Raw genomic sequence first — 576716 nt, forward strand, 5'->3', positions numbered from 1 at the left:
GTTTGTTTGTTTACAGATATTAGTGCGAAGACCTGCAGTATGCTAAACACATTTTTCGGGTCAGGGCAATATAATAAAAGGAGGCGTGAATGGTTGACTTCCCCAGACTCTGAAGGAAAACGTATCATTACTATTACGGAAGGAATGATTCCTGGAATTGGTGATGTTTGAGCTGGGTTCTAGAAGGAGAACAAACAAGGAGCCCAAACGAGGAAGGAGCAGGACAGGAAGATCCCAGAACAAGGGGCAGGCTGCTGTGTGCTGCCTTATAGAAGGAGGCAGATTGGGAAAGGTCTTGGATTGGGGTGTAACATGCGGCCCCACCCAAGCCTTCTTCTCTCCCTACTCAGGCCCAACCACACCTTGGCTTCAGTGCCCATGACTGCTAAATCTCTCCTGACCTTTGGATCCATTTATCCACTTGGCTACTGGGCAGCTCCTCAGCATGTTTCTCAACACCTCAAACCCACACATTCACAACTGACTGGGCATTCCCATCCAGACTTCATTCTGTGCCTGTATTCTGTTTCTCAAGCAAAGCTTTCCATCTCCCCCCAACGGCTCAGGCCAGAACCTGAGGGTCACACTTGACTTGTTGCTTCCTTCGTTTTCTATCCTATCAGTTACTAAATTCTAGCGATTCCACTCCCCAAACAGCTCCCAAATCCACCCAGGACTCTCTTCTACCCCGGTCTGTGTTTACACTGCTTCAGTTGCTTCTTTACTGTTCTCCCTGTTTCCAGGCTTCTCTGCCCTTCAATCCATCTCACACAACAACCAAAGGGCTCTTTCAAAAGGATAAACAGGTGTTGGATTCCCCTGCTGAATACACTTCAGTGGCTCCCCATTGCTTTTAGAATAAAATGCAACCCCCTTAATGTGAGGTATAAGCCTCGTGTGAGCTGATCCCTTCTTCTACCCCCTTTCCATCTTGCGTGGCCGTACAGAACTTCCTTTACATCCTCCGATGCCCTATTCCCTTCACCTCCCTACTCTCTTCCTCCTTCTTCTCCCATTTATTCCTTCAACTGTTTAATATTAATGCCTATTCATTCTTGATATTTCAACTTGGACTTTCCTCTCCCCCCGCCAACACCACGAGTAACTCTGAATTAAATGTCTCTTCCGTGTGCCCATATTTTCACCTATACTGCTTCCCCTGTATACGGAGGCAGTTGTCACAAGGGTTGTAACAGCCTGGTTACCTGTCTGTCTCACCCATCTGTCTGCAAGACTTGTAAACGCAGAGTCTGTCCTACTTGTTTTTATTAATGTGTCTTCACACATTGCACAGAGCCTATCTTATAGGAGGTATTCAATCACTATTTGTTGGATGAATCAGCAAATCAATGAGTGGCTTGCTAAAGAGTCTAAACTTTAAGCAGGGGAGTGATACGTTCAGAAATTTTTAGTCCCCAGTTTTGTAATAAACTACCTTTCCAGCCTTGTCGAGACTACCAACAAATCCCACTGGCTCTACCTTCAAAAGATGTACACATTCCAGCAAGTTCCACCAACATGTCTTCATTCCTCCACCGTGGCTGCCTTCCCTCAGGACCCTATCGTCTCTCCCCTGGATTATGGCAGGAACCCCCGACTGGTGTTTCTGTTTATACCTATGCCTCCTGAAGTCTCCTCTCCAAGCAGCAGACTAATCGTGTCCTCTGCTCAAAGCCCTCCTCTCCACTGCCCCCTGTCACTATGCCCACCGCCCCCCACACTCTGCTGCTCCTTGAACACCCCAAGCAGCTCCCATCTCTGGCCTTTGCACTCGCATCGTTCCCTCTGGCTGAAATGCGCCTCACGTGGCTCTGTTTCTCACTTCATTCAGGTCTCTGTTCAACAGCCACGTTTTCCAAAAGATTGACCTTGGCCACCCTACGGAAAACAGTCCCCATCCCTCTGCACTCTCTGCCATCTCCTTTTCTTTCCTTCTTGGCACTTATCACCACCTAACAGCATACACGTTTCTATTCTTTTGCATTTCTTGCTAATCTCCTTGCATGGGAATATAAATTCCCTGGAGCAAGAACTTTGAGCCAACAAACATTCGCAGGCCCTATACTTTGCTTGTTCTTGCCTCTGTCTAGACCTGGCAAGACTTCTCCACCTGGCAGATTCCTATGCCACCTTAAACAGGCATTTCTTCTGTAAAGCCTTCCCCAGCCCTCCAGGGTGAATGAACCCTTTCCTCTTCTTTACTCTCCTGGTTCTATGACCATAACTTGAGCATCAGTCACATCTACTTAGAACACGTCTGCACCCACGTGGTGGGCTGGAGCTGTGGACCCCCTCTGGGAGTCCGCATGTAGGAGCTGCCATTTAGTACTCCCTGCATCACTGCATTGCCTCCCAACCCAGTCTCACAATCGGACAGTCCTGTGGAAGTGGGAAGAAGAGGGCAGGGTGCTTTAAGTAAAAACTGAAAGGAGTATTTTACTAAAAATGATGTGGAAAAATTGGTACACAAACCAACCTCCTTCCCTGCCTTCACACCCATGACAAAGCAAAACACAAAAGAGAAGAGAGGCTTCCCCACCCCCATCCCACCTCCACCCTCGCTGGGGCAGCTTTGGCACCACCCAGGCTCCAGTGAATCAGCAGCAGCTGTGCCCAGCAGAGGCGCGCAATGTCCACGGGGACAAGGTGGTTCCTGGCAGAGCAGAACCAAAACCAGGGAAAAGGCAAAAAACTGCCAGGTCTGTGATGACTGACCAGAGCTGCTCATGGAGTGGTGGCCAGTTCTATGTTCACAAGCCGGTCAACAACCACCGAAAAACATGTGCACTAAGACATCTATCTTAGAGGACTTCCCCTGCAGATATTTGGGTGTCTGTCTTTCCCCCTCAGTTATGAGCTGCTTTTGTGGCAAGACCCAGTCAATGGTTTTTGGTATCTGGTTCATGTTTACTGAGTGGTTGTAGAAATGTTTGTCCAAAGAGAAAAGGGAGGAAGGGAAAGGTGAGCAGAGGGAGAAAGGAGTTGCCACCGTCAAACCCTGAAGTCTCCACAGTCAACCTCCAGTCTCCGAAAAAACACCTCACCTCACCTCTTTCCTCCCCACAGGCCAGTTTCAGGAGCAGCTTCTCTAGGATTCCTGGTGAAAACTTAAAAGAGGAGCGTTAGTGGGATGAATTACAGCCCCAGCTGCGGCAGCTCTCTGGGGGCCACACCTGGTACTCACCATCTCCTTCCTCGTCAGCCATGCGAAGTTCCTCTACCCTCAGCTGGCACCTCCTCTGGGCTCAGTGGTCTGCCTGCTGATCTAAGCCCCTGACCACTGGCCCTTCTTAGCCCAGGGTAGTTGCATTTGTCCACTTATTGTCACGACTGGGCAAGAGAGTACTGAGAAGCACCCACGTGGGTCACTCTTGGCCAGGATGATGACTCTGCTTCTAGCCTGCTGGTCCTTGCATACAAGTGCCCAGAATGCCCAAGTGGCATCTGTAGCTAAATACTTCAATGGAAGTAAATACTCCGGGAAGTAAATAAATACTCTGGGCTGTGAGGCCTGGAAGCTGAAGCTCCTCAAGAGCTCACAAGAGTGATGGTAAAGTAGGTCCCTCCTGCTTCCACCCCTTGTTTCCTGGACTTACATGTTCTTCTTACAGGGGGCACAGTACCATATAAAGTTCTGTGATTCAAGATGCAGATGCAACGTTAATACCAGCTATGGAAGCATAAAGGGCCAAATAGCAGTACTGCTGGGACTACAGCCTGGATCTGATATAAAGTCTTTTTCTTCCCTGAGCTAACCACCTTTCGTCCATCTGACTGAGTTAGTGAGATGTCATTGATGTAACGGAGCAGTGTGACGTTTTGCAGGGTGTCTAAATGGTCTTGATCTCTTAGGCTGTCTTACTATAGAAGCTGAAAATTAACATAGCTCTGGAGTAAAGTTATAAATGTATAACATTGATGTTCCATGTGAATGCATACCGTTTCTGATCTACTTTCCTCAGATGCATAGAAAAGAACTTATTCACCAAAGCAATGTCCACATAAAGTGCACCTGAGGCTCTGTTCTTTCGCTCCAGCTAAGACACCCAGACTGGTGTGGTGGCTGCAGGAGGACGACTCCTCGGGTGGGTTTGGGGTCCACGGTCACCCGCTGGGTTTAGTCTGGTGTCTTCAGGGATAATACTGATGAATTGATTGGAAAAATGATGAGAATCCTTTAGAGTCTTAAAGGTTGCTTCATTGTATGCTGCCAAGGAAGCCCTCCAACTTTTACACAGATTTTTAAATTGCCTGTTAATCACTCCTAGTTTTTTATATTTTTTCCTAGGGCATCAGTAGAGCTTAGCAATTGCCACCCAATGCCATTGTCTCATAGTACCTATTTCCCCGGTTTCTCTCAAGTGCCTAGCATATTCCCTTCCACAAGCAAAGCATCCCAATTCACCGCCAGTGAAAGCTGTAACAATTGCACCACTACTTTATGCAAAGGGTTATCTGCATTCCAGCTACTGGCAGTGAGAGGGCCCTCAGAACTGGTCTAGCAAAGAGTAATACAGCTCCAAAACTGCATCTCATCTCCTGCTTTCTCAGACCACTCCACTTGCAATAGGAACACATTCCTGTTTCTTTTGGAAGCAGGCTCTGAGACAAGTTTTAAGTACCTGACGACTGTTGGGAGGGGGTGCCCTTAAGATTCACATGTGTGTAAAGGATGAACCAGAAAGAATGGGACAGAGGGAAAAACTGGGCAGACATGCAACCTGAACAACAATCCAGTGGAATGTGAATTATTCTGTTATTGAATTAGATGGTAAAGCATTGTTTATTGTGCAATAACACTATTGCCATGCTAAAAGAATACAGTATATGTCAACATTAACAGACTAAGCACATTCCTGTCAACCCACAGGAGAACAATCATCAGAAAAAATAGAAAATTAAAAATGGAATGTATCATCTGCAGTATTTAAAACTGAATAGCTCATTACATCAGAATTTCTTCATGAGTGCAAAGAATGAAAACAAATCTGCAACCAAAGTAAATTTCTGAGTGGCTCATTTGTTAACCAACCACAGAAAACTGTTTTACTGATATTGAGTTAATTAAATTTGGCTTGATTGTACCAGCTGACAAAATGTGTCCTAAGAAAATTAGCTTGCTTACTACAGTTAGATTTGGGGGTAGAAGAAATGAGGGCATGAAAAACAACTTCAATAATCAATTAAAAACCAAGGTAAATTATTTCAAGTAGTCTTCCTTAGCTTTGGAAGCTTTGGTATTATTAATGACAATGTTCAGTTTGTCTTATTTTTTCAAGGAGTCAGAGCCAAGTTTGAAATGACTGCAGAAGGCCTCTGTGAATCATTTGAATGAACAGACTAGTTCCTAAGAAGCTGAGTAAACAAATCAGTACAAGCTGAAGTGGAATCTGCTATGATGCGTTACAGCTTATGGTGGCAAAAACACGTGTGAAGCAGAAAAAGGCTTAGACAAATTTAAAAATTTATGAAAATATAAGGTGTTCCTGTAGTTATTCACTGTATTATTTGTCAGCAGATATTTCACTGAAAATATTTTGAATCTATCATTTCTCATTGTCTCCATGTCAATGGTGAAATTCATTCACTCTCATGGACTCTTATCAATTCTGTGATTGTTTATTCTTTTTTTTATTTTTTAAATTATGTAAGTGTGATAACACAATTACAGGAGACTTGGAAAATACAGAACAAAGTTGCATCTAGTTCCACTCTATATTACAATTTTTAAGTAGATAAATTAAGGTTTTTAGTTGGAGTTTCAATATCAACTGTCAAAAATTAATAGAATGGATAGATAGAAAAGTAAGAGAACATAGTAGACCTGGAAAGCACTATGAACCAATTCAACATAATTAAGATTTATACAATTTTCACACAAGAGTAGGATACAAATTCTATTCAAGTTCCCATAGACTATAAACTTGGAGACACTGGAACATCAGTTCTGTGAATTTTTTTTTTTTTTGGTCTGAAATAGAAGCTGAATATTCCAATTTGTTGTACTACATAGCACTTTGACAGTTTAGAAGTGGTAAGGATTTATTGCGATTTTTAACTCAGGAACTAGATTGAAATTGTACTCAAATGTTTAAAACAGCTTATTATCACATCCCCAAATGGGAAATAACCCATTAAATGCCTATTAACTGGTGAATGAATTAACAAATCATGGTCTATTGTATTCCATTCTGCTATGGACTGAATTGTGTTCCCCCCAAATTTATATATTGAAGCCCGGACCTTTGAAAGATAATATGGATCACAGGAGGTCATGGAGGTGGGAAACTGGTTGTGAGATTACTGCATCCCTCCTTTCTCCCCCATTTGAGGACAGAGAGAGAAGGCAGCTGTCTGCCAGCCAGGCTTTGCAGAACCCTACCACAATGGCACCTTGATCTTGGACTTCCAAATCTGTGAGAAAATATATTTCTGTTGTTTAAGCCCCTAGTCTGTAGTGTTTTATGGTAACCCAAGCTGCTGCTGCTGCTGCTGCTAAGTCGCTTCAGTCGTGTCCGACTCTGTGCGACCCCTCCCCCATCCCTGAGATTCTCCAGGCAAGAACACTGGAGCGGGTTGCCATTTCCTTCTCCAATGCACAAAAGTGAAAAGTGAAAGTGAAGTCTCTCAGTCGTGTCCAACTCAGAGACCCCACGGACTGCAGCCTACCAGGCTCCTCTGTCCATGGGATTTTCCAGGCAAGAGTACTGGAGTGGGGCGCCATTGCCTTCTCCAAACCCAAGCTAAGTATGATCTATTAGATTCTGTTGTAACACAATAAAAAAGACATACTATTGATACACACAGCAACATAAGAGAATATCAAAAACATTATGCTAAGTGACAGAAGTCAGACACAAAAGGCATATGATTCCATTTATATGGCAGTCTGTAAAAGGCAAAACTAAAGGCACAAAAAAGCAGATAAGTGGTTTCCAAGAGCTGGAATAGAGGGTGGAGACTAAAGGCAAATGGGCATGAGGGAACTTATCAGTGAGATGAAAGTGTTCTGTATTTTGACTGTGGTGTGTATGTGTGTATGTATATATATATATATATATATATATATATATATACACATAATGTGGTATATATATAGTATCTGTCTATATATAATGTCTGTCTACATGTATCAAAACTCAAAAAACAGAACATTTCAAATTGGTGAATTTCATTGTAGGTGAATTTGACCTCAATAAAGCTGATTAAAACTTATCCACACACACAGCAGGTCACCAGATTGAATCCTCTGCTCATACAATTTACAACCACGGTGGTATGGTCACTCATTTAGAGTCAGACATCCTGGAGTGTGAAGTCAAGTGGACCTTAGGAAGCATTATTGCTAACAAAGCTGATGGAGGAGATGGAATTCCAGCTGAGCTATTTAAAATACTAAAAGATGATTCTGTTACAGTGTTGCACTCAATATGTCAGCAAATCTGGAAAACTCAGCAGCAGCCACAGGACTCAAAAAGGTCAGTTTTCATTCCAATCCCAAAGAAGGGCAGTGCAAGAGAATGCTCAAACTACTGGACATTTGTGCTCATTTCCCATGCTAGCAAGATTATGCTCAAAATCCTCCAAGCTAGGCTTCAGCAGTACATGAACTAAGAACTTCCAGATGTACAAGCTGGATTTAGAAAAGGCAGAGGAACCAGCAATCAAATTGCCAACATTTGTTGGATCATAGAGAAAACAAAGGAATTCTAGAAAAACATCTACTTCTGCTTCACTGACTACAAGAAATCCTTTGACTGTGACTGTAGATCACAACAAACTGAAAATTCTTCAAAAGGTGGGAATATTAGACTACCTTCCAGTCTCCTGAGAAACCTGTATTCAGGTCAAGAAGCAACTGTTGGAACTGAACATGGAACAACGGACTGGTTCCAAAGAGAAAGGAGTAGGACAAGGCAGTATGTATTGTCACCCTGTTTATTTAACTTATATGCAGAATATATTATGTGAAATGCCAGGCTGGATGACTCACAAGCTGGAATCAAGTTTTCCAGGAGAAATATCAGCAACCTCAGATACGCAGATGATACCACTCTAATGGCAGGACTGAAGCTGACGCTGAAACTCCAGTATTCTGGTCATCTGATGTGAATAGCTGACACAATGGAAAATTCCCTGATGCTGGGAAAGACTGAAGGCAGAAGGAGAAGAGGGTGGCAGAGGATGAGATGCCTGGATGGCATCACTGATGCAATGGACGTGAACTTGGGCAAACTTCAGAAGTTGCTGAGGGACAGAGAGGCCGTGTGTGCTGCAGTCCATGAGGTTGCAAAGAGTTGGAAACGACTGGGCTACTGAACAACAACAACAACGGCAGAAAGGAAAGAGGAGCTAAAGAGTCGCATGATGAAAGTGAAAGAGGACAGTGAAAAAATTTGACTTAAAACTCAACATTCAAAAAACCAAGACCATAGTAACTGGTCCCATCAGTTTAGCTCAATTCAGTTGCACAGTCGTCTCCGACTCTTTGCGACCCCACGAATCGCAGCAGCCAGGCCTCCCTGTCCATCACCAACTCCCAGAGTTCACTCAAATTCATGTCCATTGAGTCTGTGATGAGATCCAGCCATCTCATCCTCTGTTATCCCCTTCACCTCCTGCCCCCAATTCCTCCCAGCATCAGAGACTTTTCCAATGAGTCAACTCTTTGCATGAGGTGGCCAAAGTATTTTGAGTTTCACTTCAGCATCATTCCTTCCAAAGAACACCCAGGACTGATCTCCTTTAGGATAGACTGGTTGGATCTCCTTGCAGTCTAAGGGACTCTCAAGAGTCTTCTCCAACACAACAGTTCAAAAGCATCAATTCTTCGGTGCTCAGCTTTCTTCACGGTCCAACTCTCACATCCATACATGACCACAGGAAAAACCATAGCCTTAACTAGACGGATCTTTGTTGGCAAAGTAATGTCTCTCCTTTTGAATATGTTATCTAGGTTGGTCATAACTTTCTTTCCAAGGAGTAAGCGTTTTTTAATTTCATGCCTGCAGTCACCATCTGCAGTGATTTTGGAGCCCCCCAAAATAAATTCTGACACTGTTTCCACTGTTTCCCCATTTAATTCCCATGAAGTGATGGGACCAGATGCCATGATCTTAGTTTTCTGAATGGTGAACTTTAAGCCAACTTTTTCACTCTCCTCTTTCACTTTCATTGAGGCTTTTTAGTTCCTCTTCACTTTCTGCCATAAGGGTGGTGTCATCTGCATATCTGAGGTTATTGATATTTCTCCTGGCAATCTTGATTCCAGCTTGTGCTTCTTCCAGCCCAGCATTTGTCATGATGTACTCTGCATGTAAGTTAAATAAGCAGGGTGACAATATACAGCCTTGACTAACTCCTTTTCCCATTTGGAACCAGTCTGTTGTTCCATGTCCAGTTCTAACTATTGCTTCCTGACCTGCATACAGGTTTCTCAAGAGGCAGATCAGGTGGTCTGGTATGCCCATCTCTTTCAGAATTTTCCACAGCTTATTGTGATCCACACAGTCAAAGGCTTTGGCATAGTCAACAAAGCAGAAATAGATGTTTTTCTGGAACTCTCTTGCTTTTTCCATGATCCAGCGGATGTTGGCAATTTGATCTCTGGTTCTCTGCCTTTTCTAAATCCAGCTTGAACATCTGGAAGTTCATGGTTCACGTATTGCTGAAGCCTGGCTTGGAGAATTTTGAGCATTACTTTACTAGTGTGTGAGATGAGTGCAATTGTGCGGTAATTTGAGCATTCTTTGACATTGCCTTTCTTTGGGATTGGAATGAAAACTGACCTTTTCCAGTCCTGTGGCCACTGCTGAGTTTTCCACATTTGCTGGCATATTGAGTGCAGCACTTTCACAGCATCATCTTTCAAAATTTCAAATAGCTCAACTGAAATTCCACCACTTCCACTAGCTTTGTTCGTAGTGATGCTTTCTAAGGCCCACTTGACTTCTCATTCCAGGATGTCTGGCTCTAGGTGAGTGATCACACCATCGTGATTATCTGGATTGTGAAGCTCTTTTTTGTACAGTTCTTCTGTGTATTCTTGCCACCTCTTCTTTATAGCTTCTGCTTCTGTTAGTTCCATACCATTTCTGTCCTTTACCGAGCCCATCTTTGCATGAAATGCTCCCTTGGTATTTCTAATTTTCTTGAAGAGATCGCTAGTCCTTCCCATTTTGTTCTTTTCCTCTATTTCTTTTCATTGATCGCTGAGGAAGGCTTTCTTATCTCTCCTTGCTATTCTTTGGAACTCTGCATTCAAATGGGAATATCTTTCCTTTTCTCCTTTGCTTTTCACTTCTCTTCTTTTCACAGCTATTTGTAAGGCCTCCTCAGACAGCAATTTTGCTTTTTTGCATTTCTTTTCCATGGGGATGGTCTTGATCCCTGTCTCCTGTACAATGTCATGAACCTCCGTCCATAGTTCATCAGGCACTCTGTCTATCAGATCTAGTCCCCTAAGTCTATTTCTCACTTCCACTGTATAATCATAAGGGATTTGATTTAGGTCATACCTGAATAGTCTAGTGGTTTTCCCTACTTTCTTCAAAGTGAAAGAGGACAGTGAAAAAATTTGACTTAAAACTCAACATTCAAAACCATGATCATAGCAACCAGTCCCATCACTTCATGGCAAATAGAAGAAAAAGTGGAAGCGGTGACAGATTTTATTTTCTTGGGCTCTGAAATCACTGTGGATGGTGACAGCAGCCATGAAATTTGAAAATGCTTGTTTCTTGGAAGGTGAATTATGACAAACCTAGACAGCATACTAAAAAGCAGAGACATAGCTTTGCCAACGAAGGTCCATATAATGAAACCTATGGTTCTTCCAGTAGTCACGTATGGATGTGAGAGTTGGACCATGCTGCTGCTGCTGCTAAGTCGCTTCAGTCGTGTCTGACTCTGTGCGACCCCATAGACAGCAGCCCACCAGGCTCCCCCGTCCCTGGGATTCTCCAGGCAAGCACACTGCAGTGGGTTGCCATTTCCTTCTCCAACGCATGAAAGTGAAAAGTGAAAGTGAAAAGTGAAAGTGAAGTCACTCAGTCGTGTCCCACTCTTCGTGACCCCATGGACTACAGGCTCCTCCGCCTATGGAATTTTCCAGGCAAAAGTACTGCAGTGGGTTACCATTGCCTTCTCCAAGTTGGACCATAAAGAAGGTTGAATGCTAAAGAATTGATGCTTTCAAGTTGCGGTGCTGGAGAAGACTCTTGAGAGTCTCTTGTACTGCAAGAGATCAAACCAGTCAATCCTAAAGGAGATCAACCTTGAATATTCATTGAAAGGACTGATGCTTAAGCTGAAGTTCCATTACTTTGGCCACCTGCTGTGAAGAACCAACTCATTAGAAAAGACCCTGATGCTGGGAAAGACTGAAGGCAGGAGGAGAAGAGGGTGGCAGAGGATAAGATGGTTGGATGGCATCACTGACTCAGCGGACATGAACCTGAGCAAACTCCAGGAGGTAGTGGAAAGAGCTGGACATGACTCAGAGGCTGAACAACAACAAAGCTGATTAAAATTCATCTATCACACATACGGCAGGTCACCAGATTGAACCCTCTGCTTATACAGTTTACAATCAGGATGTTGATACCAATGTAAATTGCAACATTTCTTTTTGTAATCTGACTTACAACCTACATTCAATCCATCAGTAAATTCTTAGGCTTTAGCCTTCTGCTTCCACTCTAGTCTAAGCCACTGTCTTCTCATCCTGGGGTTATTGAAGCCACCTCCTAACTAGTCTCTGGGTCTGCCCTTGCCTTCAAAGGCAATTCTCAAAACAGTGATCCTCTTAAAACATAAAGCACATTTCATCACCCCTGTTCAGTTGCTTCCATCATGCTGGGGAAACACTTCAAAGCTCTGCAGAGCCCTCCTTGATCTGGACTCTGCTTGGCTCTCCAATTTATTGGATTGGCCAAAAAGTTCCTTTGTTTTTTTTTAGTACAAGTAAAAGACACACTTTTCATTGTCATCAAGAACTTTATTGAACAACATATTCACCATTTTGTTCTACTCCGCATGTGTGTGCTCAGTCATTCAGTTGTGTCTGGCTCTCTGTGACCCCATGGACATAGGAGACGCCCAGGCGCCTCTGCCCATGGTATTCCAGGCAAGAATACTGGAGTGGGGTTGCCATTTCCTCCTCCAGGGGATCTTTCCAACCCAGGGATCAAACCTCCATCTGTTATGTCTCCTGCAGATGCTTCACCACTGTGCCATCTGGGAAGCCCTTTTTTCCACTACCCTCTGTCATTTTTCAGGCAACTTCATAATTCCATCTTCCCAAAGCTTTTTATCTTTTTGAGCAAAGAACTGTTCTGTGCCTTTAACAGTCTTTCAGGAAATTGGAATATTTTCCATTAAGAGAATTTTTTAAAGACTGAAATAAATGGACATCTGAAGGGGCAATGTCTGGTGAATACTGTTGATGAGTCAGAACTCCCCAGCCAAGTTGTAATGGTTTTTCCCTGGTCATCAAACATGTGGTCTTGCTTATCCTAACGGAAGACTGTTTTGTGCTGACTAATTTTGGGCACTTTTTGTCAAGTGATGCCTTCAGCTGATTTAATAGGGTGTAGTACTTATTGGAAGTAACCTTTTGGTTTTCCAGAAGGAGCTCATAACAGAGGACTCCCTTTCAGTCCCACCATATATACAACATCACATTCTTTGGCTGAAGACTGGCCTTTGGTATAGTTGATGGTGGTTCATTTCACTTGCCCCATGACCCTTCTGCTCCACATTACTGTGCAGTATCTACTTTTCATCACCCATTACAATCTGTTTTTAAAAACAGAATGTTTTGTTATGTTTAAATAGAGAACTGCATGCAGAAACATCATCAAGAAGGTTTTTTTTGCTTAACTTATGTGGAAGCCAAACATCAAAGTGATTAACATAACCAAGCTGGTGCACATGATTGTCAATGCTTGATTTGGATATTTTAAAAGATAATTTTAATTATTTATTTTAGCTATGCTGAGTCTTTGTTGCTGCTCTTTTGGTTTGTTTAGATTTTAACAACAGCTTTCTTGAGATATAATTATATACCATTTCATGTATATAAAATTTTTAGCATATTCACAGAGTTGTACAAGCCACAGTTAAATTTAGAATATTTTCGTCACTTCCAAAAGAAACCTCATACTCTTAGGCTATCAAATCCTAATTACCCCATACCACCAGCACTGAGAAATGACTGATCCACTTTTTGTCTATGAATTTGCCTATTAGTTCAATGTCTTGCATTGAAAAAGCAAGAGAGTTCCAGAAAAATGTCTATTTCTGTTTTATTGACTATGCCAAAGCCTTTGACTATGTGGATCACAATAAACTGTGGAAAATTCTGAGAGAGTTGGGCATACCAGACCACCTGACCTGCCTCTTGAGAAACCTATATGCAGGTCAGGAAGCAACAGTTAGAACTGGACATGGAACAACAGACTGGTTCCAAATCAGAAAAGGAGTATGTCAAGGCTGTATATTGTCACCCTGCTTATTTCACTTATATGCAGAGTACATCATGAGAAATGCTGGGCTGGAGGAAGCACAAGCTGGAATCAGGATTGCCAGGAGAAATATCAATAACCTCAGATATGCAGATGACACCACCCTTATGGCAGAAAGTGAAGAAGAACTAAAGAGCCTCTTGATGAAAGTGAAAGAGGAGAGTGAAAAAGTTGGCTTAATGCTCAACATTCAGAAAACTAAGATCATGGCATCTGGTCCCATCATTTCATGGCAAATAGATGGGGAAACAGTGGGTGACTTTACTTTTCTGGGCTCCAAAATCATGGCAGATGGTGATTGCAGCCATGAAATTAAAAGACGCTTACTCTTTGGAAGGAAAGTTATGACCAACCTAGATAGCATATTCAAAATCAGAGACATTACTTTGCCAACAAAGGTCTGTCTAGTCAAGGCTATGGTTTTTCCAGTAGTCATGTATGGATGTGAGAGTTGGACTGTGAAGAAAGCTGAGCGCCGAAGAACTGATGCTTTTGAACTGTGGTGTTGGAGAAGACTCTTGAGAGTCCCCTGGAGTGCAAGGAAATCCAGCCAGTCCATCCTAAAGGAGATCAGTCCTGGGTATTCATTGGAAGGACCGATGTTGAAGCTGAAACTCCAAAACTTTGGCCACTTGATGAGAAGAGCTGACTCATTTGAAAAGACCCTGATGCTGGGAAAGATTGAGGGCAGGAGGAGAAGGGGACGACAGAGGATGAGATGGTTGGATGGCATCACTGACTCGATGGACATGGGTTTGGGTGGACTTGGGAGTTGGTGATGGACAGGGAGGCCTGGCGTGCTGCAATTCATGGGGTCGCAAAGAGTCTGACAGGACTGAGTGACTGAACTGAACAGAAGTTGCCTATTATGGACACTTTGTATAAATGTAATCATAAAATCTGCTGCCTTTTGTGACTTGGTATATACTTAGGATTAGAATTTGTAACTTTGTGTATCCATTTAAGAAACTGCCAGGCTATTTTCCAAAGTACTACCTCATTTTATGTTCCCACCAGCCATGTGTTATTTCACTCTGATTTCCACCTCTGTTACATTCCATTATTTGTGGCCTTTGCTGTGTTGCCACAATACAAAAATTGCACCATGCTCCTGGGTCCAGTTTGAGCCATAGGTTGTTATTGACCTTACGTTATTGTTTAGTACGTAATACATGAAACACTCACCACCCCAAATGAACTGTATACTCCTTTAAGGTAGATTCCATGTCTTGTCATATTCATATCTCCTCCATCATATGGTGAAATGCTAGGCATGCAACAGGTGCTCATTAAATATGCATTGATTGTCTGAAGAAATAACAAGAAGTTGGCAGCAATCATGAAAGGAGAAAAAAAATGAAATAGAAAGAAGAAGGAAAGGAAAAAAGGCAAGGAGATAAAAGGAAGGAAGGAGTTTGGGGTGACAGGGAAAGTTAGAACCAAATCATTTGAATTTTAAATGTTATACTGAAAGGTCAGGCATCAAAAAGTTCATTCTTTTGCTTCTCCTTGAAAAAGCAACTTTCTTGTTGTAAGGTTTCCACATGCAAAAGAATGAAGTTAGAGCCCTTCCTCACACCATATGCAAATATTAACTCAAAATGGGCCATGGAGAGATGGTGTGAATAAGGTCCTAGGGCTTCTGGAAGACCCTGACTAGGCCCTGTAACTGAAGAGTCAAACGGTGGCCAGTCCACCTAGAGTAGTTTGTAGGGAGCTGTGACTGGGGTGAGGTGGTGTTTAGCTAGATGATATAGCTGTCAACTGGACAGAATTTTTTTGTTCAGTTCAGTCACTCAGTCGTGTCCGACTCTTTGTGACCCCATGAACTGCAGCACGCCAGGCCTCCCTGTCCATCACCAACTCCTGGAGTCCACCCAAACCTAGGTCCATCGAGTCAGTGATGCCATCCAACCATCTCATCCTCTGTCGTCCCCTTCTCCTCCTGCCCTCAACCTTTCCCAGCATCAGGGTCTTTTCAAATGAGTAAGCTCTTTGCATCAGGTGGCCAAAGTATTGGAGTTTCAGCTTCAACATCAGTCCTTCCAATGAACACCCAGGACTGATCTCCTTTAGGATGGACTGGTTGGATTTCCTTGCAGTCCAAGAGATGCTCAAGAGTCTTCTCCAACACCACAGTTCAAAAGCATCAATTCTTTGGCGCTCAGGTTTCTTTATAGTCCAACTCTCATATCCACACATGACCGCTGGAAAAACAATAGCCTTGACTAGACAGACCTTTGTTGGCCAAGTAATGTCTCTGATTTTGAACATGCTATCTAGGTTGGTCATAACTTTCCTTCCAAGGAGTAAGCATTTTTTAATTTCATGGCTGCAATCACCATCTGCAGTGATTTTGGAGCCCAGAAAAATAAAGTCTGACACTATTTCCACTGTTTCCCCATCTATTTGCCATGGAGTGATGGGACTGGATGCCATCATCTTAGTTTTCTGAATGTTGAGCTTTAAGCCAACTTTTTCACTCTCCTCTTTCACTTTCATCAAGAGGCTTTTTAGTTCTTCTTCACTTTCTGCCATCAGGGTGGTGTCATCTGCATATCTGAGGTTATTGATATTTCTCCTGGCAATCCTGATTCCAGCTTGTGCTTCCTCCAGCCCAGCATTTCTCATGATGTACTCTGCATATAAGTGAAATAAGCAGGGTGACAATATACAGCCTTGACATACTCCTTTTCTGATTTGGAACCAGTCTGTTGTTTCATGTCCAGTTCTAACTGTTGCTTCCTGACCTGCATACAAGCTTCTCAAGAGGCAGGTCAGGTGGTCTGGTATGCTCATCTCTTTCAGAATTTTCCACAGTTTATTGTGATCCACACAGTCAAAGGCTTTGGCATAGTCAACAAAGCAGAAATAGACATTTTTCTGGAACTCTCTTGCTTTTTCCATGATCCAGCGGATGTTGGCAATTTGATCTCTGGTTCCTCTGCCTTTTCTAAAACCAGCTTGAACATCTGGAAGTTCATGGTTCACGTATTGCTGAAGCCTGGCTTGGAGAATTTTGAGCATTACTTTACTAGTGTGTGAGATGAGTGCAACTGTGTGGTAGTTTGAGCATTCTTTGGCATTGCCTTTCTTTGGGATTGGAATGAAAACTGACCTTTTCCAGTCCTGTGGCCACTGCTGAGTTTTCCAAATTTGCTGGCATATTGAGTGCAGCATCATCTTTTTTTTGGTTAGCCCTTATAAATTAAAGGCTTTAAAATCTCTCAAGAGTCCCTTGGATGGCAAGGAAATCAAACCGTCAATCCTAAAGGAAATCAACCCTGAATATTCTTTGGAAGGACTGATGCTGAAGCTGAAACGCTAATAGTTTTGGCCATCTGATGCGAAGAGCTGACTTATTGAAAAAGAAGCTGACGCTGGGAGAGATTGAGGACAGGAGGAAAAGTGGGCGGCAGGGGATGAGATGGTTGGACAACATCAGCGACTCAATGGACATGAGTTTGAGCAGGCTTCGGGAGGTGGTGATGGACAGGGAATCCTGGTGTGCTGCAGTCCATGGGGTCGCGAAGACTCAGACAAGACTTAGCGACTGAACAACAACAATGACAAATAAATCAAAGGAACACCAACTTACGAACAGCATGGCAAGATATTCACCTCTAAGTATATGAGTAAGGAGTACAAAAGCCAACTCGTAAGCCATTTTGGAAAGATTTAGTTGAATCTCAGATCTTATTTTTACTCTGGACTAGAGGCAAGATGCAAGCATTTCTTCTCTTCTCCATACATGGAATACTTAAATGGTACCTGACTTATCAGTTCCTCAAACATTTTGGAGGATTGGTCTCTGACATCATATTAATGTAAGGCATTTTAAGGGGCTTTCACTATTATTTTCAATTCTTATTGTTAATTGTCAGCTCTTATAAAGCCTATTTTGTTAAATTATATTATCCTTGAAAGATAAACATTTCATCCATTTTTCTACTTTTTATTTTTGGATTTCAGCAAACTCTCTTTTATGTCTTTAATTCCACTCACAAAAAGTATGAATTCTTTGAATATTAAAATAGCTCTAACATTTTTGCATTTCCTAAGAATTAATATTTCATTTTTCCACATTAATCCTTCTCTTCTTTTCTTGGAGTTGCTTTGGTATTTTTCTAATTTTGTGAACAACAGGCTTAATTTGAACACATTTAAAATCAATACTTTATTTTTTAATAAATTGCGTTAGAATTAATATCCTAATGTAAACTTTGACTGTGCTTTGGCCGTCTGCCAGTGGTTCCTATGTGTTTTTAATATTGGTATTTTTCTAGATAATGTACAGTTTTATTTTGGGTCAGCTGCTTATCCCAATATGATAAGAGGTTTTTAAAACAGCAAATGATGGCATATTATATTAAATTAAAACCTGTTATATTCATACGGCAGAAACTAACACAACATTATAGAATAACTATACTCCAATAAAAAATTTTTTTAATCTCATCATTTCATTTTGCTCAAAATTTTAAAGAAATGGACCATCGACCTAAATGTAATAGCTGAAACAATGATACTCTTGGAAAAAAATAAAAAATAAATCTTCATGATCTTGGGTTAGGTAAAGCCTTCTTAGATATGACATCGAAAGCATAAGCAACCAAAGAAAACATTGATAAATTGGACTTCGTCAATACTTAAAAGTTTTGTGCTTCAAAGGACACCACCAAGGAACTGAAAAGACATCCCAGAAAATGGGAGAAATATTTGCAAGTCATATATCTGATAAAGTATTTGTACCCGGAATATATAAAGAACTCTTCCAACTCAAAAAGGCAACCCAGTGTTTAAAACAGGCAAAGGATCTGAATAAACTTTTTCTCAAAGAATGTACACAAATGTCTTCAAGTGCCAATAAGCACATGAAAAAACGCTCGATATTGGTCATCAAGGAAATGGAAATCCAAACAACGATGAGATTCCACTTCAACCACACTAGACTGACTATAATAAAAAGGACAGATAAGAACAAGTGCTGATGAGGTTGTGGGGAAATTGGAAACCTCACACATTGACGGAAAGAACCCTCACAAATGATGTAGCTGGTTTGGTTAACAATTTGGCAATTCTTTGAAATGTTTATCATATTGCCATATGACCTAGATATCTCATATATAGGTATGGGTATATGCCCAAGAGAAATAAAAACATATTCCCACAAATCTTGTACATAAATGCTCATAGCAACATAATTCCTAAGAGCCCCAAACTGAAAGCAAGCCAAATGCCCACCAATTGATGAAAGGACAAATAAAATGTGATCTATCCATACAATAGACTATTATTCAGCAGTAAAAAGGGATAGAATACCGACACAGGACAGCATATATGAACCCTGAAAATATTATGCTAGGTGAAAGAAGCCAGTCACGAAAGACCATGTATTACATGGTTCGATGTATATAAAATGTCCTGAATAGGGAAATCTATAGAGATAGAAAGTGGATTAGTGGTTGCCTATGGCTGAGGGCAACTGAGGGAGGCGATTGCTAATGGGTATGGAGTTTAGGGAGAGGGGAATGAAAATGTCTACACGTGAGGGCAGTGATGATGATGCAGCTCTATGAATGTACTAAAAACATCACACTGTACACTTTAAATATGCAAATTGTACAGTATATAGATTCACACACACATCATTAGGGTATAAGGGTGAGGGACATTATGATAAGTCCGCTCATTTATTTTCTGTTTTAAAAAAAAAACATTCAGGAACTTTTCTGGTGGTCCAGAGATTAAGACTTCACCTTCCAATGCAGGGGGTGCAGGTTCCATCCCTGGTTGGAGAGTTAAAATCCCTCTTGTCTTGGGGCCAAAAAAAAAAAAAAACCCACCATAAAATAGAAGCAATATTATAACAAATTCAAAAGACTTTTAAAATGGTCCATATAAGGAAAATTAAAATTAAAAAACAAACATCTGACAAAAGCCAGTAATTCAACCACTAATGATTACAAGGTCTGGTAGCACCTTCACACACCAACTTGGACCCACCAGTGTTTCAAGACTCCACGAACGAGAACTGCTGCTTTACACCTTGATTTATTTATGCTTAACACCCTTCAGTTCTCTCTGCTCTTCATCTAGATGGCTTTAATTCACTGCTTTCCAGGGCTGCTCCAGAATTTCTCTCCAGGAGTGTTTTAGGGGCAGCAGTTTGGTTTAGAAGGAACAACCCCAGGGATTTGTCTTGAAGCTGTATATGCACAGCAGACCCACTTTTTCACTTAAAATTTAGAGGCTGATAAGATTGGTACACCCAGAGTACTGCTTTTGGGTGGTCCCCTCCTCTGCTTCAATAGGGACCACATAGAAATGGGCCTGTAGTCTTAAAACCTGCTGCATAGTTTCAAGGCTCACTTGTGCTTCCAACAAGCAATTATTCTGCAATGATATTCTGCCTTTCTAAATATAGCACATGGAAATGGACCTCCCCTTTTTAACAGTGTCTGCCAGCAAGACTTCTTTCCTGGTGCTAAAAATACATGCAGATGATTTTAACTGTGCCACTCTCAGATTCTCCTTTCCATGTATCTGTTTCTTTCCATGTATCTGTTTCTTCCCATGAGTGGTCATTTTTCTATTTGAAAATCATGACCATGAAACCTCGAACATTTACGGGTTATGCAAACAGCTTCCGTCGGTATATTTTTAATAATCACCACTCTTATTATTACCAGATGTTGAAATCCCAAGTGATAGCAGAGTGACAGAGTGTAACGGTAAGATTATTTGGTCAAGAGACGCGATGTTTTTGTTTTCTGAGAGAGAGCAGGTGTCTTGCTTGAATTTGTATCCACTTTCCCCCTCATTTGGCTGAGATGTCTTAGACAAATTCTTTAGTATCACTGATCCTTTGTGTCTTCATTAGAGTGTGTGTATCTGTGTGTGTGTGTTCGTGTGTGATCAATCGTGTCTGACTTTTTGCAACTCCATGGACTGTAGCCTACTAGGTTCCTCTGTGCATGGGATTTCCCAGGTAAGAATACTGGAGTGGGTTGCCATTTCCTGCTCCAGGGGAGCTTCCTGATTCAGGGATCAAACCCGCACCTCTTTCATCTCCTGCATTGGCAGGCAGATTCTTTACCACTGTGCCACTTGGGAAGCCTGTCCTCATTAGTAGAATGCTGCTAATGCCTTAAAGGATTTTTGTAAGAAACATGCGGGATTTTATGTTATCTATTATTAGATTTTGAATTAGCTATTAGTTATCTATTGCTGTGTAACAAATCCTCACCCCTCGCCCTGCCAAATTTAGCAGCTTGAAACAATTTATTATCTTACACAGTTTCAGAGGATTAGAAATCCTGGAGCAGTTTAGCTGGGTGGTTCTGGTATAGAATCTCTCATAAGATTGCACTCAAATTATTGGCCAGGGATGCATTCTTTGTAGATGGCATGAGTTTGGAGGATTTGCCTCCAAGTTCACTCATATGGTTATTGGCAGGAGGCTGCCATTTATCACCATGGGAACCTATCCACATGGGTTCTCCCAAAGTCAGTGATCAGAGGATAAGATAGAGACAGATAGAGTGTATGCCAAGACATACTCTGCACTCTTACAACCTAAATTCTATGGTGACATACCACCATGACTGCCATATTCTGATCACACTAACCAACCCTGATACATTGTGGGGGAGGACAGCACCAGGGTGAAAAGAACAGGAGGCAGGCATCACTGCAGACCATCATGGAGGCTGGGTACCACCTATGGATGGAGCACCCAGCAGGCACACCTGGACACTAGTAATTCAACACCCGTTTATTGAGCCCTTCTAGGCCCAAGAGGTATAAAATAGATGTTGTCCTTGCCCCAAGGACTCTCATTGTAGAGGCTCATAGTAAGTGCTCGAGAAATATATTTTCCCCTCAAGAGAAAGAAAGAAACAAAAACGTCGTGAAAGGAGATCTTGAGGTACAGCCACTATCCCTCTAGAGAAACCCCCCCCCCCAAATGTAACTATTATGAGTTGGAGGACTAAGCAATTTTTGGTTTAGAGCCTGAGAATTTACATTAAGGATCTGAGCAGAAGTAAAGACAATCATTATAACTGTCTGTGAGAAAAAAGTGTACTAGGCAAATTGATGATGTCCAGAGCCCAGCAAACGTGGTTATTTTCCAAAACAATTATTTGGCAAACTAATAAGTAAGGTTCTAAAACTCTGGGCTCCTTATCTCTATGTGAAAGCAACTAAGGTGTGAGCTTGCTTTGGCAATGATTCATCCACTGTCAATTTTGTTGGTGTTTAATCTAATGCATATATACATACTGTATGTACTATATGACCTTGAGCGTAACATCTTCTATTAATAGAAGGCACTCTGACCTCCCAGTTTATCATAATTAGTGAGCTGTGACTCTCCTGATATTTTACCTGTGCTAAAATATTCATATTTCAGGCTCTTAGAGGAGACATGTATGATTCATAGGATTAATGGCAAAGGAATTTACCTCCATTATCAAATTAGCCTTGCATCTCACCAGCCTTCACAAGGCTAAAGTGAAGCTTGAGATTTATACATAAATATTGAAGTCTGATTCCAAGTTTAATAAAACATTCATACCTTTCCAATATAGCCATGGAACTTTTGGACACTGGAACTTTTGCTAATGCAAAAGAGCCCACAGGTGTCTGAGAAACACCAACTAAAGTCCCATTGGATGGCTGTCATTCCCTCTAATGCCCTTGACCAGGCTTTTCAGGTCACCAGCACTTCTGAGGTTCAGTAGCTCTTGGCTGAGCCTGCTGTTCTCTGCCAGGCCTGTGGAGGATGCAGGAGAGGAGACTGATACCATCTCTGAGCTCATAGATTTAATGAGAAACACTTGTCCCAGAGTCTCCTCCTCCACAAGAAATGGCAGGGATTATAGCTGCCATACTCACAGCTGTATTTTCAGTGCTTATAAAGGGGGCTTCAGGCAATCCCCATTAGGGAATCCCTAGCATGCCCGTAAGAACTAAAGCATCATGTGGCCCCCAGAAGTCTCTGCACTTAACCACACACACCATGAAACTGCAATGAGAACTTTGGGGCCGAGCAGGGGCCAGACCTTCCAAAGTCCCCACATTTTGGATTCATTCCTGTCTCCCTACGTTGCTGCCACCTGCCTGATGGTGCACCCTCCTCAACGCCAAGACTCTACTCCAGTGGTTCCCAATCTTCAGCCAAAGAAAAAGTATTTGGCCTTTTGCAGAGAAAAATAAGAATAGTATAATTAGTTTTTCACAAAGCTCAGTGGGAAGGACTATTTATTCTGAGAATAGGCTTTTCTTTATTGGTGTTAGTATGTTACATCTTTTATAAAAGTACGGTAGGAGACAGTGGAACTTTTTTTTTAAATAAAAAGACAATACTATTTTATTTGGGGCACTTACTCAGTATTTCACAGATCCTCAACAAGTTTTGAGGTAGGTTAATATTATAATTTATTTTACAAACTAAAACTCAGGCAGAGATTACATCACTTGTTGCAAACCATAACAGGAGTCCTACCATAACCAAGAATTAATGGTTTTCCAGATTAATCTGATGTGTGTGAGTTTAACAGTGATAGCTTGCAAATAGTCATTAAAAACAAAACAAAACCCAAACCCCACTAGATATTACAGAAATTCTACTTTGGGTATTTTGTAATTCTTAAATCAATCCTACATTGATTATACCTGCTTTTGAATAACCTACTTACTCTCATTATAAATCTATTTCCTCTGGATCATCAAAAAAGCAAGAGAGTTCCTGAAAAGCATTTATTTCTGCTTTATTGACTATGTCAAAGCCTTTGACTGTGTGGATCACAATAAACTGTGGAAAATTCTGAAAGAGATGGGCATACCAGACCACCTGACCTGCCTCTTAAGAAGCTCGTATGCAGGTCAGGAAGCAATAGTTAGAACTGGACATGAAACAACAGACTGGGTCCAAATAGGAAAAGGAGTACATCAAAGCTGTATATTGTTACCCTGCTTATTTAACTTATACACAGAGTACATCCATCATGAGAAACGCTGGGCTGGAAGAAGCACAAGCTGAAATCAAGATTGCAGGGAGAAATATCAATAACCTCAGATATGCAGATGACACCACCCTTATGGCAGAAAGTGAAGAGGAACTAAAAAGCCTCTTGATGAAAGTGAAAGAGGAGAGTGAAAAAGTTGGCTTAAAGCTCAACATTCAGAAAACGAAGATCATGGCATCCAGTCCCATCACTCCATGGCAAATAGATGGGGAAACAGTGGAAACAGTGGCTGACTTTACTTTTTTGGGCTCCAAAATCACTGCAGATGGTGATTGCAGACATGAAATTAAAAGATGCTTACTCCTTGGAAGGAAAGTTATGACCAACCTAGATAGCATATTGAAAAGCAGAGACATTACTTTGTCAACAAAGGTCCGTCTAGTCAAGGCTATGGTTTTTCCAGTGGTCATGTATGGATGTGAGAGTTGGACTATAAAGAAAGCTGAGTGCTGGAAAATTGATGCTTTTGAACTGTGGTGCTGGAGAAGACTCTGGAGAGTCCCTTGGACTGCAAGGAGATCCAACCAGTCTATCCTGAGTGTTCATTGGAAGGACTGATGTTGAAGCTGAAACTCCAATATTTTGGCCACCTGATGTGAAGAGCTGACTCATTTGAAGAGACCCTGATGTTGGGAAAGACTGAGGGCAGGAAGAGAAGGGGACGAAAGAGGATGAGATGGTTGGATGGCATCACTGACTCAATGGACATGAGTTTAGGTAAACTCCGGGAGTTGGTGATGGACAGGAAGGCCTGGCGTGCTGCGGTTCATGGGGTCGCAAAGAGTCAGACACAGCTGAGCAACTGAACTGAACTGAATCCTTATCATTGAAGAAGGAAATGGCAGCCCACTCCAGTACTCTTGCCTAGAAAATCCTATGGACAGAGGAGCCTGGTGGGCTACAGTCCATGGGGTCGCAAGAGTCAGACACGACTTAGTGATTAAACCAGCACCAATCCTTATAGTAACAAATTAGCACATTATTGATTTTGTTGTTTTCTGCTTTTGGAGTGGGTGAAGCAGGAAGATAAGCAGCAAGCTTTCCTCAGAGTGCTAGGCAGCTTTTACGTGCAGGTGCTATGCTCAACACACCATCTGTGGTGCTTTGGGGTTAAAGAAAAGTAGGCATCTAATGAACCCAAGGTCCAGAAAAGATGCCTGGATCCAAAAGAGGTGAAGGCCTTGCACAAGTCCAAGGTGAAGAGAAAAGCACTATCATCTTGGGCTAGTGATACTCAGCCTCAGGCTACAGCATCACAGTATATGGGAAGAGCTCTTAAAAGACCAGTAAATTTGTCCCAGCAATCTGTTAATTAAAGTTCTTACTAACTAGACAAACCACGTATATACTCAAATTTACATTTTATTAAAATGACATCTATAGAAGCAAAATATCTAAATATGTATTATCTGTTCCACCTATCATGTAAATTGCTCTAATTGTCACAAATCTAATTCACTTAGCTCATTATAATCACTTAAAATTCAGCTCATCCTGACTAGATTCCTGGGCCAGTCTTCTCAAATAACTTGTTTTATTATAAGTTTCCTTTTATTTAAACAATTGTCAGTTAGTAATAACACAGGATTAAGAGTGGTTAATTAACAACTGAGAAATTATAAGGAAAATCTCATTATTGGGTTAGAAAATCCAGCATTCAGCAGAGCAAATTTCAAGAGTAAAGATATAGACACTTATGTTTCTAAACAGGCTGAAGGGCACAGCTCAACACAATGTGAGTCAAAGAAGCAAGAAAAAAAGAAGAGAAGGGGCCACAAGAGGCAAAATATTTTATCCTAGTGTCCCCCAGATTGACTGTGGAAGTAAAAATTTTCTATATTAAAAATGTTTATATAAATTATATGAATAGTAATTTTCATAAAAGTCAAAATGAACTGTTCTTCATAGGACAAAAGATATGCCTAAGCAACATATCATATTTGCACAAGGCCACTGAATGGCATGGGTACTAGTAACAAATGAAAAAGTGTAAGTCTATGGCAGACTGAGCAAAGATTTCAGTGTGGTATTCTATAACCCCAAGACTATAAACTACTCTTGCTATACAAAAGCTCTAATGACATACAGAGTCTTTTGTAGGAACACTTGTGCTTCTGGTTGGCACATTATCTACTCTTTAATATGTGAAAGTAATACACAGAGTTGTGAGAGTTTGTGCAAAACTACTGTATTTACAAAAATGGCACAGAAGTGAATTCAACAGTCGATGCGCTTGCACACTTCATTCACATCTTCAGCGACAAAAGGTATTCTGAACACTATCGAACTGAACAAGAATACTAGGTTCAACAACAGCTGTTAGTAAGCAACAGAGTCACATAAGTTACCCCAGAATGGGCAAATATTGCCCAAGTAAAATGCTATTGTTAAAGCTGAAACAGATTTAAGGCCATTCAAGTTCAAGCACAGGATACAAATCTTTTGGAGCCATCTATTTGTGTTTGAAACATGTGACCTTTCTTCTAACTTGTGGTCTTAAACTTCTGTTTTACAAAACCCAAAAGGAAATTCCAGAAGAAATTAACAGTAGAGGTTATATGAAATAAGAGTAATATGTGTGTGTGTGTGATAGTCTCTCAGTCATGTCTGACTCTTTGTGACCCCATGGACTGTAGCCAGCCAGGCCCCTCTGTCCATGGGATTTCCCAGGCAAGAATACTGGATTGGGCTGCCATTTCCTTCTCCAAGGGATCTTAAGAGTAATATACGAAGCTATAATTAAAATATATTAAAGAAAGTCAACATTAAAACTGCAAAACTTGTTACTTGTTGGATCCAGCCCTACACTAGGAGTTAGGTAATATATATATATAATATATATAGAAAATGTATATATGTTTTCAAGTAGATTGCTTTATGTTGCTCTAACATGTTCTTTTCAACAGTGCACTGTTACACTAGTCAAAAACCCTACACATGTGTGTTCCCTTACAATAGCAACACACACTACTGCTACCTGCAAAGCCATCACTCTCAAATGACTTAATGAGTAACAGGAAATGAAAAGCAGAGGAGTAACATATTAAGGAGAAATAATGGGAATTAGAAGATTCATGTGGTTCAGCTCTTTTTAATCAGCCAGCCAGCTTGCTAACAACAAGAGATGGTTTCCATTGAGGAAGGTCCTGTGGAGTGGGATGTAGTCACCAGTGACCTCTGTCTTATCTGGGGTTACAGTAGGAAGTTGCTTGTTCTTCATTTTGCTTTCAGTTCAGTTCAGTCACTCAGTTGTGTCCGACTCTTTGCGACCCAAAGAATTGCAGCACGCCAGGCCTCCCTGTCTATCACCAACTCCCGGGTTCACCCAAACTCACGTCCATCAAGTCGGTGATGCCATTCAGCCATCTCATTCTCTGTCGTCCCCTTTTCCTCCTGCCTCCAATCCCTCCCAGCATCAGAGTCTTTTCCAATGAGTCAACTCTTTGCATGAGGTGGCCAAAGTACTGGAGTTTCAGCTTCAGCATCAGTCCTTCCAAAGAAATCCCAGGACTGATCTCCTTTAGAATGGACTGGTTGGATCTCCTTGCAGTCCATGGGACTCTCAAGAGTCTTCTCCAACACCACAGTTCAAAATTATCAATTCTTCGACGTTCAGCTTTCTTCACAGTCCGACTCTCACATTCATAGATGATTACTGGAAAATCCATAGCCTTGACTAGATGGACCTTTGTTGGCAAAGTAATGTCTCTGCTTTTGAATATGCTATCTAGGTTGGTCATAACTTTCCTTCCGAGGAGTAAGCGTCTTTTAATTTCATGGCTGCAATCACCATCTGCAGTGATTTTGGAGCCCCAAAAATAAAGTCTGACACTGTTTCCACTGTTTCCCCATCTATTTCCCAGAATCAAAATATTTTTACCCTTTATGCAATTGTTTACTTAAAAAATCTGAACCTCCAGGATTTTGTCCCAGATGAGGATACCTTGCTTCTAACTTTAGCTTCTTCAGCTTTCTCTGGACTAATCACTTTGTCTTCCATGTCCTTCTGCTCCTCTGCAGAGGCTTCCTGGGGGACTTCTGCGGACATACTGCTCCCTCTGTGGACAAGAGGCTGAGAAAAGTGCACGAGACAGTGGAATTTTTTTAGTGTGTCACCTGGCATCATGAAATAGTGGCAGTCCTGTGGGATGTCCCTACTGGTTTTTCCTTGGTTCTTGAATTCCAAATGTTTGAGAACCACTGTCATACAAGAACAGTTCAATCCCCACCTCACCCTTGGGGCCTTCCCTGTCTTTTGGGGCTCCCACTTTTCCTTTCTTTTAAAAAATATCAGTTAGGATATTTTCCCTGTAAAGTCGTAAGTATATAGGTGCAGGACAATTGGTAAATGTAGAAACTCACAAAGAAGAAAATAGTAATCCTCTATAGTCTCACTTCTCAAGTGAAAATAAATATTGCCTAAGAGATGCCCTTCTATTCTGCTTTCTGAGTTTATCATTTAACTTTTTAACATTTTGTATAAGTTGTATGGTAATTTCATAATATCCTATCCTCCTCTTCCTATACAGTTAAGTGCTGACTTTGTCTAGCTCCTGGGGTAAGCATTTACATGTATGAGACACTTAATCCACAAACAACCTTGTAAAGTGGATACTATTATTACTTCCTCTTTGTAACTGAGGCTCAGAGAGTTTAAGATATATACCCATTTTACAGAGCTGCTAAGTAGTGGAGTCCTTCTGACCAGGGGAGCCTGGCTCTGGAGCCCAGACTCCAAAATAGTCTGATCCAGTGCACTTCCAGCATATGGATCTACCACAGTTTATTTAACCATTCTTTTACTTTTGCTCATTTCCCTTTTTTCCTCCAAGTTTCCGGTATTATAAATAAAGCTGCCATGTACAACCTCATAATTAAATCTTTGTGTACATTATCCAGAAGTATTACTGCAGAATAATTTCTGGTAGAGGATTTGCTTGATCAAGGAGATTACAGTTTTAAGCCTTTGACAAAATTCACCAACCTGCATCTCAGATTATTGTGTCTTTTCAGAATGTTGTATCCTTGATACTCCATCCAACAAGCCAAAAATAAATAAATTTTTAAAAATACTTTTGCTATATGATGCTTTAGTTACTAATATGGTAGTAATCCACAGTGATCCAAACCCTTGTATAATTCAGTCCCCATGAATACCTGTGACTTGTTTCTAATGAACAGAATATGGCAAAAGTAAAAGGATCTTGCTGCTGCTGCTAAGTTGCTCAGTCGTGTCTAACTCTGTGCGACCCATAGACAGCAGCCCACTAGGCTCCTCTGTCCCTGGGATTCTCCAGGCAAGAATACTGGAGTGGGTTGTCATTTCCTTCTCCAATGCATGAAAGTGAAAAGTGAAAGTGAAGTCGCTCAGTCATGCCCGACTCTTAGCGAGCCCATGGACTGCAGCCTACCAGGCTCCTCCATCCATGGGATTTTCCAGGCAAGAGTACTGGAGTGGGTTGCCATTGCAGATGTAATTAAAGTCCCCAATCAATTGATTTTCAGTTAATCAAAATGGAGATTATCCTCGGTGGGCCTTACCTAATTAGGTGAGCCCTTTAAAAGGGCTTGCTGAAGTTAGAGAGACTCAGAGCAGTAGAAACTGTTACTGACTTTTAAGAAGTAAATCATCATGAAAGGAAGCTGCAAGTACATGAATTCCATCACCAGTATGGGAGTTCAGAAGTTTATCCTTCCCTGCCACACCTCTATATGAGAATGCAGTCTGGCCATCATCTAGATTTCAGCCCTGTAAAGCCCTGAGCAGAGAACCCAGGTAAGCCATGCCCAGACTTCTGAGTTACAGAAACTCTTACATAATGAATGGGTGTTGTCTTAAGCCACTGAGCTGTGTGCTAATACAACTAACAAGACTACAAATTTTCCATATGTTATTAACCATGGTTTTTCCTTCTTTCCAGCTCATGTTTCTGCATTCATCATTTTCTTATTTGGGTTCTTAATAGTTTTTGTTTTAAAGATATCAACAACCCCTTTGTCTGTCATAAATAATACACAGCCATTGCATTTTCATGTGGTCAAATCCATTGGTCTTTCCCTTTGTGGTGCCACTTGGAAAGTCCATCCTCATCCCAAAGTGACAGCATGAGTCACATACATTTTGTCTAGTACTTTTGTGGTTTCATCATTACATCTAAATCTTTAATCCATCTGAAGAGGTTTTTGGTAAATGGTGGTGCACGAAAGCCCAACTTTCACTGCTTTCAAATGTACAAACGATATCTACTGAATAATCATTTGCTTTTCAACTGAATTTATATCAGATCAAAAGTCTAAATTTGGCCTTTTCCATGTGTTACATCAGGTCTATCCTGTTCTGCTTTAGTATCCAACTGTTTTCATTGTTAGAACTCTATGATGCATTTGAGTATAGTAGGAAAAAAATCACCCTTCATTTCTCTTTTTTCATAAACTTTCCTCATGATTCTCAAACATTTCTTCTTTCATTTTATCTTTGGAATTGTTTTGTCAAATTCCATTGGCAATTTAATTGTATCTGTGGCACACTGAGATACATTTATAGATTTATACACATACAGATTATAGAATTGACTTCCCGTATTTCCATACCAGAACATGTTTAGAACTGTGTGTCTTTTTCATGACCTTGTCAAGATAGGTTTAGTTGTGTACATCTTCCACGTGTCTTATTGGATTAATGACAGGGTTTTAAATATTTTCATTTAAGACATCCTGTTGCTGCTGCTGCTGCTGCTAAGTCGTATCACTCGTGTCCAACTCTGTGCGACCCCATAGATGGCAGCCCACCAGGCTCCGCCCTCCCTGGGGTTCTCCAGGCAAGAACACTGGAGTGGGTTGCCATTTCCTTCTCCAATGCACGAAAGTGGAAAGTGAAAGTGAAGTCGCTCAGTCATGTCCGACTCTTCGCGACCCCATGGACTGCAGCCCACCAGGCTCCTCCGTCCATGGCATTTTCCAGGCAAGAGTACTGGAGTGGGGTGCCATTGCCTTCTCCGAGATTATAAGATTTTTTTAAACTTATTTGTGCAACCATAAATCAGTAAAAGTCTGGCAAAAATCAATGAAAGCATTCTGTGAGAATCAGTTCTTAAACAATTATCAGTACCCCCTCGTGGGATGTATGTACCTATGCTGATTAGTCTAAACCAACAAGAGAATCCCAAATTCCTTGCAGTAATTGCTTCAGGAATGGACAAATCTAAGATAAGTTGGGCCAGTGAAACAAAAAAGAGGTTTTCCAGGGGATTGTGATAAGAAGCTTTCTTGCTCTTTGATGAGAACTCCAGGAAGCCAGCTTCTTCCATTGGTCACAGTCAAGGAGACGTGTGTATTTTGGCAGCTGTTGTGTGACCGTAAGAAGCACCCTCAGAATGAAGCTGAGTCTGTGGATAGCAGAGCAGAGACGCCGAAAGACTGTGCTGATGACACCTTTGAATGCCTGGATCATCTAACTCGAGATCCGTTCTGCCTCTGTGCTTGTTCTTTGAGCCAGTTCATTTTCTGTTTGTGCCCCTTTCACCTGGGCCTTTTTTAGCCCAAAGCACCCTGCTGATACATGAGGACCCAGTGAGACAGATGAAGGACAGTTCCCAGCACAGAGTGGCTGCTCAGTATATGATAGCGCCACCCGCCACCATCCCTGACCCCTAGCCCCACCAGGCCTTACTTCCGTGTCCAGTGCAGACCTGTGTCCAGCCTTTGCTCCCACACTTTCTCCCTCCTCACTCACATATGGAGCTTTCTCGTCCTTAAAGACCCTGCTCAAATTCTACCTCCTTCACAAATGCTGTTTGGCTCATGGGGAATTCTCCTCCGTGCTCGGCTTGTCTGAGCCTCACTGTCTCCTTGGCTGCCTTTGTCTTCCTGAGTCTGGGTCCGTCTCCCCATTCCCCATCTAGAGTGAATCCCTCCAGGGCCTGGACCACCCAGTGTACCTCAGCCTCCTGCACTGGTCTGCCTCCTGCAACCTCTTGCCCCTTGCAATGCTCAGTGAGCACTTGATGCTGAAGTTACTAGCCTTTAAATTTCTTCTCTCCCTTGCTTTTTACAATTTGTGGGCACCAGGATTCAGCTGAATGAGATTCCTACAACAGCAAGAGGGGTGTTATTATTTTGTTCTGAAGGTCTCTACAAGTGTAAGGCATGTCTAAAGTGGCTATAAATAATTTATATTGTCCATAACTCAAGTCGATCAAAATAGACCTCATCACAGTGATGCGGCAAAATCTGGTACAAGCTGCTTTTCTGCTGCCTCCAAAGCCATCACAAACTAGGTGCAGATGAAAATCTGCCTGGATTCCCTCCTGAATCGGATTAATGCCCCATCCGAAATCACATTAATCACAATCTGTCCGAGATTAGACCCTGGATAATCCCATTGGACAAGAGGTGACAACCCAGATTCTATCATCTCATTCATTATCTATTTTTGGAATTTGCTAGTAACTCTAGCTTCCAGAAGATGTTTTCTGGTGAAAGAGGATCCTCTGTAGATTCTTTTGAAAAACTGTCAGTTCATGGGCTTTGAATAGAGCCAAGCGCTTGGTGTCATTGATGTCTCCTATTTTGTTTCCAGGTGATGAACAGACAACAGAATCCCCAAGTCCGTAGTCTTTGTTATAAGAAACACACACACATTTAGCTTTTTACAAACCTATGTTGAAAAAAATTAAAGACATCCTTCAAAACCTTTAAAAAGATTAGGACAACAACTTTCTGAAGAGACATCCTCATGTTTGAGGATATATGATATTTTCTTTTCTGCTTGTTTTAGTATCATAAAGGTAAGCATCTATGGTTGGTAAAGGGGCTGTAACTGGCCTCCAAAGTCTGAAAACTGCCTCCCTCACACACACATCCACACATCTGTGCAGGATGGAGGACTTTTTACAATATTCCATTTCCTGCTGGCAAGTCAAACTGAACTCTGATAGCTGATGTTCCTCTTATTTGCATCTAGGAATACTGCTCAAGGGAAACGCTAGGACTAAACGAGTCAGGGCAAACCAATTCCGGTGCCCACATTCTCAGACCTCTGGTGCGGGAGCACAGCAGAGAAAGCCAACCCCAGGAAGGATACAACCCACATAATAGGACTGTTGCCCACAGTATTGGTGTCTGTATCTCAAACCAGATGTTATTTTTCAATATCTTTAACAAGTAAGTTACAAATGAGTGGTATTCTTTTGCTCATTCTTCGGGCGGGACTACGAATAGAAATGCTTCCCTTTATCCCATGGAAATGGTGGCCAGGAACTGAGCACCAGCCAACTCTCCCCAAACTAGCCTGCTGCCAACCTGCTCTTTCTAGGTTTCTGGGTGGAGAGAGGAGCTGTCCATCCATAGGATCTCTTCCTTCATCTCCTGGCCCCTTACCCCCGCCCCCCGCCCCCCCCCCCCCCCGCCCCTGACTCACATCCTTGTTTTCTCTTGCCTTGCTTGATGCACCCACTCTTTCTGTAGCACACTATGCTCATGCTATTTTCCATCTGAATCACTCCAGCCAGGCAACAGGATCACGGAGTTTCCCTTTAAGCCAAGAGGATCCCTGAGACTCCGCAGTGGAAGTTCGAGGCTCCACGCAGTCTGACATGAGCTTCCCTTTCAGTCTTTCACTCTTGCTGACTCCTCCACGGAAGTCCAGCCATGTGGACCTGCCTTAGGTGGCTACAGGGTCTTTCCTGTCTCCTGTCTCTAGGGCTTTGCTCGTGTCACTGTCCTGGGTCATTCTCCCTCTCCCAGCTGCTCACCTTTCCCCCAAATGCATTTGCGTCATTCATCTCCTCTCTCTATCTTTGAGACCATTTCCTCTTCCGAGCAGACTTCCCTGATCCTTTTCTTCTTGGCACTCATCCTACAGGGCTCAGATAAGATGCCACAGGCTCCAAGAAGTCTCTCCAGCCATCCCATTCTGTGCCCTTCCCTGGTGTTACTGTTCCAGGTTTGGTAGCTCTCTTCCCAGTGCTGATCATAAGTCAGAGGTGAACAAAGTCAGACATGAGGTAAAGTGGTGAGGACAGATTTTAACTAATGATATCTTTTGCATCAGGGAGAAGAGTCTCATGAACTGAACTCAACTGCAATTTGTACAGAGGTGACCAGACATCTTAAAGGGAGAGTGAGGGAGTAAGGAGGGCTCATAAGAGTCAGCGAGGTGAAAAATTGCAAAAGGCTGGAAGATAGGAGGCTGGCCCTATCTTTAGGTGTTGGTTGGAACGAGAAGTAAATTCTTTCAGCACTCTCGAGTATTTTCAGGTAGACACTTTAAGCGGGGCTGGGGTGATCCTAGGGATGTGGACTTGAGACGTGAGAGACTATGTTAGTGTTTTGCTCAAATCTACAGGCTAAGATTGAGGTCTAGTTGAGAAAGGGCTCAGAGAAGCCTGGCTAAACTTTGGTCAAGGAGAGACTGTGTTGCCTCCCTTCATCCTCCTCTCCTCCTTAGCCTTGTTTCAGTGAAGGCACCGTGTCCAACCAGGGGCCCTAGCCTTAGCCTGGACCATTTGGTACGAGGCCAGCCTTTCTGCAAAACCACCCAATCTTGGTTTGGTGATTCTATTCCTTTTGGAGCTCGGTCTTTCCCTCTTTCCTTCTCTCCCTTTCTTTCTCACTTTGCTCAGTATCCTGATCTTGGCAAAGGGAGGGATAGTGATAGGATGAAACCACACTCTAGAAGGTAGATCCTTCTAGAGGCTGCTGGCTGACAGAAGTCAGCCAGGAATGCCAGTGTCTGGGGCCAGACTGCTCAGAACCACATCCAGGCCACCTGAGCCAGCTGGGGATTCCCCTTCTGGAGAGATAGGAAAAACACAACTGTCCCTAAAGCCATCAGCATGGGTCTTTTTTTATGATTTCCTCCCCTCCTGGTGGCTTAGAGGATAAAGCGTCTGCCCACAATGCAGGAGACCTGGGTTCAATCCCTGGGTAGGGAAGATCCCCTGGAGAAGGAAATGGTAACCCACTCCAGTACTCTTGCCTGGAAAACCCCATGGATGGAGGAGCCTGATAGGCTATAGCCCATGGGGTCGCAAAGAGTCGGACACAACTGAAAGACTTCACTTCACTTCACTTCCCCTCCTGGGATGCTTGGCAGGTTATCCCCTGCAGCTATGAGGGTGTGATTTGGAAAGAAACAAAGGCTTCCAGGTGGTTTCGTTTTTAAAGGGCTACTTCTTCTCATCCTTCTATAATGGTTGTATTGATCCCCCAAGGACAAGAGTGCTACAGACGGGGCTTCTTAACACAGAATGACCTTTGTCACATGTCCACTATAAACAAAGTAACCAACAAGTAAGTTCATCCCATCTGGACAGACTCACATAGCGAAAGTTGATAACTAGTTTCATGGACTAATGGGTTTAAGTCTCAGTCTCACCTCTTATTAGATGTATTAACTCATTTAGGTTATTAATTTATTTGTTTCTGAGCTGCTGAAAGATGGTAAAAAGACCTGTCTCAATACCTTAGATGTAGAGTCAGCTTCATGAGATGCCCCATGTGGGGTCCCATCCTTGGTTTCATGTTTTGATACTGCCATCTTGAAATTCTTACTAATTTTTGAGCAAGGGACACCACATTTCATTTTGCACTGGCATCCACATATTATGTAATCCAGTCTGTCCTGGGGGTTGTTGGGAACTTTAAATGAGACCTCTTAAGATGGCTTAGCCCAAGGCCTGGCCAGAAGCAAGTGTTAAGTGAATGTTATGGAGGGATGGGTCCGCCCCATGTCACTGGGTGCCTTTGCTCAGAGGAAGCTGGTGGGGGTCAGGCAAGAGAGCCTGGGGAGAGAGGATGGGTCTGGATATCAGGAGACCTGGAATCTGACTCTGATTTGCCAAGTTTCTTGCTCTTCCCAGGCCTGAGCTGCTGTCTGAAACATGGTGCCCAACTCCCCCCAAAGTCAAGCTCTCAGAAGCCTATGGTGGTGATGATATGGTGGTGAGACCCCTTCTGGCCTCCTCTGTACAATGTCTCCAGCTGCCTTTGGAGACAAGGGTGTGGGCTGGGAAGGGGATGGAGGCAGGAGCCAGAGGAGAGCCCAGGTCCTCAGGTGGGCAAAGAGAAATCCCATCCCAAAGAACTCCAGCAGGAAGACCCCTGGCCTGGGTCAAGGAGCCTGGCTTCCAGCTCCATCTCTTTCACTTACATGCTGGAAGACAGGTCATTGGCCTTCAGTTTCCTCTCTGCTACTCACAGGGGGATTAACGCTCCCATTGCTAGCAACAGCTTCCTTTGTGTTGGGTGGACAGTGTGTCTGTGACATGCCCTTTGTGAGTGATTCAGAGGCCATATAGTGTAGTGATACTACCAGCAAGTCAGGGGGCAGAGAGTCTGGTTCAAACCCTGGCTCCACTGGCTATGAAACCTGGAACAAATTACCTAATATCTCCAAGCCTCAAGGTCTTCATCTGTGAAACAGGGATAACTTTTATCTACTTGGCTGCATTGGATCTTAGTTGCAGCATGCAAGATTTTTGCTGCGTCTGTGGGATCTTCCGTTGCAGTGCGTGGACTCTCTAGCTGTGGCACGGGGGCTCAGTAGTTGCAGTGTGTAGATTTAGTCGCTATGTGGCATGCGGAATCTTAGGTTCCTAACCAGGGATCAAATCCACATCCCCTGCATTGCAAGGGGGATTCTTCATCATTCGATGACCAGGGAAGTCCCAGACACAGGGATAATTTTAACAATAGTAACTCCTTCCTAGAATTGTTGTGACACACTAGCAGTCCTGTGTGTGAAGGTGGGTCCGAGTTAGAGTCCTGTATGTTAGCTATGATAAGGATGATTCTGAACATGAAGGTTAAGCCCCACATTATTCCCCATATATGTGGTTCCATGATGATGAATAGGAGACAAAACATCTCGCGGCAGGTAAATGCCTCCTGAGTGGGTAAGAACAGGAAGGCAGGTAGTGGGGAAGGAAGCTGAGTGTGTGTGCATGTCCAGGCCTGTGGGAGCTGTCTGTGAGCTCTGTGCTTGAGGACGAGGAGGCCAGGCAAGGATGACCACCTCTCCGGCCTGCAGCTTTTTGTCTGTCAGACAAACGCCTGAAAGAGAAAGTCTCCAAAGGGTCTTGCCGCTTTTTCGTTCGGGCGTTCTAGAAGGAAAGAAGGGAGGCTCAACTAAGCAAAACTGGAAGATAATAAAGCCTGCTTTGTGATCTACTCCCAGGCCCCAGATTTCTTCCTGCTCTTTCTTTCAGGTTTTGTTTTCAGGGTAGGAGCGGCTGTCCCTGTATTGTGAGTGAGCACCTGTTCTGTGCTTTCTCAAGGATTTCTGAAAAGTAAGCCCATCTTTTAGGGGAATTGTGAGTAGAGTTTAAGGCAGCAATGGTGGTGTGGGGGAGGTCTGGGGAAAAGGAATCCAGAGAGACTTCTCTGTGCTTCCAGAATCTTCCCAGAAGGAGAGTCATAGCCGGGGCTAGTTTTATGTAATATATAGAGCTCTGGAGCTCAAGTTGCTATTCCCTGTAAGGGTAGAGGGTGCTCTAAAGCCCAGAAATGGAGGGCCCCCAGATCACCTGTGGTCTGTAGTTTGGGACATGGAGAAGGGGACTGTGGGAGTATCTGGAAAGCAGATACCCAAGGCAGGGTCAGATCGACGGCACCTTGTGGCTGTGCCAGGGGAAAAGGATTTTTGCTTCTCTCACTCTTGTGCTGTCTCTCAAGGATGGCTGTGACCCAGGAGACCCAGGTGGAGGGGTCTTGAAAACAGTCCTTGATTTTCTAGCTGCAGAGAACCGAAGCTGGTGACAGAGGGACCCACACTCGTGGGCCTTCGACCACAGCAGAAGCAGCGAAGCCTGTGGAGCCGGGCAGACCTGCTGTGAACGCCAGTTCTGATTCATCCTGTGACCAGAAGCAATCATGTCACCTCCCTAAGTTTCAGTTTCCTTGGGGATTGAAGGAATCTAGCACTACCCACCTCATCGTGTGTGTGTGTGCTAAGTCACTTCGGTCATGTCTGATTCTTTGTGACCCCGTGGACTGTAGCCCACCAAGCTCCTCTGTCCATGGGATTCTCCAGGCAAGAATACTGGAGTGGGTTGCCGTGCCCTCCTCCAGGAGATTTTCCTGACCCAGGGATGGAACCCACTTCTCCTGTGTCATCCTGCATTGGCAGGTGGGTTCTTTACCACTAGAGCCCCCTGAGAGGCCCACCCACCTCATCACATTGCTGTAAAGACCTAATAGGCTAATAACAGGGCCTTAGCACATAACCCACTCCAGTACTCTTGCCTGGAAAATCCCAAGGACGGAGGAGCCTGGTAGGCTGCAGCCCATGGGGTCGCACAGAGTCAGACACGACTGAAGCGACTTAACAGCAGCAGCAGCAGCAGCACATGATGGAGACTGAAAGAAATACTGGTTTATGACCCGGCTACCTGACATCCCAGGAGAGATCCACTACTCATCCTACTGCCCCCTCAACACCTGCCCTCCTTCCCACCCCTGCCCACGGTCCCCCAAACACCCCCTTCCCTAATAAGGTCTCAAACAATCGGCATTTCTGGGTTGTAGGAGGAATTTCTCTTGGCCCAAGAGATTAACAGTCTAGACCTAGGATTCCAGCCCAGAGCCGCCCCCTCCTGGCTGCCTGAGCCATTGAGTTAATTGATTTGGTTGCTCCTAGCTGGGTGCTGAAAGTCTGGCCAGGCCCAGAGCCGTTGGGGAAGGAGGAGAAGCAGCCAAGAGCACCTTTTTCAGTTCACTACAGAAGGGTACTTAGAACATACTGCCTCCCAGTTCTGAGACTGTGCCCAACTACACAGACATCATCTGTACACAGACTCTTCACTCAGACCACACTTTCTGAGCCTCCATCCCCACAGAAGCGACACACAGAACAAGCATACATGCACAAAGAAACCATCAGATAACACATACACACAGATAGACTTCCCCTCCACACCCAGAGGCAGGCAGGCACCGGGAACAGGTAAGGCACAGTGTACACACACACTCCCAATATAAAGCCATAATGATAAGTGTCATATTTACCACTATTGCACTTCCCTTTCACTTTTCACTTTCATGCATTGGAGAAGGAGGTGGCAACCCACTCCAGTGTTCTTGCCTGGAGAATCCCAGGGACAGGGGAGCCTGGTGGGCTTCCGTCTATGGGGTCGCACAGAGTCGGACACGACTGAAGCGACTCAGCAGCAGCAGCAGCAGCACTATGTGCCAGATATTGTTCTGACCTATTCCAGAGAATAATTCTTACAACTGTAGAGGTAGACACCATTCTAACCCCCCTACCCCATTTTACCAGGGGAACTTTCATGCAAAGATGGGCTCGATAAAGGACAGAAATGGTCTGGACCCAACAGAAGCAGAAGATATTAAGAAGAGGTGGCAAGAATATACAGAAGAACAGTACAAAAGAGAGCTTCACGACCCAGATAATCACGATGGTGTGATCACTCACCTAGAGCCAGACATCCTGGAATGAGAAGTCAAGTGGGCCTTAGAAAGCATCACTATGAACAAAGCTAGTGGAGGTGATGGAATTCCAGTTGAGCTATTTCAAATCCTGAAAGATGATGCTGTGAAAGTGCTGCACTCAGTATGCCAGCAAATTTGGAAAACTCAGCAGTGGCCACAGGACTGGAAAAGGTCAGTTTTCATTCCAATCCCAAAGAATGCTCAAACTACCACACAATTGCACTCTTCTCACACGCTCAACATTCTCGAAGCCAGGCTTCAGCAATACGTGAACTGTGAACTTCCAGACATTCAAGCTGGTTTTAGAAAAGGCAGAGGAACCAGAGATCAAATTGCCAACATCTGCTGGATCATGGAAAAAGCAAGAGAGTTCCAGAAAAACATCTATTTCTGCTTTGTTGACTATGCCAAAGCCTTTGACTGTGTGGATCACAATAAACTGTGGAAAATTCTGAAAGAGATGGGCATACCAGACCACCTGACCTGCCTCTTGAGAAACCTATATGCAGGTCAGGAAGCAACAGTTAGAACTGGACATGGAACAACAGACTGGTTCCAAATAGGAAAAGGAATACGTCAAGGCTATATATTGTCACCCTGCTTATTTCACTTCTATGCAGAGTACATCATGAGAAACGCTGGGCTGGAAGAAACACAAGCTGGAATCAAGATTGCCAGAAGAAATATCAATAACCTCAGATATGCAGATGACACCACCCTTATGGCAGAAAGTGAAGAACTAAAGAGCCTCTTGATGAAAGTGAAAGAGGAGAGTGAAAAAGTTGGCTTAAAGCTCAACATTCAGACAATGAAGATCATGGCATCTGGTCCCATCACTTCATGGGAATTAGATGGGGAAACAGTGGAAACAGTGTCAGAATTTATTTTTTGGGGCTCCAAAATCACTGCAGATGGTGATTACAGCCATGAAATTAAAAGACGCTTACTCCTTGGAAGGAAAGTTATGACCAACCTAGATAGCATATTCAAAAGCAGAAACATTACTTTGCCGACTAAGGTCCGTCTAGTCAAGGCTATGGTTTTTCCAGTGGTTATGTATGGATATGAGAGTTGGACTGTGAAGAAAGCTGAGCGCCGAAGAATTGATGCTTTTGAACTGTGGTGTTGCAGAAGACTCTTGAGAGTCCCTTGGACTGCAAGGAAATCCAACCAGTCCATTCTAAAGGAGATCAGTCCTGGGTGTTCTTTGCAACGAATGATGCTGAAGCTGAAACTCCAATATTTTGGCCACTTCATGCGAAGAGTTGACTCATTGGAAAAGACTCTGATGCTGGGAGGGATTGGAGGCAGGAAGAGAAGGGGACGACAGAGGATGAGATGGCTGGATGGCATCACCGACTCGATGGACATGAGTTTGGGTGAACTCCGGGTGTTGGTGATAGACAGGGAGGCCTGGCGTGCTGTGATTCATGGGGTCGCAAAGAGTCGGACACGACTGAGCGACTTAACTGACTGACCCCATTTTACAGATGAGGAAGCTGAAGGTCAGAGAAGTAAATAACATGCCTGCGGTCACAGAGTGGCCGCGTGCAGCCATATACACCCATAACGGCTCCCTCCTTCCTCAACCCCGTTTATTTTCATAGACACGTTATTCAAACGCAGCATTCTTCCCACCCCGACGTGCTCCACATACACTGAGGGTGAGTGCTGTTCGGGGCGCTAAGTGGCCCAAGACTCAAGAAATGGCATGTGGGCACAGCAGCTGGTAAGTTGTGCTGAAAAACCGGGCAGTGAGAAGACCAGAAGTTACAAAGGTAGAGGCGGTGGTTAAAAGTCTTTCAAGCCGGACGGGGCTACCACGTGAAGCGCCCAGCACAGCGCTGGCCGGCGGAGGGGCGCTCGCAGGCCGTGCGGGGACCGTCCTCGGGTAGTGAGTTCAGTGTGCGCTGAGGGTCTAGCTCCAGCTCTCAGCAAAGCCTCTCCCTGCGTACTTGACTGCACCCATTTCCCGGCAAGCAGTCCAGAGCGTGAGGCCGACAAGCCTTACGTTTTTAGCAGAAGGGCCGCGGAGCTCCACGGTGCCCTCAGGCCGACATGAGTCGGATCTGAGATTCCCGTGGAGGCATTTTATAAAGCCTAGGAGCCCACCTGCGCCCCACTCAAGCGTACACCAAGTTCTTGGTACACCTTTTAATGGGAAAAACAACAACAGCCACCCTGGTTGGGTAAATGTGATTTATAATTCATGGGCCAGTCTTTGAACCCTTTCAGACAAAACCCACAGCAATTTCTTTGAAAGAAAGAAATGCCTAGACTTTGCTCAGAAGTCGCAGGTTTTCTAAGGAACGACAAGCCACTGCACGGATACTAAATCACCCTGCGCACCACATTTGTTTCTAATCATTTGCATTGCAGTTCGTTTGTGAAATAAAACAGAAGAGTTTATAAAGATCGTTTATTCTAGAAGTGAGACACACATTCGACCCCAGTCTTGTTCCTAGAAGGAGCTGTGCTATTCGAGTGGGGAAAAGAATGAGGGAGTCCGTGTCAAATTACACCCTCGCCCCAAATGCAAGTCAAGGCTGGGGTCTGGATCTGGCGAGGGTCCTCGGATTCTGCGTTCTGGTGCTATCCACCTAACGCTCCAACTCGAAGAAGTTTTCCGCAGGCGGACGGGTGGGGAACGTCTAAATAGAGTTTACCCAAACCCTTAACCTCTCTCTCTAGCTTGGACCCTGAGAACAAAGGCGTCTGAGAGAAGAACGCTCACCGCCTGGACGGTGAAGGTCTTGTCCAGACCACCTTCTCCCCCGCTCTCCTCACAAGAGGGAGAATTTTTTGCTGTTGTTAATGAAAGAAAGGAGCATTTCAAAGAGACACCTCCGCCCTTTGCTCCCCCAGGTATTCATCACCCTGCTCGAGCACGCCTGGGGAGACCGCCCCGCAAGTCTTAAGAGGAAGCTAAGAGCTGCGGCGGTCGCGGAGACAGCTCAGCAGTGACGCAAGATCCAGCCGGGATAGCCCGACCCGGGGCCAGAATGAGGATCCTTGCAGGTTTCCGGGGAGGGGGCCGCGCTCCATTGTTCACTCTGGGCCAATCAGGGTTGGCTCATTTCCTTCCAGCCAATCCCCTGTCACTCCCGCCTTCCACCCCACCCCGCCCATCAGCCCCCAAGTCCCTAACACCTCCCCCGCATACCCCGCGGTTCTGGGGAAGCTTCGTGACGCCACAGGTTCCGCCCCCAGCTCCGGCCACGGGCGAGTGCGTGCTGACGTCATGCTGCGTGCGGGCCGGTGCGGAATCGCTCCTTCAACTCCGCGGGGCAGGAGGAGTTAGTTAGCAAAGAGCCGAGGCTGGGCGCACGACCCTCGTCCTTCTGCCCCTGGCCGCACGCTTTGCGCACATCTCTTTTCTGCATGGTGGATATTATTTTTCACTATCCTTTTCTAGGTACTATGGGGGATCATTCCAAGAGTAAGTCTTTCTCTGTATATGTGTGTGGTGTGTGTGTGTGCGCTTAATATGCAATATTTCTAATGCAGAAGAATGTTTAGCGGATTCTACAAGTGGCTTCTATTTGACAGAACACTGAGAGAAAAAATCAAAACGAATAGATTTTCCCGCAGGACCGCTTATCCTTTGGAATCCTGTTGTTTTAGTTTATAATTAAACATTCTTTCTCAAGCCTGCTAGGCTGACCTCGGGCTGTGAAATCTGCTTCTGTTTTGCGCTAGGGCAATAGTTTGATTTAGGGATGTGGGTTTTTTTTTTTTTTTTTTTGCTTGCTTGTCTTTCGGCCTTTCAAATAAGGAAGATTTCTTTAGCTTAATCTGGGATGTTTAAGCTAAAAAATGTCAAGGAGGATGAGCAGAGACTCTGCTAAAAGCTGATGTGTCTGTGTTGGGATAGGAGGGAGTCGCGGAGAGAGGGAGTGTGCGGACGGAAATGCCGGAACATCACCGTTCAGTATGATGGGGTGGCGTCCGCAGGGCTTAAATGTCTATTTACCCTTTCTTCTCACTTACATTTTAGCTTTTAGTTACAGGAGATATCAATAAAACGCCTGTGTCCAAGTGAATGTAATACCGTAAAAAAAAAACAACCCCAAAACTGAGGAAGGGGTGGGGAGAGACTAAAAGCCTTCACAGATTCAGAAGATTGTGTTTCTTCGTTTTTTTTTTTTTTTTTCGTTTACAATTATCTGGACCTTTGCAAAGCCCATTTCCTTTTTATCTTGTGGTCCCAATTCTTGAAAGAGAGAGCGAGCGGGTTGGGTTGGGGCTGGAGCGGCCTCGGCCGGGGTCCGGGCAGCCAGGCCTGACGCGGGCTCCGCGCCCTTCCCCGGCAGAGAAGCCCGGGACGGCCATGTGCGTGGGCTGCGGGAGTCAGATCCACGATCAGTTTATCCTGCGGGTGTCTCCAGACCTCGAGTGGCACGCCGCCTGCCTCAAGTGCGCCGAGTGCAGCCAATACCTGGACGAGACGTGCACGTGCTTCGTGAGAGACGGGAAGACCTACTGCAAGCGGGACTACGTCAGGTGAGGCCCGCAAGTGTCCGGGCTGCTCCACTGCCCGCTGGGGCCGGGGCTCGAGAATGGCAGGCCGCCTGCATGCCCCCGCCCCGAACGCGCGCCGCCACTCGTCTCCCGGCCTGGGAACCCCCGAGGGCTGGTCCCCGCAGCCACCCTCGCGACCACAAAGCCTCCTGGGCGCGTGTGCCCTGGGCGGGTAGCAGCGCGGCAGGCGAGGCCGGCCACAGGGCCTATGCTGACAACGCCCGTGCCTTGGGCCCGCAGGCTCTTCGGCATCAAGTGCGCCAAGTGCCAGGTGGGCTTCAGCAGCAGCGATCTGGTGATGCGGGCGCGGGACAGCGTGTACCACATCGAATGTTTCCGCTGCTCAGTGTGCAGCCGCCAGCTGCTGCCCGGAGACGAATTCTCGCTGCGGGAACACGAGCTGCTCTGCCGCGCCGACCACGGCCTCCTGCTCGAGCGCGCGGCTGCCGGCAGCCCGCGCAGCCCCGGCCCAATTCCCGGCGCCCGCGGCCTGCATCTGCCAGGTAAGCCGGCACTGCGCCGCCAGCTCCGGGGTGCAGTGCACATGTGGGTGTGTGTGTTCTTAGACGGGTGCTTGTGCTCGGACGAAAACTTGTCACTGGGGTGTGTTTCCGTTTGCCAGCATTGTGGGGGTTTCTGGGTGAGTGCAGAACTCTGCTTGGAACGTGACGGAGTGTATGTTCGTGTGTGACCGGGAAAATTGCGTGTGGATAAACGTGAGCCGGGGTTCTGTGTATGAGTGTTCGGAATTGTGGAGATTTGTGTTCTCAGGAATGTGTAGGACACGGTAGTAGGAGGAGGAGGAAGGTAAATGACACCGGGGCATCTCAAGTGGTGACTCTAAGGACTTTGTACTGGGAATTTCAAGCAGTCTGTGTGTTGCCGGAGAGAAAAGACAGGTTTGCCTGGGGGTATGTGTGTAAGGAATACAGTTCCTAGCCTAGAGCTGGGCTCAGCCAGGCAGAAGTCCACTGGCACAGCTCTGAAGGCTCACCAGCCAACAGGGAGTGAAATGTCTGCGTTTTTCTTTTGAGGCCCAGTCTGATGAACAATGTAGCCAAACGTTTCTTGGTGGGAAAGAAGTGGAAGCACAGTGGATTTAGGGATAATGGCAAACACCCCAGGGGATGCTCTAGGTCATAATCAGAAGATGGCCAGAGGCTGGTTCTAAGTGTGTGGTGAGCCGGTGGGAATGGTGACTCCAGCTGAGCAGTTACCAGCGAGTAGCCGCAGACCTGAAGCCTCAGTCTGCAGATCAGGCTGAGCCTCTGGGCGTTGTGTGCTCCAAGGGATCGAGCTTTTGCTGGCCCTCTCTTTAGTATAGAATGAGGACATTGAGTTAGAAGGGCTGTTTGTGAATATTTATCCAGACCTAGAAATGCCTGGAAGGGGATATAATTTGAAACAGTGTGACTTGTATCCAAGGGTAGGTAGACCTGGTTCAGATGGGGGTGTGATGCCAGTGTTGAGTGAACCCTGGTCTCTCCTTTGTTTGTTGGTTTCCGGCCACCGGAATAGGGCCCTAAATAAGTACCTGACTCTACCCAACCTGGGGTTGAGAGAACCCAAGGCCAAGTGAGGAGAGTGCCAGCGGTTGTGGGCCGGCTGGGAAAACGGCCGCTGGACAGGGAAACTAGAGCCTCAAGAAAGGAGATCCTGGGGCCGAAGTCCAAGGGCTGTTAGAAAGGAACTGTTCCAGGTCCGGGAGACCCATTCCTGACCCCAGGCAAGGTCTTAATGACACACGGTCTGGCCCTGTCTGAGCGGCCCCAGAATCAGGGAGACGGTCTCTTCGGGGAGACGCAGACAGGCCCCCTTGTCCCGATGCAGCGCAGCGCTCGGGCCCCTTCCCCTTCCAGCGTCCCAGGCGCGCCTCCTTCCTCTCCTTCTGAAATTTCGTCTCTTCCGGAGGGCTTCCCTAGTCCCGCGGAACCCTTGCGGGTATTCCGACGGTCGGGTTTAGCGGAGGAGGCACAGCAGGGTGCAGCCACTTCTGTCCTGCACAGGCCTCGCTCGGAGCTCCCAGGCCCTGCTTGCTCTGCGGGGATCGCGGCGGGGAGCCCGGTGGAGGAACTAGGGAAGGGACGAAAGTGCACATCTTTCTCCGGGTAAGGGCGAACAGACGGAAAAGGAGAACAGACAACCAGAAAACGAAATGAACTGTAGAAAAGACAACGAGATCGGGCCCCGCGGGGCTCGGCCGCCGCGGGGCGGGGCGCAGGGGGATTGGGTGGCGGCCGCTGGCTCACCTCTCGCTCCCTCGCAGACCCAGGATCCGGCCGGCAGCCCTCGCTGCGCCCGCACGTGCACAAACAGACCGAGAAGACAACCCGCGTGCGAACCGTGCTGAACGAGAAGCAGCTGCACACCCTGCGGACGTGCTACGCCGCCAACCCGCGGCCCGACGCGCTCATGAAGGAGCAGCTGGTGGAGATGACGGGCCTGAGCCCGCGGGTCATCCGCGTCTGGTTCCAGAACAAGCGGTGCAAGGACAAGAAGAAATCCATCCTCATGAAGCAACTGCAGCAGCAGCAGCACAACGACAAGACGGTGAGCGTCGGGGAGCTGGAGGTCGGGTCGGGGAGCTGGAGGTCGGGTCGGGTGGAGCTTTGAGTTCGCGCGCCGCATCGCTCCCTTTTCTGGGCCGGCTCTCGGGAGATCCAGGGCGGAACTGTTTACTCCAAATAGCGTGTCTTTGTGCTTTCAGAGCGAGGCTTACCTTGGGGTTGGAAGGCACCTTAATTATTGTATCTGAGGTCAGGTCTTCCCCAGCTCCAGCGGTAGATCGGAGTTGGGGTCGGGGGCTCAGTTCGGAGCCCAAGGCAGCCTGGTTTTGAGCTCCAGCATGTAGGAACGGGTTGTGTCCATCTCAGCGGGACTCAGTTTGAACACTTTCCCTCTGCAAACCCGGAGAGGGGGTGGGAATGCAGCCCTCGCGTTTTGTTCCCTTGCGGTGTTGACTTCCAGCACTGACTGGCCCGTGGTGGCTGTTTTGGGGCCCGGGGTGTCTTCCAGTGGAGAAGGCGGGCTCACTCAGCTGCTGCGGACAAGTGCATGCCTCCCCAAACAGTTTCAGGCTCCAAATCATGTGCCAGGGCCTGGGGTCCCGGTCTCAAAGGTGGCGGGAAACGCAAGACCCAACTCTTCTGCCTCCCCTCTTCTGCTTGTTCCGCAGAGTCTCCAGGGACTGACCGGGACGCCCCTGGTGGCAGGCAGCCCCATCCGCCACGAGAGCGCCGTGCAGGGCAGTGCAGTCGAGGTGCAGACGTACCAGCCGCCGTGGAAAGCGCTCAGTGAGTTCGCGCTCCAGAGTGACCTGGATCAACCCGCCTTCCAGCAGCTGGTGAGGACCTGCTCTACCCGCCCGGACGGCTGGACTCCGGGGGAGGTGGGGTAGATTTAGTCACTTAACCAAGGTGGGAAGGGGTGGGGGGCTTTCAGGGGAACAGAGGCTGGGAGAAGGGGGAGGTTGGTAGCTGTAACCGCACCCGGCCCATAATTGGTTCTAAACCAGGTCTCCCTGGATTAAAGCAGCGGGAGGAGAGGTCGAGGGATTAACCCACCCGTGCCCCCGCCCGCCCTAATACTCCTAAGTGCGCCTGGGGGCCGGGCCGACTTCTCCAAGGGCACGCTCCCACCCGAAGACTTGTCCCAAGGATACCTTAGGGAGCTGGCGGCCCGGGAAAACCAGCTCGGGCACGTCTTCACCGGCTCCTTCCCGGTGTCTCCCATGCCCCAGGTCTCCTTTTCTGAGTCCGGCTCCCTAGGCAACTCCTCCGGCAGCGACGTGACCTCTCTGTCCTCGCAGCTCCCGGACACCCCCAACAGCATGGTGCCGAGTCCCGTGGAGACGTGAGGGGGGGACCCTTCCCCGCCAGCCCGCGGACCTCGCATGCTCCCTGCATGAGACTCACCCATGCTCAGGCCATACCAGCTCCGAAAACTCTCTCGCCTTTGTAACTATGATTGTTGTTATTTAAAGAGAGAAAGGACTGAGAGAGGAGGTCGGGACAGCCAAAATCGCCTGGACGCAACCTGCTTTCACCAGACTGGAGAGCCCCGCTCCGAGGACTTTTATTTTTACAAAACCAGAATTTGGGTTGACTAGCGTTAGCTCTGCCCTCTCCTCTCCCTCGGTCCGCGGCGCCCCCCGTCCACGTACCCACCTGTGTGTGGAGCTCGCGCGGGGTAGGTCTCGCGCTCGCCCGCGCGGACCATGGCTCCTGCCCCGGCCCGGCCCCGCGCTTCCTGGTGGCTTCGCCCGCTCTCTAGCGGGGAAGAGGACGGGGGCAATCCAAAGGAACAGACACTCAATCCCCCAAAGCGCATGACTGCCGGAAAAAAGTAGAAACGAGACTTTCCTTGAAAATGTTTTAAATTATCAGTCGACGGAGGACAGAGTGTGTGAGCCTTTGCCGAACAAAACGTAAGTTATTGTTATTTATTGTGAGGACAGCCAGTTCATAGTGGGACAAATATTTTGATCTTAATAAAAAAGAAATAATAACCCTATGTGATGCTGCTCCTGTGTGCTGTTGGTGCAGCGGGAGGGCTGGACGAAGGCAGGTTGCGGCTTGGAGCTTCTTTCAACGAAAATGACACTCGGCCCAGGGCCCACGGCTCGTGCCTGCGCCTCGCGCACCGCTGGCCCGCGTGCTCCCGCGCCGCCCGGGGGCGGGCCCGGCGGGGATTGGGCGTCGCGAGGGGGGCGGGGCTGGGTGTCTGCGCTCCGTGCGCCCCTTGCGGCCCCGCGAGGCCTCGGAAGCGCTCGAGCGCCCAGGCCCTCCGGAAGCCGGCGCGCCCCCTGCTCGTTCCTCGTCCCTGGCGTTTCGCCGCAGAAGCCCGCGGGGCAACGGGGTGACTGTTCGGCCGGGAAACCTGCGATGATCCAATTGTCGGCTGTTCCAATTGTTGGGGCGAGCGGTTCCGTCTCAACCTTGCCTTAGCTCCCGGAGCCGAACCCAACCTGGAGTTCTTCAAAGTCCTCCGACTCTTTTTGGCCCGGTGCAGTCGGGCCCTACATGCGTGCGGTTCTCTTCCCGCGGGTCTGGATGCCCGAACCCCCACATCCAGAACCCTCGCTCGCCTGCCACGCGGGCCCTGCCACCGAGCCACGAGGCTAGCCAGCGGGCCCTGGGGTCGAAAAGGGGGGCCTTAACGGCTCATCCTCGGCGCTGTCCCCAGAGTGGATGCGCGACGTGATCAATCTCGCTGCATTTATTAATTCCCCCGTCTAGACAGAAGAGAAGGCCGGGCGGCGGCTCCTTATCTGAATTTGGCATCACCTGCAAGCGATACACTGAAGGAGCCACAACAAGCCCCCGCTAGGATCGCGGCTGCCAGGGAAAATAAGTCCACCCAGAACCAGTCTGGCGTGTCGTTGGTTTATTTTCTTTCCAGACCCGAAATGCAGGGGGCGGGAGCTGGCTCGGGTGGGAGGGGGCTGGGAATGGCCCCTGGATATGCCGTGCCCAGGTCACTTGGTGTGACATTTCAAACCCCTGCGACTTGTTTTCTTGAAAACTGGCTTTAGTGATCGCAGGAAATAACCGGGAGATACTGAATCTCTAGCAGGCCCCCGGGCAAGCACAAAAAAACCGGGAGGCTCAGGTTTTACCCTTCACAAATATTTAACCCTTTGGCAGCCTGGGATAATTCTTTTCCTAGACCAGCCCTCACTTGGACTCAGAAAGCTGCCAGCCTACCAGTGATTGCACTACTCTTGAAGAATCTCTGGCATTGGGTTTCTGTTTCCTTGTCCTACCAAGTTAAAAGATCCCAAAGGTATATCCTTTGTCCAGGAATTGTTTTGAAAGAGGGCAACGCCCTTACTATTGTTGCCATCTTAGCTCAGGTAGGGCCTGGTAAGGAAAAATGTGTCGGAGGGGGCATCTTTGGTCGTTGGACACAGAAGTCGATGCCTTCTGTTAAGCCATGGGCTGCTTGGATGGCCAGAGGCCACTGTAGGTGTTTCAGCTGAGCTGATGGCGGAATTCTGAAAGCGAAGTTCTCCCCTTCCCCCGCCCCCCCCCCAATTAGTAACGGGAGGCTAGCAGCAAAGCTGGCAATTACTGAAAGAAAATGGGAGGAGGTGGGAAAACTGGGCCACATTTATATTTTACTTCCTGAAAGTCAAGGTGATGCTAGCACAGACGTTAAAGAGACTCTTCTCCTTCTTCAGGATTTAGGAAATGGTGCTGCAAACTTAGAGATAAAGGAAGAGATATTTAGGGTTAATGAGGACCAGCTTTACCTCTCAAGTGCCCAGAAACGGTTTTAATAATCAGAGTTAGAGACTTTGAGGGTTTGTTCCCTTAACTTAAATTCTTCCCTCCCAAACAGAAATACAGATATTTCCTTTTACCTTCTGGTTGGCCACTGGATAGGGGCTAAACTTTCAAAAGTCTTACTTTTGAAAATTTTGATTGATCCAGAATATTGGGTTTTGTCTTTTTTAAAAAGGAAATAACAGGTTCTTGAATTCGAAAAATTTCATTATGGTTGTTAATTAGCTTTGAATTTTTGCTTTTGACAGATTGCAGTATTTTAATGCTATAGATGGAAACATCTGCCTATCTAATTACAGTCACTTCTTCCTTGGCCATCCATAGATCAAAAATCTAATTCCTTTTTGGATATTTTTATGAGTGTGTCTGTTTTTGAATATTGGGAAATTATTCTGATCGAAGTGGTTACTGTGTATTTAGGATACCTGTAGCTATGTGTTGATGTTGTTTAGTTGCTAAGTTGCATATGACTGACCCCGAGGACTATATAGCATACCAGGCTCCTCTGTCCATGGGATACTCCAGGCAAGAATACTGTGTGGGTAGCCATTTCCTTCTCCAGGGGATCTTTCAGACCCAGGGATTGAATCTGAGTCTCCTGCATTGGCAGGCAGATTCTTTGCCACTGAGACACCTGGAAAGCCCCGTATCTGTGTGTACTGCGGCATAAAACATTAGAAGCTCTTCTGCTGTAGATTGTTGCTAGCCACCCAAAGGGGCACATCGTTTTCTGTGTGGGTTTCCAAGAGGAGAGTTTGACTCTAAAGCCTTATTATGATGGTCCCTGGTGAGGTGTCAGATCTATGGTTGGTTAGTTACATTAATAAATATCAATTTTACTGGCTCCCAGGTCATCTTTAAACATCTTCTGTAATACAGTAGGGATTTCCTTGTAAATTAAATTACCTGTAACAATTACAAGTGTATTTTATGCTTACTGAACTTTTAAAGTGAGATACCCAGTTGTGTAGTAAAAAAGTCAGTTCAATAAAAGAGGCCATAAGGTGGGAAATGGGAGTTAGTTATTTAAGTAGATTCACCTTAGAATAAGATTTTCTCAGCAGATTTATCTAATAATTTGGGTAGCTCTATGTAATTGAAGCAGGAAAGAGATTCCCAGAGATGGAGAAGTTTATGGGTACCCTACCACAAAATTTAATACATATTGAAAGGCTACACAGTTCTGGGAAATTCAGAGTCCCTGTGGCAGTATTCCCAACGAACTTTAATTTTTAATGAGTTTTGTAACAGAAATCAGCCTTTCAGTTTTGAATATGAAATAGCTTTAAAGCTTAGTTTTGTCAGAGCTGCAAAGACTAGGTTTAAGTAAGAGATTGTCTAAGATTGTTCTCTTAAAAAACGTGAGATTCTGCCACTGCTGTCTGGGGGAGGGCATAAGCTGCCACACATTTAGTTAGCTGTGTTTTCCCATACAAGTATTCACCAAAGAGAGCAAGGGAGTTTGCTTGAATAGCAGCATGCTAGAGATGGGAAACAATGAATGAATAATAAACTATATGCAGCAGAGTCCCAATGGACTTGTGATAAAAGCAGGAAATTCAGAGAGTTTATTAAGCTGATGTAGGGAAGATTAGAGGCTTTTAAATATGGGTCTGATTGATGTAAAGGTAAACTTTCCTCAAGATACTGGCATTCAGTGCAATAAGGAGGATTGTGTGACCAATTACAGGCTAGCACCTTGTTGATGGAGACTGTGCATGGAAGATGCTGATAAATGGAGTCAGGCTGAGAGCAGTAATAGGAGCGAAAAAGGGCACAGAGAAACTCCATTGGGAACTGGATGTGGAGTGCTGTGGGGGAGTGGTTCAATTTGTAAAGCAAGTTTGGCGCCTCGCAGAAATCACGCCAGGAAGGCTAGAGTGCTAGGTGAGTCCATCTTTTGGAGCAGGGCACCGCCCGATCGATAAGGTCAAGGGCTGGTGAGAGAGTGGGTCAGGGAGTGAGCGGAGGGGCAGGAGTTGAGAAAGGCAGAGAGCTTCCTCAGTGGGAAACAGGATCTTTAAGGCCGGGGGTATCATATGGAAGGCGGGAGACCTCTGGGTTCCGGGTGTGGGAGCAGGGAGATGGAAGTGGAAGAAGAGGGGTAGTGAGGAGTAATCCCTTCCCAGAGTATCGAGACCCAAGAATTCAGAAAGCTTGGCAAGGAGCTCTGGAAGAACTGGCCCAGGTGGCTTCTTTCCTGGGGAAGGAAGGAAGGAAAAATGGTAGAGGAGGCGAGTTCCAGACCTAGGTTCAGGGTTCGAGGCTCACAGCGCCCCCGACTGCCTAGAGCGAGAGTCCCTGGAACTCGGCAGGAAGCCGCGGGCCCGAGATCGTGCTGGGCTTCGGAAGGACTAGTCTCGTACAGCTCCGGGCCAGCGAGCTGCAGCCGAGAGCGGGAAGTTCGGTTGGGCAACGGCGTTGCGCATTCAAATGCCGCTGCTCTCGGGCCTCGGGCGGCCAAATCTGAGCTTTAAGGCCCGGGGGCAATGGTTACCTACGCTCCGGCTGGGCCCAGTCGCATCGTCAGCTTTACAGGCTGGACCCAGCCGAGGCCTTTCGCTTCGGCCCAGCGGGCCCACCTGTGACCCCTGAGCCTTGGGGTACCGGGGACCGGGCCCCCGCCCCCAGGAGAACGCCAGTGGGTGGCACTCGTCCCCGTAGATTGGAGCAAGATGTGCCTGCGCTCACCTGCGCGCTGTTCTTTCCCCATCCCGGGAGAGTTTAGAAGTCGTAAAACCCAGGGGAGTTAGAGCTTCAATCATTCTGGCCCGGCGGAGCGCGCAATAATAAAGTAGGGAACTTGAGACCTCCAGAAACCGCGCGGGTCGGGAGTCACCCCCCGAGGAGGCCCCGGGCCCGATCCTTGCAGGCTCCCCAGCCGGGTGGGGCCGGGGTTTGTCTCAATCAAACCTCCTCCCCTCCCGGACCAGGGGGTGGGGGGCGGGGGGAGAGCGGGTCGGACCAAATGAGACCATTCAATTAAATGTTTAATTGCGAATTCTGGTATGGTTTCTGGAAGGTTAATCACAGCTGTCTCAATTACTTATGGCTTTTTGGCAAATTTCCGACCAGATAAGCATATTTCTATTGTGAAGCGTCTTGTAGGAAATCTTATAAATATTTGATTATTCATTTCAGCTACAAGGATTCTGTATCCACGCCCCAAGATGCGGGGAAAAGCGGAATTTGGGAACGCCTCCCCTGGATGGGGCGCCCCAGGCGTCGGCGGGTCGCTCAAGAAGCCGGCCACCGGTACCTGGCTCCCAGGTCCTCTGGCCACAGAGGAGCCCCGGGCCGCCGGCCGGAGGTGGGGTGCGGGCGCCAGGGCCGAGCCCACTCGGCTTCCCGGAGTGCGGCGCTCCGCCCGGCCGCGGCTCGAGGTGCTTCTACGCGCGCCGCGGCGAGGGCCCCGGGCCCTGGGTCTGGCGCCCCGGTCCGAGTCACCGCCAAGCCCTGGGAGCGGGCTCCGCTGGAGCGCGAGGGGTTTTCCCCGCCCCGAGCCCCGAGCCCCGAGCCCAGCCGGGCCCCGCAGTCCGAGCGCGCGGAAGACCCCGGGGGCTGGGCGGTAGGAGCACAGAACGCACAGGGATTGCGTTTGCTTTCTTTCTCTTTCGTTTGAAATTGGACCTCTTTATTTTCTATTTGCAAAGAAGTAAAAACAGCATACACATAACTCGACAGCCTTGGGAGGATCCAAAAATAAGTGTCCTGAACAAGAGGTAAGTTTGCTTTTAACAAGCCGGTGTAACTTCTGTATCTTCCGTCCCCTCTGCCCCCAGTCTTGAATCTTATAGTATTAATACCAATCCCCCCCCCATCAGATCTTTTTTCTTGCTAATGTTTGATCCTTATCTAACAGAAATAATTCCCAGTGTCACTCAGTGAACGGCTTAGCACTGACCGTCGGCTTAAGGTGGAGAAACGATGAGAACAAGATATGGAAAGGTCAACAGCTCCTGGCAGACACTCCTCCCGTTCAGCTGTGAGCCATGCACTGGAGTGAAAACGTCTATTCAGGACCTTTGTGACCATCTGTTTTATTTTTACTTCGGCTTCATTGCAGTTATTTGAGAAAATACTTTAGAGTGGTTCACTATGTTTGATCTTTTTAGGACCCCTAATTTTTATTTTGGAGAATTTCAATTCAGCAATCCTATTTCTATAGGAGACTCTCGGTATTGGCTGCTGGGAAAGTTTAGGCAGACGAATACAATGCTCTGAGTTAATTTCAGATAGCTGCTAGAACATATTATGTAATTAGAATGTAAAACTGTTAACAAACATCTTCTACTCAAACCTAATAAGGGAAATTTAAAGCAGGTTAACTTTTAGTAAGTCTTTAAGATACTTCCGGAGTTGGAATTAGTTTTTCTTTCAAATCTGCATTGCCTTCACAAGAAAAGTCACCACTGCAAACAGAATAAGTTATTTTATTACAAGAACAGAACAGACTTGCTAACTTTTTGTCTAATTTCACCCATATTACAAATGCAAAGTATATATTATCATAGAATGTAAGTTACCAAACTCCAAACTATTGTGCATAAATGAAATAAACTCGCAGAATTAGAAAGAACATTAAAGTATCTACAGTCTTTATAAATAGTGTAAAGTATATACCATATCTACAGAGTATAAACATGTGAAAATGAACTTCTTAAGGAGTAGTTACAATGTTTTGAACAATTTAAAATATTAATGAGTGTACTCAAATACACAACCAACCAAAACCTTTATTTTTTCTCTTTTTTTAAGAAAAACTGTCGAGCTTCTTCCCAGGCCTGCTGAGGAAATCTGTTAGCCAGTTCAAGATAGTCTTGGGAACCAAGGCATTTTCCTGAGAGGGGAAAAAAGAGAATAGTAAACAAGTTAAAGTCTTCAACATTTAAGAAATGAAAATTACTTTGATATCTGAGTCCAAAATGGAGACATACATTTCAAATAAACCACGATGCAAATTTCAGTAAAGGTAACTCTTCTATATCTGCAGTATGAAATATATAATATATATTTTAATTATAATCTATTTCATGCTTCTAAGCTACTCAGACATTAACCTCTAGGTAAAATATTATGAAAAACACCGTTTTTGGACTCTGGAGTAAGAAAATAGGGAAAATAAGAATGGTGAACAAAATGAGTTGCATATTCCATCTTTATGTTAGCCTCGAAAGGCTGTATCTGTACATAAACTTGATGGTTGTTTTCTGACAGTTATGTATTCCATCCTTAAGTTAGCGTGGAAAGGCTATATCTGTACATAAACTTGATGGTTGTTTTCTAAAATAGTCCATTTAATCTAAAACATGATTTTAGTTTAAACATAACTTTAAAAAATGCTCAAATCTGGCATTCAGTTGCCTAACAAAGCAGAGGGAACTATCAGGCACTTTACTGGCTACTGAAACAAACAGTTTCCTGGCCAGCAGTGAGGATTTGGAAACCCAGATTCTTCCTTAGCAATAAGAATGTGGTGTGTCAGGAGCCGCTTCATATTAGAATTTAGAGGTTCACCTGGGCAACGAACTCAAAACATCTTGAAACATTTTATGGGGACATTCTAAGCAATAGGGGAACAGATGTCCAGGTGCAGACTAGCAACAGTGTGGCATCATCATTTTTTAAAATCAGGTAAGCATATTATGAGCTGTCACCAGTATAGAGATGACTTTTCCAAGCAAAGTAGAGAACAGTTCCCCATTTACTGTTTTGAAGATTAATCCCATAGTAATTGGGGAAAGCATGAAAGTCAGAGAAGATGATCCTTTGGAAAAGAGAGGTTGAAACTAAGCAGACAGAGGCAGCCCTGGGACATGCCTGACAGATAGGCAGCAAATGGTGACTCATCCTTATGTCAGGAGGAAAAGGAAGAAAAAGAATGTCTATACTTCTTACTGGCCAAGAGAAAAAAAAAAAAAACCCAAAAAACTGCTGTACAATTAAAAATAAATACAGTAGAAGAAGATTTCTCTAGGCATTTTCAAAATTTAAACCATTGTTTTTAAGATATAGAAACAAATTATGATTATAAATTATGATTTTTTTCCTAGCCTCCAACAACTTAAAAAAAAGGCTGTGACTGAGTCAGGGCAGAAGTGAACTTGCACACTAATTCTGACTTAGGCAAATGATGCCAACTATGATGGTGACTTGAATTTCTAAAAAGGGGCATAGCTTTCTGTTTACTTGTGAGTGTCTGAGCCAATAAAACATGACATTTTCTCATGATACTGTTACAGTTTTAGTTATATTCTCATTTACATACTTTTCAGCACCTGTCCATTGTAAAGAACTGTGAGACACACATACACCCCCTGCCTAGGGTGACCTCCTCCTCCCCCACAGTGAGGGCTACTGAGTGGGTGCCCCAGAGGATCTTGCTGGGACTAGACCTCTGGCCACTTTAAAGACTATCAAACTAATGGAAGAATTGGGGAAAATCTGGATGAAGGTCTCATTAATCAGAGATGCTGACATGACAGCCAGACAAAGAGCAACTTGCACTTCTCAATTACATTGTGGGTAGCAGAATATTTAAAAAAGTAAAAATGCACTTGAAAATTCTACATCTCAGCTCTGATCACAGGACTCACCTCAGCAGAAATGCTACAGGGAAAAACACCTTTTTTGTAAATCTTTTGGCCCCTGAACTGTGCTCTTTCTTCATGTAAAACAATTTTACAATTTTTATTTTAAATAAAAAACTCAAGTGCTTGAATTTTATGGGAACATATGGGCTACTATCAATGACAATTTTATTCTGAACACTGGTAGGGAACTAAATGTATGTAATTTCAGCATTTATATGAGTAATGTAGGCCAATATTAATGATCTGATTGTCTCTTCTATTACAAGGTAGCTCTTTAGTAATTATTCACCATTTATTAAAACTTGCATGAGGTGAGTATAAATTATATAAAGATGTTTTGTGCTTTTCTTTTTTCCATGGATTTCTCTGTATATTCTGATACACTCATGTTTGATGACAAAATCAATTTCTTTATTCTCTGAAATATACTTTGTATCTGAACTTCAAATATTTTAGGTGATGAAATAAATTGATTTCTTGACAGTTGCAAAGGGTGGAGTGAGAAATGTCCAGCTAACAAACACATGACATTTAATTTCATTAGAGACATACCTTTGGGCTGATAAGACTGGTTATCTGCCTGACCTGAAGTCTGTGCAAAATCCTGTGTGAAATGAGAAAAGTGTTTTTATATCCATGCTACGAACAGAGAACTTTGCTGAGAGTGGCTTTAAAAATGCCTCTGAATTCTGAGATAAAACTATTTTTACCGTGAATACTTTGGAGACCAAAAATAAAAGCTTAAGAAACTGATGTTATGTAATTCAGGTTCTCATATTTATATCAAATAATGATGACTAAAATCTAAGTGTCGCCAACAGCCAGGTTGTTGCCTGCTGTGGAAAGTATAACTTTGTTTTATATCTAACAAACTGAGTTCTTTAGTCAAATACTGTCTTAAAATACTGACAGACTTTTAACATTAAACAAAACCCACAAGTATAAAAGCCCTTATGTGTTCCGTAGCTAAAGTTTTAAACTGAAGTATAACTGACGCACGCTATCACATTAGTCTCAGGTGTGCGGCTCAGTGATTCCACACTCATCTACATTGTAGAACGGTCACCATGATATGTCTAGTTATCAGCTGTCACCGTACAGTGTTATTATTTGCTGACTGTACTCCCTGCGCTGTACGTTAAGTTCCTATGACACTGATTTTATAGCTGCAAGTCTGTACCTCTTAATTCCCTTCACGTGTTTTGCCCACCTCCCCATCCCACTTTCCAAACCACCAGTGCTCGGTATTTGTGAGTTTGTTTCTGTTTTGCTATGTTTTGTCTCATTTTTTGGATTTCATATATAAGTGAAATCACATGGTAATTGTCTTTCTCTGACTTCTTTCATGTAGTATAATATTCTTTAGGTCCATCCATTCTGTAGCTAAATCTTAAAGTCCAGCAAATTTTACTCTTCAGTGGAACATGAAAAAGGTCATCTATAATATGTGAAATTTCAGGAACCTAGGACAAACTGCTAGCTCTTATTTTTAATATTTTCTAGTGACTACTAATAATCTAACACAGGGGACCTTGAAGAATCATTATGTAAACGAAAGTCCAATGTACTTTCATTCTCTTGAGCACAATAATTTATAGAAAAAAACCAAACTTGTTTTTAACATCCTATCCCAAATAAGCATTATAAGAAATTTCCACAGTTATTTATAAAATCTGTGCTAAAATATATGGTTAATGTGTTAAATTTATATTAAATTATATTTAATTGTGTATTAACTATAATGGAGAGGAGTCAAATTAGAAGTACTCTGAGATCAACACCAGATGAAAATACTATATATGATCCTTACTTTAGATTCTGATACCATTTATATTTTTATAAATTGTTTTCCAAGCAGTTGAAAAAATGTAAGGGACTAAGATGGTACAGCTACAAAATTGTCTTTGCTCGATACTCACTGTCTTGGTTGAGGCCTCTTTGCACAGGCCACAAAAAGCTGCATGTCATCTCTCTGGAGGTCCCTGTCCCCCTTTCCCTTCTTGCCTTACTTTTCTCCACAGCATTTAACACAATCTGACATGCTATTTATTTTGCTCATTTATTTGTTTTTTGTTTGACTCCCCTGACTCTAAATTTCAAGGCAGGAATTTGTATCTGTGTTGCTCGCTGCTGTATTTCCAGTGCCTGGAGCAGTGCTCAGCACACCAGAGGCACTAAAAATTTACCTGTGGAATGAAAGAATGAATTTTAAGATCATGGTCTTAAAATTAGTGTATTTCCTGTTTAATCCTAAGGCTGTAAGAATATATGAAGAATCCTATACGTTGATATGATGGTTATATAAAACTTCGTTAAGATTTTAATTATTAACTATAATATTTTTTTGAATATATATACCCTACCTATAAATCTGAATATTTTTGAAAATTTTTTTTGGAAACTGGAATCTAGACTCAAAAAGAAACAAGCTGAAAACAAAACATTTCTAAGCATAATTGATCTAGTGTGTTTATTAGGTGATCATCTAATAGAGGATAGTTTAAGAAATGTAAAACCACTTCTAAGGTGAAGAAAGCTTGGGGGATCCTTTAGCCATCCTAACCAGGTGGGCACTGTTACGCCCTTTCAAAAGTGATACATGTATATTAGTCAGAATAAGGAACAATAACAATACAAAGTTCTGCTTTCTGTTTCATTATTATTATGAACAGAAAACATTGTCTATTAAGCATATGTACGTCATGGAACAAGAACATATTGGCTTTAGGGTGCAACATTTGAAAAAAGAATGGAAGATTTTCAGCAAATAATGTCATTGTGTAATGACAGAAAAGAAATAACAGAATTAGCTATTAGCTAATGTTAAAGAATAACCAAATTGATTCTCTATTGTCAGTTGACTGGGTTAATTTAGATGTGGAAATATTGCTTTGCTACAGTACTGATTCTGATTCGAGTCCTACAGAATTTCACCAGATCAGAAAAATATAAGGCCATAGTTAAAAGTTTTAGATTTGAGAAAAAGCAACAAAATGTTTTTTTCCTTATATACACACTGACTGTGTGTATATACATATGAATATTTATTTTAAAATTTACAAATAAATTGCAGTTTTAATCTTGCTTCAGCAGTCATTATCTATTCCCTATAAATAGACAAAAAGCAAGATGAAGTAACAGTTAAAGCCTTAAAGAAGTCTTTTGAAAACATTTCCTTAGTATAGGCTTAACTGGAAAAATACCTTTTTCTTGAAATCCTTCAAACAGAAATTATCTACAATACTCAAATCCCAGTTTTACTATCACGACAGTCAAGCACATAAATAGGTGAAATTTTGGGGTGGTGTGGATGGCAGGGGTAAACAGCTGGTTCACTTTTATTTTTCAGTCACATTAGCTTTCACACAGAGTCAGAGAATTTGGCATATATAGAAGGTACCTGAATAAATGTGGCCAGTAGAACACAGCTCATCTCTTGCTCCAGAATGATCTTGTTCTGAAGGTTGTTGTAACAAGCAGCGATAAGTGACGGGAACAGCACTTTGATCAGCCGTGGGTCACTGAAATACTGGAAGGGCAGCTGGCAAAGCTTCTGCAGTACTGTGGGGTGGCGGCCGGACTGCACGATGACCTGCAACAGAGGCAGAGCCCCAGGTCAGCTGCCATAGAGCCCTGGCCTGGCCCATGTCCCGCTTCCTCAGCCAGCAGTACCAGTAAGAATCACAGAAAACGTGCTGAAGAAGTGTAAGAAGGGAAAAAAAAATACTCCTAACTCCTTATCAGAGCTTAATTTAAGTGATATTTGAAAGGAGCAGAAAAGAAAGAAATCTCATTTCCTAACTGAAGGAAAAGCTGCCAAAAGTTCTACATCCATTTAAAAATTCTTATAATCCACGAGGAACCATGGATTCATCATGGAGAGAGGATGCCCACGAAATGGATTCAGGATACGCACTACTTTAACAGTGCCTCACTCTTCACTCTTCCCCTTAAAGCAAAATAGCCATATTCCTTAAAACCTGCCAAGAGCTCACTCAGAAGAACGATACCCTCTCCTATACCCTCCCACTGCAGTCTTCCCCTACCCTAGCTCATGTAATATATTGAACACAGATCAATTTATTCCATACGCAGAGAAGCCCCTGGAAAGAAAAAGGGGGTTTGTTAGGGGAATGGGAACAGTTTCAGCCAAAAAAAAAAAAAAGCTCCAAAAGTTCCTTCCTCCAATCCATACTGCTTATCTGTGTTTCCATCAGTGCCATTGAGTCTAAAAGGAGAATTGTTTAGATAAACGAGACTGTTGTCCTGAAGCAGTCTAGGTTTACAACTGTGTACATTTTAAGAAATGGGGCAAGGCAATTAATGGGCTTGCAGGGAAGCCCTCCGAACTTACTCCCTAGGCCTATATGATAAACTAAGAAATGTCAAAATCAGATCTGTTTCAAGTAACCTTGATTAGACTGTTCTAATATAAAAGAGCTGGGTGACCCGAAGCCCCATTTCTTGGTATAGGAGGAAGCTCACGGAAGGTTAGGAACACTGTAAAATCTAAGGTCAAGACTGTAAATTGTACTTGGAAAAACACAATTTTACAGGTACACACCCAGACAGGACTGCATTCAAATTAAAACCAGAAGGACAGAATGAAACAGCAGAGGCAGGAGAAACATAAATTATAGGGATTTACAAGTTTTCAAAGTACTTTTAACAATACTTTAAGAACATACTCTCAGATGATAATGCAGTTTGGTTTAAGAACAAAATCAACAAAGTAATAGTTCACATATTTTAGTTCAATAGCTGAAATGACATCAAAAACCTTTAGAGAATGTTGATAGGGACTTGTTAATACCTTCAAATCCAGCAGGAATTTTAAAGACTTGCAGTGTGACAATTCAGCACATGGCTATGGGCTGCCATCCCTGACACTGGCTGAGAAAAATGTGCCCCTATCATCCACTTTATTGATAAAGCATTTACTTAAATCTTTATTTTAATTATTAGCTACAAATTTTGTCGCACAGCCAAATGATCATCACTTTAGAATTTATAATGATACCATTATTAGAAGCCTCTTTTCCCCCCTTTGGACAAAAATTAAGAACAAGTTTTTTCTTTGGAACTTCACTGTTAAAATGCTATTACTGGAAGCCTCACTAATTGAAAAGATATTAAACTGGACAGTCTGGCTGGCACAGGCACAATGCTAAACTCAAAGATGGAGACTCCTGGTTCCTGGTAAATCAGCACAGAACATGCGCGCTTAACCGTAGCTTATTCCACCTGGACTCCTGACCCTCGCTGGGGACCGGGGGCGTCAGTCCCCTCTGGGAACAGAGCTGGCTATGAGTTGCCTGTTGAAAAAGTGAGTTTACAGAGGTCACCAGCAGCGTAGTGAGATGACCTGTCAGAGGCCACTATCTTTAAGTTCCTGACTGCAGAAGACACGAATGGAGGTCGGCAGTTTGGGTGCCTGGGGGTAAGGAGCTCTACCTACAGGACCACCCATGACCGGACTTAGCCAGATTACAGGCAAGGGGTCCGCGAGGGGTGCTGCGAGCATCCCCCTGGCTTGGCAGTGAGCCAGAGGAGGACATCTAGTTAGCACTGTCCCTCAAACCACATTCCAGACGTTGCGGGGAGACAGCACTAGGAGAGCCTGGAAGGGGCCAACCCGTAGCACTGAGGCCCAGGAAGTGAGACCACTCCTGGATAACGCAGGCAGGCTCGGGGCGCAGAGGAGTGGCATGATGTCAGGAGCACAGATGAACAGTCAGCTGAATCAGGTTAGGTACTTCCTGTAGGGGCAGGGAAGCAAGGCTTGGGGATGCAAACAGCCTGAGCTCACTGCTCAGGGCCTTGGGGACGAGGAGAGAGTTGCCTGAGAGGCTTTTGACAGGTTAGGGGATGAAGGCAGGACTTAGTTTTATTTCATCTAGTCACTCAGTCCCAGGCCTTAGGGGGGAATCAAATGTCACTTGGGACTGCTTAAGTTGTCCAAAATCAGTAGAAAGTCAATAGGGAGCCATCACAGGACATGAATGTCTTGCTGAATGAAAGAAACATATGTAAGAGAAATCTCCTACCATATGATGTAAGTATGTCTCTCTATATGCCTTCCTCGTGGAGTTGCAACTAAATCAGTAACTCATCTGTCACCTGTGTCCGGACAAAGGCCTAAGGTGGCACCACCCTAAGCCTGGCCAGGCCACCTGCCCCTTCTTTCAAGGCACACAGGTCAACACAAACATTAAAGGGTATTTTCACAGAGCCTCGTTTCTGAGCACTGAACCAAGGAATGATGTGACCTGCCTGTAGATTCCTTTAGTGGCCATAGTCATCAGACAACAGCTGGGGAGCTGGTGTGGCCCCAGTAGTAATGAGAAACCTCCTCTCAACCGTTTTGTCCATTTTCATGATACAAACTAGGACTCCAAGGAAACCAAGAGAATTTCCAGCAACTTCAGATCGGAAAGGACTTCCCTGGTGGCTTAGACGGTAAAGTGTCTGCCTACAATGTGGGAGACCCGGGTTCAATCCCTGGGTTGGGAAGATCTCCTGGTGAAGGAAATGGCACCCCACTCCAGTATTCTTGCCTGGAAAATCCCATGGACGGGGGAGCCTGGTAGACTACAGTCTATGGGGTTGCAAAGAGTCGGACACGATCGAGCGACTTCACTTTCACTTTCAGGTCAAAAGCGACTGAAACTGAACTTGCCGCTTGCTCTTGGGTGTGATTCTAAAATACATACTAACTACAGAGCTAGGAGATCTGAGTTCTGGCCTTTACTCTAGTCACCAACTAGTTGTGCGACCTAGGCAAACTGTTCAGTTGTTTGGGCTTTTAATTTTTTTTTAAGTATACTTTTCAATGAAGCAGAACACATATCCCCTTTAAATTAAAAGCCTGATTTTTCACAAAGTTAACATAACATGTTAGTGTTAGTTGCTCAGTCGTGTCTGACTCTTTGTGACCCCATGGACTATAGTTTGCCAGACTCCTCTGCCCATGAAATTTTCTAGGCAAGAATACTAGAGGCTGTTCTCCAGGGGATCTTCCCGACCTAGGGATTGAACCCATGTCTCCTGAATTGCAGGCAGATCCTTTACTGTCTGAGCCACTAACACTCAAATAAAGAAAATGAACATGACCAAGAGTTCTGGGTCTTTAATATACTCTTTCTCAGTGAGAATTAGATTCCCGCATTTTGAATTTAAGTCAAGTCACACTGAAACTACTTGACTGTATCAGAACATGAGAGAGCACTGCAAGGCTTTCTTGGGCCTGTTCTTGGTCATCCTCTGGAGAGAATTCTCCTTTGGGCTTCTAAGTGAAGGCCAGCAGTAGTAGTTCCATGGTCACTGAAGAAAGGCGCCTTTTACCTGTGTGCCCTGGCACTCACCACCTTTTTTCTTCACTGGCAAGGGTTTGGGAGAAGGAATAGGGAGAGGGTAAGAGAGGAAGTTGGCGAGAGACCCTCACTTCCTTTTCTTTTTGGAACTATCAACAATTCTGGGAAGGGGCTTTAGAAAAAGGAAAGTTGCATGCTGCCAACGTGCGCTATAGCCTTGGAAAGAGGGCCAGGAGGATCTGAATACCGGCACTAAAAAGGCATCTGGGAAAAAAATAAAAATAAAAGAATCTGGAGTAGACAAGTGGGACATGTTGATTCTTTCATGTGCTGATCCCTGGACACCCACTAAGCTTTCTGGTTCCAATCTTTATACTTCCCTTTATACTTTCACTATATACCAAGTGAAGTATAACTGGGTGCCCCAATTGAGGAAGCCAGAAAAGAGCTCTAAATTCAGTAGCCATTTACTGAATGCCTCCTGTGCCAAATGCTGAAGGGGACATGCAGAGGAGTCAAGCCTCACCTCTCAGGGAGATAAGGTATGTCCACAAAGGACAATAATACAAAGGAGCCTGGGTCATCAGAGAGGGAAGGGTCAGGTCCTGGGGGATCCCATGGGAGGGAGAGATTACTCCTCACTAAGGTGAGGAAGGCTGCACTGAGCAGCTGGGTTGGACCTTCGAGGTTAGATCAGATCTGAGCACCTAGAATTGTAGGTGGAGGAACTTCACGTGGAGAGAAGAAACAACCTCGATTCAGGGCCAGCCTGTCTTTGTCTTCTCAGGCTGCCATCAGACTGCCCTAGACTAGGTGGCTTAAATGACAGAAATTTATCTCCGCACGGTTCAGAAGGCTGGCAGTCTGAGGTCAGAGTGCTGCATGGCTAGGCTCTGGTGGGGCGCTCTTCCTGGTTTGCGTGCTGACACCTCACTGTGTCCTCCTGTGGCCTGTCCTTAGTGAGTGTGCATGAGGCCACCAATCCTATCACGTTAGGACCCACCCTCATGACCTCATTTGACCTCCATTAACTCTTAAAAGTCCCATCTCCAAGGACAGTTACACTGGGGGTTAGGGCTCAACACATGAATTTTGGGGGAATACAATTCAATCTGCAGCTCAGGTCTGATTCCTCGTCACCCCTGGCCAGCATGAAGTTTCATTAGCAGGCTTTCCTCACTAACCAGGTGTATTTTACAAGTGCCTGGGCCAGTTGTCTCTCAGGCCACAAGCATGAATCTGCAGGCTCAAGGGAGCTTGGTGTTAAGTAGCCCTGGCTCTGGTCAATTAACTGGTTTGAGCCACAGTGTTCTTTCAATGAAACGGAGGCAGATGGCAGCTTTCAGCGTTTACATGAATGAGGATCAAACAAAACAAAAACAGTGTCTGTGATCACAATGTAAAAGGCAATGTCAGTAGGAGCCTTCGGTTAGCTCACCAGTTCTGCTGCTCTGAGTCTCCTCCTGCCGGATCTGGCTTCCCTACACTCGCAGAATCAGAAGTTCCCTCCCAGAGTGCTTTCTGTCATCCCGCCCCCGCCTCTCCTAAGGGGTGCTCATCAGAACAGGGCGCCTGGCAGCAGCGGGCCCTGCTCTGGCTAGGGCTCATCAGAAAGCTTCATGCCACCTGGGAAGCCATGCCGCGGCCTCTCCCTGGCCCTGCCTCCACAGGAGAGAGCTGTGCAAACAGGCGGGGGCTGCCAGCCAGGATCTTGCGGTGGCGGGGTAGGAAGTGCATTCTGACAGCTCTGAAAAGAAAATCCTAGCATAAGCGTGATCCAAGAAACACAGGTAAGTGGTACAGAGAAACAGTCCTAAGCTTAGTCTGTGTGTGTGTGTTGGGGCTGTTGTGCCAGATCTGTCAATCTGAAAACAGAGCAAGAAGGGCCAGAGCTAGTAAGGCTGGTGTTGTGGGCTCCTGATTCAGACCCAGGAGGAGCTTCCCTCCAAGCACTTAAGGAAATCCTTCAGCCCAGGAAGCCTTCCCAGGCAGCACGGCCAGAGACTGCTTCTGCTTTTCAACCCAAAGACAAGGCAGCAGCTCCTATACTGGAAATTGTGTGAGCAGCTGAATTCCTAGTTCCAGAAGGGCAGGAACTGTCTCCTTCGCCTTTCTGCCCTCCCCTGCTCCGCTACAGGGCTGGGCACCTCAGAGTTACTGGGGTGAGTGAGCCGGTGACGCAGGGTCCCTAGTTCACACATCCCTCTGTACCTTGCCGTGGGGAGGACCACACCGAGATCTCCTCTCATGGGTACAGATGCCATTTTCTGAAGCAGGTCTCCGTTTCACATCGGCCTAGGTCTGCTCAGCTAGCCCCTTGTCATGGATTAAAGGTTTGTGTGCCCCCCTCAATTCTTATGTTGGAATACTAATCCTCATGTGATGGCATCAGGAGGTGGGGCCTTCAGGAGGTGATTAGATCATGAGGGTGGAGCCCTCATGAATGAGATTAATACCTTCATAAAAGAGACCCCAGAGAGCCCTCTCGTCCTCTTTCTGCCTTGTGAGGATATGATGAGAAGCTGGTAGTCTGTAACTTGGAAGAGGGCCCTCACCAGAACCCTGACCTTGGACTTCCAGCCTCCAGAACAATGAGAAACAAATTCCTATTGTTTCACAAGCTGCCCAGTCTATGGAACTTTGTTACTGCAGCCTGAACTAAGACATCCCTAAAGAATGAATTCTGTGATCATTCGTCTACTCCCCTAGAAGGAAACTGGGCTTGAGACTCTCGGCATCCCAGGCAGGGGTCCCTGGCCTGGTTATAAGCAGAGGTCTGGGAAAAAACCCTCTTCCTTTGTGGGTAGTGGGGTGACACTGGTCTCTCACTTGATGTGAAGGAATCCAAAATCTTCTAGGGCATCACATTGCCAGTTGTTGCTTGTTGTTCAGTCACTAAGTCATGCCCGATTCTTTGCGACCCCACGGACTGCAGCACAACAGAACCTCAGCAACATCCAATGCAGCAGAAAGCCTGTCACTGGCAGAGACGGTACTCAGTAGTCTATGAAGCCCCTCTATCTACATCATCTGAGTCTCTCAACACCTTTGAGGAGGGCAGACACGGATGGCTATACTCTTTTATAAGAAGAGCTCTGAAACTCAGAAAGTTTGGGAGACTTGTTATAGGTCCATTTGCCAGTCATTTATGGAGCTGGGCCTGGAAAACTCTTCTGACTCTGAGAGCTGGCTTCTCTCTTGCCTCTCAGGCGCATCTAGGGCTATCACACCCAGGGGGCTGCCCCTTCCTAGGCAGAGGGGCTCTCTGTCGCCAAGCCCTGAGCTCGTTCCAATGACTGGCTGCCAGCCAGCTTCTCGCACAACTTTGCCAGCCCAGATGAAGAGGAGGATGACATACTGCCATTCTAAACAGACTAAACCAACTGACATACACAGATTAAACCAACACAAAAGGCCTTTCTTCAAAAACCTATATTCTGCTGGGCTAGATATCAAACAACCAGTTCTTGGCTAAGTGCTAGGCTGTGCCAAGGGTTTGTCTCAAACTATCAGACATAAGAACTTGAAAGAGAGGAATGGTTGGTGATGGGGCTAGATTCTCAGGAGTGAACTGTTGGAACAAGCGACTTCTAAATGAGGACCCTCTTGTGATGGTGAGGTAATTAGCTGCCTTCTGGATTTTGCGTGCCTGCAGACCCAGCCTTGGTTTTGAAACAACCACTATTACCTATGATATATTTATAATGCTAATCCTTGGTATGACCTGCAGAGTTTTTCCCAACAGTTAAATTTCAGGAACAAAAAAAAGGAAAGTGGAGGTAAGCTGCCGAGTAGGTATGCATCTGGTCTAGAAATGTAGTTGGCCTGGGCAGTCTGCGTTTTTCACATCTGCGAAATGACAAGTGCCGTAGTCACCTCACATCTGCGAAATGACAAGTGCCGTAGTCACCTCACATCTGCGAAATGACAAGTGCCGTAGTCACTTCAAAGATCCCAAGGAGAGTGGCTAGGAAGGCCTCTGGGGACTCTATCATGATATGTAAATGGAAAACAGCCTGATTCTCCTCACCCAGAAGGCCCTCTTCCTCCAACTGTGACCACCTGGAATGCAGCCAAGAACCAGGAAGTGAGCAAGCAGGCTGCTGAGCAGACAAACCAGTTCATTCATCAAAACTACTGAGCATCTACCCTGGCAGAGTGCTATGTAAGGCTTGGGGAGCGAGGCAGGGAATGAGTCAGAGACATCCCTGCCCTCACAGAGTGCCCAGTCTGTCCACAAAACCCACGTCAATTCTTTATAGCTAAGTTCTGCAAGCTCCAGCTCAGCCTACCAATTCACATTTCAGAAGCAAGTCTAACAAAAGTGGACTGGAATCAGCAAATTAGGAGACTGCTGGAGACAGAAAGAAGCACCAGCTGACACTAATAAGCGAGGGGGTGGGAATTAAAATTATTTCAAAAAGAAATAAGAATTGAGAAAGTTGCATGGAATCATTTAGCATAAATGGTTGGTCTTGAGTGCCATTACTGTGCTGTAGTAGTAACACATATTATAACCCGTGACCTTCTCTCAGTACTCTATACTTAAAAATAAGTTGCTTCACATACATGATAATGCTCACGTACTTGATACTATAGTAGGTGTTCATTTCTTAAGGCATCAAAAATATATATGAAGTATGATTTAAGCTTAAGAAATAGACTAAAATTTTAAAAATGAACACACGTAGTTAATGTTAAATAAATATTGTGTTTTAAAGGTAAGTTTGCTGCTAAGTCTGCTGCCGAGTCGCTTCAGTCGTGTCTAACTCTGTGTGACCCCACAGACAACAGCCCACTAGGCTCCCCCGTCCCTGGGATTCTCTAGGCAAGAACACTGGAGTGGGTTGCCATTTCCTTCTCCAATGCACGAAAGTGAAAAGTGAAAGTGAGGTCGCTCAGTCGTGTCTGACTCTTCGCAACCCCATGGACTGTAGCCTACCAGGCTTTTCCATCCATGAGATTTTCCAGGCAAGAGTACTGGAGTGGGATGCCATCACCTTCTCCAAAGGTAAGTTTAGTCCTCTGCAAAATTCACTTATATGGGAACAGCTCTCTTCCTGACCATACCAAAACACTAAATAATAGAAATAAACTAGAAGAAAGGTTCTGTGGGACAGTTTCTTGGCCCCTTTCGAAACCCATCCATCCAACCATCCTTTCAAGCATCTTAGACACAACCATGGTGTCATATAGCAAAATCTCCATCTCTCTAGAATTCACCTACATTCAAGGAAACAAAATAGAAAGTGGTCACTTTCTGGCTTATCTACTTATACTCTGTGAATCCTGCTAATTTTGCTATGATCTAAGAGTGATCTTAAATTTCTCCCTTATTTAGGAGAAGGCTTTGCATTTTATTTTTATGTCCTTTTTTTCCCCCTCAGAATGCCCTCTCTGGCAAGCTGCTAACTGCTCAGGTCACTGGACGCTCAGTCCCACGTCTGCCATGGACCAGAAGACAGAAATACACATGTGGCCTGTCTGGCTCCAGAAGCATGAGCAGTTGTTGAGGCAAAGACAGGCTGATGTGAGTCTCCAGTTTTCAGCACTGTGCGAACAGGAGTCATGTCCTTTCTATTCGCTGCTGTGTCCCCAGTATGTGGCATAGTGCCTAGCACCCTGCCTGACAAATCACAGGTGCTCTATAACCAGCTGGGGAATGAACGAACAAGGACTGAGCTTTGGTGTCGAAACCTGACTCCAGGGGCCGGGCCTGTCTATACCCACCACCACACCAGAGCCCTGGGCCTACGCTTCCCAGGGCTTTCAAGGTCCTCGGGGTCGCTGTCTTTGGACTTACAAGAACAGCTGACTGAGTACCTCAGGCAGCACCTCATCGACTCCAACAGCCTCTTGGCACAACAGTCTGGAGAGCAGGCGCAGGTGGGGCATGGGTAGGGACAGCAAGAGCTGGTCTGTCAAGCCCAAGGCCAAACCACCTCCATCAGGCAGGCTGGTAGGGTGAATGGAGTATGAGATCAGACAGAAATGGACACAAGTAGTTAAATCTCACGAAGGAGAATTCTTTACGCCTAGGAATTTTTGTTTTGCTTTTTCCCTTTTCTTGTCAGAGACAAGATGTCCTCAACAAAGGGGCAGAAAATAGGTGTCTAGACATCTAAATTCATTATAAGAGACAGCCGAGAGGGCCTGTAAATCATTGGAACAAAGAATATTTTTCTAGCAGAGCAGAAACAAAGTAGCTGTTGCATTCCTCCCTGTGAACCTGGTCCTGCTACAATGCTGGAGCGCAGGGGGCAGCAGTCCCCGTGGCCCGGCCGGGGCAGAGGCCAAGCCTCTTTGTCCACAGTGCTCTTTGACAAGTCCCATCACACCTGACGCCCAACCCCAGGAGAGGAAAGATATGATAGGAGGGGCCTTGAGGCCAGTGACCTCTATGAATCATACAAAGGAAAAGGTATGTCCCAAACACCCCCACCCACACACCTTGTTACTCTGATCTGATGCCTTATGGGTAGAGTAGGCTGGGCACTGAAATGGCTTTATTTAAATATCACATGAGAAAAATTTGAAGAGTCTGTCCACATACATAATCAAACCGAATTCGGGTCAGAGAAACACAAAGATTCCCTTGGCTAGCACTGCAAACACATTCCTCTCTTTCCAAACTTGCTTCTGCTGTAAGATAGATTTCAAGGCTGAGATTAAGTGCAGAGATCTTGGCAGACTGTGTGGGAGGCAGGCCCTTGGAGCACTAGCCTTCTTCCTGGTGGTCCCAGGGATTCACTGGTGTCTAGCGCCAGCCGAAGGTCGAGGAGGAAGGAGAGAGAGGGAAGAAGGGAAGGAGGCAGGGAAGCAGTCAGGGGCAGGAGGAGAGGTTAAAGCCAGTATCTAGGGGCTGGGCCTCACAGAGGCTTTGGAAACCAGGTTACCCTACAGAAACGAGGGCTTTCCTCGCGCAGCGAGGGGCAGTGGCTGTCCTGCGGTGTCCCTCCAGGGGACCTGGGTGACAAGGCCCCTGGCGTGTGTCCACTGCTTCGTATGGGTGGCAGGCGGCTTGCTGAGTGCTGCTGGCAGAGGGGTGCAAAGCAGGCTTCTGGGCAGGTGCCCCCCTCAGACACCACCCTGCTCCTGTGGGGATGAACAACGCTACAGAACCAGGGACACCAGCTCCCATCCTGGGGCTCCACGGCAGAAGTCCTGAGGCCTGTCTCCCCACTCTCTACATCCTGAGTGGACTTTCAGACACAGCCTGAACATCTCCCCCTGCTAGTAACATTAGGGGCGCCTCATCATCTCTGAGAGAATAGATCCCTAAGACCTACCAACTGCACACAGGTCTCTTCATGACCTTGGCCCGGCCAGCTTCTTCACTCTTAACTCATATACTCTCCACTACCACCTAAGCTACAGACAGAAGGAACAGCTTGTCGTTCCCTAAACCTGCCAGGCCATTTTACATCTCAGTAAGATCCCCTGGAGAAGGGAATGGCTACCCACTCCAGTATTCTTGCCTGGAGAATCCCATGGAGAGAAGAGTCTGGCGGGCTATAGTCCGTGGGCTCACAAAGGGTTGGGCATGACTGAGTGACTAAGCGCACACACACACCTTTGCTCATGGTCTTTCCTAGGCCCAGAAGGTCTTTCCTACCTTGCTACCTGCTAAGAATCTATTCCACCTCCAGATAGCAGCTCCGACACCACCTCCACTGTGAAATCTCTCTAAACGAAGCTCAAGCACCCATCCAGGTTTGCTTATTGATAGTCTCTCCTTTTCCTCCCAGAGTGTCAGCAGCCTGAGGGCAGGGGCTTAGGCTATTTTGTTTCTCTCGGGCTCCTGGGTGGCTAGAACAGCGGCTGGACCATCGCAGGTGTTTGTGAAATGTCTGCGGAAGGAAGGGATGAGTCTCAGCATTGACAGCACGGCTCCTAGGCTCCGGGCTCCACAAGGGCAAGATTGGGGCTCTGTTCATTTCTGCATCCTCCAGCACTTGGTTTGAGATGGAGCGGACATTCAGTAAAAGCTGATCACTGAGAGAAGGAATGATGAACGCTCATGTGGACACAAAGCTCACGATACTGGCATTTCCCCAAGAGTAAGTCACCTCCAGCCTCTGTTCCACGTTAGAGCTTCTTTCTCCTTCTTTCATGTTGTCTGTTTTGTGAGAAGAGTTACCTTTTAAATGAAGCATGTTCTAAATCCCCTTCGAACACATCTTGCAGCACAAGAAGGTTGGCCTAGATTCTCTTAAACACTTGGCTAACCCTAAAAGTCATGGATTCTATAATTTGTCAGGGACTATACTCGTAAGTGCTCTTTTCATTTTAATTTATGTTTGAGAAAGAACTTTGTCTAAAGAGCACAGACCTTGGAAATGATACAGACCCACTATATTGTCATACATTTGCGGGGCCTCTTTATTTTGGATTTTTTTTTTTTTTAACTTGAAGTATCTATGTCCCACCTACCACAAGGTAAAGGGTAGGGAGAGGAGGGAGAAGACTGGTCACAAAAAGTCCGAGATCTTAGGTCAGGAGGCCTGGCTCCAGGGACTTGAGCAAGTCCTTCTCTTGTCTGGCAATGAGGGGAGCTGGACTAGGTGATCTCTGAAGGCCTGTGAACTTGGAGAAATAATATAATCCTGCGCTACAAGGTTTCACACCCATGAGCACCTTTTGGTGGTTATACCTGAACAGACACTACATCTAAATATGGTGAAAACAGCTTAGAATATACTTTTTTTCTTAAGAATGAATGAAAAGTCTTCACACAAAATATGCTATCCTCATATTCTCCACTATTTTGATTTTGAACTTGGGTCAAGCCTTCCTCACCACAGAGCCTTTGGGTGGTGTGAGAACCGCAGAGTTAATAAACGCAGAGCACAGCCTGATAGATTTTCTGATCACATCCCAGCAGCCGCCACGGCGCACTTATGGGCTCGCCAGCACCAGTCTATGACAATTTTATTTAATCATAAAAAATATAATAGCAGTCAAATCTTTTTGTAGTTTTAGTTTACTGCTTTCTCAAGTGAAATAAATGGTCTCTCAGATTCCTTTTGCTTTCATCTCTCTGCTCTAAGTACAGTAGGATAAGGTTCCAATTAAGGTCCATTAAATGCTCACATTGATTCATGTGAGGCATTTCCCAGTTTCTTTTCCTAACACCATCTCAGTGCACCTCTGAGTTATTTCTGTGGTGTGTTTTCAGTTTAGCAGTTGCCCATATAGAAGACAGTTATTTGGGTGTGAGGTCTCCCTTCCTCTTCTTTCTGCAGCCCCAAATGGTGAGCAGAGATTCTCCTCCACTGCCTTCCAGACAAGCGTATGTTTATTACCCGTCAGGTATGTCCGGCTGAACTACGCATGCCCCTTGGGGAGGGGAGCTGGCAGCTGGACAAGGCCAGACTGGCCCGCCCAGACCTCCCTTGGCAGCTGTGCTGGGGCAGCGCATCGCGTGGCAGCCCAGAGACCCCTACAGGAGGACCTCCTCATGCTTCTACATCCTTTGGGTCCACGAAGACACAGAGTTCTCTTCAGTTTTTTCAACAGACGGGGGGACACAGGCTGTGACAGCAGAGATGGCCTATCTAAGGTGGAATCACGTATCAGAGCTGACCGAGTGACACTCCAACGATCTCCCCATTAATAGCAGCGAATGTGGAAGGCAGACATTTCAATCATATCACAATTAACCTTTGTTCAGGCCCAGGGAATGAACTAATTTTACACTATGCTCATGACCTAATTTAATCTGCACAACAACCCTATGAGGTGTTATCAGTGTTATCCCTGATTTAAGGAAACTGGCACCAGGAAGGTAAGGGTTTTGACCAGGATCACAGAGCTAGTAAGGGGTATAGTTGTGACCAGAACGTAGGTCACCTGGCTCCAGAGCCCACAATCCTCTCCTCATGCTACAAAACATACTGCCAGGGCCTTGACGCAGAGACCAGCTCATGGCTACCGTGACAGAACTCCTACACACCAGGTTCTTTGACGAGGTATGCAGACCCAAGGTGCGTGATCCCAAGGGAACGACACACACATGAAGAAACTTGAGAAAAATATTTTAACCAGCGCACCACCCCCCCACCCCGCCAAAGCTTGCTATTAAAATGAATGACACGGTGATTTGGGGGTCTTTAAGTGTAGATTTTCCAACAGTGTATGCTTTCAGAGTGGGACACACATATCAGAAAGACTTGCTGTGACAATGCCACCAACTTGACAAGCAAATATCCGAAAGACATCCCCTTTCACAGCTGAGAGTCAAGTAAACCTGGGGTCTGCGTAATAAAGATGACATTTAAGAAATAGTTTATTTGGCTGCGCTGGGTCTTAGGTGCAGCATGAGGCATGTGGGATCTTCACGGCACCTTTAGTTGTGGCATGCCAACTCTTAGTTGCGGCATGTGGGATCTGGTCCCCAGAGCAGGGATTGAACTTGGGGCCCCTGCATTGGGAGCGTGGAGTCTTAGCCCCTGGATCATCAGGGAAGTTCTGAGGATGACATTTAATCATTACAATTTCTTGGCTCTATGTTATAGCTTGGGGGAGGCAACACTCAGGATAACCTACCCAAGTTTATCATTCAAGTGAGGGGGGCGGCGCTAGGACATGGACTTAAGTCTGCCTCCAAAGTTTTCTCTCACACACTGCTGTTTTCTCAAACATAGGATTTGCCAAACCTTAAACACACTAGTTTCCCTTGGATTTCAGAACTACTGGCTCCAGCAAAAACAAAACTAAGAAGTTTCTCTTAGAATAAACTCAAATGTAACTAACTTACCATGCCAAAGAAATGGCTCTTAAATTTTTAGCTAAAAGTCAGTTTAGAACTCACTAAAATAGAAGTGCTGTATTCTTTAAAATCTGGGGCTGTTTTAACCTTTTCTGCAGTATCATGTCTAGAAGAGATATATTATCTCAACATCCAATAATTGATTTAACAAATATTAAGTAATTACTATATGCCAGACACTCCTGTAGGCACTGCAAAGACTCTGTTCTTGACATACTAACACTAGCAGCATGGGGTGGGAGAGGGGAGACAGACAAAATAAAGTCGGGGTGGGCAAAAGTATATGAATAAAAATACAGCTAGGTAAAGGTGCAAACAGGAACCATGGGGCTGATTTTAGATCGTATGGTCAGGAAAGGCCACCTGGACCATGCTGATTTCTGGGGGAAAAGATTCCCAGGTAGAGAGTGATAAGAACAAAGTTTTGAGAGGTGTGTTTGCAGAACAGCAAGGAGACTAGCGTGGCTGCTAGAACATTTGTGATGACTACATTTAGAAATGAAAGTTCTTAAATTCAAGCACCTATACTGGCCTGGACATAACTTCTCACTTCATCTTAGACTTACACATTTGTCTTCCGTCGGAGCTGGAAGGGCCCTTGGGAGCACCCAGCCTAACTCTTCTGACAGACGGGAAAGTGGAGCCCAGAGAAGGGCAGGGACTTGCTCAGGGCCGCACAGCTGCAGTTATGAGAAGCCCTTCCCTCCTGACTGCCGTCCCAGTGTTTGTTCTATGATGTCGGGCTTTTACGTAAGATCTCCTACGTCAGAAGAGGTGTTTTCTCTGTGATTACAGACGTGTTTACAGTCTATCTCAGTGATTTTAAAAGGTACCCCTTAAGTCTGAACACCAAGGCAGGCCCAGAAAAAGTTAGTTTTATGATTGATCATTAGTTAAACTTTGACCAAATATTCCTTCTGGCCTCATTTTCCACACCAGTAGAAGACTTCCAAGTGAGCCAAGGATGACTGACGACTGGAAACACCCCCCACGCCTGGCGGCGGTGATCAGCCTTGGCCCTTGCTCACAGGACCTGGTTTGGGTCCCTGGGACTCGGGTGCTGACGGTTGTGTGGCTTCTTCCCCTTGTGCGTTTTCTGCTGCTCTGCTCAGTCTTGGGATGGATCTCAGAGGATTAACTTCATGTCACTGTGAGGCTAAACCAAGCCCTCAGAATGTCCCTCCATTACACTCTTCGCCTCAGACACTGTGGAAGCAGTTTAGTGGGCTGCCAGCCTTTATAGTGGAGTGGAGAGGAAACTATGGTGAGCTTTCAGTTTCAAAGCTTCAATGTTAGATTTCATGACAGTTATTTCACTGGAGTGTTCTGAACCTGAGTTCCCCCAAACTGAGAAACTGAGAAGACAGGTGAAAGAAGGGTAGTTCGTTTCTGCTGTTGAGTTGCTAAGTCATATCAACTCTTTGAGATCTCATGGACTGCACCATGCCATTCCCTGTCCTTCACCATCTGGAGTTTGCTCAAACTCATGTCCACTGAGATGATGCCATCCAACCATCTCACCCTCTGTCACCCCTTTCTCCTCCTGCCTTCAATCTTTCCCAGCATCAGGGTCTTTCCCAATGAGTTGGCTCTTTGCATTAGGTGGCCAAAGTATTGGAGCTTCGGCTTCAGCATCAGTCATTCCAATGAATATTCAGGGTTGATTTCCTTTAGGATTGACTGGTTTGATCTCCTTGTTGTCCAAGGGACTCTCAAGAGTCTTCTCCAGCACAATCCAAAAGCATCAATTCTTCAGTGCTCAGCCTTCTTTATGGTCCGACTCTCACATCTGTACATGACTACTGGAAAAACCACAGCTTTGAATAGACGGACCTTTGTCACCAAAGTGATGTCTCTGCTTTTTAATACACTGTCTAGGTTTGTCAGAGCTTTTATTCCAAGGAGTAACTGTCTTTTAATTTCATGGCTTCAGTCACCATTATCTGTACAACCATGCTTTTTTCAGTTTACCATGCCAGAATTATGAATTCAGCCTACTGCTGACTCAGAGGTAGTATTTAGTGCCATAAAGCTGATGGTAAGAGGGCCGCTGGGACAGCAAGGTCTGCCTTTCTTGAGCGTTCACTATGAGCCTGGGCCTGTCTTGTCTCATTTAATTCACTCAGCAACATGCATGGTAGTGATATTATGCCCTCCATTTCACAGATGAGGAAACTGAGGCTCACAACTTAGTAATTTGACCAAACCAAGGCCACAGTGCTAGGAAAGAGCAGACTAGATGACTTCAAAGCTGGATGTCTTCAGAGCCTGTGCTCTCATCCTCTGTGACAGCTGACATTTAGTGCCATCAGAGATCAAGTTCAGAACCTGAAGTGCAGAGTGACTCACGATGGGAATCTAATCAGGTGCCACCTTAACTACTGCTGCTTCAATCCCAGGCAGGGGGGTTGGTGGGAGTACAGTGAGCCACGAGTCAGGGCAAGATTCTGCACAGAGGGGGTGAGGAAACATCCCTTTCACTGAGTGCTGACCAGTGCTGTACCTGGTCAGTGTCAGCCTTGAGTGGTGATGGTGTCCACCTGAGGACTTAGAGGAGGTTCCCTTGGGGAGCCTGTCCATTACTCCAGTTAATTCCCTAGCAGTGCAGCCATTCAGCCGAGGGGTTTCCTTGCAAACCTTTCAGGTGGTTTTGGAGTAAAAAGGTACTTGCTATGAGCAGGAGGTACTTCAAACTACCCTTGTGTGGGAAAAGTGAGATCAGACGCCAAAGAGATGAGGGCTGCAAAGGTGTCTTTTGTTTGGATTCTGTCATTGGTGACTTTTCCAACAAGTGGCCAAAATCGCTAACTGGCAAATTTCTCCATTCTAACACCAGCCAGGTCACTCACCAGAGGCCTCCAAATAAATCTTTCAGTTCAGTTCAGTTTAGTCGCTCAGTCGTGTCTGACTCTATGTGACCCCATGAATCGCAGCACGCCAGGCCTTCCTGTCCATCACCAACTCCTGGAGTTCACTCAAACTCATGTCCATTGAGTCAGTGATGCCATCCAGCTATCTTATCCTCTGTTGTCCCCTTCTCCTCCTGCCCCCAATCCCTCCCAGCATCAGAGTCTTTTCCAATGAGTCAACTCTTCGCATGAGGTGGCCAAAGTATTGGAGTTTCAGCTTTAGCATCATTCCTTCCAAAGAAATCCAGGGTTGATCTCCTTGCAGTCCAAGGGACTCTCAAGAGTCTTCTCCAGCACCACAGTTCAAAAGCATCAATTCCTCGGCACTCAGCTTTCTTCACAGTCCAACTCTCACATCCATACATGACCACTGGAAAAACCATAGCCTTGACTAGATGGACCTTTGTTGGCAAAGTAATATCTCTGCTTTTTAATATGCTAACTTATATGCATAGAAATAAATCTTTAGGCAGAAGTTATTTTTAATTAGGAAGTTTATTTGTTCTACTTTTGGGAACAAACCCCATAGCTTCCTTTGTTGCTGTAAATACTGAGAGTAATTCCAAGATAGTTACATTGTTGAAGTTCTTAGGCTCTTCCTTAGACATGATACATTATTGTTTTGTGAAAGGGAACTGTATCTGTCACACAAAGAAAATGCAGAAAGCTGAATGTGTGTGTGGCAGCTCAAGAATAAGCTGCCAACACTGGAAGAACAGAAAGGCCTTGAAGGCTGGAGTTTCCCCTCTGAGCCCACCATAGCACACTCTAGTCTTAGATCTGGATGAGGCTGGTGGAGTTTACCAAATGGGTGTGACCTAGGACCATCTATCTGCCTTTGAGAAAAACAAGGAGCAAAGCAAGAATGTTTGCGCAGGAATTAGGGTACCTCTGAAAGTTCTAAAAGCTAAAATGGAGCTCTGGGAAACTGCCACTCTTAAAACACTACTCTGCGTCCCTCACGGGCAGGCGGTATGCAACTGGGAGACTGCCCCTGTCTTTGTTTGCAGGGAAATGTCTGAGGTGAGTACAACATTTTAGGAACGTCTAGTTAATTACCTTTTGATTTTCTTACTAAGTCATCAAGCAACAAAAGACTTGGAAACTGTGTGTCACACAGCTTGGGCGGAATCTAGTTTCACAAGCCTCGCTGTCCAGCTGACTGGCCAGTTCTGACCACCCCCCTGCCCCCCACAATCAATGGCCGAGCAGATGATGACACAATCTGCATGACTCCCTTCAGAGAAGCTGATGGGGGAGGGTGGGCCAATGGGATCCTTCCTCCTTTCAACTATTACAGGAGATTCCAGCTCTGATAGCGGGAATCTATGGGGCCTTACCAGATGAAAAAGTCAGTCACTAACTAAAATGAATATGCAAAGGTGCTTATTCCCAATACAGTAATATGCAGGCAGTCAAATCATCTGTCATTTGAGTTAATTTAATTATCAGACCACATTTAATTATCCAATATAAAATGTAAATAAAGTGAAGGCCTGACAGCACATACTAATTACGTTCATTATAATAATTAAATGGGAAGGAACTTAGAGTCATGAAAGTACTATAAAATACAAGGAAGCTTTTGATTAAAATTTTTTTAATTAGAAACTGCAACCGTACAGGAAACAGATGATTGGTTCTATCAAGGATGAGGCACTGCTTTTATTATCCAGGTTTCTCTTCTAAAGTCATCCTTGGTATCATGGGGCTCAGTCCTTCCAGTTAATAGACTAAATGGTGCCAAATAAAAAGTGCCAATCCTTCATGCAAAGCAGTTTACCTAATAAAACAGCCTTTGGTTGCAGCAGGAGTTCAGGGTCTCGGGTCTTATAAAGACACAAGCTGTTTCCCTGGAAGGAATAAAAGATCCTCTGTGGACAAACAGCCCTGCAAATTAGCATGATTTCTGCCTGATGATACGGAAACATTAAATCAGTTGAGCATCGTAATTTCTCCTCTGAAATTTCTCAGATTTAAAGAAAGTGGCATGAGGTTAAATAAATTCACTTTCATAATAACAGAAGTGAGGCAGAAAGGGCATCTGGACTGCCCACCAGGAGACTGGGTTCTGTGAATTCTTGCTGGGCAATTCCTTTTCCTTCTCTGAGCCTCAGTTTCTCCAATTCTTTATGTCATTTCAGGGGGCTTATTTCACCTTGCTGAATCCCAATACCTCACCTGTCTGTGAGGTAGGAATAATTCTTCTGCTTACAGCCTTAGTGAAGTGCTAATGAGGAAGGTCCAAGAGACAACAGATATGAGGGGTAGTATAAAGAATTCTTGGATGGCATCACCAACTCAATAGACATGAGTCTGAGTACGCTCCGGGAGATGATGAAGGACAGGGAAGCCTGATGTGCTGCAGTCCATGGGGTTGCAAAGAGTCAGATACGACTGAGCGACTGAACAACAAATAAAGAATTCTATGAATATAAGAGGTTATGCTTAGAAACAGCATCTCCTTAAGGTTCAGTGTCTCAGAGGTTGACAATTACTATCACTTCTAGCCATTTCTGATTTCTTCTCTAGTGTTAGTCTCTCGGTCGTGTCTGACTCTTTGCAACCTCATAGACTGTAGACTGCCATGCTCTTCTGTCCACGGGATTCTCCAGGCAAAAGTACTGGAGTGGGTTGCCATTCCCTTCTCCAGGGGATCTTCCCAACTCAGGGATCGAACCCAGGTCTCCTGCATCGTAGGCAGATACTTTCCTGTTTCAGCAACTGCATTAGGACTGAACTGACTTCTCTGACCTTCCATCAAATCAGAAGTGGATGTTCAGGTAAGATTCAATCTTTCTAGGAGGCAAGGTGTTGACAAAGGAGGTCTGGCCTTTTTTTCTTTTTTTAACTTTTCTAACTTCTTACTCATAGTGAACTTACGTCTCCACAATTATCTCTAAACCCCACAGCATCTTCTTCCCTGACTGAGAAGCCACAGGGTCTCTGTTTCCTCCTTGCATTGCTTGCTGCTCTCTGCCCACTGAATCTGCTTTTCTCTTGTTCCAACATGCCCAGGCATTACTTTGCCATCAGGTCCATGTCAGTTTTAACATGCCATTTCCAAACACCAGTTCCCCTGACCCCATTTCTCATTGACTCTGGTGAGCCCAGAGATACTTAGAGCGTGTGTTTTACCTGCAGTGGAGGAGTAGCAGAAAGATTCTCTGAAACCCCACACAGTTCAGTATATTCATCACAACACAGTTGATTTAAGCAAAGAGTTTCAAATCATCCCTAAACATGAGTGCGCTGAAGGAACTAAACCTTTTGCTGTAGAACTGTACAGTAAAATATCATCACACACACACATTACTCACATCTTTACAAGGGCAGGAGATAGTGTCATGATAAATAGTAAATGACTTAGGTATAAAGCAGGAAACTGTTAGGTAAACCACGGGCTGGCTACATAAGATAAAGTCATATAGCCATTAAAAGTGATACTTATAAAGAAGGGTTCTGATATAATGTTAAGTGTATAAAGCAGGATAGGACTGTATATACAATATGATCTGAGCTAGGTAAAAATGTTCATAGGGGGACAGAATGTGGGTGAAATGAGTGAAGGCGTCAAAAGGTACAAACTTCCAGTTATAAGATAAATAAGTTCTGGGGATGTAATATACAGCATGCTGACTAAAGTTAGCAATACTGTATTGCATATTTGAAAGTTGCAGAGAGTACATCTAAATGTTCTCATCACAATAAAAAAATTAACTATGTGAAGTGATAACTGTTAACTAAATTTATTGTGCTAATCATTCTGCAACATAACCATGATCCAGTCTTCACACTGTACACACTTAAAACCCATACAATGTTATATGTTAATTATATCTCAACAATATGAACTGGCCAAATGTTCACAGAAAAGAGACTGCAAGGAACCTGCCAAAATGGTAACAATGGCTATCTCAACAGTGAGATCAGGAATGAATGGGACTCTGCTTCCTTCTTTACCCTTGCTTATCTTTTTCATGATGAATAAATGACCAACCTAGATAGCATATTGAAAAGCAGAGATATTACTTTGCCAACAAAGGTCCGTCTAGTCAAGGCTATGGTTTTTCCTGTGGTCATGTATGGATGTGAGAGTGGGACTGTGAAGAAAGCTGAGTGCCGAAGAATTGATGCTTTTGAACTGTGGTGTTGGAGAAGACTCTTGAGAGTCCCTTGGACTGCAAGAAGATCCAACCAGTCCATCCTGGAGATCAATCCTGGGTGCTCACTGGAAGGACTGATGCTGAAGCTGAGACTCCAATACTTTAGCTACCTCATGTGAAGAGGTGACTCATTGGAAAAGACTCTGATGCTGGGAGGGACTGGGGGCAGGAGGAGAAGGAGACGACAGAGGATGAGATGGCTGGATGGCATCACTGACTCAACGGACATGAGTCTGAGTGAATTCCGGGAGTTGGTGATGGACAGGGAGGCCTGGCGTGCTGCGATTCATGGGGTCGCAAAGGGTCAGACACGACTAAGCGACTGAACTGAACTGAAAGGACACTTTTGTAACCAAAAGACAAACTTTTGAAGGGAAATGAGATGCAGCTTAGTAGGTCAAATGGATACACATGAAGAAAAGATAACATAACAGGAGATGTTCCTCCTTGAGTAGCTTGTGAGAGCCTCGTGAACCTGTGGGGCCTCGTCCGTGGGAAGGACACATCATCTATCCGGAGGTGCTGGCTAGGGAGCGTGCTGTGTGAGTGCTCCCGTGGTGGGAGAGGGGAAAGGTCTGCCCTCTGGGCAACGAGATCTGTAAAAGAGGAATTTTTCTATGTAGGACACTTATTCTGGCAAGGGTCCGCATTTCCTGTATTTTAATCATGGAAATCTTTCAGGGATGGACTGCATATTCTTTAACCTTCTTGGAGGGAAGGTATACAACACAGATTTTGCCTCCATGCTCACTCAGGGTCAGCACTGGGGGCATCAACAATCATCTGGGGAAATAAAATACTGGATTAGTGTCCCTGTGAACCCCGATGGCTACACCTGCTAAGCTCTGGGGCTTGTCTTGTTTCTTCGCTTCTTTCTCCTTATCAGATAGGCAGTTTCATCAGTGCTTAGGGTGTAGGTTCTCACCTTGTATTTGGCTCTGGCATTACAACTATCTCCTGTCCTTCTGCCCTGGTCTAGATTACTGCTGCTGCTGCTAAGTCGCTTCAGTCGTGTCTGACTCTGTGTGACCCCATAGATGGTAGCCCGCCAGGCTCCCCCATCCCTGGGATTCTCCAGGCGAGAACACTGGAGTGGGTTGCCATTTCCTTCTCCAATGCATGAAAATGAAAAGTGAAAGTGAAGTTGCTCAGTCATGTCTGACTCCTAGCGACCCCATGGACTGCAGCCTACACAGGTTCCTTTGTCCATGGGATTTTCCAGGCAAGAGTACTGGAGTAGGGTGCCATTGCCTTCTCTTGGTCTAGATTACTGTAGGCTAATAAACCTAGTAAGCACATATATAACAGAGTTGCCTAAAATAAAAAATTAGGAAACTTGGAGTGAGGGTTGTTTACTGGCCTTTTTCTCAGATATAATCCACACAATTAGAGTTGCTGAGTAGGAGGCTTTAGATAAATTAGGTTGTCAGGAATTACAATCTGACATGTTATGCCATAACTCTGTTTTTTAAAATAAGGAGAAATAAAAGTATGTTATTATTGTTATTTTTAAAATAAAATCTGTAAAACAGATTTCCCAGCATTTTAAGGCAACAGAACCCTATTTACAAATGAAATCTTGCTCAGAAACCAAGTAAAACAGTTAAAAGCAAAAGTATTCTGGGTGATTCAAGGGGGTAAGGCCCAAACCCTGCCTTCTCAGGCTCCCCTCCAACACCACCTGGCACCCTCTTAAGTACCTGGGCAGAAGCCAAAGACCAAGAGGAGTTTCATAAAGCAACGGATTCTGATGCTATTTGCAAAGTGATGCAAGTTGAAAGATGTTATCTATTTCATCCAAACAAAGAAACAAAATGAATAAAGCATCAGAATCTACGTGGTAAGGGAGGAGACACTTCTCTGTGGCTTAACAAGAATATTTGATGAAAAATATTTTATTTTTATAGCTCTAAGAGGAGGTCCTCGTGCTGATCTAGGGCTGATCACGTCTTTCTAGAGAGGAGAAGCCAGAGACATATCCCTGGAGCCTACCTCAAAGGCCTCACACAGAACAGATGGGTTCCAGCAGGCTTGCCTGCCTTTTCTCACTCCAATACCTCACACTCTCAGGGCTGGGGAAGTCTGAGGAACGTTCCTGGGCCCCTTACCTGGTTATCTGGGTGGTTGACAGTGAAGTAGCCCACACAGACGATGACCTCATGAAGGAGGCTTTCACAGGAGACGTGGCTGCAGTGGCCCAGCAGGGAGCTGGCGATGTGCCGGAACGCAAGGGACAAGCCCTCTGCCCCTACGATAGACTGACAAAGACAAGGAGCAGTTAGAACTCTGCAGCCAGGGAGAGCCAGGGCTGCAAATCACAAAGCAAGCCTGGGTCCTGTGCACTTTGTGCCACGCTGCCAGGAAAGCATATGAAATTTTGAAAGCACAGTGCTTAACAGCTCAGTTCAAGAATTCTTGCTCTAATAAGTGACCATAATAAATGTAACACTTAACCTGAAAAAAAAAAAAAAAGAAAATAGAGCATAATAGACCAGATGCCTGTAACTATGTGGATCAAGGTGTTATTCACCTAAAGCATGAGTATTTATCCCATTTTTAATGAGGTATTTTTTTCTCATTGTACAAATAGTCTCATTGTAGAAAACTTGGAAAAATTTAAAGATTAAAATTCACCTGCAAATCTACCATTTAGCTAACTTCCAATACTTTTTTTTTTTGAAGGAGAAAAATATTTCCCCATATGCAGGGATTAAAATACAATTCTAATTATTGACTTAAATTCAAAACCAAAATAGATATAAATAACTATTTGTTATTCAAATAGCTAGTTGTTATTCAAATAGCTCCACAGCTCCCAAAAGAATGTAAAAAATCCCCAACAAACACCTCCCCCCAAAAACACAAACAATGAAGCCCCCTCGGTTATGAGGCTTCTGGGATCCTTTCTCAAGACAGGCAAGGGGCTGCCCGTGGTGGGCAACGCGGGAGGAGAGCCTGAGTCTGTCTGTGCAGCCTGAAGCTTCTATTTAATAAACATGTCAAACAGACAGAGCGACAGGAGGGCAAAGGGGAGAGGCGAAGCCCACAGAATACACTCGCAGCCCACACTGGAATGAAGCACCACTGCTGGCCTGCGGGATATGGCAGCGTTTTAAACTCATCTCTTGATTGGAGGTCTTGGCTGGTTTGAACCAGGTCAGATATGTTGCAGCTTGGAAGTTTCAATGAATTCACTCTGCCTAACAGTGTTGTGAAACACAGTCTTTTTAATTAATACTGTTGAAACAAAATTACTGCTAAATTTTAAGAGTGCCTTCTGCCTCAGTTTCATTGCACTGAGACAAAATGTTTTTCAAGCCCCAAAGAGACTTCAGGAGGGCCCTGATCCTTTAAATCAAGGAGTGACACCTTCTCAGCTCAGCCCTTATTTAATTAGTTGTGTCCAGCTTGCTGTGACCCAGTGCCCTCTGTTTAACCTTTACTGATAAGAGCAGGTCAAGGGGCATGCAAGTTTGAATATAAAAATTAAACCAATTTTTCAAGGAAACCATATTTCCTTTTTAGCCAGAATTAATTGCCAAGTCAGTACATTGATTTGTTTCTTGAGACCACCTTCAATTGTAAAAACTGTCAAAGAGTATGCAATATACAATATCTGGGATCTCAAGGCCATCTGTGCCAATATGAATTCAGAGTGAAATAGAAGTCTTTGCTGAAGGGAGAAAAATATTTTGACAGCCTTATTAGTATACAATGAAATGGAACCAGTTAAGAAAATATTCTAATGGATAACCTTTTGTTACCGCTATGCAACACATTGTCACACAAAACAATTACGTAGGTTTATGGCTCTGAAGAAAGGTACAGGAACAGTGGGAATGCGGCACTCAATACTTAATCTTGTGATTCAACACCTGCAAGATGGTTTGGGTAAATTCTTCACCCCTTTGGAATTTGAGTCAGTCTACAGGGCCTACTATGTGCTAGCTTTGTTGTTGTTGTCCGGTCATTAGGTCGTGTCTGACTCTTTGCAACCCCAAGGGCTGCAGCACACGAGGCTCCTCTGTCCTTTACTATCTCCTGGAGTTTGCTCAAATTCTTGTCCATTAAGTCGGTGATGCTATCTAACCATCTCATCCTCTGCCATCCCCTTCTTCTCTTGCCTTCAATCTTTCCCAGTATCAGGGTCTCTTCCAATGAACTGACTCTTTGCATCAGGTGTCCAAAGTATTGGAGCTTCAGCATCAGTCCTTCCAATGAATATTCAGGGTTGATTTCCTTTAGGATTGACTGGTTTGATATCCTTGCAGTCCAAGGGACTCTCAAGAGTCTTCTCCAACACCACAGTTCAAAAGCATCAATTCTTTGGTGCTCAGCCTTTGTCATGGTCCAGCTCTCATATTACTATGCTGACAAAGGTCTGTGTTGACAAAGCTACGGTTTTGCCAGTAGTCCTTTATGGATGTAAGAGCTTTATGTAAGTCCTTTATGGATGGATGAGGATGCTTCTCTGTAACAGCTCTACAAGAGACGCATTGCTGTGATGCACTGGGACTCAACCTGTTGACATGTCTCACGTTGTCTTGTCTAACTTTTCAGAGGGTCAGACCACAGATCTCATTTCAGGTTTCTTCAGTTCCGTTGATCCTTCTGGGCAGTTCATAAATTGTCTCCCAGATTTTTTCTGAGGTCAGACCCATATTGTATTGAAAATCTCTTTTTCTGTGTTTGTTATACTTGATCTTAGCCAAAAGGCTGAGAAGTGATCCTGTGCTTATTATAAACATAGTTCCTGAAATCTCACTTTTGACAATAAGTTGTTTTAATGAACTAGAATATGAGCTTCTCTGACCATATCTATCATAAAAATATTTTTCTCCCAAACTCACCCATCGCTTTACAATGCAAATACTGTATATTTGTATCACATTTACTTGAGCACTGCACGCTTGATCAGATGTCTATCTACATCAATAATGTCTGTGTGGAAAGATGTTTTTGCTTTAGCATGCTAAACAGACTACAGTGGTTGGTTAAGAAAACAACTACAAATCTTTGCCAGTCCTCCCTTTGAGAGAAGGGACCTATGTCTTCTCTTGAATCTGGAAAGCTGTAACCAATAGAGTATGGCTGATATATAACTATACCACTTCAGAGGCTAGGTCATAAAAAGCCATACAGCTTCTGTCTGGTCCTTGGGGAGCACATGTTTTCCAGAAGTTTCCTCTCAGGACACTCCTACTGAGAACACAGACACAATGATGTTCTGAGAAGCCCAAGCCACGTAGAGAAGCCATATGCAGAGTCTACGGCCAGTAGTCCTGGTGAACCTGGTCTTTGAGGATTCCTGGGCATAAAATATGAGAGTGAAGGAGCCTCCAGCTAATTTCAGTTCCCAGCTATCTGAGTCAACCTGCTCCTCCTCTCCACACTCTCCACCCCAGGATTCGAGCCCCTCAGCAGAAGCCCTACATCGTGAGTAGTGACAAGCCACTCCCACTGTTAAAAGCCCTGCTGGAATTGCGGACCCACAGGACCTATGGTCACGATAAAATGGTTGCTGTTTACCCTACTAAGTTTGTTTTTAAATGGATAAAAGTAACTGGTGCAATAAGGTGATCACTGGTAGATGTATTAAAGGCCCTGAGGCTAGCAATTCCAGGCATCTGGGTCCCTGCACATCCTGATGTCTGAGAGTAACAGAAAAACACGTGCTGGGCTCTGAGCACCAAAAGGACTGCAGCCAAGAGGAAAGGCCCTGTAGGCTTTCCAGGCCCATGGTTAAGGGGAAAAGGGAACCTGGAAACAGTGTCTGAGGAGAGAATGAGAAGTAGTGATGGCAAAATTGACTAAAATAAAAGAAGACAGGGGAGTCAGGAAAGAGATCAAGAAAAGAAGATACAGCAGGGAAGGATTAAGAGAAGTACAGAGTAACAGGAAGGACAGAGGAGAAAAAAGCACAAGAACTGTTGGGGGTACCAGCCAAGAAAAGACATTCCACTCAGGAGGCGGGCATTTCACTCCAAGAATGGCTGGAACACTCCTGAGTCACCTTGGTATCTTTCCTGAGGTTGAAGCAAACGTGGTTCAAGTAGGGGGTATATTTTGGGCTCGATGAGGCAAGGAGCTGGAGAGGAGAAATCTTGGTTTTTATCTTAGTTTGGCATGAAGAGCTCCAGAAATAGATTTTTTATTTTTCTCACATTATTGGCCATTGTGCCTAAAGGCCCCGAGGGAGCAGAGCTGGGAGTTGTGTGGTTCTCCTTCTGAGTGAGGCTGCACAGACTGTGAGCTCACGGAGGTGTGCGGGTGGGGCAGGGACCTGGGGCTCCCTGACATGCACAGAGACTGATGGAATGGCCCACTTAATGGAAACGCTCGTGTATGAAGTGGAGCCCCCTGCAGCAATACAAATCCTCGTCAGAAGACCCATAAAACCAGAAACTGAGGAATACTTTTTATTTGTTATTTGCTTTTCACAATCCCTGGTAACAAAAGAAATCACTCTAGTTGGATCTAGCTGATGGGTAGCCTGTTGGTCTCCATAGTCTGAGGACATAAAATGAGCATATCTTGATTTCCAAGCTGTTTCCAGATACAACAGAGTGGGGTTGAGTCTTCATAAAAACAAATGCTATGTCCAACCCGGAGGCCAGAGCCACTGGCATTTTCTCCTGTTAAAGGTGCAGCTGTAACCTCTCGGAACTTTACATATTGTGTAGTTACCACCTCAGGCTAGTTTAAGTGCTTTGAAAACCGAAAAGCATTAACCCCAAGGAAGAGACTTCTGATCTTGGGAGGGATAAACTAACTCTACAAAGTTGAAAGATACTGAATCCAGTGGTACAATTGACTCATAATTTCCAGCTGTCAAGAGAATAAGAATCACACATTTGTCACTAGCTACAAAATAGAAGTGTTTCTTCCATTTTGCCAGGGCCAAAGCCCACACTTTTTATACGTTTGTATCTCTGTAACCTTTTTCCCTTTAAGCAAAGCAATTCATCTAAATTATGGGTTCATCATCTGCCAAGTTTGTTCCTTTTTTAATGAAATCACTTGACAGTTAATAAACTGAAAGAGAAAGTCTACTCCTTGGGGCTTGCTCTGTTCCAAAGGTTCAGTGTTTTTGAAAATTAAATTTCTTACATGAACAAAAATCTGTTTCTAAGCTGACAGTCTGGTGTTATAGCACAAAGCAATTTTTCTTTCTTTAGCTATAAAAACTTAATTTATAGGGGTTTGCACGTTTAACTACACATGCACTTTACATTGGACACCAGTCAGTTAAATCATCCATAGAAAGTCATCAATCAGAACAATTTATCTAATTTTGGTTCTGTTTATATAAGAAACCATTACTTTCCTTAATATTTTAATGTTTATAGGATGATAATGGTTTTTCTAAAGAAATCAAGACAGAAGATTTGTATGTAGCAGAGTGGCATAGGCTTGGGTTCATATAACCATGGGTACCAGTCCTGGCTCAGCTATGTGTAACCCTGGGAAATTACTTAACTGCCAGTTTTCCCATCTGTAAAATGGGTATAATAATATTTTGGAGGGTAGTCATGAGAATAAATAAGAAAGCATATGCAGAGCACTTAATACAGTTCCCAGAATATAGCAGCTTAATAAATAGCAGGTACTGTAATTCCCGTTATTGTGGCTTATTCCTGACACACCACTCCAGGAGAAGAACCTCTCATCATATCCACATGAAATCATTAACTCTCGGTTGGTTAACCAACTCCTGGTACCTGGAAAGCAGGCAGATCAAGAGCTGCGAAGCTGTTGAAGAAACGCAGACTCTGGATGGCCACTTGGACTGTGCTCTGAGCGTAGCTCTCCTTGGGACTGGCAGTGCTGGGGTCCGAGATCGTGCCGTGGAAGAGGACGCAGTACAGCATGTGCAGAACTCCAGCCAGGTCTGTGGCCTGAAGAGCAGCTGCCAGCCCTGTGGGATCCTGGCGATTATCGTCAAATATGCTGTACGACCTGACAAAGAAACATTCAGCTCTTTAAGAGAAATCTCCTTAAAGGATGTTAGCATTTTTACAGGTCAAATGGAACAAGACAAGCAGACCGTTAAAAGCAAACCATGTGAGTTGTGTAGGGAGGTAACAAGAAACCTCAAGGAATAAAGGCAGCCCTTCCCCGCCCTGGTGCACTGTGCCTGCCCTTTTCTCCAGCTGGGAGGCCAGGCTGCTGCGCCAGTGGCAAGGGAGCACACTGTGGCCAGTGCTGAGGCTGCTATCGCCCCTGGGCCCTTTGCAGTCTGGGCAGCCCCACTGTGTTTAGACTCCAGGTCTGCAGGAACTGGACAGAGTCCATGAGAGCTGCTGAGACTCGGAAGTCAGGAACACCACGGCTTGCTTTTTGGATACACAAGGGAGTCTTCTCAGGGGAAGCAGTTATCAGGAAAGCATGAAGCCTCAAAAACCCAGCAGTGTGCTGGTATACTGTGACACGGAGACACTTCAACTGCTTTTGAAGGCACAGTTCTGTCATTAAGGAGCACTGGAAGGACAGGTTGCAGGGGCCCAATTCCAAGAACAAGCTGATGGTGGACTAGCTTTATACAAACCACCTTGGAGTTAGCTTAGCAACAATGGCAGGCAATGCTCTGGATAAGCAAGAAGCAGTGGTAGTGGCGAACGATTTCTCAAGTCAATGGGAAGTGGTGTTGTTCAGTCACCAAGTCGTGCCCGACTCTTCGTGATCTCACGGACTGCAGCACACCAGGCCTCCCTGTCCCTCACTGTCTCCTGGAGTTTGCCCAAGTTCACGTCCATTTCATCGGTGAGGGTTTGTTAAATTTGTCTCACTCTTGAACTCAGGTATACATGAACTATCTAGTGACCACGAGCCTACAGTTTAATAAGTAAGTGCGTCTGGCAAGCATCCATTCACCCCCTTTGCCCCCTAGAAACCACATCCAGGTTTCTCTCCCCTTCTCACAGCCAGCATGCTTCAGGTGGGGCCCCCTTCCTATTCGCTCTGGCTCGAGGGTGAAGAGGTCTAAGATAAGGGGGACATTCTATTTCTCTGATGGTTCAGCAAGGTTTGGGGATGGCACGCGTCACTGTCAGAGCTGACGGAATGGAGAGAGATTTTTGCGCTGAAATGCCTGGAAAGAAGGCCTCACTTTTTCTCCCAGGGTCTGAATCAGAGAGGGAAGGTCGGTAGCTGTGACAGCCATGTGTTCTACCCGCTGCACAAATGCTCAGGTCTCTCAGTGTTGTTCCAAGTGGGTTAGTCACCTTCCTTCATGGAACAACACAGGTTGATGCCCTTCCCTACTTTCAACACTAACTCAGGTTCCTGCTGACCTTCCCTTTTCTACTGTTATTGTTCCTTTCAACAGGAATCTAGAAGGGGAGCGAGGCACTGAGTTCAGTTCAGTTCAGTTGCTCAGTCGTGTCCGACTCTTTGCGACCCCATGAATCGCAGCACGACAGGCCTCCCTGTCCATCACCAACTCCCGGAGTTCACTCAGACTCACGTCCATTGAGTCAGTGATGTCATCCAGCCATCTCATTCTCTGTCGTCCCCTTCTCCTCCTGCCCTCAATCCCTCCCAACATCAGAGTCTTTTCCAATGAGTCAACTCTCCGCATGAGGTGGCCCAAGTACTGGAGTTTCAGCTTTAGCATCATTCCCTCCAAAGAAATCCAGGGTTGATCTCCTTCAGAATGGACTGGTTGGATCTCCTTGCAGTCCAAGGGACTCTCAAGAGTCTTCTCCAACACCACAGTTCAAAAGCATCAATTCTTTGGCACTCAGCCTTCTTCACAGTCCAACTCTCACATCCATACATAACCACTGGAAAAACCATAGCCTTGACTAGACGGACCTTAGTCGGCAAAGTAACGTCTCTGCTTTTGAATATACTATCTAGGTTGGTCATAACTTTTCTTCCAAGGAGTAAGCGTCTTTTGATTTCATGGCTGCAATCACCATCTGCAGTGATTTTGGAGCCCAGAAAAATAAAGTCTGACACTGTTTCCACTGTTTCCCCATCTATTTCCCATGAAGTGATGGGACCAGATGCCATGATCTTCGTTTTCTGAATGTTATAAGCCAACTTGTTCACTCTCCTCTTTCAGTTTCATCAAGAGGCTTTTTAGTTCCTCTTCACTTTCTGCCATAAGGGTGGTGTCATCTGCATATCTGAGGTTATTGACATTTCTCCCGCCAATCTTGATTCCAGCTTGTGTTTCCAGCCCAGTGTTTCTCATGATGTACTCTGCATAGAAGTTAAATAAGCAGGGTGACAATATACAGCCTTGACATACTCCTTTTCCTATTTGGAACCAGTCTGTTGTTCCATGTCCAGTTCTAACTGTTGCTTCCTGACCTGCATATAGGTTTCTCAAGAGGCAGGTCAGGTGGTCTGGTATTCCCATCTCTTTCAGAATTTTCCACAGTTTATTGTGATCCACAGAGTCAAAGGCTTTGGCATAGTCAATAAAGCAGAAATAGATGTTTTTCTGGAACACTCTTGCTTTTTCCATGATCCAGCGGATGTTGGCAATTTGATCTCTGGTTCCTCTGCCTTTTCTAAAACCAGCTTGAACATCAGGAAGTTCACGGTTCATGTATTGCTGAAGCCTGGCTTGGGGAATTTTGAGCATTACTTTACTAGCGTGTGAAGATCTACGCTTATCTCGTACACTTGCCCAGAAGCACAGAAGAGATGCCACCAAGTAACTACAAATTTGAAAGTGCTGGCTGGCAAGTTTCTAGTATCTTGTCTGGTTTTCTAATCCATAACTTATCCCTAAAGGGATTATTTTATTCATTCTGATTTGCTAGTTTCATCAGAGTTTTATTCATAACCATAGTAAGCACTTCCTGAATGTGCACTATTTCTGGTATTGCTAAGAACATGGCATGACTCTGACACTTGTCTCTTCTCAAGAAAGCAGCTCTTATGAAATACTACCATCTCATCTGCATGGCAGGACCGGCTAACTACACTCACACCTTCCACCTCGCCTCATTCCTAGTTCTTCATAGTTGGTGGAGAATGTATGGTTCTCCTGATTGCACGCATGACACAATTGAGACCCTCAGAGATTCAGTGAGATGTCTGAAGTCATAAATATTTGTCAGTGGCAAAGGCAGGGGTACCACCAAAAATTCTGACCCTTTAAAGGTGGTGCTTTGTCCAAACACCAAAACATCTAGGCCAAATAGGTGACCTCTTCTTTTACCTCCATGTCTTCTCTTCAATAAAATACTGGGATAAACTGAACACTGTTAAACAAATTACACAGATTGTAATGTAATTCTGTATCATCATAGAAGGACACTTTCTGTCTTATGGGACTCAATAAAAACAGAAAGTTAAGAAATGTTATTTATTTGCTTAGAGATATATTTGAACCTTTACACAAACTGTTAGCTAATGTCAGTTCAGTTTGCCCTTCCTTCCATTCTAGCCCTAAGAGTTAGGGGTCAGACCCTGACTAAAGACTGAGTAGAGATTAATCTCTCCAAGTGGAGATTAATGTGCCTGAGTTTATTATATAGATTCCAAAAAGGGGTCTGTGTTTGTTTAACCAATGCCTTTTAGAACCAATGACAAGTCAGAAGACATTTCTCCCTAAAGTTAATTTCTAATAGGCTTTCAGAAGCTTGGAGCTGAGTGACATCATGGCTGGTGACAAGAGATTTTCTGCGATTTGCTCTGTGATTCAGCATGGTGACCTCCCTCTTACTGCCTCTGCTGTTTTTAACCTGATTAGCATCATATTTAAATGCAGATATTCAGGGATATAGCATTATCATTTAGAACACTTTGTAACAGTTAATCTCTGCAAGGATTTATGAAATGACATGACTTCACTGCTACTATTTCTTCAAAAGAACAAATTTTTAAAAAAGGCAGCAAGTGAAGATCATAGTAGTTTCTCTTCTCTCCACTCCTTCCCCACCCCACCCCAACCCCCCAGCCATTAGGAAAACATGAAACTATGAAACAACATAGCTTAGGATCTTTTCCAATATTCTTCTGATGAAATAAAAATGCTGATTCAGAAAAATCAATTAAATTAGCATTCAAGAACTCAGATGTGGAAATGGTTCAAAATGTATATAATATTGCTTTGTGGAAAGGATGATTCATTTCAAAGTGAGACTATAGAATATACAGAGTGGAGGGGAGAGACAGGGTTTGTTGACTTCATTTGACTTCCACAGGACAAATGTGGACCTGAAAGGACTTTAGAGAATGTTTACTTTTGATTTAGTCTGAAATACAGATAATTTGTCCATGAACAGGCCACTGGCTCCTGTTGGTCTTAAATGTCAGTTTTAATCACTTTAAGCCTAAATGTTTATAATAAAAAAGTAAAAGGCCTTATTCATATCAGGCACAGGTTATAAAGTTTTCTTTTCAAAATACATGGAAGATATGAAAAATCAGATCTGAAATTTTATATGTTACACCCTAAGATCTTCTCGATTTTACTGGATTTTAAAGTATTTTTGTTTGGTCTCTAAAATTAGGTATATTCATTTCTGTTCATTAAAAGTTACATTCAATTAGGAAAAACTATAACTGGGCCATCAGTACTCCTGCACAGTTCTTGAAAACCCTGCTTTGCTTTAAAGGAGAGTATAGCTAGGCAAAAAAAAAAGCAGTAATTTGTGTGGGTATGAATCAAGTGCCATCCATTCCATCTTTGAGATTTTAAACCACTATGTATTAGGTCCTATTTGGCTCAAACAGGCAGCTGAGAGAGTTGCAGGCACTATAACCCCCTCTTCCCCACTTGTTCTTGGCTTGCTAGTATCTTGGTTCTTATATCCCTGGTCTCAGATTTCTGGTTTGGTAACAACCACCCTGACGCCCTTCAGTGTTTGTGATCTTCTAGGCAGCTCTCTGAGCTTCTGAGATTTGGCCTTTGCTCCCTTCTTTAGATCTAGAATCCCTGAGGTGTCTTGTTAGAACCTCCCATTTTAGTCTCTGAACCCAGAACACTCTGCCCAAAGGTTTGCATAGGGCTTGGGGTGGACGGAGTTAAGTCACTGTCCCGCCCAATGATGAATGTGAACTTCACTGTTCAAAGAGAAGTGAATTATTTCTTAGAGAGGTATTCCAGCTGTGGGCTCTTACGTACTGGAATAGTCTGAGAAAGTGGACCTGTATCCAGGAATATCATCATTCATCAGACTCTGTGGTGAGCAAAAGGGACATGATTATCTGTCATATACTCTTTGCTTAGAAAGCCAAAGTACCTGTGCTCCAGGAACAATGACCACCTGTGATGCAAAGTCAAGGAAGACCAGGCCCTTGCCTTACAGAAAGTTATAGACTAATAGGGGCCTTTTCATACTATCCCCTATGTCACTCAATATGTCAGCAAATTTGGAAAATTCAGCAGTGGCCACAGAACTGGAAAAGGTCAGTTTTCATTCCAATCCCAAAGAAAGGCAACGCCAAAGAATGCTCAAACTACCATACAACTGTGCTCATTTTATATGCTAACAAGGTTATGTTCAAAATACTTCACACTAGGCTTAAGCAGCATGTGAACTAAGAACTTCTAGATGTACAAGCTGGGTTTAGGAAAGGCAGAAGAAAGACAGCAAATTGCTAACATCCTTTGGATCATAGAGAAAGCAAAGGAATTCCAGAAAACATCTACTTCTGCTTCACTGACTACACAAAAGCCTTTGTATAGATCACAACAAACTGTGGAAAATTCTTAAAGAGATGGGAATACAAGATCATCTTATCTGACTCCTGTGAAGCATGTATGCAGGTCAAGAAGCGACAGTTAGAACCTTATATGGAAGAACTGACTGGTTCAAAATTGGGAAAGGAGTACGTCAAGGCTGTATATTGTCACTCTGCTTATTTTTAGCTTATATGCAGAGTACATCATGTGAAACACCAGGCTGGATGACTCACAAGCTGGAATCAAGATTGCCGGGAGAAATATCAACAAACTCAAATATACAGATGATGCCACTCAAATGGCAGAAAGTGAAGAGGAATGAAAAAGCCTCTTGATGAAGGGGAAAGAGAAGAGTGAAAAAGCTGGCTTAAAACACAACATTCAGAAAAATAAGACCATAGCACCCAGTCCGATCACTTCATAGAAAATAGAAGGGGAAACAGTGGAAACAGTGACAGATTTTATTTTCTTGAACTCCAAAATCACTGTGGATGGTGACTGAAGATATGAAATTAAAAGATGCTTGCTCCTTGGATGGAAAGTGAAGTGAAGAAAGTGAAGTTGCTAAGTCATGTCCTACTCTTTGCGACCCCATGGACTGTAGCCCACCAGGCTCCTCTGTCCATGGGATTCTCCAGTCAAGAATACTGGAGTGGGTTGCCATTTCCTTCTCCAGGGGACCTTCTCGACCCAGGGATTGAACCCAGGTCTCCCACATTGCAGGCAGACTTTTTAACCTCTGAGCCACCCTTGGAAGGAAAGCTATGACAAACCTAGACAGCCTATTAAAAAACAAAGACATGCCTTTGTTGACAAAGGTCTAAATAGTCAAAGCTATGGTTTTTCCAGTAGTCACATACAGATATGAGAGTTGGACCATAAAGAAGGCCCAGCACCAAAGAAGTGATGCTTTCGAACTATGGTGCTTAAGAAGACTCTTGAGAGTCCCTTGGACAGCATGGAGATCACACCAGTCAATCCTAAAGGAAATCAACCCTGACTACTCACTGGAAGGACTAATGCTGAAGCTAAAGCTCCAATACTTTGGCCACCTGATGCCACAAGCTGACTCACTGGTAGAGACCCTGATGCTGGGAAAGATTGAAGGCAAAAGGAGAAGAGGGTGACAGTGGATAAGATGGTAAGATAGCATCACTGACTCAATGGACATGAATTTAAGCAAACTCTGGGAAAGAGTAGAGGACAAGGAAGCCTGGCATGCAGCAGTCCATAGGGTCGCAAAGAGTCGGACACGACTTGGTGACTGAAGAACAAGTAGGCAGGTATATGCATCAGTTTCCGATCGCTGCTGGAATAAATTATCACAAACCAGCTGTTCAAAGGGTTTCCCAGGTGGCGCAGTGATAAAGAATCTGCTGGCCAATACAGGAGATGTGAGTTTGATTCCTGGGTCAGGAAGATCCCATGGAGTAGGAAATGGCAACCCACTCCAGCATTTTTGCCTGGAATATTCCGTGGACAGAGGAGCCTGGGGGGGCTACAATCCATGGAGTCCAGCTGGACGAGACTGAGCGACTGAGCAGGTATGCATGCAAGCAGTTGTTGAAAAACAACGCAAATTTATTCTCTTAAAATTCTGGGAATCAAAAATCCAAAATAAGCCTCACTAGGCTAAAATCAAGACCTGCCTCTTGAGAAACCTATATGCAGGTCAGGAAGCAACAGTTAGAACTGGACATGGAACAACAGACTGGTTCCAAATAGGAAAAGGAGTACATCAAGGCTGTGTATTGTCACCCTGCTTATTTCACTTCTATGCAGAGTACATCATGAGAAATGCTGGGCTGGAAGAAGCACAAGCTGGAATCAAGATTGCAGGGAGAAATATCAATAACCTCAGATGAGCAGATGACACCACCCTTATGGCAGAAAGTGAAGAGGAACTAAAAAGCCTCTTGATGAAACTGAAAGAGGAGAGTGAACAAGTTGGCTTAAAGCTCAACATTCAGAAAACGAAGATCATGGCATCTGGTCCCATCACTTCATGGGAAATAGATGGGGAAACAGTGGAAACAGTGTCAGACTTTATTTTTCTGGGCTCCAAAATCACTGCAGATGGTGATTGCAGCCATGAAATTAAAAGACGCTTACTCCTTGGAAGGAAAGTTATGACCAACTTAGATAGTATATTCAAAAGCAGAGACGTTACTTTGCCGACTAAGGTCTGTCTAGTCAAGGCTATGGTTTTTCCTGTGGTCATGTATGGATGTGAGAGTTGGACTGTGAAGAAGGCTGAGCGCCGAAGAATTGATGCTTTTGAACTGTGGTGTTGGAGAAGACTCTTGAGGAGAAGACTCTTGAGAGTCCCTTGGACTGCAAGGAGATCCAACCAGTCCATTCTGAAGGAGATCAGCCCTGGGATTTCTTTAGAAGGAATGATGCTAAAAGCTGAAACTCCAGTACTTGGGCCACCTCACGCGTAGAGTTGACTCACTGGAAAAGACTCTGATGTTGGGAGGGACTGGGGGCAGGAAGAGAAGGGAACGACCGAGGATGAGATGGCTGGATGGCATCACTGACTCAATGGACATGAGTCTGAGTGAACTCCAGGAGTTGGTGATGGACAGAGAGGCCTGGCGTGCTGTGATTCATGGAGTCGCAAAGAGTCGGACACAACTGAGCAACTGAACTGAACTGAACTGAACTGAGGCTAAAATCAAAGTGTTACCAGGGCTTTGTTCCTTTTGGAGGCTGTAGGAGAGAATTTTTTTCCTTGCTTTTTACAACTTCTATAGTACAGTGCATTCCTTGGTTCCTGGCCCTTTCTTCCATTTTCAAAGTCAGCAGCACAGCATATTCAAATCCCTCTCTGAACACTGACTTTCCTGCTTCCTTCTCACTTATAAGGATCTGTATGATTACACTGGGCCCACCTGGGTAATCAAGACTACACTCTCTATCTCAAAATATTTAACTTAATCATTTTTGAAAAATTCCTTCTGCCATGTGAGATAACACATTTATAGGTTCTGAGGATTAGGATACAGATACCTTTGGCAGAGCTACTATCTACCCCCATCCCCAATTTTTTTCCATTGTGGCAAAATACACATTAAGTCTACCATCTTAACTGTTTGTAAGTGTACAATTTAATGGTATTACATACATTCATAATGTTATACAACCATCACTACCAACCATCTCCATAACTCATTCATTATGTAAAACTGAAACTCTAAACTCACTGAATAATACCTCTCCATTCCTTCTCCCCCTGGCAACCACCATTCTACTTTGTGTCCATAATTCTGATCTTTATGTATGTAAGATAAGTGGAATCATTATATACTATTTGTCTTTTTGTGACTGGCTTATTTTACTTATCATAATGTCCTCAAGGTTCATCCACACTGTGCATATGGTAGAATTTCCTTCTTTTTCAAGGCTGTGCATTATTTCATTATATGTATACATCATATTTAGTTTATCAATCATCCACTGATGGACACTTGGGTTGCTTCCATTTTAGTTATTGTGAATAATGCTGCTATGAACCTGGGTGTATAAACTTATCTTCAAAACCCTGTTTTCAATTCTTTTGGATATATAAACAGAAGCGGAATTTCCTTAATCATATGGTAATTCTACTTTTAATTTTTAAGGAACTGCCATAATATCTTCCACAGCAGCTATGCCATTTTACATTCCCACCAATGATGCACAAGGGTTTCAGTTTCTCCACATCCTCACCAAAACTTGGTACTTTTTCTATAGTAGCCATTTCAATGGGTGTGAAGTGATACCTAATTGTAGTTTTGATTTGCATTTCCCTATAAAGATGTTGAGCATCTTGTCACGTTTATTGACCAATTTGTACTACTTCTTTCGAGAAATCTCTATTCAAGTCCTTTGCCCATTTAAAAAATGTGGTTATTTTGCTGTTGTTGAGTTTTAGGAGTTTTCCATAGTTCCTGGATATCAGTTATCATATAACTGACATATGACTTGCAAATATTTCCTTCCATTCTTTGGGTTGCTTCCTTACTCTATTGATATTCTTTTGATGCACAAATCAAAAAATTTTCATGCAATCCAATTTGTCTACTTTTTCTTTTATTGCCTGTGCCTCTGGTGTCATACCCAAAGAAATCCTTGCTAAACCCAATGTCAGGAAGTTTTTGCCCTGTCTTTTCTTCAAGGTGTTTATCATTCCATGTCTTACATTTAGGTCTCTGATCTATCTTAAATTAAGATATTAGGTAAGTGCCCAGCTTCATTGTTTTGCTTATGGATATCCAGTTAAAAGATTGTCCTTTTCTATTCAATGGTCTTGGAACCTTTGTCAAAAATCATTTGACTGTACGTGCAAGGGTTTAAGTTTGGGCTCTCTATCCTATTCCCACTGTTACATATGTCGGTATTCATGCCATTACCACACTATTTTGTTACTGTAGCATTGTAGTAAATTTTGAAATCAGGAAGTGTGAGTCCTCCCACTTTGTTCTTTTTCAAAACTGCTTTGGTTATGTGAGATTCCATATGAGATTTTTTGAAATTCCATATGAATTTAAGGATGGGCTTTTCTATTTCTGCAAAAGAGAGTCTTTGGGATTTTGAGAGAGACTACAAGTAATCTAGAGACTGCTTTGTGTAGTAATGACAAGTTTTGTAATCCTAGGATGTGTTTCCAATTTATGCCTTCTTTAATTTCTTCTGGTAATGTTTTGTACTTTTCATTGCACAAGTCTTTCATCTTCTCAGTTAATTCCTAAGTATTTTATTCTTTTTGATGCTATTATAAATGGAATTTTCATAATTTCCTTTTCAGATTATTCACTGTTATAGAAATGCAACTAATTCTTGTGAGCTTTGTATTGTTGTTTATTGAATTCAATTACTCTTAACAGGTTTTTTTGTGTGTGGAATCTTTAGGGTTTTCTACATATAAGATCTTATCATCTGCAAACAGAAAATTTGTACTCCTTCCCTTCCAATTTCCATGCCTTTTTTTTTTGTTTTTTTCTTTAATTTTTATTTTTACTTTATTTTACTTTACAATACTGTATTGGTTTTGCCATACATTGACATGAATCCACCACGGGTGTACATGTGTTCCCAAACATGAACCCCCCTCCCACCTCCCTCCCCATAACATCTCTCTGGGTCATCACCTTTTATATCTTTTTCTCACCTAACTGCTTTGGCTCAAACTTCCAGTACTGGGCTTCCCTTGTGGCTCAGCTGGTAAAGAATCTGCCTACAGTGCGGGAGACCTGAGTTCGATCCTGGGGTTGGGAAGATCCCCTGGAGAAGGAAAGGGCTACCCACTCCAGTATTCTGGCCTGGAGAATTCCATGGACTGTATAGTCCATGGGATCGCAAAGAGTGGGACACGACTGAGTGACTTTCACTTTTCATTTTCCAGTACTATGTTGAATAGAAGTGGCAGAAGTGGGCATCCTTGCCTTATCCTGATGTTAGAGGAAAAGCTTGTATTATGTGGAGATAGTTTCTTTCTATTCCTAGTTTGTTGAGTATTATTTTCTTTTCATGAAAGAGTGTTGAAATTTATCAAATGTTTTTCTGTATAGATTGAGATGACCATGTTTCCCCCACCTGCATTCTGTTAATGTGATCTATTAAACTGATTGATGTACATATGTGGAACCATTACTGCACTCTAGGAACAAATCCCACTTGGTCATGGTGTATAATCCTTTAAACATGCTGCTGAATTTGGTGTGGTAGCATTCTGTTGAGGATTTTTATATCAGTGTTCAAAAGGAATATCAATCTGGAATTTTCTCTCTTGTGTCTTTGTCTGGTTTTGGAATCAGGGTAATGCTGGCTTCATAGAGTAAGTTACAAAGATCCCTACTCTTCAATTTTTGGGGAAAATTTTGAGCAGGACTGGTGCTAGTTCTTTACATGTTTGGTAAAATTCATCACTGAAGCCATTAGGTCCAGGATTTTCCTTTAGAGACTTTTGATTACTGATTCAATCTCCTTACTAGTTACACGTCTATTCAGATCTTCTATTTCTTTGTGATTTCATCTTGGTAGGTATTGTGCTTCTAGGCGCGTGTGTATACACCACACCTTCTTTATCCATTCATCTGTTGATGGACATTTAGGATGTTTCCATGTCTTGTCTATTGTAAATAGTGCTGCTATGAATATAGGGGTGCATGTATCTTTTCAAATGATAGTTTTGTCTGGGTACTGTATATGCCCAGGAATGGGACTGCTAGATCATATGGCAACTCAATTTTTAGTTTTTTGAGTAACCTTCATACTGTTTTTGTAGTGGCTGTACCAATTTACATACCCACCAACAGTGTAAGGGGATTCCCATTTCTCCATATCTTCTCCAGCACTTATTATTTATAGAGTTGTAAATAATGGCCATTCTGACTGGTGTGAGGTGGTACCTCATTGCAGTTTTGATTTGCATTTCTCTATTAATTAGTGATGATGAGCATCTTTTCATGTGCCTATTGGCCATCTGTATGTCTTTAGAGAAATGTCTATTTAGGTCTTCTGCCCAGTTTTTGATTGGGTTGGGTTGTCTGTCTTTCTGTTATTGAACTGAAGGAGCTGTTTGAGCCCTTGTGGGTTGCATCATTTGCAAATATTTTCTGCCAGTCTGCAGGATGTCTTTCTGTTTTGTCTTATTGTTTCCTTTGCTGTGCAAAAGCTTATAAGTTTGATTAGGTCCCACCTGTCTACTTTTGCTTTTATTTCTAATGCTTTGGGAGACTGACCTAAGAAAACACTGGTTAAGATTTATGTCAGAAACTGTTTTGCTTACATTCCCACCTAAGAGTTTTAAGGTTTTGTGTCTTCTATTTAAGTTCTTATGACATTTTGAGTTTATTTTTGTGTATGCTGTGAAGATGTGCTCTAGCTTCATTTTATTGTGGTTTTGATTTGCATTTCTCTGATGATTAGCAATGCTGACAATATTTTCATGTACTTGTTGGCCATCTGTATGTCTTCTTTGAGACAAATGTCCTTTTACGTCTTCTGTCCATTTTTTAATATGGTTGTTTTCTTGACATTTAGTTGTATGAGCTAGTTATGTATTTTGAATATTAACCCCTTATCAGTCGTATGAATTGCAAAACTTTTCTCCCATTCAAAAGGTTGTCTTTTCATTTTGTCAATGGTTTCCATTGTGTGCAAAAGCTTTTAAGTTTAATTAGATTGTATTTGCTTATTTTTGTTTTTATTTTCTTTGCCTCATGAGTCAGATCCCCAATATATTGGAATTCTGTCAGAATATTCTGCTTGTTTTCTTCTAGGAGTGTGATGGTTTTGGGTTTCACATTTAGAACAGGTCTTTAATTCATTTTGAGTTTTTTGCATATCATGTGAAAAAATGCTCTAATTTCATTCTTTAACATGGAGCTGTCCAGTTTTTACCACACCATTTATTTAAGAGGCTGTTTTTTCACCCTTGAATATTCTTGCTTCTTTTATAATTGACCAGAAGTGTGTGGGTTGATTTTTGTTTCATTGAGTTGTGTCCGTTTTTGTAGCAGTGACATAATGTTTTGCTTACTGAAACTGGCAGTTTTGTAGCACTGTTTGGCCTTACCTATTTGTAATTTTTACAGTTTTTTTCTTGTAATTGATTTCTAGTTTCATGGAGCTGTGGTCGGAAAAGATGCTTGATATGATTTCAATTTTCTTAAATTTACTGAGACTTATTTTATGGCCTAGCAGGCAATCTATCCTGGAGAATGTTCCATGTGCACTTTAAAAGAATGTGTACTCTGCTGCTTTTGGATTGGCTCTTAAATATATCTGTTAGGTCCATATGGTCTATGTATCATTTAAGGCTAGTGTTTCCTTATTGATTTTTGGTCTGGATGAACTGTCCATCAATGTAAGTGGGATATTAAAGTTTCCGACTATTGTGGTGTTGTCAATTTCTCCCTATATGTCTTTAATTTTTATTTATTTTAAAATTTTTGGCTGCTCTGGGTCCTAGTTGTGATGAGTGGGCTTCCCATTGCAGTGCCTTTTTTTCCTGTTGTGAAGCGTGGGCTCTTGGGTACATGGGCTTCAGTAGTTGTGGCATACAAGCTCAGTGTTGTGCTTCATGGGCTTAGCTGCTCATGGCATGTGGGATCTTCTCAGACCAGGGATTGAACCTCTGTCCTCTGTCCTGGCAGGTGAATTCTTAATCAACGGACCATCATGGAAGCCCCCCCCCTTTTATGTCTTTTAATATTTGCTTTATGTATTTAGGAGCTACCATGTTTGGTGCATGTACACTTACAATTATTATATCTTCTTGGATTGATCCTTGATCAGTGTAATATTCCTCTGTCTCTTATTATAGTCTTTTTTTTTTAATTTTTATTTTTACTTTATTTTACAATACTGTATTGGTTTTGCCATACGTTGACATGAATCCACCACGGGTGTACATGCGATCCAAAACATGAACCCCCCTCCACCTCCCTCCCCACAACATCCCTCTGGGTCATCCCCGTGCACCAGCCCCAAGCATGCTGTATCCTGCATCGGATAAAGTCTATTTTGTTTAATATGAGTATTTCTACCTCATTTATCTTTTGATTTCCATTTGCATGGAAGACCTTTATCTAACTTCTCACTTACTCTCTGTGTGTATTTTTAGATCTGAAGTGAGTTTCTTGTAAACAGTATATATGTGGATTTTATTTCTGTATCCATTCAGCTACTCTATTGCCATTTGTCAGTCGATTTAGGTTTTAAGTTTTGATATGTTATGTTTTTGTTTTCTTTTTTTTTCACATTATAATGACTGTTATTTTTATTATTTTTGATATTGTAATGCTTTCTTTTTAATTTTTATTTTTACTTTATTTTACTTTACAATACTGTATTGGTTTTGTCATACATTGACATGAATCCACCACGGGTGTACATGCGTTCCCAAACATGAACCCCCCTCCCACCTCCCTCCCCATAACATCTCTCTGGGTCATCCCCATCCACCAGCCCCAAGCATGCTGTATCCTGCATCGGACATAGACTGGCGATTCAATTCTTACATGATAGTATACATGTTTCAATGCCATTCTCCCAAATCATCCCAGCCTCTCCCTCTCCCTCAGAGTCCAAAAGTCCGCTATACACATCTGTGTCTTTTTTGCTGTCTTGCATACAGGGTCATCATTGCCATCTTTCTAAATTCCATATATATGTGTTAGTATACTGTATTGGTGTTTTTCTTTCTGGCTTACTTCACTCTGTATAATTGGCTCCAGTTTCATCCATCTCAACAGAACTGATTCAAATGTATTCTTTTTAATGGCTGAGTAATACTCCATTGTGTATATGTACCACAGCTTTCTTATCCATTCATCTGCTGATGGACATCTAGGTTGTTTCCATGTCCTGGCTATTATAAACAGTGCTGTGATGAACATTGGGGTACATGTGTCTCTTTCAATTCTGGTTTCCTCGGTGTGTATGCCCAGCAGTGGGATTGCTGGGTCATAAGGCAGTTCTATTTGCAATTTTTTAAGGAATCTCCACACTGTTCTCCATAGTGGCTGTACTAGTTTGCATTCCCGCCAACAGTGTAGAAGGGTTCCCTTTTCTCCACAACCTCTTCAGCATTTATTGGTTGCAGACTTTTGGATCACATTCTGATTAGTGTGAAGTGGTACCTCACTGTGGTTTTGATTTGCATTTCTCTAATAATGAGTGATGTTGAGCATCTTTTCATGTGTTTGTTAGCCATCTGTATGTCTTCTTTGGAGAAATGTCTATTTAGTTCTTTGGCCCATTTTTTTGATTGGGTCGTTTATTCTTCTGGAATTGAGTTGCATAATTTGCTTATATATTTTTGAGATTAGTTGTTTGTCAGTTGCTTCATTTGCTATTATTTTCTCCCATTCAGAAGGCTGTCTTTTCACCTTGCTTATATTTTCCTTTGTTGTGCAGAAGCTTTTAATTTTAATTAGATCCCATTTGTTTATTTTTGCTTTTATTTCCAGAATTCTGGGAGGTGGATCATAGAGGATCCTGCTGTGATTTATGTTGGACAGTGTTTTGTCTATGTTCTCCTCTAGGAGTTTTATAGTTTCTGGTCTAACATTTAGATCTTTAATCCATTTTGAGTTTATTTTTGTGTGTGGTGTTAGAAAGTGATCTAGTTTCATTCTTTTACAAGTGGTTGACCAGTTTTCCCAGCATCACTTGTTAAAGAGATTGTCTTTACTCCATTGTATATTCTTGCCTCCTTTGCCAAAGATAAGGTGTCCCTATGTGTGTGGATTTATCTCTGGGCTTTCTATTTTGTTCCACTGATCTATATTTCTGTCTTTGTGCCAGTACCATACTGCCTTGATGACTGTGGCTTTGTAGTAGAGCCTGAAGACAGGCAAGTTGATTCCTTCAGTTCCATTCTTCTTTCTCAAGATTGCTTTGGCTATTCGAGGTTTTTTGTATTTCCATACAAATCTTGAAATTATTTGTTCTAGTTCTGTGAAAAATATGGCTGGTAGCTTGATAGGGATTGCATTGAATTTGTAAATTGCTTTGGGTAGTATACTCATTTTCACTATATTGATTCTTCTGATCCATGAACATGGTATATTTCTCCATCTATTAGTGTCCTCTTTGATTTCTTTCATCAGTGTTTTATAGTTTTCTATATATAAGTCTTTAGTTTCTTTAGGTAGATATATTTCTAAGTATTTTATTCTTTTCATTGCAATGGTGAATGGAATTGTTTCCTTAATTTTTTTCTACTTTCTCATTATTAGTGTATAGGAATGCAAGGGATTTCTGTGTGTTGATTTTATATCCTGCAACTTTACTATATTCATTGATTAGCTCTAGTAATTTTCTGGTGGAGTCTTTAGGGTTTTCTATTTAGAGGATCATGCCATCTGCAAACAGTGAGAGTTTTACTTCTTCTTTTCCAATTTGGATTCCTTTTATTTCTTTTTCTGCTCTGATTGCTGTGGCCAAAACTTCCAGAACTATGTTGAATAGTAGTGGTGAAAGTGGGCACCCTTGTCTTGTTCCTGACTTTAGGAGAAATGCTTTCAATTTTTCACCATTGAGGATAATGTTTGCTGTGGGTTTGTCATATATAGCTTTTATTATGTTGAGGTATGTTCCTTCTATTCCTGCTTTCTGGAGAGTTTTTATCATAAATGGATGTTGAATTTTGTCAAAGGCCTTCTCTGCCTCTATTGAGATAATCATATGGCTTTTATTTTTCAATTTGTTAATGTGGTAAAATTACATTGATTGATTTGCAGATATTGAAGAATCCTTGCATCCCTGGGATAAAGCCCACTTGGTCATGGTGTATGATCTTTTTAATGTGTTGTTTGATTCTGAATGCTAGAATTTTGTTGAGGATTTTTGCATTTATGTTCATCAGTGATACTGGCCTGTAGTTTTCTTTTTTTGTAGTATCTTTGTCAGGTTTTGGTATTAGGGTGATGGTGGCCTCATAGAATGAGTTTGGAAGTTTACCTTCCTCTGCAATTTTCTGGAAGAGTTTGAGTAGAATAGGTGTTAGCTCTCCTCGACATTTTTGGTAGAATTCAGCTGTGAAGCCATCTGGACCTGGGCTTTTGTTATTTTCAAAGCTCCCTTGTGATTTATTCCTTAAACCATTTGTTGTTTATGAGTGTTTTATTTAATTTCCATAAATCTGTGAGTCTTCTAGCTTTATTTCTATTACTGATTTCTTACTTCATGCTGTTATGGTCAGAGAAGAGATTTTGTATGATGTCTAGTCTACTGAGACTTAATTAGTGACCTAACATGTATTCTACCTGTTAAAATGTCACATGCACACTCAAGAAGAACGTGTATTTTGCTTTGGGGTAGAATATTCTGGAGGGGCATTATTCTGCCTACCACAATAGACCTATTCATTCATAATTCATTTATTCAACAAATATTTTGAGGACCTATTTTGTGGCAAGCACTTTTATAGACACTAGGATTCAGTAGTAAAATCTATGTTCTTTTTCTCATAAAGCTTACCTTTTAGTACAGGAGATACAATGAACAAATAAATATAGTATGTCAGGTGTGCTAAGTGCTATAAAGGAGCAGCAGATATGTAGGGAATGAAGATGTAGGGTGTGTGCTGCTGCTAAGTCACTTTAGTCATGTCTGACTCTGTGCGACCCCATAGACGGCAGCCCACCAGGCTCCCCCGTCCCTGGGATTCTCCAGGCAAGAACACTGAAGTGGGTTACCATTTCCTTCTCCAATGCATGAAAGTGAAAAGTGAAAGTGAAGTCGCTCAGTCGTGCCCGACTCTTTGCGACCCCATGGACTGCAGCCTACCAGGCTCCTCCACCCATGGGATTTTCCAGGCAAGAGTATTGGAGTGGGTTGCCAGTGTGTGATGCTATTTTATACACAGTGGTTGGGGAAGTCCTTTCTAAAGTGTTACATAAACAGAATTCTACAGAAAATGAGGAAGGAAACCATGTGGATACCTCGAATAAGGGTGTTTTAGGGAGAGGAGTATCAAGTCCCAAGGCCTGGAGCCAGGAGCATGCATGACATATTCAAGAAACGGCAATAAGGCCAGTGTGGCTATACCTGGTTGAGCAAGCAGAAGAATAATGGTGGAAGAGGTCAGAGAAGAAACAGGAAAAAGATCAGTTAGGGGCTTGCAGACCATTGTAAGGACATTATAAGGGTTTACCTGCTTGAGACAGAAAGTTATTGTAAAGTTTTGAGCAGAGGGGTGATGCAATATGACTTTGGCTTAAAAATAATCACTAGAGATAACTGGTTAAAGTTTTTAGAAGAGTCAAGGCAGAAGCAGAGAGGCCAATTAGGAGACTGTTTTAATCATCTAAGTAAGAAATCATGGTGGATGAACCAGGATGGCAGCCATGGATGTGGTAAGAAGTGAGTAGATTCTGAAAATCTTCAGAAAGGAAAGGCAAAATGATTTCCTGATAGATTGGACATAAGTATGAGAAAAAGAGGAGTGCAAAATGGCTCAGGGATTTTCAGTGAATGTTTTGCAGCTATTTACAGAGACAGGGAAGACAGTGGATAGAGAATGTCTGGGGAGGACAATGAGGAGCTTAGCTGTAAACATGTTAAATTCAAGGTGCCTATTAAACATAAGTGAAGATACTGGATTGGAAGTTGGATAAAATGAGCTTCCCAAGGGTAGGGAATTCTGTATATCTTATCCCCAAGGCTTAGAACAGTATCTGACATAGAGTAGCCACTCAGTAGACATTTGTTGAATAAGTGAATAAATATATAAGTCTGAATTCAGAGGAATGATCTGGTCTTGAGATATTTGGGAGTCATCAACACACAGATGGTATTTAAAGCCAGCTTATCTAGTGAGTGAACATAAATTAGCCTGAGAACTGAGCTGTAGGGTATTCCAGCATGTGGAAGTTGGGAAGATGAGGCTAAATCAGCAAAGACAACTGAAAAACAGACACCAGTGGGGTAGGGGGAAAAGCAAGGAAGTGTGATGCTCTGGAAGCAAAGTGAGGATAGTGCCAGGGAGAAGGGAGGAATAAATAAAAAGTTTAATTAAAAATGAGGACTAAGAAAGGTAAAATCTACAGAAATGACTATTAAATACTATTTTTAGATTATAAAAACTAACTGCCTATGTTTAGGATGGCAGGGGACTGGAATATAGTTTTCAACAGTAAGTGGGGAAAAAAGACTTAGCATATTAGTTGTATAGAGATGAAGAAACAGTCTTGCCTGATCACCAACGAACATAGTTCAGTTCTGCCTGAGCTAACAGGAGGACAGCGCATGCAGCAAGGAAGGCTTCGCCGGCCGCACCGCACTGAGCGGCCGCTCTGGGAGCACTGGCTCTGCACCGGGTGCAGCGGCACGCTCAGGACACTGGCGCATCACAAATCTCCCAAGGAGACTGATTTCTGTGGTGAAAGTAGATGAGACAACGTCATCTGAGGAGAACCTGAAGGAAGCGGGAGATTTATTTCAGAACCGGGGGCTGTAACGGTTATCTTCAAAGTGAAGAGGTATTACACTGTTATTTGTGATCCCAGATGAGACAGTTACCCAAAAGTAGATATTAAACTTACAGAAAACTTTCTAACAATTAGAACACTCGAGTGTTAAACGGGCTGTTGATGAGGTAGTACTTTCTTAACTATTCTGCAGTCAGTAGAGGAACACATTCACTGAAGTGGCAGAGGGCTGTGGCATCAGAACTCGGCTGGGCATTGGACAGGATGATGTCTAAGATTCTGTTCAGTTCTGGGCTGTTATAACAGACGTGAATCTACTTTGAAAATTATAGTCTCCCCCCTCTTCCACACACTATGCTATGTATACGCTACAGGGAGAAAATAACTTGTTTAATGTACATCTAATTTGGAGCCCTGTAGAAGGGAATGAGGATGACTTAGTGGATTTATGAGAGCAAGAGAAAGCTCAAAGTGGAAAAGATACATGTGTAAATGCTATAAGACTGTCTGGACATTTGGTTAGAGAAGAGGAAAAATATATGGGCAATTAAAGAGTGAGAATATTAGATAGGGGAGACTGGTTTATACTTGGGAAGAGTTTCATCTGGTTATGAATTTCAATTTCATTCAAAGAGGAACTTTTGAGAAGGAAACCCTTTTGGGAAGAGAAGTGCTGGACGATGAAAACAGATAGGTAGCCATTCTTGTGGTTTGGGATCAACAAACTAAAACCCGCTGGAGTAAGGGTGAGACCAGGAGGACACCAGCGAGAATGGAAGGTAAAGGGGGAGGCCCTTCAGAAGAAACTCTGGTCTCTGGCAGAGGTCTGAATGGAGGCCCGAGAAAGTTCAAAATAAAATGATGATGAGCTCAGGACAGTCTGGGGACAACCAAAGACAGATGGAGAAAGGGCAGGGAGGAGCCCATGAGGTGAGAAGGTGGTAGGCTCTGGATGACAGACAACAGCATATGGTCCTAGATCTTGGAACTAGATGCTAGGGTTGTTGTGCAAGAGTGCTTCTCAGATGGGACAGTTCTGACCTCTATATCTTCAGTTCTCATAGTGACTGTAAACACAAAAGGGTTTAAAGAATCAGCCAAAAGTGCTGATTTTGGCTAGTTTAGTTGGCATTTTGGGTTTCTCTAATCTTTAGTATTTGGCAGTTAGGCTGAAGCAGTTCTGAAGAAAGCAATTATTTCTTCTGGGTGAGTAACAGGGAGGGGACAATGTCATATCTGGGTTGCATGATGTGGTATAATCCTAACCGATCTTTCCTGCTTCCACTCTCTCCCCTATAATTCATTCTACACAGAGTAAAAATCCATTACTTTTAAAACAATCAGATCATGCTGCTCTCCTGCTTAAAATCCTCCAATGGTTTCCTACCACACTTGGAATAAAAGCCAAACTTTCACTCTCTGTTCTTATCTCTTGGCCCTTACTCTCTGACTTCATCTTCTAGCACATTCTTGCTCATCACATTCCAGCACACTGCCTTCTCTGCTTCTGGTACACACCCACTTCAGATGGTGAGAGTCATCAACTTCTGTTCTGCTCAGCTGGAATACTCTTCCCTTCAGCCTTTCCAGAGTTGGCTCCTTCTGAGCTTCGGTATCACCTTCCCAGAGAAGCCTCCCCTGACCACTCCATGTAGCCAAGTCACTCTGCTGTACTACTCGGCTCTATTTTCTTGCATCACTATCACTAGCTGAAATTATCTTACTCATTTACTGGTTTGTCATCTTTTTCTCCTGTTAGACTGCAAGCGCCATAGAGTGAGTATTTTGTTCCCCACTGGATCCCTAATACCTTGATAAATGTCTGGCACATTTGGTCAGTAGATAGCAATGAATAAAGATTTGCTAAAGCAATGGAAGAGAGAGAGACAGAGACAGAGAGAGGGAGAGAACTGGTTTCAGCAAGGTATACCGAAGGCATGAAGGACTTGGATGTCTCCTTTTTACCTTATGGGGAGAAGAGCGTGTGACCTGGGCAACTCTTCTTTATATGTTAAGAATGGGTGCAGGAAATGGAGCCCTGGCGTAGGTCCTTAGTACACACTGGTATTTGCTAACGCTGCCAGTCATGGCTATTTCCCAGCTTCTTATTTTGTTTCTAGCCCATGTGGTAGGTGCCCAAAGGGGAGCTGCTAGGATATTTAGTCTCTCTCTTTAAGGGAATCTTTACATTTGAAGACATACTCAGGACAAAGATATAGTGAATTAGAAGTAGACAGATATCAAGTCATAGGTATAAATAGTAGGGGCCTTCTCACATTTCTGAAGCAAGTATTTTTTAATTTTTATTTTATTCAGTTAGATAGGATAGGATTGGATTGTGAAAAGACAGAAGTTAAAAATAATAAAGGTTGGGGTCCTAAAATCTGTTCATATGACTAGAATCATGAGAAGCATAAGGTAATCAGGAGGAAAAAAAAGCCAACTTTGGATGAAAGCCAATGAGCTTAGAATCTGACATATTAAATATCAGTTCCTGGAAGAAACTGCAAGTAGGAATTCCAAGAGGAAATGTCTATCAGGGCCTTGTTTATGAATACAGTTTATGCCTTAATTTTACTAGCTTCTGGCTTAACTTACTTTTCCCTATTATCTTTTATTATAATTCTTTTGTTTTTTAAAATTAATTTTTAAAATTTTTCATTGGAGGCTAATTACTTTACAATATTGTGGTGATTTTTGCCATACATTCACATGAATCAGCCATGGGTGTACATGTGTTCCCCATCCTGACCCTCCCTCCCACCTCCCTCCCCATCCCATCCCTCAGGGTCATCCCAGTGCACCAGCCCTGAGCACCCTGCCTTATGCATCAAACCTGGACTGGCAATCTATTGCACATATGAATAAAAAGACACACATACTTTGTAACCCAACTCAATTCTTTTTGGAACAGGGTGGGGTATAATAAATACATATATAAAAGCTACCTTGGGCAGGAGGTCAGGCGGACAGACATGTTAGTCCCTGTCTGCCCCCTTCCTTGTCCCACTCTTTAAAGAAGAATTAGCAAATTCATGTTTATAATGTGAGGAAACAGACATTGAGAAGCTAAAGAATCTGTCACGTGTCACAGAGCTAGGAGAGCAGGACCAGCATTCATATTTCTCTGACTCCCAAAGCCATGCTCTTCAACACAACTCTATAAAAGGATCTTCCTCTTGAGATCCTGATCCCCAGAGTCCTAGAATCAGTGCGGGTTTAGCTGCAAGTGTATCCCAGACAGATTCTGCTGAGTCTGGTGAGCCTGCATACATACTGACAGAATTCCTTCATCATATCCTATCTCCTCTGCGAGTCGTAGCCAGTGAAGGCTGCCCCTAAATGCTGGCCCTGTGGGTCAGGCCCAGACAGCCCCCTTTTTCTGGGATAGTGCCTAGCACACAGTAGACACACATTCTGTCCTTACAAGTCAACTATGGCTTTATTACCAGCTGGGATAGATCTCTTAGAAATCTCTCTAATAACATTTGCTTACTTGTGAATATAGAGACAGTCCAGAGATTCCTGTATTGTTCTCACTTTCCAAACCTGAAGGATGAGGATGGTCACTCTTCCTTGTAAGTCTAGAGGCTGTAATGACCCCACGGACAGTGTGAGGATTGCTGGGAGATAACTCATGAGGTGCCCTTCACCTGGGGCACGTAAATGGTATTCTAACAAATGTTATTTCCTTTAGTTTCACTTGCTTAATTCTATTGTATTTACTTCAATTCCCATCTCCCAGTACTAACAAGCCTTTTTTCTGAGGGCAGTGGCTAAAGATACCAAGAGAAGGGTGATAACAGTGAGCATGAGAGTGCAAAGAGGAAGGAGTACAGATGAGAACAGGACGCTGGGGAACACTGGTCTTCAGGGCAGGCCGGAACGTGGCAGCCTGCATGTTTCAAAAACGGCCACAGCAGTATTTCTGGTATCATATGCTCTTCTAGAACCTTCGTATTCCCCACAAAGAGATGAAGTCTATTTCTCTCCCCTTGGAAGCTGGGTGGGACTCTGTCGCCGCTTTGCTGAAGAGAACTCAGTGGTGGGATACTGCATGACCCCTGACCTAGGTCATAAAACATGACATGGTTTCTACTTGGCTCTCTGCTTTGTCAGGATGCTCCTCCTTTGAGCCTGTCACCATGCTGTGAGGAAGCCCAAGTTGGCCTGTGCAGACAGACCACAGGGAAAGGCCCCTAGCAAACAGTGAGCAGGAGCGTGCAGAGAGGAGAGGATGCAGGTGGGAACAGACCTGTGTGAACAAGCACAAAGAAGATCCCAACCTCCAGTCTCCAGCTCCCACCTGAGGCCCAGACCCCGTGAAACAAAGAAAGTCATTCTCCCTGTGTCTGATGGAATTCCCGACACACAGAATCTGTGAGATGAACAGACTGTTGTCCCATGTCAGTAAGTTCTGGGGTAATCTATTACATAGCCACAGTAACTGGAACAAGAAGAAAAGGAAAGGAGAGTGTGTGGTAGGGTGAGGCCGGAGAAGGGTGGGGTTAGAAGAGTCTGAACGTTGCCAAGCAGTAAGCGAGACTAGTACTAGCAGGCAGCGTTAGGGGGACACATTACAGCTTGGCATAAGGAGAGGCTTTTAAAGCGTTAAAACTGCCCAGTGACTGAATAGGCTCCCCCAGTTCCCTGTCAATGAAGATACTCGAATATACACTGAGAAAGGTTACTGAAGAGATACAAATCTGAACCAAAGACTGGGATCAGGTGACTGTAAGGTTCCTTCCAGTCCGTGGAACACGACAGCAGGTTAGAGCTGGGTCACAAGGAAGACAGATGAGACAGAGGTGACATCTGGCGTCTGATGCCTGGGACACCGGCGACACCATACATGAAAAGAGAAACCATGAGGGACTGAAAAAGACTCTTTTCCATTCCTCTCATCTCTTGCCCAGATGAGTGTTAATGGGCTTTCCCACTGTCTGTGACCGCTCCCCTACGTTTTCACATGAAACTTCCAAATATGGTCCTCAGTAGGTCACTGCCCCAATTAAAGGCTTTTAAAAAAGATCTGTTTATTCACTTGGCGGCATGTGGGATTTTTAGCTGCAGCATGTGAACTCTTGTGTTCTGTTGTGTTAGTCGCTCCGTCGTGTCCGATTCTTTGCGACTGTGGGACTCTCCAAGGCAAGAATACTGGAGTGGGGTTGCCATTTTCTTCTCCACAGGATCTTCCCAACCCAGGGATTGAACCTGGGTCTCCCATATTGTGGGCAGATTCTTTACTGACCGAGGCACCAGGGAAGTCCTAGTTGTGAACTCTGAGCCGTGGCACATGGGATCTCTTAACAGTTTCCCGACGGGGATCAAACTGTGGCCTCCTGCACTGGGAATGTGCAGTCTTAACCACTGGACCACCAGGGAAATCCCCTGATCAAAGGACTTTAGTGACGCCACTGTCACCACCACAATTCAGCAGGTCATTTTACATATCACACAGTATTTTCATATTTATTATCTCACTTGAACATCATAACAGCCTGGGAGGTACTAAGATCACTACACACATCTCAAAATCCAGCGAAAGCACGTACTCAGTTCATTCTTCATATTTTTTTGCTTTGATGTTTTTGCTTATGCTATTTTCTTTGTCTAGGTTTTTCTCAACTCTAAATGTTCCAATCCTTTTTAACTTTCAAGGCCCAGATTAAATTTTAGTTGCTCTAGAAAACAGTTGATTCCTGCAACTAAGAGTGGTCTCTCCCTCCTCTGAACTCTGTCAATGATGACATGATAATCCAATACGTATCAAGCAATTACTATGTGCCAAGCAGCATGTTGAGTGCCTTCTCTATGTTATCGCCTATCTTCTGTATTGCTCTCTACCTTATACCACGGATATTTGTATACACCTCCTCTTTACTAGCTTACCAGCTCCTTGAGGATATGATCAATGTCTGAGTCATTTTTGTTTTCTCCCAAGTCTAGCACGGGGCCTGGCACAGAGCAAGCACTATATAAATATTTGTCTAATGAATGAATGAATAATTCAGGCAGGCAGAGTTAAAGTTTACCTTTGCTCGAACAAATGGTTTTCAAGCACCCTTAAACACTTGAGAAGCACTCATTTATATCCACATAATTAATGGGCTAAATTACAAATCATTCTTATCTTTTTAAGACCCAGGTTTCTAGGGACCTTGGCTAGAATCTGTTTTGTCAGTGTCGTTTACAGATGTAAAAGTGGAAAACCACAAATACACATATTAACAGACTTCTTTTTATGCAAAAATACTGTAGAATTCAGAAGTCTTTTCCAACCAGTCAGAATTAGCTAGTTTTCACAAGTTTCTCTCTTTCATCTGTGCAGTCATAAAGACTGTAAACTGTTTCACTTTGAATCCCACTACTTCTTGGCCCACCTGCTATATGACTTTGCATAGTTATGAATTTAGAAATGATTGCTGACTAAGTGAAAAACCTGTGTTGGTTGCAACGTGTAATTACTCATTATGGTTCTGATCCCATTAGTTCAGCCAAGGAGCCAGCACCTTAAGGGCACCGCAGGGAGCCTCAGCCAAGTATGGCAGTTGAGTCACTGCCCCAAGATTTGAAAACTATCCTCTTTTCTTTACTTCTTGTAGGCCCAAGAATGGAAAACTGACAACAGTAAAGGCTAAACAGGCATTTCAGAAAGTTGTATTACAGATTGTTGAAGTTTGTTGAAGTGATCAAGAAATTATAGCTGGTGAAAAATTCCCATATTAAAATTCTGACGTATTCCTAATATAAAATCAATCCTTTTCACCCGAAGATTGCCATTTCAATTTTAGCTAAAGAAATGGAAGTTATTGTCTAAAACCAAGCCCTGGTACAAAAATAATCAGTTAGTATTTCCCCCACCCACACTGAAGCAGAGATTAAGAGAGTACATTCTGACACCTAAATTGTCTTTCACAAAACCTAGGAAAAAATTAGAAGATTAAGGGCTCAATAGGAAGGGAGAGCAAAGGCAGACCTGCTATAATCACCACCACAAAGGCCAGCCACTGGCAGACTGCAGAGTGTTTACTCAAAGCCCTGTGCTATCCATCAGTGTCCGTAATTATCTCAGGTCTGCCAGTTCACAAGAGGCAATTTTTGAAGGCTTCTCTGGCTCCCCTTTGTCTCTTATTCCTGTTGGTCACAAAAGGGCTTTGAGGACAAGCCTTGCTTGACACTCTGGCTCTGGCTGGCTTCTCCACACAGCCCAAACAGGAATTATGTGAATTACTCCAATAGAACCACCACCACGCTAACTTTCTCCCCAGGCACGGCTATGACCGTGTGCCAAAACCCTGCTGAAGTGCTTTCAACAGGCCACTGTAGTTCACAATTTAGAAATACAATTTCTGTGAAGATATAGGAAGTAGTACAAAATGGTCTGTAACTATTAGAGGTAAACAAATCAGAAGAGACAGGAAAACTCCCTGTATTCCTGTAGCTCGGCAGTGCTCAGGAAATGCTAGAAGATGGAAAGACAAGAGGAAGAAAAGCGGTGAGATCATTCTTCTCTCTGTCTCAGAAGCAGATTATACTGATACTGCTACGAATTTCTTAGGTAAATTGAGCCAGGGAACTACCTGGACCTGCTTTCGTAAGAAGGCCTACTAATAGAAATCTGCTGAGTAACTGAGGTTGGGGAGGGAAATTATACTGGGAAAAAATAGATTAAGAATTCTTAAAAACTACTAGAAACATCACTTTGCTGACAAAGGTCCATATAGTCAAAGCTATGGTTTTTCCAGTAGTCACGTATGGATGTGGCAATTGGACCCTAAAGAAGGTTGACTGCCAAAGAATTGATGCTTTCAAACTGCAGTGCTGGAGAACTCTTGAGAGTCCCCTGGACTGCAAGAAGATCAAACTAGTCAATCCTACAGGAAATAAACCTGGAATTTCAGTGTAAGAAGTGGTGCTGAAGCTCCAATACTTTGGCCATCTGATGCAAAGAGCTGATTCATTGGAAAAGTCCCTGATGCTGGGAAAGATTTAAGGCAAAAAGAGAAGGGGGTGACAGAGGATGAGATAGTTGGATGGTATCACTGACTCAATGGACACGAGTTTGAGCAAACTCAGAGAGATAGTGAAGGACAGGGAAGCCTGGTGTGCTGCAGTTCATGGGGTTGCAGAGTCAGACATGACTTAGTGATTGAACAACAACAACAAAAAACTACTAAGGGTTAATCACTGACTTATTTAAAATCCAGGTGTATATGTACATATAAATAATTATACCTCATTTTATGAGCATACACACAACACATGTGTGTGTGTATGCATCCTAAGTTGCTTCAGTTGTGTTGGACACTTTGCGACCCCATGGACTGTAGCCTGCCAAGCTCCTCTGTCCATGGGATTTTCCAGGCAAGAATACTGGAATGGGTTGCCATGCCCTCCCCTTCAGGGGATCTTCCTGACCCAGGGATTGAACCCTCATCTCCTGTGTCTCCTGCACTGGTAGGTAGGTTCTTCACCAGTAGTGTCACCTGGGAAGCCCATACACACACACACACACACACACACACACACACACACGGACTATCGTTTTATATATAAACTTCATGCACACACACCTACATGCACACATGCACACACACTCACACTCTGGTCTGCTTGGATAATCTTAGGCATGTCTAGAATCACGGAAAATGGTGGTGTATATCCTATAATTTGGAGACCATCTCATCTACCGCTCAAAAATTTCATCAGAAACCTGGGAGTCATTCTGGATTCCTCATTTCCTTTTATCCTCCCATGTTATTAAGTTTTATGTCATCTCACTTACATTTATTCTGTGTCCTCACTGTATCTGTTCCTCTCTGTTTTCACTGTCTCCACGGGTCCTCAACATTTATAAAAAGCCTACTCCTAAGGCAAGGGTCGGAGAAGGCAATGGCACCCTACTCCAGTACTCTTGCCTGGAAAATCCCATGGATGGAGGAGCCTGGTAGGCTGCAGTCCATGGGGTTGCAAAGAGTCGGACATGACTGAGTGACTTCCCTTTCACTTTTCACTTTCATGCATTGGAGAAGGAAATGGCAACACACTCCAGTGTTCTTGCCTGGAGAATCCCCAGGACGGGGGAGCCTGGTGGGCTGCCGTCTATGGGGTCAACAAAGAGTCAGACACGACTGAAGTGACTTACCAGCAGCAGCAAGGCAAGGGTGGGATGATTTGAGAGAACAGCATTGAAACATGTATATTATCATATGTGAAACAGATCGCCAGTCCAGGTTTGTTGCATGAGACAGGCTACTCGACGCTGGTGCACTGGGATGACCCTGAGGGATGGGATGGGGAGTGGGGGGGAGGGGGGTTCAGGATGGGGAACACATGTACACCCATGGCTGATTCATGTCAATGTATGGCAAAACCACTACAATACTGTAAAGTAATTAGCATCCAATTGAAATGAATAAATTAAAAAAATAAAATAAAAAGCCTACTCCTTCTAGTGGGCTCAAGCCTACTAGACTCAAGCCATTCCAGCCATTTCTATACTTTTCAGGAGTGATCATCCTATACTGGAAATGTAAACATTTATGGAGCTCACTGAATATCTAATCTCCTGCCACCCTTCACAGTCACCCTATTATAAACCACATCAAACTGAACATGAGACAATGTCTTCTATATCCATAACTCTTAGCTTGGGTTGTCCCCCAAACAGACCCTGAAACAAAGATATGGTTGTATGATGTTTACCTGTGAGGAAGTAGAGAAGGAAAAGAGGGCAGGGAGAAAAGTCAATCAAATATGTGTTAATAAACAGGTTACCACTCTCCAAGGGGCCCCTTGGAGAGATTGTAAGGAACACACTTCAGGATTGTCCCATTGAGGGTTGGTGGAGCTGGGATGTTATCTACCAATTTATTGTTGGAGAGTGATTCCTGGGTGTTAATTCTCCTGTACTTCTAGCAAACAGCTACTTGTCCAGAGAACATCCCCAGGTAGTGAAACACGGGAAGTCACTGGCAGATGACTGCCTAGTAGGCTGCAGGTACCAATAACACCTGCTATATCACACAGTACCCTGATGCCCTTTCTCCCAAATGGATTCTTCACTCCACTTGTCTTCTGGATCCTTTACGATTTAGGTCACTGAAGCCCTTCTTGACCTCTTCTGGAAGGGCTTTATTTCCTTTGCTGTGCACCCTCTCTTCTGCTGCAGCTATTACACTGTAGCTGTTAATTCACAAGTCTGACCCTCTGACAGACTCTGGGCTCCCTGAGGAGCTTCAGTACATAGCTTGGAGTCTGGCCCAGGGCAGATGTTCAGTCAATGTCTACTAAACAAGGACATGTTTGTGTGTGTTAAAGAGAAGAGGATGCTGTCCTCCACATACGTAATTGAGAAAGTCTTCAAAGAAACAAACTGCATGCTCCCATATTCTGAATAATATAAAGCCATGTGTGTAAGAGGGAACACCAGCGGAGGAACCTTGGGTCCTAATTCAAATTATTTTGGCTCAGCTGCTTTCCCTATGAGTGGCTATGAATGACCTTTAAGCTTCTTTCAAGTCCCACAGATTTCAAGTGACTGAATCCATGTGTAAGGGAATGCTGATGCCCACAAACTACACAACAACCCATATATGGAAATGTTTATGTGTGCGATATTCACTTGGATTCAAGGGAAGAGTACAGATGACAAAGACTTGAGATGCTGGCAGGTTTATAATGGCATGTACATGAAAGAGCCAGTGTTGGAAGGGTCTTCTGGGTGAGAGGATCCCTCCCAGGGAGTGGCCAGGCTACTGCACAGAGCGAGTTGGGCAGCATGGCGGCCTCTAAGCTGGCAGGTGCCAATGCCTTGGATGGATCCCCGTTACTGTTGCCCCCGGAACTTACCTGGGTCACAGACCTACAAACAGCCCCTTCCCGAGTGCTCATCAAGTCCCTGGAAGGTAGGCTCTGGCTACATTTCTAGAGGGAACAGACTAAGTGTAATAGTGACTAAAGGCCATGCTTGACTTCCTTGACACTCAGTCTTAATCTTCCTAGAAATGTGATGGGGGCTGGAGGGACTGGGTAAGAATAAGAAAGAATAGGTGGTTATCAAGGTCCTATGTAGAAGAGACCAACACATGTTGAGGAAGTTAATTTCTGAAAACAAATTCTCTTTTTAAATATTCTGAATAGAGACATTAGCACTGTGGTACACTGAATATGGCTGTATAAGATTTCTTTAAGTAATTAGACTTCATTAGCTTCAAATAGTTTCTTTCTTGATAAATCCCCACATATACACATATGCATACACATATATATACACATATATATACATGTCTATGTATACACAGATATATGTATGGGGTTCTCTGGTAGCTCAGCTGGAGACCCAGGTTTGATTCCTGGGTAGGGAAGATCCCCTGGAGAAGGGTTAGGCTACTCATTCCAGTATTCTTGGGCTTCCCTGGTGGCTCAGAGGGTAAAGACTCTGCCTGCAATGCGGGAGACCTGGGTTCAATCCCTGGGTTGGGAAGATCCCCCTGGAGGAAGGCATGGCAACCTACTCCAGTATTCTTGCCTGGAGAATCCCTATGGACAAAGAGGAGCATGGTGGGCTACAGTCCATGGGGTCGCAAAGAGTCGGACATGACTGAGCAACTAAGCACAGCAGAGCATATGTGTGTGTGTGTGTGTGTGTGTGTGTGTGTGCGCGCGCACGACTGAGCAACTAAGCACAGCAGAGCATATATGCATGTGTGTGTGTGTGTGTGTATATAATCTATTTAGATTTTAATTGTAAGAAAATTATTTTACTGAGCATCCTCAATATGTCTGAGGGATATGTCATATTAACACCGAGTCACTACTGTAAACGATTCGTAACTTGGTAGGTGGGTAGGGAAAAGAACACGAGGTGGTTACCATCTCTGTTAGAAAGTTACTGCTTCTGAGGACAGTGCGCAGGACGGGGTGGGGGGTTTAGAGAGCCAACCAGGCTGCTAGTAGTTCCTGATACACCGGCTATAATCATGCCCGTGGGGCATGAGTGACTTCACGGAGTTATTGCTTTTGGATGGCTCCTCTCTTATTCATAGAGACACCTTGGAAGAAGGAACAAAGGGGAAAATAAAGAACCTAGCAGGCTGTAACTGAAAGCATGTGATAGTCAGGGCACTGTGAGGCTGTGCTGTGTTATGCTGAGGATCTGACTTGATTGGTCTAGGTTTTGTTACTGACCTCCTGACTCAAGGAAATCACTTGATTCCTCTGGATCTCAGTGGAAGAGGAGCTGGATGGTCTCTTATAGAAATTATAGATAAGCTAATGACACCAACAAGAAAGATAGGCTCTGACAGGAGCTTGTAGCCAGGGAAAATGAGAAACATTAGACAAGTCTCGGTATGGGAAGCCAGTAAGGACAGAGGTAGCACAAACAGGAAAAGAGGCCAAGATGACCATGTACATCCCTATGAAGCCACTCCAGAGTGAGCAAAGTCCAAGAGATGTTTCAAAAGTTGAGTCCAGACTGACATCGAGTAGAGGCCTTACCTTCCAGTGACAGCAAAGCAGAGCGTGCACATTCCCTGTAGGAGTCCTGCGGCATGCTGCAGAAACGCAGCCATCTTGGGATTCTCATCCACGGGGCCTTGCACCGAGAGGAAGCAGCCACAAAGCTTGTCGATCAGACCGATGTTCACCACGTAGCTAGATGTGGGGACAAATATGTGTTACCAATGTGCATAGCCTGGTAACATCTTTCCCTTCAAAAAGTGAAAGTGAAAGTTGCTCAGTCATGTCCGACTCTGCCACCCCATGGACGGTAGCCTCCCAGGCTCCTCTGTCCATGGAATTCTCCAGGCTAGAACACTGGAGTGAGTAGCCATTCTCCTCTCCAGGCATCTTCCCAACCCAGGGATTGAACCCAGGTCTCTTGCATTGCAGGCAGATTCTTTACTGGCTGAGCCACCAGGGAAGCCCTCACCTTCAAAGAGAAACCTTAATAAACACAGGCTTAGGCCTTTCTAACAAGCAAATGACAACACAGGTTTGAGTACAATATCTTAAGCAACTATTTCCTTAGATTTATCCCTGAATAATCAGTTATTTCAATGAATGGTTCTGTTTACTTCTGTTGGCTACTCTAATATTATTTTCTTCACGAAAGAGATTATCTGATCATTCTCACCAGTCTAGAGTCTGACAATAACTGAAATGATTTATAAGGATCTCTATACTCTTGAAAAGGAATACTTCTTAAACTCCTAGTAAGGAGCTAAATTCACTAGAATGCAAGGATTCAGGATGATGCTACTCAGGCACTCTTGTTATAACCTAAACTTCCAATGCCACTGTAGATTCTCTACTTTTTAAAACCTTATCACCATTAAGAGTATAACAAGCAGCAAGAATCCAACTGCCCTCTGTTATGAAAAGTACCAGTTCTGAGAGTTGACAATATCATTTAAGAAGTTACTCTCCATCTTTTCAGTCTATTAAACAGTTTTCTAGAACTGTTTATTAACCCAGATCAACAATAGTAGCTCTTAGTCCACAAAGCAGAAATAATTGCAAATATCTGAAGACTATGAAGTACCTTGTAGATATACCAGCCTTAGTGTGGAGATTTTATACCAACTCAGTGCTACTGCATTCACATATATGAAAAGTGAAGGACTCTGAATATAGCAGTTCTGAAAATCAGCACATACAATCTTTCAGTGATATGTGCAAAGGAACTGATGCTTCTGCTTGTAAGTGCCCTAAAATCCCTACCACTATTCATTTACTAACACACTTCTTTTGCAAAAGGAAGGAGAATCTGATGAATAATTTATGTTGGTATCCTCTTTTAAGTTTACTGTTTACAAGGCATAAAATAATGTTCCCTTTCTCTTTTTATGTTAGGAAATATGTTTATCTGGTTACTGATCATCTCCCATAGTTTTAAAATTGGAAAATATGAAATGATGACCACCAGCCCTATTATCTTATTATAAAGGAAAATGACATATTGACATATTGAACCCTAGTCTCACAAGTTACTGGATGACCATGGGCAAATTACCTTGCCCTTCTTAGTCTGTTTTCTTTTTGATATAACAGTGTTAGTAGAAGGTTCTTGTGATAAGTGACTGATAAGCTAATACATGCAAAGAACTTGATATATTTTATTATTAGTTTTATTGTCACTAGTAGTAATGATGGCAGTATTGTAAAAACAGATGCATGCATACTTACTAGTCATAAATACAATGAGAAATTAACACAACACAAAATACCATTTCACAAATATTAGACTGATAAAGGGGCTTAAAAATCACTAAGTATGTTAACATAAAACACTGATAAGAATATGAGGAAATGGGACTCCTATCCTTTACTAATGGGAAGTGTACTCTTTGGAGAACAATTTGATGCTGCTTGGTAAAGTTGAACATGGATTTATCATAGGATTCAAAATTCTTACTGTAGGCATATGCACTTGAGAAACTCACATACAGGTGCAAAAGAAGCTTATACAAGGATATTCACTGTATCACTGCTTCAAATAGTGAAAAAATAGAAACTACTGACCTCAAATAGGTGTACAAACTGGGAATTTATTCATTTAAAAAAATGTCTAGAGCAGTTAAGATGAATTAATCAGAATTATATGCATCAACATAAATAAATCTCAACATGTTATGTGAAAATAGAAATTGAGAGAATTGTATGATAGCATTTATGTAAATTTTGTATGGTTACATACAAAACCAGAAATGTTTGTTTATTTATTATATGAATATATTAAAAAATATATATATATACTATACACATATATATTACATACACTTATATACAAATAATATAAAAAATGCATGGGAACTATATACACATACTCTAACTCTCTCTCAAGAGATAAATCACTGTGCAAGAGAAAGGAATGTAGATGGGGAGTTAGCTGTACCTGCCACATTTGGTTTCTTACCAGTATGAAAAAAGATCTAAGACAATATGGAAAAATTTTATCAGTTACTGAAAAATGATGTCAAGTTGGTACATAGGTATTGATAATTTTGTAAGGTGTAGGTTGATACACTACATAAACTCATAGAAAATTTAAATATTTTTGAAGAGAATAATGACAAACTGAAAGAGCATTTGAAACCTGTAAGATAAGGGTTGTTTTATTTCCCAGGTTTATTGAGATACAGTTAATATACACATCCTTTAAGTTTAAGGTATACAATGTGATGATTTGTGTATTGATTACAAAATATTACTGTTTTCTAGTTTCACACCACTGATCAGAGAAGATACTTGACATAATTTCTATGTTTTTGGATTGTTGAGACTTCTTTTGTGGCATAACATAGGATTCATCCTTGAAAATGTTCCATGTGTGTTTGAGAGCAATATATATTTTGCTGCTGTTGGATGGAGTGCTCTATATATGTTAGGTCCTTTTGGCCTAAGTGCTGTTTAAATCTGCTGTTTCCTTATTGATTTCCTGTCTGGAAGATCTATCTATTATTGTTGGGTGTTTCTTCTTGCTGTGTAGTTGCCAAGTCATGTCTGACTCTTTTGTAGCCTCATGGATTGTAGCCTGCCTGGCTCCTTGTCCCTGGGGTTTCCCAGGCAAGAATACTGGAGTGGACTGTCATTTCCTTCTCCAGGAATTTATTGTTGAGAGTGGGGTATTAATGTCCCCACATATTACTGTATTGTTGTTCTCCATTTAGTTCTGTTAGTATCAGTAAATATTTAGGGGCTCCAACATTGGATGCATAAATAATTACTTACTGTCATATCTTTGGTGGATTGACCCCTCTATCATTATATAATGATCTTCTTTGTCTCTTTTAACCATTTTTAGCTTAAAATCTACCCTTCCTTTCTTCTGGTTACCATTTCTCTGAAATACTTACACCCCTTTGCTTTCAGTCTTTGTGTCTTTAAAGCTAAAATGAGTCTCTTACAGTCAGCATGTTGTTGGATATTGTTTTTATCCTTCAGCCACTCTGTGTCTTTTGATTGGAGAATTTAATCCATTTACCCTTAAAGTAATTACTGGCTACTAATGGCACCCCACTCCAGTCCTCTTGCCTGGAAAATCCCATGGATGGAGGAGCCTGGTAGGCTGCAGTCCATGGGGTCGCCAAGAGTAGGACACGACTGAGCGACTTCACTTTCACTTTTCACTTTCATATATTGGAGAAGGAAATGGCAGCCCACTCCGGTGTTCTTGCCTGGAGAATCCCAGGGACAGGGGAGCCTGGTGGGCTGCCGTCTATGGCATCGCACAGAGTCAGACACGACTGAAGTGACTTAGCAGTAAGGACTTACTATTGATATTTCACTAATTATTTTCTGTTTTTTAGCCCCCTCGACCTGTGTTCCCTCTCTTGCTGTCTTCTTTTGTGATCTGATGACTTTTTGTGACAGTATGCTTTGACTTCTTTATACTAAGTGTATCTACTATAGGTTTTTCTTTGGGAATGTACTTCTTGCATTCTGTTTTTTAAATTAGTTAATTTTAATTGGAGAATAATTTACAATATTGTGGTGGTTTTTGCCATACACTGACATGAATCAGCCACGGGTGCACATGTGTCCCCCATCCTGAACCCCCCTCCCACCTCCCTCCCCTCCCCACCCCTCTGGGTTGTCCCAGAGCACTGACTTTGAGTGCCCTGCTTCATGCATCAAACTTGCACTGGCCATCTGTTTCACATATAGTAACATACATGTTTCAAGGCTATTGTCTCATATCATCCCACCCTCACCTTCTCCCATGTAGTCCAAAAGTCTGTTCTCTACATCTGTGTTTCTTTCGCTGCCTTGAAAGAGGCACATGAACCCCAATGTTCACTGCAGCACTGTTTACAATAGCCAGGACATGGAAGCAACCTAGATGTCCACTGGCAGATGAATGATGGATAAAGAAGCTGTGGTGCATATTACATTCTGTTTTAAGTTGGTAAGTTTGACAGCATACAGAAAATTTATGCAGTTGTCTCTTAGTATCTGTGGGGGATTGGTCCCAGGACCTGCTGTGGATACCAAAATTCACAGATGCTCAAGTCCCATCATTGGGACTCCATATCCTTGGTTCTGCACCTGCAGACTCAACCAACTACAGATTGCGTAGTACTATAGTATTTATTAAAATAAAAACTTGCATGCAAGTGGACATGCACATTTCAGACCTGTGTTGTTTAAAAGTCAGCTGTACTTTTGCTTCTCCTTCCTCATATTTCAGGTTATTCATGTTACAGTTTACATGTTTTTATAGTGTTTATTCAATAACAAATTTCTGTGGTTATGGTTACATCTATTACATTTGATTTTTAACTTTCAAACTAGCTTGTAAGTGAATTTTATGTATCACCATTATAACACCAGAGATCTGATTTTGATTATATAGTTAGCATTACCCGTGAGTATTACACATCCATATGTTTTTATCTGATTAATTATCACCGTTTTCTTTTAACCTGAAGAATGCCCTATAGTATTTCTTGTAAGAGAGGTCTAGTGGTGATGACCTTCCTCTGCTTCTTTTGTTTGAGAAAATCTTTATTTCTCCTTCATTCCTGAAGGACAGCATTGCTGACTATAGCATTCTTGGTTGGCAGTTTTTTCTTCAATATTCTGAAAGCCTGTGCCATAGGCTGGGCTTCTTGATCAGGCTGCTGGCTGTGCTCTGATATTAAGCAAGATTGCTGGCTGGCCTCTCTGGTTGGGAGCGGTCTCCAGTTGTACATCATAGATGGGTGGGTCTAGAAACTGTCTCTGTGACTGAGAAGAATTTTGTCTGGGCTCCATTATAGGGTGGGGCTGCAGGCTATGCTCTGTAGTTGAGTATGGGACCATAGCTGGGTTATGAGGTTTCCCAAGGTTACTGTTCAGTCTTCCTGGTTATGTGGGGTCAGAGGCTGAGCTCAACAGTTGGACATGGCTGCTGGCTTGACGCCCTGCCTGAACAGGGCTGTAGTTTGGACTTTGCAGCTGCTTAGGTTCCATAGCTGACCTTCCTGGATGCTCAGAAATGAAGGCAATGGTGAGCAAGAAGGCACAGATGATGACCTGCTTTCCTGCCCAGGTTGCATGGTAAAACAAGCTCTGTAGCTGGTACAGCCTGGGGACCCTAAGCAGCAGAACTGCCAACTGAATTCCCTGACCAGATAGGGCTACAGCTCAACTTCATATATGGGCAGAGCTGCTGCCTGGGATCTCTGCTTGGGCACCACAGTAGCCAGGAGCACAGTCCACCAAGATCTGAGTGCTGAAGCACCACACTCCCCTGTTCTATTTGCTCCCCACTGGTCAGGCCCTGCAGATTCCCCCAGTAATCTTTGTTAGGTGAGACCAAAGTGGAAGTGTCCCACAATGCTGGGGGAGCTAGATGTCCATTTGGGCTCCTTCTTAGTACTGGAGAAACCACAGGCTTGTGGGGGGGCCTGCATACAGCACTGTGCTGGCCTGTGGGAGCACAGTGAGCAGCTGCTCCTCTTACCCTTCTAATGAGGTACTTCTTGGTCTCTGAGGTCCAGTAAGAGATGCTTCAGGCTTACCCACTTTCTTTATTCTGAGTTTTCACAGTGGTTCTTGTCTATGCATAGTTACTATCTGGGCTTCTAGTGAGGCCATCTGTTTGATGGCACAATAAGTTCACAAACAATGAATGAAGACCTTGTAAATGGAGCATTTACCACAGGGAATCAACACTGATCCTGACAAATAGGAGTATCATCTACAGCACTGGAATCCATTTCATAGTACAAGATGGCTGGCTGTTCTTTAGTATATTCCACCCATATCTCAGAAAAGTTCTGGAGGCCAAAAAAGCCAAGATTAAGGTGCCAGCACGGTTGGATTCCTCTGAGGCTGCTCTTTTTGGTTTCCAGATGGCTGTCTTCTTGCTACCTCTTCATATGGTTGTTCCTCATGCAGGTGCCTAATGATCTTATCATGTACCAAGAGCTTTTACAACTAAAAAAGTCAAGACCTCCAATAGGAAAATGGGCAAGTACATGAATAGGCAACTCACAAAAGACTGTCTGAGCCGCCAAGAAAGTCCTATTAAAATGGCCAGTGAACATTTAAAAATGTGCAGTATCATCACTAATATATAGAAATGAAACATTTTCACCTCCCAGTCTGGCTAACACTCAAAAGAATGATGCTATTCAACACTGTCTAGGCTGAAGGTACAAGGACATACTCATATGTAATATCTCAGTTCAGTTCAGTTCAGTTGCTCAGTCGTGTCCGACTCTTTGCGACCCCATGAATCGCAGCATGCCAGGCCTCCCTGTCCATCACAAACTCCTGGAGTTCACCCAAACTCATGTTCATTGAGTTGGTGATGCCATCTAGCCATCTCATCCTCTGTTGTCCCCTTCTCCTCCTGCCCCCAATCCCTCCCAGCATCAGGGTCTTTTCCAATGAGTCAACTCTTCGCATGAGGTGGCCAAAGTATTGGAGTTTCAGCTTTAGCATCAGTCCTTCCAAAGAACACCCAGGACTGATCTCCTTTAGAATGGACTGGCTGGATCTCCTTGCAATCCAAGGGACTCTCAAGAGCCTTCTCCAACACCACAGTTCAAAAGCATCGATTCTTTGGTGCTCAGCCTTCTTCACAGTCCAACTCTTACATCCATACATGACCACTAGAAAAACCATAGCCTTAACTAGATGGAACTTTGCTGGCAAAGTAATATCTCTGGTTTTGAATATGCTACCTAGGTTGGTCATAACTTTCCTTCCAAGGAGTAAGCGTCTTTTGATTTCATGGCTGCAATCACCATCTGCAGTGATTTTAGAGCCCAGAAAAATGAAGTCTGACACTGTTTCCCCATCTATTTCCCATGTAGTGATGGGACTGGATGCCATGATCTTCGTTTTCTTAATGTTGAGCTTTAAGCCAACTTGTTCACTCTCCTCTTTCACTTTCATCAAGAGGCTTTTTAGTTCCTCTTCACTTTCTGCCATAAGGGTGGTGTCATCTGCATATCTGAGGTTACTGATATTTCTCCCGGCAATCTTGATTCCAGCTTGTGCTTCTTCCAGCCCAGTGTTTCTCATGATGTACTCTGCATAGAAGTTAAATAAGCAGGGTAACAATATACATCCTTAACGTACTGTTGTTCCATGTCCAGTTCTAACTGTTGCTTCCTGACCTGCATATAGGTTTCTCAAGAGGCAGGTCAGGTGGTCTGGTATTCCCCATCTCTTGAAGAATTTTCCACATTTTATTGTGATCCACACAGTCAAAGGCTTTGGCATAGTCAATAAAGCAGAAATAGATGTTTTTCTGGAACTCTCTTGCTTTTTCCATGATCCAGTGGATGCTGGGAATTTGATCTCTCTATGTAGGACAATTTGGCAGTTTGTATCAAAATCCTTAATACACATTTTTGACCCCAAATTATACTTCCCAAAGTTTAATAGAAAACAATAATCAATTATAGGGAAAGATATTCTTTACAGTGTTATCTATAATAGTAAAATACTAGATAAGTATAATAGTAAAATACTATTTAAGTAATAGGTCACCTGAAGCAAATCACCTTGGGCTTCCCAGGTAGCATTAATGGTAAAGAAGTGCCAATGCAGGAGATATAAGAGGTGTGGGTTTGTTCCCTGGGTCGGGAAGATCCCCTGGAGGAGGGCATGGCAACCTACTCCAGTATTCTTGCCTAGAGAATTCTTGTGGACAGAGGGGTGAGGCTACAGTCCATAGGGTCAGAAAGAGTTGGACATGACTGAAATGACTTAGCACACATGCACAAGCAAATCATTGCCACATAATTAAATACTTGGAAAGCCAGTAGAAAGTCATTTGCAAGTTTCTGTTGATTTGGAATAAAAGAAATGAAAAAAGTATGACATAAAAAAGTATGTGTAAGTATTACAATTTGTTTTCATAAAATAACCACATATATGTACACCAAAACCAAAATTAAAACCAGTGATTATCTTTGGGTGGTGGGATTAAAGACAATGCTTGTGTATTAAAAAATGCATTGTGATCTTCTATGTCTTCCAAATTGTTGCAGGAACTCCTATAGCACAATGGTAAAAATACAAATGATTCAATTAAAAATAGACATACACCTAAATAGACATTTTACCAAAGAACAGATACAAATGGCCAGCAGATATAGGAAAAGATGTTCACCATCATTAATCATCAGGGATATACAAATCAAAACCCCAATGACATACTCCCTAATACCTGTTAAGATGGTTATTATAAAAAACAAACAAAAAAGAAATTCAAAAAACCAGGAAATAATATTGGCAGGATGTAGAGAGAAAAGTGAAACTTTGTACACTGCTGGTGGGAAAGTGTATTTGTATAGTCACTATGAAAAACAGTGCGGCATTACTCAAGAGATTACAAACAGAAACACCATATGATCTATCAATTCCACTTCCGGATATTATTGTGAAGGAAATCAATCACTATCTTAAAGAGATACTTGCACTCTCATGTTCAGTGCAGCATTATCCAGAGCAGCTAAGTGTCCATCCTCAGATGAATGGATAAAGAAAAGTGGTAAAGCTGTGGCTCAGCTGGTAAAGAATGCACCTGCAACGCAGGAAGATACCCTGGAGGCTACCCACTCCAGGACTCATGGGCCTCCCTGTTGGCTTAGATGGTTAAGAATCTGCCTGCAATGTGGGTGACCTGGGTTCGCTCCCTGGGTTGGGAAGATCCCCTGGAGTAGGGCATGGCAACCCACTCCAGTATTCTTGCCTGGAGAATCTGCATGGACAAAGGAGCCTGGCAGGCTAGAGTCCACAAGGTCGCAAACAGCTGGACACAACTGAGCGACTAAGTACACACACTCAGATGGCTCAGTGGTAAGGAATCCGCCTACCAATGCAGGAGATGCAAGAGGCATTGGTTTGATCCCTGGGTGGAGGAGCAAATGGCAACTGATTCCAGTAATTTTGCCTGGAAAATTCCACAGAGTTGCACACAGCTGAGCACACCTGCAAAGTGGTGTGTGTGTGTGTGTGTGTGTGTGTGTGTGTGTGTGTATAAAATGAAATATTATTCAGCCATAAAAAATAAGGAAATCCTGCAATTTGTAACAATATGGGTTTCCCTTGAAGGCATTATGCTAAGTGAAATAAGTTAGACAGTTAAAGGGCAAATACTGTGTGGAATCTGAAAGAGTTGAATTCTCAGAAATAGTAGAATGCTTGCTGCCCAATGCTGGGGGTGGGTAGGGGAAATGGGGAGATGTTGGTTAAAGGGTACAAACTGACATTTATAAGATGAGTAGGTTCTAGGACTGTAACATACAGCATAGGGACTGCAAGCTACAGCACTGTACTACATACTTGAAAGCTGCTAAACAGTAGCTCTTAAATGTTTCAATATACACACATACATGCAAAAGGTAATTATGTAAGATGATGGAGGTGTTAACTAACAGTTACTGTGGTTATCATTTTGCCCTACATATACGTGTAACAAATCATCAAGTTGTACATCTTAAACTTACACAATGCTATATATGTCCACCTATATCTCAATAAAGCCAGGAAAAAAACCAAATTGCAGAGCTTCAGGACTGATGCATTTCCTGGGCAAATTTCAAACCAGTGTTCTTTTCACATCACAATCTGCTTCTATCCTATACATAATACTGCTTTCCTAGAACTATGCTAAACACATGAAATTACCAACATTTGCATCTTACAAAAAAATTCGAATGTTTTACAGCCAAAAGATATTATCTGGATATTCTGTTTAAGTTTTTTTTTTTTAATTTGTTTCTGTATCCCAGGACCCTGTAAAGTGTCTGGCATAAAGTGAGTACAAGTGGCAATATTTTGAGACGATAGATATTTCTGAGGATCCCTTAGGGCTAGGAACTGGACTCAATTATCTAAAATAAGGAGAATAAATACTATTATTACCTCATCTCGGATAGAGAGCCCCTTGCCTCTTCCATGCCAGATAAGGAGAGAAAAGAGACATACGTCAGAATGATGTGCCCTTTTCCAGCTCTACCTTAGTGGTACAGGCAAGAGAACAGTGCCAAAAACTGTGTTGGAACCCTTCCCTCACAACTTTACAATGCTAGAGATTTATAAACTGACAAAAAAGGCCCAGGTTGTAGCAGGGAGTGGAGTGAGATTTCCTGTCAGTTCATATTCGAGAAGGTGAGAAAGAAAGCATGAAACTATTTACACATATTCTGTTTGCTTCACTACGAAGATCTGAGATAAAGTTTGTGGTCCTACACATAGGGATCATCAAGCCAGCTAACAATGCATTATCCACAAGAAAACACTATTTACCAAAAGTGGTTCAAGCCAGATAGAGTGACATTGTTTTCCTCTGAAGCACTGTAATTGCCTATCATCCTTTTTAAGTTACATGAATTATTTGGTTTGGCAGATCATCACTGTTATCTTTTTCCCCCCAATAACCTGTTTTCTTAATGAAGGATCTGGTAACTATAATAATAAGTGTAAAAATGTAGGTACTTTTTCCTGGAAGGCCCACTGGAATTGCACTAAAGCACAGGTGGGCCTTCTGCCTCACTGTAGCCAAGGCATGTAGCTGAGTTGTCTGGATGACAAGAATGCAGGGCCGCTGCATCACACAGTAGCCCAAGGGAGGATGCTGGGCATTTATCAGCAGGGAGGGCCAGGTTCTACAGACCAAAAGGACATGGGGAAATTGAATGAGATCAAGCAACAGAGAGAAAGGCCAGGGAGGGTCAAAGTCAAGTGCTGCATGATAAATGGTTTGTGCACCCAAAGGGCCTGCCTAGTACTCTCGAGCAATAAATATGCTTGGGGAGAGAGGGCAGGCGGCTGCAAGGGACAAGTTAACAAAGTAATCAAGGGTAAGAAAGATCCTGAATGAAACAACTGTTTCCAAGAAAGCACAAGAGACCAGATGAAATTTATGAACTGAGAAAGAAGCGAATGCAGAAGAGGGCATTCTCTTTCTCCTATTAACCTACTATAAGCTTCAAAAAGTAACAAATTGCATGGGTTTTGGGAGTCAGAGATCAGTGCAGATCACAGAGGAGTTTCTGCTAGGTGGGACAGGTAATTGATTAACACCAGATGGAATCTTGGGAAATTAAATGTCCTATCTGATTCCAGATTCACCAGGGAAAAAGAATTTAAATGTCAGGGTAGGAATAAATTTCCCCGGAGAAAAGGTGACCGTGGAAGGAAGCAGGGTTGACCGTGAACAGGTGTTAGAAATTGCCACATTTGTGTAGTGGAAAATATACAGCTGTTGGAAGTCCAGATAGACCTGAGTTCCAGTCTCAATTCTCCTACTTAAATTTTAAACTTATTCATTACATAACCTTTAACCCCACTGAGCAATTTCCTTACCTACAAAGTTTGAACAACAGAGTGGTTCCAAACAGAAAAAGGAGTACGTCAAGGCTGTATATTGTCATCCTGCTTATTTAACGTATATGCAGAGCACATCATGAGAAACACTGGGTTGGATGAAGCACAAACTGGAATCAAGATTGCCAGGAGAAATATCAATAACCTCAGATATGCAGATGACACCACCCTTATGGTAGAAAGAGAAGAGAAACTAAAGAGCCTCTCGATGAACGTGAAAGAGGAGAGTGAAAAAGTTGGCTTAAAGTTCAACATTCATAAAACAAAGATCATGGCATCTGGTCCCATCGCTTCATGGCAAATAGATGGGAAAACAATGGAAACAGTGACAAACTTTATTTTGGGGGGACTCCAAAATCACTGCAGATGGTGACTGCAGCCATGAAATTAAAAGATACTCCTTGGAAGAAAAGTTATGACCAACCTAGATAGCATATTCAAAAGCAGAGACATTACTTTGCCAACAAAAGTCCATCTAGTCAAGGCTATGGTTTTTCCAGAATTGATGCTTTTGAACTGTGGCGTTGGAGAAGACTCTTGAGAGTCCCTTGGACTGCAATGAGGTCCAACCAGTCCATCCTAAAGGAAATCAGTCTTGAGTATTCATTGGAAGGACTGATGCTGAAGCTGAAACTCCAGTACTTTGGCCACCTGATGCAAAGAAATGACTCATCTGCTAAGACCCTGATGCTGGGAAAGATTGAAGGTAGGAGGAGAATGGGATGACAGAGGATAAGATGGTTGGATGGCATCACTGACTCAATGGACATGAGTTTGAGGAAACTCCGGGAGTTGGTGATGGACAGGGAGGCCTGGCATGCTGCAGTCCATGGGGATGCAAGGAGCTGGACACAACTGAGCGACTGAACTGAACTGAACAAAGTCTGGATTAGAAATCCTACACTTACAGGGCTGCAAAGCCTCTACTACAATACCTTACTCTCCTTCATGGATCACAGCCTTGCATAACTCAACAAAGCTATAAGCCATGCCTCGCAGGGGCACCAAAGACGGACAGGTCATAGTGGAGTGTGTGCAAGCTAAATCACTTCAGTTGTGTCCAATTCTTCGTGATCCTTTGGACTGTAGCCCACCAGGCTCCTCTGTCCATGGGATTCTCCAGGCAAGAATAATGGAGTGTGTTGCCAAGTCCTTCTCCAGGGGATCTTCCAGACCCAGGGATGAAACCCACATCTCATTATGTCTCCTGCACTGCAGGCAAGTTCTTTACCAATAGCATCACCTGGGGCACAACTACAGAGGATCCAGAGGATATCATTGTCCTCTAGAGTTTCTACACTTTCTGTGTGAGTGCTAAGTCACTTCAGTTGTGTCAGACTTTTTGCGACTCTATGGACTGTAGTCCGCCAGGCTCCTTTGTCTGTGGGATTCTCCAGGCAAGAATACTGGAGTGGGTTGCCATGCCCTCCTCCAGGAAATCTTCCCAACCCAGTGACTGAACCCTTGTCTCTGGCATCCCCAGGAGTGGCAGGCTGGTTCTTTACTACTAGTGCCACCTGGGAAGCCCCTAAAAGATTCTTCCTTTCCACACCGGGAGTCAAGAGTTCTTTGTCATAGTGGAGAGTTCTGATAAAATGAGGTTACCAACTCAATGCACGAGTTTGAGCAAACTCCAGGATACAGTGAAGGACAATGAAGCCTGCCATACTGCAGTCCATGGGGTTGCAAAGAGTCAGACACAACTTAGCAACTAAACAACAGCATAATACGTTACTAATAATGGGTGCGACAATTAATGATAGCTATTCTGAGTACTTAAAATCTGAAAAAATTTATAAGGAGAGATGACCTGAGATAGGGGAATTCTTAGAAATTCTTTGAGTTGGAAAGAGTTGACAGCAAAAACAGTTAAATTCTAATTCTAATACTGAATATTAAATACCAAGAATGACAGATGAGCTTTAACTATACTGCTTTTCCTTAATAGGACTTTTCTTCTCTCTACAAAATGTGGTATATTTTCTATCAGGAATTTTTGGATGGTGTGAAAACAACTACCATCACACGGGCCCTGAGACTTAAAATTATTTTAAAATAATTTTTTTTAAACAAACAAGTTTTAAGAAATCTAGAAACTTACCTGATGAGGTCCTGAACTCGACTGTTAAAAGCATCACCTTGTGAGGGTTTGCTTTTCATTTCCTGTGTTGATATTTTTGGTGTAGTTGGTTGGCTGTTTCCATCTGGTCGATTGGCAATCAGGCAGCCAAAAACCGCAGCACTGACTTTGAGAAGTCCAGTTGTCAAGCCTTCGAAAACTTGCTTATTTGTATTTCTTCCCAAAATAGCAGTATTTTCATCTGGAACATAAACCTAGATGGAAAAAATACAGTATTGTATTTCAATAAAACCACCAAAAATGAACAGAGATGATAACGGAAAATTTCTGGAATCATAAATAATTTTGAAATTCTAGAAGTGCTATTTGAATGCTTGAGTACTGGTTCTAAAGTCAGACTGTCAGTTCAAATCTCAGTTTTGCCCCTAGTAGCTAGGTGTCCTTGGGCAGGTCGCTACTTCCAATTTTCAATTTTCTCATAAAACAGGGATAATGACATTACCGATAACAGAGGGTTCTTGTGAGGACTAAATTAGCTAATAACATAAAATGCTTATCTCATCCTAAGCATATAATAAGCACTCAATAAATATTACTTATTCAACTGAATAAAGTATTAAAAATTTGTATAAACTCAGAAAACAAGCCAACTGGTTAACTGATAGCACTGTTATGGGAAGCACACCCTGACTGAAACCATCCATCCTGGTCAGGCACCACAGTAACCATGTGTGTGAGTTATTTTACAACAGGAGGTCCCGGTAAGAAGCACAGAACTAATAAGCCAGCACTAACCAGAAGCGTTCAGGAAAGGTCAAAAAGAGACACCACGTGTCCAGCCGCCTCCTAGAATCCTTCTTGCTGGCATCCATCTTGGCCGAGCAATGCGTGTGTCATTAGGAAGGACTCTGAGTCAGAATGACCGGCCAAAGACAACCCAGAGACTAATCCCACCACCACAAAACCCGAGACTGCAAGCCACGTGGCAGAGCAGTCCCCCTGGGTTCCCTTACCCTCCTGCTCTCCTTGGGTCTCCCTTCCCAATAAAGTCTCTTATTTTGTCAGCACATGTCTCCTCAGACAGTTCATTTCTGAGTGTTAGACAAGAGCCCACCCTTGGGCCCTGGCAGGTGTCCCCCTTCCCACAATAGCTCTGTTTCTTGTCAAAGTAGATTTTTAAAACATCTAATCTAAATTCCTCTATGAGGAAAAATTTTGCATTTATTACAAAATGGTAAAATATAATAGTATTTCTCCAGAATTTCCCCTAATACACAGAGTCATATTGAGCTGTTTACTTATAGTTTACAGGAAGTAATATGGCTGTTAAAAGTTGGACAAGGAGTCAGAACTTGGGCTTGGGTTCCAGCCCTAGATATATGATCTTAGACATGTTCCTTAACCTTTCTGTGTCTCAGTTTCCTCAACTGTTACATGAAGATAATTACAGTATCCAATGAATCAACATATGTAAAGCCTTAGCACAGTGTCTGGCTCATAGGTAAGTCCCACAGAAGTGTCATCTGCTACATCCAAAAAGAAGTAGCAACTGCTACTCTTACTATGATTCCTACTACTACCAGGAGTAAATACAACTGGGTATGAACAGCAGCTCTCACAGAGAAGGATGACTGGAAGCACAGTGGCTAGATATGTAATCACCAGGCTGGGAACTCTGTGCTTTGGCATGTGATATTGGCTACTTAAGGGTTCACTCTTCCCAGGACAGAGGCTCCTGAAGACCTTGCTACCAAGAAAGGGGCAGAGACAATAGGCCAGAGATAGGGAGGAAGAAAGTTTAAACGTGGAATCAGATGGCTTTGTGTTCAAGTTCCAGTTCCTCCTCTAGCAGGTCACATGACTTTAGGTAAACACTTCACATTTACAACTCGGCAAATCATCATAAAGGCACAACTTTTCTTTTCTTTTACAAACTTCAGAAAGAATATGAGAAACACATTTCTGGGTAATGTCAGGGTTCTTCATACATCACAAATTTTCATATTCCTTTCATTTCAAAAACCTTGTACTGATACTAAATATTTCAAATAAAACACTATACACGTGCTCTTAGCAACCTTTCCCTTTTCTAGAAGCATTTTAACCCAGTAATCAGATCTTTTAAAAATATAGTTGAGAATCATGAAGATATTAAAGACTTCTGAGATACCAAAATTAATGTCATTTATTTAATCACCTGCTCATCTAACATTTGAATATCCAGTATGTCCATGGTCAAAGACACAGAGATTCTCTGTTTACTGTAAGGTCCTTTAGACCCTGTAGACTCTGATTTTACAAGTAAGTGTAGCAAGCTGTGGCTTACTGGTTTACAGTAGAACAGAAAGAACAATAGGAAGAAGTGGTGGCCATTTTAGAGGTAGCAAAGTAAAAGTGAAAGTCACTCAGTCGTGTCTGACTCTTTGTAATTCCTTGGACTATACAGTCCATGAAATTCTCCACGCCAAAAGACTAGAGTGGGTGGCCTTTCCCTTCTCCAGGAGATCTGCCCAACCCAGGGATAGAACCCAGCTCTCCTGCATTGCAGGTGGATTCTTCACCAGCTGAGCCACAAGGGAAGCCCAAGAATACTGGATATGGGTATCCTATCCCTTCTCCAGCGGATCTTCCTGACCCAGGAATCAAACCAGGGACTCCTGCATTGCAGGTGGATTCTTTACCAACTAAGCTATCAGGGAAGCAAAACAAGATGCTATTCTTGAAGCTCAAGGAAAAAAACAGATATAAGAATAAAGATATAAAGGCTCTGCAATCTGAGACTCATTGCTTTTATTGGACTCATTTTTTTTTGCACTGAAATTATTATTTACTAAAAACAGTATACCTGTTTATGCTCAAAATGACAACCTTGAGGTATTAAAAAAAAAGGCTAAATTATGAGCCACAACTTATTTGGTGGGGGGGGGGGTGCAGAGAAAAAATGATGAAAACTAACATTTCTTAGGGTTTTCTTCTATGCCAAGCACTTAAGCATTTTCCTTATACCATACCATTTGGAGAAGGAAATGGCAACCCACTCCAGTATTCTTGCCTGTAAAATCCCATGGATGGAGGAGCCTGGTAGGCTACAGTCCATGGGGTCGCAGCAAAGAGTCGGACACGACTGAGTGACTTCATTTCACTTTCACTTCACTTATACCATCACATTTAATTTTTGCAGATTAACATCTCAAAGGTCAGAGACAGCAGTCAACACATCCAAGTTTCACAGCTATAGTTAAAGAGCTGGGATTGAAACCTGAGTTTGTTAGACTCTAAAGCCATGTGCTTTCTCTCACCCCACACCAACTTCCCACTGGCCATCTCTTTTTCTGGGAATTCTGGAGAAACTGTCTCTAGTGGAAGGAGGTGAAAACTGATCATAGGTCAAACACAGCCTTTCTGATGTCTCTTCCATTAAAAGTTCTTAATTAATAAGAACTTTACTCGTGACCAAAGAGCATGAAAATACTTTATTTAAAGATTGTTGGAATAATTATGAATGAAATATACTAAGTCTCTTATTCAGAAACCATAAATGTGGTGCAGGGACCAAATGTCACTTCTTCATCCGTCCCCTAAAATAAGCTCAATCAAGGTCAAGTAAATCAGATATATGTTTACACTATTTTTATATTCTCTGTCCACAGCTGACAACTTTTGATTTTTGTCTTTCATTGAGGATTTCTGCTTAATTTTAGAAACACCATTTTACCAGTTTCTTATAAAGTAAACAGAAATGAAAAAACGTCTCTAACAATTTGCCAGTTATACGAAGAACCCTTGTGGTCTGCAGGAGCCAAGGAGCTCTCCTCCTCCTTGGGAGCCAAGCCTCCCTTGTTAGGCTTGTCATGGTGAACCCTGGGACCAGGGACCTGAGTCCAAAGGCCCTCACTGTACTGAACAGTTTTATTTTTTCTCATCCTGATTTCTTATTTTCCAACAGTCTAAGCCCCTCACCTCATCAGATTTCCCCCCACATCTGTTTTTCTCTAATTTCTTCATTTAACATTGATCCTTTCACTGTTGAGAATAGTTTTCTTTCGCTTGTAACCTTTGGTGAAGACTTTGTCTCATCAGGACATCACCTTACTCAAAATCACAGAAGCTTTCTCCATCCTTCTATATAGATTCTTCTTCTGCTGGTTTAAAATCATTTTACTGCAATGCTTTCATAGGAAACTGATGTTTCATCTAAGAAAGAATTTCAAAACTGCCTGAATTAAGGTATGAAAGCGCTTATCTTTAGTTAGACAAAAGGTTCTTTCTAGTCTTCAAGAATGAGACTTGATAAAGAGAAACTTTAAGGAGAAGGTATCTACACTGTAAAGGATATTCTATTCAGAGCAGTACTCTGTACTGCTGTCTTGTCTAGCTGGGTATCACTGTTACTTGCTGGAGGTAAAGTAACTCATTAGTGGCCTGCTCTTCTGGGACACTTAGTAGATGAAATGCATATCCAGAGTTCTGATATATGCTTATACACTAACACTTGAGTTTGAACTTCCTTCTAATACCGCTGCTGGGCCAAGGGCACACTGCAAGTTCAGGGGCCTGTCCTTTACAAAAGGTGTTTTAGCAACATTCTCCCCTCCCCCTGTACACTATTGCACACCTGGCTTACCTGAGTCTGGAAAACATTCCATCCTGGGGTGGGTGGTCTGTGGAGGGCAGGGAAAGGTTGCCTTCCCAGCATGCAGCCCTGCGTGTGACTTTACCACCTGCCGGAATGTGCCAGGCTTGGCCTGGGAAAAATCAGAGCTATGTAACTTTTGGTTCCTCTCAATTTGTCACTTCTGAGGCAGAAATCTAAAAAGCCACAGTTTCTTTTCCTCTAGTATACTTCTTTAGGATACACTGGTGTGGTCATTATCTTACTCTCACAGTAGCAGCAAACTACTGCTAAGTTAATTTCATGTACATATGCTTACTAAATTTCTCCTTCCTCTCAAAAAACATTTGGCCCTCTCAAAATCTGCAGATATTTCATATAGTTTTAGATTTAGAAAGAAACTTAGAATCAGATTGTTTCATTTTATAGTTGAGGAAATCATGGTCCAGGGGAGAAAGAGACTTTCCTGAAAAGAAAGAAACGATCAGGGCTGGAATAAGTACTGTTCTCTAAACCTATTCCAAGGAGAAACCCAATATCTATAAGGCCAAGCCCTGAAGCAAAGTGTTTTAGCAAAATTAAATTAAAAGTCACTATCACTTTTAAAAGACGAGCTCATATTCTTTTTTCACCCCAATACCTCCTACCATGTTTCAAAAACTTCCTACACTCTTTTTTGCAACCCAGAAAGATGCTTTTATTAGTAGTATAAATCTATCCCTCTGTAATATGATTCCATGAGAGACAAAATTAACTTGGTAATCAGTGGTAACACTATCCAACTAATTTTCAGTATTGTGAAGTTGGGTTTAAGTATTTTTAAGTTGTACAGTGTGTTCACAATGGTTGGAATATGAATTAAACTCACTAAGAACCAACAGGAGATTGTTTAGAAAGCTCCTACCAAGTCAGTGTCAGAGTATAAGCAAAAAACAAAAAAAAACAAAAAAGGCAAAAAAGTGTGGAAGGACTCCAGCATCAGACACAGGTTTCCACATTGTTGGCACCATTTTACTTCCTTAGCTAAACTGTCTTCAGACACACAACAGTCTTTGCACCACTGATATTTTGTAAAACATCTATGCTCATGTTACATTATGACATGCTATGTTATAAAAATAGAAGTCATGAAAGATATTTACCCTGATGATTTACTTGGCTTGAACGCATGAAAAGAAATTACATAGGAATGGCTAATAGTTTTTCAATGTTATCTTTTCAAAATTCCATAAACAATATTAAGACAGTATTAGAGGATTTTGTATTTTATCCCAAATACATTTGTATTTTTAATACATTTATGCCTTTCAGACTGTTTATATATTTTATGCAGTCAAAATCCTACATAAAATAATTTTAGCAAACTCTATACTACATGCCTTAGTGGTCTTGATGGTTGGAAATTTCTTTGTTATTAATGTTGAATCATATCATTCTTCTGCTCAAAAGAATCCCTGGCTTCTTATCTTCTGCAAAGTTAAAGTCCAAAAATGCATCATGGCCAAAGAGCCCCTCCCTGACATACTTCTTCAGTAGCCTTTCTAAATTCATGTGCTTCACTCTGCTGGCTCTTGCTCTATTGTCTCTTCTGCCTGAATACTCTCCTCCCAGGTGTCCTCCCAGGTGTCCTCCCAGGTGTCCCAGACTCACTCCCCCTCTTCTGCTAGTTCTCTATTCAAACGCCACCTTATCCATAAGCCTTCCCAGACCACCTCTTTAAAAGTCACAGCCTTCTCCCACAAACCCAATTCCCTTTCCTGTTTCCTCAAGCTTTATTTTTCTCCCACTGCAGTGGTCACCTTCTAAACTATTATGTGTTGGTATTTCCTCTCCCTCAAAGCTAGAATATAAGCTCCACGAGGGCGAGGTTTTGTTTTGTTCGCTGCTCTGTTCCTGGCACCTAAAACAACTTCCTGGGCTTCCCTGGTGGCTCAGATGGTAAAGCGTCTGCCTGCAATGCGGGAGACCCAGGTTCGATCCCTGGGTCAGGAAGATCCCCTGGAGGAGGGCATGGTAACCCACTCCAGTACTCTTGCCTGAAAAATTCCACTGATGGAAGAGCCTGGCAGGCTACAGTCCATGGGGTCGCAATGAGTCAGATGCGACTGAGCGACTTCACTTTCTTTCTGTTCCTGGCACCTGAAACAACACTGGTTATGTGTATGGGTGCTTGGTCGCTAAGCTATGTCTGACTGTGACCCCATGGACTATAGCCCCCCAGGCTCCTCTGTCTATGGGATTTCCCAGGCAAGAATACTGGAATGGGTTGCCATTTCCTTCTCCAGGGGGTCTTCTCTATCCAGGGATTGAACCTGCATCTCCTGCATTGGCAGGCGGATTCTTTACCCACTGAGTCACTTGGGAAGCCTGCTGGCTATGTAGAAGGTGTTAGAAAAATATCTTGTTGAATGCACTTAGACACTGATTTTCAATTAGAAAGATATTACTGTAACTCATTCACAAGTTAAAAATAAAGCCAGCACTTAAAAATAAAAAATGTACAGTATGCAGTCACCCTGGATGAATCTGTAAAGCGAGTAGGAGGCAGAAAGGAATCTGCCCATTACCCCCTTCTCCATGCAGTCTTCTGCTTCTTCACCTGGTACTCCTGCTTCAGTTGCTGCACTCTATGGGGTATGTCTTCTATTTCCCCCACCTGCCAACCTAAGTCATGTGCTTCACTGCAGTCTCCAAATACCCCGTGCACATTCGGCTTTACTGTAGCACTAACAGCAGCGCGTTTTAAATGTCTCTTATCTATCTTTTCTGGGCTTTCCTAGTGACTGAGCGCTGAAGAATTCACCTGCTAACGCAGGAGACCTGGGTTCGATCCCCTAGAGAAGAAAATGGCCACCCACTCCAGTATTTTTGCCCGGGAAATCCCATGGACAAAGAAGCCTGGCGGGCTACAGTCCATGGGTTGCAAAGAGTCAGACACGACTTAGTAACTAACAACAGTAACAATGTCTTTTCTACTGGACTGTAAGCTATTTGTCTCTGCAATTAAGGTGCCTGCTATCTACCTGGTGCTTTTAGATGTTTGTGGAATGAAAGAATGAGTAGGTTCTAGAAGCATTTACAAAGCAGTACTGATGTGTTGAGATTACTGTGTCGAGAGCTAGGAGGCTAGGGTCTCATTCTACCTTAGCCATTGTTACCAACATGACCTGTGTGTCTCCAATCTTTCTGCATAAATTAAGGGCATTCGGCTTTAAAATTTGCTGAGTCTGTTGGAAGTAAGATGATGAGAGGTACTTTAATTCATTAAATGTTTACAGCAACCCTCAAATATATCTGTTATTATCCTTATTGTGCAAGTGAGAAAACAGAGGCTCAGAAAGGTAAAACAACTTGAACAAGCTTGTGAAGTCAGTAAATGATAACACAGCTTCTCAAATTCAGAACGCCTGATTTCATATATGGTGATTTATCCCAACATCACTGTATCTTTCCTAGTAGGAGGATGGAGTGGTTAATCTCTAAGGCCTCTTTTTATTCTCAGAGTCTATGGTTCTGTAGGTCTAATTTATGATCACGAAATTATTCAAATAAAGCCATCTATCTGGAGTACGAATAGTGGGTTTCCATGCCTTCCTCCAGGGGATCTTCCCAACCCAGGGATCGAACCTGCAACTCTTATGTCTCCTAAATTGGTAGGAAGGTTCTTTATCACTAGCGCCACCTGGAAGCCCCCCCTTAATCTACATATCCATTACCAAAACCTACGAATTTTAAGGGCTTCCCCAGTGGCTCAGCGGTAAAGAATCTGCCTGTGATGCAGAAGATGCAAGAGATGCAGGTTTGATCCCTGGGTCGGGAAGATCCTCTGGAGGAGGGCATGGCAACCCATTCCAGTGTTCTTGCCTGGAGAATCCCATGCACAGAGGTGTCTGGCGGGCTACGCAGTCCAGTGTGTCGCAAAGAGTCAGACATGACTGAAGTAACTGAGCGGATAGACACACCCCAATTCTACATCCTGAATGTTTCTTGACTCCATTTTGACGGCCATACTTATACTAATCCAAGTCACCATAATCTTTCTTACAGACTACTCTAATAATCTAATTGGTTTCTCTGCATTCATATTTGTTCCCCCCAAATCCATTTCTGATTGTACCTGACATCCTTCCAGAGTGTACATTTATGACTAAAGTCAGAAACTTAACTGAACCTACAAAGTCCAGCTTTGGCCCCAGTCTACCTCATTTGCCCAAATTGATTCCCTTCACGTCTTGCTCACGAGGATCTAGCCTCAATGGCCTTTCTTTGGTTCCCTGAATTCCACAAGCTCTTTTCCACCTTAGGACTCTCTCAGGAGCTATTTTTTCTGCCTAGATTATCCTCTCACCTCCCTTTCTGCCTAGCTAACAGGCAAAAACTAAAGCCTCAGGATTTTACTATAAATGTCACTTCTTCTGGGAGAAGTGACCCTCCTAACTTGGTCAGTTCCCATTTATGCTTTCCCAGTGTACCCTGTACACATTCTTTCAGCCTGTGTCACAACACTAGTCACGTAATTAATCACATGATGCCTGCTTCCCATACCTGGTAAAACAGAAGCTCTGTGAAGACTGGGACAGATGTGCTTCACACACTGTTCTACCCCTTGTAACTAATGTTCAATTCCTCATATATGTACTTAACAAGTATTTTTAAAAGACTACAAAATTCTTTGAAAATGGTACTATTGTTTATCCCCATATTATAGGTGAGAAAATTGAGTTTTAGAGAAGCAAAGAAATTGGTTCAAAATTAGAAGTTAGCTAATTATGGAGTTAGAATTTGTATCCAGGTAGTCTGATTCCAGAGGCTGGGCTATATCATCGTCTAAGGTATATGAGACAATTACCAGGAGACATCTACTCTTTTTAACCCACTTTTATGTCTTTTAAAAAAGTTGTGGCAAAATACATGCAATACAATATTTACCCTCTTCACCATGTTTAAGTGCACAGTTCAGTGGTAATAAATACATTCACATTTCTGTGCAACTATCGCCACCATCCATCCCCTTAATTCTTTTCATCTTGTAAAATTCTATACCCATGAAACAATTACTCTCCATTCTCTCCTTCCCAGGGCCTCTGGGAACCAACATTCAAGATTCTGTCTTTATAATTTTGACTACGCTAAGCATCTCATATAAGTGGAATCACACAGTATTTTGTCTTTGAGTGACTGGCTTCTTTCACTAAGCGTAATATCCTCAGAGTTCATGCATGCTGAAGTGCACGGCAGAATTTCCTTCTAAACTTTTGAAGGCTGAATAACATTCCCCTGTATGGATATACCATAACTTTATTTATCCACGCATTCACTGATGAGCATTTGGGTTTGTTTCCACATTTTATCTACTGTGAATAATGCAGCTATGAATATATGCATATCTTTTTAAGATTCTGATTGCAAGTCTTTTTGGTACATACTCAGAAGCAAAATTACTGGACCATATGGTAATTTTATTTTTAGTTTTTTCAAGAATTAGTTCCTTTAGACACTTTAAAGAAAACATCATTTTCTACAATGGTTGTGACCATTTTACATTCCCATCAGCAGTGCCCAAGGGTTCCAATTTCTCCATATCTTCACCAAACCATTTGTTTTTTAAATCTTTTTGCCAATGGCCATCTTTATGAATGAATATGAGGTAGTATTTCATTTCTCTAATGATTAATGATGTTGAGTATCTTTTCATGCACTTATTGGTCATTCACATATCTTCTTTGGAGAAATGTCCAAGTTTTTTGACAATATTTTAATTGGGTTTTATTTTGCTGCTGTTGTTACTGAGTTGCAGGAGTCTCTATATATTCTAGATATTAATCCCCTATCTGATAAATGATTTGCAAATAATTTTTTCCTAGTCTGAAGGCTGCCTTTTTAATATATTCATAGTGTCTTTTGATGCACAAATTAAAAAAAAAATCATTCAGTCCAATATGTCTATTTTCTTTTGTTACCTGTGCCTTTTGTGTCATATATAAGAAATCACTGCCAAATCCAACCTCATGAAACCCTTGCCCTGTGTTTTTCCACAGGTTTTATTATTTTAGCTTTTATATTTAGTTCCTTGATTCATTTTTGTCTTAGAATCCGCCTGCCAATCCAGGAGACACAGGAGATGTGGGTTTGATTCCTGAGTCAGGAAGATCCCCTGGAGAAGAAAATGGCCACCCACTCCAGTATTCTTGCCTAGAAAATCCCGTGGACAGAGGTGCCTGGTGAAATACAGTTCATGGGGTCCAAGAGCTGGACATGACTGAGAACGCACACACATGCACACTACTGGATTACTGTAGTTTTGTAGTTAAATTTGCTTGTTGACTCTGTATCCTGCCACTTTGCTGAGTTCATTTACTAGTTCTAACAGTTTTTCCTTTTGTGTGGAATCTTGAAGGTTTTCTACATATAAGATCATATCAGGAAAAAAAACAATGATCATTTCTTCCTTCTCAATTTGCATGACTTTTATCTCTGTTTCTTGCCTAACTCCTCTGGCTAGAGCTTCAGTACTCTGTGGAGTCCAAGCAGTTGAGTATGCACACTGCCTGTTTTTGATCTTAGGGGAAAAGCTTTTAGTCTTTCACCACTGAGTATATTGTTCACTATAGATTTTCATATATGAATTTTATTATGTGAAGATACTTTCCTTCTCTTTCTAGTTTATACAATGGTTTTTCTTTTGACACAAAATGGTGCTGTATTTGGTCAAATGCTTTTCTGTAGCAATTGAGATTATCATGTGTATTTCGTTCCTTCCTTCTGTCAAGGGGGTGTCATACACTGATTTGTGTCTGTATGTTGAACCAAGCTTGAATTCCATGAATAAACGGCACTTGGTAGTGGTGTATAATCCTCTTAATATGCTGCTGAATTTGGTTTGCTAGTATTTTCTTGAGGATTTTTACATTGATGTTCACAAGGGATACTGGTCTGTAGTTTTCTTCTTTTGTAGTGTCCTGACTGGCTTTCATATTAAGGTATGCTGGCCTCATAGAGTAAGTTAGGAAATGTTCCCTTCTTTTTTTTAAGTTTGAGAAGTACAGATAGTAGTTGTTTAAATGTTTTCTAGAATTTGCCAGTGAAATCATCAGGTACATGGCTTTTCTTTAAGAGTTTAAATTGCAGATTCCATCTCCTTAGTTATAGGTTATTCAGATTTTCTATTTCTCCATGATTTAGTCTTGGTAGATTTTGTGCTTCTAGGAATTTATCCATTTCATCTAGTTTTTGGTGTACAGCTCTTCACTGTACTTTCTTACAATCCTTTTCATTTCCACAGAATTGGTGGTAATGGCCTCACTTTCACTTCTGATTTTAGTAATTTCAGTCTTCTACTTCTTTTCCTGAAAAAAATAGTCCACATAACTAAAGGTTTATTAACTCTGTCAATCTTTTTGAAAAAAATCAACTTTTCACTTCATTATTGTCTATGCTGTCTTCCCATTCTTTATTTAGCTTTTTCCTTCTGTAAGCTATATTATTTTCTTTGAGTTTAGTTTGTTGTTCTTTTTCTATTTCTTCAGGTTGTAAAGTATGTTGTTGATTTGAGATATTTCTTTTTTTTTAATAAAGCCTTTTTAGCTGTAAAACTCCTCCTCCGTACCACTTCTGCCGGTCCCCTTAAGTTTGGTACTTTTTTCAATTTAGCTATTACGAATGATGCTGCAGTGAACACAAGAGTGCAGATATCTCTTCGAGATACTTATTTTAGTATCTGGATACATACCCAGAAGTGGGATTTCTAAATCATAAGAATTAAGTATTTTGAAGTCATTTAATTTCTAGTGGACATTTAAAGGACTTTCTGGAATACAGCCTAGTAAATGGCAAGAGACCAACACAGCCTAAATAAAAGTCAAACAGAACAGAAAAGAGTATTTCATTTGCTGTGATGGAAGTGTCAGGAGTGAAGAGTAAGAGGTACAATGAGGAGAATAAATGTGCATCATAAACGGAATGTTGGGCTTATACATATCTGCATATCTAACTAGGTCCTATGATGATTTGTAAGGCAGCACAGAGCAGCAAGGCAAGATGTTGAAAGAATATTGGACTATGAAGCTCAAAGAAATACGACTGGGTGAACTGGCATTTGTTATTTTTTTAACTCTTTAATATAAAATAATTACAGATTAATTGGAAACTGAAAATAAAAGTATAGAGTAGTTCTATATACATGTCCCAGTTTCCTCCAATGATAACATTTTATAACTATTGTTGTTGCTCAGCCACTAAATCATGTCTCATTCAGGCTCTTGGTTGGATGACTGATTTTTAAAATTATATCTTTGATGTCTTGGGTATTACATTCTAAGACTCTGGATCTTACTGAAATCGTGGATTTTAAAAGGCCTTTTCTGAGACTGTGTTGGTGTGGGGTTGGGGGTACCACCTTGTCAGTCAGGTGGGGACGGAAGTGCAGGTGCCCTGTGGGCCTTCACTGACACCCTGGTGGAGAACAAGGGCCCGTGATTGTTGGGTGAGAACAGGAGTTCAGGCTTCTCACTTAGCTCTCCACTGATACCACACTGGCTTGGTGGTTTGGGGAGGGAGAGGCAGATGTTACTGCTCCCTATATGGCCTCCACAGGAGGGTTACCACTGGAAGGTGTAAGGGTGGTGGGATCTGTTACTAGAGGAAGGTGGTAAGTCCTGGCATCCTATTTGGCCCTTTCTGATCCCACTCTGGTGAGAAAGAGAAAGAGGGAGTCTCACTATTTCTGGGTGAGGTAGAAATTCAAGCTCTCAGTATGGTCTGTACTGACCCTGGTGGGAGGCTGTGTGGTCTCTAAGTCATGTCCAACTCTTTGTGACCCCATGGACGGTAGCCTACCACACTTCTCTGTCCACAGGATTTCCCAGGCAAGAGTCCTGGAGCGTGTTGCCATTTCCTTCTCCATGAGATCTTTTTGACTCAGGGACTGAACCTACATCTCCTGCTTGGGAGGTGGATTCTTTACCTGAGGCACCTGGGAAGCTCCCTGGTGGGAAGAGAGGGGCTAATTACTGCTAGGTGATTATTAAAATTCCAGTTTTCCACTCAGCCGTCTCTGAAACCACCATGGTAGAAGCGCACAGCCTGAGTGCTTAACCCCTTCTTAAGGCCTCTGATTCTTCCAGAGAGTAATATCCACTGTCACTGTGTCGGGATTTTTCTCACGGTGGTAACAGAAGGAGTGAAAGAGGCAGTAGGGAGCATAATAGCAGTTAATGCGAGCACTTGACAATGTGAGATACCAGTGCTAATGGCTTCACTCAGTTCATCTCACTTTTCCAAGCCAGGCTTCAGCAATCCGCGAACTTCCTGATGTTCAAGCTGGTTTTAGAAAAGGCAGAGGAACCAGAGATCAAATTGCCAACATCTGCTGGATCATGGAAAAAGCAAGAGAGTTCCAGAAAAACATCTATTTCTGCTTTATTGACTATGCCAAAGCCTTTGACTGTGTGGATCACAATAAACTGTGGACAATTCTGAAAGAGATGGAAATACCAGACCACTTGACCTGCCTCTTGAGAAATGTGTATGCAGGTCAGGAAGCAACAGTTAGAACTGGACATGGAACAACAGACTGGTTCCAAATAGGAAAAGGAGTACAAGGCTGTATATTGTCACCCTGCTTATTTAACTTCTATGCAGAGTACATCTGGAGAAGGCAATGGCACCCCACGCCAGTACTCTTGCCTGGAAAATCCCATGGACGGAGGAGCCTGGTAGGCTGCAGTCCATGGGGTCACTAGGAGTTGGACATGACTGAGCGACTTCACTTTCACTTTTCACTTTCATGCATTGGAGAAGGAAATGGCAACCCACTTGTGTTCTTGCCTGGAGAATCCCAGGGACGGGGGAGCCTGGTGGGCTGCTGTCTCTGGGGTTGCACAGGGTCGGACACAACTGAAGCAACTTAGCAGCAGCAGAGTAAATCATGAGAAACACTGGGCTGGAGGAAGCACAAGCTGGAATCAAGATTGCTGGGAGAAATATCAATAACCTCAGATATGCAGATGACACCACCCTTATGGCAGAAGGGCATAACATTCTATGCAGATGTACTCTGCACAGAAATTAAATAAGCAGGGTGACAATATACAGCCTTGACACCACCCTTATGGCAGAAGACTTCCCTGGTGGCTCAGACGGTAAAGTGTCTGCCTACAATGCAGGATACCCGGGTTCAATCCCTGGGTCAGGAAGATCTCTTGGAGAAGGAAATGGTAACCCACTTCAGTATTCTTGCCTGGAAAACCCCATGGACAGAGGAGCCTGGTAGGCTATAGTTGATGGGATCAAAGAGTTGGACATGACTGAGCGACTTCACTTTTACTTATGGCAGAAAGTGAAGAAGAACTAAAGAGCCTCTTGATGAAAGTGAAAGAGGAGAGTGAAAAAGTTGGCTTAAAGCTCAACATTCAGAAAACTAAGATCATGGCATCCGGTCCCATCACTCCATGGCAAACAGATGGGCAAACAATGGAAACAGAGATACACTTTGTTTTCTTGGGCTCCAAAATCACTGCAGATGGTAACTGCAGCCATGAAATTAAGAGACGCTTACTCCTTGGAAGGAAAGTTATGACCAACCTAGACAGCATATTCAAAAGCAGAGACATTACTTTACCAACAAAGGTCCATCTAGTCAAGGCTATGGTTTTTCCAGTAGTCATGTATGGATGTGACAGTTGGGCTATAAAGAAAGCCGCGCGCCAGAGAATTGATGCTTTTGAACTGTGGTGTTGGAGAAAACTCTTGAGAGTCCCTTGGAGTGCAAGGAGATCCAACCAGTCCATCCTAAAGGAAATCAGTCCTGAATATTCATTGGAAGGATTGATGCTGAAGCTGAAACTCCAATACTTTGGCCACCTGATGCGAAGAGCTGACTTATTTGAAAAGACCCTGATGCTGGGAAAGATTGAGGGCAGGAGGAGAAGGGGATGACAGAGGATGAGATGGCTGGATGGCAGCACACACTCAATGGACATGAGTTTGGGTAGGCGCCGAGATTTGGTGATGGACAGGGAGGCCTGGCGTGCTGCAGTTCATGGAGTCGCAAAGAGTCAGACACAACTGAGTGACTGAACTGAACTGAACCCAGATGGTATCCCCACACAGCAGCATTGCTACTCCTGTTTTCAGACAAGAAAGCTAGGGTTTAGAGAGATTGTATTATGGTAGAGTCCAAGATTTCAATCCAAGCAGTCTCATTGCTAAGCCTGGGCCTTAAACTACTTTATAATACTGTAGTGAGGATTAATTAAGATGACATGTGAAAGTGTTTGAAAATTAGAAAGCACTAAACAAGTGTGAGGAAATTTTTATTACCACTTTTCAGAGTACTCTGACAAGTGATCACAATTAGATAAATGAAAATTCAGGTTTCATCCAATGTTAATGAATCATTTAAACACTGTCTCCCATTGTAGTAGCTACACAAAAGACAATGTTTCATATTCTGCAAAAGCTGCAAAGCTGCTCTTAATGAAAGTTTTAAAGGTAAAACTTTAGGGAAATACAGAGTATTTTCCCATAGGTCTTTTTACATTTTGTACATACAGAAATGGTAGCTGAGTTTTGGGTTAATCTCTTTCAGCTCAGTTCAGTCGTGTCCGACTCTCTCTTTAGATACGTTTAAATAAAAGATGTGAGGAGAGAGATGTTACAGATAATCACTGAGCCATGTTACCCACTTTATAGGAAAGAGATTAAGTTCTGGAGGAATCCCTTAGATTACAGAAATAGTTGTATGTAGATCATGAAGCAGACAAATTCATGTGAAAAAGGAAATGTCTGTCATTTACATTTCAACTATATTTGAAATGACATTATAATTCTCTAAAGCACATGAGCTTATGATACTTTCTTTCGTTCATTTATCAAACATTTTCACAATACTACATCCTAGAGCTCTGTGATAAGCTCAATAGATGAAAATAAAAGCAGTCTTGCTTTCAAAAGTTCATAGGTAAGTAAAGAATAATTAGAATTCCATGCAGTAGTACAACCCCAGAAGTAATCTCCATGAGGACTGGCACAAGGAACACCATGAGAAGGAGGTAACTCCTGAGCTGAGTCTCACTGAAGAGAAGAGCTAAGTGAAAAGAGCTTGGTGGGTTGGTGGGGGGCAGTAGAATACACAAAAGAATACAGCGTGAAAGAAGGCCTGGAGGAGTGCAGACCCCTGGAGAGCTGCAGGTTGCTGGGTGTAGCCAGAGCAGCAGGAAATGAGACTATAGGATCATATGCCTGGTATGCTTCATTAAGGATTTTGGCTCTTAATCTTGAAGGTGATGGGTGAGCCAAAGAAGGATTCATTTTAGACACAGGCCTCTTGTCATAACGTGGTGTTATGGTAGAGATTAAAACTGAAGGCAGGGAAGGCGGCTACCATATTGCTACAAATGAGAGATGATGGGGGCTACAGAATAATCTGATTAATTGCATATTTGGTGAATGAGGAGGAAGAGGAGTGAAGGGGAAGTATGGTTTTAAAACACTCCCTAGGTTTTTGGCACAGATGGTAGTGTTATTTAGCAGGATGGTAAAGGGGGGAGGACAGGCCCAGTTTTTGGAATGCTAAATTTCAGGAGGGCTTCCCTGGTGGCTCAGAGGTAAAGAATCCATCTGCCAATGTAGGAGACACAGGTTCTATCCCTGGATTGGGAAGATCCTCTGGAGGAGGGCATGGCAACCCATTCCAGTATTCTTGCCTGGAGAATCCTGTGGACAGAGAAGCCTGGAGGGCTACAGTCCATGGGGTCCCAAAGACTCAAGACATGACTTAGCAACTAAACAATAACAGTAACACAATAAAGCTGATGATGCTGGCATTTTACAAATGATAGCTTAACATTTGGCAACTTGGTCAAAAACACATGCAGGGATGAAACAGAGAAAAATACAAAAGTGCCAATCTCAGGATGGGTATTCTGATCCAACATATAAGCCACATATTCCCAAGTTAATTATAGGTGACAACAGGTAGTTTTCAGAAATATGTCATTTGTTTTTCTAAAAATACCTATCAAACATCTATTAAACCATATGTGAAGTGCACAATTAAAAAACAGGTTTGGGTCTTCCTCTTTCACAGCATTCATTTGGGAGACAAATCCCCAGTGACATTTCTCACTGCACGCAGGAAACCTCAAAGGAAGGGACAGTAAGTGTGATTTGACAAGTCTTCTAGACCGTCTGATGTGTATGCCCACACCTTAGATGAGACTTCTTCCAGGAAGGCAAGTCATTTCCATTCAGTCAGCGCTTATCAAAGTGCCTCAGGGCGCCCAACACAAGGTGTGGAGGCAAAAGCAATGGGCATTAGGCTAGCTCCCTCCACTAACTTTGTATGTGACCTTGCATGAGTCATTTAACCTTTTTAAGTCTGTTCTCTCACCTGAAACTTGAAAGGGCTGGCCGTATGAGAGAATCCTTAAAGACCTCTATAGTTCTTGATATTCTATGATTTGTTGACAAGCAGGTCTAAGGATGCTGAATTGGACATTCTTTTCTCTATACCTGGTGATTTTCAAGAGCCCATTCAAGTGTTCCTTCCAAGCCTCCTGCTCCATTCCCACTTGCCTAATTTCTACTTAGGTTTAGCTTCCAACAATTCCTCAGTGAGGCCTTCTCCAACTTTCCTCTTAGGAAGGAATCTCTCCTTCCTCTGAACCTTTAGAATACCCACTTCTTTGCTCTGCTTATGGCACTCTTTGCTTTGGCATTGGTGTCTCATTTTACAAGACTAGAGGATGGCAAACTTTTTCTATAAAGGGATAGACAGCAAATATTTTATGCTTTGCAGTCATACAGTATCCATCAAAACTACTCTAACCATTGTAGGGAGAAAACAGTCATATGCAACAAATGAGTGTGGCATTATTTCAATAAAACTTTACTTACAAACAGGTGATGGCTTGTCCTATAGGTCCTAGCTTGGTGATGGTTTGGCCTATAGATCCTAGCTTGTTGACCTTTGCATTAAGACTATGATTTCTTGAAAGCAAGCTCCACACCATACTGTCTCTGATTTCTTGTGATGCCTAGTATAACATATTTTTGCCTAAAGAAGGCACGCAAGTAAATGGAATAAATTGCACATGCTTAAAACAGAAGGAGAGAAAATCAACAGCCATTCCCTCTGTGTTATTCATATCAACAACAAAAAAAGAGAAAATGGATATAAAAGCATATAAAGATGGTGTACTAGCTTTTTCACCCTTCAGTAATGTAATCAGTGTCTTTACACTGCTCCCTCTTAAACAGCACTTCTCCCCTTCTAAGTCTAGGGCAAAAAGTTAAATTTCCCTCAGCTTACAGTGCCAAAAGCTGAAGACCTTTCAGTATGGAAACAAAGGCACGTTTCTCACAATTCTTGTTTTGAAACATGTCAGGCTGTTAGAAAAGCCAAAGAATATTAAAATGAACTATACTCTTTACCTAGATTCATCAGCTGAGAGCATTTTGCTACATCTTCAAAGGCACATTTTAAAGATAAATTTTACTGTAAACTTCACTATTTTAAGTGTATCTTTCAGTAAGTTTTCACAGATGTATGTACCTGTGTAAGACCATCATGATAAAGAACATTTTCAACAGCCCCCAAAGTTCCCTTTGCTCCTCTGAAGTCAATGTCCTTCAGCACCTTCAGGATTCTAGGCAACTGCTGATCTGTTCTGTGTGTCATGGATTATTCTGTATTTTCTACAACTTCAAATAAGTGGAATCATACAGTAGGTAGACTTCTGAATCTGGCTTTTTTTCTTCTGAATAAATCATTCATGCTGTTCAGTGTATCATCAGTCCATTCCTTTTTATTGCTAGATATTACTCCATTGTGTGGATATACCATAATTTGTTTATTATTATAACCTGTTGGTAGATATGTATGCTGTTCAAGGATTTTAGTTATTTATGAATAAAGTTGCTAATGTCATTCTTGTACAAGCTGTTTTTGTGAAGAAATGTTTTCATTTTTCTTGGGTAAATAGCAAGGAAAGACACTGGTGGTATGTGGGGCTTCCCACCTGGTGTTAGTGGTAAAGAATGTGTCTGCCAATGAGGAGACATAAGAGACATGGGTTCGATCTCTGGGTTGGGAAGATCCCCTGATGGAGGTCATGGCAACTGACTCCAGGATTCTGGGCCTGGAGAATCCTGTGGACAGAGAAGCCTGGTGGGCTACAGTCTGTAGGGTCATAAAGATTCAGAATTGACTGAAGTGACTTAGCATGCATGCATAGGGCTAGCATGTTTCTGAGAAACTGCTAAACTTCAACCACACTTTTAAAAGCATCAGGATTTGTTCAATTATATTGTCAAGATTCAAGAGAAAGCAAGTTATCATTCAAGAAATGAAACTACATACTGAAGTGTGGTCAGCTTTAAGACTCTCATTTGCTGCAGTCAGAGGTGTTAATGAGACCTAATATTACTGCTTTTTTCTCTCTGAACAGACTGCTTTCACAGGTGAGAATGAACTAAGCAAAAGCAGAGGCCAAACATAAAGAATGCTTTTAGTCTATTTCCAACATCTCATAAAACCCCAAGAGGACTGGGAAAGGGCAGAGAAACAGGAACTTAGCTGTGTGTATGGCCATTTTAATGTCTAGTATTCCTTTCTCTTTCACTTACTAGAAGAGTCAGAAAGCCTTCTGTTTGATGCCCTACTGTGTCTAAGAACAAACATGAAGATGTAGGGATGTAAGCTTCAAGAAGACAGGAAGAGAACTGTTATAGGGTGCTGAGAAAGGCCCAAACAGTTTCTCTGTATTTACGCTTCTATTTATAATTTCTGCTCACCCCCTACACCTGACCCACTAGCTGTCTCTTTTTTCCTCCATTCTATATCCCCTTCCCTCGATCTCCTGTTTCCGTTTCCTTCTCTTCTTGGGTCCCACTCGGCTTCCTTTTAGGTTCTTCCATTTACACTCTTCTTTCTGCTGAGTATGTGTACAAATGTGCATGTGTGTGGTTCTCACCTTCGCTAGGTGTATTTCAGGCTTCTCCTCCTCCTCACAAACAAAACCCACCAAGACTGTATCTAGACTCGATGTTCTTGCGTAGTCGCTCAGTCCTACCCAACTCTTTTGTGACCCTGTGGACTGTACCCTGCCAGGCTCCTCTGTCCATGGGATTTCCCAGGCAAAAATACTGGAGTAGGTTGCCATTTCCTTCTCCAGGGGATCTTCCCAACCCAGGGATCCACTCCCTGTCTCCCGCGTTGGCAGGCAGATTCTTTACCACTGAGCCCCCGGGAAGCCCATCTAGACCTGGTGGATGCAAAGGAACAGGACTATTCCCTTGCAGTTGTTGGTGATGGTCTCTGTGCTTTTCATCTGCGCTAGTTTTCTCCCTGCAGCTAGAACCTTCTATTATAGGACACCCACAGTATTACAGGTTCCCATCTGAGCACTGAGATCACCCATTTTCCTGAGTCTTTATGTTAGATGACAACACAGTGTGTTCAAGTTGGCACAAAGTATACACTGAACAGCTGTCACCCTGTTTAAGGAATTTTCAAAACAAGAGTTAAATAGATGTTTTAAAAATTTCTCTCCAGGCATTTAAAAACATGTTTCAACTATATTGTTGCTGTTCAGTCTCTCAGTCATGTCCAACTCTTTGAGACGCCCTGCAGCACGCCGGGTTTCCCTGTCCTTCACTGTCTCCCAGAGATTGCTCAAATGTCCATTGAGCCAGTGATGCCATCCCACCATCTCACCCTCTGCCGTCCTCTTCTCCTCCTGCCTTCAGTCTTTCCCAGCATCAGGGTTTTTCCAACGAGTTGGCTCTTCCCATCAGGTGGCCAAAGTATAGGAGCTTCAGTTTCAGCATCAGTCCTTCCATTGACTATTCAGGACTGACTTCCTTTAGGACTGACTGGTTGAATCTCCTGGCCGTCCAGGGGACTCTCAAGAGTATTTTCCAACACCACAGTTCAAAAGCATCAATTCACTGGCACTCAGCCTTCTTTATTGTCCAATTCTCAGATCCATACATGACAAATGGAAAAACCAGAGCTTTGACTAGATGGACCTTTGTCAGCAGAGTAATGTCTCTGCTTTTTAATATGCTGTCTAGGTAGGTCATAGCTTTTCTTCCAAGCAGGAAGCATCTTTTAATTTCATGGCTGCAGTCACCATCTGCAGTGATTTTGGAGCCCAAGAAAATAAAGTCTGTCCCTGTTTCCATTGTTTCCTCACCTATTTGCCATGGAGTGATGGGACCGGATGCCATGATCTTCGTTTATTGAAAGTGGAGTTTTAAGCTAGCTTTTTCACTCTTCTCTTTCACCTTTAACAAAGAGGCTCTTTACTTACTCTTCACTTTTTGCCATAAGGTTGGTGTCACCTGCATATCAGAGGTTATTGACGTTTCTCCCGGCAATCTGATTCCAGCTTGTGCTTCATCCAGGCTGACATTTCTCATGATGTACTCTGCATATAAGTTAAATAAGCAGGGTGACAATATGCATCCTTGATGTACTCCTTCCCCAATTTGGAACCAGTCCATTGTTCCATGTTTGGCTGTTACTTCTTGACCTGCATATAGACTTCTCAGGAGGCAGGTAAGGTGGTTTGGTATTCTCGTCTTTTTAATAATTTTCCACAGTTTGTTGTGATCCATATAGTCAGAGGTTTTGGCATAGTCAATAAAGCAAAAGTAGATGTTTTTCTGGAACTCTCCTGCTTTTTTGATGATCCAGTGGATGCTGGCAATTTGATCTCTTTGTTCCTCTGCCTTTTCTAAATCCTGCTTGAACATCTGGAAGTTGATGGTTCATGTACTATTGAAGCCTCGCTTGCAGAATTTTGAGCATTACTTCGCTAGCATGTGAAATGAATGCTATTGTATGGTAGTTTGAACATTCTTTGACATTGCCTTTCTTTGCGATTGGAATGAGAACTGACCTTTTCCAGTCCTGTGGCCACTGCTGAGTTTTCCAAATTTGCTGGCATACTGAGTGCAGCACTCTCACAGCATCATCTTTTAGGATTTGAAATAGTTCAGCTGGAATTCCATCACCTCCATTAGATTTGTTCGTAGTGATGCTTCCTAAGGTCCACTTGACTTCACACTCCAAGATGTCTGGCTCTAGGTGAGTGATCACACCATCGCGGTTATCTGGGTCATTAACTATACAAAAATTTGTATAGTTCTTCTGTGTATTCTTGCCACCTCCTCTTAATATCTTCTGCTTCTATTAGGTCCATACATTTCTGTCCTTTATTGCGCCCATCTTTGCATGAAATGTTCCCTTGGTATCTCTAATTTTCTTGAAGAGAACTCTAGTCTTTTCCATTCTGTTGTTTTCCTCTTTTCTCTGCACTGATCGCTGAGCAAGGATTTCTTATCTCTGCTTGCTGTTCTTTGGAACTCTGCATCATTTCAGATGGGTATATCTTTCCTTTCCTCCTTTGCCTTTGCTTCTCTTTTTTTCTCAGCTATTTGTAAGGCCTCCTCAGACAACCATTTTGCCTTTCTTTTTCTTAGGGATGGTCTTGGTCACCTCCTCCTGTACAATGTCACGAACCTCTGTCCATAGTTCTTCAGGCATCTGTCTATCAGATCTAATCCCTTAATCTATTGGTCATACCTGAATGGTCTAGTGGTTTTCCCTACCTCTTCAGTTTAAGTCTGAATTTTTTATTCAGTTTAAATCTGAATTTATCCATCCTTTATATTATAGTTATACTATGCATCATATGCAGTACACCTAAACGTATTATAATCTGCCTGCTAAGCAGGAGACACGCGTCTGATCCCTGGGTTGGGAAGATCCCCTGGAGAAGGAAATGGCAACCCATTCCAGTATTCCTGCCTTGGAAATCCCATAGACAGAGGAGCCTGGTGGGCTACAGTCCATGGGGTGGTAAAGAGTCAGACAAAACTGAGCAACTAAACAAAAACAATGCTAAAAATTTTGTTCAAACCATCGTGTATATTTAAAAGTTTTGTTAGAAAAACAACACATCTTCACTTCCAGAGTTCTTCGTTCCTTCCTAAAGATGGTCATTTTCATTGGGTGTCATTTTTCTTCACTTTGAAGAACTTTATCATTTCTATAGTACAACCTTTTGTCATTTAATTGTCTAAGGCATATATTTCAAAATGTCAACTGTATTTATTTCACCTTTATTCTTGAAGCATTTTTCTGGTGTGCTGGACATAGAGATTATGGATTGAATTTTTCTAATTTTTAGCATTTTAAAAATGTTCACTGTCTTCTGGCCTCTGGTGAGACGGATGTCAGGTGTTACCTGAATCATTATTTATCTGTATGCAATGTGGCACCTTTCAACATTTTCTTTTTTTATTATACTTGTTTTTTGTAGTTTGACATGATTATCTTTGTATTTATCCTTTTGGGGGTTGGTGAACTTATTATTGAATCTGTATATTTGTGACTTTCATCAAATTTGGAAAAAACTTAGACATTATTCTTTCAAAATATTTTAATGCTTCATTCTTTGTTCTTCTGGATATCCAATGCACGTATTACACTGTTTAATACTGGCCCGCAATCCCCTTCGGTTCAGTTCCTTTCTGTTTGCTTTTGTTCTCTCAATCTCTCCACCACACACACTGATCAGACTGGCTAATTCCTATTCATATAACTTTAAGTTCAATTATCTTTCCTCTGTTACTTCCACTCTGTTAGGTCCACCAGTGAACTGTTTGTTTTTTTTTTAATTTATACTTATTTTGTAAATAATTTTACACCTTTCCCAGTCTTCCCTGATGTTAACACCCTACATAATTACAGCACAATTACTAAAAGCAGAAAATTAACATTGATATCAAAGAATGAGCTAATCCACAGATCTCATTAGAATTTTCCCAGTTTTTCTCAGTAAAGTCCTTTAAAAAAACTTTTTTTTGGCTTCATGATCCAATCCAGAATCCCACATTGAATTCAGTTGTCACACCTCTCTAGTCTCTGTGAATTCTTCAATCTTTGGATTTAATCAGCTATCTTGTAGACCATCTTCAATTTGGAACTGTTTGATATTTTCTCATATTTAGATGAGATATTTTGCAAAAGTATCAAATGTCACAGAATGACAGTGTGAGCTTCTAAGAATATAATATTAGAGGGTAAATGATGTTGATATATTGTTTTTAGTGATGTTAGTTTTGATCACACAGTTAAGGTAGTATCTGCCAAGTTTCTTCATCGCAAATTTTCTATTTTCCTTCTCTGTAATTCAGTTATTCTGAAACTTAAAAAATATCCTTTTCCTAATTAAACTTTTACTCACTAATTTTTGCATCCATTGATGATTCTCTCCTGCAATAAGTATTACTGTGGTGTTTGTCTCACGTTATTTTTCTATTTTTCATCATTATCATTTCTTAATTCATTCAGTGAATTTTTGACTTCAGTTATATTTTTCAGTTTGATTTTTAAAAAAGAAGCAGGCATATGGTTTTGCTGGACTCAACTACAAAACGTTATTCATGGATAGCAGTTGAAATCTCAGTTCAGTTTGTCTTTAGCTGAAGTACTTGGCTGCTGCTGCTGCTGCTAAATCGCTTCAGTCGTGTCCGACTTTGTGCAACTCCATAGATGGCAGCCCACCAGGCTCCCCCGTCCCTGGGATCCTCCAGGCAAGAATACTGGAGGGGGGTGCCATTGCCTTCTCTGGAAGTACTTGGAGTCTCCCACAAACATATGGTACCAGGGTCATTCAGATACTTATAAATAATTTAGGGAATCCTCCTTTCTGGTTTTCTCCCTTTTGAATGTCATCCCTACATTCTCGCAGTTACCTTTGCCCCAGATTCTGTCTTCTGGTTCTTCAGGCCTGAAAGACTGGATTTTCTATGGTAGTTTTATCCATCCCATGTGGTATTACCCTCAGGCTAAAAGCCATAAAACCAGGAAACTTACTCAATGCTGTTCCCTTCTTCTGATCAGAATCTGCCTGCTTTTGTTAGGTCTGTGCCACCTTCAGGTAGGTTTTCTCATGCTTTACCCCTCCTGTCATCTGCAGAAGGGGCACTCTGGTAGGAGCTTATTCAATAATATTGGAAGCAAAACCAGATCCTCTGTATGATTCTGACTCTTTCAAGCATGTTAAGACTTGCTTTACGGCCTAGTGCATAGTCAATTCTTGTAAATTTCCCATGGGTATTTATAAAAAATTTATATTCTCTAAAGTTTCACATATGGTTCTATCTATGTGTATCAAGTTTGCTAATTGCTTTATTCAGTTCTGTGCATATTTAACCATTATGTTTGCTTTACCCACCATCTGAAAGGAGTGTGATAAAATCTCCACTATGATGCTGGATGTGTCAATTCCTCTGTGATTATAGGTGACACTAATAATAATGATGACGATATGAATTCATATGACTGCAGCAGAATGGCACATAAGAGTTATAATTTGACCCATATTCTTTCACTAGATCAATTTTGAATGTAGCTTTAAGGGTAAAGCTCTATTCAGTTCAGTTCAGTTCAGTTGATCAGTCGTGTCCGACTCTTTGCAACCCCATGAATTGCAGCACGCCAGGCTTCCCTGTCCATCACTAACTCCCAGAGTTCACTCAGAGTCGCGTTCATCAAGTCAGTGATGCCATCCAGCCATCTCATCCTCGGTCATCCCCTTCTCCTCCTGGCCCCAATCCCTCCCAGCATCAAAGTCTTCTCCAATGAGTCAACTCTTCGCATGAGGTGGCCAAAGTACTGTAGTTTCAGCCTCAGCATCATTCCTTCCAAAGAACACTCAGGACTGATCTCCTTTAGAATGCACTGGTTGGATCTCCTTGCAGTCCAAGGGACTCTCAAGAGTCTTCCCCAACTACCAGTCGCAATATCCTTTTAACTGTTCTCACCAGACTTAAATGAGCCGTGTGCCATGTAATATAGTGAAAAAAGTTAGGTTGGGATTTAGGAGACCTGAATTTGTATCCCAATTCCACTGGAAACAGGCTGTGAAATTTGGGGCAAATACCCAGGCCACACATCTCCCATCCTTCCCGTTTTTTGAGTTCCACTGTCCTCATTTGTAAGACAAGGAGGACTAGACCAGACTAGATACTATGAAAGCCTCCTCTCTGGTTCTGATACACTCTATATCAATAAATGTATATAATATATATAGTGTATGAGAAACAGAATTCACATTATTGATGAAGAAATGGTTAGGGTGCCCTTGACACGTTGAGCAAGTACCACACAGTGAGGAAAGGAGAAGCAAGATGCAAGTGGCATCAGGAAGACCAATGTTACTTGTGGAGAGTTGAAGGATTTCTATTCTCATGTAATTAACTATGAAGTCCATGTTCTGCCTCCTTGGTACAAAGAAGAGAATGTGGTGAATGGCCAATTCCAGGCCTTTGCTGCTATAATGAAAATAAAATAGGCATCCATATGGCTCTGCACCAGACTCAGTGAAAAACAATCCCCTTGCTGTAAGGTTGCACTTATGTTTTCTTCGTTAGTATACAGGGCTTTCTTGTCATCTTCTGCAGTGCTCACCAACAGTCTCTGATCCAACAGTATCATATCAATTATTTAAGGTTTGTACATCACTTTTCAATTAACAGTTTCTTTGGCTCCAGAAAATATATACACACAATTTATAAGAGTATTCTTTAAATATTCCATGAGGAGCAGGTCACTATGAATTAAAAATAAGAATGCTAATAAAATATTGAATGCCTTTTTAAAGTACAATGAAACATCAAGAAATTATAAATCTTTTAATTAAATGCTTTTTCAGTATATATTACCCAGGTGAAAATATGAAACATGGATAAAATTAAAGTCACAAAAATATTATTTTATCTCATTTGTCAACTCAATAAAGTGAGGACACATCAATTTAGGTTATAGGAAGGGAAGCTTGGTCTTTTAATTTCTATGTCAGGATTAACACTGATTTAACCCCCCCATTACAGTATTACTTCCCTGGTGGCTCAGATGGTAAAGCGTCTGCCTACAGTGCAGGAGATCCAGGCTCAATCCCTGGGTCGGGAAGATCTCCTGGAGAAGGAAATGGCAACCCACTCCAGTACTCCAGTATTCTTGCCTGGAAAATCCCATGGACAGAAGAGCCTGGTAGGCTACAGTCCATGGGGTCACAAAGAGTCGGACATGACTGAGCAACTTCACTTTCCTTTCACTTTACAGTATTACAGCATCCAGTATTTGTCTTTATATTTACATTTATCAGTGAGCTTTATACTATCATATGCTTCCATGTTGCTATTTAGTGTCTTTTTTTTTCTCCTACTTTAAGGGCTCCTTTCAGAATTTCTTGTCAAGTAGGTCTCGTAGTGGTGATGAATTTCCTTAGCTTTTGTTTATCTGGGAAAGTTTTTATTTCTCTTTCATTTTTTGAAGGATAGTTTTGCTGGATGTAGTGTTCTTGGTTGGCATTTTTTTCTTTTATCATTTTGATTATAACACCCACTCCCTTCCGGCCTGTAGGTTTTCCGGTGTGAAATACACTGATTGTTTTATGCGAGTTCTTCTGCATGTGACAAGTTGATTTCCTTTTGCTGCATTCAAAATTCTATCTTTGACTTCTGATAATTGAGTATAACGTGTCTATGTGAGATTTCTTCGGTGCACCAAAGTTAGGACCTGTTGGACTTGTTGGATTCCCTTTCCTTCACTAGATTGGGAAATTTTAGGTCATTATTCATTTAAATAAGTTTTCTGCCCCATTTTCTCTTTGTCTCTCTTTCCTTTTGTGACCACCATAACATACATATTGGTTTACTTTACAGTACAGCATAAGTCCTTTAGGCTTTTTTTCATTCCTTTTTATTTTTATTCCTGATTGGATAATTTCAAATTACCTATCTTTTAGTTCAATGATTCTTTCTTCTGTTTGATCAAGGCTGATCTTGAATTCCTCTATTTTTTCGGTTCAATAACTTATTCTTTAGCTCCAAAACTTCTATTTGGTTCTTTTTGTATTTTCTATCTCTTTTTAATTTTCCTTTTGTTCATATATCATTTTTCTGAGTTCACAGAACATCTCTAGAATAATTATTTTGAATATCTGTCATGTGATTCATATACCTGCTTCATTAGGGTTGGTTGAAGATTTATCTTGTTCTTTGTAGGGGCCATGCTTCCCTTTTTCTTTGTGTGTCTTGTAACTTTGTGTTGGAATCTGCACATTTGAAAAAAGAGGTATCACTTTTAGACTGTACATTCCGGCTTTGTAAAGGGGAAGACACCAATTTCCTTGACTAGAGAGTCAGAGGTTCTATGAAGCATTTTTATAGGGGATAGGACTTCTCTGGGCCTGCATGTGCAATTTCTCAATTAGAAAGGCCTGGCTGGTTTCTTTCTCAGGAGATCGTAATCTCTTGCTCCCTCTAGTGTCTGTCTGTAGCACTGCAGGTTCTCTGATTCTCAGCAGCAAGCTGCCCTGCTTTCTGCTGTTCTCAAGGGCTGCCAGGCATCCAAAGTATGCCAGCTTCCTGGCAGTGCCATGAGTCAGGTGAGGCAGATAAAAGTCCCTTGGGCAGCCCTCCAAAAAGCCAGAATGCTGGACTCACACTCAACTCCTCTCCCTTTAAAGCGGAGAACCATGACCTGGGGTATCATCTTCCAATGCCAAGCTGTGCCAACTCAAGAGAGGAGAGATTGTGAGTAAAGCAGAATAGTTTTTCTTACTCACATCAGCGTGGTTGTTCCTGCCCTTGAGATCACCTTGGGTACTGTAATATCTAAACTGTTTTCTGGAGTTCTCATAACAGTATTTTTTAAAATTAATTTATTTTTTATTGAAGGATAATTGCTTTACAGAATTTTGTTGTTTTCTGTCAAACCTCAACATGAATCAGTCATAGGTATACATATATCCACTCCCTTTTGAACCTCCCTCCCATCTCCCTCCCCATCCCATCCCTCTAGGTTGATACAGAGCCCCTATTTCAGTTTCCTGAGCCATACAGCAAATTCCTGTTGGCTATCTATTTCACATATGGTAATGTAAGTTTCCATACTATTTCCATACATCTCACCCTCTCCTCCCCTCTTCCCATGTCCATAAGTCTATTCTCTATGTCTGTTTCTCCACTGCTGCCCTGTCAGTACCATTTTTCTAGATTCCGTATATATATATATATATATATGAATTAGAATGTGATATTTATATATATATATGCATTAGAATGTGATATTTATCTTTCTCTTTCTGACTTACTTCACTCTGTATAATAGGTTCTAGGTTTATTTACCTCATTAGAACTGACTCAAATGCATTCCTTTTTAAGGTTGAGTAATATTCCACTGTGTGTATGTACCACAACTTTTTTATCCATTCATCTGTTGATGGACATCTAGGTTGCTTCCATGTTCTAGCTATTGTAAATAGTGCTGCAATGAACAATGGGACACGTGTCTTTTTCAATTTTGGTTTCCTCAGGGTATATGCCTAGGAGTGGGATTGCTGGGTCATATGGTGGTTTTATTCCTAGTTTCTTAAGGAATCTCTATACTGTCTTCCATAGTGGCTGTATCAGTTTACATTTCCAGCAACAGTGCAAGAGTTTCCCTTTTCTCCACACACTCTCCAGCATATATTGCCTGTGGACTTTTTGATGATGGCCATTCTGACTGGTGTGAGGTGATATCTCATTGTAGCTTTGATTTGCATTTCTCTAATAATGAGAGATGTTGAACATCTTTTTATGTGTTTTTTAGCCATCTGTATGTCTTCTCTGGAGAAACGTCTGTTTAGGTCTTTTCCCCACTTTTTGATTGGGTTGTTTGCTTTTCTGGTTTTGAATTGCATGAGCTACTTGTATATTTTGGAAATTAATCCTTTGTCAGTTGTTTCATTTGCTATTATTTTCTCCCATTCTGAGGGTTGTCTTTTCATCTTGCTTTTGGTTTCCTTTGCTGTGCAAAAGCTTTTAAGTTTAATCAGGTCCCAGTTGTTTATTTTGTTTCTATTTTCTTTACTCTGGGAGGTGGGTCATAGAGGATCTTGCTTTGATTTGTCATCGAGTTCATAACGGTATTTTGCTGAGTGTTTCTTTGGGAATGAGAACTGGGACTATCTATTTTGCCAGTTTGCTCTTTTTCACTGGTCTTTTTATTGCCTTCTAATGTTCATGTCTAGTCTCCTCAAGGAGACATTTTGAAGGTAGAGGCCTACTTTCCTCTGCAGTGTAATGATTCAGGCACAGAGAAGATCCTTAACACTCAGTTATTGAAATCTGCTTTAACATAGTTTTAGAGTCGGACACGACTGAAGCGACTTAGCAGCAGCAGCAACAGCAAAGTTTTCATACTTTTTAAAGATAATGCCTATCTAAATGTACTGTTTTTATAGGGCTCCAAATAAACTCAAGACCTTATCCTAAAAATCCTACTTTGAATCTATACTGCAAGAAAAAACACATACCTTTTCAGTGCCACCCATGCTAATTTGGCTTTTGTAAAACTCATAATCCAGAATTGTAGAATTTCTACCCTTCAAGGCATAGGCAAATCCAAATTCTCCCCAAAAGTCTCTCCAATGCTCCAAGTTAGAACTCATTCATTCATTCATCAAATATTTAACAGGCATTTCCTTACGTACCAGGTACTTTTCTAGGCTGTATGCACTACTCTGTAGCTCTGATTATGTTACAGAACTTCTCACAGCTTTTCTTTAATATTAATGTATGAAAGTTGCTCATTCTTCAACCGTGGGCTTCTAGAATGAAGGAACTGTGTCCAACTCACCTCTATAATCCTGGCATCTGTACAACGCTTTGCACATAATTGAGATTCAATACAAGAATGCTAAAACAAACTCCAAACAACTAGATTAGGGGAGAAAAGCCTTCTAAACCATCTCAGTTTGCTGAAGAAAGGCCGAACTGCCCTATAATCAGTTGTCATACAAATTCTGCCAGATCTTAATTAACTTCTTTTGTGATTCTTTATAATCCTTCTGGAAAATGTGTGACGACAGTTTCCTACCCTTTGCTGAAAGGGTACTAGAAGTTAGTGATCCATATTTCAGTTACATGTACATCAAAACAAGTTAGCAATAAAAATGTAAATGCACGAGTGATTTCCAGAAATGGAAAAATCACCACCACCACCTCTACCTCTCCCACTTAGAAAACATACCCACCTCTTTCAATTATCACAAACTCCATCACAGCAGTGTTAGAACTGACAGAGAATAAAAACCCAAAAAGAACAGCAAAGACCAGGAAGTGCCACGTTTAAGGGAAGGAGGGATAAAATGTGTTTGACAAACTAATGTCCCAGGATTCAAGTTCTAAACTGAACAAAATAAACATAGAATGTGGTGAAATTCATTGGTTGGGAGATTAAAAGCTTTCCGAGTGTTAAGAAATCTTGAGGTCACAAGTAAGGGAATATTATTCAAAGGAAACTGGGGCTTTCAAAGTAGAGGGAAAGGATCAAGCTACTTACAAGCTCCTGGCACATGGTAGGCACTTAATAAATGAAAGCTATTATGAGGAGCTAAGGTCTAGCTTTGTGATGTCCCAGGCAGAGGCTACCGACCTCCTTTCTCTGTGTTTCACCATACTCTATACAGGCTGACATCACACCATTTTTATGTGCAACTTACATATCTGTTCCTACTCCAAAGCAGGAATTTCCTGGATGGTTAGGATCATACCCTACACTTCTCTGCAACTGGAAGTAGTGGGCACTTATAATTATTAAGTGAGAGAATGAACAAACTACCTTATATGATCAGAACAGGTTTTGATCAGAAAAGAATGAAGAGCTAGGATGGAAGATCTTGTCTGTAAGTCTTCTTGCTCATTCCTTCACAGTTCAAACACCATTCCCTTTTGTTACTTGTTCTGTTCAAAGTACATTTATGTATCTTCTTCCATTACCAATACAGAATAGGTTTCACACAGTATATTCTTTCAGATAATGTGGCATGGAATAGTTGGAGAGCATGGGGTTTGTTTTTTTTTTTTCCACTTCTCATTTTGAAATAATTTAAAATTGGTAATGGAACCACAGAAATTATATACTTTGAACAGGGTAAAGTAACAGAAGAGAACGGCTCTGAAATGTGAAGGAGTAAGCAAGAAGACTTAAAGACAGGGTATGTTGCAAAAGTAGTAGAGTTCCCTTCACCCACATCCCTACGGCTAACATTCTGAAAAGCCACGTTATAATTACCAGAAGCAAGAAATCAACATCGAGCCAATAAAATTAACTATTCTACAGATCTTATTTGAAGTTTCAAGTTTTCTCACAAACATCCTTTTTCTGGTCTAGGGTCCCACATTACATTTCATTGTCAGATCTCCTTAGATTCCTCCAATCTGTGACAGTTCTTCAACTTTTCTGTCTTTCATGACACTGACACTTTTGAAAAATATGAGTCAATTTTTGTGCAGAATGTGCCTCAATTGGGGTTTGACAGACCTAGCTTGGGCTCTTGACTCCATGACCATCCATGTAGCCTTGGGCAAGTCAACCTTTCTCAGACTCAAGTTTCTTCACCTGTAAAGCAGTATATCAACACAGACTTTCTGTTTTAAAAATGAAATGAGGCAATAAATATTAAAATACCTGGAATATAAGGTCATATAACAAATGCTAAGTCTTTCTCCTTGTCCCTGGCTTCGACATATTTCTGATAGAAATTTTTGCTAAAATTCATTACCTGTATTTCAATGCCTTATTTTAGAGATAAACCATATATAACTTAGCCCTCAAGTGCTGACTCAGTGTCATCTATAAACAACCCTTATTGCACTGTATTGTTCTAGGTCTGTGTTTTTGTCCTTTTTCACTGCTGTCCCTTCTCTTTGTCATGAGAAGAACAGGTATGAGCCTCATCATTTCCTTTCTGATTTTCAGCTTGAAACATATGGGAATCCATGTGTTTACTTATATATTCATCAACAATGTGCTGAAGCTACTGTGTCAGGCCCTGTTTTAGGATCTTGGGGAAAGTGATGAATCATTTCCTGTCCTCATTGATTTTATGGCTAGTTGGGGAAATGGACAAGTAAGCAGTTAATTACAATTCAATGTGATTAATCCTATGAATGACCTAATGAACAGGAGCATATAAGAAGAACACCTAACCTGGACTTGGGGAGAGGGTCAGGTTGGGGAAGGTTTCATGAAGAAAGTGCCATTATAGCTTAGTAAAGGTCTCAGGATGTAGAAATTAACCAGATGGAGAAGGAAAGGGAGCAAAAGGCTCACAGTTTAGGGAAAAGCTATTAGAACTACGTGCTGAGTAAAATAAATCGGTTCTGAAAAATAAATCTCCTGTGTTATAAACTTGCAGCTTGAGAGTGATTTTGTGCCAATACCTCAGGGGCTCAGAAACTTGACCAGGAAACTTCTGGTCCCAGGGCTGTGTTCTGGAGGCTGCAGTTGACAGACTTAAACCTTTGGATATTATACTGAGCTTACCTCTTTCAACATCTGTGAACTGAAGTAAAATTTAAGGCTACAATTGGCTGCTTGTTCCTATTTCAAAAATATAATAGGTTTGCCCCTTTGTGACAGAGGAGTTTCTTGCTTCAAAAAATACATCAAGAGCCCTCAAAAAGTCTGTCTTAAATTGACCTTTTTTAAAAAAATCCAATTTCTTTAGTATCTTCTCCCACCATTCACCCTGCCTCATCACTGAGGCATTACTTCCCTTTCTTTATGTTTCTTACCAAGTTAAACATAAACTGACCCTTTAAACTGAGCTGGCACGAGAGGTTATGAGACTAATTTCTATGACCTCAGAGATACGGCTTTGAGCCTAACTCATTCCAAAGTCCCAGTCTAACCGTGGAAATCTGTGGTCTCGGCAAGTGCTACAAGTACATTATCCATCAAATACTGGGACTTAGGAGAATGCACTATAAGATTTTCAAACGAAGAGGTTTTTCTGTCAGTTCCTATTTTACTCTACCAATCATCTTCACTTTTTTTTTCAATCTGGAGAATAAATAAGATGGCTTCTTTTAGTTTTCTCCATAGGGTATATTTTTCAAATCTTAACTGCTTCTAATTCAAAGCAATAATATTACATACCGTCAACTGGTGTATGAGGAGGTCCATTAAGAAGGTAATCTTGTTACTAAACAGAACATCAGTGCAGTTTTCTGAACAGTTATTGCAGGTGAGGTTGTAAACATTGATTGCATTGCAAAGAGACCTAACACAAGGAGAAAAACACCATTTATAAAACTTGTGCAGTTCTTCTCTAAACAATGTGAAATGTGCAAAATGAATGGTATAAAAGCAGCAAGCATGGGATAGAAATCAATCTTAAAAAACCAAGCCAAATATTACTAGGTGCAAGGTTCATCGGCTAGATATAAAAGCTTTTAATTTTTATCCACAGCCTAGTGCTCATTAGAAACTAATTCTTGCCTCTTATTAATGCAGCAACAAGCAATGGAAATGTACTTACCAGTATACTGACAATGTCTTAATAATCTAACATTAGATGTTACCCAGGAATTTTGGGATCTAGAATTTTTGAATAGTATCCAGAAAATAAGAGTGTGCCAAAGCTCCTGTTGCCAGGTCTCCTGGTTGACAAGGGCAGATGATGGAGGAAAGGAGCACACACGAAGAAAAACTACAGGCTTTCCCTTGTGAGACAAGAACTGCAGAGGTCTGGGGAGTGAGCACCGCACCTGCTCAGAGATTGTATGGACAGACCCAGAGTGCCTCAGCAGGGCAGGACCTACAGAGTCAAACAGTCTCAGGTCAAACCCATCAAAGAAATGTGCTTTTTTTTTTTTTTCTTTTTCCTTGGGATTAAAAAATCATATCCCATTTTTTTCAAAGAAACTTTTGGGGCAACAAACTCAACGGGCATTCTTGTGAGTGCTTTGAAAACTGTAATTAACCTGCACTGCCTGAGTGATCAATGTTGATTCTGGCCTTACTAAATCCCCTGCTTAAGTCCTATGTACAAATGTTTTGATTTAGTCCCTTACAACCAATCCTCTAAAACAATAATTCTTAAAGTGTGAACCATGGACCAGTAGCATCAATATCACCTGGGAACTTTCAGAAATGCAAATTCTCAGACTTCACCCCAGATGTACTAAACACTAGAAACTTTGGGGGTGGAGTCCAGCAATGTGTGTTTTAACGAATTTCACTTTTTTTAAACAAAATTCCAGACCACTGCTCTGGAATAGGGGCTCTAGAGTTTGACAAAGCACCAGTATCATCTGTATATTTTTAAAGATACAGACTTGCCTGAATTCCTCCCCTGGAGATGCTAGTGGGAGTGGGAGGGCTCTAGACATTCTGCATGTTTCAAAAGCTCTATGAGCAATTCTGATGTACAGGCAGAGTTGAGAAGCATGGGTCTAAGAATCAACATGTAAGTATTCATTTGTTCATTAATTCCCTATGATTTTCCAGGCATTGTGCTAGGTAGACAAGACAGACAAGCTCTCTGTTCTCATGGAGCTGATGCTCTAGTGGGAGAAAGATGGTAAAGACAGCCCCTGTTGTAATCATCTGTTTGTCTGATATAGTGGTACTTGCTTCAACATAATGATAGGTTCCTGAAACTTAAGCATTAGAGTATGTTGGTTAAGAGGAGAGATACTGGAATAAGATACTAGGTTAGAAACCTAGTTCTGTCATTTGAGGTTTTAGCAAGTTACTCTTTTATATCTTAGCATCCAATTTCTTATCTGTAAAACTGAGATAATAATACCTAAGCTTCACATGGTCATCATCAGAATTAAATGAAATAATAGATGCAAAGTACTTAGGATGGTGCCTGGCACATGGTTAAATAATTCATAATGATAGGCTTCCTTAGAGTTATTAATCTTATTATTCTTATTGTGAATAAGTCACAATTAAAGCAGTTAAAAATCAAATCAAATTAAAGCATGCTATGAAAGGTGTAATTTCCAGAACAATAAAGCACCATGCTTCGTAAATTTTTACATGGTATACTGGCATGAACAATGAAAGGACTCTAAGTTGAAGGGAGCAGGAGGAGGCTTAGCTCCAGCCTGACTTAACCCCTGAGGACTGTACAGGAAATCTTGGCCTATGTGTAACTCATTTACGACACATCAGTTGGAGGTTCTACCTAACAAATCCCCCACAAATGCAATTCAGCACTATTCCATTTATTAGCTAACGTATTTAGATTTAGCAAAAGTGCTTTTCTTTTCAGTTAAAAAAATAAGATGTAATTGTGATTATAATTTTCAAGATAATTGTAATAACTGTGAGAAAGAGAGTATAAATAAACAGTAAAAAACTATGAAGAGGTGATTTGGTACTTGTACTTCCAGTCTTCTCATCTCAGAAATATTCACTTAGTTAATATATGTAAAATGAATATTTCTCCATGACATTTAATATTCTTCCATAACACCAGTCTTCAATTTTTTACAAAAGCAGCTTTCTTATTTTCTTACTCAGAAGCTTAAAAGCTAATGAAATCTTTTTCAAAAGCTTAAACTAAAGAACAGATAAAATCAGAGTTGCTCTGACTGAAGCAGAAGTAGACCCAGAGACCTACTCTGTTCTCCTCTCAAAGAGCCTTGGAATACTCCTCAGAGACCTGGGGGTGTGTTCCCTTGGAGTACAGTAAAAACTCCTGAGCTTTAACACTAATACAATTTAACTCGGGAACTTTCTGACTAGGAGTGATGACCTTAATACAACACACACCAAGAAGTATGGTGAAAAGTGCCTCCCCCTGACTTATGTCCTCCAGCCCCTCAGTTCCCTACCTTAGAAATCACCATGGTTACTAGTGCACATATCCTTCCAGGAGTCTGTGCATATGCAAGAGTGTTCCCCCTACACAAATGGTATCATACAAGATTTGAAGGGTGAAGTGAGCCAAGGCCATCTTTTGCTGTTGGCTGTCATCAAGCAAGGTTGGCTGTTGCTGTCATCAAGCAAGGTTTGGAAATGTGAGGCTTCCCTGCAGTAGACTCAGGTTCCCTTTTCCAGATTCTCTGTGTCAAGAACCAGTGGGGTAACTTGTACTATTTGATTTGATTTCCTAATCTCTTATCTGCAGCTTCCCTTATCCGTTGTGGTTTCCTGAGTGTGAGAGAAAGTTGTGTGTGGCATTAGCTTCTTCCTTCCTTCCTAACTTTTTTGGCCTCAGAGGGAGCAGTGCCCCCAGTGGATACGTTTGGTATTGTTCTGGAGTCAATAAAGAGGTCTGCAACCTTTTCCAACAGATTTGTAAGCATCCAATTTCTTATTTTAAATTCCTTTTCTGATTAAACTGCTTAAACTAAGAAATACTGTAGCTTTTAAAAGAAGGAACAGGATCATCCAATGTATGTAAAATTTTACATCAATCAATTCCTTACTATTGTATCTAATTTTCAACATAATGAAGCAACACTGTTTTAATATTCAGAGTTCTTAGTTATAAGCCAGGGGAAGAAAGCTCTGGTTGATTTAAACAGGAAGGAAATTAACTGACAAGCTTTGGGTATATCATAGAATTTAGAAAACACAGGCATCAAAGTTATACTGCATGGACCAATATCCAAATCACACACCATGAACCTGATCTGCTAAAACAAAACAAAACAAAACAAAAACTCCGGGCACCATATGTCACAGCTTGAACTCACACTATGACCTTGGACAACAGACGCAGCTGCCTGCAATTGTCAAAGGAATAGAGTTTGGGATGTCCTTGCTTCTTAGTTTATTAGCCTCAGAGTAAAAGTCTGGAGTGGGTATGCTGGGCTGTGAAGCCTAGGTCACAAGTTTATATCCTAGACACAGAGTGCTGGGAAGCAGACACCTGGTGTGCTCATGCACTACAGAGGGAGGGCCACACTATGTGCCTGGGAACTCCATAAATACAGGAGGTGCTCAACTGCACAACCAACGTTCACAACAGCTGTACTGAACAAATCCTTCTGCTTCCTGAGAGTAAATTTTCAGTAATAATAATTTGGTTCAAAGGATGTGAAGATTTACTTTAAGATTTTTGATAGACACTGCAGAATTCAAATTGCCCTCCAGAAATAAATCAATTTATACTCCCAGAAAAAGTTCATCCATGTTTTCACTAACATCAGATACTTTCATTTTTAAAATCTGTTACTGATCTGACAGCTAAAAATGTTAAAGGCTGCATTTCTTTAATTGCTAGTGTGATTAAGGACTTTTCACGTCATGATTAGCAATGTATATTTATATTTTTTTAAATTATCACTGTGAACTGTTTACCCATTTTTTCTATGGGGGGGGGATTTGTCTTTTTCTTATTGATTTATAAGGCACTTTACCAATAACAAAGGTATTAACCTTTTAATTTGTTTATTGGCTGCAATAGGTCTTAGTTACAGTATGTGGGCTCTTTGTGGTGGTGCACAGACTCTCAAGTTGTGGTGTGTGGACCCTGAAGAGTGTGGGGTCAGTAAAGGCTACACTCGGGCTTAGTATTTGCAGTGTGCTGGCATGGTATGTGAGGTCTTAGTTCCCAGTGAGAGACTTGAACCCATGTCCCCTGCATTGCAAGGCAGATTCTTAACCGCTGGACCACCATCATATACAGCAAATAAATTTTCCTGTATGCTGCTTATCTAAATTTTTTGCTTTTTGTCATAAAGAATGGTTTCATTTTTATTTGATAAAATCTGTCAAACTTTCCCTTTAGTATATCTGGATACTGTGTCAGACTTAGAAGAACCTTCTACTTCAGCATTACAAAAATATTCTTTTAAATTTACTTCTGGTAAATTTAAATTTAAATACTTCTGGTATTTTCATAGATTTTACATTTAAATACAAGATATGAAATTGATTGTGGGGTAAGGTATGACATAAGTAGCCATTTACACTTATCTTTTTGTTAATTATTCTTATCCTCTATTTAAAAATTTTTGTTGAAGATTTTTCTCTTTTTCTTAATGATTTATAAGGATTTTCTCATTATATATCTATAACAAAGGGTTAATACATGTTGTTAATATTTTTTTCAGTTTATCTACTGCCAATAATTTTGCTCATTATTTTTAAGGCATTTTTTATATACTGAAGCTAAACAATTTTATGTAGTCAAACAATTCTTTGTGATTTATTTTCTCTTCCTGTCCCTTTTTCCTTTAAAAAGTTATCCTTTACCATGAGATGAGGTACCTACATGTTTGTATCTAGCCATTTGCGCTTATTTAATCATCACTGTGTGTGGTAATGTTATGGTTTTATAATTTACTATCAAATCATTGAAAATTTATTTTGATGTGTGGCATGAAGCAGAAGCCTAAATTCCCTCTCCTACCCAAGAAAGTCTTGAATAATTCACCTTCTCTCTACTGGTTTGAAACGCCACCTTTACTATAACTATATACACAGGATGTGTTCCCGGCTTTCCAGTCTAGTTGATAATTTATGTAAGTTCTGTAATATATAGAGCCAATAACACACTGCTTTATGCATTGCAGCTGTACAGTGGGACTAATATATACAACTGTAGATCTCTCGAAGTTTCAAAAATGAGGGTGCTATATTTAGAATGACATGTGGAATTTATAGTTCTATAATTGTATCCTCTTTTCCCTTTGATTCTGATCTATCATTTTTATAGCCTTGATTTCTAATCTCTCTTTTTTCTTAGTCAATGAAAACCCTACAGCCTATCTAAACTCTTTTGTGGAATACCCCAGGGCATAAGTAAATCTACACATGAAAAAGCAAACGGCACAGGGTGTGGGATTATTGTCCTAACGCCCTCTGCGCTTTACATTAAAGACACTGCATTTACTAGTGAAGTGCGGAATGTTACATCTATAGTCTTATGCTTACAAAACTTTCCCGAGAAAACTTCCACAAAGAAACTGGTTTCTGATGAGAAAAAATGGGCGGGGGGAGTATAAAAAATCCCAGGGGTCAGGAAAAACTTGTCCACTCAGTAGAACTTGTTTGAAAGACAACCTCTATTTGAAGAGCACCTGTCTTAGAACGATCACGTCTTTGAACCCAGCTTGGGTGGTCTGCCCAAGTAGCTTTCCTTGTAATTTAAAACCCAAATGACTGGAAGCACTTTTTAACATCAAACAGAAAGCCCCGGATTTTAAAAGTATCTTCTGAGAAGACAGTAAAATCTTACTGTCCATTCCGTCAAAAGTACACTGTGGTTGGGGCTAGAGATAAAGGCTTTCTGCCCCAGATAATCATGAATACATGAGTGAATCTTGTATCAGTAGGTTTTCTCACTGAAAATGTTTTCTCTGAAAAACAGAGGACAGAAAAGGCATCACGAAGGTGGGTTTGTTTTTTTTTAATCCAAGAAGAACATTATTTGAATGCAAGTATAGTATACCTCAGACATTAAGATTAGTATCTAAGATGTTATGAACTAGTTAAACAGAAAAGCCCTGGAGAGCTACAGCCGAAGAGGACTTGATAATATCACTTAGGAAGTACGTAAGTTTATAACCTTACGCGGTTCATAGCGACTACGGCTTTTCAGAAAACACTGTTCACAAATCCATTTCCGATACCAGTGTCAAGAAAGCAGACATTTAAAAACAACTGCCATTGGCAGTTTAAAACCAGAACCCTTATAAATTATAATTTACAAATGCCTTTGGTTTGCCTTAAGCATTTACTCATAATAGATGGCATATCACTTATATACATGGAGGTGAGTGAAGGCTTTATGTTCCTGTGGAGCAAAATCCTGTGCCAAGTAACAGAGTCACAACAATACAGCTGCAAAGAGAAACTGGGAATTTTTGTAAATTATTGCTTCAGCCCTCATGGAAGAAAGAACTGGCTTGATGTGAATAAGTGTAGGAAAGGACAGAATACTACAAATCACAGAGGATGGTTAGCTAATGATATGGTTTAAGGAAAGATTATCTGGACTGAACCAGAACACACAGACCTGGAGTAATACCAGTTTCCTAGGGAGGGGTGAAATGAATATTAAAACTAGAGCTCCCAAACATATTATAATCTCCAAGTACATTTTGTTTGCATTAAGCATCTAATAAATGGTATATAGTTTATATTCACCATTTTCAAATTATGCTTTGTCATTATAAAGCTGCAAACTAAAACAATTTGTTTAGATACTATCAAAAAGAATTATCTGAACTAGGGAGAGGCAACTGCAGCTAGAATTCTAACATGCTTGCAAAGAGTTGACTCATTGGAAAAGACTCTGGGAGGGACTGGGGACAGGAGGAGAAGGGGACGACAGAGGATGAGATGGCTAGATGGCATCACCGACTTGATGGAGATGAGTTTGGGTAAACTCCGGGAGTTGGTGATGGACAAGGAGGCCTGGCGTGCTGTGATTCATGGGGTCGCAAAGAGTCGGACACGACTGAGCGACTGAAGTGAACTGAACTGCACCCACCGAGCAAGTGGCTGCTCACGCAATGGACTGGCCCACGTCAAAGCTGCATGTGCCAGTTTTAAAGGCTAAAAACAGACTAGTGTCCAAGCACTGAAAACTCCACTATACAACTGCTCGAGTGACTTCCAGTTCAGGTCCTTGCCCGATTCATCCTTTGTGGAGTCCTCATAGCATGTAGCACAGAGCTGGCTGGGCACAGGGACGTCTACATGAAGGGACAACTGTCTTCCTTGTTTCAAGCAGAACATACAAGAAATAACTGTGGAACATACAAATACATTCATTAGCCACATTTTCTACTTTTAAACAATCATTAGAATGAAGAGGGGTGGGAGCCCCATCCCCCTAGCTAAAAGTATCTCGTTAATTTCGTACTGATATTTCAGGACTCAAAAGGATTTTTCCTTCAAACTCTTCTACATAACAGTCCTCTTTCCTCTCTTTGACACGGAGAATAACAAAATTCAAATACTGAACTAGTACAATTAGATAAGCAAGTCTTGGTTAATAACAGAATGCCTTCTCCAGGCTTCCCTGGTGGCTCAGTGGTAAAGAGTCGGCCTGCCAAGGCAGAAGACACGGGTTTGATTCCTGGTCCAGGAAGATGTCAACTGCTGTGGAACAACTAAGCCCGTGGGTCACAACTGCTAAGCCTGTGCTCTAGAGCCCGGGAACCTCGACTACTGAAGCCTGCCCCCCGAGAGCCTGTGCTTCGCAACAAGAGAAGCCCCCGATCTCTGCAACAAGAGAAAGCCCGCCAGCATCAGAGACCCAGAATCAAAAACTAAAATAAATAAAACTTTCAAAAAAGAAGAAGAAAATGTTTTTTGGCGAGAAATCTGGGGACAGATAAATGATGCAGAAAATTTAACAATAAACAGATGATTCCATTTTAATATTTTTGCTGACTACAGAGAAGGTGGATTTGTGACAGAATTTCGGGGTATCTTTTTGCAGTGGACATTTGAATCAGTGTGAGCTGCAGGTAAAAAGGAAAACTTCTCCCCACTGGCACTGTGATGGTTAGCATAAATTCACACAGCCTTCTCCACCTCTGACTCCCTCCTTTCTGACGCTAGAACACTTAGGCTGGGTGAGGATGGCTGAGGAGCCAACATCCAGGAAATGGAAATAAAAGCTCAAGACTGGGGCAGAGAAGGATGCTAATAGTGCTGTCGACCAACCAGTCTTTGCTACGCAAATGTAAATTATGCGCCTTCTACACATCAGTTTGCATCAAAACTCAACGTAACAATTACAAATGATTGCTACACTGCATATCATATTCTACAATGTAACATTTTAAAAACACTAAAATCAATTTTTTAATTCAGGGATTTTCTTAAGTATAATGATGCCTCAGAGCAGGAGAAAGAAATCTTCAACTAGATGAGTTATTTCAAAGGTTCTTGTTAAGCTGGTGAATCTGTTATAATTAGAATAAGCAGTTTAATTATTCCACAGAGACATACTCTAATTTTAAATGAGAAATCACATATATTTTAAGTACAACCTAATTAGACTTCCTGTGTTTCCTAAAATTAACCTCCCACTGAGATGGTGTTTTGTTGCAAAGATTACAAAAATACATTTAAAAATTAGGATGAGCATAAAATTAAAACATTAATTTGAAGTCTAGTGTTAAACTCTGTCTTGTCTAATAAAAAGACAGTTATGATTAGCTAGTCTTTAGATATGTTCTTAAGTAGGATCTGGTTATATAATTTTAAAGTCACAATTAAACACGTAGGCTCTGGAGAAGAGACCCAGGTGGCTTGCAGTGTTAAACAGCAGATTAAAGTCGACACAACTAATTTCTTTACTTTAATCTTATTAGTGGTATAACAGCTGTCAACTGTAACCATTTCTGTGCTGCCTTTTGAGACAAACAAAATGCCTCAATATGTCAAATGGAGAAGAGTATTTATCAATCACTATGGCAACCCACTCCAGTATTCTTGCTGGGAAAATCCCACGGACAGAGGTGCCTCATGGGCTACAGTCGATAGGGTCACAAAGAGTTGGACACGACTGAGCACACAACTCACACACATATACACACATACACGGCTAATGAGCTTTCAAAAAAACTTTTTAAACTTTCGTTATCTCAAGGAAAGTTATTTACTTTTAGTAAATCTTGATCTAAAAATAGCTATTTAGAATTATATTACAATAATCCTGCCTAGAAATAAGGAATTGTTTATTAACAATGGATTGTATCCTAAACTTCACCCACACCAGCAAATAACATTTGATTAACACTTAATGAGAGGCTGTAATGCAGCAGACACATAAGGTGGTATGTGGTTTCCACCTCTATATCTATATCTGGTATTGATGGGAAATAAGCCTTATGATGAATTTACTCTATATTTACCACCTGATTTAAATCATGAAAAGGGTATTGAAGGTAACACAGAAATGTTGTACTGCTTTTGTAGACTTCATTGCTAGATCTTCTCTGAATATTTTGTCTCATACATACAAATAGTTACAAGCGGTTTTGGTTCATCTTTCTGAACTTCTGTTAGATCATTCTTCTTGTCCCCCTTTGGCTCTTTACCAGACTGAAAACCTCCCTCTTGGGTGATACCATCCATGTAGGCAATAAGATAGAGAAGGAAGAATACCAGAATAGAATGCTCAGTCCTAGCTGCCAATGTGATAAGAGACGATAAATCATTCAGTGTTTTTAAGCCTTAGTTTCTTCATTTATATAATGTGACAAACTGATAAACATGTGTCAAAGACTCTGTTAAATAAATGTAATATATTGATTAATATAAAATAGCTTTATTACTCTTATATTTCTGACAATGCCAAGTGTTTTGCAGGGACTCATTACAACTTCTTTGTAAAGGTTTTCTCTCTCTCTCACTCATCCTTCACTCACAATACTAAACAAAGTGCTAACCACATGGCAATAAAAGTATATATTAAATGAGTGAATTCCTCTTTAGGTAAAACAGCATAAGCAGTGAGGGCTTAAATTAAGGTAATAGAAAGATGAGACAATAACAGAAAGATGAGGAATGAAAAAGATACTAACTTTCTACAAAATGTAGGAAAAAAAAGGAATGAATATCTCTGACCTTTCCCTGAATTAGTCATTTTGTCCAAATCACTCGAACTTAATTATTTTTCATACTGTACTGACAGTGTCCTAATAATATTAAAATGTTTACACCTTCCGAAAAGTGTACCCTGTTATTTCAGGACTCCATGTTCTTGCACATGCTGTGCTCTCTGCTGAGGAAGACTTGTTAATTGGACAAACTCTGAATCTATCTTTTAAAACCTATAGGAAAGACTCTGTCTTTCTCTGGCTGTTAATGACGCCATCCTTTTCACTGTCTCTGCACTTGGCGCAAACTTGTATAGTTATACTTAGCACCAAATTACCTCTTCCCCTGTTTAGTTCACTTTTTAATGAATGAGCCTGCTGACAGTTATGGACACAGTTTTATTTTCACAACTACTGCTCAGCACACAACCAATGGAACCAATTCCCCAGGTGTGTGTGGAAATGTGTAATAACAAATTTGGTTGTCACAAAGACTGGGGGCAGAGGTATTTAATGGGTCAAGGAATGTTACACATCATGCACTGTGCAGGGCATTGTGACCAGGGCCATTAGGATCCCACGCTAGAGTGTGACAATTCACAAAGCCCTTTCATATATGTTAGCATTTCACCTTCATAACAACCCTGCAAGATAGAAATCTTTTCCCCATTCCCCAGATGAAAAATCCTACAGCACAATAAGGTCTTCAAGACAGGTCTCACATTAAACATTGGCAAAGCTGGTATTTGAACTCTAATGCTCTGATTCTGAATCCCAGCTGGGTTTAATTCATTAGTGCATTATAGTCCCTTGTCTCTAATTCTAAATACAGATCCTGGCTTGAGTCCTAGAACTAATCAAATGAGAAAGCGAATATGTTTATTGTTGTTCAGTCACTAAGTCGTGTCTGCCTCTTTGCAACTCCATGGACTGCAGCACACCAGGCTTCCTTGTCCTTCACCATCTTCTGGAACTTGCTCAAACTCATGGCCATTGAGTTGATGATGCCATCTAACCATCTCATTCTTGGCCTCTCCCTTCTCCTCTTGCCCTCAATCTTTCCCAGCATCAGGGTCTTTTCCAATGATTTGCTCTTCGAATCAGGTGGCCAAAGTATTGGAGCTTAAGCTTCAGCATTAGTCCTTCCAATTAATATTCAAGGTTGATTTCCTTTAGGATTGATTGGTTTGATCTCCTCGATGTCCAAGGAATTCTCAAGAGTCTTCTCCAACATCACAGTCCAAAAGCATCAATTCTTCAGCGCTCTGCCTTTTTTACAGTCCAACTCTCACATCTATACACGACTACTGGAAAAACCACAGCTTTGACTATATGGATCTTTGTCAGCAAAGTGATGTCTCTACTTTTTACAACACTGTCTAGGTTTGTCATAGCTTTCCTTCCAAGCAGCAAGCATCTTTTAATTTCCTGACTGCAGTTACCATCCATAGTGATTTCGGAGTCCAAAAAAATAAAATATATTACTGTTTTCACTTTTCCCCCATCTATTTGCCATGAAGTGATGGAACCAGATGCCATGATATTTGCTTTCTGAATGAAGCCAGCTTTTTCACTCACCTCTTTCACTTTCATCAAGAGGCTCTTTAGTTCCTCTTCGCTTTATGCCATTAGAGTAGTATCCTCTGCATATCTGAGGTTGTTGATATTTCTCCCAGCAATCTTGATTCCAGCTTGCAAGTCATTCAGCCCAGCACTTCAAATGATGTACTTTGCATAGAAGTTAAATAAGTAGGGTGACAATACACAGCCTTGTCATACTCCTTTCCCTGTTTGGAACCAGTCTGTTGTTACATGTCCGGTTCTAACTGTTGCTTCTTGATCTGCATATGGGTTTCTCAGGAGACAGGTAAGGTAGTCTGGTATTCCCATCTCTTTAAGAATTTTCCACAGTTTGTAGTGATCTACATAGTCAAAGGCGTTAGCACAGTCAATGAAGCAGAGGAAGATGGTTTTTTGGAATTCCCTTGCTTTTTCTATGAACCAATGGATGTTGGCAATTTGATCTCTGGTTTCTCTGCCTTTTCTAAATCCAGCTTGTACATCTGGAAGTTTTCAGTTAACATACTGTTGAAGCCTAGCTTGAATGAGTTTGAGCATTATCTTGCTAGCACATGAAATAAGCAAAAGTGTATGGTTGAACACAGAGGTAAATTTTAGCCTAAAATACATTATGTGTTAGACTGTGTATATATTTGCAAAATATGACATTGTAATCTTCATCCTACTTAGGTGTTTCTCAAGAATCCAAGTCTCAGAAGGTGACAAGACAAAAGAGGTTACAGAGTTAGCAAAGACCTATATAGTTCACAATTCTGAAAGTGCTACAGAGTGTTTTCACAGCAAGACTGCTGTGTTACACTGTCTAGAACCCCAGAGGACTTGGTCACAAATTCTACATCAATTGTTTAGGTCAGTGACATTTTCCTTACGGAAATACACTGCTGATTTTATGAAGGAAATTAATAAGAAAATAGGATTCACTTAACAGAAATTAGCTTTACAATAATTTTTGCTGGAATGCATAAATTTGAAAAATGGAGAGAGATTTGTATTTATATTAACTCAAATGTCATGCTGAGAAATATTTATATGAATTTTGATTTTCAGTAAGGCAACAACCCAATCTCTGAATCAATAGCTAGGCTTCATGAAAATGATTCCCTGGAGAAGGCATTAGTGTAAAGGAAAGAGCAAGAAAGTTAGAGCCTCAAATAAGTTGTTAGTAACATCCCAGGAAGTGATCTAACAGTGATAGTCCAAGTGAAAGATTTTCTTAAGTAAACAGGTAACCAAAAATGTTCAACCAATGAACTATTACTTGAGAACATTCTACATGGAAAGAAAATGCCTTAACATAGAGTGACTAAGAAAAAAAGTTTAGAATTGCAAACTTTATCAGAAAACATGAATCCGGAATGCACCAGTGTAATTCTGGTAATACAACCAGCCCACCTAGAACGAAGTTTTGCATTTCTTATTGGGAAAGACAGAGGTAGGCACAGGACGAGGCAGGGCTCTGAAACTTGCATCAGGTGTATGACTATGTCATGTGTTGGGATAGATGTATAGTAATATGGAGATACTGTGTGCTTTCCTTGAGAAGAACAAAACTGCAATTTCATAAAAGCTCAGACTGAAATAAGTCAATGCTTTTCTTTCTTCTTTTGAGTACTATAAAAATGGCAACAAAAAAATCTTTTGTTTTTTTACAAATGTTTTATCTTTCGCCTAGCAGTTGAAACTGCACTACTGAGTCTTAAAACAAAGGCAAATTACTCAGTTCTTAAAAATATCATAAAGCTTTATTTTGTAGTATAGGATTAACATTCTGAGCTGCATCAGGCTGTCAGGATTTGAGTGGGGAGCTGGTAGGAGTAACTGCTCTTGCAATCTTCTCACCTTCTAAACATCTTAATCTCAACTTCAAAACAGGCTGCTGCTGTTGCTGCTGCTAAGTCGCTTCAGTCGTGTCCGACTCTATGCGACCCTATAGACAGCAGCCCACCAGGCTCCCCCGTCCCTGAGATTTTCCAGGCAAGAACACTGGAATAGGTTACCATTTCCTTTTCCAATGCATGAAAGCAACTGGTTCTAATTTCAGAAGACAACCAGTGAAATGATCAAGTTCATCATGAACAAACGTATTCTATATTAAAAAGTTGGACTATGGTCCATTATGCTCAAGTCAGAGAAAACAGAGGCTAAGAAATATATTTTTTAGTTTTTATGAAAATAAGACAATGTTACTGGGATTCAAACTAAACCCTAATTATAAGGTTAATAATGAGGAAACCACTCTGTGTGACCCAAGGGCCACCAAGAAGTTAACATTTGAGGACTATAAAGCACATGAGTGGTGTTGTTACTTGCTCTTATAGAATTCATGTATTTTACTAAAGAACAATATGTTCTCTAATCTTTGATCCTGAAAGTGAGATCTGCACTCTAGAGTACCTTACGTTAGCATCCAGGTACAGAACGTTTAAAGTATTTAATTCTCTATACAAGTTTTCCAAATGAAGGTTAAGAGGAAAAAGGAAACTTCAGTCAGTCTGAGCTTGTAGAAACATTTAATGTTCATAAAGAATGATACCCTAGAGAACATGTAGAATGTGCTTTCTCTCTTTATTTCTGCTTTAAACTTTGAGCATTCATTCATTCTTTCTTGATATGGAAGATTGTAGAAAAACTGCTATGAGGTTGCAAGGAAGGCTCTATTACATAGTCCAATATTTTCAACTCAATCTGGAGTTTAAAAAAATCTTTTAATATTTGTATTTAAAAGTATCAGAATCTAGGTTAGAAGGGACAGAAATTCACTCAAAATATTTCAAGTAAAAAGAGGCATTTACTGTAAAGCTGTTGGGAACGTTCACGTGAATCCAGGAGAAAATAAGCTACCAGACTTCAGGAGGGCAGGAACAATGCCAGCTCTGTGGACTGGGCCTCCTCTCATTTCCAGCCCCCTCATCTCTCATGAAGCTCCAGTCTCCTCCTTCCCCCCACAACTGGCCTCCATTAGTCCTGCTAAACTTGGAGTGAACACAACCCTGTAATGACCATCCCAGAAGTTACTCTGCATGATTTTTCAAATTTAAACACACACACACACACACACACACACACACACACACACAATGGGTTGGAGTTTTACGGTTTTCCAACTGCAAATTCCTGAGAGACAATCTTGACTGGCCCAGTTTAACTTTTTGGGCTGAGTTTTAAAACTGTAAGATTGGCTGCTTTTGAGTCAAATGTTCAGTCTTGGTTTAACCAGCTGTGGTTATTGAGGGAAACATCTCATGGCATAAAATACAGCAGCTTAGAAGAGGCATAGGTGTAAAGCCTAGAACATGTAACATCATAACACCCAGAAAAAGGGAGGACACAACAAACAGCAATGGAGTTGAGGTGCATATGACAAGCCAAGAAAAGAGAAAATGGTAACATGGAAGGAAACTCATGGTAAAGAGAGGATTAACAGTTTAGACTGTGTTGTAAACCGAAGAGAAAAGCAAAGATCCAACAGTAGGTGAGCTCCAAAGAGGACAGACAAGGCACTCAAGCAAGAGAGGGGAGCAAGCAGCAAGCTCAGGCCAGGCACATGAAGCCACGCGTCGGAGGAAACAAAGGGAAACTAAGTTTGCAGACATCAGATATGTAGCAAAGCATTCCTTTTATGAAGAGCTTATGTATATCACCAGGCTGGCTGTTCCACAAAGGTAACACAGGCAGGCTAATATTAGTGATACTTAGAGATTTACCCATTTCATTTTCCATTACTGTAAGTTCCCTAAGGACAAGGTCTATTTCTAACGGCTCTGAGATGTGGGAATCCCATTCCTATGTCCATACAAGTGATCCCAAAAAGGGAATCCCTAGAGAACAGTTTCCCTGGGTATCAGAATCGGAAGCCCAACGTCATTTACCTGCTTCTGGCATCCATCAGGGTACACCTTTTCCACTATAAATGAACTGCATCAGTTGCCACCCTGTGAGTATCACAAGACCAAGAGAAAGGAACAGAAAGCCTCTAGGGATGAAACCTCAATAATCGTGGGAGAGTAATTCTGAACATTCTGTCATCTGGAAAGAATACACACTCTCTGAGAAAGGGTATCATGGCTCTCTCTCAGGTTGTAGTCATGTCCCAAACACGACTGCTCGCAATCCTGATGCTACGGTGAGGGGTAAACAAGGGAAACCATGCTAAGCCTCGGGCCCTGCGACTGTCACTGAGGGTGCGCTCAATAAATGTTAAGTTCTGTCCCCTCACCAACTTCAAAGTATCAAGTAAATGCAGTATGGCCAAGTAGATAAACTGCACAAGTTTATTTTTATCTTCCTTCGGATAATAAATCTGTGATTTTCCTAGTCAGCCAAGCTCTAACTCACGTCATTCTAAATTTATTTACTTTTACTGTATTTAGTAACTACTGTTTTACCTGAGACTGATTTATGGATAGATAAATGTATATACTCTAAATAAGAAAAAAGGGAACTTAATTAATTTGTTTGACACGAATAAATGGGTATAGTTTATAAAGGCCACAGCAGTGGGAAGAATTTATTTTTCACCATAGATTAAAATGGGGGTGCTGTGATTTTAAAACTGTGATAAGGACAAAAACCAAGAATACAGTTCCAGCATTCCCTTTGACCTTCTAAGTAAAGCAGTTACAGATATAAGATTCACAGAAACTGAAAGATGGAATACAAAAATACTGCCTTAAGTCGAGCTAACAGACTGGTCTAAATCAGGCCCTTATTCATCTAGGACTGAGATGTAATCATATTTTAAGTCCACAGAGTCAAGTATTTGATATAGTGTGTTCTTTTACTGTTTTACTTCAGTGTCTCAGAAAATTCATTCATTCATATATGGAAATGATACTTATTAAGACATCGTATGATTAACAAATAATGCATTTACTATGGTCTCTGATCCCAAGGAATTAGAGTCCCTTTGAGAAAAAGATAACATAAGTAGAATACCTGGGAACATTAATACAGGGCTAAACTGGACTATTCTCTAACCTGTTTGATATTTCTTCAATGATTTAGATAAAGATACGTATCTTTTACACATCAACCTCAGATGTGACACGGTGTTAAAGGAAAAAGACTAAGTAAGCAGCCAAATCCGGGTCCAAAGAGAATCTTGACAGGCTGGGCGAAAATTAACCAGGATGAAGTCTGGACTTAGGGTGGAAAAAAAAAATGACCAAGTAAAATGAATAGATCATAGATTCTTAGAACCCAAAGTGACACAGACACAGGGATTTAAAGCTCAGTATGCGAAGAGTTGACTCATTGGAAAAGACTCTGATGCTGGGAGGGATTGGGGGCAGGAGGAGAAGGGGAGGACAGAGGATGAGATGGCTGGATGGTATCACGGACTCGATGGACATGAGTCTGAGTGAACTTCGGGAGTTGGTGATGGACAGGGAGGCCTGGCGTGCTGCGATTCATGGGGTCACAAAGAGTTGGACACCACTGAGCGACTGAACTGAACTGAATTAAGGAGGGTAACGTGTAGTCAAAACAATAATAACCACAAAAATAAAAGAAAAAGAAAAGAAATCCAACCCATTGATATTAACTAAGTGCTTTCTTTGTGCAGGGCACTTAATGAACAGATGTACTTTTAGCAGCCAACAAATCCTACCCTGCATAGTAGTATTAACATTTAATTAAGGCTGTTATAACTATTTGGCCCATGATACCATAGTTACAAAGTAAAAAGCAGAGACTTAAGCTCAGATCTGACTCCAGAGTCTGTCTATTCTTCATTATACCATGTAATGCTTCATGCTGATAAGACTATTTCCACATAAAAATTCTGTGCAGAGGGACAGTGGAGGAAGAGAAGTAAAGCTGATGGAGAAGAGAAAGGGGCTAATTAGTTCTACAGTAGGACAACCTAGAGTAGCTTGGAGACTAGAATAGTTAAGTAGAATAACTTAACTATTTGGCCCCTTTATTGTTTATAACTATCTGTCAAGGACTAAGAATTCCAAGCAAGTAAAAGGCAACCTAGGAAAGACAGCCCTGTGATGATTTTTGGTGGCCCAAAAGATATGCTGGCTTCTTTATGAAATATGAACATTTACTGCTGTCTGAAAAGAGTCTGATGCTGAAGCTGAAGCTCCAATACTTTGGCCACCTGATGTGAAGAGCCGACTCATTGAAAAAGACCCTGATGCTGGGAAAGACTGAAGGCAGAAGAAGAGGGCAGCAGAGAATGAGACAATAGGATGGCATCACTGACTCAATGGACAGTTTGAGCAAGCTCAAGGAGATAGTGAAGGACAGGGAAGACTGGTGTGCTGCAGTCCATGGGGTCACAAAGGGTTGGAGATGACTTAGTGACCGAACAACAATATTTGGGCCTGGAGATGTGGAATGCTGTGTCAACTCTATAACTTCTATTCACGGCCACTATGTAAATATACTACAAAAACACAACACAAAGTTTAGGCCACAACCTTAGTCACAGCAGATCCATCTTCTTATTTACATAATATGGGGCATTCTTTATGCCCAAAGAAAATGACAAACCGCCATTTATTTTCAAATATTAAGGGCTATGTTAAGAGATAAACTAGTATATAAAGAATGGATAAACGACAGAGTCCTAATAGCACAGGGAACTATAGCCAATATCTTGTGATAAAACCAAAATGAAAAATAATATACAAAATAATGTTTATATACATATATATATAACAGAGTCACTTTGCTGTACAGCAGAAACTAACACAACACTGTAAATAAAGTATACTTCTATTTTAAAAAAAGCAATGTTAAACAATTGTTATTAGCCTAAACCAAAGAAAAGCTTAGAATATGTCATTCATTATTTTGTTATTTGTTTTCTCCAATTAAAATTAGGAAGAAGAATAACATGAGTCATTCCAAAAGTAGATACAACATGAAATAAAAATTGCCTTGTTTCAGGGTAATATTTCTTGGCACTGAAAACAGTTTTATTGGAGCACGTTTGTTAAAAAGGTTGACTTAAGAATACCACATCCTGGCCAATTCCTTTTAATAATGTGTGTGTGTGTGTGTGTGTGTGTGTGTGTGTGTGTATAATTTAAATATAACAATGTCATGTTAGTTTCAGGTGTACAGTACAGTGATGTAGTTTTATTTATATATCTGTATCTCTATAAATCCCTCTATATATCTTCTTTTCCAGATTCTTCTCCCTTATAGGTTTAATGAAATACTGAGGATAGTTCCCTGTGCTATACAGTAGGTCCCTGATGGTACATATTTCATACAAACTAGTGTGTACATGCTAATCCCAATCTCCTAATTAATTTATCCCTCCCCTACTCTTTCCCTCTTTGGGAACCGTCTGTTTCCGGTGTCTGTGGGCCTATTTCTGTTTTGTAAATAAGTGCATTTGTATCTTTTTTTTCCCTTGGCTTTCACATATAAGTGATATAATATGATAACTGTCTTTGTCTGGCTTACTTCACTTAATAGGATAATCTTTAAGTTCATCCATATTGCTGCAAATGGCATTACTGGATTCTTTTTTATGGAATATTCAGTTCAGATCAGTCGCTCAGTCGTGTCTGACTCTGTGACCCCACGAACTGCAGCACGCCAGGCTTCCCAGTCCATCACCAATTCCTGGAGCCTAATCAAACTCATGTCTGTCGTGTTGGTGATGCCATCCAACCATCTCATCCTCATCCCCTTCTCCTCCTGCCTTCAATCTTTCCCAGCATCAGGGTCTTTTCCAATGAGTCAGTTCTTCACATCAGGTGGCCAAAGTATTGGAGTTTCAGCTTTAGCATCAGCCCTTCCAATGAATATTCAGGACTGATTTCCTTTAGGATGGACTGGTTGGGTCTCCATACAGTTCAAGGGACTCTCAAGAGTCTTCTCCAACATTATAGTTCAAAAGTGTCAATTCTTGGGTGCTCAGCTTTCTTTATAGTCAAACTCTCACATCCATACATGACTACTGGAAAAACCATAGTCATTGCTTTTCTTCCAAGGAGCAAGCCATGAAACTCTGCTGAAGCTGAAACTCCAATACTTTAGCCATCTGATGCGAAGAACCGACTCACTGGAAAAGACCCTGATGCTGGGAAAGATTGAGGGCGGGAGGAGAAGGGGACGACAGAGGATGAGATGGTTGGATGGCATCACCAATGTGAAGGACATGAGTTTAAGTAGGCTCCAGGAGTTGGTGATGGACAGGTAAGCCTGGTCTGTTGCAGTTCATGGAGTTGCAAAGATTCGGATATGACTGAGCAACTGAACTGAACTGACTATTCCATTGTACATGACAAACACACAGCTAACATCACATTCGACGGTGAAAAGCTGAAAGCATTTCCTCTAAGATCAAACAAGACAAGGAGGCTCACTCTCACTACTTTTATTCAACATAGTTTTGGAAGCCCTAGCCACAGCAATCAGAGAGGAAAAAGAAATATAAAAATCCACACTGGAACAGAAAAATAAAACTGTCAGTGTCTGCATATGACATGATATGATACATAGTAAATCCTAAAGATGCTACCAGAAAACTACTAGAACTCATCAATGAATTCGGTAAAGTTACAGAACAAAAAATTAATTTTTAAAAATGTTTTATTTCTATATACTAACAATGAAAGATCAAAAAGAAGAATTTAAAAAATAATTTCATTTACCAGTGCATCAAAAAGGATAAAATATCTAGGAATAAATCTAGCAAAGGAAGCAAAGGCCCAGACAACTGTAAGATGCAGATGAAAGAATCTGAAGATGACAGAAACAAATGGAAAGGTATTTCATGTTCTTAGACTGGAAGAATAAATACTGTTAAAATGACTGTAGTACTCAAGGCAAAATACAGATTCAATGCAATCCCTATCAAATTACCAATGGCATTTTTCACAGAACTAGAAGAAAAATTTTAAAATTTGTATGGAAACACAAAAGGCTCTGAATAGTCAAAGCAATCTTGAGAAAGAAAAACAGACCTGGAGGAATCAGGCTCCTTGACTTCAGACGATACTACGAAACTTTATAGTTTCACACTAATCAAAACAGAATGGTACTGGCACAGAGACAGAAATATAGATCAACAGAACAGGACAGAAAGCCCAGAAACAAACCCATGCACCTGAGATCAATTAATCTATGAGAAAAGAGACAAGAATATCCAATGAAGAAAAGACAGTCTCTTCAATAACTGGTACTGGGAAAACTGGACAGCTACATGTAAAATAATGAAATTAGAACATTCTCTTAACACCATACACAAAAATAAACTCAAAATGGATTAAAGGCTTAAATGTAAGACTGGATAATATAAAACTCCTAGAGGAAAACACAGGCAGAACACTCTTTGATATATATTGCAGAAGTATCTTTTCGGATCTATCTCCTAGTGTAATGCAAATAAAAACAAAAATAAACAAATGGGACCTAATCAATAATAATTTGAAAAGGATTCAAGCAAGTTTATGAGTTTTCTCTGGTTCTAAAAAAGAAAAGCAACACAGTGAAGATTCAGAAAGATTTCAAAAATTAAAATTTCCAGAAGTGGGTAGAATCCTCAGTTTCACATTAAAAAAATCTGCTGAAAGCAAAATATTCACCCAGAGGGAGTTACCTAGCAATAATTACAGGACAGCTGCTGAGGTACTATGTGGAATAAAAAGGGAGATGGGCAAAACGGTGAGGAAAGAGGATCAGGGAGTTCCTTTATCCATTTACAGAGCTCTGGGTTGCAGGGGGAGTGAAACATTGGGTTTGCAGACATAGGGGGTCCACATGGTAACTGTTGAGATGATCCACATGATAAACGTTACCAGACAGTGACTGAACTTTTTCAAAGCCCCTTTTGTTTATCACTAAGGAAAATGAACTAATGAAGGATAGTTAAAACAAAACCAACAACAGTTGCTCTAGGCAAGAGCCATGGAATGCCACAGGAGGCAGAAAACAAGATGTGCTAATAAGGCGGCAGAAAGCTCATGATGTTGAGGGCTGGGAGCTCAAGCCCAGCAACTATGCAAGTCCCAAGGCCAGAAAGCTGCTAGAAGGAATATGAAAAAGAATACTTTTGCAATTAAATCACTGACTGATGCCCACCAGTGTGCTTTGAGTCTACATTTAAATCTAACATAATTGTGATATTTCTTTTTCCTGTCTCCAAGTAAGCAGCATAATACTCTCAGCCTTAATCTGTTCGCCCTAAGAAGGGAGGCTAGGTTAGAAAGTAGAGTCATGATCTTGAGCTGTGCTAAGGACAGGGGAATCTTAGAGTCAGTGCTAGATGCCCACAGCCTTTTAAGCTGGCCTCACTCAGTAAGCAGTACCTGGATGAAAACACGAATCTATTAGCCTAAGATGAGATGAACAAACAAACTCTCGGTCCTGGCACTTCGGCAGCTGGTGTCCATCAGAGAAGCACTGATCTGGACTCTCAGGGTTCCACGGCTCCTTTCCAAAGCATGTGCGCTAATGCTTGGTTAGGTCTTTTTAGGAACTGTGGGAAAAACCTCTTCTGTTCTCTACACGAGAGGCATAGATAAGCACCAGAACATGCCCTTTGCCACAGTGACAAAGGCAGCTTTTGGGAACAGGCATTTAATCTAGGTTACCATCAAGGGACCTCAGTGTCACGCATGTTGAAGCCTACCGAAAAACACAGCAAACAGCAGCAATAAAACAAAGAAGAAAGAAAACAAATGCTACCAAGTGCATTTAAGGCGAACAATACGAATTAACAGTTAGGAAAAGCACTGTCCCAAACAATCAAATGCCATTTCCTTTCTTATCTCTAACAGTGTGTTTGATTCCTTCCTTCCTCTCTCCCTGCCAATCAACATACACTGAGTGATGACAACATGCCAAGTAACACGCTGTCAATGAAGTCCACTTTGATAGGGCACAGCAACTCTTTTGGGACAGAACATCTGTACGTACACTGTAACTACCCTATGCGAGAGTTTTCTGCTCCAAAGAAAGATGTTCTGACTTTACAGGGTACTTACACCTTCTTTCATTCATCTCTACTTTGTCAGTAAAGCAAAAGAACCCAAACTAACTCAGTGTCAAAATGTGTACACAGAAATATCTCACATCAAATTGATAACACTGTCTTAAACCAGGCAAGACTATTTTAAAAACTGTCACCTAACATTTATAAAACACTTTAAGGCTTATAAGCTTCCCTGGTGGCTCAGCTGGTAAAGAATCTGCCTGCAATGTGGGAGACCTGGGTTCTATCCCTGGGCTGGGAAGATCCCCTGGAGAAGGAATGGCTGCTCACTCTAGTATTCTGGCCTGGAGAATTCCATGGACAAAGGAGCCTGGCAGCTACGGGGTCGCAAAGAGTCGGATAGACTGAGTGACTTTCACTTTCATTTTTAAGGTTAACAAAGAACTCTCACATACATTATCACTTCAGTTGATCCCCATGCTATGAGGTGAAAATGATTACCCCTGTCTAGCCAAATGAGGAAACAGATATAACAAGATCAAGGCACTTGTCCCAAATCTCCTAGCTAGTACCTGGCAGAGGTAAAACTGGAACCCAGATTGGTTTGACTCCAAAGCTGCTGCTATTTCTCATTTACCAAATGTCTCTTAGAAAAAAAAGATAACATACTCAAGGAATTTTTTTCCCCTGTTGTATCCAGCGGACAAATGAAGCACTCACTTTAGCTGAGCTAATTAAATATTTAAAAGCTTCTCAGTGACATAAGTGAACTTTTATCAAAACTTTTTATTTAAACTCTACAAGTGTCTCCACAAAATATCCAAAAAGTTTGCACGTTACAACTCAGGAATACAATATTTCTGAAATAATGCTGTCTGCTACTACACCCTTGGTGGCCAGGGACGAGAGGGTAACTTAAAATAATAAGGAAGGAGATCTTGTGTCTAAAGGGGATACACGATCCTTAGGACAGAGCAGTTTATAGTTAAAGACCAAATGACAGTTCAGTTCCCAACTATTTGGCTGGCACTCTAGACTATGGCAGTCTTGGCCTCAGACTGCTCTTCCTGTATGTTAGGGCCTTTTTCAAATTTCACAGCTCAGTCCTTTGTTAATGTCCTTAGTCACCTTTTTTTGTATGCAATACAAAAGTTAGTTTTCTCTTATTAGTATTCATTTCTGTTCAAATTTTGTTAAGTGGTTAGAACGTCTCACAAGTTCATCGGGTCTTCTTGATTTGGGGTTAGTAAAAGTCACAGACCAAAGGAATTTCCTTCATAAGGCTTTTTAGGCTCAATTTGAGTTTTGTAAGTGAAGTCAAGCACCTCTGTTTTCCTCCCTAATGGGGAGTGTAAGCTTTTGCTATTCAAACCTGCACACACATACAATTTTCTTGTGGTTCCCCCATATGGAAACCATAGGCAGAAATGACTCACAAATGAAACGTGAAAGACAGATTAAAAACCTATACTTACTTAGGAGGAATTCGTGAAACAGTGTTCACATTTGTGACGGGGACCACTGCTTGAAGAATGTGTTCAAGGGCTGTTAATCCACCAGCGGCTTGAAATGCAATCTGATCTGCTACATTCTAAATAGAAACACAAAGAGAAGTTAGCCCAATTTCCCAGACATAAAATTATAACCAAATGAAATACTTAGTTGTAGCGTGAAATATTGTGTTGGTTCAATTATTCTATAAACACTTATTGAATGCTTACTCAGTGCTAGGAATTACAGGTCAAAAGTGGTGAACAAAAAAGATCATGGTTGCTGTCCCCTGTGAAGCTTAAAATGTAGTGGATGAGACCAACATTAATCAAATATGTATAACAATTTCCACTATAACAAGTACTCTGAAGAAGGAAAGATGCTCTATGAGAACAGTGGGGAAACTAAGTCTATATTGGGGAAAAGGTCAGCACAGGCTTTTCTGGGAAAGTTGAGGTTTTGAGACAGGCAAAAGGGAAAGGGATGAAGTACTTCAAGCACAGGAAAAAATCATTTTATAGATAACTTTTTAACAATACTTTTAAAACTTGGATCTTTTTGTAATGTTAATTACCACCTAACAAGACAAATTGACTTCCATAAAGATTTCCTTTGCTAGAACTTTTCTCTTTAGTAATACAAGGTAATTTAATATCTAAGCAGTTAGCTGCATCTTTTTTTTTTTTTTAAGCCACTTCAGCTATTTTAGGGAGAATATTAAGTAACCATTTTAGAACTCAACCTATGATTTTTTTCTAGACAATTTCTGAATTATATACAGTTCTTGTGTAAAGGATATCTAAGTTCTTTGCCTTCCTCTGGCATGAGGAAGGCAAGAGTTTTTAAACATACACAGAATCATTGTGTCAAATATGTGACAAATAGGATGGCAACCTGCTGTGGGCTGAATCGTGTCCTCACCCTCTTCTGAGTTCTTATGTTGAAGTCCCAATCCCAGGACCTCACTCAGGATGTAACTGTGTTGGAGGATAGGAATTTAAAGAGGTGATTTAAACTCAAATGAGGCTGGTAGGGTGGGGCAGTAGTGCAGTATGACTGGTGAACTTATCAAAAAGACACCAGGGATGCACAAAGGAAAAGCCTGCGAGAGCACACAGCAAGCAGGTATGTTTTACAAACCAAGGAGAGAGGCCTCAGGAAAAACGAAACCTACCCACACCTCGACCTTGGACTTCAGCCTCCAGAGCTGTGAGGAAAGAAGTTCTATTATATTTAAGCCACCCAGTCTGTGGTACTTAGTTATGGCAGTCCTAGCAAACTAATAGTCCATGTCTCTATTACAACACCACCTTGTATTTGTTTTAATAGTATTCTCACAGTTATCAAGCCTTGAAATGTCTCTGAAATATTGAGGGACTTTTGGTGGGGGCGGTAGGCGGGGGGAGTACTTGGCAGAGAGACATGGGCTGTTCACAAGCTCTGCCCAACATGTCTGCCTGACTCTTCTGATGCTCAAAGCACAGTGCTCTGCCTGCTTTATGTGGACTAACAGTTACAGGTTCTAGGACATGTCTGGAGTTGGACAGTATAATATCTTAATCATTCATTTATTCCTTCTTGGTACACAATACAATACAGTAAGAGACTATACGAAGTCCATCATGAATCCCAGATAAGACTTCACTTATAAGTCCCAGATAAGATTTTAACCTTAATTTTAAGATTAACAATTAACAATTTATGTTATTAATGAAAAAAATGTTTCCTGCAATAGAACAATCAGAAAACTGAAAAACTAGGTGCTCAGTAATTTATTTAAAGCCATAATGCTGTGACCATTCTTTATTCTTATGCTGGGATGTCAATATAAATAGAAAATAGTAATAATTTTCACATACACAGATAAAACTGCACTAATCACAACCATATAGCTATATCATAACCATATGGCAAACTGAACACACCATGTAACAATTACAAAATTGAAAAGTAAAGCTCTGAAACATGGCATAGTCCCCCTGACACCCATACTAGTCATTCTCTCTCCCTCTCTGCCACATGTAAAGGCTATCCTGATTTCTGAAATCATAGATTCCTTTTGTCTTCTATTCAATTCTATAAAAACAGGCTCACACTCCACATATTCTATAATATTTAACTTTTCTTGCTCGACTTTTTTTTTTAATTGCAGCGTAGCTGCTTTACAATGCTGTGTTAGTTTCTGCAGCCCTCCATCGAGGGTCAGCTACACATCCTTCCTCTTGGTCCCCCCTCCCACACAGCCCCTGTTCCGTCCCTCTAGGTCATCACAGAGCACGGCGCCGAGCTCCCTGTGCTGGGTAGCAGGCCCCCACTAGCTCGCTATTTCAGACAAGACAGTGCATGCACGTCCATGCTCTTCTCGCAGTCTGTCCCAATCTCCTTCCCCAACGACTTGTGTGAACGGAGCACAAGTTTGTTCTCTATGTCTGCATCTCTATTCCTGCCCTGCGGCAACGAATACTGGGGTACATGTGACTTTTTGAATTCTGGCTTTCTCAGGGTATATGCCCAGTAGTGGGATTTCTGGGTTATATGGTAGTTTTAGTCCTAGCTTGTTAAGGAATCTCCATACTATTCTCCACATTGGCTGTACCAATTTACATTTCTTCCAACAGTGCAGTAGGGTTCCCTTTTTCCCATTTCCTTTCCAGTATGTGTGTGTAGCTTTTTTTGATGATGACCATTCTAACTGGTGTGAGGTGATACCGCATTGAAGTTTTGTTGTGCATTTCTTTAATAATGTTGCTCTATTATTTTCCCCCCTAAATTCATCAATTTTATTGCCTATAGCAGTATTTAGTTCATCTTCCTTGCTGTATAGTATTCAGTTCAGTTACTCAGTCGTGTCCGACTCTTTGCGACCCCATGAATTGCAGCACACCAGACCTCCCTGTCCATCACCAACTCCTGGAGTTCACTCAGACTCGCGTCCATTGAGTCAGTGATGCCATCCAGCCATCTCATCCTCTGTCTTCCCCTTCTCCTCCTGCCCCCAATCCCTCCCAGCATCAGAGTCTTTTCCAATGAGTCAACTCTTTGCATGAGGTGGCCAAAGTACTGGAGCTTCAGCTTTAGCATCATTCCTTCCAAAGAAATCCCAGGGCTGACCTCCTTCAGAATGGACTGGTTGGATCTCTTTACAGTCCAAGGGACTCGCAAGAGTCTTCTCCAACACCACAGTTCAAAAGTATCAATTCTTCGGCGCTGAGCCTTCTTCACAGTCCAACTCTCACATCCATACATGACCACAGGAAAAACCATAGCCTTGACTAGACGGACCTTAGTCGGCAAAAGTAATGTCCCTGCTTTTGAATATGCTATCTAGGTTGGTCATAACTTTTCTTACAAGGAGTAAGTGTCTTTTAATTTCATGGCTGCAGTCACCATCTGCAGTGATTCTGGAGCCCCCCCAAAATAAAGTCTGACATTGTTTCCACTGTTTCCCCATCTATTTCCCATGAAGTGATGGGACCGGATGCCATGATCTGAGTTTTCTGAATATTGAACTTTAAGCCAACTTTTTCACTTTCCTCTTTCACTTTCATAAAGAGGCTTTGTAGTTCCTCTTCACTTTCTGCCATAAGGGTGGTATCATCTGCATATCTGAGGTTATTGATATTTCTCCTAGCAATCTTGATTTCAGTTTGTGTTTCTTCTAGTCCAGCGTTTCTCATGATGTACTCTGCATATAAGTTAAATAAGCAGGGTGACAATATATAGCCTTGACGTACTCCTTTTCCTATTTGGAACCAGTCTGTTGTTCCATGTCCAGTTCTAACTGTTGCTTCCTGACCTGCATACAGATTTCTCAAGAGGCAGGTCAGGTGGTCTGGTATTCCCATCTCTTGAAGAATTTTCCACAGTTTATTGTGATCCACACAGTCAAAGGCTTTGGCATAGTCAATAAAGCAGAAATAGATGTTTTTCTGGAACTCTCTTGCTTTTTCCGTGATCCAGCGGATGTTGGCAATTTGGTGTCTGGTTCCTCTGCCTTTTCTAAAACCAGCTTGAACATCAGGAAGTTCACGGTTCACATACTGTTGAAACCTGGCTTCCTTATCTAATTATATACCTCACCTTATTTAAATGTTTCAGTGTTTCACTGTTGATTGACATTGGGGTTGTTCCTACTTTGAAACTCTGGACAATGCTGCTTTCAATATTTCTGTACACATATTTGGGCACATGTGACATGTAGTTGTGTTGAGTATATGCTTAAGGGTGGAACTACTGGGTCATGTTGCACGCACAGGTGCAGTGTTATTAGTTATGGCTCAACAACTTTCTAAAATATTCAGAACAATTCCTGTACACACTGCAGTGCAGAGATGATTTCAGTTATCCTAAATTCACATCAAAACTTGGCTTTACCAGTTTTTGTTTTTTTTTTAACCTTCAGTCATTTTAATGGGTGTATACTGGCATTTGAGTGAGGTTTTGGTTGTCTTCCCCTGATAATAATGAGGTTGAACACCTTTTGTTTAATGGCTTTTTTTTTTAATTTTGAGGATCACTTTACGATAGAGTGAGGGCTCACATCGTAAGGATATCATCCAATTAAACCTGATGAGTGCTCACAAGTTCTGAACGTTTCCATTTCCCTAGAAAGTGCCCTCACGTGCTTTCCACAGCCAACCCTTCATCCCTGAAACACCCACTGATTTGATTAATGCTACCACAGGTTGGCTTTCTCTGCTGTAGAGTGTCATATAGAGGAGATCATCTAGTACCTACGAATATTTAAGCAGGTAGTGATGAGTTATCCTACAAGCAGCTCATCAGAGCCAGGCCCAGGGTAGCCTGGGCAGCCTAGGGAAAACGGCAGAGGGGCTCTGAGTGACGAGAGGAAAGTAAACACCTATGTTCGTCTCCTTTCTTCTATACTCAAGTAGGAATTATAGATAAAATATTTAATAATATTTTAAAAAATAACCACATTAAAAGTAAAGGGAACATCGCTGTAAAACAGGGATGGAAGAGCTGATAATAATGCTTCCTTGGTGGTCCAGTGGTTAAGAATTTGCCTTGCAATGCAAGGGACACATGTTCTATTCCTGTTCTGGGAAGACCCCACATGCTGAGGAACAACTAAGCCTGTTGCCACAACTACTGAACCAGCACTCTGGAGCCCACAACCTGCAACTGCTGAAGCCCTTGTGCCCTAGAACCCGTGTTCCACAAGAGAGCCCACCACAATGAGAAGCCCGTGCACTGCAACTGGAAAGTAGCCCATGCTCTCCACAACCAAAGAAAGCCCATGTGCAGCAACAAAGGCCCACCACAGCCAATACATACATAAATAAGTAATTCTGGGGGTTCAGGATGGGGAACATGTGTACACCGTGGCGGATTCATGCTGATGTATGGCAAAACCAATACAATATTGTAAAGTAATTGGCCTCCAATTAAAATAAATAAATTTAAATTAAAAAAAAAAACAATGCAGAGCAAGAGGCTGACTTTCAGCAGACTCTTAACAGAACATCTACCTTTCTAGACTCTGCGCCAGCTTTCCCAGTGATTCGGGCTCCAGTTCCGACTGCTCCTCTCCTGCTACAGCTCTTCACTCTTGCCGCTCTGTCCATGCCTACCTTACCATGTCCGTGCAGGCTCTCCTGGTCTCCCTGCAGCAACCTCCTAATTAGTATCTCTGGATCCAGGCTCACAGCAGCCCCATTCTCTAGGGCTGGGCTTCCCAGACCCTCCAACACAAGTCAGGGGTTTTGTTTGTTTCTTTGTTTTGAAGATCTTCACTCCATTGTGACCAATACTTTGGTGAAATAGTATACAAATGAGGGAAAAAAGATATACTAAGTTTGAGCCCACATTTTAAAATATTAGATGAAAGTCATGAAATTCCTCTTAATTGTGCGCTTATCTCACCATGTTCTAGTGACAGCAGCCTGGTGCTGGCCTGTGGACTCCTTTTTTAGTAGTCCTGCTATGGATGCCTTTATATGCAATGAAGACAATATGATCAAGAGTGAACGTGATCACGCTACTCTGGGGGTAGAACATGTGAACGATTTCCTCCTCACTGTGTACTGAATGAAGCCCAAATTCTTTCACACACTTCTTCAGAATCTGAACTCTCTCTAATAGCCTCCTTCCCTGCCACGCTCCTACCTCTCTCAATCGAATTTCCCATATGGCCCATGCTCTTTCAGGACTCTGTGCTTTTGGGGTATCCTTTCTCAGAAGGGATGACCCTCTAGCTTTTCTTCTTTGTATCCCACTAAACTTAGAGCTTCTTGCAGTTGAGGACTATGTCTGTTTTATCATCACATCCCCAACACTTAGCAGATGGGTGAGTACTCAGCAAATGCATCATCAGTGGTTGTTGAATGACAGTTGTGAAAAAGAAGACTCACAAAGGTATTTTAACACAATTTTAACTGTGAAAACACAGGCAGTCAATTGCTCTAGTATGAGCCCAGGATAAAATTCCCATTCCTGTTATTGCATGTACCCAAATGGAGTAGTTTTCCACCAGGATGGAAAAGACCAAACAATGAAGTTTAGGATTTCAAGACTGAAAGACATGTTTACCTTGAAACTCTTTAAGCGCCATTAAGAAAATACATTCTCCATTGTTTCATACTCTGTTTCAATACAAAGCCTCTATATTTTGATACTTATCAACTCAAAAACAAAGTACGTCATACTTTAAGCCAAGCAGATGCACCAATCAATGCAATCTGTCCACAGAGAAACAAAACAGCACCGCTGCCGTTCTTGTAGACCTTTCCACAAGGGGAGGAACTGGGTCAGCACTGCAAAAGTGAGGGGAAAGGACTGAGGGAAAGCAGACCATCTTAATGTACACATCTGTGCCTTAAAAACAAAACAAAATAAACTCAAAGTCTTTCATGCAATGCCAACAACATGGATGTGACCTCTCAAAAAACTTAAGACATGGGCTCTAATAGACATTAAGCAGCAAAAAATAAGCTGATTTCCGGAACATAAAGGACACTGAAAGCCAAATTTTTTACTGAAGTATTATTGAAAATTGAAGTTCTAATTTGTCATTTGCAACTTTTCAAAGAAATAAAGCAAAAAAGCAAAACCAACTGTGGGAAAAAAAAAAAAAAAAACCTCACAAGTTTCTCCCCAGAGTCAAGGGCAGTTCTGGTTATATGCACTTTTGGATTACAGATCTAACAAGCCACTTTTGGATTCTCTTCCACAGAGCATGACTAAATGGACATACTGGTCAGTGTCCTAAGTTCTCCCTCGTGCCCCACATTAACTCCTATTCATGCCATCATCTCTGCTCTTCTCAGAGCTCCATTTCTCTTTTTGCAAGCTCAAGAGTGGCAGCTGAATTATCTCTGCAGCCCCAGTGTTGGCACAGAAAACGAATGGTAAATTCATGATGGGTGAGTAGCTGAACAAAAGGATGAATAAACAGAAAGCCTTCTCTCAAACAGCAAAAATGTCCTGTGAGATATGACAGTTTATCACAACACAGAGGCCTGTGAGCACAACAAGCAGGAACATCTCCCTAACATCCCGTTAGGCAGGATCTCACTGCCTAACGCAGTGCAAATGAACAGCTCTCCCTCTCTGTGTACATAAGGTAGACACGGCAATTCTCTGATAGCCTATGACAGAAAGGGAAAAATCACACTGGCTCAATGACGAGTTCCTCAAATGTTAAAACCAAGGGCGAAAAACACCTTCTTAAGCATATGGTGTTAAACACTCTATGCAAATGAAAAATGAAGATCACTTTCACGCAACAATTCAAGTAGACTAAGGGATGCAGAGAGCCTTCCTCTTCCTCTCCATTTCCACCACACCAGCTCCTTGTGCCAGTCACGTGGTACTTCCTATACACTGCTCTCTCTATATACCTGGACGCCACAATGAGGCTGGATACTCCTCAAATACAGTTATATACTTGTTTCTATGCCTCTCAGTGTCTAGAATAAAGCAGATATACTAAAAATGAGGATGAGATGGTTGGATGGCATCACCGACTCAATGGACATGAGTTTGAGCAAACTCCAAGAGACAGTGAAGGATAGGGAAGCCTGGCATGCTGTGGTCCACGGGGTCACACAGAGTCAGACACGACTGAGTGACTGAACAACAAATTCTCTCTATCCATCCTGTCCCCTTCTCATCTTGTAATGTTCAAACAGCAATCTCTCGATCCTTTAAGACCCAGATCAAATCATTCATAACATTTTTCCAAATCCCCTCAACTAAAGTCAAAGGTCTTGGTCTTTGTGTTTCTCTCACGGCCCTTCTCACATCTGACGTTATCCCAGAGTTTTCTGTGTTCGTGCACTACATGAAGCCTAAGCTCTCCTCCCTCTGCATTCAGTCGGGGTTGAACTCAGGATGCACATACTACAGACACCAAGCAAAGTCCATTAACTGATTGAAAACATCTCGTCTAGAAAGGTGAACTAGGTATTTTTCTTTTTTTCTGCCACCCCTTTTTCAAATACTCTGCATTCAGATAGAAATTACGAAATCAGAACTTTCATAAAGAGCTTCATCATTCTGATTTGAGCAAGAAAAAAAAAATGCCTCTAAAGTGGAAACCTGTGGCTTTACTTGTATATTCAATACCTGACATAACACCTTAATAGCTCTGCCTTCCTTTGCTCCCTCCTACTGTGAGACTGACAACTGACTAATAGGCTTACAGGCTCCATTCTAATAACCCAGCTTAGCTAAAGGCCAGCAAAAAAATGACAGCTTCAATCTGAATTACATGGCCTAGGAATCCATTCAATTATTGACTAGAGTAACTGTTATTACCTCTCCCAATTAAAGGAGAGGCAGCTGTTAATCTTTGGTGGCCTGCAAAGGCTGGTGGCCTTTGTACTTGACTTCTCTATAGACAGTAATTACGTTCTTTGTGATCAGAGAGGAAGGCCTTCCTAGCCTTTTAGACAGAGGCAGCAGATGGGGAAAACTCTTTTCATGTTCATTAGCAGGATAGGCTAGATTTGTTTGCAGCATCTGGTGGTACCTTAAGACCTGTTTAGAGACAATACAAGTAGGTTTTGGCAAGTCCACAAATTCAGAACTTAGCAGCCCAATTTATAGAAACAAAAAGATTCTGGGGTGAATTTTTTTATGGTTGTTTTCCCATATGGAAAAGTTTCCTAACACTTAAAGGACATCATCTCTACTCAACTACGATCTTCACTGGTTATTGTCAGCTTCAAAGAAGCAAGCATAATGAACTGAGACTCCTTCTACTGTGTATGATTTTTCTCTCCTAAGCCTTCTAATGTTGGCTTCTTCATATTCCTATATCTACATAAAGGTTTGGCTCAGCTTTTCAGCTATAGACACTCACATCTGAAAGATTATCACAAGGAAATTGTAAATCTGTGGGACTGTGGTGCCAAAAAGTGGTGTAAAATCATAAGCCACAGTTTGAAGGCCTGGGTAATAAGGTAAGTGGTGCTGAAAGAGGCTGGAAAAGCTTTCTCAAGATGAGACGAACCATTCCTTTGTGATGCTAATTGGAACATGGACCCTTTGGAAGGCTCTCCCTGAGGGAGCTGAACTGTGCCATATTTGATCTGTTTGAGGCGAGAGCAGGGTGAGTGAGAGGGGGTGGTTCAGGAATTGAAGGATGAAAGCAGGACACAAGGCCTGAGGGCTCTCATTCCTTCTCTTTAAACCGCTATGAGACGGATGACCAAAGATTAGTGTATAGAGTTTATGATTGCAATCCAACAAAACTCACAATAAAGTTATTTTGATCTTCTCTCATCTTCACATTCCACAAAGCTGCCAAGTGGCAGGCACTGGGTCAGGCCCAGCACTCATAGCCACAGTGAGGGACAGACCTAACATAGACCAATGCAGTGCTGGGAAGTAAGCACTATGACGAGGGGATGTACAAAAAGCCGTATGCACACAGAGGACAAGGTCTTCAGGACACAACAGGGGTCATCATGTTATCATGCCATGAAACTAAAAGACAATGGATTCAGTCAAGGGCCTACATAAGAGGTGCCTTGTGCAGCTCCTTTATTCTCCCACCATCCCCAACTTCCAGGCTACCCTGTGCTTTATGGGAGATTTTGAAGAGTCCAACTACAGCAGTTCCTTGTTTTCCTTGTTCCTGCATCTAATCCATTCTAGATGCTTTAAAGTTGGAAAGCAAAAGAAATTCAGGACTATGAGACCAAGGAGAATCTGTTTGGGACAAGTGAGTGATACAGACAAGAGCTAGTAACAAGGACGAACTCCTTCAGTCCAGCAGCTCCCAAGGAGCAGGACCTTGAGAGCTCAGAGGCTCTTGTTCACTGAGATGGCAGGGAAATGGAGATGAGTGTTCCCAGAGGGCTCTGTTCTCACTCCATGGTAACACCTGCACTTCCTGACTGATTTTTCTATTAAAATTTAATTATAAAGTAGATCATAGTGATTATTTAATCACAAGGTAGACTGTGAGCTCTTTGACAGTTGGGATGTTTATACAGGGTCTAGCAAAAAGCAGGTTTTCCATAAATACCTGCTGAGTATAAAAGTACAGTCTAGTTTCTGGGCTTCAACATCAGAAATCCTCTCAAGAGGAAAGAAAACCCATGAATCCACAATGACAAAGAAAAAGGCTTAGAAACATTCATGTGCCTGGGAAAGGCAAGGCAAGGATACAGGTAAGCTAGAAACTATGGTACATAAAGCAAGGCCAGCTCTGGGGTTAGGCCTGCCTGAAGAGGACAAGTCCAGAGAGGAAAAGCCAGGAATGTGAAGGGCAATGGCAAGGCCTTTGTTGGTATCTTTGCTGATGTCCTGCCCTACCTGGCATTCATCCCCTCCCCTCAGTTCTCAAGGGAAGTAATGACCCAGGCCCTCTATGTCCTAAAGAAGGGAGGGGGAGAGCAATTTTCTCAAAGTGCCAACGTGGAGGGCTGAAAGTGAGAAATTCAAGGGCTTACCATGTGGTAGGCGGTAGGCTGTTATCTTATCTAAGCCCTCAAAACATCCCTGTATAATGTGATGATGATGAGGTCTGAATCATCATCCCATTAATGAAACAGAGGAATCAGTTACTTTACTGCTTAAATTTTTACAGCTAGCAAGTGGCGGAGCCAGGGATCGAGCCGAGGTTTATCTGACTTCCAAGGGCACAATGTATCTACATCAAGAAAGCTGTGGGAAAATCTAGTGTGTGACTATAGGAATGTGCTGGACTTTCAGCACACTTAGCACTAAACATCCCAGTTCTGTAACATCTTCGACTTGATGCTATTTTAAAATTTCAAGGAATATTTTATTTTGAAATAGTTTTAGATTAAAGAGTTACAAGGACAGTAGAAAGTCCCTATATACTTTAGTTGAGCCTTCCCTCATATTAATCTCATGGCACACTTTTCAAAACTTATAGTTTAAGAAATTACACTACACTATTAACTAAACTACAACCTCATCTGGAGTTCCACTAGTTTTTCTATTGATGCCCTTTTCCTGTTCCTGGAAACCCACGTTGCATTGAGCTCCATGTTATTGTGAAGACATGGTAAGGTTACTTTTAGCATTAGAGAGGGAATCCTGAGCTCTTATATTAACATTCACTAGCAACTAAACAAATTTTTTTTAATTCTTGAAATAATCCAGACTCAGAAAATGTAAAGGAATGCCAAGTTTGACTATCACAAGTAAATAAAAAAGGAAATGAGTGCTAACTAGATTCTGAGGGACTGAAATACGAGTAGTGCTTTATCTGGTGGCGAAGTTCTTGAGACTGTCAGGAAATGGGAAGAAATGTGCACACAGCAGGAGGGCAGCAGGCCCTGGGTGAGGAGGAAGGGAATGTGGGACCAGGGTTAGAAGAAACCCCAGGTGGTCCAGGATGGGCTCCCCCTGCAGCTCCAGTCCCAACTGGCCTTCAGTATTTTTTATGGCAGAGGGCTGGCTTTCAAAACCCTTTCCTTTCTCATTATCAGTGAAATCCAGCAAAGACATGATACTGCTTCAGAGTCTTCAAAGCATGCCTTCTCTACCTGTGCCCAGGATAGGATATTTATTGCAAGATTTCTTCCCCAAGAAGTAGCAAGGTTAAAAAACTTGCAGACAGAAAACAACAAAATTCTGTGAAGCAATTATTCTTCAATTAAAAAAAAAAACCCACACAACCTTGAGATAGGGTACTAGGAAAGTCAGGCACAGTTGATTTTAGAAATGATCCTGCTAGGAAGCACTGTGCCTGCTTAATTTAGTCCAAAGGAAATGAAAGGGGGGAAATAGCTAGTGATCACAGGCAATCCATTTCCCAGATGGATTATCTGGAGTCTGCACTCTGGTTCAGCCCCTCCTGGTTCTCTAGCATCTAAAGTATAGAGGGAAAATAGATGAGATAAAATCACTGCTAAATCTGTTACTAAAGAGACTATCCAATACAAAACATGGCAAGGAAGAAGGCAAAAATGAGCAGCTTTTCAGATTTTGAACTTCAAGATGACTGTATTAATTTATACTTAAGTTAGCTTCCCGAGTAGCTCAACTGGTAAAGAATCTGCCTGCAATGCAGGAGACCTCAGTTCGATTCCTGGGTCAGGAAGATCTGCTGGAGAAGGGATAGGCTACCCACTCCAGTATTTGTGGGCTTCCCTGGTGGCTCAGCTGGAAAAGAATCCGCCTGCAACGTGGGAGACCTGAGTTTGATCCCTGGGTTGGGAAGATCCCCTGGAGAAGGGAATGGCTACCCACTCCAGTATTCTGGCCTGGAATTCCATGGACCAGTTCATGGGGTTGCAAAGAGTTGGACATGACTGAGCGACTTTCACTTTTTCTTTTCATACTTTAGTTAAATGAAATGAAAACTGCTTTACTACACAGAGCTTCTATTCCCCATTAAGATGTTGCAAACAAGATGTTCTTATGTAGAGAACAGTGTGAAAGACTTTTTCAGAGTATCTGGTCTTCTTGACTTTGCTAAAGCAAGTATGATCATGTTTACTGAAGGGTTAATGCTGCCCCACTGAATTGTTACACTAGAGATGCTCTGAGCTACCACTTTTAGCTAGCATGAATAAGATAAGACCTTTTCTAAAGAACTAAGATGTTTAAAAGTCTGCTTATTCAAGGCAAACAAAACTTAGAGGATTCATTAAGTCTGGAGAACACCAGACCATTACAGAATGCTATTTCTTTATAAAAAGGCATATATTTATCTCTTTTTACAAGGAATACTCTCAATTTCATCTAAAGAGAAATTTGGTGATCAACTTATATTTACACAGCCTTTAGTATGAGGTGTGTTTTAGTTTTAGGTCAGCATCCAAGTCCATGTCCTCCCATTATGGAAAACTAAAGTCATCAGTTAAAAAAGAAATGTAAAGATCCTAAAATGAGTCTATACTTCCGGAGACAGTCATGTGTAAACACTAAAAGGCATACAACCTAGGAGGCTTTTTCAGCAGGGATAGGGAGAGGGCTTTGAGAAAGATGGGCAGAAATGATATTTCAGATTGTGAGTTCCTTGCGGCACAAACAGTGTGTGTTTGCTTGTTTTTTAAGGAACTGGGGCTTCTCTAGTGGCGCAGTTGGTAAAGAATCTGCTTATAATGCAGGAGACTGGGGTTCAATCCCTGGGTCGGGAAGATCCCCTGGAGAAGGAAATGGCCACCCATTCTAGCACTCATGCCTGGGGAATTCCATGAACAGAGGAGTTGGGCAGGCTACAGTCCATGGGGTCACAAAGAGTTGGGACATGACTATGTGACTAACTTTTAAAGAACAGAGGGTATTCATTCAGAGTTTGCTATAACAGATAGTCAACCACTTGTACTTGGCAAAGACTCAAAGTCAGACAGAGGGATGGGAAAGCTTTATAAAGAAGAAAAGAGATGGCTTCAAGTATGTAGTGTTTGGAGGCTGTTGGCATGGGAAGCCAGAGGCAGGTTAACTACAAGGGGGCATCTTATTGGTGGCTTGAGGAGCACACTCATCTTTGTCTGGCTGGTCTTGAGCAAGAAGCAGGATCAAAAACCAGTGAAGCTGGCAGTCACTGATCAACTTCTGATCATTCTGGGTTGACAGCTTCAGGGGTTGTAGGTCACTGCTACAGATGGGCTGGCTATTGTCTATTTGTATATTCCGTTTCTCAGACAACTTGAACATTTATGTAGAAAATCCAGATGAGTGTACAAAAAAGCTCTAAAAAAATAATAAGTGAGTTTAACAAGGCCTCGATATAAAGTCACTGCAAAAAATTAATTCTATAGGCAAATCCATAGAGATAAAAGTAGGTTAGTTGTTGCCAGGGGCTGGGGGAGGGGAAAACGGGGTATGGGAATGATGATGTTATGGAATTAGACAATGGTGATGACTGTACAACCTTGTTAATATGCTAAAACTCACTGAACTGTATACTTTAAAAGGGTGAATTTTATGGTATATGAATTAGATGCAAACCATGTCATAATTACCATTTAGAAACTATTAGCATGGCCTATAGATTAATGCTGCCGTGGTTTGAATCCCAGTTCTTTCACTTATGAAGCATAACATCAGACAAGTTCCTTATCCTCTCCATACCTCCATGTTCTTACAAATGAAGCCACATAATTTCTACCTTGAAAGATTATTAAGAGAATTAAATAAGTTGATGTGCATAAATGTTACTAATTGTCATTATCTTCTTTATATTATCCCTGCTTCTTAAGCTAATTACCTAATATAACATCATCAAACAAATATTAGTTCCTACCTGCTGAGGGCTCATGCTTTTTCCAGCCTTCACATTTCACTTCCAGTTCATTCAGTGCTAAACACCCATAACATGCACGTGTGTGTGTGCTCAGTTGTGTCTGGCTCTTTGCAACCCCTCTGCCCATGGGATTTCCCAGGCAAGAATACTGCAGTGAGTTGCCATATCCTTACTCCAAGGGATCTTCCCGATCCAGTGATTGAACCAGCGTCTCTTGAGTCTCCTGCATTGGCAGGCAAATTATTTACCACCGAGTCACTTGGGAAACCCCAGTACCCGTAAGAGCAGACCCTTAAAGTTCTTAAAAGGATATACCCTAGAGTCTTTCTGGTATCTCAAAATTTCACTAACGTATGATTTCTCTCATAAATATCTTTATTTTATCTGAGTCTACCTTCTTACCTCCAAAGAGCCTCAAGGATATAGTCTTCTGACTATTTCCACAAACAACTCGGTATTTCCTTAATACATCCTAAAAAAACTCATCACACTCTTTTTTAATAATTAACTGTTCAACTGCCTATACGGGCAGGGCCTGTATCTGTCTTTAATTACTGCTATTTTCCTCGTGCTTGGCACATGAAAAATTCACTAACATTTTAAAGTGTGTACACACATGCACCAGGCACTCTCCTAAGTGCTGCCTTGCAAGCAGTGCCTCAGATAATGAGGTTAATATAATCACCATCCCTATTTACATGGAGAAACGAAAGCTCAGAGAAGATAAGTAACTTCTTTAAGATTATATAACTAGTAAGGGCTGATCTAGGACTCATATTCAGGTAGGTCTAATTTTAGAATCTTGAGCTTTAACCATCACACCATATTACTTCTCTGCATACTGTGCACTGAAAAACAAAACTGTTTCACTGAACTAAAACGTCTGTAAGGTGAGTGCAATGATACAGACTAGTGCTAGGAGGTTTCCCTAGACAAGAAGATAGCATTATAGACATAATAAACTATACACTTCCAGACAAGGAATGGCTCTATACTGTTCTTCAGAATAAGGTTACTGAAGCTTTGAACAAAAGCCATTACTCAAGAAGCTAAGAGTAAATGGTAAGAGGCAGAAAAGAACTATAGAAACTAAGAATTTTGGATTAAGAGGGAACTTGAAAATGTTCCCTTATTTAAAGTACCATTTTGGGTAGTCTGGCAAATGTTACGTGCTTTATAACTTTACTAGCTTTTTATGGTATATCTTACAATTTATTTTCTTGGGTACATATACGAACAAGCTTGTTATATCAATTCGACAAACAATCTATCTGATACCCAGAATATACAAGGAACTGTAGTTGGTGCTTTAGAAGACCAAATTGAAGGATAGCAAAGAATCAAACTTAACTAACAACTAATGTCTGTACTTTGGACTTGTATTTGAGAAGTAAATGATGTAAATTATATATAGGCTTTTTTAAGATAAAAAATATTCTCCAGCTTCCTTTCATCCTTAGTTGAAATAAAATGGGGATATATAAATGAACGCAAACACAAGTCATTGTTGCAACTCTTCAAGATAACACCAATTTTCCCCTCTGAATAGACCGACTTTGTGAGGTAATTCCCAGAACTTTTTCCTGGTATTACCAAATCTGCCAAATTGGCCACTTCTGTAAAGTAAGCTATTTGGCCCTGACAAGCATTTCTTGAATGTCCAGGCATCTGCTTGCCTTAAGGCAAGGAATGGATGAGAAGACAAGCCAACAAACCATTCAGTTTATTTGAACAAACATTTATTGCCTGTCAGCTATCGGCATGTTTGCTAAATGGCAGAAATACAAAAGCCCAGAGGATCAGGACCTATCGTCAAGGACCTCACATTCTACTGAGAAAGACTCAGAAACAGATGAATGTGACGTAGGGTGGTGAGTCTTGTGTATGATGGAGGTATGGGGCTTCCCTGGGGTCAGTGTCAAAGGATACGCCTGCCAAGGCAAAAGACGCGGGTTCCATCCCTGGGTTGGGAAGATTCCCTGGAGAAGGAAATGGGAATCCATTCCAGTATTCTTGCCTGGGAAATTCCACAGACAGTGGAGCCTGGCGGGCTACAGTCAATGAGGTCGCAAAGAGCCAGACACAAACTAGCGACTAAACAGTAGGATGGAGGTACAGGGTACACCTTGGGCTTACACAGTTAAGTATATAGCCTGCTTGGGTGAAGACCAGAATGACAGGGAGGCGATACCAGAGGTGAACCTCAAAAGAAGTCATCCAGGCAGAAGTATCTGATTACAGGGTGGGGGTGGATGTGTGTGTGTGTGTGGTTGAGGGAGGCAAATGCACTGAATGGGAGACAGTGAGCTGTTCTAGGGGATGAGGTGCATGGAAATTAGAGGGTAGAAGGCCTACTCAAGGGATAATAAGCTGCTAAAAATGGTTAAGAGTGTGATGTGATGGGGAAATGTTGAGAGATGATGTCTGAGGTGTACGGAGAGAACAAACTTTTCAGAGGACCTTGTGTTCAAAGACAGAGAATCTAAATATTATTCTAAAGCAACAGAGAGTTGCCAAACGGTTTTAAAGCAGAGTGACAGACACACTTTCCACCCCTGCCCCCTCCACTTTTGAAAGCACATGCTAGAATCTACATCGTGGCTAGACTGGAGTGGGTTAAGAAAAAAAAAAACAAAAAAAAATAGTAAAAGAAATGATTCAGGAGTCAACACCATCAGTGACAATTCAAACAGAGAGGTAAGATGGCTGGCTAAAACCTATATTTACAAGTAAAAGCAACAACAGCCTTGGCTACTGATTGGAAGTGGGAGAAAGAAGAATCAATTCACTGATCATCTTCTACATATGAAGCAGAAAGGACACAAACTGGTCTAGCACACCCTACGGAAAAGCTTAGAGTCTATCAACTGAGTAAAGGAGGCATAAAAAGAATGCAATGATTTTCAAGGTAATGAATATGTGGCGGTCACAGGACGCAGGGTTCATGCATGGAGAGGGAGAGGTCTTGTGCCTCCTTTTCATAATGCCAAACGAAAAACACTTTCAAACACCATTTTAACTTTTAATACATAGCCCTGCTAAATGGAACAGTGGCGTCAATCGGGTATTTGTACAGAGGACTGAAAGCTGGACAGATTTTTTTTTAAACTGCATTTATCATTAATCAGCCATCTTTGTGCAATAACATTAATTTCATGCAAAAGAAAAAGCAGTAAAATATGAAGGAGGAGGGGAAGGAAGAAATGAAGATATACTGCTTTTTCTAGGAAAGGTAATTTTTCTTCCAATGGATATCATATATTGGTTGCCATGCCTCTGAACAAAAAAGCCTATTTTTCTTTTTCCTTAATTTGAACTTACAAGGATTCCTGTGCCATCATCATATAGGTGCCAATTTAGAACAGTTTGAACATAGAACAGTTCAAAGAAGAGATGAGAATGTAAGATTTTTGTATGATCTTATGTTCATGTTTTCTAAGCCCTAGTAAGTAAGTATATCTATAATCTCAGAAAGCAGTATATATTTAACCTTTGTAAGCTACCGCATACTCACAGACATGATTATGTCTTCTCAGAATGTGCATTATATTAAGTAAATCTGTTTCTGTCAAGTCATCTTTTCTCCAGTCTGCTGAGAAATACACTTATCATATTGCAGATGGCCTCTGAGTGGCACTGCCTAACAGTCAGTAGACTGCATCAGATACGCAGTTATGTCATCCTGCCTTTTTCTTCAAGAATAGTACAACTTGAGATGAAAAACTAGCGCTATTTAAAGTAAACTGGCAGGTCTAAACCGTTGAGTACACACATGGTCTGAATATATTTACATGAAAATACGAGTGTTATGTCAGGTATACTTATATATTACAAGTCATACTTTAAAAATTAATTTTTATACTCCTAATACTTAACACAGTGCCTAGCACTGAGTAGGTACTTAAATAAATGTACATTCCTGTGTTGATACTAATAAAACACCTCCCAATTTACAAAGGAATAAATCAAAAGACTGTAGTCTCTAAACAAATGAAATACCAAAATGCCCAGGCAGCACAAGAATCACATTCTATACAGATCGCTATGTCGAATAAACCTTACACCAGAACTTGAATCTGCACTATTCAGTATATACATACAATGTGTTACATTATTATTTATCAGAAATGTCACTTTTGAAAAGGCAGAGGCAGAGATCCAGCAATGCCAGGGGCTGCTATGGATTGACAGGTTCTAGGCAACTCTACCTTCCCATCTCTTACTCCTCCAGCTCTGGCCGGCATTGAGGTAGACAGGAATAGCTTCCTCAAGTTACAACTCTCTGGGTACCATCACCCTCTTCTTTTGCTCCTCCAATCCGTCCAATAACTTTTATGATGAAATCTTTGTTTTAAACACATCTCTTTTAGAAATACCTAGAGTAGTTACTACTTTCTTAACTGCAGAGTACTTTCTTGCTGCCCACTGTTGCTTGACATTTTCATTCATTTATTCAACAAACATTTAACAAGCAACCATTATGTTCTTACATTAGGTGCCGCGGACAGATAAAACAGACATGCCCATCCTTTAATGAAGTTTACAGTCTAGCATTCTAGTGGTATAAGCAGCTTCTATTAAAAAATATGTAAGGATTATAAACTCAGTGAAAGTAAGATCATAAAGTACTACTTAATTCTTACTGGTGAATGCTTTACTGAAACTTAAATTTATTGCTTTAAGTAAACCAAAATATAAAAGTAACTTTACCAATTGGAGTGATAAGATAAGTCAACCCTTCATAGATGTACTTTAGTAATCCATTCCTGTTCCTAATGTTACAGTGAGGAATAGGAATATATATGTGATACAACTTATACAAAGCGTATACAAAGGATACAAAAAAGGTACACAAAGCATAAACAAAGACATGAAAGAAGTGGCATAGACTCATCATGAATTTACCCAAATCCTCATTTAAATTAGATAAGGAATTTATTAAATTTGTTTCTATGGCACTTCAGACACAGACAGTAGACAAGTCCAAAAAGTCCTCTATCAAATGGAGTCAGCAACCTAATGTGTCCCGGACAGTAGGCTACCAATTTGTTTATCAGTGATCTTGACTATACGGCTGTTAATGTACTATTCATTAGTACATTATGCATTTTACTGCTTTCTGCAGAGATGTTCATTCAGAAATGCTCTGTGCTAGCAAGAACTTAGTGTAAATGATACAAATAAAAAGATCATTTCATATGTTTCTGATGAGTGATTTATATAACACTTCTATTAATCAAAACAGACTATTAATATACAACATAGCTTATCATCCACATCAGTTCAGTCCAGACGCTCAGTCATGTCTGACTCGTGTCTGACTCTTTGCCCCATGGACTGCAGCATGCCAGGCTTCCCTGTCCTTCACCAACTCCCGGAGCTTACTCATACTCATGTCCATTGAGTTGGTAATGCCATCCGACCATCTCATCCTCTGTCATCCCCTTCTCCTCTTGCCTTCAGTCTTGCCCAGCATCAGGGTCTTTTCCAATGAGTCAGGTCTTTCATCAGGTGGCCAAAGTAGTAGAGTTTCAGCTTCAGCATCAGTCCTTCCAATGAATATTCAGGACTGATTTCCTTTAGGATAGACTGGTTGAACCTCCTTGTAGTCCAAGGGACTCACAAGAGTATTCTCCAACACCATAGTTCAAAAGCATTGAGTCTAAAAAATGCTCAGCCTTTATTATTGTCCAGCTCCTGGTCTTGTTTTTACTAACCATATAGAGCTTCTTCATCTTTGGCTGCAAAGAATATAATCAATCTGGTTTCGGTACTGACCATCTGGTGATGTCCCTGTGTATTCTCTTGTGTCATTGAAAGAAGGTGTTTGCTATGACCAGTGCATGCTCTTGGCAAAACTCTGTTAGCCTTTGACCTGCTTCGTTTTGTATTCCAAGGCCAAATTTGTCTATTACTCCAGGTATCTCTTGACTTCTTACTTGTGCATTCTAGTCCCCTATAATGAAAAGGACATCTATTTTGGGTGTTAGTTATAGAAAGTCTTGTAGGTCTTCATAGAACCGTTCAGCTTTAGCTTCTTCAGCATTACTAGTCGGGCACAGACTTGGATTACTGTGATATTGAATGGTTTGCCTTGGAAAAGAACAGAAATCATTCTGCAGTGACCCCACAAGAGACTGACCCAGACTTTCCCGTGAGTGTCCAGGAGTCTCCAGTGGAGGCGTGGGTCAGTGGTGGCCTGCTGCAGGGTTGGGGGCACTGAATGCAGCAGTGTGTGCATGGGATTTTTGGAGGAGGTCCCCATTATCTTCATTACCTCCACCATAGTCTGGCTTCAGGTCAAACAACAGGGAGGGAACACAGCCCTGCCCATCAACAGATAATTGGATTAAAGATTTACTAAGCATGGCCCCACCCATCAGAACAATACCCAGTTTCCCCCTCAGTCAGTCTCTCCCATCAGGAAGCTTCCATAAGCCTGTTATCCTTTTCCATCAGAGGGCAGACAGAATGAAAACCACAATCACAGAAAACTAACCAATCTACTCACATGGGCCACAGCCTTGTCTAACTCAATGAAACCATGAGCCATGCCGTGCAGGGCCACCTAAGATGGACAGGTCACGGTGGAGAGTTCTGACAAAACATGGTCCACTGGAGAAGGGACTGGCAAACTACTTCAGTACTCTTGCCATGAGACCCACATGAACAGTATGAAAAGGCAAAAAGATAGGACACTGAAAGATGAACTCCCTAGGACGGTAGGTGCCCAACATGCTACTGGAGATCAGTGGAGAAAAACAACACCCATCTGTGGATGTGACTGGTGATGGAAGTAAAGTCCAATGTCGTGAAGAACAATATTGCACAGGAACCTGGAATGTTAGGTCCATGAATCAGGGCAAATTGGAAGTGGTCAAACAGGAGATGGCAAGAGTGAACATTGACATTTTAGGCATCAGCGAACTAAAATGGATTGGAATGGGTGAATTTAGCTCAGATGACCATTATATCTACTACTGTGGGCAGGAATCCCTTAGAATAAATGGAGCAGCCATCATGGCCAACAGAGTCCAAAATGCAGTACCTGGATCATCCACATGGGGTTTCCTATTCTGAAAAATTCAAGATGCTTTATGACTGACTTTAATTTTCTAGCTCAACATTCAGAAAACGAAGATCATGGCATCCGGTCCCATCACTTCATGGGAAATAGATGAGGAAACAGTGGAAACAATGTCAGACTTTATTTTTTTGGGCTCCAAAATCACCGCAGATGGTGACTGCAGCCATGAAATTAAAAGACGCTTACTCCTTGGAAGAAAAGTTATGACCAACCTAGACAGCATATTCAAAAGCAGGGACATTACTTTGCCGACTAAGGTCCGTCTAGTCAAGGCTATGGTTTTTCCTGTGGTCACGTATGGATGTGAGAGTTGGACTGTGAAGAAGGCTGAGCGCCAAAGAATTGATGCTTTTGAACTGTGGTGTTGGAGAAGACTCTTGAGAGTCCCTTAGACTGCAAGGAGATCCAACCAGTCCATTCTGAAGGAGATCAACCCTGGGATTTCTTTGGAGGGAATGATGCTGAAGCTGACACTCCAGTACTTTGGCCACCACATGCGAAGAGTTGACTCATTGGAAAAGACTCTGATGCTGGGAGGGATTGGGGGCAGTAGAAGCAGGGGATGACTGAGGATGGGATGGCTGGACGGCATCACTGACTCGATGGACATGAGTCTGAGTGAACTCCGGGAGATGGTGATGGACAGGGAGGCCTGGCATGCTGCGATTCATGGGGTCGCAAAGAGTCGGACACGAATGAGCGACTGAACTGAACTGAATTGAACTGACCTGTCTAAATCTATGATAAAGAACAACTTAGGCCAAGAAGTATGAATTGAATACACATAATCCAAACTGTAAGAGATACATTCACCCAGTATGACTTATTCCAACTTCAATTTGGTGGAGAAATATCTATTTAATCACTATGCACTGATTCACTGGTATTGAGTCAGTTAAATGTGATTTTAACTCTGTCAATAAAGCAACAGTTACTCCTCAAGCAGTATGCTAATTTTTAAGTTTTATTACTTGAAAGGAAAGAATAAAATGATAATATTCAATTATTAAATCTGGAATTCATTAAACTAATAGCTTGCAGTAAGATGTGAAAACCTGGAATAGAGAAATAGATGGTTGAAATACACACATAGGCAGTGTGAACCATTGATCATTATATTAAGACAGGAAACTTCCAGTGAAAATGTTAACAAAATGCTAAGGGGGATGGGGGAGATTAGAGAGTAATGATTAAAGTTTCTTTTCAGGGTGATTAAAATGTTCTAAAGATTATACTCAACTCTGCGAATATATAAAAACAGCCAATTATATTGTTGAAAGGGTGAATTCCATCCAATGGGAACTGTATCTTAATAAAGCTGTTTAAAATGATAACAAAATGGTCTAATTAAAAACCACACTATTTACTGAAATACTGGGTTTGAAATATTTACAGCAATTGCAGAATAGCCAGTTAGCTTAATTCTTATGCAGCACTGTCTTTACTAAGAGTAGCACATTGCTTTAAGTAAACATGCTATATAAAATTCAAATTAGAACATTTATAGAAGTATTTTCTGCTTTACAAATGACTCAGACTGAGTTGACAGGACTGGAGAAAGTCTTAATTAATAGGTCAGAAATATATATTTGTACAATAAATGAGGAAAACTTAGACAAAAATTTGATCCTAAAGTTCTGGTATGGACAGACATGTTTTTCTCTCTCAATCTCTTTCTTTCTCTCTCTCTCACAGAAGCCAGAAATTCTGAGTTACTGGTTTTCAGGATGTTCACTGATTACCCTTTATGAGAATCTGATAGAACCAACTAATAGTCAACAAAGAGATTAAGAATCTCCGTGCTTCAGAAAACATAAGGAACCATACACAACTGTATTTCATGGGAATTAAACTACAGTTCTGATCAAGGGCAGAAAGAGAGGAGGGCGTCAGAGGACGGCATCACTGATGAAATGAACATGAACTTGGGCAAACCCTGGGAGATGGTGAGGGACAGGGAGGCCTGGCGTGCTGCAGTCCGTGTGGTCAGAAAGAGTCGGAAACTACTGGGCGATTGAACAGCACCACAACAAACTAGTCAGTCATCTTATTCATCCATTCAGTAAACAGTTTCATGTCACTTAAGGCTGTGTTTCCTTATTAATCTAGGAGTATGCACCCAATGACAGTACTGAGGTGGGAAGTATACTATGTTAGGAAAACAAACAAATCACTATAATTCCACAGTTAATGCTGTAACAGAAGTATAATCAGAGGGTTTTGAGAACACAGAAGAGAAATTGCTACTTATTTTTTAAAAAGGAAGTATATGCTTTATACATGAAAAATAACATTTACAGCACATTCTCATATATTATGGACAGGATGATATACTTGCCACTTTAGTGTCTTAGTAAAAAAAAAAAGCATGGATAAATCAACTATCAAAAATCCCAACTGTTGTGTGTGATCAGGGTAAAATAAATAACCTTTTCTACCTTAGCTACCTCCTGCTGCTGCTGCTGCTAGGTCGCTTCAGTCGTGTTTGACTCTGTGCAACCCCATAGACGGCAGCCCACCAGGCTCCCCCGTCCCTGGGATTCTCCAGGCAACAACACTGGAGTGGGTTGCCATTTCCTTCTCCAATGCATGAAAGTGAAAAGTGAAAGTGAAGTCGCTCAGTTGTGTCCGACTCTTAGCGACCCCATGGACTGCAGCCTACCAGGCTTCTCCGTCCATGGGATTTTCCAGGCAAAAGTACTGGAGTGGGGTGCCATCGCTACTTCCTACATACCATCAATTCCTGACTCTCATAAGACTGAAATGACTGTCACAATTTAAATAAGACTCTTATACATCTATGGTTTGAAGTTCCTTCAAAACATCAACATAATTAGCTTTACACAAACTTTTCTTATATTAATGGCCCAAATATTCAAATAGAAACTTTACTTATTTTACCAGCAAATTTGTAAAATTTTCATAGCTTTTAAGAAACCATGCAGTAACACACTCCTATAAAATGCTTTGTTGTTACAGTAAAAAAAAAAAAAATCCACAAAATTCAGATATACAAAGTGACTGCTCATGTAACATGTGTGTGCTGTGTGTATAGACTTCTCATCTACCTTGTGGAAGAGAGAGAGCCATGGTAGAGACCTTGAAAAGACTAGCGTGACAGGAGATAAAAGAACAAGCAACTGTCAATGCAAGCCAAGGCAAAAATTGATACTTGTCCTAAGAGAGCTGCAGACAAAGTGTTTCAGAGTTCAAAGAAGAGGGAGATCATTTCTTCTTGGGAAGATATTTTCACTTGGATTACTAGGCTTTTATGAATGGTTCCATTAGAAAGAAGACCACCACATATCTAAGTGAATATTTTAAAATATTTTTACTTATTATTATTTACATCCTACAGCATAGTTATTTTTGCTGCCATATTATTTTTATGATACTCAGAAATAGGAAACTAGGACAGTCCCACATTCTGCTGAGAAATGTTCATTCTGTACTTTCGGGGATATTTAATAACCTCAGATATGCAGATGACACCACCCTTATGGCAGAAACTGAAGAGGAACTAAAAAGCCTCTTGATGAAAGTGAAAGAGGAAAGTGAAAAAGTTGGCTTAAAGCTCAACATTCAGAAAATGAAGATCATGGCATCCAGTCCCATCACTTCATGGGAAATAGATGAGGAAACAGTGGAAACAGTGTCAGACTTTATTTTTGGGGGCTCCAAAATCAATGCAGATGGTGACTACAGCCATGAAATTAAAAGACATTTACTCCTTGGAAGGAAAGTTATGACCAACCTAGATAGTATGTTCAAAAGCAGAGACATTACTTTGCCAACAAAGGTCCATCTAGTCAAGGCTATGGTTTTTCCTGTGGTCATGTATGGATGTGAGAGTTGGACTGTGAAGAAAGCTGAGTGCTGAAGAATTGATGCTTTTGAACTGTGGTGTTGGAGAAGACTCTTGAGAGTCCCCTGGACTGCAAGGAGATCCAACTAGTCCATTCTGAAGGAGGTCAGCCCTGGGATTTCTTTGGAAGGAATGATGCTAAAGCTGAAACTCCAGTACTTTGGATACCTCATGTGGAGAGTTGACTCATTGGAAAAGACTCTGATGCTGGGAGGGATTGGGGGCAGGAGGAGAAGGGGACGAGAGAGCATGAGATGGCTGGATGGCATCACTGACTCGATGGACGTGAGTCTGAGTGAACTCTGGGAGTTGGTGATGGACAGGGAGGCCTGGCGTGCTGCGATTCATGGGGTCGCAAAGAGTCGGACATGACTGAGAGACTGAACTGAAGACAGCTTTTAACAGTTTCTGGAGATTTTTTATCATTCATTCAGAGACTTACCAATACACGAGAGTATGATCTCTGGATGAAACCAAATATTGAAAGTTCTCAAGAATAACCATGAAAGCTTCTGCAAACTTTAGGTTTACATGAAGGGAAAATCTTCTGAGACCTGGACTATTCAAATAATCCATCAAAGGACCCTTAATTTATGAAAAATTAAATATAATTACTGGTACATATTAATATTAAGCTAATACATGACTGCAAGATAGAATTTATTTTTTTCGTAAAGTTACATTTTCTATGCATACCTAAAATATAGGCATCCCTTAACAGATGCCTATTTTAATTAAATGTAATTAAAATAGTTAAATAGTTAAAAAAGCAAGCTGATGCATTTTTACAATTTCAAGGCTCACCATTTTTACGTACCACATGCCTTCTCTCTGAACTCGCCTTCTTCTGCTGAACTATCTTTTAACTGTTCTTTTAGTGAAAGCCTGCACTACTTCTATTTATTTGCCTTTGAATGTTTGAAAATGTCTTCAATTTGCCTATATTCCTGAATCATGTTTCACTGGGCATAAAATTCTTGGCTGATATTACACATCTGAAGACACCATTCTGTTGACTTTTGGCATGCCTCATAGCTGACAAGAGGTTTCAGTCTAACTGTACTTTTCAGATAATCTGTCTCTATTCTGGTAGTTTTACATATTTTGTTCTTCTCTTTGATCATCGAGCGTCTCCCTATAATGTGAATTCATGCCTTTCTTCCATTCCTAAAAATTCTCAGGTGTTGAATGTCAAAGATTAACTCTATTTTTCTATTTTTTTCCTTTCAGAACTCCAACTAGATGCTATGGAAACCCTCAGTCTACAATCATGATTCTTAATCATTCCTTCATCCCTTTTGTTTTTCTTCTGTGTTTGGGGTATGTTACTTATTACCACCTCCCAAGTTACTGGTTAACTCTTTACATGTCTAATTTCAGTTTATATTTTATTCTATTAAGTTATACTCATTTCAAGAGTTATATTCTTATTTCCTATATTTGTTTTAGTTCTTTCTCATATTACCTACTATTTCACTTCTGCTTATTTTTTCCATGCTTTCCTATTGATTTTAAAAGGGTACTTTCATTTACCTCCTTGAGCATACTAAATATATTTCTTTCAAAATTTCTTTCAGAGAGGTCTGTAAAATTAGTTTCATCTGATATAAACTCTTGCTCCATTAAAAAATCTGTTTCACAGCCATCTTTCCTAACATTTTATTTACTCATGTCTGTAATTTTGTTTTTTAAGCATAGGAGCTTTGTTTTATTATGTCTAACCCTTTATGCTCCCTTATCTAGTTTCATAGTTGTTTCCCTTGGGCATCCATGGTTCCAAGGTCACTTAAATGGCAATTCAGAGGTTGTAACTCCAGTAACGGTCCTGGAGATACTGCAGACCCGTTACTGAGCAGGCAGGTGGCTTGGTTTTGAGGCTGTGTGTTCTCTTCCTCCCAGTAGTCAGCAGCATTTTTTCTTCAACCATCTTTTAGGAGTGGAAAAGTGTCCAGCTCAAGCTTTGTCCTCAGGCTATGAACCTGACTTTGAATGGCGTGTTACCCCCTTTTAGCCCACAGGAGCTCACCTTCTGGTCACGAGGGTCTCTGGACTGAGAGCGCTATGGAATAGTGACTTCTGCCTTTTTTAATATGCTGGTTTCTATGCATTCCATTTCTGGTCAACAAAAATCCCAATTTTGCTTTCAACCTGTTTCATCCTCTTAGTTTTAAAATATCTTTTATTACTGTTATGTAGAGGTGCCAGTATATAATCTTATTATGCCAACATTTCCAACTTTTCCCTATCTGAAAAACCTGCCTTTCCTCTTAGCTTATATGATTCTTTAGTCTTCTGATTTTCTCCATCATCTTCTCTAACATTTATCTTCATCGTAGAAGGTTTGTCTTCCTTTGCTTCAATCAGGGATTAGTAAAGTTTTCTCAACAGACCAGATAGTAATATTTTCAGTTTTGCAGGTCAACAGGCAAAAATAAGACTATAATATAAAATGCTGTTGCTTAGTTGTCAAGTTGTGTCTGATTCTTTCGCAACTCCTTGTACTGTAGCCCACCAGGGTCCTCTGTCCATGGGATTTCCCAGGCAAGAATATTGGAATAGGTTGCCATTTCCTTCTCCAGGGGATCTTCCCCACGCAGGGATTGAACCCGCATCTCCTGTTTAGACAGGCAGGTTCTTTACCACTAAGCCACCAGGAAAGCCCACGTATAATGCAATCATAGTGAAGTTAAGTCACTCAGTCATGTCCAACTCTTTGCGACCCCATGGACTTCAGCCTACCATGCTCCTCTGTCTACACAATTTTCCAGGCAAGGGTACTGGACTGGGTTGCCACTTCCTTCTCCAGAGGATCTTCCTGACCCAGGGATTGAACCTGGGTTTCCCGCATTGTAGACAGATGCTTTACCATCTGAGCCACCAGGGAAATCCATAAAATGCAATCATAAATAAATGCAAAAAGCCTTCGCAGTTTGTGGGCCATTAAAAAACTGGCAGTGGGCCAGCTTCGGTCCATAGGCATTAGTCTGCCAAACTCTGCAGTAAATTTTATTTTTTCCGTTTTTTCTCCTCTACTCTATCCTTTCATTACTTCACAGATTATCATCCATTTCTACTATTTCTTTCACTGTATCCAGGGCTGATGATATTCAACCTCTATCTTTACCTAGATGCCTCTTCTAAGCCCTTTGTGTTTACAGTTAACTGCACACTAGATTTCACCACACGGATGTACCACAAGCACATGTACATGTCCAAGGTGGAATCCGTTCCTGTTTGTCTTATGAACTTGAAGTAAAAGGCAGAATCATCCACTTCACCTTAAGCTTTTCCTTTCCATGCTCCTCATAGCCAGTGTTGATCCTATCTTTTGAATACTTTCCAAATGCATTTACTTCTCATTCCTACATATGTCAACCTACTTTAATCTGTCACCACCTCACTTAAAGATATATCAGCTTTACTCAGTACATGGTAGTGATTAATAGCATGGACCCAGGCAGTAATTTGTTTTCAACTCCTGGTTCACCACTTATTTACTGTGGGACCTTGGAAAAGTGCCTCAGTTTCCTCATTTGTAAAATGGGGATAATAAATAAGACTGCTGTGAGGATTACATGTGTTACTATGCTGGTTTTGTTGTTGTTCAGCTGGCTAAGTTGTGTCTCACTCTTTCATAACCCATGGACTGTAGCCCTCCAGGCTCCTCTGTCCATTGGATTTCCAAGGCAAGAATACTGGAGTGGGTTGCCATTTCCTTCTCCAGGGGATCTTCCCGACCCAGGGATGGAACCTGTGTCTCCTATAACGGCAGGTGGATTCTTTACCACTGAGCCACCAGGGAGGAATAGTATATGTGTACCTGGCACAAATAAGTATTATTAGTCTGCATTTATTTAATCATGTTGTCCAGAGATGTCTTCTACGTTTCCAGTTTCTTTTGCTCTGAGTAAAGAAAGCCTTCAGCACCCCACAGAGAGCTCGTGGCCCATCTACCAATCTTTAGTTAAGTCAATAAACTGGATGTCTGGATGGTGTCCATGTGCTTTTCCTCAGCAGATTCCCTGTCTCTTTGGCATCAGGCATGGTAGAGAAACACAGATAATCAAAAGCATCCCCTAGCAAGAAAAAACGTCTTCTCGAAGATGGAGTAGACAGAACATAAGTTTTCTTCCACTTGCCAGCCCCATGGTACCCTTGGTTTCCTTATCCTCATTCCAACTCTTACTGACCCATTAGCTTTGCTCTAACTACTGTAAGAGGATGAGGAATGAAATGAGAAAGATTCTTTGGAAACCAGGATGCAGTCTACACATATAAGCACTATTACTATTAATATGGGATTGGAGAGATGGTACATTCTGAGATTTCACTACCTTCTGACTATGCCCCTGGTGGCTCAGAGGTTAAAGCATCTGCCTGCAATGTGGGGGATCCGGGTTCGATCCCTGGATCAGGAAGATCCCCTGGAGAAGGAAATGGCAACCTGCTCCAGTATTCTTGCCAGGAGAATCTCATGGACGGAGGAGCCTGGTTGGCTACAGTCCACGGGGTCGCAAGGAGTCAGACACGACTGAGCAACTTCACTTCACTTCACATCTGACTATGCTTGCTGAAAACTTTCTAGTTCATATTCTACATTTCTATAATTGTGCTATGAGGCAATCAGAGGAAAAATTACATTTAAATTCTCTTTGAATGATGTAACAATTTTCTTGAAATCCTAGAACGCTTGTCTTAAGCCACATAATAACTTAAAACTCCCCTTGCCATGACTGTACAACCCTTTCAGCAGGGAAGCAGCCTCCACAGTATGGTTCCTGAGAGATATGCTAACTGAGTTTTAATCAGTCTAAAGAGTTCCACCCAAAACCAGTTTCGCTACTTTCAGATATCTGTGGAGTCCAAGACTGGAAAGCTGGATGAACCCTAAGACTACTGTTTCACAGGTAAGGAAACAGGCCGAGAGGTTCTGTCACTCCCCAGCACGAGCATCCGGGATTGATGCATCTGGAGCAGGAAGCAGAGGCTTGTCATCTCTGTGGCACTGCTTTCCCTCACTGCGGAGATGACCACACTGGCAGTAAAATGACTATATGACTAACCCTCAAGCTCCACTGAGGTGATTTTCCCCATCACTTCTTTTCCTTTTTTGTTTACCATATTTTTCTCTTTTAAATCTGCAGTCTAATGGTGACTTTCTATTCCTCGATTTATCTATTACTCATTTGCTTTTTCATTAAGTATCTGAGGGCCTATACTCCTCACTGTATTCTTGAAAGCATCGAGGATAGCATCAATTAATCACAGGTTTTCGAAAGGAAATGCATCTTGAATGTGATCCTGAAGAAAACAAGACCCAGATAAGCAGAGGAAATGAGGGCCTACTGCAGAAGCAAGGAAATGCAGGAAGGAAAAGATGGTACAGGCTCAATACAGAAGACTCTGTTCTGTTTAACAAGGGATGAAGGCCTTCAAGAAGGAGGAAGGAAAGAACCAGTCAGGGGGGCCATGAATGCTAGACTTCTAAAGCAGAAATATGATATCCAAATTAAATAATTCAACATTTATTGAGCACCTACTGTATGCCAAACACTCTACTTTTCTCTAGTGGCACATTGGTTAAATAAAATAGCCCTTACTTTTTAGAAGCTTTAGATTTTAGTAGGGGAGACAAACAAGAAAATAGGTAATCATATTATGAGGCAGCAATGACAAACTTTATTATTCAGCTATGAAAAAACTTGGTAAGGATTTTAAAGCTAAACAATGGACTGAGATAAGGTTCCTGAAAGTGGAGATTACTGAAATTAGTTTTGAAGAATGAGTAGGAGATGGCTTCAGGAAGTAGGTATTTCAGAGGAAGAAGCAGCATGCAGCCAGTCGGGAATGAAATGTTAAAAATTCAGTATGTCAGTATTTACACACATGTATATGATCTCTGGACATATCTTAAGACAATATCAAATTTATTTATACATCCCCATTCTTGTTCAATAAAAGACTGAGTGAATGCCTAAAATTGAGAAACAGGCTTTAATTGACTGTGATAGTTGACATGGCCACAGTGCAAGCAAAGGGCCACTTCTCCGTTCTAAAACCTCCTCCTCTGTCTACTTGTCAGCACATTTTTCTGATGGAACTTGGAGATGATAGGAAAAAAAATATCACCAAAGGAAACACATACTACACGTGACTTTCCACATTTCACTTTTGGAAGAGGGTCATTAACCAAAATAGTAATCTTAAAATTTCTAATACTGGAATGGCTTCTTCTCATCCTTTAGCCATCATCTGTAAAACACAGTTTTTTTTTTTTCTTTTTTGGAAAAAGACTATTTCAGACCAATATATGGCAAGTAGTATAAGAAATGCTATGCTATTCATCTTCTTATGCTGCAGTTGGTCACTCCAGTGAGCAGGCCTGACAGTTTGCAGATGAAAATGTAAACACTGAGCTCAACTCAGTTATGTTGAGGCCAACCATTTCTGACAGTCTCTACAATGTGATAAACACCGTCTGTCTACAGTTCCTCTGTATTTGAAAGTTACGACAAACATTTTGTTGAAATGTAAACAACTGACTTCATGACTGGTGAAGCAGTGGCCTGCAAATTTATCTAAAATCAAGAAAACAAAGATCTTGTTTGACACTGGATAAACCATTAGTGGTCACCAAGGGAGCAGCTTTGGGAGGTCATAAGTGTTGTCATCAGTCTTGAAAAAATATGCACCGAAGGTATTGTCACAACTTACTTGAGGCAAGAATAAGTAATATGAGAGACAGAAGAACTACAAACCAGTAGAAAAAGAGTAAATTTTTCTTTTACTCTAAAGGACAGTTTTAACCAGTAGAAAAAGGGTGAAACTGTCTCTTTAAAGGATAGTTTTTAATTGGAGCTGAATTTTAAAATCGATCTAATTTCTGTTTTTTCAATAACTTTAAGTGGAAGAGTATGGAATAAAATTTATGTCTAATTTTCTATAAAATTGAATGAAACTCATTCTTCCATTTCTTCAGTCCTATGGGAGATAATTGTTATGACTTCTCTGTACAACCTTTCTGAAAAGTTATGCAGGTCCAGCCCAGTTCTCCAGAAGACTTCACGTTATCTTCTAATTAAGATAGCACTGCAAACCAAATTCTATTATTTTATAATTATATACTATAAGGTTATAATAAATAATATTTACAGTTATAAGATTAAAATATTGCTGACTGAGTTTTTATGACAGCCTGTCGCTCTTCAGTCACTCAGTCATGTCTGGCTCTTTGTGACCCCATGGACTGCAGCATGCCAGGCTTCCCTGTCCTTCACCATCTCCTGGAACTTACTCAAACTCAGGTCCATTGAGTCAGTGATGCCATCTAACCATCTCATCCTCTGTCCCCTTGCCTTCAATCTTTCCCAGCATCAGGGTCTTTTCCAATGAGTCAGTTCTTTGTATCAGGTGGCAAAGTACTGGAGCTTCAGCTTCAGCACCAGTCCCTCCAATTAATATTCAGAACTGATTTCCTTTGGGATTGACTAGTTTGATTTCCTTGCCGTCCAAGGGACTCTCAAGAGTCTTCTCCAATACTACAATTCAAAGGCATCAATTCTTTGGTGCTCATATTTCTTTATGGTTCAACTTTCACATCCATACATGACTACTGGAAAAACCACAGCTCTGACTAGACAGACCTTTGTCGGCAAAGTAATGAATCTGCTTTTTAATATACTATGTAGGCTTGTCACAGCTTTTTTTAAAAGGAGCAAGCATCTTTTAATTTCATGGCTGCAGTCACCATCTGCAGTGATTCTGGAGCCCAAGAAAATAAAGTCTGTCACCATTTCCATTGTTTCCCCATCTACTTGCCATGAGGTGATGAGACCAGATGCCATGATCTTAGTTTTTTTAATGTTAAGTTTTAAGCCAGCTTTTCACTCTCCTCTTTCACGTTCATCAAGAGGCTCTTTAGTTCCGCCTTACCTTCTGCCATAAGGGTGGTGTTATCTGCATATCTGAGGTTACTGATATTTCTCGTGGCAAAGAAGGTTATATAAGGGTGTTGCAAAAGTAATTGAGGTTTTACACTGTTGAAATTTGCCATTTGATATTGGAATACATTCTTAAATAAATGTGGTTATACACCATTTTAACATGCATTTCTCACTTTGCTTTTTGCTAATGATTTATTACTTGCTGTTTATTTTATATTTACTTTAGACTAGGGAAATAATGTTAGACAAAAAGAAAATTCAAGTAATTTTCTTATTTGAGTTAAAAATGGGTTGTAAATCAGTGACTACAACTTGCAATATCAACAATGCATTTGGCCCAGGCACTGCTAACGAATGTATAGTGCAGTGGTGGTTCAGGAAGTTTTGCAAACGTGATGAGAGCCTTGAAGATGAGGAGCAATAATGGCCGGCCACTGGAAGTTGAGAATGACCAACTGAGAGTAATCATCAAAGCTGATCCTCTTATAACTACATGAGAATTTATGAAGAACTCAATGTTGACCATTCTACAGTCATTTAGCACTTGAAGCAAACTAGAAAGGTAAAAAACCTCAGTAAGTGGGTGCCTCATGAGCTGACTGAAAAAAAAAATTCATCATTTCAGTGTCATCTTCCCTTACTCTATGCAACAACAGCAAACCATTTTTTAATCGGATTGTCACGTGCAACAAAAAGTGGATTGTATATGACAACTGGCGATGACCAGCTTGGTGGCTGGACCAAAAAGAAGTTCCAAAGCACTTCTCAAGGCCAGACCTGCACCACAAAAAGAGCCATGGTCATGGTTTGTTGGTCTGCTGCTGATCTAGAGTTTTCTGAATCCCATCAAAAACCATTACATCTGAGAAGTATGCTCAGCAAATAGATGAGATGCACCGAAAACTGCAATGCCTGCAGTTGGCACTGGTCAACAGAAAGGGCCTAATCCTTCTCCATGACAGTGCCCCATCGACCACACATTGCACAATCCACGCTTCAAAAGTTGAATGAATTGGGCTATGAAGTTTTGCTTCATCCACCAGATTCACCTGACCTCTCACTAATCAAGAGCATCTTGAGCATACAACTTCTTCAAGCATTTTGACAACAACTTTTTGCAGGGAAAATGCTTCTACAACAAGCAGGAGGCAGAAAATGCTTTCCAAGAGTTCATCGAATCTGGAAGCGTAGATTTTTTACACTTCAGGAATAAACAAACTTATTCCCCTTGGCAAACATGTAATAGTTCCTACTTTCATTAATAAAGATGTGTTTCAGCCTCGCTATAAAGATTTATATGAAATTCATGGTCTAAAGGGCTTCCCTTGTGGCTCAGCTGGTAAAGAATCTACCTACAATGCAGGAGACCTGGGTTCAATCCCTGGGTTGGGAAGAAACCCTGGAGAAGGGAAAGGGTGCCCACTCCAGTATTATGGCCTGGAGAATTCCATGGACAAAGGAGCCTGGATGGCTACAGTCCATAGGCTCTCAAAGAGTTGGACATGATTAAAGTGACTTAGCATACAGGCATGCATCCTGGAATATAAGCCCAGGTCCACAATGGCATATGAACAGGGATGTACACTGAAGCACTATTTGAAAAGGCAAAATCCCTGCCCCTCCAAATCCAAACAAAAGTCTATCAGTAGGGAAATGGTTAAATAAGATAATGGTACAACTATTCCATGGAATACTATTCAGTCTTTTAAAAAGAATTTCCAGGGTAAAGTAAAAGAGAAATTTCCTTTACACAGAATTCCCTTTTGGATGGTTTAATTTTTCTAAAGCCATGTGTTGCCATTTTTTTCAATTGAAAAACAAGCCCAGCTAATTAAAATGGTGAGAATCAGGTAGATGATGTGCTCATGTGGAATAATATTGATAATACGCTACTATCTGAAAAGAAAGGACTAACAATACATATAGCTTGATTTTTCAACTAGAAACAATGTGTATGCATGTATATGCATAAGAATATGAAGTAACCAAAAATACAGAAGGATATTTTCCTAACTGTTAACAGCTGTTAAATCTGAGAAGAGGGCCAAGGAGGGAAAGAGGAAGGAGCTTTCACTTATTCTGTTTCTATATTAGTTAATTTTGTTTTTAACAATGAACATGTTATAGAAATAAAAATTTTTTCTACCATACACATTACTTTAATAAAATAAAACTAAAATGTTTTACTTCAAAATTATAATAAAATACATGTATCTTTATTTGAAACATTGGTAGTTTGCTCCTTAAAGTCTTAAGTGGAAAAGAGCTGTTGTAATCAACCTCTTACTTTCTGAGGACAATTCTGTATCCATCCCATACCATTAGCAGAGGAAAATCAATGCAACCAACTCATACATATCAGAGACTTGTATGGATTTTCTACTTCTCCTTTTCCCCTGACATGATGGTATGTTTTTGTTCTCTTTAGGGAAATTCAATTAACAATATTGGCCTCCTTCTCAGTCAGTGATGGACACCACTGAGATTCTCTTCACCACCAAAAGACATGTAAGATGGGCTTACTGATTCCCTGACTTACAAGTTAACAGGAGAATTACTGCCCACTCCTATAAATGACTCTATATGCTTCTTGTCATAAACACAGTGACAGCTCCTGACATCAATCTTTCATGACCTTATTGATTAGGACACTTAGAAATAATGAGACTTCACTAGTGGCAGAGTAATGCCTGGAAAAAGAAAAAACTACTCCAGAGAGGACTTGCCTATTAACACTGTGAAATTTATCTTCTCATTGCCCTTTTCTTATTATAGACCTTCACCTAGAAACATATATGATGAAAAGTTAATAATCAATTTTGTGGTTCACGTGCCTTTTCTTAATACTTGTTGGTAACATATTTTAAATTAACAAAATAAATAGATAAAAAACAATTTTTGATCACTGTCTTCCTATCCTATGAGATCAGGACATTCCTAAACAAGAGGAACACTGGGGTTTTTCTGAAAGCAATTACAGGATACAAGCTATTGACGGAAATTCTGAATATTCTAGAAGGGAGAAGCTCTAAAAGTGTTCCACTCATTTGAGTATTTTCTGCTTATATGACTTACATATATGTGTTTGAAGCAAAATGTCAGATAATTTTAGAGCTGGACAGAACCCCAGAGATCCAATTCAGTCTACTTCTCATACTGCAAAGAAATTGTCACCTAGGGAAGTGACTTGCCTAGGGTTATGCCCAAACAGAGCTAGGATTAGAATCTAGAACTCATCTGACGAGATGTTTTATAATTTTTCATTAAGTGAGAGGAGTAGGAAAGCCCATCTGGTTAAAGAAAAAAGAATTTCTGCTTATTTCCCCCTCAATACTAACTTTTTGGGTATTTAGGACAGGGTTAGAAAACACAACCATGTTTTATTTAAAATGGGGAAGGAGGTGGGAGGGGGGTTCAGGATTGGGAACACGTGTACACCCATGGTGGATTCATATTGATGTATGGCAAAACCAATACAGTATTGTAAAGTAAAATAAAGTTAAAAAAAAGAAAAGAGGTATGAGAACCAGAAAAAAAAAAAAAGGGTCTGTAGACAAAAATCATATCCCTTGCAGGGTACCTGGCATGTTACAAGTGCTCAATAAAAACAGGCATGCCTCTGAACAACGTTTCTATGGATAACATTCTCCTAGTACAATGTCTCTTGGTTTTTAAAATCCAAACTTTATAGAACAAACTTATCTTTAATTACAAGATTTTCAGTTGATATATACACAGAAAAATTTATATCTAATCCAAACTTCGTACGTTTTAAATACAATGATATGCAAGTTGAATTACACTCCAGACAGAACTCATAAAATGTCAGAGCACATATACATATTGCAAAAAGTTCACTGACTGGAAACAAAGGGAATATGTAACATGCTATTGGATGCAAAGCAAAATATTAACAATCGTATTAATTGTTATGATGTTTTGGATATTTTACATTGTGTCTATCATTTATATATGCATTTTACTGTGCTTTATAGTTTAAGTATAGTTTAAGGAATTGGGAGTTTAAAATATGATTTTTTCCCCCTCATCTAAAGTAATGGGAAACAGACTTGCAGTTACTATTCTCACAAAATGGATTCATTTCAGGATGGCAAGAGGGAACTTTCAGTGTAGACACTGTGCTTGCAATTGCTGGGCATAGCACTGTACTTTGCACTGTGGACAGAAGGAACTGAACTACTGCTAATTCCTGCCACTGTTGAAATCTGAGAACTGGAGGTATCTCCTGATACTCTTACTGAAATGAATTCTTGATAGTGCCTTTCTTTCTTACCACCTTAGACTCTGATGCGAAATCTGGCATGTGTGCTTCTAACTGGAAGAACTTAGATCATATGCCTGTGCCAAGCTGTCAGAGAGGCTGGAAAGATAATTTTCTAATTTCTCTTTTGGGAAGGCTTGTATTCATAAGATAGCCATGAAAACTAAGACCTCAGCCATGATTTTGAATTAAGACACGAAATCCACAAACAACCAGAGAAAAAACAGAGAATCTGAACTTCATAAAAAAATGAAATAAATTTTATGCTTCAAAGGACACCAATAACAAAGTGAAAAGACAACGTAAAGAATGGGAAAAATTATAATACTTTTAAGTCCTACTACTGATGAGGGATTTAGATCCAGAGGATTTAGATCCAGAATATATAACGGACATTTACCATTCAACAATAATAAATAACCCAGCTTAAAAATGGACAAAGGATTTGAATAGACATTTCTTCAAAGAATATATATATGAACAGTCAATACATACACACACGTCTGATACTATTACTTATCAGAGAAATGCAAATTAAAATCACAAAATTCCACTCCACACGATCTAGGATATCTACATTTGTTTGTGTACCTATCTACCGACAGAAATTAACAAGGATGTGGAGAAACTGGAATCTTCGTATGTTGCTAGTGAGAATGTAAAGTGGTACAGACAATTTGGAAAAGTTTGCCAGTTTCTCAAAGAGTTAAATCTAGAATATAGCATACAACTAAGCAATTCTATTCCTACATACAAACACCCTTAAAAATGAAATCACATGGCCACACAAAAACTTACTCATGAATATTTATACCAACATTATTTATAATAGCCCCAAAGTAAAAACAACTCAAATGTTTATCAACAAAATTAAATGTGGTATATCTATAGAATGCAGTATTATCTGGCAACAAAAAAGGACAGAATATTAATACATGCTACAATGTGGATGGGCCTTGACAATATTAAGTGCAAGAAGCCAGTCACAAAGGTCAACAAACTGTATGACTGCATTATGTGAAATTTCCAAAACTGGCAAATTTATATAGACGGAAAGTAGATAAGTGGTTGCCGGGGATGGAAGGGGTAGGGGAAAACGGGGAGTGACTGCTAATGGGTACAAGGTTTCTTTTAAGGGTAATGGAAAAGATATGAAACCATTTGTGGTGATGGTTATGCAACTCTGCAAATACGTCAAAAAGCACTGAGTTGGGGACTTCCTTGATGGTCCAATGGTTAAAAATCAGACTGCCATGGCAGGGGACATGGGTTCGATCCTTGGTCCAGGAACTAAAATCCTATATTACACAGGGCAACTAAGCTCATGGACCATAACTACTGAGCCTATGCTCTAGAGCCCTTGAGTACAACAACTGAAGCCTGAGAGCCCTAGAGCCCAAGCGCCATGAAAAGAGAAGCCACTGCAGTGAGACGCCTACACACCCCAAGGAACACTAGCCTCACTCTTTGAAACCCACACACAGCAATGAAGACGCAGCGCAGCCCAAAATAAATGAATAAATATTTTTAAAATTAAAATGTAAATGCTTCATTTAATGATACATATAGAAAAGTGCATAAATTATAAGCATAAAGTGTGACGACTCCACAAAGTGAATGTACTCCTTGCCTCCATTCATTGTAATGGCCCGAAATTAAGTGACGATTTAAAAGACTTCATGCTGGTTACCATCATGTCCTCAGTATCCAAAGTGTTTAGTACATAGCTGAAAGTTCATTAATGTTTGTTAAATAAATAAGCAATGAACTGCTCCATAGTATTCTATTATACAACAAAGCTGCAACTTGTTCATTCTACTCTTGCTATCCCCCTATTGATGTCAATAACCTATTGACATGTGGGTTATTTTCAGGCTTATGCTGTTAAAATGAGGATGCAACACACATCCCTGTATAGATCTCACTGCACCCTGGTACAGGAGTTTTTCCAAAGTATGAAACTACAAATAGAATCCTGGCAGGGGTGGCGGGGGTGGGGGTCAAATGGGCCTTGCAAAGTTTCTCCTTTACCAGATCTCACCAAACTGCTCTACAAAGTAGTGTATCAATTAATACTCCACCAGTATGTATGAGGGATTCCTTTCACCATATGCTTTCAAACACATAGTATTTTCCATTTTCAGTTTTTACCAGTCTGGGAGTAAAATGGTAACTTGTTTAAATTTACAGAAATCTGATTATTAATGACATTGAGCATCTTTCCAAATATTTAACGGCCATCTGGATTTCTTTTATTTTTAATGACTTGCTCAGTTTCCTAATGGGTTGACCTTTTCCTACTGATTTGTAGGAAAACTAACAGGTTCTTCTAGTCCAATTTCTGGTTATATGTGTTGCAAATATCTTTTCAGTCATACCGTATAACTTCGTTTATCAAAGCTATTATTCGAAGAATTTTGTTTTTCACATCAATGTGGTCAATCTTATTACTTAATTATACACACTTTTGAGATAATAAATTATTTTCAAACTAATCCCATGGAGATATACTATATTTTTTCTAAATTAAAAAAAGTTCTGCTTTTGTACATACAGGACTTTAACTTATCCTAGAATTAATTTTCACACAATTTTCAAATTTGTGAGATAGTGGTCTTATCCCATCACTTAATTCACTTACACATACATCCACTCATTGATTAATATGAAAAAATAATTGTTCCAGTCCCATTTACTGAAGGGTCCATTCTGTCTCTACTACTGAATATGCAATTTATGTCACAATACCAAGATTCCCTCTATATACGTATGTATATGTGTACATCTATGTGTTATACACACATACACACTCCTATATATGTAAAATAGTTTCTGGGCTAATATTTTCTACTATGTAGTTGTACCAACATCACACATTTACTATACCTTATAAAAAGACTCATTAGAAAAGACCCTGATGCTGGGAAAGATAGAAGGCAAGAGGAGAAGGGGATGAAACAGGATGAGATGACTGGATGGCATGACTGACTCAATGGACATGAGTTTGTGCAAGCTCTGGGAGATGGTGACGGACAGGGAAGCCTGGCGTGCTGCAGTCCATGGGGTCTCAAAGAGTTGGACACGACTGAGCAACTGAGCAACAACAACAATAAAAACCCTCATTTAATTCTTGGCTTTTTTCCCCTCAGTAGTCACTGAGGGGACTTTTCAAAAGTTGTCAGGTTTATTGAGATATAATTGACACACAACATTGTACACATTTATGGTACCTGGTTTAATCAAACAAATGTTGATTTAATACACATATATTTTATGAAATGATTATCACAATAAGGGTAATTAACACCTTCATTATCTCACAATGCGGGAGACCTGGGTTCGATCCCTGGGTTGGGAAGATTCTCTGGAGAAGGAAATGGCAACCCACTGCAGTACTCTTGCCTAGAAAATCCCATGGATGGAGCAGCCTGGTGTCCATGAGGTCGCAAAGAGTCGGACACGACTGAGCAACTTCACTTTCACTTTATCTCACAAACTTACCATTATGTGTGTGTATGTGTGGGGAAATTGGGGACCTTTAAGACCTAATCTCTTAGTAACTTTTAAATATATAATACAGTATAGTTAACTTCAGCCACCACACTGTACATTAGATCCCAGAACTTATTCCTCTTATAACTTGAAGTTTATACTCTTCGACCAACAGCTTCCCATTTACCTTAAACCCCAGGCCCTGGCAAACACCATTCTACTCTCTGGTTCTACAAATTTGATTTTTAGATTCCACATGAGACCACACAGTATTTGTTGTTCCCTCTCTGACTTATTTCACACAGAATGTCCTCTATACATGCTGTTACAAATGCAAGGATTTCCTTTTATCCTTTTATAGGTTGAGTAACATTCATTGCACATTTCCACACGTTTTCTTTATCCGCTAATCTGCTGATGGACGTTTAGGTTGTTTCCACGACTGTGGATCACAACAAACTGTGGGAAATTCTTCAAGAAATTGGAATACCACACCACCTTATTTGTCTCCTAAGAAACCTGTGTGCAGGTCAAGCAGCAACAGTTAGAAGTGGACATGCTGGGCTGGATGAATCACAAGCTGGAATCAAGATTTCCGGGGGAAAAATCAACAACCTCAGATATACAGATGATACCAGAAAGTGAAGAAATGGCAGAAAGTGAAGAGGAACTAAAGAGCCTCTTGATGAGGGTGAAAGAGGAGGATGAAAAAACTGGTTTAAAACTCAACATTCAAAACCATCATGGCATCTGGTTCTATCACTTCATGGCAAACAGATGGTGAAAAAAGTGAAAACAGTGACAAATTTTATTTTCTTGAGCTTCAAAATTACTGCAGAAGGTGATTGCAGTCATTAAATTAAAAGGCGCTTTCTCCTTGGAAGGAAAGTTATCACAAACCTAGACAGCATATTAAAAAATAAAGACATCACTTTGCTGACAAAAGTCTGTATAGTCAAAGCTATGGTTTTTCCAGCAATCATGTATGGATGTTTGAGAACTGTACCACAAAGAAAACTGAGCACCAAGAATTGATGCCTTCAAACTGTGGTGATGGTGAAGACTCTTGAGAGTCCCTTGGACTGCAAGGAGGTCAATCCAGACAATCCTAAAGGAAATCAATCCTGAATATTCATTGGAAGGACTGACTCTTGATGCTAAAGCTGAAGCTCCAAAACTCTCTCCACCTGATGTGAAGAGGCAACACATTGGAAAAGACCGTCATGTTGGGAAAGACTAAAGGCAAAAGGAGAAGAGGGTGGCAGAGGATGAGATGGTTTTGATAGCATCACCAACTCAATGACATAATTCTGAGCAAACTCTAGCAGATTGTGACAGGGAAGACTGGCATGTTGCAGTTCCTGTGGTCGCAAAGAGTCAGACATGACTTAGCAACTGAACAACAGCAAGTGTCTTAGCTATTGTGGATAAAACTGCAATATACTCAGGAGTGCAGGTATCTCTTTGACTATATACTCACAAGTGGGACTGCTAGATCATATAGTAGGTTTATTTTTAATTTTTTGAGGAATCTCCATACTGCTTTCCATAATACCTATACCAATCTATACCAATTTCTATTATTATCAATAGTGTATGAGGTTCTATTTTCCACATCCTTGCTAACCTTTGGTAATTGCTATCCTTTTGATAACAGCCATTTTAACAGACTGAGGTGGTATTTGATTGTGAGTCTGATTATACTTTCCTGATGATGATGATGATGATGATGATGTATCTTTTCAAGAACCTGTTGGCCTATTTCATGTGCTCTTAAAAATATCAATTTTAGGTACATTTGCCCATTTTTAAATCAGATTATTATTATTGTTTGCTACTGAGTGGCAGGAGTTTCTTATATTTTCTGGATATTAACCCCTAATTAGATACATGGTTTGCAAATATTTCCTACCATTCCATAAGATGCCTTTTCATTTTGTTGCTTCTTCCTTTTGCTACATAGAAGCCTTTAAGTTGGATATAGTCTGACTTGTTTAGTTTTGCTTTTGTTGCTTGAAATTTTGGTCATATCCAAAAAAATCATGACCAAGACCAACGTCAAGCAACTTTCCCTTGTTGTTTTCTGAGGCTTGATCACGCCTTTGCGTATGCCAAGCCTCCTTCCTCATGATATGCCGGGGGCCAGCATGAGGAACTCCGCCCATGGCAGTTTTCTTCTGGAAGTTTTACATCTTCAGGCCTTACATGTAAGTTGTCATTCCACTTTGAGTTAATTCTTTTGAATGTGATTATCCAATTTCTCCAATACTGCTTTTTGAAGAGACTATCTTTATCCCTGTTGACTATTCTTGGCCCCCCTGTCAAATATTAGTTGACTCTTATGTATTATTTTTAGGGTCTCAATTTTACTCCACTTGTTTGTGTGTTTGCTTTTATGCCCCCACTAAACTATTTTTGATTACTATAGCTTTACATAGGGAATGCATTCAATCTACAGATGGTTTTGGTTAGTATGGAATTTTATTTTATTTTTTGGCTGCACAGGTCTTCATTGTGGCACACAAACTCTTTGTTGTGTCATGTGGAATTTTCTCTATTTGTGGTGACCGGGCTTCTTGTTATGGTGGCTTCTCCTATTGTGGAGCATGGGCTCTAGGGTGCCTGGGCTTCAGTAGTTGTGGCGCACAAGTTCAGCTGCCCTGTGGCATGTGAGATCTTAGTCCCTGGACCAGGGATCAAATCTGTGTCCCCTCCATTGGCAGGTGGAATCTTAACCACTGGAACAGCAAGGAAGTACCACGCAGACATTTTTCACAATATTAATTTTTCTAATCCATGAACATGAGATTCCCCCCTCCCTGCATTTATTTGTGCCTTCTTCAATTTCTTTCATCAGTTTCTTACAGTTTTGGTATACAGATCTTTTCATTTTCTTGGTTAAACTTATTCCTAAGTCTTTTATTGTCTTTCACGCCATTGTAAATAGGATTCCTTTATTTCTTTTTCAAATACTTCCTTGTTAGTATATAGAAAAACTACAGATCTTTGCATATTCATCTTGTATTCTCCAACTTCAGTGATTTTATTAGTTCTAACAGCTTTTCTTAGAGTCTTGGGACTTTCTATATATGAGATTGTATCTTCTGCCAACAGAGACAATGTTACTTCCTCCTTTATGATCTGAATTCATTTTTATTTCTTTTTCTTGCCTAATTTATTTGGTTATGTCTTCCAGTACTATGTTGGAAAAAAGTGGTGACAGTAAGCAGTCTTATCTTATTCCTTATCTTAGAGGGAAAGCTTTCAATCTTGCAGCCAGCATATACTGAAGTCTTTTTTTTTTTAATCCATTCAGCCACTCTATACTTTCTGATTGATAATGCTTACATTTAAAGTAATTCTTGATGGGTAAGGACTTGCTAAAGTGATTTTAGTGTATTCCGGCTACTTTGTAGTTCCCTTACCTTTTCTTCCTCTTTTGGTATGTACCATTTTGGGGGTTTTGCATCTTGGGTACCATGAAATTTATGTAAAACAACTTATAATAGTCTCTTGTCACAGACTAATGTAGTTACTTCTGATACTTTGGTCCTTTAAGTTTTATACAAGACTTAAGTGATTAACATTCACTACATTATTAGACAGTTTTCTATTTTCTTGTCACTAATTAGCATTCCTTCATTTAAAGGAGCTTTAAAAAACTCCTTGCAGCACTTCTTATAAGGCAGGGATAATGTGATGAACTCCCTCAGGTTTTATTTGGGAAAGTCTTTATCTCACCTTCATTTCTGAAGGACAGCTTTGCTGGGTACAGTATTCTTGTTTGACAGTAATGCACTGATGGCCTTATTGTTGGGGGTGGGGGGAACAGTCTTTTGTATGTGAAGATCTTTTTTTTCCTTCAGCTGCTTTAAAATTTTTCTTTGTCTTTGACTTTAAAACAGTTGTATTATATTTTGTGTCTTTAAGATTATTTGGGATTGCAATTTGAGTTACATGAATTTGGATACACAAAAGTCTTTCCAAATTCCCATAACTGTGAAGTTCTCAGGCATTATTTCCTTAAATAAACCTTCTCAAGAGACCCTTTCTTCTCCTACTTGTACTTCAATAGAAAGAAAGAAAGTGAAGTCGCTCAGTCGTGTCCGACTCTTTGCGACCCCATGGACCGTAGCCTACCAGGCTCCTCCGTCCATGGGATTTTCCAGGCAATAGTATTGGAGTGGATTGCCATTTCCTTCTCCAGGGGATCTTCCCGACCCAGGGATGGAACCCAGGTCTCCCGCATTGTAGACAGACGCTTTACTGTCTGAGCCACCAGGGAAGGCCTCAATAAAGCAGACTATTTTTCTTACTGGTAGACCATGGTTCTTGTTAGGTTTTCTTCACTCCTTTTCATTCTTTCTCGGGTTAAATTTTAGGTCTCCATCTCTTTGGAGTCAGTTGCTGGAAAATTGTGTTCATTCAGTTGTTTTCATGTCTTGCATTGCTGTATTATCATTTAAAGAAGCCATCACAGTAAAGAAGTCTGGTTTTGGGGGAAAAATTAACTTGGTCAGTTTTATTAGTGATTCTAAGGTTTCTCAGAACTTTTCTATGAATACACTTGCTCCACACTTTTGGTTCCTTTTGTGAGGGAACTTGTAAAGATTATATGCCTTCTCTTGATCCTGCAAAGCCAGTCCATGTGCTGACAGCCTCCCTTTTGCTTTCCCTTGCTGTTCAATCACTCAATTGTGTCCGACCCTTTGTGACCCCATGGACTGCAGCATGCCAGGCTCCCTGTCCTTCACCAACTCCCGGAGCTTGCTCAAACTCATGTCCATTGAGTCAGTGATGCCATCCAAACATCTTGTCCTCTGTCATCCTCTTCTCCTCCTGCCTTCAATCTTTCCCAGCATCAGGGTCTTTTCTAATGAGTTGGCTCTTCGTATCAGGTGGCCAAAGTTTTGGAGCTTCAGCTTCATCATCAGTCCTTCCAATGCTTTCCTTAGGGTGGTGCTGAATGTTCACATTTGGGTGATTTCTCAGTTCCTCAGAGTTGAGTCAGCTTTCTGTGATGCTCATTAGTCATCTGCAGAAGTTTCCTCTCATTGCTGTCAGGGGCATGCGGTGGGAGCTGGTCAGGGGATATGGGTGTGTGTGGATAAGATAATGGAGTACTCAGGCATATTCAGATATGTTAGCAACATATTTCACCAGATATCAACCAATCAAAAGGAAGAAATGACTTCAAACAATCCACTTGGCTATACTGGTGCACATCAGGTAGTTATCAGCACTGCTTTTTCTTGTTATATTGAGCTGGCCATGACCTCCAGGACAGTGAATCAATGTTTCATTATTAGATATGATGTTCTTTGGCAGTTTTTTGGTAACCATCCTAAACTAGGCTCTTCTTAAATTAAATCTTTAAAATTGTTAACCGCTAGGAATAATTGTTGAATTTTAATTTATGTCTTTTCTGTTTCTATTAATAGTTTTTCTCCTTTAATATTTAAAATGATGGTTTATATTAATTTAGATGCTATATTTTAATTCTTGTAATAAATAAGTTGATTATGTTGCTACTAAATTATTCTCACAAAAGAGATATGTAATCCTACTCATATTTTTGAAAGGAAGAAAATGAAGTTTCCTACAAAGGTTATAATCTACCTAAGCTCACAGAGCTACTATTTACATGGCTGATTTGTGATTTGAATTCAGGCTTATAACTACAAAGCCTGTGGTCTTAATAGCTGCATTATATTGTATCAACATCTACTGAATGCCTAATTGTTGCCATGAGTTTAACATACATTATTTCATTTAACAGCCACACAATCCTTTGGGACATGTCAACATTATACTTTTTTCTTATAAGGAAGACTGAAGCCCAGATTGCTTAATTAATTTTTCCAGGTAAACAGGCAGCAGGTTCTAGGTCCATGCTTTCAACACTGCTCTCATCTGCTTCCTTAGTATCTGCCCACAGATGGTGCAATTTTCACCAACATCACATGTAACTTTCAACAATCCTTTATTTCTCCACAGTTCCTAAGGATGGGATAGAGGACAACCTAGATGATTTAATTTATTACAAGGTAGAGTTTCTCCAAAATGTTCATTTAAGAATTTCTAATGTCAGAAGAATAGTGAGTTTTCAGGGACATGAAGGGGAACAGGGTATTCTTAGTACCAGCAAGAAACATCTTCATGAGAATTTTATTTCAAAAATTTAAAAATTTTGCATTCTTTTCCATGATCTCATCTATGCTTATTTTAACTAGAAAGCAATGTTTTATATTACATACTATTGAGGAGGAAAATAGTTTTCTTCTTGTCTTACTTACATACAAGGTATTTGCCATGGAGTCTATTAAAGTAAAAAAAAAAAAAAAAGAGCTGAACTGAAGACAGCTAGTATCAAGGTCCTTATACGGGCAATTTCTCGTTTTTTAGTGTCACTATTTCCGAGAACCCAGACTTATACAAATGTAGTTAAAAACAGTAAGTGTTTACTCACTGCATCCAGCAATCAATCACTAAGGTGAGCCCAAGAGCAGAACACTGCCAGAGAGGTAGCATGATGGAATACTGTTGGGATGCTACAGGCAGAAACTTCAAAAAGCACATCTTATTGAGAGGTAAAATCACTCTTATCATATGCTGGGCTGAAAGGGTTTCTTATACAGTGTTGTCTATCTCCTTAAATCATAACAACAATGTACTCAATAAGAACTTTGTTAGTGAAGAAAGAACTCTAATAATTTGTTCTTAATATTAGCAGCAGCATTTAGCAACATAAATATAGATTAAATAACTCATGGTCCTACTTCTGGCTCTCAAATATCATTTTCATGACATTTCTTGCCTAATGTAATAAATGACATGCTTGGTTAAATATTATCAATTATTTGCCACATGATCTTTTGCACAAAAACCTGCAGGTAAAAGAATTTTTAATGATTTTTTGGTCTCTAATATTTGTATAAAATTGACATTCCAGGGAAGGGTACTTTTGTATCTAATAGCTTTGAGAAGCCTCCCTTAGCTAAGGAAAGGTGGGCAATGACAGTATATTGGCATTTACCTAGCTAGATAAGTAGTGAACTTGGTTTTGATTTCTCATGCTTCAGTTCAGTTCAGTTCAGTCGCTCAGTCGTGTCTGACTCTTTGCGACCCCATGAATTGCAGCATGCCAGACTTCCCTGTCCATCACCAACTCCCGGAGTTCACCCAAACTCACATCCATCGAGTCGGTGATGTCATCCAGCTATCTTATCCTCTGTCCTCCCCTTCTCCTCCTGCCCCCAATCCCTCCCAGCATCACAGTCTTCTCCAATGAGTCAACTCTTCACATGAGGTGGCCAAAGTACTGGAGTTTCAGCTTTAGCATCAGTCCTTCCAAAGAACACCCAGGACTGATCTCCTTTAGAATGGACTGGTTGGATCTCTTTGCAGTCCAAGGGACTCTCAAGAGTCTTCTCCAACACCATGCTTAGCTCTCCTTAAAAACAACAACAATAACAACAACAACAACAAAACACATTCTATCTAATTCTAAGCTGTTTTTGTTGTTTAGTCAGTAAGTCGCATCCTACTATTTGTGACCTCATGGACGGTAGCCCGTCTGGCTCCTCTGTCTGTGGGATTTCCCAGGCAAGAACACTGGCATGGGTTGCCATTTCCTTCTCCAGGGGAACCTTCCCTACCTAGGGATTGAACTTGAGTCTCCTGCATTGGTAGGGATATTTTCTACCACTGAGCCATCAGGGAAGCCCCTAGTTCTAAGAAGAAATAACAAATAACCATCAAAAATGTGTAGCTGGGATTTAGTTATAAACAACTCTAATGTTCTATAGTTCTGGTCAATGAACTAAATACTTTTCTGAATAAGGACCTTCACTGATGCATCAGCAAAGGCATTCTCTTTTTAAACTAAATCCTCTGTGTGATACTTTTCTAAGTGGAAGGGACACACAGCTGTTTTCATATATTTGCAACATAGCTTAATATGAAACAAGCTGATCCTCAGTTACACAACTAGCTAACCTAAGTATTTAACAGCCATTCCCCAAAATGCTGATGTTATAGACATTACTTCAATATCCTTCCAGTTTATAATTTATTTTTAAAGTATAATTTAAATTGGCACTAGAAGGACTATCTCATTCTAAAATGAGAAACCAGCAATTAAGATAAACTCTCCTGTTGAAAAATGACAAAAAAGCTGAATAAAACGCTTTTAAAAATTATTCTACACAAATTAAAGCTACCAGAAAGAGAACTGCAAGTTGAATATCCGGGAAAAGGTAAAAATCAAGACACAGAAGCACAGCCCTCAAAGTTGCTTTTGCTGATCCATGAGAAACATTTATAAAATGACACAAGTTAACCATTCCACCCAAGACTGAAAAGATTCACCCTCATAATAAGTCTGAAATGGAAGATAGCCAGCCAATCCACATACTTGCAGCTTGTTAGGACACCCCAAGAGGTCTAGGGAACCTTTGGCCTTGAATCTGAATTAAGATATTCCAGAAACATTAATATACTTAGCACCTACCAAAAATAAATAAAAATATTTCCAGAGGAAGGCACCATTATATTACGTTTTCAATTATTTTTAAAATTGTTCCAACAATGACCATAAACAAATGTAAATAAATTTTAAAAGACTGAAATTATACAAAGTATATTCTCTAACCACGAAAGAATGAAATCAGAAATCAGTAACAGAAGAAAGTCTGAAGGACTCACAGATATGTGGAAATTAAACAATACATTGTGTACAATGAATGGGTCAAAGAAGAAATCACAAGGGAAATCAGAAAATTTTGAAATAAATGAAAATGAATACAATATAAATTATGAAATTCACTGAAAGTGATGTTTAAGAGAAAAATTTATAGATGTAAATATTTGCTTTAAAAATAACAAAGATCTCAAATTTATAACTTAACTCTAAATTTTAAGGAACTAGAAGAAGAAAAGCAAACTAACCTCAAAGCTAATAACCTTAAACTAAAGGAAATAAAGATTAGAGTGGAGATAAAATAGAGAATAGAAAAACAAACAGAAAAATTAACATTGGTTCTTTGAAAAGATCAACAAAATTGACAAACTTTTAACTAATGATAAAAGAGAAGACTCAAAAAACTAAAATCAGAAATGAAAGTGGGGATATTACTACTGATCTTACAGATATAAAAGGATTATGAGAGCATACTATGATCAATTATATGCCAACAAGTTAGATAACCCAGATGAAATGAACAAATTCCTAGATATATGATAACTACTAAAACAGACTTAAGAAGAAATAGAAAATTGAAATATATTTGTAACAAGTAAAGAGATAGAATCAGTAATCAAAAATCTCTCAACAAAGAAAAACTCAGAACCAGATGGTTTCACTGGTCAATTCTACCAAACATTTAAAGAAGAATTAACACCAGTCCTTCTCAAAGTACGCCAAAAAACAGAAGTAGGGAACACTTCCTATCTCATTCTATGAAGTTGGTATCACCCTGATATCACAGTTAGTCAAAGACATCAGAAGAAATTCCAGACTAGTACACTATGAATATAGAGGCAGAAGTTCTCCACAATTACATTTATCAGTATGTAATGAAAAATTAATAGGTGAAAAAAGAACTAAGGCATAAAAAGAATGTATAAAATCAAATAAAGATGTGAGATATTGAGATTATCAAATAGACTGTAAAATGATATCTTCTGTGTATAAATAAAAAGCAAGCTCAAAAATATCTGCACAGAACATGGAATTATAAAAAAGCTATAGCAGATGTGAAAAAGAGTAAACAGGCTTTCTAGACATGGAAAATACTGTGGTTAAAATTAAGAATTTAATGGACAGTTTTAACAGTGTATCAGAGACAACTGGGGAGAGAATAAATTAAAACAAAAAATAGAAGAAATGCATATCTATAAAACTTTGATTTATGATAGATGAGGCACCAAAGAATAACAGGGAAAAACTAGTTTTTTTAAGAAATGGTGCTCAAAAAATTAAGCACCCAGATGGAAAAAATGGAATTAAGCTTCACAATAAGCCAAAAAATTAATTCCAGATGGATAATAAACTAAAAGTAAAAGCAAAACTAGAAAACTTCTGCAAGAAAATATAAAAGACTTCTTGATTCAGGAATGGGGCAACTGTTTATAAAGATAAGCAAAAACTATTAGCCATAAAATACTAATAACTTTTCTCATATTAAAACCTAGAAATACTATCTGATATCACTTATACTTAGAATCTAAAATACAACAAACTAGTGAACATAATAAAAAAGAAACAGACACAGATAGAGAGAACAAATCAGTGGTTACAGGAGAGAGGCGGGGCGGGGATATTTTAGTAGGGTAGTAGGAGGTATGAACCATTATGCATGAAATAAGTTACAAGGATACGTTGTACAATACAGGAAATAAGCCAATATTATAAACTGAGTAAAATCTTTAAAAACTGTGCATCACTATATTGTACAGTTGTAACTTATATAATATTATAAATATATAAACTATATTTTAATTTTAAAAAAGAAAAAACCAAAAGAGAGTAAAATGACAGTTGAGTAACAGAAATGTATGTATTTAATACACTTGACAACCGAGGATTGGTAACCAGAACATAAAAAATAAATTAGTAGAAAAATGGGCAAAAGATTTGAACAGGCATGCCACAAAAAAATTCAAATGGCCAAGCAGTACAAACAGGTGCTCGAACCTATCTGCAAACAAGAGATGCACACTAAACTCCAGCAAGGAGTACTACATACCTACAAGATCAGCAAAAATTAAAGTCTGATAACATCAAGTGTTAGAAAGAGAGAAAGGACTTTCATACTTTGCTGGCAGTAGAGTCGTTTGTAATAATTTTGGAAACAATACAGCATTATCAAGAAAAATTAAAGATATACATACCATATGACCCAGGAATTCCACTCCCTAGGGAAATTCTTGCACATGAGTTCCACGATACATGTTTAGAGGCACTTATTTCATCAAAACAACCCAGTGTCCATTAGTGGTGAAATGGATAAATGTTATTGTGGTAAATTTATATAATGACACAATATATAACAATGGGAAAACCCCTTACAACAACATAAATTGTTAAATACATAATCTTGATAGAAGCAAAACATCAAATTACAGAGAAGAGCATTCCATTTATATAATGTTCAAAACTAGACATGTTTAAATTAACATATATTATTTAAGAATGGGCCTTTAGGGGACAAAATCATAAAATAAAAAAAAGTGGTTTCCAAAAAGCCAAAGTAATAATTTACCCAAATATTAAGAGAAATGTATGATTGGCAAAATAAATGTAGGTGGGTTGGAGGGTTCTGAGATGCTGACAATGATGTTTCTCAAGGAGTAGTCAGCAGGTTTTTTGCTGTTATAATTATTAATTTTCAGTGCAAGTGTTTTATATAAATTTCTATGTTATATTATGTAAGAGGTTCTTAAGAATTTAAGAGTAGTCCACAAAGAGATAATTTGCATAATCATAATAGAAAATATCACAAGTCGTATAAAAATGTTGCTGTAAACTAGCAGTGCAAATATTCATAACTGAATTTTTATAACAAATTTATTTGCTTTTAAAAGAGGACTTTTCATAAAGAAACCACAGTAAGTGATTTCAGACGAGATGACTAAATAGTGTGCTTTTATAAAGGCAAGCCTCATCATCTGAAATATACACTATTTTGTGGTCATGATCACCTAATTTTTTTTTTTTCTTACTGAGAGATAATTAACATAAAATGCAGAGATTTAAGTATTTGGTTTGATGAATTTTGGCAATTGGACATACGTATATAACCACACCTAAAACAAAATATATAAACTTCTTCCCTTTCCTTCACTGTTTCTTTTAAAAAAAAACACAAACCATGTACATATTAAAGATCCGCATGATTCTTAAAATAACAATTCCATTTAGTTGACTAAAACAAGCGAGTTGAAGAAGGTATGAGAAACATTTTCATTTTACTTTGGGCCATAAGATATACTTGACACCTTCTGACAAAATGTGGGTGTCATACAAGCTACATACAGTTATTAGGCAGCTGCTATGAGGAAACTCCATAAAGTGAGAACACTGTAAGTGAGGCGATCGAAATGAAAGGATCCTACAACTGAATGTTTTCCAGTTTCTCACAACTGAGGAGTTCCAGCTGAAAGTAAGAGAAGTAAAACCTAATGCAACCATGAGGTCTGGACAAGAGGCAGTGTCCAGCAGGGCCTGAACACAATTGGGGTGAAAAAGCTCCTAGGGATTAGTGGTTTATCTTCTTTGAGTCTAGGCATGTATGGAATAGCCACAAACCTCAGTTGGTGAAAAGCAGGAAAGAAGAGGATGGGGTGAGGCTGAGTTTCTACTTTTCTATCTTCTATAGTTTTTTGTTGGTGGAATTTTGCAGGATGAACTTCAAAAGCACCAAAGCATGGCAGAGTGTGCTATAGGTTATCACAAAGTCAATTGTGATTTGACATCTCTCAATTCAGTTAAATTATGAATGCTGTCAGCTATGTGGTTTACTTATTGAGGTTGAAGAGACTTACAGCTGAATCCCTATTTAAATTTGGCAGGATTCTAAAAAAGTCAGGAAAGGCAACTGGACAAAATCCATGTCCAATCCATCTGCTTAAACTGTTTACTTATAGTAACAGCATACAAATGTCTCATGTTACTGATAAACCACAGAAAGCTTGTGGGATGCTGTTACTATCCAAACTTAAATGTAATGTTCAGTGTGGCAGAGTACTGAGAAAGTCAATGCAAATACAAATCACATTTACTTAGAACAAATTTAATACAATGGCAAGAATGAGGAGAGTGCCTTTGCATATATAAGAATGTTTTAAAAACTCTTATTTGAAATAATTAAACATTTGTGCAACAAAAGTGTCTTTGAAGCAATTTAACTTGAACTTTCAGTGTAATTTTTATTGTGAAACATAACATATAGAAAGCCAGAAAAGAAAAAAAAGAAAATACATAACACAATCTGAAGAGTAATTTGAGTATAACATCATCATCTGGTCAAGAAAAAAGAAGAATCTGGAAACCCCTTAGGTAAATCTCCCTGATCATACCAAGCACTCTCCTCTCTGGACAATCATTACCCTGATTTTTATGAGAAATACTTCCCAAATCTTCTTTATAGTTTTACCACCTAGGTATACATTCCAAAACAGTACGGTTAGCTTTGTCTGTTCTTGAAGTTCATATAACTGGAACTGCTGCTGCTGCTGCTAAGTCCCTTCAGTTGTGTCTGACTCTGTGCGACCCGAGACGGCAGCCCACCAGGCTCCCCGCTGGATTCTCCAGGCAAGTATACTGGGGGGGTTGCCATTTCCTTCAATGCATGAAAGTGAAAAGTGAAAGTGAAGTCGCTCAGTAGTGTCCAACTCTTCACAACCCCATGGACTGCAGCCTACCAGGCTCCTTCAAGCCATGGGATTTTCCAGGCAAGAGTACTGGAGTGGGTTGCCATTGCCTTCTCCGAAAGAGACTGACTATCTTTGCATTTATTTATTGGCTATTTAAATTTCTCCTTTTGGAATGCCATTCTCTTGACCATTTTCCTATTGGGTTGTTGTTGGGGTTTTTCTTTCCTCATTAATTTGTAGGAATTCCTTATATGCTCTGGATACTCTTCTTTGTGAGTTGTACATATAAATGTCTTCTCCCATTCTGTTTCTTTTTTATTCTTTTCTTTCCCTGGAGTCTCTTGATGAATAAAAGTTCCTACTTTAATGCAAATTTATTAACACCTTCCTTTATGATTAATGTCTTTTTTGTACTTTTCTTATCTAGGCAAAACCCCAAAGTCAAAAAGACATTCTTCTGTTATTTCCTAATTTTATTTTTTCATTTACATTTAGGTCAACCTAGAATTTTTTGTTTATGATGTGAGTTAAGGTCAAGTTTCAGTTTTTAAAAATAAGGATATTTAATCACCATAGCATCATTCACAGAATAGACCATACTTTCTCCTAATGCTTCACCCCACCTCCTTTTTCCATATATACATAAACAAATCCCCCACATGTCATGCATCAAGCATACACATTAGAATAGGACTGTTTATATTTTTCTTTTTCTCCACCTTTGCTCCAACAGCACACCATATTAATTTCTGCAGCTTTAAATCAGAGATACAAAAAAATCTAATCTATGAACATGATAGATTTACTCTTACATACTTAATTCTTTTGATGACATCATAATACAATTTTATATACTCTCCTTGTATCTAGTGGTTTTGTTAAACTTGTTTAATAGTTTATGATATCAGCTATGCTTTTTTGGGGGGCAGATACAATTTGTTAGATTAGGAAATTCCATTCTGTTCCTGGTTTACCATCATGAATTGCTTTGGTGATGACTTTATCAAATGCTTTTTAACTGCATCTTTTGAGATGATCTTTTTCTTCCACTAACATAAGCTATGACTGATTTTCCAACAATAATCTAAACTTGCATATCTTGAATAAACATAACTTTGTTGTTACATATTATTCATTTAACACACTGCATGATTTGGTTTGCCAAAATTTGCTTAGGAAATTTGAATCCAAGTTCATGAATGAGATTGGCTTACACTATGATTTTCTTCAATTTTACTATGATGTCTGTGGACTGTGGATTTCTTTTTAATTTATCCTGCTTGAATTTTATTTGGTTTCATGAATCTGTGGATTGATCTGTAAGTTTTAGAAAGTTCTAAATGATAATTACTTCAAATAATGTTTCTACTTCTCTCCTTCTGAATAACTATACATATATTAGGTATTTTCACCATATATTATTTGCCTCTTACATTCTTCTCTGTATTTTCCATATCTTCTCTCCGTGCTTCAGTCAGGATTCTTTCCTATGACCTATCTTACAGTACACAAATTCTCTCTCCAGTTGGTTTATTCTGTTATTTCATCTACAGTTTTTGTAATTTTAATTACAAAAACATTCAGTTCTCAAATTTCTATTTTCTTTCAAATGTGCTATACTTTTTTTTAAAAAATGAATACTTATATCCTTGAACACAGTAAGCATAGTTCTAGAGTCCCTATTTGTTTCTTTCTATTGATTTTTATCCATGTTGTCTTGCCTTTTATATGCTTAACTATCTTTCTCTGCCAGAAAATATATTTTAAAATCACTTTATTGAAATAAGTTGAGGCTTAGGTTGATTATTACAATATCTTCCTTCAGAGTAGATTTTCTATTTGCTTTGGTTAGGTACCTGCAGGTATTAGCAATTCCAGATCACTTCCCTGTTTTTTTTTTTCAATAATCAGGATTTCCCCAGCCACCCAGATGGTTTGACCTTTAGCTGCAGTCTGTGCAGTGACTGGCATACTTTCTGTTTACCCTGTCTCTTCATTCAGTCCTTTAAAGTCTCAACCCAAAACACAGACTTTTTGCCACTGTGTTAGCACTGACAGCCCTAGACGCTCCTGTTTCTCCTCCATCAGTTCTGCAATATTATTAAAAGTACTACTCAAGCTTTTCATCCACCTTTTTTTGATCACCAACTATACCCAGCCCCAAAATGTCATGTTCCTAGATCTTGGACCAGTAATTCTTTACTACTCTATTAGCAGTTCGGAACCAGCTTATAGTTTGTTTAGCTTTATTAACTGTCATCAGTGAGAGGACTATTCTGAATTACCTCCTGTGTCACTATTGTTAGGTCCATACCTGTAGATATTTTCAATCCTTTTATTTCCTAACATACACAACACACAGTTTTATGATCTGTGACTGGTATTTATAAAGTCTTGCAGTTCTGCTTTCTGCTTGAGCTTACTCATAATGACTTATCTACTTTTGTGATTGTGTTTTGACTGACTGTGGCCACTTGTTCTCATAAAATTACTTCACAGAAATGCCTTGAGGCCTAGGATAAAGGTGTCCTCTTCCAATTAGGATTTGCATTTCTTTCTGCCAGGTTCCTAGGGGATGCTACTAATCAGTCTGGGGCTACTCTACACTCAATTCAACATTTAGAAGAGTATGGGTGTGAGAATTTGGACTGCAAGTCTACTCCAGGGCTGAATTATGGTCACCCCTTCTGTACCATGCTGAGGCACTCTCCCTGCAGTCTCTGAGGGCAGGTGAGACCGTTCAGGATTATGTCAGGGTGTGCTCCCTGGTGGCTATAGTCCTTGTGAAGAGAAAATCTCCTATTAGATTCTATACTTGAAGCAGCGTCTTGTGGCGCAGTTTGTTAAAAAGCATTATCACACAACAAAGCTTACAAATGTTTTATTTCTGAATGGAATCAGAGAACCTAAGAAGCCAGAAGGAACGTGAGTCACACAGTAAGCACAAAAATACCCAGATCTCCTCAGTCTCCAAATCTCTTTTGTGACAGGAGCACTTTTGTGCTTCACACTTTTAATCTGTTAGCCCTAAAACAGTTCTCAGAACTCCAGAAAAATTTTCTAAGGGAAACTGTGCCGAAGCAGTAACAGAAAGCATCAGCGTGCTGAGGTCTAAACTAAGAGGACAAAGACCTCAAGATTAATCTCACCATTCCTCAGTGAGCGCTTGCCCAAGTTCCACCAGTCCCACCCCTGTCACTTCTAGGCTGTCTTCAAATTCTTCACTGGGTACTTGGCTTTGACGCTAATGATTTTGTTACTCCAGGCAGTTTTCCAAACAAAAAGGAATGGTTATTTATAATTCCTAGACTGAAATCATAAATACCATCAGCTGAATTACACTGAAATGTCAGTATAACTCTGTGAACAGGATTTCACATAAAGTGTGTCTGTCTTGGCAAAGTAAAAAGGATTTTAGTTCTAAAAGTTGCAAAAGGATCTTATTGTAGGTAAGTTTAGACTCTTAGGTGGTCCTGCAGTGTATACTCTGAGGACAGTTTTACAGCAAGGTTCCTGACACAGACCATTTAGACTGGGAGCCAGACAACATTTTTCTCCCTCAAATTATAAGGAATCAGTGGTATTCTGGTAAATTGCCCCTTTGTGAATGAAATAACTTTACCTAGATTTTCAGACTGAATACCTTTCTTACACAGATCATTTTACTTTTTCCTAAAAAATTCTGTGACTACTTCAATCTAAAACAATATTCGTAAGATAAAGTTTACATGGTAGTATCTTCAAGCAATGCCTTTTATTTCAAAGTATAAGTACCCTTTTTTAAAAACAAAAAGAAAATAATCAGTATCTGCTAATTTTAAAATAATTAGAGATTTCCCCAAGGCATATAAAACCTCTAAACATTCCATCCAGTACATGCTGGACAACTACCAGTTTCTGAACGCTCTCATACTTTGAAAAGGACATGTTACACAAAAGAACTGACTCCACATGGCTCTGCGGCCATGTCACAGTGAGTACGCTGCTTTCAGTTCCTAAAGGGGTTGTTGTTTGACGCCAAAATGCAGCTGAGCACTGTCTTGTAAAGTTGGTTATTCATATGACTGAAAACCTAGCAATTCTGCCGCTGAGGCATACTGCCTAGAATAGAGCAAGCTCTCAAAGTACAGTCCTTGGACCAGCAGCATCAATGTCACTTGGGAACTTACTGGAAACACAAATTCTTGGGACCCACTCCAGATCTACTGAATCAGAAATCCAAGGTGTTTTAACAAGTCCTCTAGGTGATTCTGATGCAGACTAAAGTCTGAGGCTCCTTCCCTGCTTTAGAGAAATTCTTCTTGAATTGTTCTAATACAGAAATTGTTTGAGCAGCACGGCCCCTTACCTCTCTCCCTCTCTCCAATCACCCCCGTCTACACACACACACACACACACACACACACGGCCCCTTACCTCTCTCCCTCTCTCCAATCACCCCCGTCTACACACACACACACACACACACACACACACACACACACACACATCAAATCCTGAAATGAACATCTATTGTCAGGAGAATGATATAAAAAACTGTAGTACTAACACAATGTAGTACTCACTGTACAACAGAGAAAATAAATGAAAAATAGCTACATTTATAAGGTTAAATAAAACTTAAGAGCCATAATTTTGATTGAAAAAAATCAAGAAGTCTGCAGTGTAATATTTTATAAAGGCCAAATACAAGCAAAACAAAATAATCTATTAATTAAATATACATTTATGTGATAAATCAATAACACTATTTTTATAAAACAAAGAAAGGATACCCCTTTAATTCTATACAGTATTTCCTGAAAGGGAGCAGGGGGATGGGGTAAGGAAGGAATCCAATGGGAACTATAAATAATAAATATACTGGGATCAACTTAGTTCTTGGGTTGGTCATGAAATCATAACCCATTGCATTTATGTAATTTTTATTACATTTTTTCATATATATAAAATATAACATAATACAGTTTAAACCAAGAAAACAAAAATTGCAGCTAATAAACAAAGATGAACATCATCTTAAACAAAAAAAATTAGAAACCACCTAAGTGATATAAATTGTATAAATTGTGATATGTTCATTCAGTTAAAACGAATTTATAAGGCATGATAAAATATTTATGATAAAATTAGCAAGACAAAATACTATAAAAATGTACAGTAAAATATTAGAAAAAACACAAATGTCAATATTGGATATTACAGGGAGTTTTACTTCTTCTTTGTTCCTTTAAAATTTTCTATAGTGAATAATAAATACTTTTAAAACCATTAAGGATTTTTTAAACGGTCACTGAAACATTTAATGACGATAAGTCATTAAATAAAACTATCAAATCTTCTATTGGAAACAGGAAGGAAACTGGTGTTTTGTGAAAATCTGTGATTTATGAGCTTTATAATTCAAAGTCTTATATTTTCTGCCCTTAAACTGTATATCTTTATTACTCTGATTTTATTTAAAATAGAATGTCATGTTAGAAAAAATATGACTGAGAAAACTACAATGTAAAGAATGCATTTTTGCCATAGAGGACTTCAGTTAACACAACTAAAAACAATTTCAATATTATAAGAACAAAAAGAAAAAAATATCCACCAATGGTTGACCAGCTTTTGGAAACACCAAAGAAACACATATACGTAGAGTCTGCCTTGTAGTACCATGGCCCGTCATAATGAGAAAGAAACATAAAGATTATGGCCAGAGGCGAGAGATGAGTTACATACCTCTTTTTCCAATATTCTAGCGACCTCACCAAGGGTCCGATCTAAAGCAGAAACCTTGTTGTTTGCCCATGAGCCACTGTCTTGTGCTTGTAGTTGTTTTAGAAGATCTTTGGCTAACCGCTGAAGCCTTGGATACAAAATAAAAGAGAAGAATGACATGAATGAATTAGGCTACAATATTTCACTTTCCAGAACACTTTTAAGCAAAAGTTACTTTCATTATTATATTAGAAGCTGCTTCACAGAGTACCTAAGGAAAAGAAAAACAAACCACTCCTAAGGCCGGTATTACTCTATATTCACAAACACCAATCTAGTCTTTGTGACACAAAACAGACCTAGAGGACAGTACTGTCCGTCCACAGGATCAGCTGGAGCAGTTGCTGCCATCAGTTTCTGCATTACTCTTACACTAGAACAGACTTGATGATGGGGAAAGGTCAGAGTATGATGGCAGAGAAAATGAGGAGAGGAGCCTGAGCAGGTTTTCATATTTTGATGTAAATCTTTAGGGTAATTATAAGCACTGTAAATTCTCAGAATGTCAAATTCCCCATGTTCCAGTTTATAAGCAATTTGAGGATTTCCTGTCACTGCTGATGTCATTTAGACAACAGAGCATTTGTTTTTACTTGCTTTTCACCAAGAATAACACGTAACACACCTGGGGCTTCCCAGGTGGCTCTAGTGGTAAAGAGCCCGCCTGCCAATGCAGGAGACATAAGAGATGTGGGTTCAGTCCTGGGTTGGGAAGATCCCCTGGAGGAGGGCATGGCAATCCATTCCAGTATTTTTGCCTGGAAAATCCCATGGACAGAGGAGCCTGGCGGGCTACAGTCCATGGGGTAGCAAAGACTTAGACTGAAGTGACTTAGCACGCACAAAAATAACACATATTTCATAGGATTCTTTACTTCTTCTGTTTCACAGACCTCATTCTTTGAGCAATCTTCTCCTCCTGTCCTGTTACTCTCCTGAGCATCCTACCAACAGACACTCACCAGAGACCATCCTAGATCTCTCCACTTTCCCCCTATATGCCATTTCCCTCTTACCCTACTTCCATTTTTACCTATGACTGGTTCCATTGGCCTTCTTTATAATCACTGCCTTGTAAAACGTGTGGTACATTCCCTCTCTGTTGTTCTGTTACTTCTACAGCTAACCCCCAGTTAGGGTAACAATCACCAACAATTATTTAGTGGGCCAGGCATCCCTCTCGGTGTCTTGCAAACGTTAATTTAGCTGGATTAGTGAACATCTGCCAGCTGTTTCCATTTCTGATACTGAGAAAAACTCATACCATACAAAAGACTGGTATGACTATGGCTTCAGAATCTTACTAATAAGTTTGTCCAAGTCTGCTCCCTCTTGCACTCTTCCACAAAGACTTCATATATTGCTCCATCTCCTCATAATTCCACTCTTTTCCTTCTCCCCCTTGCTTTCATACAAGAAGGTTTTACATTTCATAGAGAAAATGGAAGCTACTGGAATAAAGAAATCCTCACTTTCTGCCGAAAATCTATACGCATGTGAGCATTTCACCCATACTCTCCTTTATTTTTCCTATTACAATCGAGGAAGACGGATTCCTCCCATGTAGGGCTAATCTTACCACACTGGCTCTATATGCATGAGGTCTTTCTGGATCTAAATCCTGCTTTCCCTGTTTCAGTGTCTTTGCAAATGCTCTTTTATTAATTCCTTCTGAAACACTTGCCCCACCTCCAGAAAAATCCTATTCTTCCCTAAGTTCCTAGCTCAAACACTGCTTTCTCTGATCTATTCCTTCAAGTCACTATCACAAGTCTCTCTCACGCAGAGATTGACAACAGGATTTTTGGTAATGACGGGAATGTTCCATACCTATTATGTACAACCTGGTGGCTATTGACCAAATGTACCTATTGTGCACTTGAAAGACAGTTAGTATGAATGAAGGACTTAAGAAAAAAAGTAACCATTTTATTTCATTTATTTTTGGTTGTACAGGGTCTTCATTGCTGCGCGTAGGCTTCCTCTAGTGGCAGCAAGTGGGGGCTACTCTCTAGTTGCGGTAGCTTCTCCTTGTGGTGGGTTCTCGTTTCTAAGCAGGGTCTCTCAGTTCAGTTCAGTCACTCAGTCGTGTCCAACTCTTTGCGACCCCATGAATCACAGCACAACAGGCCTCCTTGTCCATCACCAACTCCCGGAGTTCACCCAGACTCACGTCCATTGAGTCAGTGATGCAATCCAGCCATCTCATCCTGGGTCGTCCCCTTCTCCTCCTGCCCCCAATCCCTCCCAGCATCAGAGTCTTTTCCAACAAGTCAACTCTTCGCATGAGGTGGCCAAAGTACAGGAGCTTCAGCTTTAGCATCATTCCCTCCAAAGAAATCCCAGGACTGATCTCCTTCAGAATGGACTGGTTGGATCTCCTTGCAGTCCAAGGGACTCTCAAGAGTCTTCTCCAACACCACAGTTCAAAAGCATCAATTCTCTGGTGCTCAGCTTTCTTCACAGTCCAACTCTCACATGACCACTGGAAAAACCGTAGCCTTGACTAGTCGGACCTTTGTTGGCGAAGTAATGTCTCTGCTTTTCAATATGCTATCTAGGTTGGTCATAACTTTTCTTCCAAGAAGTAAGCATCTTTTAATTTCATGGCTGCCGTCACCATCTGCAGTGATTTTGGAGCCCCCCAAAATAAAGTCTGACACTGTTTCCACTGTTTCCCCTTCTATTTTCCATGAAGTGGCAGGACCGGATGCCATGATCTTCGTTTTCTGAATGTTGAGCTTTAAGCCAACTTTTTCACTCTCCTCTTTCACTTTCATCAAGAGGCTTTTTAGTTCCTCTTCACTTTCTGCCATAAGGGTAGTGTCATCTGCATATCTGAGGCTATTGATATTTCTCCCAGCAATCTTGATTCCAGCTTGTGCTTCTTCCAGCCCAGCGTTTCTCATGATGTACTCTGCATGTAAGTTAAATAAGCAGGGTGATAGTATACAGCCTTGACGTACTCCTTTTCCTAAGCAGGGTCTCTAGGACTTTAGTACATGCAGCACACACGCTCAGCAGTTGTGGCTCACAGGCCCTAGAGTGAAGGAGCTTTGGTATGAAGAACTAATTTAACTTAATCTTAATAAGTTAAACAGCCATGTGTGGCTAGAAGCTATCATACTGAACCGTGCAGAAGCACAACATCACCCTTATGAGAGAGGGCTGTTGTGGAACCATTCACCATCTTATCCATAGCACCGCTACATAAGTACACTCTAGAAGTACTGATACATGGTCTAAGTTCTTTATACTAATCTTAATAATATCCATAATCTCTATGTTACGAAATACTTTCATGTATATGATCTTATTTGTCCTCTGAAAAACATTATCCATCCCTGTTTGAATGCTAGGGCTTAGGAAGATGAAGTGACTTTCCCAAGGCTTCATGGCTAGTAAATGCACTATTGGAACTAGGAACCTATGCCTTTCATCTTCAGATTTCATGCTTTATCTACACACCATCTAATCAATTCAATAAGAATATTTTATTCACAAATGAATAATATCCTAGAACACAATTTCATCTATTTATATAAAAATCTTTAATTCCTCAAAGAATACAATACCAACGGCAGTTCAAAAGGCACTTGTGAACCCCAATTTAAATCTAAACTATCCATATGGAGTTTACTTTGATAAGTCACAGAACAAATACAAACTCTAAAATCAGAAATACCTGTGCTTAAATTCTGGCTTTATGTAAACTGTGGGGAGGTTATTTAAATACTCAATCTCAATTTCTTCAACTTAAAAGTGGAGATTATATATACATGTATTTTTTTCTTCAGAGCTTGTGAAGACTAGAGATAATTAATGTAATGTACCTAACATCATTCACTAAAGTAGACATTGAATAAATAATCAATAAATAATCAACTCTTATTACTACTTGCTGACAGAAAGTCTCAATCTAACATTTCGAGAATATCAAAAAATACAAAAATAGACTAAGAGCAACATAGTCCTTTTCCTCCTAATCGAAAGTGGGCTAGAGTCCCATCCGATTAAAGTAACTGACCTTATCATGTGGACGAATATTGGCAGCAAACTCCATTGTGTGACAGATAAGTAGCCACTTCAGCTCTTGGCTGAATAAAGCCTGCACACCATGTAACTAAATATCCAGCCACAGCAACAGATGCATATGAATCTAGCAGTACTCTTACCAAGAATGCTCACATTCCACTGAAAACCAGGGGTATTTAGAGAGGCACAAGGACCATTTTAATTCACAGAATACAAGAGGCTCATATTTCACCCTGAGGTAAATCAAATCTGGGACTCATATGAACCTACCCTTCAAGGAAGAATGCCAAATGAAGGGGATGCTGTGGTAACATGAGCTAAACCTCTGCTTCATTCCTGGCCTCCACCAAGTACCACAAATAACATAGCTCCTCTCAAGAAAAAAAGCACTCGATTTTGATTCATACTATAAATAATGATTGAATGTCACAGGACTCAATTCCTGAAAGTTATAGTTTCCTTACAGGGCAAGAACAGGAGCTGTTTAGAGGGTGCAGTTTTTTAATACAGAAACTGCTATTTGTGTAAATTCTGGCAGATAATTTTTCTAGCATGAAAAGAAAAACTAAAGGCTTCGTAATTCCTACCCCAGAACATGAGAAGTATCTGACAGGTAAATGGCTTTGTGGAGAATTTTTTAAGGTCAGATATTTTCTTCTAAAAATTTGAACACATTTTAACAATTCTCAGTTCAAATCTGTTACTGGTGAATGTGAAATGTAACAGCTCCTCTGTAAGGAACCCTATCTTTTATCACAATAGAGTTTGGGGAGGTTCATTAGGGTTATTGGGAAGATTTACAAGTGTAAGAAGGGAAACTAGGTCCATGTTAGGAAATAACATTGTTCTTTAGTGTGATGGGCAGGAAGACATAAATATATTAACCTCCGTTTTTTCTTTTAAACCTTCTCTATTTGAGAGGTACACAGTTTAAATTTAAGGCTACAGGTTCCCCTTCCATTTTTAAATTATATGCCTAAGCCTGTATTTCTAAATGTAAGAGTTTAAGAAATCCTCATATAAAATGAAAAAAGCCAGTGTGCATATATTGCCTCCCATATGGAACATCTTTCATTGTTGCCTCCAGCATCCTTTCTTGTGAATAAAGAACCCATCTACCCTTTCAGGGAACTATGTCATCCTCACACTTCATATTGACGTGCTCAATGCTATCAAGGTGCTGCTGTTCCCAGGCCCTCACCCATAGTGGAAAGATCTAGAAAATGTGTGTACATTATTTTATATAAATAAATATAAAATATATATAATTAGATATACAAAATGATGATGCCCGAGCAACAGGGCTTTGAACTGTATAGGTCCATTTATACAGATGTTTTACACTATGTGTGTACCACAGGATTCATGGTTGGTTGAATTCATGAATGTAAAACCTCAGAGGAGAAGGGTTGACTGTAAAAGTTATAGGCAGATTTTTGACTGCTCAGAGGGTCAGTACCTCTAAACCCCACTCTGCATTGTTCCAAGGTCATGTGTGTGTGTGTGTGTGTATCCCTACAATTTACATCTATATTTATTTCTACATATATGTTGGAAAATACAAGTTAAAACTTATATCCACAATTCCAATTCATCACTGCAGGATTTTCTGTTCTCCTTGAGTCTAATTTTTAACTCTCTTCTCTAACAGTGAGCAATATGTCTTCCAACATCCTTAATATATTTACTTATATGAACAACATATCACCCATACATATCCTGACATACCCATCTGACATATCACCCATCTTTGTTTATGCACACTATCATCTGCCTGCTTGGCTCTGACTGCCCACACCGGTCTCCTCTGCTCTTCTCACCCATGCATGGGTTTCACAGCCTTTACAAGGCTCCCCTGACAGACTGGGCAAGGATGACAGTCCATGGCTCTGCCCTCCTCACTGGGCTCTGATTCCCCACGCCAGGCCATGGTGTCCTGCCCCACACGGAAGCTCCCGTACTCTGCTCGGCTCTGAACCTTCACTCCGGGCCGCCCCTCCTTGGTCCACTCAGGCTCTGACAGCCACCCCTCTGCCCCCGCCGCATCCAGTCATCCAGCCCATGCAGATGGCTGCTTGGTGGTGCTCTCATCTAACAATAATAGGACTGAATTTTTCTGGAAGGGGGAAGGGAAACTGGAGAAAGTCCTTTTCATTTATTAAATAGAATAATTTTATAAAGAGACATGTCTTTCCATCTCCTTTTTGGTTACCTATTTCAATCAGTTACAATAATTAAGTTTTTTGAGAAAAAGGATGACTCTAAAGTTTTAGATGACTTAATGTAAGGACGGACCTGCCATTTCTTAAGATAAACAGAAATAGGAGGGGTAAATTTTGGAAACAAATTTTAGGAGTTGACCTTGACACATGTTCACCTGAGGCATTCAAGTGAACAGAGAGACATCCAAGTGGAAATGCTAACATGAAAGCTGGATATTGTACAATGGAGCTCTGGGGACAGGTCTGGATTAGAGACATGAATTTAAAGTCCATCTGGATACTCGTTGTTTAAAGTCATGAAAATAAATGAGATTACCAACAGAGTAATTCTCTACCTGAACTCTCAGGACAAAGGCATGCTAATGTCAGAGCTCAAAGAGGCAAGAAACAATGAGGCAACAGGTAATGAAGAAGAGCAGTTAGTCAAGTAAGAGGAGAATCCAGAGAGCTGTATAACAGACTATTACATTAAAGGTCCCCCTTGAAGTATATCTTGCTGCTGCTAAGTCACTTCAGTTGTGTCTGACTCTGTGTGACTCCAGAGACAGCAGCCCACCAGGCTCCCCCATCCCTGGGATTCTCCAGGCAAGAACACTGGAGTGGGTTGCCATTTCCTTCTCCAATGCATAGCCATGACTTAATAGTCTCCTCATACAGTGACTAAGGACTTGACAAAATGACTTCCCTTGGCCAATGAGACATCACAAGCAGAGGCCTGATCTGGCCTGATATCCCCTATCACTGATGAACACTATGCAAAAACACTGATGCAAAAACCCTCAACAGAACAAGCCGAACAAATTCAACAGCATATTAAAAGGATTATTCACCATGACCAAATGATCCGTTATCAGGGAGGCTGACCCAAGCTTCCTTGCATGGCAGTCAGAGGGGAACAAGAAAGCAAAGTTGTGAGCAAAAGCTTCAAGACTTCTGAAGGCTCAGAAGTCACATACTGCTTCTGCAGTAGACTAGGGATGAGAACAAGTCAAAAGGCCAAAATCAAGAGTAAGGTTAGTAAGAGTCCACTCGTTGATGGAGAGGTGGCAAAGTTATATTGCAAAGGGCCATGCCTTCAGGAATGGCTCAGCAACTTCTGGCCATCTCTGCCAACACTATATTGTGTCATATATTAAATTTCCTCAAATTTTGGATCCATTTCTAGATTGTTTTTTAAAACCGAGTCCATTAATTTGTATTATTATTTACATGCCAATGCAAAACTATTTTAACCACCTGTTAGCTGAATCCTACTTCATTTCCCCTCTTTAAAAATATTTTTCCTGGAAATTTTATTTTTCTGTATGTTCTTTAAAATGCTTCTATCTCTAGCTTTAAGAAGGTTGTTCTTTTATTGAAATCACATATTTGTAGGAGAATTTAAAGAGAATTTACTATACTTTGTCTTCTATCCAAGAGTACAATTTGTCTTTTATTAGTCATTTTTTTATATCCCTTGTTAACATTTTATGCTTTTATTTTTGTAGAGCCTTCATATTTCTTGTTTATTCTTAAAAGTTTATTTTTATTGCTATTATAAATGATATTTATATTATCTGATTATCATAAAGAAAAGCTACTACTTTCGTATCCTAGATATGCTGCTGCATAACCTTAGGCAAGTTACTTACTCTATTTAGGGCTTAGTTTCCTCATGAAATTCACTGTGTTGATGTGAGTAATAAATGAGTCAACACATGTAAAGAGCCTGGCATAAGGTAAAGGTTCAGTAAACATCACCTATTATTAACAGTGTCACATAAATTTGGAAATCAGCCATCTTACTGAATTGATTCTCTTGTTTTGACTAGCTCTTCATTTGATTCTCTTGGGTTTTACAGATATACAGTATGATCGTAATCTTGACAATTTTGTTAATGTCTTTAATATTTTATACTTCTGTTTTTCTTTTAAAATAACAATGGCTCATAGCTCCAAAACTGTAATAAAGTATTACCTGATGGGTGTCTTAGTTCTGACAGGGAAGAATATTTCTATTACAAATGTAAATAACAGCTACATTAAAATGCTATTGCATAATCTATACCAACCACTGCTTATAGATATTCCTCCATCTGTGGCATATAAGTTGTTTCTTGAGTTTTTCACTATTGAAAGTAACAAAAATAGTTATCTTTGTATATAAATATTTGCACACATTTTTCATTATTTCACTGGGCAGTATGAAGTCTAAAGTGGATGTCCAAAGTAGCGGGGGGATAAATCAGATGAGTTTGGGACGAGCAAACTATACAAAAGAAACAACAATGTCCTACTGTACAGCACAGGGAACTACATTCAGTACCTTCTAATAAATTATAATGGAAAATAATCTGAAAACAATGTATGTATAACTGGATTACTTTTCTGTACATCAGAAACTAACATAACATTATAAACAACTATAATTAAAAAATAAAACTTTAAGTACTGGAACTTAATCTTATATATAATGAATAAAAGATCTTAAAAGTAAAAGAAAACCAAAGTGGCCATCCTGCGCTCCAGATTCACACGGCCTTCCAGTAAGACTATACCGATCTGCACTCCCAACAGCAGTATTATATGAGTACCCTTCTCTCGCTGCACTGCTATTGGCAGTCTATTTGAGACAAACAAAATGATGATGTTTTTGTTTCCTTAGCTAGTACACCTAGAAATTACACTTACACCCAATGGTGGAGTCTAAATCCTTATCTGTCAAGTGGCCCCTGCAACAATCCTGAATGAGATCTCCTCAGAGTAAGGAATCAGTACAGCCCTGGCGAAACTTGCTTTGTTCAATAGGGTTTCTCTACCTCAGCACTACTGATGTTTTGAATGAGATACTCCTTTGCTGCGGAGGACTATCTCACGCACTGAAAAAAGTGTAATGGCATCCCTGGCCTCTACTCACTTGATGGCAGCTGCACCAGTGTTTCCGATCTGTGATAACAAAAATATTATCACATATCCCCAGATGCAGACAAATGACCTCTGGCAAAATCATCCCCAGTTGGATATATGGTGTTAGAAGAATAAAATCCTAGGCATCAGATACAAAAGTCTACGACCACAAGCGAACGATAATGGTTCAGGTAAACTTCTGTTATAGGCAGAGACTAAAGAGACAAATAAAAAAATATAGGCTAAAATACTCACTTTGCTTTATAGGGTGAGTCCGAACCAAAAGTTTTTGCTTCCAATAAACTCTCATATTCCTTGGCCCTGGAGAGAGAAGAGTTTTATCACTGTTAGCTATTTTGTTGCTAATTTTTATACCAAAATAAAACTTTGGCTATGTTTTTCCCCTCCCAGTATTAAGAATATTACAATGCTGATTTTTAACAATTCCATTTCTGACACTGCTTCTTTACAATACTATAAATGTGATCCAAAAAATTGAAAAATACATATTTCCTCATAGGATAGAAAATCATAAAAACATTTCTGAGTTAGGGATTTGGTACAGAATGGTGCTTATTTTTCAAAAAATGAAAATCATAATTAAACTTGAAACCATATTAAGTTTCTACAAGGTGGTTGAGATGGCTGAATATCAATGTACCTCAAGAGGTATTCAATGCAAAATTACTGTTGTTGTTGTTCAGTTGCTAAGTCACGTCCAACTCTTTGTGACCCCAAGGACTGCAGCACGCACGCAAGACTTCCCTGTCCTTCACCATCTCTCAGAGTTTGCAAAAACACATGTCCATTGAGTTGGTGATGCCATCCAACCGTCTCATCCTCTGATGCCCCCTTCTCCTTCTGCCCTCAATCTTTCCCAGCATGAAGGTCTTTTCCAAAGAGTTGGCTCTTTGCATCCGGTGGCCAAAGTATTGGAGCTTCAGCATCAGTCCTTCCAGTGAATACTTAGGGTTGATTTCCTTCAAGATTGACTGGTTTGATCTCCTTGAAGTCCAGGGGACTCTCAAAAGTCTTCTCTAACAGCACAATTAAAAAGCATCAGTTCTTCTGTGCTCAGCCTTCTTTATGGTCCAACTTTCACATCTGTACATGACTACCGGAAAAACCATAGCTTTGACTATATGGACCTTTGTTGGCACAGTGATGTCTCTGATTTTTAATATGCCATCTAGGTTTGATATAGTTTTTCCAAGGAGACACTTACCAAGGAGCAAGAGTCTTTTCATTCTGAGGCTGCAGTCACTATCCACAGTGATTTTGGAGCCCAAGAAAACAAAATCTGCCAATTTTCCCATTGTTTCTCTATCTATTTGCCATGAAGTGATGGGACTGGATGCCATGATCTTCATTTTTTGAATGCTGAGTTTTAAGACAGCTTGTTCACTCTCCTCTTTCATCTTCATCAAGAGGCTCTTTAGCTCCTCTTTGCTTTCTGCTCTTAGGGTGGTATCACCTGCATATGTGAGGCTGTAGATATTTCTCCTGGCAATCTTGATTCTAGCTTGTGATTCAACCAGTCCAGCATTTTGCATGATGTGTCTGCATAAAGTTAAATAAGCCGGGTGACAATATGCAGCCTTGATGTACTCCTTTCCCAATTGTGAATCTGTTTGTTGTTCCAGGTCCTGTTCTAACTATTGCTTCTTGACCTGTATACAGGTTTCTCAGGAGACAAGTAAGACAGGTATTCCCACCTCTTTCAGAATTTTCCAGTTTGTTGTGATCCACACAGTCAAAGGCTTTAGAGGGTCAGTGAAGCAGAAGTAGATGTTTTTTGAGTTTCCTTGCTTTTTCTATGACCCAATAGATGTTGGCAATTTGATGTCTGGTTCCTCTGCCCTTTCTAAACCCAGCTTGTAGATCTGGAATTTTTTGATTCATGTACTGCTGAAGCCTAGCCAGAAGGATTCTGAGCATTACCTTACTAGCAGGTGAAATGAGTGCAACTGTGCAGTAGTTTGAACATTCTTTGGCATTGCTCTTCTTTGGGTTTGGAATGAAAACTGACTTTTTCCAGTCCTGTGGCCACTGCTGCGTTTTCCAAGTTTGCTGACATATTGAGTGCAGCACTTTCACAGCACCATCTTTTAGGATTTTAAATAACTCAGCTGGAATTCTAGCACCTCCACTATCTTTGTTCACAGTATTGCTTCCTGAGACCCACTTGACTTCACACTCCAGGATGTCTGGCTCTAGGTGAGTGATCCACACCATCATGGTTATCTGGGTCATTAAGTTCTTTTTGGTACAGTTCTTCTGTGTAAAGAATAGTCATTGAAGTCTGGAAGTAATTTTAAAAGGCAGTGGAAATGATGATCAGATACTCAAAGATTCGTTTTGTTCTGCTTTTGTTGTTTATACTGACTAAATGCCAAAAGCCCGCAAAAATCTAATAACACTTCTCTGTCATTGTTCAACTATGCTCCAGCTTGCATGTTCCAGCACTTAAGAGCCATCAATAGGTCAACAATCAGCAAATGTCACTTCTACAATATATTAACAATGATTTAATTTTTCAATTTCTCTTTTCAGAGGTCAACATCTAAAATTTGACCATTCATCCAAAGGGTTTAGTCTCTAATTAGTGATCTGTGAAAGAACTAATTACAATGTACACCAATCCAGACAGCGATGACTGGTGAAAAAAAATAACAACTGCTTCATAAAAACCTGAAAGATGCAAATTACAACAGGCCTAATGAGAGAAAAAAATCAATCTAGCATAGGTTATGCTTGGGAATGAAGAAATAACTAAATTAGAATTAAACATTAAATTATGTATGTTTCAACCTACATGTACACATTGAAAGTGAAATTGTTAATCACTCAGTCATGTCCAACTCTTTGAAACCCCATGTACTATAGCCTGCCGGGCTCCTCTGCACACAGGATTTCCCAGGCAAGAATACTGGAGTGGGTTGCCATTCCCTTCTCCAGGGGATCTTCCTGATCCAGGGATTGAACCTGGGTCTTCTGCATTGCAGGCAGATTCTATGATGCACTCATTGAAAGTGAGTGTTAGTCACTTTGCCATGTCCAACTCTGTGACCCCATGGACTGTAGCCCATCAGGCTCCTCTGTCCATCTACAGGTAAGAATGCTAGAGTGGGTTGCCATTCTCTTCTCCAGGGGATCTTCCCAATCCAGCAATTGAAGTTAAGTCTCTTGCATTGCCAGCAGATTCTTTACCGCCTGAGCCAGGGACACTCTCAATGTGCTCACTGCTCTTAGCCAAAATATTAAGGCATATCAAAATGGGGAAATATCCACACTGTACTTGCAACTGTGACCTCATATGAAGGCAGGAAAAACTGCAATTATGTAGGGTTCAATGCATTTCAAGCACACATGCCAGGAGCTATACACTCACTGTCTTGTGAAATCTTAAAAAATATGTCTTTTCCTCATTTTACAGAAAAGAAATTGAGGCTTAAGAAGTTGTCTATTGTATCAACACATTTCTTCATCTGAGGCTTCAAGTGGAAAAGACTGAATACATTCTCCCATTTGTGCACACTTAACTAGTAAATTATAATACTATCCAAAGATATCCTAACTCTACATGAAATGGTAGTTAAGCACTTTTTCCTAACTTGAATTTTGTCCTGATTCACTTTTAACAATCAATTAAATACTTATTTCCAAAGTTCATACTCTGTATAAACTAAACTAGATAGAATATGGGGGATAATAAGAGTTATATATAGCAGGGATGAGGTATATACATAGTGGAGCTACTCGAGATATTTATACTCCACAAGGAAGAGGAAGATACAGCATTAAAAGGCACATAATTCTCAAAGCTGAGTAGGTAACAGATGTTAACTGTCACAAGTGCTCATTACCACCTAAGATGCGAGGGGGAGTTTCCTCAAGCAAATGGGAAGTGTACCTGCTTGAAAGATAGGTAGCATCTGAATACTCGAAAAGAAAATGCCATTAACAGGAGAGAGAAGTGAGCAATAATGAAGACACAGAGGGAAACACAAGTTACATTGAGGGAACTGTGTGCAGATTCCTTTGCTTGGAGCAAAAGGTTAAAAGATGGGAATAATGAGAGATAAGACTGAGTATTAACAATTCTGATCATTTACTTTTTAAGGTAATGACTCACTTTATTAATATTTTAAATTAGTGTCATGTTGTCTACTACATTTCCTCACTTTTAGTCTCCTTGTTATCATGATTCCATTTTTTCTCAGCCATAATGTGGGTTATTTATCTACTCCATTTTTTTGGCTAGCCTTTTCATAGGCTCTTTTGTTACCAATATGCTCAAAGAATTAGATCTTATCAACTTCTATTTAACTTGTTTTTATCTTTATAAAGATAAAGTACATTTTAAGTGCCATATGTGTATTTGTTAAATAAAAATAAATAAATCCATACCATTTTCCAGGAAGGAGATATGAACACTGTTCTAATCCTTGAGTTGTTTAGATCATTTCTACTTCAACTGATAAAGTAACTTAAGGCTATAATTTCATTCTGAGTAATTTTTTTTTTACTATATGCCCATAAGTTTCATTTTCTCACTCTCACAAATTTCAAATAGTTTATTTCCATTTTTTCTTACTCAAAAAAACCCCCCACAAAACTTGTTACTTCAAATATTTTCTGCCCCATCCCCATGCTTTGGTTCCAAAATGTTCATTTTTTGTCTGTATAATTTTTTTCATTCTTGGGTCAGCTTTATTGAAGTATAATTTGCATACAATAAATACTTGAAGTTTTAAACCTGTAATTTTGATGAGTTTTCACAATTGGGCCTACAATGTAAATGAAACCGTAATCATGATCTAAAGCATGTCTGCCACCCATAAAGTTTTTTCATTTGTTTTTGCAGTAACTCTCTTTCCCCTTCCCCTACCCTTTCGTTCCTAGCAACCAGCTGTCTACTTTCTACGCCTAAAGCTTTATGAATATCCAATCAGTACAATCATACATACTCTCTTGTGTCTGAATTAATTCATTTAGAATAAATCTCTTGAGAGTCTCTCATAATGTTGACTATATTATTAGTTTATTCCTTTCCACTGCTTTACAGTGTTCCAGTCTTTGGATACCATAATTTGTTTATCCACTACCAGCTGGATATTTTACTTTCCAATCTGGGGCTACTACCTACTATGAACATTTGTAGACAAACCACTGCATGGATAAATGCCTTAATTTCTCTTAAGACAAATACAGAAGTAGGATTGCTGAGCTATATGACAAGCACCTGCTTAACCCTAATTTACAAAATATTTATCAAATGGGTCATTCCAATTTGTACTTCTACCAGTAAAGTGTAGAGTTTCAGTTGCTTTAATCTCCAACTATTACTGATGAACGGCCTATTTCTCCCCTCAATTCCGTCAGTTTTCCCTTCATGTATTTTGCGGCTTTCTCACATGCATATATGTTTGTAATTGTTACATATTTTGATGGATTCATTCTTTCATCACTACAAAATGTCCTTCTTCTTTTATTGTACAATTTTGGTCTTAATGTATATGTTGTATTATATTAATATAGTTTAGCTATGTTACCTTGCAGAGGTTATTCTTCTCATGAAGTATCTGTTTCTTTCATTTCACATTAAGCCAGCTGGGTTCTTATATATTAAGTGAGTCCCTTGTAGAGAGCATATAGTCGAATCATTTAAAAAAAAAAAAATTCATTCTGCCAACCTGTATCTTTCACTGGAGTCTTTGAAGTGAAAGTGTGAGTCACTCAGTCATGTCTGACTCTTTGTGACCCCATGGACTCTAGCCTGCCTGGCTCCTCTGTCCATGGGATTTCCCAGGAAAGAACACTGGAGTATGTTGCCATTCCCTTATCCAGGGACTCTTCCTGATCCAGGGATCAAACTCGTTTCCTGCATTGCAAACAGATTCTTTACTGTCTGAGCCACCAGGGAAGCACTGGAGTCTTTAATGTACCTATATTTAACATAATTACTAAGAAGGACAGATTTACTTCTGCCATTTCGCTATTTTATGTAATCTCTCTTTTGTCCCCCATTTCCTTCATTACTGCTTTATCTCGTGTTAAATGTACCATCTTCATTCCATTCTCATTTCCTCACGCATATATACATACATATACATTTGTTTAGTTATTTATTTTCTTTGTAGATGACCTAAATTATAATCAACATCTTATTTCATAACAATCTAGCTAGAATTAATATCAGCTTAGTTTCAGTAGTATACAAAAGTGTTCCTGTATAGTGTTTGACTTCCCAGGTGGCTCAGTGGTAAAGAAGATGCCAGCCAAGCAGAAGATTCAGGTTCAATTCCTGGGTCATGAAGATCCCTTGGAGAAGGAAATCGTAATCCACTTCGAATGGGAAGTGGATTGGCTGGGAAATCCAATGGACAGAGGGGCCTGATGGAGTATAGTCCATGGGATCGCAAAAGGGTCAGTCACGACTTAGCGACTAAACAACAACAATATAGCACTTATCCTTTATGCTAAAATTATAAATTACAGATTTATACAGTGTGTGCCCATAAACATAGGTTTATAATTATTATTTTGTGCAGCTGACTCTTAATTCAAATAGGAAAAATGAGAAGTTACAAAAATACTACATTTACACTAGTTATTTCTATAGTGTTTTTTATTTCTTTGCGTGTATTCAGGTTACTGTCTACATTTTTTTTTCAATCTCAGACTGAAGATTTCCTTTAGTGCGTCTTGAAGTGCAGGTCTACTAGAGACAAACACTTGGCTTTTGTTTATCATAAAATGTATGAATTTCTCCTTCATTTTTGAAATTTTGCCAAGTATAGAATTCTTGGTTGACAATTTGTTTTCTTCTACCAGGAAACTGAATATGTTTATCCTACTAGCTTCTGACCTCCATATTTTCCTACAGAAATAAACTGTTACTATACTACAGATATTTTATATATGAAGAATTGTTTCTCTTTTAAGATTTTCTTTGTCATTAGCTTCCAGTGCTTGATTATGTGTCATAAGGTGGATCTCTACATTTCTTCTACTTTGAGTTTGTTGAACTTCCTGGATCTGCAGATTCATATGCTTCATTAAATTTGGAAAATTTTCAGATATATTTCTTCAAATGTCCTCTGCCCTTTGCTCTCTCTGCTCTCCTTCTGGGATGCCCCTTATGTTTATGTTGGTATGCTAGGTAGTGTCCCACAGGTCTCTGACTTTTACCCATTCATTTTTCTTTCTCTTCTATAGAAAATCTCAATTGATAGTTTTCAAGGTCACCAATTCTTTCTTCTACCTGCTCAAATAACCTGATGAACTCTTCAAGTAATTTTTCATTTCAATTTTTGTACTTTACAGATACAAAATTTATTAGTTCCTTTAAAATTTTTTTAATCTCACTATTAACCTTTTCCAGTTGGTTAGATATCATCTACATGGTTTCCTTTACCTCTCTGAGTACATTAAAAATTTTTAAAGTCTTTGTCTAGGAAGGCCAATGTCTGGGCTTCCCCAAGGACACTTTCTATAATTCCTCCTCCCTCAAAGTATAGGCCAATTTTCTTTTTCTTTGCATGCCTTGCATCTTTTCCTTAAGAACACACTTCTATATTTAAAATGGATAATCAACAAAGACCTACTGTATAGCACATGGAACTCTCCTCAATGTTACATGCCAGTCTGGATGGAAAGGGGATTTGGGGGAGAATGGATACATGTATATGTATGGCTGATCCCTTTCACTGTTCACCTGAAACTACCACCACATTGTTAACTGGCTAAACCCCAATACAAAATAAAGTGTTTAAAGTTATCAAAAAAAAAAAAAAAAAAAGATCAATGCCATATTAAAAAAGCAGATATTCTAAGCATTATAATGTGGGAACTCTGGAAATCAGATTCTCTTTCCTCTCAGGGTTTGTTTTTGCTTGTGGTACACTTGTTTAGTGACTTTTCTGAACTAATATTCTAAAGTTTATATTCTTTGTCATTATGACCCCTAAAGTCTTGGTTCCATTATTTTAGGAATCAGCTAGTGATCCAAGAGATTTCTTTGAACACCATAAATAATAACAACAAAAAGTCCCAATCTAGTATTTGCAGATGAGCTGTGTGACTGTGTTGCAACAAGCCAACAAGACACAGTCAAGCAGATTACAACAGTGTCTTAGCCCTCACTTCCTGCTTGCATAAAAGCCTGATGGTCAGGTAGGGAAAAGACTCCAGGGTTGTCTTGGGTCTTTTCTAAACATGTACCCATCCCTGGGGATACATGTGGCCTTCTAGATTTCTCAAAGTATGTGGGAGATTTTCAAAGCCTTTGTTACCCAAAGCACCTTACTCCTCAACCATTCCCTGCAAGTTTTTATTAGTCAATTATTTATCCTAGTTGTATATCCTTGTACTTGTGTGCTGTGCTTAGTCGCTCAGTCAAGTCCAACTCTTCGCAACCCCATGGACTGTAGCCCGCCAGGCTCCTCTGTCCATGGGGATTCTCCAGGCAAGAATACTGGAGTGGCTTGCCATGCCCTCCTTGCACCAGGTATCATCAATTAATACATTTGCCTTCAAATTGTTTTTGACAATTATCCCCGGGTAACCTCCTCAGCTCTGGGACAATTCCGAGTTAGGCAAAAGTAGGACAAACTCTTAAAACTAACCTTTCAGAGAACCATCAGAGAGGTCAAAACAGCTATGGTTCTTTGAGAACAAGATCTGTTCTTCTCTAGTATTAGGTTCCTGTAACAGGGATGCAGTTGATTGTCTTCAAAGCTTCTGCTGAGTTGGGAAGTTGAGATATGATCAGGGTAAGCTAAAAGGCCACTACCCTCTTTGATGGGCTTCCCTGGCGGCTCAGACAGTAAAGAATCTGACTGCAAAGCAGAAGACCTAGGTTTGATCCCTGGGTTGGGAAGATGCCCTGGAGAAGGGAATGGCAACCCATCCCATTATTCTTGCTTAGAGAATTCCATGGACAGAGGAACCTGGCAGGCTACAGCCCATGGGGTTGCAAAGAGCTGGACATGACTGAGCGACTTTCACTTTCACCCTCTTTTTAAAAATTGAATTATAGTTACTCTATAATTTTGTACAACAAAATGACTCAGTGATACATATAATGTATTTTCTCTTTTTCAGATTATTTTACATTGGTTATTACAAGATATTGAGTACAGTTTCCTGTGCTATACTGTAGATCCTTGTAGTTTATTTTATATATAATAGTTATGTAAATGTTAATCTCAAACTGCTAATCTATCCCCCCACTACTATCGCATTTGAAAACCATAAGTTTCTTTTCTATGTCTGTGAGTTCCTTTCTGTTTCATAAATACGTTCACTTGTATCATTTTTTAGATTCTACACATAAGTGATATATGAGATCTGTCTTTCTCTGACTATCACCACTCACTTAGTATGATAATCTCTAGGTCCATCTGTGTTGCTGCAAGTAGCATTATTTCATTCTTTCTTTTTTTAACTGCAGTATAATTGCTTTCCAATGTTGTGTTAATCTCTGCTGTACAATGAAGTGAATCAGCTATCTGTATACATATATACCCTCCCTCTTGATCTTCCTTCCCTCATATTCCACCATCCAAGTCATCACAGAACACCAAGCTGTGGTGTTCCATACATCATGTTCCCACTACCTAAGCATTTTACACATGATGGTGTATTTATGTCAAACTTAATCTCTCAGTTCATCCCACTCTCCCCCCTCCCCGACTGTGTTCACATGTTCTCTACATCTGCGTTTCTATTCTGCCCTGCAAATAGGTTCATCAGTACCATTTCTCTAGACTCCACATACATGTGTTACTATCTGATATTTGTTTTCCTCTAACTTATTTCACTTTGTGTGATATATTCTAGGTCCGTCCACATCTCTACAAATGACCCAATTTCATTCTTTTTACGGTTGATTAAAATTCCATTACATATATGTACCTCATCTTCTTTATCCATTCATCTGTCAATGGAAATTTAGGTTTTTTCCGTACCCTGGTTATGGTAAACAGTGCTTCAGTGAACCCTGGGGTACATGTGTCTTTTTCAATTATGGCTTTCTCAGTTATATGTCCAGTAGTGGGATTGGTAGTGGGTCATATGGTAGTTCTATTTTTAGCTTTTTTAAGGAAACTACATTACTGTTCAGGAGAAGGAAATGGCAACCCACTCCAGTATTCTTCAGAATCCTGAATCCTGTGGACAGAGGAGCCTGGTGCTGTCCATAGAGTCAGACATGGCTGAAGCGACTTAGCATGCATGCATACATTGGAGGAGGAAATGGCAACCCACTCCAGTATTCTTGCCCGGAGAATCCCAGGGACAGAGGAGCCGCACAGAGTCAGACACGACTGAAGCGACTTAGCAGCAGCAGCACATTACTTCTCCATAGTGGCATATCCCCACCAACATTCCCACCAACAGTGCAAGAGGGTTTCCTTTTCTCTGCACCCTCACCAGCATTTATCGTTTGTAGATCTTTTGTTGATGGCCATTCTGATTGGTGTGAGGTGATACCTCATTGTAGCTTTGATTTCATTTCTCTAATAAAATTAGTAATGTTGAGCATCTTTTTCATGTGTGTCTTGGCCACCAGTATGTCTTCTTCGATAAAATGTCTAGTTAGGTCTTGATACTAAGCTGCATGAGCTGTTTGTATACTTTGGAGATTAATCTTTTGTCCATTGCTTTGTTTGCAAATATTTTCTCCCATTCTGTAGACTGTCTTTTCCTCTTGTTTATGCTTTCCTTTGCTGTGCAAAAGCTTTTATGTTTAAGTAGGTCCCATTTACATCAAAAAGTGTTTTTCCTATGTTTTTCTCTAGGAGTTTTATAGTGTCACGTCCTACATTTAGATCTTTTATCCATTTTGAATTTAAATTTTGTGTATAGTGTTAGGGAGTGTTTTAATTTCATTCTTTTACATATAGTGGTTAGCTTTCCAAGAAACATTTATTGAAGAGACTGTCTTTTCTCCATTGTATATTCTTGCCTCATTTGTCATAGATTAGGTGACCACAGGTGCATGAGACTGTCTCTGGACTTTTCCTTCCTGCATCATTGACCTTATTTTTGTTTTTGTGCCAGTACCATATTGTCTTGATTACTGTAGCTATATAGTATAGTCTGAAGGTGCCTGATTTCTACAGCTCCATTTTTCTTTTTCAAGATTGCTTTGTCTATTCAGGGTCTTTTGTATCAAAATGCAAATTAAAAAATTTTGATTCTAGTTCTGTGAAAAATGTTACTGGTAATTTGATAAGAACTGCACTGAATCTGTAGATTGCCTTGGGAAGCACAGTCATTTTGACAATATTGACTCTTCCAATCCAAGAACATGGTATATCTTTCCATCTGCTTGTGTCATCTTTGATTTCTTTCATCAGTGCCTTATGCTGTTCAGAGTATAGGTCTTTTGCCTCCTTAGGCAGATTTATTCCAAGGTATTATTTTTGATGCAATGATAAATGGGATTGTTTCTTTAATTTCTCTTTCTGATTTTTCATTGTCAGTGGATGGAAAAGCAATAGATTTCTGTGTATTAACTGTGTATGCTGCAACTTTATCAAATTCACTGATGGACTCTAGTAGTTTTCTGGTAGCATCTTTCTCTGTGTATACTATGATGTCATCTGCAAACATTGACGGTTTTACTTCTTTTCCAGTTTGGATTCCTTTTTCTTCTCTGACTGCTATAGCTAGGACTTCCAAAACTATGCTGAATAAAAATGGCAAGAATGGACACCCTTGTCTTGTTCCTGATATTAGAGGAAATGCTTTCAGATTTTCACCATTGAGTATGATGTTAGTTATGGGTTTGTCTTATGTTGCCTTTATTATGTTGAGGTAGGTTTCCTCTATGCCCACTTTGTGAAGAACATTTTTTTTTATCATAAATGGATGCTGGATTTTAGCAAAAGCTTTTTCTGCATCTACTGAGATGATCATAATGATTTCTACTCTTCAATTTGTTAATATGTTGTACCACACTGATTGATTTAGGGATGCTAAAAAATCCTTAAATCCGTGAGATTAAACCCACTCAATCTCCTTTTAATGTATTGTTGGATTCAGCTTGATAGAATTTTGTTGAGGATTTTTGCATCTATGTTCATCAGTGGTATTGGCCTATTATTTTATTTCAGTCTCATATTGGTAACAGGGTGATGGTGGGAAGGCAGACATTTTTAAGAAGAACAAAATGCTCTGGCATATTTCAAAACAGTTCCTTATTCCCTGCTGGAAGCAAAAGCATTTTGCTGTGATACTCACTTTGAGAACCTGATCAAGCTCTTAGAAGTGAAGTACACAGAAGTGTAGGGATCTCGTGTAGTTCTGACTCCCATATTCGTCCACCTTGAACATTTGGAGAGTCATCAATTATAGTTCAGGTTTCCCTACCCCAGTACTGATTTCCACAGAGGTTTCTGTTCTTGTTAAGTTGTGATTTTCTCTATTTGCTTATCTGTCTATCCAATTTGGAAGGCTGCATCCTACACTGTTACTTCATGTATCTTATGCATCTAAGAAGAGCTGCTGATTATTCACTTTTTTCACATTTTTACCTGTTAGGATGGAGTGAGTGGTAATTTCCAAGCTTCCTATGTGCAGGACTAGAAATCAGAAGTATAATGGAATAATGTATGCAACTTTGTGTTAATAAATTCAACAACTGAGATGAAGTGGACAAACTACTTGAAAGATACAAAATACCAAAACTGAAGAAGAAATACAAAGTATGATTTCACTGATGAATTATATACATAATTTACATCAAAAACTAATTCTAATCCTATAGAAACTCTTGCAGACACAGACAAATAGTTTTCAACCCACTTAAGCAAGCCAACATTCTCTTGATTACAAAACCCAAAGATATGGTAACTGCAGATCGACATACATCACGAGCATAAATGTACCAATCTTTTATAAACGGTTAGCAAACTTAATCCAACAATATACAAAAAATTATATATAATAAGAAAATGGGGTTTATTAAAAGAATATAAGGTTGACTTAACACTCAAAAGTCAGTACAGAGTTATATACCTACATGGGAATAGGATGCAAATTATATCTCACTAAAGCTGCCATAACAAGTCAACATAATGCACCAAACTGATAAAATGAAAGAGTGCATTTCAACAGATGTAGTAAAGGCATTTGAGAATATGGTATATCTAATAAAAAAACACTCAGGAAGTTAAGAATAGAATAAAGCTCCCTCAATCTGAGAAATGACATCTACACAAATTGTAAGGTATGATGTTATAGCTAATATAACATAGTGAAAACCCTACTGCTTTCTTCCTAAGATCAGCTCCAAAGCTTCTGTTTCATATTTTGTAGAAGGTGCAACACAGTGCAACAGACAATAGAAAAAAATAAACAGTATACTAAGTAGAAAAAAAACAAATAAAATTGATTTTATTCTGATATGTTTATGTACATAAAGAAATCTTATAAATTTATAAAACTATTAGAGCTCATAAGTCTATTTGGAAAGGTCCCAATATCTAGTGAATATACAAATAGTAATTCTGTCTATATGCTCACAACAAAAAATATTACAAATATAATTTTCAATAGCAACAAAAACTTAAAATACTAGGGATAAATTTAATGAAGTATTTGTAAAGCATTTAAACTGAAAATTACAAAAAACTACTGGAGAAATTAAATAAGCTCTAAACAAATGCAGATACATATCTCATCATGAATTGGAAGATCCAAAATTATCAGGATATCCTTTCTTCCTAAGCTTATCTACAGATCAGTCTAATGCCAATCAAAATCCCGAGACTTTTTAATTTTAGATACTAAAAATTGATCTTAATATTTTTGTGAAAATCCAAGACCTTAAAAGATGCTTACTCATTGGAAGAAACGTTATGACCAACCTAGATAGCATATTCAAAAGCAGAGACATTACTTGGCCAACAAAGGTCTGTATAGTCAAGGCTATGGTTTTTCCAGTGGTCATGTATAGATGCGAGAGTTGGACTGTGAAGAAAGCTAAGCGCCAAAGAATTGATGCTTTTGAACTGTGGTGTTGGGGAAGACTCTTGAGAGTCCCTTGGACTGCAAGGAGATCCAATCAGTCCATCCTAAAGGAGATCAGCTCTGGGTGTTCCTTGGAAGGAATGATGCTAAAGCTAAAACTCCAGTACTCTGGCCACCTCATGTGAAGAGTTGACTCATTGGAAAAGACTCTGATGCTGGGAGGGATTAGGGGCAGGAGGAGAAGGGGACAACAGAAGATGAGATGGCTGGATGGCATCACCGACTCAATGGACGTGAGTTTGCGTGAACTCTGGAGTTGGTGATGGACAGGGAGGCCTGGCATGCTGTGATTCATGGGGTCGCAAAGAGTCAGACATGACTGAGCGACTGAACTGAACTGAACTGAAGACATTGGAAAAACAAAACTTCAAAAAGAAAACAAAGTTGAAGACTTCTATTGCTTTATTTTAAGACCTACTACAAAGCTACCGTAATCAAGACAGTGTGAAAAGGAACAAAATAATGGAAGAGAACAGACCAGAAGTAGATTCAGACTTCATGGGGTGATTTCTATTTTTTATTAGGTGTCAAAATAGAAAAACAGGGTAGAATAGGAGAGTCCAGAAATAGACTTACTCACGAGGGGAGATTTTTTTTTTAACCAAAGTATTAAAACATTGTAGTGGGAATGGAAATCTTTTTCTGTGGATAGTGTTGGAACAACTGGCTAGCTATAGAGAAAAAGAAATTTGGACCTATTCTTCATATCATACCCACTAATTTGTTTGAGCTGGATCAAAAATCTAAGTGCCAAAACTAAAATTACAAGGCTTCTAGAAAAAAAAAATACAAAGGTTTTTTAACTTTTCATCAGACAAAAATCTCTTAGAACCCAGAAAGCACAAGACCTAAAAAGAACATATTGATAAAATAGACATCATCACGATGAAAAATACGTTTGCTTATCAACAGCTATTGCTAACAAAATGTATAGCCAAGCTCCAGATTCAGAAAAAAATTCACATAACACATAACTGGCAAAGAACATGTATCTAGAATATATAAACAACTCAAAGATAAAATGGCAAACAACTCAACTTTTAAAATGGGCAAAAACCTTCAAAGACACGTCATAAGGGAAGATATGAATGGTGAAAAATTACATGGAAAGATACTCAATACATATTATTAATCACTAAGGAAGTGCAAATTAGAATCACGAGATACAACTATGCTCACACTGGAATTAAGATTAAAATTTTAAAAATTAAAAATACGAAGTATTGACAAATGTTGAGCTACTGGGAGTCCACCAGATTGCTGATGGAAGTGTAAAATAGTACCACCACTGTGACAAAAATGTGGAGTTTCAGTTTTAAGTATTTATCCAAGAGAAAGGAGAATGCAAATACACCTAACGACTTGATAGAAGGTTAATTTATCAATGCCAAATAAGTGAAAACTCAAATGTCTAGTAACAGATGAACAGATAAAAATTTATGGAATATGCACACAATCGTATGTTCAGCAATGAAAGAAAACAAACTACACACAAGTCAGATATATCTCAAAAATGGTATACAGTTGGCCCTTGAACAACATGGCACTGAACTACATGGGTCTACTTATACTTGGATTGCTTTCAAGAGTAAATACCACAGAACTACACAATGCCCAGTTGGTCAAACTGCAAATCATGCAGCCTAACTGCAGATCGTGTTAGCTTTGCTGTAAAGTACATTCAGAGACTGTCTTTCTCCAGCACCACTACCTCCCCCCCTCAGTCAGGCGTCCATCATATGTGTGGAGGTTTAACCAACAGAGGAACTGCAGATACGGAGCACCGACTGCAAGCTATGTGTGGAGTTTTTGACTGAATGGAGAGTCAGTGCTCCTAACACTCTCATTGTTCAAGGATCAACTGTACTTAGTAAGAGAAGTCAGCCACAAAGGCTTCATTTGCATGTATTTCTAGAATAGGAAAAACTAACCTATGATGAGAGAAAGCAGGTCAGTGGTGACCAAGAGCCAAGGGTGGTGAAAACTGACTGGAAAGAGACACAAAGACACTGTGAAACAACGCAAAGGCTCTTACAGATTATACTTGAGTATGCAGGTTTGACAAAATTCAACAAACTGTATATTAGAGATCTCTACATTCACTTATGTAAATCATACTGCAATAAAAAAGTTACTGATATAGGTATGTAAGCATAAAAAGGATACACATATGCCAAAAAATTAGCAGCATCAGAATTATAGGATTTTTCCTATAATTTAAAGATTTCCTTTAATAACCTAGCATTACTATATATATATATATATCAGGGCCTGAAGGACAGCCTCACTGAAAAGGTTAACATTTGAGCAAAGACCTGAAGGAGGTAACAGTGCGAAGCTCTATGGATATATGTGGGAGAGCTGTCCAGAAAGAGGAAAACTGCAGTGTAAAAGCCCTGAGGCTTTGAGAAGAGAAGTGACATGATCTGACATATGAACAGGTGCCCTTTGGCCAGCATGTTTAGAATAGACTGTGAAAGCCAAGGACAGAAACAGAGACTAGTCAGGAAAGTGCTGCAATAACCCAGATGAGATATGATGGAGGTTTGACTGAGGGGGGAGGTAGTGATGCTAGAGAAAGAGCCTCTGAATGTACTTTACCACAAAGCTAACGTGATTTGCAGTTAGGCTGGATGAGACGTGGGAGAGAGAAAAAGGTCAAGGACAATTTCAAGGGTTCTGGCATACACAACTAGAATAGAGTTACCTGGTTATTAATATAGAGAAAACTAGAAAGGAGAGGTTTTGGAGGGGCAGATGCGGAGAAGAAAGCAGGAACTTGTTTTGGACACACTAAATTTGAGTACAATTGAAGAGATATAAAACTAGTAGTCATCAACAGGTGGAGAATATTTAAAGACAAACACCTGGTGAACTAACCAAAGGAATGTGTACCTAGAGGAAAAAGAGAAAGGTCCAAAGAACAGACTCAATACCATTTCTGGAGGTCAGCAAGTTCTCAGCATAAACTAGAAACAAAGGTCAGTAACACCCTAAAGTATATACTGTAAAACTATTCTTAGAAACTTCAAGGAACTACAAAAAAAAAAAGCCTTTTCTATTCTTTGCTTGAATGAGTACTCTCAAGTTTCCACTGATTATGTAAGATGAAATGGACATCTTCTTTTAATTACAATCTGAAATTGGAAACAATAGAGAGAGAGTACCTGTTCACCATTATTCTAGACCTGTGTTTCTATAATTCCATAGGTCAAGCTTCTCTTTTTCTAACCATTTAGGAATAAAGGTATAACAAAATATTCAGACAACCTTTCTTCAAATAGCAAATAATTATTTTCTAAGGAGGAACTACACTTGAGTCCTGGAACAAGACTCATCAGTCATCAAATAATGCTCAGAGCTTGTGAGGTAATGATGTACTACACAGCTGTCTGATCCTCAGATGTCACTTTGGAGGCTGATGATAAACTACAGGTCTGACAACTCACTTTCCATTTCAAGATATTTCTTGAACTTTCTCTTGTTGTGACAGGCAACCAAATTGATTAAACCTAGTCATGGGATTTGACACTACAGCCAGCAGACTTCTATTTGTTGATTGCTATTGATTTTCTTTGATACTTCATTTAAAAATCAATAGTTGGAAAGAAAAATAGGCTTGGTTTACACATACTTAAACATACTATTGTATGCTGAAGGAGGCACAAGTTTGGCAGGGCTTTGGCATCCAATTATAAGAAGAGCTCTTAACAGGTGAAAGCAAGGGCTTTAGATCAATATTCAGTTTTCTTTCTCAATCAAAGAAAGTGGCTATAAATTAGGCTCATCAGTATTATTTTCAAGGCTTTCTTGAAGCAAACAAGTTTAAACTTTTGGGGAGGGGCAGAGAGTCTTCCTTGGATTTACATTAAAAATGTTACACCACTAAAACTTTTTCCTTGTTTTTAAGCATATTTATAGCACCTGGGGGCTTCCCTGGTGGCTTGGCCAGTAAAGAATCCACCTGCCATGCAGGACACCCAGGTTTGATCCCTAGATTAGGAAGATCCTCTAGAGATGAAGTGGCTACCAACTCCAGTATTCTTGCCTGGAGAATTCCATGGACAGAGGAGTCCGGTGAGCTACAGTCCACGGGGTCACAAGGAGTCAGACATGACCGACAGACCAACAATTTCACTTTTTTCTTTTCATGGTACCTGAAGTTCATCCGTGCTTTTATCTTTTTGGCTTTCTTCTTATTTTTCTGCCTCTCTTCTCCATCTTTCAAAGGCTCTGGTGGAGCTGTACTTTCAACCACAATGTCAATAACATATTTCTTTAAGGAAAGGTGCTCCTGCAAGATAAATAAATGAAATAATAATTAAAAACAACAATAGCACTGCTACAGACTACAGTGACTATAAAAGAATACACAGATGAAAGTAAAAGTAATCTCTAGGAAATACTGGCTTCAAAAACTGCTTTGGTAAACACTGAAGAAACCATTTCACTTGAGACTTTCATTGACCTGTCAAACTTTGCTGCACATCAACTGAGCTAAATGCTAAGGATACAGGGACACACTCAAGTGCCCTGCAACTCCACACTGCAATAGGAGAGGTAAAATACCATACTCAAATCTATTAAACCCAGCTTGGTCCTACAGGAGCGCAAAAGGGGAAACAAGATCACTTGGGGCGAGGAGGAAAGATTTTAAGAAGGAAGCACCATGTCTGCTATCCCTTGAAGGATGGATTGAATTTGAACATATGGATATCGGGTATGTGTGTGTTTGTCTGGGCTGGCAGTTGCGAAAGGTGGCAGGAAGGAGAAAGGAGTAGGCATTCCAGAAAACAGGCAGAGGTGAGAAAGCAGCATGTGGTTAGTGGCAGCAGAAATTTGGTCTGGCTCAAGTACACAGTTTGGCCCCACTTCCCTCCTTAGCCATCTTGGATTTTATGGCACCTCATTATTATTACTCTCCTGCATGTACACAACTCCCTTGTCCCTCTGTTCCTCTTTCATACCTGCATGGAAAAACCTCAACCCTCAAGCTAACTCGTTCTCTACTTTGTACTCATAACTGAGCAGATTAATATGGCTATAATTACAAACCATGGTGACAAGATCGCAGTTTAAATTTATGACATTACACCTCAAATGGGCTCTAGAACTGCCAGGCAATCGAGCAACCTCAGTCTACTTTGTCTACATTCTCCCTCCCAGAAATTATTTTAGACCCTCTCCTTAACCTTCCAGCATCATTAGAACTATAGATCACTTCTTCCTCCCTGACACATTTTCTTCACTAGGTTTCTAGATATCACACTCTCCTCCTAACTGCATGTACCTTTTAAGTCTTCTTTGGTGGATCGTTTTCCTCTTCTTGACTGATAAATATTAAACATCTCAGACTTATAACTTCCTTCTTCTCTATTCAAACTTATTTATCAAGTGCAGTGACTTGAAATATCATTCACAGAGGCAATTCCCAAATTTTTATCTCTAATCCAGACTTCTCCCCTGAACTCTATTCCTGTATCAAACTATCTACTGAAAATCTCCACTTAAGTGGAGTATTTCCAACATAAGCATTTCCAAAATAATACTCTACAACATAGCTCTTATGCTGCTAATATACATTAAAAATTGACCTTAGAGTGTTTAGTAAGTGGTGCCACTATTTGCATAACTGCTCACATCTAGTACATCAGTAAATCCTATCAGCTCTACTTTCAAATATACCCATATTAATCTCAATCCAATCACTTCTCCTCACCACCATCACTTAATCTAAGGCCTCGTAGCTTTCATTTGGATTATGAAATAGCTTCTTAAATATTCTTCCAGCTTCTATGGCCTCAAAATCTTTTCTTTACAAAATTAGCCATTTTAAAAAATATAAATTACATCATATCATTCCTCTTATCAAAATCTTGCATTCTCATCACGTTCAGGATAAAATCCACAGTCCTTATCATGGTCTACTAAGCCCCACATCATCAGCCTCTCTGACCTCATCTGACATTGCTTTCTCCTTTGTTCACTCCACTGTGGATGGAGTGGGCATATTAAACAGTAGAACTGATAGGGTTTACCGATATATTAGATTGAGCAGTTGTGCAAAGTTACTGAACACTCTAACAGCAAATTTTATGTATACAAGGAGCATAAGGGTGTTGTTGTATAATGTTATTTTGTAAATGCTTATGGTGGAAACACAAGTGGAGAGTTCCAGGAGACAGTCTGATATAGGAGTGGAGTTCAGGATGTTGTTGTTCTTCACATTCATCAGGAATGGTACTGCCTCAAGACTCTTGTTTCCTTAGCCAAGAATATTCTTCTCCAGGTACTTGCATGGTCTCAGCTAAAATGAACATCCAACCTTACATAACACCTTCTATTATTTGCCATCTTTTCATTTTTCTGCATAGGACTTGTCTATCATCAGTGCCTGATATCAATATTTATTTGTAATTTCCTGCACTAGAATATCAGTTTCATGAGGGCACTGACTTTGTTTTGTTCGGTGATGATTTGGTGTCTGGTACTGTGCCTGGCATACAGTAGGCACTCAATAAGTATAGGTTAAATGAATGATGAAACGAAGGTAACAAGATCTAATACAATATCGGTGGTCAAATGAATGAAGGTGGTCAAAACATACAAACTTTCAGTTATGAGATTAAGTAAATCTTCAGATTGTAATGTACAACATAGTGAGTATAGTTAACAATACTGTACTGTACATTTGAAAGTTGCTAAGAGAGTAGATCTTAAAAGTTCTCATTACAAGAAAAAAATTGTAACTCTGAGTGGTCATAGACTGTAACTAAACTGTGGAAATCATTTCACTATATACAGATATATAAATATATATATATAATCAAACATTATGTTGCATACCTAAGACTAACACAAATGTTCTCTGTCAATCATATCTTGATAAAAAAGGGAAAAAATAGTATTCTGAGGGCTTATTATACAATGTACACTGAGGTAAGTCCTTTACATATGATCACTGATTTAGTCCTTTGAACTATACTAAAAGGTATATATTGTTATTACTTTCATTTTAACTATTAGGAAACAGACACAGAATCAAATAACTTTCCTGAAGTTAGAAAGTCAAGATCATGACGATTAGCAGTTTTGTAGATAGTAGTGATACAGCCTAATTTAAATCCAGACAATATGATTATGGAGTCTGTATTTTTGGCTAGTACTTTAGAGATATGGTTAGAAAATGAGTTGAGCCATAGAGTTGTGCTTATTATTAAACTTCTGTGCTTAGTGAGGTCAGAGGGAAAAAGCCAAATCCTGTATATTTTCTCTTGTATATGGAATCCCCCAAATAAAGCAAACAAATGGATATAATAAAACAGAAACAGACTTATAGTCACAGAGAACAAACCAGTGGTTATCATTGGGAAGAGGGATAAGAGAGGAGCAAGATAATGGAAGAGGATTAACAGGTACAAACTGTTGCTGCTGCTGCTGCTGCTGCTAAATCGCTTTAGTCGTGTCCGACCCTGTGCGACCCCATAGACGGCAGCCCACCAGGCTCCCCTGTCCCTGGGATTCTCCAGGCAAGAATACTGGAGTGGGTTGCCATTTCCTTCTCCAGTTCATGAAAGTGAAAAGTCAAAGTGAAGTCGCTCAGTCGTGTCCGACTCTTAGCAACCTCATGGACTACAGCCTACCAGGCTCCTCAGTCCATGGGATTTTCCAGGCAAGAGTACTGGAGTGGGGTGCCATTGCCTTCTCCAGGTACAAACTACTAATTATTAAATAAATAAGATCAAGGATGCAATGTACAAGACAGGGTATATAATCAGTGTTTTATAATAACTTTAAATGAATATAATCTATAAAAATACTGAATCACAGTGTTGAACAACTGAAACTAATATAATACTGTAAACCAACCATACTTCAACAAAAAGCAGAAACTTTTCAAATCATAAACTTACCAAAACAGTAAAACAAAATCACCCCAAACAAAGGCAGAAAATATTCTCAAAAGTGGAAGTAATTATTTTCATTGATAAATTAGGCCGGTTGTATATAACATCTTTATACTTTGGCACTAAACAAAGGCAATTACTTAAGTGATAAGTATATATAATATACATATACATGCAACTTGAAAAAATAACCTAGGTCTCAAGTCAAATGAAAGCAATCACATAAGTAAATAAAGAAAACTCCCTTAACATATATTCTAAAGACACATAACACAAAGCAAGTCATATAAAACCACCATCCAAGTTATCATTTATTAAATACTTGCTGTGATCAGCAAAGGGCTAAAGTCTACACAACCCCATAGAAAGGTGGGAAAATGTTTATATTTTACAGATGTTTAACAAAGGCTCAAAAAGGTTCAATATTATGTTCATGATCATAAAACTCAAGTTCAAAAGGGCTTCCCAGGTGGCGCTGGCAACTTGCCTGCCAACGCGGGAGACATAAGAGGCGTGGGTTTCATCCCTGGGTTGGGAGGATCCCCTGGAGGAGGGCATGGCAACGCACTCCAGTATTCTTGCCTGAAGAATAGACAGGGGAGCCTGGCGGGTTACAGCTCACAGCGTCGCAGAGAGTCAGACATGACTGAAGCAACTTAGCGTGCACACACACAAGACCAAGCTTTTTTCCCACTCCACATTCCCTCCCTCTAACACTGCTCAAGTGAGCTAAGTCTCTGACATCTAATTTCTATCACCACACTAAGGAAAAGGAGTATTTTAAATGGCATTTTTAATTTTGTGAAATGCTTAATTATACTATTTTCAGTTGCATACAAATGCTATTTACATATCTAATAGAATCCATTAATGGTCTAAAATGCAGACATTACACAGAAAAATTTGGATTCCATACAGAATTAACAAAAACTGCATCTTTTTAAAAGACATTAAAATCATACACACAGCATGCATCATGAACTCTCATTAACATTAACTTTTTAAAACAATCTCAAAACTAAAACCAAGTAAGAATATATCTCTATTTCTGTTTGACTTAATTTTTTCTTAATACAATTCAACACATGTTAATCATAAAAAATAAACAGTGAAGTCAGTCTGAAAGAGAAATGGCAATACAGTATATTAACGCATATATATGAAATTTAGAAAGACAGTAACAAGGACCCTATATGAGAGACAGCAAAAGAGACACAGATGTAAAGAACAGACTTTTGGATTCTATGGGAGAAGGTGAAGGTGGGATGATTTGAGACAATAACATTGAAACTTGCATATTATCACATGGAAAACAGATGACCAGTGCAAGTTCGATGCATGAAGCAGGGCGCTCAAAGCCGGTACTCGGGGACAACCCAGAAGGATGGGGTGGGGAGGGAGATGGGGGGTTCAAGAGGTAGGAGGGGGGCATATGTACACCCGTGGCTGATTCATATGGATGCATGGCAAAAACCACCACAATACTGTAAAGTAATCAGCCTCCAATTAAAATTAATTAATTTTAAAAAATACAACTCAACACATGTTAATTATAAATAATATAAATAAAATTAAGAAATAAAAATCTCCTTTAATTTTAACACCTAAAAATAATTGAGTAATCATCCAGACATTTTTATTCACGTACATTTTTATTAAAATGTATATACTTTTTATAATATTTTACAATCTGTTTTTAAATTTAATATTGCAAATATATTCATTCCATGAAATAATGTTCTACAACATAATCTACTGATTATTTACAGTATATCTAATTTTACTAAATGCTTTTTTCTTAAACATGTGAATTTTTATTTTCAATATGATAAATACTAGGGAAACAAATATAGCTAAACTTTTAGGGACTTCCTTGGTGGTCCACTGCTTAGGAATCCACCTTGCAATGGAGGGGACATGGGTGTGATCCCTGGCTGGGAAAAGATCCCACACGCCGCGGGGCAACTAAGCCCACACACAGCAGCTGGTGAGCCCACATGCCACAACTACTGAGCACCCATATGCCGCAACTAAGATCTGATGCGGCCAAATAAACAAGCATTAACAAATTTAAATTATTCCTTTATGATCAAAGCATAGAACTGCAATTTCTGGGCTACAGATTACACACATTTTTGAGGCTTTTCATATGTATTCCAAAACAACCAAAATGAGAGTAAGTCCCCACAAGTGGTTTGCCAGTACCTAGTATTTCTGTTTTGTTTTGTAAATCGGTCAATTTGTTAGCTGAAAAACTTATATTAATATGCTTAACCATTTGTTTGTATTTTGTCTTATGTGACTTAAAATATGTCTCTTTTCTAATTTTCTAATTTTCAAGGTTTCATAGATTTGCTTCTAGTGGGTTGCATTACGTTTTCACTTTCTGTGAGAAAGAGACTGCCTTTTGGTGATGCACTGTTGGATGTGACACAGGATAATTAATTGTTATATTTCCATTTAAACCATGAAGACTACACAGGAAGGTTTTGAGATGGTTTCTGAAGAGGGAGAACATGCACAAAGAAGGTTTTCAACACTAAGAAGTGGTTTAGAAAATTATAATGCATTTCTACTTGTGAAGTATTAGCCATTAAAGCACTTATAATGAGGATTCTGGGAAGATGATGGCAGTGGTAATAAAGCTATAGATTCTCTTTGAATCACCATATAAAACAGAAAGAGCAACTGGACAGCAAAATCAAAACCCACAACAAATATTTACAACAAGTAAGTGGCAAGGGATCCCCACAGCCTCCAAGCAGGAGTGGGTTAGGACAAACCACCAACAGATCAGCAGGGTTTCAGTGTTTCTGAAGGAGAAATCAGAGGGAAACAGTCAGAGTGAATCATGAACCTGAGAACAGAACTCTAAAAAGGAAATCATTTTTCACTGTAGAGTTCAACAGGCCAATCTGAGTACAGCATCTAAAACGGAGAGAGGTTTGATCACTGAAATGGCAAGTGAGTGAAAGGTGCCTGCATTAAGGTCAGAACAGTCTGTGAAGGCTAAGCCCTGCTTAGTTGCTCAGTCGTGTCTAGCTCTTTATGACCCCAAGGACTGTAGGCCAGCAGGCTCCTCTGTCCATGGGGATTCTCCAGGCAAGAATACTGGAGTGGGTTTCCATGCCCTCCTCCTGGGGATCTTCCCAAGCCAGGGAGGGAACCAGCACTCTTCTGTCTCCTGCATTGGCAGGTGGGTTCTTTACCACTAGTGCCACCTGGGAAGCCCAGGCTAAGCCCTATGACCTCTCAAAGCTAAGCCACAAAGAAAACTGCTAAAGAAGGAATTTAATTAAGCAAACTAGGAATAACAGAAACAAAGGGAGGAAATGCCTGGATACAAACAGAACTAGAAAATTTTAGGAAGCAAGTCACTATATTTTTTACAAAAACAATAGAAGGAGCTCTAAGAAGTTAGAATAGGTACCCTGAATCATAACTCATTATAAAGGTCTTATAAAACAAATTCCCCATAAAAATAAGCAATACAAAGGTATCAAGTTCATATGACAAAATTATTAAAAACAAACAAATAAGTAGAATAGCAACACTACAAACAATGAAAACACCCCCCAAAAAAAAAATACACAGAAAAGATAAGTATGTAACCTTCTATTTCAAAATAAGCTAAAACGAATATACAAAATGTTCTAACACAGACCACCATTTCAAAGACTCAGAATTTAAGTCACAAAACTCAGTGAAGATGGCAAGAGAAAATATATCATTTAAGAAATGAAGATAAAATAGAAGACAAAAGAGGGAACAAACACAGCAAATAATTCCTCAGACAACTAAAAATACAAAAGGGAGAAAAATACTTAAAAGAAATAAAAATGATTTGAGAGTAAGTGGAAATACAGAAGATAGGCAAAGATATACAGCAAACAGGAGCACCTGAAAAAGAAAACCAAAACAAGGCAACAAATCAAATGTTAAGAACTATAATATAATTCAAGAAAACTTTCCTAAAAAAGAATACAACTGAATGTTGAAAGAGTACACCACATATCTGAAAATACTGACCCAGAGTGGCTAATAACAAAACATATAATATTATGAAATCTAAAAATAAAATCTATAAAAAGTTAGATTATCACCAGGCCTTTTGACACCAATATTTTATGCCAGAACAAAATGAAGTATAGTAGTTTCCTCTTATCCTTGGTTTCACTTTCTGTGGTTTTAATTACCTGTGGTCAACCATGGTCTAAAAATATTAAATGGAAAATTCCAGAAATAAACTCATAAGTTTTAAATTGGGTACTGTTCTGGGAAGTACACTACCCCACTACATGGCCTGGATGTAAATCTTACCCTTCCAGTGTTTCCACACTGTATATGCTACTCACCCATTAGTCACATAGTACCCATCTAGGTTATCACATGGATTGTAGTATGGCAGTGCTTGTGTTCAAGTGATCCTATTTTATTTAAAAATGACTTCTAAGCATGAGAATAGTGACACTGGCAATTTCAATATTCTCTAACTTGCCTAATTTATGAATTAAACTTTATCATGGGTATTTATGCATAGGAAAAAGACAATACAGCTGACCTTTGAAAAATATGAGTTAGGGATGCTGATCCCCACACAGTCAAAAATCTACACATAATCTTACAGTTGGCCTTTCATGTTCATAGATGCAACCAGCCACAATCACGTAGTACTGTGTTTATTGAAAATAATTCATGTATAAATGGGCTCACATAATTAAAATCTGTGTTGTTCAAGGATTAACTGTATATATAGCATTCAGTACTATCCATGGTTTCAGACATCCACTGGGACTGGGGTCTTGGAATATATCCTCCAAGGTTGGGAGGGGACTACTATAAATTTATTTAGAATTGTCAAAGGAAGAAATGTGAACTAAGGATTTTATACCCAGTAAAACCAGCTTTCAGGTATAGAAAGCACAGATAAATTGTTATTAACATTAAAAAAATCTAAAGAGAATATTATTTTCATAAGACCTTCCTTGAAGAATCTACTATAGAACAAGCCTCGAAAATCAACATAGAGACAGAGACATGAGGACTAGTGGTAAATATTTCATATATATTTACAGAACTAAGACTAAACTAGTGATTAAAAGCTAAGGAAATAGAGTTTTAAAATGGTTGTATGTCAGACTTTTCACAGAATTACTATTAAAAAAGATGAGAATGAGGAAAACATGAACAAAATTCTAACCTGTTCTCAGTAATTAACATCGGCAGTAGGATTATTAGTAATGTTATTCTAAGACTGCTGTGTACATAATGTCGGATGAAGTAAAGGAGATAGCATTTCTCCTGAGAAACCTGTATGCAGGTCATGAAGCAACAGTTAGAACCGGACATGGAACAACGGACTGCTTCAAAATTTGGAAAGGAATACGTTAGGCTGTAATTTGTCACCCTGTTTATTGAACTTATATGCAGAGTACATCATGCGAAATGTCGGACTGGATGAAGCACAAACTGGAATTAAGATTGCCAGGAGAAATATCAACAACCTCAGCTATACAAATGATACCACCCTCATGGCAGAAAGTGAAGAGGAACTAAAGAGCCTCTTGATAAAGGTGAAGGAGGAAAGTGAAAAGGCCAGCTTAAAACTCAACATTCAAAAAACTATGATCATGGCATCCAGTCCCATCACTTCATGGCAAACAAAAAGGGGCAAAGTGGAACACAGTGACACATTTTCTCTTCTTGGGTTCCAAAACGTATGTTATGTAAACGTATATATGTATGTATATCTGGAGGAGGGCATGGCAGCCCACTCGAGTATGCTTGCCTGGAGAATCCCATAGACAGAGGAGCCTCACAGGCTATAGTCCATGGGGTCACAAAGAGTCAGACATGACTGAAGTGACTTAGTACACATTCACGCATGCATACATGTGTGTGTATGTTTGTGTATAAAATACTCACACACACATCACATATATTTTATGCTCTTGAAATATCATTTCACAATAAAAGTAATCAAGACATCTTAATGAAACAGCTAACTATTAAACTAAACGTCTTGCCATATCAAGTAGCAAAGTACCTAACAAATTCTACCAGGCTTATGTCAAAAGAACTTGAGAGCAAACTCTTAAGAGACTGCCCCTGACCAACAGATAGCATAATTTGAGCTTTAAAAAAAAGAAAAATTTTCAATGAAGGAAAGCCATCAAAAATTCCAGAGTTTATAATGATACATATTTTAAAATAACTGTTTCCTAGGATAATAGGGAATTCATTATACTGGAAACAGGTAAAAATGAAAAAAATTTAACCTACTAATCAGTAACCAAATAGTAGATGAGGGAAGGAATATCTTTATAAATGTATTCCAAATAATGAGTGAAAGTGAAATGTAGAATTTGAATAGCCCCATATTTATGAATTAACGGATTTAGGTATCCATTAAAATCAAAAGCTAAAAGCATCAAAAGCTAATATGTCAGTACCACAAAAAGAAAGTCTATAAGACATTATGCTCATCTTGATGAAAGAACTCACACCAAATACAGTTTTTCCAAATGGGCTGAATGCCTAGTTTGAGCAAGTCTCTAGATTTGCCTACCTGTGAGCAGGCAATAGACAGTATAGAGGAATTACTACACACTGCACAGTAACAGAGCTTTAGCAAGTCACATAATTCTTCTGCTAGGGACAAGATTTCCCAATTCTTCTTTGTTTTTAAGATTTTTTTTTTAAACATGGACCATTTTTAAAGTCTTTTATTGAATTTATCACAACACTGTTTCTATGTTTTGGTTTTCTGGCCATGAGGCATGTGGGATCTTAGCTCCCTAACCAGGGATCAAACCTGCACCCCCTGCACTGGAAGGCGAAGTCTTAACGACTGACCACCAGGGAAGTCCACCCTTTCTTCTTGTAGCTAGTGGTAGCCATGTGACTGAATTCTCACCAGTGGACTATGAATACATGTTTAATGTTTGAAGACCCATTCACTTTCTTCCCCTTCTGCAAACTGGAACACAAAAGGGCCTGTAACATAGCTCTGAATATTAGAACTATATTAGAGAATGATAGCAACAGAAGATAACTCTCTGAAAAAACTACATGGCATAAAGCCACGCTGACCACTTAGAACTGCTTATCTCAGGACTCTATTGTGAGGAATAAAGATCTATGTTTAAAAAAAAACATTGTATTTTTGTCACTATTACAGAAGGTTAGTCTTTTGTCTTTCCCACTTAATGCAATTATGTACAAAAATTTATATTAATTATGTTTATATCTTTGCATTTTTATATGTGTATGCCTGTGTACATAAAATGACTATAAGAAAATATGGCAAAATACTAAAACCTGTCACTAGATGACTGATGCATTTTTAATTTTCTCATTTATAGTAAATGTGTAAGTAGAAAGTAAATCATTTTAAAATAGCTCTTATGAAATGATATTTAGAGCTGATGTCAAAATAGTATTTGGGCAAAGTGATTGGAAAAGTTCAATAAGGCAGGATGCATCATGAGTTTATCAGTATTAGGGGTGAGTGATGCATACATGGAGGTTTGTCATCTTATTCTGTCTACAATTATAAGTGTTTTAAATTCTCCATCAGTTTAGAAAATTCTCCATCAGTTTAGAAAATCTTGTAAAGAAAAATAATTTACACACACGAATTTAAAAATTATATGTTTGGCTTGCCAATAGTAGTAAATGAAATTACAATATTCTTATCTCTCAAGCGTCCAAGAACTATTCTCATAATGAAATTTACATGTTTGTGCACTACTCAATTGCTGAAGAGAGTGGACTCCCAGTTTGACATCTATTTTAATGACAGAAGGAGACAATATCCTGCAAAAAAATAATCCTTGATGACATCCTTTCTTAAAATCCCAAGGAACTGGCTATGATAAGACAAATACAGCAATTTCATCTCCTTTTACCTGAAATATTGCTTGCTTAAAGTTATCTATAGTTCTGGTCATCTGAAAATTGAGCTTTTAAGAGATTGATATTCCTGCCTCCATTCTAATATGAACAACCAAACAGTTTCACAGTCCAGTCTACTTAATATTTAATAAAATGCTCAGTAAAAAAATAAACTTTGAATAACTTACTTCCACAAAATTACCATAAGGAAATATAAAGGTACAACAATATTTCTCTACAAATATATTCATTGCAGTGAGATTTAAAACAAAGTATCAGCAGTAGGGAACTGATTACCTAAATTATGGCACATGTATTAATATGGTACTAGAAAGGTTAGATTAGTTTTAAGCACTAGTAATGGTAAATAAAAATTCAAATTTTAATCCTTATAATGCAGTTTATATACAAGCAAGTGTTTAAGATATTCACAGGTAAAGAGCAGAAAATTAGATCAACATATTAACAGTAGGCAAACCTCAGTTTTTCTTAAATTTTCCACAATTGATGTATATTAATATTGTAATCACTGTAAAATTAATGCTAATAAGGAAATGTAAGGAAAAAGCAAGTTATTTAAAGAGGATTGATTTGTATAAGGTTACAGTTTCTACAGGCTCATCTGTACCACAGAAAGAATAGACAGAACTATGTAAAAATACACTCATTTTTTGGTATCTACTCACAATCCTAATTATTACACCACAGGCACAAGGAAAAGCAAAGTATACACTTTGGGATGCAGTGTGTCTCAAATGTGCCTATGACTCATTTCCAAAATATGAATTATCAGGACCAAAAATCATCTGAAGGCCTCTGCATAGCCTTCTTTCTTATAAGAATTTTTAAAAACACAACTTTTAGCCTTATGGAATCCTGCTCAGTGCAAGCACTACTCTACTACTAACAAGTCAGAAATGAGTCTTCATTGGCCATTCTATTTGACTGCTAATTCTACATATGCATTAGTAAGAGACACTGTTTTTTCCTTAGGAACAGAAAAGCAAATTGGTGCTGTGGAAACAGCACTGAACTGTGAGTCAAGAGAGCTATCCCAGGATAAATTCTACAACTCATGGCTAAGTCACTTCTCTGAGCCTCAGTTTCCTCACTAGTAAAATAAAAGCATTAGACAAAAAATTCTAAAGCTCCCCATTTTCTAACATTTTAAAAATCAATGTATATGTATAGTTGATCACTGTTGTACAGCAGAAACACAACACTGTAAGGCAATTGCACTCCAATTAAAAAAATAATAAAATAAAATAAATCAATGTCTCAAGTCCAAAATCTAATTAAGTATGGTTAACTACACACACACACACACACACACATTTAAATCTAGTTTTAAAGTCATAATTGTGACTTCTTATTTAAACAACATTACTGTAATATGAAATATTAGCAATGCATATAAGGAAACTAATACCTATACAGATGATCTCATCAAAGTTTATACCCTTCTTATTCTTTTAATTACCTTTTATGGCATACTAGACCAAAGCACTGGCCTTTCTAACATAATTTACTATATTCAACGAAATAATTCATAATGAAGTTTATGACCTTGATATTCTATCAGACTCCTCCTGAAGGTTCTTTATTTTTTAAAAGAGACAGGAAAAAATTAAGCTATAGATAGGTTCATGATCTTTGGGAAACAATGTCAAAGTTCTAAAAATAGTTGATGAGCTAGAAAATATAAATGACACACATAGGATTTTATTAAACTATAATTTTTAGAGCTCTCTCAAGTGTTACACCTCACAATAAATACATTTCATAAAATATGCTACATTGAAGAAAACAAGTTGCTTCCCAGTATTTAAAAATATTGTAATATAGAAATGGGAATTTTTAAGGATATTACTCTTCCTAGATCAAAAGATTTAACTCTGAATAAAAAGAACCACAGTTTCATTACAGTAACACAAAATGTGTTTTTACTTGAAAATAAAAACTGTTTCTTTATAGAAATCCAATGTCATGCTCAAAAGGCATATTTCTCTGGAGCCAAAAGTTTACTTTCAAGAGCAGGATGGGAATAAAAAAAAAGAGCAGGGTGGATGCCAAGTTACAAATCTAAATAGATGAGAAATTAATGCAAGGGTTTTCAACATTTTGTTTGGAAAAACATTTTTCTCTCAACCTCATCCTGTACTTTCTCAACTTTGTAATCTAAAATCCAATGATATTAATCAATTTCAGAAACAAATAATGTTTTCTCTTAAATTCTTAAAATATTATGAGGCACTCCAATCTTTTAAGCCTGCCTGGGACAACAACAAGTAAGATAAATACAAGGCATTTTACAATATTTCCTCATTGTCTTCTACAAAAACTGGGCAAGTGTAGGGGCCCGGAGGGTAGGAACTTGGTTTCTTGCTTCTTTAGAGAATGATGGTAAGAAAAATGAGAGGTGAAGAAGAGATGGCAGACTGGGGAAATGAAGGTGTTTGGGAAGGGAAGAAGAAGAAGGAAAATCAGGAGAAAAAGGAGAAGCAGCTGAAAGAAGGGAAGAAATAAAAACATACTCAACTACAAACAACATGGCATTTTTAGACAGCACTTTATCATATATCTTGAATACCACCCTCACAGATATAGTATATTGAAAGTAATAAATGACAGGTTAGCTCAGTAACATTTAGTTTGAGAGTGAAAAAGTGAAAGCATCAGTCACTCAGTTGTGAACAACTCCTTGCAACCCTGTGGACCGTAGCCAGCCAGGCTTCTCTGTCCATGGGATTCTCCAGGCAAGAATACTGGGGAGGGTTGCCATTCCCTTCTCCAGGGGATCTTCTCGACCTAAGGACTGAACAAGGGTCTTCTGCATTGTATGCAGATTCTTGACCGTCTGAGCCATCAGGGAAGCCTGTCATTTAGTTCATTAACATTTAATTCAATATGAAGTGTGCCAAGGGCTTATGCTAACAGCTTACGTTAAAGAGCCAGAGTTTTACTATGAATAAGACTGAAAGAATCTATAGCAAACTATTATTTTGGCTTATAACACTCTTCCATTAAACCATTCCAGCAGGTTATCCCCCAGAAAGATTTCAGAGGAAAGCTGATTTATAATTACTGACCTATTGGATGGCACTAGCCATACCAAAATGTCTATAATTATCATCCAAACATGATTCAAAAGTGAAAGTACCATATATAAGAATTAGTTCACTCATATTTAAATAAGTATGTTTAGAGATTCATGAAACTATGAAATTTACCAGAGATAACACAAAATGAAGAGATAGGCTCAAGTGACATTTATCTCTGCTTCCCTGGCACCTGGACTAGTGCAGAGTGCACAAGCAGGTGCTGAAGAAGTGCTTTAAAAAAAAAGTTTTAGAGTTCCATTATATTTAAATACAATTTTAAATTTAGTCAAACAGTAAATTTAAGAAAATCTAAAATGTAATGCCTTTTAAAAAAATCAAAATAATACCCTTTGTGGCAGCACCGTTTTGAAAAATTAAACACATTCAACAATGACAACCTATAAAACTTGATAGGCTATTTTAATAATACAAAAGAGTCAACTCTTCCCAGGTCCCTTTCTACAGGTGTAGGATACACTTATGTTTTTATCTATTACAATCTATGTATTATATTGTTCGAAGTGATGGATGAGAAAAATAAAGCTAATGAAATACTGTGAAACAGACACCATGGAAAAGAGAAAAGGCCATCTTGTGATAGAATGATAGTCCACCATCTGTCCCCCTGCCACTCAGGGACAATTACAAATACTCCATCAGTTTCTGGTAGGTGGAGATGATAAATGAGGTAAAGACTACTTTTTCAGACTCTGATGTTCTTTTCTGATCTAATCTGAGGTTTAACAGATGACTCAAAGAAAAGCCCAGAGTTCAACAAGCTTATTAATTTATTATGCTGTGAAGATGGGAAGAGGTCTGAGCTCAATACTACAGCAGAGAATGGTTTAGCTGTATTGAACCAAGGCTTATAATAAAAGATGTCTTTGCAGAATTCTAAGGTTTCACATACATAGTATCAAGCCTCATCCTTAGAAATCATTTCAATAATATTCTAGTAACAATATTATCATCGAACACAAATAATATCACCCTTTCAATACAAAATCAGAGACAATGTTCATAGCATCAGACCTCCCAGTTGAGTGATTTTCACAGCCTGGGGTGACAAGGGCTTAAGAGAGTAGACATCCTCATATCATAGTCAACAGCACCAGAATAAACATTTCCTTTGTCTATTAATGTTTAAATGTTTAACCAAAGGATGCATGCAAAAATATAAATATTTGGTTACAGTAACAAGATAGAAAAGAATATACTACTCTAACACTGCATAAGAAAGAAAGCTGGAATGGCTATGCTAATATTACACAAGGTAGCAAAGAGTATTATTAGAAATAAAGGTCACTTGATAATAAAAAGGGGTCAATTAATCAAGTGGACATAACAATGATTAACATTTATGAACCTAATAACAAAGCTTTGAACTACATGAAGCAAAAACCGATTGAACTGTCAAAAGAAATGGAAAAAGTAACAATTAAAATAAAAGAGTCCATATCCCTCTCTCAAAAACTGACAGAACAGAAGTAGGCAGAAAATCAGGGAAGATATAGCACATGATGCAACTTTTTGAGGTGACTATTATGTTTACTATTTTGATCATGGGTTATGAATACGCCAAAACTTATTGAACTGTAAACTTAAAGTAAGTACATTTTAAGGTATAACAGTAATATCTCAAAGTGCCTTAAAACAGCAGGAAATTCCCAATTTGTATTAATCTATAATATCAAATAGAAAAGAATTAAGTCCAAAGAAATAACATACAGCATGGTACTTTTTTATAGAGCCAAAAACCACTAAAATAAAAGCATATTTTTATAGTAATAGATCTAGATGCAAAAATAAAACTATAAAGGGGAGGGAAGAGGAAGAATACACAAGGACATATCAAAAACCCAAACTAGGTTTGCCATAATAAGATGATACCAAAAAGAAAAAGAAAAATCTTGGAAGCATTAAATAAGAAATAGGGATGTTTGATATTCTTTAAAGGTATAATTGATCAGTAAGATAAAAAATGTATAAATAATTATGACCATGATAGTAAACTCCAGGATACATATATTGCAAAAATTGACTTTAAGAATACAAGGAAGCATGAATGAATAATAATAGCATACTGGCAGTCTTCATTTTTGAGAAAAGGGTATTAATGAGAACAAAAGCAGGTTTAAAAAAGTAGGACTATTTTCATAACAATGAACAAATTTGATATATATATGTCCAAAGAGAAAAAAAATATTATTAAAATTTGACAATGTATGAAGATATAAAGAATATCAATAAATTTCCCAAAGTAGAACCTATATAAGCCATAATCTATGACCACAATGAAATAAAAGGTGAAATTAAAAACAAAAAGTAGTGCTCATCTTTGGCATCATAGTCCCTATGCAAAATATCTAACAGTCAAATTCATGAATCACTTCACACTTTTAAATACACACAAGCATTCGTACAAACGGCATTACCACCACTCTAATTTGTAAACCTTGGAAATATCTTTGTTTAAAAGAAGAACTGAAATTCAAAATACTTGTAAAATTCAGTAATTATTTAGAAACAAAATAGGCCCAGCAGGAAAGCTTAAGGCTTAAATAAAGAAAACTATGTACTTTCCTACTGATCAGTTCAGTTCAGTTTCTCAGTCGTGTCCGACTCTTTGTGACCCCATGGACTGCAGCACGCTAGGCTTCCTTGTCCCCATCACCAACTCCCAGAGCTTGCTCAAACTCATGTCCATCAAGTCAGTGATGCCATCCAACCATCTCATCCTCTGGCATCCCTTTCTCCTGCCTTCAATCTTTCCCAGCATCAGGGTCTTCTCCAATCAGTCAGTTCTTTGCATCAGGTGGCCAAAGTATTAAATGATACATACATACAGATATAATAGATGAGTAGACAAACAATGTAGCTGGATGGAAAGAAAGAATTTTTTAAAGTATTGAGTTTGTTACAATATTGTTTCTGTTTTTAGTTTTTTGGCCGTGAGGCATGTGGGATTCTAGTTCCATGACCAGAGATCCAACCTATGCCCCTTGCATTGGAAGGTGAAATTTTAACCACTGCACCATAAGGGAATTTTCTAGAAAGAATATTTAAAAGATGTCTACTCTTACCTTGATGCAATCTTAATCAAAACACAAACAGGATGTTCTTAACAAGTTAACAGTAAAGGTTATGTAGAAATTGAAAAGTAGAGGGAAAACGAAAACAATTTTGAAAAAAGAATAATGAACAAACTGACCACAGTAAGAGGAGAAGCAAAAGACAGCAAATGATATCTACTCAATTCTTTGGAGAAAATAATTATAAAACTGCAAATCTCTATCCAGTCAAAAGTAAACAAAGACTTCAAATAAAGATTATTTCTATTTTATGCAACCTATCCTGGAGTACAAAAAAAAAAAAAGAAATAGGAAAAACTAGCCAGTTTACATTATGAAGCTAATATAATCTTGAGAAAGGAAAATCTAAATTAAATATCTGCAAAACAAATTCAACTATATATCTTTAAATCAAGACCAAGTAAGCTTAATGTCAGAAAAGTCATTATGTAATATATCACATCAAAAAAATTAAAGGAAAATGTGACCTTTCCAAAAGATCAAGAAAAAGTTTCAATAAAAATTAATGCCTACTTATTTTTTTAATATCTTACAAAACCAGGGAACTTCTTTACCTTGATAAGAGCCATTTATGAAACTTATAAATTGTTTAAAAAAAAAACACCTCCAAATCAGAAAATAAACAGAATTTTTTTTTTAAGTCTTAATTTTATTCAACATAAAATGCCAAGTCACTGAACTAGTTACTGGCATAAATCTAAGGTTACTTTGTACCCCAAATCTTATAGTATGGTTAGAATAGATGAAACCCTAGCAAAAGTCAATAATACATGCTTAATTCATTTGTTCTACAATACCAAAAAAGCTAAAAAGCCAATCTGAAATTAAGAATACATCACCTACCTGACCAAATCTCTAAGTGGCATTAAATGGAATCCAGTATTTTCCTTTTTATAATGGCATCAAAGGTTATTGCAACAATTTAAAAGAATAAAGAACTAAGGATGTAACTTGCCAAAATATTCAACTTCACTATCGTGGTCTCTTATGCTTGCAGACGCATTCATTTATCTAATTTTAATCTTGAACCCAAAGAACAAAAATGTGTCCCAAGCAACATGGACACATATCTGTTGTTCTATTTCTTCTTTAATTTTTTAAAATCCTTTTCCTTTTATCAAAGTTATCCAATACACATAACTAACACAGTCAATAGTTCAAAGAAAGTAATTTCCTACTGGTCTCCCCATTTCTTTCTCAAATCCAGAGGCAAATATTTTAGCTCATTAGTTTATCTTTTTTCTTTTATACTAATGTATTTTGTGTTGCTATTTCTACATTTTTCAATTTTAGGATTAGCTCCTGACTGTTGTGGAAAATGAGGATTTAAGCTCTATTCCAGAACCTGAAACTACCACCACACTTTGACTCTCATGTTTTCCCCTTTACTTCCAAATATAAAGGAAAAAAGAGCTGCTATTACCTAATTATCTAGGAAGCAGGAACATGAGGTTTACTACATTACTTTCTGATGCTAAAATACTTCATAACTTAAAAAAAAATTTTTTTTTGAGAGAGAACTAAATTACAGGACTGTGAAAATTCTGTTTTATAGCTTTGTGATTTTTCCTGATACTGCAGATGTGCCTACTCTGCCAAATGCAAGAGAAGCCAAGTTGACAGAATAATTATTACTAAAATGCAGTAACTTTGATCAGAGATAGATAGGCATTCCCTGCTCCTCTATGAATAACTACTTTGGAATCAAAACATTGGCCACAGAATTTCAGATAAAGAACCTAATTAGGTGTTGATTAAAATAAAAGCTTTCCCCAAATGCCCTTAGTTCTCAGGTGGTAGAAGCCAGCAGGCATGCCATGGGCCAGAATGGAGGCTATGGTAAAATCTCAGAGAAATGAAGGCAGACCGACCTCAGGGGTGGCCTGATCAGCAAGAGACAAATAAATGGCTGATGCTCCACCCATGTCCAAGTGGAAAGAAAGGACCAGGAATTCACTAGCTACCCTTTAGGATCAGTGGCTGTGAGTACACTAAGTAACCAGGTTAACTAGGAACTCATCCTGGAAATCAGGAAAGAGAAGATACTTCGTAGTAAGACCCCAACTTTTCCTCCTAACGTGGGGTTACATAAGCCGTACTCTTACTCTGATATGCACAGATGCCATTTTAAGGGGACAAGCTAGAGGATGGGGACTGAGGATTGTTAGAAAAGAGGCTGGGTACTAACCAGGGAAACTATTTAAATTACTGGATCAAACTAAGATTTAAACAAATTGACTGTCTACTTAAAATTTCTTCCTTGAATCAACAAAGAAGACTGAATCAGCTATAGCTAGCTACGTATTCCCTGCACATATCAGGTATAATGGAAGTGAATTTACTACCATAAGAATTCTAAAAGTTAGAAGAAATACACACATTAACAATCAGCCATTTGTATGTGTGAATTATATACATAAACAACTATAAAAAATGTCCCATCCTATTAAAGAGAAAAGGAAAGCAATGGAAACTATGTCCTATAAGAAACAGTAGACGCTTTTTACATCGTTTCTCAAACATAATTGTACTTATTGAGGTACAGGGGGAAAATGAAGGTCCTTTCTAAATGAGTTGTAGGTTTTAAAATTTGACTTGATTTGCTGTTGAAGGGCAGATGTTTTCCTAAACATGATTATAAAAAGAGGTAATAGCAAATACTTGTGCTTTGTAGAAACACAAGTATTTACTATTATTTCTCAGACTGCCATCAATTCTGGGAGACATCTACTACATCTTCCACATCAATCATGGGCACATTGGAGCCAAAGAGACTGGCTTACATTCCATTAAATACAATGATATCTTTCTATTTTCACTACCTAAAATGTTCATTCAATCACCTATCTAGTTATAGTTTACCAAGCAGAAATACCAATTTAGGAATAGTAAAATCACACTTGATTGCAAACATCCAATAAATGATAATTAAGATCCTTCATAAAAGTTCTTATCATATTTTCCATTAATTAAATGAAAATAAACTATTATTGTCTCTATATGTGAATACACGAGTTGACAAACAAGTGTAATTTATATGCTTTTAAAGCCAAGGAGTCTCACAAACACAGAAATACATAAATTTTAAAAAGTTTTAAAATCTTTTAAATTTCACTCTCTTTACAGAATTAAATGTACTTTATATAAGTCCTGTGAAAACCACTATCAGTTTCTTCAGAGAATGAGAAAACAGGACTACAAAAGAAATCAGAGTTTTATTAAAACTAATAATTTACTATTTCTCTAGTATTGCATTAAAAAATTAAATTTTGGAATATATTTAAACTAGTACCAGTTTCTTTGTCCTTTAGAAATCATGTTCTTTAAACATTTGGATTCTAAGATGATGAAAGAGAAAAAAAATTGAACATATAGTAGCTTTTTTTGTGAAGTCTCAAGAAACACAAGAAAAATTTCCTGGTCAAATTACAATAAAAACCCAAAACATTAAGCCTTTCTTGCTGGGCAGCTACCTATTATGTTTAACAGGCTTAAAACAAAATGTGTCAGAGATCAAGAGTAAGTTATCTGATATGTCAAGTGCATAAGGTCAAAGGTCCAATTTTATTAGGTCAGAGGTGGTATAAATAAAATCTTATATGTCAAAGAAGAAGGGTCACAGATAAGGTGTATATAATATAAAGACATCACAGATGACAAGTAATAACTTTAAGTAGGACAAGTATGTTTACTATAGTTACCCTCACTGATTAAAAATGAAATGTGTGTATGAGTAAGTATAAAATGCCCTTTATATATCATGTAACTCATATGCACACTTGGTTTGAGGAAACAGGGGCTATTACCAAAAATAACTACATGAATGAAGTGAAAACTTAAAGAGAATGTAATACTTCTAAACTGAAACAGTACACAAAATGAATATTTCAATCAAACCTCAAATCACAACAGCTAAACATCAAACTATGCTTTAGTAGCTACAAAAGTTATATAATACTATATATTTTTCTTCCAAAGTAAATGCGTGAATTAAATATCCCTTCCTTCTCTATTTTTCTCAATGAGATAAAAACACATAAAATTTAGATTTCAGGTTACATAGTTGCAGTGCTGCACAAAATTTTAGAATTTTTTGGTAAATTAAATAGAATATTTAGCTTTTTTATTAAGAGAACTTAGTTACAAATAATTTTGATAAGTGGAAGATTTTCTTTAAAGAGACTAATTAAATTCTAATTAATGGGGCTTCCCTGGTGGCTCAGTGTTGAAGAATCCACCTGCCAATGCAGGGGATATGGATTCGATCCATCGCCCGGGAAGATCTCACGTGGCGTGGAGCAGCTTAGCCCGTGCACCACTGCTAATGAGCCTGTGCTCTCCAGTCCAGAAGCTGCAACAGGAGAAGCCACTGCAATGAAAAGGCCGCACACTGCAATGAAGGGGAGCCCCCGCAGCAAAGAAGACCCAGCAGAGCCAAGAACAAATTTAATTAACGATACAATTTAGGGTTTTTAAAAAGTGGAACACACATTCACATGACTCTAGTTATAAACAGCAAAGTTAAGTAAAGAATGGGGACAAGCACATGAATGATTCAAGTAAAAAAAAAAAAATCCCATAATACTTAAAATACCCACTTTGAGTAAAAGGTAAAAAATTATTTTTGGTAAACTAAATACATGATTAGTTCCATTTTTTATTTCACCTTTATTATTTGGTACTTAAAGCCATTCTGTATAACCTTACAGTTCAACTTATTTCAGTAAGTTTTTCTTAAATGCCTTACTATGCAACAAGCATTATGTCAAACAAAGGATATACAAAAATTGAACATTTAAAGACTTTCAATTTCAGCCACAGTGAACTGGCACAGTGAACTCCAAAAGCTGCAAATAATATACAAAAGATCTACTTGAAGGCATTAAAAACAGCCGACACAGCCAGAACTTGAGACCATGATCCCTAAACAGGAGGGAAGCACAGGAGGTGAGCTCCACATTCACTCTGGATTTTGCCCTAAGTGTTTATGCCAATTTTTGGCACGAGAGAACAGTGAAAGCTGAAAGTGGCAGTCGTACTGAGCTGAGGAGACAGAATTCGGTTTAGAGCTGTCAAAATAGTTGGAACTCAAGGGGCAAATATCCTTAGAAGGAGTGAGTCAAATTAACCAGGTGTAATTTCTCCTCAAACATTGGTCATATCAGAAACTTAGAAAACAGCAGCTCTGTTCCTCCTACCTGCTGCTGCTAAGTCGCTTCAGTCGTGTCCAACTCTGTGTGACCCCATAGACGGCAGCCCACCAGGTTCCACCATCCCTGGGATTCTCCAGGCAAGAACACTGGAGTGGGTTGCCATTTCCTTCTCCAATGCATGAAAGTGAAAAGTGAAAGTGAAGTTACTCAGTCATGTCCGACTCTTTGCAACCCATGGACCGCAGCCTATCAGGCTCCTCCGTCCGTGGGATTTTCCAGGCAAGAGTACTGGAGTGGGGTGCCATTGCCTTCTCTGGTTCCTTCTACCTAGGTAAGATCTATTAAGAACCAACCAAAAGGGACTCCTGGCGGTCCAAACGTTGAAGAGTCCAACTTCCAATGCTGGGGACATGGCTTCAGTCCCTGGTCCGTTGGGAACTGCTGGGGACCACCTAGGCCCGTGCCACAGCTACTCAGCCCATGTACCACATCTAGAGAGCCTGCACGCTGCAACTACTGAGTCTGCGGGCTCTAGAGCCCACGTGCCGCCACTAGAGAGAAGCCCGTGCACAACAGCAAAGGATTCCATGAGCTGATAGGAAGATCCAGCCTGCCACAACTGAGACCCAGACACAGCCAAATAAATAAATATATTTTTTTTAAAAAACCCACAAAATTACCTCTACTTCCTGACAGTATCCAATCCAGAGCAAAGTCTCATGTCTTTGAATACTCTCCCCTATCCAAATCACCTAAGCAAAAACCCAATTCCTATAGTAAGTCCGTTCCAACACCTTATTGAGAAACTCTACAACGTCCCATAGTGTGCACTTTTTCTTTTTGTAACAAATCAATAACCCCAGTTCTGCTCAACTGCAGACGTGCTCCTGAAGGTCTTTGTCTGGAAGGCACTGACAAAAAGCTAAGGAAGAGAATGATCTATAGCTTCACATAAACATTAGAGGTCAATCTTACTGACTTAAGGATAAGTTAAAGAAGCCCAAGCACAAAAGGTATATACTGTATGACATCATTTATAGGAAATTCAAGAACAGTGTAAGACTATCTGAGGGTAGTCAGAGACTAGTTAACCTTTGGGGGGTGGGGCACAACTGGGACAGGGGATGAAGGAGCCTTCCAGGATTCAAGATTATGTGCTGACATGAATGGAACAAATGTAAAAATTCATTGAGTCATATACTTTAAATCTGTGTGTTCTATTAATATATACCATAATTAAAACAAAAAAGTTAAACACATATTTTCACTTTTTAAGTTAAGCACCTACACACAAGTACTGCCCTCACAGAACCATAATAACCTTTCCTGGATATCTTAAGGGATGCCTGAAAAACATGAATTTCTCATCTTTGGGTACCTTTAGAAATTTGCTTAGTACATACAGAACCAACAAGTTAAGAGGTTAGCAGTATCATCCATATCTCAATAACAGTTAAATTAAAACATTTATAAAAATACTTCTACAAATCTAAATTCCATGTTAACAGTAATTATAGGTAGATAAATAATGCATTTCCAAAAATCCCTACGTACTGTATTGATACAAAATGATCAATTTCTATGATTTTTATATTGTTAGCTATTTTCTAACAAACACAGAGTATCACTGAACAACTCTTAAATTATTAAAATATCAAAATATCATAAACCTTTTATTAACCTTTTTATTTTTTTATTGGAGTATAATTTTTTTACAATGTTGTGTTAGTTTCTGCTGTACAACGAAGTGAATCAACTATATGTATACATATATCCCCTCCCTCATGAACCTCTGTCCCACCTGACCCCCACCCCACCCCTCTCGGTCATCACAGAGCACCAAGTTGAGCTTCCAGTGCTATATAGCAGGTTCCCACTAAGCTATCTATTTCACACATGGTAGTGTATATATCCATAAACCCGTTTTATGCACTGAAATTATATAAACAGCATTAAATCCTTATTTCTATGTTTCTTATTAACATACATACTAAAATAAAGATATTTGTATACTATATTGTTGTTTAGTCGCTAAGTCATGTACAACTCCTTTGTGACCCCATGGACTAAAGCCCACCAGGTTCCTTCTGTCCATGGGATTTTCCAGGCAAGAATACTGGAAAGGGTTGCCATTTCTGCCTCTAGGGAATCTTCCCAACTCAGGTATCAAACCCACATCTCCTGCATTGGCAGGCAGATTCTTTACCACTGAGCTACCAGGGAAGCCCATATTATATTGTGGTAGTTACTAAATATAGCTTTAGATAATCACAGAGATACATATGAACATGGATTTCTTCATAGTAGAAGAGAATATAGAAGGTACTCAATAAATACATGTAAATGAACCAAAGTAAAGCTTACCACTTCTTCATCTGAAAGTTCACGCCCTTGGATGCTGCTATTTTCTCTCACAGCTTGCTGGTGTTTTTTTCCTTTAATGTGACTAAAAAGATACACCTCTGAAGAGATCTAAAAGCATAATATAAAAGCAATGTAGTGAACATTTAATTATATTTTATTTAAAATATTATACATTCTATCCAGTATATTATACGCAACTTGCAATCACTCTACAATTTATACATTAGTCTTAAAAATGTTTTCTTTAGAATACAATTCTAAGACTCCTCTAGAAGACAGATGATAAAAAAGGCTTGTCTTCAAAGCCAACCTTAACAGGGTATCATTTCTTCTAAGTATAAAGGTTCAAGTCTCAGCACTGAAAAATGTTGCTTTACTTTTGTGGTCCTAATATCCCAAAATATTGACCTAGGTATCATTAGGCTAAAATATCATTAGTATCATTAGGTAAACATCCATTTGAGCAGCAACTGCATGCTTTGGTCCTTTGCATTGCTACTCCTAAAAGCTGATACTGTTTCTGTACTATCTATACTTACTTTGCATAAAAATCATTAAAGAAATTCATGGTACTCAGCACATGCCTTGTATGACTTTTAAGACTGGAGAATATATATCCATAGTTTAACAAACTTTAGTAATAAATTGTAACGTCTCATCACAACACTGATACTGACAACCTACCAGGACATTGCAGAGAGAACATTGCTTCTTTCTTTCATAAGGGGTTAATTTGGGGGCATAATCGGTATTTGCATGTCGTCCACTGCTTAATTCAGCAGCTTTTTCTTTTCTTTGTTCAATCTGTTCCATGTGTCTTCTAATGCTTTCATCATGCTATAAATAAAATTAAAGTGTAAAAATACAGAAGTTTATTCATTACACTGAGAACTTGAAAAAGCAGTATTTCCATTAAACTTTCTAAAATAACAGAATGTCTTAATTCAATATTGGACGCTGATGATAAGAATTTATATAAAGCCCGTTATCATCCCCTATGCATAGTAACATTTTCTAAAGGGTACTCCATGGAATTATACTCTGGGTTATTAATAAGCATTTTGCAGAAGAGTTTCTGTGGTCAAATAACTTTGTAAAATAGTAAGTTAAAGCTACTTACTGGCTCTAGGCTTGTCACTCTGCACTGATGTAATAAACCTAGCTTATACTGAGCAACATTTTACAGATCTTTTTGACCATAACATACATGAGAAGCACTTCGTGGAACATACTATGGGAAATGTTTCCCCACGATAAAGATCAAGCTTATCCTCAGCAGAAAAGGCCCATCGTGACACAGACCTCTACCCACATCATCTCCAACAACTTCCCAGAAAACAAACAAACAAACAAAAACCAAAAATACTATTTCAGACTTTTGACTTCATGCTTATATCATTTTATATGGCTGGGTGCCATCCCACCCATCTTATCTATTCAACTCATCTTTCTTTCAAGATTCAGCTTAGAAATTATCCTCTAAAATTATTTTCCTGACTTCTGAAACCCTTCATGTTAACTTATGTGTTTCCTCCTCTGTATTTTCATGACACTCCATGATTATCTTTTTCCATATAGAAATTATCTGCTTAGCATCTGAATCTCACACTAGATTATGAGTTTCTTAAAACTTAGAACCCTGTCTTACTCATCTCTGTATCCCTATGCCTACCACCAGATTCAGTAAGTATTTGCTGCATTAGATTTAACAAACAGTAATATAGGATCCTCTACTCTATGGAATTTACTACCCTTGTGAAACCCCAACATGTAAATAATTATGACATAATGTAAAATATTCACAATGCTGGAAACTACCAATGGCAAAGACTTTCTAGAAAATATCAGCTTATCATCATCTCCCAAGCTATAATTATGCAATTCATAAGCACTGAAACAATATTTTATTTCTAAATTATTAGAGGTCTATAAATATTAAAAGTTTAATAGTAATGTCCTCGATTCATTAACAAATTACTTAATAAAACAAAGAAATGCTAAAATTCTTTAAATTTTTTCCCTCAATGGCTTTATGTTGTTAAAATAATTTTTTTTCAGATAGCTGAGTTGGAAATGATCATAGACAAACCACATAACTCCAAAAATTAGTAACACAAATTAATCCAATTTTTATACAATTAAAAAGAAAAAATATTAATCCCATGCTACATTAAGACAGCTCTAAAATGTCAAAGTAAAATATACAATATTCCTACCTTGAGCTGGATTTTTTTCTGTAGCTCTTCCATAGCTTCTTGTTGAGCAGCTGTGAGTGCTGCCAATCGTTCTTCCCTGTCTCTGTAAGAAGACAGTAAAAATTATAAACTCAGTGTTTACAGTAACAAATCTCATGAGGTTAAAAAAATACAATAATACAAAAAAATACAAAAATAAAATCATTTTTTCACAGTGCCTACTAAGTCTTGGATATATTATTGCACATTTAACATTTGGGAAGCAACAGACATTGTTAGTTATACAAATATTAGGTTGATGAAAAAGTAATTGTGGCTTTGGACCGTCAATTTTAAATAATTATAACTAGGCTCAAACCCATCTTTATTAATTAAAATATGAACCATTAAAATCAACACATTTTTGCCAATGAGAAACAAGTTTGTTTATTCCTGTTGTACAAAAAACTGTGCTTTGGGATTCGATGAACTCCTGGAGAGCATTTTCTGCATTCTCTGTTTGTGGAAATGTTTACCCTGCAAAAAGTTGTTGAGATGTTTGAAGAAGTGGTAGTCAGTTGACGAGAGGTCAGGGGAATATGGTAGATGAGGCTAAACTTCGTTGCCCAATCTGTTCACCTTTTGAAGCTTTGGTTGTGTGACATGCAGTCAGGTGTTGCCATGGAGGGAGAAGAACTGGGCCCTTTCTGTTGACCAGTGCCAGCTGCAGGCATGCAGTTTTCAGTCGTCTCATCGATGTGCTGAGCATACTGCTCAGATGTAATGGTTTCACTGGGATTCAGAAAGCTGGAGTGGATCAGACCACCAACAAACCACCAAATAGTGACCGTGACCTTTTTTGGTGCACGTCTGGCTTTGGGAAGTGCTCTGGAACTTCTTCTCGGTCCAACCACTGAGGGTCGTTGCCTATCATCGAATAAAATCCCTTTTCATTGCATGTCACAATTTGATCAAGAAATGGTTTGCTGCTGTTGTGCAGAATAAGACAAGAAGACACTTTAAAACAACATTTTTTTTTTTTTTTACTTTTGGTCACCTCACAAGGCACCCACTTATTGAGCTTTTTCACCTTTCCAATTTGCTTCAAATGCCAAATGACCATAGAATGGTTAATGCTGCATTCTTCAGCAACTTCTCACGTAGTTGTAAGAGGATCAGCTTCAACAATGTCTCTCAATTGGGCATTGTCAACTTCCGATAGCTTGCCACTACACTCCTCATCTTCCAGGCTCTCAATCTCCATTGCAAAACTTCTTGAACCACTGCTGCACTGTACATTTGTTAAGCAATTTCTGGGATAAATGTGTTGATGTTGCAAGTGTCTCCACTGCTTTACAATCTATTTTGCACTTGAATAAAAAAATTGCTTGAATTTATTTTTTGTCTAACGTCATTTCTATGGTCTAAAATAAATATAAAATAAACAGCAAGTAATGTCATTAGCAAAAAACATAAAGTGAGGAATGTGCATTAAAATGATGTATAACATAACCATATTCCAATATCAAAGGGCAAAGTTCAACAATGCAAAACTGCAATTACTTTTGCACCAACCTAATAGGCTCTGGACCCAGGAATGGGTTTAAATACTAGCTCTGGGATTGTGAAAGTGAAAGTCGCTCAGTCGTGTCCAAATCTTTGTGACCCCAGGGACTGTACAGTCCATGATAGCTCAGTTGGTAAAGAATCCGCCTGCAATTCAGGAGACCCCAGTTCGATTCCTGGGTCGGGAAGATCCACTGGAGGAGGGATCGGCCACCCACTCCAGTGTTCTGGCCTAGAGAATTCCATGGACTGTGTAGTCCACAGTGTCACAAAGAGTCAGGCACGACTGAGCGACTTTCACTTCATTGGAATTGTAATTTAATTATGGCATATTGAAAATATACATTTATCTCTTTTCCTGTATAAAAGTCTATAAATTATGAAAGGGATAGAAAAGGCTAATATTCCCAAAGACAAAGAGAACAGGAGAGGAAACGATCACAAACTGTGAGATGTACAAAGAAGTAGGACCATGCTTAGGAAAAAAGCAGTCAAATGAAGCTTTTCTGAATGAAGCCTCATGTTGGATTTAGTAGACAAGAACTATAACAGCTATTATAAATACGTTATTGAGAATTAAAAGATAGTATGCCAACCTAAGGAAAAAATATCATGACAATGATTCAACAGAAAATCTCAATAGAGAAAGATTTTTTTAAAAACTTTACAACAAAAGAAACTAGGAATCCTTAAACAAATGGCTGATTCAAGGGGTGCAGCAGGGAAAATATAAGATGAATCTGAAGCATCTTTCAGTGCCAGGAAGTAAGAATATACTCAAAAACCAAAATGATGAAGTGTATCTAAGGCAAATGGGGGTCAAATGAAAAAGCTCTCAATGTCCAAGGATGAACCAATTTGAGTAAGAGAATACATGCCATAATATTGATGTATAAATGACATATTGATATAAAACAGGAATTTAATAAATAGAACAAATATCCTGTACAGAAGAAGTGCACACAATTTACGTAGGAATTCTTCTCTCAAGGAGGTAGAGAATAACTCCCCATCTCTTCAGCTTAGCCAGTGCCTAGTGACTTGCTTCCAAGGATGATAGTATATCAGAAATTTAAAGTATACAGTGTAGAAATCTAACAAAACTACCTTAGCTAGGTGATCAAGACTAACAAAATCAGTGAAAACACAAGGTGATATCATGAACTTTTGACATTTGAAAAATGGTAACTCACATTCACCTCCCCCAAATCATAATCTCAATATAACCATGAGAAAAACATCAGACAAATCCTAATTGAGGAAAAGGCTACAAAATACCTGACCACTATTCAGAACTGTCAAGGTCATCAAAACCATGGAAAGTCTGAGAAACTGCTACAATTCAGAAGAACCTGAAGAGAAATGACAATTAAATATCTGAAGAAATAGTGGCCAAATACTTTCAAAATTTGATGAAAACACTAATGTAACAGAGTAGGATAATCATGAAGAAAAACAATCTAGACAAATCATAATTAAACTGGTGAAAAAACAAAGTAAAAAAGAAATAAAAAACAAACCCGAAAAACCCTCACCATATACAGTGGCAAAACAGTATGATTAATGGCTGAATTTTCATCAAAAACAATAAAAGTAAGAATATTCACAGTATTGAAGGATTTAGCCAGTGCAATATGGCAAGAAAAAAGAAATTAAAGGCATCTGTATTACAAAGCAAGAAGTAAAGCAAGGGCTATTTGCAGATGACACGAGCCTTTATGAAACTGTCCTAAAGAACAAAAACAGCAAAAAAGAAAACGCTAATAGTTTTCATAGGAAAACTGGGCAAGATCATTAAAAAACTATAAAATAAGATGAATAAAAAATTTATTGTATTTCTATTCAATAGCAAAAATGCTACCAAAAATGAAATAAAATAATTCCATTTTCAATGACCTCAAAAAGAGTACTTAATAGATTTAAGAAATGAACTAAATTTAAGAAATGAAATGAATTACAAGATCTATTTTCTAAAATTTATAAAATATTGTTGAGAGAAATTAAAGCAGATACAGAGACACACACCATATTTGTACATAATACACAATATTATAAAGGTGGCAATTCTCCCCACAACAATCTATAGATTCGAGGCAGTTGCTATAAAAAAGCTTGGAAGCATTTTATTTTTAAGAAAATGGTGAACATACCCTAAAAAACTATTTGGAAAGCAATTTTGAAAGAGGATAACAACACTGGAGTACTTATATTACTTGTTTTCAAAACTTGATAAAAGTTACAGTAGTTAAAACAGTGTGGTGCTAAAGTAAGAAGAGACATCAAAAGAAAAGGACAGAGTCCAGAAATAAACTGTCCCATCTATGATTAATTGATTGTGAACAGGTAGCAAGGCAGTTCAATGGTTAAAAGCTAGACTCAACAAATGGTGCATTCAACAAATGAGTACCATAGGCAAATGAATAAATTTAGATTTTTCTTTTTATACTATATCTAAAAGTTACCTTAAAAGGATATAAAACCTAAATGTGTATCAAACTGAAAACCGTAACATTTTGAAGAATATCTTATGACACGGGATATTAAAAAATTTCATAAACAAGATCAAAAAGCACAAATCAATTTGGCCAATTAAATGCTTTGTCTTTGGTCTTTGAATCTTTTTTTAAATTAATTAATTTATTTTAATTGGAGGATAATTTCTTTACAATATTGTGGTGGTTTTTGTCATACATTGACATGAATCACCCACGGGTGCACGTGTCTCCCCATTCTGAACTCCCCTCCCACCCCCTACCCACCCCATCCCTCTGGGTTGCCCCAGAGTACCAGCTTTGAGTGTCCTGGTCTTTGAATCTTAAACAAGAGATTTTAAAAAGTAGGAATGGATAAGTGTCATTTATTATAATGAGAAAGACAACATACTAACTGGATTACTTCTATCAAAGGACAACTGCTGTAGCTCCTGTGACCTAGCCTTTGATGTCTGACCAAGTCCAAACCTGTTCCTCTAACTTCCTGTCACTTTTCCTCCCAATACTTAAGTTAGCTAGTATCAAATTCTATTTCTTACAACTGAAAATATCTTGAAACCTCAAGTTTCCCATCCAACAGAATGTTCAAAAGGTTTCCATTTTAAGTAGGGTGTCTTAATTCCTGGGAATCAAAATTCAGTAAAACATCTCTGTATATGTGACTATTTCTAAAAAATCTACATGATAGTAAATAGCTTCAAAATTTGATCTGAATATACACTCACTACAAAATGTTCATCAGGACCAAACATCGAGATAGCAAATGAAGTACCTAGCTCTTTCCCGGGCTGCATCTTCGCGGGCTTTTTCCTTTTCTTGCCTCTGTTGTTCAATTCGGGCTTCTTGTTCTTTCCTCTTCATTAACAATTCTTCTACACGGGCCTGCCGTTCTGCTTCTAGAGCTCTCTTACGTTCCTAGTATCAGAAGTGTTTTAAAAGATGTTAGAATTATGTGTAAGATGAAGATGATTAAAGGTGACATAGCTTGGACATAGACTTATATATTCAAGACAGACAAATACCTGACTTGTCATTATGTTTCTCAGAATTTAAACAAAAATCAAGTATCAGTAACATTTGGCTTTCACACGTCATTTATCAGTGCTACAAATAATTATAAGCATAAACGCTATTTTAAGCACTGAAACATGTTTATTACCATATGTAAAATAGATGTCCAGTGCAAGTTCAATGCATGAAGCAGAGCACTCAAAGTCAGTGCTCTGAGACAACACAGAGGGATGGGGTGGGGATGGAGGTGGGGGAGGGGGTTTCAGGATGGGGGGACATATGTGCACCCATGGCTGATTCATGTCAGTGTATGGAAAAAACCATCACAATATTGTAATTATCCTTCAATTAAAATAAATTAATAAAGAATAATGTTATTTTAGTAGATATTATATTATTTATATTCTGTGAGAATCTGATAAATATTTTATGTTTAATCACTTCTAAACCCTTGTGTTTAGATGGTTGTAGAAGCAACAGAATATGATGAAGAAAGCATAATTAACAGAATTTATTTCTGAACTAAGCTTTCTTCTTAACTGAAGAAAAGTTTGTAGCCGGGCTTCCCAGGTGGCTCAGTGGTAAAGAATCTGCCTGCCAAGGTAGCAGCCACAGGAGATATGGGTTTAATCTCTGGGTGGGGAAGATCTCCTGGAGGAGGAAATGACAACTCACTCTAGTATTCTTGAGGGGATAATCCTACAGACAGAGAAGCCTGATGGGTTACAGTCCATGGGGTAGTTGCAAAGAGTCAGACATGACAGTCCATGGGGTAGTTGCAAAGAGTCAGACATGACTGAGCAACTGTACACACACACACACACACACACACACACACACACACACACACACACAGTTCGTGGCCAGGAGAAAGTGGCATTATAACGTAGCATAGTGGATAAGAGAGTGGATACTGCATTAGACTCTCTAATTTTGTTCCCTGATTCCATTATTTACTGTTGGGTGACTCTGGCCTAGTTGAATTAGTTTTCTAGAAGACAAAAAATAACAATAGTACTTTTAAGGATACTGTAAAGAACGTATGAGATAATACATGAAAAGCACTTACCACAGGCCTTGGCATATACTAAATTCTCAGTAATTATTTATTATAATCATTATTAAGGTAGAAGATACTTCATTAAAATACTGTGATATACTTTCTGTATATATTTCACCATATTACTAGATATACCGATGTATTTCTTTCAATTCATCCCCATTCTCTAGGTAGCTTACACAACATCTCCCTGGCCACAACTCTTTATGATAAATAGAACACACTGATCTAGGCTCTAGTAACAACTACTTAGATAACTTTGAGCAAGTCATTTTACCTTAAAGAGACACACCATTTGTTGTGAGATTTAAATTATTAATATAGGTAAGTACCTAACAAAGTGTTTAGTACGACGTAAAGTGTTCAGTAAATGACTGAAGATAAAGCAGTTTCTGTCTCAAGAACACTGAGGAGAGAAGTAAATATTTCTAATAATTAACTTAACTCACAATGGTAACTTTATTTCTACAAGAAACTGTATGTACGCAGGGGAAAAAAACCTTTTTAAAGTAGTACCACCAAAAGGTACCTAATTCTTTTCTTTCTTTCTTTTTTCTTTTTGGAGAGGGGACTGGGAGCTAGAGGAAATGTACTGATTCCAGAAGAGTATATCTGACAGACTGCAGACTTGTAAAGGTATCCAAATAGATTTTAAACAGTCATTACTTTCTGAAATATTATTCATGGATTAATCTACCTCTCACTACTAAGTATAATATATAGCAACTTGTTTAGCTATTAATTATCTGAAAAACCAAAGAATAAAACATAAAGTTTTCTCTTAACCTCAAATTTACTTGAAGTATTTTTTTAAAAATCTGCAGTATATCTGAAAACACAACTGGCACACTAAAATGCAAAAAGATAAAGCTTAAGTATAATTAAACCAGAACTTTTCATTTCATATTTTATAAAAACAAAATCTTCTGGAATATAGTTTTTAAAATTATAAGTTGGTCTTATAAATTAAATATACTAATATTATATAAAACAGTTACTTTATGTGTATATGCAATGTAAGTTATATGTGTAAATAAAACTTGTTGAATGTTTTTAGGGATATAAGAAATACTCCAACATTGTACTAACAAATAATTGAATTTTAAAAAAATCCAATCCTCTAATTTCTGTTTTTAATAACTAGAAAAGAAAATTGGTACTTGTGAGTAAAACTAGTAAATTCAGCTAGTATTTTCCTTTTTAAAATATAAGTTTCCTAAAGACAGGAAACTCTGCACTCCATAAAAGCATCTTGTACAGAGCGGGAGTTTGATAAATACCTATTAAACAAATGAAGCATAAGTTTTAAAATAGTATTCATCATAAATCTGTAAGCTTATAAATATAAAGTATAAACCTACAGCAGCTGAACTGGAAAGACATCTACCTCTCAAGCCTTCTGAAACCTCTCAGACTCCCATGTACTTTGTTTCAAAGTCAAGGATATATTTATGGTGGCCAAAGAACAGATTTTGTAACCCTGCCCTCTATGCCTGCAAATCAAAAGATTATGGCAAGAGGACAAGGCAGACTATCTAAGGAAACTGGGCTTAAAACTAACCTATCAATAATTTATATAACAAAAATGGCAAATTAAGGATATACAATGGTAGCATTAACTTAGTATTTCACTTGCAAAAAGAACAAGAATCACAACTTCTTTTAACAATTAATTTTGGAAGTTTTTCGAGAGTACAATTAAAGCAGATGGGGGCCTCTCTAAATTCTTCACTGAGTCAGTATCTTACTATTACTGTATTTATACGTTTGGCTTTAGTGCCTAGCACATCTAGTAATGACTATACATTTAAAAAATTTTTTAAATTATATATATATGTATATAAAACCAATAAATTTTCTACTATCAATATACAGATTAAACTTATGTATATAGGTTTTAAATTTTCCATTGAACATTAAATCCACCAGAAATTTCAACATTTTAAAAAAGAAAATTCTGAGTAATCAAAAAATGTGTTAATGACTACCAAAAATCCCTTACTACTTTCAGAAAAGATCTACTTTCCTTTAAGCCTTAATAAGTGTTCCAAATTATGAAATGAGTAATTTTTAAACACAAAATAACTGCTGTATTTTCAAATCTGCAAAATAAATATAGAAAAAGTAACCACAGAAGTCTATTAAAAAATATACAATATTACTCATATATTTTCCCCCAAAATCCAGCTAAGGAGTCACCTCATTCAGAGAACTTTCCCTGACATTCCCCTCTCAGCAACAGAGCTAATTATTCCTTATTCTGTGATACTGCTATAGCCTATACAGGTTTCTATTACATTTTTATACTGCGTTCTATTATTTACCATTAAGGCAAAGATCATTATCTATTTATTTCTGAATTACTAATGCATAATATTTATTCAAAAGTAACACAATTTTCAAAATGATTATTTGTATAAAATGGTCCCACTGCAGAAATAAAAACAGCAATAAAGCTGAAGAGATGGCACAGATTAAAAATTCAAATATCCTATTTCATTTATTCATCTAAGAATATTAATTGATGGACAACTTTAACTTTTAAATGGTAATAATGAAACTCTGTACTGTCCCTTTGATAGGAAAAGCTAAATTTTCTCTAATAGTAACATTCTGTATTTTAAAACATAAGTTAGCTTGGCACTCAAGATTAAAATAAGACCCTGAACACAAATTGAACAGAGACTGGGTGAATATGGGACTGTTTGCTAGCATGAAGTAACCAATAAACTTGAAAGCTGTATTGATATTTTAATCTTCTAAAATTACCATGAGATAAAGGAGCATAAAATATTAATAACATCCCTAATTTTTAACATAACAACAAAGCTCTTCATGATCAAGTCTATAACTCTACATGCTGTACTCGCTCGTATCTCCTTCTCTGCATGGAAAGCCTGTTTCCACCATTTGCAACTATCTCATTACTCAAATCTTGGTTAAGGCATCATCTCCTCCAGAAAGCTTTTTCTTGACTTTCTCATGTCTCAATTTGAGTAATGTGTTCTCCTTTGTGCTTCCAAAACGCTTTTACTGATACACTTATCCTAATGGGTTAAGATTTATTTACATATACGTCTCTGCATTGTGATCAAAGACGTATCTTTTTCATGTCCTTAAGCAAAGCTAATGGCAACCCACTCCAGTATTCTTGCCTGGAAAAGCCCATACACGGAGGAGCCTGGCGGGCTACAGTCCACCGGGTCGCAAAGAGTTAACACAACTAAGTGACTAACACACACACAAGCAAAGCTTAGCATGTGAGTAACAGCAATAATTCAATATATGATCACTGAATGAATAAATAAATAAATATTAGTTATAATAAAGTATGTGTCTGCATTCATACTTGATCTTGAGGAAGATCTAAAATAGTTAAAAAACATCACTCATGTTTATGCGTTAACCTTTCTTCCCATTCTGAAAATGGTAGTTGACTTACGGTATGCTACAGAGGTTTAAGTACCTGATGATACTGCCCAATATACGACAGGTGCTCCCTGTTATAAGCATTAAAATTGCCCAGTTCCTTAAGGCTATACACACAGGTTCAAACACAATCCATTTTTAATAGATGAAAGGAACATATTCTTTCCCAACCTAATTAGAAAAGAATAGATAGTAATCTGTCCAGAGCAATTTAGCTCTTCATCTGGTTGAGACTAGAGATTCAAATTGACAAAGACACTGATAACGTTATCTGAAGAAGTACACACTGCCTTTGCTATCAGACTTCCTGATTCCAAGCCATGCTGGACTAAACCATACACCCTTGGGAACAGAGTCTAGGACTGACTTCTTTTTCTATGTCGAAGGGCCTAGGAAATGGACAGTGCTCACAAATGCCTGCTGAATAAAATTCTACCTGAACAGCTTCATCACGTGCTTGCTTTTCTTCCTGTCTTCTCTGACGCTCTTCCTGTAACTCATTAAGCCTCTGCTCATATTCCTTCAATTTTGATAAAACATCATGGCGTTTGTTCTGGGCTTCAAGGGTATTTATAAAGGCAATTTCGTTTACCTTCAACAACAACAACAAAAACCACAGAAAGTAAGTTTCAAATTAGGCTCATTCTAAGGCACATCAGATACATCAGATTCTTTACACATCATGTTAAGAAATTTAACAGTCTTTATTTAATAATATAAACCAGTTGTATAAGGCACAGAACAAAAATGAATGACTTCCAGTCTTTTATTTCAATATTTATTCCCCAAACGGATAATAATCCAGTGTATATAACAAATCCATAGGCCATAACAAGAAGTGAAATAGAGTAAACAAAGGCCTGCCATTGAAATTTTTTATTGAAATACAATTGATTTACAATGTTGTTAGCTTCTGGTATACAGCAAAGTGATTCAGTTATACACATATATTTGTATTAATTCCCTGTGTGATACAATATGACCTTGTTATTCATCCATTCTATATACAATAGTTTGCATCTACTATAGGGCTAATAGTTATTATGGGGCTAATAGTTAGCCCCAAATTCCCAATCCAGGCCTCCCCTGTGCCCTCTCCTCTTGGCAACCACAAGTGTATTCTCCATGTCCGTGAGGCTATTTCTGTTCTGTAGACAGGTTCCTTTGTGTCACATTTTAGATTCCACATACAAGTGACATCATATAGCATTTGTCTTTTTCTGACTTACTTCACTGTACATGACAGTCTCTAGGTCCAACCACATTTCCACAAATGACCCGGTGTTGTTCCTTTTTGTAGCTGAGTAATATTCCATTGACTCTATGTACCACATCTTCTCTATCCATTCATCAGCAGATGGAAATTAAGGTTACTTCCATGTCCTGGGTATTGGAAATAGTGCTGCAAAGAACATCGGGGTGCATGTATCTTTTTGAATTATGGTTTTCTCAGGGTGTATGTCCAGTAGTGGTATTGCTGAGTCATATGATAGTTCTACCTTTAGATTTTTCAGGAACCTCCATACTGTTCTCCATCATGGCTGTATCAATTTACACTCCCACCAATAGTTGAAAATGGTTCCTTTTTCTTCACCCCCTCTCCATCATTATTTAAAGCATTTTTGATTATGGCCAAGCTGATCCATGTGAAGTAATACATCACTGTAGCTTTGATCTTCATTTCTCTAATAATTAGTGATGCTGGACATCATTTCATGTCCTTTTTGGCCATTTGTATGTCTTCTTTGGTGAAATGTCTATTTAGGTCTTATGCCCATTTTTTGAGTGGGTTGTTTGTTTTTATATTTTTTGGTATTGAGCGGCATGAGCTGTTTGTATATTCTAGAGATTAATTCCTTGTCAACTGCTTTGTTTGGAAATATTTTTTCCGATTCTGAGAGTTGACTTTACATCTTGTTTATGGTTTCCTCTGCGGTGCAAAAGCTTTTAAATTTAATTAGGTTCTTTTCTTTATTTTTGTTTTTATTTTCACTACTCAAGGAGGTGGGTCAAAAAGATGAGTATTCTTATTTTCCTCTAAGAGTTTTATAGTGTCCAGTCTTACACTTAGGTCTTTAATCCACTTTGACTTTGCTTTTGTGCATGGTGTTAGGGAGTATTCTAATTTCATTCTTTTGCATGCAGCTGTCCAGTTTTCCCAGCACTATGTATTAAAAAGATTGTCTTTTCTCTATTGTATATCTTGCCTCTGCCATAGATTAGGTGACCATAAGTGCACGGCTTTATCTTTGGTCTTTCTACCCTGTTCCATTGATCTACATTTCTGGTTTTGTGCCAGCACCATACTGTCTTAGTTACTATACAAGTCAATTTTCTTCAACATACACCAAATAAGTTATAATTAGGTACAAAGTACTGACTACATATACTTCATCCTCAACTTTACATATATTGATTCTTAACAGTCAAGTTTAGCTAGAGAGTACAGTTTTTATGAATAAAGTATAGCTAATGATAGTAAAGTAATGCTCAAAATTCTCCAAGCCAGGCTTCAGGAATACATGAACCATGAACTTCCAGATGTTCAAGCTGGTTTTAGAAAAGGCAGAGGAACCAGAGATCAAATTGCCAACATCTGCTGGATCATGGAAAACGCAAGAGAGTTCCAGAAAAACATCTATTTCTGCATTATTGACTATGCCAAAGCTTTGACTGTGTGGATCACAATAAACTGTGGAAAATTCTTCAAGAGATGGGCATACCAGACCACCTGACCTGCCTCTTAAGAAACCTATATGCAGGTCAGGAAGCAACAGTTATAAGTGGGCATGGAACAACAGACTGGTTCCAAATAGGAAAAGGAGTACATCAAGGCTGTATATTGTCACCCTGCTTATTTAACTTCTATGCAGTGTACATCATGAGAAATGCTGGGCTGGAAGAAGCACAAGCTGGAATCAAGATTGCCAGGAGAAATATCATTATATGCAGATGACACTACCCTTATGGCAGAAAGTGAAGAGGAACTAAAGAGCCTCTTGATGAAAGTGAGAGAGGAGAGTGAAAAGGCTGGCTTAAAGTTCAACATTCAGAAAACTAAGATCATGACATCCGGTCCCATCACTTTATGGGAAATAGATGGGGAAACAGTGGAAACAGTGTCAGACTTTATTTTGGGGGGCTCCAAAATCACTGCAGATGGTGATTGCAGCCATGAAATTAAAAGACACTTACTCCTTGGAAGGAAAGTTATGACCAACCTAGACAGCATATCCAAAAGCAGAGACATTACTTTGCCGACTAAGGTCCATGTAGTCAAGGCTATGGTTTTTCCAGTGGTCATGTATGGATGTGAGAGTTGGACTGTGAAGAAAGCTGAGCGCCGAAAAATTGATGCTTTTGAACTATGGTGTTGGAGAAGACTCTTGAGAGTCCCTTGGACTGCAAGGAGATCCAACCAGTCCATTCTAAAGGAGATCAGTCCTGGGTATTCTTTGGAAGGAAGCTGAAACTCCAATACTTCGGCCAGCTCATGCGAAGAGCTGACTCACTGGCAAAGACTCTGATGCTGGGAGGGATTGGGGGCAGGAGGAGAAGGGGACGACAGAGGATGAGATGGCTGGATGGCAAAACCGACTCGATGGATGTGAGTTTGAGTGAACTCTGGGAGTTGGTGATGAACAGGGAGGCCTGGCGTGCTGCAATTCATGTGGTCGCAAAGAGTCGGACATGACTGAGCGACTGAGCTGAATGATAAAAAACTGGAAAATGTCAGTTGGGATCAAATTCCTCCTTCTTGAAAGCCATAAGGATGGCATGCTATTGTGAAAAAGGCAGAGTGAAAGAGGGAATTAAACACTGGAGCTGCTCTCTCTGACAGAAGTACAGACTCCAGGAATCCATGCTAAATGTAATAAAACCTATCACTAGATATGTTTCAAACTAAAGCAAGTGTCAAACTCACATGTGAATGAAGTTCTAAAAAAGATTTCCCAATCTCCATGCCATATAGCCACTTTCATAAGTAAATTAACAACATAATCATTTCTCAAACTAGACTGAAAGTATAAGACAAACAGGCATGCTCAAGGAAAATTAATCATACTATATCAAGGGTCACATGTTAAGCATAATCAGGATGAAAGAAAAATAAATGGGATCTTAATGCTCCAAACAAAATACATAAAATAAAATTCAGAGGGAAGAATGTGCAAAAATAGAGTAAAAAAATCCAATCTGTAATGCTGGTCAAATGGTTGAAAGTTTTAGTTACACAAGTTGAATATGTTTGGCCATGTAACATACAGCATAGTGATTACAGTTAACAATATTATAACATATACTTGGAATTTGATTAGAAGATAGATCTGAAATCGTAACACACAAACATACAGTAACTAACAAGTAACAGATGTTTTAATTAGCTGGATTGTAGTGACTATATCAAAATATATATGTCTATCATGGGGAGGGAGGTGGGAGGGGGGTTCATGTTTGGGAACACATGTAAGAATTAAAGATTTTAAAATTAAAAAAAAAAGATTTAAAAAAAATTTAACTATGAAAAAAATATATCAAGTTGTATACCTTAATATATAGAATTTTGATAGTCAATGATATCTCAATAAAACCATAAGTAAGTAAATAAATAAGACATTTCCTGAAAATTACTGGAATAAAACAACCAAAGAAAAAGCAGAAAATTTCTTAGGCAAATTCTGCAATGTAAGAGAAGTCAACATGCACTTGGATTTAAAGGTGCAAAACAAATGATAAAATGATATAACAATAAAATAAAGGAAGACAAGAAAGTTAAGGAAACTTAGGAAAAGGTAACATGATCATAGAATTAACTCAGTTAATTAAGCATGAAAACAGAACAAAGATGGTAAAAAATCAAATCACTAATGGAGGAAAGGCTTGTTACAATCACAGTTACTATGAACTTTAAAAATATAAAATTTAAGTATAAGTAATAACTTTTGAACATGGAGAACAAGTAAAGATGACCTAATATAAAAATAATTTCTATATTAAGAAAGTCCAAAGAAAATATTCCAATATATTGGGTTGGGCAAAGGGTTCATTCAGTTTTTTCATAAGATGGCTCTAGTAGTGTTTAGTTGTCTTTAACTTCATTTGAAACAATTTTGTTAGATTATATAGTGACAGGTGTCATATCAACGTGTATTTGAAAAAAAACAAAATTGATGAATTTTTACAGAGACATTTTAATGTTGAAGATGGAAGAAAAAAGCAACATATTCAGCATATTATTATTATTATTTCAAGAAAGGTAAAAAGGCAACTGAACCACAAAAAATGATTTGTGCAGTGTATGGAAAAAGTGATGTGACTAAACAAATAGGAAGAAGGAGCCACTCTTTGATATATGTGGAACCAAATTTCCTGATCATAAGAAATCATGTGGAAGATTACTACAAACAAAAAAGCTCCTCAGAGGTCACTCTAGCATTACTGAAAAAAACCTGCAAAGCCTGGAAATCTCTCTTCTTAACAACTCAGATGACTGTTATAATCAGACAAGACTGGGAAATACTGGCATGTGGAAAAAACCAAAGGTTGGAGGAGGTTTTGTTTCATAGATTAAAATGTCTGGGGATGAAAATAACTGATAATGTTCCACACAAACTGTTAAGATATTTATGTAATTACACTAAGAACAATTCATTCATAAAACATTTAAATGAATGAGAGAACAAAAAAAAACCCCTGGTTTTGTATATGTAATACATTTCAAAATAGGATTTCAGAGATTATCGAAGAAAAACCAACAGGGCATATTGGTAGTAGGGTTTTAAAGAAGTACTTCATATTAGCAAAAATTTTAGTATACACTCATCTTAGTTAACTGGGATTATTAAGAATTTTTTAAACTGCAAATGGCAGCTGATATCTTTATGTAAACACAACCAGCAGTTGATCATTTATCCTGATGGAAACTACTTAAAACTATAGCTTGGGTTATTATGTTTACAGGAGTCACTTTGGTTTGCTGCATGCTAAGTCGTTTCAGTCATGTCTGACTCTTTGAGACTCTGGACTGTAGCCCACCAGGCTCCTCTGTCCATAGGATTCTCCAGGCAAGAATACTAGAGTGAGTTGCCATGCCCTCCTTCAGAGGATCTTCCTGACCTCTGGCTTAATGAGATTATGATGAAAAGAAATATATTAAGCAATTAGACAAATCAAAATTCATACAAGTCATATGAAAAAAGACCACAAAATGAGAATACTAAACCAATAATAAGAACAGTGGTAAAAGCATGAGCTTTTGAACCACAAACACCAGGATTTTAATTCTGGCTGTGACCATCAACAATCTGCTTTCAGATTGCTCCTCTAAAATATAAAAACAATACATCGTTCGGAACGTCCACTTCCAGCTATAATGGAGTAAAAGGGTCCAGATGTACCTTTCTACCTTAAACAACTAAAAAATTAGATGAAATATATAAATTACATGAATAATGTAATACACCAAATAGCAAAAGAACAAAGGAGAAATCCACATTATTCTTGCAACAGATGCAGAAAAAGTGCTTGACAAAATACAGAATCCTTCATGATGAAAGCACTCAACAAACTAGGAAAATCAAAACCCCTCATAAATACTGATCCAACAATTCTTAAAATTTGAGCAAACCAAGCTCTCCAAAATATAAAAATGTTTTTATATCATGACCATGTGAGGTTTATCCTAGAACTATACATTTTGGCATTTGAAAATCAAATACTGAAACTCACCATTTAAAAATCTTACAGAAACATAACATTATCTCAATAAATGCAGAAATAGCAAGTAGCCAAATTCAAACTTCATGGTAAAAAAACTTAGTAACTAGACATAGAAAGGAAGTTTCTCAATCTAATAAAGAACATCTCTGAAAGATCCACAGCTAATATTATACTTAATGGTGAAAGACTGAATGCTTTCTTCCTAAAACTGGGAACATGGCAATGATGTCAGCTGTCATCACTAGTCAATATTGTCCTAAAATAGCAAAAATATTTTAGAAGAAAATACAACTTAAGGATTTATACTTCCTGACTGCATGACTTATAAAGGTAGAGTAATAAAGTGTTATTGGTCTAAAAATAGGCATAAAGATAAATGTAACAGAACAGAAAATCATAAACAAACCCACACATATATGGCCAACTGCTTTTCAACAAGTATCCAAGGCAATTCATTATATAAAAGATGGCCTCTTTGACAATGATAATGGAACATTTGATACCCATCTAAAAAAAATGAACCCCAACTTTACTTCACGCCATATACAAAATTTAACTCAAAATGGAACAGATGTCATCATAAAATTTAAAACGTCTAGAGAAAACTTAAGGGAAAATCTTAGTGATCTTAAATTTACATAATGATTTTTTTTAAAGGGCATAAAAAACACAAAGTATAGAAAAAAAGTCAATATATTGGACCTTTCCAATTTTTAAAGCTTCAAAAGACACTTCTAAGAAAATAAAAAGGTCATCCATAGACTGAGAAAAAAACATTTGCAAAACATAGATGTTAATACCTAAAATATACAAAATCTTTTAAGAAATCCTGCTATTTGCTACAACATGGATGAACATGGAGGGTACTATACTAAAGTGAAATAAGCCAGATAGAGAAAGAAAAATACTGTATTGTACCAGTTATATTTGGAATATAAAAGAAAAAGTCAAACTCATCAAAACAGATTTTTCTTTCTGTAGCTGATTTCCAGTTTGCTAACCACTGTGGGGAGCAAAAATGCTTGATAGAATTTCCATCTTCTTATATTTGTGATGACTTGTTTTATGGTCTAGTATGTGATCTATCCTGGAGAACATTCCATGTGCACTTGAAGAGAATGTGTATTCTGCTGTTTTTGAATATGATGTCCTGTATATATCTATTAAGTCCAACTAGTCTACAGGATCAAAAAGTATCCTTGTTTTACTGAATTTCTATTTAGATATGGAACAACCTGAAAGGCTCATCAACCGATGAATGAATAAAGAAGATGTGTGGGGTGTGCATGTGTACAATGGAGTATTACTCAACCATAAAAAGAATGAAATTCTGCCATTTACAGTACCATGGATGAACCTAAAGAATATTATGTTCAGTGGAATAAGTCAAAGAAAGACAAATACTATATGATATCACTCCTATGAGGTATCTAAAAATAATACAAATGAATATATATGCAAAACAGAAACAGATATAGAAAACAAACAAGTGGTAACCAAAAAGAAGGGGGGAAGGGGCAAATTGGGGGTACAGAATAATACAAATTACTATGCATAAAATAGATGAGCAAAAATTATATATTGCTATTGTAGGGAATCACAGTCATTATCATGCAATGACTAACAATGGAGTAATATCTGTAAAAACACTTAATCACTATATTGCATACATGAAACTAATATAATATTCTAAATCAACTATACTTCAATTTGAATGTGGAGATCCAGAGAATAGCAAAGAGAGATAAGAAAACCTTCTTCAGCGATCAATGCAAAGACATAGAGAAAAACAACAGAATGGGAAAGACTAGAGATCTCTTCAAGAAAATTAAACATACCAAGGGAACATTTCATGCAAAGATGGGCTCAATAAAAGAAATGGTATGAACCTAACAGAAGCAGAAGATATTAAGGAGAGGTGGCAAGAATACAAGAAAGAAGAACTGTACAAAAAAGATCTTCATGACCAAGATAATCACGAGGGTGTGAACACTCACCTAAAGCCAGATATCCTGGAATGTGAAGTCAAGTGGGCCTTAGGAAGCATCACTATGAACAAAGCTAGTGGAGGTGATGGAATTCCAGTCGAGCTATTTTAAATCCTAAAAGATGATGCTGTGAAAGTGCTATACTCAATATGCCAGCAAATTTGGAAAACTCAGCAGTGGCCACAGGACTGGAAAAGGTCAGTTTTCATTTCAATCCCAAAGAAAGGCAATGCCAAAGGATGCTCAAACTACCGCACAACTGCACTCATCTCACACACTAGTAGAGTAATGCTCAAAATTCTCCAAGCCAGGCTTCAACAGTATGTGAACTGTGAACTTCCAGATCTTCAAGCTGGTTTTAGAAAAAGCAGAGGAACCAGAGATCAAACTGCCAACATCTGCTGGATCATGGAGAACGCAAGAGAGTTCCAGAAAAACATCTATTTCTGCTTCATTGACTATGCCAAAGCCTTTGACTGTGTGGATCACAATAAACTGTGGAAAATTCTTCAAGAGATGGGAATACCAGACCACCTGACCTACCTCTTGAGAAACCTATATGCAGGTCAGGAAGCAACAGTTATAAGTGGACATGGAACAACAGACTGGTTGTTAGCAATAGGAGTACGTCAATGCCTGGAGAATCCCAGGGACGGGGGAGCCTGGTGGGCTGCTGTCTATGGGGTCACACAGAGTCGGACATGACTGACGTGACTTAGCAGCAGCAGCAAGGCTGTATATTGTCACCCTGCTTATTTAACTTATATGCAGAGTGCATCATGAGAAACACTGGGCTGGAAGAAGTACAAGCTGGAATCAAGATTGCCGGGAGAAATATCAATAACCTCAGATATGCAGATGATACCACCCTTATGGCACAAAGTGAAGAACTAAAGAGCCTCTTGATAAAAGTTAAAGAGGAGAGTGAAACAGTTGGCTTAAAGCTCAACATTCAGAAAACTAAATCATGGCATCCGGTCCCATCACTTCATGGGAAATAGATGGGGAAACAGTGTCAGACTTTATTTTTTGGGGCTCCAAAATCACTGCAGATGGTGATTTCAGCCATGAAGTTAAGACACTTACTCCTTGGAAGGAAAGTTATGCCCAACCTAGTGAAAGTGAAATGAAGTCGCTCAGTCGTGTCTGACTCTTTGCAACCTCATGGATACCAGGTTCCTCCACCCATGGGATTTTCTAGGCAAGAGTACTGGAGTGGGTTGCCATTTACTTCTCCAGGGAATCTTCCCAACCCAGGGATCAAACCCAGGTCTCCTGCATTGTAGACAGATGCTTTACTGTCTGAGCACCAGCCTAGAGAGCATATTAAAAAGCAGAGACATTACTTTGTCAACAAAGGTCCGCCTAGTCAAAGCTGTGGTTTTTCCTTTAGTCATGTATGGCTGTGAGAGTTGGACTACAAAGAAAGCTAAGCGCCAAAGAATTGATGTTTTGAACTGTGGTATTGGAGAAGACTCTTGAGAGTCCCTTGGACTGCAAGGAGATCCAACCAGTCCATCCTAAAGGAGATCAGTCCTGGGTGTTCACTGGAAGGAATGATGTTGAAGCTGAAACTCCAATACTTTGGCCACCTGATGTGAAGAGCTGACTCATTTGAAAAGACCCTGATGCTGCAAAAGATTGAGGGCAGGAGAAGGGGACAACAGAGGATGAGATGGTTGGATGGCATCACCAACTCAATGGACATGAGTTTGGGTACACTCCAGGAGCGGGTGATAAACAGAGAGGCCTGGCGTCCTGTGGTTTACGGGGTCACAAAGAGTCCGACACGACAGAGCAACTGAACTGAATTGAACTGATACTTCAATTAAAAACAAAAAAAACTCAAAGAAAGAGAGAGAGAAAAGTATTTGCCAGGGACCGGAAGGAGACAGACAGCAATAGGAAGAGACTGGTAAAAGGATACAAACTTTCAGTTATACAGTGAATAAGACATGAGCATCTAACATATAATACGGTAACTATAGTTGATACCACTGTATTGTATAATTAAAATATGATACGGGAAAACTTAAATGTTCACACACACACAAGATAAATATGTGAGGTGATAAATATGTTAATTAACTCAATCAGGGGAATCCTCTCACAATGTATATGTATATCAAATCATCATGTATCTATTTCATTTGTTAATTATACCTCAAAAAAGCTAAAAAAGACACCTGTTTGACTAACAATAAGACAATCTAACTTTCAAAAATCAACAGATATCTGAATAAACACTGTACCAAATAAGAGCTTCAGACAGAAAAAAAAAACACATAAAAAATGTTCAAAAAGCAAATTAAAACCACATGAGAACTATATATACAGACTAATATGAAATGGTTATAATTACAATGTGTAACCATGTCAAGTATTGGTGAGAATGTGGCTAACTAGAACACTCTTGTATGTACTACTGGTAAAAGTATATAAACTGTTTCTTTAAAAGTTAAACGTCTCATAGGGTTCCACCAATCCACTCTTGGGTATTCACCAGAAAAAATAAAAGCACACATCTGCACAACGGCTTGTACATGAATTTATACAGCAGCTATATCTATAATAGCCAAAAACTGTAATGAAAACAAATGGCTATCAACAAGTGACTGGAGTAACAAACTATCGTATTTCTACACAATGATATACTTCTCAGCAACACAACAGAAATTATATACACAACAACATGGATAAAATTCACACTAACTATGCTGAGTGAAAGATGCCAGAGGAAAGAGTACCTACTCTATGATTCCATTCATATAAAATTCTGGAAAATGCTAACATGCATAGTGACAAAAAGCAGATCAGCAATTGCACGGTAAAAAAGTTGGATGAAGGAATGAATTACAAAGGTATGAAGAAACTTTTGAGGGTGATGGAACTGTTTATTATTTTCATTGTACTGATCATTTCAGGAATACATATGTCAAAACTCATCAAACTGATGCTTCACTTATGTGTTATTTATTATCTGTAAATTATACTTCAATAAAGCTACAAAAATCTCATAGAATTATTTTAAGAATAAAATATTGTACAGAATAAATTTCAAATGAGCCTATAAAAATGCTGTTATTCCGGTACCAAATAAACACTTGATAAATATTAACTTCTCATGTAACAATTAAAAGTACCTGAGTAACTAATTCAATGTTCAAAACACCTAAGACATACCTTAGCTTCTTCTTCTTGTGCTTTCTTAACAATTGCTTGTAATTGCACCTCTCGTTTGAATTCAGCATGAAGTAATTTCTCTTCCATCATCCTACGTCGTTGGTCTAATAACCCTTCTTTCCACTTCCGGACTTCTTTCTCCTATACGCAATGAATTATCACATCATTAATTTCAGCATACACAGTCATTTGACAAGAAGTGCAAACAGGTAAACAGCTTAGGAATTACAAAGTGAAGAACCAGGAAAGATCTAAAGATCATGACTAATTATTAAGAACACAGACTGTAAAGCCTGACAGTTCATAATCTACCAGTCACTTGCTAGATATGTAAACTGGGCAACTTTTTTAGCCTACATCTCACTTTCTTCATCTATAAACAGAATAGTAGTAGTATCTAACTCATAGGTTTTAAAGACTGAGTCAGTCAATATATGTAAAACTTTTAGAATAGTACATTAGACATTGCTCAAGAGAAATATTTGCTGTTATTATTATATTGCACTATGAGCACACTTAAAAATAGTATTTCTTATCCTTATAAACGTTGTCTCTATAACTCAAATTCAAGACAAATGAGTAACCTAGAAATTGAAAAATGGTAAGAAGTTCGAAAAGTCACAATTATCTGCATAAGAACATTCCCTGAAGGAACACACAGAGTTTTCCTTATAGAAGAATAAAGATAATTATGATAGCTGCATTTAATTCCTTTAAAACAATATCAAAGAGGAGAAGTAAAAGACTTGTCCTGTGCTTCAACATTTTAGAGCCAGCACCAAAAAGAAAAAAGAAAATCAATGCTGACTTAACACGAATGGGAGGAAAACTAACATTTAAGTTGAATTTTAGCTACATAATGGGTTTAACCACCTTAAAAAGTATGATGCAGAAAGAGCACTGAAATAGGAGCTAAAAACAGGTCCTTAAGGCCCCATCTCTGCAAATAATTGGTCCTGTGACACTGGAGACAGCCCTTAGTCTCTCCTAGATTCAGTTTCCACATCTATAAAACGGGGTTCAGGATCTGTTCAACTCTGTGTGCCTCACAGAAGTACTGTTGTGATCCTATGAGACCATATATGTCAGAACAGTAATGAAACAATAACCACTGTACAAATGGAAGGTGAGATTTATCATTTGAATTAATTGAAGTAATACTGACATTGATGGGAAAATTAAGAACTTCTAATGTCTTGTACAATTTCAAGGATTTATTATTGTGTTTGCATGAATTATCTGGAGATTATATTGTATAGTGAGAAAATAAACTATATAATTTTGTTTGTATTAAAAACACAATAAGAAGGGAAAGTATAATTGTGTTAGAACACTTTTCTGAAGCTTAAAATGAAAAAATATATTAACTCTTGTAGAACCCCATTACAAGGAGACTGTTTTTCATACTTGATTTATCCAAACTAAATGATTAAAATAAAAATAATTAAATTCTTGAAATTCAGGTAAAGAGAAAAATTACAGATTTTCTTCCTTTCCCATCAACTCTTCTACTGTATTAAGAAGAATCTTATGTCACCTCATTTTTACAATCAAACTATTTGATCTAATTATCTCTCCCAATTTTAAAACACACAAAAGGAATGAAAATACTTTTAACCTATGCATATTAGTCCTCCTTTCTAGGACCAAAAGGTAAACAAAAGAGTTTACAGGGGAGGGCTTCCCTCATAGCTCAGTCAGATAAAGAATCTGCCTGCAGTGCAGGAGATCCAGGTTCCATTCCTGGGTTGGGAAGATCCCCTGGAGAAAGAAATGGCAACCCACTCCAGTATTCTTGCCTGGAGAATATCATGGACAGAGGAGCCTGGCAGGCTACAGTCCATGGGGTCGCAAGAGTCGGGCATGACTGAGTGACTAACATACTATAGGGGGCACACGGCTTCTGTTGTGTTCCGTCAAGTATTTGTAGTACACAGACCCCAAGATGGCTCCAAATGATCCCAGTCACCTGGTATTCAGATCTTTGCATATTTCCCTCCCACATTCTATCAGGACTGCGACCAATCTGTTGCTATTCAGTCACTAAATCGTGTTAGACTCTTTGTAACCCCATGCACTGTAGCATGCCAGGCTCCTCTGTCCTCCACTATCTCCCAGAGTTTGCTCAAATTCATGCCTACTAAGTTGGTGACACTATCTAACCATCTCATCCTCTGCTGCCCTCTTCTTTTGCTTTCAATCTTTCCCAACATCAGGGTCTTTTCCAGTAAGTTGGCTCTTTGCATCAGGTGGCCAAAGTACTGGAGCTTCAGCTTCAGCATCAGTCCTTCCAATGAATATTCAGGACTGACTTCCTTTAGGATGGACTGGTTGGATCTCCTTGCTGTCCAAGGGACTCTCAACAGTCTTTTCCAGCACCACAATTCCAAAGCATCAACTCTTGGTGCTCAGCCTTCTTTATGGTCCAAAATCTCACATCCGTATACAACCGCTGGAAAAAATCATAGCTTTGACTAGATGGACCTCTGTCAGCAAAGTGATATCTCTGCTTTTTAATACACTCTCAAGGTTTGTCATAACTTTCCTTCCAAGGAGCAATATAATTCAGCAAAAGTGATAGTACATCACCTCTAAGATCAGGTTATTATAAAAAGACAATGCAGCTTCCATTTTGGCAGCTCACTTACTCATTCTCTCTTTTTCTGTGTCAGATTATTCTGTGGCAATGGTAGCAGCCATGTCATGAGAACATTGGCCTATGGAAAGACCCACACGGCAAGAAATGGAGGTCCACAACTAACCACTAAAGAGGACTCCAGGCCTGCCAACAGCCAAATGAGGGATCTGAAAGTGGGATCAAAAGAGGGATCTTTCAGCTCCAAATGACTGCTGCCCGAGCCAACACACTGACTGCAACCTCACGAGAGACTCTGAACAAACAAAAAATCACAACATAAGCCACTTCCAGTTTCCATGCCCAAGAAATTATGAGAAAATAAATGTGTGTTGTTTTAAACTGCTGAGTCTTGAGGTCCTTTGTTATAGAGCACACAAAACTAACACAGTACTCACATCTAACATGTATAATGAACAATAAGAATGACCATATATATATGGAACAACAGTCACCCAAGTACCATGCTACAGTTTTACATACTTGCTACATTCATCAACACAGCTGGTTAACAGTTATAAATGCCATTTTATGGATAAAGAAATTAAAAGGCAATATTGTTAAGTTATTTGCCAAGGGCACCCACCACGTGCTATCATGTAGTTAAAATCAAGATTTCACCAGACTGGCTATCTCTAGATTCCATGTTCTTTCCACTACATCACACTGACCAAAAGTTACACTGCTCTAAATTGTCCAACACTGCAGGCAGATTCTTTGCTGTCTGAGACACAAGGGAAGCCCCATGAATTTACTTAGCGCCCTGCTTATTCAAATTTCACCATCTCAGGTTCGAAACTGTTGTACCGATTCATCGAACACTTTGCACAAAACTGACTAAGGAAACCCCCAATGAAAATGGCAAAAGAAAAAGTGCAGCTTTAATAATTCATGCAAACTGCAAAACATCAATTTACTAGCTTTTTTAGGAATGACAAATTCTTATTTCTTTTTTAAGAAAGGTACAGGTAATTTTCAGTAGCTAGAAATGCTTTTAATTTCTAGTGAATTTATTTTTACTGTTCTTTTAGCTTCTCTGAAACCAGAAAAAAGTCAATATGAAAATAAGCCCAGCAATTTAAGGCAATCATGGTTCTCTAAAAATTAAAAACTCACCCTTTCTAACAGTTTCTGAAGCTTTAATGTTTTCTGTTCACGTAACTTTTCCCTTAGCTGCTGTGCTTTCATTTGTTTTTCTTCATGTTTCTTCTTAGATTCTGCAATTGTTCTATTAATACAAACAAATGGACAAGAGACACAAATGTTTACATGATAAAGCCAAAAATATCTTCTTTGGTCTTCAAAGTTCTTAAAATAAATATAAACAATACACAAAACTAATTTGGCCTAACATTTCAGGAAAACATTGTCACTTTTCAAAAGATCTGCAACTGTTCTGAATAATGTACCTTAAAATAGTATCAGTATGTAACGACTCCATTTAATAATTAAGAATGGCTAGCTCCCTTCCTGGAGAAGGAAGTGGCAACCCACTCCAGCATTCTTGCCTGGAGAATCCCAGGGACGGGGAGCCTGGTGGGCTGCCGTCTATGGGGTCACACAGAGTCGGACACGACTGAAGCGACTTAGCAGCAGCAGCAGCAGCAGCTCCCTTCCTGTGAAACATTTCAAATTAATTTTCAAAGGCCAGACCTTTTACGAGATGGTGAGGAAAGTTTTTCATGCATGTGAATTCCATGTCCTGGAGGCCTAGCAGGTTCTTCCTCTACAATATCCCCCCAGGATGTGTTTTGGCGCCAAGATTCACGAGCTATTTTGAGAAAAAAGAAAACCACTGTTACTGTTTAACCACGTAATTCTATAAAAGCAACTTTTGAGAACCGACTTTTAAAAGGCATCCTACTCTAATAAATTATTCATTTTACACAAAAACCACATGTATTAACATAATCTATTTTGTACTGTTCTACCTATACATACAACACACACACACACACACACACACACACACACACAAACATGCACACATAAATTACCTTCATAATCTGCAAGGACATCATTCCAGTTCATACCACAGAAAGATACACTGCTACTGCCCATGCTGGCCTAAAAGGTAATAAGAAAAATTGAAAAATAGTTGAACCAATTATAAACTAATAAAATGAACTATATATGAAAATTTTCTATCTATTGCTCATACATTTCATTTAGCAAACAGTCCAACACCAACATTAACAGCAGAAATGAATGAAGTAATTTTAAAAGAAAAGTATTGGCCTTAAACTATTACTACATAAAACTCTGAAATATTCAGAGTATACATCAGAAAAGCTCAAAAGTACTTGTTGGGCATTAAAATTTAATAGAAAAATATTTGAAAGATTTAGTTACTTTCATTCTTTAAGAAATCCCTCTCTTCAACATATATATCATGAGTGCTTAGTGACAGCAAAGCAATGTATCATTTGCTTTTTATCAGTAGAAAACATATCTTAGATTCTTCTTCAATCTTTACACTTATAATCTGAGAAATGTTATGTTTTACTTACTCTGAGATTCAATTTCTTCATTTGTAAAATGAGAAACCAACTTCCAGCTTGTCAATTGCATCATATATAAAAAACACTTGGTAAAGTGCTTTAAAAAAGACTTCCTATTGTTTATTGTATGTCTCAATCACCCAGAGAATAAAAATGCTAAAAGCTCACAGAAAAATCACTGTCGTTGTCAGTTTCAAGGTTGATATCGTTGTTTTCTTCAGCTTCAATTTCTCTAGTTAACTGTTCCTCTTCGGCAATAGCACTGGCAATGGCTTCTTCATTGGCCTTTTCTAGACGATCTGCTAGCTCTTCTTTTTTAGCAAGAACTTCTGCCATAGACTATAAAATGAAAAACAAACAAGAAGAAGAATCATCAGTGGACTGGAAAGTCAAGTAATTATTTCTCTCTTCATGTTATAATCATATACTCAACACATACATAAAAATAGCATTGATAAAGAACTATAAAACTTGGGGTCCAGCTCTGTGACTCAGAAATTTCTTAAAAGCAAGAGACTATTCTGTATTCCATAAAATGATACAATAATCCATGACTTACTTTCTTACCAGACCACTGGGTATAACAAACTGTGAAGTTATATAAATAAGAGGAATTGTTATTAAAGATAAAGTGTGAATTTCATTTGAGCACCAAAATTCAAAACAGTTACAGACCAAGTATCTTACAAACAAAAGAAAAACACTATTCTTAAAAAGGAACATAAAAAAATTATGTCGTAATGGTGAACATATATACCTAATTTAAAATTATGCATTAGAAGTATATAATACAAATAATATGTACCAGAATTAATTGATAAATCCCTATAATAAACTAAATATGTATACTAGAAATGCTAAGGCAAACACTGAAATCACAAAGATTTATGACTACTAAGCAACAAAGGAGACAAATTTTAAAATATAATTAATTAAAAAGCGGGGAGAAAAATAGGAAAAGCGGGATAAAGAATAGGTGAGTTAAAGAGAAAAATAATAAGATGGTAGATTTAAAAGAACCATATTCATAGTCACATTAAACAGAAATAGTCTAAACACCTCAACTAGCAGACTCAAATCTGGATAAAAGCAAGACCCCAAACCACATGCTGCACATAAGAAACCTCATTTAAATATGAGAGTATAAACAGATTACAAATAAAAGAGCTACTATTCTAACACTAATCAAAAGAAAGCTGAATTATTAATATCAGACACAGTAGGTTTCAGAACAAAAAATATGACAAGGGATAAAGCAGGTCATTTCATAATGATACATACATAAAAAGAGCATTGATAAAGAACTATAAAACTTGGGGTCCAGCTCTGTGACTCAGAAATTTCTTAAAAGCAAGAGACTTAAACAATCCTAAAGGTTTGTGAATTTAAAAACATACCTTCAAAACAAAGGAAGCAAAAACTGACAGAATTGCAAGACAAAATAAACCTAATGGGAATGTAAAATGATACAGCCACTTTAGAAAACTGTCTGATAGTTTCACACAAAGGTTAAAAATTAAGTTACCATGTGTTAGTCGCTCAGCTGTGTCCAACTCTTTGCAACCCCATGGACTGTAGCCCACCAGGCTCCTCTGTCCATGGAATTGTCCAGGCAAGAACACTGGAGTGGTTAGCCACTCCCTTCTCCAGGGGAATCTTCCCATGTATCGAACCCAGTTCTCCTGCGTTGCGGGCAGATTCTTTACCATCTGAGCCACCAGGGAAGCCCATATGAAAGTTATCATATGACCCAAAAATTCCAATCCTAGATGTACACCCAGAAGAAATGAAACCATACATTCACACAAACACTTGTACACAAATACCTAAAGTAGCATTATTCACAAATGCCAAGAAGTGGAGAAAACCTAATGTTCATAAACTAATGAATGGATTAAATATGGTACGGTTCACAGTTTTCAAACAATGGAATATTATTTGGCCATAAAAAGTAGTGAAATACTGGTACAGGCTAAAACACAGGTGAACCTTGAAAATAACATGCTTAGTGAAAGGAACCATTCACAAAGACCACGTACTGTATATGAGAGAAAAGACAGATGAGTGGTTGTATGCAGCTGGGAGGGTGGGGAGAAAGGGAGGCCTGCTCACGGACACTGGGTTTTTTCTGAAGTGACGAAGTGTTTTACAACTAATCATGGTCACGCTTGCACAACTCTGTGAATATATTAAAATACACTGAACTGTACACTTTAAATGGATAAACTGTATATTATGCAAGTTATATGTCAATAAAGTTGGTTTTAAAAAGGTAGTCCCACAGATACATGCAGAGAGTTCAATACCTCTCTCTCAACTGATAGAATAGGTACAAAAAATTGGCAAAGGAGACCTGAACATTATCAACAAAACTGACCTAGATATTTTCTCAAGAGAAATGAAAACATATGTTCAAAACAAAGACAAGTGTTCATGGTGCCTTTATTCATAACAGAGAAACTGGAAACAAACATCTGTCAACAACTGGATGGATGAACATATTGAGCTACACGCATATGACAGAGTACTCCGAACGACAATAGGAAAAGAAGGAACTATTAACATACACAGTGATGTCAATGAATCTCAAAATAATTATGCTACACGAAAGAGGCTGAACATTACATACTTTACATTAATTGTATTATTCCATACACAGAGAATTCTGAAAATGCTGATTAGGATGTAGTGGCAGCAGAATAGTGACAACCTGGGAAGGGAAGAGCGGAAAGAAGGATGACAGAAGAGAATGGAAAGCTTTTGGAGGCAATCGATACTTTCATTATCTTGATTGTAGTGATGATTTCATAGGTATAAACACATGTCAAAATATATCAATATATATACTTTAGATAGGTGAAGTTTACTGAAAATCAATAATACCTCAATAAAGGTATTAAAAATGCAAGTGCTTGAGCTTCAGCTTATTACCGAATTGGTCTGAAGCCTAAACATTGGTAGCTTCTTTAAAGCCACCCCTCCCAACTTCATCTACCCTGTTGATACTCTACCCCCTCAAAACACACAAGATTGTCCCTGGGGAAGAGAATGGGATGAGGGAGTTTAGATGAGAAATCATTTCTTTGCATCATAAGCTTTTTCTCTATAAACTCTTGAATATTACAGAAAATAACTTCTTAAAGTGCAACACCAACATCGCAAATAACAAAGATTAGAAAGCTATTAAAGTTGAATAGATTTAACTTTGTAGAAAGTATGTTCTCACGTGAGCTTATTTCCTTCCTAATCTTATCTTCTCCAGAGAACATTTCTACTTTGTCTCTTAAGACCTGAAAATATTTTAACATAGGACAGGGAGGCCTGGCGTGCTGCAATTCATGGGGTCGCAAAGAGTCGGACACGACTGAGCAACTGAACTGAACACAGCTTATGGATGAAATGATTTAATTTTCCACATACAACTTCTACTATTTTCCACACTGTGGAATTCAAACAAATATCTGTATACATCATCATTCCGAAATTTCTAAATTTTCATTAAAAATTGGAATTTCAGTAAATCTAAAAAAACTAATCCAGGGTAGCTAGGATTTATATCAGCACATTTTTACAATGCTGGCAAAAGCAGACCTTAAACAGAAAGATTCTCACAGTCATTTTTTGCTTAGCTTTCTGTTAAATATGAGAACTGCAGGGTTTTTTTACTCTATCCATCTATGAGACAATATTATATGAAGGGGAAAAAGGAAACAGTTTTCTCAATACAACCACATTTCTATATAATCCTTCACTTAGAATCTCAACAATAAGGTGCTTATTTAGAGCAACCCACAGAAGTATCACTGCCAAGACAAATTAAAAATACAAAATTTTTTCAAAACCTCGGTTTAGTTAAAACGCCTCTAAAACTTCTAAGAATACACTAATATTCATATGTAAAGCAGAACTTATTTTCTTTCAAGTATGTAATGTCACACTCAAAATAACCAAGGGTTTTCAACATTTCACCACAAGCTAATTTTACCTATGTGATCAAAATAAAAATGATGAGAAAATTTTTTAAAATTATTTTATGCTTAAAGTATAGGATGCTTTTTCTCTTTTGAAATTTGATTCTCACAGAATCAATTCACAAAATAAATAATTGAATATGATATCTATGAAATTTAATATGATATCTATGAAAAGAAAGTATAAATATAACCAATTTCTACCCCATACATTAAACTCACTTATATGACAGTAATTACATTTAACTTTCAAAAAATTCACACTAAAAGATGTAAGTTAAACTATCATGTAAGAATTGAATCGCCAGTCTATGTCTGACGCAGGATACAGCATGATTGGGGCTGGTGCATGGGGATCACCCACAGAGATGTTATGGGGAGGGAGGTGGGAGGGGGTAAAAAAAAAAAAAAATAAAAATAAATAAATAAATAAATAGCTTTATTGAAGAATAAAAAAAAAAAAAACAAATATTAATTTGTTTTTCTTATTGCTATAACTCTTATTTTTCCTTAAACAACTCATATCAAGTTTCATCAATATCTAATCTTACTCTAAGATATGACTTGGCCTAATCCTGGTGGCTCAGTGGTAAAGAATCTACCTCAATGCAGGAGACACAGATTTGATCCCTGGGTCAGGAAGATCCCTTGGAGGAGAGCATGGCAACCAACTCCAGTAGTCTTGCCAAGAAAATCTCACGGGCAGAGGAGCCTGGCTGGTGACCGTGGGGCCACAAGAGTCAGGCACAACTGAAGCTACTGAGCACGCACACACACACCATCAGCTCACATCATCTTTTAGCATCATAAAGCACTCAGTTTAAAAGGAAATTATAGTATACGGTGGCCATTTTAAAATGAAAATTGGAATGACTTTTCTCAACAGCTTTTTATATGGAGCTACTCCTTTTGAAAATTACTTTTAAAAAATGCCAGCATGACCTATTCTGAACTATCCTCAGGCCAAGTTATCTTACTACTTAAGTGGAAAAGAGAAAGACATGAGCAGAATTAACTATTCATCCAAAAACATAATCCTATAAATAATTTCAAGTCAATGCATTTTTAAAGATTCAGCAATAGGGATGACAAATTTCATCTTAAAGACCAATTCCAAATGATAACTATCTAAAGTACTCTGTTAAGAGAATTTTAAAACTAAGTTCATTAAGCACTATCTTCCAACAGAGTGGTAGATGTTGCATAGAAGACATTAATGTTATAGTTTCTTAATGCTAAAGAACATTTGACCAAATCATACAAAAACTAAATGATTTTGAGCAAGTTACTTGACTCTCACAGTCTCATTTCCACCCTCTACAAAATAAGAAGAATCTTAACTACATCCAAAGTTTGCTATAACATGTTAACATAAAATAACATATAAAATGCTAAGTTTAAAAGTGCTCTGTAAAGTATAGAGAAATGCACAATACAATTTTTCATTATTGGAATTTTTGCCTCTTTAATATATCTACTCAGAATTCTGAGAAGTTGTTCTTACCAAGTTAGCAGCACTCACATTTGAAATATCTGAAGGATCCATTTCACTTTCTATTCTTGCTTTTTCTCCTGAAAATTTGTCTTCACTTGCTTGCAAAGAAGGTGTGTCAGCTTGCTGAATAACTGAAACACACTCTGTATCAATGTGAACAGCAGGTATTTCAGAAGTTTGAACAGAATTGTCTGGTAAGAAACTACTCCCAGAGTTCTTGACATCATCCAGTGTACTCACTGTGAACTAACAAAACATATTGTAGAATGAATCAGAGGTAACAAAAAATACTCACCAACTATTTCACTCTAGAAAAGCTGATTCTGCTTAATCCACCAACTGTGAAGCAGCAGTTGGCTGGCTAACAGACCAATCACTCATTATTTTGGTACATTTCAAGTGTTAGAAAAGAAACGTTAAGCAGCCACAAATTTTATTTACATATCTACTATGTTTAAGGATACTCAAGTGTTTTAAGAAATTAAGCAATATATGTTGCAATTGCATTTTATTTTATTAGACTGATTCCTGATGGCTATACTATATGCTTCACAAAAGAAATCTAGTCACAAGTATAATAAATATTATGCTTTATGTTCAAATAACTAAAGGTATTTACATAGTTTTTATGAAAACTAATATTAAATGGAAGGCACTTCTCACCAAATATGTACTTTAAAGGCATTTTACTCAAAACAAGGAACTCACTCTCTTTAGATAACATTAACACACACAACCTCAAAGCATCTTTCATGAAGACTCACATGGTACATAATACCAAATCTTAGATCTAAAAGAAAAATACACCATAAAAAGTAGAGCATATGTCAGCAAGCAATCTCCTTAAGCAATTCATATTCTTTAGACTTCAATAGCCTCTCCATTCCCCTTTAAGAATATTTAACACAAAAGCAACAGAAATATAAAAAACATCTAGAACAAATACAACTTTTGCTTAGGAAAAATATGTTACATCTTTTAAAAATTTTAGAGTTTAGTGAAAGAAACAGGACTTTATTTTCACTTTCTAACAGAGTACAGAAATAATGGCACTATGCTTTTCAGTACTCAGAGTAATGAACTCCAAGGAGAACGAAAATCTGAAGTTGTGAATTTAAAACTCACTCATACCACTACTTAAATAAACATCAGATAAACACTGCAGTGGCCATAAAAACCCCAGTTTGATATAGTATTTATGTAAATATTAAACTTGGCCAAGTCTTATAAACTACTTTAAAAATTCTACTATTGGTTAAAACTTTAAAGTGTCCCAAAGTGTTCATTTTAGCATACGCATTATTCAAATAGCATTGCAATGTTTATATTGCTATCAACATTATCTATACATCAGTCATCATGGTTTATAATCTTTTTGGTAATATTTATATTAGCATTACTGATCTTTACAATATAGTCAATCCTGTTTATTAAAAAACCAGTATCAACTTAAATAACAGAATCAAAGCTAACTTACAAAGTAATGGTCAAAATATATGAATATGCTAATTCCATTTTCAGAATGAGAGTGGAGAAAACACAGCTATTAATATTAGCTTGGACACCATAAGCAGTGAACTTTTATACTGAAATAATTCAGCAATAATTACTCATAAGCTCTATGTATAGACTATGTCTAAAATCTCAAAATCATGTAAGCTTATTCTTTACACAAAATTAGCACAGTTTTTATAATGTTAAATCTTATAGTTAAAATATATGTTAGCAAAAATGCTAAATGTTGGTTAAGTGATGTAAAAAGTGATTTCTTCATCAAACTTACCTACATTTAAAAGTTTCTTAAAGTTTTACCCAACAACTATGTACTGATAAACTTACTATGTGCCTATGACTCTGCTCCATATTATGGGAAATTAAAAGGCAATATGGGCTTCCCTGGTGGCTCAGATGGTAAAGAATCCACCTGCAATCCATGAGACCTGGGTTTGATCCCATGGTTGGGAAGATAACTTGGAGAAGGGAATGATTACCCACTCCAGTATTCTTGCCTGGAGAATCCCATAGGCAGAGGAGCCTGGCAGGCTACAGTCCATTGCGTTGCAAAGAGTCGGACACGACTAAGTGACTTTCACTTTCACACTTTCACAAGATTCTACCCACAAGGAGTTTTCAATCTCATGTGGGCATAAAACATATACACATTAAATAGTTATAAAACATTAAGAATAATGCAGGATTAAGAGCTATTATTATCATTAAGAAAAAAAACACGGGAGTCTAAAAATAAATATTCTACAGGTAAAAAGAAGAAAATTTTAAAAAGCTACTATTCTGGACTGAGAAATATTACAGTTACTTTACAACTTTTTTTCTTAGTCTCTGTACCCATATCAAACAATCTCTTATATTTCACTAATGATTTTGCAGAAAACTATACTAAATGAACATAAATCTTTCTGTAAACAAATATCTTTCAAAAATGCATTGCTTAACAAAACAAGTAAAATAAACTTCAAAAAAAGTTTGACTAAAAGAAAAAGGACTGGGGATATTAATCTTAAGGAATTATTTTAAATATTAGCAAATCACTCTATACTTGGGCTGTAGAAAACAAAAGTAGAGCAAGTGAAAAATGATTTTTACTTTCATCACTTTAAATAACACCTCAAATGAAGCAGGAGGACATCACTTTAACCAAGTAATCAAAGTCAACAAACATGGGCAAATTGGTATGACATGTCTTTAGATGTGAGGTTGACAATCGCTTTATTTTTGCCTAAAATGCATAAGCTAAAGTGAATAATGAATTAAGAAACTGAAGAACATTGTACCAAAAAAATCTGCAATGTATTCTTCAAAAAAATGAATGTCATGGAAAATAAAGACAGGGTGAGTAACTGATGCTAGTCAAAGATATTAAAGAAACAAAGTCAAATACAATGTATGATTCTAAACTGCACCGTGAATCAGGGAAAAAATTTCTGTGAAGAAATTACTGGGACAACTGGAATTTTTGAAAATCAGACTATAAGTTTAGATAACAATATTATATAAACGTCAAATTCCCTGAATTTTTTTATTATAGTGTGGTTATGGAAAAGAGCTTTCTGTTCTTTGGAGATACATGCTGTAGAATTTAAAGGTGAATGGCTGTGATGTTTGTACATTACTTTCAAATGTAACACGTAAATAAAGAGAGAAAAGAAACTGTGGCAAAATGTTAAATCTGTGAATCGAGGAAAAGGGTACCAGAGGGTCCATTATTCTATTCTTGCAACTTTTCTATAGGTCTGAAATTTTTCACAATAAAAGTAAAACAATGAAATAGAAATATTAAGAGATTCCTACATATATATATATATATCCCATATAAAAAGCAGTAAAAGGACTTTCAGAATGTACTACCTGGGTTCTTTCTGCAAGAGGATGATCATATGAGTGTACTGGGTCCTTGGGCCGAGATTCTATAGTATTAGAAGGTTCATCTTCAACAAATTCACTTTTCTGTATGCTTTCGTCAGGCAAAAGATGTACATTTTCTTTATCACTGTCATCCTTTGATCTTAATGCTTCTGTTGGTAATGAAGCTTTTGGTATCACTGCTGTTGATCGTGAACGAACAGGCCTTCCTCTCTGAACAGTTTCCCATCCTTCAGCATCTTTCCGTTCTATGCAGTTGAGGGAAGAAAATAAATCAAGAATTATTTAGAAGATATAAATTTTCAAAAACCTATAAAATAAAAATATTCTACAATCTAATTCCCATTGACTATAACTAAGCTATAAACATGACACTGATTACTATTCAAAGTGTATTCACATGTGTGTGTGTCTGTGTGTGTGTGTCTGTGTGTATGTGTGTGTTATCTAATTCCTATGACCTCACAGGGTAGGTATAATTATCCTTATCTTACAAATGATAAAACTGAGATTAAGACTGACCTAAGGCCCCACAGTCAGAAAGCAACATTTATATAATGCATACCATTACTGGTTAGGACATAGACTTGGATTACTGTGATACTGAATGGTTTGCCTTAGAAACAAAGAGAGATCATTCTGCTGATTTTGAGACTGCATCCAAGTACTGCATTTCAGACTCTTTTGTTGACTATGATGGCTACTCCATTTTTTCTAAGGGATTCTTGCCCACAGTAGTAGATATAATTGTCATCTGAGTTAAATTCACCCATTCCAGTCCATTTTAGTTCACTGATTCCTAAAATGTCGATGTTCACTCTTGCCATCTCCTGTTTGACCACTTCCAATTCGCCTTGATTCATGGACCTAACAGTCCAGGTTCCTATGCAATATTGCTCTGTATGGCATTGGACTTAACTTACATCACCAGTCACATCCACAACTGGGTACTGTTTTTGCTTTGGCTCCGTCTCTTCACTCTTTCTGGAGTTATTTCTCCACTGATCTCCCATAGCATATTGGGTACCTACCGACCTGGGGAGTTCATCTTTCATTGTCCTATCTTTTTGCCTTTTCATGCTGTTCATGGGGTTCTCAAGGCAAGAATACTAAAGTGGTTTGCCATTCACTTCTCCAGTAGACTACATTTTATCAGAACTCTTTACCGTGACCTGTCTATCTTGGGTAGCCCTACACGGCATGATTCATAGTTTCACTGAGTTAAACAAGGCTGTTGTCCATGTGATCAGTTTGGTTAGTTTTCCATGGCAGAAAGTGAATAACTAAAGAGCCTCTTGATGAAAGTGAAAGAGGAGAGTGAAAAAGTTCATTTAAAACTCAACATTCAGAAAACTAAGATTATGGCATCTGGTCCCATCACTTCATGGCAAATAGACAGGGAAACAATGGAAACAGTGAGAGACTTTATTTTCTTGGGCTAAAAAAAAATCACTGCAGATGGTGACTGCAGCCATGAAATTAAAAAGCACTTGCTCCTTGGAAGAAAAGCTATGACCAACCTAGATAGCATATTAAAAAGAAGAGACATTACTTTGCCAATAAAGAACCATCCAGTCAAAGCTATGGTTTTTCCAGTAGTCATGTATGGATATGAGAGTTGGACTATAAAGAAAGCTGAGCACTGAAGAATTGATGCATTTGAACTGTGGTGTTGGAGAAGACTCTTGAGAATCCCTTGGACTGCAAGGAGATCCAACCAGTTCATCATAAAGGAAATCAGTCCTGACTATTCATTGGAAGGACTGATAGTGAAGCTCAAACTCCAAAACTCTGGCCATCTGATGCAAAGAACTGACTCATTGGAAAAGACCTTGATGCTGGGAAAGATTGCAGGTGGGAGGAGAAGGGGACAACAGAGGATGAGATGGTTGGATGGCGTCACTGACCCAATGGATATGAGTTTGAGTAAGCTCCAGGAGTTGGTGATGGACAGGGAAGCCTGGCGTGCTGCAGTCCATGAGGTCACAAAGAGTTGGACATGATTGAGCGACTGAACTGAACTGAATGTATACTATGTGCTACCACTGTTATAAGTGCCTTAGATATAACTCTTTTAATCTTTCTCTAAGATCAGTACTACCATTCCCATATTACCAATGAGGAAACTGAGACAAAAGGTAAAGCCAAGATGTAAGTCCAGGCAAACTGTTTCTGATGTCAATGGTCTAATGGATATGTAAAAACTGCCTCTCCATCTTTCAGAATCCAAACATAAGCCTAGCTCCAAAGTCCAAGTACTTTTCCCTTTAGTACCAAAAGTACACTAACTTAGCAAAAAAAGGAAAAATAAATCTATTTTAATGATCATAAGATTATAGAATGTTAATTGAATGAACACTCGACGATCTAGTTCAGTATTTTACCATACACATAAAAAAATGAGGGCCTATGTCCAAAGACACAGAGCAAAATAGCCCAAAATAAATATGAATCTTCTACTACAATGGTTCAGTGTCACAACCTGAGGTATACACATATACAGTTAATAGCCATAATTTTTAAAAGTTTATAGGCTAAAATGTAGCATATCAAAATTAATATGAAGCTATCTAGTTCTGGCCAAGATGGAGTAGACTGACTTGTATTTCCAGGTCCTCCTTCTTACAACTAAGAACTCTGCAAAAACACACAAAATAAGCACAGGAAGATTTTAAAAGACAGAATGATAGGTGGACTGCCTTGTGACCCTGGGAGTTAAAAGCAGCATAGTAATGAGTTCTCTGTGTTTCCTAATTGTTTCCTATATATGACAGGATGGTACAAAGGCCTCCAACCCAGAAAGAACAAGTGATACACACAAAACAGGCATCAGCGAAACTTGTTTTGCCAAGCCGAAGGCCAGAGGAAACGATGACCTAAGAAAATAACCATTTTGGCAAACCTCCTTCTATTCAGCCAACCATCAGTGGAAAACTTGCACCTCATGGTTTCAATAGGGGTAAGTAGAGAGTTGAACTTCCATTGCCCATGTGGCAGAAATAGATGGTCTGACTCCCTCACCAAAACAGTGTCAGCAAAGTTGAACAGTGAGCTGAGTTTCTACCTCCAAATGACATTAAACAAGGCAGTAGGAACTGGATTAGTCAGCACTCTACTTTTCCCCACCCCTAGTGTCAGTGGGAAACGGAACAGCAGTGAGACTTAACGAGGTAGTGAGAGTCAGAACTGGTAGACACTGATCCGCCCTACCCACACTGTCGTAAGGGTCCAATGTTGGGCACAACTTCTACCTTCATCCAACATCAAAGACACATAGAATGAGTCAATATTCTGATCTTCCCCACCCCCAGGTTTGGCAGGTCCCATATAGAAAGCTGAGCTTCCACCCTCACCAACATCACTGCTACAGAATAAAGTAGTAGAACACACATTTACTCAGCACATGGATCCCATTTCACCTTGTGATAATGCCAGCAGGACCCACCGGAAAGCTAAGATTCCACTCCACCTTACACAGGTAAGTCGGGAGTCAGTCCTCCCTTCACTCTGGCACTCCATTGTGTCAGTAGGGGTACAGAAGAGAACTGAGCTACCTCCAGTAGCAGCCAAGGAAGTGGTGAAAGTTAGTCTCCAATTTTGCTGAAAAGGTATCAGGGAATGTCTTAAATGGAGCACAAAGGACCTGTATGCCAACAACAAAAGAGGTAACATTTGTGTGAGTGGAGTCCCAGAAAGAGAGGAGAGAGTGTAGGACTTAAAAAGTATTTAAAGAAAGAACGAATAAAAACTTTCTAAATTTAGTGAAAGATATAAAACTAAAGGAACTAAAAAGATATCAAAACTAAAAGAACTAAGAAATCCAAAGAAACTGATGCTAAAACACATCATAATGAAAGCTCTGAAAAGAAAAAACATAGAAAAATTCTTAAAAGAAGCCATGGTGGGGGGACAAGAAGCAATAGGGAAAAGATACATCATCTATAGCAGAACATCAGTTTTAATGGCAGCAAATTTCTCTTCTGAAACACTAAAGGCCCAGAGGAAGTGGCACAACTTTCAAGGACTGAAAGAACTGTCAATCGCAAATTCTATAATCAGTGAAACTATGCTTCAGGAATGAAGAATAAATAAGGCATTCTCAGATGAAAATAAAACTAAGCAAATGTGTCACTAGCAAACCAGCCCTTAAAGGATGACCAGGAAATTCCCTAAAGAGAAACTAAATAAGTTTTAAAAAAAAGAACATGGACCAAATTCTTCAACCCAAAGATTCAGAGTGGCATACTAGATAATAAAACAAAAGCATACAGTTATAACTGGAAATGGAACAACAGACTGGTTCCAAATAGGAAAAGGAGTACGTCAAGGTTCTGTATTGTCACCCTGCTTATTTAACTTATATGCAGAGTACATCATGAGAAATGCTGGGCTGGAAGAAGCACAAGCTGGAATCCAGATTTCAGGGAGAAATGTCAACCTCAGATATGCAGATGACACCACCCTGATGGCAGAAAGTGAAGAACTAAAGAGCCTCTTGATGAATGTGAAAGAGGAGAGTGAAAAAGTTGGCTTAAAGCTCAACTTCAGAAAACTAAGATTATGGCATCCAGTCCCATCACTTCATGGCAAATGGATGGGGAAACAGTGGAAACAGTGGCTGACTATTTTGGTGGGCTCCAGAATCACTTCAGATGGTGATTGTAGCCATGAAATTAAAAGAGGCTTACTCCTTGGAAGGAAAGTTATGACCAACCTAGACAGCATATTAAAAAGCAGAGACATTATTTTGCCAACAAAGGTCCATCTAGTCAAAGCTATGGTTTTTCCTTTAGTCATGTATGGATGTGAGAGTTGGATTATAAACAAAGCTGAATGCTGAGGAATCGATGCTTTTTGAACTGTGGTATTGGAGAAGACTCTTGAGAGTCCCTTGGACTGAAAGGAGATCGAACTAGTCAATCCTAGAGGAAATCAATCCTGAATATTCACTGGAAGGACCGATGCTGAAGCTGAAGCTCCAATACTTTGGCCACCTGATGCAAAGAGCTGACTCATTAGAAAAGACCCCAATGTAGGGAAAGACTGAAGGCAGGAGGAGAAGGGGATGACAGAGGATGAGATGGTTGGATAGCATCACCAACTCAATGGACATGAGTCTAAGCAAGCTCCAGGAGACGGTGAAGGACAGGGAAGCCTGCAATGCTACAATCCATGGGGTCACAAAGCATCAGACATGATTGAGGAACTGAACAACAATAGGCCATGCCATTATATGATTCACTATGTGGAAGATATTTTATTTCAAAGGAAAAAAATACTTACAAAATGCTCAATCTTGTGACTAGTATATTAACTCATCTTATTTTTTAAATATTGCAGCTATGTTACTACATTTATATTATACTTTAAAATAAGGACTAGATGGAACCTGTCATCTTTTTTTGAAAAATCTGCATTTTGAAATCTGCAAGGGAAAAGCATGCTTAAATTTTTTGTTGTTTTCTTAAACTTTTTACTACTTTTTCATTATTCTATTATTTGTTATATTTATATATTTTATTATGAAGATTTTCAAATATAGTACACAGAAAATAGTATTATGAAGTCCCCACTCTAATCATTAAGCTTCAATAATTATCAACATCCTGCTGCTCTTATTTCATTTCTTCTTCCCTATTGTTTTTTCTGAAATATTTTTTTAAATTTTATTTATTTTTGGCAGTTCTAGGTCTTCGTTGCTGTGAAGGCTTTTCTCCAGTTGCAGAGAGCAGGGGTGCTCTCTAGTTGAGGTACCTGGGTTTCTCACTGGTGTGGCTTTCCTTGTTGTGGAGCATGAGCAGTAGGGTGTCAGTCTCAGCAGCTGTTGCCCACGGGTTCAGCAGCTGTGGCTTCCAGGCTCTAGGGCACAGGCTCCGTAGTTGTGGCTCACAGGCTTAGTTGCTCCACAGCATATGGGCCCATCCCAAATCAGGGATCAAACCTGTGTCTCTTCCTTTGAAAGGCAGATTTTTTTTACCACAGAGCCACCAGGGAAGCCCTGTAATATTTTAAAACAAATCCTAGAAACATCACTTCTCCTGGAAATATTCAGTATGTGTCCTTTTTTTTCTTAAATACACTTTTTTAAAACATCAGATTTTTTTCTTTCTGGCTTTGCTGGCTCTGTGCTGTGCGGGCTTTTCTCTAGTTGTGGTGAGCAGCTACTCTTCAGTTGTGGTGCACGGGCTTCTCATTGCAGTGGCTTCCCTTGTGGAGCACAAGAGAAGGGCGTATGTGGCTTCAATAGTTGAGGCGCATGGGCTCTGGATCACAGGCTCAACAGTCATGACACAGAGGCTTAGCTGCTCTGCAGCATGTGGAACTTCCCCATCAAGGATCAAAACCTGTGTCTCCTACTTTGGCAGGCACAACTTTTACCACTGAGCCACCAGGGAAACCCAGTATATGTCTTTAAAAGATAGAATTTTTTAAATATAACAACATCATTAATATAACCAGCAAAATCAACACACAGAAATCCCTTGCATTCTTATACACTAATAATGAAAAAAATAGAGAAATTAAGAAAACAATTTCATTCACCATTGCAGCAAAAAGAATAAAATACTTAGGAATATATCTACCTAAAGAAACTAAAGACCTATATATAGTGAACTATAAAACACTGATGAAAGAAATCAAAGAGGACACTAATAGATGGAGAAATATACCATGTTCATGGATCGGAAGAATCAATATAGTGAAAATGAGTATACTACCCAAAGCAATCTACAGATTCAATGCAATCCCTATCAAGCTACCAGCCATATTTTTCACAGAACTAGAACAAATAATTTCAAGATTTGTATGGAAATACAAAAAACCTCGAATAGCCAAAGCAATCTTGAGAAAGAAGAATGGAACTGGAGGAATCAACTTGCCTGACTTCAGGCTCTACTACAAAGCCACAGTCATCAAGGCAGTATGGTACTGGCACAAAGACAGAAATATAGATCAATGGAACAAAACAGAAAGCCCAGACATAAATCCACACACATATGGACACCTTATCTTTGACAAAGGAGGCAAGAATATACAATGGAGTAAAGACAATCTCTTTAACAAGTGGTGCTGGGAAAACTGGTCAACCACTTGTAAAAGAATGAAACTAGATCACTTTCTAACACCACACACGAAAATAAACTCAAAATGGATTAAAGATCTAAACTTAAGACCAGAAACTATAAAACTCCTAGAGGAGAACATAGGCAAAACACTCTCCGACATATATCACAGCAGGATCCTCTATGATCCACCTCCCAGAATTCTGGAAATAAAAGCAAAAATAAACAAATGGGATCTAATTAAAATTAAAAGCTTCTGCACAACAAAGGAAACTATAAGCAAGGTGAAAAGACAGCCTTCGGAATGGGAGAAAATAATAGCAAATGAAGCAACTGACAAACAACTAATCTCAAAAATATACAAGCAACTCCTGCAGCTCAACTCCAGAAAAATAAACGACCCAATCAAAAAATGGGCCAAAGAACTAAATAGACATTTCTCCAAAGAAGACATACGGATGGCTAACAAACACATGAAAAGATGCTCAACATCACTCATTATTAGAGAAATGCAAATCAAAACCACAATGAGGTACCACTTCACACCAGTCAGAATGGCTGCGATCCAAAAATCTGCAAGCAATAAATGCTGGAGAGGGTGTGGAGAAAAGGGAACCCTCCTACACTGTTGGTGGGAATGCAAACTAGTACAGCCACTTTGGAGAACAGTGTGGAGATTCCTTAAAAAGTTGCAAATAGAACTACCTTATGACCCAGCAATCCCACTGCTGGGCATACACACCGAGGAAACCAGAATTGAAAGAGACACATGTACCCCAATGTTCATCACAGCACTGTTTATAATAGCCAGGACATGGAAACAACCTAGATGTCCATCAGCAGATGAATGGATAAGAAAGCTGTGGTACATATACACAATGGAGTATTACTCAGCCATTAAAAAGAATACATTTGAATCAGTTCTGATGAGATGGATGAAACTGGAGCCGATTATACAGAGTGAAGTAAGCCAGAAAGAAAAACACCAATACACTAACAAATATATATGGAATTTAGAAAGATGGCAATGACGACTCTGTATGCGAGACAGCAAAAAAGACACAGATGTGTATAACGGACTTTTGGACTCAGAGGGAGAGGGAGAGGGTGGGATGATTTGGGAGAATCGCATTGTAACATGTATACTATCATGTAAGAATCGAATCGCCAGTCTATGTCCGACACAGGATACAGCATGCTTGGGGCTGGTGCACGGTGATGACCCAGAGAGATGTTATGGGGAGGGAGGTGGGAGGGGGGTTCATGTTTGGGAACGCATGTACACCGTGGTGGAGTCATGTCAATGTATGGCAAAACAAAACAGTATTATAAAGTAAAATAAAGTAAAAAATAAATAAATAAATAAATAAAATAAAAAAGAAGAGTATATCAAAATAGAAACTATAACATAGGTCTATTAAACACTATGAAATTAGTTGTGGACAAATTACATTTTTAATGAAAACTTCAGTAAAAACTGTATTGAAAAATCATTCCCATAAATAAGGATACTTCTTAAAAACAGTAAATCATTATTTATACTATCAGAGAACTTCTAAATACTTAAAATAATTTCAGAGATGTGCCCAAAGCTCAAAACTATATTTCACACCACTGTTTTTACACTCCAGAATTTTCACAAATGTCATTAATAAAGTAGTATTAAATTCAAGTCAATAAAACCAATAATTTAAAAAGCATTGAGATAATCCTAACCTAACTGCTGTTATCATTTTTATTTAGCACTACATTTAATTCACTAATATTTTGTTTGTGTTCAAGATAAAATGTTGCTTTATTGTAATATCCTTTTAGGTTTTGATATTAAGGTTATAAAATGATCTCTCTCTTATTCTGAGGAAGAGTTTCTTTAAGATTGAAGCTATCTTTACCTAAAATCTTTGGAAGACTTCACAAGTGAAGCCATCGTGACCTGGAATTTTCTTTATGAAAAAATGTTTCACTATTAACCCACATTCTCTTTTATACTTAAAAGTTCCTTCAAGTTTTTCTAATTCTTGCTATGCAATTTTTGTTACATTTTTCAAGTTATCAATTTCTTCTAAGTTTCTAAATTTAGTGTATAATATTGGTCATAATTTTAATATTTGTGGGATCTCTATCAATGCCCTTGTTTAATTCCTGGTACTAGGCCTTGTCTCCTTTCTTTCTTGCTATTACTAGAAATCTGTTAATTTTATTAGTCTATCTGAATAATTACATTTTGGCTTTGTTAATTTCTCTGTGTTCTCACCTATAAACCTTTTATTTCCATGTTCCTTGGGTCTAACTTGTTCTTTTCTAATTTCTTGAGATGGACAAAATGTGGATTATAGGTTTTCCTTCTTTGTAGTTGGTATAATTGAGGCTAGAAATTTTCCTCAAAGCATAGCTTTAACCAGACCCAAAGATTTTTAAATGTTCATTTTCTTTCAACTGACATTTTCTAATTTTTATCATGACTTCTTCCCTGACTTGTGGACTTTTCAGAAATATATTCCAAAGCTATAAAAATTTGAGAATTGCACAGCTATCTTTTTATAATTAATTTCTAACTTCATTCCACTGTGTTCAGACAGAATGAGTTCAATCATCTAACAGCTGTTGAAACGTTTAATGGCTCAGCATGTCAATTTTGGTAAATGTTCCATGTGTGCTTGAATATGTATTTCAATTTACAGTTACAGCTGTAAGAAAGTAAGTAGCCTGTATTAAAATTAATCTTCCTGTCAAACACAACTACAAGAGCTAGACAAAATATATAAATGAATTGTTTAAAGGCACTGGAAAGCAACCAATATAGGCAAGATTTGAGGAATTACAATTCCTGAGAATAGAGGCAACAATATGAGATCCACATTCACCCTAGAATTTTCCCTGAAGACTGCTGGAATTCACAGTGCAGGCAAAGTGACTCCTTGTAGAAACCACCAGTCCTATCTAGCTCAGACAGATACTGAGTTCATTGAATCTAAAGCAACTGGGACTTCAAGGAAAAATAATCATGGAGAGCAGGGAACTGAAGAAGAGAAAGCCAAAAGAAATCTGCATTCAATCTTCCCTTAAGAAGTCTGACAATTGCTAAGCTTTGCATATACAAGGCAAGACTCCAAGAAATCCAGAAGAAAACAGCAGCTGGGGTGCTAATGAGCTAAGCAGATATTGTAGCAACTGTACAGTGCTGAGGAAACAAAAGCTGGAATTCAGGAATGAAGTGGTGTTGGCAAACACCCCAGGTTTTCAGTTAAGACCCCAAAAGGAACAAGAAAAAACTAAAACATATCAACTTTAATAAAACCTCAAGGCAAACCCTGACAGGATTAAGGTGCTCTGTTTGTTCTCTTATCACCATAAAAAAAAATACATTTTTAGAAAAAGCCCTTGTAACCTTTAATACACAATGTTAAACATTCAATTAAATATGTGGCATACTAATAAAATAACTGAATAATAAATGAACAACAAAAAACTGAAAATTCCCCAAAAATGTTTTTCAAAGTAATAAATCTATGGATAGTTCAGACATTTTACTTCTCAGACACAAAATTTCTAAATAGCTGTTATTAATATATTCAAGAAAATATGGATTAGACATACACAACAGAGGATTAGTGCAATAACTAAAATACATATCAATAAAAAGTTTCCAGACTGAAGCATCGGAATGGAAAAGAGAAAGCATTATTTGTCAGACGTATCAATTACATAAAGCTAACTAATCAAGTTGTTTGGATTTTTAAATTTACTGATCTTTAACTATATGTACTATCAGTTGAGATACTTATGTTAAAATCTCCCGGTATAAATGTAGACTTTTTTCAATTTTTCCTTTCAGTCCTGCCTGGTTTTGCTTTATGTTTTAAAAATATGTATATATATGTGTATGTCTAAAGCAACTTAGAATTACTTTATCTTTCTGATGAGATGACCCTTTAGTACTGAAAAAAAAAAATCTCTCTTTAAAATGCTTCCTGTCTACTCCATTTTGTCTGGTTATTCTAAAAATACTAGTTTTGATTTGAATAGGATATGTATAGAGTATCTTTCATCTTTCTCTTTTTCTTTTGACTTTTCCATGTCTTCATATTGAAGGTATATCTCTTGTAAGTAGAATACAGGTTTATTTTTAATACAGCTTTATAATTTTTGTTTTTAAAATTTAGTATTTAGACCATTTACATTTAACGTAGGGACGGATACAATTGCATTTACTTCTAATACACTACAATTTGTTTTTTACTTGTCTTATCTGTTTCGTGTTTCTTTTTTCCTCTTCTCTGGTTTTCTTTTGGATTAATCAAAAGGATTATTAGTTGAACATTCTTTTATTCTTCTTTTTTTTTCTTGAGTTCGTAACACATCCTTGACTTATATCTAATACAAATTATTTTGTAACTTCCTAGATAATGCTAGATAATGCTAGATAATACTAGATAATGTAAACTCCATTTTTCTGCTCCTATCTTTTGAATTATTGTTATAAATTTTCATTCTACATACATGTCAAGCTCCACAAGACATTGTTCCATACAGTCAATACACATTTAATGTTATCTACATGTTTACTCCTTCCAGTGTTCTTCATTCCTTCATGTATTTCTGGGTTTCTATCTGGGATTATTTATGTTCCACCTGAAGAACTCTGCAGCATTTCTTTTAGTATGTCTGCTAATTACAAATTCTTTCATTTTTTATTTATCGAGAATCACCTTTATTTCACCTTCATTTTGAAGGTTATTTTGCTGGATGTAGAATTCTATCTTGCCAGTTATTTTCTTTCAGCACCTTAAAGATCTCATTCCACTTTCATCTGGCTTTTATCTGCTATGAGTTTACTGTTGCTCCTTTGTAAAGTCTTTTTCTAAAACTCTGATTATTTGCAAAGATTTTCTAGTATTTTTTTTTTAGTATTTTTAGTATATTTCATCTAGATGAGATTTATTTTGTATTTTTCCTACTTGGAGGTTTACAGTGTTTCTTGAATATAAGACTTTATGTCTTTTGCAGTTTGGGAAAATCTTCAGTGATTATTACCTCCTCAAATGTTGCTTTTGCCCCATTCACTCCATCCCTTCACAGACTCCACTTACATGTGTGCCTCTTTTGCTCTTCTCTGCATTCTATTTCTTTTCTCTCCATGATTTAACCTCAGTATTTTCTACTGACTCAGAATTAATTCAATACTAACTCTCTTAAAATTTTAAATCTCTTCTAACATGTGCAACCACATTAGCTGCTTTAAGAATTTCACTTATCTTTCTGGATTCCTCTCTTACAGAGCACTGTGACCATGAAAAAGTCTGGATTGGTTGCTCCCTAGACATGCACACAGCAAACATCCTGGGATCACCACCACAGAATCATTACCTTTGCCTCTTCTCTGTGCTGGCTTCCCTCTAGTAGCAACAGTGTCAATGAAGTTAAAAAAAAATGTTAGGACCTTGCATGTTTGAAAATGTCTTTAATCTACTCTCACATATAATGGATAATTTGGCTGGACATGGGATTTTAGCTTTGAAATTATCTTCCTCCAGAATTTTGAAGACATTGTTCAATTTTCTTGTAGCTTCTAATAATTCTGCAAAAGCTGATTTTTTTTTATTGATTCAGAATCAATTCTGATTCTTGGTCAATTGTATATAAACTGATTTTTTTCTATTTTAGAGCCTCTCATCATCTGTATTACTCATAAATTTCCCAACAAATTTTTATGTCACTCTACTTTCATCCATTACATTGGACATTTAATGGATGGCCTTCATGGTTAAAAGCTTATTATCTTCATGTTAAACAAAAGTTTCTTTAATTATTTCATGACTTCTTCCTTTATCTTTCTATAACACATTATTCAAATAGGGGATAGTCTCATTAACTATTTTTATAAAAGAAGACTAACACTTAACATCTTAAAATACTAATCACCTTATTTCCATGAAAGTCTTTGAGTCAGGAATCTGAAGAGTGTTCAGTTTTTGTGGGGGAGGTATAGGAGGGTACTCTACTCATCTCCACATGGTGTCAGCTAGGGTGATTCAACTGAAATCAGAGAGTTCATGATAGCCTCACCACATTCCTAAAGTTTTGATACTAGTTACTGACTGAGATAGTTCTTCTCCTGGCCACTTTCTCTTCATATGGTCTTTCATTATTCACCAGCCTATCGTGGGCTTCTTTACAGGGCAGCTGGCTTCTAACAAGGAGAAAACTGACACTGCAAGGACTCTTTACCAGCTAGGCTGGGAATTTACTAAACGTCACTCTAGATACATTCTATTGATCATATCAAGTCACAGGACCAACCAAAGACTTATGGGGAGACAAAGAGACTCTACTGCTTGACGGTGGGAGTGGCATGCATGCACGTGGGTGAGAGAAACTGCCCAGACCCACTGTCACAACAGTCTGCCACGATTCACAGCCAGCTTCCAACTGCCAAAGTCTTCCAGGACTACCAGACATTCATCCAATTACAGAATTGCCCTCAAAGACCGGTATCTCGTGATCTATACCAGATCTGGATGAGTTACTCAGGTGTGGGTTCTCTTGATCTGGAAACCTCACAGTTCAGTAGGAGGAGAGGGTTTGAAGAGGAAGAAAGATTGAGGCATCTTAACATTATGAATAGTCTTTCACTTAATGTCTTTATTTTCAATATAATACTCCCATCTTTCAATGTAGCTGGTATCCCTCAGGTCAAATACTATCTTTTGTACCTTCTCAAGAGAATGAACCTCCAATATTTTGCAGGGTGAGTGAGATACATCTACTCTCATCCTACTATTCAGAGTAATGAAGAATTGAGGAAGATTCAAGATTTTCTTCTTAACTTATAACCTCTATCTATACTCTCACTTCCAAAGATACCTGCTCACACCAATTTTTGATCTTTGGGAAGTTATGTGGAGCAAATTGGATTGCTTGACACTGACAGTTGTGCCTACTCTCAGAGCTGAGGATTCAGCTAGCTTACTCAAATGTCACTACTGGTCTTTCTACTTTCCAACTTTTCAAATTTTGCTCATATCATCTCTTCTCCTGTCTCTGTTTCTTTAAGTCCTTCCATATCATTTCAGTTGAGTTTGGGGAAAGAGTAAGGTAACTGTTTGTGCTCACTTTGTCATCTTTAACAGAAATCAATTTTATAGCATATTATTAAAAACTCAAGTATTATAGCTACTGCAGTTATAAATTAAACTTAAGTTATACACCATAATTCAGTGCACAGTTCAGTTGCTCAGGTCTAACTCTGCAACCCCAGGAACTGCAGCACAATCAGGCTTCCCTGTCCATCACCAACTCCTGGAGCTTGCTCACAGCGCACAACAGTGCATCAAAACCCCGAAATGGAAAACTAAAGTGGTCAAAAACAAAATTCCCTGGTACATTAACAATATTATTTTTCAGTTTAGTCATAATTAAGATCAACCATTTCACTTCAACCAAATGGGTCACACTCATAAATACTGCTTTAAACAAAACTATAATACATCTGTAACATCTTACAGAAAAACCCAAATGAACATTTTGGCCAACCCAATATAATTCCTTGTGGTTTTGATTTTTTAATACATTTCTCTCAGACTCTTTCAAGATACAGACACTAAGCTTTATGATTATACATTTTCCAACCTTTTCCTAAGAAATAACTCATGCCTACTTTCAATCTTCTACTTTCTCAATAGAGAAAGCACAGGCAATATAGTCTATAAAAGTAAGGCATATATTTGAAACAAGCCAATACATCTTACTGAGACCAAAATGGAAAAAAACAACACAATATCAGTAATGAAGACATTGCATTACCTTTGTTATATCCAATAAAACATTTATGAACCAAAAAGCTCCAAACAGATCTTTCATCACAGAGCAAAGAAAGCAGTATTCTCAAGTTGTCTCTAAGTCACAATACAAATTCATTATTTCTTACTAAACTCTAAAATCCAAGTCTCTAAAAATGTATTAAAAAAAAAAATCTACCCTGGGGTTTCCCTGCTGGTCCAGTGGTTAAGAATCCACCTTGCAATGCAGGGGCCACCAGTTCAATCCCTGGTCCAGAAAGATTCCACATGCTGTGAAGCAACTAAGCCCACGGGCCACAAGTACTGAGCACATGGGTCACAACTACTGAAGCCCGTGCACCCCAGTGCCTGTGCTCTGCAACGAGAGAAGTCACCTCAATGAGAAGCCTGCACATCACAATGAAGAGTAGCCCCCCAACTGGCCACGACTAGAGAAAGCCCATACACAGCAATGAAGACCTAATACAGCTGAACATTTTTAAAAATCCACCCTGAATTCATGTAGAAAATCCCTATGGAATACATAAAGATGGGTCTTTAGAATAATGGCCCTTCTATTTATTTTTGATCTTTATTTATTCTGATGGTATGGAAAACAGATACATGAGTAAAGATAAACAGGATATTATTTCAGTATTTAAATTATTAATGAAATGCATTTAAATAGTACTTAAATATTAATGAAGTACTGGCATGATATTTTAAAGTAGAGGATGAACTATGTATTTCTTTTCTACTTTAAGTCAAAAGAGTTATAAAGGATCTTAATAAATGAATTGACAAAAGACATCATTCTCAAACTTGAGACTAGAACGATCTTCCTAAGTTTTCATATAGTTTTTAAGATTATTTTATGATTTTAACTAAGGCAAATTAACATCACAGAAATGATGCACCCAGATAAATATATAATGCTACTATGACCAATTTCAAATAAAATAAATAGATCCACGTAAATCCACTTGTCTACTGCATAAAAACGTTGATTCAAAACCACTTGCCATTTCTGCGGGAAGGCTTCTGCACTGCCACTGGTGGGCAAGACGGGGTAGGTGCTACCTCTGAAGAAGCAGTAGAGCCTGTATGATGAGCCTTTACCTTGTCAGCCCAACTGACCCCTGTGGGAGCCAGACGCGGGGCAGCCACTGTGCCAGATGAACCCCTATGGAGAAAAGTACTGAATTTAATAAATCAAATATATGTTAAAATTTTTAATATATACTTAATATATTTAAATTTTAAATGAATTATATGTGTGAATGTATATCCACACATACAGGATAACATACTATCATAGCAACTTAAGGCAAATATAGTCATAAATATCCTGGACTAATACTTCATTAGTTCAGCACAACATACAGTATGGGAACAAACATAAAAGCTGTCACTAGTTCAGTTTAAAAGAAAATCTCAGTGAAATGGAGAATCATAAAAAATATGCACATATACCTGCACATATACCCTTAACTTTTTATTTTCATTTAAAACTCTTATCTATTAATAATATAAATGTCCATTAATTTGACCATATATCAACACAGGCACTATTAAAACGGTTTTTCACGTGTATTATTTCTTACATGAACCTCAAGTATGATGCCTCATTGACAATGCCCAATTTTGGGTTTTTTTAAATGGAGTGATAATTTAGTGACACCTATTAAATACAAACACAATTCTTCTCAACTTTAATAACCTCTCCAAGCTTTTATAGTTGTCCTATCCACTCCTCATTTGACAGCAAAACTTTAACAGTTCACTTTATCAAAGCTTCCCAAAAACTCATCCTAGTTTTCACAGAAACAATGACTCATTTTACACTCATATTTTAGTGGTTTACTTAATATTTAAGTTATGAGTTAAAATACAGACAACTTAAATAAAAAAGTTTGGTAACTAACTGCAGAGTCTAAAGCATTTAACTCAACCAGTAAGAAGAGAAGTGAGTATATATACTAAAGTCAGCCTATAAGCCACAGTTTTTCAGCATGCTTTATTATCATTTTATGATGATAATAAAGGGTGTCAATTAATTCACTGATACAACACATGAAGATCAATATGAGAACTTTATTATGCATGCATTAAAGACTTTCAGTGTTAAAATAAGCCATGCACCATATAAGACTCTCTGCACTACAGACCAATGGAATGCATTATAGGGGAATTTCTCTTAAAATGGTGTTTGAATATACAAACATTTGCTTTTATTTGCTTATATATCTTTCCCCAACTCCATTAAAGTTCAATTATTATAAGGCTCCAAAGTCTATCAACCTTCACCTAGGGCAATACTATCTAATAATCTCATTTAAGGCAAAAAGTTGATTCTACTGAATAACACTTAATGAGCTCTTACTAAGGGCTGAGTACAATGCTAGGTGCTTGGGATACAGAAAATATGACAAACATCTTGCCTTAAAGAAGGTCATAGTGTAAGAGCAAAAAATAAACATTAAAAACTTTAACGCACTGAAAATCTAATAATAATATACACATATGCAAGGCCCAGCAGTAACAGGAGATGAAACTGACCATGGACATGGAGACAGGAGCAATGAGAAGCCACGAAGAAAGGGTAAGTTTTAACCAAACAAAGATAACTGACCAAGCAAACTACTTACTGACCCTGACACTACAAACGTTAAGACTCACTCTAAAGAACTAGAGTCCAAACAGATATTTATTTTTAAAAGAGAATTTTGCTATGGAAATTTAAGGAAAACAACAGTGATAACTTCCACGAACAACATCATAGCTGCCAGAGGTATCAACAGCATTTTGGGCAAACAATGGCTAACTTCAAAGGCAAAGATGGAGAATGAGAAGTCCATGGGGGGCTTTGAAAAGTTCTAATACATTCTTGGAAATCATGAAGACCACACACATGTGCTGGGTTGTGTGCAAACTCAGGAAAGGTCTGAAACAGCCCTAATCTCTCACCTCTGACTGCCCTTGAGGCTCTGAGGAAGCAGGAATTGAGAGCAAAGTTAGAATTGTAAACTCCAGAGCACTGAAGACATGGTGATCACACATAAAACTAGAAAAGAGCTAGGAGATTTAATGGTTCAAGGCATTTAAGGAAATCTGTCAAATCATTAGCTGACAACTAAGATAACTAAGAAAAGACTTCAGTGACTACAATAACAATGAACATAGACTTCAGAAGACTAGTTCAAGAAAGTCACTATAACAAACAAATAGTAGCAAAACCACCACCACTAAACAGTGACAACAAATCCTGGAAAGTGTAGCAATCTGATCTCCAGAGCTATCACACTATACTATTTAAAATATCCGATTTTTAACAAAAGCCATAAGACATGCAAAGAAACAGGAAAGTATAGCCTCCTCATGGACACACAAAAGAAAAGCAACCAAAACAAGCCCTGAAGGAAGCTTGAACGTTGGACTTACTAGACAAAGACTTTAAATGAGCTATTATAAATATGTTCAAAGAATATTTAAGAACAAAACACAACCACATCTAAAAATAAAGTATGAGAAAAATGTTTCACCAAATACAGGGTATCAATAAAAATTAAATCAAATATGAAAAATAATCACAGAGCCTTTCCTAGTGGTCTAGTGGCTAAGATTTTGTGCTCCCAATTCACAGGGCTCAAGTTTGATCCCTGGTCAAGGAAGCAGACTCCAAATGCCACAACTAAAGATCCCACATGCCACAATGAAGACTGAAGATCCCACGTGCTGCAACTAAGACCTGTCGCAGTCAAATACATAAACAAATAAATACTTTAAAAGAATTACATAGGTGTTCTGGAGTTGAAAAGTACAATAATGAAAATGAAAAATTCACCAGAGGGGCTCAACAGCAGAATTAAGCTTGCAAAATAAAGAATTAGCAAATTTAAAAAGAGGTAAATTGAGACTATCTAACCCAATAAACAGAAAGAAAAATGAATGCAGAAATTTCAACAGAATCTCGAAGACTGTAGAACACCATCATGAGTAACAAAATCCCAGTATGAGTGGGATTTCCAGAGGAGAGGAGAGAGAAAAATGGACAGAAAGGGTATCGGTAGAAATAATGGACAAAAACTTACCAAATTTGATGAAAAACATTTATCTACAAATCTAAAAAAGTTCTAGAAACTCCACACCTAAATACATCATAATCAAACTATTGAAAACAAAAGACAAAGAGAGAATCTTGAGAGCACCAAGAGAGAACTGAGGTATCTTATGAAAGAGTAACACCTTATATCTCATCAGAAGCCATGGAAGCCAGAAGGCAGTGAGAGGACATAGTCAAAGTGCTAAAACAGAAACACTCTCAATCAAGAATTCTATGTACAGCAAAACTATCCTTCAGAAACTTGAAAGATAAACTAAGATATTCTCAGATAAACAAAACTTGAGAAAAACTTCTACCAGCAGACCTGCCTAGTAAGATATATTAAAGACAACTCCAGCTGAATGATAGGCCACTACACAGTAACCTGAATCCACATGAAGAGATAAAGAGAACCACCAAAAGTAAATAACTACGTAGGTAAATACAAAAGACAACACAAACTTATTTCTTCTTATAACTCTTTTCTTCTCTTATGTTATATAAAAGACAACTTCATAAAATAGTAATTATAAAACTGTTGATAAGATTATAATGTATAAAGATATATTACTGTCCATATGGCATATAATACAGTTTATGATATATTTAGGTCATCTGTTGTGAAACTGACAATTCATGCTACTAATCATTTAGCATGAAATATATTTCTGAGTTTTAACTTTGGGATCCTGTTTGAACATAAAATACTTCCTAAAAGTTAAAACTTTACTCTCCTGGATTTTAACTTTTTATCCAAACATAAACAAAAACATATACAAGGATATATTTACAGTGAAATGCAAGTTTTATAATACAAGTATATTGTCCACAAAAAATTTATTTACTATAATGTAAGCCTTAGTAGCCTTTTTTGAGTTCATCTCACCCAAAATTTAAGCTTCTTCGAGCATTTGATGTTACATTTATTCTATCTGTTGACGGACTTGGAATCACATGACGTCCTGGGGACATCTTCTTTACTTCCCATGCCAACGAAGTTGGTCTGCCAATTCAAGACACACAGAAGATTAAAAGAGAAAAGAGGCAGTGGCAGTGGTGGTGGTGGTAGGGTAATCTCATCTTTTCTCTTTGTTGTTGAGTGCATGAAAACATAAGCAGATCGCAACTTTTCCTTGGTACACTGTCAATCAGAAAGTTATTTACCATATTACCAGTAAATAATTCCAGATGATGCATGGTCCAGGATTTTCCATCCACTATAGCAGGTTATGGGGTTACGACATAAACTACTTATATTTTAAAAGCTTCCATACACCCAGCTAAAAACACATTAAAAAGGCAATGGTACTAATTTTGGCTACTTGTATCCAGTATTGTTGGAGAGTTAAGAGTGTAGGGCAGAGATCAAGACAGACAGACAGTGCTGAGGGTTAAACTGAAGAATACACATTCATCCTCTACCTCACCCACAAGAGCAACATCATACACATTTCACTGTTCTTTGCTAGAAAAGCTAACTATTCCTCCTTCTTCACTGGTCCCACACCAATCAGTTGATAGGATGCATAATCTCTACTTGAAAAAAATTTCCCCAAGCAGTATCTTCTCTACCCTATGCCCTCAATCAGACCTCCATAACTCTCCAAATCTCCTAGCCTCTTACTCTTTATTCAATCTAGTGACTGTGATTTTTTTTCTCTCATTAAAAAATGATACTAATTACTAGAAAACAAGAAAATTCATATAGATGTTTATCCAAATAAAATCTAAAGCTTTTGATAATTTATTGCCAAATCATATGGCAAATAAAATTTGATGCATGAGATGATGAATGAAAGATGGATAATGCCACCTACAGGAAATTAAAGGTTGCTTTTTATATCTGTGAGCTGCCTCAAGAGGCAGAGAGAAGAAATGCTGGGAAGTTCTTAAGGTAAAAAAAGTTGCCTCAGGGATTTCTCTGATGGTCCAGTTGTTAAGAATCTGACTTACAATGCAGAGGACATGGGTTCTATCCCTTATCAGGGAATTGAGATCTCACATGCCTAGAGCTCCTGTGTCACAACCACTGAAGTCCACACGCTCTGGAGCCCACACCTTGCAACTGGAGAGTCTACGTGCCACCATGAAAAATCCTGCATGCTGCAACTGAGACCCACTGCGGCCAAAGAAATAAAATGTATTTTTTTAAAGTGTTGCCTCAGGTATATTTTTGAACCATGATGCCTGGATAGGCATAGCTGTTAAGCTTGGAGTTCGCCTCAGAATCTTTCTCAATACAATCTTCAACATAGCCACTGCTAGCCTGGAGTTTGCAAGCAAGAAAAAAAAAACTAGTTAACTTCTATAATGCATTGACAGTTATATTACAGACCTTTTTTGGATACAAGGAACAGAAACTTCATTAGGCTAAATAAAAAAGAAAATAAAGATTTATAGCAAGGATATAAACTTAGCAAGGATAAGGATATCCTCAAGGTGGCTCATGAGGATTAGGTATGGAAGAGGCGGGCTTTAAAGCAACACTCTCAAACTCTGAAAGACCAGATGATTTCCCTAATTTCTGCCCTCTCTGTACATCTTTTCTGTTTTCTCTGAATCTGATTTCCTCTGCTTATCTTTTCAAGGGCAATACAGTCACCAACTCCAAATCAGCATGATGATCTGGTTCAACCCCACTAAAGAATGTATCCCTCACTCCCACCAGATCTAGTCACCTATTATCCAGGGGTAAAGGTGAAACTGCTTATTGCAAAGACAACCAGTTTCCTTGAATTTGGCTTCCTGGGAACCAAGACTTCCTGGATTTGTCCCTTGGGATTCCTTCATTCTCTTGGTTTCCCCCTCGGGTTGACAAACTAGGATGGGATACAAGATGCCTTCTCAACAGGACAGTTCCACTCACTGAGACTGAACCAAGGTTAAATCCAAGGAAAAGAGCCTAGGCCTGTTTTCTCCAGGTAAAAGTGCATCACTGTAGCTTCACGTGAACTGACCCACTTTACAAAAGTTCAGGCTTCACTTATAAGTCTAAACTAAATAGCAAATTGTTCTTTTGCCTGTGCACATAACCAAAATACTAAATATAGTTGGATTATCTGTCTCTGGAATATGTCTCGGCTCTCCCTACTGCCTTTCCTCGAGCCTGAGTAGCCAGCATCTAATCTATAAACTATACTGCTGAATCGCAACCTTCCCACACTACAGTCAGAAAGATCTTTAAAAAAAAAAAAAAAAGTCTGATATGTAATTTCCTTACTTAAAAACCTTTATGGCCCAAAATAAGCACTAAAGTTTTTATCACGTCTACAAAGTCCTACATAATCTGGTCTCAGCCTACCTCTCTAGGTTCATCTCATGCTATTCTTTCCCTGTTCTATTCACTCCAGCCCTGCTAAACTCTGAACTCGTGGACTATTCTGTGCTCTCCTGCACCTCCAGGATATCCTACACTGTCACCTCTACCTGGGATTACATTTTTCTTTTCTCCTTGTCAAGCTAACTGCTTCTTGGTATTTCTGCCTCACTGAAATATAAGCTCCTTGGGGGAAATCCTCCTGGGCTTAACAAACTGGTCGATGGTACCTTTTATTATACTCGCAAAGTATAGTATGTTTCTTTGGGATGACTCTTTGTACACGGGTAAGTATTTAACCTCAGTGTTTCCTGTCAATGCACTGTGCACTTCATGAGAGCAGGACTGCGTCTGTTTTTCTTCATCACAATAGTCCCAGAGCCTGGCACTGGGACCGATTCCAGATGAAGGTGTGCTGTGTGCAGCTCCCCAGCGCGCTGATTCCAAATGAAGGTTTCTAAAACAGCTCTGATCTTTCATTATTCCCCTAATCTCATCAATTTTCCTCACTGCCTCCTACCTTAAGAAGAAATACTATACTTTTCCCTACTTTACTGTCACTTCGTATGCACTCTGAACTTCTATAGCTGTCCTTAATCCCTTCATTTGAAAGGCCAACTTTATTAAAATCCATCACATTTTTTAAACACTTCTACAACCTCCTCAAAATCTTTCCTGATCTATTCCCCAAAAGAGATATGACTCTGTCCTCTGAACACCTTTAATATTGACAATTTTTTCACAGTAATCAGTTCTATTTTATCCCACCCTTAGACTACAAATTCATGAAAGTAGTAAGTGTATCTTACTCAGCAGTTACATTTCTGTACAAGATAACAAGTGCCTTGCACTAGTAGGTACCCAATAAAACACTTGTTACTGAACTTGAGAAATGCAGCCTCCCAACTTTTAGATTTAGACAAGTTTCCAGTTAAGCTGAGGTCAAGTTCATTGTCAATTTTAATAAATGCTTTAGAATCTGACAGCTGCTATAAATATAAAGACCAGAATTCATTACCTGCTTTGAGCATCTGTCTTCTCTAGCTTTTCCTGAAGTTGAATCCAGTCAATTAATGCTTTGAAATCTCTTACATAGTTATCCAGCATCATCAGCACCTCCTAATTCAATACAAACAACAAATATTAGATTCCATTCTGAAACTAAAGAGCTTCAAGAAAAAAAATTTTAAAGGATTTAGGAATTAATAATTTTTACACTAATACTCCTCATTGATGCAGCAGCAAAACCTACCGATATCTGGGGAGTGGGGGATTATTTTCATTCTGTTTGGTAAGAAATTAGTGAAGCTCACAGTCTAAAGACCAAGAGATGGTATTGATATTCCTTCTAAAGACTTTCTCAACTGAATATTCTTTTAATCTTGTTATTGCTATATTAATAAACAGAAAAGTACATGAAACATAAATGTACTGATAAATTATTTCAAAGTAAGGACTCATGCAACCATCATCCAGGACAAAAAATTTAACACTATCAGTCTCTAATAAAAGTTTCCTGATGTCCCCCTCCAAATCACTGTTCCAAAGTAACCACTGCTTTGACTTCTAATAATTTTGCCTGATTTTGAAATTCATAACATGAACTCATTGACTATGTATTATTTTGTGGTTTCTGTTATACATTTATTTATTGGATTCATCCATATTGCGGAATGTACCTGCCATTCACTTACTGTCATATTCCAAGGTCACTACTGAACAGTATTCTATTAACATTTACTTACCCAATTTACAGTTTATAAAAATTTATTGGTTGGTATTTATTTTAATATTTATTTACCTAATATTTACACAATCTAATGTTGATGCACACTGAACTAATTTCCAAATTTGGGATATTACAAGTTATATGCTATTACTCATCTACATGTTCACTGCACATATGTATTATTTCTGTTGAGTGTATGATCAAGAGTATAATTGCTGAGTCACAGAGTAAGCCTATGTTCCACTTGCATACACAGTAACAAACTGTTTTCCAAAGTGGTTGCCACACCCAGCAGCAGTGTATGTGAACACTACTTGCTGCACACCCTCATCTATACCTGGAATTTCCATTTTGGGTCTTCTTTTTGTGTTTTTAACCTGAGCCATTCTGGCTGATGGGGCTGTAATGGTTTCGTTTTGGTTTTAGTATGTGTTTCTCTGATTATTAATGATTCTCAGCACTTTTTCATATGCTTATCAGCCAACCTCTTTTTGTAAAGTGTTTTTTCAAAACTCATTCGGTTTTTCTAGTGTCTTTCTCTTTTTGATGTGCAGGAGAACTTCTTTTGGATATGTGCCTATTGTCAATTATATGTGCAGCACATATAAGCTCACCTTTTCACTCTCCTAATGGAATGGAATCTTTTGACGAACAGAAATTCCAAATTTTAAGGTGGTCTAATTTATGACTGTTTTGTCTAAAGACTGATATTATTTGTGTCATTTTTAAGTGTTCTTTTCCTATCACAAGGTCAGGAAGATTTCTCCAAAATTATCTTTTAAAGCATGAGTCTGTTTCTATGGGATCTCTTCTATTACACTGGTCTATTCTTATACCAGTAGTAAATTATAATGCATTGCTACAGCTCTAAAATAAATCTCAAAACTCAGTAAATTCTCCAACTTTATCTTTGACCTCAAAGTTGTCTAGGCTAATTCCAGCCCTTTTTGCATTTCCATACAAATTTTAGAATCAGCTTGTCAAGTTCCCAAGGGTAAAAAAAAATAGAATTTTAATTGCATTTGCATTGATTCTATAGATGAACTGAAGGAAAACTGATATTCTTATAACATTGTTTTTCTAGTCTTTACAGACCTATTGTTCTATATATTTATCTTACTCAGTGTGTCTCAATAATGTATTATATTTTTCTGTGTAGAGATCTTACATATCTTTTGTTAGACTCAACCCTAAGAATAAATGGTAGTTGCTTTAAATTTTTTTTCAGTTAATGTTGATTTTCCTGGATCTCCTAAGTGTGTTTATGTGCGTGTGTATACATATACATGTGATCTGTAAATAATGACACACTTATTTTTCTCCATAAGTCTCATATCTTTTATGTCTTATTCTCTTATTCCTGTGCTGGCCCAAGGCTGAAAAGAAATAAAGACAATGGCCTATCTTGTCTCATTCACAATTTCAGAAGGAAAGCTCTCAACATCTCACCATTAAGCTTGATGTTTACTCTAAAATTTTTGGAAGATTCCTTATATCACTAAGGATATTCCCTGTTATTCTCAGTTTACTAGTTTCACCATGAATGGGTGCTGAATTTCACAAAGTATTTTTCCAAAATCACTGACATGATCATATGATTTTTCATCTTCACTCATCTAATCTGGTAAATAACATTAATTTCACATTCAAATGTTAAAGAAACATTGCAGGACTGCAAAGAACCTAACTTGATTGTGATGTACTGTCCAATTTTCAAATCACTAGATTCAATACATCGTTATCTGGTTTAGGGCTTATGCATCTGTACTTCAGTGTGGCCTATATTTTCCTTTCTCATAAGACTTTTGGTTATCAAGGTTATGCTGAAAGGAAACTCTCTATTTTCCTATGTTCTAGAAGAATTTGCATAATATAGGCTTTTTTTTCCCTCAATTTTTACTGAGATATAATTCACAGACTATAAAATTCACCATCTTAAATTATGCAATTCAGAGCTGTGTACCATATATACACAGAATTATGCAACTGATTCCAGAACATTTTCATCATCCCCCAAAAGAAACCTTAGCAGTCACTCCCCATTTTCCCTTTTCCCCAGCCTTTGGAAACCACAGATAACCTTCTATTATCTATGGACTGGCCTCTTCTGGACATTTCATATAAACAGAATCATATAATATGTGGTCTTTTGAGGTAGCTTCTTTTAGTTAGCATAATGTTTTCATGAGAAATGCTGGGCTGCTTGAAGCACAAGCTGGAAGATTGCCAGGAGAAATAACAATAACCCCAGATACGCAGGTGACACCATGCTTATGGGAGAAAGTGAAGAGGAACTAAAAAGCCTCTTGATGAAAGTGAAAGAGGAGAGTGAAAAAGTTGGCTTAAAGCACAACATTCAAAAAACTAAGATCATGGCATCCAGTCCTACCACTTCATGGCAAATAGATAGGGAAACAGTGGCTAACTTTAATTTTTTGGGCTCCAAAATCACTGCAGATGGTGACTGCAGCCATGAAATTAAAAGATGCTTACTCCTTGGAAGGAAAGTTATGACCAACCTAGACAGCATATTAAAAAGGAGAGACATTACTTTACCCACAAAGTCCATCTCGTTAAGGTTAAGGTTTTTCCAGTAGTCATGTATGGATGTGAGAGTTGGACTAAAAAAGAAGGTTGAACGCTGAAGAATTGATTCTTTTGAACTGTTGTGTTGGAGAAGACTCTTGAGGGTCCCTTGGACTGCAAGGAGATCCAACCAGTCCATCCTAAAGGAGATCAGTCCTGACTGTTCATTGGAAGGACTGATGCTGAAACTAAAACTCCAATATTTTGGCCACCTGATGCAAAGAGCCGACTCATTTGAAATGACCCTGATGCTGGGAAAGGTTGAAGGCAGGAGGAGAAGGCGACGACAGAGGATGAGATGGTTGGATAGCATCACCAACTCAATGAAGATGAGTTTGAGGCTCTGGGAGTTGGTGATGGACAGGGAGGCCTGTCCATCACAGGGAGGTGCTGTGGTTCATGGGGTTGCAAAGAGTCGACACGACTGAGCAACTGAACTGAATGTTTTCAAGGCTCATCTACCTGGTAGCATGCATCTGTACTCCACTCCTTTCTATAATTAATAACTGTGTAAACATAACTTCTTTTATTCACTTTCAGTTGATGGATATTTAGGCTGTTCTCACTTTTTGCCTATTATGAATGCTGCTGCTGTGAACATTCATGTACAAGGTTTTATGGGAACACACGTTTCTAATTCTCTTGGGTGTATAAATGGATTTGGGTTTCCTGGGCCATATGGTAACTCTAACATTTAACATTAACTACCAAAATTTTTTCCACAGTAGCTGTACCATTTTACATTGCCACACTAGCAATATGAGAGGGTTGCATCTCCTTCAATCCTTATCAACATTTGCTATTTTCTGACTTCTTGACTCTAGTCAACCTAATGACAGTAAAGTGATATTATTGTTTTTATTTGATTTTCCCTGATGACTAAAAATGTTTAGCACATATTCATGTGCTTATGGACATTTGTATATCATCTATGCAAAAGTGTCTATTCAAATTCTTCATCCATTTTTTAACTGGGCTATTTGTCTTTTTTATTTTTGGACTGCATTTTTCATATATTCTGTATATTAGATTTATCAGACATATGGTTTAAAAATATCTTCTCTCATTCTGTGAGCTGTGTTTTCACTTGTGAGTGTCCTAGTAACACATAAAAGTTTTAAATTCAGATGAAGTTCAATTTACATATTTTTTATTTGGTTACTTGTGCTCTGGGTATAATATTTGAGAAAGTATTGCCTACTCCAAGGTTACAAAGATTTACATCTATGTTTTCTTCAAAGTTCTATAGTTTTAGCTCTTACGTTTAGGTCTTTGATCCATTTTCAGTTAAATTTTGCATATGGTGTGAGGTAGGGACCCAAATTCATTCTTTGTGTGTGGATATCTAGTTGTCCCAGCAACGTTTGCTGAAAGGCGATTCTTTCCCCATGAAATAGTCTTGGCACCCTTGTCAAAAAAGACAGTGACCAGGGCCTCCCTGTTGGCATACTTGCCAATGCAGGAGACATGGGTTTGATCCTTGGTCCTGGAGGATCCTACATGCAGTGGAGGAACTAAGCCCCTGTGTCACAACTATTGAGCCTGTGCTCTAGAGCCCGGGAATGGCAACTACTGAAGCCACATGACGCAGCTACTGAAACCTGTGCACCACAGAGCTCTTCCTTTCTCTGCAGCGAGAAGCCACCACAATGAGAAGGCTTCACATTGTGACGAGAAAGCAGCCTCCACTTACTGCAACTACAGAAAAGTCTGCTCAGCAACAAAGAACCAGAATAGCCCAAAATAAATAAATAAATAAAGATATTCTAACAAAAAAAGTGACCACAGATCTTATGGATTTGTTGCCAAGATCTCTATGTCTATCCTTAGACATAGATCTATATGCCTATCCTTATCCTGGCAACTCATCATTTTGATTATTATAGCTTTGAAGTAAGCTTGAATTCAGGAAGTGTGGGTCCTCCAGCTCACTCAGATTTTACCAACTGTTCCACTACTGTACTTTTGTTGTTGTTGTTCAGTCACTAAGTCATGTCTGACTCTTTGTGACGCCATGGACTGCAGCACAGGCTTTCCTGTCCTCCACTATCTCCGGGAGTTTGCTCAAACTCATGTCCATTGCAAAGTAGGCAATGGCAACCCACGCCAGTACTCTTGCCTAGAAAATCCCATGGACGGGGGAGTCTGGTAGGCTGCAGTCCATGGGGTCACAAAAGTTGGACACAACTGAGCAACTTCAATTTCACTTTTCACTTTATGCCAAGAAAGGTCCATCTAGTCAAAGCTATGGTTTTTCCAGTAGTCATGTACAGATGTGAGAGTTGGACCCTCAAGAAGGCTGAGCACTGAAGAACTGATGGTTTGGAGGAAATGAAGCACTGAAGGAAATGGCAACCCACTCCAGTGTTCTTGCCTGGAGAATCCCAGGGATGGGGGAGCCTGGTGGGCTGCTGTCTATGGGGTCGCACAGCATCGGACAAGACTGAAGCGACTTAGCAGCAGCAGCAGCAGCACGTCCATTGAGTCAGTGATGCCATCCAACCATCTCATCCTCTGTCGCCCCCTTCTTCTCCTGCCCTAAATCTTTCCCAATATCAGGGTCTTTTCCAATGATGCTCTTTGCATCAGGTGGCCAAAGTATTGGAACTTCAATTTAAGCATCAGTCCTTCCAATGAATATCCTTTAGGATTGACTAGTTCAATCTCCTTGCTGAACAAGGGACTCTCAAGAGTCTTCTCCAGCACTACAGCTTTGAAAGCATCAGTTCTTCAGATGCCATGATCTTCATTTTTTGAATGTTGAGTTTTAACCCAGCTTTTCACTCTACTCTTTCACCTTCATCAAAAAAAAAAAAAAAAACCACTCTCTAGTTCTTTTTCATTTTCTGCCAATAGGGGAGTGTCATCTGCATAATATCTGAGGTTATTGATACTTCTCCCTTCAATATTGATTCCAGCTTGTGAGCCATCTAGCCTGGCATTTCATATGATGTATTCTGCATATAAGTTAAATAATCAGGGTGGCTTTAGAGAAGAAAAATAATCTAATCCAAGGTCCTACTGAGAATCATGCTTGTATTTAACTGTCCTGTCTTCCTCATTCTATTACTGCTCTTCCTCAGTCGTTCATGACCTCATATTTTTAAAGAATACAGGCAGTTATTCTGTAATATGTCAATCAATTTTAGGTCAAATTAAATAAATTATCAGAAATACTACATTAGTGATGCTGTGGTCTTCTCAGTGCCTAATATAAAGAGGCACCCACTATGTATATGTCCTATTACTAATGATAATAAACTTGATAATTTGATAAGTGGTATCTAACAACTCCCCACTTAAACTTCCTATTTTTCTCTGTACTTAAAAACTATCTTTTAGGGAGATATTCTGTAACTATAAATATCGTGTTCTTCAACAAATTTCACTAATTTAAGATCCATTGGTGATTCCTGCCTGGATAAATTATTATAATAATTTCTAAATGATGGTTTTCTAATTCCATCATTCCTTATACATTTATTACTTAGCATTCTGTTATAGAAAAGGTGCTTTCTCCTCTCCCTTATTTGACTATTTATTAATTTACTTATTCATAATAGTATGGATTCATCAATTTCTATATTCTTGAATGATCCATTACTATCATTATTTATTTTAATACTTGAATTGTTCCAGATTTGGCAAATGGGAAGTTGTTGATGCTGGCTCTTACGTATTTCTGACTTGCTACCATTGTGTTGAAATAATTTTTGCTGTATTGGGTTAAATTTAAAATATTATGTAAGTTATTTTCATATGTTTCTTTTTGCCTTTTTAATGTAACAAGTAGGAAATTTAGAAGTACATATGTGGCTCATGTTATATTTCTATTGGGCAGCATGGACAGGTTATAGTAATGTGGCAAATCTAAAAAGATGAGATATTTTTAAATGATAAGTTTTTGATTCTACCATTTGATCCAGTAACTAACTGTGCAAGTAAAATATTAGGCAGAGGTTGGTCTTAACAAAACATGACACATATAGAAAAGACTGTAATTTTACTTGACACTAAACTCGAGTTGAGTAAATAGTTTGCTGAGCCAGCAGAAAGAGTGAGTATGGCCTCACACTTCAATAATACAATTATAACAGCAACTATGAAAAGGCTGGGGGTCTGATCACATAAGGTAAAATGAGACCACTTCCTCTGTGAGTTTTCTGTCTACATGAAATATTTTGTTTTTTAATGCTAACCAGAATTTCCACTCTCTTTCTAGTTTGGGGAATTGGGTTTTTGCACAAACGAAAAAGGAGAAGATCTTTCTGCTCTCTACTACTTGACAGTTAAGCACAGTAATATGATCAGAACTTAACCAATCAGACTCACTTGCCTGGGACTCTGATCTCAAGCAAGCAAGGCAAAGATAAAGAGGAAACGGTGGTATTAAAAAAAAAAATAGCAATACATCCTAGCCAGATGTTTCTCTGCAAAACCTCCCTGGTTTCTGCCTATTTTCTAACCCTGATTCATGGGTTTTAGTATCAAATCTGTGACCTATCCTCTCAAAGAATTAATTTTTCTATTTAATCAGCTAGAGTCTAATTCTGTTGCTAGCTACTTGCTAGCCACTAAGCCATGGCAAGCACAATTTAAGGAGGACAGATAGGTAAAGTAGAATACAATTAACCAAGTGTGATAATAAGGAAGATTTTAACATCACATCATAGTAGGAACTACAGTAAGGACTGGATGACTAGGCTTAAAGACTAATGGGATGGCATGATAAACATCTTCACATAAAAGAGGTTATCATAAAAGGGATTATATTATTTCCACATAAATACAAGTTACAGAACAAAGAATGCTCAGTGAAAATGACAGATTTTCACCTGCCAGAGCTGCCTCAAAAAGAGAATTAGTTACCAGAGAGAATATGGTCAAGGGTAACTGTATAATGGGTAGGTGGATTAGACAACTTTACTAACAGTTCTAAGATTCTATGATTTACTCACCAAAATAAAATTTGTTAGAAATCCACTATGTGTCAAAACACTGAATCAATAAATTCAAACCACAAGAGAGACGTATTCAGTGATTTGAAACATCAGTAGCATGCTAGCAAATGCTGCTCTTTAGCCTGAGTGAATTAAACAGAAGATTATTCCCTCAGATGTCCAATGTAACATTTATCAGTGGTACTTTATGACAGAAATTAATTATAATTTACAATCCCTCTTAAAGCAAATTTCTACTCTCTCTAGTCTTGTTTAGAAATTTTTATTCTAAAGAATGGGCTGAATAAGTAAAACTATTAGTGACAAAAGATGTTACATAATGAGTAAATGTCAGAGGATTATCTAATGAATGAAGAAGTTACATAGTCTATAGTCAGTCACTTAATTTTCAAGATAACACTGAGTTTAGTCATCTGGTTGTGACAGCACAGAACCCAAACCCCACTGCATTGACTCCCGGCCCACTGCTTTTTCTGCTAAGTCATACCTCCAAGATGTTCTATACCAGCAGCAAGAAAAATAAAAAGAAGAAAAGACAGGAATGAAAAAAGTTACTAGCAAATCCATTATCAAGGGCATGCTTCCCTCCAGTGTTCCTCATCAACATTTTTTACATTTACTACTAAACTGAAGCTTTCTGAAATCAAATTAAAAAAAAATAATAATGGTTAGACTTTTAAATAATCTTTAATTCTGCTAACATATATGTGAAATCATCAGTTTAAAAAGAAATATATTTGGAAAAGTAAATGTCTAAAATTTTACCAGCATTTCTAAGGCAAATGATACAAAGCTGAATATATCAAAGGACATTATAATTATGCATGATGTAAAACCAGTTTTCATAATATGGGTTACCTGCATTCTATTTATCAAATACAGCATTTGCACAGACACTATGCCTCCAATAACAAAATACATTTAAAACTGACTAGATTTCACAGGAATCACTTCTAATTCAGTTAATCTGCACTCTAATTTTCCTCTTTAGAAAATCCAAAATCACATTACTGTGACACTACATTCGACTCATCTCACAAAGACCTTTTTCTTAGCACTGACTAGTTTTACATGAGAGTGGCAATGAAAATTTTACACAAGAAAGATTTAAACGCATAAGCCACTAAGATCCACTCCATGTCTGACAAAAGGGAATCGATGTCAAGTTTTGCTATGTGCAGACATTGCTTAATTGGCCATAGTTGCCATTTAAATGCATAAGACAAAGAACTTTAAAGTGTATTCACTTTACCAATATCATCCTATTCTCATCTTACTATAAAGACATGCCAGTCTCACTTTACTATAAAAGGCAACTTTCCAATTCTCCCAGAAGATGACTATCAGAAAATGACAGCCAGCTATAAAAACGGTTATTTGTTTTAAAAATATATTACTTTTCCATAACAAAGTATTGGACTCATGGTTTAGTATCAGTGGGCCTCAAAGACCTCAAAAACACTTTTCACTTACAATGTTTTTTTTTTTAAACATACAGGTACACTTTGGAAACCAGACCCAAGACTAATAATAAATATATGCCAAGTTATTCATAATTGAAATATAGTACCACCCTCACTTCAGTCATAAAAGTTATATTCTACTTTAAAAGACTCTCCTGACATAGAAGTACTGTTTATTTTCTTTCTAAGGTAATCTTATTGTCAAATCACTGGTAATGAAAGTTTTCTATGATCAGGAAAAGGAAAATTTTAAAAATTTAGTTGACTTCCTTTTCTCAATTCTACTAATACAATTCAAATTCTTTAATTAAATTCATTAACTTAAGCGACCTACTTTAGGGCACAGAAAGATTTAATTCACAATAATTTCCTTTAAAAGTTGTCTACTGATTTCCCTTTTCACTGAAAGAAAAAAAGAAGAAGAAACCTTCAAAAAGGCAAGAATATAAGCAGCTATACTTCTGATACAAGTTGGCACAGAGAAAGTACATTTGGTGGCTTAAACAACCTATTTTAAGGAATGTTTAGCTCACCGTTATCAGAAATGATCAGAGTGGTACCATGCAGCTGTAACCTGAGTCATGTTTTACGAACAAGGGAATACAAACAAGACAAGCAGCTGGAGCAGCCTCACAGTCACTGATGCACATCTTTCTCCTTACAGCTATGAAGGCTATTTTGTTAAGCAGGACGAAACGGAACAAAAGTGGCTCTGAAAGTAATGTTATAGGCATTCAGATAACTACATATAGATGTACAGCTAAAATTACCAATTAGTTTACCAATTGGCTGCAACGGATTCGATCGGTTTGTAACTAATTCTAGTTACTGGCGCACAGCAGGATGGTTGGCGCCATCCCTCTGTCCTCCTGACACACAATACTAGGTGCACAGACCCTTGGGCCCAGACATCAATACAGCCCTCCAACTCAGCTGCAGGAATGAGTACAGTTGTGCCCTCTGTGATGATGAAAGAAGTGGAAATAACCATCACATGAGAAGGGACTCTCACAAAAAGAAAATGCATTTTTTAAACTGCTAATATAATGTTTAAAAAAGATATCATCTGAAAGCAAAATGGCAAGTATATCACTTTCAAAAACTGTCTAATAATAGTATTCACCCAGTCATCTTCATTCCATTATCATTTACCTCTTTCAAATATCTCCCCTTAATTCTCAATATAAGCAAGCTGGAAAAAGAATACATACAGAATATATTCAACAAATAAAAGCCTACCAAATGAAAATCTGCTAATGAAAAGCATTCTCCTATAATTTAATCCTTACCAGGATCTTTTTGGATAAATAAAATTTGCAGTTGCCTGGGTATTGATACAAATATGTTGCTTCAGTGGCTAACTAATTTTTAATTGCAGCTCATTTGGAAGTTGCTGGACCAGATGTTCTTTTATTTTTTTTAATTTTATTTTTACGTTATTTTACTTTACAATACTGTATTGGTTTTGCCATACATTGACATGAATCTGCCACGGGTGTATATGAGCTCCCAATCCTGAATCACCCTCCCACCTCCCACCCCATATCATCTCTCTGGATCATCCCCGTGCACCAGCCCCAAGCATCCTGTATCTTGTATCGAACATAGACTGGCGCTTCGTTTCTTACATGATAGTATACACGTTCACTATGGAAAACAGTGTGGAGATTCCTTAAAAAATTGCAAATAGAACTGCCTTATGACCCAGCAATCCCATTGCTGGGCATACACACCGAGGAAACCAGAATTGAAAGAGACACATGTACCCCAATGTTCATGGCAGCACTGTTTATAATAGCCAGGACATGGAAACAACCTAGATGTCCACCAGCAGATGAATGGATAAGAAAGCTGTGGTACATATACACAATGGAGTATTACTCAGCCATTAAAAAGAATACATTTGAATCAGTTCTAATGAGATGGATGAAACTGCAGCCGATTATACAGAGAGAAGTAAGCCAGAAAGAAAAACACCAATACAGTATACTGACACATATATATGGAATTTAGAAAGATGGTAATGATGACCCTGTATGCGAGACAGCAAGAGACACAGATGTATAGAATGGACTTTTGGACTGTGAGGGAGAGGGTGGGATGATTTGGGAGAATGGCATTGAAACATGGACCAGATGTTCTTATGCTATTTCCCATTATTAGAGACCTATTGTGACTAAGTGTAAGTAGACAAAAATGCTCAAAATGATTATTATAATGCTTAAAATCAACATTGCTGTTGCTGTTCAGTCATGTCTGACTCTTTGCTACCCCATGGACTGCAACACACCAGGCTTCCGTGTCCTTCACTATCTCTCTGAGATTGCTCAAACTCATGTCCATTGAGTTGATGACATCATCCAACCATCTCGTCCTCTGTTGTCCCCTTCTCCTCCTGCCTTCAACTTTTCCCAGCACCAGGGTCTTTTCCAGTGAGCCGGCTCTTCACATCGGGTGGCCAAAGTACTGGAGCTTCAGCATCAGCCTCAGTCCTTGCAATGAATATTCACGGTTGATTTCCTTTAGGATTGACTGATTTGTTCGTGCAGTCCAAGGGAGTCTCAAGAGTATTCTCAAACACCACAATTCAAAAGCATCAATTCTTTGGCATCCAGCTTTTCTCATGGTCCAACTCTCACATCCATACATGACTAATGGAAAAACCATAGCTTTGACTATACAAACCTTTGTCGACAAAGTCATGTTTCTGCTTTTTAATATGCTGTCTAGGATTGTCATAGCTTTTCTTCCAAGGAGCAAGCATCGTTTAATTTCATAGCTGCAGTCAGCATTTGCAGTGATTTTGGAGGCCAAAAAAATAAAGTCTGCCACCGTTTCCAATTTTTCCCCATCTATTTGCCATGAAGTGATGGGACTGGATGTCATGACCTTTGTTTTCTGAATATTGAGTTTTAAACCAGATTTTCACTCTCCTCTTTCACCTTCATTAGGTGGCTTTTTAGTTGCTCTTCGATTTCTGCCAGTAGGGTGGTGTCATCTGCTTATCTGAGTTTATGCTGGTTTCTCCCAGCAATCTTGAGTCCAGCTTGAGCTTCATGCAGCCTGGCATTTCACATGATGTACTCTGCACAGAAGTTAAGTAAGCAGGGTGACAATATACAGCCTTGATGTACTCCTTTCCCAACTTTGAACCAGTCTGTTGTTCCATGTCTGGTTCTAACTGTTGCTTCTTGACCTCCATACAGGTTTCTCAGAAGGCAGGTAAGGTGGTCTGGTATTCCTATCTCTTTAAGAATTTTCCACAGTTTGTTGTGATCTACACAGTCAAAGGCTTTAGCATAGTCAATGAAGCAGAAGTAGATGTTTTTCTGGAATTCCCTTGCTTTTTCTATAATCCAGCATATGTTGGCAATTTGATCTCTGGTTCCTCTGCCTTTTCTAAATCTAGCTTGTACATCTGGAAGTTCTCAGTTCATGTACTGTTAAAACCTGGCTTGAAGGATTTTGAGCATTCCCTTGCTAATTGACTATGCTCCAATATAAAATAAAAAGTTTAAAATTAAATTAAATTGAAAAAATACAACACACTATAATTAATAATAAGACAGTAAAATGTGTAAAGTAAAAATTCCCCAAAATTCAAAGAGATATTGAAGAAACTGCAATAGTAGTGGGAGACTAAAATATTTCAGTGCCTGAGAGATCAAGGACATTAAAAAACAAGCTAATTAGAGTATGTAAACAGTGACTTTAAAAATATAAACATTAATTTTTATCTATAGAGAGTCCACTTTACCTACTCCTATCTGTCCAAAGGATATTTGCAAATACTTAACTTCTTTACTTTATCCACATCTATCAGGCTTCTGTGATAGCCATTTCCTTCCGCATGAAACTTCAGTTCCATGGTCCACTATTCCAACTATTCTCTTAACCTCTTCAATCTTTTACTTAATGAAATTCCACTGAATCTGCCTTAAAAATACCAACCCATGACTAATTCATCTACCCGCCATCTTTGGGCATTTTTAGCAAGTGACTGAATGGCTAGTAAGCATTCCATCAGGGTAGAAGGGAACCATATAACTGTGTAGACATATCTTTACCACAACAATGTATGTGGTCTCATTGCTTCACACAGACATTTAACATCTATTTACTATTTATCTACACAGTATTTATCTATTACTGTGTTCCAGTTCCAGTTCCAAGAACTGATGACAGAGTGGTAAGTGAGACAGTGTGGTTTCTGTCTTCTGGGAGCTTCATGTCTAGTAAGGGAGACAAATGTAAAAGCAACAAAATAAACAATTATGTAGTCTCAACTGTGATAAAATGTTTCTAGGGAAAGTATGCTATGAGAGTACAGTCAGGCCATACGTGCCCAAGCAGAACCCATGGATATCCAGGGCTGAATGTATTACATCATTTTATAAAAGGGGCTCGAGCATCCGTGGATATTGGTATCCACATGGCAAGGGTAGGAGAGGTGTCTTGGAATCAATCCCATGCAGATATGAGGGTGAACTCTGTATCAGCAGGGAACCTGATTTAGTCTGAAACATGATAAGCTCTCCTGAGAAAGTGACACTTAAATTGAAACCTAAACTAGGAATGGGAGTTAGATAAAAGGGATGGGGGAGGTGAAGAGGTGCTGGGCAAGAAAAGTGAGGATGAGTGTCTCGGCAAGAAAAATCAGAATGTGGAAAGGTCTGAAGACTTGCGGGTACCTGGGATGTTTGAGTAATCGAAAGAAGGCTGGTTTAAATGAGGCAGAAGGGAGGAGAGAAAAGTGGTGTGAAATGAGGTTTACACAAATCAACTCACTCAAGATTTGAAGGTCATGCTGGAGATTTTAATGCACAGAGCTAAGGGAAACTTATGAGGAGCTATAATCAAAGAAATCAGAGCTCATGTTTGTTTTAAGTATCAGTTTGCCTATCGTATAGAGAATGGATTGGAAGGATGCAGGGAGTCCTGCTAGAAGATTTCAATTGTGATCCAGGGATTTTACTAATATAATGGCAGCTTGGACTAGAATGGTAGCAGTAGAGAATAAGAGAAGTGGACAGGTTGGAAAGATTTAGGAGGTAATACTCAAAGAGTATTAAAAAGCAGAGACATTACTTTGCTAACAAAGGTCTATCTAGTCAAAGCTATAGCTTTTCCAGTACAGATGTGAGAGTTGGACTATAAAGAAAACTGAGCACCAAAGAATTGATACTTTTGAACTGTGGTGATAGAGAAGACTCTTGAGAGTCCTTTAGACAGCAAGAAGATAAAACTAGTCCATCCTAAAGGAAATAAGTCCTGAATATTCATTGGAAGGACTGATGCTGAAGCTGAAACTCCAATACTTTGGCCACTTGATGCAAAGAACTAACTCATTGGAAAAGACCCTGATGCTGGGAAAGGTTGAAGGCAGGAGAAGGGGACAACAGAGGATGAAATGGTTGGATGGCATCACCAACTCAATGGACATGACTTTGAGTAAGCTCCAGGAGTTGGTGATGGACAGGGAAGCCTGGTGTGCTGCAGTCCATTGGGTCATCAAGAGTCGGACATGACTAAGCAACGGAACTGAATTGAACTCAAAGAGGTCCATTCATTGGACAGTGGCTGGTGTGGGGTAAAGGGAGGAAGATGGAGGGACTACCTGCCAATTCAGGGAAGAAAAATATATCTCCAGGTTTTGGGTAGAAGGAGTCATCATGAACTTGTTTCTATATACATCAGTTTGACATGCTTATGAAATATCCAAGTGGAGATGCCAACGAGGCTATTTGGATATACAAGTCTGAAAATCAGAAGAAAAGTATAGGCTAGAGATATAAATTTAAGAATCATCAGAAAAGCAACAATAAATTAAGCCATGGCATGGAGAAAACGCAGAGGGAGAAACTAATAGTGAGGAAAGAAGATGGTCTAAGATGAGCCTTAATGAATTCCCAAAAGCTAAAGGTCAGGTGGAAAAGGAAAAGCCAATTAAGAGGAAGCAGAGGCAGCAACCAACAAAGAAAGAAGAAAACTAGCGGTGGTGGTTCTATAAAAGCCAAAGGAGAGAGTGCTGCAAGAGGGGAGTGGTCAGCAGTGTGAAATGCTACTCAGAGATCAAGGGAGGGACAGAAAAACACCCACTGGACTGAGCAACGCTGACTGACTTTAATAAGAGTTTAATAGGAGCTCTGATAGGGATGTGACGCCAGGCTGGAGTAGACAAATGAGTTCCTGAGAGAAAAGGAAATGGAGGCCGCAAAAAGGCAGGCGTCTTCTAAGAAACCTGGCTAAGGAGAGAAGGAAAATGGGATCTGGGACAGTAGATGAAAGAATAAGTAAAACAGAGATAGGGTTTGGGGGTTTCTTTTTATTGTTTTTATTGTTGTAGTTTAAAATGGAAGAGAAATAAGCAAGTAGTGTGCTGATGGGAGAAGACTCTAATAAGGAAAACTGAACATACAGGAAAGAGAAGAATTTCCAGTCTCAACTGTGACCTTCAAGGTTGCTGGGCAACCCTGCGGCTTCCAAAAGTCTGCCCTTTCATTCTCCATCACAGTTATTTCAGATCTTTCCACCCTCTTCCAACTTCCAACCTCATACCTCCTACTTCTTGAAAATATAAAAGGGCAAAGAACCCCTCAAATGGAATTCCAAATTCTTATCACAAGTTTCCACCTTGATCCCATCTGTTCTTATCCCTCTTGAATGCCAAGCTTCCTCTCAACTGCAGTCATTCTTAACCTATGTACCACTCCTTCTTCCATGGCCTTTGGGACATTCCTATTCTCCTATATTCTTCCTGCTTCTATAATGATTCTTCTCTGTTCTGGATCTATATTCCCCTATCTCCATCGGTGACTTCTCCTTTCATCTAATTATAAAATTTATTTTCTTTTTATTGTATGTTATACTTTGCTAAGCATTTTCTCACATATCATTTTGATCCTTACTTAACTTGTTGAAATGAGAAGTCTCAACTTTTGAGATATAAACATAGAATACTTTTATCTTTTTCCACATATAACTAGCTACTCAGCTGAATCCTAAACCTCCAGAGTATGCTCAGTGAAATCCACAATTTTTCAGTCACATTCAATTATCAAAGTTTGATTGTTAAATCCTATCTTCAGACAATCTGCCTATTGTTGTCTGACAACCTAGCACAGGTGAGAATTAGACAGCCTTTAGCAGATGCCTGTTGTTGGGGAGGAATACGGGTTATTTTCACGGAGTCGTTCCTCTCTTCCTCCCCTGTACCCCTTAACACTATCCTACATTCACAAACTTATGTCCCTGCCATAAGTGGCAGTTGTGGGAACAGAGCAATATTCCACTTACAGAGCTTACCAGATATTAGTGATGGATCTTCAGTAGTCATCAGCCAGTCCTTCTCCAGGGACTAAGATGATGCTGACCAACAACAGAGTCAAGTGCTGCCAGGCAGAGATGTGGCCCTGACCCTTCTCTGGATCAATGTGAGTGAGCAGTCCCCACTGATCTCTGCAGTACATGGTAGTTTCTGCACAGGGAGCACTCATGGGTCTCTAGGCAGTGGTCAGGTCCACCCTGGCTCCCTCTGCCCAAAGCAAGATCTGCCTCAACTCCATCAGACTTTGGTGTATTCTACTGACACCTAACCAAGTGTCCTCATAGGAAGTCCCTATTACTCCAGCATCTTCACCCATGTCTACAATCCTTCCCTCACAGAAATCATGAGATGCACTGGCGGTCCTCTTTACTCAATCAGTGACAAGTCCCATCCTAACTCCTTCCAAAGAAAGCTTACTACCCTGAAGTCCCTCTAAGCCCAGCTGGCATGAGCTACTCCAGCAAGCTTGTAATGCTATGAAATCTCTAAAGGAGATACAGGTCCCAGTTTTCATATTCCACGGGGTCCCCAGTATCCCAGAGCCACACATCCAGTTCCCCGCAGGTTGAAATGGAAAACAAGGAGTGGAGACTACATCCTAACAATATGATTTTCCTTAAAAATATTTTCTTAAAACATAAAAAAAGTTTTACAAGCTGATAGTAACAATATTAATTGTGACAACCAAAGCATAAACTTGGATGATTTCAATCACTGTTCATTCTGAAACCTGTTTCTGTTGAGTCATATTTTTAAGTTAGTTTAAAACATATTTTGGCTGTTTCCAATTTTAGAGGAAACACAGCTATTGTTTCAACATATAACTTTGCTTTGACTCTTCACATATTTCAAAGGTTAAATAATGAATTTCAGGATTTTTAACCATGTTCACTGTAGAAACAGAAGCTGCCTCTGTAATCTCTCTATGAAGATATATCATCCTGATTTTTCTCAAAATAATTTTATTTAGTATAGATACAGCATATAGTTTGTATCTACTAAAAGTCCAGGCTTTCCAGTGCATTTTCAGAGACAGATTATGCTATGTGTCTGTTTGACATCCTATTACAAACACAAGGTTATCTAAAATTAGAAAACACACCTTACAACTACTTTTAAATCCCACTCAGAGTTGTTTACGGTTAGCCATCAATCTCACTTTCCCCTCACCAAAGTTGATGAGAGTGATCTCAATAGAAAAGGGGCTGCTGCTGCTGCTAAGTCACTTCAGTCGTGTCTGACTCTGTGCAACCCCACAGACAGCAGCCCACCAGGCTCCCACGTCCCTGGGATTCTCCAGGCAAGAACACTGGAGTGGGTTGCCATTGCCTTCTCCAAGAAAAGGGGCAATGTCCAGTTAAAGACGTTAAACATGAAACCAAAGAATGTGAAAAACTCACTAATGCCACCTACAGTACCAATGGAGAATCCAGCCAAGAGAGACCTTTTAATAAATTGTGTGTGTGTGTGTGTGTGTGTATGTGTGTACCTATCTTTTAATTTCTCGCCTAAGACTATATATATCAAGACAATTTTCTACCAAGTCTTGCACAGAATATAAAAGTATACAATTAGGTAACGCAAACAACAACAAGGATAATCTTAAAAAATCAAAACGAAGAAAAACCTGATGCATTCACAGAAGCCGACAGTAGAATAGTGGCTGCAAATGATAGGGGAAATAGGGAGATGCTGGTAAAGGGTACATACAGACTTCCAGTTTTAAGACAAGTAAGTTCTGAGGATGTAGTGTATAGCATGGAGATTATAGTTAATACTGAAGGTAAATAATCAACTTAGATAGAGCAAAAACTGGCGAATCTGACAAATGGATTACAAAAACTTAAAGAAAACCTTACCTTACATTCCACCACACTCTGATCTGATTCACAAGTCACATAGATTTCATCTACTGCCCGGCGAAGATTGTCAAAAAGAAATGCCCAGTATCGAGCTCTTAGATCAACTTTTCGAGGGTGTCTTGTTTTAGTGGGACTTTTATCAAAGTGTTTATCTCCAGCTGTAGATGATGTCATTTTACAGTCTACTGTAGTGTTCTGATGAAATAAAACATGAAAAAAAAATTTTTGATGCTTCCAGGAACTAGATTTTTTTATAAATCACACTTTTCAACATAAATACTGAAAAACATGATGTCTTTCTTTTCACCTTACATCATACTGAATTCACCAAAACAAAGCTTCTCATTTTAAATAAAAGCAGCAGGTTTGTAATATCAATTACATGTCTCATTGAAAATTAGGATGATTTTAATGATGAATAGACGCTTGGTCAAAAAGGAGCACTAAAAAGGGCTCCTAGTTTACTAAAATACATGTGTGGCACATTTACATACACTAACAAATAACAGATACCCATTTCATCATTGTAAAATTGCTGCATATATTCTTTTCATTTAGAAATGACATATTCTCTACTTATATTGTTACTTAACTTTATCTTAAACCATTTTTTCACTACAAGTAAAAATCAATATATAAACACAAAACAATTTACTAGAAAAGAATACTGATGAAGAAAACCAAGCATCAGCTGTAGAGCAGATTCACCAAATAAAGTAACTACAGCATTCATATGACCCAGTCTTTCCTCGTTTGCACAGGCAGATTTTGGAAATACAAGATTATATTCTACACTTTTATAGACTACCAAAGAATCATTCCACCACAAACATGAGTGTGTAGTTTATAGGAAGACGTGAATCTTCTCACTAGAAGTACAAACGAGTTGCTTTTCTCTCTGTGGCTACTTAAACTGATAAGTAAATAAATATTTGTACTACAGCTAGAACAGCAAACAATTCCAAGTTTCTCTGGGCTGTCCTGGATGTGTGTAAGCCATTCCTATTAGCTGATTTGTTTTCCCTTCTTCATGTTAAGAGTCCCAGAGTGAAGAACACCCAAAATAGAAGCTAATAGGCTTCAGTTTTGTTTTACGCTTTGGCCTTCAAAGTAACAGTGATTTCTATACTTGAAAACTCTTTTATAGCCAGGCTTTGGCTTATACAGAATCTTCGTTACCAAAAGGCAAGCAAACAAAACATTTACACACACACTTAAAAGGCTGAGATGGAGCTGCTCATCCTCCTTCCACAGTCCTTCATCCAGATGAAGGCTGTCAGACCCAGCAAATAAAAATTAGTAAGTATTTTATCTGACAGTCCTAATCCAGGCCCAAATTCTCAACACTCAAGCAATAAAATTTAAAGTAATCATCAACAACCCACAAAACCTTTGCCTTAACGACTCTCCAAGTACTTTCCAACTCTAGTAGTAATAATTTAATTATGATGGCAAATATCCCCTTATACAAATTTTAAAGTATGTATTATTAGCTGTACTTTACAGCTTAGAAAACTGAGATTTAGAGGCTTGTTTGTCCAAGATCACAGAGCCACAGGAGACCATCTTCTAGTCAGAGCTCTACAATTACACCACTGACTTCCCATTACACTGCACCCCAAGGCCCTGTGCTAACAGCCCTTTACCAGATATTCCAGACCACCTCATTTCTCTCCCTATATTCCACACAAACTTAAAGTTCACTTGAATTTTCCTGAATTATACCTCCATCACAAACTTTTTCTAGAATACTCAGTGAAGCACTAGTAGCTTCCTGTGAATTCAGACACTAATCTTAGTATGAAATTCTCAAAAATACTGTAACTCATCTTCACCCATTTATGTATTTACCCTATCATGTATCCATATGTATATTATTCAAATACTTTAGCCAACTTTCTTAAAATGCATAATAGGCAAAACTGCTTTCAAGTTAAGATGTTTCTATTCTCTGTGATTGCTCTATGTGAGACTTCTATTAAGAAAGACTCTAGAAAGGAATAAGGCACGAGAGCTTCAGCAGCTGCAGGATGCGAGCTCAGTAGTTGTAGCTCCCAGGTTCTGGGTACAGGCTCAATAGTTGTGGCACACAAGCTTAGTTGCCCCAAGACATGTGGGACCTTTCCGGACCAGAGACTGAACCCATGTCTCCTGCTTTGGCAGGCAGATTCTTTACCACTGAGCCACCAGGGAAGCCCATCACAGTTACTACTATTAGCTCCATTTTTTACAGGAGAAAATTTAGGTGTAGCAAAATTAAATGATAAACCCAAAGTCTCACACTAAGAGACAAAGCCAAGATTCAAAATTAGGTAACTATTTCATTGCCAACATTTGCTGGATCAGCAAAAAGGAAGAGAGTTCCAGAAAAACATCTGCTTCTGCTTTATTGACTATACCAAACCCTTTGTCTGTGTGGATCACAACAAACTGGAAAATTCTGAAAGAGATGGGAATACCAGACCACCTGATCTGTCTCCTGAGAAATCTGTATGCAGGTCAAGAAGCAAGAGTTAGAACTGGACACAGAACAACAGACTGGTTCCAAATCAGGAAAGGAGTATGTCAAAGCTGTGTGTTGTCACCCTACTTATTTAACTTATATGCAGAGGACGTCATGCAAAATGCTGAGCTGGATGAAGCACAAGCTGGAATCAAGATTGCTGGGAGAAATATCAATAATCTCAGATAAGCAGATGATACCGCCCTCATGGCAGAAAGCTAAGAAGAACTAAAGAGCCTCTCGATGAAAGGGAAAGAGGACAGTGAAAAAGTTGCCTTAAAACTCAACATTCAGAAAACTAACATCATGGCATCTGATCCCATCACTTCATGGCAAACAGATGGGGAAACAATGGAAACAGTGTGAGACTTTATTTTGGGGGGCTCGAAAATCACTGCAGATGGTGACTGCAGCCATGAAATTAAAAGATGCTTACTCCTTGGAAGAAAAGCTATGAAAATCCTAGGCAACATATTAAAAAGCAGAGACATTACTTTGCCAACAAAGATCCATCTAGTCAGAGCTATTGTTTTTCCAATAGTCATGTATGGATGTGAGAGCTGGACTATATAAAGAAGCTGAGTGCTGAAGAATTGATGCTTCTGAACTGTGGTGTTGGAGAAGACTCTTGAGAAGTCCCTTGGACTGCAAGGAGATCCAACCAGTCAACCCCAAAGGAAAACAGTCCTGAATATTCTTTGGAAGGACTGATGCTGAAGCTGAAACTCCAATACTTTGGCCACCTGATGCAAAGAACTGACTCATTTGAAAAGACTCTGATGCTGGGAAAGACTGAAGGTTGGATGATAAGGGGATGACAGAGGATGAGATGGTTGGATGGCATCACTAGTGTGATGGACTTGAGCTTGAGTAGGCTCCGGGAGTTGGTGATGGACAGGACAGAACAGGGAGGACTGGCATGCTGTAGTCTATGAGGCCACAAAGATTTGGACATGACTGAGTGACTGAACTGATCTCGTTGCTATGGCTTACTGTGCCTATTTCCAAGATATGCAGCAGAAGACAAAGCGATCTAAATTTCTGGAAAAAGTTAAACACAACTGAACTTCATGTTTTAAATAAAATTCAAATAACAAATGCTATATACCAATTTAATCAATCACTTCTGAGACAAAACAAGGGAGAAAGAAAGAAAAAGAGAGGGAAAGGGGAAGGAGAAAACTGAGATTTCTCACTTCCCTCTCTTAGAACTCTGTCAACTCCCCCTGATAATCTGACAAAGCCTACTTTACCAGCATGTGAGATAAGTGCAATTATACAGTAGTTTGAGCATTCTTTGGCATTGCCTTTCTTTGGGACTGGAATGAAAACTGACCTTTTCTAGTCCTTGTCCACTGCTGAGTTTTCCAAATTTGCTGGCACATTGAGTGCAGCACTTTCACAGCATTATCTTTTAGTATTTGAAATAGCGCAGCTGGAATTCCATCACCTCCACTAGGTTTGTTTGTAGTGAGGCTTCCTTAGGCCCACTTGATTTCTCTTTCCAGGATACTTGGCTCTAGGTGAGTGATCACACCATTGTGGTTATCTGGGTCATGAAAATGCTTTTTGTACAGTTCTTCTGTGTATTCTTGCCACCTCTTCTTAGTATCTTCTGCTTCTGTTTAGGTCCATACCATTTCTGTCCTTTCCTGTGCCCATGTTTGCATGAAATGTTCCTTTGGTATGTCTAATTTTCTTGAAGAGAGCTCTAGTCTTTCCGATTCTATTGTTTTCCTTAAATGGAGTATAAGGGATCATGAAAGGGTGGTAGGATCAGTAAATTATACATTGCATGGAATCTATAAACTGCAAAGAATTATTGGAGTCACATGATCAGAGAGAAAAAGGAAGAAAGAAAGATGACAGGTAGAAGAGGGATAGCTGAGACTGAGATCCTAGAAGGAGAGTCACTGCTAGTGAGAACAAGGCAAGACCATAGGAATGAGCAGAAGACAAAACCAACCACTGGAGGAAAGAAATGTAAGAAATTTAGAGGATAGCAAACGGTACAGCACGCACACTGAGCCTGAAAATTATACCTTCAAGGAATAAGGAGAAGTGACCTGGAATTCTATTTAAGTGCTGCAACGGGAAGGGGAAGCAGGTGGTATAGTTTGATGGCACGTGCTTCAAATTTGAGGAGTTTTAGGAGATGGGAGAAAGACTGCCTAAAATACCAGTGAGGAATAAGCAGGAAACATAACCCACCTCTAGGATCAGAGGCTGTGGGGGTGAGGTGGGAGGGAGACAACTACTACTTAAAACAACTGGAGGAAGCAGAATCCCCACAGGTGAGTCAGCGTTTAGCTAGAGCAAGAAAGGAAAGGGGATGTTCAGAGAAAAGAGGAACAAAGAAAATGTTGCTGATGATACTCACTTCTAGAGGGCAAAGTGCTAGAATTTCATGAGTAATGCACACATACTTCCCTGATAACTACTGAAACTGAGCATCTTTTCATAAGTTTACAGACTATTCAAATTTCCCCCATTTTTTATTGGGTTATTTGTCCTTTTACTGATGAATTTTAGCTTTTATAAAGTCTTAATATATGGTATCTTCTCCCAGTCAAGCTCATCTTAAGTTTTTTAGTATATAAATTTTAATATATCCATCAATTATGCTTGTCTTATCTAAGAAAGCTTCTTGTAGTTCAATGTCATAAATATATCCTTCCAGATAATTTAAATTTTTTATTTTCTCATTTGTTCTTTAACCCATCAATAACTTATTTTTTATATTATGTGAAAATAATCATATTTTATTTGTAATTTAATTGCATTACCGTCAGAGAACAGGTTGTGTCTGGATTCTATACTCTTGTCTGACTTCTATTTACTGAGACTTCTTTATAACCTAGGAAGTGATCAATTTTTGCACATGCTTTGTGTACACTGAGTGCCAGTGAATATACACACATACACATACATATATGTATTTATATGAGCTCAAGTATAATTGTATCTTAATTCTATATTCTTGCCATTTTTTCTGATCTATCAGTTTCTGAGTAAAGGACATTAATATTTACCACTATGATCATGAATATATCTTTCCCCCTTGTAATTCTATTAAACTGAGCTTTAAATATTTCAAGTCTATGCTGTTAGGTACCTAAAAGATTTGTACTTTTATACTCCTTGCATGATTATTCATTTTACCATTATATAATTTCCTTCTTTCTGTTATCAATGCTTTTCATGTTGAATTTCACCTGGTTTGATATGAATACTACTATTCTAGTTTTAGAGTACATCTAAAATATAAAGTATTTTGCCTGGATTTTTTTCTCTTTGTTTCAAACCTTTCCTTGACATTTTAAATGTGTCTCTTATAAGCAGTATATTTGCTGTTGCTCATTCAGTTATGTCTGACTCTTTGCGATCCCATGGACTGCAGCATGCCAGGCTTCCCTGTCCTTCACCATCTCCTGAAGCTTGCTCAAACTCATGTCCATTGAGTTGGTAATGACATACAATCATCTCGTCCTATGCCATCTCCTTCTCCTCCTGCCTTCAATCTTTCCCAGCATCAGGGTCTTTTCTAATGACTCTCCTCTTCACATCAGATGGCCAAAGTATTGGGCTTCAGTTTCAGCATCAGTCCTTCCAATGAATACTCAGGGTTGACTTCCTTTAGGATTGACTGCTTTGATCTGCTTGCTGTCCAAGGGACTCTCAAGAGTCTTCTCCAACATCACAATTCAAATGCATCAATTCTTCAGTGCTCAGCCTTCCTTAGGGTCCAACTCACATCCATACATAACTACTGGAAAAACCAAAGCTTTAACTATACAGACCTTTGTCAGCAAAGTATGTCTCTGCTTTTTAACATGCTGTCTAGGTTTGTCATAGCTTTTCTTCCAAGGAGCAAGCGTCTTTTAGTTTCCTGGCTGCAGTCACCATCTGCAGTGATCTGTGGAGCCCAAGAAAATAAAGTCTGTCACTGTTTCTCCACTGTTTCCCCATCTAGTTGCCATGAAGTGATGGGACCAAATGCCATGATCTTATTAGTATTTTGAATGTTGAGTTTGAAGCCACCTTTTTCACTCTCCTCTTTCACCCTCATCAAGAGACTCTTCAGTTCCTCTTTGCTTTCGGCCATAAGGGTAGTGTCATCTGCATATCTGAGGTTATTGATATTTCTCTCAGCAATCTTAAATTAAGCAGTATATAGTTCAATTTAAAATGAGAGGTTTAATTCAACCACCTTGACTTTTAGGAACTGAATTTAATCAGTTTATATGTATTATGCTTGCTAAAATATTTATATTTAATACCTACCACTATCTTTCATGTTTTTCACTTACTATGATTTTCCCTTTTTCCCTTTTCTCTTGTCTTCTATTTAGTTGAAAGGGAAAGTCACTCAGTCATGTCTGACTCTTTGCAACCCCATGACTATACAGTCCATGGAATTCTCCAGGCAAGAATACTGGAGTCGGCAGCCATTCCCTTCTCCAGGGGATCTTCCCAGCCCAGGGATCGAACCCAGGTCTCCTGCATTGCAAAAAGATTCTTTACCATCTGAGCCACCAGGGAAGCCCAAGAATACTGGAGTGAGTAAGCTTTGGTTTATTCACTTTCTCTTTTTCTCTATTTGGAAATCGCGCCCACTTGTTTTCTTCCTTTAGTAGCCAGCCTTAAACAAAGACTCCTTAAAGAAGACAAGGATTTTATCACACTAACTTCCCTCCAAACTCCTACAATCTATCTTCTATGTCTTAGTATTGTTTAAGATTGTAGCTCCACCTTTCTAAATTTAACTGTGTCAGTGTTTTTTTAAAACATCAATAGTTAATGAGATTTACTGACATATTTTACAGCTATCTTTTTATCTAGCTCCCTCCTCCAGGTTACCTTTTCTTCTTTGCTGAAGTATATCTTTAATAGTCCTTTCATTAACAATCAGTAGGTGGCAAACCCTTAGCATTTGTACATCTAAAAATGGTTTTATTTCACTCCTGCATGTGTCTTTTTATCTAGCTCCCTCCTCCAGGTTACCTTTTCTTCTTTGCTGAAGTATATCTTTAATAGTCCTTTCATTAACAATCAGTAGGTGGCAAACCCTTAGCATCTGTACATCTAAAAATGGTTTTATTTCACTCTTGCATGTGAATTATCCTTTGAATGGGCACAGAATTCTCCATTAAAAGTTATTTCACCTTATAACTGCAGGTATTGCTCCACTCTTCTTTTGTTAATAACAAGGGTTATTGTTATTCCTCTGTGGTTTTGTTTACAGTTTTATCCTTAACTCTAACATTTTGCGGGTTCTCTAGAATGTGCATGCATGCTAAGTTGCTCAGTCATGTTTGACTCTGTGCAACTCTTTCTGTCCATGAGATTCTCCAGGCAAGTATACTGGAGTGGGTTGCCATTTCCTCCTCCAGGGGATCCTGGGCTGCCAGGCAGGTTCTTTACCACAGCCCTTCTCTACAATGTATCTAAGTATAAATCTATTTTTATTTAGCCTGCTCAGCTCTACAGTTACCCTCTTGAGAACTCAAAGTAAGGAAAATGTCAACAGTATTTTCTCCAAATATTGCATGTCCACTATTCATCCTCTATTTCAAAAGTCCTAGAAGGCATATATTAGAATTTCTCAATCAATTTCTGTTTCCTATTTTCCATCTCTTCAGTTCTCTGAGATATGTTCTAAATCCTCTTAAGTAATATCTTTCAATTCGTAAATTCTCTCTTTCATCTCTTTTTCCAATGTATCATTTATTCCTACTAATTGCAGGTTTTAGAAATTTCACTGACATTTTCATTTCTAAGATGTTCACTTTTATCTATAAATGTTCAAAATTAACATCCATCTTTTATTTCAGAATTTTCCTTTTTTTATTTCATCTTTCCTTTGAGGAATTTAAACTCATTTAGTTGAAAATCCTCTTTCAAAAAATGACCTTTTGGGCCTTCCCTGATGGCTCAGTAGTAAAGAATCCACCTGGCAATGCAGGAGACATGGGTTCAATCCCTGTTTGGGGAAGATCCATGTGCCTCTGAGGAATAAAGCCCATGTGCCACACGGGCTTATATACTTAGCCTATGCTCCAGAGCCCAAAACTGCTGAAGCCGATGTGCTCTAGAGCCTGTGCTCTGAAACAAGAGAAGCCACTGCAGTAAGAAGCCCACACACCACAACTAGAGTGGCCCCCAATGGCCACAGCTAGAGAAAAGCCCGCACAGCGATGAAGACCTGGCTCAGCTAAAAATAAATAAATAAACAGGTGGTTAAAAAGTGACCTTTTTTCATTACCTCATCTCTCATTTGTTGTTTACATCTTATATTTTTTCCTCCTGTGCTTTGATATTTTACTTTGCAACCTTATTTTGCATTTGTTTCTTTTACTTTAGTTTTTCACTTTGCTCACACTCACTACATGTGTACTAGTTTTATGGTTACCATCATCTGGCCCACCATGGTCCCACTTTCAGAGGTCTTTTATTGGGGACTTAAAGGTCTCACCCTTCAAGAATATAGCAGACTTAGTCATGAGCCAGAGGGCCACTCTCTTTTATTGCTTCAGATGTCAATTATCACAGGCTACAACCCCAGGCAGATTGTAGCATTCTTTGTCTCCTAGTGCAGAACACTGCACAAACCTAAAGTTTTATACCATGAGTCTGGATCTGTTTTCCCACTACAGTCAGGGTGTTTCAGCCTTCCTTATCCCATAGGACTTGTCTATTAAGTGTGTGTCCCCAACTCCATTTACCTGTGAATATTTTTGTTTGTTTTACTCCTGATCCACTGGGATTATTTCATTTTTGAAAATCCTTTGTCTCTTTAATTAAAAAAAAAATACTGTATGGCAGAAACCAACTCAATATGGTAGAGCAAATTGAAAAATAAATTGAAAAAAACCTTGTGGATATTAGCTGTGGAATATTACACACTAAATAAATATATTTTATCATTTATACCTCTTGTGTGTAAGAAGTGGAGAATATTTTATGCACTCACAATGCCACCTTGATTAGAAGTCCATGTTTTCCTTATGAATAGTTTTTGGTTTACATAATACATATTGGTATATTTGATAACATCAAACTAAAACTGTATGAAAAGGTCAGAGAAAATACCTATAGATTACAAAGCTAATATAAATATGCAAAAACATTTTTAAAAATAAGGTAGGCTTGTGTTCTAAAATTCTAGTAGAATAATTTGAAAAATTTTAGATGCAATACATCTTGATTATCCTACAATTGAAAGGCATCATTATACTGAGAAAATAGATCATAGAAGAACTCACAAATATGGAATGTGCCACAGAGGAGTTAAGAGTGTAAAATGTAGAAACTGATAGAATAGGTTCAAATCTTGGCTGCGTTACATACTAGTAAGTTACATAAACTCTCTCTACCTCAGTTTCCTCATTTGTAAATGAAGATAATAATACTGCCTATAACATCAAAGGGTTGTTATAAGAAGCAAATTTATGTAAAGTATTTAGTACAAGTTAGACACATAACATGGTATACATATTTGTTAAATAAAATTGTTACATTAAATTTTATATGAAGATAAAACATAATATCCAAATCCTGAAAAAGTAGATTTATAACTGAAATTAAAAACAAAAAAATAAAGTTATATATGCTGTACCTGTTTTGCTGTTTTATGAGTGCCTTGAATTGTCCTCTTTGATTTTCCACCAGTTTGACATTTAGATTTTCCTTAAGGCAAAAATAGATAAATATATAGATCAACAAATAGATAATATAAAACTGAGCTATGCAAATCTTCCAGGCATGCTAACACCTAATCCCCTTCCACAGAGCATAGACTAATCTATACATGGTGGAAACAGTGGCAGACTTTATTTTGGGGGGCTCAAAAATCACTGCAGATGGTAACTGCAGCCATGAAATTAAAAGACGCTTACTCCTTGGAAGGAAAGTTATGACCAACCTAGACAGCATATGAAGAAGCAGAGATTACTTTGCCAACAAAGGTCCATCTAGTCAAAGCTATGGTTTTTCCAGTAGTCATGTATGGATGTGAGAGTTGGACTATAAAGAAAGCTAAGCACCAACGAATTGATGCTTTTGAACTGTGGTGTTGGAAAAGATTCTTGAGAGTCCCCTTGGACTGCAAGGAGATCCAACCAGTCTATCCTAAAGGAGATCAGTCCTGAGTATTCATTGGAAGGACTGATGCTGAAGTTGAAACTCCAATACTCTGGCCACCTGATGCGAAGAACCGACTCACTGGAAAAGATCCTGATGCTGGGAAAGATTGAAGGTGGGAGGAGAAGGGGAAGATGGAGGATGAGATGGTTGGATGGCATCACTGACTTAACAGACATAAGTTTCAGTAAACTCCAGGAGCTGGCGATGGACAGGGAGGCCTGGTGTGCTGCAGTCCATGGAGTCACAGAGTCAGACATGACTGAGTGACTAAACTGAACTAGCCAACATGAACTACAGATATAATAAAAAACAAATTTCCAAGGTACCAGAGACTGTTTTAATTGACTGGTTTTCTTAGAACAGGAAAAAATCAGATAGTCTGACAATTTAAAAAAAAGTCAAATGAGTGATACCCTTCAACTTACATACAACTCTTTTGAAAATACTTTTTGAATTCAAATTTTATTTTGACAATAAAATTAAGAATAAATTTTTTACCATTTAAAAACTCAGTATTTCCTGGTCACTATGCTTGACCTCCCAAATTGTATGTAATTATTTTATATTGTTAGGTTAATCATGTTCCCATTATGGCTTACAATTGTAATTATCTTTTTTTTTTGTCTGGCTATTGATTTTGAAAACTGATAAATATCTTTCATTATTGTGATTATGTAATTATTACTCACTTAATACCATTGTATAATGATTGGTAAATGGAAAAATAATAGAATTCTTTACCACCAAAGCTACCATTTAATAGAAAAATCTGTAATCACTTTTTAAAATCCAGATGCACATCAGATTATCTTGGAATTTTTTGAAAAATACAAATGCTCAGGCATTGTTTTTCCTTCACCAGAGCTCCAGATGTGTTTCTAAAAAACTAGACTATATGAGGATCTTTTAATTTTATCTAGTTTGTTTCAATTTCTATTTCATATTCAGTGCTCCCATTTCATTTAGTTTATGTTTTCCAACTTCTCCATCTCTTTTTTTTATGTTCTTTCTGAAGCCTTTATCAAATGTAGTAGAAAAGCTCTTGTATAAATAATATGCATAATATATATTTTATAAAACTTAGGAATTTTTGCCTAACAAAAAATTTGTGACATTTTGATTCCACTTGTTTTTGCTGTTCAGTTGCTCAGTCATGTCCGACTCTTTGTGACCCCATGGACTGCAGCACACCAGGCTTCCCTGTCCTTCAGCATCTCCCGGAGTTTGCGCTAAATTCAGTACTCTTGCCTGGAAAATCCCATGGATGAAGGAGCCTGGTAGGCTGCAGTCCATGGGGTCGCTAGGAGTCGTACGCGACTGAGCAACTTCACTTTCACTTTTCACTTTCATGCACTGGAGAAGGAAATGGCAACCCACTCCAGTATTTTTGCCTGGAGAATCCCAGGGACTGGAGAGCCTGGTGGGCTGTCACCTATGGGGTCACACAGAGTCGGACACGACTGAAGCGACTTAGCAGCAGCAGCAGCATGTCCATTGAGTCAGTGATGTCATCCAACCATCTGATCCTTGTTGTCCTCTTCTCCTGCTGCCTTCAATCTTTCCCAGCATCAGGGTCTTTTCTAACAAATCAGCTCTTCACATCAGGTGGCCAAGTATTAGAGCTTCAGCATCAGGCCTTCCAATGAATATTCAGGACTGACTTCCTTTAAGATTGACTAGTTTGATCTCCTTGCAATTCAAGGTATTCTCAAGAGTCTTCTCCAACATCACAGTTGGAAAACATCAATTCTTCAGCCCTCAGCCTTCTTTATGGTCCAACTCTCACATCTGTACATGACTACTAGGAAAACCACAGCCTTGACTAGACGGACCTTTGCTGGCAAAATGATGTCTCTGCTTTTTAATATGCTGTCTAGGTTTGTCATAGACTTTCTTTCAAAGAGGAAGTGTCTTTTAATTTCATGGCTGCAGTCACCATCCACAGTGATCTATAGAGCCCAAGAAAATAAAATCTGTCATTGTTTCCAATGTTTCTCAATCTATTTGCCATGAAGTGAGGGGACCAGATGCCATTAACTTAGTTTTTTGAATGTTGAGTTTTAAGCCAGCTTTTTCACTCTCCTTTTTTCACCTTCATCACTTGTTTGACTTAGTATAAATAGAATGCTAGAGTTCTAATTTAAAAATTAGATATGCAACAAGCAACAAAGGTTTACTACATAGCACAGGACTTCCCTGGTGGCTCAGACAGTAAAGAATCTGGAGACCCGGGTTTGATCCCTGGGTCGGGAAGTTACCCTGGAGAAGGAAATGGCAACCCACGTCAGTATTCTTGCCTGGAGAATTCCATGGACAGAGGAGCCTGGTGGGCTACAGTCCATGGGGTTACAAAAAGTTGGACATGACACAGTGACTTTCACTTTCACAGGGAACTATATTCTGTATCTTGTAACTTATAATGGAAAATAATTTCAGAAATAACATATGTGTATATGTATAACTGAATCACACACAGAAAAAGAATTCTACTTTTTGAAATTTAGTAATATTTACCTTTTGGTCAGTTTTTCTAAATGTTCTATGGACATGTAACTACAATGAATGAGATACTAAATTTTAAAAATATTTGTAGAGGATAATATAAATCTATTATAAAGTATTAATGACATCATTTAAGATGCTCCTATTCTTATTTTTTGTATTTGATAAAATATTCTCAGAGAAATGTTAATATGTCTCACTATGATTATATATATCTTTTCCCTTATATTTCTTCTGATTTTTGCTCTATGTATCTAGTTTCTGCTGGTTTATGACATCTATCTTCTTTGTGGATTGTACCTTTTATCATTAAAAATATTCATCTTTGTTTCATTTAAAAATAAGTTAAATAAAAAATAAAAACTCAGTATTTTGTTTTAATTTATCTGATTTATGAAATATAGTTTCATTTTGAAAAGGGAGATTCTCGGTTCTTTTGTATTTCTGCAGTTAGAGCTTTCTCACTTGCTCTTTTTAAGAAAGACACTACTGTTTTATAATCATTCTATTCTTGAGAGTTATTCCAAAACAGGAGTAAAATTCTGTAATGTACAACAGAATAACTTTCCTTTCTGCAAAGTAATTTTGAACCAGAACAGTTGAAACAGTAAGAATGAAGTGAGCCACAACACCTACAAACAATTTATCTGCACATCAATGGGCCTGTCTCACTATTCTACCAGGGTTACAGGCAGAGAACTCTTTACTCCCCTACACAGCTGTTTATTCATCCTTTCATCACAGAGAAGAACGTACCAGAAGGCTTTTTAGAATATCCATTAGAATAATCAGCTTAAAACAAGTACCAAAGGAAACAGGAATAAAACAAAGAACAGAAGAAAACTTTTAAAAATTGAATTATTAGCCTCAGAAATATCTGCATATAGCCATAAAAGAATGAGCTATTTTTAAAAAAGCAAAAATAAAGATTATGCTGTAAGTGGCAACATTTTAACAATATAAAATAACCCTTATTAAAAATTGTGATATTAACATTTTCCCCTTGTCATTATTATAGATATTCAGAAAGTTCTAGTTCTCTATGCTCTTATTTTCATTATTTTGCAGTAAGCATATATGAAGCTTTAAAATTGTACTGGCCAAGTTTTTATATACTTACATGCAGTATCAGGATATACATAGATATACTGATACAGGATTCGATTCATTATTATATTCTCTTTCCTTTCATTTTTTTGAATAGAAGCAATTTTAATAAATAATACCTTCGGATTACTTTGAGAAAATAAAACTTCATGAAATTATAACACAGAGCAACCATAACATATGTTCAGGGTTCACGCTACTTTTGTACTAAATAACGTTGCCATATTTTTCAATCAAAGAAATGAAGTAATAGTAAGCTCCACAGGAAGACTTTAGCTAGTATGGAGCTAAATTTAAAAAGAAAAATTTAACTTCCCTTCTATTTAATAGTTTTTGTGATTCAAAATAACCACTCTCTAAAATATCTAGGAAGACTGACAATGAGAAGCTACTAAGGAAGGACTGGTCCAAGCAGATATTTTAAAATACCATAATGCCTATATAACTAAAATAGTGTGGCACTCACACATGAATTAGATAAACTAGTAGAAAAGAATCTATGTACACATGAAAATTCAGTTTACAATAAAGGTGGCATCTCAAGTAACTAGAGCAAAGACAGACTTTATAGTAAGTGATCCTGGGACAACCTGTTACCCATATTGAAAAAGATAAAATTAAATCCATATATATAAGAATAAACTGCAAATGGATCAAAGTTATAAATGTAAAAAAGATAAAATAAATTTAAAAATAAGATTTTAAAGAAAATTTAAGTAAAACTAAAGTGTAAAAAAATTCAAACAGAAATAAAGAATATAAACTTAGGTGAATTCCTGTATAGCTTGAAACATCCCACTGTGTAAGGATATTTTCAGAGAGAAGAATACGCCAAGTAGAAATGAGCCAGCTTAACAGATCTTCAACTAGACAAATCTAGAAAAAATTTAACCCTCAAAATAAGAGTGATGGATTATAATTCATTAACTAAGAAACCACGAGTCTATAAAAGCTTTCTAAAATACATTAAAATGCTTTTTAAATACAAAGGGGGATAAGGAAAGCTTTTCCTTACACTAGAATGTCGGCTAACAAACAGTAAAGGAACAATGGGACCAGCACATCACCACTTTGTAACCACCAGAGCAGCAACTTATCAAATTTAGAATTATCAAAGGAAGCTAAAAGCAGTGGGTAGACTATCTCAAGAGAAACAGGGTATTTACATATTCTAAAACTATCTTACCACAAATTACTAACTACAAAAGAAATAATTTGTTACTTAACAGCAGAGAAATTTGGGCAAAACAACCTTAACCAAGTTACTAAAGCTGACATCACTAGCAACAAGAAAAACCACCATCATGTGCTCCTATGAGGCAATAGAAAGAACACAATGCAATTTTTGTAGTTGTTGTTGTTCAGTTGCTCAGTTGTATCTGACTCTTTGCAGCCCCACGGACTGCAGCACTCCAGATTTCTCTGTCCTTCACCATCTCCCCGAGTTTCCCTCCTAAAATACATAACTAATCTACCCAGGAAAAAAAAAATCATACAATTCCAAGGCTGCAGTACTGCCTACCCTACAAGGCTTCAGAAAATTTCACAGTGAGGTCTACTTTGGCACACTCCAACACCCTGTTTCCTGAGTCCCCTATTCAATCTTCTAGATCTCCAGGACCTAGGCGAAGCTTACACTGCTAGACATTGAACTCAACTGACTGAAGAGAGAAGACACTTTTTCTAGTTCAAATAATAATGAGAACTAAAAGAAATGTGTTTTATTTTCTAAACCATTACATCAAATTCTATCTAATCACAGTAAATACAATGAATTTTTTAAACCTATATTATAAGAAGGATTTAATTTAAAAAAATCTAAATCTCCTATAACTTTTAAAAAAACTAATCTGCGGGACTTCGCTGGTGGTGCAGTGGTAAAGAATCCACCTTGCCATGCAGAGGATGCAGGTTCCATCCCTGGTCTGAGAAGTCTTACAAGAGCCCATATGCTGCAGGGCAACCAAGCCTTTGTATGTGCCACAATTAGTGAGCCCACATGCTCTGGAGCTCGCGCGCTGCAACATCTCTCGTGATGCAATTAAGATCCTGTGTGCCATAACTAAGACCCAGCGCAGCCAAAGAAATAAATGAATATTTTTAAAGAAAACCCATCTGCCAGTCATAACCACACACCCAATTTCATCCTTGTATGAAACTGAAACTATGTCACTTACATTTGCATATTAGGTAAGATTTAAAAAGCAGTTAAAAATTATTTCTGATTTCATACATACACAGTTTTCAGTCCGCCTACTGTTCGAGACTAAATATATCTTCTAATTTACAACAAAAATGAAACTTTTAAAAATACATACCATCATCATCTTTGCTTTCTAGTGGAACACTCCAAGCTATTAGGTTTCTTGCTGTACGACCCTCCTCTGCAACTATTCTCCTTACTTTGTCATGACTATTAGAGCGCTGGAATGAAGCCTATGCACAGATAAGAGAACATGGCATTAGTCTGTTAGTCAACATACAAAATATAGTTGGCAAACAAATTCATCATTACTCTTCTTTTCTCAGAAAGAAAACAGTTAAAACTAATTCGGGATTGGAAAGGTGCTTAAACAGAAATAAGAGTAAGGCACAGATCTTTCTCAGTTCTAAAATTTTACAAGACTGAATTTTACAACATTAAAAATAAATCATTTTAAGAATAAATTCAACCTAAGATTTTAAAAAGCGTCCTAAGGAGCACAAACACTGCTGTGTATCCATTTCAGCACCTGAATCCAGGTCTCCTGCACTGCAGGCAGATTTTTTTTACCAATTGAGATACCAGGGAATACCCTTCACTGTCAAAAGCCTGGGTTTAATCCCTGGTCAGGGAACTAAGATCCCACAAGTTTTGCTATGCAGTCAAAAAATAATAGTAAAAAAAGTTTCATAACTGCTAACCCATATCTGTGAGAAACTCATTTATTAGCAAGATTATATTTCTATACAGGTTTATCTTTAGCCTTACAGGATCCAAAGTACTAGATTTTGTATTTTCCTTAATTACTTAAATTAGTTGTTTCCTTCATTAAATTGTTATTTTCCTTAATTACTTAAATTGGTTCTTCTCATCTTCACCCTTTCAGTGTGGTTACATTACACACTTACATTACTCTTTATGTTTTGGGTTCTCCTCAGCTACTGGTTGATTTTAATTGCTTACTTATTTGGGAAATACATGAAAGAAATACAACAAACTATTCTCAAACAAAGGAACTTATTAATGAGAAGTATGACTTTGAAAACTGGGAAAGGAGTACATTAAGGTTTATATTGTCACCCTGCTTATTTAACTTACATGCAGAGTACAACATGCAAAATGCCAGACTGGATGAAGCACAAGCCAGAATTAAGGCTGCCAGGAGAAATATCAACAATCTCAGATATGCAGATAACAGCACCATTATGGCAGAAACCAAGAGGAATAAAGGGCCTCTTGATGAAGGTGAAAGAGGACAGTGAAAAAGCTGGCTTAAAACTCAACATTCAAAAAACTAAGGTCATGGTATCTGGTCCCATCACTTCATGGCAACTAGATGGGGAAACAGTGACAGACTTTATTTTCTTGGGCTCCAAAATCACTGCGGACGGTGACTGCAGCCAGGAAATTAAAAGATGCTTGCTCCTTGGAAGACAAGGTATAACAACCTAGGCAGCATCTTAAAAAGCAGAGACATCACTTTGCCGACAAAAGCCTGTATAGTCAAAGCTACTATTTTTCCAGTAGTTATGTATGGATGTAAGATTTGGACCTGAAAGAAGGCTGAGCATCAAAGAATTGATGCTTCTGAATTGTGATGTTGGAGAAGACTCTTGAGAGTCCCTTGAACTGCAAGGAGATCAAACCAGTCAATCCTAAAAGAAATCAACCCTGAATACTCATTGGAAAGTCTGATGCTGAAGCTGAAATCTAATACTTTGGTCACCTGATGCTAAGAGCCAACTTGTTGGAAAAGAGCCTGAGACTGGGAAAGATCAAAGGCAAGAGGAGAAGGGGACAACAGAGGATGAGATGGCTGGATGGCATCACCACCTCAATGGACATGAGTTTGAGCAATCTCTAGGAGATGTTGAAGGACAGGGAAGCCTGGTGTAATTCAGACCATTGGGTTGCAAAGAATCGGACACAGTTGAGCAACTGAATGACAGAAATGCCTTTGAGAGAAGAAAAGTCACTATATGCTAGGGCAGGGGCTCACAAGCAACTTCTATAATAAACAATTTACACTTGAGAATAAGCTGTAATCATGATACCTTTTGCCCTTAAGTACTTCAATGTGTATTTCATATATCTAAAAGATACTCCTTCATATAACTATACTATGACTATCAAATCAGAAAATTATCATTGATCCAAATTATCTAAATTACAGTAATTGTTTAAATTTCACCAACTGTTCCACTAATGCTTTTGAGAGTATAAAGCTGACAAGAGATATAAACTCAATTATTTCAGGAGCTCTACAAACTCTAAGCAAGACAAATACAAATACAAAGAAAACCATGCTGAGACTAGCACAGAAAAACTGATGATAACCAGAAGCACAGGGAAAATTTTAAAAGCGTACAGAAGAGCGGGGGAAAGTTCACCTTTAAAGAAGCAACAGCACAACAAGATGGGCAGCTCTGCATTGTCCAGACAGTGATAAAATAAATAATCTATAATAAATAAATCAGTCACTTATTACTATCTATTCGGTAGAATAGTCGGGTCAAAAACTCGACTTGAGAGTTCAAGAGAATGTTGAGTAAGAAAATGGAGACAGTAAGTATTAAAAAAAAAACAAACTTTGAGTATTATAATAAAGGTGAACTGAGAAAGAAGAAAGCAGAAATGAACTGAGAAGGTTTTTTAAATGAGTGCCAGCGTATTTTTATGCCGACAGGGACGATCCACAGAAAGTGAAACTGCATATATAGGGAAAAAGGGAATAATCAAAGAAGACAAATATGTGAGTAACAGGAACTGAATTTCAGAATACATAAATGAAACAACTAGCTCAAACTATTAGGAAAACAAAGACTGTTCTCTTCCACTCTAATACTGTGTTATAAAGTTAACCCAAATTTTCCTCTCCAGAACTTAACTTTTGATATTTTTAAAATAAACACCGTATCCACATTTCTTCATTACTCTGACCTTACCCTGGATATACACATGACATCTACTTATATGACTCATAAGCTTTCACTGAAACTCATTAGTTCGTGAACAATGTTCCAGCTCCATTCTGTGCAAAACACTTGAATCATCGCTTTTCTATTCCCATATTTTCCAATCAATGTAATATCATAAAATCACTTCCTTTTGCTTAAAGACATCTCCCAATGATTATTAGCTTTATATAACTTAGGTTGGCATTTATCATTTAGATTATCTAAGCATTGTTTTAACCAAGAAGTATCACTATTCTTTTCAGGCCAGATGACTATATGTCAGTAGGTCACCTACTTTTTATCTCTTTTTCAGATAATTCTCTTATGCAGTCAAAGAAAACTGTATAGGTAAATATGCATAGCTATATATCAGATCATAAAATTTACTATCATATTCTTTATAACTCAAAAGTCTTCATAAAATAGTGAGTTTCTCAGAACTAAAATGACCACAAGATAGCAACGTTTAGTACCAGAAAACTTGAAATTTAGTATTTTCTTATTCTATAAACATTTCAGTTCTACTACAAATTATGAGGTTAGTTCTTTTATACTTAGTACACATACACACTTTCAAAGAAAAACTCACCAGCTCAGGACTGTCATCATTCTTAATTCCAATACTTTATAAAGAAAAACATTATAACACTCATCTTACTACAACACATGATTGAAAACCATTTTTCAGCTTAAAGGACAGCTGCCTTCTGCAACATAAGCTGAATGAACTCTTTTCAGTACAAACTCATATATTTTGATCAATTTTAGTAATCCTATTCTTATTTTAAAAATCTCAGTAGTAACTTAATATAATTTTAAACTTTTTAATTTAAGCATCAGGGTTTGAAATGGAATAAATGAATCCAAGATACTCCATAATATTCCAGATGTCTCTTTCAAACAGTATTTTCATATAGGTTCTTTTCTTCCAAGAGATTTAAACAAAATATATGTATTTTCATCCAAAGTCACAGTGTGCCACCTAGTGCCATAAGGAGATTTTACAGAGGAATGTTCAAATACTAAATGTTTCAATAAAAAGTATACACATCAGTCTTGAGGTAAAGATTTAAGTTTGACTCTTACAGTATATTACCTAAGAAAGCAAGTGTTTAGAATGTTTACCAAGAAATGCATATACCTCTTAGCAAGACTGATAAAGCAAAGAGAAGAAAGAAGGCAACAATTATCAATACCAAAAACAAAAAGGAACATCACTAAGATTCTAGAGCCTCTAGACATCAGAAAGATAAAAGAATGTTATAAATAAAATATGAATTTGAAAATTTTTATAAAATGCACAAATTCCTTGAAAAACACAATTTAACCAAATTTTGGCATAAAATCTTGGGGCTTCCTGTGTAGCTCAGTCGGTAAAGCATCTGCCTGCAATGAGGGAGCTCTGGGTTCAATTCCTGGGTTGGGAAGATCCCCTGGAGAAGGAAATGGCCACCCACTCCTGTATTCTTGCCTGGAGAATCCCATGGACAAAGGAGCCTGGCGGGCTGCAGTTTGTGGGATCTCAAGAGTTGGACAGGACTTAGTGCTATCTTTCTTTCTTTCTTTGGCATAAAAGGAAATGGAAAAATCTGAGTATTTACTAAAGAAATTTAAAATTTTTAAATACTGACGAAATATTTACTGAAGAAATTCCATAAAAGAAAATCCAGGCTTAAATGAGTTTCACTGGTGAATTCCCTTAATCACTGAAGGAGAAATTATACTAAATTCTTCCAAAGAAAAACATGAAGGCTCAAATCTCAAGTCACAGAGTGACGCATGACCCTGAATACTAGAACCTAAGAGGACAAGGAAAGTAAACAAGCAGTTCAAACTCCTCAAAAGTAACAATGTACATTACGTATACCTACACACACACACACACACACACACACACACACACACACACACACACCTGCAAACTGAACCCAGTGAAAACATCACAACCAAGTTGATTTTATTTCAGGAAGCAAGGCTGATTTAACATTTTTTAATCAATGAATGCAATTCATCATATTAACTAAATAAAGGAGAAGAGTTTAATATTCTTTTCAACAGATGAAAAAAGCATGTGATAAACCTGGATACCATCTATGATAAAAACTCTTCACAAACTTCAGCAAATATCATATTAAATGATACAATCTTGAAAGAGACAGGATGCCTACAATCACCACTTCCATCATCATGATACTGAAGTTCCTAGTCCATGTAATAAGGTGAGAAAAAGGAGAGGGAAATTATAAGGTGAATCTAGAATAGCTTGTTAGACTAGAAAGTATAGAAGGACCCAAACAATAATAGAAGCATATGAAAAGATACAAGAGCCGGTGTGAAGGAACTTCTACCAGCTAAGTCAAGGACAATGTGAGCATCAAAATAAATGGTAGTAGTAGAATGTAATATTAAATAAAATAAAAAATCCAAGAAGCCTAAAAGACAGGCAGACAGATAGATAGGCATGTAGATAATTAATAATTATTATCATCAGTGAATGCTAAAACTAGTGGGTAGATGGTTTGATGAGTTGCAGGATATTTACAAGGCCTCAAAGTCTCTCTCAACAAATAACATACTACTTGGCTCAGATGGTAAAGCATCTGCCTGCAATGCGGGAGACCTGGGTTCAATTCCTCAGTCTGGAAGATCCCCTGGAGAAGGAAATGGCAATCCACTCTAGCACTCTTGCCTGGAAAATCCCATGGACGGAGCAACCTGACAGGCTACAGTCCATGGGGTCGCAGAGAGTCAGACACGACTGAGCGACTTCACTTTCACTTCAAAAGACAAAGCAAACTTCAAAGAGAAAAACCTGACAACACCCTATATTAACCAAGTGATCAGAGTCCACATGATCAATAGTAGGACAAACTGACATCATATGCTTCCTGATGTGATATACTGAGAAGGATACACCATTCGTATGATATTCTACCAAAAACACAAAATCTGAGTCTATAAGAAGAAAATCTGACCCAAATCAAGTGACATTCTTCAAAACAGACCTGAAAGAACTGCCCTGGGTAAGTGATTTGACTCACCCCTCAGTGAGCTCCTCCTCGCAGGCAGGACACCCACATCCTTTCTCTCTGGGTGTGTGCCTCTGCCTTGCTTCTATCTGAAATAAACTGTTTCTCTGTGTGCCCTCCCATTTGCTGTGCTACGTCTCTAATAATAAACTCTGTACCTATTTTTATAGCTTTTACCTTCTTGAGAAATTCATTTTTCAACGGGCGCAAGAGCCAAAGTAACTTTGCTTCTGGCCGCTAGCCCGACAGACGGTCTAGTAGATACGATTCCTGGTTTTCACCCAGGCTGTTGTTATTGTTCAGTTGCTAAGTCATATCCGACTCTCTATGACCCCATGTATCGCAGCATGCTAGGCTTCCCTGTCCTTCATTATGTCCCAGAGTTTGCTCAAACTCATGTCCATTGAGTTCACCCAGGCTGCTGCTGCTGCTGCTGCTAAGTCGCATCAGTCATGTCCGACTCTGTGCGACCCCACAGACAGCAGCCCACCAGGCTCCACCATCCCTGGGATTCTCCAGGCAAGAACACTGGAGTGGGTTGCCATTTCCTTCTCCAATGCATGAAAGTGAAAAGTGAAAGTAAAATCGGTCACCCAGGGTACCCAGGTTCAATTCCTGGGCAGGGAACTAAGATCTCTTCACACCACTGCTCACTGCTGTCTCCTCAAGATAAAAATATTCTTAAGTGGTTCATGGAAGAGTAATATGCATGTATTTATGAAAAAGTGAAAGAGTTAGTCGCTCAGTTATGTATGACTCTTTGCAACCCCAAAGGCTTTAACCCGTCAAGCTCCTCTATCAATGGAATTCTCCAGACAAGAGTACTACAGTGGGAAGCCATTCCCCTCTCCAGGAGATCTGCCTGATGCAGGGATGTGTCTACAAATAAATGTACATGTGTGTAGCTATATATGTATATGTCTTTGTCTGTATAGGTGTTTTTCTTTTTGGCCATACCATGCAGCATGTGGGATCCTAGTTGCCCAAGCAGGGATGGAACCTAGGCCCCTTACAGTGGAAGCACAGAGTCCTAAGCACAGGACCACCAGGGAATTCCCTATATGTGATTTTATATGTGTGTGTTATGTATGTATGTTTTATATACACACACACACATATAAAATAAAAGAGAGAATATGAGAAAGGAAAACAGACAAAATTAGCAATTGGTAAAGTTAGTGAAAGAATATCAAAGAATTATCTGTACTTCTCTTGCAACCTTTCTTAAATCTGAAATGACAGGAAAATAAAAGGTCCTAAAAATAATGATAATAAAGGATGATATTTTCATGATCTTCAGGTATAGAAAAAAGTCTTAATCAGGATACAAAAAAGCACTAATCATACAGGAAAAAATGATGAATTGAACTTCACTGGAATTAAGAACACATTCTTATATTAAAAAGACATCATTAAAAGAATGAAAAAGCAAGCCACAAAGAAGATATATGTGTAAAAGTAATAAAGGTCTTATACCCAGAATAAAGAAATCCTTAAATCAGTTAGAAAAAGAAAGATAACCCAACAAGAAAATGAAAATTGAATAGGCACTCACAAAAGACATATAAATAACCAACTATCACATAAAAAGGTACTCAAAAGTAAGCACTGAAAACATTAAAACATTTTCAAATAAATGACAATACCATGTGATGGCAAGGAGTTGGGCAACTGCTTGCATTGCTGACAGAAAGTTAAACTAATACACAACCACTTAAGAAATCTGGCATTATCTAAAAGCACAAACCAGCCTCTATTTACCTCTCTAGCCTCATCTTCCATTACTCTTCCCGTTTGCCATGCTCCAACTCCACTGACATTTAATCAGTTCCCTATAGCCACCAAGCTCCTTCCTAATTCAGGGCATTTATATAACATTTTCTCTTCTATTCTGCCACCCTACAATGTACATTTATTGGCTTCCTCCCCAGCATTTACTGCCTGCATCTTTTCTAATAGCTCAGTTTTTATTGGGGTACCATGTGGTTCTATGAAGACCTACAAGACCTTTTAGAACTAACACCAAAAAAAAGATGTCCTTTTCATCAGAGGGGATTAGAATGCTAAAGTAGGAAGTTGAGAGACACCTGGAGTAACAGGCAAGTTTGGCCTTGGAGTACAAAAGAAAGAAGGGCAAAGGCTAACAGAGTTATGCCAAGAGAACACATTGGTCAGAGCAAACACCCTCTTCCAACAATACAAGAAATGATTCCCCACATGGACCCCAAATGGTCAATACCAAAAACTCAGATTGATTATATTCTATGCAGCCAAAAATGGAGAAGCTCTATACAGTCAGGAAAATCAAGACCTGGGGCTAGCTATGGCTCAGATCATGAGCTCCTTATCGCAAAATTCAGACTTAAAGTGAAGAAACTAGGGAAAATCAGTAGGCCATTCAGGTCTGACCTACATCAAATCCCTTATGATTACATAGTGGAAGTGACAAAGAGATTAAAGGGATTAGATTTGAGAGACAGTGCACTTCATAAAATAGTAGGTTTCTCAGAACTAAAATGACCACAAGATAACAATGTTGTAGTACCAGGAAACTTGAAATCTAAACATTTCTCTATCAACCTTTCACCTAATGATTTCAGCAGCCACTGAAAACATTTATTTTCATTTCTTCACATTACCTACATGTTTTAAAATGTCACCTATAGGCTGGTGACTGACTTCATACTTATAGCCCTAGTATTTTCTTACTCTATCAACATTTCAGTTCTACTACAAATTATGAGGTTAGTTCTTTTATACTTAGTACACATACACACTTTCAAAGAAAAACTCACCAGCTCAGGACTGTCATCATTCTTAATTCCAATACTTTATAAAGAAAAACATTATAACACTCATCTTACTACAACACATGATTGAAAACCATTTTTCAGCTTAAAGGACAGCTGCCTTCTGCAACATAAGCTGAATGAACTCTTTTCAGTACAAACTCATATATTTTTATCAATTTTAATAACCTATTCTTATTAAAAAATCTCAGTAGTAACTTAATATAAATTTTAAACTATTTAATTTAAGCATCAGGGTTTGAAATGCAATAAATGAGTCCAAGATACTCCATAATATTCCAGATGTCTATTTCAAACAGTATTTTCATATAGGTTCTTTTCTTCCAAGAGATTTAAATGAAATATATGTATTTTCATCCAAAGTCACAGTGTGCCACCTAGTGCCATAAAGAGATCAAAAGAGATGGCAAGAACACCCAGAAGAACTGTACAAAACAGGTCTTAATGACCAGATAATCACAATGGTGGGGTCACTCACCCAGAACCAGGCATCCTGGAGTGTGAAGTCAAATGGGCCTTAGGAAGCAATGCTGCCAATAAAGCTAGTGGAGGTGACAGAATTTCAGCAGAGCTGTTTAAAATCCTATAAGATGATACTATTAAAGGGCTGCACTCAATATGTCAGCAAGTTTGGAAAATCCAGCAGTGGCCACAAGACAGGAAAAGGTCAATCTTCACTGCAATTTCCAAGAAGGGCAGTACTAAAGAATGTTCAAACTACCAGACAATTACACTCATCTCCCATGCCAGTAAGGTTATGCTCAAAATCCTTCAAGTGAGGCTTCAGCATTATGTGAAACTGAAAACTTCCAGATTTTCAAGCTGGATTAGAAAAGGCAGAGGAACCAGAGATCAAATTGTCAACAATCGCTGGATCATAGAGAAAGCAAGAAAATTCCAGAAAAAATATCTACCTCTGTTTCACTGACTATTCTAAAGGCTTTGACTGTATGGATCATAACAAACTGTGGAAAACTCTTAGAGAGGTGGGAATACCAGACCATCCTACCTGTCTTCTGAGAAACCTGTATGCTGGTCAAGAAGCAACAGTTAGAACCTTACATAGAACAACTGACAGGTTGAAAATTGAGAAAGGAATACAGCAAGGCTGTTTATTGTCACCCTGTTTATCTAACTTATATGCAGAGCTCATCATACAAAATGCCAGGCTACATAAGTTACAAGCTGGAATCAAGATTTCCAGGAGAAATATCAACAATCTCAGATATGCAAATGATACCACTTTAATGGCAGAAAGCAGAGAGGAACTAAAGAGCCTCTTGATGAAAGTGGAAAAAGGGTGAAAAAGCTAGCTTAAAACTCAATATTAAAAAAACTAAGATCATAGCATCCGGTCCCCTCACTTCATGGCAAATAGAAGAGGGAAAGGTGGAAGCAGTGGCAGATTTCTTCTTCTTGGGCTCAAAAATCACTGTGGATGGTGACTGCAGCCATGAAATTAGAAGACAACTGCTCCTTGCAAGAAAAGCTATGACAAACGCAGACAGTATATTAAAAAGCAAAGACATCACTTTGCCGACAAAGGTCTGGCTAGTCAAGGACATGGTCTTTCCGGTAATCATATACAGATGTGAGAGCTGGACCATAAAGAAGGCAGAGTGCAGAAGAATTGATGCTTTTGAACTGTGGTGCTGGAGAAGACTCTTGAGAGTCCCCTGGATTGCAAGGCAATCAAACCAGTCAATATTAAAGGAAATCAACCCTAAATACTCATTACCACTGATGCTGAGGCTGAAGCTCCAGCTCCAATACTTTGGCCAACTGATGTAAAGAGCCGACTCATTGGAAAAGACCTTGCTGCTGGGAAAGACTGAGGGCAGGAGAAGAAGGGCGTGACAAGAGAATGAGATAGTTGGATGGTATCACCAATTCAATGGACATGAACTTGGACAAACTCTGGGAGAAGGTGAGGGACAGGGAAGCCTAGTGTGCTTCAGTCCATGGGGCTAAAAAGAGTCAGATGCAACTTGGCAGCTGAACAACAGAAACAACCTTCCCATCAGGAAGCTTACACAAGTTCTTAGCCTCGTCCACCAGAGGGCAGAGAGAAGACGCAAGAAGAACCACAATCCCACAGAAGCTAGAACAAAAACTACATTACAGGAAGTTAATCATTAGGATAAAAAAGCAGAGAGTTATGTCCCAGATGAAGGGACAAGATAAACCCCCAAAAAAACAACCAAATGAAGCGGAGATAGGCAACCTTCCAGAAAAAGAATTCAGAATAATCGCAGTGAAGATGATCAAGGATATCAGAAATAGAACAGAGATTTAAGAAACATTTACCAAAGACCTAGAAGAACTAAATAACAAGCAACCAGATAGGAACCACACACTAGACTAAGGAATTAATAGCAGAACAACTGAGCTGCAAGAATGGACAAGTGACCTGAGGACAGATGGTGGAAATCAGTGCCACAGAACAGAATATAGAAAACAGAATGAAAAAAAAAAAACGAAGACAGCCTAAGCGACCTCTGAGACAACATTAAACGCACCAATGTTCACATTATAGGGGTCCCAGAAGGAGAAGAGAGGGAGAAAGGACCTGAGAAAATATTTGAAAATATAATAGCTGAAAAAATCCGTAACATGGGAAAGGAAATACTCAACTAAGTCCAGGAAGCACAGAGTGCCAGGCAGGATAAACCCAAGGAGGAACACACCAAGACACACAGTAATCAAACTGACAAAAATTAAAGACAAAGATAAAATATTAAAAGCAAAAAGGGAAAAATGACAAATAACATACAAGGGACTCCCATCAGGTTATCAGCTGACTTCTCAAGAGAAACTCTACAAGCCAGAAGGGATTGGCACAATATATTTAAAGTGATGAAAGGGAAGAACTACAACCAAGAATACTTCACCCAGCAAGACTCCGTTCAGACTGATGAAGAAATCGAAAGCTTTCCAGACAAACAGAAGTCATGAATAGCTAACTTTTAAGTTATGAATAGCACCACCAATCTGCTTTACAACAAATGCTAAAGGAAACTCTCTAGGCATAAAGTTCCTTCTTCAGGCAGGAAACACAAGAGAAGGAAAAGACCTACACAAAATAAACCTAAAACAATTAAGAGTGGAAATAAGATCATACATATGGATAATTACCTTAAATGCAAACAGATTAAATGCCAGAAGAATGGACAAGTGACCTAGACTGGCTGGGTGGATAAAAACATGTGCATGTATGTACTTCCATTTAACCACATCACTCTACTTAACCCCTCAAATTGTATGTAATTATTTTATATTGTTAGTCAATCATGTTTTCATTGTAACTTACAAATATAATTATCCTTTATTTGGATGATTTGGGGGAATGGCACTGAAACATGTATAATATCATATAAGAAACGAATTGCCAGTCCAGGTTCGATGCAGGATACAGGATGCTCGGGTCTGGTGCACTGGGATGACCCAGAGGGATGGTACGGGCAGGGAGGTGGGAGGGCAGTTCAGGATGGAGAACACGTGTACACCCGTGGCAGATTCATGTTGATGTATGGCAAAACCAATACAATATTGTAAAGTAATTAGCCTTCAATTAAATAAATTTAAATTTTAAAAATAAAAAAAGTTTTACTATTGTGATTATATAACTATTACTCACTTAATAGCATTGTATCATGATCAGTCAGCAGAAAATAATAGAATTCTATATCACTAAAGCTACCATTTAATAGAAAAACTTGCAGATGAATGGATAAGAAAGCTTTGGTACATGTACACAATGGAGTATTACTCAGCCGTTAAAAAGAATTCATTTGAATCAGTTCTGATGAGATGGATGAAACTGGAGCCGATTATACAGAGTGAAGTAAGCCAGAAAGAAAAACACCAATACAGTATACTAACACATATATATGGAATTTAGAAAGATGGCAATGACGACCCTGTATGCAAGACAGGAAAAAAGACACAGCGGTGTATAACGGACTTTTGGACTCAGAGAGAGAGGGAGAGGGTGGGATGATTTGGGAGAATGGCATTCTATCATGTATACTATCATGTAAGAATTGAATCGCCAGTCCATGTCTGACGCAGGATACAGCATGCTTGGGGCTGGTGCATGGGGATAACCCACAGAGATGTTATGGGGAGGGAGGTGGGAGGGGGTTTCATGTTTGGGAACACATGTAAGAATTAAAGATTTTAAAATTAAAAAAAAAAATAAAATAAAATAAAATAAAAAAAAAAAATAAATAAAATCAAGATACATACCAGAATAACCTTGGAATTTTTTGAAAAATACAAATGCCCAGGGATTGCTTTTTGTCTACAAAGTTCCAGATGTGTTTCTAATGAGCAACCATATTTAAAAACTGGACTATATGATGATCTTTTACTTTTATCTAGTTTGTTTCATTTTTTTCTTTCATATTCAGTGCTCCCATTTCATTTAGTTTGTTTTCCAATTTCTCTGTCTCTTTTTTTTATTCTTTCTCAAGACTTTATCAAGCAGAGCAGAAAAAGCCTTTACACATAAATACATAAATAGTATGTATAATTATATATTTTAGAAAACATATGACTTTTTGCCTAGCTAAAAAATTTATGACATTTTGATTCTACCTGTTTGAGTTAATATGAACAGAATGCTAGATATCTAATTTAAAAAACAGATACACAAGAAAGGGTTACTATATAAAAGGGAACTACAGCCAATATCTTGCAATAACCTATAACCGAAAATAATTTGAAATCTAGTATGTGTATAACAGAATCACCTTGCTGTGTACCTGAAACACTGTAAGTCAACTATACTTCAACAAAATGTATATATTAGGAAAAAAAAAAGAGTTTGCATTCTGAACCACATAAACATTGTATAGTGGTAAAGAACCCACCTGCCAACCCAGGAAACAATGAGATGTGGGTTCGATCCCTGGGTCAGGGAGAGCCCCCGAAGGAGGGCATGGCAATCCATTCTAGTATTGCCTGGAAAATTTTCATGGACAGAGAAGCCTGGCAGCGTGCAGTCCATAGGGTCACAAAGAGTAGGACACGACTAAATTGACTTAGCAAGCATGAAACATTGTATATAATATTAAAACAAAACAAATCAAAAAGAGAGGCTTCCCTGGTGGCACAGTGGTAAAGAACCCGCCTGCCAATGCAGGAGACATGGGTTTGATCCCTGATCCAGGAAAATCCCACATGCTGTAGAGCAACTGAGCCCCTGTTCCACAGCTACGTAAGTCCACGCGTCCTGGAGCCTGAGCTCCACCGCAGAGAAGCGACGAGAGGCCTGCACGCCGCAGCTAGAGAGCAGCGCCCACTGTCCACAGCCAGAGGAAAGCCCGTGCAGCAACGAAGACGCAGCACAGCCATTAACAAATAAATCACATAACTGCACGCTGCAGCTAGAGAGCAGCGCCCACTGTCCACAGCCAGAGGAAAGCCCGTGCAGCGAGGAAGACGCAGCACAGCCATAAACAAATAAAGCACACAACTTTCTGAAAGACTAAAAAGAGGCTGAAACAGTGGAATAAACGCTTTCAGAATACTGAGAGAAAATTTTCTTCATCTAGACTTCTACATTCAGCAACACCGTCTTTGAAAATCAGGGCAGGAAAAAAGATTCAGACAAACAAAAACAGAGCTTAGGACTGAACGGCCCTCACTGTAAGAAATTTTCAGAATATAAAAGGCAGAAGAAAAATTATTTCAAATGACAGATTTTAAAAATTTAAAACTCAGAACTTATTATTTATGTCTTTAAGATATAAATGAAACTGGAGTGTGGAATGGGTCAGGATGAGATAGGAAAGGAAAATATAAGTAAATATAATCCTACATTTACACCCAAAAGAGGAGGCTCCTGCCCTAAGTCCTACACTTTAGAAGATTACACCTATCAAAATATCAAAACATCAAAAATGTCAAAACAAAAAGATAGCAAGTAACTAATTGAGTATATAGGAATTAATCCAGAGGGATTCACACACTGAACGGAGGCCTCCCCACCCTAAGAGCAAACAATGAGGAAGAGAAGGAAGAAGGCAAACCACAGCCTCTGTGCTGGGAAACCAAGATAAAAATATCTAATTTTACTTAAAAATGGCCACCCCCCATTTCCTAAAGAAGTCTCTAGGCACCTGGATTATCCCATAAACTGCATTTCCTCCTCCTCTTGGGTTTAAGTGAGATAGTTTGAGTAGATACTTAGAACTGCCTATAAATCTTGAGTTTAAAAAGTAGAACTCATCTGCCCAGGGTTTCTGGGGAGTTTCACCACATTAGTGCCCATCTGAGATTCAGAGACCATCCTGGCCCAACTTCCACCCTGCCAACCCCAGGGAGAGCATTTCTCCTTTAAGACCTGGCTGAGCCCTGGGTAGGAAAGTAGGTCAAGCTGCTGACATAAACTAATTTATAACTTCTTAAGATTAAGACATTAAGAAAAAAGCTAACTTCCATCTATATTCTTGCCCTAGGTCATACAAATGTTAAGAGTGAGAGTCTATGCCTCTAGGGTTGAACAGTACACTCACTGTTAGTTACCTTAACTGCTGTGCTTTATAACACATGTTCCATAGAGTATCTTATAGGTAACAAATATTACATCAAAAAGGATGATGAATGAAAAGCAGGAAGGAAGGAAAGGAGGTAGAAGGAGGCTAAAAAAACTAAGGTTAATGTTTAAGGTAAACTGATCACTTACCATCATTTTTTAATTCCGTTCTATGACAAGAAGCTCATTTACCACACAAATCCATGCAGTATGATTCCTATAATAAAAAATATATACAGTACATACTATTAGCCATAACACTGTCATAAAATCATATTTGTTTATAAAAAGATAAAAATTTCATTCCCATTAAGTTTCTTTTTTTTTTTAGTTTAAAATTTGGTAAAAACTATTGTGTGTGTGTGTGTGTGTGTGTTTTTATTTTTTATTTTTTTTAATTTTAAAATCTTTAATTCTTACATGTGTTCCCAAACATGAACCCCCCTCCCACCTCCCTCCCCATAACATCTCTCTGGGTCATCCCCATGCACCAGCCCCAAGCATGCTGTATCCTGCGTCAGACATAGACTGGCGATTCAATTCTTACATGATAGTATACATGATAGAATGCCATTCTCACAAATCATCCCACTCTCTCCCTCTCCCTCTGAGTCCAAAAGTCCGTTATACACAGCTGTGTCTTTTTTCCTGTCTTGCATACAGGGTCGTCATTGCCATCTTTCTAAATTCCATATATATGTGTTAGTATACTGTATTGGTGTTTTTCTTTCTGGCTTACTTCACTCTGTATAATCGGCTCCAGTTTCATCCATCTCAACAGAACTGATTCAAATGAATTCTTTTTAACGGCTGAGTAATACTCCATTGTGTATATGTACCACAGCTTTCTTATCCATTCGTCTGTTGATGGACATCTAGGTTGTTTCCATGTCCTGGCTATTATAAACAGTGCTGCGATGAACATTGGGGTACATGTGTCTCTTTCAATTCTGGTTTCCTTGGTGTGTATGCCCAGCAGTGGGATTGCTGGGTCATAAGGCAGTTCTATTTGCAATTTTTTAAGGAATCTCCACACTGTTCTCCATAGTGGCTGTACTAGTTTGCATTCCCACCAACAGTGTAGGAGGGTTCCCTTTTCTCCACACCCTCTCCAGCATTTATTGCTTGCAGATTTTTGGATCGCAGCCATTCTGACTGGTGTGAAGTGGTACCTCATTATGGTTTTGATTTGCATTTCTCTAATAATGAGTGATGTTGAGCATCTTTTCATGTGTTTGTTAGCCATCCGTATGTCTTCTTTGGAGAAATGTCTAGTTCTTTGGCCCATTTTTTGATTGGGTCGTTTATTTTTCTGGAATTGAGCTGCATAAGTTGCTTATATATTTTTGAGATTAGTTGTTTGTCAGTTGCTTCATTTGCTATTATTTTCTCCCATTCAGAAGGCTGTCTTTTCACCTTGCTTATAGTTTCCTTTGTTGTGCAGAAGCTTTTAATTTTAATTAGATCCCATTTGTTTATTTTTGCTTTTATTTCCAGAATTCTGGGAGGTGGATCATAGAGGATCCTGCTGTGATTTATGTCGGAGAGTGTTTTGCCTATGTTTTCCTCTAGGAGTTTTATAGTTTCTGGTCTTACATTTAGATCTTTAATCCATTTTGAGTTTATTTTTGTGTGCGGTGTTAGAAAGTGTTCTAGTTTCATTCTTTTACAAGTGGTTGACCAGTTTTCCCAGCACCACTTGTTAAAGAGATTGTCTTTACTCCATTGTATATTCTTGCCTCCTTTGTCAAAGATAAGGTGTCCATATGTGTGTGGATTTATCTCTGGGCTTTCTATTTTGTTCCATTGATCTATATGTCTGTCTTGGTGCCAGTACCATACTGTTTTGATGACTGTGGCTTTGCAGTAGAGCCTGAAGTCAGGCAAGTTGATTCCTCCAGTTCCATTCTTCTTTCTCAAGATTGCTTTGGTAATTCGAGGTTTTTTGTATTTCCATACAAATCTTGAAATTATTTGTTCCAGTTCTGTGAAAAATATGGCTGGTAGCTTGATAGGGATTGCATTGAATTAAGTTTCTCATTATATTCAACAACAACAAAAACATTACTCCTTTATATTTCATTTGGTTATACTACAGCATGTTTTATGCTGAACAATACCTCAATGCTCTCCAAAAATAATTAAATGGAAGAGAAAAAGTATTAATTACATAAACAGTCTCTGATATCCTAATCTGGAGGCTTCAAACTTCTTCTACTATAATCTATAAATACATACTTCTTATCGAAACAAAGTTTCATGAATTTACATTTAACTCTATTGTGAGAGATGCGCTCTAATATTTCCTGCTCTATTTCATTATTTAAATACTGTTTTCACTGAATTATGACCCACTAATGAATTCTGAAGGAGATCAGCCCTGGGATTTCTTTGGAAGGAATGATGCTAAAGCCGAAACTCCAGTACTTTGGCCACCTCATGCGAAGAATTGACTCATTGGAAAAGACTCTGATGCTGGGAGGGATTGGGGGCAGGAGGAGAAGGGGAAGACAGAGGATGAGATGGCTGGATGGCATCACTGACTCGATGGACGTGAGTCTGAGCGAACTCCAGGAGTTGGTGATGGACAGGGAGGCCTGGCGTGCTGCGATTCATGGGGTTGCAAAGAGTCAGACACGACTGAGCAACTGAACTGAACTGAATGGTCTACACAGAACAGATCCTACTTTTCAGGGAACCTATTTAATGGTGGTCAAATCTTCATTCAAAGAAATCCAAACCTAGGAAACTAGATTAAAAAAAAAAAAAAGAGGACAGAGAAATTGCAAGAAACAGTGGCTTAATCCTGTAAGAAACGCTGCTGAACAAAGAAAAATAAGCAGCAACTGGAACCCAACTTTCTGGGACAACGGTCTTGGTCACTTATCTTCACCAAGTGAATCCACTCCCTTTTAAATGCAGCACTTCAAATAAAAACATATGTTCAAATAAAAACTTACATACAAGTATTCATAGCAACGTTATTCCTAACAGCCAAAAAGTGGACACAATCCAAATGTCCAAAAACTGATGGATAAATAAAATGTGCTATATCCATTCAAGGAAATCTTATTCAGCCATTACAAAAAGAATGAAGTGCTTGTACATGCTACAACATAAATGAATCTTGAAAACAAGATGCCAAATGAAAGAAGCCGGTCATAAAAGACCACACAATTACATAATCCCACTCATATGTAATGTCCAAAATAGGCAAATCCGTAGAATCAGAAAAACAGATTATTGCTTGCCTAGGGCTACAGAGTTCGGAGGACGCAATGGCAACCCACTCCAGTACTCCTGCCTGGAAAATCCCATGGACAGAGGATCCCGGTAGGCTGCAGTCCATGGGGTCACTATGAGTTGGACAACACTGAGCGACTTCACTTTCACTTTTCACTTTTATGCATTGGAGAAGGAAATGGCAACCCACTCCAGTGTTGTTGCCTGGAGAATCCCAGGGACGGGGGAGCCTGGTGGGCTACCGTCTATGGGGTCACACAGAGTTGGACACGACTGGAGAGACTTAGCAGCAGCAGGGCTATAGAGTCAGAGTAAAATGGGAGTTACTGCTAATGAGTTCAGCGTTTCTTTTGGGGATGATGAAAATGTTCTAAAATTCAACATGGTGGTGATTGTACAACTCTGTGAATATACTAAAAAAACACTTTTTAACTGGGTGATTTGTTGGTATATGGGTTATATCTCAATAAAAATGTTACATTTTAAAAAATGCACCACCTCTGTTCACAACTCTCCAATGCCTCTACGTCTCATGAAAAGTCAAGTCAAAGCCTCCACAGTGGTCAAAGTCCCCACACTCTAAACTTCCTAACTCCTCATACATCTCCGACCACGTCTCCTCCTCCTCTCTTCTCTGGTGTTCTTTCCAGCTCAGCGACACGGCCTCTGTAAGTTCCCCAACATGCCAGACACACTTCTGCCTCAGGGGTTTACACTTCAAAGTCCTCATCGGGAATGCTCAGGACTGACTCCATCTTGGCCCACATGTAACTTTCTCAGTGAGGCCTACGAAAGCACTCTTCTTTCAAACTGCAATCTGTTTCTCTGACTCCCACTACTGGCACTCCCTATCCCACTGCTTCTCTAGAGCGTTCATGACTTAAACTTACTTGGTGTACTGTCCATCTCTCCCCGCAAGAAAGTTAGCTGCTTGATGATCTTTGGTTTGGGGCTACTGCTATAGCCTCAGAATACAGAACAGTGTCTGCTTTCTGAGAGGCATTCATTAAACACTTGTTTACTAACACATGAAACCCATGTTAAAGAATCTTTGCTCAAAATGTTCCTCTCTTCTCACCCTATACATACTCAAAGCCTACCAATTCATCAAGACCAACTCAAAAAAGTCCTCTTTATGAAGCCCATTATGATATCCCCAGCTGAAAGAGATCTTCATCTGAATTCCAAGACTACTTGACCTGTAATCATCACTTCTGAAAAGTAGGGAGAAGTGTGAATACAGTAGAAAAAGTGTATACAAGCACTGGAGTCAACCAAATGGTCATGTGACTATGAGAAGTTATTCAGCCTCTTCAAATATCGGTATGCTGCTGCTGCTGCTAAGTCGCTTCAGTCGTGTCCTACTCTGTGCGACCCCAGAGACAGCAGCCCACCAGGGTCCCCCGTCCCTGGGATTCTCCAGACAAGAATACTGGAGTGGCTTGCCACTTCCTTCTCCAATGCATGAAAGTGAAAAGTGAAAGTGAAGTCGCTCAGTGATGTCTGACTCTTCCCGACCCCATGGACTGCAGCCTACCAGGCTCCTTCGTCCATGGGATTTTCCAGGCAAGAATACTGGAGTGGGGTGCCATTGTTCTAACCCATAAAAATGAAGGCTAGATTGCTTACCCAAGATAATTTTTTCCACACAAAGACCTATTTACAAATATTCAATGGGGCTTTACTCATAATTTCTCCAAACTGGAAACAACTCAAATATCAAAAAGAAAAGATAATCCAATCTTGGTACATCTATATAGTAAAACAGAGAGCAATACAAAGGAATGAATATACAATAAAATAGATATCTCAGACAGTCTGCTCAGAAAAAGAAGCTGGATGCAAAAGAATACATTCTGAATGATTCCATTTATATCAAGTTTTAGAACATGCAAAACTAACCCCAGGTGGAAATATCAAAAGAGAGTTACCTTAGTTGGAGGGGAAGGACTGGAAAGAAGTACAAGGGAACTTCCTGGGAAGACGGATTGCAGCAGCGGTTCATAACTATGTATACCTGTGTTCTTACTCACTGAACTGCCCACTTTAAAAAAGTGGGCATACTTTTTGTAAACTATACCTCAGTAAAACTGACCAAAGGACACACAGTTTGGCGGTGGGGGGGGGGGGGGGCGCGGGGTGGAATGAAGGCTATCCTTAGTTTATAAGGTTGTTAGGAGGATTAGATGAGAAACACGTGTACTGAAATCAGCACAACACAGTGAGAAAGACAGCACAATAATATGGGACTGAATCTCAATTTAGCAAATTATTACAGCCACTAATTACATAACCTTGTGCACAAGTCATGAATCCCTCAGAACTTCAGTTTTCTCTTGAGTAAAGAGAATAATATCTACTTTACAGTTAAATGGTAGCACACTAGAGTTTCTGCTAGTTAGCACAATATCGGTTACATAACAAGTCCCCAAATGGTTTTTAAAATAAGACATAAAGACCAGCACATAAAGATGCTCAACTGGTGTTATATTTTTCCCCCATTTCCTTTAGATGACAATTTTCTCCTCTATTACATTTTAGAATCTTGAAAGACAAGATCAGCATTTCAGTGATCTTCCTTTTCCTCTATTTAAGATAGTATGTTTAAAATGGTAGGCATTGAACAAAGATTTTTAAGGAAAGGAAGGAAGTAGGCTGGCTTGTTGATTAAGCAGAATTACCTCTTTTGACCTTTTTCTTTTGGTTATTCCAGAATCAATTAGTGAACTTTCCAATAAAGACAACTGTAGGCTAGATACCAACAATTTTTTAAGGGAGACACAAATTTATGTATTAATATTATATGATCCATATGCACTGGACAACAGATTGGAAATAGACAAGAAGCAATGTGGAGCCTGGTGGAAAGACTCTTACATAACAAACGCTATAAACAAAGATCCACACAGTCAAGAAGGAAAGCAAAGAGAAGTGATCAGGTGAGAACCCACACCTGAAGGAGGGGACACAGAAGTAGGGGAATTACTTGGGTTTGGAGATCCTCTTTGGAAAGAGAAGGGTTTGAACCACATATTGGGTACCCCAGGCCTAGAGTCTGAGACCGGAAATACAAATCTCCTTCACTGGTGTGCAGACCAGTGGGATTGGCAGGGGAACTGTGAGAAACTTGAATTCCACTCATTAAGGGCAGGCATACACTTGCTTCCTTGCTCCCAAAACAAGACAGAGGAAGCAGACTGAGACTGCCTGTGACCCTAGCTGCTTTTCCCGACCACCCCAGTGCACATCCTGGCCCATCTTGCTCCACCACACAGCTCCCCACTAAGGTGAAGGTCGACACTGTCAAGGGGAAGGGCAGAGGTGAAGGGTTAGTGCCGACTCAGACCCAGCTCTGCATCTGAATAAGGCAAGGGCAGCTATTACTGGCACTCCCAGAGGCAGCAGATGCAAAATAGTGTGGACTCTGATATGCCAAGACAGTCCCAGCGCATGCCCCAACCCACACTGAGTGGCTGCTCCCACCCTTCTTGCTCCAGTGTAGCTCCCTTCTGGGGAATGATGCCAGTGCTGTGAGAGGAAAGAGCATACACGAAGAGGGAATAGAAGCAGTTTGGCCCCACCCTTAAGGCTTCTGCTCCAGCACCTTGGTGTGTCCTCTACTAAGCATCAAAGTCCTGGCTCACACCTGGTTCTGACTCTTGCTCTTCCTTCTACAGCCCCACCTCCCATCACAGTGACAGGTGCCAGCAAATCTGGGGTAAGATGTGACTCGTGCTCACTTCAAATCCAGCTCTCCCACCAAAGCCAATAGGCTCACACAGACTGCATAAGGACACACCCACAAAAGGATACCCCTTTAAGATCACCACACTTAACAGTTTCACCTAATTTTACAGAGATAGAAAGTTGATCAAAATGAGAAGACAGAAGAATTTATTTAAAGTGAAAGAAAAAAATATATATATAAACAATTTATCAGGAAAAGAGATCAAAACAGGAATAAGAATGCTAACTAAATTAGGGGGAAGAATAGATGAACACAGAGAGGGTTTTAAAAAGGAACTAGAAAACAAAAAAAGAACCAGTTAGATCTGAAGAATGCAATAAATGAAATTTAAAAAAAAACTAGAAGGACGTTAAGAGCAAACTAGGTGATACAGAAGATTTCCCAAGTTATCTGGAAGATAGAGAAATGGAAATCACCCAACCACAACAGTAAGATAAGAATTTTTAATCAGAACAGTTTAAGCAACATCTAAGAAAACACCAAGCATACTGAGATTTGCATTACAGGGCTCCCAGAGGGAGAAGAGACAAGGAAAACATTCAAAAGTGTATTTGATAAAATTATGGCTGAAAACTTTCCAAACCCGAAGAAGGAAACAGATAATCAGATACAGGAAGCACAGAGGGTCCCAAACAAGATGAACCCAAACAGACCTAAACCAAAACATATCATAATTAAAGTGCAAAACTTAAAGAGAGAATTCTAAAAGCACCAAGAGAAAAAACAGAGTCATATACAAGGGAACAACCCATAAGGCTTCTGCAGAAAGCCTGCAGGCCAGACAGGAGTGGCAGGAAACTTCTAAATGCTGAAAGGGAAAAACTAGGATACTCTCTACCCAGCAAAATTGAGTCAGAACTGAAAGAGAGATAAAGAACTTCTCAGACAAGCAAAAAGTAAAAGAGTTCATCAACTCTAAACTGATCCTAAAAGACATGTTATAAGGTCTTCCCTAAGTGGAAAAGACAAGACTACAACAAGAAGTAAGAATTTCTATTAGAGGAAAATTCCACTATTACAGTAAGTAACCATTTAGCCCTTACTATTAAGGGCTGTGGTATGGTAAATATACAGCCAAGACTGAGGATCAACCATTTAAATAACTCAGCATAAAAATGAAAAGATAAAAACTGTAAGATCAACTATAACTACAATGAACAGTTAAGGGATACATATGAAAATGTAAAATATAATGTAAAGAATACAAAATATAGTGGGAGTGAGAAAAATGCAGATCTTTTAGAATATGCTTTGATTTAAATGACTACCAGTTTAAAACAAGTAGATATACATCAACACATTCTTTTCAAGCGCACAAGGAATGTTCCCCAGAATAGATCATATGATAGGCCACAAAACAAGTCTAAACAAATTGAAGAAAGTTTATATCGAGCAATTTTCTAACCACAATGGTATGAAAAAAGAATCAATCACAAGAAGAAAAACGAGAAAAACACAGACACATGGGGACCAAGCAGCACACTAATAGAAACAACAAGGGATTAATGAACAAATCAAAAAGAAGATCAAAAATTACCTTCAGACAAATGAAAATAAAAACACAACTCTCCAAAACCTATGTGATGCAGCAAAAGCAAATCTAAGAGGGAAGTTTATAGCAATATAAGCCTATGTCAGGAAACAAAAAAAAAAAATTCACAAATAATCCAATCTAGCATCTAATGTAATTAGAAAAAAAAAAAAAGAACAAAAAGCTCAAAGTGAGCAGAAGGAAGAAAATAATAAAGACCAGAGAGGAAAGAAATAAAATAGAGACCAAAAAATAGAAAAGACCAATTTAATCAGCACCCGGTTTTCTGAAATGACAAAATTTAAAGCCGTCAGCCAGGCTCATCAAGAAAAAAAGAAAGTGGATCCAAATAAACAAAATGAGAAATTAAGAGAAGAAACTACATCTAATATCATGGAGATACAAAAAAAAATCATAAGAGAATACTACAGTCATATGAGAATATGGCAACAAACAGAAGAAATGGAAAAATTTCTAGAAACATACAAACTTCTAAGACAGAATCAAGAAGAAATAGACAACCTGAATAGACCAATCACTAGCAGTGAGATTGAATTAGTAATCAAAAAAAACTTAACAGCAAACAAAAGTTCAGGAACTGATGGGTTTCATAGTGGAATTCTACCAAACACATGAAGAACTAATACTTATCCTTCTCAAACTATTTCCAAAAGTTAAAGAGGAATAAATACTCCCAAATTCATCCTACAATGCCACCATCATGCTGATACCAAAAAGAAACACAGATACTCCAAAAAAAGAAAATTACAGGGCAACATCTCTGATGAATACAGATGTAAAACTCCTCAACATAATACTAGCAAACTGATTTCAACAATATATAAAAAGATCACACACATGACCAAGCAGGGGTTTTTCCAGGGATACAAGGATGACCCAATATCTGTAAATCAATCAATGTAATACACAACATTAACAAAAGGAAGAATAAAAATCACATAATCATAGATGCAGAAAAAATACCTGATAAAATTCAACATCCATTAATGACAAAAACTTTCATCAAAGTTGGTACAGAAGGAACATATTTGAATATAATAATGGCTATTTATGACAAATCCACAACTAACATCATACTCAATGGTGAAAAGCTGAAAGTTTTTCCTCTGGGATCAGGAACAAGACAGGGATTTCCACCTTTACAACTTCTCTTTAACATAGTAGAATTGCAAATCCTACACATAGCAATTGGAGAATAAAAAGAAACAGGACACCTAAATTGGAAGGAAATAAGTAAAACTGTCCCTATTTGCAAATGACATGATGCTATATACAAAAAACCCTAAGGTCCTAACCAAAAAAACATTACAACTGATAAGCAGGTTTAGTAAAGTTACAGGATACAAGGCTAACACAGAGAAATATGCTGCTTTTCTACACACTAATAATGAATTATCAGAAAGCAAAAAAAAAAATCCCATTTAAAATCACATCAAAAAATATATATATATATAGGAATACACTTAACCCAGGAGGTAAAAGACCTACACTCTGAAAACTATAAGACACTGATGAAGGAAACTGAAAATGATACAAAGAAATGGAAAGATGACCCATGTTTATGGACTGGAAGAATTCACATTGTTAATATTACCCAAAGCAATCTACATATTTATGCAATCCCTGTCAAAATACTTGTGACATGTTCACACAGAACTAGACCAATAATCCTAAAAATCATTTAGAATCACAAAAGAAACTGAATAGCAAAAGTAATCTTTAGAAAAAAGAACAAATCTGGATTCACACTCCCTGACTTCAGACTACACTACAAAACTACAATAACCAAAACAATACACTAATGGCACAGAAACAGACACGTGTATCAGTGGAATGGAATAGGGAGCCCAGAAAAAAACCCATGCACTTATGATCAGTTAATTTACAACAGAAGAGGAAGGACTATACAACAGGAATGAAGACAGTCTCTTTAATAACTGGTGATGGGAAAACTGGACAGCTACATGTAAAAGAAAAAATTGGGACATTTTCTCACTCCAAATATAAAAATAAACCCAAATGGATTAAAGACCTAAATGTAAGACCAGAAACCATAAAACTCCTAGAAGAAAATGCAGGCAGGACACTCTGTGATATAAATTGAGGCAACATATTTTTGGATCTGTCTCCTAAGACAAAGGAAACAAATGTAAAAAAAAATAAGCAAATGTGACCTAATTAAACTTACTTGGGTGAACTATAATTTGTAGGTTAATAAATACATTAAGGGACATGTGTAGCACAAATTTAAATACCACAAAGAATTTCTGAGGAGCCATCCCTTTGAATAAGAAATCAATAGAGCGAGCAAGCACAGAAGTGACACCAGGAGCCCATGTCAGGTTAAACGTCACCACTGCATCAGGTTAAAAATGTTACATTAGGCTTCCCTGGTGGCTCAGTCATGGAGAACCCACCTGCCAACGCGGGAGACATGGGTCTGCTCCCTGCATCGGCAGGCAGATTCTTTACTACTGAGCCACCTGAGAAGTCCTCACATGCCATTATACATTTGTCCTAACCCATAAAATGTACACCAAGAGTGGAGAGTAATGTAAACTATGGACTCTAGGTCACAACAATTTGCCAGTGTGGGTTCATCAATGGTAACGAATGTACCACTCTTGCAACGGATGTTGATAATGGGGAGGCTATACATGAGTAGAGACAGTGAGTACATGGGAAGTCTCTGTATTTTCCTCCTAATTTTGCTGCAATTCTAAAACTGCTCTAAGATAAGATTTCTATTGGAAAAAAAAAAAGGATGGGGAGGGTTCTTATAGTGCTGCAGGAAGATCCTGAACTCAACTCCTTCCATGTATACAACAAATCGAAAACTATACATGAATAATTCCCTTGGAAAGGGACATAAAAACTTGGTAAAAAGAACTTCCACAACAAAGGGCAGAACATCAACACAGATATGAGAGGCAGAGGATGAGAGAGGCAGAGATAGTTTCGCCAAGGAAAACCCCAACACCAGCTGCGTCAATTCACAATCAGCAGGTACCAGAAGGTATGGATCTTTTCTCTGAAAAGTGAGGGATCTGAGCTCCACATCAAGCACTCCAACCCCTAGATCCTGCACAGGAGAGATGAGCCCCCCAAACAACTGTCTTTAAATAACAATAGAAAATATGTCCAGGAAATCTACAGAACTTCTGGGAATGGACAGTTCAGTTCAGTTCAGTTCAGTTGTGTCCAACTCTTTGCGACCCCATGAATCGCAGCACGCCAGGCCTCCCTGTCCATCACCAACTCCCGGAGTTCACTCAGACTCATGTCCATCGAGTCAGTGATGCCATCCAGCCATCTCATCCTGTTGTCCCCTTCTCCTCCTACCCCCAATCCCTCCCAGCATCAGAGTCTTTTCCAATGAGTCATCTCTTCTCATGAGGTGGCCAAAGTACTGGAGTTTCAGCTTTAGCATCATTCCTTCCAAAGAAATCCCAGGGCTGATCTCCTTCAGAATGGACCGGTTGGATCTCCTTGCAGTCCAAGGGACTCTCAAGAGTCTTCTCCAACACCACAGTTCAAAAGCATCAATTCTTCAGTGCTCAGCTTTCTTCGCAGTCCAACTCTCACATCCATACATGACCACTGGAAAAACCATAGCCTTGACGAGACAGACCTTAGTTGGCAAAGTAATGTCTCTGCTTTTGAATATGCTATCTAGGTTGGTCATAACTTTTCTTCCAAGGAGTAAGCATCTTTTAATTTCATAGCTGCAGTCACCATCTGCAGTGATTTTGGAGCCCCCCAAAATAAAGTCTGACACTGTTTCCACTGTTTCCTCATCTATTTCCCATGAAGTGATGGGACCAGATGCCATGATCTTCACTTTCTGACTCACAGGTAGATTTACTCAACCCAGGAATCAGCACAAAAAACACCTGATTAAAAAGTGCATAGACCATAAGTGATGAGGACCCACTTTCTAATCTTGAAGTATCTGCCAGAGACCATAAGCCAATTAGAACACTCCCCAGGGACTGAACCATTGGCAGGAGCCTTTTCTAAGATTTATTTTTTATTGAGGTGACCTTGGCTTATACTGTTACATAATTTCACATACACAACATGATATTTCTATTTGTGTATACCCAACAGTGTGCTCACCAAAAATTTAGATTCCATCTGTCAACACAGTTAACCACCTTTATCCATTGTACCCTACTCCCCTCCTGTCCCTTCTCCTCTGGTAACCATTATTCTGTTCTCTGTATCCACGTTTCTTCTGGTTTGGGTTGTTCACTTATTTTTTGTTTTTATATTTCACATAAGTGAAATCTTACAGTATTTGTCTTTCTCCCATGCGACTTACTTCACTGAGCATAGTACACTCAAGCTCTATCCATGTTGTTGCAAATGGCAAGATTTCATCTTTTGATGGCTGAGTAGTATTTAATTATGTGTATATACAAATATATATATATAACATCTTTATCCATTCATCTATTGATGAGCACTTAGATTGTTTCCACATCTTGGTGATTATAAATAATGTGGCAATGAACATAGGGGGCACAGTTATCTTTCCAGATTAGTGTTTTCATATTCCTTAAATAAATACCAGAAAGTGGGATAGCTGGATTATATAGTAGATCTATTCCTAATTTTTGAAGAATGTCCATAATATCTTCTAAAGTGCCTGCACCAATTTATAGTCCCACCAACAGTGCATAAGGTTTCCCTTTTCTCCATATCCTCACCAACATTTGTTATTTCTTGGCTTTGCAATAATAGCCATTCTACCTGGCATGAAGAGATATCTCATTATAGTTTAGATTTTCATTTCCCTATTAATTAATAATGTTAAACACCTTTTCATGTGTCTGTTATCATTTGCATGTCTTCATTGGAAAAATATTCAGATCATCTGCCCACTTTTCAATGAATTGTTCCTTTTTGTTGCTGTTGAGCTGTATTAGTTCTTTATACATTTTGGATATTGACCCCTTATCAGATACATCATTTGCAAATACCTTCTTCCACTCAGTAGGTTGTCTTTGTTTTGTTGACGGTTTCCTTTACTGCACATAAGTTCTTTAATTTAATGTAGTACCATTTGTTTACTTTTGCTTTTGTTTCCCCTTGCCTTAAGAAACTAATCTAGAAAGATACTGCTAAGACTGATGTCAAGGAACATACTACCCACAGTTTCTTCTAGGAGTTTTATGGTTTCAGGTCTTACATTTAAATCATTAATTCATTTTGAGTTGATTTTTGTGTACAGTGTGAGATAGCAGTCTAGTTTCTTTTTTTTGCATCTTGCTGTCAAGTTTTCCTAGGAGCATCTGTTGCAGAAGCTGTCCTTCCTCCATTGTATGAGCTTTGTTCCTTTGTCATAAATCAGTAGTCCATATATGAGTGGGTTTATTTCTCAAATCTCTTCTACTGGTAAGTGTATCTATTTTTCTGCCAATGCCATGCTGTACTGCTTACTATGGCTTTTCAAAATAGTTTGCCATCAGGGAGTGTGATACCTCCAGTTTTGTTCTTTCCTCAGGATGCTTTGGCTATTCAGTACCTTGTGCCTCCATATAAATTTTAATATTATATAAAGTTCATAATTTTTGGCTTTATTTCTCTGAAAAATATCCCTGGAATGTTGACAGGATTGCACTGAATCTGTAGATTGCATTGGGTAATATGGCCTTTTTAACAATATTAATTCTTCCAATCCATAAGCATGGAATATCTATTTATTTGTGTCTTCTTAAATTTCTTTCAACAATGTCTTATATTTTTGAGTTTAAAGGTCTTTCAAATCCTTACTTTTATTCCTATTTTATTATTTATTGCAAATATAAATAGGATTCTTTTCCTAATTTCTCTTTCTGCTAGCACATTGTTAGCATATAGTAATACAACAGATTCCTGTATTTTTATTTTGTATCCTGCAACTATACTGTAGTTATTATTTCTCTTCTTTCTTTTCTTGGCTTATCAGCATGTGGAATCTTAGTTCCTCAACCAGGGATCAACCTGTGCCCCCTGCAGTGGAAGTATGGAGTCCTAACAAGTGGTCTGCCAGGGAATTCCCCTATATTTATTTCTAATAGTTTTTTGGTGGCATCTTTAGGGTTTTCTATTTATAAAATCATGTTATCCACAAATAGTGATGAATTTACATCTTCTTTCCAATTTGGATGCCTTCTATTTCCTTTTCCTGCCTGAGTGCTCTGGCTAGGATTTCCAATACTATGTTGAATAAAAGTGGCAAGAGTTGGCATCTTTGTCTTGCCCCAATTTTAGAGAGATAGCTTTAAGCTTTTCACCATTAAATATGATATTAACTGAAGGTCTGTTTCATATATGGCCTTTATTATGTTGACATATATTCCTCTTAAAAGCACTGTCTTGAGAGTGTTTATCATAAATGAGTGTTAAATGGTGTCACATGCTTTTTTCTGCATTTATTGAGATAATCATATGATTTTCAGCCTTCTTTTTGTTAAAGTGGCATGTCACATTTACTGATTTGTAATGCAAATTTTTTTTAAAAAAACCACTGACATGTACACTTTAACGGATGAATTTTCTATGCGGAATATCTCAATAAAGCTTTTTTAAAAAAGGACTTAGAATTTCCAAAATTTCAGTTACTACTTTCATACTTGTCCTAACTACCATCTGTACTATTATCTACATAACATTTCTCTGTGAAAAAAACTACATTTTTACTTAAATTTTAAAAGGAACCATAACACCACCATAAATGAAAAATCAGCTAATATAAAAAAAATGAATATGGCAAAATACTGAGAGAGCTACTCAAATTAAATTTGAGAACTACAGGCTACAGGAAAACAATGGCCAAGCAGAAACTAGAGTACACACACACAAAAAAAGTTAGTAAGCAGGGAATGAACACTAGGACTAACTGGGCCCAAGGTTTCTGAACAGGTTGCTGCCTGTGAGGAACTGAAGTTTCACTTGTCCTACCCTGCCCTGCAGTCCCAGAATGTACAGACACCTGAGAGCCCTAGAGATAAAAATGTGAAGACTGGCTCAAGTGCCAGGAAAGGCATCTGTCCTCTCTGAGTTCAGGCACACAGGTTCTGAAAAGGCAAGAATCAAATGGCATGCCCAAAATAGGAAGAAGTCTGCTATCAGCATGACTCTAAAAAATATAGGCCCAACTAACCAAAGTAACGACAGTACTTCTATCCACGAACTGTCTCGTATTTGTCAGTAAATTCTAGAAAAATTAGGGTTTCAATCAGTTACTCTTCAACGTTCATAAAATTTATCACTCCTGTTTTGGCCTCTTCTAAAATAAAAGAAAATCTTGAGTATTTACTTTTTGAGACTGGAACTTAAACAATCCTGATGTCAGCACACTCAAAGCTATTGTTAATTTTTCACATTTGCCAACTAGAAAATAAGTGTATAACAGTAAAGTAAGTATTCTGAAAAGCAATAGAGACATTTTATAATTCCAAGTTATTTAATGAAGTTTTCAATTCTGATCACTCCTATATTTATTACCATGAATTTATCAACTAAGAGGTATTTCATGCTGGTTTTAGAAAAGGCAGAGGAACCAGAGATCAAATTGCCAACGTCCGCTGGATCATCGAAAAACCAAGAGAGTTCCAGAAAAACATCTATTTCTGCTTTATTGACTATGCCAAAGCCTTTGACTGTGTGGATCACAATAAACTGTGGAAAATTCTGAGAGAGATGGGAATACCAGACCACCTGACCTGCCTCTTGAGAAATCTGTATGCAGGTCAGGAAGCAACAGTTAGAACTGGACATGGAACAACAGACTGGTTCCAAATAGGAAAAGGACTACATCAAGGCTGTATATTGTTACCTTGCTTATTTAACTTATATGCAGAGTACATCATGAGAAACATTGGGCTGAAAGAAGCATAAGCTGGAATCAAGATTGCAAGGAGAAATATCAATAACCTCAGATATGCAAATGACACCACCCTTATGGCAGAAAGTGAAGAAGAACTATAGAGCCTCTTGATGAAAGTGAAAGAGGAGAGTGAAAAAGTTGGCTTAAAGCTCAACATTCAGAAAACTAAGATCATGGCATCCAGTCCCATCACTCCATGGCAAATAGATGGGGAAACAGTGGCTGACTTCATTTTCGGGGGGCTCCAAAATCACTGCTTTCCTGGTGGCTCAGAGATTAAAGCGTCTGCCTCCAATCCGGGAGACCCAGGTTTGATCCCTGGGTCGGGAAAGGAAATGGTAACCCACTCCAGTATTCTTGCCTGGAGAATCCCATGGATGGAGAAGCCTGGTAGGCTACAGTTCATGGGGTCGCAAAGAGTTGGACACGACTGAGCGACTTCACTATCCTTTCCTTTTCCTTTCCAAAATCACTGCAGATGGTGACTGCAGCCATGAAATTAAAAGACGCTTACTCCTTGGAAGGAAAGTTATGACCAACCTAGACAGCATATTAAAAAGCAGACACATTACTTTGCCAACAAAGGTCCATCTAGTCAAGGCTATGGTTTTTCCAGTAGTCATGTATGGATGTGAGAGTTGGACTATAAAGAAAGCTGAGCGCCAGAGAATTGATGCTTTCGAACTGTGGTGTTGGAGAAGATTCTTGAGAGTCCCTTGGACTGCAAGGAGATCCAACCAGTCCATTCTAAAGATCAGTTCTGGGTGTTCATAGGAAGGACTGACGTTGAAGCTGAAACTCCAATACTTTGGCCACCTGATACAAAGAGCTGACTCATTTGAAAAGACCCTGATGCTGGGAAAGATTGAGGGCACAAGGAGAAGGGGACAACAGAGGATGAGATGGTTGGATGGCATCACCAACTCAATGGATATGAGTTTGGGTAGGCTCCGGGAGTTGGTGATGGACAGGGAGGCCTGGCATGCTGCAATTCATGGGGTTGCAAACACTTGGACACGACTGAGAGACTGAACTGAACTGAACTGAAGAGGTATTTATTTTCTTCCATAAACCCATGCCTCTTTGAAAATATCAAAATTACCTCTCCTTTCCAACAATATATTAAAAGCAAGCTTGACACATAGAGAAATCTTTACAAATGAAATATGATGTCTGAGATTTTCTTCCAAAAGAATGGGAAGTGACAGCTTTTGTGGGGCAAGACTGTCCATGCATAGGTAATTGCTGAAATAGATTGGTACATAGAAATTAATTTTTCTATTCTCTCCACTTTGCATATGTTTTCAAAATATATAATAAACTTCCTTTAGGAAGTTATCACTAAAATGTAGAAATTATTTTAGTAAAGTTTCATGAAATCTTTAGTGTTTCATGTCACAGAGCAAAAAAATATTCCCTAATATTTTTTAAGCATGTCTCCACCAATGGACTGTAGATCTTTCTCTTTATATTCCGTAAGACCTACCGCCAAAGCCAGACACACGTTTGTGAAAAGGTTACCATCCCAGCATAAAACTGGAAACAGATTTTTATTAGTGACTTGTTTTGTTATACAAGCCATTAGCCGTTTTCATTTCTACAATTTAAGAAATGCTGATTTCACAAAGGATATTAGACTGTACCATTACAGAGAATCCTATTTATCTTCCCATTAAATACCACTACCACTTTCTAGGTGTTTAAAGAATGTTCCTATATGATTTCCCAAAGAATTTTTGCTTCTTCTTTAAACTAGGTTGGGTTGTGATTGGGTGTGAAGGTGAAAGACGACAATGTCAATCCCCTTCATATAGTGGTTAAATGAAAGAATCAGTGCAGTCAGTATCAAATCAACATGTAGAGATTCTTAAATATCTATGAAGCTGGAAGAACAATTTTGAAGTCTATGCTTAAAACACTAGATCCTTTGGAGCTCAATTTACCAATTTTTTCATAACTGTTATCTATATAGCCACACTGATTATGCTTCCATACATATCCATCAGGTAAACTGACCTAAACCATCAGGGTTCAGAGAATGAAAAAAAAAAAAAATTGCAGCTCAATGGAGTGGGGAGAAAAAAAGAAAAGGAAAAAGCATATGCTGAGTGCTTAATATGGGCCAGAAGCAGTTCTAAAGCTTAAGACACCTCATTTACTTGCTATCAACAAACTTGTGAGATAGACAATAATACCCATATTTTATAGGTGAGGAAACCAAGGCTCAGAAAAATTTGTCTGTCAAAAGACAAGTAGGAGAGCTGGGATTCAAACTCAGATCAGTTTGCCTTCAAAGCCATTAAGCCACACTTCCACTGACACCTTTTCAAATCATAATAAAAATTGACTCTGTAATTAATTCCTTAATGGATATTATTCAAATCACTTCAATATGCAGCATAAGTCAATCTGCGACGAACACATTTTGAAGAAAAGTCGTATTTAACAACAACGACAAAAAAAAAAAACAAGGACCAGAGCATCAATATAAACCAGAGTGGGACATTGGTCAGAATACCAACCTTAGGTTTAAAAAGCTTAATTCCAGATGAACCATTTACCAGCGGCTGACCTGGGGCAAGGAATGGCCTGTTTCCCCATTGGTAAAATGTACAATGCTTATCCCATTCTTCCACCTCGGATCGTTGACATTGATGGGAACGAAATTGCTAACGCTGGTAAAATCAACATGTGCTTATATATAAGGAATGACTCAATAAGATATTATACTGAAGAGCTATTTTCATGTTAGAATAACTTGGCACAAATAGAATGAGGAATACAGATCACCAACAACAGGAAGAAGCTGCTCTCAAGCGGGCGGGCCCCATCTCAGCGGGAGCCACTTGACAGCAGCAGGTGCTGCTTGGAGGACCAGTTTTCTGTCTGCTTTCAAACAATCCCGTCCCTCACTGGCACGGGAGGGAAGGCGCGAATGAAGGGCTGGGCAAGGAGCACCGAAAGAGGCAGAAGGTTAGGTTCTACTACACCCAGGTGCCAGGCCCTGGTTAAACTCCTTACCCCTCCAGGCCTCAATTCACGCATCTGTAAGACGCCAGAGACCTTTCCCGCCCTGCTTCCCGGGCAGAGTTAATACCCGAGTCAACCTGCAGGAAAAGCGTGGTAAACCCTGCTGAGAATGACATGGTGACGATCACCTGTCAAATGAAAGGCTGGGAGGACGGCTCCTCCGTTAGCCCCTAGCAGTTCGGACATTCCGAAAGCGTCGACCCGCGGCCGCCCTGGGCCGCCCCTCTGATGGAGTAAAGCAGCCCCCCGCCCACCTCTCGGCCCGCGGGGTGCGCGGAGTCCCCTGTCGCTCACACCCCTAGATGAGTACGCAGCGCAGGCCCAGAGCCTGCCCACCCCCGTCCCTCGGCCTCCTCGGAGGACCCCACGGCCCTCCCGAGCTGCCGCGGCTCCCCTCCCCCAGCAGTGTTCCCTGTCCCTCTCCGCTCGCACTCCCAGGTGAGGGGAGGGGGTGAAAGGGCGTACCCCGCCGCCATTTTGTCCCCTCGGCCCCCTCTACGCCTTCCGCCGACCCGCACCCCAGTCCAGGATCTCCCGGCTCTGCGTAACGCGCGCCCCGCGCGGACACTCACCCCTGGCCGTCCTGCGCAGTTCGGGGCGGCTCCGAGCGTCCCGCTGGGAAAGGGGCGGGGCGGGGCGATTGCGGAGGGGCGGGGCGGCTGGACGGCGCACCACGTGACTCCCAGCTGCGGCCGCGCCCCTCAGTGCTCCACTCACCGGCAGCCGGCGCGCAAGCGCAGCCAGGTTCCCGCCGACGGGCTGCCGAGGCGGGAGGTAGGGCGTGGGTTTCTTTCGTGACCGGGGCGCGGCTGCTTCTCGGGTCTGTTCCGTTCCCCAGGGCGTGCTTGCATCCCACTTTTGGCCACACAGTTGTTTCTCTCACGAAATCAGTCCCTCCCTTCCCTCTGCTTCCTTTATCACCATAGTCTGTCCCATAGATAAAGAACCGAGAAGTCCGCCTCAGAAATCTGTAACAAATTGCTTCAGAAAAGTGCAGTCCTAAGCGAAACACAGCTTACCCTCTGCCGCAAAGCTTTATTCGGCACCGCCCGGGTGCCAGACTTGAAAGGATCAAAGTACAAAGACCTAACAATTGTGTTTTCTGTACTTCAAAGACATAGGAATTAAGTAATTCAACGATGTCAGAACCATTCAGACCTTAATTATCACATAAATATTACCCCATTCACTTCTCAGCCGGCTGAGAAACTCAAGCTCAGTATACCTTTCCCTCCCCTTTTTTACCCACAGTATGCAGGAAGTTATGGAATACAATGGAGTCTACCTCGCAGCTAGACTCTTAAGTGCTGTGAGGGTAGGAACCATACTATTGGTGGTTCAGGCCCTTCCCACCTCCTGCCTTGTTAGAAAACTTGCTCTTTCATTTAACAAGTGATTTTTGAGCACTTAATGTATGTCAGATGCTATTCTAGATGCTTGGAGTTAATAAGTAAACAATAGATAAAAATCCTTGCCTTCCTAGAGCAGGGTAGAGATGATAATTAAATAAAATGAGTAGGGTAAAGAGAGCACATATTGCCCTTTCATAAAAGGTGGTTAGGGCCTTATTCCTCTTATCATTGTCCCCTTTCTCCTCTCACTCTCATTTCCGTAAGCATCTAAACAACCATTTCCATCTTGAAATCTCTCACCAAACCCACTGAACTGAACTGAATAGCAAAAGTAAAGACTGACTTTCGGGTCAGGTCATGTAAGTGTGTGATCTTAGGAAAATAACTAAACTCTCTGAACTTCATTTTTTCTTATCTGTAAAATGTAGTTTTAAGATACACTTAAAGAAATTTTGTGAGTCTTAAATGAATCAATTTTTAGAAAGCACTTAAAATATTTTAGTGTACAGTTAGAGCTCAGATTGTACCAGTGACTGTTTATTTTTTTCATTTACCCTTAAAACAAATATGAGGTAGGTACTATCATATAGAGGGTTCCCTGGTAGCTCAGATGGTAAAGAATCTGCTTGCAGTGCAGGAGACATGGGTTCAATCGCTGGGTCAAGAAAATCCGCTGGAGAAGGGAATGGCTACCCACTGCAGGATTCTTATCTGGAGAATTTCATGGACAGAGGAGCCTGGTGGGCTACAGTCCATGGGGTTGCAAAGAGTCAGACACAACTGAGTGACTAACACTTTAACTTTCACTTTTTTCTATCATATAGGGCTTTCCAGGTGACACTGGTAGTAAACCAGCCTGCCAATGCAGGAGACATGGGTTTGATCCTTGGTTCAGGAAGATCTCCTGGAGAAGAAAATGGCAACCCACTCCAGCGTTCTTGCCTGGAGAATCCCACGGACAGAGAAGCTTGGCAGGCTATAGTTCAGGGGGTTGCAAAGAGTCAAACATGACTGAAGTGACTTAGTACACTGAAGTGACAGGCACGTACTATCATACAACTGTCCCTTTTTCTTTAGCTGCCTGTCTTGCCCCACCTCTTGACTTCTGACACGCTGGTCCCTCCAGTATACACCTGCTCTTCTTTTCCACCTGGCAAACTCCCTCTCACCTCTGGGACCTCAGCTGCTCTCTCCACTGGGCTTCCAAAGCACTTTGTACAAACTCTGATAGTTAGATCCCCTTGAAAACAAGGAACAAGGACTCACTCAGTAAAAAGTACAGTTTTCCATAAGACTGGAATTGAATTACAGAGGACTACAAAACCAGCCACTCTTGCTTCTCTCAGGTGAATCCCCTGGCTTCACTGCTTCTTTTGGCTTTCAGCAGTAGGCGAGGAGAAGCCAAGAGATTTCTTCTCTCTTGCTCTCCCTCGAGCATCATCTCCAGTGGTTAATACAACATCTCTGTGGCTCCGACTCCACCTGGGAACCTCCTGCCATGGCTCTAGATTCTGCCTGACAGTCTTAGCTTTGAGGTTCTGATAACATCACATCTTTCCATTGTTCACCAGGAGTTTAATTTGCTCACTTGTTTAAGGTGAATGCCCTTATCACTTCCAACAAGTGGAAAATAAAATTCTAGTAATCCAGGGCAAGCAATGGTACTATAATTGCTTAAATTAGTATATGCAATTGCTTGTAAGAAAATGCCAGATGAAAGTAAGGAAATAAAATTTGGAGCTACTATACTTCACTATGTGTTAGTCATGATAATTATAAGGACTACAGAGTAGGCTGACAACTTCACAAGCATTAGGCAGCTTAGAGAGGGAAAATATTAAATTCAGAGCTTTAAACTCAGCTAAATGTGTGATCAGAGAACCAGAAAGCTTCTACAGTGGCATGGAGAATCTCTTGTTTCTTACCACTTAAGGACAAACCATGGTTGAGGATCAGAACCAAATATATTTGTTCAAGTTGCTAAAATGTGATGACATTGAATTCACAGCCTAAGTCACTGCCTTAAAGTTAGGACATCAACTGGAAACTAGCATGGTCCTGTGACTTAAGATGGCGACATTTGAGGTGACCTCCAACTAGCCCCATAAATATCCCCCAAGTCCCATCTCCTTACTGACCTTCCCCTGTTGAAAGAATATATATGCAGCAGTTGCCTTGAAAAGAGAAATCTATTCTCCCCCAAATCCTATCCCCCTACCACCTCCAAACCCACTTGTAAAGTTAAATCCAGGGAACCAGGAGAGAATTATAAGGTATATTCCAGATAATAAATAGATAAATGAGCTTATACACCTAAGCAATTACAGTATCTTTTCTATTTGCATTAGCAATAGCCTGGAAAACTGTATCCGAGTAGATTCTAAGGATATTACAAAAGAAAGGCTAGAATATAATATGTCAGATTAAACACAGGTGTCCTTCTGCTCTTAATGTTCTAAAGGGAGCATCTCTAGCAACCTGCCTGATCTGGTTGATTGAAACAAGGATTCAGTAGTGGTCTACGTTTAATGAAACTAAGCAGTCAGAATTTCACTCAAATAATGGGGAAAAGGAGGGCTTCCCTGGTAGCTCAGCGTAAAGAATCTTCCTGCAATATGGGAAGTGCAAGTTTGATCCCTGGGTCAGGAAGATCCCCTGAAGTAGGACATGGCAGCCCACTCCAGTATTCTTGCTGGGAAAACCCATGAACAGAGAAGCCTGATGGAGCCACAGGGTCACAAAGAGTTGAACTCAACTGAATTGACAGCATGCATAACGGGGAGAAAGAAATGTAAAGATTCACACAAAAAAGTCAAGCTACAGGGTCACACATGAAAGAGTCAAGCTGATGGGAATGTTGGAGTAAATTTATTATGTGCCACCCGCTCACTCTTCTGACTATATTTTGTAGAAGGGGTCAGAGGGCACTAAGACACTGAGAAAACATTAGAGAAACACAGGCAGGCCTCCTTGAAAGCTCTGCAGTGCCTCTCCGCTTTGGACCAAGGATGATTGAAATGGGTTTCCTGGTTTCAGTGGGAATGCTGCCAGAGTGGCCAGGGGCCATGTGCCAATAATAAACCATAGAGACAGGGAGCCGCAATTACCATGATGGACCACAATGGACAACAGGAGCAGAGTGGTAGTCAGAATGTTTTGATCCTCAGGGACCTGTTGGGGTACCAACTTGATGACAGGGTCCCTAGGACTGAAATATTAATGGATGGGTAGCCTACTAAAGTTTTCCTTGATATACACAACCCAGAGAACTAACGTTCTGGTACACAGAAACCTCACTTGAATTGTCACAAGAGGAAGTCTTGGCCCCTAATTCAGTTCCTGGTTATAGTGCATACCCAGGATCCAGTGATTAAAGGAGAAACTGGGTCCTCTTGAGGAAGGACACTGCAACATTGTCACAACTGTATACCATAAATCTTTCTCTAAGACTTTCCCCAAAGGACCTGTGGCATTTAAAAGAATGAGCATGCACTGAGGGCAGGGACATATCCAGACTTTGAAGGATTATTAGACACTGATCTGAATTTATGCTAATCCTTTGGGACCCCTGGATAGATTGACGGCTTCGGGTAACCAGATAATAAGCTTATATCCAAGTCAATCACACAGAGGGCTCAGAGAGTTCTGTAAACCCATGCTGAGTTAATTTTCCAGGTCCTAAATGTATGTTTAGACTAGATAGGCTTGGCAACTGGTAGATTTCCTGCACTAGCTTCCTGACCCTTGCGAAAGGACTGTTACGATAGGCAGAGCCAAGTGGCCCCTGGAACTGCCCTTCCCTAATTAAATGGTAAAGTGAAACTGAAAGTGTAAGTCACTCAGTCGTTTCCAACTCTTTGCGACCCCATGGACTATACTGTCCATTGAATTCTCCATGCAATATCACAGCCCTCTGGGAATTGCAGGGATTGGTGCCACCATCAAAGATTTGATAGATGCAAAAGTGATGAGTCTCATCTCACTTCTGTATAATTCCTGCTTTTGACAGTGGCAAAACTAGACAGAAATTCAGATTATCCAAGCTTCTACTCAGGAGATTTTGAAACGTTGTTTATATGTACCACATCTTTATCTGTTCCTTTGTCAGTGGACATTTGGGTTGCTTCCATGTCCTGGAGAAGGAAATGGCAACCCACTCCAGTATTCTTGCCTAGAGAATCCCGTGGACGGGGGAGCCTGGTCGGCTGCTCTCCATGGGGTCACACAGAGTCAGACATGACTGAACCAACTTAGCATGCATGCATGCATTGGAGAGGGAAATGACAACCCACTCCAGTATTCTTGCCTAGAGAATCCCAGGGACAGAGGAGGCTGGTAGGCTGCCATCTTTGGGGTGGCACAGAGTCAGATACGACTGAACCGACTTAGCAGCAACAGCAGCATGTTTTGGCTATTGTAAATAGTGTTGCATTGGACACTGGGGTGCATGTATCCTTTGGATCATGTTTTTCTCCAGATGTATGACCAGGAGTGAGATTGCAGGGTTATATAGTAGCTCTATTTTTAGTTTTTTAAGGAACTTCCATACTGTTCTCTCATGGTTGTACCAGGTTACATTCCTGCCAACCGTGTAAGAGGGTTCCCTTCTCCTCCACACCCTCTCCAGCATTTGTTGTTTGTGGGTTTTTTGATGATACTCATTCTGGTTGGTGTGAGGTGATATCTCACTGTAGTTTTGATTTACATCAAACTATTGTTAATAGATAAACAAAAATCATGATTCCTTTGTTCACAGTTACATTCTTAATACCTAAAACAGTGTTGAATGTGTGGTAGGTGCTTAATAAATATGTGTCAAGTCAAAAAAAAACAAAACTAGGCAGTGACTCCACTTGCACCTTTTGATCCAGATATGGCATCTTTGCTGAGACACATCAACCTAGTCCTGCCCATGTAGTATGCAGCTGTTGATCTGGCAAGTCATTTTCCCCTCAAATCAATTAGCACAGAAAATCAAAGCAACACATTTTCGTATGTCAGGAACAGTAACTGACTTTTATAGTTTTACTTCAGGTCCATGTCAATTCCCAAATACTGTCACAGTGTAGCCCACATGGACCTTGACCATCTGGACATCCCCTGGAACATTCATCTGATCCAGACACTAATAGCATCTATTGACTGACTCAGTGATCAAGAAGTAGCAAATATTCTCAGTAAGATACATGAATGCCAGAGACACACAACTTCTGTGAAAGGAGTATTGCACTATTCCTGTACAGCAGTGGTTCTCAACCAGAGACAGTTTTGTCCCCTAGTGAACATTGAGCAGACACTATCTGGAGACCTTTTTGGTTGTCACAGCTGTAGGGAAGGGAGTTAGTGGCTATTGGCATCTTGTGGGCATAGACCCAAGGATGCTGCTAAACATCCTGAAATGTACAGGGCACCTCCTCACAATCAAGAACCATCAAGTTCAAAACATCAAGATGAAAAAGTCAAGAAACCCTGTGTTAAAGCTAAAGACAGGTTTCTCTACCTTGTGCATCCAAACACTAAGAAAGACGCACAATCATGGTGGGCCCATTTGGATTTTGAAGGCAACATACACCACATCTGGATGTATTTCTCTGAGCCATTTACTGAGAAACCTGTGTTCCCAGAAAATAAAAAAGCTCTGCAGCACATCCAGGCTCTGCCAGTCAAGTCTAATAATCCAGAAGATCTAAGTTTCTGTGATGAGTGAGGATGCTGTATGGATCCTTGCACAAATCCCAATAAGAGATTCAAAGCACAGGACTTCAAGTTTTTTACATTATACCATGCTCTCTTATACTAAAAGAGCACTAGAATCTGATAGACGATCATGATGACATAAAGATTGATGTTCTCTGATCTGCCAATTTGACGTGCCATGACATAAGATATGTGCATGTGTGCTAAGTCACTTCAGTCATATCCAGCTCTTTGTGACACATGGACCATAGCCCACCAGGTTCCTCTGTCCATTAGATTCTCCAAGCAAGAACACTGGAGTGGGTTGCTGTGCCTCCAACAGGAGATCTTCCCAACCCAGGGATCGAACCCAAGTCTCCTAAATCTCCTGCAATGGCAGGTGAGTTCTTTAACACTAGTACCACCTGGGAAGCCCAATATTAGACATACATACCAACAAACCATCATCAATTAAAAATAGCATAGAAAGATTACCTTTGATTGGGTCAGGAGGACACAAGTAAGTGGCACAGGCAGATGGCAGGGACTCTAGGGCCTCATGAGGAGTTCCCTATGACCATCACTTAGAGGAAAACAAAGCAGAATAAAATAAAACTTGGGCCTAGTTTAAAGATGGGCCTGCACCATATGTTGGCATCAGCTGGAAGTGGATTGTTATTATATTACCCAGGAGCAGCTTTGAAAGAAAATGTGAAAATCAACTCTCCCAGTGGGGAGAGCTTTGGGTAGTACATGTGGATGTCCACTTAGCCTATAAGGATCATAGTCTGAGGTACAGATCTACTCTGGCTCATAGGTAGTAAGTAACATTTGCCTATTGCTCAGAGACTCGTAAAGAATAACATTAAAATATTGGTAACAAGGAAATCTATGGAAGAGGAATATGAATACCATGAGTAACGATGTGTGCACGCTCAGTTGTGTCTGACTCTTAGCAGTCCCATGGACTGTAGCCCACCAGGCTCCTCTATCCAAGGCATTTTTTAGGCAAGAATACTGGAGCAGGTCGCCATTTCCTTCTCCAGGGGTTCTTCCTGGCCCAAGGACCAAACCCTTGTCTCTTGTGTCTCCTGTGTCTCCTACATTGGCAGGCAGGTTCCTCACCAGCTGAGCTACTAATGGATCTCTCAAAATTGGCCTTTTTGGGCTTTCCTAGTGGCTCAGCAGGCTTCCCTGGTGGCTCAGTCAGTAAGGAATCTGCCTGCAATGCAGGAGACCCAAGTTCAATCCCGGGGTTGAGAAGATCCCCTGGAGAAGGAAATGGCAACCCACTCCAGTATTCCTGCCCATAGAATCCCATGGACAGAGGAGTCTGGTGGACTACAGTCCATGGGATTGCAAAGAGTCAGACTGAAGTGACTTAGCATGCATGCCTGAAGATTTTTGCTTCTTATTTGAAAGCTTACCCAAAGGCATCCACTGAAGAGAAAGTTCTTCTATCATATGATTCAGCAAGCCCACTCCTGGTCAAATATCCAGAGAAGATGAACACTGTAATTGGAAAAGATGAACATGCACCCCAATGTTCATAGCAGCACTATTTATGGAAGCCAAGACATGGAGGCAAACTAAATGTCCATCAGCAGATGAACAGATAAAGAAGATGTGTGTGTGCATACAATGAAATTTTACTCTGTCATAAAAAGAATGAAATATTGCCATTTGCAGGAGCATTAATGAACCTAGAGATTATCATACTCAGTGAAGTAAGTCAGGCAGAGAAAGTCAAATATCATATGATATCACTTAAATGTGGAATCTAAAAAATAATGCAAATGAATTTATTTACAAAACAGAAATAGACCCACAGACATAGAAAACAAAGTTATGGTTACCAAAGAGGAAAGGGAAGTTGTTGTTCAGTCACTCAGTCATGTCTGACTCTTTGTGACCCCATGAATGGCAGTATGCCAGGCTTCCCTGTCTTTCCCCATCTCCCGGCGCTTGCTCAGACTCACGTACATTGAGTTGGTGATGCCATCCAACCATCTCATCCTCTGTCGTCTCCTCCTCCTGCCCTCAATCTTTCCCAGTATCAGAGTCTTTTCCAAGGAGTCAGCTCTTTGCATCAGGTGGCCAAAGTATTGAAGCTTCAGCTTCAGCATTGGTCCTTCCAATGAATATTCAGGGTTGGTTTCCTATAGGATTGACTGGTTGGATCTCCTTGCAGTCCAAGGGACTCTAAAGAGTCTTCTTCAATACCACAGTTTGAAAGCATCGATTTTTCGGTGCTCACCCTCACCCATCGGCAGAAAATGGAAACAGAATAGGGAAGGATAAATTAGGAGCTTGGGATTAGCAGATACTAACTACCATTTATAAAACTGATGAAAGAAAGAAGGAAAACAAGGATTTACTATTGTGTAATAATCTATAATGGAAAAGAGCCTGAAAAATAAGGAAAATATGCATAACTGAATCACTTTGCTGTACATCTGAAACTAACACATTATTGTAAATCAACTATACCTCTGTCGGTTAATTAATTAAAAACAGAGAAAGCTGTTAATAATCAGGGAGAAGACCCATTCTGTGAGTGTTTATTGGCTCCATTATTCAGCCTTCCAGTCTTTGTTCACCAGGCTTGTGTACTAGTAGCCATGGCAATAGGGATAAGGGCTCCACAGTGTGGACTTTCCTCCCCAAGGCAGAGAGCTCAGACTGCAAGAGCAGAAGCCAATATTGAACCCTTGTTACGACACTCTTCCTCAGGGCACTGAGGGCATGCTGATTATATTTGACCGTTTCCGTCAAAATGGGCCAGAGATTTATTCTCACTTGAATAGATACTTCTTTCTTTTTTCCTTATCCAAAATAGTTCTACCAGCAACAAGATCTGTGGAGTTATGGAATGTAATGATTCCATGACTCATTATCATTATATCCATATAAGATTGCTTCTCACCAAAGACCTCATTTGAAAGCAAGAGGAATTGGCTCAGACTCTTGTTTTTCACTAATATTACCACGTACCCCATCATCTGAGAACATCTAATCCAACAGATTGATGGAATGACCTACTGAAGTCATAATTACAACACTGCGTTTGTGCTAAGTAGCTTCAATCATGTCCAATCTTGTGACCCTATGGACTGTAGTCCACCAGGCTCCTCTGTCCATGGGATTTTCCAAGCAAGAATACTGGAGTGGGTTGCCATGCCCTCCTCCAGGGGATCTTCCCGACCCAGGAATTGAACCTGTGTCTCTTACATCTACCTGCATTGGCAGGCGGGTTCTTTAACACTAGCACCACTTGGGAAGCGCCAATTATAGCACTACTTGTGGGACAAATCTGTGAGATCCAGTGCTACCAGGAGGCAGTTTATGCTCTGAGCCAGTGACCAACAGATGGTGCTGTTTCTCTTACAGTCACAATACCTAGGTTCTGGAAACTGTTATACCTAATAAGCCGCTGACAAAATTTAGTTTCCCTTCTTCTCAATAATAAATTCCTCTTTTTTTTTTAATAGGTCTTGATTCCTATCTTAGTTTGTGTTCGTGTCCTAAGACAGAACCTTGTGTCCAGGCAATTTATCTGGTAGATCACTCCAATGAGCACAAGTGATGAAGGGAGGAAAGTAAGTCAGAGAAAGAAGAAAAGACAATAAGGTGTGTAAGGATGAGAAATTAATCACTCATGGGAAACTGAAGCTCATTATCACCAAGAAACCTCTGAAAAAACTAATGGAATAAACTTCAGAATTGTCCTTTTGGAGGACAGGAAGGCAGGACATATACCTGCCAACTCCAACTAAAGGACATTAACTCTGTCACATTTCTGGGCTTTCCTTTGGCAGAGTGTGAGAGAACCTAGAGGGAGAGACTAGAGAAGTGGGGAAAAGTTTTCATTGTGCAGGTAGCCTCTACTGCAGGTGCAGGTGACTCAGATGGGCCAAAGGGATATGAAGAGAAGCATCTACCTCATCTGCTATACCCCCAAGGGAGGCATGCTTTCATGACAGGACACAATGATGGTCCAACTGAGTGAGAAATTGAAACTGCCACCTGACTGTTTTGGGGTCCTCGTGCCACTAATCTAATAGCCAGAGGAGAGGTTACAATACTGGATGGAGTGGACTGTCCCAATTAACAATGAGGACAGAGAGGATTCTATCTGGTACCTAGGAGGAATCACTGGGGCATCCCTTGTTTTTCCATCTCTAGTAGAAAAGATTAAAGAAAGAACCCAAAAAAGGCAAGACCACTAAAGATTTGAATCATTCAGAAATGAAAGTTGGGGTGACTACCTAGGTAAAGGGCCACAACCAGCTAAAGCATAGACAAAGAACAATAGATGCACAGAATGAATAGTGAAAGAAGGAAGTAATAAATATCACCTCTAACCTTATGACCAGTTATAGCGATGATTAACGGTTATGCATATTTTGTTAAGTAAAGTCTGATACTGTAAAGAACAATATTGCATAGGAATCTGGAATGTTAGGTCCATGGATCAGGGAAACTGGATGTGGTCAAGCAGGAGGTGGCAAGTGAACATCAACTTCTTAGGAATCAGTGAACTAAAATGGACTGGGATGGGTGAATTTAATTCAGATGACCGTTATATCTACTACTGTGGGCAAGAATTTCTTAGAAGAAATGGAGTAGCCCTCGAAGTCAATGAAAGAGCTCGAAATGCGGTCCTACAGCATGATCTCAGTTCATTTCCGAGGCAAACCATTCAACATCACAGTAATCCAACTCTATGCCACAGCCACTGATGTCAAACAAGGTGAACTTGAAGGCTTCTATGAAGACCTACAACATCTTCTAGAACTCATGCCAAAAAAAGATGTCTTTTTCATCATAGGGAATTGGAATGCAAAAGTGGGAAGTCAAGAGATGCCTGGAGTAACAAGCAGGTTTGGCCTTGGAGTACAAAATGAAGCAGGGCAAACAGTTTTGTCAAGAGAACATGCTGGTCATAGCAAACACCCTCTTCCAATCACACAAGAGCTGACTCTATACATGGACATCACTAGATGGTCAACACCAAAATCAGATTGATTATATTCTTTGCAGCCAAAGATGGAGAAGCTCTATACAGACAGCAAAAACGAGAGTTGGAGCTGACTGTGGCTCAGATCATGAATTCCATATTGCAAAATTCAGACTTAAATTGAAGAAAGTAGGGAAAACCACTAGGCCATTCAGATATGACCTAAGTCAAATCCCTTATGAGTACACAGTGGAGGTGACAGATTCAAAGGATTAGACCCGGTAGACAGAGTGCCTGAAGAACTATGGATGGAGGTTCATAACATTGTATAGGAGGCAGTGACCAAAGCCATTCCAAAGAAAAAGAAATGCAAGAAGGCAAAGTGGCTGTCCGAGGAAGCTTTACAAATAGCCAAGGAAAGAGGAGAAGCAAAAGGTAAGGGAGAAAGGGAAAGATATACCCAACTGAATGCAGAGTTTCAGAGAAGCAAGGAGAGATAAGAAGGCGTTCTTCAATGAACAATGCAAAGAATTAGAGGAAAACAATAGAATGAGAAAGTCTAGAGATCTCTTTGAGAAAACTGGAGATATCAAGGGAACATTTCATGCATGGATGGGCATGATGAAGGACAGAAAAGGTAAGGACCTAACAGAAGCAGAAGATATTAAGAAGAGGTGGCAAGAAGACACAGAACTGTGTCTTACAAAAAAGATCTTAATGATCTGGATAACCACCATGATGTGGTCACTCACCTAAAGCTGGACATCCTGGAGTGTGAAGTTAAGTGGGCCTTAGGAAGCATCACTACAAACAAAGCTAGTGGAGGTGACAGAATTCTAGCTAAGCTATTTAAAATTCTAAAAGATGATGCTATGAAAGTGCTGCACTCACATGCCCGCAAATTTGGAAAACTCAGCAGTGGCCACAGGACTGGAAAAGGTCAGTTTTCATTCCAGTTCTAAAGAAGGACAATGCCAAAGAATGTTCAAACTACTGTACAATTGCACTAATTTCACCTGCTAGCAAGATTATACAGAGAAGGCAATGGCAACCCACTCCAGTACTCTTGCCTGGAAAATCCCATGGATGGAGGAGCCTGGTGGGCTGCAGGCCATGGGGTAGCTAAGAGTTGGACACAACTCAGCGACTTCACTTTCACTTTTCACTTTCATGCATTGGAGAAGGAAACGGCAACCCACTCCAGTGTTCTTGCCTGGAGAATCCCAGGGACAGGGGAGCCTGGTGGGCTGCCTTCTATGGGGTCACACAGAGTAGGACATGACTGAAGCTACTTAGCAGCAGCAGCAAGATTATGTTGAAAATCCTTCAAGTTAGGCTTCAGCAGTACATGAGCTGAGAAATTTCAAATGTACAAGATGGGTTTAGAAAAGGCAGAGGAACCAGAGATCAAATTGCCAACATCTGTTGAATCATGGAGAAAGCAAGGAAGTTCTAGAAAAACATCTGCTTCATTGACTACACTAAACCTTTGACTATGTGGGTCACAACAAACTGTGGAAAATTCTTTAAGAGACAGGAGTACTAGACCACCTTACCTGTCTCCTGAGAAACCATTATGTGGGTCAAGAAGCAACAATTAGAACTGGACATAGAATGACTAACTGGTTCAAAATTGGGACAGGAGTACAAGGCTGAATATTGTCTCCCTGCTTATTTAACGTTTATGCAGAGTACATCATGTGAAATACCAGGCTGAATGAATCGCAAGCTAGAATCAAGATTGCTGGGGGAAATATCAACAATCTCTAGGAAACATCAGATGATACCATGGATATGTAAATGACACCACTCTAATGGCAGAAAGAGAAGAGGAACTAAAGAGTCTCTTGATGAGGGTAAAAGAAGAGAGTGAAAAAGCTGGCTTAAAACTCAACATTCAGAAAACTAAGTTCATAGCATCTGGTCCTATCACTTCATGGCAAGTATACGGGACAAAAGTGGAAGCAGTGACAGATTTTCCTTTCTGGGGCTTCAAAATCATTGCAGACTGTGACTGCAGCCATGACATTAAAAGATGCTTGCTCCTTGGAAGCAAAGTTATGACAAACCTATATAACATATTAAAAAGCAGAAACATCACTTTGCTGACAAAGGTCCATTAGTCAAAGCTATGGGTTTTCCAGTAGTCATTCATGTACGGGTGTGGGAGTTGGACCATAAAGAAGGCCGAATACAGAAGAAGTGATGCTTTTGAATTGTGGTGCTAGAGAAGAATCTTGAGAGTCCCATCGACAGCAAAGAGATGAAATCAGTCAATCCTATAGGAAATTAAACCTGAATATTCATTGGAAGGACTGATGCTGAAGCTGAAGCTCCTATACTTTGGCCACCTGATGTGAAGAGCTGACTCACTGGAAAAGACCCTGGTGCTGGGAAAGACTGAAGGCAAAAGAAGAGGACAGCAGAGAATGAGATGGTTACATAGCGTCACCTACTCAAGAGACATGAATATGAGCAAATACCAGAATACAGTAGAGGACAGGGAAGCCTGGAGTGCTGCAGTTCATGGGGTTGCAAAGAGTCAGGCACAGCTCAGGAACTGAACAACAACCAAATGTGATTTGTCCAGTGAGTTGCCTAAATCCTCATCCCTGTGTATCCTGAGCTCCTGAATATCATGCCATTATCAGGTCATGGTTGCTGAATTTTTCCTCTTACATTTAAAACTGACCATGGAATATCAAGAGCTTCCTTACTGGATCACCCAAGTGCCAAATGTTCCTGCTTGCTCCATACATAGCAACAGGTCCACCTCCTCATGATTATCAAAGTCATTTTCCCCCACAAGGTAGTAGCTCCTTTTCACTGGCACAAAAGACCCCAAAGTGGCAAGGTGGCAGTCATAGTATTAAGTTAAATAGGATTCTTTGTTCCCTGGTGGAAGTGTATTCTTTCTGGAATCTGAGATCTACAGAAGCAAAGGACCAAGACATTGTGGGACCAGGAAGAACAAATTCTTCAAATGAGTTTTTGGGAGTGATGGTGAGTTGGCCCTCCTACTTCCACTCTTTGATCCTCAGACTCATGTATTGAACATTGTATGAATACAGTACCATACAGTGACTGTTGGTTTAAGGTAAAAAAGGATAGAGACCTGTCCTCACAAATGTCTTCATAGGCAAATGTTCACTCTTTAGCAAGGCACAATAGCATAACTGTAGATGATTTTCAAGGTTAAAACAGAGTATAACTCTCTGCTCAATAAAATTCTCTGCTACAGATATGGCTCTATTCTAGAACCCAAGCGGTCTTCACTATGACTCTGTTACCAGAATTGCTAGGATAAATATGGGGTTAATTCTAAATAAATATGGATTTATGAAATCAATAAACAGAAATTTATGATTTCTAAAGGTCCTATGGGATTCTTCTTACCTTTTTATGAGATTAAGATATAATACTTAAATGAGAACATCTGTATCATTTTATCAAAAATGAAAAATTAAAGGAAATCAATCACCTTCAGATATTCTACAAATTTAAAGAGCACTGTGTGCCTAAGAAAGATGAAATATTGAGCTTTTAACATTATGAAATGTTATCTTTACCTTTTTTAAAGCCTTTCATCATCAAGACTACCTTGTCTGATATTAGTATAACAACATCAGGATTCTTTTGATTACTGGTTGCAGATATATATTTTTCTATTCATTTATTTTCAGCATCATTGTGTTTTCATACTTAAGGTATATTTATTGAAAGCAGCAAATATTTGAAGTTTTACATTCAGTCTTAAATTTTTGCTTTTCTAATTGGAGTATTTATTCCATTCATATTTGATACAGTGATTGAGAGAATTGGGCTTAAACTAACTATCTTGCGGTTTCTTTTCAACCTGTCCAGTACATTCTATGTTCCCTTTTCTCTCTTTCCTTGCCTTTTTAAAATTAAAATATTTCTCTTTATTATTTTATTTTTTCCTCTATTAGCTTGCTTGTTAGTTATGCATTCTCTTACTGATTTTTAGTGTTATAAAACAGGTTATAATATGCATCCTTGACTTATGGAAACTTCTTTAGGACTTTCACCACCTCTTGAACAATGCAAAGATTTTAGAAACCTTTAGTTACAGTTACTACCCACCACATACCTTACTGCTGCTGTTGTCATATATTACAATTCTTTCTGTATGTTAAGCTCTATATTGGACATAAGTTATGATATTGCTCTTATTATTATTTCATAAATCAATATTTCTGAAATGGAATGTGGATACTTGCTGAGGATTTTTAAGGGTCTCTAGACCTTGTAGATCTTTCTGGGCTATGCTCCTTGGCTTTCTTGAGCTACTTTATTGATAGTAGCAGCTTCCTTTTTAATACTATTCTTACATAAGATGTATCTGCCTTTAAAAGTGTATATAATACATACAGAAAACCTCTGTAAAGTTCAACACCAACGTTTATAGTAGTCATTTATAAGAATGGGATTTCTGGGCTTTCCTGGTGATCTAGTGGTTAAGAACCTGCCTTGTAATGCAGGGGACACAGTTCGATCTCTGGTGTGGGAAGATCCCACATGCTGCAACCCAGCTAAGCCTATGTGCCACAGCTGCTGAGCCCAAGCTCTAGAGTCCAAGAGATGCAACTAGTGAACCCATGTGCCACAACTACTGAAGCCCGTGTACCCTAGAGCCTGTGCTCCACGACAAGAAAAGCCACCACAATGAGAAGCCCGAACAGCTCAACTAGAGAGTGGCCCCTGCTCAGTGCAACTAGAGAAAGCCCACGTGTAACAACAAAGACCCAGCACAACCAAAAACAAAAAATATATTTTTTAAAAGAATGGGATTTCCGATCACTTTTTCTCTGTTTATTTGTATATAGTGATTTCCCTAAAATAAATAAGTACTCATGCCATACTTGTGTAACTCCTTTGTTTCTGTACTACACTGTAGGACAAATCTTTTTTTTTTTTTTTAACAGCAATCAACTTCAAAATTGTCCAGATAATGAACCAAGAAAAAAAAAAAAAAAGAGGCGCAAATTTCTCACAAGCACCCCCAGACAGCATCTTGTACGGAGTTGCAATCGTAGGAACGTTTTTCTCTTTGTCAGCAGATCTGACAACACGTAAGTCTCGAATGCCTGATGTGCTTACAAAGCAATCCTGTGTTTTGTTCCCATAAACACTCCAAAACTTACAGGTTCGGGAAGTGGCGTCTTTCAAAGAAGTCACTCTGCTTTCAAAGAAGGCACTCTGTTTGGGGTTTCCTCTCACAAAACCATCTTCAAAACTAGTTTCGTAATGCCAAAAGAAAATAAATTTCATGATAATTTGTAAGAAAACTTTAGTATACAATCTTCCTCCTCTTTTTACTCCTTCTTTCACTGCCTTCTTTAACCAACTTTCATCCCTTCCTGCTTTGCATTCTTGATGTTTACTGCTGATGTGTTTGAGTAACACTTCAAGGACTAATTGATGAGAACTTGAGGGAAAGAGTGTGGGAAAGGGTTCTGAGGCTTAATAAAACATGGGATGTGGGGAGAGGGGGCTGAGAGAGGACTGGACAGTTTGTGTGTGAGGCCCAAAGGTAAGGTGACAAAATTTGTCAATTCATTTCGGAATATTTTTGAGTGTGACAGTGGACAGGATTAATAATTATGCCAGGTCAACCAGGAGGTATGGTCACCCTATGTGTGCAGGGAGTAAGTCAGGGAAGGCACTCTAATATCTGTCCACTTAGGCTGCCTTTAGGGCCAGAGATGGGTGTAACTGCTGTAGGGCCATAAATGTGAATTGCCGGATGTAGAGGATGGCTTCAACTTCAGGATGGAGCTATCATTACATTTGATCATTGGGACAGATCCTTGTTTAATTGAGGGAAATCGCATTCAATAAGAAACAGTTAAATTGAATTTGTTGCAATTATGTCTAACAGGTTATTACAATTTTATGACTACTTAAGCCCTGATCCTGGGAAATATTGAAGGCAAAAGGAGGAGATGGCAGAGAATGAGACGGTTAGATGGCATTGCTGACTCAATGGACATGAGTTTGAGCAAACTCCAGGAGATGGTGGAGGACAGAGGGGCCTGGTGTGCTACAGTCCAAGAGGCCACAAAGATTCAGATGTAACTTAGCAACTGAACAGCAACACACACTTTAGATACTCCTTAGAAATGAAAGTATATTCTAAGTATATTTAACATGACACCCACCCACATACATATTTTGTGTCATCTTCTAAGATTCCATTGTAACCCTGGAATTTCCACATCTTCTCTTCTCAAAAGGCTAATGAAAGATTAGACAGCCAACAAAATGCCTCTAATTGTGTGACCATTCAGTGTAGGTTGCGCCTTCATTCATTGCCCTGTAGTCTATTCCTTTGTCTTGTGTTTTCCAACTTTGGAAAAGCTACAAATTCATTCCATTTGTTAGCCTTTCCATGTAATTTGTTTATTGTGCCAAATTTCACTTATTTTCATGGAAATGCACCTGTAACACAGTGTCTGTACCATGTATACTAAGTATTGCTTTGTTTTTTAAGCCACTAATCATTGAAACACACATTTTAATAAAATCAAAATCTACACATTCTTTCTCTTAATAGTTTCAAAGTTAATTCTGCTATCTACAGTACATACTTCTAAAAGAATGCCAGTAGAGCAGAATTAATTTATTCCACAAAAATTTATTGAACTTCTCTTATTAGTAAGGGCACTGGTGAAATACAGGTGAAATTACATAGTTCCTGACCTCAAGACTCTCAAATTCTTGTAGTAATACCAGCAAATAGGTACAGTTGTTGTTTTTGTTTAGTCATGTCTGACAGTAGACTGTGCTGAATGCTATAGCAGAGGAACATACAAAGCACAATAATGAAATAAAGAGACCCAAGAAAATAGCAATTTTGCGTGGTAGGAAGTTAGAAAAGGCCTCCTTTAGGAAGCACTCCTAGACCCAGGATCTAGAAGGTAGAACAGAAATTTTCTAGGGAGAAAGAAAGGAAAATTAAACCAACTTGAGCCCCTTCAGTGAGCCAGACACCTTACATAAAGTATTTAATGAGCTACTCTCATAAGACTTATCAGAAAAGGCAGTGGCACCCCACTCCAGTACTCTTGCCTGGAAAATCCCATGGACGGAGGGGCCTGGTGGGCTGCAGTCTGTCGGGTAGCTGAGAGTTGGACATGACTGAGCGACTTCACTTTCACTTTTCACTTTCATCCATTGGAGAAGGAAATGACAACCCACTCCAGTGTTCTTGCCTGGAGAATCCCAGGGATGGGGGAGCCTGGTGGGCTGCTGTCTATTGGGTTGCGCAGAGTCGGACATGACTAAAGCGACTTAGCAGCAGCAGCATAAGACTTACCAGACAGGTTTTTATTACTACAGTTTTTTTTTACAGAATTTTAAAAAGATTAAGTCATTTGTTCAAGATAACAAAGTGGGTGAGCTATAGAGACTGATTCAAGCACTGTGCTTCTGATTCCAAAATTGTCTGTCCTCTTTCCCTGGCACCATACTGCTTCCCAACAGAGCAGAAGGGTATATGACTAGTAGTTTTACATCCTGTATGATGCCATTGGCATAAAGTCTAGAACAGGCAAAACTTACCTATGATGACAGAGGTCAGAATAGTAACTATGTTTGGCAGAGGTGATATTTGGGGAATAGGAGGGAGACTTATGGGGCGCTGGGCAGGTTTTGCAGGTTTGTATATGTATAGATTCATTGAGCTGTACATGTAAGATTTGTGCACTTTGTTGTATGTAAATTATACTTCAAAAATACAAATAAAAACATATTTGCGGGACTGCCCTCGTAGTCCAGTGATTAAGGATCTACCTTGTAAAGCAGAGGACTCGGGTTTGTTCCCTGATCGGGGAACTAAAATCCCACATGCAGCAGGGCAACTAAGCCCATGAGCCAATACTACTGAGCCCACACACTGCAATGAAAATATTTTGCCTGACACAACAAAGCTCCTGTGTGCCACAACTAAGACCCAACGCAGCCAAATAAGTAAATTAAAAAAACAAACATATTTGCTATGTACTATGGCTTTTATAGGGCAAGAAAGTTGACCTCTGGATTCTCATAATGCCTTTTTTATTGACAGCCTGCTTATTTTAAATATTTATTTTTCACTAAATAAAATGGATTAATTACAATGAATGAAAATGGATCAGTCTTGCCTCTCTTAAACGTAGGTCTTTAATCTGCTTCCTAACAATCCTAACTGCCAAGATCATAAAATTATTTATTTTAAGAGATGAAGAGCTGCTTTGAGACTTCTACAAGGGCTGCCACCTGGATTTTTTTGAGACTCTAATGAAAGCAAAACTATAGCCCTCCTCTCCAGAAATCTACTGTGCAAAAAATTTTGCACGGGATTTTGTGATTATCATACCAATTAGGATCCACCTAACAGGCAAAGATCTTAAAGTAAGATTCTTTGAGCTAACCGAATCATTTTCCTACAAATGAAAAATAAGGGCCAATAAAGGAAAGAGATCTGCTTAGGGGCTGAAGGAAGATAAAACCCACACCTTCTGGTGCTGTTCACGTTTATGCTGTTCAGTCTATCTCCTCTTAAGATATCATTAGATTTCTTTTGCCTCAAAGCCTCCATCTGGGGAGACCTTGGGTTCAGAAGAACTTCCGTAATATCTTGTATCCTACATTTTGTAATTGGAATCACATCAGGAGCTGGCCAAATTTTACACTGTACTTATTGGAGAACAATATGTGCAAAGCTGAGTTGAGGACATTAGTCTTTTTTTTTTTTTTCATGTACTGCCTCAAAGCCCAGAACTAAAGCTAAAATTAAAATGTAATAAAAGTTTTTTCTTTTCTTTTTTTCAAAATTGTTTTAGAGAAATCAATCCTGAGGTGTTCCCTCTATTCACATTCTGAAACTTAAAACTTTATTCTATGTTGAACTTCATAACACTGGAAAGATCCCATTGAACTCTTCATTCTGTATACTTCCCAGAAGTTTCTGATTAAAAACAATTAAATTCCAACCTGACTCAAGAAATGTGTCTGATTTGTGCTCATTCAGTTTGAAACAGAATTCTTGGCACCCAATCCACATAGAGACTGTGAGAAGTGAAAGAGGACCCAGAAAGCCTTTTCTTCTGTGTGAAAAGGCCTGATCCTAAGTGGAGCAATTGATGAAAGAAAGCTCAAGCTGCAGCCTACGAATTTCTTTTTAGTTTAGTGTACTTAGGATAATGGGCAAAAACCACAGAGCCTTGTATGTAGACCTAGAATAAAAACCACCTCCATGTGCATTCTGTCTTCTAAGAATTTCCTAGGTACTCACTATGTTCCTTCTGCACAACCATCTTTTGCTTTTCTCCCCACATAATGTAAGCTTACATTTATTGAACACTTTACCATACATGCCAGCTACTGTTCTAAATGCATATTATTTAATTTAATCTTCATAATAAACTTCTATAGTAGTCTTATTATTTTGCCCATATTATAAATGAGTCAAGAGGTTTTTAGAGGCCAAGTAACAAAAAATTTATTACTGTGTCATTATTTGAGGGCTTCCCAGGTGGCGCTAGTGGTAAATAACCCAGCTGCCAATGCAGGAGACGGAAGAGATGTGGTTTACATCCCTGGGTCAGAAGATCCCCTGAAGGAGGGCATGGCAACCCCCTCCAGTATTCTTGCCTGGAGAATCCCATAGACAGAGGAGCCTGGTGGGCTCACTATAGGGTTGCAAAGAGTTGGACACCACTGAAGTGACTTAGCAGGCAAGCAGGTCATTATTTACGATTGTTCAGCTTTTCTTGTGACACGTGATTATAAATCCTCAGTTTAGGCAGATTTTGACTGTCTTAAGAATTCTAGAATTCTATTGTAAGTTTAGAATATGTTAAATTTGAAATTTCTAATTTACTAAAAGTTTAATTTTTAGTTGAGTATTATAATGCAAATCAAGACAAGAGTTAGCTAAAATATCTTTTTACTCTAATTGCCTCATGAATTTGTTTAAACTGGATATTCTGAGCACTCCTCAAAATAATTCTCTTCTTTTTTATATGAGCTTCTCCACTGGTCAAGTACAGAAAAATTATTCTTTCCTTTATTATGCATTTCTATAAATAAATCATAATATTAACCTTCCAACAAATATTTGAATAATAAACCACTTTCACACAGAAATGATGTTAAGTAGGCTTTCTTTCCCTGTTGAAAGTCTCAAAAATAAATTATAGCTAATATTTTAAGAAAAAGTTATAACTTTGTTTCCTAAGATAGTGAACGTGAACCATAAGCCTTAAAACAGACACCCATGTTCATATACCTTGACTATATAAAGTTCAATTCAGTTCAGTCGCTCAGTCGTGTCTGACTCTTTGCAGCCCCATGGACTGCAGCATGCCAGGCCTCCCTGTCCATCATCAACTCCCAGAGTTCACTCAGACTCACGTCAATCGAGTCAGTGATGCCATCCAACCATCTCATCCTCTGTCATCCCCTTCTCCTCCCACTTCAATCTTTCCTAGCATCAGGGTCTTTTTAAATAAGTCAGTTCTTTGCATCAGGAGGCCAAAGTATTGGAGTTTCAGCTTCAGCATCAGTCCTTCCAATGAATATTCAGGACTGATTTCCTTTAGGATGGACTGGTTAAATCTCCTTGCAGTCCAAGGGACTCTCAAGAGTCTTCTGCAACCACAGTTCAAAAGCATCAATTCTTAGGTGCTCAGCTTTCTTAATAGTCCAACTCTCACATCCATACATGACTGCTGGAAAAACCATAGCTTTGACTAGATGGACCTTTGTTGGCAAAATAATATCTCTGTTTTTTAATATGCTATCTAGGTTGGTCATAACTTTTCTTCCAAGAAGCAAGTGTCTTTTAATTTCATGGCTGCAGTCACCATCTGCAGTGACTTTGGAGCCCAAAAAAATAAGTCTGTCACTGTTTCCACTGTTTCCCCATCTATTTGCCATGAAGTGATGGGACCAGATGCCATGATCTTAGTGTTCTGAATGTTGAGTTTTAAGCCAACTTTTTCACTCTCCTCTTTCACTTTCATCAAGAGGTTCTTTAGTTCTTCACTTTCTGCCATAAGGGTGGTGTCCTCTGCATATCTGAGGTTATTGATATTTCTCCCTGCAATCTTCATTCTGGCTTTTGCTTCGTCCAGCCCAGTGTTTCACATGATGTACCCTGCATAGAAGTGAAATAAGCAGGGTGACAATATACAGCCTTGACGAACTCCTTTCTCTATTTGGAACCAGTCTGTTGTTCCATGTCCAGTTATAGCTATACAAAAGGTGTCAATATTTCTTAAATGCCTGGGTGGTAAGTATCCTGAGTGCCAGCTCTCCAGGCAGGTGGCAGGGAATGTTTGGGACTGGTTGTAAGAAGGAGCCTCAGGTCTCCTGCAGAGCAATATTGAGTAGGCCAAGTATATGCTAGTCTTAAAGAATAATTTATGTCTTAAACATAATTTACTGAATTATACATTTTACTTAGGGACAGTGGTAAAGAATCCGCATACCAAAGCAGGAGGCGCGGGTTCCAACCCTGGTGCGGATGACGCATTGGAGAAGGGCACGGCAACCCACTCCAGCATTCTTGCCTGGAAAAATCCCATGGACAGAAGAGCCTGGCAGGCTACAGTCCATGGGGTCGCAAAGAGTAGGAAGCGACTTAGCGACTAAACAACCTCAAACTTGGCGAAGGTCACAGAACTTGTAAATCGCGAAACTGAGCATCAGATACAAAACATCAGGCTTCAGTACCCGGGTTCATTCGTTCTGCTCTGGTCAAATAAGTAAGTAGAGATACATTAAAGATTTGGAAATACAAAGATTTTCCTAGGTACTCTATTGTTTTCATCCAAATCTGCAGCCTTTCTCATTGATGGAAGCAGGGTCGGTTACATGGACTAGACAGGGATCTTCGGGCAGGAATGAGGCTGACTGACAGAGACACGGCGAGGGTGGAGTGAGGGCGTGTCTTCTGGAGGGTGTCGTGGCGCAAGGAAAGGCTCCCCAGGGGGTCTCCCCTCCCGGCCACGATCGCCAGCCTCCGGGAACCTCTGGGCCCGCGGCAGATCGCCACATCGCCGCGGCCCGCCCCCAGCGCCGTGCAACCCAATCAGCGGCGCGGCCTGGCGCCCCGCCTCGCCCCGCCCCGCCCCCTCACCCCCACCGGGGCTATATAGGCCTCGGCCGGACCAATTTCACCATCGCAGTTGTGGCTCGGGCCTCAGCCTTACAGGGCACTAGAAACTGAGGCCACGGACCTCTCCGCATTCCGTTCCCACCTCCGTACGTCGCCGCACCGCCTCTCTGCAGCTCCCATCCGAGCGCCGCCGCTGGCGTGGGCCCCGCCTGCTTCCCTCCTCGCCTCACTGTGTGTCCGCGGCTGGCTGGCGCGATGCAGCTGGGCCCGAGGCCCGCCACGCTGGGGCTGCTGCTGCTATGCGCCGCGGCAGCCAGCGCCGGGGAAGCCGAGGAGCTGCACTACCGACAGGGCGAGCACCGCGCCGACTACGACCGCGAGGCGCTGCTGGGCGGCCAGGTGAGGCGGCCAGACCGGGGGCTGGGAGGGCCGGGCCTCGCAGCGCGGCTCCCGCGGGCTTTGTCCCCGCGGGACAAAGGGGGCGGCCGGGCGAGGCCTGGTCGGGGCAGCCTGACAATGGGGGCCGGGCGGGGCGCTGCTCACTCTCCGATGAACCCCGGGGTCTGTAAGCTCGTGAAAATAGTGCGGCCCAAGAGCCAGATCCCTTCTACTCTCCTACAAGGGGCAGGATCACTGAGGGGATCACTGGGGGCAGGGCCCTTGGAGAGCAGATATGGGTCACCCCAAAAGCCCTCCGCAAGGGAGGTCTCTAATAGCTCTGTTTTTCTCCACCATTTTGCCCTCCTGATAGTAATGCTTGATCCCCCCTGTATATCGCTTACCTCCCAAAGGAAGAAGTCGATGAATATGTTAAACTCTCCCCCGAAGAGCAACACAAAAGACTGAAGTCAATCATAAAGAAAATTGACTTGGACTCAGATGGCTTTCTCACCGAAAGTAAGGACGTCCTACACAACTAACAATGGAGACATCCCTTTGTAGGAGACAAATATAAACGTTTAAGCAGGGTGTCTGTTGAGTGTAGATGACTAGTGTTGCAATCAATTAGAGATGCTATGTGAGAGGGGTAAAAAGGACATGGTGAGTAGGTTTTATACCTCCAAATCTTTAGACATAGGATACCAAGTAAAGCTCAGTGCTTTCTCCAGTAATACATAAGCATCATTGACCCTGGTGTTCAGGTCATACCTAGAGCAATTGCTGGACTCCTCACATGACTTTTTATCAACGTCAACAATGTGATTCATTTTGGAGAAACAAACTAAAACCTTAAGGCATTAAGTTTATTGCTCTTTTGATAAATGCTTCATTAGAATCTTAAGAACTTGCTTCTTTTTATAAGCAACTGGAAAAGGACCTGTTGCGTGTGAATTGTGTTTATGACAGATTATTATAACTCGGTAGGAACCATATAATCATTATATCCACCTCTTTTTGTAGGGGTGAAGAAACTGAAACCCAGAGGCATAAGTACCTTCCTCAAATGAGTGGTAAAACCAGGATTAGAATCCATATCTCCTTCCCTTAATTCAGTCTTTAATATCCTTCACTTTAAAAAAAAAAAAAAAAGAGTGCTCTTAGATAGGTCCTAGAATCAGGAACGAAATGCACAGATTATTAAAAGAATATTCTAAATAAATAGCTGTGCACCTGCCTCTCCCCATTGCTTAATTCATTTGAAAAACCCTATCAACTTTTCCAAATTAATCCTCAACAAAAATTCAGGAGCTGTTTTGCTATAACTGTCATTTAAATGCTGCTTAACATCTGAAGAATGAAGTTGCTAGAGAGAATTACAAGCTGATTGGTAAATTCAAGATGTGTTGTCAATGAAGTGCCCTCAGGTGTGGTCACCAATATTAAGGTTTTGCTCCTTCTATGTGAACAACAGAGCCTCTAGACTAATTATCCAATAAGAATAGGTCCAACTTTGGATTCATTAGAGAGTGCACAAGATGATTTGGAAAACTTGGTGGCATTTATCTGTAAGGGCCTATATATGTTCAAATATTTAATAGTAAGCTTTAAAAAAATTAAAATTAAAAGAAACAGTCCAAATCTTCATTTAATAGATGAGAAAACAAAACCTTGAGAGGGTAAACTTAGCTCTAACAGCAGAGCTGAAGTGTGAAGCCCTGTTTCTGTCCTCTGTTCCATTCTGTATCCTGTTATGCCTGGATGATCATTCCTCTTGAGGACTCTTCAGGAAGTTTTGCTTATTTGCATGTTAAGGGCCAGGACTGGACTCGGGTTCTTGAGAGACAGCAAAGTTCAGTGGAAGGAGTGTGGGCTTTGAAGCCAAACATGGGGTTTGAATCTGGACTCTGCTACTTATCAGTTATGAGTCCTCAATTTCTAATGTCAATTTCCTCAACTGTAAAGCAATTATTATAATTGCCTTGTTTTGAGAATTAAAGACAGCATCTGTAGAGGACTTGGTATAAAGTAATTGTTCCATGGTTACCATAATTATTCTACCCCAATTTAAAGTTTCAGGAGAGACAAAGTATCTTTACTTTTCTCTATTCACCTGACTTGGAGAAGGCAATGGCACCCCACTCCAGTACTCTCGCCTGGAAAATCCCATGGATGGAGGAGCCTGATGGGCTGCAGTCCATGGGGTTGCTAAGAGTCGGACACGACTGAGCGACTTCACTTTCACTTTCCACTTTCATGCATTGGAGAAGTAAATGATAACCCACTCCAGTGTTCTTGCCTGGAGAATCCCAGGGACAGGGGAGCCTGGTGGGCTGCCGTCTATGGGGTCACACAGAGTCGGACACGACTGAAGCGACTTAGCAGCAGCAGCAGCATTCACCTGACTTCCCCCAAACTAACAGAGGAATACCATTCTTTAAATGGTGTATTATCTTTAAACCAAATGGGTACTCTTGCTATTCTTACAGATATGCACATTTTTCTCCCCTCATCCCCTTTTCTCTATGATGCATATACTAAATATCTCTGCTGCTGCTGCTGCTCAGCCGCTTCAGTCGTGTCCAACTCTGTGCGACCCCATAGATGACAGCCCACCAGGCTCCTCCGTCCCTGGGATTCTAAAGGCAAGAGCACTGGAGTGGGTTGCCATTTTCTTCTCCAAAATATCTCTATAGATATTTTAAAGTATTTTAAGATAGATTTTTAAAAGTTGACTTGAAAGTGGACATTTCAGATTTAGAAACTTTTCCTCCATGTTTTCAGATACCCAGTTAAGACAAAGCTATTACAAGACACACATAAATCATAATTGCTACCCATAACTTTGTTAAAATTTCCTCCAGATGATTTGACATAGTTAATGGTAACATACTGTAACAATGTTTCTCAAACTTCGTCACTTGAGTGCATTTTTCAGAATTTAGATCATACTTATCTATTATTTCCTTAATATAGTCTTACTTCAACTCAATGTAAAATGTATTTTAAACTTTATATTTTGTAAATGAAGAACATTTTTTCTAATACATATTAAAATAAGTGGTTAGCTATTCAAATATTTGTGCTTCCTGAGAGATCTGTGGTAATTAGCAAAGGAAAAGTTGCTCAGTCGTGTCCAACTCTTTGTGATCCCATGGACTATACAGTCCATGGAACTCTCCCGGCCAGAATACTTGAGTGGGTAGCCTTTTCCCTCTCCAGGGGATCTTCCCAACCCAGGGATCAAACCCAGGTCTCCTGCATTGTAGGTGGATTCTTTACCAGCTGAGCCACAAGGGAAGTCTAAGAATACTGGAGTGGGTAGCCTATCCCTTCCCTAGTAGATCTTCCCAACCCAGGAATCAAACCAGGGTCTCCTGCACTGCAGACAGATTCTTTACCAACTGAGCTATCAGGAAAGCCCAATTAGCAAAAGTTATCTGCAATTTTTTGAATAATATGTTTTAAAAGTCAAGTGCTTTCTTGGCCAATTGGTAGTTTATTTAATGAATACTTGTTGAGCCCGGTGCTTTCTAGTCATTTGGAGTACCTCAGTGAAAAAAATATACCAAAACTCTCCATACTCAAAGGGCTTACATTCTGGGTAGATCACACATAACATTCTTAGATTCCAAACAGCTCTCCTCGTCTCCTACTCTTGTTTCTATGAACGCAGCTAAACCAGTTCTCACTCAAATATTTATAAACACTAAAGTTTTTTTTTTTATTGTTTTAAAGAATGTTTAGAAATCCTCACTTCTCTTAAGTATCAGAATTACTGTCACATTCATTATGTTCTGGGAAATTCTCATAGGTGAACTCAGTTCATGGATTCAAATGTCTTTTAAACATTATGCTATGCAAGAAGCGAAACAACAGTTTCTTGAGTATGATAAAAACAGTGATGGTAGTGTGTCATGGGATGAATACAACATTCAGATGTATGATCGGGTGATCGACTTTGATGAGAACACTGCTCTCGATGATGCAGAAGAGGAGTCTTTTAGGCAGGTGAGTATGTGTGCACAAGCTTTTTCTTTTGATCATATTAGTTCAGTTTCCTGCATGAGTGAGCACAAGAAGCCTGAGGTCATCGACTGGATTGCCTTGTTCTCTAGGCAATCACCTGTTCCACCTCAGTGGTCATTTTGATGTTTCCTTTCTAGCCAGATTTAGCGCTCTTATTCTGGACTACTTCAATTATCCCTGCATCTTTTTCTTAGCTGCATCATTTGTTCTCATTTCCTGGTTTGCTTTTTTAGTGTATTTTGAATATGTTTCACAGTATTTGATTTTATTGTGTTATTGAATGGTTGGTTTTGTATCATATTGGAAGATTATAGAGGCCTATTCCCATTTTTAAGTACCTAGGTTTATATAGAATAACTAAACATTTTTAGAATTGTGGTAAGATACACATAAAATTTACCATTTTACTATTTTTAAGTGTGCAGTTCCATATTTTTTTATTATATTCACACTGTTGGCCACCAATCTCCAGAATTTATTTCATCTTGCAAAACTGAAACTCTAAACCCATTAAAGTGTTAGTCACTTAGTCATGTCTGACTCTTTGCAACCCCATGGACTGTAGGCTGCCAGCCTTCTCTGTCCATGGAATTCTCCAGGCAAGAATACTGGAGTGGGTTGCCATTCACTTCTCCAGGGGAATCTTTTCCACCCAGGGATCAAACCCAGGTCCCCTGCATTGCAGGCAGATTCTCTACCATCTGAGCCACCAGGGAAGCCTCAAATAACTCCCCGTTTCCACTTCCCCCAGCCCCTGGCAATCACCGCTTTACTTTGTGTCTCTGAATTCAACTACAGTAATTCCCCAACATATGAACGAGTTCCATTCCAAAAATGCATTCATAAGTCCAACAAAGTTAGCCTGTACCCAACAAAGAATCAGCTATACAGTATTATAATAGGTTATAATATTTTTTGCACAAATAATATACACAAAAATACAAAAAAATAAAACAACTTTAATCTTACAGTATAGTATCTTGAAAAGTAAAGTAGTACCAGCTACATCACTGCTGCTTCTATGCTTGCCTCTGGACATCTTGGGCTTGAAATAAGGAGACTGTACTACTGTATTTTATACAGTGCCTGCATGCATGCTGAGTTGCTTCAGTCATGTCTGACTTTGCAATGCCAGGCTCCTCTGTCCATGGGATTCTCCAGGCAAGAATACCGGAGTAGGTTGCCATTTCCTTCTCTAGGGCCTCTTCCGACCCAGGGATCGAACCTCCGTCTCTTACGTCTTCTGCCTTGGCAGGCTGATTCTTTACCTTTAATGCCACCTTCAAAGCCCGTACCCTGTACAGTAAGGTACACAGAAGCATAAGCACTTGGAGAGGATGCCTGCATGTGACTGGATGCCAGACATGTGAATTAGCTTAAGTGATTGGACAGGAAGACATGTTCACATCTTTGAAAGCTTGCAACTTGAAGGTTCATATGAATGAGACTTACTGTATTCTAGGTACCTCATATAAGTGGAATCATACAGTATGTTTTTTGTGATTAGCTTATTTCACTTAGCAGTCTCAAGATTTGTCCAGGTCATAGTATGTGTCAAAATTTCCTTTTAAAGACAATAATATTCCATTATATGTATATATCACATTTTGTTAACCGTCCATCAATCAATGGTGAGTTGAGCTGCTTCATCTTTTTGGCTATTGTGAGTAATGTTGCTATGAACATGGATGTACAAATATCTGTTTGAAATCCTGCCTTTAATTCTTTTGGGGGTACATCCAGAAGTGGAATTGCCAGTTCATATATAGTAATTCTTGTTTTTAAATTTCTGAGGAACTGCAACACTGTCTTCCATAGTGGCTGCACCATTTTAAATAACTTATTTTTAAAAATTTAGTATCACTGTGAGTTGTGGTGTGTCTCATGGTTTAATTTGTTGAAATATACTTCTTAAGCATAGTTGAAGAAGACATATTTAGGAATTAACAGGAACTTTTAAAGACTTAGTAATTAGTAGGAACTCTTTAAGACAAATTATTATAAGCCTTAAAAATTGATATTGTGAATACTTTGTATTTCAGAGGTAGTTTTAAAGACTTTTTTTAAAAAGAGATTTTTGTATGTGGAAAAAATAAACTCAAACAACTGTTTGCAAAGGCTGTGTCCCAAAATATTAGTCAAGGGTGCTTTGAAAACTTTTGAGCTTCCTCTGTTGGTATCTACAATTTAGTTTTTACTGTGGCCATACTGTAGCATTGGATATGCTATTTATTTTAGAACCATATTGGCCACTTGGACTCTGTAGGTCATCACTGACTCACAATTGGTTGTTTCTCTTCTAAGGATTGTCGACTAAAAAAATGCACAACTTGAGAGTTGTGTGTTAAGTTTTATTTGAGGCAGTATGAGGACTGCAGCCTAGGAGACAACACCTCAGATAGCTCTGAGAAACTGCTCCCGAGATGTAGGGGGGAAGGAAAGGACAGTATATATGTGATTTTGGTAAAGGGGGAGTACATACAGTCAAGCACATTTATTTTTTTAGAAAATTTCTGCTGGTCTTATGAAGCTTCTGCTAGTCATGAGAAACAGTTGTCAACCATGAAGGATTTTAGTGCTTTTCTAGCGATGAGGAGATATAAGAATTGGGCTCATAAAATTATCTCCTGAGAATATCTAACTATCTGAAGACCTGTCCTGCCAGTTTTCCCAAAACTCAGAGTGCCTGGCTTCTGCTGTCCGTCCTGAGCTCCTTCAGAGGGTGCTGGAGGCGAGCAGCTGCAGCAGCACAGGATTTAATCCTGTAGAGGTAGATGGCAAGCACCCGTGGCAAGTGCTATGCCTGTACCGCCAGTGAGGAGGGTAAGGACTCCAGCTTTGGGGCCAGTCAGCTTGGCTTTACATTCAGCAAGGGCTTCCCCAGTGGCTCATCAGCTAAAGAATCCACTTGCAGTTCAGGAGCTGGAGGAGATGCGAGTTCAATCCCTGGGTTGGGAAGATCCCCTGGAGGAGAAATGGAAACCCACTCCGGTATTCTTGCCAGGAAAGTCCTATGGACTGGTGGGCTACAGTCCAGAGGGTCGCAAAGCATCAAACGGGACTGAGCATGCATGCAACACCACATGACTGGTGCACCTTAGTTTAAATTAAGCCTCCTATGCCTCAGTTTCCTCGCATCTAAAAATGGGGATGATAACAGTATGGAGAAATAGTAACAAATAGCAGCAGTTGAACTGGTAAATCCTTCTATGTTCATCTGAAAGAAAATTGTTGAAGTAAACACGTGAGTCACATGTTTATCTCTAATACTTACATACAATCAGCTTTTGGAAGTTGTTTAAGCATTTGATAACTGTATCAGCTTTAGAACAGACAAGATTTAATATATAGGGGGAAAATATCCTCTTTTTCTCCTTATTTGGGTCTTCATCTTACAGTAGACTGAAAAGAGTGTAAATCAGTGTTTTCACTACTTAGTGCTAAAAAGAAAACAAATGATGATAATAAGACCTAGAATTTGTCTATCTGCTATTCTCCTTTACTGTAGGAATTAACTCATCTTAAAAGCATCGTTCACATTCCAAGATTTTTTCTAAAACCAAACCATGGTATGACATTATGACTTCTTTGCCAGGGAATTAATACAAATGTTAAATACAGTATTTTAAAATCTTACCAGAAGTAGATTCTGTGTTTGTTTGTTTGTTTTTCATTCGAAAGATTTAATTATTATCCCACCAAAAAGTAGGAAAATTGCGTAGTTTTTTAAAATCTATATTCTTTGTAGAGTGGAGGGTGAAATGTAATAATACATGATGGTATTGAGAAGAAAATCTTCACTTCGAAGAAATACGTGACTGGTTACATAAACTGTTTATGAGCAGTTGTTTTTTTTTTTTTTTTTTTCAGAATGTCTGATTTTATTTTATTTATCTATTTTTTAAACAGGCTCTGGCCAGTTTTATTAAAGAAAATTTGTACCTGATTTACTTTTCGCCAGTCTGGTCTGGCATGCTTCGAATAATATCAGAGTCACCTGGATCAATGAGAGCCAGTGTGCATACTCTGCAGTATTTTCCACGTGCTGTGCCCAGTTCGATATTATTGCCACTGTAGTGATGGACACCAGTTTTGGCCAACATGGCGTAATACTCTATTTCAGATTTCCTCAAGGCTGGGCAGGTGTTGGCAAGGATGACCAGTTTCGCTTTGCCTTGTCTGATCATTTTCAGAGTCTGTTTGTACCCCAGCACGTACTTTCCACTTTTCATAACCAGCTGGAGCCTAGAGTTGATCGACTCCAGTGACTTTTTCGTCTTCTTTGCGGCCACCATCTTCCTGCCTTAGATGCGGGACGCCCCCAACCTAGAACACAGAGTTCAGGACAGGAAGTTTACGATCTGAAGTTCCAGACCGGCAACTCCCTGGGCACCGCGCGCTGCCAAAACCTCGGCCGGCAGGAGCCCACTCACCCAGAATGTCTGATTTTAATGCTGTGTTTCCCAGCCAGGTACTCAGGACATGTTGATTATAAGACTGTGCTTTTTAAAGAATGAATTAGATGGACCTTATAGCCTAAAGGAATTAATGGGTCCCTGAAATGAACACTTCTCAATGGGAGTCCTATTGGTCCTATTGCTTATTCTTCAACAACATAGGAATATGTCTCTGCATGAAATTCTATTTATAATACTTGGTTAGAATTATATATATATTTACATATATAACCCACTAAAAGTGGATGTGGGATGTAAAAATGAACCCAGACACAACTGCATGATTCCGCAAAGTAAAAAATAAAAAGATGAAGAATGCATCGATCTTGATCAAAGTTACAGCCTAAACATTGTACCATAAAATAATCATTAAAAGTAATTGGATATCCAAATAAAATGTTTCTGTATGGAAGCCTATTTAAAAACAAAAATCAATTTGATAGCTGAATTATATGTTACTTTTAATGTTTTCATATAGAGAATAGAGATAATCTGGAATAATGACTCGCAGGCTGTGAGATGCCGGAAAAAAGTATTTCTTTATGACCTGATGAACAAGTATAGTCAGCACTTTTAAGCAGGATAATTAAAGTTTGAGCACCTACCTGGCAAAAGCTCAATTCCTATAACTTCTAAAGCCAGCTGCTGAATGTGCATGTGTAAGCAGGATTTATTTGTGTAAGATATAATCATGCATGTGGCTAATCAGAATTTTAAGACCTAGACTTTTGTTCTGTTTTCACAGGTTATATATTTCCTCATGTAAAATCTTTAGTCTACCAAAAGATGGCAGTTTTGTTCTTCACAAGTTTCTGTTAAATGTAAAAATAAATGACTATGGTAGTTTCCATCTTATTACTACTGTGTATAGCACTTTCTATGCGCTAGAACACAAGGGTTTTATACAGAAAAAAAAAGTGTTGAGGTTTTATGAAGCTGACCGTCCTTTGTGGTCATCTTTTAGAAATTTGCCGCTTTGGAAAAAGTTTTTTGGTGTATTAGCTTCTTTAATATGAGTCTCTAATAAATTGTGTTCTTTAAATGGCCAAAAATAAAACTTTTAAAAATCACATTATTTTTTAAAAACCTGAGAAATGTAAATGGAAAAAGTACTTTTTTTTTTTAAAGAAATCTCAGCTATTGAAAGAGATCCTTTCTTTCTATAGGCAGATTTGGCCAAATTTAGCTCCCTCTGCTGAAACATGAACCTTTTTGCTCCAGATTGAAGGGTTCTTTCATAAGGAAATCTAAGCACTTTAGTATTTTGAATAGTGATTTATTCAAAAAACTTGATTGACTCAGCCAAGTACCTCAAGTTCTTGTTTTTCTACTTTTCCCCATGTTAAACCTCAACATAACATGTACATTATTTAGTTATTTAAAATTATGAAACATTAAGTTAAAAGCAGCTATTTGGAAACATTTTTTTTCTCTGTCGTGATTGGGTGAATATAACTGGCTAGTGGAATCTGGGTGTTTAAAAGACAAATTCCTTGGGGAAAGAAGTGAGCCTCTCCACTGTAAATCAGTCATCGTAAAAGAACTACTGTTTCAGTAAACGAGTGCTACCTAACCACTAGTATTCTAAAAAATTGAAAAGAACATTTCTTTTCAACAGTGAAACACATAAAAGTTTCTAAAATATTTGAAATTGTGCTTTTTAAAAAATGTGTGGTTTAATACACATCAGTTTATAAAAGGGAAAATTATTCCTAGAAATTTCTCAAAATAAAATGTATGCAGGATTAGCAATATGCCACTATTGGCTTCCAATACTCTTAATTACAGAATTACCTTTGAGAAAATTGATCAAAAGCAGCTTTTTCCCGAATAGTCGCTGCTGCTTGGTTTCCTACTAGAGTGTACTTGAGGGGAAAGGAAAGGAAGATGGGCATGACAGAGTAGAAAACGGTATGATTATTCAACTCAACCCCGAGAGAGGGGCTTTTCAGCTGTTGACGTATTCATCTGGACATACAGAATTAACACTATAAAGAGCCTACGAAGAGTGGACTTCCAAATACTTACCAAAAGTATTCTCATAAGAGGACTATTTTTTGAAACCTGTTACAGTGTTTTTGAAAAGTCATTTTGAAGACCAAAAACAGAAATAGGCACACCAAGAACTAATACATAGTCTGAATTCATTGCTTTGGGGCCATTCAAAAAACTACTGCAATTGTTAAAGAAGATCGTGTGTAGTATTGTAGAAAGAACAGGAAGGATCCAAGTTCAATATATTTTAGATGTTTTCCTGACATCCCTTTCAATAAGTCATTTTAATCTCAGTTTTTCTATCAATAATAGTAACATGTAACATTTATTGAATACCTAATATGTTTTCTAATTGCTTAATAGGAATTCTCATCCCAGTTGCTTAATAGAGATTTTTTTCTTACTATGAATTGTTCAGTTTATTTAAACTAAAAAAAAAAACAAAAAACAGTTCACTGATTTCTCTCATTTCCCTACCAGCCACTTCTGGCAGCCACCTGTCTGTTCTCTCTATCTGTGAACTTTGATTTAGAGGGATTTTTTTGTTTGTTTTTAGATTCTACATATGAGAGGTCATGCAGTATTTGTCTTTCTCTGACTTATTTCACAAAGTGTAATGCCCTTGAAGTATATATACATGTTGTCTTAAATGGCAAGATTTAATTCTTTATGACTGAGTAATATTCTACTATATATATATATAATGGAATATATTATATAATTTCTTTATCCATTTATTCATCAGTGGACATAGGTTGTTCCCATGTGTTGGCTATTGTAAATAATGCTGCAGTGAACATAGAGGCTTGTATATCTTTTTGAGTTAGTATTTTCATTTTCTTTAGACGAATACTCAGAAGTGGAATTGCTGGATTATCTGGTTGTATAGCATCCAGGTGTCAGGTGTGCCTCACTGTGGTTTTGATTTGCATTTCTCTGATGATTTATGATGCTGAGCATCTTTTCATGTGCCTGTTGGCCATCTGTATGTATTCAGAAAAGGTCTATTCAGACCTGCCCATTTTTTTAGTTGGACTGTTTATTTTTCTATTGAGTTGTACAAGTTCTCTATATATTTTGGATATTTGCCCCTTATCAGATAGATGATTTGCAGATATTTTCTCCCATTCAGTAGCTTTCATTTTCTTGATAATTTCTTTGGCTGTGCAGAAGCCTTTTAGTTTGATGTAGTCCCACTTGTTTATTTTTGCTTCTGTTGTTTTTGGTGTCAAATTATCCCAATTGTATATTTGAGGAGCCCGAAGAGGTTAAGCAGTTTGCCCTAAGTAACAAATTAATAAGTGGCATTGCTGGGATTCAGATCTGAGTCTGTGTCCCTGTACTGCTTCTAGTAAATGCTTGTTATTTGCCCAACTTACCATCAAAGGGATGATGTGAAGATAAAATGTGATAATGGATATAAATGTACTTTAAAGTTCACATAGCTTGTATTTTTCAAAGTATTTTTAATGACGTTATGGGATGAATGAGAAAACCTTTAAATGTTCAATATTTAATTTTCAAAGCTTCATTTAAAGGACAAGAAGCGATTTGAAAAAGCTAACCAGGATTCAAGCCCTGGTTTGAACCTTGAAGAGTTTATTGCTTTTGAGCATCCTGAAGAAGTTGATTATATGACGGTAAGGAAGAAAAAATTTCAAGATAACTATTGAATAGCCCAAACTTTAAAACTTACTTTTACACAGTAATGAAAATGAATTATATACAAAACAGAATTTTAGGAGATGATCTAAACTTCTCCTTGCTTCAGAAAAGGCAGGGGAAGAAGGAGGTTTTCTGGTGGAGTGGGGGTGTGTACAGGGAGGGAGAAGGTAAGGAATGAGGTTTGCTTAATCTCTGAAGTATGTATGTGTATCGGTCTTTCCCTGGCTACTTTCTCTTTCATAACTGGGTTATCTTCAGCCTTCCTTGTTGTTTTGTAGCTTTCAGACTTTCGCAGGTGTTTCAATATCAGTAACACTAGAACTTCCTGTTTAGTTTACAAGGTTACTTGTGAAAACTTTTGGTCTGGAAACACTATCACATTTAGATCCCTTTGCATAGGGTATGGAGGTGGGATGAGGTGGGGGGATGCAACTGCTAATGACTAATAATGTTTTTGCAACTTTAGGCATAATGAGTCCCCTCATCCCTTTAGTACTTAAAAGAAGTACCAGCTCTTCAAAATTTTGTTGAACTCTAGGTATAATTCAACACTGATTAAGTCCCTGCTATGACTTGGTAAACTTCTTGAGAGCAGAAACTATCATATTGGAGAGTAAACATTAATATAAGAAATGGCTTTTAAAAAACAGACTAAACATTTACATTGAGGTCTGTTGCCCGGCATCAGCCCCCAGCTGTGTGGCTTGGTTCCCTGGACATTTCAGGGAGGGAAGATGCAGCTTTTTGCTTAATGGGTCATGGTTGGATGCCACTGCCTTGATAGCAGGACTGCAGATACATTTTTCTCTCTAGCTCAGTGGCAAGACACCACCATCAGTGCCATTTCTCTTGCCATTGTGAGGCTTTGGTTTTCTTACCTTCCACAAAGTACATGACCTAGTTTGAGAACATTGCTGGGCACAGTTTGTTTAAGTGCCAGAATTAAGTAAAGATAAGCTAATTGAGCCCTAGCATGGTAGGCAGAGGATGTTGGATCTTGATTATCTGGGGAATAAGGAACAGTTGAAGACTGAGGAGGGAAATGACCAGTGACAGCAATGAAATAATTTAGGCATTATGTGTATGGCCCTGGAATATAAAGCGGCAATGGAATGAATTGATGAATGACCAACATTTTGAAGAAAGCACAGACAGGAATGTTGACTGATGTATCATGGGAGGGGAAGAGGGCAAGAATCAGAAATGACTCTGAGGTTGGAAGCTTGAGTAACAATGATACAAAAGCAGTACCACTGCAGAATGGGATATGTCAGGATGGGAAAGGATGGTCTTTGTGCTGAGTTGGAGTTGACGGCAGCACACGAGATGGGTGATCCTAAGACGGTGTCTCATTCAGAGCAGCTTCATTAATTTCTGTCTACCTCAATTGTCTGTGGATCCTTTTTTCCTTTTTTTCCCCTTTAAGGGTATATAGGATGGGAAAGGGCAGAATATAAGATCAACTAAGTGATTCTACTTTGAATTAAAAGTTGGAATTTAAAAATATTTTGATTCACATTATGTTAAAAAGTATTTTAACCAAGGCAGCATTCTTGAAATAAGTCTGTTTCCCAAGAGGATTACTTGAATGGAGGAATAATCATTTTGATCAGTGATTCTTTTATTGGGTCACAGACTCCTTTAAAAAAAATATGATGCAAGCTGTGTACCCTGCCCCAGAAAAGTCCTGAACATGTCCATGTTCATACACATAAAATACTGGGTTATAATTTCAAGAGATTCTCAGATCCTCTCTCCAAAACTAATCTTTGGGTCTCCAGGTTAACATCCCCTGGTTTCTGTATCAAAAATCTGTTATATTTGATTTTTTTTAAAAAACCAACAACTTCTACTTAAGTGTTGCTTCATGCAGATGTAGGTAAAGCCCCTGGATTTGATTACAGTAAGAGACATTTGAGAATATATTTCACTGTAGTTGTGGTGCTGGAATCCAGGCTGAAAAAGTATTCAGGCAGCAGCAGGTAATGAGGAAATGAGAACAGTAGATGTAACCTCTGAGAGGAAAAGAAAGACCAGGATGGTGGTTAAAGAGTGCAACAGAGTCATGGGAACTTGACTGTTTTTAAAGGCATAGAAGAAGGAGCTAGTGGAAAGGGTTGGAGAGGCTGGAGTTAAGAGTAAAAGAAAGCTCTCAGGAAGTGGGGAAGTATGGGATCTAGAAAGAGAGTTGAGGGCTTCATCCTAGAGAAGAGGGGCAGAGCTTTAACTGCTGAGATCAAAGAGAAGGGTGAGAGGAAGCAGGCACCAAAAAGGTGGTTAAAGGTGAGAATGCAGTGCTGGAAAGCAAGGAAGGATTTCTCCCAGGCTTAGAAAAACAGGAAGTCTTCGCCAAGTGCATGTTGGAGAGAGCTGGGGTAAGGCTTAGAGAAAACAGAGATGTCAAAAACCAGCCATAGAGTGTTAGGGAAGCTGAGGCAGAGATAGACTTCCAAGCTGCAGTGAGAGCCCACAGAAGTGGCAAAAAATAAAATTTATAAGGATTAGGTTTATATTTGTGTGTCTTCCTCTGATTCTGGAATAAAGGAGAAAGTGATGTGGGTCTGCATGAGGGCTGCCATAATCAGAAAAGTCTCCAAGGGGGCACAGGAGTGTAGGTAGGCAGGCACTGGAGCAGGTCTTCTTGGGAAAGTATAGCTGGAAAGGGTGTGATCTTTGGGTCAGAAGGAATTAGTTGGGAAGGAGCCTTAGAAAGAGTTGGGAACCAATTTGAGGGCAGTCTAGGGTGGATGAGGGTAGATAGGTGGAAGAGGAGGCAAGGAAGTTGAAGTTCTATAGGGTACTGACCCATTTCAGGCAACAGTTCTATGCAGAGACATCTGAGATGAGGGTTCTTTTGGCTTGTTAATGGATTGGCAGGAAAGTGAAATTAAAGACAAAGGTAGTATAAGGTATCATTCTTCAGAAGGAGGTAATGTGCAGAAAATAGAAATGTGAGTTTATTGCCAAGGTTATTCAGGAGGGTGAGGTAGAGTGCTCAATAATAGAAACTTAAGGATGTTAAATTCTAAGCTATTAATATTTGGGGTTTTATTCCTGCTTCTAAATTCCAGTGTTTAGAAAGATTTCGTGGCAAGTAGAGACAAAATAATTATTCCTAAAGAATAATTAGGACAATTATTTCCATAGTAGGATTAATTAATTACAGTAGAAATAATTCAATAATTAATTCTATAGTAGGATTGATTCAGATGGTGATGGGATTGAAACTTTTGTGACAGATTTTTTTTTTTTTTTTTTTTGTGAACATACATGGAATAGGAATTTGTCATTCAAGAGGCTTTAGAAGAACATGACAAAAATGGTGATGGATTTGTTAGTTTGGAAGAATTTCTCGGTGACTACAGGCGGGACCCAAGTAAGTAGGCTGGGGATGTGTGGAAGGAAGGGGGAAAAAAGGAAGAAATTGAAAGATAGTCTTGCTCATTGAGAGCTCTGTTTGACAGAGGAAAATGGAAGAATGGGCCTGATACCTCCTTGTTCAGTTCAGTAAAATACTAGTGAAACAAAGAGACTTACAGCTTATCTGAGAATGCTGTTTTGCTCAATTTTAGTTCCACATGTAGAGCCAAGCATTTTTCTTCCTTTTCAAACAAATACAATGTAATTATCAATTCAGATGCCTGAGGAAGTAAAGGTTGCTATTTTTAAACAGACTTCTGTACATTTGCATGTAGATCTTAGAAGAAAAAAATAAATCCTATAAATACTAGAGTAAGACTGTGGAAAGTGGCTTACTGTTTAAAATTTAAGAAAGTTTTATATGCAGCTTTTTGTATAAGCAGCTGTCTTTTCAGAATTTTTGCTTAGCGTCACTTACTGTGAATGTCACTTTAAAATTACCTATGGCATTACTTTGTAAGAACACACAGGAAGATTTAGTCACATGACGTTCATAAAACCATTACCCAGTTCAGACTTCGGCCAACAATATCAGAACAAGTAGCAGCAGTTAGCAAAATTACTAGTTTGTGATAATATGTAACAGTTAAAAAATTTTTTTTCTCCATGAGATTTTTACGTAGACTTTTTTTAAATCTCCATCTGTTTATTTATTTATTTATTTATTAATATAAATTTATATATTTTAATTGGAGGCTAATTACTTTACAATACTGTATTGGTTTTGCCGTACATCAGCATGAATCCACCACGGGTGTGCACAGGTTCCCCATCCTGAACTCCCCCTCCCACCTCCAGGTTCGATGCATGATACATAGACTTTCATCTTTGGTTTTTTTTTTTTTTTTTTTCACTTTTTCAGTTGAGTTTTATCCCAGAACAGTTTTATAACAAAGCTGATTAGTTTTTCTTTTTGGCCACGCCACACAGCATGTGGGATCCTAGTTCCCCGACCAGGGCATTGAATCCACGGTGCCTGCATTGGAAGCACAGAGGCCCGACCCCTGGTCTGCCAGGGAGGTCCCTATGCAACAGTTCTACATACGCCCCCTACCTTTTGAACCTCCCTCTCATCTCCCTCCCTACCCCACCCCTCTGTGCAACCGTTTTAAAACTCTTGAGTATCATTTTTGAAAATTACTACAGAGTTTGCACTTATTTCAGCCCTTTACATTTAAGTGCTTTGTTTCTTGGGGCCTCCTTTCTGTGGTAAGCTGTAAATTCATTTCCTCTATCTGGGGCTATATCAGACTTCTTTTGGGATGCCTGTGATATTCTTGTGTATCCATGTTTATGTTCTTTTTTAATGTTAATAGCCGCAAATGAAGATCCAGAGTGGATACTTGTTGAGAAAGATAGGTTCATGAATGATTATGACAAAGATGCTGATGGCAGACTTGACCCACAAGAACTGTTGTCCTGGGTTGTGCCCAATAACCAGGGCATTGCGCAGGAAGAGGTAAGTATTACAGAATGACTCTCTCATCCCCAGATTTGTGCTATTATAGTAAAGGAGATTCAGAATCTTAAGCCAAAGAAGGAAGTAGTGGAGTTATTTAGGATCGATGCATTGCTATTTCTTGATTTAAATCTATGATCTGTTTTAGATTGTCAAAGAGACAAGGAAGTTAAGATGGTATTATGTATGAATTCAATAGTACAATTGAATAATGAAAGTTGGTATTTACCTCTGGGGCTCAAAATGGGTTATACTAATTTTTCTTGACTTTGAGATATCCTGAATTGGATTTGAGTTGGGAAGAGACAGAATCCAGCAGAAATTAAGAAAGGAGGTAACAAGAAATGCTGTAGACAGACCCAGTCAAGATAGTTAATACTTTTAGGTACTTAGACAATAATGAGTACTTGGTATACCTGAATGATTTTGACAAATCAGATCCCATTAAAATGTGAACATCTTGCTGAAAAATACTCATTATGCTTGGCACCTTTTTGTTTTATTTTAAAGGCTCTTCATCTAATTGATGAAATGGATTTGAATAGTGACCGAAAGCTCTCCGAAGAAGAGATTCTGGAGAACCAGGACTTGTTTCTTACAAGTGAAGCCACAGATTACGGCAGACAGCTTCATGATGAATATTTTTATCATGATGAGCTTTGATCCCCGGGTGTATCTGAGTAGAGCACGGGCTCCTTTTATAGTTTGTTACCAGCTTTACTTTTGTGATAAAATGTTGATGTTATATTTTACATTCTTAAGTCTTACCAGAGTCAAAATTATCTTAATGTACATTATAGTTTTGGCCTTTTAGGAGAAAAGTAAAACAAAAGCCTGATATTTATTTCCAAATGCATTGAAGAAATGAAACAATGTTGTGCCATATGACAAAAAAGTCTTTCCTAAATAGCCCATCTGTTTAGTACTGTATTGTGAAATATTTGAGTTCTGTTTCCATACTTGAAAAAAAAAACCAGAGGATTTCAGAGATGCCTGAACAATATTATTTAAGTAGTATGTGACTAAGCTATCAATTTTTTGTTTTAAGTAGGTTTAACTTGGGAACTGACAGGACATTGTTTTTAGATTTAGCATTTTGTTTTAAAACCTTTAAAGGAACCTTAGAAGGACTTATACCTCACATATTAATGTTGAGAAGTTCTGCTTAATTTTAAAATGGTTTCTATAAAGGGTTTTATTGTATGAAATAGAACTTTATATTTTTGCATATGTATAGATAGTAATTATATTTAATGTGTAACTATAGCATTACGGTGTGTGGAATTTGACTTTGTCCAGAACTCTTTTCTTTTTTTTTTTGACTGATTAAAATGAAATGTCCTATCTTTTTATATGTTTGTTTGATTTTTCTTTGTTCTTTCAGGTAAACCTAGAATTCAGCAAAGTTTTGTTGTATTATACATGACCTCACCTCATTTATTCCTGTATTTGAGAAGTAAATGCTCTCAAAACTTTGTTAAATTATATTCTTGCTTCATATTCTTATTTTGGTTTTTTTGGATAAAAGAATCATATTGTGATTGAATGTACACCTGACACATTTCAGTTGCTAGTATAGCAAATGTGTTCTTGCTCTCTCAGCCTGGAAACAATCATAAGGATTGCACAGGTTGAAATTACCAGCAGAGCCTGAGATCAGTCATACTGAAATTAAAATCACACTTGATAAGCATTTGTTCATACTATGCAGTCAGTTTTAACCTTATTCAGGAAGTTAGCTTGTTACCTTTGTGGGGAGTAAGAAAAGTGAGAAGGTGAGAAATTTATTTTTTTCCTAGCTTTAACTCACAGTTTCTGTTTTCTTAAATTACCTGTATTTGTGGGTGAAGAGGCCAGCTATGCATTCTGTTAATCTTTTTCCAATCTGAAGTTGTCTCTTTTATAGCATGCACAACATTGGGAGACTCAGCTAGTTTTTATGAGTAATAGAGAAAACCTGAAACTCTTTTCTGATAGAATTAACTGTCTGCTTACCTCTCTATTGCTCCCATTTTTGCTGATATGAGTTGTGAATGCAGATTATAAACTCTCACACTTTAATGATAGCTTGCTTACCCTGGTGGCTAAAGTACATGGTTTTCATTTTATCTTACGATACTTGTCTGGTTCTTGAAGAATTAAAAGATACACAATTATCACTCATCTGCCATTTGTCAACCTTACTGAAATTAGGATATTTGGAATTACTAGTTTGATTAGCATGATAATCATTTGTTTTTCTTACTAGATTCTCCAAAATCTATACCAGAATTGTTAGAGGATCAGATACAGCTTTTATTTTAATCTGATGAGTTAAGAATTAGCATTCTACATTCAGCCTTGATTTCACGTGGATATAAGAATTTTGGTGACATTATTAGTGGTCATCCATATCTGTACTTCTTTAATCCCTGGCATAAAGAAATTATACTTTCCAGCCCCCATGTGGGTGAACAAGGGCTGGTTCTAACCAATTAAATGTGAGTGGAAGTAGTATATGTCATTCCCAAAGCAGACCAGTGACAAACGTTTGCCGTGCCTTTGCCCTGGTGTTGTAAAGGATGCCTTACTTGAAATGGTGAAGCCACAAGATCAAAGTAGTGTTTTTAAAGGTTTCTTGCTTTTCGGCTGCGCTGGGTCTTCATTGCTGTGCAGAGGCTCTCTCTAGCTGCGGCAAGCTGGGGGCTACTCATCCTTGCTGTGTGTGGGCTTCCCTTGCAGCGGCTTCTCTTGTTGCAGAGCAGGGGCTCTAGAGTGCAGGCTCAGTAGTTACGTTGCACGGCTTAGTTGTACGTGAAATCTTCCCAGACCAGGGATTGAACCCATGTCCCCTGCACTGGCAGGTGGATTCTTTATGGAAAGTCCCGAAGTAGTCTTGATTACTGACTGACCCCAGGAAGCTCAGGTGGACCCTCAGTGGACTTTGCATGATCAAAAAATAAGACTTTTATTATGTTAAGCCGCTAAGATTTTGGTAAGAGCACAGCCTATCCTTACTAAGAGAAGATTTAGTATTAAATAATTGGCTTTTATAAGCATACAGAGAAAAAGAATCGGCTTTGAACAGAGTTTCTATAATTCAGAATAGAAAAGTTTATTTCTTTTGCTAATTCAAAATAGAAAAGTTTATTTTTAATGCTTTCATTGGGATTTAAGTTTTAAACAAGCCTCTTTAAAAATAAAGCTTTTATTTTAATTTTAATAGAAATAGGATAATTTGAATTTATTCTTATAGAATGAGATTTTTTTAATTATTTGCTGATTCTGGCTGAAGGAGTTAATAACTTCCTTTGTTTGACTCCAGGTACTACTTCAAAATGGAAAAGCTGACAGTATATACACAAATCAGTTCATACATGTTTCTGATTGGGCAAATATACAGGACAGAAAATGACTTTATAGTTTGTGATGTGAACTTAAACAAAGCTAGGACATTCAGTTAGCCTTACTTAGTTCTTTCCTTTGTTTTTTTTTTTTTTTAATCGACTTATTTTAAAGTCTTAGCAGTCTTAAATTCACAACAAAATTGAGCAAAAGGTAGTGATTCCCATAAACTCTGCTCTTCACACATACACAGCCACCTCTACTATCAAAATCCCTTACCAGAGTGGTGTATTTGTTCCAACTGATGAACCTACATTGACACATTGGGGAAGGAAGTGGTAACCCGCTCCAGTATTCTTGCCTGGAGAACCCCAGGGACAGAGAAGTCTCGTAGGACTTTATTATCACTCAAAGACCACAGTTTAGGGTTTGTTCTTGACGTTGCACACTCTGTGGGTTTGGACAAATGTATAATGACATATCTACCTTTCTGCAGGGTCGTTTCACTGCCCTAAAATCCTCTCTGCTCTGCCTTTATTCATTCATCCTCCACCCCAACCCCTGGCAAACACTAAACCTACTGTCTCCTTAGTTTTGCCTTTTCCAGAACATCACATAGTTGGAATTATTACAGTATATGTCCTTTTTGGGTTCCTTTGCAGTTTTAAATTTATGCATTAAATTATGCATTTATCTCTCAGGTTTTTGTGTTACTGTATTTCCTTTTAAGTGAGAAATTTCTTCTTTAAAAAACTTCTATAAGATCTTTTCAAGTTTAAAAAATTATTTGGGAAAGCAAATTAAAGTCAAGTTCTTGAAACGTGTGATAACCAATGTGCTTCATTTCAACATTGAGTTTTTGTCAAATAAATATTTGGCCAGACTTTCTGACTGCTATGAAATTTTTTACAACTGATATCAGTGAGTAGATCCCCTTAAGGGCATCCAGAACAGCTACTAAAATGTCTCAGTTTTATTTGGGGGAAAAAAAGGTACTCGATTCAAGTACAAAGGAAAATGCACTTTCATAATGCATGTTCACCATCAGTTCAGTTCAGTTCAGTAGCTCAGTCACGTCCGACTCTTTGTGACCCCATGAATCGCAGCACACCAGGCCTCCCTGTCCATCACCAACTCCCGGAGTTCACTCAGACTTATGTCCATCAAGTCAGTGATGCCATCCAGCCATCCCAAACTCTGTTATCCCCTTCTCCTCCTGCCCCCAATCCCTCCCAGCATCAGAGTCTTTTCCAATGAGTCATCTCTTCTCATGAGGTGGCCAAAGTACTGGACTTTCAGCTTTAGCATCATTCCTTCCAAAGAAATCCCAGGGCTGATCTCCTTCAGAATGGACTGGTTGGATCTCCTTGCAGTCCAAGGGACCCTCAAGAGTCTTCTCCAACACCACAGTTCAAAAGCATCAATTCTTCAGCGCTCAGCTTTCTTCACAGTCCAACTCTCACGTCCATACATGACCACTGGAAAAACCATAGCCTTGACTAGACGGACCTTTGTTGGCCAAGTAATGTCTCTGCTTTTGAATATGCTATCTAGGTTGGTCATAACTTTTCTTCCAAGGAGTAAGCGTCTTTTAATTTCATGGCTGCAATCACCGTCTGCAGTGATTTTGGAGCCCCCCAAAATAAAGTCTGACACTGTTTCCCCATCTATTTCCCATGAAGTGATGGGACCAGATGCCATGATCTTCGTTTTCTGAATGTTGAGCTTTAAGCCAACTTTTTCCTTCTCCTCTTTCACTTTCATCAAGAGGCTTTTTAGTTCCTCTTCACTTTCTGCCATAAGGGTGGTGTCACATGCATATCTGAGATTATTGATATTTCTCCCAGCAATCTTGATTCCAGCTTGTGCTTCTTCCAGCCCAGCGTTTCTCATGATGTACTCTGCATAGAAGTTAAATAAGCAGGGTGACAATATACAGCCTTGACGTACTCCTTTTCCTATTTGGAACCAGTCTGTTGTTCCATGTCCAGTTCTAACTGTTGCTTCCTGACCTGCATACAGATTTCTCAACAGGCAGGTTAGGTGGTCTGGTATTCCCATCTCTTGAAGAATTTTCCACAGTTTATTGTGATCCACACAGTCAAAGGCTTTGGCATAGTCTCAGTTTTATTTGGAAAAAAAAAGTCTCAGTTTTATTTGGAAAAAAAAAACGTACTCAATTCAAGTACAAAGGAAAATGCACTTTCATAATGCATGTTCACCATATCTTAATGGCAAATTTATTGCAACCTGGAGTTCACCATATTTTTATTGCAAATTAACCAAAGACAGTTCATGAGCTATAGAAAGTAAACCATTTAAATTCTGGAAACTTTAAAAATGGTTAAAGGGATTTAAAAATTCACATAGCCTTTAATCCTGGTTTTGTGAAAAAACAAAAAAAAACAAGATTAAACAAGAAAAAAAACACCCTAGTTTTGTTTTCTGTTCTACAAAGTTATTTTTCTTCTCTTCTGAGGCCAATTTCCAAAGAACAGAAGACATCACTCTTCTGCTCTGGTCCCATTAAGAATGGTTGGTAACACAGGTAAAGAGACCATCCTATCACAAGAACGCACTAAAAGCATGAACAAAGGTGGGTTTTCTTTGTGCTGGCTGTCGGCCTGTCTGAATTGATGTTTTGTTGTTCCATCTAACAACAAATGACCTCATGCAAGAGACTGATTTTGTTAGCATACTCTGTAAAAAAAAAAAATTCTTGATTACCTTTAATTGTGATCTTGCATTTGTGGTGATGAGGAAAGGGAAGTTGGGCTAAGCTAAGAGTGAGCTGTGACTAGCTGTTTACAGTATTTCACCTCACCGTCCTACAGCAATTACTCCAGCTGTGCTCCTTCTGCCCATCCACTGTTTATACCCCAGCACCTCAGCAAAACTAACTCCCAAACAACCCACCAAAGCAAAGCAACAAACTGAGAGCCTAGAGAAGGCAAGATGAGGGTGGTTTGTATTAATGCCACTCTCCTGCTCAATTTAAAAACATGATAAACATTTATAAAATTCCTGTATGACAAAGAGGAAAAGTATAACAGTTTACCTACAAATCAATGTGATTTAGATAAATCACTTTATCTAAAAATCCTTGCATAAAGGAATGAAATATAAGTTTCTTGAGGACTACTCCTGTATCTTTATCCTCGTGTTTCCAGTGGCCAGTATGTGATTACCACATAGTAGATATTTACTGAATGAATTTACTAATGGCACAAGATGAGAGAAAGCTGACATATCAGTTTGTTTCAATGACTGTAATTTTTTTAATGTCTCTTAGCCTATTCTTGACTTGCAGTCTCATTTAAGAAAGATTTCCCCCCCTTTGGATGTTTAAATATATTTATGTTTAAGTAATCTTTGAGGTTATTTTGTTGGTTCTAGGTGTTGTCCCATTTGTCAGTCTACTGACTATCCTTCATTATGGTTTGCAAATTTTGACTGAATTCACGTTTAGTGATCTGTTTGCATGGAGAGACTTGCATATCCGAGGTTGTAGAAGTCTTCCTTAGGCCTTGTCAGTTTTATCAGTTCTAGACAGGTTTCTGTGTTAAATTTCTTAGCCTAAAAGTTTCTAATTTCACAGTAGTATGAATCTGGACTCCCTGTGTATCTGCATGAGCACAGTTTTGGTGACTAGTTTCCCTCATCCCTGGTGGCTCATATGGTGAGGAATCTGCCTGGGTTAGATCTGGGTTAGATCTCTAGGTCAGGAAGATTCCTTGGAGAAGGGAATGGATACCCACTCCAATATTCTTGCCTGAAGAATCCCATGGACAGAGGAACCCGGTGGGCTATAATCCATGGGGTTGCAACGAGTCAGACACAACTGAGCAACTAACACTTTCTCATCGATGATGGTTGGCAGATGTTGTACTTCCTTGTTCCTCTTTAGACCAGTGAGTGGAGTTTTTCTAGTCTTCATCTCAGAGAGAGCCTCCTTCTGGTCCTGGCCAGCTCCCCACTGTAGAAGCATCATCTCCTTTCTTTTTCTTTGGCATTACGACCTCAGCCCCAGGGGTTGAGGTTCACGTTTAGGGGCCCTATCTGATTCCCCTGTGAGCCATCATGTCCTTGTTCATTCCTTCTTTATTTCTAGCACATGGAGGTTTCTTTATTGCTCTTATACTCTGATCTATAATCTTAAATGTTTTGGATTGTATTTTGTCTAGCATTTAAGTGTGTTTGGAGCAGGATTTCAGTCAGCTATGATGACTAAGAAGCCTTACTTTTGATTTACATTGATAGAGAGCTGGATTTTTTTTTATGTGACCATAAGCTAATAGCATAAAATTGTGCAAAATACATAATGCAATCTTAAATGCTTTAAAAATAAACAATGCACAGATAGATCTCATTTGCCTTGTTTCTTAGACTTAGCCGTGCTGCTGCTGCTGCTGCTGCTACTAAGTCGCTTCAGTTGTGTCCAACTCTGTGCGGCATAGACGGCAGCCCACCAGGCTCCCCCGTCCCTGGGATTCTCCAGGCACGAAGACTGGAGTGGGTTGCCATTTTCTTCTCCAATGCATGAAAGTGAAAAGTGAAAGTGAAGTCGCTCAGTCGTGTCCAACTCGTAGCGACCCCATGGACCATAGCCTACCAGGCTCCTCTGTCCATGGGATTTTCCAGGCAAGAGTACTGGAGTGGGGTGCCATTGCCTTCTCCGCATGAGGTCAGAGCAAATCAGGGGCCAGGTGAGTCAACTAAATGACTAAACTGGAATTCTTAAAATTGCTTGAAAGAAGAAGAATGGGGATAAATCAAAGGGATGCTGGTATCAGTTTGTAGGGGTTCCCACTGGCCAAATACAGTATAATCTAAACATCAAAATAAATCATGATAATAGATTATAAGCTTTTGAATAAAATAAAAATCCAAGTCCATGGTGAAATAAAGTAAAGAATTAAGAAATAGATGAGTGAGAAAAGAATGCTCTTCCATATAATGGAATGCCAACCTATAAATGTAGAATAAATGCTGGAGTTAAAAAAATCATCAAGGGATGCCAGAACTAATGGGTGAAAATTTGATAAGAAACATATTTACAATTTAAAAGTATCTTCTCACAAATTACTTTTCTCATTATAAAGAGAAAAATAGTAGCTTTATAGCTGAGAAAACTGACAAACTGTAACCAAGTAGTCCAAGTTAATATCACCAATACAGGAACTAACCAACATTGTGTGTGTCTAATATGGTCATTGAGAAGGACACACCATCAGTTCTATGGTATTCCTGAAAAACTCCAGCTGATCCTTGAATAACATGGGCTTGAATTATGGGGTCCACTTATACATGGAATATTTTTCAATAGTAAACTTTACAGCATTATGTGATCCACTGTTGGTTGAATCTGTAGATGCAGAGGAACAGCACATCGAGAGGGTCATGTGAAAATTATTCTCAGATTTTCCACTGTGCAGAGAGTTGGCACCCTTACTTCCCAGTGTTGTTCAAGTGTCAACACCACATAGTCCTAGAGAAAGGAAAAATAGGTATAAAGGATGTTAATGGAGTAATCCTGACATTTGAAAATGCACTGTAGTTAATATTATTGTATCAGTGATAAATGTCGTTACTTTTGACAACTGAACAGTGGTTATAAGAATGTCCTTGTTCTTACATGCTGAACTATTGTTAGAAGAGAAAGGAGTACAATGGCTGCAACTTACTTTCAAATAGTTCAGGAAAAACAAAAAAGTCTGTGTCCACTGGAGGAGGAGGGAGGGGAAAGACAGACTAATATGCAAATAGGGCAAAATATAAGCAGTTGATTAAATCAAAGTTATAGTTTCAAATTTAAGTTTCAAAAATACATGAAAATTTAAGAATTAGCCCTCCCCCTAAATTACATTCTAACAGTAGGATTGATTATACACCATTTAGCAAGGTTGTTTCTGCAGATGGATTTAATTGGGCAGGAGGAAGCACAAGCTGGTGTCAAGATTGCCGGGAGAAATATCAATAACCTTAGATATGCAGGTGACACCACCCTTATGGCAGAAAGTGAAGAACTAAAGAGTCTCTTGATGAAAGTGAAAGGGAGAGTGAAAAAGTTGGCTTAAAACTCAACATTCAGAAAACTAAGATCATGGCATCTGGTCCCATCACTTCATAGCAAATAGATGGGGAAACAGTGGAAACAGTGACAGATTTTATTTTTCTGGGCTCGAAAATCACTGCAGATGGTGATTGCAGCCATGAAATTAAAAGACACTTACCGCTTGGAAGGAAAGTTATGACCAACCTAGACAGCATATTAAAAAGCAGAGACCTTACTTTGTCAACAAAGGTCCATCTAGTCAAGGCTATGGTTTTTCCAGTGGTCATGTATGGATGTGAGAGTTGGACTGTGAAGAAAACTGAGTGCCGAAGAATTGATGCTTTTGAACTGTGTTGTTGGAGAAGACTCTTGAGAGTTCTTGGACTGCAAGGAGATCCAACAAGTCCATCCTAAAGGAGATCAGTTCTGGGTGTTCATTGGAAGGACTGATGTTGAAGCTGAAACTCCAATACTTTGGCCACCTGATGCAAAGAACTGACTCATTTGAAAAGACCGTGATGCTGGGAAAGATCGAGGGCAGGAGGAGAAGGGGACAACAGAGGATGAGATGGTTGGATGGCATCACCGACTTGATGGACATGGGTTTGGATAGACTCCAGGAGTTGGTGATGGACAGGGAGGCCTGGGGTGCTGCGGTCATTGGGTCGCAAAGAGGTGGACACAACTGAGTGACTGAACTGAACAGTCCAAACAGAAGCCCAGCTATGGAATTCACATAAAGTTTCTTGAGCACATGTCTCCTGACTTCAGCCTCCTGAAAAATGCTTTTGGTTTTCATGAGGCCATGTTCTTCTAATTTTTCTCCTTCCCATTTGATCACTGCTTCTCAGACTCTTTTATGGGCTTTTGCCCCCACCATCTGGCGTTTTATCCATGGCTTTTTCTCTTTCCACACTTTACCTAAATTATTTTCACTACCCCCATAGCTTGGAGAATATCGCTAAGATGATATTCCAAAGTCCACAGCTCAGTGTTGAAGGAGCCTGTGCATCAACTTTTGGTATATATGAGTACTTGAGCTTTTCACAAGAAGTCCCTGAAAATGGGCACATTTTCTCATCTAAGAGAACTGTTTGCTTTGTGGGCCAGCAGTAAGAGGCCATGGGTGAAAGCCTGTGGTGTTTGCAATGGAGAGAATTAAAGAAGTTGAACAGGAGCCAGTCTCCCATATGAAGGGAAGTATGAAACGGGGGCAGCCCTTGGAATGTCCATTTAAGAACCCATATGGGTATAGCAGTCAAGTAGTGTAGCACCGACATAAGAGAAAAGAATTGAGAGTCCAGAAATAAGACTGCGGTGATAGACAAGGGTGCCAAGACAATTTAGTGGGGAAAGAATAGTCTCTTCAACCAATGGTGCAGGGACAACTGCATAGCTAAATGCAAAAGAATGAAATTGGACTCCTTCCTCAAACCATATATGAAAATCAACTCAAAATGGAACATAGGCCTAAATATGAGCTGAAACTATAAAACTCTTGAAGAAACTGTATAAATAAATCTTTGTGACCATGGTCAAAAGAAAAAACTAAACTGAATTTCATCAAAGTTTAAAACTGTTGTGCTTTAAAGATAACATTAAGAGAGTGAAAAAGTAATCCACAGAATAAGAGAAAATATTTGCAAATCATACCTGATAAACAACTTATATCTAAGATATATAAAGGACTCTTACCACTCAATTTTAAAAATAAAAAATAAAATAACTCAAGGTTATCCAATTAAAATATGGGCAAATTATCTGAATAAACATTTATTCCAGGTATATATACAAATGACCAATAAGCACATGCAAAGATGCCCCACATCTCTCATCACTGTGTGCTTAGTCACTCAGTCTGACTCTTTGCGACCCCATGGACTGTAGCCCGCCAGGCTCTTCTGTCCTTGGGATTCTCCAGCAAGAACACTGGAGTTGGTTGCCATTTCCTTCTCCAATGCATGAAAGTGAAAAGTGAAAGGGAAGTCGCTCAGTCGTGTCCGACTCCCAGCGACCCCATGGACTGCAGCGCACCGGGCTCCTCCATCCATGGGATTTTCCAGGCGAGAGTACTGGAGTGGGGTGCCATTGCCTTCTCCGATAGAAAACCTGGAACATGCTCTTTGGCCAACCCACTATATACCCAGAGGAGATGAAAACATACACACACAAAAACTGTACAAAAATGTTCATAGCAGCACTACCCATAATAGTCAAAAGCATGAAATCAATCCAAATGTGCACCAGCTGACACATAGATAAATTAAAGGTGTTGTATTCATATAAAGGAATGTTATCTGGCTACGGAAGGAATGAGGTACCAATACAAACTACAACATGGATGACCCTCTATATCATCTACTAAGTGAAAGAAGTCAGTCACGAAAGCCACATGATCCATATGACTCCAAAATCTTGAGAGATAGAAAGTAGATTAGCGGTCACCTAGGTCTGGCTGCAGGGGTATGAATAGTGACTGCTAATGAGTCCCTGGTGGCCAGTGGCTATGACCCCATGCACCGAATGCAGGGGGCCTGGGTTCAATCCCTGGTCAGGGAAATAGATCCCACATGCTGGAACTAAGAGTTCTCATGCCGCAGCTAAAGATCCTGAGTGCCATAGCTAAGACCCAATGCAGCCAAATAAATTAATTAAACTAAAATGTTTTAAAAAGAAAAAAACAAACTCATATATGAGTTCACACCAGAAGTCTCACAGAAGACTTCCCTGATGGGTCACTCTGAGCCACAGAATCACCATAACCACCTGAGAGAGGAGAGACTCCTCACTACAGACCGTGATCTTTCCCCACTGCCTGCCACTCCACCTCTCCTCCCAGACTCCAGCACCAGAAAGGGTCAGAGGACAGCAGAGACCACAATTACTCCACGCCACTGACATCCTCTGAACACAGTGCTGGAGGGGGGACACCCTGGGGGCACTTTTTGCGCATTTGAAGTGCAAGGTCGGGGGCCCAGGCGCCTTGCCATTTGTGGTGCAATCCTGCACAAGAAATAATTGTACTTTGTCTCACCTGGTTTTAGACTGTCCCAGTGGACATTCATGTAGGTGAAACTCCTGCTTATGATCATCTGAGCCTAGAATCAAACTCCACTTTAAACAAACTATTTTTCACATAGTTTTAATGTATACTGCATTTCCAGAAATTCAATACTATGTAAATCAAAAGCTTCCTCTGATTTAGAACTTTTCCAAGAGTTGTTCACCATTGCAGAAAAACAGGTTCCAAAATGACACTGCCACCAGTGGTATGTGCGTGCGTGCATGCGTTGTCACTGTAGTCGTGTCCGACTCTTTGCCCCCCCATGGACTGTAGCCTGCCAGGCTCCTCTGTCCATGGGATTCTCCAGGCAGGAATACTGGAATGGGTTGCCATACTCTCCTCCAGTGAATCTTCCCGACCCAGGGATTGAACCCACATCTCTTATGTCTCCTGCGTTGTCAGGTGGGTTCTTTACTACTAGCGCCACCTGAGTCCCTGATAAAAACCTTGGTATCCTCCTTTTGTATCTAAGCTCATTCTTGGTACAAACATCTGACAGCAGTACTTCCAGATGTCCTCTGGGATAGTCATTCCCAAGTATTTACGTGTTAAGATAATACCCTTTTCAAATTCTTACACTGAAGTCCTAACTCCCCATCACCTCAGGATGTGACTGTATTTAGAGTTAGCACCTTTACAGAGGTCATTATCATTAAATGAGGTCACCAGGTGGGGCGCTAATCCAATAGGATTGGCATCCATATGCAAAGAAGAAAAGACCCCAGGGGTGCAAGTGCACAGAGGAAAGGCCAAGTGAGGACAGAGAGAGAAGGCAGCTGTCTGCAAGCCAAGGAGAGAAGCCTCGCCAGAAATAAACCGGGTAGACACCTTGACCTTGACTTCCAGCCTCCAGAAGTGTGAAAAAGTAAATGTCTGTTGTTGAAGCCACACCGTCTGTGGTTATGGCAGCGTTAGCAGGCTAGTATACAGTCTCCTGAGCTTCCTAGACAGGTAAAGAACCTGTCTGGCAATGCAGGGGACATAAGAGATGTGGGTTTGATCCCAGGGTTGGGAAGACCCCCTGGAGGAGGACATGGCAATCCAGTTGAGGATTCTTGCCTAGAGAATCCCCCAGACAGAGGAGGCTGGCGGGCTGCAGTCCACAGGGTCGCTAAGAGCCAGACATGACTGAAGCGACTAGGCACACAGGCACTCACATACCCCTCACCCACACACACACGAGCTGTGACCACATGTACAGAGACGTGTCAACACTGTTGGCAGCTCAGTGAGGCAGGGGAAAATACACTCATCTCTCTCCTTTTGCTGCGGCCTTTGTATCAGTGCCTCCCATGGGCTTAATGCTGCAGGAAGCCCGGGTGATGCAGTCTGTGGAGGTTGCCTCCCTGGGCCCAGAGCAGGCTGTAGGGGCATGGAGAATATATGGAGGAGGGGACAATCAGTATATAATGATTCAAAAAAATTTTATATGTAGGTAAGTTATGTTACATATGAGTTTTATTTCAAGACAGTAAAGCAGCTGTTAACAACATTATTATTATTACAGGGAGCAAGAGGTCTGTTTAGGATTGAAAACCACTGCCAACAGCCACCAGTGCCTCTAGGGAGGCAGGGAAACAGGCTTTGACTAGACACTAGTTTAAAAATGAAAAAGACCATATCTTAAACATTGTGTCCTATACTGTGAAGTGGGGGAGTTGTAACCACAAAATGACAGGCAAGTTTAGGAATCTGACCAAGATATCCTTGCGTGCATGCTCAGTCACTTCAGTCATTTCCAACTCTTTACAACACTATGGACTGTAGCCTACCAGGCTCCTCTGTCCATGGGTTTCTCCAAGCAGGAACGCTGGAGTGGGTTGCCATGCCCTCCTCTAGGGGATATTCCTGACCCAGGGATGAAACCCACATCTCCTGTGTCTCCTGCATTGCAGATGGATTCTTTATTCCCAACGAGGGAAGCCCCAAGATATCTTTAAGGAATCCAGTTCCCAATGGGAAAGGTGGGTATAATTAACCCAAACACAGCTGAGGGACAATTATTTTCTTAATACATAAATTATATCAAATTGCTTGTATAATTTTTTAAAAAGCAATAAAACAGTCTCTCTGGACTCAGTAACGTTATATTTAATATCATCAAATCATGTATAATTATAGTTTGGAGGATAAGATAGTGTACCTTATCTAACCCAATTTTAGCAGACTGGAAAAATGAGACTTTTTCTGATCACAGAAGTAAATACAAAGATGCAAAATGGATGAAGTAGTCCTACCAATAAACTCGCCTCTGGTTGCAACCCAGGAGCCAGCCCTCTGACTTCTCAGTGCTCAATGTTGCCTTCTGTTTGCTAAAGCCCTTCCTCCACATACTCTTCACCTAAATAACCCACAACAAATGATAGTGTTTCCTGGTCTGTTCCTCATGCAAACTGCAAGCTCCCTGAGGCAAGGACGGTGAGGCGAACTGCTTTATATGTCCTTCAGTTTCTGGTGGACACGCAGTGAGGGGTAGCTACATTCTTTGGTTGGCTGGTTAATTCATTTTCCAATTGGTAGGGGTTGAGCCAGTCATTTTCAAACTTTCACCTGGAGAGTTTTTCAGAAACACCGTTGTTTGACCCCCTCCCCTAGAGATTCTGGCCCAGTTGGTCTGCAGACACCCAGGTGACTCTTAATATGTCGCTGGGTCTAGTTCAGGGTTTCTGCACCTTGGCACTGTTGACCTGGGGGACTGAATTATTCTTTGCAGGATGTTTAACAGCATCGTCAGCTTCTACTCATCAGATGCCAGTAGCACCCTCCCTTCAGTTGTAACAGATAAAAAATAGCGTCTTCAGACATTGCCAAAATTCCCCCGAGGGCAAACTCACCCCATGTAGAAACACTGGTCTAGTTGCTCTGGATATCACTTTAAGAGTCTAGTTTTGAAAGCCCATAATTTTGTTTTCTCTGGTCTGTTCTGACAGGAAGCTGCCTCACTGTGTCTGGGAAAAGCACTAGGCTGGAGTCCGAAGGAGGACCTGAGTTTCAGCCACTTAACCTCGGTGCAATCCGGGCAGCTCTCTTTGTTCCCAATCTGGTTTCTCATCAGAGGAAGATTGAAGAGTTCAAAGGAGTGGGTCTTTATATTTTCTTTCAGCTCTGAGTCTTTGTCCTTGCCGGCCTTACCTGGCAACCGGTTGGAACTGGAGTGTGTTTTCTATTTAATACATTCATTGAAAAGAATTTTATATTTCCCATTTAATTAAGAAAAAGTAGATGAAATTGCCTTATGGTTATGACTCTACTGATTTCCCACTCCAGCTCCTGTAGCCACCTCCCAGGAGACAGATGAAAAGTAAGGCATGACATTGTTTTCATTCCTAAGTTACATAACCAATTTCAGGGTGGAATATGATTTAAACAGACAGGAAGAAACACTGCCTTTTTACGAGAGGAATTTAAAAGTGGAGATGATGGATTTAACAATTTAACTTTCAAAGACAAAAAATGTCTGTAGGAAATTTGAAAGGTGGAGGTTATTTTTTTTTAATGTAATGCTTGTATTAAATGAATTTAAATGAAGTATTTCCAGTTTGGGGTGTGTGATTTCAAGTGAATCTGTGATAATTTAAGGAGACCCCTGTATAACTACCTGGAAAGGAGGCAGAGTACTCTGGACGAAGGTGGAGTGAAACAGGCTCCATGGAGCCGTCCCCATGCTCTGAAGTAAAAACCTTTAGAGTCCAATCCAGCTGCTTCTCACCCCTTCATTACTGCTGCCTGAATTCGTGTAATTGCCTCTTAGTCTTTCCACCCATCTTTTGACTTCCCCACCCCCCACCCACCGCCCCCTTCTCCATCATCTCTTCCATACAAGGTGACCGTAGAATGCAATTGGCCCCACTGCCCACTGCCACTTGGAAAAAAGTGCTTGTCTACCAGTGGTCTTAGTTGCCGCATGCAGGGTCTTCGATCTTTGTTGCAGCCTGTGGGATCTTTAACTGCAGCATGTGGGACCTAGTTCTCTGCTCAGCGATGGAACCCAGGCCCCCTGCATTGGGAGTGCAGAGTCAGCCGCTGGACCCCCAGGGAAGTCCGTGCTTTGCCACTTTACTCAGAATGGAAACCGAATAGCTACAGGATTCTGCCCCTGCTCTTTTCCCGTATCCACTCCTCTCCCTCCACATTGGACACCATTATGATTCCTAAACAGAGCAGGCACTTGGCATGTTCCTGCCTCAGGACTCTTGCACTTGTTCTTCCTTCTCCCAAGGTTGCTCTTCTCCCAGAGAGCCACAGGGTGTCTTCTCTACTTCTTCCAGGTCTTGGTAAAAGGTCACCTGGGTAATGCAGCCATCATGACCACCTTATTAACACTGAAAACTGCCACCTACATGCTGACTCCCCATTCCTTAAGCTCTGCTCTTCTTTAGTTCCCATCGTACTACTCATCACCTTCAAACCCACTAGATAATTCACTTAGAACATCTCTTCTCTTGTCCATTTCCCTCTACCAGAAAGTAAGCTCCACGAGGGCAGAGTTCTTTGTTTCTTTCTCTCTTGTTTCCCAAGTACCTAGGATAATACATGAACATAATAGTTACTCCAGAGACCATTTGAATGAATAAATGGGTGACGAACTATGAAGCCTGGACTTGGGCAAGCTGCTTAGCTTCTCTGAGTCTCTGTCTCCTTACTTATATATGGAGGTGATGAGTTGCTATATTTACCTAATAGAGTCATTGTGTGAATCAAATGAGTTCTTACTTGAAGAGACTTAGCACAGTGCCTGGCATACAGAAAGGTTTCAGTTAGCTGGGTTTTTTTTGTTGTTGTTATTATTAAACTGTTGCCCAGGACCGAAATCGGGGCGCAGCATCTGCGGAGTGAATGAATGTGCTCCTGGCTGCATGACTAAAAAGCAGTGCATCGAGGCAGGAGCTGGACTGTGAGCCTGGGCAAGCTGGAGCTGGAAAGGCAGGTCAGGTGCGGGAAACCCACCTTGAAGACAGCCCGGTGTGCCGCCCTGCTATGCCCTCCCCTAAGAGGTGTGTGGACCTGCTGTGTGCCTAGGGAAAGGTCTGTGTTAGGGAAGTGTGGACAGAATTATCATAAGTAAGATGAGAAGGGAAGGAGTGCAGAAGTGGGGAGATCAGGTAGGAGGGGGTTGACTCATCTCAGGAGGAGTGATGAGCCCTTGGGTAAGACAACTGTGCTTGGAACAGATGGTGGAGACATTTTGGAGACAGAATCGACTCCTTCAAAGCAGACTGAGAAAGGCAATCTACTTTTTACACTCTGTCAGGCAGCAGAAATACGATGAACACGAATGACGCGATTCTTACCTACCATTAATTCCTAAATGGACGTTGATTTTTTTATTAAAAGGCTTTGGGGCCTATTATTCAACAGAGAAGCAGACTGTTTTTCTCATGGGGAATGTTTAGACTAGAAAAAAAGGAAATTCTTTCCTTGCTAAGTAATAATAAAGATGAAGCAGGCATGGCCAAAACACAATGTGAAGGAAAGCTCTGGAACCCACCGTCATGAAACACTTCTTGTCAAGCCTCAGTGAGTACTGTAGCAGTTTCTGTTAGAAGTTAAAATAGGAAATACCTTGTGATTAAAGCTCCTTTAATTTTTGATAGCTGCTGCTGGTTTGAGAACTTTGGCATTTCAAAATCTGAATGAAGTGATTTTTTTTTTTTTGAAGCAACAGAAGGGCAAACCTTTGATAAGGCTGCAAGGTGAGATGAATTCCACAGCTGAAGTTAAGATGCCAGAGATGAAGGCTCCTTTTATACATATATTGGCCACCAATTGACAGCTCCTGCCCTTTAAACTTAATTGCCAGGGGTCTCTCTGGGACTAGGAGGTTTCACAGTCTGTTGTCAGTCTTTGATGCTCAGATGGTGTTAAATATTTTAGAAACCAACAACAACCCCCACCCCACCCCCCAGACTCTAACACCTCTTTGCCCGAATGACACCCCAGCCTCCTACTTTGTTCCCCCCACCCCACCCCACCCCCACTCCGCTCAGCTTCTCTTCTTTCCTAGCATCCTCTAGGATTGCAAAGTCAGGTTGCCAGTGTTATTATTGAAGTGTTTCTCATCTCTTAGGAGCCACATCTCCTGGCGTGGAACTGCAACCTGTCATCTATGTACTGACTCCTCATTCCCTAAGCTCCAATATTCTTTTGTTCCCATAGCTCATTGCCAGAATAGGCCCAGAATTTTGAAATTGCCCTTGTTCAGATCGCTAGGACAGTCTGCAGGGCCCTTAGGCATACACAGGAGTGTTGTTCAAATGCTTGCTGAAGGCTGTTCTCTTGATCACTGCCACCTCCAAGACGAAATGACTGTTTTCATGCCAATTTTTCCTCAAGGGCCAAATCTGGGTCCAGAGGATCAGTTTCCTTTGGTCTCTGAGATGAAGTGTCCACAAAACAACGTGCCTGCTCCCAGCCCTGCGAGACTCCGTGTGGGGGCGATGCCGTGGGCGGGAGAGGCGGCGCATGAGGAAGGAACCGGGGTGAACTCAGGCCCCTGTGGAGTGTGTGGGTCTCACTGCACCCTTTTCTGCTGGACACTTAGAAACACTTCCATTCCTTGAAACCTTGCTGTCGTCTCCATTTCATCCAGTGGTTCTCAGAGAGTAGCTCTGAGACCAGCAGCATCAGCATCACCTGGGAACAGGTTAGACATGCAGATTCTCAGGCCCCACCCCGATCTTCTGATTCAGAAACTCAGGAGTCTGTGTTTTACCAAGCCCTCCAGGTAATTCGGGAGAAGGCAATGGCACCCCACTCCAGTCCTCTTGCCTGGAAAATCCCATGGATGGAGGAGCCTGGTAGGCTACAGTTCATGGGGTCGCGAAGAGTCGGACACGGCTGAGCGACTTCACTTTCACGTTTCACTTTCATGCACTGGAGAAGGAAATGGCAACCCACTCCAGTATTCTTGCCTGGAGAATCCCTGGGATGGGGGAGCCTGGTGGGCTGTCGTCTATGGGGTCACACAGAGTCGGACACGACTGAAGCGACTTAGCAGCAGCAGCAGCAGCCAGGTAATTCTAGAGGTCAAGTGGGAGAACCCTCTACCTGGCCTGCTATTCTATGGCTGTGGGTCCTCAGATTGCTTTGCTTACAGTTTAGAAAGTCTGCTGTGTATGTCTACGCATCTGCAATCACCTCATGGACCCTGACAGCAACAACCTCCACGGCAGGAGGGAAGGAGGGCAGTGAGTGTTGCGAAATGCCTGGGGAGGAAATCTCAGACATGCTCCGGCCTGCTTGGAATCTTCACATCTTTAAAAAGGGAGAGCACTCAACAACTGGAAAGGGGAAAAATATCCATTAAAGAGAAAAACAACTGCTATTTTGAATCAGTAGCAGAGCCAACTGAAGTGATAGCCATAAAACATTTTTACTTCTGACCAGAGAATCCCTTTAGGGCAGGTAATGATCTGTTAACTATCAAAGGAGTAGACCAAGGACCCGAGAACATATAATAAGGAGAAGAGGTGAGGTGGAGGTGGCGGGGAGGAGGATGTGGGCTCTGCCTTCAACAGACCACAGCCCAGACTATGGGGAAGATGACCAGGATCAGGACCAGTTCAGAGAACCACAGAGAGGCACGTGTGGGTGTGTGGCAGGGAGGAGTGGGGATAAGTGTCTCCTTTGGATCATTAGAGCTGCCCAACAATGGCGCAGCATCTTAGGGGTAAAAGGGAGCCCCTTGACTCTGGGACCATGTAAGTCTGGGTGGCACTGTGACAGAAACACCATAATAAAGGGTATTCTTGTATCACATAAGAAGCTGCTCTAGAGTCAATGTTCTGCAGATTAAAAAAAAAAAAACAAAACAGAACTCTTTCTTTAAGCAAGATAGTCCACCATGATACTTATAAAACAGATCAAAGAGGGGCCTCTTTGGTGATCCTGGGGACATGTCCTCTTTGGAATATCCTAGGTGAGTACCAAGGGCTTCCCAAGTGGCGCTGGGTAAAGAACCTTCTGCCAACGCAGGAGACGTAAGAGATGCGGGTTGGATCCCTGGGTCAAGAAGATCCCCTGGAGAAGGGAATGGCAACCCACTCCAGTATTCTTGCCTGGAGATCCCCTGGAGAAGGGGATGGCAATCCACTCCAGTATTCTTGCCTGGAGATCCCCTGGAGAAGGGAATGGCAGTCCACTCTAGTATTCTTGCCTGGAGAGTCCTAGGGACAGAAGAACCTGGGGGGCTACAGTCCATAGGGTCACACAGAGTTGGACACCGCTGAAGCGACTTAGCATGACATAGCATAGCACAGGTGAGTACCAAAATCCCTTTCGATATGAGCTCCTCTGATTCTGTGGTTCTTTGACCTCTTTTCAAACCAGAACGTCTCTCTCTTCTCCCCAGGCTTCTCTTGAGTTGCCCACAAGCTTCCTTGGATATGTGCTATTAAAATATCAGTAGTTACAGAAGATGAGAAAAACCCATGAGTGCATGCAGTCCCATGCCTCACAGGCCCCTCCCCAGGGGTGCACACAGTGAGGGCTTCCCCTCCTGAGGCCAGGTGAGGGCTGAGGCCCCGATTTGAGCTTACCTGAGAAGGACGTGCCTGTCTTTAGCCACATTCAGTGTAGACAGGGATAAAAGGCAGGCAGCCTAAAGTCTGAACCAACAGGTGGACCTGAACAGAATGGGTTTTCCAAGCAGTGAGAGACCCATCTTGAAGCTGGCTCAGAATGCTCTCCAAGCCTGCCCTGGTGGGGGTCTCAGAAGTGAAGAGGGGGGTTTCCTTAACTTGAAGAAGGAATTCACAGGGCCTGGACTCCATCTTAGGCCTGTTCATGCTGATCATGCTCGGCCACCTTTCCAATGGACTCTGAACTCTGTGTTTAGTGCCTAAGAAAACAACAACAGAAGGATAAGACCCCCTCCAGACAGGGGAACCTTGAAGATCGTATCTAGGTTGCTGCTGCTGCTGCTGCTGCTGCTAAGTCGCTTCAGTTGTGTCGGACCCTGTGCAACCCCATAGACGGCAGCCCACCAGGTTCCCCCGTCCCTGGGATTCTCCAGGCAAGAACACTGGAGTGGGTTGCCATGTCCTTCTCCAATGCATGAAAGTGAAAAGTGAAAGTGAAGTCGCTCAGTCGTGTCCAACTCTTAGCAACCCCATGGACTGCAGCCCACCAGGCTCCTCCATCCATGGGATTCTCCAGGCAAGAACACTGGAGTGGGGTGCCATTGCCTTCTCCACGTACCTAGGTTACTCATCGCCTAAGAGAAAACATACACTAGTCACCCCTTCCCCCAGACAGGCCATATATTTTTCTGTATCTATCGGAGTGTAACCTCAGGCTTATTGATTATTGGCTAATTGTTTGACTGTTTGAGCACATGAGCACATATCACATAAATGATGGGGTTATTGGGGTTGTATTTTCCTTGGTTTACGTAAGTCTCAAGGAATTTGGGGTGGTGGGTTCAGACACGTGCACATGGGGTATAAAAGATTTTCACAAATGCTGGTCGGGGTCCTTGGCTAAGAGGAGACGCTGCCTTGGACCCGCCGGTGTAATAAACTGCCCTCCACTATCTGCATTGTCCTTCTGAGTGAGTTTGTTTCCCGGAACGAGTGGCTACAGCAAACTCTGAAGGGTCCAAATGTGAGATGGACCTGGGACCCGCTGTGGGGGAGCTGGGAGCCAGGCCCTCTCACTGCTGGCTCTCTGAGTCTGGTTTTTTTCCAACAGAAACCGAGTTTTTGTCATAAAATTCTTGAACTGCTTGGCTTTCTGGATTATAACTTCTTCCCTCCCACCCCCCAGTGATGATAGCTTTAATCTCTCTTGTAAACACCTAATTGAAACTTTTTCCTGCAGAAGAGTAACAGAAAGAAAACACCAAGGAGATTTCATTATGGGACAACTTCTTCTGTGGTTAGTGAGAGGCAGGGCTGTGACCTGGAGCTGATTTTGTTCATTTAAAAGGAAAGACAATATTTATTCATGCAACAAACATTTCCTAAAGCCATGGAGCTGCTGGGATTCTGTTGGGCACTGGGGATATTTGCAGCTTCAGTTCTGAAGGAGCCATGAGGTCAGGGGATAAACATGGGAAAATCACAGTCCAGGATCCATGCGTTGATGGCAATTGGTTTACACAAGCTGAATAAAAGAAGGACGAAAAGCCTTTCGAAAAGCCTTGTGAGCAGAGAATAGAGAATGTGTGAGCAGCATGAAGTCAGGGTATTGAAACCGAGTTGATTGACCTCTCTATCTGAAATTTTATTTCCTTTCTTGTCCTCTCTGAAGTCAATCTTGTGCTCACTGAACACTAATCAGCCAGAGTCAGATGACTAAAACTGCTGTTGTAGGTAATCTCAATAACCTACAAATTTAGGTTGTTTCTCCAGGGCAAGATGAGCTAACAGACCCCGGAGCCATGCACCGCCGGCCAGAGACGTCCTGACTCCTGAAACCACGATTAAGAAATGTCACAGAAATGTCACAAGGCCATGAGTAAGCCCAGCTTCTTTGTTCTTCTGCTTTAAAAAGCCTCCAACTCAAAGACCAAGTGTGAGTGGGTCTGAGGCTTGTCTCCCAACTCCCTCGCTTGGCACCCTGCAATAAAGCCTCACTTTGCTGCCAACACCCGCTGTCAGAGTTGGACTTCCTGTGCTGTGGATACATGCGAGCTCTTTTTGCTTGGTTACAGAAGTATGGACCCATTCTCCTGGGTGGAGATGAACAGGAGAGGTGCTGGGGAGAAGAGGGCAGCAGGTGGCCTGGTGAGCTGGGCAAGGTAAGAGCTGATGGACACTCTCTGTTCAACTAGGAAGTTGAGACTTTATTCTAAGAACCAGGAGTAGCTGTTGATGGGTTCCAAGCAGGAGAAGGTCCTGATCACACCTGTACTTTAGAAAGACTCCTCTGTGAAATGATACAACATCTAGGATTTGCAACCAGATAACCTTAGACCAAGGCTTCGCAGGTAGTGCTAATGGTAAAGAACCTGCCTGCCAATGCAGGAGACATAAGAGACACTGGTTCAGTCCCTGAGTTGGAAAGATCCTCTGAATAGGAAATGGCAACCCACTCCAGTACTCTTGCCTCGGAGAACCCCATGGACAGAGAAGCCTGGTGGGCTACAGTCCAGAGAGTCACAAAGAGTTGGACACGACTGAAGCAACTTAGCCTGCAAGCAACCTTAGACCAAAAGACAAAAAGCAATTAGTTGGTAGACTTTGTATTGGAAACAGCCCATATATCTATCAAAAGGCTGGTTGAATAAAAAAGTATCAGGCAGCTGTAGCTGGGAATGAGGAATTTCTCCATTTATATTCTGAGTAAAAAGGGAATGTGTATATAACAGTTATTTAAGAAAGGCAGGGATCAAATATATAAGCATACAGGTGTATCTACTTGTATTTAAAATAAACAATGGAATGACAAACCAATGAGAAGTGATTACTGATGGGGTGAGGGACCATACAGAGGGAAGGGATGGAGATAAAAGCTGAATTTATTTGAATAAATGTTGTTTTGTATATTTGACTTTGGAACCAAGTAAATATTTCATGTAAAACACAAAATTAAATTTAAAAAGGAATTTCTAAGAGTAAATAAATAAAATGGAACAAATGAGCATACGTGTGCATATTGTCAGTGGGGTAAACAGGCAGGGGAGCCGTTCCAAACACAGTGATTCAACTGTATATCTATAGAGAGAAAAGGAAAGATACACCCATTTGAATGCAGACTTCCAAAGAACAGCAAGGAGAGATAAGAAAGGCTTCCACAGTGATCAATGCAAAGAAATAGAGGAAAACAGTAGAATGGGAAAGACGAGAGTTCAAGAAAATTAGAGATACCAATGGAACATTTCATGCAAAGATGGGCTCAATAAAGGACAGAAATGGTATGGACCTAACAGAAGCAGAAGATATTAAGAAGAAGTGGCCGTAATACACAGAAAAACAATACAAAAAGAACTGAATGATCCAGATAACCACGATGGTGTGATCACCTAGAGCCAGACATCCTGGAATGTGAAGTCAAGTGGGCCTTAGGAAGCATCACTACAAACAAAACTAGAGGTGATGGAATTTCAGCTGAGCTATTTCAAATCCATAAAGATGATGCTGTGAAAGTGCTGCACTCAATATGCCAGCATATTGGAAAACTCAGCAGTAGCCACAGGACTGGAAAAGGTCAGTTTTCTTTCCAATCCCTAAGAAAGGCAATGCCAAAGAACATTCAAACTACTGCACAAATGCACTCATCTCACATGCTAGCAAAGTAATGCTTAAAATTCTCAAAGCCAGGCTTCAACAATACGTGAACCATGAGCTTCCAGATATTCAAGCTGGTATTAGAAAAGGCAGAGGAACCAGAGATCAAATTGCCAACATCCTCTGGATCATCAAAGAAGCAAGAGAGTTCCAGAAAAACACCTATTTCTGCGTTATTGACTACACCAAAGCCTTTGACTGTGTGGATCACAATAAACTGTGGAAAAATCTGAAAGAGATAGAAATACCAGACCACCTGACCTGCCTCTAGAAAAACCTGTATGCAGGTCAGGAAGCAACAGTTAGAACTGAACATGAACAACAGGCTGATTCCAAATCAGGAAAGGAATATGTCAAGACTGTATATGGGTACATCTTGAGAAACACTAGGCTGAAGGAAGCACAAGCTGGAATCAAGATTGCTGGGAGAAATATCAATAACCTCGATAAGCAGATGACACCGCCCTTATGGCAGAAAGTGAAGAAGAACTAATGAGCCTTTTGATGAACTTGAAAGAGGAAAATGAAAACGTTGGCTTAAAACTCAACATTCAGAAAACTAAGATCATGGCATCTGGTCCCATCACTTCATGGGAAATAGATGGGAAAACAGTAGAAACAGTGACCGACTTTACTTTTCTGGGCTCCAAAATCACTGCAGATGGTGACTGCAGCCATGAAGTAAAAAGACGCTTACTCCTTGGAATGAAAGTTATGACCAACCTAGACAGCATATTAAAAAGCAGAGACATTACTTTGCTAACAAAGGTCTGTCTAGTCAAGGGTATGATTTTTCCAGTGGTCATGTATGGATGTGAGAGTTGGACTGTGAAGAAAGCTGAGCACTGAAGAATTGATGCTTTTGAACTGTGTTGTTGGAGAAGACTCTTGAGAGTCCCTTGGACTGCAAGGAGATCCAACCAGTCCATCCTAAGGGAGATCAATCCTGAGTGTTCATTGGAAGGACTGATGTTGAAGCTGAAACCAACCTAGACAGCATATTAAAAAACAAAGACATCACTTTGCCAATGAAGGTTCACCTAGTCAAAGCTATGGTTTTTCTAGTAGTCATGTATGGACCTGAGAGTGGGGTATAAGGAAAGCAGGTGAGTGATGGGGACATGAGAATTCATTCTTCTAGTTTACTTTTGGAAATGCTTGAGATTTTTCGCAAGCAAATGTTTAAAAATATAAAGCACTGAGGAAACGCAAGGATCCCTGCAGCAGCCTGTGGAAGAGGGACTGGAGGGGACATTTGGGGGCACTAGTTTTTCTCTACCCTGTAAGTCCCCTTTGCCTCTCCTTCTCTACTTCCCTGCCTTGTAGAACAAGAGAGTGGGTGATTGTACATCAGCCTCACAAAAGAAGTCCTGGGTCAGGCCTGCCCCCAGTATTTGCATGGCCCAAGGTTAGAATACAAATGGAGGCCACTGGCCATGGGACATCTACATAATAAGAATATAAATCAAGCTAACAAATTGCTAAGTAAAACATATTTTATCCTGTTATCCTGACAAGTGTGTTTTCTTATAGGCCTGGAAAACCAGATTTTAGGTAAAAACTCTTGAACTCTGGGACTTCTCTGGTGGTGCAGTGGTTAAGACTCCCCGCTCCCAATGTAGGAGGCCTAGGTTCGATCCATAGTCAGGGAACTAGATCTGCCTGCCACAGCTAAGACCCAGAGCAGCCAAAAAAAAAAAAAAATCCTTGAACTCTGTGCTGGAACATGGAACCTTGGAAAGGGCTCCCTTTTTCTTACCCCTGCCCCCCTGCTTTGTCCCACATTGCAAGGAACCTTGTGTACATGTGTGTGGCCATCCCAGCTCACATATCCAAGCTCCATCCATAGCCTCTGCCAAAGCTGCCCCTTGGCCATCCTCTGGGCCTATGGCTGCACACACTAACAGTTCAGTTCACCCTTAGTGGGGCAGAGTTGTGAGGAAGAGGCCCTTGCAAGTTTAGGGGCCATGTGGGCATGTTATTCCAGAGTCTCGGGGACCTGAAATTTGTTCTAGAAGATATGCACAGCTCTGTGTGATTATGTGTCTTTGGCCTTGTTGACTCGTTATGCTTTGGAGAACCATATGATTGAGGGAGGCCCATGGGGAGCTCAGGGTCAATGGGTCCTCAGGGTGATGCCAGCAACTGCTGGTGGGATGACGGGAATTTTATCTCAGATGAAGCAAAATTGAGAGGCCCCTGGTGTTTCCAAAATCCAAAATTAAATGCTTGACTTTAAGAGAAACTGGAAAGAGGATAATATTCTTGGCCCCCAGCCCTAACCCCACAGCAAGATGACTTGTGGGATCTTAGTTCCCTGACCAGGGATCAAACCCAGGCCCCAGCAGTGAAACCACTGAGTCCTAACCCCTGAACCACCAAGGAGTTCCCTGGAAGGCATCTTAAAGGGCCTGATTTATCCTTTAAGGATTTAAAATCTGACTGTTTGGAGTAACATTATAAATAACACAGTCATTTTGGTTCAATTTGAGGGGAAATCATAAGATCAACTATACATATCTTACCTTCTAAAAAAAAATTCACAGCCCTTACTGAAATTGAATTCATATTGTGCCTTCAAAATGAAACTGGCATGCTTTCCAAGACCAAACATCAGGGGATGTTGCCCCCCAAGATTTACTGGTAAGGCTGGCTAAGGTCTCTCGGCCTCGTTTGAGCAATCTTTGCTTCTCAGCCGCCCAAAACTCCTCCCTCAGTACTTGTCCCTTTGGCATCAGCGGCATTGTTGTCAAACAACAATCAGTATCCAGCCTTCAAAGAACAAAGAAATTTGTGTGGGTCTGAAGACCTGCAATTTGAGGGACTTCCCTGGTGGTCCAGTGGCTAAGACTCTGTGTTCTCAAGGCAGGGGGCCTGGGTTCGATCCCTGGTCGGGGTACTAGATCTCATTTGCAACTTAAAAAAAGAAAAGATCCTGCATGCCACACTAAAGATCTAACATCCTGTGTGGTGCAAATAAGACCTGGCACAGACAAATAAATAAATAATGGTTGTTGTTGCTGTTGTTGTTTTTTAATAAAAGAATTGCAATTTGAGAGACAGATTTGAGTAGAATGGAAAGAGGGTTCTAGGGAAGAAAAAGAGTCAGGGTTTTATAAAGGCAAAGACCACAGGTTGTTAAAATGGTCTGGCAAGAATTATGATGGACTCTGACACGGGAAAGGAAATATTCCTCCTTGAGGAAAAGGCTGTCACGAGTTATTTAGGGTAAGGGTCCAAATGGTATTTTGACTGTCTGGAACACTGCCCGAGTTGAGACAATAACGGGTCAGAGTTCAGATTCCATCTGGGCTGAGGTGAGCATAAATCACACTCACTCAGTGCCTCCCGGCTTCATTTTAGAGAGCTCTCTTAGCAATACTGACTCCATTTTAATTTTCCTTTCACAGTGCACACCAGACTCTTAAAGCATCTTGCTTGTTCTAGAAAGGGAAACTTTTCAAACCCTTACGCCTTAGTGAGAACAAGTGCATCAGATCTTTTCACAGGACAGACTCATGCAGCCAGAGAGTCCCTGGCCCTGCATGGAAGAGTGAAGAATGAGCACAGGACTTTAGGAATGGTTCCGGCTTCCACCCAAGTTTGTCTTCTCTATAATTGTGCTGAGGGCTCCTATATGTGATACAGAACAAATCACAGACATCAAAGGTTGGTAGTTTTTCAGGGCTCTGTAAGAAAGGCAGTGCTTTTGAGGTTCGTGTCCTTGGAATCCTGGCTGATTTTGGAGCGGGATGTAAGGACAAAAAGCCCAGCAGGCTTCCAGTTGGCCAGTGCACTGCCAGGGCCATGCCATCATAGTCACAGCAGCCCGAGCCCTGAGCTGTTAGGCAATCAAGGCCTTAGAGGTCAGCCAGGACAGTTTGCCCAGCCTCTATTCTCCTGAAGTTTTGGTGAGTGATAAACCAAATGCCACTGTGTTATTGACTGAAACTCTTGGAAGACCTTTGCCCCAGAGCTGGAGCAGATGGACTTGACTTTGGGCTTGGAGACTGGAGCTTGCAGGGTTTTTAATCAGTTTTGCCCTTGGCTGTGTGCAGGGAGACTGAGTTACTTAGCCTCATGGTCCATTATCATCTTTGCGTAAGGCCTCTTCCTTCATTTTGAATTAATGAATTTCTTCTTATCCCATTGTTGTTGTTCAGTTGTTGTGTCCAGCTGCTTGAGACCCCATGGACTGCAGCACACCAGGCTTCCTTGTCCTTCACTATCTCCCAGAGCTTGCTCAAACTCATGTCCATCGAGTCAGTGATGCCATCCAACCATCTCATCCTCTGTCACCCTCTTCTTCTGCCCTCAATCTTTCCCAGCCTCAGGGTCTTTCCCAATGAGTTGGGTTTTCACATCAGGTGGCCAAAGTTTTGGGCTTCAGCTTCAGCATCAGTCCTTCAGTGAATATTCAGAGTTGATCTCCTTTAGGACTCCTTGATCTCCTTGCTGTCTAAGGCACTTATCCCATAGTTCCCTCCTGTTCTCCTATCCACTATAGGTAAGCACTCTAATGTGCTTAATGCATATCTTTTTATTTGTATGTGTTCTTGCATGTGTTTTGTGTGAATATATTTTTTTAACTCAGAAAATAATTTGTTTTTCTTAAGTGTAAGGGGAAACTTAGAAGCATTAATACATTATCAGGACTTTAATCCAAATGTTGAATAAGCATATCATTCTAAATTCAGGGCCTGGGCAATGTGAAAATGAAAAATACTTTGAGGGATAAAAATATATTGTGAATAACACATGAATTTACATTTCCACTTAGGTGTACTATTCCAAAATCAATTGATATAATTTTGGTACATTTGAACTAGTACAGAATTATTGAGAGTAACCACTGTAATACCTTTCAACTATAAGAAGTATGGGAAATTGCAAAATAAAAATAATTTAACATAGGAGAACTATCATATGATCATGCTGGTCTACAAAGTGAGCATACAAATTTTGGTTGAAAAATGTTCCCCTAGTATCCTAAAAATAAGCAGAGTCTTTGAAATCTTTCATACATTGATATCAGATAGTCATGTTCATTTTATTAATACCAGAGGCAATAGTACAATGCTAAAAATAAGCATCCACCTATACTTGTATTATGAATGTACGGAGATGGTATTCTGTTATAAAATCTCATCTGCTTTGCTACTTTTTTCACTGAACACTTTTGATTTTAAGATCCACGTTGCTGAGCCTGCCTACAGTGCATCAGCCACGTGTTACTCATTCACGCCCCCGCTGGAGGACTCTCGGGCTGCCCCTCCCTTCTCCATCATGGGCACAGGAACAGAATTTCTGGGTCATAGGACTGAGATGGAGGTTTTAGTCTGGAAACCTACAAGCACACCAGTGCCAAAACCCCTTCCCTGTGCCTGGAGGAGACGTTTCGGAAGTCTGAAGAGACATGACGCCTCCCATCCTCCCTGCACCACTAGGCTGAACTCCTAAAACTACAGGATTTGGGGTAGGAATGCCAGAGTTGAGGAGCAGCCATTCTCCCCCTCTCTGCTCTCAGAGACAACATCGCGGGGTCCAGCTGAGAGGCCCAGCATCACCAAAGAATTTGCTGGCAAGTCCTGAATGCTGAGTTGGCCCCGCCTGCACAGCTCTGGAGAGGGGGACAGCCAGCCCTCACCCCAAGGCTGGGAAGTGACTGGGGCCGGGTCTCCACAGGCAGAAGACTTGAGCAAGGATGCTCTGGTGTCAGGTGACTCCCTCGCACCTGCCCATGGCCCTAGGCGATCCTTTAGCGGGGGCAGCTTCACTAACTGTTGGACTGAAGTCAAGAGGCTCAGGCTTCTCACACTAAAAAACACTCAGAAACACTCAGATTGACTCTGACACAAAGCTCTTCCAGCCATAAGATGGGGGCGAGGGGGCTCTTGCTGATTTTCACTGCCCCACACTGCCAGCCTTCAGGGGGCGCTGTTCCTCCAACATCAGAGATTCTGAGCAAGAACCAAGGGCAGCTCCCAAGTGACAGCTCAACGGTGCCTCACACGGATGGTAAAGACCCTGCAGATAAAGGCTTGGGGAGAATGAAGGGAAACTGGATCAGGCAGAAACATGGCAACTCCTTTGGGCGTGTACCTGGGCTCCCTCTTTCCTTGCTCCAATAGCACCACCTGCTCCTCCTTGCTGGAGGAGACCCTCCAAAATGCAGACCAAGAGAGGCTGAGCCCTCCCTCCCTACTGCCTGGCCCTGCACTTCTGTTTCCTGCCTCCTCACCTCCTAGCAGGAAAGCAGGGACCTTCCCTGGTAGGACCTGAAGATGGCCTTCTCCAGAAAGACACAGCCACAACTTCTGTGAATGACAGACACACAGTGAGCAGTGGAAGGACAGTGTTGGGGAGGACTTTTCTTTGCCCTCTGGACCTTTGTCCCATGGGCATGACTCTCAGTTAAGGAGAGCCTGGGGCAGGCCAGTGAGCTTGGGGCTGGGAGTGTGGGGAGACGAGTGTAAGCACCTCTGGGGCAACCTAGGGCAGGGGTGGGTGACAGACTCGTAGGAAATAAGCATGGTCCCTGCCTGGAGAAAGGGCACTCACTATGAGGGTAACAGCCATTCATGCCACAACTATTCTCGGAGCATCTCTTAGATGTCAGGCACTGGGCGAGTTGCAGCAAGAGCTGTGTGGTTCCAATGGTCTGGAGCCGATATTGGAGAGTAGAGACAAATAGTATATTTATGCGTGTGTGCATAGTTATGTCTGACTCTTTGCAACCCCATTGACTGTAGCCTGCCAGGCTTCTCTGTCTATGGGATTTCCCAGGCAAGAATACTGGAATGGGTTGCCATTTCCTCCTCCAGGGGATCTTCCCGATGCAGGGACCGAACCTACGTCTCTTCCGTCTCCTGCACTGGCAGGCGGATTCTTTACTCCCCTGGTGGCTCAGACGGTAAAGCGTCTGTCTACAATGCGGGAGACCCGTGTTCAATCCTTGGGTTGGGAAGATCCCCTGGAGAAGGAAATGGCAATCCACTCCAGTACTATTGCCTGGAAAATCCCATGGACGGAGGAGCCTGGCAGGCTACAGTCCATGGGGTCGCTTCCGTCTCCTGCATTGACAGGCGGACTCTTTACCACTGAGTCACCTGGGAAGCTCAAGGAAGCAACTATGTAACTCTAAATAGCAATATGAACAATGAAGGAAATCGGGAAGGTGCTGAGACAGAGAATAATGGGGAGGAAGGAGACATGCTGATCAAGAAAGGCGGCACACAGGCTGAAGCAGGGATTATGGAGGTCTCCCTCTGCCCAACACCCCTTTCCCTTTTCTCCTGCAGCCCTCTCCTTTCCGTCCTCTACTCTTGATCCACAAGGCTCTGGGAGAGGACATGTGACCCAGATCCAGCCAATCACGGCAGCACATCCCACACTGGCCACAGTGATTGGTTCATAGATGGGCACATGATCCCAATCCGGCAAAGGAAAGTCAGGCTGGAACTTTGACTGGACTATTGAATAAGAAGCTGTCTCTTTTTTGTTTGAGGATATTAAAACAAGGATGTAAGCCTTGAGCAGCCATGAGTGGCCACATGGAAAGAGTGTGCCTGGGGCCACAGCCAACTTCAAGGAAAGCAGAGATGAGAATTTCTCCAGAGAGAGAGAGAGATCTTTCGATCAAGCCCTAAGGTCATTTTTGGAATCTGCAGGAGGGAAGAGGAAAAGAAACATCAGCGTTCCCCTAAACTCTCTTCAGAATCGTCTTCATCAGTCTTCTCTCTGCCCTCACTTCTATATGGAGCCGAAGGCGGGTGTTGGGCAGCCATTCATGGTCTGTTTGGAGCCCCTTTTGGCAGGTCCTGCAAGCACAAGTAGTTCCCTGAAGTCTCTTCTTGTCTTCACCTTTGGACAGTAATCAGAACTCTGTGGGAGCAGAAAAGCCCCGTCTTTAACATCTTGTTATATGAGTATTGTTGGCTGATTCCTATAAATAAGGAAAACGAAGCTCAGAGACGTTGAGTAACTTTCCAAGAATACAGAGCTAAAGTTGAGCCCCAGTTTGTCTGGCTTCAAATCTTCCTACCTCTTTCTACTATCCCAACCTAACGGGTGTCATGGCTGGGCAGGCAGATGGCTCCTAGTGTTGGGCTCTAGGCAACTTGAGCTGGGATTCAGGGCCAGGACTCCAGCTCTGGCAGGCTGTGGGCAGGGCGGTCCCACTTCCAGAGTGACATTTATCTGGAAAGTGTGGCTCAGGGTCTAGGCTTACAGTAATGGATTGAGTGCCCACTGTGTGTTATTGTGCTTCATCCAGATACGAAACTGACGACCAGCCAGAGCTGCTGATACCTGCGGCTGGATGCCTTCTTGTCCTCCTTTCCTGAGTCAGGACTGACCCCTGGGATGGGGTGAGACTGAGGCTGGCCAGCAGGGAACCCCAGCTGTTAGGAGCAGAGAAAGGCAGTGTCAGAAGCCAGACCCATACACCTTTCTCCCACATCCATCCATCTGGGACCAGGGCCAGCCTCCTCATGTCTCTCTGGAGTCCTCCCCTGCCCCTCTGCCTCCAGCCTCTCCCCTCACCCCTGTTCCCCAGAGCTGCCATTGTTTGCCTGATCATTCATGTCTTGCTGCCAAACGAAGGTCCAAAAACATGTTTTGTAACAGCAACCCTTATCTATAGAGGATCTTTGAAACTTCTGGGCCTGGCATTTACAGTGGGCTTCCTGAGCTATTTTTAGCTGTGTTTCTCCTTTCAGATGTGTATCCTGCATGTGTGTCAAACTGTGTGCGTCACACATTGACTCAGGCAATTTCTTCCATCCCTGCCTCCCCTCTCCATTGTTAGTAAGGCAGTTCACTCATTCAGTCCATCCACCTTTTGTTCAGCAGGTATCCCAGGCATCTTGCTCTGCACCCACCATTCCAGGCAGCTTCGCAGACCATATCTCTGACACCTCACCCCTGCTTCTTCCCCTGCTGCATTCAACTGCAAAGCCTTCAAGGGCAGGGGCTGTGTCTTGCCTGTTTTGCAGTCCCACAGTGTCCTGCCTGTGGCAGGGGTTAATAAATGTGTACCACTTGAATGGGACAAACACAGGCTCTGGTGGGAAAGCACTAGAAACACTGGCTTGAGAGGCTAGAGGTTAGTCTCAGCTCTGCCACTTACTAGTGTGGCTCATGGAGAATTACTGTCCTTCTCTGGGCCTCAGGATGCCCACCTGTAAAATGGGACTGCCATCCTGTCCTGGGCACCTTGCTGGGCTGGAGCGGGTGGGAGACGGTGCAGGTGTGGGCTGTTACTACGATGGTCTCTCGCATAGGCAGGGTATGTGTTGACAGTGCAGGGAGAGGACTATGTTTCTCGGAGCCCTTTGGCCATGAGAGCTGAGTTGAGCAAAGACAGCAGGAGGACACTCTCAGGACCCCCAGTCGCCAGCCCAGGAGTTTCAGCAGAGGAAATGGCCAGCAACCTGATACACCTGTCTTTCTGAGGCTGGATGTGATGCTCCAATGCTCCAGGGCGTTCTGCCAGTATCCAGGGAGGTGGGGGCAGGCATGAGCTGTTCTCCAGCCCCAGGCTATCTGTGAAGGGTCTGTAAGCATGGCATCACTTGGCTCATTTGCAGTCCCGTGGTCCTCAAGGCTCCAAGCTGCCTCCAGTAACTTTCAGGGGGGTGATATGTGTAAAGGAAAGTGGAGTTTGAGTTGGGACATTTTATCATCACAGGCTATCTAAGTGGAAAGGGACAGCTGAGCCCTTGGAGTCAGAAGCCTCACTGTCCAGAGAGGAAGCCGAGGCTCACACTGGAGAAGGGACAGGCCGAGGTCACTTTTATAGTCCAGGGGTGGGTTTTGGAGATTGAAACCCAGCCCTGTCGCTTAATCCTGTAAGAGCTTGAGCAAATTGTGACTCTAAGGTTCAGTTTCTATAAATGTTAATGTGTGTGTGTTAGTTGCTCAGTTGTGTCCAACTCTTTGTGACCACATGGACTGCAGCCCAGCAGGCTCCTCTGTCCATGGGATTCTCCAGGCAAGGATACTAGAGTGGATTGCCATTCCCTTCTCCAGGAAATCTTTCCGACTCAGGGATAGAACCCAGGTCTCCTGCATTATAGGCAGATTCTTTACGGTCTCAGCCACTGGGGAAGCTCATACATATTAATGAGAGTTTCCAATGCTAATATGGCACACCTGTGAGGATTGGAGGGAATGGTGTGTATAAGGTGCCAGAGGCAGCTCAGGCACGTCTCCAACCCCCTGGCCCAGGGTCATAGGGATGCTCCCTCCTGGACATCCTGAGCTGCTCAGGGGAAATTCTGCCCTGCTTCTCGGGTGACAAAGCTGTCAAAGGCTTTTGGAGCCAGGGCAGGAGAAGGCAAGTCTAAGATTATGCCAGTCAGGAGACTGATTCTGAGGAAGTGAGCATCTTGGGGCCTGGGCCAGCCTTCCCACCCCTTCCTTTCCTTCATTTGCTCATTCATTCCTTAGAGATGGATTGAGTGTCTACTCAACAATGGATTCTGTCTGGCTGCTGCTCCACCAGGGAGGAAGAAAACCAACTGCTCCCTGTCTGAAACCCTCATGGTCCAGTGGGGAGAGAGACGAAGCAAGGAGACACCACGAGAGTGGGAATTGCTTTAGAGTCTGCACGGGGTAGGGGACACGGAAGAAGTGGAGCTGCGGAAAGCTCGCACTTTCTTTATTCTCATTTTAATTGCAGAGCAAGTTTACATGGTTGAGATCAAGCTGTATAATTTTATAACCTGCTATTTTCATTTGGCGTTAGTCATAAATGTTTTCTCCATGTGATTATTAAACTCTTTATAAATATTTTCAATGGCTGCAGCATATTTTCAGCAGAGCAACACCATAATTTAATTAGGCTTAGACATGTAGATTGGGGGATTTTTTCCCCCTATGATACATAATACTTTTACAAACATCTTTGTACATAAATTGTTTCCCATGTTTCTTGTTATTTCCTCCGGGTAGTTTTCGAATTCCTGGACACAGTGTATCAAATTTTAAAAATTCCTCAGTAATTCCTTGATATTTACTGCCAAGTGTCTTTCTGAATTGGTTTTTCTGGGGCCCCCTAGAGAGGCTGCTGTAGCGCTGGCCAGACTTAAGTCTGTGTAGAGGTAGGAGGTTATAGTAGAAAGATAGGTTGGGGATGGGGATCAGAATATACAGACTTGGGAGTCCAGTCCCAGACCCTTAACTTCCTCATCCTGTACAGTTCTCCTGTGACAGGGGTGATGACACTCTCCTTGAGTTGCTTTCTGAGGACGAAAAGTGCAGAGCTCAGCTCAGCTCGGCGTCTGACACAGAGTAGGAGCATAGTAATGGTGACTACCACAGATGACAGTGTCCTGGTCGGGACTGGGAGGACCCAGTGCCCTCTGGAAGCAGAGGCTGCAGGGTGAGGCCTCAGCTCCAGCTTCCACCAGCCCAGGCACAAGTCCTCCTACACTGGCCAAGCCAGAGGCCCCAGCAGCCCGGCAGGCAACGGAGCAGAAGGAAGGGGCCAGAGAAAGTGAACAAAAGGCTCTGGGGGCAAACAGAGGGAGGAAGTGATTTCCAGGCTGACTGAGGAGGGGAGTGGGAAGGAGAGAAGCGGGAAGAGGGGCCATAGGAAAAGGCAGGACCAAGGGCATGAGAAACGAAGCAAAGTGCTGGTTCTATACTGGAAAGTAAGGTGAATCCAGGTACTAACCAGGAGCACCCAGGCGGTCCCAAGGCCAGGGCTGGGCTCTGACAGGCTGCCCACACCTGGTTCCATGACTAGCTCATTTGACCCTTTCCTGGCTCTGGCAGGCCCACCTGCAGAAATCTCTGGGGTCCTTCTATCTCTGACATCCTCTGGGCAGGCAGCTCCCTGGAGAGATGAATGACTCCCCATCTGGTCCTCTAAGTTTAAATCTACCAGACAATTTCTCTGGTGCAAACAGGAGACAGAACTGCTCCGGGTCTCTTGTACCAAAGGGAAGACTTTTCTGGAGGATTATTGGAAATGGGAAGTGCAGAGCTCAGAGGAAAAGGACTTACTCAGAGAGAGTGACCACGGGGCGCAGTGGACAGGGGAGCCCTGAGGCAGGCTGGAGGAGAATTAGAAAATGGTGCCTACTTTGGAGGGTGAAGTCCCGTGTCATACTGCTTGTCTACAGAAGCAAGCTCTGGTTTTCAGCCCTCACTCATCCCCTTGGCTGAACCTTCTTGTGTGACAGTTTGTATTCTGCACAAGCAGACCCTGAGGCAGAGTTTGGAGCACGTGATGTTTATTAGAGATTCACACCTGTTGAAAGGAAGGGGAAGAAGGCAGGACGGGGCAGAGGAAAAGTCAACCTGTGTGTTTCAGGCTCAGTCAAGTTCAGCAAACACAGCACCAGCTCATCAGAGTTGTCCAAGCATATGATCTCAGTGGAGGGGTCTTTATCCTTTTGCCAATAGTCATGCCAGGAAAGGTGTGACCTCAGGTAAGGCAGCCCCCTGCAACTGAGAAGGAAGGAATTGACAGCTGGAGACTCTGTGCTGGGCACTCTCCCTGCAGCGGGGCAGCAGGTCCTTTGGGAGGGGACCTGGGCTTCACGCCTTTCACGTCTTAAGCAGTGAACCACCTACTCGACTGTACATGGCAGCCCTGTGGAGAGAAATTTCAGAGGTCACAAACCTGTGCCTTCTCTAGATGCTTTGAAAAGTGTGGATGAGGGGGGGAAAAAAGTGACAGATCATTGTCTTTGTACTAAGGGAGTCCCGTCAGGAGAGTCACGTCCCCTGACCACGATGGCTCCTGACTTTCTTGCCTGGCAGTTTCGAAATGTCCGGGTTGTTGCATCTCACCACTTCCTCCCCTTCCCCAGCACCAGCTCCTGGGCCTTGTCATATGCTTTCTGCTGGGAAAGGGTGTCAGATTGTTGTTCTGTTTGTCTCCTCTTCAGCGTTCTGTGTGATCTGGCCACAAGTTCTTGACTTTCGGTACTGAGAAGGCAGCCCTAGAAAGAGGCATGATCTTCATGGGAAGAAGGGAGATGGAACCCTCTGGCTCTAAGACCTTCGGTGGTCCCTCAGTGCTCCTAGCTTGCAGTCCAGACCCTCCACCTGGTATGCAACACCTGCATGAGCTGCCCTGCCTCTTCCCAGCCTGGCACACAGCACCACTGAATGAATGGAAGTGCTTATTGTCATTAATAGTGATGATGATGATAATAATAATAAAAGAATTCATGTTTCTCTAGGCTCCTCCAAACCGCAGCCATCCATCATTCAGGGCTCAGATCAGCAATGACCTGAAACTTCTCAGCTCATCTATTCATACAAAATCATGACTCCTTAAAAATCTACTCCACCCATTTTGGGGAGACAAAGGTAAAGAGCAGTGAGTTCAGAGCAAACCTTCAGGGATTTCCCTGGCTATCCAGTAGTTAAAACTTCGCCTTCCAGCACAGAGGGTGCAGGTTCCATTACTAGTGGGGAAGCTAAGATCCCACATGCCTTGAGGCCAAAAAAACCAGAACATTAAACACAAACAATATTGTAACAAATTCAATAAAGACTTTAAAAATAAAAAGAGCAAAACTTTGGACTCACTATTGAAAACAACCAGGGATCCTTGGAGAAACCTTGATTCTAGAGCTAGGGGCAGGTAAGTAAGAAGTACTCAAAAACAAATAGCGTCATATGAAAAGGAAACAGAAACTGCTCTAATCTGGGACAGTCTGAGCATCAACATAGATAACAGTAATAACAGATTATAACCTATTGAAATAGAAATTCCTGAGTCTTCATTAATATAAATGAATAGATAAATGAGGAAAAGGGAACACTTCTGTTCAGTAGGATGCCAACTAATAAATATAGATGGAAGGGTGGAGTCAGAAAATTGTCAGTGGATGTCAAAACAAGCAGGCAAAGCTGTGATGAAGAACAGATACATATATTTACATAGCCTCAAAATTTTCTCTATAAGATACTCATTAAACATGAAAGGGAAAACTGGTGGACACCACCCAAATCAAGTGACCAAAGTTAACATCACCAACAACAAGTTGACCTCATGTGCCTCCTGATACGAGGCACTGAGAAGAACACAAAAGTACTTATGTGGTGTTCCTGTCATACGAAGTGTGTGATCTGAATGTAATCACGAGGGAAGAACCAGATCCAAACCCAAATGGAGAGACATTCTACAAAATGAGCAGCCTGCCGTTTTCCCCAGTATCAGTGTCATGAATGTCAAGGGAAGACAGAGGAACTGTCAGAGATGGAAGGAGACCAGGAGGGAAGCATAGACTTAAGGGGCATTACGACCAATGGAATCAAAGGTGACTGAGGAGACGGACTAGACAAGAACATTGTACAGCGTTCAGTTTCTTGGTTTTGAAACTTGTGCTGTGGTTATGTAAGAGAATGTCCTTGTTCACAGGAAATACGCACTGAAGAATTTAGGGGTAAAGGGTTCCATGTCTCTAGCTTACTCAGATAATATCTACTTCATTACTAAGCATATGTAATCAGTTCAGTTCAGTTCAGTTCAGTCACTCAGTCGTGTCCAACTCTTTGCAACCCCATGAATCACAGCACTCCAGGCCTCCCTGTCCATCATGAACTCCCGGAGTTCACTCAGACTCACATCCATCGAATCAGTGATGCCATCCAGCCATCTCATCCTCTGTCGTCCCCTTCTCCTCCTGCCCCCAATCCCTCCCAGCATCAGAGTCTCTTCCAATGAGTCAACTCTTTGCATGAGGTGGTCAAAGTATTGGAGTTTCAGCTTTAGCATCAGTCCTTCCAAAGAACACCCAGGGCTGGTCTCCTTTAGGATGGACTGATTGGATCTCCTGGCAGTCCAAGGGACTCTCAAGAGTCTTCTCCAACACCACAATTCAAAAGCATCAATTCTTCGGCACTCAGCTTTCTTCACAGTCCAACTTTCACATCCACACATGACCACTGGAAAAACCATAGCCTTGACTAGACGGACCTTTGCTGGCAAAGTAATATCTCTGCTTTTGAATATGCTATCTAGGTTGGTCATAACTTTCCTTCCAAGGAGTAAGTGTCTTTTGATTTCATGGCTGCAATCACCATCTGCAGTGATTTTGGAGCCCCAGAAAATAAAGTCTGACACTGTTTCCACTGTTTCCCCATCTATTTCCCATGAAGTGATGGGACCAGATGCCATGATCTTCGTTTTCTGAATGCTGAGCTTTAAGCCAACTTTTTCCTTCTCCTCTTTCACTTTCGTCAAGAGGCTTTTTAGTTCCTCTTCACTTTCTGCCATAAGGGTGGTGTCATCTGCATATCTGTGTAAGTACAGAGAGAGATATAATAAAGAATTGTGGTAAAAATGTAAATGATCTGCTGAATCTGGGGAAAGAGGATGAGAGTTCCTTGTACTCTTTTTAAACTATGTCAAAATAAAACGTAAAAATTAAAAAATATATATGAGAACACATGTCTTTCAGAGATATCTGGAAAGGGGTGCTGCTGAGGACAAGGCTTGGGAAGAAACTCAAGAGCTGGGCCCCGGCTCCCCAAGAACGTGGGGTTTCGCCGTCTGATGAGAGTCTATTGTCATGCCCTCCACACTGCTCAGGCCACCAGCCACTCCTGGGCTTTGTTCTGCTGTCTGAAGTCCTGGGAGTACATCTTCTCCAGTCACTCCCTGGGAGGACAGCCCCTTAGCAGTAACAATGCCAGGTCTGAAATGCTGTCATCGCCGTGGGCTGACAGGCCTCTGTGCACGGGAGCAGAGCTGGATGACCTCATGTGCTTAAGTACTGGGCGAGGCATGTTAGAAACATCTTGTATAAATTTTGGAGCAACCCTGTTAAATACATAGGCTCATCATCCCCTTGTTCCCGACGAGGAACTTTGTCGGTGAGGTGAGGCTGGAGCCAGGATTCAAATCCTGTTCTTCGGTCTCCAAGCCGAGCGCTCTCCCCACCGCCCACCCCTCAGCTGGACGCGCCCAGTCGCCCCTGCTTCCACGCCTTGGCGTACGCTGTCTCCTTTGCTGCATCCGTGCTCCCTTCCCCATTTCTCAACTTACTGATTTTCTGGCCCAGACAAGACTGAAGTCAAGGTCTCCTGCCTTTGAATGCCAGGATCTCAGTAATAATTAAACCGCAGCTGGGCCAAAATCAAGCTTTGCCTTACTGTGAGCAAAGATACTTTCTGACCAAATGAAGACCAGCCCAACTGGGAAGAGGATTTTGAAAAACTGTTGATGCTCTTTTTTGAGACAGCTGCCGTTATGGAAAACACAAACCAAAACAGGCTAGAAAGGACCAGAGCAGGAATGGGGGGTGAGAGGTGATTAGACCCTGCCTTCTCTGTTATTAAAAAGAATCCGATCAGTGGTTCTGTCCTGCTGGGCCTGTTTCCCTATCTGTAAAATGGAGCAGTAGGGAATGAGAGGAGTTCCCTTCCAAGCGTGTGCGTCTAACTCACAGACGGTGACTAGAAACTGTGACAGATTCCCTGCCCCTACCCAGTCAGTAAGTCTAAGCTGAGATCTGGCCTTATGATTTTTAACCAAGTCCCACAGGTCTTCTGATAGGCCCCCTTCTTGCCATGTGAGACCCTCAAGAGGGTCTCTGCGGGCCCTTCCACCTCTGCATTCCTCCACCCTCTGACTGGTGAGCTGGCGATGGTGGTTCTCAGCCTTCACCGAAGGAGCCCTTCCCCCACATCTGCAGGGCTGGGTGGGGGGTCCTGGTGACCCTGCTGGCCACCTGCTGGCCACTTAGCACTTCTGTGATGTCTTCTAAGCCTTCCGGCCAGCAACACCTGGCTTCTGAAGAATGATGATGACTGGAAACTTAGAGTCACACCCTGGTGGCTGCAAATTAGTAAATCTGAAAGCTCCTTGTCAACTCTGAAGAGCTGCATGAGTGGGAAGAAGCTTTATCTTTTTGCAATTGCTTCTCTGGGGAAAACTGAAAAGTAGAATCGATAGCACATCCTAAGGGCCACAGGCCACATCCACGGGCCCCTCTGCAAAGATCTGGGGCCAGGATGTTCCCAGGTGTCAGACAGGCCATCTGGGAGCCCCGCTGCCACCGCGCAGGGCCCCTGGTCCCTGAACTTCCTCCCCAGCTGCTGACTTCCCCTCACTCCCCTCCCTCTTCATCAGGCTTCGGCCCCAGACTCTGCCCTGGCCCCTCACCTCTAGCCCTACTCTCTAGGAAGGAAAGACTCCACTCAGGGTGGGACTCTAGCTCAAGTGGTAGAGAATCTTCCTGTCATGCAGGAGACACAAGAGATGTGGGTTCAATCCCTGGGTCGGGAAAATCCCCTGGAGCAGGAACTGGCAACCCACTCCAGTATTCTTGCCTGGAAAATGCCATGGACAGAGGAGCCTGGCAGGCTACAGTCCATGGGGTTGCAGAGTTGGACACGACTGAGCATGCACACACTGACAAGTTAGCTGAACTCTCTGAACCTCAGCTTCCTTATCTGCTGGATGGCATGAGGTCTCAGGCGTGTGTGCTTAGCACACAGCTCTGTGTGCTGAGACCCCAGCAGGCCTTGGCTGTCATTCTGGAGACTCCTTGCTGACTGGTCACACCAGCCAGCTCCTTCTGGCTACTCAGGCCCCAGCTCCCCTCCTGAGGGGGGACTCCCCTCTCTCCTGCACCCACCGCTGTTCTGCAGTCAGCACATTTCCCTACCTGGGCTTCCTCCCCCATCAGACAGGCAGGAGCTCTGCCTTGTTTGTTTCCACGTCCCAAGATGGGAAGGCTCAGGAAATGCCGGTGGGTGCTCTGCTGCTGGGTTTGTTCCATTCCGGGGCAGGGTAGCTACGGTTGAGTGCGGGGGCCCCAGCATGGTGGACATGTGCCTCTGGCCAACTGGAGGAGCCTGACGCATTTCCCCTAGGAACAGTGGGCCGTGGTGCTTGGGTACAGGAACAGTCCAATTCAACCATGGGGCGAGCAGGCACCCCACAGCCATGCCATCATCATGGCAGTGTGCTCTGCTTCTCCAGGAAGGAAAGGTATGTGTGTCACCTGGCCTGCCTGGACAGTGGCAGATATTATCAAGACAACAGTGAGAAAAGCAAATGTGAAAGTGTTAGTCACTCAGTCATGTCTGGCTCTACGACCCCATGGGCTGTACACCGTCAGGCTCTTCTGTCCATGGGATTCTCCAGACGAGAATACTGGAGCAGGTAGCCATTTCCTTCTCCAGAGGATCTTCCTGACCCAGAGTTAGAATCCAGGTCTCCTGAACTGCAGGCAGAGAGGGGCAAGACAAATGCCCCTTAGACCACTGGTGATGCTATTTCTGAATAAAATTCATGGTAAGGGCCTTCTGAGTGCCTAAAGTCACCAAGGAGCTTTGAGATGCTCCTTTCTACAATGCCTTCCGTTTTCTAGAAGGCTCCAACCTATTGCTCAAGATTCTTCCTGTTTGAGATGAGGTTGAATCGTAGGCTGGGGTCAGATCATGCAGTATCTACAGGCCATGTAAGGCCAATGACTGTTGTTCAAAGAACATTGAGAAATCATAGCTAAGGTGACCATGGAAAGTATATGATCTAATTTGGTCTGAAAATGTCATCCTGATGTGTGGAGAACAGGCGGTAGTGAGCAGGGTTTCCCACAAGGATGTACATCTTGAAACCCTTTATAACGCTATCTTTGGATTTCTGTTTTTAAGTGAAGTCTGATGGGACAATGAGGCATGGATTCAGGGCTTGGAGCCTCGGCTCATGCATGGCCCCATCTCCTACCACCTCCCCTGATGGGTTCTCAGCTTTCCCCTCCCCACTCCTGCCTAGCCACCACTGTCACCCTCTGCCCGCAGCAGGGCCTGGGCATAGGAGTGGGGAGGCTCAGTGTTGCCTGGCAGCATTTCAGGACAGGGCATGGCAGTCCCTGCACTGAGCTGATGGCACCGTGGCACATTCGGCAGGTGACTCAGGTCTCCTGCCCACTCCTGACCCATGTACCGAGGGCATCCTGGTATGAGCTTGCAGTAGTCTTGGGGATCTCCCTCTACCATGAGAAAGGAAGATGCCTGGCTTGACTTCCCTGCCCCCAGCCAGAGAATGTAGTCTGGTGACTGGCAGGAGGGGAAACCCAGCAGCTGGTGGATTTCCTCTGAAAGTGAGTCAAGAGACAGAGGGCACTTGTCCCTCAAGTGTTCCCATGCCCAACAGGGTGCAACATTAAATAGCAAATGAAGCAAGTTGACAGAACATGGGAAAGGGAAAGACTATATTTTAGAAACTTTAATGGCAATTTGTCCCTTGCCTTGTTAATAAGAGGCCCCACACTTTCATTTTGCATTGATGCTGCAAATGACATAGCTGATCCTGGCAGAGAGCCATCAGTGAGATCAAGCATGTAAAATACATGCAGACCCTGCAGGCAGTAATACTCCCTTGATGCTGGCTCGTATTATTGTTTTTGTTGTTTATTTGGCTCAAGAGGATGGATGAACTGGCTTCAGGAGCCAAACCCCTCCAAGGGGCAATGTTGTAATAACTGATTTTGCACTTTGTTCTCAATCCATGGACCTACTACTTCTTGAGTTTGAGTTCCTCAAGGAAATGTATTCAAATGTCATGCAAAATAGGATGGGGCTCAGCCTTCATGGAGGGACTCCCTCCTTAAATAGGAGCAAAGTCTGGCTTCAAGCACAGCTGCCTGGACCTCAAGGTGAATGGTGTTTTGATGCAACTGTGGTTATGATTTTCAAGACTGGATTCCCTTCCCCAGGGAAACTGGTGATGAAGGGAGGCCTGAGAGCAGTTCCTTTTCTTCTCAGAGGCACTCAGATGTCTCCCTCCTTCTCCTCTGTCTCCGTAATATCCCACCAGTCCATGCCTTCCTCCTGGCCTGCCCACCTAGGGCTCAGTCCTCTCTCAGAGTTATTATAACACCCTCTTCTGGTCTCACTCTCTCCCAACCACTTCCCATCTGGAGAGATCTTTCTAGAACCCATAAGTGGGTCCTCCAGGGCAGAGACCAGTCTGTGTCCTCTCTGAGCCCGTCCCAGCAGGACCTGCCAGGAATTGGTACCTAGCAGTGTCTGTGGACCTGATGGACAGAGGGCTGTGGTGGCCACAGTGGCTGGCTCTCAACATTCCCATCACCCCAATCAAGACATCCCCTTCCTGAGGCCGGTGATGGCCATACCTGTGCATGTGATTCTGTCTCATTCTGGCCAATGAGACGTGAAGGGAGGTCTCCTCGGAGCCTGGGCAGGGAGGACTTTGAAGAAAATGAGACAACAGGAGAGGAATCACTTTTCTTCCTCTGTGGCTGTGTGTGCGGTCATAGACCAGAGCCATTGGAGCTGGAGAAGGGAGACAGTTCAGTTAGTTGCTCAGTCGTGTCCAACTCTTTGAGGCACAGTAAGTTAAGGGAGACAGTAAATGAGAAGAATCACAGAGAAACTGAGCCGGGGCCCTAATGAATTTCACCCAGGCCATGCTGCCTCCAGACCCCTTGTATGGATGATGACACATGTTGTCCACATCAGACCCTCTGGTTTTATGTTCCTTGGGGCCAAAGCATCCTTAGGCGGTGCAACTAACAAAGGGAAATTGGACGATGATCATGCGCCAGGGCTGTACTCTCATCCAATAGAGCCATCAGCCCCAACAGCCTCCCTGGACTCACCTTTCCCAGCTCTGGATCAGAGTGAGAAGTTCTGGAGGCAGAATTGGAGAAAGGAAGGATGAAACTCACTGTTAAGAGAGGTTGCTGGTAACAGACACGAGGGGACATTAAGACACGGGCTTTGGCATCAGAAAACCTGAGTCAAAGCCCAACACTCTATATACCGACTGTGAGGTATTGAATGAATCAGATAAACTCTTTCTTTTCTCTTTTTTGATTTTTTGGCCATACCCTGCTGATCTTAGTTTCCTGACCAGGGGTCAAACCCATGCCTCCTGCATTGGAAGGGGCAGGCTTAACCACTGGACCACCAGGCAAGCTCCAAGTCACGTGAATTCTTTAATCTTTGGTTTGCTTCTCTGTGAGGTGAGGATGATAAGGGAGGACTAAATGAGGTAGTCGGCGTGAAAGGCTTAATGATGCCCCCGGTACTAAGCAAGTGTAAACCAAAGCAGAGTTGGCTACTGGCCACCGAGGTGGCCAAGCCTCAGTGGGGAGTTGAGGGGGGAGGAGGAAGGCCTCTCTGCAGCAGAGCACTTTAGAGTCTCTTTAGAATCCTCCTATTACTTCCTTCCCTAATTGCTTCAGCCCACAACCTGCAAGGCCATCCCTCTGGGGCTGCCCCAGGGCAGCTGGCACAGGAAGGTCTCAAGTGTGCAAGCTTTGTGGCAGGCCTTGAGGGAAGGGAGGATTTGTGCAGGGAAGGAAAATGAAGGAAGGCATGTCAGGAGGGAGTCTGGGGAGCAGAGAGAGGCAAAGATGTGGAGGTAGGGGTAGAGAGGGCACCTTTGTGCGGAAGGAAGAGGGCTATTTTGAGCAGAAATTTATGAGGGGTGATGGGAAGAGTCCCTGGAGAGGCAGGGGAGAGAGCCTGACTTGAAGTTTCCTGCTAATAAGAGGGTGTGTGTGTGCTCAGTGGCTAAGTCGTGTCTGACTCTTTGTGACCCCAGGGACAGTAGCCCACCAGGCTCCTCTGGCCATTCGTTTTTCCAGACAAGGGTAATGGAGCAGATTGCCATTTCCTCCTCCATGGGAATAAGAGGGCAAGAGCCTGAGGGTTTCTTGTTTGTCTCCAGAACCAGAAGCATCACTCCATTTGATAGATGGAAACCTGAGGCCAGGGAGGCTGAGTCGGAGCTATCAGAGGTGGTGATGCCATTGGTATGAGATTCAGCCTCAGCCTTTGGCCTTCGGCATTCAAGGTGATATTGACGTCAGCTGTCTTCAGCTACAAGCAACAAAAAATCCAACTGGGGTGCTTTCAATGCTGGAGATGTTTATTAACTAGATCCTAAGGATTCTGGGCTTCCCTTGTGGCTCGGCTGGTAAATAATCCGCCTGCAATGCGGGATATCTGGGTTCAACCCCTGGGGTAGGAAGATCCCCTGCAGGAGAGCTTGGCAACCTACTCCAGTATTTTTGCCTGGAGAATCCCCATGGACAAAGGAGCCTGGCGGCTATGGTCCATGGCTGGGACACGACCGAGTGACTGACACACACACAAGGATTCTGGAGGTAGGGGGCTACCCCCATAGCCTCTGCTCTGCAGCTCTCCCCAACGAGTTCTCTCTTGGGTGGTTATTTCAGAGGTGTGGGTGTGCCCCAACTCTAACCCCAGGCTCACATAGCTAGCACTTGGGAGCTTAGGTCTCTCCTGCGGCAGCTCTCCTCTGTCTGATCACCACAGTCAGTGGTAAGGGAGGCATTGCTGAGGGTGGTGATTTGTGGACGATCCTGATTCACCCCTTCTTGCCAACACATCCCGGGCTCCGGCCCCCCCTGCCGGCATCTTCTGCTGAGTAGGCAGGCCCTTCCTTCCCAGGTGTCTGGGGCTCCAGTCCAAGGCTCTTCCCAAGGTAATACCAGACACACAGAGCGAGCCCCAGCACCTGCCCTACAAAAAACAGAAATTCCAGTAATTCCCTAATCTTTTCCAAAGATTAGGGGTGGCCGACGGGGAAACCAAGGCTTGGAGAGCTGGAGGGTGGATTAAAGTCCTTCTGAAGGGTAGGGCCCAGACAGAACAAAAACAGGGGCCTCCACCTGGATTTTTCAAACTCTCCCATTTATGCCTCTGTAATCCTGTCTCTCCCAGTCCAACAACATTCTTTCAGCCTGAAGACCCCATCTTCAGAGGGGACTTCCTGCCCCAGAGAGGGTCTAATCTGGAGACCTGGAGAAGAGGCAGGCTCCATGAGGCTGTTCTCCATTGGCCTAGCTACCTGCTCCCCCCACCTCCATGCTCTCACCTTCCTCCCACAGCCAGCCCACAGCTATGCCTGCCCCCAGACTGTGACTTCCTCGAGGGCAGGACGCGGACTGGGGCATCGTGCACGCAGCGTTTGATAATGTTCTGGGTTGGGTGAGCCCCTCCCTTCCTGAAGTGGTTTGCCGGTGACCGGTGGAGAGTCTGGGCCCTCTGGACCTGGGCCGGGGTGGGGCTGGCGTGCTGGGTGACAGCACCTGGGTTCCTGCCCTCCTCCTTGCCCACAACTGCAGTGGGCCTCAGGCTCTCTGGGCTTGTGGCTCAGAGAACATTCCCCGCTAGAACATCAGAAGGGGGCAAGTGGAGGCGCGTAGCAGGGTGGCAGGTGGCAGGCGGGGCGGCTCCACTTCCTGTGGGGCGCCGGCCCTGGAGCCTGCCCCGGGGAGGTTGCACAAACCTTCCTGCGGAGGCCCCGGGGACCGCCTCTCCCGCTGGCCACTGCCTCTGCTGACCCGGGGCTGCCCTCCTTGCTCTCAGTCCTGCAGCCTGGACTGAGTCTTCCATCTCCGTGGGGCTGGCGAGGGGCCGGGCCGGACCGTGGGGCCCTTCCTCCCGTCACTGGGCACCAGCCCTTCCTCATTTTGCCACTGATTCTAGCCCCAAACAAAACAGGTTGAGCCCTTTTCTTCCCTCTGGCAGTCTCTGGCTTACGGCTGCCTTCAGAGGCGCTGCAGAGGGCTCCGCCGGCTGGGGAGGGGAGCCCCGGGCCAGCCCTGCCGGGACTGGGACTGTGCGCCTGGCTCCTGGCCCTCGTTCAGCCCTGACCGTGGCAGGAGAGCAAGCTTTGCCGTGGCAGTTGCCTGAGGATGATGCCTCAGCTTCAGTTCAAAGATGCGTTTTGGGTGAGTGAAGACGGCTGTGGGTTTGAGCAAGTGGAGTGTACCTGGGGAGGCCAGCTCAGCTGACGTTTCCTCAGGGCGGTGGGTTGGGGATGTGGCTACCAGAGGGGGGTTTTCTCATAAAAATGATGGCTGATTTTGATCCTTTATTGTCGTGGGGTGAGGGGTGTGACCTGGGCTGTTTCTGAGTTGGAAGTGGACAATGGGGGTCCTCAGTCTGGGGTACTGATTCCTCTGCAAACTTCAGCAAGCAAGGGATGGACATTCTCTGGGGTCCCAGGGCAGATCTTTCCTCTGGGAGACCCCCTCTCCACAGCGGGAGCCTTTTAGGAGCATCTGATACATGGCTGGGACTTGATGAGGACTTGTGTGGTAAAGGAGGAAGGGTCACAGGTCTGGGGACCAGATAGACTTGAATTTGGATTTTGGCTCTGCTATTTAGAGGCTGGACAAGTCATTTTACCTCTCTGAACTTCATTTCTGGCCACCCCTCCCCCCCATCTATATGGTAGAGATAATTAACAAACATGCTAACTGAATGGGAGAGCTAAACGAGGGGATCTAATGTAACAAAATCCCCTGCATCTCGCTGGAGCACCAAACGGGAATCTCTTGCCCTTACCCCACCCCTCTTCACCCCTCTTCCTTGCAGACCTTAGGGGTCCTTCAGGGAGGCAACAGGGCTGGGCAATTCCTTGTTCGCTTTCTTAAATTCAGCACATGTGTAAATCAAGTCTTTTCCTTGTGAAATTCCAGCGCCCAGCTGGCTTGTGGAGGTGAAATTGCTGGCCCCAGGCCACACAGCCTGCAAGCCCCATTTGGACCCCACCACCTTTTTTCCTGCTGTCTCTCAGCCTACCCCTCTGCTTCTCAAGCGCTGACTGTTCCCAGTGGCTCCCAGGGAAAAGCTGAGACCTCTCTGGTTAGAGCTGAGGAACGTGGCTGTCCTGAGGGCACCCCCGCCAGCCGCACAGAGGATACTGGCTCTTTGCTCAGTCGGCCTGAACTCAGCCGACAGTCTGGCCTCCCTGGGCCCTTTCCTGGGGCCTCCAGCCAGGAGGACGAGAGCTAACGAGCCAGGTCTTCCTTCCCTTCTGGGCCACGCTCTCCTTGGGGCCCGTGGCCAGAGTCTGAGTGGCTCGCTTCCCGCCTGCTCTAACTGCACAGTAGGCAGAGGGCTGTCTCTCTGGGCCTCCATCTCCCCATCTCTACAGAGAGGGGCCGGGACCAGCCCAGAGAAGCCAGGGAAGCAGACCTGCCTCGGCCCCTTCCAAGCACCAGGCTGGCAGCTGGGACCCATGCGAGGCGGGGGGGGGCAGCCGTCAGCAGGGGATGCGCAGACTGGACAGTGCGTCACTACGTCATTGCTCTGACTTGGAGTGCAGAGCTGGGGAAAAGTTAGGGCTTCCCTGTGGCTCAGATGGCAATGAATCTGCCTGCAAGGCAGGAGACCTGGGTTTGATCCTTGGGTTGGGAAGATCTCCTGGAGAAGGAATTGCCAACCTACTCCAGTGTTCTTGCCTGGAGAATCCCATGGACATTGGAGCCTGGTGGGCTACAGCCCATAGGGTCACAAAAGAGTCAGACATGACTGGGAGACCCACACTTTCACTTGAACATCCAGGTGATTAGCAGCCCATGGCGGGCCAAGCACACCCTGGCTGTATTTGAGTTCCAGGACGTTTGGTCCAGCCCAGAGCCTTTGGTTCCACCCTCCCTAGGACAGAGCTGGCCCGAGGAGCAGCCCCAAGGCAGGATCTGGGCAGGAAGGGGGTAGGTGGTACAGGAGGGAGCAGGGTGTGGTGGCAGCATTCTACCTGCGGCGGCTTCCTGTGCTGCGTCCCGCCACACTCTGTGCTCGCCCCACCTCTGAGTCGCTTGCAAGTTCTCCTCTCCTCTGCTGCTGGCTCTGGGGGCTTGGGGTAGAGGTGCCACTTCCCTAGGGAGGGCCAAAGCAGGGAGGGAAAGGCCAATGCCCCCGGGCTCTGAATCCTAACCTGTGTCCCAGACGCTCAGCCTGGCCCAGGCCACAAGGACCACTAACCCCAGCACTAAAGACGTGTCAGGCACTGTCCTCAGGACTATGCATCTGTTGACTCATTTAAACCCAGGAAGTGGATGCTATTGTGGCACCTATTGTTCACAAGAAGAGGCCAAGGCACAGAGAGCCTCAGTCACTTGCCCAAAGTCACACAGCTGGGTGAAACCTGGACAGGTTGGCCCCAGTGTCAGCTCTCACTCAGGTGCTTCATTACCTCTTTAGCCATAGCGCCCATCACTGGATTTTTGGGTTACGTTGGTGAAGGAGGGAAAAACTCAGTCCTTCCTACCTCCCAGAGAAATCAGATCAGATGGGCTCCACAGAAGTCTTCTGAACCCCAATTTATAGACAAAGCGGTAAAATGGAAAAGACACAGTGATCTAACCGCCGTGCTGGTGTTAGGGACAGGGCTCAGCCTGCCCTTCCCCCTGGCTTTCCCCCACCCCGTGCCCAGGCAATGCCATTAACCACAGCTTGGGAACACGCTGCCTGCAAATGGCTGGTCTGTAGTGGAAGGAAGCCCTGAGCTGAAGGATTGTGTCTAATACTGCAGCATTCCCGTTAACTGGCAGCCTCAACCATCCAAAACACAGGTGAGAGCCAGCCTTGTTCACAGCAGCACTTCATTGTGAGCAGGGAAACAAAAATGGTTTCTGAGGTTCTAAGAGTTTGCATTAAAGCTTGCATACTTTACTCATTTGAGATGCCCTATAGCTTTTAGTTAGGGCCCATGAACTCTGATTTTACCCACAGTTTTAACAAGCTTAGTCATGTGGTTTTGTTGACCTATAGATACAGCAAATGGTAGGTATCTACATGGAATCTGACTGATTAAATATTGGTGGGCCTGACCTGTTAGACCCATTAGGGACAACAGAGGATGAGATGATTGGATAGCATCACTGACTTGATGGACATGAGTTTGAGTAAGCTCTGAGAGTTGGTGATGGACAGGGAAGCCTGGCGTGCTGCAGCCCATGGGATTGCAAGGAGTTGGACATGATTGAGCGACTGAACTGACACTGACCTGTTAGAGACAGTTTCACAGATAGCTGGTAGCCTGATAGTAAGAGAAGAGACAATACCTTATAAAAAGCAGACACAGTGGTTAGAAGTGGTAGAGTTGACCAGTCCTGTCCCTCAATAGGCCTGTATTTGCAATCTTGTCAGTGTGACCATGCAGTATTTATTTATAGCCTACTTCTGTCTGCAGCCTAACGTTCAGGCTTCTTTGGGAGTGAGGCTGGGGTGGGCTAGCCACAGGGGAGGGAAGGGATCATTTGATTTCTGTTAATACACACACAGTGATAAAGAAGATCAGTTTTGCAGGAAGTTTGTGACTGAGCCTCAGAACAGAGGGCTGTCGGAGAGAAAGCTGAGGATAAGAGTACCAGGTGTCCAAGCTGACAGGGCCTTAGAGCTCCTGGAATCTGACTCAGCACCAGGCCAGAGGGGCAGAGAATCCCAGAGAATGCGGGATTACCACTCCTTATCCCAGTATACACAGCTTTCCTTGCAGGGGCTCTGCTCTCAGCAGCAGCCAAAGTGTATTGCAAGAAACACCTGTCTGCATCCTCAGCATAGGGCTGGTGAGTGGGCTGTGTGTTTGGTCAACGTTAATAGAATAAGTGGACAAACAGTAAGGGCCTCCACGGTCCTACTGCCTTGCTGAACCCATCTTCTCCCTCATTTTGCTTTAGTTACATTCAACAGATATTTGTTGAGAAGCGCTCTCTACTAGGTAATCTAAGCTGGGCCCTGTGATCCTCATCCCCCATCCAAACAGCTGAATGAGACTGTCAGATTACCTTGCCCTAGAAGAAGTCAGGATCGACTTCTGGAGTCTAGAGTTCTTTGATAATGGACCAGGCACAGGGAGCACCCAGAGGACTGCTCTGAGCCGCACTTTCCCCTCCTGCCCTCTCATTGCCTCCCAGACCTATACATCCAACCACTTTTGCAAAGAAGTCACGGGATATTGTTTTAAGAAGGAAAATCTAGTTCTGGACCAGGTTTTATTAAGACCCACATCCTGTCTTTTTCGGGGTTGTTAAAAGGAAAAGTAATGGCCACATATACTCCTTCTCATGCCTTTGCTCTTCCCTCCCTACCGTCATGGCTTTGGGCGGAAACCATCAAAGGGGACCTAGAAACCGGGCCTGAACTTTTCCCTCTGACTTGAGGTTACATTTCTCCCGTTTGAGGCTGGGCTCCCTCTCCATTTGGAAATGCTAAGCGAGGAGGTGCTGAGCTCCGCAGCAGAAGACAGAGGAGGTACCACTTCCTTCGGTGGGGAAATGACTCACCAAGGATGCGTGGGCTAGGGGCAGGGGGAGAGGGCTGAGGCCCCATGTGTCTGATCAGCTACTGCGGCCTCTTCCCCTCTCCGGTTCTGAGACTCTGAGGTTCCCTACTGACGAGGAGAGTGTGGGGGAACACTCCTCTTCTTGACATAATTTTATCTTGAACATGCATGGGCTGGGGTGTGATTTCCTTATCTTCAAAACACCATTGTTAGTGACTGTACAGTTCTCCAATTTGTGGATTTGGTGGACATGCTGTGAATCCCATCCTCAGCATAGGGCTGGTGAGTGGGCTGTGTGTTTGGTCAACGTTAATAGAATAAGTGGACAAACAGTAAGGGTCTCCACGGTCTACTGCCTTGCTGAACCCATCTTCTCCTTCATTTTGCTTTAGTTACATTCAACAGATATTTGTTGAGAAGCGTTCTCTACTAGGTAATCTAAGCTGGGCCCTGCGATCCTCATCCCCCATCCAAACAGCTGAATGAGACTGTCAGATTACCTTGCCCTAGAAGAAGTTAGGATCCTACAGAGGAGCCCACAGTCCATAGGGTCACAAAGAGTCAGACATGACTAAGTGACTTAGCACACACACACGATTTATTTATACAATCCCCTGTTGCTGGACATTTAGATTCAGTTCAGTTTAGTTGCTCAGTGGTGTCCGACTCTTTGCAACCCCATGGACTGCAGCTTGCCAGGCTTCCCTGTCCTTCACCAACTCCAGAAACTTGCTCAAACTCATGTTCATTCCTCTGTCGTTTCCTCCTCCTGCTTTCAATCTTTCCTAGCACCAGGGTCTTTTCCAGTGAGTCAGTTCTTTACATCAGGTGGCCAAATTATTGGAGCTTCAGCATCAGTCCTTCCAACGAATATTCAGCACTGATTTCCTTTACGATTGACTGGTTTGATCTCCTTGCAGTCCAAGGGATTCTCAAGAGTCTTCTCCAATACCACAGTTCAAGAGCATCAATTCTTTGGCACTCAGCTTTCTTTATGGTCCAACTCTCACATCTGTACATGACTACTGGAAAAACTGTAGCTTTAACTATACAGACCTTTGTCTGCAAAGTTATTTCTCTGCTTTTTAATATGCTGTCTTAAAAAAAACAGAGATTATTGCCAACTATTTAGCATTCTGGGTCGATCTTTGTGTATCAAGATTTTGCACTTGACGACCACTTCTTGCATAGCTTCCCACATGAGGAGACATTCCTGGGTGGGAAGGTGTGGGCAGTTCTCTGGCATTTGGCACTAGCAGCCACTCTGGGACCCCTCAGAGTCCTCTGGCTGGGCAGGAAACTTTTCATCCAGGAAAGAGGGATCAGAGTGGCCTGGAAGGGGCTCTGCTGGGAATCAAAGCCCACTCAGGTTTTGTGGATGGAATTGCAGCAGGGCAGGGCCCTGTGGCCTTGAAGGCCGAGGAGGCCAGTGGCTGAGGAGGGGGTCCTCCTGAGCAGGAGGGGATGGTAGAGGCAGGAGATGGGAGAGAGGGGCCTCTGGCTGGCCTTCCTTTGTCTCCACCTACTGCCCTCCCTGTGCCTTTCTGGCCATGGCTATTGAAAAGGATGAGAACGGACTCTCTCTGTGCTGGTCGCAGAGCTCCTTGAGGCATGGTGTTCTGTGTAAAAAGCACAGACCAAGCGGTGTGTCTTGTGTGCAACCCATTGTGAAAAGTGGGGGGAAATAAGCATTAGTGTTGGTATAGGCTTGTATTAGGGTTTCCCTGATGGCTCAGATGGTAAAGAATTCGCCTGTAATGGAGGAGACCTGGGTTTGATCCCTGAATCGGGAAGATCCCCTGGAGAAGGGAATGGCTACCCACTCCAGTATTCCTGCCTGGAGAATCCCATGGACAGAAGAGCCTGGTGGGCTACAGTCCAGGGGCTTGCAAAGAGTCAAACAAAACTGAAGTGACTTAGCATGCTTGCATGGGCTTGTATTAACAACAAGAATCTCTGGAAAGACGCACAGAGAGCTAATTAAAGTGATGGCCTTTTGGGGGAAGTGAAAGAAGAAAGATTGATGGGTTTCAGGGCTGTGTGGCATTAAGTATTCTATGTACTTTTCTATAGCGTTTGGTTGTTGAACCATGTAAATATATTACCCAATGAAAATTAAATTACACAATTAAAAATGAAAAAGAAGATGTTTATTTCCTGTTCTGTGAAAATTCTTTTTCCTCTGAGTCCCAGATATGTCATTCTCAGAGGAGAGGCGGCTGTTCCTGGTTGCTGTTCGGCATCCCTTATGTACCAGGCCCTGTGACACATGTGTCCCCAAATCCACCTTGCAGGGAAGGACTTGCCAATGTCCTCCCATGTCCAGCACGGAGACAGGGGAGGTCAAGGGCCAAGTTTATGGTCATACGTTCAAGGCAGAGCAGGGACACCCATTAGCTCTGTCGGACCCTATCACATTCTGCCCCTGAATCCAAGGAGACTGGTGAGTTCTTGGTTCAATTATAATTCCTAAAGGATGAAAGGGTGGCTCTCTATTCGGTAACATCGGTTTCCATGGTTTTGGAAGTAAGGTGATTTCTCTCGCCATAATTTTCTGCAAATGATCACAGATTACACATGCCATTAAAAGGAAAATGTTTAAAAAACAAAACTAAGCAATTCCTGTTTTCAAGCTGAGATCGTGTTTTTAGGTGGCATTTGTGGTTCAGTGGCGTGAACTCTTCCACATACTCTGTGCACACTTTGTGGTGTGTGTGCCCCCAGGGACCCAAGGACTCGGTTCCTCCACACCCACTCCATAGGATGCGGTCGACCGTCTGATGGCCCCAGGTGACTGCAGAGCTTCATGGTTGCCTTCGCCCTGCTTTTGTGATGCCTGCAGGTATTCCCCTGTGGCGTTTCCTGGCTGCTGTGTCCTGGGTCAAGAACGTAACCCACAGCTTCAGTTTTGTTCTTGGTGGAAAACAAGATCTGCTTCTTAAGGTCCTCCTCGTTGTCCAGTTGCCAGGAACTCAGGGACTTCGGCTGGCTTCTCCTGGCACCTCCACGCAGCCGAGGTTGCTAGCCCCTGGGGTGGAGAGGGAGGGCCTTGCTTGGGCTTGGAAAGGTGGAGGAGGACTTGGTGGGTGGGAGGGCCAAGGTGGAAAGCTTGGCAGGGGAAAAGGTGTGGAGGGGGGAGTGGTGCAGTGGGTTTGCAAGACGGTCTTCTGGCCCAGAGGACTGCGTACAGTGACTGTAGGAAGGGAGGACCACGGCTGGGCTTTAAAAGGTCTTGACCAGCCTTGAGTGGAGGCAGAGAGCCTTTCTTCCTTTCTTCACCCTCTCCAGTGACGGATGTTTCTTCTCATGCAAAAAGAGGCTTGGAGGCTGTGGGCTGTGGTTAGGATGCCTGCCTGCCTCAGCTAGAGCCTGTCTGACGCTGCAAATGACACGATGGAGGGAACTAGTTGCGGAAATCGAAACTGCCTCACTTCTAGCAAGAGAGAGTGGTACCCGGTGCCCTGGGGACTGCGCAGGCTAGCCAGGGCGTCCTGCGGGACTAGCTCTGGAAGGCCCCTCCCTCACGGGCTTAGTCACTCTCTGTGCTCCAGGCTCAGACGGGGGACAGGCCTCTTTGAAGCTTCCCCCCTCACTTGCTGAGGGGGAACTTGGAGAATCCTTTCTCCTTTCTGAACTTCAGTTTCCTCATCTGTAGGATATTAGAGTGATTCTCAACTGAGATAAAGGCTTTGAGGATGGAGACACTAAGCACAGTCCTCAGGGGACCACGTGCTGCTCAGCATTGGGAGTCAGTAGACCAGGAAGAGATCCCAAGGGATCCTGACTTATAATTGGATAGGCACCTACAGCGTGAGCCTCATATGTGGGTCTTCCTGATCTCAGGATGCCTCCTCAACTCTGTTCGCCATTGGATACTAAATTCCACCATTTGACAGTCATTCCTATGGCTTCAGGTGACAAGATGCAATAGCCCCATGAGGCTAGTATTCTTATCCTTTCTTTATAGAGAGAAAATCATGGCTTATAGAGGGGATGTGGGCCTGGAGGTGCCACCCAGATGGACGTTGGGGCTGCTGGGCTAGGCTTGGCTGCTACCTTCCCCGGCCAGGTCAGAACACCCTTGACATTAGCAAGAGCGTGTGGTGGTTTGATGAGACCTGGCACCCTGAGCAATGGATAACAGGAGCAGGCCAGTGAGTGACAGGCCCTTCCTCTGATGTTGACAGGCCACCCGCTATTGGGCAACAGGAAGTATCTGCTGCTGTTCCAGAGACTAGCAGCCAGGGTGGGGATGGAGCAGCCAGATGGGATCAGGGTTCTCAGCTGCGGAAATAGAAAAGCAGAAGCTGAGCCATACTCAGAGAAAAAGAAGGGGAGATGGGCTGAGTCAGGAGGGTGCTTGACCTATTCAGGGGACAAGGAGGCCTACGCTGCTGCGGCAGAGTGATGGAGGTGAAAAGTGGTTGGAGATAAGATCAGAAATGTAACAAGGTTCACGAACTCCAAAGCCCAGTCGCAGCTCCAGGTCAATTACATACAAATTTCAGAGTGGAGGAGCAGTAGTTTTCAAAGTTCTCCATTGGTGTTGAGAACTGTGGTTTTTCTGCTGCATGGCCATTGCTGACAGTGAGCATATATCTGGCTTTTACCATTTATGCGACCTCATTGGACTCACTTGTGAATTAGTAGAGGATAGAGGGGATTTTTTTTAACCTTATACAATTACTTTTTTGTGGCCAATGTCAATATACATAACAGAAAATTTACCATTTTAATCATTTTAAGTGTGCAATTAAGTGGCATCTGTACTCTCATAATGTTCTACCAACCATCACCACTAATTCCAAAACTTTTTCATCATTTCAAACAGAAATTCTATACCCCTTAAATAATAACTCCTTATCTTGCTCCTCTCATCTCCTACTCTGCTTTTTGTCTCTATGAACTTGCCATGCTAGGGCCACGTATAAGTAGAATCAGGCGGTATTTGTCCTGTTTCATTTAGCATAGTGTCTTTAAGGTTCATCCATGTTTTAGCATGTATCAGAACTTCATTCCTTTTAATGGCTGAAAAATATTCCATGCTATGTGTATACCTCATTTTGTTTATCCATTCACCTGTTATTGGGCACGTGGGTTTTTATCTCATTTTTTATATTGTGAAAAATGTCACTATGAACACGGATGTACTAATCACTTCATGGCAAACAGATGGGGAAACAGTGGCTGACTTTATTTTTCTGGGCTCCAAAATCACTGCAGATGGTGATTGCAGCCATGAAATTAAAACACGCTTACTCCTTGGAAGGAAAGTTATGACCAACCTAGACAGCATATTAAAAAGCAGAGACATTACTTTGTCAACAAAGGTCCATCTAGTCAAGGCTATGGTTTTTCCAGTGGTCATGTATGGATGTGAGAGTTGGACTATAAAAGCTGAGCACCGAAGAATTGATGCTTTTGAACTGTGGTACTGGAGACGACTCTTGAGAGTCCCTTGGACTGCAAGGAGATCCAACCAGTCCATCCTAAAGGAGATCAGTCCTGGGTGTTCACTGGAAGGACTGATGTTGAAGCTGAAACTCCAATACTTTGGCCACCTGATGTGAAGAACTGACTCATTTGAAAAGACCCTGATGCTGGGAAAGATTGAGGGCAGGAGGAGAAGGGGATGACAGAGGATAAGATGGTTGGATAGCATCACCGACTCAATGGACATGGGTTTGAATGGACTCTGGGAGTTGGTGATGGACAGGGAGGCCTCGGGTGCTGCGGTTCATGGGGTCACAGAGTTGGACACAACTGAGCGACTGAACTGAATACTGGTTTGAATTCCTGCTTTCAGTTCTTTTGGGTATAATACTAGGAATGGAGTTGCTGGATCATAAGTAATCCTATGTTTAACATGCTGAGTAACTGCTAAGCTATCAATATTTTCCCCAGAAGCTGCTCCATTTACATTCCATCAACAATGCACGAGAGTTCCAATTTCTCCACATCTTCACCAGAGCTTGTTATTTCCTGTGTCTTTTCCCCAATCATAGACATCCTAGTAGGCATGAAGTGGAATTTCATTTTTTGTTTTTTAACTTTGGCTCTTTTTATTTATTTATTTGTCTATCTATGCAACATGTGTGATCTTAGTTCCCTGACCAGGGATCAAACCTGGGCCTGTTGCAGTGGAAGTGTAGACCCTTAACCACAGGTCAGGTGGGGAAGTCCCTCACTGGTGTTTTGATTTCTATTTCCCAGTGACTAGTGATGCTGAGCATATTTTTACACTTTCATTGACAATTTGTTTATCTTCCTTAGAGAAATGTCTATTCAAGTCCTTTGCCTGCTTTTGAATTGGGTTATCTTTTTGTTGTTCAGTTTTTAAAGTTCTTTATATAGCCTGAATAGTAATTATTTTAAGTATGACTTGCAAATATTTTCTCCCAATTTGTGGATTGTCTTTTCACTCTCTTGATGCTGGCTTTTAATGAAAATTTTTTTGTTTTGATAAAGTCTAACTAATTTGTTTTTCTCTTTTATTGACTGTTCTTTTGGTATCATATGCAAGAAATCATTGTTAAATTCAATGTCTTGAAACTTTCCCCCTATTTTCTGTTCAGAGTTTTACAGTTTTAGCTCTTACCTTTAGGTCATTTATCCATTTTGAGTTAGTTTTTGTATATGGTGTTAAGTAAGAGTCCAACTTCATGCCTTTGAACGTGAATATCCATTTCCCCATCACCTTTGGTTGAAAAGATGGTCTTTTCCACGTTGAATGGTCTTATCCTTGTTGAAACTCAGTTGACCGTATATGTGAGTGCTTATCTCTAGCTTTCTATTTCATTCCATTGGTCTATAAGTCTGTCCTTATGACAAAACTACACTATTTTAATTGTGATAGCTTTGTAGTGAGTTTTGAAATTAGAAAGTGTGAGTCTTCCAACTTTGTTCTTTTTTTCAATGTTGTTGGCTATTAAGGTCCTGTGTTGAGGTGGTTTTTTTTTAATTTTTAATAAAAAAAATAAAGTACAGTTGATTTACAGTATTGCATTAAATATACAAAAAAGTGGTTCAGTTATACATATTTTATATATGTATTTATATATATTCTTTTCAGATTCTTTTCCCTTATAGATTATATAAAATATTGAGTGTCTTTCCCTGTAATATACAGTAGCCCCTTGTTGGTTATCTATTTTATATATAGTAGTATCCCTGGTGGGTCAGATGGTAAAGAATCTACCTGCAAAGCGGGAGACCCAGGTTCGATCCCTAGGTCTGGAAGATCCCCTGGAGGAGGGTATGGCAACCAACTCCAGTATTCTGCCTAGAGAATCCCATGGACAGAGGAGCCTGGCGGGCTACAGTCCATGGGGTCGTGAAGAGTTGGACACGACTGACCCACCAACAGTTTCTCTTTTGCGGCTTCCCTGGTGGCTCAGCTGGTAGCGGATCTGCCTGCAATGCAGGAGAGCCTGGTTCGATTCCTGGGTCAGAAAGATTCCCTGGAGAAGGGACAGGCTACCTACTCCAGTAGTCTAGTATAAATCTGCGTCTCTATTCCTGCCCTGTAAATAGGTTCATCAGTACCACCGGGGCTTCCCAGGTGGCCTGGGAAAGGCTCGTGGTAAACAGCCCCCTCTGCCAATGCAGGAGACACAGAGACGCAGGTTTGATCCCTGGATGAGGAAGATCCCCTGAAGGAGGGCATGGCAACCCACTCCAATATTCTTGCCTGAAGAATCCCATGGACAGAGCCTGGGGGGCTAAGGTCCATGGGGTCGCAAAGAGTCAGACATGACTGAGTGGCTTAGCAGAGCACACAGGTATCTGCCAATCCCGACTCCTGACGTATCCCTCCCCCCTTTCCCCTTAGGGAACCGTCGTCTGTTTTCTGCCTGCGGATCTAGTTCTGTTCTATGAACAAGTTCTTTTCTTTTTTTAGATGCCACATTTCAGTGACGTCATATGATAGTTCTCTTTCTCTGTCTGGCTTGCTTCACTTAGTATGGTCATCTCTGGGTCCATCCATGTTGCCGCAAAAGGCATGATTTCATTTTTATGGCTGAATAGGGTTTCACTGAATATATGCACCACGTCTTCTTCATCCATTCATCTGCTGATGAACATTTAGGTTGCTTCCATGTCTTGGCTATTGTGAACAGTATTGGAATGAACAATGGGATGAAAGTATGTTTTTGAATGATGCTTTTCTCTGCATATATACCCAAGAATGGGATTGCAGGATCATATGCTAGCTCTATTTTCAGTTTGTTAAGGACCCTCCATACTCTTCTCCATAGTAGCTGTACCAGTTTACATTCCCACCAACAGTGTTGGAGGGTTCCTTTTTCTCTACACTCAAAGTGTTTTTATGGATGAGGAAACAGGTTTGAACATTTCTGAGGTGGTGCCAGTGATAAAGAATCTGCCTGCCATTGCAAGAGACACAAGACTCGAGTTCAATCCCTGGGTCAGGAAGATCCCTTGGAGGAGAGCATGGCAACCCAGTCTAGTATGCTTGCCTGAAGAATCCCCATGGAAAGAAGAGCCCTGGCAGGCTACGGTCCATGGGGTGGCAAAGAGTTGGACACGACTGAAGTGACTTAGCATGCACACGTGAGGTTGCCACCAGTCTATGACAACCCCCCTCTAACTCTCCCAAGCCTGGATATACATGGAGAGACACCATCCCAAGAGAGAATCCCCTTGGGATGGTGGGTTCCTCCTTAGAGTTGCCCTACCTCTGGCCCCTGGGAAGGCCCATGACTTCTGAGCTTCCTTGAGTCCCCGCCAGCTTTCATGCTTCAAGCACAATTGTCCCATAGGCTGTGGTCACCTACTTCTTCAGTGGACTATGAGAAGGCCTTGAGGGAACTGATGTCTACCTTGGCCCTCGTCTGCTTAGACCTGAGAAGCCTTTGAAAATCAGGATTTCTGATCCTCAACTTCCCAAGTCAGCCACTGAAGCAAAAGAAGTCCCCTTCTTTGTCACCTCTTGAATGTTTCTCCTTCATTTGGACCAGCTCTGAGACCACTCTCCCAGACCTGGGGATCCCAGACTGCAGGTGGTAGGAGGGTCCAGAAGGTCATCTGGGGTCAGTCCACACAAACAGGGTGAGGTGGTAGCCAGGGGATCAACAGAGACGTCTGGATCAGTGTCCACGGAGCTGTCGTGAGGACTGAAATTGTGGGGCATGAAGGCCTGCACAGCATGAGCGTCTGCACTACTGGACGGTAGCACAACAGTAGGTGCTGAGCTGGGGTCTGCAGTTGTTCCCACTCTGACCCAGATGAGGATGGAAATTGCTGCTGGAACCAAAGCAACAGTGTGTCTGATTCCAGGGTCAGGGGAAGACCAGCAGCTAAAACTAGGCCTCAGGGCAGGGCAGGAGCTGCCGTGAGGTTGCTGGGATTTTATTTTAGCATGCAGATCACCCCTAAGCCTAGAAGGGCTGCAGGTTCAGTGAGGGGAGGAGTTTGCACTCCAGGATCCAGCGGTCTTGGTTTGAGTCCCACCAACACGTCTGGTGCAATGCAGGAGACACAGGAGGCAGAAGTTCGATCCCTCGGTCAGGAAGATCCCTTGGAGGAGGAAATGGCAACCCACTCTGGTATTCTTGCCTGGAGAATCTCATGGACAGAGAAGCCTGGTGGGCTCTAGTCCATGGGGTCGCAAAGAGTCAAACATGACTGAACGACTAAACAGACATCGACAACGTGTGGGTGCAAGTGAATGCTGAGAGGGAGAGTTAAGCAGTGATGGTCCCCGAGAGAACAGGCTTGCCCCAGAGCCCCAGGACCCCAGAGGTGGCACCTTGCTCCACTTAAAGATGTGCTTTCCCTCAGTGCTGCTCTGTGCCTGATACACGCTGGCTGTGTGGGCCAGGGTAAAGCAATTCCCAGTCTCTAACGCAGAACCCAAAGATGGTGGAGGGCGCCATCTTTGTCTCTCGCACTGCCTTTAGCACCGAGCGCCCTGCTTGGACTCCATTGCGCTTGTGGTTGAGCCCTCCACGCTCTCAGTTTCTAGCTCCTTGTCTGTATTAAACCTATCACTGTGGTTAAAAGCCAGAGATGTGCTCAAATGAATGTTAATGGCCTAATAAAGGCAAGAGCCCCACATGCAGACCCCTAGCAGGTACAGGAGACCCAGAAAGCCCCTGGGTAACCAGAGCCCAAGGGTCAGCTCTGAGGTCCAGAACCTGCCAAGGGCAGCAGAGGAGGCTGAGGGGTCTTCTGCGGTGGCTGCCGGGGGTCTCTTCCTGCCTTTGAGGAGAGGTGTGAGGAGTGGGCCCATCTCTGTCTTGAGTAAGTCTCGAGCCCAGAAGAATCTGCCAGTTCTCACCCTGCAGCCATTTATACCGCCAAGCAAGACACCCCGCCTTGGCCCTGTGAGCGTCCGAGTCCAAGTGTTCATTCCGCTTTACGGATGAAAAACCTGAGGCTGAGACTGGAAGCAACCGATCAAGATAAGTGTCACAGCTAGGATGCAAACCCAGCTCTCCTTTTTCATGTCCTTTCTTAGTTTACTTTCACTTAACATGTGCGATCACCACGGCCACCCTTTTCCAGGAGCTCATTAAGTCTCAGGATGACCTCTGTTGGGCTCCTACGTATATTATTCCATTTAGTCCTCAGGGCCCCTGGGGGGAGGGCAGTGTTTCACAGCCCTTTTGTAGAGGAGGGGCTCTGTGCACGGGAGGTTAAGTAACTTGCCCAAGTTCACACTGTCTGTATGCATGGGCTTGGCCAGGACCAGAACCCGGTGCCTGGACTCTTTCCACACCCCCTGCCTGAACTTCTTCTTGATAAGGGGGTGTACCCATGGGCCATCCCCTGGCAGGTATAGGTGGTGTGCAAGGGGTGATGCTTGGGGAAAGGGACAAGTAGAAACAGAGCCTTGGCTATCGGTGCTAGCCCCCAGTTCCTGGCTGGTCACTCACAAGCTGGAACCCGTGCAGCAAGGAGCCATGGGGCTGGCTCTGCACAGGGTGTCGTCACCGCTTGTCCTTGCTTATGGGTCAGAGTCTCCTCTGGGCCTTAGTGTCTGGGGTGGCTCAGTAACCTCCATCCACCTTCCCCACCTGCCCTCAGCCCTGGCCTGACATCTGCCTCCTGCCCACCTACAGAGGAGCCGTGTGACCGGGGCCAGCCACTCACCTTCCGTGCGTATGTGTGTCTGTCGCTTCAGTCGTGTCTGACTCTCTGCGACCCCATGGACCTTAGCTCGCCAGGCTCCTCTGCCCATGGGGATTCTCCAGGCAAGAATGCAGGAGTGGGTTGCCATGCCCTCCTCCAGGGGATCTTCCCAACCCAGGGATTGAACCCACGGCTCCTGCATTGTAGGCGGCTGCTGAGCCTCAATCTCACCTGTGACGTGGGGCAATCAGGGTACCGTCCTGACACTGCAGGCTTCTCTGAGAATTAGAGGCACAGAGGGCACGGGCTTCTACCGGTCCACACACCACCTACCCTGCTCCCTTCTCCTGACCTGGGAACCTGCCCTGGTTCCTGTTACCTCCTGGGAGGGTCCCACTGCTGGCTCTGCCTGACTCTCCTGGAGCTGCTCTCAGGCCACCTCTTCAGACACCAGCCCTGGCCCTTCAGGCCCCTTGCCGCTCACAGCTCTGAGCATCAGGCTTCCAGTCTCCTGAACCCGAGGGGCTCAATGCCACCTCCAGGCCTCTGCCCAGACTTGTGTTCCCTCTCTGCCCTGTCCCTTATGCTAACTTCTGCCCATTTTGGTTTCTTAACGCAGGAGGAAGACGTGGGGGATTGAGCTGGGCCTTTAAGAATGGAGGGGAAGTGAGCAGTGCTTCACGGGATGGGGGAGGGGAGCGCAGTAGAGGAGGCTTTTCCTTCCTGATGTTGGAGGAGGCCTACTTGAAAGAACAAAGTGACAATGTCGGAAGCCAGCACGCCTACACACTTGGTGTTGAAGTCGGGACAAGTTGTATAACCTCTCTCATCCTCAAATCCTCACGGGGTCTGTATTACTGAGATGAGGCCCCAGGTTGGCACAGTAGGTCCCTTTCTGGTACCTGTGCTATTCCCCGGCCTCCAAACTCTGCAATGTGGGATTCCTAAGAGCCCCTGAATATTCACAGGGCTCTAACAGCGCCCCTCTCCCCCTCACCCAAGGTGGCAGGAAACAATCAACCCCAGGTCTCCAGGTTCCCCAAAGCTTGTGGCCCAGCTGGGTCCCAGGTCAAGGGCCTGGACATCTCAGGGACCATGCAATGCAGCTGCTTGGGTGAAGAGGCCTCAGCCCAGGGCTCAGTGGGGATCTAGAGCCCTCTGGAAACTCATTTCTAATCCCAAGCCCCAGATTAGCTCATTTAACCACGTTCAATGTGCTTTTGTTCCTTAAGAGTCTATCTGCTTTCTCGGCTCTCTCCCTTTGATGCCTATCCTGAGCCATCTTGGAAAAGCCATAAATCACCCCACATCTGCCTGCTTATGGATGGACCCCTCCAATCTTTAAGTCAGGGGACACCTAGACTCAGAACACCCAGTTGGACACATCATCTGAGGCTTGAATCCTCTCTGCAGAATCCCTAACCTGCTTACCAGATCCTAGCTACGGGGCACTCTCAGCCCAGCAAAGCAACTTACCTGTGTTCCATATTTGGGGCCACATGGACTCTTGAAAAGTCCTTTGTACCGATCTGGAGTTGGCCTCCCTGTCTACTCCCCTGTGAGTCCTGGCTGAGCCTCTGGGGACACCAAACACAGATGTTCCCTCTTTCACTGAGCCCCACAAAGGCCTATAAATGATCACATTCCTTATTGGCTCCTCAAGGGCTGAGGCCTGGCCTTCTCTGTACCCAACCCTCCTCCTGGGATTCTCTGGGTAAACATCCAGCTTGCTCACTGAAGTCTCTGGTTCATCCATCCATCCATCCATCCACCCATTCATTCATCTATCCACCCATTCATCTATCCATCCACCCATTCATCCAAGCCATACCTGAGTATCTGTTCTTTGCCTTCTTTCAGTTTAGTAATCAATAATGGTGGAGACGAGATCTGCTGTGGGGTACTAGCCGTGGGGCATTGGAAAGATCCTGGCTGCTATTCATTGACTTATCTTCTCTGAGACTCAGTTTCTTTATCTGTACAATGGGGATAGTAACATGTTGTACAAAGTAGCGGGGACGGGTCTGTCTGGCTTATTTAAGGTGCTGGGTAACTAGTCATTGAATTGCAAACAAATGGTCTGGTCTTCTACTTGGGGCAGCTTAGGAGCTAGCTGTCATAAACGCACGTCCACTTGAGGGCCTCCCTATGTCCGCAGCCTTTATCCAGTGTATTTGCGGAGCATTGCTGTAGAGACGTGGGCACTGGGACCCAGGAGGCAAACCGCCCCACGTTCTGCCTTCTCCAGAGTTCAGTACTCACTTCTTCAGGTGTTCTGACAGTCCCAGTGGTTTTGCTTCTCAGCCCACAGCAGACAAGCAAGAGTGGACGGGTGGCTAGTAAACTGTCCTCTGAGATACTTTATATTCTGAAATTTCATGTAAGGGAACATTTGAAAAAGCTTCTGCAGCCTTTTAAATGGACCCTCTGGTGGGGGAGGGTGTCTAACTCAGTAGGATAACTCAGTGTTTTACAGCCTTGAGCAGCTGGGTTCTGTCTGGTGAGAGCCAGCCAGAAGGGGCTAGTGAGAGCCGGGTGGGGCCAGGGCAAGGCATGGGGAGCTACTCTTGCTGAATAGATACTGAGTTCAGGGCTTTGCAGAGAGGTGAGGGGATGAGCTAAGATCTGGCCTGGGAGAGCTCAAAACCTGGCTGTTTCCCACCGACTTCTGAGCAGGTAGCTAACCTCTCTGGGTTCCATTTCTGTCATCTGTAAAATGGGGTAATAATCCTCAGCCCCGTTGCCAGCTCAGGGCAACCTCTGACCTTGTGTTTCCTCGTCTCATCTGTGTACATTGTTTCACTGGCTTCTTAGATCAACTGTAGATGGAGGGAACCATTATGCCTCTTGTTACAGGGAGGGAAGTAGAAGCTAAGAGTGCCCAGGACCACAGGGTGGGGTGTGAACCCATAAATGGTCAGCTAAACTCTGTCCAGTCTTTCGGGCCAGGCCTGGGCCCCCTCCCTAAACTTGGCAGCCAGCCTTCCCCCAGGGGGCTGTGCCCACGTGGGGTGGGCTGTCTGGGGCCAGGAGAGGCTGTCCTCCCCAGGCACTTTCTCGATGAGGAAACCTGGGCCTGAGAAGGGAAGTGGCTTGCTTGGGGCGCTTGTCTCTGTGGCCCAGCCAATGCAGCCACCAAGAATGGCATGGGTGTGACAAGGAGGAAGTGGCAGCGGGTACAAAGGCTCCTTCTGTACTTGCGCAGTGGGGGCATGGCAGGGCTGGGGCCGGCTTGCCAGCCTGGAGTGTGGCTCACATCCAGGGCCATCCAGCCGAGAGAGCAGGTGGGCCATCCCTGAGCAGAGACCAGAGCCTCCTTCAGATAGAGGCAGGAATACGTTGCTTCTGGCTGGAGCAGCCTGGAACACCTTCTCCTGTAGCCCTGATCTGACCAGTGTGGGGCAAGGGAGGCCAAGAATGGCCACGCAGGGTGGATGGCAAGGCCTGGGGTCCCACGTCTGGCTTGGGGGAGGTCTCCCCAGGAGGGGGCTGCATCTGCCTGCCACCTGGCACCCCACCCTGGGGTGGATCACCCTAGGTGCCACATGGCGAGGGTGGGGCCTCTGGCTGTTTGCTGGCTCTCAGCTCACATCTGCAGAGCCAGCCGGCCCTTCTCCAGGGCAGCGTTCCTCTGACCCAGCCTGGGCACGGAGCTGGCCTCTAAGAATCCATGGTAACTGGATGACAGCCAGAAACACGGCTTTGGTTTGAGGCAGAGGAAGTCTGAGTAATCATCTTCAAAAGTGGGGTTTTTTCATGTTTTGAAGTGTAACAGAGTTGCTGGACTATCAATGTCTGAACTGGACTGAATGTCTGATGTAGGTTTGGGGACAAGCTGCGCGTGTGCTCAGGCACTTCAGTCGTGTCCAGCTCTTTGAGACCCCATGGACTGTCAGCCCGCCAGGCTCCTTTGTCCGTGGGATTCTCCAGGCAAGAACACTGGCGGGGGTAGCCACGCCCTCCTCCAGGGGATCTTCCTGACCCAGCGATTGAACCTGCGTCTCTCATGTCTCCTTCACTGGCAGGTGGCTTCTTTACCACTAGTGTCTCCTGGGAAGCCTGGGGACAAGCTGACCTGCATTCATACCCTAGATTCTGATCTTCACCAGCTGAGGGAACTTAGGCAGTCACTTACCCTCTTCTCCTCCTCATTGCCGTCCTTAACTCCCTGGGTGTGTGGTGTTTTTCAATAAGAAGACAGCTGTGCTATTCTTGGTATTGTGTGTGGCTGGTGGACTCAATAAACGGCTATTTCACCAAGGGCAAGGCCAGAGGCAGGTCTCAGGTGACAGAGGCTGCAGGGGCACACAAGGAGGCGGGAGGCCCTGCCTTCTCGTAGCTTCCATGCTGTGGAAATGTCCATCTGAGCCTGTAAACAAGGGGTTGAAAGGGAACCCAGGATACATACAGGCTGTGGCTAGTTAGGTGCTAGGAGGAAAGGGCAGGGTGGGCCCCTGGAGGGTGGTGAGCCTCCAGGACTGATCGATTAACTGATTGAATGATTAGCTAGTTCGTTTCCTCCGGAGAAGGCAGTGGCACCCCACTCCAGTACTCTTGCCTGGAAAATCCTATGGACGGAGGAGACTGGTAGGCTATGGTCCATGGGGTCGCTAAGAGTGGCATGACTGAGCAGCTTCACTTTCACTTTTCACTTTTATGTATCGGAGAAGGAAATGGCAACCACTCCAGTGTTCTTGCCTGGAGAATCCCGGGGATAGGGGAGCCTGGTGGGCTGCAGTCTATGGGGTTGCACAGAGTCGGACACAACTGAAGCGACTTAGCAGAAGCAGCAGCAGCAGCAGTTCATTTCCTCAGCAGCTTCCTGAGCCCCACTCTGCCCCGCTCTCAGCCCTGGGTCGAAGCCCCGGAGGCAGGTGAGGTGGGGTGGTGGAGGGGGTGCAGGCCAGCCAGGAACAGCCCCCAGGGAGTCCGGCACTTCCTTGGAACAACCTACTCACTGGTGACGGTGGCTCACCCGGCCGAAGCCCCACCTGCTCTGAGTCAGGGCTGGGCCAGATTCTAGAGCCTGCAGAACTGTGGTGACTTGAGCTCCAAGGACCCCGCCTGCAAGGCCCCTCTGCCTGCCACCTCCTCTAGAATGGCCAATGTAGGTTTGGTTTTGCTTCTCTTTCCACCCGGGGGGTCTCTGTATGACAGTGGGGTTCCTCTGGGGAATAAGGGCTGGGAGGAAAGAGCAGAGAGTCTGCCGTGGGGCTGGGGTCGGTCAGCCCTCCCCTCCCCGAGAGGCATGGCGGGGTAACAACAGGGCCTGCAAGTCCAAGTCCTCGTCCCGCTCTGCCTATGGGATCTCAGGCGCATCTTCCCCTTGTTTAGGCCTCAGTTTTCCTAAGGACTAGACAAGACGCTTCCTAGTTCTGGTGGTCTGTAGTGTCCAGCTCAGAGTGACCCCTCAGAGGGAGAGGGCAGGGGCAGGGAAGGAGCAGAAAGGACCCATCTTCCTCCCTGGCCGCCACTGGATTCTGTCCTGAGGGTCCGGAGGGGCGGGGGTGGGGAGGCTGGGGCAGGAAGCTGTGGTCTGCTGCCTGGTTAGTAGCAAGTGGCCCACGAAAGCTACAGAAATGGAGCCTGGGGCAGCCACACCAGCCTAGACGCTGGCAGAGAGGCCTGTGGGGGTTGGGGGATGACCACTCTGCCCGGGGCCCTGAGCAGCCAGCCAAGACCCAGGCCCATTGCTCGTCAGCCTGTGGGCAGCTGAGCCTGGTCTCGGGAACTTCTAGGGCTGCTTATGGAGGAGGCATGCACTTGGGATCCTAACCATCTTGTGGGCCAGCAGATTTTACCGTTCTGAGTTGACTGAAGGTGGGCTGGGCCCAGCATGGGGCCAGCTGGTACACTTTGTGGTCTCTCTGCCTTTCTCTACTATGTCTGATTTTCCTTGCTACCGCTACTGCTAAGTCACTTCAGTCGTGTCCAACTCTGTGCGACCCCATAGACGGCAGCCCACCAGGCTCCCCCGTCCCTGGGATTCTCCAGGCAAGAACATTGGAGTGGGTTGCCATTTCCTTCTCCAATGCATGAAAGTGAAAAGTGAAAGTGAAGTCTCTCAATCGTGTCCGACTCTTAGCGACCCCATGGATCGTAGCCTGCCAGGCTCCTCTCCCCATGGGATTTTCCAGGCAAGAGAACTGGAGTGGGGTGCCATTGCCTTCTCCGCTGATTTTCCTTAGACCTTGAAGAACAACACCTTCTCTTCCCAGTGCGTGCTAAGTTGCTTCAGTCATGTCTGACTCTTTGCAACCCCATGGACTCTAGCCTGCCAGGCTCTTCTGTCCCTGGGATCCTCCAGGCAAGAATACTGGAGTCGGTTGCCATTTTTTCCTCCAGGGGATCTTTCCAACCCAGGGACTGAACCCATGTCTCTTATGTCTCCTGCACTGGTAGGCGGGTTCTTTACCACTAGTGCCACCTGGGAAGCCCAGAGCCGGGCTCAAATACCACTTCCTGCAGGAAGCTCTCCTTGATTCAGACTTCTCCCCTCCTCTCCCCACATATCCATAACACAGCATTTGAAGGGAGGCATGGGGCAGCAATGGCCAGCTCTTTACTCAAGTGTGTGCGGCCTTGGGAAAGGCCTGCTGATTCACTGAGCTCTGGGCTGTGGAGTGTGCATCAGGGAAGTGGGGGCTCCCTTCCCCCCATCTCTGCGGCTCATGATGGGGGATGGTCTGTGGAAATGGAAAAGAAAACAGGTAGGTGCTGCCTCTCCGGGCTGGCTCCAGTTGCCTGGCTGAGCACCCTGGGGGTTGGGGTCCTTCCTCAAGAATGGATGGGGGGAAAAATGGATGGGAGCCAGGCTGAGAGACACAGGAGCCCTGCTCTCAGCACTGTGAGAGCCGGATCCTGACCCTCGATGTTCACCCCACCCAGTGGGTGCAGGAGGATCCCCCTGAGCCCACAGGGTGAGCCCGGCATGGCGTCCAGCACACAGAGGATTGTCAGGGAACAGCAATTGCTATTCTTTGCAGAGGCTGTAGAAGGTAGGACTGAAGGGTGTGGGCCCGAGCCAGACAGCCTGGGTTCAATACCAGGCCTGCCTCCTTCAGGCTGCATCACCTGGGGTACACCTCACCCATCTGTGCCTCAGTTTTCCCACTTGGGCACCTGAGATAAGAGGGTTCATGAGAAGGCGACAGGGGTGAACGGTGCCAGGCACCCCCTAAGTCTGTCATCACGGGGCCTTGTGGTGGGGGCCCTTCCCCAGGCCATCTTAGGTTAGAGCGTCCTGACTGTGAGCTCCGATCCCCGCAGGGCTCATCTCTACCTGATGCCTCCGCAGACAGGGGGGACCCTCTGTGTGCCTGTGTGAAGCTGTGTGCTGGACCCCAAGAGCTCATCCTTAGATAGGGGAGATGGAGGCTGATGGTGAAGCCAGGTCCTGGCGGTGGTCAGCGGGGTCCTCGCCAGGCTGCACACAGGGTTCCCCACCGGTGGCCCTCACATGCCCCTCTGTCCTGTGTCCCAGTGCAGGGACTTCACCGCCCACACGGGCTACGAGGTGTTGCTGCAGCGGCTGCTGGATGGCAGGAAGATGTGCAAGGACGTGGAGGAACTGCTGAGACAGAGGTGAGCGCCGAGAGGGGAGGGAGGTGGCTGAGCCCCCAGGCCAGCCTGGCCGCTGGCAGGCCACCCCTGCTCTAAGCAGTCAGGAGTGCGATTCCCCTGTTTTTCCCAGCCTGGGCCTTCCCCCAAGTGGGCAAATATATCTAATGTCCCATCAGGTGTGCTTGAACTCAGCCACGTTTATTTAGAAGGGCCGGAGGCCTAACCGTCTCCAGGAGGCATCTGCAGGGCCAGAGCCTACATGGGCAGACCCTGCCACCTGGCTGAGCCCATCGGAGGGTGAGCTTTGGGCAGCAGCTGTGGACGAGACCAGTGCCCGGGGGTTGTCGTTGCAGGGCCCAGGCGGAGGAGCGGTACGGAAAGGAACTGGTGCAGATCGCCCGCAAGGCAGGCGGCCAGACAGAGATCAAGTAAGGGGCCCTGCCTGCCTCCCCAGGCACTTTCTGGGCCTTTCGACAGGGTTCAGGGCTTCCCCCGGGGTGGGCTGAGTGGGGAGGGCCAGCGAGGGTCTGAGTGGCTCCCGGGGCAGAGTGGCTGGTGGGCAGCTTTCTTGGGTGCTGAGCACTCTGGGCAAGGTCAGGTTCTTTGTGGAGGTGAAAAGCCTGCAGTCTGAGCTCCCAGGAGACTCCCTGGGAAAGGGGCACACACAGCTCACACTCCCTGGGGGTCTCCATCCAGTCTTGAGAGCCCTGGCGAGGGGTGACAGGACCCCACTGGCTGCCGCGCCCCTGCAGCATTGGCTCAGCTCGAGCTTCCAGGAGGGACGTGTGGCCCAGAGGTGGGGTGCCAGCTCCTTACCCGTTGGCCGTGTGACCTTGAAGGGGGCGTTGGTCACTGACACTCGGGGTTTCCGTTTCCTCCTCAGTGAGGGGATGACAGTGCAGCCTTCCTCAGAGGGTGAGGTGCGTCTGGGACTGCCCAGGCCTGGCTGGGAGGGCAGTTGCTGCTGGGAAGCCCCCAGGCCAGCGCCTCTGCGTGCAGACTGTGAGAGGGACGCAGGTGCAGAGAGAGTTTCAATTTGAGGGCAGCTAAGGAGAACGTTCTAGCAGTGGTGAGGAAGGGTGGACTCTCCCTGCTGGGTGAGGACTGAGTCAGGCCGAGGGGCAGATAGGACTCCAAGTCCTGGAAAGGCGACTGAGTCCTCCTCCTCCTCCCCAGGAGCCCAGAGACCCGACCCAGCTTGTGGTTGCCATAGCAACCCCTGCCCGCACCCCTGCCCCCATTCCCCGCGGGGGTCTGGCTCTGCTCAAGGAAAGTGGCCCTAGAGCCTGTCAGCTGCAAAGCCTGGAACCCGGTCCCCTCATTTGAGATGAATAAACAACACTCTCCAGGTCTCCTAAAGACACAGGCGACCCTGCTTCCAACCGGGAACCTGGAGCCAGAGAAGACTCGGGGAGGGCTAGAGGAATGCTGAAGAATGGTATGAGCCAGGAGACATGGATGCTCAATGCCCAGGGGTCCTGCCTTGGACCAGAAAGCGTGAACGCAGCTCCAGCAGTAAGAATGTAGGAGCTCTAGTCCCCGCTTGGTCTTTATAAGCTGTGTGACTGGGGGCAGGTCACTTAACCTCTCTGAGTTTGGTTCTCATCTGTCCACTCCAGTGGGCTGTTGAGCAGATAAAAATGGCAGGACTGAGGCTGGGTACAGAGGAGGGCATTCCTTACCAGGACACAGTAAGGAAAATGAACGGGGACCTTCTTTGTATTCCCAGGCAGGGGTGGAATCAAGGGAGCATGATCCAGGAGTCCCCACCTGCCTCCTGACCACCCAGGGCTGCTGGAAAAGGAGAACTTTCCCAGCAAAAGACAAGCCCTCCTGGGGGATATGGAGGGGGCGCTCCAGGCAGGGCCACAGTGGGAGGTCAGGCTGGAAGCAGAAAGTGTGAGGCACACTCAGGGGGGTGTGAGTCACAGGGGACTTAAAACAGGGAAGGAGAAGCCACCAGTGGAGAGAATAAAGTGGAAATGGAGCCGGGGGGGCAGCGGGAAGGGTGGAGAGGAGCACCGTATCTGGCCCTGTCTGTAGAACCATGAAGCGGCCAGGGCGAGGCTCTGCGCGGCCCTGACTCCTTGTGTGGTTGTAGGAGGCCAGGCGGGACAAGGTCTGCCTTACCCTATATGCTGTGTGACCCTGGAGTGGTCACTCCCCCCCTCTGAGTCCTGGGTCCTCAGCTGTGAAAAGTCACACTCCTGAGTTCCTCTGGGCAGCCACAATGTCAAGCAGAGAGCCCTAAGCCACAGTGATACTTGAGAAGCATCGAGGGTCATTACGATCTCATGGGCCCCTCCATGAGTCAGACAGATTGGGGTCACCTGGCTTAGTTTAGCGCTGAGGAGACTGCCTGGCCTGGCTAGACCATTTCCTCTGAGGCCCAGCCCTTCTCTGGCCCAGAGAGCTGGAGGGTAGGGTCCCTGGAGGGAGAGCCTCCCTCTGAGGTGGGAGCACCAGGGTGGAGCCCCAGGCCAGGGCGGGGAGCTCAGAGTCAGGATCCACCTTGCTGCCTACCACTTAGGAGCTGGAGCGTGGGCTGGCATGGCCAGGCCCCAGGGATCAGCCTCCCCAGCAGCAGGAGAGCCAGGAAAAAAAACCCCACAGGGGCCTCATTGCCCCGCCGCCCAGGTTCCAGAGCAGGCTGGGAGCAGTGCGTGTGAGAACCAGCCCCACCCCGAGTTCCCCAGGGAGCTGGAGTGGCCAGAGGAGTAGGGCAGAGCGGAGGGCACCTCCTGGGAGAGGACCGTGGGCAAAGGCTGCAGGCTGGAAAGCCCAGGGCACATTTAGAGCCAGAGAAGCAGCAGGCAGGGGTTGGACTGTCCCCACCCACCGGCTGCTTCCCTTCGGGCCCGGCCCCCTTGCAGCTCCCAGCTCAGCTGATGATGCCCCGTGGGTGCTTAGTCAGTGTTGCTCTGTGAGGTGTGTCCTAAGGCTGGTGAGACCAAAGTCATTGCTTTCTTTAACTATGGGCCAAGCATCCATCATCCATCTAAGTGTGTGCCATGACCCAAGCTGTGGTGGGGGTATGGGGACTCAAAGGGTTTAAAATAAAGGCCCCCCCTGTCCTGAATCTTCGGTCTAGCCCACTGGGGGTGACCTCACTCTCGTCCCCAGTCTTTTGCATCAGAACCTTCCTCCAGGGCCTTCTCATGCCCCACCTCCTCCAGGAAGCTCTCCCAGACCCTCTGGCCTTGCCTGCCTGCCAGCTTTTTGGCTTAGACCACGTCGCCCTGTTCTATACCAACCTGGAGGGGCTCTCTGTGTGTAGGGTGAGTGGCAACCATGACAACATGGGTTGCTTCCTTGTCGCCATGGAGACTTGTGAGCTAGTGTTGAGGTTGGCACCTGGCAAAGCTGGCTTGGCTGTTCCACGTGGGGGCTGGAAGCTCATCCTCCAGGGCCCATCCATCACTCAGGGACGGGGGGAGCCCTGTGCCTCCTCATGGCCAAGCCCCCTGTCTCCCATGGGATGCTCATTCTCAGCCCCTGAGAGGACAAATGGAGGGGGCTGAGGGTGCATAGACTGAACGGGGTGGAGGAGGAGGGCCAAAGCCAAGGGCTTCCGTGACCCCAGAAATAGCCCAGCGAGAGCTGAGAGTGGGGAGCCGTCCAGACTCCCCCACCCCTGCTGCCTGAAGACAGAGCATTTCGGCGTCATCCCCCGACCTCAGACTGGCCAGAAGGCCTGAGACTCAGCCATATACACTGAGACGAGGTTATTCTGGCCTTTAGGTGACTTCTAGTGCTCACCTCGTTCACACATGAACTCAGCAAGCATCTGCTGGGCAGTGGCAATGAGGACTGGTCCCCAGCTCAGGGAATCCCCACAAGCTCTTTCAGTGCATTTTAAAGAAGCACTAGGTAGGTGCAGGCGGCTTCTCAGTATTGCCTGAACCACACATCCAACCCTGCAGAAAGTTCCCCTTGACCTCCTTCCAACCTTGGGGCCTTTGCTCTAGCTGATGCCCTCATATCTCCCCTGTGAATTCTGCCTGAAATACCGCCTCCCCCAGAAAGCTGTCATCTCCCTCTCTTGCTCATCCTGCCCCGGGTAGGGCACTGAGTGCCACACAAGCTGCAGAAGCTGCACAGGGTAGGGGTTCAGAAAGGGGAATCGAGGCAGGGCTGGGGTCAGTTTCCTGTGCGTCCCTTTGTATTGGGTTGGCCCAAAATTTCTTTTGGATTTTTCCATGTTATGAAATACCCAACTGAATTTTTTGGCCAATCCAACAGTACCTGCGAGCAAGGACAGCCCCCACTTGAATCCTTAAACACTCAAGTCCCTGCTTCACCCCCAGATGTCAAGCCTAAGACACTGCTTTCCTGTCAGAAAGGTTTGTTTTTTTCATCATCTCTCTTCCTCTGAGCTCAGAGAATGAAGGTATCACTGAAGATACTGCAGTGAGAGAGGGGGCCCTGTTCTTACCAGGGCTGCTCTTCCTCTAAGGAGGCCAGCTCACTCGGGCCCAGCCTCCAGCAGGGGAGTGGGGCAGTGAGAGGAGCCCTCTCCTGGGAGCTGGGAGGCAGGAGCCTTGTGGCTGGCAGGGGGCAGGGGTGAGGATGGCAAAGCAGGGGCAGTGAGATTGTGTGGGCCACACGGTAGTACAGGAGACACTTTCGCTGGAAATGTAAACTGTCTGAAGCAGAATTCTGGGCTGAGTGTCCTGAGAGCCAGGTTGAAAAGGGTGATGGGATGAGTTACATAGGAGGACACGGGACTGACAACAGAGGCAGAGGCCTGCACGGGGCTTCCGTCCTTGAACGTGGTGGAGACCCAGCAGAGCCGTTGTTGCTGTTCAGCCGCTCAGTCTGTTAGGCTCTTTGTGAGCCCGTGGACTGCAGCACGCCAGGCCTCCCTGTCCTTCACCATCTTGCGGAGTTTGCTCAAACTCACGTCCACTGCATCAGTGATGCCATCCAGCCATCTCATCCTCTGTCGTCCCCTTCTCCTCCTGCCCTCAATCTTTCCCAGCTTTGGGGCCTTTTCTAATGAGTTGCCTCTTTGCATCAGGTGGCCAAAGTATTGGAGCTTCGACATCAGTCCTTCCAATGAATATTCAGGGTTGATTTCCTTGCAGTCCAATGGACTCTCAAGAGTCTTCTTCAGCACCACAGTTCGAAAGTCTCTGGGAAATCTTGGTGATGATTTCCCTGAGTGGTCTGGAGTTGAGAAAGGCCTTGGGGTTTATTGAGTATTGAGTTTAATGCATTGGGCTGTGATCCTGGGGACAATGAGGAGGAGAACCAAGCATTACCCCTGTTCAACAGACTCTTATTTCAGTGCAGTGATAGACAGTGTATCAACCTGAGATGACAATAGGAACAAGTGCTCAGAAGAGACAGAACGGAGAGCCAGGCAAAGCTGCTGCACACAGGGGATCAGCATGTGCAGAGGCCCTGGCGCAGGGGGAACATGGTATATAAGAGGAACTGGTGAGTGGCCAGATGACTGTGGGCAAAAAACCAGGGTAAGAGACGAGAAGTGAAGCAGGAGGGATGGAGGTGACGGGGCAGGGCCTAGGGTGGTGGCAGTGAGAGGTGGAGGGGTAGACTGGGGATGTGCATAAAAGAAGGTGGTGGAGGGAGGGGTGTGCATAACCTGGTAGGTGGCGGTGCCTTTGCTGAGAAGGGAGCTCTGGAGGAGGAGCAGGTTTGTAGGGTGAAGAGCCCGGTTTCGGACACTCAGGTGTCTGTGGGATGTGAGGTCCAAAGGGAGGTGAGGACCAGTAGGCTGCAGGCCCTGGCCTCTGGGAGGGGTCTGGGCAGGATGTAGTCATGTTGTGGGTGAGGGACAGGGTGTAGAGAGTTGGCCGTGCTGGGCCTAGAGCGGCTCTAACTGTAAATGGGTCGACGGAGGCAGAAGATGCATGTGTGAGAAGGAAGTGTACCCGCTGGCAAAGTGTCGGTTCTGGCAGAGTCCTGACCTCTCCACCCCCTACCAAGGCAAGTGGGGTGACCATGCCACCACCCCTCCTTCCTCTGGTGAGAAGCAGAAAGCGTCACCACTTGCCAGCTGTGTAGCCACTGTCAGTTTCTTCACCTCTCTGACCTTTGTTTTTCTCATCTGTGAAATGGGGCTAATGATGGTGGCCTCCCTGCCTGGCAGAGTTGCCAGCGTTAAATAATGAGGCCAGCATTGGAATGCACATCAGCAGCGCCTGGAAGCTTGTTGAAACAGTGGGCTGGGCCCTGCCTCTGAGCTTCGGCTCCCGGAGGACAGCAGTGGAGCCGGAGAAGCTGTGCTTCTGAGGACTGCCAGGTGCTGCTGCTGCTGCTGGTCAGTTTCCTGAGTCCCCGTGGGAGGAGGGAGCCCCTTATGAAGCCTGCCTTGCAAGGACGGTGAGGAGGTTCTGGCGGGTGGAGTCGGTGGAGTCTTCAGCACACGTGGTGCTTGCTAGTAGTAAAGAACTCGCCTGTTGACGCAGGAGACAAAACAGAACGTGGGTTTGATCCAGGAAGTGAGTTGCCATTTGATCCAGGAAGACCCCCTGGAGGAGGGCATGGCAATCCAGTCCAGGATTCTTGCCTGGAGAATCCAGTGGACAGAGGAGACTGGCGGGCTACAGTCCATAGCGTTGAAAAGAGTCATACACGACTGAAGCGACATAGCACGCGCGCTCACAGGCACGCAGGCGGGGGTGGGCAGAGCTGTATCGCTGGGTGTCATGTGGTCATATGGCCACCAGGGGGCAGGCACGCTGCTCTGCACAGGGATGCAGCCAGTGACAGGACGCCTCACCTGGCAAGGTTTGGCGCGTGTGTGTGCGCGCGCATGCGTGTCGCTCAGTCATGTCTCACTCTTTGTGAACCCATGGACCTGTCAGGCTCTTCTGTCCATGGAATTCTCCAGGCAAGAATACAGGAGTGAGTTGCCATTCCCTTCTCCAGGGGATCTTCCTGACCCAGGGATCGAGCCCAGGTCTCCTGAATTGCAGGCAGATTCTTTACCCTCTGAGCCACCATCAGCCTCACTGGCGCTGGCTCCTCGGGTGGCCTGGTGAGCAAGGAGCGGCAGCGTATTTTTGCCTCCTTGGGTAAGGGGCCATGGTCAGGGGCAGAGAATTTTACCCTTGAGAGCAGACAAGCCTCGCTTCAGAGCCAGACTGCAGCCCCCGCACACTGTCTCTGCGCACTTGGAGACGGCGCCCATCAGCCCACAGGGATGTAGCGGGTGACAGGAGGGGAGCTCACTCTATGGGAGCTGCTTCAGGGGGAGGCCTCCAACCCGAAGGTGAATTCAGTGGGCATTTCTGATAAGAGGGGGGTGCATGTGGTAAGGTCTTAGGTGGGGCATTTGGGAGGTACAGCTCAGATCAGGTTCAGGGGCCTGGGGGACCCCCAGGACTGGTCAGGGTGTGCAGATGTGGGCTCAGAGGAGGGTGGCATAATGACAGCAACCCTTACAAAGCATCTACTTTGTACCAGGTCTTAAGAGACCTTTATACATATAAATTCATTTAATCCTCACAACCATTTTTCTTGTGATATCATTATCCCCATTTTACATATGGGAAAATTGAGACATAGAGAGGCTAGGTCATTTGTCTAAGGTCATACAGAGACTGTGTGGCGCAGCTTGGAATGAACCCAGGCATCTGGCTCCAGGGTCTGCTTCTAATGCACATGGGAGTCAAGGGCAGGAGGCTCTAGCCAGGTTCCTCACCTGGGATTCCAAGCCACCTCCCTCCTCTGCCAGGAGGGGGAGCTCGCCCCTCAGAGAGGCCTGTGCGGGAGAGCGGATGGGTTGGGAGAGGCACTTTCCCATCAGTCCTGTTCTGACCAAGGTGTGCCTTACCCATCAGCAGCAGACAGGAGTGGGTCCTGAGTGAGCTCCCATATCTTAGCTCAGACCTCACCTCTGTTCATCTCTCTGGGTGACAGCCTCCTTGGCAGGACTGCCAGATAAAATATAGACTGTCCCATTAAGCTTCAGATAACAAATATTTAAAAAATGTAAGTATGTTCTAAATTTTACATGGGGCATGTTTATATTCAAAAAGCTTTTGTTGTCTATCTGAAATTTGAACTTAACTGGGTGTCCTGTATGTTTATTTACGCCACCTGACAACCCTACCCTCGGGCATCTCCTTCCACGCTTCCCATGCTTAGCCACCTCCTTCCCTTTGCTTCCTCCTTGGTGTCCTCCCTGGAGAGGGCAGCTCCTGCATGTCTGCTTCAGACTGATGCCTCCTACTGTGTTTTCTCAAGCACCCCCAGCTCAGTGCACCCCAGAGTAACTCCCCATATTCTCTCCTGGGCCCTCTCAGAGGTGTCACTGCCATCCACTCAGCCACCAAGCCAGGGACCAGGGAGCCCCTCAGCTTCTCGCTGTACTCAACTGTACATCCCGTTCTTCCTGCCCGAAGGCCCCCACATCTCTCCCCTTCAGCACCTCTGCCCTGCTTGTCACCCTCTTCCCCTATAGCCTCCCTTCATCTCCCTTCAAGACGTCCTCAGGCCCCCTGCTAAGTCTGAACCCCCCCCCACCCTCTCCCGCTTCAGTTCACCTGGGAGAGGACTATGGGGGAGGGGCTCCAGGGAGAGAGGGAGGGCCTGAAGATGTGCAGAAGCCAAGAGCATTGGTGGGGGGAGGGGGGGCGGTATTGGGCATGGATTGCTTTGTAATTTCCAAAGAGAGCGCTTTGCATTCCAGAAATCCCAGCTTGAGTTCTGAGTCAGTGGTCATGGGCTGAGTGAAGGTCCCTTGGGTCTAGGTCAGCGTGTATGAGTGACCCAGGGCCCTCCCACCAAAATAAAAGTCCCTGGGCCCAGCCAGGACTCCAGGTCCCCCTGGAGTCCCTGGTCTTTCTACCGACCCTGGTCTTTCTGTTTTGCAGCTCCCTGAGGGCCTCCTTTGACTCTCTGAAGCAGCGTAAGTCCCGCCTGTTCCCCACCCTGGGCTGCAAGGGGACAGGATCTTCTGGGAACAGCAGATCACCACCAATGCAGACGAGTGGATTCTGGTTGGGAACTGAGGCTGGTGGCAGAGACGAGCTGTGGGGTTGGGGCTGCGCTGGTCCAGGCAGGGGCGAGTGTGTCACTGGTTGGGGCCCATCAGGTCTGATGCCAGGGACCAGTGTCCTTACTCTGCCCCCAGAAATGGAGAATGTGGGCAGCTCCCACATCCAGCTGGCCCTGGCCCTGCGCGAGGAGCTGCGGAGCCTGGAGGAGTTCCGTGAGAGGCAGAAGGAGCAGAGGAAGAAGGTGAGGCGGGTGCTGGGGATGGGCCCGGTGGGAGACTGCAGCGGCCACTGCGGAGGCAGTGGAGGCTGGGTCCTCATGATGGAGGGCAGGGCAGCACCCCAGGCTCGGGGGTGGTGGTGATCTGGAGGAGAGAAGAGTGTGGACAGAGGCCGGGCGCTGGAACCAGGGCCTGGCTCTCCAGCCTGAAGGCCCCTCTGGGGCTCTTCCCACTGAGGTGTCTCATGCCAAGAGCGAAGGGCATGGGCCTTTTCGATCACCCCGTTACAGCAGGCTATGGAGGGTACTCGACAACTTGGGAGTATCCAAAGAAGGCAACCTAAGTTAGGGAGTCACCAGAAACTCTGCTTATCTGGGAGAAAGGAAGACCCGGGGGCTCAGTCACTGCAGCCACTCTGCAGGGCTGCCTGAGGCCAAGGTGGACAGAGCTTGTGGGGAATGGGAGGTGTTGAGCTTGCCCTAACATCCCAGGGTATTTTTCACAGGGGTTGGCTGTCCCTCAATGCATGGGAAGGAAGTGAGGTCCCCATTGTGGGGGGTATATAAACAGACTGAAGGCAACTTGTCAGAGAAGCAGCAGAGCTTGGATGAGAGGTGGGGTTGGTACCCTCTGTGTCCCAGCGCCCCCTCCCAAGCCTGAGACTCTCTGATTGGCTGAGTATGTGGCCCTCTGGGAAGGCAGGTGTGCACATAGGATCAGCCTTTCAGGGCCTCAGTGGTGAGGGTGGAACTTGGACAGGTGGGAGAGGTCAGCACGCAGAAACACTTCTTGCTTGGAGAGGGAGCATCTTTGTACACTGTCCAAAGAATTGAAAATGGAAACTTCCACACAACTGACCTGTGAAGGGAAAAAAAAGCAACAGTTCATGGCTGGGGCCAGCCTGGGGCTGGGTGTCCTGGCCAAGCCACTTGCCCTCTCTGTGCCTCAGTCTCCCTCTTGCAGGATGGGACACTTATGTCCACCTCCCAAGCTTCAGGGACCCAACGGAGAACCAGGCCCTCTCTCAGTCTGCACAGGCAGGGTGCCGGCTCCAGTGAGTGGCTCTGACTGCAGAAATTTCACGTGGCTATACTCCCTGTCTGTCCAACTGGGGCCTGAGGCTTTCGGGATTCTAAATTTGGGTTCCTGAGCAGACAGTGGGCCCTCAAAGCCCACCCCACAAGTCAGCCCAGCCTTGAGATGCTGGAGCAGGTGACCTCTCTGAGCTGGGACTTGCCTGCAGAGCATCTCTGAGGCCCCAGGATGGCTATTTCAAGCTTTCCTGTGGCCAGTGAGGCTGTGATGTCTGCGAAAGCTATTTTGGACAGAATGACACCTTCTACAGTGTGGCTGGGGTTCCCACGAGTGTGATTGCTATGCGTGGTTACAGAGGCTTGTGAGTGAAGGGCAGTGTGTGTGCATTCGCATGTGTGTGTGTAGGCTGGGTATTCTCTGGCTAGAGACCAAGTCCTGGCTGGGCCGGGGGGTGGGGTGGTCTGCAGGGAGAGGATACCTGGGGTGCATCCATGCCCCGGGCTCCTCTAGCCTTCTGTTGGGAGCAGCAGTTGTGAGAGAGCAGGCTGATGGAGGGGGAGGGCAGCTCGTCACTGCCCCATCAGAGCCAGGAGGGGAGCCTGGGCCTCCTCCCAGGGACACCCCATCCTCTTGGCCTAGGGGAGCCTCCTGAGGCTACAGCCCCACGCTCAGAGCCTCATGTCCCCTGCAGTACGAGGCTGTCATGGACCGTGTCCAGAAGAGCAAGCTGTCGCTCCACAAGAAGGCCATGGAGGTGAGCCTGGAGGGGTGGCTGTGTTTGGGGTGTGGATCCCAGAAGCCTTGGGATAGGGCTGGGCTCAGGCTTCTATCCAGCAACAGGCACAGCGGCCTGTCAGGTTCCTGGGGCGCACTGGCTTCCAGGGTGCCATGCAGATCAGCCTGGGGGCTCTGCCCCCTACCCTTGTTGGGGGGTGGTGCTTCTAACTGATGGGTAAGCAACCAGTCTCAGACAGTGGTCCACAGGGTCACACACGCTGTCAGCTGGGGATTCCGCAGGTGAAGGGAGAAGGGACTCCTGAGCTGTCTGAAAGGACCGCGTGCACAGGGTCTGGCATCGTGATGAAACACGGCATTTCCTGAGCCCTGCAGGTGGTCTGACGTGACCACACCTCTGAAGAGGCGGGGGCATGGACCAGGCTACACTGTCCCCAGTGGAGAGGGGACCTGGGAACAAGACTCCCTTCTACATCTCCATTCCAGACCCCAAGATCTCTGTCCCTGGTGTGGAGGCCCCCTTTCCATCTACAGCCCGACAGGGAGAAGGGAGGTCGGGCTCAGGAGCCTCACCTTGGGGCCCCCAAGTCACGCCCCTCCACACCGCCCCCTCCCTCCCCCCCGCCCAGTCCAAGAAGACGTATGAGCAGAAGTGCCGGGATGCAGATGACGCTGAACAGGCCTTTGAGCGCATTAGCACCAACGGTCAACAGAAGCAGGTGGAGAAGGTGCGTGCAGTCAGCGAGGCTGGGCAATCTCATGGGGCTGGGGGCAGGGCGGGAAGGGGTGCCGCAGACTCCCCCAGGCAAGGTTTCCTAGAATCTCAAGGTCTAGATAGTCAGTTTGATCCCCTTTGCTGACTCCAGGCTGCACCCAACGACCCATTCCTCAGAGCAGGCCCACTGCAGCCCAGGCTCAGAGCCCACAGGGCAGACGCTAACCCTCACCCAACCCTTCGGAGAAGGGCTCAGTAGGCCCATGTCCCAGAGAGGAAGCAGGCCCAGAGATGGTGAGTGACTTGTCCAAGGTCTCAGAGCCAGGCAGGAACAGAGAAAGGACCCCAAACCCAGGCTGTCCAGATCCCAAGCTCTTGACTACTCCGGCCTTTTGGCCAGGGTGGGAATATCAAAGCCCCCAGGACCCCCGAATACATTTGGCCCATTGCACAGACAGAAAACCTGAGGCCCAGAGAGGGCAGGGGCCTGCAGGTGAGTTGGTGGCAGCAAGTCAGGGACAGAGCCCAAGCCCCAACCAGCAGGTCCAGCAGTGGCTGTAGAGCCCCAGGTCTGCATTGCTTGCTCTAGGTCTCCAGGTCTAGTTTTCACGTGTGTCTGCATGACCGGGTTTCTGTTTTATTCCTATTTTATTGGAAAGAGCCTGTGGTCCTTTGTGGGGTGAGGCTGGAGTGGTTCCGGAGGCCCCCTCAGGGCTCGCGTCTGCTCTCCCTGCCCCATGAGAGGTGGCCGGGAGGTGCCCCATGTGACGGAGGCCCTTCAGGGAGGCCCAGGGAGGCCAGGGTACTGAGGTCTGGGCTGGGAGGCGCGGGGCCGGGCCTCAGTGCCGCTTTCCCTCTGTCTTCTCAGAGCCAGAACAAAGCCAAGCAGTGCAAGGACTCAGCCCTGGAGGCAGGTACGTGGCTGGCCCGCCTCCTCAGCTTAGGGGGTGGGCAGCCCGGACATCTTTCCCCCGGCAGCACACTGCCTCCACCCTGGGACACAGTCCCACGCTCCTCACTCTTGCTTCCTTATGCAAGTAAAATGAAAAATTCATTTTCTCACATTTGCCAACACTGTTCTTGGTGCTTTGTATGTTTTTACTAATGCTCACAACAATCCTATGAGGTATTCACTGTTACTATCCCTCTCTTAACAGGTAAGGAAACTGTGGCACAGAGAGGTTATTTAACTTGCCCAGGGTCACACAGCCAATATAACTGTATTTGAATGCAAGCCGTCTGGCTCCAGGGCTGAGGACCTTCACAGCCACTGATCAAGGGAGACAGGCCCACTCGTTGCACATACACCTCTCTCTCTCTCTCATATACACTGGGACACATCACAGCCTTCTTTGGGCATATGTCTCCTCTATCCTCCTCCCAATGCCAGAAGATCCCAAGAGCCCTCATCTCTGCTGACACAGCTCTGCCTTCTGCCACACCGCCTGTCCCAACACCCAGGCAGAGGCTCCCTTGGCTGGCGGTCACAGAGCTCACGGTCCAAGCCCACTGGCTTCCTAGCCCACCAGCTCCCAAAGCTCCCCTTCATCCTTCTCCAGGGCCACCCCCTCTGAGCCTCAGCTTCTCATCTGGAAGGTGGGATGGTGAGAGGCCCAGACTCTGACCTTAGGCTCTGCCCCAGCCCGAGGCAGCTGGAACACAGTGGGCGCTGAGCACCTCTCCAGGAGCGGTACCAGGGTGAGGGGCCCTGACAAGCGCTCATCTGTGGCTCCAGCAGCCAGGGCAGGTCTCTCCAGGGAGGAGGAGGGCACTGAGGGAGCACAGGGGTGGGCTGGCTTCCCTGAGGACCCCTGTGCTTCCAGAGCGGGTGTACAGGCAGAACATCGAGCAGCTGGAGAGGGTGCGGAATGAGTGGGAGCAGGAGCACCGGGCCACCTGTGAGGTGAGTGACCCCTTGGTGTGGAGCTAATGCCCGTCCCTGCTCCGGCCGCTTCGTGGGGGAAGAGGGGACCGCAGTGGGGAAAGCCAGCCTTCCTTCACTCATTCACTCATCCACTCACTCCAAGGCCCTCCCCAGGGAGCTCCCTGCCTGGCTTTGTGCTTGGAGTCCCTTTCTGCAGGCAGGCAGGCAGGCATCCTTCGCTCCTTTTGGCTGAAGCCACAACTGAGGCTTGAACAGAACCCATAGCTTCCCTGGGCTCTGCTGATGAACAGGGCCTGGGAGACAGGATGCAGGGTCCAGTGCTTCTCTTAAGACACACCCCAGGGGTGTGGTAGGGTCTGGGGAAGGGCAGGGGGCAGAGTCCCACAGGCAGTTCAACTTCCCAGAAGCCTCAAGGGCTGGCACAGAGGTGGGGGTGGGGACCCCCAGCCTTTAGGCTTCCTTTAGGCTTGGCTTCGGCAGGCCGGGTCTGGCTGGTCAACTCCAGCGGCGCTGTGGGTGGGGCCCGGCTTGGCCCAGCCCTACTGTGACCCCATCTCTCCTCAGGCATTCCAGTTGCAGGAGTTTGACCGGCTGACCATCCTCCGCAACTCCCTGTGGGTGCACTGCAACCAGCTCTCCATGCAGTGCGTCAAGGACGATGAGGTGGGGGCTGAGGGCAGGGGGTAGAGGGGAGGGCTGAGGGGAGGGCAGCCTCCGGGCGACAGTGAGGCCGGTCCTCCTGAGCCTATGAGCAGACCTAGTCCTCTGTGGCCTGAGCCCTGGCCTCAGGGTCTCCGAGCCCAGCACCGAGCCTCTGCCCCAGGCCCCAACGACAGGGAGCTCAGTACTGTGCAGGCCACGGCCTCTTGGCCTGGAAGACGTGCGTTGTGGTTACCCTGGCATCTGCCCTCTCTGCTCGCCCCGAGGCCTCAGCTCTCCTATCAGAGCCCCAGAGCTCTATTCCCTCTGCTGGGAAGGGGAGGGGAGGGGAGGTGGACCCAGGCCCTCAGAGGTTTGCAGAGGCTGGGGGACCCTGGGTTGCCCTGCTCCAGGCCTGGTGCTTGCAGGAGCCGAGGTTCAGTCCCTCTTCTGTCCCCAGACATCTCTAGGGTGTCCTGGCTCCCCCGCCTTACTGAGCTCTTCGTGCCAGGTGGGCCCCCCTCAGCAGAAAGGGGTGGCCACCTCCCTGCCAGGGGCCTCGATCTCTGCTGATGCAGCCCTCGCTCGGTCGCTTTCTGCCCTGACTCCCTGACCCACCACTGTTACTTGCCTAATCCCTTCTGCCCACGGGTGTGGAGTTTTGGGGGCTTTCCCCTCAAAAGACTTGAGCCCACCTGGTGGCCTCATTGTAGCAGAGGAGGGAGTATGAGTTCTGAACCCTCTCATGCTGGACCCAAAGCCCAGTGCACTGACTTCACTTCCTGCTCTGTGGTCTTGGGCAAGTCACTCTCCAGAGCTTTCTCATCTATAAATGAGGAAGTCCTGTCTTCCATAGAGGATGGAAAAGGAATGTGGACACACTAGGTGTTCAGGAAACAGGAGAAGCTGCCAGCCAGGGCTCTAGCCGTTCAGGCAGGCCTGGGGCAGTTACACCTCAAGGCCTCTGGTCAGGGTTCAGACCCAAAGAGAGGGGCAGGCTTGATAATGTGGGCCAGGTGAAGCCTGGCCCCTCAGCTTCTGCTTCCCCCCACCCCCAGCTCTACGAAGAGGTGCGGGTGACGCTGGAAGGCTGCAGTGTGGACGCCGACATTGACGGCTTCATCCAGGCCAAGAGCACAGGCACCGAGCCCCCAGGTGAGGCCTGCTTGTGGGCAACACGGCTGCTGGGTCCAGGTCCTCCTTCCCTGGAAGGCCTGGCCTGGGTTCTCTGAGCCTCAACTGCCAGGACAGAAGCAGGGTGGCTCACAGCTCCCTTCTGGGTGCCAGGCCCAGGGGAAGGTCAGGGACAGAGCAGGCCCCTGGCTGGGTCCTTAATGTGCTGCCTCCTCGAGAGAGGGGACAGGCAGGGCCTAGGACACTGTAACACTCGAGGGGGGACAGGGGTAGGGAGAGGCAGGAGCCGCCTCAGAGCCCCCACTCCACTCCACGGTTTGGCACCGCTAAATCTTGAGTCTAGAACGTTCGGTCTCAGTGGTACCCACAGTGGGATCTCTCAGGGAAGTGAAAGGGGGCCCCCTCCTCAAGCACCAGGGCAGGCCAGGGCCAGGATGGGAAGGTGAGGTCCCGGTCTGGGTCTCTGGAGGGGGAGAGGATGGGGTGTCAGAGGGCACAGGTACCCTCTGCCCTGCCCTCGTCAGCCTGGGCCTCTCGCACTTGTCACCTGCAGCGCCGGTGCCTTACCAGAACTACTACAATCGGGAGGTGGCCCCGTTGTCCAGCAGCCCTGGCGTCCAGCCGTCCTGTGGCATGATAAAGAGGTGAGTGCCTGCTGGACACCAGCCGGCTGGGACACACAGAGCAGGGCCGGAGGAGGTGGGCTGCCAAGAAAGGGCCAGCCCCTCCTCCTGCAACTGGCTCTTCCCCACGTATTTATTGGGCACCTATTGTGTGCCTGGTGCAATGTCTAGGTGGGGGGCACTCTTGGGGGACAAGACAGACTCAATATAGCCTCAGGACACCCTCAGCCCAAGGGGAGCCAGGCACGAAACAGTCGTACCCCACTTATTCACTAGCAACTGTGCTGGGAGACTCCAGGAGGGCTCACCCCTTGAGCTCTGCTGCTGGCCTGGTCGGAGCCTTGGACTGTCAGGCCCCTCAGCTGCTACACAGGATCAGGGCAGAGGAGCGGGCCCTGCAGCCAGCGCTCTTGGAGAATTCTCCAGCTTTTTCCAAGCCCCCTTCCCTGGCCTGGCTGTGGTAGGTGCCAGGGTCCTGGCGTCAGGCCCCAGTGTGTCACTTGCACAACTCACACGCCTCCTCTAGGCCCAGGGCCTGTGAGTGTTGGGGGCAGACTCAGACCTAGGACCCTCCTGGTTCAGGTCTGTGATGACAGCCCCCTGGGAGCACCATAGCCTACTCAGGGTGCACCCACCCTCCAACTCCCCCAGCCAGTTCCCCAAGTGCCCCATCTGTGGGCATCTAAAGGAGCATCGTGGCCTTCGCATGGCACCTGTGCCCCATCCCCAGGCCTCCATGACCTCCTCTCTCCCTCCAACCTAGTGCAGAGGAGGCCCTGCCTTTGAAAGGTGGGCGTGGGTGGGGGTGGAGGCGACAGAGCTTCTGGCCCTCTGAGGATGGCTTATTTCTGAGGCTTGTGGGCCCCATGGCATGCTCCTCCAGGAACCATGAGACAGCAAGGACCCTAGGAGGTGGGCATTCCCACCCTCACTATCACACCAAAACCACAGGAGACTCGGACCTCCCTGCACCCCCAGTGAGGGCCAGATGCCTGCACAGGTGGTCACTTAGACAACAGGTCTGAAGAGCTCACTTGGGGGCAGGGCCGAGAAAGGAGAGAGGAGGGGCCTGATGAGGACGAGAGAAAAGAGGGAAAGCAGTCCTGCAGGGGAGGCCTGGCTGCTGGAGAGGACAGGCAGGGACCCTTGTGTGGGGCAGCTGAAGCCAGGCAGGGCTGGGGAGAGGCAGGGGAAGTGAGTGGAGGGAAGAATGGAGTTGAGAGCGTAGACGACCCTGGGAAGGCAGGCAGCGGGGCGCGGCGCCTCCAGCCCCAGCCCGCTGGGCTAACCCTCCCTGGCAGGGCAAGTCTGCATCAGACCTTCCCACGCCTGCCAAGTCTACACTCGCCTATCCATGTGCTCTGTCCTGGACCCTCAGCTCTGCAAACACTGCCCAGGAAAGGTCTCTGGGTCCCACCTCGCACTACAGGGCAGCTTCCTACAGGCCCTGCCCCTGCCTGAGCCCTCAAGACCTCTCGGTGTCTGGCCTCGTCCCTCTTTCAGTCTTGTCTCCTATACACCCCAAACTGGTCCACTCCACTCCCCAGACTCCTCTGCCTGCACGACCTGCACCTCTGCACTCCTCTCCCAGTCGCTGGCCGTGCCTGGCACCCGGTCTCTGTTTGGTGAAGCTGAGTCTTTGCAGACTTAGCTTGAACCTACCAGGCCGGGAAGGTAGGTTCTACTCATGTAAGCTCTCAGCACCTCTGCTTCAGGGCACCCACACGGGCCTCCGTACTAGGTGCCCCAGTGTCTGCCTCTTGCTTCTTGCACATTTGTTTTCTTTTATTCAACATACTTGCATAACTCTAGCTCAGTCCAGGTCTGAACCAAGCACAGAGGAAGGGGGTGAATCAGCCCAACACTTCCTCCTGGACGACCACTTTGTGTGGTCGGGGAGTAGCAGGGCTGGCCGGGCTGGTGAAGGTCCCAGCAGGGTGTGAGTGGGCTGAGCTCTAGGGGGCAGCTCCTTTGCCTGTGGGGAGGCTGGAGAGGAGTCTGGCCAGTGTGGGGCCCAGGCCCTGGAGCACAGAAGTCTCAGAGCCGCCAGTGTGGCCCTGCAGGGAACAGGTGCTGAGAAGACAGCTACAGGGCAGGGGACTGGGAGAGTGCTGCCGGGGAGGAGCCACTGGGCCCACCCTTTGGGGAGCCCTCATGCCCAGGGGCACCCCATAAGTCACATCTGTGCCCGGAAGCTAGGGCCCACCTTGCGGGCTCCCTGCCTCATCCGCTCCCCCCGCCCCGACTCACCTGTCCTTCCTGCCCCCAGGTTTTCTGGGCTGCTGCACGGAAGTCCCAAGACCACACTTTCAGCGGCTTCTGCGGGTAATTGGGGGTGACAACTGTCACCCTGGTTGGGGGAAGGAAGAGAAGAGGATGCCTACTTAGCACAGATGGGCCCTCCAACAGCTGGGAGGTTGGGGGATGGGAAGAAGCTGAGCAAGTCTGGGGATGCTGTGAGCCAGGGGGGCCTTGATTTTTGCAAGGAGTGGGCACCAGGCCTCACTTTGTACTCAGCCTCCACAGAGACCCTGACTCCTACCCCTGACCGGAATGAGGGTGTCTACGCTGCCATCGCCGTGCAGGAGGCGCCAGGGCCCCCCACCGTGCCAGGCCAGGACTATAGGGCACTCTATGACTACACAGCCCAGGTGAGGCCCCCTGCCTTCCCCTCCTTCTTGCGTGGACACCAGCATGCCCAAGGCTGTGCTCACATGTGGGCACATGCACTCTGAGGGTGCTGGGGTGGGTGCCCTTAAAATAGCACCTGGCATTCAGGAGGGGCCTGGTGCACACCTGCTGAATGAAAGCTCATGAACAGCACCAGGCCCTGGGTCATGTGGTGTCCAGGCAGGTGTGGGCACTGCTTGGGCTATGCATGTGTGCAGCCAGCTGGTGGAGCTGGAGCTACCTGAGGAAGTGGTCTGAGGGGCAGGCTCTGCATCCGTGGGTAAAGGCCTTGTTCCCCATGACCATGGGTGCCCAGAGCAAGTCATGGTCGGAACTAGGTCCTCAGCTGTGCACGGCTGATTTTCGGAAGCCCACAAGGGGAGGACGAGTCAAGGAGCCACAGGGCAGCTGTGCCCAGACCCCCAGAGACTCTAATTTGTCCCTGCTTTGAGGCGAGGGGTACAGAGCTGGACCCCAGATCCACTGGGACTGAGGCATCTCCTTGGGGCTTGGCTGGCTACACTGACTCCCAAAGCCTGTGCCCTGGGGAGGGGGCACAGCCCAGGAGAATGATGGTGTGCTTGCAAGACAAGGGCTGGCTGTCCTGGGGAATAGCAAACACCCCTGCTCCTGACTTGCTAGCTTGCTGTGTCTCAGGCAGGGAGCGGGAGAAGGGAGCAGCTTGGAGGAAAAGCCAGGGAAGAAGCCCCAGGTTGTGACAAACCGAGGGGACAAGAGGCTGGTCTCTCAGGGCTGCCCTAGCCCGGAGTGGCTTTCTCTTGCAGCCCCAGGAGGCCGCCATGTCTCAGCTGACAGCCTAGTTGCGAGACACTTACTGCCTGGGGGGTAGCCTGACCAGAGGCCCTCCCAGCAGGCCCCTTCAGCCAGATGTGTTTTCCTTCTCTTGCCCAGAACTCCGATGAGCTGAATATCTCTGCGGGGGACATCCTGGAGGTCATCCTGGAAGGGGAGGATGGCTGGTGGACGGTACAACGGAACGGGCAGCGTGGCTTTGTCCCTGGCTCCTACCTGGAGAAGATTTAAGGAAGAGACAGAAGCCCCTCCCTGGACCTGTCCTGCCCGTGGGGCCAGCCGTGCCCCTACCACCCCCTGCCTCGTGGGGGGCCTCAGACAGAGCCTGCCCTCAGGGAAGGTGCCAGCTGCTCCCCAGCAGTCTTTCCCACAGGGAATAAAGGAGCGCTCTTTTTCCTCCTGGCATCTGTGTCCAAGTGCTCCACTGGGAGGAGGTAAAGGAGGGAGGAGTCCAGGAAAGCAGAGCTTCCCACCTGCAGTGTCATCACTGAGGCTCCAGCAGGGTCTGTGCCGGGTCTGCTCGGGATGGGGAGGTACCCTAGTGCAGGGTCCCTGCCAGGGAGACACACTCACAGCTGCCAAGGCAAGAAGGCCACAGGGGTCAGGGAGGATGGGGGAGGGGTCAGGGAGGAGGGAGCAGGGGTCAGGGAGGACGGGGGAGGGGTCAGGGAGGGATCAGGGAGAAGCCCACGAGAGCCAGGATGGGGGAGAGCAGGCCTCCAAGGGGCAGGGGGACTAGGGCAGGGCAGCAGCAGACAGGACACGAGGCAGGGAAGAGCACTGGGACAGGCCGGTGTGTGAGCGCAGGGAGGAGGGAACACCTGGAACATTCTGGGGATGAGCAAGCTTAGCTCCAGGCAAGAAACAGGTGACAGTCTGCCAAGGCAGAGGGGCCGTGGTGCAGAGTCTGGTAAGGGGGGTCTGCAGGCCGCTGGGTCACACTGTCTCCTGACCCAGCTGCATGCCACTCCTTCTCAAACATAGCAGATCCCACCAGGCAGGGGCCCCAGGTCTACACAGGCCCACCCTGCGCACAGAGGTGGCCAAGCTCCTCTTCTGTGCTTGATGCTCTCAGGCCATTCTCTTTTGGGCCCCAGAAGCATAACTTTTACCGCTGCCCCAGGCCTGCCAAAGCCCTGCTCCAGCCACACCACACCTAAGGCCCTGGGAGCGAATGTGGAGGAAAGCCAGTGAGAACCGGCAGCCAGAAGCTTTGCCCAGGTCAGCCAGATACAAGACCTGTCAGAAGTAATTCAATCAAGCAAGGTATCTTAATGACTTCCGTGTGAATGACACTGTATTTGAAAATGGGGGGGGGGTGTGCTAAGATAAAGGGGTGTTGTCAAAGAGCTCACTCACCCCAGAAGCTGCAGAGAGATACTATCAGCCCTCTGATACAAGGCAGACAGTAAGTAGGGCAAGAGTGGGACCAGGAGGCCATGTGCAGGCTGGCCAACACAAAGATGATGGTGGCTTGTCCAGGAAGTGGCAACTGAATTGGAGAGCAATTCTGGAAGGATGAGGGAAATACATCAACAACACTTGGAAACTTATAGGATGTGAGGCAGGAATGGGAAGAGTAGAAAGAAAGGAGATGAAACGACTCCCCTCCTCAGGTGCAGTAGAAGGTGGAGGCAGGGTGGCAGCAGGGACACAGTCTGAGCAAAGGCCCAGGAGAGGCAGGACAGCCCAGCAGACTGGCCACTGGCATCAGGCCATGCAGGAGCAGCCGAGAGGAAAGAAAAAAAGAGAAAGCCCTAGGTTTCAGTGCTTGACTTATTCCTTGAAAATACCTTGTCATCTTGATTGAGCATTCCATTCAACTACAAAGATCTTTTTTAAAAACCACTGGCCTAGATATTTATCATTAGCCCTGACAGGTGCCGCAGTGTCTACAGTGCTGGAGGGTGATGGGTAATGAGTGTCGGATAACAGGGCCCGCCCTCCAGTCATTTTGGCAGCCACGGAACAGAACTGAGAGCAACTCTTGGGTCACAATTTATAGCAGGGAGAAAGAAACCCACAAATGAATTGAGGTCAGATTCATTGCCTCTGCAGCAGTCTCCGTTCTCTGTGCACCAGGTCACAACCTCAGCTGGACAGACAGCCTTCCCAGCAGAGGAGATGGTGACCGATAAAGAGGGAGTCGGCGTGTGGGTAATGGAGTGTATAAATAACTGCACCCCTCTTCTTGACAGAGGGCTACTCACAGGAAAAATGGAGCAGAACAGATAGGAAAACCATGGCCCCTGAAGTCAGAGCATCAGGGTCTGAAATCGAGACTCATGCTTCCTTGTGTGGTCTTAGGCAAGGTACAATTTCTCTGGATCTCAGTACCATTATCGCCAAGATGGGTGCAATGAGCTCCTGTATAAATTGCTATTCTTGGAAATTTCAAAATTAGACATTAAAAGTGCTAATGAAAAGCATGAGATGATCATTTTTAATAAAAAGGATCACCACCTCCAAACCTTGGCTGTAATCAATAGTAACTTTGGGCTTGGCATAGCATCCTCATCTTAGTATGCCCTCGGGGGAGCTGTAGTTGTCAGTAATTCCTTCCTGAAAGTGACAAGGAGTAAAGGAGAAGTAGGAGTTCAGGAGAAGCAATGGGCTTCTTGGCCGGATTGGACACAATCACCACTGGGGTCTAACACTTAATTCCAACCACCCTCCCACAGCTATTCCCAGGCTGGGCAACCTCAGCACAGGGCTATCTGTTAGGCTCCGTCTGGCTGAACCACGATCTCTGTCTATTTTCCCTTCTAGCACGTGAAGCAGCAGCCCAAGCCTTGCACAAGGTCACCGCCAGCAAGTGGGCACCCCATCCTCAGCACCAAGCCCACAGGGATTTCAAACTGTGCTCAATGAAGCCCTATCAGGGGCCAAAGGGAGGGGAAGGCGAGCCCCACACAATTTCAAACTCCACTGGTGGAGTCTACCTATGGGACCAGCGGTGCTTCTCAGCCTTGGCTGCTGAGTAGAATCACCTAACAAGTTTTTTTTTTGAATGTTGATGCTCTGGTCCCATCTCAGTCAAACTGAATCCAATTCTCTGCCAGCTCAGCTTGAGCATAAATATTTCAAACATTCTCCTGGTGATTCTAATATGCAGCCAGGGTTGAGAACTTTTCTAATGGGTACTTCAGCTGCAAAAAGAAAGTTCAAAAACCAACTTCTTATAGCATCATAGTGACTGATTTTAGATACTGAGCATCCACTCTGACTACTATGGTGTTGAGGATACAAAGATAAACAGGTCTCTTTTCTTGCTATTGTAACTTTCATATCCATTTTGCTTTCAGTGGATAAATTCAAGAGACATGACCAGGGTATGAGTCAACATAGTCAACACAACTAGCCATACACTCAACACTGTCCAAAAAGGTATTCAGGAGGTAAACTTAGGATGTTTCTGTAAGGGCCTGCACAATACCCTCAGGAAATCTCAGGGACACTGCAATGAAGAGCCACACGGGACATACAAATTATTTTCAAGAAATGCAAGCATATAAGATCAAGTACTCAAAGAGCAGGGACTCCTACCCACCAACAACAACCAATTAGGAAATGTATCACGCACATAATCCCATTACCACAACAGCAATACACACTGAGTTTCACAGAAAAGTTTCCCAAGTAAACTTAACTGTTTATTAAGATTCATAAGAAAAACAAAAAACCCAAACCAACCAATCCAACTGGGCAGAGGATACAAACTGGAAATCCAGGAGACACAAATGGCTGAACAGCTCTGACAATATCCTGGGCCTAGCTAAGAGTCATTGATGTACTTCTTTTCCTCTCCTGGATGGGAAGAAAAGATACAGGCCGGCCCAGAGTGTCCAAAACAGATCAGTGTGGCAGAGTAGGAGGGTGCGGAACTCATCTCTCCCAACAAGCACATCAAAGCTACATCACAGGTGGAACAATGCTCACTGAAAACCAGCTGGAGACAGGGAAAAGACTCCTGCACAACCACAGCTGTAAGAAAGTCACAGAGAATCAGGTAGGAAGAGAGGAGCAGTGATCAGGCCGGGACTCGTGCCCTGGGAGGGGACTCACAAGAGCCCAGAGAGAGATCCTCCCTGCGGAGTGAGTGGTTCCAGCCCCATATTGGGTACCCCAGGAAGATGAGATCCCCTGGCTGGTTGGAGGGCTGATGGTACAAACAGAAGGGCTGTGGGAAGCCTGGACCCCACTCACGGGGAGCAAGCACAGGCTTGCTTATCCCTGAAGCAGGGCACAGAAGGCAGACTGAAACCACAAAGGTCTCTGACTAGTTTCCTCCCACCACCCTGGTATGCACCCTAGCCTGAGCTGAACAACAGCTCTGACCTCACTTGTTCCACAAAGCAGCTCCACACCCAGGCGGGGGCTATCCTGGCCAAGAGGAAAGCTCGGCCAAGAGGCACAGAGGTAGCCCAGATCCAGAGCAGTGTCTAAGCAGGGAGGGGAGAGCCATGACGCGCTGACACGGGTGGTCCCTCAGAACCTGTCTGCTGACTGCGACCAGACTCCACAGCCCAGGCCCGACCCACGCCGAGCCTGCACACAGGTCCTGCTTGCTCTGTGTTGATGCTACACACCAGGGTGAGCATGGTAGCAGCTGAGTGGAGAGACAGAGGTGGCTCAGACCTGGAGCAGTGTCTAAGCAGGGGAGGGGCAGCCATCACTACTGCTCACACAAGCAGCACATCAGAAGTTCTCTAGATCTCTGATTGGCCTCCTCCAAGCACCACCACAAATCTCCCTTGCCCCAGCACTGCTCCTCTCTGGGGTGAGGGTGCCAGTGATGCGGGCAGAGAGCACACACTTAAGAGGAACAGAGCTAGCACGGACCTAACCCCTCAGAACTTCTGCCCCAGCAACCCGAGACCCAGTCCTGGCCCCATTGAAAATAAGGAAAGTCACCTCTCACATCTGGACTCCACTCCTAGGGAACAAGCACAGACTTGCTTACCTCTGAAACAGTGCAGAGAGGGCAGACTGAAACTCCAAAGTCTCTGACCAGTGTCCTACCACCACCCTGGTGGCTGCGGTCCTAGCCCCTCTCTCTGCAGCCCCCTTCTAACCAGGTGATGGCTGCCAGCAAACCCTGGAGAAAGATGTGACTTGTGTTCATGTCAGATCTGGCTGCCCTGCCAAGGTCACTGGGTGCATGCAGACTGTGTAGGGTGGCTCCCACACAAGGATACCCCTTTCCAAGACTGCAATAGGTAACTGTCTCACCTAATTTCGCAGGGACAAAGGTAAGCAAAAGGAGAAGACAGGAGGGGTCTGTTTGAATTGAAAGAGCAAGGGAAAACCTCAGAAAACAACTAATGAAACAGAAATAAACAATTTGCCAGATAAAGAGTTCAAAGCACTAGTAATAAGAATGTTAACTGAATTAGGGAAAAGAATAGATAAACAGTAAGAATTTTAAAAGGAACTAGAAAATATTTTAAAAATCACTCAGAACTGAAGACTGCCATAACAGAAATGAATAACACAGAGAAGGAATAAACAGAAGACTAGGTGATAAAGAAGAATGCAAAAGTAATCTGGAAGACAGAATAATGGAAATCACCCAATCAGAACAG

General features: G+C 41.2%; 4 protein-coding genes and 2 pseudogenes across 6 annotated transcripts; 3 read left to right on the plus strand and 3 right to left on the minus strand.

Moving 5' to 3' along the window:
* Window positions 1–26655: 26655 nt before the first annotated feature.
* LOC138095309 (cAMP-regulated phosphoprotein 19-like) lies at window positions 26656–27608 on the minus strand (annotated as a pseudogene).
* Window positions 27609–42389: 14781 nt separating this feature from the next.
* Window positions 42390–47387, plus strand: ISL2 (ISL LIM homeobox 2). Its single transcript, XM_068991546.1, has 6 exons — window positions 42390–42449; window positions 43324–43513; window positions 43772–44034; window positions 45798–46081; window positions 46707–46874; window positions 47271–47387. Exons 1-6 carry the CDS (start codon window positions 42392–42394, stop codon window positions 47385–47387), a joined length of 1080 nt encoding a protein of 359 aa, XP_068847647.1. The 5' UTR covers window positions 42390–42391.
* Window positions 47388–54313: 6926 nt separating this feature from the next.
* On the minus strand, window positions 54314–419552 carry SCAPER (S-phase cyclin A associated protein in the ER). Its single transcript, XM_068991091.1, has 31 exons — window positions 419492–419552; window positions 404120–404237; window positions 397666–397736; window positions 387542–387739; window positions 368635–368735; window positions 365187–365303; window positions 361221–361381; window positions 345342–345604; window positions 341985–342221; window positions 336678–336848; window positions 336006–336075; window positions 335662–335779; window positions 335125–335236; window positions 331374–331514; window positions 319919–320074; window positions 314755–314897; window positions 309967–310048; window positions 308435–308587; window positions 307751–307858; window positions 282395–282531; window positions 264450–264515; window positions 255013–255139; window positions 194523–194638; window positions 170191–170314; window positions 135590–135822; window positions 121651–121806; window positions 89292–89529; window positions 83679–83828; window positions 59812–60003; window positions 56964–57015; window positions 54314–54658 (listed from the first exon to the last, which is right to left on the minus strand). Exons 1-31 carry the CDS (start codon window positions 419495–419497, stop codon window positions 54555–54557), a joined length of 4221 nt encoding a protein of 1406 aa, XP_068847192.1. The 5' UTR covers window positions 419498–419552; the 3' UTR covers window positions 54314–54554.
* A 43442-nt stretch (window positions 419553–462994) lies between these two features.
* Window positions 462995–481844, plus strand: RCN2 (reticulocalbin 2). 2 transcript variants are annotated; one of them, XM_068991236.1, is made up of 7 exons: window positions 462995–463304; window positions 463697–463802; window positions 467098–467294; window positions 475303–475404; window positions 478709–478805; window positions 480166–480308; window positions 480819–481844. In XM_068991236.1, the coding sequence occupies exons 1-7, from the start codon at window positions 463161–463163 to the stop codon at window positions 480969–480971; spliced, it is 942 nt and encodes a 313-aa protein (XP_068847337.1). In that variant the 5' UTR covers window positions 462995–463160; the 3' UTR covers window positions 480972–481844. The 2 variants fall into 2 exon arrangements, with proteins under 2 accessions (XP_068847337.1, XP_068847336.1); XM_068991235.1 differs by having other exon boundaries at window positions 475291–475404; window positions 480819–481843.
* Window positions 471260–471640, minus strand: LOC138095405 (large ribosomal subunit protein eL30 pseudogene; annotated as a pseudogene).
* Window positions 481845–528353: 46509 nt separating the features above from the next.
* Window positions 528354–571463, plus strand: PSTPIP1 (proline-serine-threonine phosphatase interacting protein 1). Of its 2 annotated transcripts, XM_068991233.1 has the most exons (15): window positions 528354–528689; window positions 551613–551713; window positions 552046–552120; window positions 560539–560573; window positions 560799–560905; window positions 562609–562671; window positions 563282–563380; window positions 564236–564281; window positions 565191–565270; window positions 565817–565915; window positions 566950–567046; window positions 567579–567669; window positions 569918–569973; window positions 570166–570299; window positions 571231–571463. In XM_068991233.1, the coding sequence occupies exons 1-15, from the start codon at window positions 528654–528656 to the stop codon at window positions 571360–571362; spliced, it is 1251 nt and encodes a 416-aa protein (XP_068847334.1). In that variant the 5' UTR covers window positions 528354–528653; the 3' UTR covers window positions 571363–571463. The 2 variants fall into 2 exon arrangements, with proteins under 2 accessions (XP_068847334.1, XP_068847335.1); XM_068991234.1 differs by lacking the exon at window positions 552046–552120.
* Window positions 571464–576716: the final 5253 nt, after the last annotated feature.

Source organism: Capricornis sumatraensis, chromosome 19, assembly GCF_032405125.1.
Source record: "Capricornis sumatraensis isolate serow.1 chromosome 19, serow.2, whole genome shotgun sequence".
NCBI lineage: Eukaryota > Metazoa > Chordata > Mammalia > Artiodactyla > Bovidae > Capricornis > Capricornis sumatraensis.

Coding starts and splice junctions, on each gene's coding strand:
- RCN2 (XM_068991235.1), top strand. CDS start 463,161: ATGCAGCTGGGCCCGAGGCCCGCCACGCTGGGGCTGCTGCTGCTATGC. Junction 467,295..475,290: donor AAGAGGAGTCTTTTAGGCAG/GTGAGTATGTGT, acceptor TAATTTTCAAAG/CTTCATTTAAAGGACAAGAA. Junction 480,309..480,818: donor AGGGCATTGCGCAGGAAGAG/GTAAGTATTACA, acceptor TTTATTTTAAAG/GCTCTTCATCTAATTGATGA.
- SCAPER (XM_068991091.1), bottom strand. Junction 345,605..361,220: donor GAAGCCTTCCCGCAGAAATG/GCAAGTGGTTTT, acceptor TCAACTGCATAG/AACGGAAAGATGCTGAAGGA. Junction 57,016..59,811: donor TACTGGCCACATTTATTCAG/GTACCTTCTATA, acceptor CATTTCACACAG/GATTTTGCACAGACTTCAGG.
- ISL2 (XM_068991546.1), top strand. CDS start 42,392: ATGGTGGATATTATTTTTCACTATCCTTTTCTAGGTACTATGGGGGAT. Junction 43,514..43,771: donor TGCAAGCGGGACTACGTCAG/GTGAGGCCCGCA, acceptor TTGGGCCCGCAG/GCTCTTCGGCATCAAGTGCG. Junction 46,875..47,270: donor AACCCGCCTTCCAGCAGCTG/GTGAGGACCTGC, acceptor CCCATGCCCCAG/GTCTCCTTTTCTGAGTCCGG.
- PSTPIP1 (XM_068991233.1), top strand. CDS start 528,654: ATGATGCCTCAGCTTCAGTTCAAAGATGCGTTTTGG. Junction 552,121..560,538: donor GGCGGCCAGACAGAGATCAA/GTAAGGGGCCCT, acceptor TCTGTTTTGCAG/CTCCCTGAGGGCCTCCTTTG. Junction 565,271..565,816: donor AGCACCGGGCCACCTGTGAG/GTGAGTGACCCC, acceptor ATCTCTCCTCAG/GCATTCCAGTTGCAGGAGTT.